At 42.7% G+C, this 576,716-nt stretch overlaps 2 protein-coding genes and 1 pseudogene across 3 annotated transcripts; 1 reads left to right on the top strand and 2 right to left on the bottom strand.

Moving 5' to 3' along the window:
* The first annotated feature begins 127,819 nt into the window (after positions 1–127,819).
* LOC126252978 (LIM domain only protein 3-like) lies at positions 127,820–499,316 on the top strand. 2 transcript variants are annotated; one of them, XM_049954003.1, is made up of 6 exons: positions 127,820–127,976; positions 393,690–393,783; positions 404,308–404,445; positions 416,056–416,181; positions 476,790–476,931; positions 495,287–499,316. In XM_049954003.1, the coding sequence occupies exons 2-6, from the start codon at positions 393,695–393,697 to the stop codon at positions 495,404–495,406; spliced, it is 615 nt and encodes a 204-aa protein (XP_049809960.1). In that variant the 5' UTR covers positions 127,820–127,976; positions 393,690–393,694; the 3' UTR covers positions 495,407–499,316. The 2 variants fall into 2 exon arrangements, with proteins under 2 accessions (XP_049809960.1, XP_049809961.1); XM_049954004.1 differs by lacking the exon at positions 127,820–127,976 and adding an exon at positions 234,758–234,874.
* Positions 366,722–383,303, bottom strand: LOC126252356 (uncharacterized). Its single transcript, XM_049953247.1, has 5 exons — positions 383,294–383,303; positions 382,824–383,129; positions 381,409–381,510; positions 373,719–374,015; positions 366,722–367,170 (listed from the first exon to the last, which is right to left on the bottom strand). Exons 1-5 carry the CDS (start codon positions 383,301–383,303, stop codon positions 366,722–366,724), a joined length of 1,164 nt encoding a protein of 387 aa, XP_049809204.1.
* LOC126254093 (5S ribosomal RNA) lies at positions 370,317–370,434 on the bottom strand (annotated as a pseudogene).
* Positions 499,317–576,716: the final 77,400 nt, after the last annotated feature.

Below are 576,716 nucleotides of genomic sequence, written 5' to 3'. Positions count from 1 at the left end.
GTAGCAGCTAGTACTGTTGGCGGATTGTTAACAGAAGTTACTTCCTCGTCAATGCTAAGGATTTCATCCTCCAATTCCTTCCTATCTTTAACCTTCGACCTATCGGCAGCACGCGTACTTTGCGCGGCGCTGTTTACTCGGGACACGTCACCTTATCGACGTCCCTATTATCTCCTTTTTCACTAATTAACTTCCTTGCTTCATACTCCTTCTTAAAATCCTCCCACTCACATTGCTTCAGGCCTTTGTACAGATCGTCGATCTGCACACGCCAATTACTTACTTCCGCTAATTCATTCTCGCCTTTTACTTCATTGCAAACACTGCTATCCGCACCTCTCTGTGTATCCACAGTTTCATATATTATTTCCCTCGCCACGGAATTACCACTCATAATGTATTCACCAGCTCTTACTGCTATGTTTGTATCCAATGCTGCCGCATCGCTAGCGGCTTCTCTCTGAACAGCTGTTCTGCTGGGCTGGGCCGTTGCCCTCTGATGCTCCACTCGCCTGTTAACAAGTATTGCTCTGCGCGGCAAAGATGAGTCATTCGCGCTCGCACCTGACGCTTGTTTCGCAACAAAACGTTGCGTCGTTCCACGCCTGTCTCTGACCTGTCTCATAACATTACTGTCAGTTCAGTAACTTTTCTTAAATCGGGGCCGGTATATATTGTCCGCTTCCGTTTGGCCCGCAACGTTCGCGGAAATCAGTTTCCCGCGTCGTTATTATTTTGCGCTGTGTATCCTCTACCGCGACCTGGATAATTTCCTCTCCCTCTGCCTCTACCTCTACCTCTCTGTATCATATTGACGCGAAACCCTTCGCCGTCATTTCTCTCGTCATTATTACGGTTATTTCGGTTACCAAAATTTTGATAATTGGCACGACTTTCGCGCCAGTGGTCTTCGTCTTCGACCCTTTCGAGAAATGCTTGGAAGCTGCGATGATTGCTTCCCACGTATCTCTTTGAATCTTCTGGAAGCTTTTTATATAGTTCCCAGATGATTTCTGAATCGGATCTTCTTCCTCTTAAATGCGTTAACTTCCGGTACCAATATTCGCAGAAATCTTTCAAAGAATTCCTGCCCCTGTTATCATGAAGTTTGACCATGATAAACTCGCGCCATAAATGATCCTGTTTTTGTTCGGACCAATATTCTTCCGTAAACCTTTGCTTAAATTCTTCGAACGTCATTCGTTCGGTATTCAAATTAATTCCCCAGCGCTTAGCGTCACCTGCTAAGGCGCTAATTACTACGTTTATCTTTTCCTGATCAGACAAGTGTTCAGGAAATATCCTCTCGCAATTTTTGATGAAATCTAACGGATGCCATCCGTTATGTTTCTTGGCGGGATCGAAGCGTTCCTCACCTTCTAACAGCTTCGTAATTGGTGTGCCATTACAGACAACACCAGGTCTATCTTTAATTTTACTCTCAAGATCGAAAATTTTGCCTTGAATTTTCGAAGTATTTTGTTCACATTTTTGTACACATCCGGTAACTTTCTCACCTAAATCTCTTTCAGTGTCTGAAACTGCCTTTTTCAACTGTGAGATTCCGTGTTGACATTCGTTTACGATTTCAGTTTTAAGACCGAAAACTTTTTCGTCTACGTTTGTTTCAACCAGAGGCTCTACTTTCTCTTGGATGTTGAGAATTTCAACCACGAACCTACTGTTAATGTTGTCAATTTCCCCCTGCATAGTATCCATATTTTTGTTAATGGTGTCAATTTCAAATTTCATAGTATTTACCACAGAACTTAAATTACCCACTTTTTGTTCTACCTGTTCTATTTGTTTACTAATTTTAATTCCTTGATCTTCGATCTGTGCTTTAATTTGACCAACTTGTGTTTTAAGCTGCTCGTCAACGTGTGTTTTAAGCTGACTAACCTGACTACCGACTTGTTTTTGAAGCTGATCATTCTGTCCTGCAATTTGTTTGGTTAATTGTTCAAATAAATCGTTCATGCTTAAAATTTTCACACTGTTTTGTTCTACGGAATCTGTGTGTTCCGATCCTACTTCAGAAGTTTCTTTCGGTTCTTTCTTTATCTGTGGTGAATCAAACATGTCAGTGGATTCATTCACATACCCACTATCATCTACAAAGTCACTCTCTACTTCCTATTTATCCCTTGCTGTGTTCGAGACGATCTCGACATTTCAATCTGTTCGTTAACATGTTCATGATATTGTATGTACGCCAATTGTCTTCCGCTAACGCCATCTGTTATCTGGCCACGTAAACTCCTGCTACTGCCAGCCGCATTTTCCATTACGCTCGGCACATCTACTGTATCTACATTCTTGTCCATACTGAACGCAAATTACACCACACTATCGTACTTGACGTTCACTGCTATTTACTTTACTAACTATTATTGCAATTCGAGCCACTGAACATCCACTGTTCGGTATTCACTTTAATTTGTGACCGACAACAACTGAACAACGTCCTGTCACGGTCGCCACTTGTAACGTCTTCCCTCGGGCGTACGTTAACACTTTAAAGCCTGTACTATGGTAAGTTGACGGGCTTCACCCTATAAGAAAGGATTTTAGTAAATATGTTGACCGTGTGTAACTGAATGGAGGCAAAATCAGACTTACACCCACTCAGTAACAACAATGATACGTCAAGCAAGTATAAAGTGCAACTACACGTCAGGACGGGCAAGAAACATACACAGCAGATGGTACCAATTGTTAATAATACGGTCGCCAGCCCAATTAGGCATTAAGTGAGTTTCTTTTCTTGTACAAGTGGATGTACGTAGAAGCATAACAACACGTAGTAATACTGCATTATATGGTAAATTTTAGAACCAGAAAAATCTACTGAACTAAGATTTTCCTTTTCTGTACTAATTTGGACAAGCTATAAATACACAACATTGTTCTATAATGATTACTACAAACTGCGTTTTGTCTATTGATCCGACTGAAATCGGGCATAGGTTACCCTAGAAATAGCACTTTTGAACCACACATACAGTGTCAATTTTAATAAGGGTAAAACACTGATAAATTTAGGTTTTATATTGACTTTAACTTTGCTGGTCAATTCAGTTCAGTACACTTCAGAATTTAAATGAATAGAAAAGAAAAGAGTGGAGGGGGGACCCTGAAACTGTTATGATCACTGTGTTGAAACTATTAACTATTGGAAGCATTAAGCACTCAAGATTTACTATATATGAGTTACTACTCTTTTTGCCTTATTACTTCCTCATTTAACTACCATTATTTTTGTCTCAAATTAATTAAGCTTCATTACTAAACCAATTCCAAAATTATCTTCCAACTTTGTCAGACCTTTGTTCTTTGCTTATATTTTCATTAACAATAAAGTTCCTTAAACATCTTTCTAGCATAGATAGGTCTGCAGGTAATTCTTATTAACATAAACTTTAAATCTTCATTTCGGGACACTCGGATTGCACAACATGTGGAAAGGACCCTGTCTAGGTTAGTGATGAGTATAATTAATTGATAGGACAATTCTGGTAAAAGTTAAGTTGTTATTGAACAGTCAGGAACAAAATTAACACTGGTCCACACGAATACAATTCTAAAGATTCAACCTGTTCGTGTCGATGCGGCGGTTGGCGGGCGGCGAGATGGCGAGGCGCAAAGCACACATACAATCACAGCTATGGCTCTTGATGTATCGGCACTTTGCTTCTTCTTAACGTCGCAATCCTTTTCAATTTAGTGCCTATAGAATACAGCCATGCTGTATAGTCGTCGGAAACGGCACATCCGAGGCTCAATGAAATCACGTTTTCCAGGAGAGCCTCCTCGATCCAGAGCGTGTTTCTCAGACCGATGCCCAACTCCGACTACTGTGCTGAGCCCGTTATGCCGTGCCGCGCCCGTGTGCATTTTCCCGCGCTCGCCTGCCATCCACCTTTTACCGCTCCCCTACAGACAGGGTATTCACCAAAGGTTTTGCATTCCACATATCCTAATACATTGCCTACGTATGGACCAGGCGCACAATTACAATTTTAAACATGTTACAATAGATTCAACATGGGTTACACTTCAATTCTGTTATAGCATTGCTTGAAATTTGACATAAATATTAATATTCACATCGAAAGTTGCTTACAGTTTCTTTAACATAATGACACGAAAAGAAAAAGAAATGAAATCAAAACATTGCTTACACTAATTTATCGAAAATCAGAAGAAAAAATTATTATATGTACAGTTGTTTTTGTTACAAGACGACCATACATTCATTCATTTCACAGATCTCACCAAACTGGATGTAGGGATTTACTTTGTGGGAGTGCACATGTGAAAAATTAAATAGATAAATTGTCATTCTTTCCCACACTGGTATCCGGCTTCGCTGTATTAATTGAAATTGAGTTATTTTACAAAAAAAAGTGTTGTTCTGACAAAAATAATGAAGTATGTTGTACCTATTTTCAATGTCGGGTGGTACTGTACCCTTTCAACTTTTCTGAAATCGAACAAGAGAGTGATACGGTCGTAAGTATCGGAACCGAGCCAAAGACTGAGCAGTCTCGTGTCCTGTCGTATATTCTATGAGAATAATTGACACTAATTGTATCTGGAGGATCGCCTGAAGTTGCTTAAAACGCCCTGCTAGACCTACTTCAATGCTGATTAAACTGGAAACGATCCAAAGTAGCGAACTTTTTTCTTAACAATATTGTCCTTGGCCTTGTGCTTAACTGATTTAAGAAAACCACCGAACACGCAAGTCAGGATATTCAGACGAGAATTTGAACCCTGCTGCATGGGAATACAAGCCCAGTGCCTTAACCCGTACACCATCTCTCTGGGTTAGCATCCAACGTAGGTTAACAGAACATATACAGTGTAAAAACTGACTTTTAATGTAATTATTCTGTCATAAAATCTTTATTGTTATATTTTGTTATTGTGTTCAATTAGGAGAACACGCATAATAAAAGGTGATTCAAAAGGGTACAATAGTTACTACTATTAGATTAGAAGTATAGAAGTTAGAAATTGGAAATCCAGTAGAATATTAGTTTTTAATATGAAGAGTAGGAAGATATACGAAATACAAGAACAGCTATCCAAAATTAGGAAAATAAAGTAAATACAAAAATGACTATAATGATGCTCTATGTACATTGCTTAACATGGTTTTCCGTAGAACTTTTTGTTTTAGATAACGGTATCTTATCCAACTGCTACCTTAACGGCTTCATGTATAGGATATAAAAAACAATGTATACAGAATTTAGCTAGTTAGAGGAGAAAAAAAAAACACTTTTTTGTCTGACAAACCTGCCACAGGTACACCACATGGGGTCCATGAAAATTTTGACGCTAGAGATTTTCAGAGACGGTTTCCAAATTGTCTTGTGACGAATATTGTTTTAGAAATCTTGATGACCTAAGGATTTCCTTTTGTGCGGAGAGATAATGCGTTTGATGTACGGGATACCGATAGGCACCCCGAAGAGCTGGTTGCTCGTTTGACTAAAGCTGCACGCATTACTCGCGAAACGCCTGCTCATTTTGAGCGTGTTGAGCAGTCATCAGCACGCAGATCCAGTTATGTATTAATGTAAACCAGACATTGTCAACTTCTTGTAACCTGCGGGAGTCACTCACACGTCTACTTCAGCTTGCAGGCCGGCTCATCACGTGACGCTACTGCACCGCTCCTAGTCCATAAAGTCAAAACTATGGTGCTCGTGACGTTAACGTTTTTAGGGTAACGATTCGATACGTGTAGTATCGGTTCCCCTGCAGACCATGCCTCAAAGCCTACATTCATTTCATGATCACCCCTTTTTCTAACGCTTACTTTGATTTAAGAGTTATTAACATTGTAACTTTATAATTAAATTTTCCCTGATACATTTAAGACCATAATTATATACGATAAGGATGAAAGCTAAAGAAATGAATTAAAATTTGTGCCACGGCCGGGACTCGAACCCGGGTGTAGGCAGAAATGTTCACCATAACACCACCGCAGGACGGTAACCCACCGTACTGCGGTGGTGTAGCGATCGGCAACTCTGCTTAGTAGTCCAGGAGACCCGTGTTCGAGTCTCGGTCGTGATATAAATTTTAATTCATTTCTTCAGCTTTCATTCTTACTTCAGCTTTCATTCTTTACTTACGAACTTTTGCAATAGCTGTCTTAAAGCTTTCAATTGCAAAATTCTGCAACGCTATTAGTAAAGAAACAATGTTTACGGTGGGTTAGTAAATGTAAACTACTGAAGACGGGTTGCCAAGCGTCTGGAAATGTTACAACCGAAAAATAAACGCGTGTAAGTCCCATTATGTTTAGTTTCAACAGTTGAATTGTTCTAATATCTCCACAATGGACAAGAATTATTTTCTAATGTTAAGCGAGAAAGCACAGAAAAAAAATACGGCAACGAGACAGGCAATCCCCGTCGAAAAGCGATCTTTGGCCACGGGTAGGTGTTTCAAATTTAGTGTTTGTATACACAAACTCTATTACCAAGTATTTTTTAAATTCTTGTCCAAAAATAGTTCTGATGTCTCATCGTCTAAATATGGGTTGTTTCTGTAACGCTAAATAAATGAAACCATTGTTTCTTTATACATTTCAAAATATCTATACGTCTAAATCCCTCGAACTTATATGTCGGCTGTATTATACAGAAGAACAAAGTGAGAAGATGTGAACAACAGAATGTCGAACATCCGAAAATGTGTCGCGCGTGGGTTACAATGCGAGCGGTTTGCTCAAGCTCACACGAATTTTTTCCGCGTGACAGATTGAAACTAACTGCAGACCGTATCCGGCCCGCAGGCCACCAGTTGCGCACCGAAAATTTAAACGTAAATTTTCAGCAACATCTCTAAAATAATATTCATCTCCCACTTTGACAGTTTGAAAACTGTCTGCGAACAACACTAGTGTCAAAACCTTCATCGGTGCTGTTGTGACATTTGTCTCATAAAAGAGTATATCTTTTTATCTCCTTTAATAACTGTAAAATTTTATATGCGTTGTTTTACTCTCTGTGAACATGCGCTTAAGCATAACAGACGCTTATTGTTCAAACACCGGAAGCAGCGAAAATGCCGCTTACTGCCTTTATTCAGAAACCCAGTCTTTTACAATAGCATGTCACACTTGATGGATACATAAATTCACAGCAGGTGAGTAATCACAATTTGTACAAGTTATATGCGACACAACTTACGAATGTTATAATGCCTTAGTACATTTATATCGGTATTAATTTAATCATAACATGAGAGGTCATTTGAATTTAATTTTCAAAATGGAGCGAAGGTTGGGTTTAATGTCCCGTCGACATCCAAGTGATTAGAGACGGAACACAAGCTCGGTTTCTGTCAAGGAACCATCCCGGCATTTGCCTGGAGCTATTCAGGGGAATTGCGGAAAACCTAAATCCGGATGGCCAGACGCGGGTTTGAGCGTCGTCCTCCCAAATGCGAGTCCAGTGTGTTAACTACTACGCCACCTTGCACAATAATTTAATTCTGAGAAAGTGCGAAGTGTTAATAATCATGAGTTCCTACGTTCTACTGTTAACAGTTTTATTGAAGGGTTTACTTGACAAATATAGCCGGCCGGAGTGGCCGTGCGGTTCTAGGCGCTACAGTCTGGAACCGAGCGACCGCTACGGTCGCAGGTTCGATTCCTGCCTCGGGCATGGATGTGTGTGATGTCCTTAGGTTAGTTAGGTTTAATTAGTTCTAAGTTCTAGGCGACTGATGACCTCAGAAGTTAAGTCGCATAGTGCTCAGAGCCATTTTTTTTTTTTTTTTTTGACAAATATACATGTAGAAGGCGGCCCCTCCCGCCGGAGGTTCGAGTCCTCCCTCGGGCATGGGTGTATGTGTTGTCCTTAGCGAAAGTTAGTTTAAGTGGTCTGTAAGTTTAGGGACCGATGACCTCAGCAGTTTGGTCCCTGAGAAATTCACCCACACACACAGATGTAGAGGGTACAACGTTTACAATCTTGCATAGTTTATTAATGTCGTCCAATGGGTCGAATCTTCCAATAGACATAGGGAAAAAGTCTTCTGTGTTACTTACATGTACAATAAAGATTTAAAAGAGAGAGTTCTCATACAAGAGCTGTGGCACGAGAAACCACCGTAACAGTCACGTAATTCAATAATGTGGGCTGTTGCAGGGACTGGTCAGCAAGAAAACATTCATTCGTTTCAAACTGCCTCTTCGAGCATAGATATTTAGTATTTGCAGGAGTTTCGAGCCTATCCTAAATATCAAAATGTTTTCCATGACGTAAATAAAAATGTTCAAAAATGGTTCAAATGGCTCTGAGCACTATGGGACTCAACTGCTGTGGTCATTAGTCCCCTAGAACTTAGAACTAGTTAAACCTAACTAACCTAAGGACATCACAAACATCCATGCCCGAGGCAGGATTCGAACCTGCGACCGGAGCGGTCTCGCGGTTCCTGCAGCGCCTTTAACCGCACGGCCACTTCGGCCGGCGAATAAAAATGTCTTATGGCGCTATGATGTATATGATGGTGAAGGAAGGTCCTTCCAATGGGGATACTAAACAGAGAAAAGTAGGTAACGGAAGAGAGGGCAGCATTAACGAGAATAAAAACTGCTGAAACAAAAACCAATCGATCTAGAATCGTACACCTGATTAGGTGAAAGGTGTGAAGTGTTTTGAGAAGTTGATCGGAATTCGAGTGATGAGATGGGTGGCTGGCTTGTGAAACAGATTGACATAGTGTCTTGCAGGGTGAGAAGTGGAGCTGATTGGGTCTCATGAGTTCGTACTTTGGACAAATATGTCATCCAGAGAAGACCAGTGAAGTTGTAGTGTGGGCAATACTACGAGGTAAGTGGTTCTTGGAAGCTTGAGAAGTTTAAATAAGAACTGATATGACTGACATGCCATTCAGCTAAAAAATGCATTGCTTCGGACTATAGGCCTCTGTTGAATTGTCATGATGACAGTGAGCTAAATAAGGATAAAGGAGACAGAGTAGAACATGTTTTACTACACAGACATGAGTGTTTTGATTTTAATGTGAGCAACGATTTTACGAACTTTTGAATCTGATTGAACAGACGGCTGCGCCGTCGGTGACCGATCTCGGCTGCTGGTGACGTTACAGCCGACTCCTGGAGCAGTTTCTGAATGTTCCTGAACTAAGTGCGCTGACTTTGAAGGCAGTGTGGAAGATCGGGGTTTTGAGTTCAGCTGATGACGAAGTCATTAGTCACAGAGCATGGATTTAACTCGGATCGAGAAAGGGTGGTGAAGGAAATTGGTTGTGCTCTTTCAAAGGAGTCTTCTTGGCATCAGCCTTGTGAAGCTTAGGAAAATAAAGGAAAAACTAAATCTGGATATTTATGAAATACGTGATAAACAGCTATTTGTATGTCTCTTGTTATTACAAACGGTTTCAGTTAATAACTATCATCACAGTATAACAGTTCATATATTATATACGTTTCATGTCATATCAATATGTCAGTGTTATTAAAACAGCTGCATCAAGACTGTTGAAAATCAAAAGAAGATGCAGGTCTCCTTAGTGAAGACGTGAGTACGATACGTAAATAATGTGTTGCAGAGGAAACTGGATTCCTGGGTACACACATAAATTTTTAAAATTATTATTTGTTACGGACGACGGAACATCAGGCCTGGCTCATACAGTGTCTGAGGCACGCCAGGAGAGCTATGCTGCAGAAGGTAGGGCACCAATCGTAACACACTCTGTTACATCGAGTCGAGCCATAATTGAGAAGCGCAAAGGGCGCAGCATGACAACATCTAGTACGTCGTTTTGTGAAAATTGCACTACGGAGCTTAAAGACATAACCTCCGTGTCCAGCTACGCCACGATGTCCTAATACTGACGGGAAGCGAGAAGGCAAGGGTAACGGGCAATGACTGAGACACCATGTTGGGGTAAGTCCGCTGACACCTCCTATAATGAGGGCAAATAACCACATCGCTGGCCACGATGACGTTGGGTTAGGTTGTTTGGGGAAGGAGACCAGACAGCGAGGTCATCGGTCTCATTGGATTAGGGAAGGATGGGGAAGGAAGTTGGCCGTGCCCTTCCAAAGGAACCATCCCGGCATTTGCCAGAAGCGATTTAGGAAAATCACGAAAATCCTGAATCAGCATGGCCAGACGCGAGTTTGAACCGTCGTCCTCCCGAATGCGAGTCCAGTGTCTAACCACTGCTCCACCTCGCTCGATACGATGACGTTATGTCCAGCTTTGTATACGACGGTTTCTGAAGCCTTCCTCTCATTGTCTCGTCATCCCGTCCGTATCACTGATTCCGAAGGAATGTCGGCCTCGCTAGTTACAGAACATCCTGACTGGCGAACTGTGATGTGCTGCCTGCTTCCGAAAGAAGACTTCGGCTCTGAGAACACAGCCAGCAGACTGTAGTGAGACTCAGCCTCTGCAAGCTGCCACTGATGCCTGGCCGCCACCATGATTGAAAAAGATGTGGGCGAGTCTGGGCCTCCCCTGATGAAGGACCATGCCGAGTGACTGCGAACTTCCGCCTACAACCTGTTAGGTGAGAGCCGGAGTCCCCTCTCCCTGGCTGTACATAGTTCTGTCTCCCTTTCTGTATGCTGTGTCGTCGATCTGGGTCCTGGGCTTCCTCCTCCACAACAACCGCCGGCTGTGTTACGCTGACGACAACCTCCTAAGCGCACGTCCATCTACGAAAGCGCTGAGGTGGAAGCCACACTAGATCACCACGGAAAGTCTGGGCGGGCAGTACCTTCCACGCCGCCGCCGCCACCACCACCAGCCCTGCACACGGCATGGCAGTGACCCGCTGCAGCACCGTCGCAACTCGCTGACAAGATATCAGCATTCTTCGTGGTGCGTGCACTACCACGCTTTGCTGCTGACTACAGCTCTGAAGACACTTACAATCCTGTACATTTCTGCAGTAAAGAAATGTTATTCCAGATATCGTTCGCCTACTTGTCTGAGTGGTAACGTGTTTGCTTACCATGCAGCGGGTCCGGGTTCGATTGCTGGCCGGGTTTGGAGATTTTCTCCGCTTGTGGACTGGGTGTTGTGTAGTCCTCATTATCATCATTAACGCGCAAGTCACCCAATGCGGCGTCAACTGAAATAAGACTTGCACCCTGCGGCCGAACTTCCCCAGATGGGGCCTCCCGGCCAATATTACCACACGATCGTTTCTTTTCATTTCATTCCAGATATTGCTGCTTCACAGACGCTGTAGCGCGTATGACAGCCATCCGCTCACGTTCCTGGGCTCGGCCTCCTGCACCAGTAGCGACACCACCTCACCTTGTCAGCTTCCAAGCCCACTAAATATCCTGACACGATGAGTGACCGCTACAGTTGGTGTGCAGAAGCGGACCTTACAACCACGCTGACGACTGCTACTAATGGTGATAGAAAGTGGTCAACACACCGACGACTATATTACCGGAGCCAGCTTTTGACGACGCCGTCATCACCACAGAAGCGTCTCTCACCTTGCAGTCAACGTTTCGCACAATGCAGGGCGGTGAGTAAGGAGCACTTTCTTTACCTTGTGACAGGTCGTTTTCGTTGTGTAGTTCCTTGGTCGTGGTGGATCATACCGACGTTTGTTTTAATCTGAAGGTAACTCTTTACAACAGTCTGGACCACCTGACTTGGTCTGCTTTTAAGGTTAGCCGTTGTGAGTCGTAACCAACGGCCTTGCCGCAGTGGTAACACCGGTTCCCGTCAGATCACCGAAGTTAAGCGCTGTCGCTTGGATGGGTGACCATCCGGTCTGCTGAGCGCTGTTGGCAAGCGGGTTGCACTCAGCCCTTGTGAAGCAAACTGAGGAGCTACTTGATTGAGAAATAGCGCCTCTGGCCTCGGAATCTGACGTACGGCCGGGAGAGCTGTGTGCTGACCACATGCCCCTCCATATACGCATCCAATGACGCCTGTGGTTTGAGGATGACACGGCGGCCAGTCGGCGCCGTTGGGCCTTCATGGCCTGTTCGGGAGGAGTTTAGTTTTTTTTTTCTTTAGTTTTGAGTCATATTTAACTATGTCAAGTGAGCATTTTGCAATATTTCGAGATATGAGATGCCGTGCACGAAGGCTGTGCCAGCAGTACGTTTGAGTTGTCGACGATGGGGTCATTTGGCATGAGACTGTAGTGAATGCAGGCAATAAAAATTAGAATGATATTTTCACTCTGCAGAGGAGTGATATGAAACTTCCTGGCAAATTAGAACTGTGTGCCACACCGGGACTCAAACTCGGAACCTTTGCCTTTCACAGGCAAGTGCTCTACTGACTGAGCTACCCAAGCACGAACGACGACCCGCCCTCACAGCCTTACGTCCCCCAGTGCCTCATCACCTATTTATCTAACTTCACAGAAGCCTTCCTGCAGACCTTGCAGAACTAGTACTCCTGGAAGAAATAATATTGCGAAGAAATGGCTTTGCCACAGCCTAGGGGATGTTTCCAGGATGACATTTTCACTCTGCAGTGGAGTGTGCGCTGATATGAAACTTCCTGGCGGATTAGGAGACGAGGTACTGGGATGGGCTGTGAGTCGGCTTGGATAGCTCAGTCGGTAGAACACTTGCCTGTGAAAGGCAAGGTCCAAGCTCGAGTCTCGGTCCGGCACACAGTTGTAATCTGCTAGGACATTTCAATAAATTTAGAGTAACTCGTTGTGTATAGTGTACTCTGCAAGTGTGAACTTTGTGTCATTTCCTATTGTCTTGTATATTTCTTTATTGTTTGGGCAGGAGTAGAATACGCTAGATGCCGGTAGAAACACGCAACGCTAGTATGGGTGATTATGTTGCCGCTATGACGGAGCAGATCGATAGGTTAAAAGCAGTGCTCGAACAGAAAGCTGGAGACTTAGAACATTATAAGAACAAAGTAGAGGTAGTGTGTGCTGAGAAGCAACAAGTACTTGGAGAGCTCCTTGTACTGATTCTGCCGTAGCAAACGTGATTTAGCCTTTTACTGGCAAAGACAATGGAGGAGATAACCGAATTTCCCAAATACGTCTCAGCTGCAACCAACTTGGGGGGGGGGGGGTGATCTGACAAAATTTGCCTTCGTATGACCAATCTAGGATTGACGGGAGAAGCTATGGCATACGTGACTTACCACGAGACCTTGTAGGACGCGCAAAATTCGAACAGCTAGCCGAGAGGTTATGCCAGCGGTAAGCAGATCAAAAGCAGTTAAGATGACGGTTGTTAACCGAAACGGATGACGAAAACAAAGGACATGAAGTGTCTGATCCAAAGTATTCAGACACCCGTATGTAGTGCGCCATCCACCTCCAGACGTCGCGAGAGGCAGACCCGCCAGTGTAAGAGGATGCGAGGAGTGTTGTGCTGCCAGTAGAAAAGTGGTAACAGCAGAATGGGTCAGTCAGGAGAGCTCAATTACTTCGAAAGTGGACTAGCCACTGGATGTCGTCGGAGTAACAAATCCATTAGCACAATTTTAACCCTGTTAAAGCTGTCCAATTAGACTGTCGTTGATGTGGTTGTGAAGTAGAAACGCGAAGGAACTAATACAGTTACATCAAGACAAGGCACAGCTCATGTACCAACGGACAGGGACCATCAGGCACTGCGGAGAGTGGTGGTAAAAACTAGCATGAAATCAGCGGAAGAAATCTCTCGTGACTTCCAAAGTGCTACCACGAGTCGTGGTAGCACAATTACTGTATGCGATGAATTAAAAAGTGTGTGGTACAGTAGTTGAGCAAATCCCCCTAAGCCACACATTTCTCTAGTCAATGCTAGGTGATGCTTGAAAGGTGCAAATAGCGACGCCTCTGGACAGTGGATGACCGGAAACGAGTGTGCTGATGTGCAGATTCACGCCATACCGTGTTGTACTCCAATGAAAGGGTCTGGATTTAGCCAATGCCTGGAGAACGTTGCATGCCATCATTTGTAATGTCAACAGTCCAGAACAGAGGTGGTGGTGTTACATTATAGTGGTGTTTTTAGAGATTAGGGTGTTGTTCCCTTATTGTATTTAAGAAAATGCTAAATGCGGAAGGATGTGAACACAGTTTACAACCTTTTGTACAGAAGAGAATTAGTTCGGAGACGATAACGGTTTGAATCAGGATGACGATGGTCTCTGTCATAAAGGAGTATGTCTGAGGCAGTGGTTTACGGACAATAACATACCTGAAATCGACTGGCCCGCCCAGAGTTCCGACGTGAACCCCATCGAACATCTTTGGGATCAGTTAGAATGTCGACTTTACTCCACACCCTAGCGGCCAACATCCCTACCTTGACTGTTTCAGTTCTTGAGGAAGAACATGCTGCCATTTTTCTATAGACATTCAGACACCTCTTTTAAAGAGTCCCCAGCAGAGTTCAACCCATCATAAAGGCGATGGGTAGACACATAGCATATTGTCAACTCCAGGGTGTCCGGATACTTTTAATCGGGTAGTGTACAACCAGCTGCGTGTCATGCATTTCATTAAATACTTAACAAGTTGGCGATGGCCTTCCAAAAATAAACCTGCTTAGCGTGAAGAGTATCAGAACTGTCACCCTCCCTTTGACAACTGTTCCTTTAGGGTTGATTCTCGCTAGTTCACCTAAATTAAGCTCTAGAGCGCTTACTGAATATCGGATCGGAGTCAACAACGCTCAATTAAGAATGACAGTTATGAAGTCACGTATGTTCCCAACATAAGTAGCGAACAATAATGGGCAACATACTATAAGGGCCGGTCTAAAAGTTTCCTTTCGGATGCCATACTGTCCAGACCTGGTATGCCAACCAGGCAAAATAGCCATGAGCAGTGATGTGATCATCCCACAGATGCACCAGGTTGAATGTACCTGTGTGGTAAAACATCATGTCCTGCTGCGTGTGACAGTATGTAACTCCCTGCTCTATATCCTCGTCGGACAGGAATCATCGACAGTTCAAGGCCCTTTTTATGGGACGGAAGGCCTGATAATCACATGGGGAGAGATCAGGGCTGTAGGGCGGTTGTTCGAGTATGTCTCGCTTGATTTGGCGTAACTTCTGCAAAAAGTAGGCTGGCGTCCCAGACTGTAGTCTTGTGTCGAAGCGCGACCATCACGGATCTTGGAGCACCGCTCCACAACGGTGGTTTTCAACAGAAATGCTGCCCCACACATAGTCTTCATTGTCCGATTGACGTTTACTGGTGTTTGTCCCTCGGCAGCCAAGAAAAGAATAACAGCACGTTGGTCCTGTTTGGAGTCATTTCGTAATACCGTCGCCATATTTCATGTTTCCGCATTTACCGAATGCATGTCGAAAAGTCACGAATGCCACACTACTCTCTTGCCTATATGTCGGTGCTTATATACTCGCATCGAAGTCCCGCTACGCTGAATATAAGATGCAACAACCGTAACTTTTTGATCGCCGCTTATACTAGGAGGGAGCATTAAGCGAGGAAATTCTGTTAATGGGAGTTCCCTCATTTGAGTCAAAAGATAGCCATTCTACATCACCCCTGTGATTGGCTGAACCGTCTGAATGTAACATAGTTTCGGGAATTGACTGGAGTTCCCACAGTCTGGAAGTCGGCTGATAGCACTCCTCTGACTCGGAGCCGCGTTAGCTGTCTAGAGCAGAAGACTTGATGGTTTTTTTCGTTTTCTTGTGACTCTCTGCCTACGCAGCTTTGAAGTGTCGCCTCAATTCAGTCGAATAGTTTGATTTGGCGGGAGTTATTTAAAGCTGCTAACTGGATTTGACTTCGTAGAAACGTGGAATGCTTTTATTTTACTGTTGCTTTGAGCTGATACCCCGTTTTTCTTCGCTGCCGAAGCAGCCAGGAAACAGTTTGAAAGATACGTTCACTGTTAGCGTTGTATGTTTTCCATTGCAGTGGGCAGCTGTTGTGATCTTTTCTGTTGACAGCAGTGCCACAAGTTATCAAGAAGACGTGTACGCAGTATGCCCGTGACGTTAATTGACGTAAATCCAGGTCATAATGGAGGAGTAGCCCACAGAAACACGTAGAGGAAATAATAACAAATTATGAATGATTGTAATTATTTATAGTTTCCATTTAGTTCCACTTGATTTTCTACACTACTCGCTTATTCTGTACTCAGTACTAGGTCCGCCTTGGATGTCGAAGACACACTTACCTGAATCATTTTTTATTACTCGGGAAGTGTCAGAGAGGCTTCATAACGGTGACGTTATAAGCGACACAGGCGAGGCACGCTCGCCCCAGCTGAGGCCTGCGAGGGTGGGGCGGCATTCCAGGCCACCCTGAGCGCCAGCCATTCCGCGCCGACCCTCGCCGCCACCCCCGAGTGGCACGCACTCCGCACTCCGCCGCTTCCGGTGGTGACTCGTCTCTCGTCTCCACGCCGGGGAGGGTCGCCGCACGTCACTCAAACGCCGCCAGCCGCTAATTGGAAAGTTTCCGGTCGGGCCCAAGGTGCTAATCCGCGACGGCTTGGAGGCTGGGGAGGCTCAGCGAACTTCCACAATGGGCGTCCCACTGTCGTTCGGAGGGTCTGCACTTCTACCAGTTTAGGAGTACACTGCTGCAGGGAAGTTTCGTCGTTTTTGAACTCTTCTTCCTCTTTTAGAATTGGAAGGCATCGCCTCTTTTACGAGGTGTCTTGGAGTTTTTAGTTTTACAATTTTCTTTTTCACGAAGTAGTCACACAAGAAATTTGAGACCTAGTCTCCCTGCAGCTCAACTCACTTTTCAAGGCTTTCTTGCCAGGTCACTGTGAAAGCATTTTTACAAGTGTTTTGTCCACTGGAAAAGTACTGATGCAATAGCGGCTCGATAGTGCGCCCACAGTGTCCTTTCACCGTTGGGAAAAGCCAAAACATAGGAAGGAGCCATGTGAATAAGAAGAAGCAAATCAAATTTGGTTTCACGAAAAAAACCCTAAGACGGGATAGTTACCTGCGTTGTCTCGGCGTAAGGCCACACGTGGAGACATCACCGATCTTTTTTTCTGGAATTTCTGGAAGGAGCTTCTTCACTACATACTGGTAGCACTCACCTTTCTCAGTACTGCCCTTCGGGAAATGATACGTAAACTGTTCCCAAACAAAGTCATCGTCATTTTTTGGGCACTTAACCTTGTGCGAATTTTAATTTCTTTTTTTGTTGGCAGCTATGAATTTGTGTTTATGTCTCGTTCAATGTTACAGTTGTCGACTATATGTTACCACCACATATCAACGTCTCCTGATAAACTGCCATTAGCGGAGCCTAGAGGTCGTCAATCGCCGTTCGTCGTATCCGTACTCACCGCATTTTCGGATCACAATGCAGGACCGAGTACGCGAATCCCACGGAAACGACGGGTACGAATACGGTATGTTTCAAATTCAGTCGGTGACTCTCCAAAACAGCTGTTTCCTCTTACGACACCATGTTATCAGACAGGCTGCTGCGAGATATTATTTTGGTTCGCTATTACGCGACTTCCGGTTTTGTTTTTTAACTGTCGCGCCCATGAAAACACAATATTCGCATTCGTCGCACCACAGTTTAACTAGCACCGAGTTTCAATGGGCGTCACGCTACCCTAATGGAGAATACTCCCTGTTCTTCTAATGAAAACGTTGTCATTTTTAGTATCAAAACCAGTCTTCAATCTCGCTGCAGCCACTAAAGTACAGTGTGCCGTACACTACTACCACCTGTGTAATGCATACACAAAGAGTGCCTACGAAATTCTATCTGCTCCTAAGCCTGAGAAAGAGAAACGAAGATCTTAGAACATGAACGCATCTTGTACACCGTTGTCAATGAAAATTACTGCACCGAGAAGGGATCGTTTGTCTGCAAGTGATGATGGAAGGGATCACTTTGTTAAAAAGAAGTCTACGGATACCAGTGACTGTATGCTGGCCCCTATTTCGATTGCACAAGAGGTGAGATTCTTCCTGCACCTCGCTCAGGGGCCGGAAGATGGCGTAGTCTAATGCTAAAACTGGAAGTAAAAATAAAATAAAACCGGAAATTTTGACGGCTGTAGGTGTTTGAGTTGACATTTCATAATGAACAGTTGAGGTCCTGCAACGAAGCTGTATAAAGATAGACTTACAGAGAATCATGTTTAGTCAGCTTACGAGGTCATTTGAGTAAAATATTATGCATAGAAGGCAGCACAACAATATCAGGTGGCCAAAATCAGCCTTTAATGAAACAAACACCTTTTAAATGATAACTATTCCTCTCAGACAGCTTCCTTCGAGTACTTCAGATCCATGTTTATAGTACAAACGGGTTTACCAGCAGACGACGCACGAGGCATAATATTCAATCGACGACATGCCAGTTGACGTGGGGTCAGGGCAAAAAAAAAAAAAGCGGTATGTGCTACACAAAGGCGACATGTTAAATATCCTTTGCAACATGCGACAGAAGTGTCCTAGAATGATGAAATATTGTTCAGGAAATATGGGTAATATGGTTTATTGATTTGGCCTCTCCAACGCCCTCTGTAGTTGTGGTCACAGTTGATAGTAGCAGCAGCTTGAGGAAGTTTGTATCAGCTGTTATTCCTACTGTCGTACTACTTCATCACATCATTCGTTCATCATGCGCACATTTAAACAACTTATTTTGGCAATTAAGTTTCATGTCTGGCATGCTCATCATTAGCTGCAGTAGCCATTTCTCATCCACTGCTAAATGCACGTCTCGTCGATACTTGTGAGGCGATAATCAACGAAAAAGACTATTTGCTGCCAGTCTACATGCACCATGTTGAGAAACTCTTGTAGATTTAGCGTCAGCATATCCTGCACAATGGACTACCTCCAAACAGTCCAGTCGCATCAAGTGAGCCAAAATGGTAGTTGGAGTCGCTTACGCACGCCTTTGCGGTGGCGCTCGACTCGGAGTTAACCAGGTTTCACTCTCTCCTTTCTGTGATCATCATACAGTACAAACTTAGCACGACACTATACGCGCTTCCATTACACTCGTCTGCAGTCCACAAATACACATACGGCTTAACTCACCCAAGCCAGCAAGGTTAGGGACCAATGTGCGCCCAGGCGCGTTCCTTCCGACAGGTGGCCGAACTTACACAGTAGGCTTTCCCAGCCGACAGTGCCACACGACTTAAGCGTTTCTTTTAACTCAGGTAAATAGTAGCTGTATGTAACAGACTATCGAAGTTGAGTAGCACACTGTGAAAAAATTAGTATCTTTTGTTAGATTATACGAATTTTAAGTATCCGCTACAACTGTAACCAGATACAAGATTTCTTTAGTCACAAAATGTCCTCTGCGTAGGCAATCCACTACACGGACAGGGCATGGATATAGTATCTAAGAGAAGATACTATCATAACAGAAGGCTTTAAGAGACCCCTTACCACTGAAACTGGGCCCGCATCTCGTGGTCGTGCGGTAGCGTTCTCGCTTCCCACGCACGGGTTCCCGGGTTCGATTCCCGGCGGGGTCAGGGATTTTCTCTGCCTCGTGATGGCTGGGTGTTGTGTGATGTCCTTAGGTTAGTTAGGTTTAAGTAGTTCTAAGTTCTAGGGGACTGATGACCATAGATGTTAAGTCCCATAGTGCTCAGAGCCATTTGAACCACTGAAACTGGACAGTCAAGCTAGGTTGCTTCTTTATTAGTAGAGAACGTCATTTTCATGAGTAGTTGTAAAAAAAAATAAAATAAAAACGACGGTAAGGAATAAGGTGCAGAAAAGAAGCAATGTTCTAGAATCAGTTGACGAATTCCTGTTCTAACAGCCGATGAAACCAATGAACACGTGAGCCGTGGAAGTAGCAAAAAGGTGAATGAAAATGCCCTGTGATTTATTGAGACATTTAATAGCGTACTCGAAGACGAATTCCGATGGGAAGTTTATTGCTGGCGGTTCCAATCAGTGAGAGCAGATGAAACGTCCCCTTAGAAAAATTATAAATGCTATGCTTAAACTGACACAATATTTTTAGCGCAACGGAATCTGACTTTCACTAATCCCTACAAAAGAATGGCCCTGACTAACAATAAACTATACCTTTCATGAATCACAAAAATCTTCGTTACTCGAACTACTGCAAAACAGCGAGTGCCAATACTGCCAGCTAAATAAAAGATTCTAACTACTTTACAGACGAATGGAAAAACTAGTAGAAGCCGACCTCGGGGACGATCAGTTTGGATTCCGTAGAAATACTGGAACACGTGAGGCAATACTGACCTTACGACTTATCTTAGAAGAAAGATTAAGGAAAGGCAAACCTACGTTTCTAACATTTGTAGACTTAGAGAAAGCTTTTGACAATGTTGACTGGAATACTCTCTTTCAAATTCTGAAGGTGGTAGGGGTAAAATACAGGGAGCGAAAGGCTATTTACAATTTGTACAGAAACCAGATGGCAGTTATAAGAGTCGAGGGGCATGAAAGGGACGCAGTGGTTGGGAAGGGAGTAAGACAGGGTAGTAGCCTCTCCCCAATGTTATTTAATCTGTATATTGAGCAAGCAGTAAAGAAAACAAAAGAAAAATTCGGAGTAGGTATTAAAATCCATGGAGAAGAAATAAAAACTTTGAGGTTCGCCGATCATATTGTAATTCTGTCAGAGACAGCAAAGGACTTGGAAGAGCAGTTGAACGGAATGGATGGTGTCTTAAAGGGAGGATATAAGATGAACATCAACAAAAGCAAAACGAGGATAATGGAATGTAGTCGAATTAAGTCGGGTGATGTTGAGGGTATTAGATTAGGAAATGAGACACTTAAAGTAGTAAAGGAGTTTTGCTATTTGGGGAGCAAAATAACCGATGATGGTCGAAGTAGAGAGGATATAAAATGTAGACTGGAAATGGCAAGGAAAGCGTTTCTGAAGAAGAGAAATTTGTTAACATCGAGTATAGATTTAAGTGTCAGGAAGTCATTTCTGAAAGTATTTGTGTGGAATGTAGCCATGTATGGAAGTGAAACATGGACGTTAAATAGTTTGGACAAGAAGAGAATAGAAGCTTTCGAAATGTGGTGCTACAGAAGAATGCTGAAGATTAGATGGGTAGATCACATAACTAATGAGGAGGTACTAAGTAGGATTGGGGAGAAGAGGAGTTTGTGGCACAACTTGACCAGAAGAAGGGATCAGTTGGTAGGACATGTTCTGAGGCATCAAGGGATCACCAATTTAGTATTGGAGGGCAGTGTGGAGGGTAAAAACCGTAGGGGGAGACCAAGAGATGAATACACTAAGCAGATTCAGAAGGATGTAGATTGCAGTAGGTACTGGGAGATGAAGAAGCTTGCACAGGATAGAGTAGCATGGAGAGCTGCATCAAACCAGTCTCAGGACTGAAGACCACAACAACAACAACAACTACTGAAGGCACTAACTACTGTTAAGCATACTTAGAAAATGAAAGATTTGGATAGAGAACAAACAATGTATTTACCTTAATAGTGTTCAAAAGTCATTATATATATGGAAATTGAAATAAGAACACCGTGAATTCATTGTCCCAGGAAGGGGAAACTTTATTGACACATTCCTGGGGTCAGATACATCACATGATCACACTGACAGAACCACAGGCACATAGACACAGGCAACAGAGCATGCACAATGTCGGCACTACTACAGTGTATATCCACCTTTCGCAGCAAAGCAGGCTGCTATTCTCCCATGGAGACGATCGTAGAGATGCTGGATGTAGTCCTGTGGAACGGCTTGCCATGCCATTTCCACCTGGCGCCTCAGTTGGACCAGCGTTCGTGCTGGACGTGCAGACCGCGTGAGACGACGCTTCATCCAGTCCCAAACATGCTCAATGGGGGACAGATCCGGAGATCTTGCTGGCCAGGGTAGTTGACTTACACCTTCTAGAGCACGTTGGGTGGCACGGGATACATGCGGACGTGCATTGTCCTGTTGGAACAGCAAGTGTTCTTTTTTCCATTTCCAGGAGTATATATATATATATATATATATATATATATATATATATATATATATATATATATATATATATATATATATATACCAGTTCATGACATCCAGTCTTACAAATTTACTGTCTCTGATGGACACACGTCTAGATCATCCGCTCTCAAAACTCCACCATCTCTCTCCCCACATCCACCACTGCTGGCGGCTCATCTCCAACTGCGCAACGCTATGCGCTGTTAACAGCCAACTGCCCAACACTACAATAGCAAATTCCAACAACGCAAACCAGCCACAGACTGCACACAGCACAGCCACTGATTTTCATATAGAGCGCTACATGGCATTACCAATATAAAAACCTAAACAGCCTACTTACACAGGATATAGGTACCAAAGTGAGGAAACCATATCGAATTTGAAAGCTGTCCGAAGGGTAAACTGAGTAATTGTTTTAAGAATAAGAGAAGAGGTACATAAAGCTCAGTATGTCATTAAGAAGAAAGTTACAGTCATAATGAAGTACAAATGAAGATGAGGTGGGCGTACAGCCGGAAGACCTGACGAAAGATGTTCTAAGCAAACTTTTACCTACATTCATTGTGAACGGAAAGGCTACGTAAGGAGAACTAATGGAAGACTGGTAGACGACATCAGTAAGCAGAAAACCTCAATATAAAGGCGTGATATTGAAAACTGTATGTAGTACGTGGATGACGACATTCGGAGCTACCCATTCTGTGAACATTACAGTTGCAAAGAAATTCTCGACATTGGAACATAACTGGTCAGAAATTTCGAAATTGTGTATTTGGGTCGTTACTGACGATTCTCTATTGAAGATTTGTGTTATACACAATGTAAATAACTGATTCACCGTCGTAATATTTCTTCTGCATACCTCCTTTTTGTCGTTCCTACAAGAGATTAAAATATCTTTTTTAAATCCTTATCTTAAGAAATACAATATTATCAATGTCACGTTGAATTAGAGCGTTTCTGCAAACTAAAGCAGCTGACTCTCTGCCGCGCGGGATTAGCCGAGCGGTCTCGTTCGCTGCAGTCATGGACTGTGCGGCTGGTTCCGGCGGAAGTTCGAGTCCTCCCTCGGGCATGGGTGTGTGTGTGTTTGTCTTTAGGATACTTTAGGTTAAGCAGTGTGTAAGCTTAGGGACTGATGACCTTAGCAGCTGAGTCCCATAAGATTTCACACACTGAGTACTGAGCTGACTTTCTAAAAATATTTAGGCTATGCCATACTATAAGAAAATACAGATGTATACCAATGGAAATGAAAGAACTACCTGGAAAGATTTAGTTTCGCACCTGAGCAGTCAGCAGCCATCTCCTCCCGGCCACACTTGCATTCATTGTGTTCTACAGGGGCGTCTGTCTTACGACACATGGTAGCAGCTGCTGCGGGGATCGGCTGCGGCCTGCTGCCTGTGGTGCCTTTAGCAGGCAGTCGAATGGCCTGGAACGTAAGCTCATTGCCAGGAATAGTACTGCCAGAAAAGTTCCTAGTCCCTTGATTCCGTAAGTGACGCTCTGGACTTACTGTGTGTTAGGAAACAGAGACCTTAAGCGCCATGGGGTCTTTTAGTTCGAGTATTAGTCATGAAGTGCATTTTCATTTACACGAACAAGAGTAGTAAATGCAGGGTTTGCCTCGCTATAGGGATAAATTCGACAAAATGCACTGTTATTCTTATAAATCACTAACTTCATTGAACTTGGTTGCCGTTTCCTTTCTCGAAGAAACACGCGCTTGGATAAAAAACACCTAAAACAGTGGCTGTAAATTTGGGAATGAACACGCTTCGTATTTCGCAATCGCAGTGCAGGCACTTTTATTGCTCCCAGATGACCGGTTTCAACCGTCTTATACTGCCATCATCTGATCTTCTGGAACTTTCTAAAAAACTGCCATTTACACATGAAGTCAAAACATAAAAGGCACTCCCCACATATACATGCCTTGATAAAAAATCCAGTCGATAGATTACAAGAGTTGGTAAAACGCATATTGTTCGCCACCAGCTTGCGTGGACGATACGAGGATTTTAACCGTGTGCCTTTTATCATCTGCATGCATTTTATCAGCTCTTGAATTCTATCGACTGGATTTCTATCAAGACATGTATATGTGGGGAATGCCTGTTATGATTTGACTTCATGTTATGTCACATGGCAGTTTTTTAGTAAGTTCTAGATCAGATGATAGCAGCATTAGACTGTTGAACTGGGAGCAATAACAGTGTCTACACTGCGATGGCGGCATATGAAGTGTGTTCATTCTCAACCATTCCGATCACCCCACAGCACAGCACGTGTACCTTACAAGGCTGTGAATTTGTGAATCAATGGCGTATTTCGTATACAGTAGGGGAACCTTCTTTAGTTTGTGTTACAAAAAGTTTCCGTAAACAACCTTAGTTGTTTCCTACTGTCACAATATAACAGGCTGTATCTCTTGATTCTTTATACATTCGTGAGAAATATCTTCAAGCCATTACTATTCACACAGTTATCCCTTCTTTTTACTGAATTTAACTATGCATAGAAACTTAATAGTAAATTCCTTCTATTGTCCTTATAACATTTTCATTATACACATGTACATTTTGAAGACACAACTTCATGATCAGAGGAAAGCTGTGATGCTAAAGCTGTGATTTCGAAATGTACATTGGCATAATGAAAATGCTATAAGGACAATAGAAAAAACGTATTTTTAAGTTTACGATTTATTTCACACGCTCAGTTATATCAAGACAGCCACTATGGATACCACGAAACTAACTATCCATATTTATGTAACCTTTATCTGCACATTCTGAGTCACAAATAAAGATAATTTTACATAACGCTTTTCTCGAGACCGGAGGAGCGTAAAACGTCAAAAGATAGGGAAAAAGGATAAAATCTCTATGAGAACACCAGCATTTACGGTTATCAGAGAGAGGTAAAAAACAGAAAGTTTTTAGCTGTCGCAGTATTCCTGAAATCGTCGAAATGAGACAGTTTTGTCAATGGGAAGTAGTCACGTATCTGATTAATTAGTGTTTCGGGGGGGGGGGGGGTGAAAATTAATATAAAGTTAGACATGAGTAACGTGTGTCCATTAAAGTTAAAACCCAAATTCTCAAAGCTTCCACTTACCATCGTTACCATCAGTACATACGTCCAACGTATTTCGGCTCTTCACGGTGACGTCGGTATCAAAGAGCATCAGAAGTTTTCAGTTTTAACGTCAGTTTGACGTAATTTAGGTACCGCAAATATTTTATTAAAATTCAACTATACTTAGTCGTGTCGGTGAGAATTTAAAACTTATATAGAATTGTGTAGTGTTGGACTTAACCCTTAATTCCATTTGGTCCATGTTACATTTTAATCTATTCTATGTTCGTCGTTGGTGTATTATAATGTGGAAACAGTTCTTATTATTATAACGAATACAGCGTCTACTCGAATTGACAATAACTTTTTTAAGGCAGAGTCGTATATCAGCTGTTGCCGAGAGAAATGGTGAGGTGATAAGACTTTGAACACGTATCCAAAAGGCGGCGAATTTAAAATTCGAATTGGCTGTTCCGTTAGTTTAGTTACTACGATTCTTTCAAGCATATCACAGTCGATTCCAACCTACATCCATGTTACAATGAGCTGGTGCACCGTCATTAACAACATTAATGTCAACGAGATGTTAGGCTCTAATCTTCCTTCCTTTCTTTACACACTATGAAAACAAAGACCATGTCTCTCTTACGGTTAATTCTTGATACGGACGAAATACGTATCAGAGATTCTTAATGCGTGATTACTCTGATCAAGATAAGCACAGAAGTTAATTGCCACGAGCGGGAGTTCCTCACAGATAGGAACTGGGTTTCAACAGTGGCCGGCCGACGTGGCACAGCGGTTCTAGGCGTTACAGTCTGGAACCACGCGACCGCTGCGGTCGCAGGTTCGAATCCTGCCTCGGGAATGGATGTGTGTGATGTCCTTAGGACAGTTAGGTTTAAGTAGTTCTAAATTCTAGGGGACTGATGACCTCAGAAGTTAAGTCCCATAGTGCTCAGAGTCATTTGAACCATTTTCAACAGTGTGCCCTAATTCTAATATTGTGACTAATTTAGAGAGGGGGTGGGCAGTTCTGTTTCACGTGGGCAAGATGCTGTTCTGTGAGAAACAGATCACGCCGAAAAAGGCCGAACGCTGCGCAAGTTGTTTATGTAACGCGGCCTGTAGACAAAGAAATAGTCTAAATGCGTTATCTATAAAAGTATACCACACAGCGTTCCTTGAGGTTTTCAAAATGGTTCAAATGGCTCTTAGCATTATGGGACTTAACATCTGTGGTCATCAGTCCCCTAGAACTTAGTACTACTTAAACCTAACTAACCTAATGACATCACACACATCCATGCCCGAGGCAGGATTCGAACCTGCGACCGTAGCGGTCACGCGTTTCCGGACTGAAGCGCCTAGAACCGCACGGCCACGCCGGCCGGCCTCGAGGTTTTCCTTAGTTTTAAGAAAGCATGATACAATGTGCAGAAACTCGACGGGGCATGGACTCAAACATGTCATTGGAAGTCCCCTGCAGAAATATTGAGCCATGCTGCCTTTATAACCGTCCGGAGCAGAAGTGAATCGAAGTCTCTGAGATGTGATGCGCAAAAGAATGTTGTAAATTAGGTGGACTGATAAAGTAAGGAATGAGGAGGTACTCCGCACAATGGGCGTGGAAAGGAGCTTATGGAATACACTGACAAGAATAAGGGACAGGATGGTAGGACATGTGTTAAGACATCAGGGAATGGCTTCCATGGTACTAGAGGGACCTGTAGCGCGTAAAAACAGCAGAGGAAAACATAGATTTGAATATACCCAGCAAATAATTGAGGACGCAGGTTGCAGTTGCTACTGTGAGATGAAAAGGTTGGCATAGGAGAGGAATTTGTGGCGTTCCGCATCAAATCAGTCAGAAGACTGAAGATTCAAGGAAAAAAAATTAACCATGATTGTACCCAGGCGTGCACCTCTTTGTAGGAAGTAAATCGACGGCCGTGAATGTTTTCTTCAGGGCTCCTAAAATATGGAAGTGTGTAAGGGCCCGCCCACATGTTGCCAAGGTTGTTTCGACTGCGCTGCAGATGTTTCGTTGGGAAGCCCTTACACATCCTCTACATCTACATATACATGTATACTCCGCTAGCCACCAAGCGGTGTGTGGTGGAGGGCACAATTCGCGCCAAAGTCATATTTCCCCCCTCTGTTCCATTCGCTGATCGTGCGAGGGAAAAGCGACTGTCTGAATGCCTCAGTACGAGCTCTAATTTCCCTTACCTTTGAATGATTATCATTACGCGATTTGAAAGTTGGTGGTAATAATATATGCTCTACATCCCCGGTGAAGACTGGATTTCGGAATTTAGTGAGCAGCCCCTTCTGTTCAGCGCGTCGTCTATCTGCAAGTGTGTCCCACTTCACACTTTCTATGAGATTTGTAACGCTCTCGCGATGGCTAAATGTACCAGTCACGAATCTTGCTGCTCTTCTTTAGACCGTCTCAATCTCTTGAAGGAGACCCAACTGGTAAGGGTCCCATACAGACGAACAATACTCTAAGACTGGAGGAACTAACGTATTGTAAGCTATTTCCTTTGTTGAAGGACTGCATCGCTTCAGGATTCTACCAATAAACCGCAATCTAGAGTTCGCCTTACCCGTTACTTGTGCAAGCTGATCATTCCATATGAGATCATTTGGAATAGTCACACCCAGATACTTGACTGATGTTACCGCTTCCAAAGACTGATAATTTATTTTATACTCATACATTACTGGGGATTTTCGCCTTGTTATACGCAGTAGCTTACACTTACTAATATTGAGAGATAACTGCCAGTCAGTACACCACGCATTTATTTTCTGCAAATCCTCGTTGATTTGTTCACAACTTTCGTGTGATACGACTTTCTGGTAGACTACAGCATCATCGGCAAACAGTCTAAGGCCGCTGTCAATACCTCCGTGTAGTACTGATCTCCGCCCACGCGATTTACGTATTTTTGGAGCCTTGAAGAAAGACATTCTTGACCGCTGATCTGCACGCCTGGGTAAAATCCTGGTTCCGCAGCCAAGCGCAAACATTTTTCCTTTAAGACATTGATTGTCTTGTCTCACACTGGGATAAATACATTAACAGTTATGGCGATTACTTTTGAAATAAACAACAGTTTGCCTCCTATTCTCCACCTGTCTCGTTTTCATTTGACGGCCCTTTACATCTACATCACACTTAAGTGCCAGACAGAGGAATCATCAAATGACCTTCTCTTTCATTCCACACGCGAACAGCAAGCCAAAAATCGAACACCTATATCTTTCGGCGAGTGCTCTGATTTCCCTTGTTTTCTTATGGTGATCGTTTCTCCCAGCGTAGGTCGGTAGTCATGTACATTTTTCCATTTCTACTACATTAACGATTTTCGAATGACACTTTTCAAACTGTTAACTTATTTCCTGAAAAAGTATTGTAGGACATGTACTGTAACACGTTATTAGAGGGGCACACATTCATAAAATTAAACTAATTTCTGCGCAGTACTGTACATTAGTTTCTGATCTACAGTTTTGTTCTGTTTGTGGATATAGGTCAGTGCGAATTGGTTACGGAACACACTGTGACGCAAGGAACTGTCTTCTTTTCTGCGAAAAAAAAAAAAAAAACATTTAAGAACGGGAGGTTTCCATTTTTCTCCACCTCCATGGTGAAACAAGTGCTCGATGGAGGGAGTTAAGGTATTTCACAAATGGAGGAAGCAATGCTGCTCCCCATGTGCCCATACTACAAAGTTGTCATCCACATGTCTTCAGAAACATTTAGATTTCAACATGGCCGACTGAAGTGCTTTGTAGTGAATCCATCAGAGGTATTCGTGTGAACAAAGACACCATATCGAAACTCACTGATAAGGCATCTGGTTCGAAACGCAAAGTCTTCAATCGTTGTATAAAATCTTCTGAATTCGAATGTGATGATCACATTTTCCTACCAAAGGGTTCACAAGAGAAACTAGATGTTTTGATAGGTAATAAGGCAGGGTCCCAATATTGCACACAAGGGGCGAAGCGGAAACCCTTCCTCAAGTACCTTAGGCAGCCCATAAAGTCGTGATGGAACGGGCGATTGTACTCTTAAGCTCTTTTTGAGATATTCAGGAAACTGGCTGGATCTGAGGAGGGTGGACGTCTTCCGTTCTACTGTTTCAGTTGGATCCTCCTGCAGACGACAATACACTGAGCCAGGCAGATGACTGCTAAAGTAAAGGGCTTGAAGTGGATTGCGAAAAGTCAGAGCCGAGTTCCCAGCTGTGTGGCTTGGAGACGAGCACTCACTTGACAACCTCAGGCCTCACCGCGCCTACAGCAACGATTTCACCTCCTACTACATGCGTGAATCGAGCTTGTCTTCACAATCTCCGTGATTTAGATCAGGCGTGACGACAGATTGAGGATTGAAAGCGGATAGCACAACTCTACTTAAATAAGAGTCGACTATAAAAGATCGACAAATACATTAGAACTGAAGCTGACACTATTGGAAAAGGTAAAAATGGACTGCAGCAGGTGGCCTAGAGTGCTTGTATATGAGATAGATATTACAGAGGGATCGAGCGGAGACTCTTCTGTATGAAGTCAGAACAGCAGCTGAATACCTCCGAAACGTCTCTGACGGTAGTAAAACATTATCAGAGTTCAATTATTTATTAACAACGTTTACAGTAGTTTTGTTCTACACCGGACTTGTAGCCGATGCCTCATTCAGCTGGGCGCTGGATTCCCGCTGACAGCAGTCGAGTCAGCTCCTCGTATACAGGCCCAGGCGAAGAGTGAGTGATGTCGCGCCACGGCGCGCTGCCGGCGCGGTGAAACTTCCCCTTTGAATAATTTTACAGGACTGTGCTTAACCTGACGCACAATATTTTTTAGCGCAACGCAATCTGACTTTCAAAATTCTCTACAAGAGAATGGCCCTGACTAACATTAAACTATACGTCTCACAAATCACTTACCTCACCAAAAATCTTCGCTGCTCAAGCTACTGCAATACAGCGAGCGCCACTACTGCCAGCTAAATAAAAGATTCAAACTATGGAAGGCACTAACTACTGATAGGGATAGTTAGCAAATGAAAGATATTAATAGAGAACAAACAATGTATTTACCTTGATATCATGACAAATTACAAAACTCCGCCATCTCTCTCCCCACATCCACCACTGCTGGCGGCTCACCTCCAACTGCGCAACGCTACACGCTGTTCACAGCCAGCTGCCTAACACTACAATGGTTGAGTATTACAACAATGCAAAGCAGCCACAGACTGCACACGGCACAGCCGGTGATTTTCATACTGAGGTGGCGTTACCAATAAAAAAACCTAAACAGCCTACTTACATAGCCCCCATGCTCCCCACAAAAAATTTTACAAATTTTGTTGGGCACTGGCCAATACATATTTGTTAAAATTTTTCATAATCGTAATTACAATAACAAAGAAATCAAATGCACACACTTATTGATACAATGTTGGTCAAAAGCTAAAATTTTCTCACAGTCCATAAAGACAGTCCTAATCGTTCATCACAGTGAAATATCAGTGTTTTTCTCAAAGTCTGAGCAGTAAAAGAAAATGCACACGGAAGTAGTGGATTTCCATGCAGTCTTGAAGAAGTAGTGTTGTCCTTCCAACAGAAAGACAGTGTTGACTCTTGACATGCAGACAGGTAATGGGCCACAACAGAGCAAACCCACAACAGAGTCAGTCGAAGTTTTGAAGAGTATTGGTGGGTAGGTCATCACAGAGCAGACCCATTGTAGTCCTGGTAGAGATTACGGTATTGGTGGGCCACCAGAGGTGCAGACCCACTGCAGTCCTTGTAGAGATAATGGTAGAGGAGCAGACCCACTGCAGTCCTTGTAGAGATGGCCAGCAGCCATCTGTTGTGACTGTGCAGGTGCACAATCACCAATGAAGAGTCTTGCGGATAATATAGCAAGTCCATAAACCACCACTTGTGCACTCACAAAGATTGTGGAATTGTCCTTAGAACCAGCAATGCTGTTAACCAGTCCCTTGCTGAATTATTAACACATGTGCAAACACTATCAGTTCCTACTTCTCACATATTGTCCATATACTATGATCAACAGAAGCGTGTGCAGTGAAATGATACTTAATTTGAAGAACTGGTGTCAATTACAATATTATAACATGAGAGTACAATTACAAAGGTACAAAATACATCATTAAAGAACATAACAATACAGATAACATTTGTAGTACAGGCTTTACAACACAATAGAAATAAACATATACATCAATGTTACAGGAATTATGACATGAGTACATACATAAAAGATCAGAATAGCTTTTGAAACATCAACTTTACACATGAGCATTAAAACAGAACATAATAAATAATATCTAAGCATATTTACAAGTTAAATAACATATTATTAATATCAATTCTATTTGAGGATAGATTCCTCATCATAGTGAATGCAGCTTAGTATTAGAAAAATTCCACAACTTAAGTCTTATCAGATAAACACATAAATACAGGAAAAACATAAATACACAAGGGAACACAAACACATAGTGGGGTAACACAATGGAAAGGACAGGGTTCGTTATCAGTGTAACTTTTGGTACTGCAGTATTTTGCGAACAAAACCTTTTTTGTTCTTGGAGATCTCCCTTCGTTCATCATTATTCCCAAAAAGTCCCATCTATACCTGCTTTCTCTACTCTGTTCATATTTCTTTCGAAATAATTATTTCTTAGTGCACAATACTCATTTTTGCCAAATCTGTTTCTTATATAGTCTACCCCTCTTAAGCTAACTTAAATCTACTGAGCTCAGATGCTAAACTAAGTGACGAGGCAATGCAGCAGCACATAAAACAATTAATATAAACAGCAATAAAAAAACGCAGATTTGCGAAGCAAGCAGCATTAAGAAATTAGCAAAGCAATTGTAATATTACAACTAATCTAAGACAATGTGCAGCAAATAATAAAAATAAATCATTAGTAAAACTGGCTTAACAGAATAATACAAAGTCAAATTCAATAACACTATGCCTGGCAAACAGCAGCAACTTATACCTAAACATGACATAGCTCAGCAGAAAAAATATTACAGTAAAAATGGCCATGTCTAATACCTATGTCACATCTTAACACTAGAGTGATGCATCACGATAACTTACTCTACCAAAAAATTACCAAGTAGTTGAAAAGAAAATTATGTATGCAGTTCCTGTTACTAGTCCCTTCTTATGTTCTTTCCATTCCAATAGCTCCTTTTTCGAAGAATGTGGATCATAAAGTAATTATTTAATAGATCTGTTGACAGAAAGTGTTCACATTAGCAAATGCATTTAATTTTATCTTATGAAACCAATGCTGCAAGACAGCTGGAAACCAGATATCAAATGAAATAAGCAACTATGTACAAAGCAAAGCATAAAAATATCATTCAGTAGTCATGAGGTATTTCATAAGTTAGTAGAAAAATCTCTCAACTAGAGAGACAGTAGTCATAATCAGGTGTATAGACATAAAAATATTTCTCGCCATTTCATTAGGCATTTCTGTCGCCATATGGCATTTCTCTCAACTAGCACGACAATAGCCGTGAACTGTTGCGATGCTTTCTACAAAAGCGAGGATAATGGCCTCCCTTTTTTTTTTCTACCTGTGCTTCCGGAAAGGCACACCCTAATAGCTTGTTCTCCAGGTGTCTGACACAGCTGTGTGCCCACGACGCACGTGCAGTTGGTCACTGAACTTTCTTACTGAAATATTTACGACACCAGTTTCCGCTAAAAATATTTCACAGGTCAAGAATTAGCGTTGCAAATCTGTAGAAACAAAATTCTATAAATGTAAGTGTCCAAAAAAAATATTCGTCAGCATTGTGATACATTCACGCATTTACACACCTTTCATAATTCTAAAAGTACGATTCTCGGTTTCCAACATACGTCTTCACAAAGCAGAGTCCCTAAATCACTATTCATTACTCCTTACCTTATTACACATATATATATCGTCGACACATAATCAAATTCCTCATATAGCATCAGCTTCTTGACCATAAACATACCTCAGCAGCATAATACACATCGTCGTCGTAATAATAACATCATAAAACCTCAGTCAAATCTCAAAAACGTCGTAGCTTCCTCCAATAATTTCAAAACCTAGAAAAATTCTCTGCTCATTTCAGTAGTGTCATCTACCTCAAACGTACTTTAAAATCATGCTCCCTTACCAAATATATCATTCAAAGCTCTCATAGTATCACAATGGGTCCAAAAAAATATGAACAGTTCACAAAGTATAGACAAAATACAATTTCGTAAGTGTGAAGGTATCCAACTGTGTAATTACGTAAACATCTGTCACTGATGTAGTAAAAAGAATGTTTGTTTCTCTGTCAAATAATCAGATAGCTGTGTAATTTATGTGTTAGAGAAATATGGTACCGATGTGTAAAGTTGTATAAGCAAATACCATATTAGCTAGGGCTCCTTGTGCTCGCCAAACACATGGTACACAAAGTAAGCGTGTACCCCCCTGAGGATTAATGTAATTATACCCTCAGGTGTTACAGATTACAGCAATGGAATGAAATATATCTCGGAAAACGTTCTTTGCAATTTAAAAATCTTTAAAAATAAATGTTTTAAGTACAAAATTAATCACTCAAATACGTGTCCTGTAGCGCTAAACTGTGCGTCTTGTTGTAAGACAATCTCTGTGTAAGTGTCGTAGATATCGTCCTCCGAAAGCTGAGTTCCACAAAAGTCAATGTACTTACCTCATGATACACAAAAGTGAAATGCTTTGCGTATAGATATCTTAGTTATTACGCTTATTGCCGTGATGAGGAAAGTACTGTCCTGTAACGTATTGTTGTGCCACGAAAAAGGCTGTCTCATTGTAGCTATACCACAAAAGTTACTAATAAAACATGTTTTTCTTTCCAAAAGAATTCAGAAAACTGTGCAAATATAAAACAGAAACACCTCAAAATCAACAAGGTAAATTGTGTCACACATTAGTAGCGTCGTGATATAGTCGTGTAGCTGTCAAATAAACTAACCTCTGTGTCATCTGGTATCTCTCAGAAAGCACTTTAATTTCAGAATGTATTTTCAAATAAACCAAAATGTAGCATTAAAAGAAAAGCAGATTATCTTTCAATAAACGGTTTTACATGTGAAATGTGGTGTAAACCTTTACTCTTCCTAGTACGCAGAGTTTCAACTTCAACGCAATTATCATGTGGTATACGTCGGATTCTGTAAGGTCCATTGTAAACTAAAAAGAATTTGTGACTCAAGTGTTTCTTCTTATGTGACAATGAATGAGCTTTAATGAGAACTTTCTGACCAATATAAAATTTCTTTGCATTTGCTTTACCGTGTAGTTCTCTCCTTTTGTCTGCTGCAGATTTTATATTTTTAAGAGCCAAATCAATTATGTCTTTGTGTCGAAGTTTACGTGTATTCGGGAAAGGTACAAGCTCTCTAATTCTGTTCGGCGGTTTTTTATTCTTCAGTACAAGAGTAGGTGGTAAAGCAGTGGAGTCATGAGGCATTTCATTCAGCACGTTTTGGAATAAGTGTAAATATCTGTCCCAATGCTGATGCTTTCTGTGACAATAAAGTCTGCAAAGCTTATTGATTTCTTTCATAATCCGTTCGGAGGGGTTACAATGTGGTGAGTACAATGAAATAAAAACAGGTTTGATTTTATGGTTGCGAAGCATGCGAGACCAAACAGCAGATCTGAATTGCGGTCCGTTATCTGAAATGACTTTAGCAACGTGGCCAACTTCACGTAAGAAATTTTTAACAAAGGCGTTGGATACAGATCGTCCAGTGGCTTTACGTAACGGAGTGAAAGAAACAAATTTGGAAGTAAGTTCAACAGCGACTAGAACGTACGAAAATCCATTCGATGTTCTGACAAGGGGTCCCAATAGATCAACTGCAGCAAATTCTTTTAATTTAGAAGGAATGATAGGAAACAACGGAGCACGATGTGAGATAGTAGATGGTTTCGCCTTTTGACAAAGTTTACAAATAGACAAGACTCTTCGAATTCTCTTTTCCATATTGTTAAAATAACAAGTCGTCCGAAGAATATGATAACATTTTCGTGGACCAAAATGTGCGTAGCTGAAATGAATGTACCAAATGAGCTTATTAACAAAATCGTCAGGAATGCAAAGTACCCATAACTTGTCATCAACAGTGCAGCGTTTGAACAGTATATTATTTCTAACCAGATAATAATGCCGAATCTGTGTGTGTGTCTTTTCATGCCATTTGCTTTTGATGTCTTTCCAAATCGGATCTTTATCTTGTTCATGAGCAATGTCCTTTAAAGATGTGGTGATGAAGTTTTCAAAGGCGACTTTCTGAATGTAAAGAATACTGAAATTTTTCTCGAGGTTGCCTTCTGTGTTACTTTTCTCAAGCCCAGCCGGTGCGCGTGACAGTGCGTCCGCAACAATGTTCTCCTTGCCGGGAATGTAGACTATTGTGAAGTGGAATTCTTGCAGAAACAATGCCCAACGTTTTAACCTGTCATGATTTAATTTTGAAGACATAAGAAATTGTAATGCACGATGATCACTGTATACTTTTACGTGCTTACCAGAAAGAAAGAAACGGAATTTGTTAAATGCCCAAACAATAGCTAAAGCTTCTAATTCAGTAACGGAATAATTTTTTTCAGATTTTGTTAGCACTCGGCTAGCAAAAGCAATGGTTTTCTGAACAGTAGTGTCATTTTCTGTGGCTTCTTGAAATAAATGGGCACCAAGACCGACTTTAGAAGAATCCGTGCTAAGGCAGAAATCTTGTGACAGATCTGGATGAGCTAGAATTGGCGCGTTAAGTAGCGATTCTTTCAAAGAATTGAATTCCAACTGTGCTTGTTCGTCCCAGTTCCAAATAGTATTTTTTCCAGTGAGAGAACAAAGTTTTGGTGTAACAAGGATTTGCATATTCAGAAAACGACGGTAAAAATTTACGAGACCTAGAAAACTGCGGACTTGTCTTTTTGTGGATGGAACTGGAATGGCTCTGATTGCTTCTAACTTTTCAGGATCCGGCTGAATGCCTTCAGAAGAAATAATATGTCCCAAAAACCTCACCTTTGACCTACCGAATTCAGACTTTTCCAAGTTAACTGTAATTCCAGATTCTGCAAAAATACGTAACAAACTGTTGAGGATGCGATTATGTTGTTCCCATGAAGCTTCTGCTATTAGAATATCGTCCACATATAAGGTGATGTGACGTTTTAAGAACTCAGGTAATATGGAATTTAGCCCGCGAATGAATGCTGCTGAAGAAATGTTCAAGCCAAAAGGAAGTTTCCGAAACTGATAACAAACGCCGAAACAAAGGAAAGCTGTGTATTTTCTACATTCTGGATGAAGTTCGATCTGATAAAAGCTGGATCTGAGATCAATGGAAGACAACACGTTTACACCATTAAAATTTTGAAGAAGTTCTTCCAACGTTTGCGGCCTGTCTGTTTCAGGAATAATGATCGTATTAATTTGTCTCGAATCTAAGACAAGCCCGATTGATCCATTTTTCTTCTCAACAACATGTAATGGATTGTTGTATGAGCTTACTGCAGGCTCAATAATGCCCTCGTCAAGCATAGATTGTATTTCTGTTCTAACACGGTCCCTATAATGCGTCGGAATTACGTATGGTCTAACACAAAATTTAGTATGCTCACGAACACGAAATTGGTATTGAAATCCCTTGATTGTTCCTGTTTTATGAGTAAAAACTGTGGAATGTGCTTGTAAAATCTCAAAAAGGTCTTGCCTATCATTGTCATTACAATTCTCAATTGTTTGAATTTTATTCTGAATTAACTCATTAGTATCAAATGCGCCGTCGATATCACCCCTGTCAGTACTTGCAGAGTGATTGTTAGTGTCAAGTTCCGTCGAAAATTCCGAACTGTTGTCTAACAGGAGGTAAAGCCGATTAATTTCTTCGTCATGGTTTGAGAGCCAATCTTCAAAATTCAAAGCTACTGACTTACCTTCTTTTTCTAAACTTATTTCAGCATCGTGAAAGCTTAAGATTGCTTTGTATTTATTCAAAAAGTCTACTCCCAGTATAATTTCCGTCGACAATAATGGAACAATAAGAAAGTTCATAGAGAAGCTGTGGCTTTGACAAAAGAATTCTAAGTAGGTTTGTTGGCGTATATCTACACTTTTTCCAAAGATTGCACCTTGTAATTTAATCTTACGCAACGGAAGTGTGGGGCAATCGTTCGATTTGTTGCATTTGTTAAAAGCTGTTTCACTAATTACTGAAATGGGACTGCCAGAGTCAAGTACTGCCGTAAATTTTACGTCATTTACTGTAATGTGAATCACAGGATATGCAATGTTGTTATGTTTTACGTCGTGTTCTTGGAGTAAGATGTCCCTAATGTCTTGTGGTATGAGTCATTGCCTTTGTTGGCGCGCGTCGTTATTGGGATTCGGAGACCGAACCTCCACAAATTCACCGTGACGAGAGGGCCCTGCCCTGTTTAAATCCCGCCAGTTCTGATGCAATTCAGGTCTGTCGTTACGATCACATCGTCTGTCGTCATGTCGGTAGTTTCTGTGGTTTCTTTCTTGTCGGTTAAGTGGTGGAGAATTTCTCCCGGAATCGTAACTGCGCGCTGGACCGTTGCGTCTAAAGTTATTCTGTCCCTCGTAATAATAATTGTTTTGGTTCCCATATTGTCTGTTTCTCTGATTATCTCTGTGATAGTCATTACCGCGGAGAGGTGATCTTTCCCTGTAATTATTACTACTCTGCCAACGGTTGTTATACGGGTGGTGTCTGTTTCGGTCACGATTTGTGTTGTGAGAATAGCCTTGTCGCGTCCAGTTATTATTTCTTTCATCGCGTAATTGCGACGGATGTAATCTGTAATTGTTGTGCTCCTGCGTTCCGCGATTGTCAGTGTCAATTTCCAGTTCTTGTAACAGTCCCTGAAAAGCTTCTATGTCGTCTTTGCAACGTCCTGCCAAAATAATATGTCTTAAATGTTCAGGTAATTTGATTAAGCAAATGCGGATGAGTTCTGAGGGGCTGTATGGGTTTGACAGGTACTGATTTTTGTGCAACATGTCTTCAAAATATTTCACAAGACTGGAGAATTCAGATTGTTCGAAATGTTTCATCATTATGATGCCATGTTTTACTCGGTCTTGTGTGGCTTGAGACCAGTATGCGGAGAGGAAGGCATGGTAAAATTCTCCTTCACTGTGGCAATCGTGAATGACCGATCGCATTCTTACAGCTGGTTCATTCTCTAAGTAGCCACACATAAATTCTAATCTGTGTTCTAACGACCAGTTGGGAGGAAAACAATGAGAGAATTGATGGAGCCATGCTTGTGGATGAATGTCGTTGGCAGAATTCTTAAATGTTTTAAATTTACGTGTAGTAATGAACAGCTTATAGTCAAAGTCATCATGTCGGCGAGTCGCATATCGGTCATTGTTACGTCGTGTCGGCGGTTCCATCTCAAAATTCGGTGTGCCTTGCCAATTTCTTTCATAATTTCCGAAGTGTCTTGTGTTATTATTTTGTGGTTGTTCCGTATTTCTATGTCCCTCTTCCCGTGTTGGGGCGCGAGTGTCCTCTGAAATACGTAATTCTTGTATTACTTGTGTCAGCTGATCTTGTACTTCGCGGATTTCTCTTTGGTGTTGCGTATTAATTTGATTTTGATTTTGTTTGAATTTTCTAATTTGTTCATACTCTTCTGTGTCAGTGAAGGCTACAGGTGTTGTATCATTCAGATCATCATCTACCCTCGTAGATAAGTTAGTGAACTGATCTGAAAGTTCGGCTACTTTATCCGATAATGTACTTATTTCCTCAGTGTGTTTTTCTGTGTCTTTTAAGTTTTCCTGGGTTTTTGCAAGTTGCGTAACCGAATCGGTAGATGCAACTGAGTCAAATTTAGCTTGCAAGGTCTCATGATTTTCATGAACAGTAGTTTGCAGTTCTTTTATGGCTGCTTCGTGATTCTGTAGTGCATTTTCATGCCGCGAAAAAATAGGTTGGAAATGTTCACAAATTTGTGTTTTTACGTCATTACAGACTTTTTGACATTTCGATTCAATGTGATGTAACTCATTAGTTAAATCCTCACGTGTTTGTTCAAGTGTGGTATCTAACTTTTTAAGATTTTGTTCCACTGTGTCTAACTTTTGAAGATTTTGTTCCATTGTGTCTAACTTTTGAAGATTTTGTTCCATTGTGTCTAACTTTTGAAGATTTTGTGCCATTTGTTTCATTTCTCTCTGATTTTGTTCCATTTGTTGCATTAATTGCAATAATAATGTATTAGTGTCTGGAATCTGTTTCTCTATGCTTTTTGGCAGTGCATTTTCACCGGCAACATTCACATTTTGACAAGCAGAAAATGTGTCTTGACTTATTTGAGAAAACGGTGAGGATCCAAAACCTGAATCTACAGTATTTGTGAGATCGTCTCGTGTCATTTCGGATTCCTGAGCCGAGCTATTGCCGACCGATCGATCGATGATGCTTCCCTGTTCTCTAATTGTTTCGCTGTCTACACCATTGTTTGCAACCCACTCCATCTCCCTATGCGCAATTACCAAATTACTACTTTTAACATTAGTTAATTCATTACTCTGCGGCGCTAACATACTGCTTTCGTCTTCGCTGTCGTTTCTCAATTTACTTTGGAGCCTAGTGTTACGCTTTTCACACGCCATTATTGTCACAGTATTTCACACGACAACACAGAAAAAACACAATTTGAAGAGCAAAAATAAGAGAACACATTAACATAACACTGAAAATAATATCTAGTTAATTGCAGCTGCGAAATACTTGTACAATTACGCGCTAGCAATAAACAAAATCTACACTAATTATACAAACTACAAGAAAAAATCAGAAGATTCCAGTGAGGTATCCTAGGCTAAGGGTCGACATATGAAACTTCCCCTTTGAATAATTTTACAGGACTGTGCTTAACCTGACGCACAATATTTTTTAGCGCAACGCAATCTGACTTTCAAAATTCTCTACAAGAGAATGGCCCTGACTAACATTAAACTATACGTCTCACAAATCACTTACCTCACCAAAAATCTTCGCTGCTCAAGCTACTGCAATACAGCGAGCGCCACTACTGCCAGCTAAATAAAAGATTCAAACTATGGAAGGCACTAACTACTGATAGGGATAGTTAGCAAATGAAAGATATTAATAGAGAACAAACAATGTATTTACCTTGATATCATGACAAATTACAAAACTCCGCCATCTCTCTCCCCACATCCACCACTGCTGGCGGCTCACCTCCAACTGCGCAACGCTACACGCTGTTCACAGCCAGCTGCCTAACACTACAATGGTTGAGTATTACAACAATGCAAAGCAGCCACAGACTGCACACGGCACAGCCGGTGATTTTCATACTGAGGTGGCGTTACCAATAAAAAAACCTAAACAGCCTACTTACAGGGGTTATGGTCCAGAACGAATGGTCTCGTAATAGCTGCTGGAGTGTGCTCGTTCCCACTCCGAATTCTGTGTTGACCCTTGACGACCCATCCACTACGTGGTGTTGTTGGAGGTTGTGTGGTCGGTCGGTCTCCTTCCTACCGTTCAGTTAGGTTTCAGCAACCGGAGGCGTCTAATTGCACAGTGCACCAATCCCGGTCAAAACGAATGATAACCAAGATCCTCCGCACTCATGGTTAAAAGTAAGTCGTGTTTAAAATGTTTCTGCAGTGCACCAACGTTAATCGCTGGTCAGCCAACCGTGCATTTGATCGCGGTAAACTCTGTACATTGAATGGAACACGCCCTGGCGACGCAAAGATGTTAGTAAACATGAAATTGAACAGATAATCGCTGGTGTCACATTCTCTCTTTACTGTGTTTTCGTCAATAAGCAGAAATGTGTATACGTATCTCTCTATCTGTTTTTTTTTTTTTTTGGAGAATAATGGAGAATGAAAGAAGAACACCGAATTTCTTGAATCCGAGATAGATGTACTTCTTGACCTGGTGGGTGTAAATGCATCCGTTCTTGAAAATAAGAAAACTGACGGCTGCAGCTTAAAAGAAAAACAGACCATGTGATCCCATGTGGAGGCGCAGTTTAATTCTACTCCTGGTAAGTTTACTCATAAATTAATAACTTTTCTGAGTTCATCGTAAGCATAGGATACGAGACACACTGCCTATCAGTTTGAAATTTGTGTTATTGGCGTACCACTGAAATACGTGATAGGGCTATGTACATTTACGGTTGGAATTGGTTCTTTTTTTTGTTTTAAATTTAAAATTCAATGCCGTGCTACTGTTAACTAAATACTATGTGACTAACGGAAGCTTTCTTGTTGGAAATTGTGAACATACGTTTTTCAGTCAGCCCTGTGCCTTATTCTTCATATATGCCTACAACACTTTCTTTTTAATAAACTGATACGTAAACAACAGCCATATATAGATCTCAGATTTTTATTTCAGTTATAAGTTAAGAACCTCAGAATGCAAAATGGACTTATGAATGTAAACAATATAAGAATTAATTTATGGTACCCACAAACTACAACATTTATTTAATTTCAGGTGTGACACAAAGATCCAGTGATAGGCTGAAAACCTGTTACCAAAACTTGAATTGGCCGTGCGGTTCTAGGCGCTTCAGTCTGGAACCGCGTGACCGCTACGGTCGCAGGTTCGAATCCTGCCTCGGGCATGGATGTGTGTGATGTCCTTAGGTTAGTTAGGTTTAAGTAGTTCTAAGTTCTAGGGGACTGATGACCACAGATGCTAAGTCCCATAGTGCTCAGAGCCATTTGAACCATTTTTTGAAAACTTGAAAAGAAGACTTCGAAAAGGTCTTGCAGAAGAAAAGGTGGAAGTGTATAAAACAGGTGGGGGAGTCTACCCAGTGAAAACGTTAACAAATGCATACGATTCCGATGCACAGTTTAGTATGACTGTGGAAGTTGTTAACGTGGAGTGCAGTGCAGTGCAGTGAGAAAACGCCAACTACTTCATTTGTCGACTTACCAGAGTGCACACAACCTAGCCCTTCCCACACACCTGACGTAATACTAAGTAAAGGGACAACAAAGAATGTACTGGTGGATGTCACTCAGCTGCAGTCTGTTTCGCAGTCTCCTGGCCCACCCAAAGACAACATTTGCACACCGAAAAACACATGGCATCGTCGCAGGAAGGTGTCAGGAAGGTCAAAGATATTGTCTCTTTAGGAGCCAGCAGGATTGCCATGTCTTGCAAAGAAAATCATTCTCATTACTTTATTGTCGCACCTCATCTTCAACACATTTCGCACATATTTTTACACATACACTCTAAGACAAGATAGACAAACAACGGAGGAATTATCAGTAAGGGATGGTAATTGGTGGATGTGATGTACGTGTACAGACAAATAAATAGTTACAATTTCAGAAAACTGAATGATTTACTATAGGTAAAGAGCTTCACAGATTGAGCAGGGCAGTAAAGCATTGGTCCATCTCTGAACCTCATGGAAGCAGTTATTTGACTTGACACTGGTTGACAGAGTTGTTGGATGTCCTCATGAGCGGTACCATGCCAAACTGTGCTTAATTGTCAAGTTATATCGTCAACATCCCGAGTTGGTTGGAGGGCCCTGCCCGTAATACCCCAAACGCTCTCGATTGAGGAGATATCCAGCGACATTGCTGGCCAAGAAAGTGGTTGGCAAGTACGAAGACAAGCAGTAGAAATTCTCATCGTGCAGTGGTGGGCATTATGTTGGGGAAAATATGGCCAGGAAGACTTCCCATGAACGTCAACAGAACGGGGCTGTGCTGTAAGGGTACTGCGGATGATAACCAAAGGGGTCGTGCTATGATATGATACAGCATCCCAGTTCTGGTTGTCCAGCCATATACGGGTGACAGTCGAGCTGGTATCTCATTTCCGTACATGCCGTCTCCAGGAACGCCTTTGACGTGTAATCTCATTGACTAGAGTATAATTATGAGGATTGTCCAGAAAGTAAGGCACCGCATTTTTTTTTTCTCGTCCAAAACCAATGCTACGTATGTGAAATGTTACATATGTATTGTTTGAAATCTCCTGAGTAAGCGGGCCAAGTTTCCGTCACTTCCGACGGATAGCGTAGCTGCAGGACAGTTTCAAAATGGCATCTATAGGTGATGTACGTTACAAGCAACATGCCGTCACTGAATTTCTCACTGCAGAGAAACAAACTGTGGGGAATATTCACAAACGCTTTTGCAAAGTCTATGGAGCATCTGCTGTCGACAGAAGTACAGTTAGTCGCTGGGGACCGACGGTGAGGTCATCAGAAGGCGGTTCGACGGAGCTCCACGATTTGCAGTGGTCGTGGAGACCATCCACGGGTGTCACACCTGACATATTACAGCGAGCTGATGCTGTCATTCGCGAGGACAGACGCATTACCACTCGGCAGTTGGCGCTGCACCTGTCGATTGCAAAGAAAGTGTGGATGCACAAATTTGAGGACTGCTGAACACATCGCAAAACAGGGTTGAACAGTGTTACCCCGTTCACCCTACCGCCCTGACCTAGCCCTCTCGGACTTCATTTGTTAGAGCCATTAAAGGATGCCATTCATGGAAGACATTTTGAGGATCAGGAGGAGGTGATTCACACAGTAAGCAACGGCTCCGCAGCCAGGCCAAGGATTGGTACCCACAGGGCAAACTGGCCCTCGTATCACGCTAGAGGAAGGCCATAGACCAGGATGGAGATTACCTGGAAAAATAGGGTGTGTAGATAAAACACCACTGTTTCGTGTGTGTAATTCTCATAATGTTCAATAAAGAACTGTTGAAGAAAAAATGGCGGCGCATTACTTTCTGGGCAGCCCTCGTATCTTCAGTGGTTAGTCCCACTTTGAACTGAGCACTGATGACCAGCGAAGACGTGTGTGGAGAGCCCAGGACAGCGGTGGGATACCATCCTGACTGTAGTACACCATACGGCCCGACAACAAGAGAGATCGTCTGGAGCGCCATTTCTGTTTATGGCAGGCCCTCGCTGGTGTCATCCAAGGCACCTTTACAGCGCGACAGTACACCAACGATATTCTACGCCTCGGTTTGTTGCTCTTAATGGAAAGATAACTTGGGCTTATATTTCACCAAGGTAATGGCCGCCCTCATGTAGCGAGAGTTTCTACTGCTTGTCTTTGTACTTGCCAAACACTTTCTTGGCGGGCATGTGCGCACAGAATTTGGCACGATATCACTCAGGAGGACATCCAACAACAGATGTCCGGTGACGACAGCGAGAAACTACCCTATAGGCCTGGTGGGGGAAAGTTTAGCACACTGCGCTTGAGTGCGTAGCTTAAGCGAAGACACACAGCAACAAGAACATCACTATGTCAGCATTGCTGTACCAGCTCTCCAAGACGCTACTCTAATAAATTACATGTGCTTCATTTTGCCTTTGATATGCAAAACAAGCAGTTATGTCAACAAGAGGTTATCTATTGGTCATTATACAATTGTATAAAAATTCTGTGAAACATCCTACATAATTTCACTTGGTCATATTTATGCTCTTGGCTTACATTACGAAAGAAAACATCATTTCACAAACTGAATGACGAAGACTAGATTTTCCTTAACATGTATATCCTTTAAACATTTCCAAAATCTTACGTTCTAAAGCAGGGGCGGGCAGGAATCCTGCACATGTACGGTGCACTTGCACGCGTGCAGTTGACAGGTGTTCCGCGTGCACACAGGGGCAAGCTGGCCACCCGCTTATCTCCCATCCCCACCATACCTTCTGCCCGTTCCTTCCTCTGTAATGCGTTTTGTTTCCTAGCTTGCTTTATTGAGTGAATCAATAAGGTTAGTAGGAGTGCTTGAAAGAAATCATGGTTTGAAAGAGTACCTATTACCTATGATACGTTTTATTTAATTATCACAGGTAGAGTTTACAATACGTTTAATATCTGGAACAAAATTTCTACATACAGACAAACACAAACAGTTACGTAAATTTTCATCACTGATGTTTGCTCTTAACCGAGACTTATTAATTCAGCAAATGGTTTTCCAGCTCTCGCTATATTAAGCGCAGTCTTATAACTTGCACATACCGCTGGGCTATTATTGTTGTCGTCCTGAAAACTTGAAAACAGTGCTCCATAAAATGTTAGATCAGTTGGATGAGAGACATGACGAGATAAAGTCGCAGATCTCTCGTGACAACAGCAACTACGACAAATTCAAATGGCTCTGAGCACTATGGGACTTAACTGCTGTGGTCATCAGTGCCCTAGAACTTAGAACTACTTAAACCTAACTAACCTAAGGACATCACACACAACCATGTCCGAGGCAGGATTCGAACCTGCGACCATAGCGGTCGCGCGGTTCCAGACTGTAGTGCCTAGAACCGCTCGGCCACTCCGGCCGGCCAACTACGACAGATTCATCTGGTATCGTCAGATCGGTCTTCTTAAGCTCAGTCAATTCCCCAACCGCTCAGAATCCGACAATAAATTGTACTCGTCCTTGTGAAATTTATTATAATGGCCTTCAATACTAAACTTCCGTGACCAGCCACATATTAAACATTTCGAATTTTCACGTTTTTGCACAAAGAAAAAATGATTCACCCCTTACTTTTTAAAAGATAGCAAATCTCCACTTCTCCGTTTCTTGAAATACAACGTTCAATACATAGTGCTCGCTTCGCATCAACGTCCGCAGCTTAGCCTGGCACTACACTGCCGCAACCTGCCGGCTGTCGCCACAGCCCCGGTCGACGCCTGCACGCGAGCAGCACACGTGCAGCGCTGTGCGCTCATGAGCCGCGTGCAACGTTTGCCCGCCCCTGTTGTAAAGCATTCTTTGACAAACTGCATTTATATTTACTGTGACAATTAATATTTGTAACAAGAGTTCGGATCGACCACCAATTTTAACTAATGTGTTTGTTCACAGTGTATAAAAATATATTAGATAAAAACGTTGAAACCTATGGCATCATTAACAAAGAAAATGACCAACAATAATTTTACATAAATAGATACACAAATAAAATTCTGGAAATACACAAATATATAAAAGAGTGAAGGACATAGCATCATTAACAAAGAAAATTACAAACAATAATTTTACATAAATACATACACAAATACAATTCTGGAAATACACACATATATAAAAACAGTGGAGGACATCGCATCTTTATCACAGAGTAAGTCAAACAATACTTTACATGAATAAATACACAAATATTTTCTTAAGACTACCCTGAAAAATAATTACAAAATGTTTACACAATGATAGATATCGGAAACTGTTAGTTTTTGGGTGTAACTGTTCAGTGTTCACTACATTATGCACTTTTTTTATCAAGAGTCACGCACTGATTCGGATTTCAAAGCGCACTTTCGTCTTCATTTGTGTTCAGGGATGGAAGCTTCAGTTTTTTGTGAAGTTTATGACGCGAAGATTATTCGAGATGGGACATGTTGTCTTTACAAGTCAGTCTTTGGGCCCTCAGCCGATTGTTGATCCCGTCAGGCTGTAACGTCCCCTTAGAAAAATTAATGAATTACTGTGCTGGTAAGCCCCTTGCGTTATTTGATTTTCAAACAGCTGAGCAGAACTGAACGTACTCAGACATTTCGCTCTTTACCTATTTTGATCAACACTAAAATGGCACACAATATTTTTAGCGCAACGCAATATGACTTTCAATGGCCCTGACTAACATTAAACTATACCTTCCACAAATCACTTACCTCACAAAAATCTTCGTTACTCAAGCTACTGCAATACAGCGAGCGCCACTACTGCCAGCTAAATAAATGATTCAAACTACTGAAGGCACTAACTACTGATAGGCATAGTTAGCAAATGAAAGATTTTGATAGAGAACAACAATGTATTTACCTTAATAGTGTTCAAAAGTCATTATATATATATATATATATATATATATATATATATATATATATATATATATCAGTTCATGACATCCAGTCTTACAAATTGACTGTCTCTGTCCAGATCATCCGCTCTCAAAACTCCGCCATCTCACTCCCCACATCCACCACTGCTGGCGGCTCACCTCCAACTGCGCAACGCTACTCGCTGTTAACATCCAGCTGCCCAACATTACAATAGCGGACAACAATGCAATGCAAAGTAGCCACAGACTGCACACAGCACAGCCAGTGATTTTCATGCAGAACGCTACGTGGCGTTACGAATAAGAAAACCTAAACAGCCTACTTACAAGGTTACCAGTTTCTCGCAGAATTGATGATGTGGTAGGATCCTCAGATTATACAGCCAGGTAAGTGGGTGTATGATTTGAAACAGCCAAGTTTTCGTCAAATTTGCACACAGTATGAGGGAGGTACAGTCAGGTAGGATCATATAGGTCACCTAGTATCCTTCTGTGTCAGCTAAGAGAAGTGTAATTGTATCTGGTCTTCAGTTCTTCAGTTTCTTCTTTCACTATGTTTGTGTTCCTACTCTTCTGTTCTTCATGTTACTTCTTTCTCTTGATATAACTGTTGTCTTTTGGATAAGGATAGCAGTAATTGTGGACAGGTAGTTTATCTGTTTGGTGACACTATACATGGAAATTGAGTCGTTGTGTGTGACTCATATTCCTCAGAAGTTAATGCCAGGTGACTGCAGAAGGTAGCGGAGGACCGCAGAAGAAAGCAAACAAAGTTGCTGTAGGCTTGCTTGACTGTATTATGTGTACAATTGATTAATCTCGTCTCCGTCGTGTAGTACATCAGTGGAGACAACTCATTAGTGGCTGTTTAAATGCCCTTGTTGCCCCAAACGAGCAGGGCTGTTGCAGCAGCCGCCTGTTACCTGTGCCGTCAGTGTCTGCCGCCCAAGATCTTCAGGTCGCTTATGAATAGCCCAGCTCTTTGCCCACGTCCACGACTGGGCTTTGGTTTACAGACGTCATCCCGTTAGCCTCCGGTACCATTCGCACACTGTGTTGCTGCTTCCTGTGTGTCTCGCAAAGTTTTTTTTTTTTTTTTTTTTTTTTTTTTTGCGCATCCTGTGTCCACTAATGCCCCCAATTAGTTTCCGATTTACAACAAATACTATACAATACATAACACAATTAATTGACATTTATGAGAAATAAAATTTTAAGATGCGTTCACTAATAAGGTCATTTACCTTAACATTTATTATTGTTCTATCTGTACAATTAGCCAAAACACTCACGTATTTATTATTATTATTATCTTGATAACAGTTTCATGTACCAAGTTAATGTTACTTATAAAGCAATACACTACTTATGTCAATGAATTCTTAAATATCTGTCGGCACATGTACACCTATAAAAATACATGTTCATTAGTTGTTCATACAATAATAGAATTAATCCTCACCAAATCTCAATATTAATAGTTGCAAATACTACTTGTTAAACCAATTGTTAACCTACTTGTTAACTACTTGTTAAACTACTGGCAAGTAGGATGTTTTTACTAGTCTATCTACTACACTAGCGTGGGTATCACAAGATCGTCTGATCTCATGGCTCTTGGTTCCATCGTGGCTGTCGTCGTGAATATCTGTGAACAATAAAGTGCACATCTGCATACACAAACATAAGCTAATGAATGATTAGGTGGGCCACTTCTTCATTTCATACTCCTGGCATGCTTCCTGTGGACATTCATACTGCATAGCAAGGTGGCAGTGGTAAAATACAGGGAGCGAAAGCTATTTACAATTTGTACAGAAACCAGATGGCAGTTATAAGAGTCGAGGGGCATGAAAGGGAAGCAGTGGTTGGGAAGGGAGTGAGACAGGGTTGTAGCCTCTCCCCGATGTTATTCAATCTGTATATTGAGCAAGCAGTAAAGGAAACAAAAGAAAAATTTGGAGTAGGTATTAAAATCCAGGGAGAAGAAATAAAAACTTTGAGGTTCGCCGATGACATTGTAATTCTTTCACAGACAGCAAAGGAGTTGGAAGAGCAGTTGAATGGAATGGACAATGTCTTGAAAGAAGGATATAAGATGAACATCAACAAAAGCAAAACGAGAATAATGGAATGTAGTCGAGTTAAGTCGGGTGATGCTGAGGGAATTAGATTAGGAAATGAGACACTTAAAGTAGTAAAGGAGTTTTGCTATTTGGGTAGCAAGATAACTGACGATGTAGAAGTAGAGAGGGTATGAAATGTAGACTGGCAATGGCAAGGAAAGCATTTCTGAAGAAGAGAAAATTGTTAACATCGAGTATAGATGTGTCAGGAACTCGTTTCTGAAAGTATTTGTATAGAGTGTAGCCATGTATGGAAGTGAAACATGGACGATAAATAGTTTAGACAAGAAGAGAATAGAAGCTTTCGAAATGTGGTGCTACAGAAGAATGCTGAAGATTAGATGGGTAGATCACATAACTAATGAGGAGGTATTGAATAGAATTGCGAAGAGGAGTTCGTGGCACAACTTGACTAGAAGAAGGGATCGGTTGGTAGGACACGTTCTGAGGCGTCAAGGGATCACCAATTTAGTATTGGAGGGCAGCGTGGGGAGTAAAAATCGTAGAGGGAGACCAAGAGATGAATACACTAAGCAGATTCAGAAGGTTGTAGGTTGCGGTAGGTACTGGAACATGAAGAAGCTTGCACAGGATAGAGTAGCATGGAGAGCTGCATCAAACCAGTCTCAGGACTGAAGACCACAACAACAACAGCTAGTTGAGTGCAATTACTGATCTTTTATTTTAAACATGCTTTCAAGTACCTTTTCTCATGGTTTCAAGCAGTAATACCTTCTCTTTTCTACCCCCCTTTTTCGGATCTGCTGCCTTTACCTTTCTCTGGTGGTCTCTTTTTTTCATCTTATTAAAGTTACATTTTATGTTATTAGTGGTACCCGGAAATACAAAGATTTTAGTACATTATATAAAATCACTGCTCATCAACACGACTGCCATGTCCTTATGTATTACCCTCAGTGTCATGTGCTTTGAACGTACAGCTTCGTTCTTTTCCTTTATTACATTTTACGTGTCTGTATCTCCTTCTTACAGTTCCGTTTCATGCCCTCTAATACTCAGATAATATTTCGGAGCGCTCATACTGTACACAATTATTTCGTCTCTTTGGACAGCATAAATACAACTTTCCAATACAAATAACGGTGGACTCTCGCTTAGACACGTGGAACTGGCTACCTATTGAACTCCCATTTCTCTGAATGGAGACAAATCATACTTGGACGACACACCTGCGGGTCACCGCAAACCCTATTAGCAAGTCACTCATTTATGGTCCTATTGCTAAACATGTAAAATAGACACTCATTTCTAAAAAAAATTTTACTGACGTTCTCTCCTAATATGTTCCACATCAATTAGTTAACAATTTTTATCTATTCACATATTTTTACAACATTTTTGCAGCACCACACGTCTCTCAATTTCACTTTATTCCTTCATTGACAGATAGCACATCTTAAACTCTAAACACCTTCTAAAATAGTACACTCCTCTAGCTGTGCGCATATTTATAACCTACCAAGGAACATACCCTAATTTTCTTACCCACGACATCCTGCCCTTTTATGTACTCTAGTACCTCTTATAACATGATAATATTATAGAAAATTTGATACATCTACAGATGCCTTCAGTGTAATATTTAACTTAATTGCTTACTATATAAAATACTACACTTTTTTCATGCAAGCTCCCTTCAGTTCTTCCTACTTATTCCATAAATGGCTTGAGATGGCTCACATGATGGAGTCCCAAAGATTTACTATCAATAACACCTAAACATTAAATGGAAAAAAAAAGATTTTGAAAATTTCCGAGGTTTCAGACCACTTTATGACTACTATTAGAAGAGTCTAAGTAGGATCCTGGCAGGGTAAGCCATATCCAGGATGCTACTCCAGGCGGGTGTAAAATGAATGTGCCCAACGAAGAATATTAAACGCTAAAATGAAGATTTGGCCCTGTCTCACCACCCCCTGAAGCAGATCTTAGGATCTCTTACTTCTATAATTTACAATCTAAACATAAATGAATGATGAAGGCTACTAATCCTACTAAATGATAAACATTGTTCCTGCTTATATATTTATTGGAAATTAAAAAAACCTTTGCATTACAAAGTTTACATTTCTTAAGTAACAATTGCCCAACTGTGCCTCTTATTATGACTGCGCGTTCTAATATCAATAACGTGAAATGACTGACATCATCTACGTATCAAAAACTAGAAGACACTACTTTCAAAGATGATCTACAGTCATGTGGAACCTTAGTGGAAATAACTAACTTGATCACAGCTGTTCAGCTTTTATAGCCCTAATACGCCGAAGCAATTTGCGATATCACCATATATACTGCGTCTGGTGCGTCGAAGTGATGTTTCTCGTACACGTCTGCGACGATGGAAGAACTCCAGCCACAAATAAACTCTTTCAAATACTAGGACTGCAGAAGTCGGTCCTCTGACTAATATACTCTAATACTGTCTTTTCCTCTCTGTGTTCTACAGACGAGAAACGCGAGCTCCCAGCCACAAGGACGGAGTTCAAATAATGTCTCAACGTAAGTATAGGCAGAGGAAGTGCTGTCAATTACTGAACGCAGCGAACTCAACGACGACTTCCAACCCAGAGGTGAAGTCCAGAATCGTATAGGTTCGCAACAGTACAGTGCCTAACTGTTCTAACTACAAACTCTCTTGAGAGCAAAGACACCAAGTCCGTCCGTACTAACAAAGCTGATATCGAGCGACTGTCACACACGGGCGCTCACCACGGAGACCACATCTCTCCACCGCTGGCCTCCCAGCAAGGCTCACCTCCCCACCATCGTAATTCCGAAAACGGATCATATTCCCGAAGCCACAGAACATTCTCCCTTTCTACAGGTTCTTCCAAACGCCGACCAACCATATTTTAGTCTTTTGTCGTCCAGCGCGGAAAGTTTGCGAGGGAAAATATATACAGTACTCGTACAACGGTACGGTTCTGAGTAAAAATCCTTGAAAATAACCCAGCCTGCGTGGTTTCCGGGGAGCCGCTTCTTCGTTCCTCGCACCTGCGTCCAAAATTTGCAGAATTCGGAAGTATTATCCGGTTATCCTTCCGGCACTACAAGAATAGCGGCCGATAGCGGCCGGTCGTCCCTGTATTGTGTCTTCACGCTCATGTGTCACGACGTCCGTCTAGCTACTTCCTGTGTTTAAACAGGACCAACACACCCGTGTGAGCCTTCCATCCAGGGCTTTAGTTCCGCCTGCCGTTTCATCTCCACTGGCGTTCCAACCTCTACTAGTATAGGCAATCATTCATTACGCTGTTCTGATAATAAAGACACTCCGTCACCTTTCATGCAATAAGCGCTAACATTTATTTACAAGACGTACGTGACAATGTCAGTCTCCTTTATGTATTCATATATACTATGTAAAACTTATCAAATGATACCTAATTGTGTTTTTAGATCACAGCAAAGTATGTGGATGGGTGCTAGTAAGGTGCGAAATTATAGCCACCTTACAGCTCTTATGCCATGTGTTTGTTGCTCGTTTTTGTCGGCATTGTTACTAAAATAGCACTGACTGATTTTCCGATTCCCTATAATACCGCAGTATTTCAAATGAATGCAAATTTTACGAATAAAAATTGCTAATTTTTTATTAAAATATTTATTTAAATCAAGAATTTTTAGTATTGCTGCTGTGCTAACAGATACCTCGTTTTTTCACTCGGTTATTGGTAAAAAATAAAAGACACCTGTTATAATCGCGACCAAACAAGTATCGGAAAATATCTGTCATTCATAACTAAAATACCGGTATCGGTTTTAAGCGGTCGGTTTTTCCCATTCCTAATGAATAGCGAAAATATGGAAACCTTAAGCTTTTGTCCTTTGATCACTTTGTGGGCAATGCCAGCGAGAGAAAGATTCGTAAAGATTTGAAATTAAGTGTAAAATTCGTTACTAGCGAATTCGTGCCCTCATCCTCAAAATACTGGATGAATTAAATCTGGATATTCGCCCATCATGAGTGACACTTCTTTCTCACATTCCCCAACCTGTCTGATAGGCAGGTGGTTCTTAAACCAACAGTGAGTCTTTCCATACAGTGAGTGATGTGTTTATTAAGTTTGGTTGAAATCGGTTCATTGGCTTAGGGTGAGAAGTGGAACATATATACATTTCTATGACTTGTATGAATTTGTAGTGTAAGTTCTTTGTGGGGTCGAGTTATGCTTCAAGTAATACCCAGCAATCTTTGTCCACAGACTGAATTAATGCCAACGTGGGAGAAAGAATGATTCACATAGGTCTGAGTGGCGAAGGACGTGCTTTTCGTTGTTTGGAGGCGACATGGACGGAGAATACAGCCCGTCAATTGTGATTATGGCGCGGTAGATCGCCACCGGTGCTTGCCTGAAAGAGCATTTGCTGTTTGCCGGCGCAGAGCAAACTCGGTAAGCTTCAAAGCAAACAAAGTGCCGGCAATTATGCGAGGCCGGCGGAGCGGCTCCGCGGACAGTCGGTCGCAGGACACGTGCGGGGCGCGCACACGGCGCGGGCGCGCTGCCGGCCCGAATCGAATCGCATTACCTGCGGCCTGTGTCGGCATTCAAACAGCAATCAGTCAGCCGGTCGCGCAGTCAGTGGCTGGCTCTGCCGCCGCCGCCGCCTGCTCGCCTCGCCGCAGATAAGCCACCGCGCCATCGATTGTCGCAGCCGCCGAGCCAAAACAAACACGTATTACGGCATTACACGCCCACTGCGAGGCCCGTGATGCGAATGCTGTGTCGAATTCTGCAGACGGTGTCGGCTGCAGGCGGAGTGAAAGCGGTCTTGTTAAACAGAGGTGAGTGACGGCGGGAATAAAGGAGCTCAAGCACTACGTCACAGTGCAATTCTTAGTTCGCATATAAAAGGCATCATTTACCTTCACCGTGCGTCCTTTAAAGAGAAATTGTTAACGACTTTATTAATCGTCCACTATCATATGGCGATATGCAGGGTGATTCACGAAGATATGCAAATATTTTAATATGTTATTCTACAAGTAAAACTAAAGAAAAAGTTCATATAAACATAGGTCCGCAAATGTTTAGTTACTGAGTAAAAGATTTTACCTGAAATTTAGCAACTTCGCTAATATGAAACCATCACGAAACTGTTCAAGGTGAAAGTAAAGCACGATTTCCATTTATTTTCTTCTTATTGATCTGGTGTCCCAGACGTGTACCTGCAGTAGTTTTCCAGAACATCCAGTGAAACAAAGAAGTAATTTCATAAATTTTTTAATTTATTATCTACTAGGCCCAATTTCTTTTTTTAAATTCCAGAAAATTGCTGAAAGTTTTCAACAGAAGTGGTAGAGAATTTAATTTTGGAAAACTGATGGTAATAACCTTAACTAAAACTATATGACTGTATCAAATAACCTGCTTTCATTAATACCATAACACACGAGATTTCATGTTAAACCGGAAAAAACACAGCTAAGTGTTAAGGAATTCGCACAGTGTACATACAATTCCACAATACATTCACAATAAATGTTCAAAAATGTCTCCACCAAGTTCAATGTATTTAGCTGCACGTGTGGAACTGATTTTGTTACTCGTTTCAGTTTCACAGGGTTGTTCTTAATTTCGTCTGAAATCTACTGCAGATAAACGTCTGGGACATGTTTTATGAGATTCACCAGACCAATAACAACAAAATAAACGGAAATCGTGCTTTACTTTAACCTCGTACAGTTCTGCGATGGCTTCATATAAGATAAGTTGCTAAATTTCAGGGAAAATCTTTTATTAGACGTAACTCCTGAAACGTCCCCTTAGAAAAATTATAAATGACTGTGCTTAAACTGACAAACAATATTTTTAGCGCAATGCAATCTGACTTTTCCAAGTTAACTGTAATTCCAGATTCTGCAAAGATACGTAACAGTCCCAACTTTTCACATATTGTGCTTATACTATGACCAACAGAAACGTGTGCAGTGAAATGATACTTAATTTGAAGAACTGGTGTCTATACAATTATAAATTTACAACATAAGAATACAATTACAAAGGTACAAAATACGTCATTAAAGAACATAACAGTACAGGTAACATTTGTAGTAACACAGGCTTTACAGAAGAATAGAAATAAACATATACATCAGTGTTACAGGAATTATGACATAAGTAAATATATAAAATAATGAGATTAGTTTTCGAAACAAGTCTTACAAATTTAAGTGTCTGATGGACACACGTCCAGATCATCCGCTCTCAAAACTCCGCCATCTCTCTCCTCACATCCACCACTGCTAGGGGCTCATCTTCAACTGCGCAACGCTACGCGCTGTTAACAGCCAACTGCCCAACACTACAACAGCAAATTCCAACAATGCAAACCAGCCACAATCGGCACTCAGCACAGTCAGTGATTTTCATGTAGAGCGCTACATGGCGTTACCAACATAAAAACCTGAACAGCCTGTAACACCATAGCTCTAATGCTGTACTGATTTATTTTGCTTTTGTTTCATTTAATGTTACATTGCTGTGCTTCTGTAAATGTGTTTGTTTGAATAGATAACACAAAACTGTATACAACTTTCTTTGTAAAAACTTTGAGTCATGGTCTGATTCTATGCGATGTAGTATATCTGTCGTTTAAATGCTTTGTCCCATTTGGAGGGAACAAAACTTACTGTATATGATTGTAATTTTGTGTGAATAATTTTTGGTAGAAATGTTAATATGTGCAAATGTTCTGTTTTATTTAATGTATTTGGTTGCTGTTATGTAAACTGCTGATCCTCACTTAGGGTTCTTAGTTATTCTGTATGTAAAAGTTGTTGTGGTTCCCCTCGGGAACGGAACTGTGTAGCGCGCGCAAAGTGTGGCTGGCCTGTGTAGAAAAGGTGGAACTGATAGTCAGTCGGGGACAAGCTACGAGTCGGGGACGAACTACGAGTCGGGGACGAGCTACCAAACTGTGCACTAACATGTACAGTATGCATATTGAGCTGGTTCCGAGAGAGGCCTTTACTGCTACTTTCCAATGCCTCAGATGGATGGATAAATAGCTGGAACTATTCTGGAATTTGTATCTATCATCGCCACCTTGAAATGACTGAGTCCAGCAATTCTACCTGCGATTCCACCTACCAACATGAAGTTGCCACCACATTGCGCAATCATTGCATCGGAATGTTACAAAGATGTACAGTGAAGGATCAGCTTAATGGATGTTTTAGTGTGCACAAATATAAGGTAATTTATACCTAAATTTATGTACCTACCTTAATTTTTTCCTAATCATAACACCTCTCAGGTTCCTTTCCGTTTGAACTAAAGTAATTACCGAGTGTCCCTACTGAAAGAACATTTATGACCAATGTTATGCTAATTAATGCCTCTTGAACTTAGTAAAAAGAAAGTTAAAGTTAATGTGGCAAGAGAGTGAGTTAAAGTAAATGTTGTTTGCTGAAAATAATTTTCCTATTAAAACTGCTTGTTAAAGTGCTGTTGCCAACCGCAAAATTAAAAGTTCTTAAGACTGAGGCTTATAAAGTTTTGCTTAGCAAATGATCACCTTGATATCTGTATTAAATTCAGAAAGGTGAGTCAGTTTCTTGCAATTTTGTCAACATTGTGTTTCGCTGTAGTACGAGGGCAGTTCAATAAGTAATGCAACACATTTTTTTTTCTGAAACAGGGGTTGTTTTATTCAGCATTGAAATACACCAGGTTATTCCCCAATCTTTTAGCTACACAACACTATTTTTCAACGTAATCTCCATTCAATGCTACGGCCTTACGCCACCTTGAAATAAGGGCCTGTATGCCTGCGCGGTACCATTCCACTGGTCGATGTCGGAGCCAACGTCGTACTCCATCAATAACTTCTTCATCATCCGCGTAGTGCGTCCCACGGATTGCGTCCTTCATTGGGCCAAACATATGGAAATCCGACGGTGCGAGATCGGGGCTGTAGGGTGCATGAGGAAGAACAGTCCACTGAAGTTTTGTGAGCTCCTCTCGGGTGCGAAGACTTGTGTGAGGTCTTGCGTTGTCTGAAGAAGGAGAATTTCGTTCTGATTTTTGTGCCTACGAACACGCTGAAGTCGTTTCTTCAATTTCTGAAGAGTAGCACAATACACTTCAGAGTTGATCGTTTGACCATGGGGAAGGACATCGAACAGAATAACCCCTTCAGCGTCCCAGAAGACTGTAACCATGACTTTACCAGCTGAGGGTATGGCTTTAAACTTTTTCTTGGTAGGGGAGTGGGTGTGGCGCCACTCCATTTATTGCCGTTTTGTTTCAGGTTCGAAGTGATGAACCCATGTTTCATCGCCTGTAACAATCTTTGACAAGAAATTGTCACCCTCAGCCACATGACGAGCAAGCAATTCCGCACAGATGGTTCTCCTTTGCTCTTTATGGTGTTCGGTTAGGCAACGAGGGACCCAGCGGGAACAAACCTTTGAATATCCCAACTGGTGAACAATTGTGACAGCACTACCAACAGAGATGTCAAGTTGAGCACTGAGTTATTTGATGGTGATCCGTCGATCATCTCGAACGAGTGTGTTCGCACGCACCGCCATTGCAGGAGTCACAGCTGTGCACGGCCGGCCCGCACGTGGGAGATCAGACAGTCTTGCTCACCTTGCGGCGATGATGACACACGCTTTGCCCAACGACTCACCGTGTTTTTGTCCACTGCCAGATCACCGTAGACATTCTGCAAGCGCCTATTAATATCTGAGATGCCCTGGTTTTCCGCCAAAAGAAACTCGATCACTGCCCGTCAGCGCTGCCACCTGTCGGAAGTCAATGAAACTATACGAGACGAAGCGGGAATGTTTGAAAATATTCCACAAGAAATTTCCTGTTTTTTCAACCAAAATTGGCCGAGAAAAAAAATGTGTTGCATTACTTATTGAACTGCCCTCGTAAAAGTGGAAAACTGCAATAGTAGGAAATTATATGTTCATGATTGCTAAATGTTTGTCTCTCTTGTGTATTGGAAGTGCATATTAATCGTATAACTGGATCCACAGTTTGTCTATTGTGTTAATGCTGAGTAACAAGTAACGGAAAGACCATTAATTATGAAAATCATAATTTCTTTCTTCAAATGATAGTGAGAAGCAACCTTTCCGTGGATTCCAATTAACTTTCATTTTAAATAGTAAAGTATTTAACTGAGAGAGACTTAACCTATATCCACTTAATGATTCTGCAGTGAATGTTAATAGTAATGTTATAAAGACCATTCAGTTTGAACAAGCCCTGAAAGTAATAGTGTGTTTCGTCATCTATTATAATTTTACAAATAGTTTGTACTGCTCTAGCTGTTTGTTCCAACCTTAACGTTAACATATGCAGGTGTCAGAGTTCATTGCACTCGCGTGTGGCCAAGTCTAGGTTGTGTTTGTCCGTTAAAGTTACGCATACCTACTTTCTTAAACGAGAACGTTAATCTTTCTCTTGCCTAATTAGGCTGGCGACCGTTTTCCATTATCAATTAAACAGTGCAGATAGGCAAAATTTTATTTTTTACTGTTCAAACATTTACGTAATTCTGACTTTCATTTCCGATAAGCCACCTCCGTTAGGTACAATACGGTCAACATAATAAAATTCCTCTCAGAGGGTAACACTGCTCTGATGCGTTATACCATAATTACTCTAACAAAATAATTCTGTTTTGCAAACTGCCTCCAGCTTCGAGGTTATGGTATAGCAGTAGCGGACGATAGTGTTATAAGCCTACTTACACTCCGTAACTAAACATTTGCGGACCTATGCTTATATGAACTTTTTTCTTTAGTTTCACTTGTAGAATAACGTATTAAAATATTTGCATATCTTCGTGAATCACCCTGCATATTAATCGACCACAATATTATTGCACCTGGCAGTGAGGGCGCTTCCGTCGGTTTATCGTGAGTTTTTATCGTGATGTTTCACGAGGACACGCTGAACCACATTGTAACACTATTATCGATATTACTTATATTTCAATTATCGAATTTCTTTGTCTGTTTTTACTTAGTGAGACTTCTGTATTTCCAAGCTCTTTGATGTAGCATCCATGTAAATGTTTTATTTATTATTTACGTCAATGTAATGAATCTATGGATGTAATTTTAAAAATAATCTGTAAAAGAATGGAAATTTTAAAACCTTAGTCGTAGTATCGGATCGCGCGCGCCTGTGTGTGTGTGTGTGTGTGTGTGTGTGTGTGTGTGTGTCTTTGGAGCTTACGGGCGCTCAACGGCTGCGTTATTAGCGCCCTTGCGCTTATTAAAAGAAAGGAATATGGACAAAGTTTGAGAAATTATTACTTACAGTGAAGAGGAAACTTATAAACCAACACTCATGCACGCCCTAATGCACGCGTCTTTAAGACAAAGGAGAAAGCGTGAAAGGTGCTACACCCGCGATTAAAAAGAAGTAAAACCGCAGAAGAGTGACTTGTTGACTACATACAAAAAAAAAAAAAAGGTTGAACCGTTCACCCTAATAACAAGTTAAAACCGTCTCCCCAAAATCTTTGGAATGAAGTTGGACAAATCAAAAAACCTTAAAACTCTGACCACATTCGTTTCAATGTTACTTGAAATAGATGACAGATCTGTGGGCAAAACTGCCGCTGCCGCAGATCGGAAAATAAAACATCGTCAAATAAAATGCGGAGCACGTTGCTCTGTATCCCACAAGCACCACACTTTGGAGGGCCCTGGTGCCGGAGCAAGAAACCATCCGCTGTGGCGAAGACGAATGAGGACCTAGTCCCTTCGACGTTGCTGGAAAGAGGTACGCCACGGCCGCGCTGTGGGCTTTACTAGAAGGAGCTTATTGTCCGTCACTTCCACTCACTTATTTTCCCATCGTCGCATGATGCTGTACGTCAACAGCGAAAATATTGGTTCGTGCATAGAGGAAATAGATTTGTAAAAATGTAGAAAATGGTCCGAAGTCCCACCGCAAGAAACTGGCTTGGCGGGAAAAGAAAAGAAGGATTTTGCGGTCGAACTGCAAGGCTCCTTATCGGCAAGAGTTAGTTGGCGGCTAGGAGGCAAAGTGTTCGCGTCTTGTGAACTGAACGAGGCAAGAAAAACAGCAAGATTATAGATTATAGCATCGGAAGTGGAAGTAATTTGGCTTAGTATTCGTGGCATTCTTTGATAACTTTTGGACTACGAAAATCGGACGCCATGAAGAGAATTTTGAGAGCTAGTTACAAAGCAAGAACCATCGACACGTTTGCCGCCTTTTTCGGATAGCTACAGGAGATCGACACTGCCACCATCTTCATCTCACAGTACCATTTGAATACTGTATAAAAAAAAAAGCATGCACCAGTTACTCCCTTCTTTTGCAATAATAAGTTTGTGTTCTGCACATTGTTTCGAGAACCCGTATTTTATTCTTCTAAGCATTTACCTAGGGGTTGAAATACTTGAACGGAGAGACATTTGCACGGAGTGACACTTACACGGAGCCTGGGGCTCTTGCTGGGCTAACCTGCTTTTCGCTGGCACACGCTCACTAAGAAGTCTAGCAGTTTAGAAGAGCTGCTTATGCGACTGGTTTGCGCTCACACCACAGCAGTGAGCAAACATGTATCCCTTCAGGGTGGCTCTTAATGCGTTTCGTGGTAAATTAATTTTTAAGACTGTTGTATTAATGAGAACTGACAATGAAATTCAGTATCTCTTAATATTTTGATGTTACAAGGAACGAGGTGTTTCTTACGATTGTTGAAGACTTTGATGACTGCCGTTTTAGGAAGAAATTTAAATTAACAAATTTACATTTCGTCATCATTTTATTTAAAAGTTAAACATAAAAACAGTGGAAATGTGTGGTAAGTCATATGGGACCAAACTGCTGAGGTCATCAGTCCCTAAACATAAAAAAACACAGAATGTAAATAAATATTAATTTTGCTTTCATTAAAGGATCAATGTCTGGAGCCACTTTTCGATTAATACTAATTCGAAGACAAGTTCTTAAGCTGAAGTCAGCCAGTGAGCTTCTGTGGGTGGATTTAGTTTTCTTCCTTGCAAAGAAAAGCAGCATGTACATTAAGTCTAAGCACTGACGTAACCGTAGCTGCAGACTTGTAAAGTCTCGAAAATTTACTTTGAGGAAACAAAAGTCTGTGAGGCTAATTTTGCTAGTCGTGGAAACGTCAGACAGTAGGTGTGTACGTTGTAACTGTAGCCGAGTTTCCACAATGTTTACATAACGTGCAAAAGGGTGGAACTGCGCAACCCTTTGCCAGCTGAAAAGTAGTAGGGTAACTTGAGCTAACTGCTTCGTTGGGGGTTGCACTTGAAAACAAAAATGAATTTCATAGTGAAAATGTGAGGAAAATCATTGAGACGTTTATTTCAGTTTATTTCTCTGCTCCCTTATGACGAATACTTTCTTCAGCCATGTCGCTGAAAAGAGTTTTTTTTTCTTTTTTGTGTTCAAAGTTTTGAAGCACTTTAATAGAACGGTAAGCGATTGAGACACTATCACATAAAATAAACATATAGACTAGGTATCCTGCACTGATACTTTGAAGCTGGTGTGTCTGTTGCTTTCAAGTTCCTAACCCGGGATGCTACTTTACATCCCTTTCGAAACAGCTACTCTGCATTTTAAGGGGAGCTTCCACCATAAAACTTCAATTTAAAAAAATTAATGGCTAGTTCACGTCTGTAGAGTGTTTACTCTTAGATCACAAGACGATTTGGCTGTATTCATATTAAAAGTACGTCTAAGAAATGTTTGAAATACGGACTGCGTAAGGGTGCGAGGTGCCGGGGTTAGTAGTGTATTTTTCACTAAATTCTACTAGAATCCACATGTGTAAATCATGCTCTAAGCCCCCCCTATTCTAACTCCGACTTTTGCTGTTGCACAAGGATAAAACAAATACGCGAACTGACTCTAATCAACCCTGCTAGTGGAGTAGAAGAGAGTTTGGCACCTGCAATAATTTAATTTGATAAATAAGTTAAATAAACAAAGGTTTCATTAGCATAGTGAGGAATGATAGGGTTGCTCTATTGATTAACAGAAAGAAAGTTCTGTCCAAAATAACAATATGATTTATTAAGATTAAACGCAGAATAGTAAAAGAGACACAGGAAATATAAAACATCAAATCGGCTAAAATTGGAGATTCATACAAACACAGTAAAGGTGAAGTTGTCCCTAACTTAGATCGTGAGGTTTAGGACGAAGTGGTATGTGGAGCCAATTCCTTTCCACTCAAATCTCAAGAGAGACACACAGCTAACCCAATAGTAATTGCTGCCACTCGAAACTGAACAAAGTTAGAAAAGGATGAACAGGCGCGCTCTGCTGAGCTCTGATTATCACCTAGGAAAATCCCTATCTGCCGGTGCTGCGGACGTACATTACCAACAGTCTTCTTATCTCCCAGAACACGATCTGGCGTACCGCAGGCGAGGGCTGGTTGCTCAGACGTCCTCGACCGAAAGGCGACTGCCGACTACCCAGAGCACCCGCACAGGCCGAACACCGAACATTCCCGCCCCCACGACAGTGGCCGTGGTTACGTTCCAATCAGCAACTCGAAAACCGGCGGAAATTCCACTCCATTGCCGGAGCACTACCATTCCACCAATGGAGATTCTTGGCGCCAATTTCTGTGCTGATTTTGCAGAAAGTGCGGGAATTTTCCCGCCACAACTGCGTGGGTACACAAGTCATTCCCACGCCTCGCTGGTAGCCCGCCAGAAAGTGTTTTCGCAAAGTTTCTCTGAAGTAACGGAACCTCTAGCCCAGCCGCTACTTCACACCCCAGCGGGCGTGTCTCTTGACAATGTCGGCGTCTGAAAAGCATTCACTCGACTGCCTCACACACGTCGGCTTAACTCTCTCCCGTTCCACAGAGCCCGCCTGTCACCGGCCCACCCGGGTGACGAGAGACGCTGCGTGGGAAGTACGCGTGTTAAGGAAAAGCAACCCTCCACCGCATGCAACTAGAGAGGAGAATCGTAAGATAGAAATATGAGAGGGGGCTCATGCCACCTCTCATTGCCCCTACGCCATTTTAGATTGTAATTGGTGAGCGGTTGGCTCACTTAGGAGCAAGGTAGTGAGTCAATCGCCCAAGAACAATCTTACAAAGTGACTCCACATACCGCACTCTATAAAAAAGATCATTGCAACTGAAAAATGCAACTCATAGAGGGAGGATTATTTATGATGTAGCCAACTTCACCTTCTTAATATGGAACACTAACACTCACATCACACATCCATACCCAGGGAGCCCCTTCCAAACACCGATTCACGCAGACATTCACGCTCTAAACATGGCCCGGGCATCTGAGCCAAATATGGAGCAGTTTATTCTTTACAATCAGAGTTGGAGTGCTCCGCAATTAAATGCCCAAGATGTTACAACAATTTTAATCATTAAACTAACCTGACCTCACTCACACATGATAATATTTAAGTTAACAATCTCTTTGTGAGTTTTCAGAATCTAGTTACAACCTCCGATTCATTCTGTCTCCCTGCAGCAAGAATAACCTTTACAAAATGTTCCCTGAACTGATGGTCCATTCACAATGACAGTGGTGGTATCTGCTTCAGTTTATGGGGACTTCAGGCACACTGTTAGCATATACACAACAATAACACAAAATACAAAAAAAAACATGATGTGGAGAACAATACAGTAATCTGTAATAAGAATTACAGTGTAAAACACAAACGCATACAAGGTATAACATACATTACAGAAACAACATAAGAGAAAGAAATTTAAGAAAAACAAAAAAAACAAGGTTCATGGGGCATCAAATTGTGCGTGCACATTGCACAAAGTTCACGACTGTGCTGAGAATGAGGCACTAAATCACATTGTTAGAAATATCCGTGGCACTTCACTGATTCCACTGTACTGACATCACATAAGGCTAAACGTCGGTTGTAGTTGCTACGTTGTGGCAACAGCAATAGGGAGTTCTGGAGTGTCTGCAGTACGCTGTTGAGATTGTAGTCAGACCCTCGCATATGATCACGGCCGTATGGTAGGAAGACACAGTGATAGGCTCTCCTCACGTCGATTAATTGTCTCTGAGGTCTACTCGTTGGGATACATCACTAGTCTAGGTCTCTTCTCTCGCTGGACAGAACTTTATGTTTCCCAATATTGCAGTTCGACGAGGGATGATGGCACGTGGAGTGACTCCACAAGTGTGTGAGGTCATCCATACAGGATCGAACTAGGAGCGACTATTGTTAAAAACTGCTCTCTAATAGAGAGGAGAAGTAAGACATGAGACCATACATTTGTTAGTGTGGCACGATACTGCTTTGTGTATGCAGATCGGCCAATGCTAGTGAGTTGTAAAAACCCAAACAGGTGAGTATAGAGCGTCCCTTTCTGTCCTGAGGCACATGAGGCGCAGGTTCTGACACGATATGTGATGTTCTTCGTGTACTCACGACAACGTGGTCTGCCGCAGGGAATCCCTCCAAGCGGCTGCCGCGTCCGGAGAGCTAGCAGGCTGTCGCGTGTCAGGGTCAACGGCCAGCCCCACTTTCGCTTGTGGCGGGGCGAGGGTCCCGTGTAATCCCTCAGGTAAGCAGCCGGGTGACTGTCAGCGTGTAGGACGGGACGCTCGCCCTCTAGCAGGTAGCCGAAGACCTCTTGTTCTTGCGCTGGCTGGCCTCTGCATTGCCACGTTCCTCGTCATCTGTACAATTCTTACAAAAGTCTTATGCCTAACTTTTTCCCATGACCTTCTATGTTATAATAAATTTACCTAATGAAACATTGATGGTCTGTCATTTCAGACACTCTTATTTTACTTTTATAGTTATTAATCTATGGCAATCATTATAACATCTAATCTAGACATGGAAATAATTTATTTTGATATACGTGTAGAGACCGATCTCAGTAAGTACATGGTGTGTGATAACTGATGCTTTGTAATGGATGAACAACTAAATGTGCGGGCCCGCACTAATATTACTATTAATTATATAGATCGACAGTAGACATGCTTCAAGAATTAACTACCATATCCCAACGATCTACATTCTACGTCTTTTAATTAAATTATGTTGTTATGCAGGTCTAAGTTTTACTGTGCTATAAAGAACATGCAACTACGCTACTTTCGCTCGCCCGTCGTCCCTCCATCTCGGGTCTGTGGTTTGGTGACCTGAAAAATAGCAACTCAACAGGCGCGCGCCACACTTGTGGTAGAAAACCCCCACAATATTAATCTAGTTATTGTTAAATCCTACAGTTTAACTTATCCTAGTATCGTACTTTCCCTTTTATTTATTTATTTATTTATTTTATTTTATTTATTTATTTATTTATTTATTTATTTATTTTTTTATTTACCTTATACAATACCCTTACATAGTTCCTGTTACGCTGAGATGTCTTGCTGCTCGCCGCTATTGACGACAGTGATGTGCGCGCCGTACGACATGACCTCCGAGTTTTCATTACGCCTCACTGAAACTCCAGAGACTGGGTTAGCCATGGCTATACACGACAATAAATTTATAGTTGCAACTTCCTTCTCTATGTGAAGCGGTTTTCGCGATCGAAGTACACCTTTCCAGAAGCAATGTAATATGACCAAGCCAGGACTGGTTCCTGTTGAGGATTCAGACACCCAACACACGCCAGCTACACAGTATGTCACGAATATCCAAGTACAATTCCTTGGTGATTCATCTGTGACAAAAACGAGCAGCACGCTAAATCCCCAACCAGCACATTAGCATGGTAGGCTTTTATGCCCTCATTTCTCTCGTCTAGGGCACCATTAGAGTCAAATGCTCACAGGTTCACCCCGACTTGCAAGACAACGATACCGGCGCAGCTCTGCAAAAACTATACTGCCCATATTCACCCTCGAAATCGCGCAATATACCACAATCGTGCAGTGCACTGACGCGTGCCTGCAAGCATTGGTATGAACGTCTCACGAACTGGTTGTGGCCGCTATGGAGCGTATCACGACCTCTCAGAACGCTTCTAAGAGCACGTTCTTGTATGCGCCCGTTTGTGCGACGTCTCGTCACTCATCCTTATCCCTTAACATGGACACCAGATAGGAAAGGACAAAAACATTGCTCATGAAAAGGTAGTGTCTCCTACTCCATCGACATTGGAGATCGCGAAAATAAACAAAAAGAGGATAGCAGCAGTAAATTCTTATGCAAGACAACGCAGCGTGTTAATACTTTAGCAATCTTAATCTATTAATGTAACGATTATTGTTCCCCGAAAAAAGGTTCATATCTTTGCCTATTCTACTATCTACATTTCTTACACTACTACTATTCTACGAACTCCTTTATGTGAGAGAAGTGGTGGAGTCCTATGGACTAGCGTCAATCCCTTCTTAGACTCCCCCTCCTCTGACGTGCATTAGGATTTGGAGGTCTAATTTCAATCTCCTGGTTCTCCTGTTGTCCTTGATTTCGCTCCCTCCAATTACGGTCGCTTTGCCGTTCGTCATTCCTCCTGTCCCAGATTGCTTGTCTGGATTGACCCTGTTCCCTGACGTTCTGGTTTCCGTGTCTCTGGTTTCCATAACCTTGAATAGCGTAACCTTGATCTCGGTAACCCTGGTTTCCTAACTGACCAGTGCGATTATGCGATCTGTTGTCGTCTTCCCTTGCTGGCCCGTGGTATTTGTTATTTTGCGCCTTCTTCCTGTCCTTTGCGTCTTGTTTATCGAAGACTACTTCGAGTTCGCGCAGTAGGCTCTTGAATGCATCTATGTCAGATCCACACTTCCCGACAAGTGTCTGTTGATACCTAACTGGCAATTTCGAAAAGCAAAATTTAATAATTTCTCCGTTGCTGTATGGACTATCTAAAAACTGATTCTTCTTGAGTAAGTCATCAAAAAATTTGGTTGCGCTCTTATGCCCGGACACTTCCAGTTCAGGACAAAATATTATTTCCTCTTTAATCCTGTCTTGCGTTTCCTTTGACCAGTAGGTCCGCAGGAATGCACCAACAAATTCCTGATAAGTCCGACACGTCGCTGCCACGCCCCGCATCTTTTCCGCGGCTTGGCCTTCGATGTGTCCACACATGAATTCTAATTTGGCCTGGGTTGGCCATGACGACGGTAATGAATTAGTAAATTGCATCACCCAGCTCTTCGGATGCATCGACCCTCCATTATCTTTGAACTTCTGGAATTTGAGTATCGACAGGAAGTGATTGTGATCAAAATTCTGTCCGATCCTCGCACTGGTGTTGTCAGACGTTTCCGATACTTGCACGTCTGCGGAGTGTCCTGATCTATCTTGCTGATAACTGTGATGTGCTACGTCTGTATCACAGTGGAAGTGGCATTCAGCATTCACTCTTCTAAGTGGGCTGCAATTATTGGGGCTATTACTCGCTGTTTCTGCGTGTGCATTGTTTGTTCCGCACGCTGTCACTGGGCTAGAGCACGGCGGGCTTTTCCTCGGAGACACAATCCTGTGTGCTCCATCATTGGTATCCGAACGCGCAGTGCTCGTGTGCCCATTTCGCTCTAGTTTTGCTATCCGACTCTCTACTTCTTTCATTCGTTTCGTGATGTTCGTAACCGCAATATTACCTTGAGTCTTTAAGGCCGCTAGGGATTTCGAGTGGACTTGTGTCGCACGTCGCAAGCGCCCTGCGAGTTTAAGAGTTACTCTTGCGATTTTCATTGCCCCTGTTGCTGCAGTTTTGGCTAGGCCTGCTACTTTTTGTGCTACCATTGACATTTGTTTTGCTTCTCCACATTCTTTCTTTATTGTTAATAATTCCCCACGAATTGCCCCTATATGCGAGATTATTGCCTCAGTGTCCCTCTTACGCTGTTCGTCAGCTTCTTCCTTCTCCTTCTTACGTTGTTTCTCCTCTTCTTCCTTCTCCCTCTTACGCTGTTCGTCAGCTTCTTCTTTCATTGATCGTAGGAAGCTCAGTATTGGGTTTACGTCATCTTCTTGATCCTCTTCAAACATGGGCGATGTAACTCTGGACACCTGGGCGCTAGAGCTCTGACGTGACCGAGCTGGCCTCTGTCTGCACTCGTTCGTTTGACTATAAACTTCTGCTACCGTCTCGACCTGTGTGCCTGTCTCTGTTTCATCCTCTACTTCACTATCATAATCACGGCCGCAACGCTGCTCTGAGATCGCGTCCAAATCACCTTCCTCATCAATGCCCCTGGCGTCCTGTCCTGCTAAAAATGTGCCCATCTCATCTCCGAACCTATTCCCGTCAGTAAACTGCCCCTTATCCATTATGCTATCCTCTTTTGTTTTAGCTTCGCCCGATAATAGTCGTGCCTTACTTCTCGTTATCATTCATAAAAACAAATTCATCTAAAATGCACAATAAAATTAATCTACTCCATATATTTTTTACACATAAACATAAAATTTCAACAACGCTGTTCCAACGCTGTAATCACAAACACAATTTGATGTGGTACAGAAACCGCACACAAATCCGACAAAGTGCGATGCGGTACAGACACCACATCAGCGAAACACAAAAAAAAACAATGAACAAAAAATATATACACTGAAAACAAAAACTGTAGTCATGCGCCGCTACTTAAAACTAAACGCGGAACTACCAAAAAAAACTTGGGTCTTAATCATTAAAAAAAATAGAGAGAAAAAAAATTGAATGTTCCTACTAAGAATCCTGTTTGTTTATCAGAGATTCACAGGAAAGATCCGAGGCCAAGGGTCGCCATATTATGCGAGGTGCCGGGGTTAGTAGTGTATTTTTCACTAAATTCTACTAGAATCCACATGTGTAAATCATGCTCTAAGCCCCCCCTATTCTAACTCCGACTTTTGCTGTTGCACAAGGATAAAACAAATACGCGAACTGACTCTAATCAACCCTGCTAGTGGAGTAGAAGAGAGTTTGGCACCTGCAATAATTTAATTTGATAAATAAGTTAAATAAACAAAGGTTTCATTAGCATAGTGAGGAATGATAGGGTTGCTCTATTGATTAACAGAAAGAAAGTTCTGTCCAAAATAACAATATGATTTATTAAGATTAAACGCAGAATAGTAAAAGAGACACAGGAAATATAAAACATCAAATCGGCTAAAATTGGAGATTCATACAAACACAGTAAAGGTGAAGTTGTCCCTAACTTAGATCGTGAGGTTTAGGACGAAGTGGTATGTGGAGCCAATTCCTTTCCACTCAAATCTCAAGAGAGACACACAGCTAACCCAATAGTAATTGCTGCCACTCGAAACTGAACAAAGTTAGAAAAGGATGAACAGGCGCGCTCTGCTGAGCTCTGATTATCACCTAGGAAAATCCCTATCTGCCGGTGCTGCGGACGTACATTACCAACAGTCTTCTTATCTCCCAGAACACGATCTGGCGTACCGCAGGCGAGGGCTGGTTGCTCAGACGTCCTCGACCGAAAGGCGACTGCCGACTACCCAGAGCACCCGCACAGGCCGAACACCGAACATTCCCGCCCCCACGACAGTGGCCGTGGTTACGTTCCAATCAGCAACTCGAAAACCGGCGGAAATTCCACTCCATTGCCGGAGCACTACCATTCCACCAATGGAGATTCTTGGCGCCAATTTCTGTGCTGATTTTGCAGAAAGTGCGGGAATTTTCCCGCCACAACTGCGTGGGTACACAAGTCATTCCCACGCCTCGCTGGTAGCCCGCCAGAAAGTGTTTTCGCAAAGTTTCTCTGAAGTAACGGAACCTCTAGCCCAGCCGCTACTTCACACCCCAGCGGGCGTGTCTCTTGACAATGTCGGCGTCTGAAAAGCATTCACTCGACTGCCTCACACACGTCGGCTTAACTCTCTCCCGTTCCACAGAGCCCGCCTGTCACCGGCCCACCCGGGTGACGAGAGACGCTGCGTGGGAAGTACGCGTGTTAAGGAAAAGCAACCCTCCACCGCATGCAACTAGAGAGGAGAATCGTAAGATAGAAATATGAGAGGGGGCTCATGCCACCTCTCATTGCCCCTACGCCATTTTAGATTGTAATTGGTGAGCGGTTGGCTCACTTAGGAGCAAGGTAGTGAGTCAATCGCCCAAGAACAATCTTACAAAGTGACTCCACATACCGCACTCTATAAAAAAGATCATTGCAACTGAAAAATGCAACTCATAGAGGGAGGATTATTTATGATGTAGCCAACTTCACCTTCTTAATATGGAACACTAACACTCACATCACACATCCATACCCAGGGAGCCCCTTCCAAACACCGATTCACGCAGACATTCACGCTCTAAACATGGCCCGGGCATCTGAGCCAAATATGGAGCAGTTTATTCTTTACAATCAGAGTTGGAGTGCTCCGCAATTAAATGCCCAAGATGTTACAACAATTTTAATCATTAAACTAACCTGACCTCACTCACACATGATAATATTTAAGTTAACAATCTCTTTGTGAGTTTTCAGAATCTAGTTACAACCTCCGATTCATTCTGTCTCCCTGCAGCAAGAATAACCTTTACAAAATGTTCCCTGAACTGATGGTCCATTCACAATGACAGTGGTGGTATCTGCTTCAGTTTATGGGGACTTCAGGCACACTGTTAGCATATACACAACAATAACACAAAATACAAAAAAAACATGATGTGGAGAACAATACAGTAATCTGTAATAAGAATTACAGTGTAAAACACAAACGCATACAAGGTATAACATACATTACAGAAACAACATAAGAGAAAGAAATTTAAGAAAAACAAAAAAAACAAGGTTCATGGGGCATCAAATTGTGCGTGCACATTGCACAAAGTTCACGACTGTGCTGAGAATGAGGCACTAAATCACATTGTTAGAAATATCCGTGGCACTTCACTGATTCCACTGTACTGACATCACATAAGGCTAAACGTCGGTTGTAGTTGCTACGTTGTGGCAACAGCAATAGGGAGTTCTGGAGTGTCTGCAGTACGCTGTTGAGATTGTAGTCAGACCCTCGCATATGATCACGGCCGTATGGTAGGAAGACACAGTGATAGGCTCTCCTCACGTCGATTAATTGTCTCTGAGGTCTACTCGTTGGGATACATCACTAGTCTAGGTCTCTTCTCTCGCTGGACAGAACTTTATGTTTCCCAATATTGCAGTTCGACGAGGGATGATGGCACGTGGAGTGACTCCACAAGTGTGTGAGGTCATCCATACAGGATCGAACTAGGAGCGACTATTGTTAAAAACTGCTCTCTAATAGAGAGGAGAAGTAAGACATGAGACCATACATTTGTTAGTGTGGCACGATACTGCTTTGTGTATGCAGATCGGCCAATGCTAGTGAGTTGTAAAAACCCAAACAGGTGAGTATAGAGCGTCCCTTTCTGTCCTGAGGCACATGAGGCGCAGGTTCTGACACGATATGTGATGTTCTTCGTGTACTCACGACAACGTGGTCTGCCGCACGGAATCCCTCCAAGCGGCTGCCGCGTCCGGAGAGCTAGCAGGCTGTCGCGTGTCAGGGTCAACGGCCAGCCCCACTTTCGCTTGTGGCGGGGCGAGGGTCCCGTGTAATCCCTCAGGTAAGCAGCCGGGTGACTGTCAGCGTGTAGGACGGGACGCTCGCCCTCTAGCAGGTAGCCGAAGACCTCTTGTTCTTGCGCTGGCTGGCCTCTGCATTGCCACGTTCCTCGTCATCTGTACAATTCTTACAAAAGTCTTATGCCTAACTTTTTCCCATGACCTTCTATGTTATAATAAATTTACCTAATGAAACATTGATGGTCTGTCATTTCAGACACTCTTATTTTACTTTTATAGTTATTAATCTATGGCAATCATTATAACATCTAATCTAGACATGGAAATAATTTATTTTGATATACGTGTAGAGACCGATCTCAGTAAGTACATGGTGTGTGATAACTGATGCTTTGTAATGGATGAACAACTAAATGTGCGGGCCCGCACTAATATTACTATTAATTATATAGATCGACAGTAGACATGCTTCAAGAATTAACTACCATATCCCAACGATCTACATTCTACGTCTTTTAATTAAATTATGTTGTTATGCAGGTCTAAGTTTTACTGTGCTATAAAGAACATGCAACTACGCTACTTTCGCTCGCCCGTCGTCCCTCCATCTCGGGTCTGTGGTTTGGTGACCTGAAAAATAGCAACTCAACAGGCGCGCGCCACACTTGTGGTAGAAAACCCCCACAATATTAATCTAGTTATTGTTAAATCCTACAGTTTAACTTATCCTAGTATCGTACTTTCCCTTTTATTTATTTATTTATTTATTTTATTTTATTTATTTATTTATTTATTTATTTATTTATTTTTTTATTTACCTTATACAATACCCTTACATAGTTCCTGTTACGCTGAGATGTCTTGCTGCTCGCCGCTATTGACGACAGTGATGTGCGCGCCGTACGACATGACCTCCGAGTTTTCATTACGCCTCACTGAAACTCCAGAGACTGGGTTAGCCATGGCTATACACGACAATAAATTTATAGTTGCAACTTCCTTCTCTATGTGAAGCGGTTTTCGCGATCGAAGTACACCTTTCCAGAAGCAATGTAATATGACCAAGCCAGGACTGGTTCCTGTTGAGGATTCAGACACCCAACACACGCCAGCTACACAGTATGTCACGAATATCCAAGTACAATTCCTTGGTGATTCATCTGTGACAAAAACGAGCAGCACGCTAAATCCCCAACCAGCACATTAGCATGGTAGGCTTTTATGCCCTCATTTCTCTCGTCTAGGGCACCATTAGAGTCAAATGCTCACAGGTTCACCCCGACTTGCAAGACAACGATACCGGCGCAGCTCTGCAAAAACTATACTGCCCATATTCACCCTCGAAATCGCGCAATATACCACAATCGTGCAGTGCACTGACGCGTGCCTGCAAGCATTGGTATGAACGTCTCACGAACTGGTTGTGGCCGCTATGGAGCGTATCACGACCTCTCAGAACGCTTCTAAGAGCACGTTCTTGTATGCGCCCGTTTGTGCGACGTCTCGTCACTCATCCTTATCCCTTAACATGGACACCAGATAGGAAAGGACAAAAACATTGCTCATGAAAAGGTAGTGTCTCCTACTCCATCGACATTGGAGATCGCGAAAATAAACAAAAAGAGGATAGCAGCAGTAAATTCTTATGCAAGACAACGCAGCGTGTTAATACTTTAGCAATCTTAATCTATTAATGTAACGATTATTGTTCCCCGAAAAAAGGTTCATATCTTTGCCTATTCTACTATCTACATTTCTTACACTACTACTATTCTACGAACTCCTTTATGTGAGAGAAGTGGTGGAGTCCTATGGACTAGCGTCAATCCCTTCTTAGACTCCCCCTCCTCTGACGTGCATTAGGATTTGGAGGTCTAATTTCAATCTCCTGGTTCTCCTGTTGTCCTTGATTTCGCTCCCTCCAATTACGGTCGCTTTGCCGTTCGTCATTCCTCCTGTCCCAGATTGCTTGTCTGGATTGACCCTGTTCCCTGACGTTCTGGTTTCCGTGTCTCTGGTTTCCATAACCTTGAATAGCGTAACCTTGATCTCGGTAACCCTGGTTTCCTAACTGACCAGTGCGATTATGCGATCTGTTGTCGTCTTCCCTTGCTGGCCCGTGGTATTTGTTATTTTGCGCCTTCTTCCTGTCCTTTGCGTCTTGTTTATCGAAGACTACTTCGAGTTCGCGCAGTAGGCTCTTGAATGCATCTATGTCAGATCCACACTTCCCGACAAGTGTCTGTTGATACCTAACTGGCAATTTCGAAAAGCAAAATTTAATAATTTCTCCGTTGCTGTATGGACTATCTAAAAACTGATTCTTCTTGAGTAAGTCATCAAAAAATTTGGTTGCGCTCTTATGCCCGGACACTTCCAGTTCAGGACAAAATATTATTTCCTCTTTAATCCTGTCTTGCGTTTCCTTTGACCAGTAGGTCCGCAGGAATGCACCAACAAATTCCTGATAAGTCCGACACGTCGCTGCCACGCCCCGCATCTTTTCCGCGGCTTGGCCTTCGATGTGTCCACACATGAATTCTAATTTGGCCTGGGTTGGCCATGACGACGGTAATGAATTAGTAAATTGCATCACCCAGCTCTTCGGATGCATCGACCCTCCATTATCTTTGAACTTCTGGAATTTGAGTATCGACAGGAAGTGATTGTGATCAAAATTCTGTCCGATCCTCGCACTGGTGTTGTCAGACGTTTCCGATACTTGCACGTCTGCGGAGTGTCCTGATCTATCTTGCTGATAACTGTGATGTGCTACGTCTGTATCACAGTGGAAGTGGCATTCAGCATTCACTCTTCTAAGTGGGCTGCAATTATTGGGGCTATTACTCGCTGTTTCTGCGTGTGCATTGTTTGTTCCGCACGCTGTCACTGGGCTAGAGCACGGCGGGCTTTTCCTCGGAGACACAATCCTGTGTGCTCCATCATTGGTATCCGAACGCGCAGTGCTCGTGTGCCCATTTCGCTCTAGTTTTGCTATCCGACTCTCTACTTCTTTCATTCGTTTCGTGATGTTCGTAACCGCAATATTACCTTGAGTCTTTAAGGCCGCTAGGGATTTCGAGTGGACTTGTGTCGCACGTCGCAAGCGCCCTGCGAGTTTAAGAGTTACTCTTGCGATTTTCATTGCCCCTGTTGCTGCAGTTTTGGCTAGGCCTGCTACTTTTTGTGCTACCATTGACATTTGTTTTGCTTCTCCACATTCTTTCTTTATTGTTAATAATTCCCCACGAATTGCCCCTATATGCGAGATTATTGCCTCAGTGTCCCTCTTACGCTGTTCGTCAGCTTCTTCCTTCTCCTTCTTACGTTGTTTCTCCTCTTCTTCCTTCTCCCTCTTACGCTGTTCGTCAGCTTCTTCTTTCATTGATCGTAGGAAGCTCAGTATTGGGTTTACGTCATCTTCTTGATCCTCTTCAAACATGGGCGATGTAACTCTGGACACCTGGGCGCTAGAGCTCTGACGTGACCGAGCTGGCCTCTGTCTGCACTCGTTCGTTTGACTATAAACTTCTGCTACCGTCTCGACCTGTGTGCCTGTCTCTGTTTCATCCTCTACTTCACTATCATAATCACGGCCGCAACGCTGCTCTGAGATCGCGTCCAAATCACCTTCCTCATCAATGCCCCTGGCGTCCTGTCCTGCTAAAAATGTGCCCATCTCATCTCCGAACCTATTCCCGTCAGTAAACTGCCCCTTATCCATTATGCTATCCTCTTTTGTTTTAGCTTCGCCCGATAATAGTCGTGCCTTACTTCTCGTTATCATTCATAAAAACAAATTCATCTAAAATGCACAATAAAATTAATCTACTCCATATATTTTTTACACATAAACATAAAATTTCAACAACGCTGTTCCAACGCTGTAATCACAAACACAATTTGATGTGGTACAGAAACCGCACACAAATCCGACAAAGTGCGATGCGGTACAGACACCACATCAGCGAAACACAAAAAAAAACAATGAACAAAAAATATATACACTGAAAACAAAAACTGTAGTCATGCGCCGCTACTTAAAACTAAACGCGGAACTACCAAAAAAAACTTGGGTATTAATCATTAAAAAAAATAGAGAGAAAAAAAATTGAATGTTCCTACTAAGAATCCTGTTTGTTTATCAGAGATTCACAGGAAAGATCCGAGGCCAAGGGTCGCCATATTATGCGAGGTGCCGGGGTTAGTAGTGTATTTTTCACTAAATTCTACTAGAATCCACATGTGTAAATCATGCTCTAAGCCCCCCCTATTCTAACTCCGACTTTTGCTGTTGCACAAGGATAAAACAAATACGCGAACTGACTCTAATCAACCCTGCTAGTGGAGTAGAAGAGAGTTTGGCACCTGCAATAATTTAATTTGATAAATAAGTTAAATAAACAAAGGTTTCATTAGCATAGTGAGGAATGATAGGGTTGCTCTATTGATTAACAGAAAGAAAGTTCTGTCCAAAATAACAATATGATTTATTAAGATTAAACGCAGAATAGTAAAAGAGACACAGGAAATATAAAACATCAAATCGGCTAAAATTGGAGATTCATACAAACACAGTAAAGGTGAAGTTGTCCCTAACTTAGATCGTGAGGTTTAGGACGAAGTGGTATGTGGAGCCAATTCCTTTCCACTCAAATCTCAAGAGAGACACACAGCTAACCCAATAGTAATTGCTGCCACTCGAAACTGAACAAAGTTAGAAAAGGATGAACAGGCGCGCTCTGCTGAGCTCTGATTATCACCTAGGAAAATCCCTATCTGCCGGTGCTGCGGACGTACATTACCAACAGTCTTCTTATCTCCCAGAACACGATCTGGCGTACCGCAGGCGAGGGCTGGTTGCTCAGACGTCCTCGACCGAAAGGCGACTGCCGACTACCCAGAGCACCCGCACAGGCCGAACACCGAACATTCCCGCCCCCACGACAGTGGCCGTGGTTACGTTCCAATCAGCAACTCGAAAACCGGCGGAAATTCCACTCCATTGCCGGAGCACTACCATTCCACCAATGGAGATTCTTGGCGCCAATTTCTGTGCTGATTTTGCAGAAAGTGCGGGAATTTTCCCGCCACAACTGCGTGGGTACACAAGTCATTCCCACGCCTCGCTGGTAGCCCGCCAGAAAGTGTTTTCGCAAAGTTTCTCTGAAGTAACGGAACCTCTAGCCCAGCCGCTACTTCACACCCCAGCGGGCGTGTCTCTTGACAATGTCGGCGTCTGAAAAGCATTCACTCGACTGCCTCACACACGTCGGCTTAACTCTCTCCCGTTCCACAGAGCCCGCCTGTCACCGGCCCACCCGGGTGACGAGAGACGCTGCGTGGGAAGTACGCGTGTTAAGGAAAAGCAACCCTCCACCGCATGCAACTAGAGAGGAGAATCGTAAGATAGAAATATGAGAGGGGGCTCATGCCACCTCTCATTGCCCCTACGCCATTTTAGATTGTAATTGGTGAGCGGTTGGCTCACTTAGGAGCAAGGTAGTGAGTCAATCGCCCAAGAACAATCTTACAAAGTGACTCCACATACCGCACTCTATAAAAAAGATCATTGCAACTGAAAAATGCAACTCATAGAGGGAGGATTATTTATGATGTAGCCAACTTCACCTTCTTAATATGGAACACTAACACTCACATCACACATCCATACCCAGGGAGCCCCTTCCAAACACCGATTCACGCAGACATTCACGCTCTAAACATGGCCCGGGCATCTGAGCCAAATATGGAGCAGTTTATTCTTTACAATCAGAGTTGGAGTGCTCCGCAATTAAATGCCCAAGATGTTACAACAATTTTAATCATTAAACTAACCTGACCTCACTCACACATGATAATATTTAAGTTAACAATCTCTTTGTGAGTTTTCAGAATCTAGTTACAACCTCCGATTCATTCTGTCTCCCTGCAGCAAGAATAACCTTTACAAAATGTTCCCTGAACTGATGGTCCATTCACAATGACAGTGGTGGTATCTGCTTCAGTTTATGGGGACTTCAGGCACACTGTTAGCATATACACAACAATAACACAAAATACAAAAAAAAACATGATGTGGAGAACAATACAGTAATCTGTAATAAGAATTACAGTGTAAAACACAAACGCATACAAGGTATAACATACATTACAGAAACAACATAAGAGAAAGAAATTTAAGAAAAACAAAAAAAACAAGGTTCATGGGGCATCAAATTGTGCGTGCACATTGCACAAAGTTCACGACTGTGCTGAGAATGAGGCACTAAATCACATTGTTAGAAATATCCGTGGCACTTCACTGATTCCACTGTACTGACATCACATAAGGCTAAACGTCGGTTGTAGTTGCTACGTTGTGGCAACAGCAATAGGGAGTTCTGGAGTGTCTGCAGTACGCTGTTGAGATTGTAGTCAGACCCTCGCATATGATCACGGCCGTATGGTAGGAAGACACAGTGATAGGCTCTCCTCACGTCGATTAATTGTCTCTGAGGTCTACTCGTTGGGATACATCACTAGTCTAGGTCTCTTCTCTCGCTGGACAGAACTTTATGTTTCCCAATATTGCAGTTCGACGAGGGATGATGGCACGTGGAGTGACTCCACAAGTGTGTGAGGTCATCCATACAGGATCGAACTAGGAGCGACTATTGTTAAAAACTGCTCTCTAATAGAGAGGAGAAGTAAGACATGAGACCATACATTTGTTAGTGTGGCACGATACTGCTTTGTGTATGCAGATCGGCCAATGCTAGTGAGTTGTAAAAACCCAAACAGGTGAGTATAGAGCGTCCCTTTCTGTCCTGAGGCACATGAGGCGCAGGTTCTGACATGATATGTGATGTTCTTCGTGTACTCACGACAACGTGGTCTGCCGCAGGGAATCCCTCCAAGCGGCTGCCGCGTCCGGAGAGCTAGCAGGCTGTCGCGTGTCAGGGTCAACGGCCAGCCCCACTTTCGCTTGTGGCGGGGCGAGGGTCCCGTGTAATCCCTCAGGTAAGCAGCCGGGTGACTGTCAGCGTGTAGGACGGGACGCTCGCCCTCTAGCAGGTAGCCGAAGACCTCTTGTTCTTGCGCTGGCTGGCCTCTGCATTGCCACGTTCCTCGTCATCTGTACAATTCTTACAAAAGTCTTATGCCTAACTTTTTCCCATGACCTTCTATGTTATAATAAATTTACCTAATGAAACATTGATGGTCTGTCATTTCAGACACTCTTATTTTACTTTTATAGTTATTAATCTATGGCAATCATTATAACATCTAATCTAGACATGGAAATAATTTATTTTGATATACGTGTAGAGACCGATCTCAGTAAGTACATGGTGTGTGATAACTGATGCTTTGTAATGGATGAACAACTAAATGTGCGGGCCCGCACTAATATTACTATTAATTATATAGATCGACAGTAGACATGCTTCAAGAATTAACTACCATATCCCAACGATCTACATTCTACGTCTTTTAATTAAATTATGTTGTTATGCAGGTCTAAGTTTTACTGTGCTATAAAGAACATGCAACTACGCTACTTTCGCTCGCCCGTCGTCCCTCCATCTCGGGTCTGTGGTTTGGTGACCTGAAAAATAGCAACTCAACAGGCGCGCGCCACACTTGTGGTAGAAAACCCCCACAATATTAATCTAGTTATTGTTAAATCCTACAGTTTAACTTATCCTAGTATCGTACTTTCCCTTTTATTTATTTATTTATTTATTTTATTTATTTATTTATTTATTTATTTATTTATTTATTTTTTTATTTACCTTATACAATACCCTTACATAGTTCCTGTTACGCTGAGATGTCTTGCTGCTCGCCGCTATTGACGACAGTGATGTGCGCGCCGTACGACATGACCTCCGAGTTTTCATTACGCCTCACTGAAACTCCAGAGACTGGGTTAGCCATGGCTATACACGACAATAAATTTATAGTTGCAACTTCCTTCTCTATGTGAAGCGGTTTTCGCGATCGAAGTACACCTTTCCAGAAGCAATGTAATATGACCAAGCCAGGACTGGTTCCTGTTGAGGATTCAGACACCCAACACACGCCAGCTACACAGTATGTCACGAATATCCAAGTACAATTCCTTGGTGATTCATCTGTGACAAAAACGAGCAGCACGCTAAATCCCCAACCAGCACATTAGCATGGTAGGCTTTTATGCCCTCATTTCTCTCGTCTAGGGCACCATTAGAGTCAAATGCTCACAGGTTCACCCCGACTTGCAAGACAACGATACCGGCGCAGCTCTGCAAAAACTATACTGCCCATATTCACCCTCGAAATCGCGCAATATACCACAATCGTGCAGTGCACTGACGCGTGCCTGCAAGCATTGGTATGAACGTCTCACGAACTGGTTGTGGCCGCTATGGAGCGTATCACGACCTCTCAGAACGCTTCTAAGAGCACGTTCTTGTATGCGCCCGTTTGTGCGACGTCTCGTCACTCATCCTTATCCCTTAACATGGACACCAGATAGGAAAGGACAAAAACATTGCTCATGAAAAGGTAGTGTCTCCTACTCCATCGACATTGGAGATCGCGAAAATAAACAAAAAGAGGATAGCAGCAGTAAATTCTTATGCAAGACAACGCAGCGTGTTAATACTTTAGCAATCTTAATCTATTAATGTAACGATTATTGTTCCCCGAAAAAAGGTTCATATCTTTGCCTATTCTACTATCTACATTTCTTACACTACTACTATTCTACGAACTCCTTTATGTGAGAGAAGTGGTGGAGTCCTATGGACTAGCGTCAATCCCTTCTTAGACTCCCCCTCCTCTGACGTGCATTAGGATTTGGAGGTCTAATTTCAATCTCCTGGTTCTCCTGTTGTCCTTGATTTCGCTCCCTCCAATTACGGTCGCTTTGCCGTTCGTCATTCCTCCTGTCCCAGATTGCTTGTCTGGATTGACCCTGTTCCCTGACGTTCTGGTTTCCGTGTCTCTGGTTTCCATAACCTTGAATAGCGTAACCTTGATCTCGGTAACCCTGGTTTCCTAACTGACCAGTGCGATTATGCGATCTGTTGTCGTCTTCCCTTGCTGGCCCGTGGTATTTGTTATTTTGCGCCTTCTTCCTGTCCTTTGCGTCTTGTTTATCGAAGACTACTTCGAGTTCGCGCAGTAGGCTCTTGAATGCATCTATGTCAGATCCACACTTCCCGACAAGTGTCTGTTGATACCTAACTGGCAATTTCGAAAAGCAAAATTTAATAATTTCTCCGTTGCTGTATGGACTATCTAAAAACTGATTCTTCTTGAGTAAGTCATCAAAAAATTTGGTTGCGCTCTTATGCCCGGACACTTCCAGTTCAGGACAAAATATTATTTCCTCTTTAATCCTGTCTTGCGTTTCCTTTGACCAGTAGGTCCGCAGGAATGCACCAACAAATTCCTGATAAGTCCGACACGTCGCTGCCACGCCCCGCATCTTTTCCGCGGCTTGGCCTTCGATGTGTCCACACATGAATTCTAATTTGGCCTGGGTTGGCCATGACGACGGTAATGAATTAGTAAATTGCATCACCCAGCTCTTCGGATGCATCGACCCTCCATTATCTTTGAACTTCTGGAATTTGAGTATCGACAGGAAGTGATTGTGATCAAAATTCTGTCCGATCCTCGCACTGGTGTTGTCAGACGTTTCCGATACTTGCACGTCTGCGGAGTGTCCTGATCTATCTTGCTGATAACTGTGATGTGCTACGTCTGTATCACAGTGGAAGTGGCATTCAGCATTCACTCTTCTAAGTGGGCTGCAATTATTGGGGCTATTACTCGCTGTTTCTGCGTGTGCATTGTTTGTTCCGCACGCTGTCACTGGGCTAGAGCACGGCGGGCTTTTCCTCGGAGACACAATCCTGTGTGCTCCATCATTGGTATCCGAACGCGCAGTGCTCGTGTGCCCATTTCGCTCTAGTTTTGCTATCCGACTCTCTACTTCTTTCATTCGTTTCGTGATGTTCGTAACCGCAATATTACCTTGAGTCTTTAAGGCCGCTAGGGATTTCGAGTGGACTTGTGTCGCACGTCGCAAGCGCCCTGCGAGTTTAAGAGTTACTCTTGCGATTTTCATTGCCCCTGTTGCTGCAGTTTTGGCTAGGCCTGCTACTTTTTGTGCTACCATTGACATTTGTTTTGCTTCTCCACATTCTTTCTTTATTGTTAATAATTCCCCACGAATTGCCCCTATATGCGAGATTATTGCCTCAGTGTCCCTCTTACGCTGTTCGTCAGCTTCTTCCTTCTCCTTCTTACGTTGTTTCTCCTCTTCTTCCTTCTCCCTCTTACGCTGTTCGTCAGCTTCTTCTTTCATTGATCGTAGGAAGCTCAGTATTGGGTTTACGTCATCTTCTTGATCCTCTTCAAACATGGGCGATGTAACTCTGGACACCTGGGCGCTAGAGCTCTGACGTGACCGAGCTGGCCTCTGTCTGCACTCGTTCGTTTGACTATAAACTTCTGCTACCGTCTCGACCTGTGTGCCTGTCTCTGTTTCATCCTCTACTTCACTATCATAATCACGGCCGCAACGCTGCTCTGAGATCGCGTCCAAATCACCTTCCTCATCAATGCCCCTGGCGTCCTGTCCTGCTAAAAATGTGCCCATCTCATCTCCGAACCTATTCCCGTCAGTAAACTGCCCCTTATCCATTATGCTATCCTCTTTTGTTTTAGCTTCGCCCGATAATAGTCGTGCCTTACTTCTCGTTATCATTCATAAAAACAAATTCATCTAAAATGCACAATAAAATTAATCTACTCCATATATTTTTTACACATAAACATAAAATTTCAACAACGCTGTTCCAACGCTGTAATCACAAACACAATTTGATGTGGTACAGAAACCGCACACAAATCCGACAAAGTGCGATGCGGTACAGACACCACATCAGCGAAACACAAAAAAAAACAATGAACAAAAAATATATACACTGAAAACAAAAACTGTAGTCATGCGCCGCTACTTAAAACTAAACGCGGAACTACCAAAAAAAACTTGGGTATTAATCATTAAAAAAAATAGAGAGAAAAAAAATTGAATGTTCCTACTAAGAATCCTGTTTGTTTATCAGAGATTCACAGGAAAGATCCGAGGCCAAGGGTCGCCATATTATGCGAGGTGCCGGGGTTAGTAGTGTATTTTTCACTAAATTCTACTAGAATCCACATGTGTAAATCATGCTCTAAGCCCCCCCTATTCTAACTCCGACTTTTGCTGTTGCACAAGGATAAAACAAATACGCGAACTGACTCTAATCAACCCTGCTAGTGGAGTAGAAGAGAGTTTGGCACCTGCAATAATTTAATTTGATAAATAAGTTAAATAAACAAAGGTTTCATTAGCATAGTGAGGAATGATAGGGTTGCTCTATTGATTAACAGAAAGAAAGTTCTGTCCAAAATAACAATATGATTTATTAAGATTAAACGCAGAATAGTAAAAGAGACACAGGAAATATAAAACATCAAATCGGCTAAAATTGGAGATTCATACAAACACAGTAAAGGTGAAGTTGTCCCTAACTTAGATCGTGAGGTTTAGGACGAAGTGGTATGTGGAGCCAATTCCTTTCCACTCAAATCTCAAGAGAGACACACAGCTAACCCAATAGTAATTGCTGCCACTCGAAACTGAACAAAGTTAGAAAAGGATGAACAGGCGCGCTCTGCTGAGCTCTGATTATCACCTAGGAAAATCCCTATCTGCCGGTGCTGCGGACGTACATTACCAACAGTCTTCTTATCTCCCAGAACACGATCTGGCGTACCGCAGGCGAGGGCTGGTTGCTCAGACGTCCTCGACCGAAAGGCGACTGCCGACTACCCAGAGCACCCGCACAGGCCGAACACCGAACATTCCCGCCCCCACGACAGTGGCCGTGGTTACGTTCCAATCAGCAACTCGAAAACCGGCGGAAATTCCACTCCATTGCCGGAGCACTACCATTCCACCAATGGAGATTCTTGGCGCCAATTTCTGTGCTGATTTTGCAGAAAGTGCGGGAATTTTCCCGCCACAACTGCGTGGGTACACAAGTCATTCCCACGCCTCGCTGGTAGCCCGCCAGAAAGTGTTTTCGCAAAGTTTCTCTGAAGTAACGGAACCTCTAGCCCAGCCGCTACTTCACACCCCAGCGGGCGTGTCTCTTGACAATTTCGGCGTCTGAAAAGCATTCACTCGACTGCCTCACACACGTCGGCTTAACTCTCTCCCGTTCCACAGAGCCCGCCTGTCACCGGCCCACCCGGGTGACGAGAGACGCTGCGTGGGAAGTACGCGTGTTAAGGAAAAGCAACCCTCCACCGCATGCAACTAGAGAGGAGAATCGTAAGATAGAAATATGAGAGGGGGCTCATGCCACCTCTCAAGGGCCATGGCACACCGAAAGATGCAAAGGTAATTTTTGATTTCTATCAGCATCAAACGGAGCAATCTTTACAATGAACTCGGCAGGAAAGACAAGTTGCAAGATTTCCAGGAAAACTGGAACGAAACAGTTGCCAGCCGTTCTTTCGTAATCAGTTGCTTTGCCTGTTGTCTGTATAAATATAAATTTAGGGAATACACTGAAGTCCGGTACAGTAAAATCAACAGGCTCCAAGGAAACAGACATTTGCGTACTATCAGATATCCCTACCACTGCGCCTCCTCAAGAAGTATGAGAGTAGATTTTTATTTAGAAATTACAAGGAGCAGCCTCATATAAACAGAAAGGGAAAAAGTTAAGGTGCTGGTGAATTTTAATTGGTATGTCATGTAGTAACATTCATTTATTGATAAAATGTTAAAATTCATTATGTTTGTTTTCTAAACTCAGTGCCAACTTTTTTATCATGAATATTAACCAGTCTGTATCACATTTTCGCAAGAAATAGTCTTCATGTGTTTGCATTCTTCTGTGCATGAATATTGTCGAAAATGTAATTTGTTTATTTTATCATCACATTTATGTACCGATAATTGAAGAAAATTTAAGGCTAAAATTGTAAACAAACACCCAAAACAAATTATTAATATTTCTCATAGAATTAATACACAAAACCATCGAAATATATCTTGTGAATGTACCTACAAAACCTGCCATGTGAAAATTGTGGTGTGAGTACCAAACGTTTTTTCCAAGAATACCGTTAAAATCACATCAAAAATTCAAAACTCAACAACCAGTGAAGTTAAGGGCTTCAAAACTTGGGTACTGCTACATCTTTGCATTATAGGCACAATTTTAAAATTTGGTTGCTATCGGCGAAATAGAAGAAAAGTTAAATTTTTGGTTGAAGCCTCCCTTTAAGCACTACGCCTTATATGCTGTATGTTCGTATCTAAGACTGCGCAGAACCTATGGTCATCCCTCTAGACTCTAGAGTCTAGAGGCAGCACACTGCACTGCTCCTGCTCTAGATGTCGGACGTGCTGCGCTATGTAACGACGTCCGACCGTCCCATTTTACTTTGAGCACTCACAGCCAAGCCGACGAGCGATTCTGAGCGCTCTCGCTCGCCTAGCCGCATCCTCAGCAGGCCTGCTGTAGTCTACGATATGTGTTACTAGAAATTTTAACATGTGCTGAAAAGTTGCTAAACTGCCATCAGTAACTTTTTATTGATAATTTATATTGTCTTTACCACTTTCATGCTGGTTTTCGTATCTTCTAACGGAGGGAGAAATGTATGGGTTTAACTGCACATCATCTGCCTGATTTTCCGCTGCTAAGATTTTGCATTCGGTGTTCGCCCATACAGATTTAGCTTCTAAGAACTTCTCACGGAAAATGCTGCGAATATTCCCTAGAAAAGGCTTGGCCTTTGAGACAGACATGTTAGTCTTCATTAGCGAATATTTTACAAATTTAGCCGACTTTGCCTCGTTACCAAGGAACAGCGCGAAGAGGTAGTCTCCTTCAGTCCCCCATTACATTTGTTTACAATATTTAGAAGATTGCCAATGAAACTACTTTTTAAAATTTTCAATTTTTTCAATGAATCTGACGTTATCTTCTACATTGTAACTTCTGTGCGTAGGTCACACAAGTCAGAAACAACCGTTTCGTCACTCTTCATTTCCGACTTTTCTTTTTTTCTTTTCGCGCCAGAGTTTAAAATTAATCAGTCAGACTGGTGGCTGTGGTACCCTGCATCTTCACGAAGGTTTTTCACCAATGAGTAAACGTTGGATGAATTTTTTATTTTAATGTATTTATTCTTTGATTCTATCATTCTGAAACGTTATTAGTGCGATGGCACCTTCCACAGCAATTTCACATCTCTTTTGGTATATGATCGAGTCACTAGTCCAAAAATTAGTCATAAAAGCCCTGGACCTTTTGGTTTTCATGCCTGCTCTCCTGAATACACAGCTAACTATCGGCCAACAATTTCCAGAGAAGATGTGCTAGACCAGAACATTTAATGGGGGACTCAAGGAGACGGCGTATTTCCTCTTTCTCTTATAGGCTGGGACGAGGCCGCCACAGTGAGCTTGTTTCCACAAACATCGATTAAAACGATAATTGCAACCAATAATCTATGTTTCAGGAAATAAACTGTTTGCTGCTTGGGCGATGGCAATTTCGATGTCCACTATTAGAGACGCAAGGTGCCATTTAGGCACGTTGGTTTTAGTAGCTTTAAAAATGTTCATGTGTTTCTCGCTTTTTATTGAACGGAGTTTGTTTCCTCCCAAGAACTGTTAAGGTCAGCAATGAGTGTAAACAACTGTCCATACTGCTTGCTCGAATTCTTAAACGTTCAGTTTAGAAACAATGATTCGCAGTCTGATAAACACACTATTCCCTTTTCGCTGGCAAGCTCCATTATTCCGTCATTCGGTCCCCTGTTATCGTCTGCAAGTAAAAAATTGCTACCATCATTCATCAGTAAATTATTTTCTCGGAGGAATATTTCTCCAGAATCGATGGGATCTTGTGTAGTCCCCATATATTTTTGCCTAATGCAGTGTAACGATTGTTTCGCACTTCTGTGTGATGGAAACGATGTTACTAAGTCGTAGCCTCGATCGAAGAAGCCCTACTTCTTCAACAAAAACTGACGAGACTGTAGCGTCTGTTTCTTTTGTCCGCCTCTTTGCGCTGACAAAATGTTTTCGCACTTGATTTGTTGCTTCATCTGGAAAACAAACGTGGCTACCTTCCCCTGAAACTGTGTTATTATTTTGTGGATAATCTTCCTTTGCATTTATTCTTTTTAAAGTTTATGCAATGCCCTTAAGTCACTTCGTGTATGTATAGTCCAGTACATACTGATACCCATTGTAAATCAATAAAGGTTTAACTTTGGTGTTCTGGGTGAACTCAGTTATCTCAGCACTAAAACACGGAAAACTACTTGCCAATCACAGGCCAACTGCAGTACTGAGCTCTGGGGAATGCTACGCACACTATGAACGGGTGCGGGGACAGGGAACTTTGTGTAGGAAATGTGCTTTGGCCTTATCCAGAGTACGTCGCAGGTAGCAGCGGACAGGCCTATGTATCCTACTTCCCGAACACCCTGTCCCGTCCACTATCTACAGTGTCACAGTAATCTGACCACCTGACAAAATCCTGAAAACCACGTTCTACAGCGGTGCCCGCAGTGAGATGCGTAGGATGGGAGCCAGTAAGGTTGAGCAAGGTACCGATGGGGATGTTGAGCCATACCGACTACAGTACCGTGGCCAGCTGCACTAGTTTGCTCGGATGAGGATCCATGGAGCGAATTACCAGTTCGTGGTGGTCCCACGTACTCTCGATTGGCTTTAAATCCGGAGAGTTTGGTGACCTGGGGAGCACGGTAACCTCAAAGTGTCGCTCTTTGAACCACAGACGTACATGCTGTATGAGACATGGTCCCAAAGGATACATACATGCTTGTGGTAATCCATTGTGGCTTCCAGAGAGACGATATTACACAGGGAACGCCAGGAAAATGTTCCCAAGACCACAACGCACCCTCCTAGTTGCACAGAGCTTGCATTCAGACGTTTCATATCGTACACGCCAACCGACATCTCTCCGATGGAATATAAAACGCGACGTATCTATAAAGGCCACCTGACGCTATGCAGTGGACGGCCAGTCGCGGTTCAAATGGCTCTGAGCACTATGGGACTTAACATCTGAGGTCATCAGTCCACTAGAACTTACAACTACTTAAACCTAACTAACCTAAGGACATCACACACACCCATGCCCGAGGCAGGATTCGAACCTGCAATCGTAGCGGTCGTGCGGTTCCAGACTGAAGCGCCTAGAACCGCTCGCCCACTGTGTCCGGCGCCAGTCGCGGTATTAGCGTGCAAATTCCAGCCTTCTTCGCCGATGAAAAGCAGTCAGCATGGGTGCATGAACCAGTCGCCTGCTGCAGAGGCCCAAACGCAGCAATGTTCGATGAACAGTCGTTGAGGAAACACTATTGGTAGCTCCTTGGTTCATCTGGGCAGTCAGTTGCTCAACAGTAGCACGTCTGTTCGTCAATACACATCTCCGGAGCCGTTGTTCACCCCTGTCATTTATGACCTGTGGTGCATCATAGGTGCCTCGGCGCCGGTTTTGGATGGAGCCATTTTGCCATGCACGGTATACTTCAACCGCGGCAACGAGCGGACAGTTTGCAGACTTAGCAGTTTCGGAAATGCTCCCACTCTTGGACCGGAAGCCAATGATCATGGCCTATTGGACGTCAGATAAATCGCTGCGTTTCCGCATTACAACGACTGTACTGTTTCCGAGTTCCCCAGACACGTATAGCCTACGCTGCTAGTACGGCCACCTGCCATCTGTGAGTGGTTATTACCCGTTGACATCGAACATAGATTATGGTCCCCTTAATGTGACTGGACTGTGTATGCCTACAATTGTTGAAGAGGATGTAAATTCGTTTGTCTCTGCTGAAAGAATATGATTTATTTTATTACAGATTTCTCTAATTTAACGCAGCAAACATTGGAAACTAAAAGAAAATTCTTCTGAAAGTGGTTGTTAATTGGTTGAAGCTGAAATGAACAATCATGATACGCCTATTGTGAATTAAAGGTTAGTTTAGGAGGTGCGAATGTCATAACAATGGTTTGTCAACAGGTTCGTGTGCATAGTCCACCTGCGACAGGGGGGCCACTCCGACACGTGTGACGTGTGGCACTCGTCTCCCGTTTCGGGTAAACACGCTACTAAGAGGTGTACGGTCGAGCGCGGGGAGTCGCTGCGGTTAGGATTTCCACACCACTCTCGTGGCGGTCGCTTCGCACACGTATGCTCTCCCTCGCGCCGTAACAGAAAGTAAACCGAACCTTACAATCACGTGACGAAGCAATTGCAAATAACTCTTTGATATAAGATAAAGGAGAGAAAGAGGTGGTTCCTTCGCGGTCGATCTAAACATTGCTCATGCTCAGATTACATTTCAATCTCCCTTTTAACTCATTTATGTCATTTGATTCATACTGTACTACAGGTATTCGAAGCACTGTCTCCATCGACTCACAAAAATATAAGTCGCAGATAATAAACTACTGTCAGAGTACTGACTGAAAAGTCGTCGGCAGATGACGTGCTTTATCAGTAAACAAGTTTTACTTAGGCCTCAGTGGTACCTGTAAAAGCGAATAAGATTTCGTTATCGAGACAGTACCACTAACTCACCTGAAATTGTTTATATAGTGTTTCTTCTCACTATGGCTTCAAGCTAGTTAGTCAGTTAGTTACTCTCATGTTCCATGCATCATTTTGCACGATAAATCGCCATGATGTGGAACGAGTCATTTTACATTCATACTGAAAATTCATTTTTACATCTGTTTGTACTCTAAACATCACCATATTATTATTATTTCCCTCGAAATGAAAACAGTATGTACAGATTAAGTTAGCAATTCCTACCCATCACTTTTTGCACATTAAAAACGTAGAAATTCTTGTACGGAATAGGAGGAGTTGTTAAGGAGAAACTTCTTCTGTTTATTTTCAGATTTTATATTGCTGTTTGTTAGACTTTTATATCACCGGGTAAGTGGTCAAAAATTTTTGTTGCAGCATTGTGCAGCCATTTCTGTGCTAGACACCCTTAGTGTTGAGTAATGAATGTCATTTTTTCTTCTAGTATTGTAATTATGTACCTCATTCTTCCTTTTGAACTATAGTGAATTATTTACAACAAACTTGAGGAAGGAATAAATATGCTATGAAGGAGTAGTCAGAATACCCAATTCCTTACACAGATGTCTACAAGATGATCGCGGGTGAGCATTACATATTATTCTTACAGCACGTTTTTGGGTAATGAAGACCTTCTTTCTTAAAGATGGGTTACCCCAGAACATTATTCCATATGAAATTACTGAATAAAAATAAGCAAAATATGTCAACTTGCTGATTTCTCTCTCCACAAAATTTGCTATGATTCTAAGCGCAAATGTGGCTGAACTAAGCTGCTTTAGTAGTTCCATGATGTGTTTTTTTCCAATTTAAATTCTCATGAATATGGGCACCTAAGAATTTTGAAGTTTCCACCCTATGTATTATTCCATCACCATGTGTTACACTTATCGATGGTGCAGTACCCCTAGAGGTGCAGAACTGAATATTATGTATCTTTGTGAAATTCAGGGTGAGACCATTCGCAGAAAACCAGTCAATGGTACTTTTTAGAACTTTGTTCGCCGTTTCTTCCATTTCTGTATGTATACTGGGAGTGATTACAATACTGGTGTCATCTGCAAAAAGAACTAGTTCTGCTTGTTGTACATTAGACGGTAGATCATTTACATATATGAGAAACAGTGGTGGACCTAAGACTGAGCCTTGGGGTACCCCATACGTGATTGCTCCCTAGTGAGAATAATCTCCCTGGATTCTATTGCTTGAATTACTACTAAGTACAACTTTCTTCATTATTTTGATTAGAAATGACGTGATCCATTGGTTGGCTATACCATCAGTTCCAATAAAACTTTAATTTAGCTAGGAGTATAATATGATTCACAGAATTAAATTCCTTGGCTAAATCACAGAAAATACCTACTGGTGCTATTTTGTTATTTATAGCTTGTAATATCCGGCATTCTCAGCAGAACAATCCTTCTGAAACCCAAACTGTGGTTTTCTGAGGATATTATTGCTGCCAAGGTGAGATACTGTTCTAGTACACATCGCCTTCTGAAAAATTTTGGAAAATGATGTCAGCAGTGAAATAGGTCGCTACTTACTGACGTCTCTATTATCATCTTTCTTAAAGAGGGATTTAACAACGGCATATTTTAATCTCTCTGGAAAAATGCAATTACAGTAAGAAAAATAACCTCATCTAGTTTTAGTCCCTGATCGCCAGAAACTATTACAACATAACACGTTATAACTAAAAGGGTCGTTTCTCTGTAGGCACGGGCAATTTTCATCTCGCGTATGTTATGAATTCTCTATGGAATTGCAGTTAACTCACAGCCAACCTTGGAAAAATTGATATCACTGGCAATATACATCTACATGAGTGCTGTACAAACTACGAAGTGAGTGGCAGGAACACATCCCATTTACCATGTATTAGAGCTTCTTCCAGAGCCATTTACTTGTCGAGCAGGAGAAGATTGATTGCTTGAGTGCCACCATGCGTACAGTAATTAGTCTAATCTTGTCTTCGAAGTTCTTAAGAGAGTGACATATGAGAGGTTCATTTACGTTCCTAGATTTATCAAATAACACTGGCTTGTAAAACTTCGCAATCGTCATCTATGGAATAAATTTGAGTGTAGTGGCGCATAATGATAAACTTCAACAACCAGCTGCAACAATCAACCCTGTGTCAGATAGAGAATGTTCTATGTCTGGCTGTCGACTTCGGTTTAGTAACTATAAATCATGATGATATTTGCAATCAGTCTGTATCGTTGGTTTTTTATACACTTTCTGATGGAATGTATACAGACACCATTTAGTGGATGTTAATATGGAGCATGTCCACCGTTCGCCTTTATGACGGCTTGAGCTCTGCTGAGAACACTTTCAGTGAGGTGTCAATGTTTGTGGAAGAATAGCAGCCCATTCTTCCTCAGCAGTCGAAACGACAGAAGGTTGGACGCAGGGAAGTGGTGAGAAGTCGGCATCCTGACTCATCTCAAAATTGCTCCACTGGCGTACGGGCAAGTCAGTCCATTTCAGGAGATTTGTTGTTCACAGACCATTGCCACAAAGATGCTGCTTTATGACAGGGTGCATTAAGGTGCTCATACGAAATATACTTCATCTCCAAACTATTCCTCTACTGCACGCAGTATTTAATGCTGTCCAATGTGTTCATATCGTTTGGAATTTAACTTGTTCTTAAGTACAATAAGGAGACCACACGTGAACCACAAATAACACCCCCGTATAGTAACACCACGTCACCTGTACTTCACTGTTGGCACTTCACGTTGTGGCAGGTAGCGTTCTCCAGACATGCGCCAAACTGTGGGATCGCCACATGTCATACCGTGCTTCAGCACTCCAAATCACTCGTTTAAAACTATCCACTGTCCAGTAGAATCACTCTTTACATCACCTCAAGCGTCACTACCGTGATGTATGGCCTATGAAGAGCTAGCTGATCGACAATTGTACCCCGTTCTTTTAAGTAGCTGTGAGCAGTCATTGAGCTAACTGGACTGCTGGCAGCACTTCGAAACTCGCGAGTGATTCCTTCCGCTGATTTCATGCGGTTTGTGGCAGCCAGCCCCCCATCCCCCCCCCCCCCCCCCTCCCCACCACAATGCTCCTCGACGGTCACTGTCCGTCAGAACATGAGGTTTGCCTGGTTTCGATTTAGCTGTACTCTATTGACACACAGTCTACATGGATTTAGAAAACATCGTTCTTATGAAACACAGTTAGCTCTTTACTCGCATGAAGTGTTGAGTGCTATTAACAGGGGATTTCAGATTGATTCCGTATGTCTGGATTTCCGGACACTGTACCACACAAGCGGCTTATAGTGAAGTAGCGTGCTTGTGGAATATCGTCCCAGTTATGTAACTGGATTCGTGACTTCCTGTCGGAGAGGTAACAGCAGGAGTGATTTCTGGCGTTCCCCAAGGCAGTGTTGTAGTCCCTTTGCTGTTCCTTATCTGTATAACCGATTTGGGAGACAATCTGAGCAGCAGGCGTAGGCTGTTTTCAGACGACGCCGTCGTTTATCGAATAAAGCCATCAGTAGATTAAAGCAAATTGCAAAACAATTTAGAAAAGATATCTGTGTGGTGCGAAAATTGGCAATTGACCCTAAATAATGAAAAGTATGATGTCATCCACATGAGTGCTAAAAGCAATCCGTTAAAGTTCGGTTACACGATAAATCAGTGAAATCTAAAGGCCATAAATTCAACTAAGTACCTAGCAATTACAATTACGAAGAACTTAAACTGGAAGGAACACGTAGAAAATGTTGTGGGGAAGGTTAACCAAAGACTGCGTTTTACTGCCAGGACAATTAGAAAATGTAACAGATCTACTAAAGAGACTGCCTACACTACGCTTGTCCATCCCCTTTTACAATACTGCTGGGCGGCATGGGATCCTTATCAGATAGTATTGACGGAATAAAACGAAAAAGGTTCAAGGAAGGGCAGCACATTTTGTATTATCGCGAAGTAGGGGAGAGAGTGCATCATTAAACCAAAGACGCTTCTCACAAAATTCCAATCACCAACTTTCTCCTCCAAATGCGAACATATTTTGTTGACACCGACCTATATAGGGAAAAACGATCACCATGATAAAATAAAGGTAATCAGAAGTCGTACGGAAATATATTGGTGTACGTTCTTTCCACTGCTTCACTAGATTGAAATAATAGAGAATTGTGAAGGTGGTTCGATGAGCCCTATGCCAGGCACTTCAGTGTGATTTGCAGAGTACCCATGTAGATGTAAATGTAGATGTAGATATCGTCGTTACCTCCAGTTTCAATTTTACAGTCACTTAACCAGCAGTCGAATTAGGCAGCTTCACAAGGGCTGGAATACCCCTGCAGGTGACATCCAAAGAGCAGCCAACGTTCATAGTCACTGAGAACACCTAACCAAGCCATTCAGCTGTTAGTGCTCCTGCACTAACACAATATTCCTCGTGTGCTTTTGTATGGTAGGTCCACTCCTCGTGACATCTAGTACTCAATTCTGCATTACATAGTGGTGTTTGGATACTTTCGGTCCGATAGCGTGTTGGCAGGTGGATTTAGTAGGTGACTGAAAGTGTTCAGCCTTGTCAGATCAAACAAATGCACAAATAAATAAATATTTCTTTAAATGGAACCCTTTCACTGTTGCAGATTAACGATATGAGAAGATGCTTAGCGATGACGATGCACAGCAAAATGATGGGCTCAATGGGCACCTTACACTAGTTGCAACAATGATTTGTGGACAGGTTGTTGCTATACTTGTTATCTAAACCGTAAATCAACAACTAGTGCTTGATGAAGAGGCATATTTCGTGGCGAACAAGAATTCACCATGGATTTACATACAACAAAATGTGATCTTCTCGTAGTATAGACTATCCTTAAGATAACTAGGTGACAGATTCACAATAAAAGATAGGTAAGGTGCTCTTAATGTAATAGTCACTGATGCCAAAGAGAAACACGTTGTATGATACAGCTGTATGACGGTTGAACATGTCTTTAGGTAAAATAGGTTGTAGAGGAAATAAATTCGATTATTTTGTGTACAAAATATCAAACTGGCTCACAAGCGAACAAAGATATTTGGATTACAGAAGTTGAAGGTCAGAGCGCGATTACAGACAGGCAGTCTTAAATGAAATCTTAACAATGGTGACACTTATTTCTAACATTTTTCAGAAAAGTAGATTTCATATGTTCCATTTGAAAATTAGGGGGCTGAAAGATGTGGTGAAAAAATGTAGAATGTTCACTGAATTCTGAAAGGTCTTCTGTGCCTCTCTGAACGCCATGTACCTACAGGGATAGAAAAGTCAATAGTAGTAGTATACATTTTCACACGTAGTCAGCCTGTGAAGTAAGAACTGAAAGTTGAACGCAAAGCGAAAACATTGAAAGAAACAGTTCTTTTGTTGTTCGGAACTTAGATACATGTGCACGTTAGATCTTACTGCAGAATATTTCTCTTATAATTTTAACAGTCTACAAATACTTTTCTAATCCATACAACGTAACCTTCAACGGACGGTACTTACATTCTTGGTGATTTTAGTTTAATGGGCGTGGGCCGTAACGTAAGGCGTGTATCTGAACGTATCGTCTCCCAATGCCAGAGCTATTCTCTGATGTTATCAAGACTTCGTTAATTGCTTTTCGAAATCAAAAAGGCTCAGCGAGCCGAACTGTTTACACGAGTACGTTACCAGAGAATGGATGGGTAGTGACGTCATCCAACTGCTGTCAGAGCGCCCTCTCGCCGGCGTCTGCTACGGAACTAGAGGCTGTTTGCTTTGTTTAGCACCAAGTCCCACAAACTGCCAAAATTCAAGGCTTCTTCTTTTTTAAAATCTGTATGGCCTCTCTGTACATCCCAGCATAGTAGGGTAGGGTGGGGTGGGGCTTTCTGAATCGTCGGGCTGTGTGGATAGAAATAAGAAAATTTTTTACTGCTCAGCCCGCATGCAACGTTCGGACGCCATTATGTTACAGGATCGTTGTTAGAGAAGTCCTGCATAAGCGGTAATAAGCTTTTTCCAGATATGTTTAATCCAGACGGCAGTCGTCCAGAAGGAAGGAGAAGAAATAAGACAGTAATGCACTATTAAGTCGGTTTATAATGTGGTCTGTTGTTGAGACACATAAAGGCCAGTTATAAATCTTCCCGCTACCAGTGATATGGCATCCATCAGGTGAGCAACAGAACAACTAGCGTCATCTGTTATAAATTTGAGAAAATTCTTACACTTGAATCATAATTAGGGAATGGGACTATGTGAATCAGACTTCGCGGGGCCTTCTGAATCGGAATATAATATGCGTAATTTCTTCTTTATTAAAATCTTCATGCAGCCTAATAAGACGTGGAGCTAATGTCACAAATGCTGTGAAGGGATTTGAACGAACGGGAATTTTCGCCTTCAGTCCCAACAAAATATCATCACACAAATTCTTCCTTCGTCCACATTGCTGATTGATGAGTCCTGCACTGTTACCACAGAATCAGAAGTAAACTCAGGCCCTGCAACTCCTGACCCTCCAAAAAATTCGGAAAGTCAGAGCTAAGCGACAACATCACGATTTTCTTCCGTTTCGGCAATCCCAACGAAAACAACCGATACCGCAAACGCGAGGAGAGACATAAATTCAGCTTGCCATCTGACTTCATCAATTCATATCAATCTTAAAAGAGGAAAGAGAAAATTGCTTTCACAACTTCCAAAGAAGGAAGGTCATGGACTGCATAAACGGGCTGGATGTTGAAGAGAAACCTTCAAATATAGAAGAGGATTCATCTTCATCGCCTGAAGTTGAATAGGAGGGATAAAACATACCTTGTCGTTTCTACAACGTCAAATATTATGACACTACATCTGTGAAGGAAGGTGAATGGAACTGGTGTGCTAAGTGCGAGGTATCGTTTCGCGATATTTTGGTTGGGGCTGCTGGTTGTAGCCACTTCCACTGAGGAAAATGCATGTGACAATTACTGGAAGTTTGAGAATGTATTCTTCCATATTGTGTGTAACTGTTTAACAGTTTGCAGAGATTCGCATGGCCCCATCTATGATTCAAACAGTCCCGCAAATTTTTAATTTTTCTATTGTTTCAGCATTTCAAATTTTGCTATTTACAATGAAGAGGAACAGACCTTGAAGCAATGTACCTTCATTTTACAAAACTTATAACTTTGATCGAGTCTATAATTTACTGACTCTCGGCGTGTGCCCATTTAGTCAACTCAATAATGGAAAGTTGATAAGACATCGTAGAAGCAGAGGAAATAACCTCTGATCCCGTCGGGTGTCGAACCCATGACTCTTCGGTTAATCGTCTATTGCGCTGACCCCTCAGCTTCCGAGCCCAATGATAGAACTGCTGTGACCGTAGTATCAGAGAATCGAATTTGAAGGTTCCCTGGTCTCAGTGCATGATCTGCTATTAAGATTTATCTACGTTGCCCAGACTAAAATTGCCTTTGTGTTTTTAAGCTGTGTGTTAATGCGTCTTTTAGTATTTCCTACGTGCACTTGAAAGCATGTGCATGGAATTTTGTATACTCGTTCTGTGGCACGCGACGAGCGTATTTAATTTTGTAGCATTCAAACGTTCACGCACTGTGTCAATTCCGAGTCTTCTTAGTACTCTACTAGTGTCAAATGCGGAGATCTTTAGCGAATGGCAGGTTCTCTTTCGCCAAAGCTCCAGATCTTTTAGGATGAACGTTTTATTTATCTCTTTGCTGCAGTAACCACTTGTTTGGCAAGTAATTCTTAAATGGTTGAGCTCTTCCTCTAATTTTAAGCTGTCCCATCAACTTCTTAACTACTCCTGTTTCCTGCTTTTCTGTTTTCCATATTTATACACTTGTCAAAACTCGAAGGAAAAGTAGTTTAGAGTTGAAAATATAGGTTTCTTAAAAGATTCTGGCAACAAAAAATGAACAGGAAATGTTATTTGCCGATTGCAGTCAGATTTCCGTAATGAATTTCCCATGTAGCGTATAGAAACTTAGGAGAACCATAGTTGATAACATTTTTATAAATGGCGTTCAGGCTTAAAAATTAACATTTTGCTCATTGTTAGAACACTATCTCACCATCTTGTATAATACCCACTGGTGCTGCGAAGGTATATAAAATTAAACCCTGTACTCTTGCAGATATGATTTAAAGCATTTAATTAGGTGGGAATAAGTGGCACATCAGATGTGTAGATACTATGTGTAGGGTAACAAAGAAATCCTTTAACTTTTGAAAATGCACTAATTCACAGAATAATCTAGGCAGAAAGGTAAAATCTGACACTCATGCCCAGGATGATACAGTATTTTATTGAAACATGAAATGAGTGCAAAAAGCGGCCAACAGATGGGTCTTGACAGCAACACGTCGGTGACGCCGCATGAGAATCATGTTCAAAATGAGCTGTAGTGAGTGAGGAAGCGAAATGCGCCAGCAACTGCGGCATGTTTACTTTACCAGAAAAGGGACTATTAGAATGGGGAATGCGCTACTGGAGCTTTACTATCTATCGCTATAGGAAGGGTATTCGAATGGGTAGAGGACCTGTGACAAGATTCGCTGTGAAGAAAATGATCATGGAATTCGAAGCTACGTGCTGTTCAGACTATCGACCCCGTAGTGGGCTACCATACGCAGGTTCTACAGATGCTCCGACAGTATAGCAAGAAATGGTGACTTTAACAGGAGACGCAGCGCTCGTGTCATCGCACGTCGATCTGAGGTTCCACGCTTTACTGTTTGGATATTTGGAGAGCACTAAAGCGTTCCCTCCAATGCTATTCTTACAAAATCCAGCGTCCTTTTGAACTTTTATCCACCGAATTTGTGAAGCGGAGTTGTTGGCGGTGTGAGCTCATCAGAAAGTGGGGAGAGATGACGATCGGTTGTCTAACGTGTTGTGGACCGACGAAGCACATTTAAGTCCCCGAGGGTCTGTCAACCCCCGCAACTGCATAATTTTGGCTACCGACAATCCTAGAACTGTCATGGGAACCCAGTTGCATCACGAGGAAGTCGCGATGTGGTACGGATGTATCACATTAACCGTGATCGGACCCTTTTTCTTCGAGGAAATGCGTGCTGCTGGTTTATAGATTGTCAGCGTGACGGATGCGAGGAACGGTGATATGTCACAGAACCGCATTATCCCTAGCCTGGATAATATACACCTACTGGAAGGTGCGACTGTTATATAGGACAGCGCTCCATCTCATATTGCAACACGTGTGAAAACTCTCTTGCACACATTAGTTGGTGAGGGTTGCATACTGAGCAACCACTTCATGCTTTGCCTCCCAGGTACCCAGACATTAATCCGTCTACTTATTGGTTATTGGGTTACCTGAAATCCCAAGTATGCCACGAATGTCCGACCTGATTAGGGATGCTAAAACACAACATTTGTAACCTATCTTTTTAATTATGTAGTTAGCTCGGCTGACGGAAAATTATAACGTTACATACTCTGCCACATTATTACACACATCCAAAAAACTTTTGCACCACCTTGGTTCCAAGAACTCCTGAAAAATGGCTCTGAGCACTATGGGACTCAACTGCTGTGGTCATAAGTCCCCTAGAACTTAGAACTACTTAAACCTAACTAACCTAAGGACAGCACACAACACCCAGCCATCACGAGGCAGAGAAAATCCCTGACCCCGCCGGGAATCGAACCCGGGAACCCGGGCGTGGGAAGCGAGAACGCTACCGCACGACCACGAGATGCGGGCAAGAACTCCTGAAGATAGCCGTTGACTGTGGATATTGTATCACAGACACAGTCCCTTTGCCTGTTCAGAGATGTCACTAAACCCGCCCAAAGATGTAAACAGCCATGCATGAGCAGCGCCTATTATACGGAGGGGGTCCGACAGCCGATCAGTTCCAGTCATTCCACCAGTAACCAGGTACACGGCTAGTGTTGACTGTAGTTCAACCATGCCTAGACAGTCAATACCGCGGTTCGATCGTGTCCGCATTGTTACTTTATGCCAGGAAGGGCTCTCAACAAGGGAAGTGTCCAGGCGTCCTAGAGTGAACCAAACCGATATTGTTCGGACATGGAGGAGATACAGAGAGACAGGAACTGTCAATTACATGCCTCGCTCAGGCCGCCCAAAGGCTACTACTTCAGTGGATGACCGCTACCTACGGATTATGGCTCAGAGGATTCCTGGCAGCAACGCCACCATGTTGAATAATGCTTTTCGTGCAGCCACAGGACGTCGTGTTACGACTCAGACTGTACACAATGGGCTGCAAGATGCACAACTTTACTCCCGACGTCCATGGCGAGGTCCGTCTTTGCAACCGTGACACCATACAGCGCGGTACAGATGGGTCTAACAACGTTTCGAATGGACCGCTCAGGATTGGCATCACTTTCTCTTCACCGATGAGTGTCGCATATGCCTTGAACCACACAATCGTTGGAGACGTGTTTGGAGTCAACCAGGTCAGGCTGAACGCATTAGACACACTGTCCAGTGAGTGAAGCAAGGTGGAGGTTCCCTGCTGTTTTGGGGTGGCATTATGTGGGGCCGACGTACGCCGCTGGTGGTTCTATATGTGTGTGAAATCTTATGGGACTTAACTGCTAAGGTCATCAGTCCCAAAGTTTACACACTACTTAACCTAAATTATCCTAAGGACAAACACACACACCAATGCTCGAGGGAGGATTCGAACCTCCGCCGGGACCAGACGCACAGTCCATGACTGCAGCCCTTCAGACCGCTCGGCTAATCCTTCGCGCCGCCGCTGGTGGCCATGGAAGTCGCCGTAACGGCTGTACGAAACGTGAATGCCATCCTCCGACCGATAGCGCAACCATATCGGCAGCAGATTGGCGAGGCATACATCTTCACGGACAACAATTCGGGCCTCCATCGTGCACCTCTTGTGAATGACTTTCTTCAGGATAACGACATCGCTCGACTAGAGTGGCCAGCCTGTTCTCGAGACATGAATACCATCGAACATGCCTGGGAAAGATTGAAAAGGGCTGTTTACAGACGACGTGACCCACCAACCACTTTGATGGATCTACGTCGAAAAGCCGTTGAGGAGTGGGGCAATCTGGACCAACAGTGCCGTCATGAACTTGTGGATAGTATTCCACGACGAATACAGGTATGCATTAGTGCAGGAGGACGTGCCACTGGGTATTAGACGTACCTGAGTGTACAACAGTCTGAACCACCACCTATGAAGGTCTCGCTGTATGGTGGTAACACATGCAATGTGTGGTTTTCATGAGCTATAAAGAGGGCGGACGTATATGTTGATCTCTATTCCCATTTTCTGTACAGGTTCCGGAACTCTCGGAATTGAGCTGATGCAAAACATTTTTGATGTGTGTAAATGGATTTAAATTGAGTATTTGTAATAGAAGATACCTCGGGTCGCCACCTGAATTGATTTTCCACTTAATTACTCTGAACATTTGCTTTAAAAAATTAGTGACTAGGCCTCAGTTTACGAAGAACTAATGAAATATCGATATACCTTGATAGTGTTTGATCAATTCTGTAGGAGACTCAGCTTGGGAAATTCTCTTTATGCTAATCACACACGTGTGAGCTACCTGGAAGGGCTTGAGTAGGAAGTTACGTAGAAAACGGATGAGTTATTAAAGATCAGGAACCCCTTCTGCTAAGCATTTATTTCAGGATTAATTCTTTAAAACTGAAGAGTATGAACAAACGTATATTTAACACAAAAACTTTAACCTACCATGGAGTGTTGGTACTGAATATTATGGTAAAACTAACTGTAATGCTTACGTGAATAACACGATCAACTGCAATCACAGTGTTGTGAGAAAGTTGGATTGCACACGCACCCATTCAGACTAGCCATTTATCACAGAGAAAGAAGTTGTCTAATAATTTAATGAAGGAAACAAGATCAAAATTGGGTTACAGAGAAACTAGCCTCGATTGTCGATTCCTTTAACAAAAAACCATTCACAAATTTAAAAAAAAAACGCGAGACTGCAGTTAAGAATAATGAGTAAGAACTATGTCCGGTGAACAATTCCTCCGGATTGTAGGAATCACCAAAAATCACTAAAAACTAAGTAGCTACCCATTACAATGGAAAGATGATAAGATATTGTTAACAATTCATGACAAGAAAGATTACGAGATCTGACAATGAATCGCGAGAATTTATTTAAGGAAGGAAACTGTATCATTTGCAAGCATACAGTACTAAAGCACAATCTCACAACAAAGTACGTGTTAACGGCTATCAGCCATGCACAAGGAAACTCACTAAAATCTGCACAAAACGTAGTGGCTTTTATTAATGCGATTACCGAATATTGAAGCCAAACGCATTGCTCATAAACAATTACGAGATTCATTCACGACTCTAGTCACACCCACAGACCTACGCTGTCTCATGCCCCACAATCCCAAAGTTATAGAGCAAGAAGGAAACACTGCAACAAATTCGAAACATCCCGAAATTATAATCGACTCCTGCCTGCGCAAGGTATCAAGAGTTATTCTATAATAGCTGAAACCTACTAATAAATAAGAACTAAAATTAAATGTTGCCTCTTCAACTAGTCCCAGACCAGTGAAGCTGCTGGCTAATCACCCATAGTTCGAACCGCGGACCGCAAGCCGACAAACAGATAATGCGCATATTCTACCTGTGTCATCTTGACAAAACGGACGGATGATCTTCCGCTAGTGTCTCTCTGATACAAAAGAGTTCCCCTTTGCTAAACACAAAAGCTGGCTGAGCTGCCCCTACATTCAGAGAAACTTACCGTAAGCCCAAAGACATAGAAGCACTCCAGCAGCCGACACACCTGCTTCCAAGCAGACAACAAGGATGGAACAAGAAGGTGTCAACGCAAATATATTATGAATGATTTTCTGTATTAAATTAAACTCTTAGTATGTATCTGGCTAACGTGGAATATGATTCAAATATGAAACACAATTCAGATATGACAATATAGTATGTAAATATCACTATGGCTGTCCGATATATCACCAAGCTGCTCACCTTCCTCTCAGTTTGAATTCGTAGGAGCACCGACACGCAAGCGATGCTGTTCTGAAACTTAAAAGTCGTTATCAAACCTGAAAGTCAATGAAGCGACATATGTACAAAAGCATGAAATGTATTCGCATTTGCGAATATGGACTGCCATCTGCTGTATAATGGAATGATGACAGTGAGAATTTGTGCGAGACAGGGACTGGAACTTGGATATCCCGCTTATAGTAACGAGCCGTCGCCTTAACACTTTGCCCACTCTTGTTTGAACTCTCAGACCAGCTGCAAGCATCCACAGCCCAGCAGACCTCTGAACCAACGATGGAAATGCTGATGGGTCAGAACATGTATCTTTTACATAAGCTACTGTTGCCTGATCCACCACAGCAGCAAAAAACATCTGCAGCCTGAGCGTCGGAATGAGGTGCTGCTTACTCATCTTTGCACAGGCCGCAGCCCTATGATGTATGGCTTCTTGCTCCAGGTAAGGACCCTCCGGTGTGTGGTGCTTATTGTGTACAGGTCTCTGTATGCCGCATTTTACTATTTTATTTTCAAACCAGAGGGCAAAGGTAGGCCGACAGATATGCCCCATAATTTAAGTTACATTCAAACGAATGCAGTTAGAGTTTTAAGGTGGAGTAATAAAAGGAGATGATTGTAAATGTGTACTCACAGCAGTATTTGACTCAGCACCTCAGATATATACTACATTACACATTCAGTAAACTTGTTACATGTTGCTCTATCCCCTGTATATCGCAGGAAGATGGGCTTGACATTGATGGCTTACCAGTAAGTTAGATTGGACTGTAAAATGAAGGTGTACATTAACCCTAGACAATATTATTATTCATCATACCAGACCTTATTGCTGCATTAAGTTATTTCTTAGATCATATGCCTACCTATGCTGCGGAATTGGCAGGAGCATCATCATCTATAGACACTCCATTTCAAATTCAAATGCTTAAACAGATTATTATTAGATCACTATTGTGGACAGATCAGACAGTTGCTTCTACATCAAAATGCATGTTAAAAATAAAAAAAATCTGTGTTATTGTACCACATCTATACATTTCAGTTAAATTTGAGATATATTAAGGCTTGATTCTGCATGTATTAGCCATTTATGGTGTTACCAGCAGGTGTACACAGTCTTTGAGTAATAGAATGATCGATCTAGAAGATACATTATAAGTGTATACTCACAGCAGTATTTCACTCATGTGTTATGTAACACATTCAGTAAATGGTTATGTGGTGAGAAATAAAGTCAAAAGTTTAAAAACAATAAATATATCTTTTTTAGGTATACAAAAACCTTATTATTGCTCTGCAATGAAGCCAACTGTATCCATACTGCACAATCTACCCCACAAAAAACAGTCTCACTTGACCACTGTTCAACAAGTGCAGCTCGTCTTCACCAAAGCATCGAAATTATGGTGGTAGAAAGAGCAGCTCTACCATAAGGTGGTGCCACTTTTTTAGCTTATAGTATAAGTAACCCATCATTTACAGGTAGATATAAAGCCTTGTGAAAGGCTTCATATAGTGCCTTTCAACTTTTGCAAAGAAGGATTCATGTCTTGAAATATAAATTACATTCTGTCACACTAATTTTAGTATAACTGTCCTTAAAAACCAATTGTACAAACTTACATTTTGTCTTCTTTTTCATCTTCTTCTTTTTAATAGTAGGTGACACATATAGCAAAGCCCCCTATGGTGTTAGTGGATGATGGATGGATGTGACTAATGGCTACACTGCCCAGTCATCATCCAGCACATATATCAAGAAGGAAAGAAATGGTGAAATGCAGCCACTGCATGCATTCAACATTTTTCATTGTGCTATGTTGTTCAAAGACCTATTACCAGATGTCATGTGATGGTGCACATGCATTCAAAATTCTTACACATAATTTTTGGAATCAGTGTTCTTCTTCCATCAGCTGGCAAATACCATATATTTCATCATTTCGACACATCCTGCAAGAAAAAAGTGTGACTATGCAGTGGTATAAATGCACACAGTGCACATATACATAATTCTGGAAACACATATTACACCACAGCATTCCTCTTTCAGACTATTGAGAATGTAGTGTATTCAGTACTGATAGTTGCACAGAGCATGGAGAAAAAGTTCACTTCCAATATTAGGTGTGTACATTGATTCAGGTGTTGGATGATTGGTATTTTATCATGTAGAGAGAGGTCTGTATTGGAATTTGGAAGCTGGCTGCCATGGAGTGTCTCTGATGCCAATGTCAAATAGATGAGGTCTCTAAACTTCATGAGCAGCTTAGGAAGCATATGTTAAATATTTACCTAACACCTGGAAATGAAGTGCTGGAAAAAGTAAGAAGAGAATAAATAAATACAAAGCCCTTTTTTAAAAAAGTTATTGATAATCCAGCTTAAATGTATTTGTACATTCTCTGAAGCATACATATAACTGCTGCTGCTGTTGTTGTCGTCACCATACATTTGTTTCAGTCTTCGAACTGATGGGCAGTTTTGAACTAATTGAGATTGTGTATTGAGGCATTCTTGAAGATACCATGCATCCACAATACTTTTTCAGGTACTTTAATGTAAACTATGCAGCAGTTGTGGAATACTTTGTTAAAACTTGTCCAGTGTTGGAGAATGTTGCGGATGTAACATTTCTAAATATAAATTGTCCACACTCGTCCTAAATCCCTTGGAAACCGACAACAATACATAAATGTTAAATAATTAAAACCATATTTAGAGAATAATAGTATGTGTTTGATAGACTGATTCTTTTTCCCTAAGATCTACAAAATAACAGTGTTTGATAGTACTGTGGAGAAAAATGTTTCTGCTGTTTTAATATGACAGTTGTGTGGTGGCATAGGCGTTGGTGTATACATGACATCAAAATCAAACAGTAGACAGAATGTACACCCTGACAATATGGTACTTACAAAAGTACCTAGACAATACTTTTAACATTATCCACTATAAAATGAAACCAGCAGAACCAACGACAATACAGTGTGCAACTCTGAAATAAGAGTTCCTTGAGAGCAAATCGATTGTTTGTGGTACAGAATCCTTGACAGTCAAACAGCACGTCATACATGGTTCTGGATGAGAAGTGTATTATCACCATACTCCTTAGCAATCTCACAGAACTTTCTTCCTAAGCATTTGATATTTGTTATCACTTTCTGCAAGATGTTTGACAGACTATTGGTCTGCAATGTTTATCAGAATTCTCCACATTACTTTTATTTGTCCCCAAACTGTATTAGCTGCAACTTGTTCATGCCAGAATGACCATTATACTTATAGGCTATGGTGAAAACACAGCTTACAATATCCATGGAATGCTAGATCAACATCCACCAGGGTATTAGATATTGTACATTTTTTAAATAGAGGAGTTTTAGTGTGAATTCGTTAATGTTGAGCTATTTTAGTTATGTCACTGATGTGGAGAGACATGATGAAAGACAAACTGGTAGCGAAAACATAATCTGATATATATATATATATATATATATATATATATATATATATATATATATATATATATATATATATATATATATATATAACACACAAGTTATTAAGACTTGATGCTATCTGTGTAGTATTTTAATATTTTAGTGAACTTAAAATATTAAAATACTGCAGAGATAGCATCAAGTCTTAATAACTTGTGGACAGAGAATGTTAAGCATATGTGCTGTCTAGTACTAGAGAAATGTAGGTGCATAGTGTTGCATCACATTATTATTAAAATACACTCATGCTCATATTAAGAATAATGCTCATACATGGTGAAACAACGCTCTGGTGGGCGGTTTGTGGGTTTAAATCACCTCGGGGTATGACCATGAGGTGCATTGGACCTGCGGTCGTCGCACGGTGGCGCTGGCAGCAGTCCACATACGCAGAGTTGTGTTAGCACATGTCAGAGTATGGTGCTGCGAGTAAGTGTGCAGACGTTTTCAGACGTGCTAATGGGGAATGTGTGTTGAACATGGCTCAAAGAACACAAACTGATGACGTTACAAGGGGTAGAATACTAGGGCGACTGGAGACTGGTCAAACACAGCAGGTCGTAGCACTTATCCTCCGTGTGCCACAAAGTGTGATATCAAGGTTATGGCAACGATTCCAGCAGAGAGGAAACGTGTCCAGGCTCTACAGTATGGGACGTCCACAGTGTACAACACCATAAGAAGACCGATATCTCACCATCAGTGTCTGCAGACGGCCACGGAATACTGCAGGTAGCCTTGCTCAGGACCTTACCACAGCCACTGGAACAGTTGTTTCCAGAAACACAGTCTACAGATGACTGAACTGACATGGTTTATTCGCCCTGAGACCTACAACGTGCATTCCACTAACCCCTGGTCACAGGAGAGTCTGTAAAGTCTAGTGTCAAAAACACAGTACATTGTCATTGGAACAGTGGTCCCAGGCTATGTTCACAGCCTAGTTCAGGTGTAGTCTGAACAGCGATTCTCGCCGGGTTTTCATCTGGCATGAACCAGGAACCAGATACCAACCCCTTAATATACTTGAAAGGGACCTGTATGGAGGTCGTGGTTTGATGGTGTGGGGTGGGAATTTGATTGGTGCACGTACTCCCCTGCATGTCTTTGACAGAAGAACTGTAACAGGTCACGTGTTCAAATGTTTCAAATGGTTCTAAGCACTATGGGACTAACATCTGAGATCATCAGTCCCCTAGACCTAGAACGACTTAAACCTAACTAACCTAAGGACATCACACACATCCATGCCCGAGGAAGGATTCGAACCTGCAGCAGCGCGGTTCCTGACTGAAGCGCATAGAACCGCTCGGCCACAGCGGCCGGCCAGGTCAGGTGTATCGGGACGTCATTTTGCACCGGTCTGTCCGCCTTTTCAGGGGTGCAGTGGGTCCCACCTTCCTCCTGATGGATGATAACGTACGGCCCCACCGAGATGCCATCGTGGAGGAGTACCTTGAAACAGAAGATATCAGGCGAATGGAGTGGCCTACCTGTTCTCCAGACCTAAACCCTATCGAGCACGTCTGGGATGCTTTCGGTCTACGTATTGCTCCACGTCTTCAAACCCCTAGAATGCTTCAGGAGCTACAACAGGCTCTGGTGCAAGAATGGGAGGCTATACCCCAGCAGCTGCTCGACCATCTGATCCAGAGTATGCCAACCCGTTTTGCGGCCTATGTGCGTGTGCATGGTGATCATATCCCATATTGATGTCGGGGTACATGCGCAGGAAACAGTGGCGTTTTGTAGCACATGTGTTTCGGGACGGTTTTCTCAACTTATCATCAATACAGTGAACTTACGGATCTGTGTCGTGTGTGTTCCCTATGTGCTTATGATATTAGCGCCAGTTTTGTGTAGTGCCACGTTGTGTGGAACCACTTTTTGCAATTATCCTTAATTTATGAGCATGAGTGTACAACATCTGATTGAAAGACGTATATTAATGTGGTATCTTGTAAATAGCTTGGCGGCAGAAGAAGAAGTGTAGTATTGCTGTAGGAAATTTCGCTAGTCTGCTGGCCATTGTTTGAGACGAGTGCAAATATGGAATCTATGTGTTTTTGCGAGAACAGCTACATACCTGGCATCTGTAGTACTGTGTATCACTGTGCTCATTGGAGACCTCAGGCGTGATGTCTACTGCATTTCGCCAGGATGTACTGTGGTGCACAGGGCAAATAGTTTTAAATACTACAGCATCCTACGAGTAAGCTTTTCTTAATGATGAAATACCTGGAACATCCATAATATAAGGGATGTAGGTAATGCATTTGAAACAAGTTGAATATTACACAGGTTTTTTTCTCACAGACACATAACATCTGGAAGGTGTGTTTTCTGCTGAAGTCGTGAAAAGAGACGTTGGGCACTACCACCGTCAGTCAGTGCTGGCATTCTCTCCTAAGAGTTCTCATGATGGTGCACAGCTAGCGTGACATCTAAAATTATTATTGATACATTATCACTAGTTACAAACCCCTTAGCAATGTATTTATTGGTAGAGATGATGGTCAAAATATATGTATCATGTACCCACATGTGCGTACGACATGTACCAATGTGCTTCAGAGTTTTAGCAGGAAAGTATGAGGCGATGTGCCCTGTGAGAAAAAAATCACAGCTATGTGCTGAATTCAAGCTTCTCAATGCATCAAGTGGTGCAGCTGTTTGTGTACATATACTGAGTAATTGTGTGTGTGTGTTGAGTACTGGGCTTCACTGAGACTGCTCTGAGTGGGATGTCTGAGAATACCTGCTGACAATGCTTAGTGCTGAATGTCAGCAGCAAGTCATTCTGCCATACAAATTTACTGGTACCTTTGTGAAGCCAAAGTTACTCATTAGTTGAGAACAATATACTCCTTCTGCAACATCTAAATTGACACTCCCACATTACTTGTATTTCCATATAGTCCTCACCTAGTTTCATACTGTGTTTGTGGTGATTTTCGTCAGCAAATCGTCCTTAGCTAAGCCCATACTGTGCTGGTGGTGATTTTCCATCAGACTTTTGCCAAAGTTGTATCCAAATCATAGTAGGGCACAGTACAGTTTATTAGCTTGGTCCTTAAGTTCATAGCATTTTTGTTTTGCATGTTGGTATTCCAGTTGCTATGGACTTATTTATCGATAGTTATCTTTTGATTTGTAGTTCACTGTTGTTATTTGAGTTTACGTATTGTCATTTTGTCATTTGGAGATACTGGGTGGAGCTATGGATGCTAGAAAATGGCGTGCCAAGTGGAGAAATCGAAAGGTTTTTCACATACTCTTCTGTTTGAGCTCAGTAGAGGGGTGACAGCAGCGGAGTCAGCCAGAAATATTTGCGCCATGTGTGATAATTATGTCATTGGACAGGGCACAGCAAGAAAATGGTTTTCTTGTTTTAAGGAGGATCGTTTTGACGTTAGTGACTCTCCACATTGAGGAATACCTTCACGGTTTGATGAAAATCAGTTAGACATACTAATCCACAATGATCCTCGTCAGTGTACTATAGAAATGCCAAATGCGATGAACTGTGATCATTCCACCATCGTAAGGCGTCTTCATGTAACGGGAAACGTTTAAAAATCGGATGTATCGGTACTGCATGCTCTAAGCCAAAATTACAAAAATCAGTGGCTGGCTATAGGTGCATCCTTGCTTGTTTTTCATCAGTTGGCTTGTGAAATACATTGACCATTCCTATCCTGTATCTTTAATCGTGAAGGGAAGTGGTGTCTTTATGCTAACATAATGAAAATAAAGGAATGGTTGGGACCAAACAAAGCAGAAACTCCCCGCACAAAGACCTGTGTACCTTCAAAACAGAAGAATATCACGCAACTGATGGAAGACCGACTGTGTGGTGCACTACGAATTCCTTCCCCGAGGTGTAACCATCATTACTGGCGTTAACTGTCAATAGCTGAGACGTCTTGCAGACGTAATCCAAGGTCAACGACCAGGAAGACTGGGTGAAATGATGCTACTCCACAATAACGACCGCCGGCATTGTGCCAGACTGGCTAAAAACATTATGCAGTAGTTGGGTTGGAAAGTCATTCTGCACCACATTATTACCTCATATTGCGCCCTGAGATTTTCATCTTTTCTGCTCTCAATCGAAGAACGTTCAGAGAACTTCCTTTCCTGGTGATAATGTGCTCTGAACATAGCACAGCGAGTTCTTTTCTGAAATATAACATGATTTTTACAGCCCTGGAAACCGAAAAGTTACCCCAGCGTCAACGGTAGTAAATAGTAAAGAAGAATATGTTACTGATGGCCAAAGTCCCTCTTATGTGTATCTGTTGGTTTATTAAACTTATAGGAAAATGCTACGAACTTATGCATCAACCTAATAGAGGCCACCAGAAGAAACTACTCTACCTGGCACATCACCAGTATTGAAAATGCGATTCCTTTGGAACAAATCGATTGTCTGGGGTGCAGTATCTATAGCACTCAAAGAGCCCGTTGTACATGCTCTGACCAAGAAGTGTGTCGTCATCATCGTACTCATTAGCAATTTCACAAAACTCTCTTCCCAAGCTTCGGACATTTATTATTAACTTCAGTAAGATGTCTGACAGGCTACTCATCTTTTGTGACTGTCAGTGATTGATATATGCTCTAACAGATACATGGTGGTATTGATACTGGTCGTGTGATCATGACGTCACGTGTTCTACATTTACTTGTCAATTTGGGCTGTACTTGGCAGCTGCTGTGGTGGTTTGCGATAATTCGTGTTCCCCCAAGTGATCTGACTGTGTTAGAATAGTAAGAGGCTTGCTGCGATAGTATACAATATTGTATTTGAGTATGCGACATATAAATTGCAAATTGCTCACGTCGGATTGGCCATTAGTCTTAATCCTGTATCGTGAACACAGCCTCCAGTATCCATTTGAAACACTACAGCAACATCTACCACTACGTTAGATACTGTACATTTTCAAAATAGCAGAGTTTTAAGGTGATTTTGTTAATATTCTGTTAATGGAATTCTATGTTGTTTTGCTGGATGACTATTCCTCGTAAAGTTACATTTATAACTCAGTATGGAATGTATGTGCTGTATAATGCCACCTTTTTTATGAGGGTGCATTTGTGAATGGCTCGTCTTGGTTGTGAAATTTCCGTGTGGAACTTTTAAGTTCGTCTACATGGAAATCGATTCGAGAATTACACTGCTGAGGTCGGATACTTGCTACAGAGTCAAAACCGGGCAAGATGACGTACTTGGATAAATGTTTATTATTGGCGGTTACTGTGGCTGTCCTAAGCGTCACCTTCCCAGCGGTTTCCTCTGCTGGTATTAATAATAAGAGCAAAACCTTGTAAGATAAATGTGAAAAGTAGCTGTACACCTCTAGAGACCTGACTGTCTTGCTGGCAAAGTGGTAGAGATTTAAAGGACTCAACGTGTCGAGCGGACATAACGCAATACCTATTAAGAGCTTGTAAGTTGGGGGAAAGAAATACAGTAGAAGAAGAATGGGTAGCTTTGAGGAATGAAATAGTGAAGGCAGCAGAGGATCAAGTAGGTAAAAAACGAGGGCTAGTAGAAATCCTTGGGTAACAGAAGAGATACTGAACTTAATTGATGAAAGGAGAAAATATAAAAATACAGTAAATGAAACTGACAGAAAGGAATACAAACGTTTCAAAAATGAGATCGACAGGAAGTGGAAAATGGCTAAGCAGGGATGGCTAGAGGACAAATGTAAGGATGCAGAGTCTTATCTCACGAGGGGTAAGATAGATACTGCCTACAGGAAAATTAAAGAGACCTTTGGAGATAAGAGAACCACTTGCATGAATATCAAGAGCTCAGATGGAAACCCAGTTCTAAGTAAAGAAGGGAAAGCAGGAAGGTGGAAGGAGTATATAGAGGGTCTATACAGGGGCCATGTTCTTGAGGACAATATTATGGAAATGGAAGAGGAGGTAGATGAAGATGAAATGGGAGATATGATACTGCGTGAAGAGTTTGACAGAGCACTGAAAGACCTGAGTCGAAACAAGGCCCCGGGAGTAGACAACATTCTATTAGAACTACTGACAGCCTTGGGAGAGCCAGGCCTAACAAAACTCTACCATCTGGTGAGCAAGATGTATGATAAGTCACAGCTGCAAAAAAACTAACGCGAATTCTTTACAGACGAATGGAAAAACTGGTAGAAGCTGACCTAGGGGAAGATCAGTTTGGATTCCGTAGAAATGTTGGAACACGTGAGGAATACTGACCCTACGACTTATGTTAGAAAAAAGATTAAGGAAAGGCAAACCTACGTTTCTAGCATTTGTAGACTTAGAGAAAGCTTTTGAGAATGTTGACTGGAATACTCTCTTTCAAATTCTGAAGGTGGCAGGGGTAAAATACAGGGAGCGAAAGGCTATTTACAATTTGTACAGAAGCCAGATGGCAGTTATAAGAGTCGAGGGGTATGAAAGGGAAGCAGTGGTTGGGAAGGGAGTGAGACAGAGTTGTAGCCTCTTCCCGATGCTACTCAATCTGTATATTGAGCAAGCAGTAAAGGAAACAAAAGAAAAGTTTGGAGTAGGTATTAAAATTCATGTAGAAGAAATAAAAACTTTGAGGTTCGCCGATGACATTGTAATTCTGTCAGAGACAGCAAAGGACTTGGAAGAGCAGTTGAACGGAATGAATAGTGTCTTGAAAGGAGGATATAAGATGAATATCAACAAAAGCAAAACGAGGATGATGGAATGTAGTCGAATTAGGTCGGGTGATGCTGAGGGAATTAGAGTAGGAAATGAGACACTTAAAGTAGTAAAGGAGTTTTGCTATTTGGGGAGCAAAATAACTGACGATGTAGAAGTAGAGAGGGTATGAAATGTAGACTGGCAATGGCAAGGAAAGCATTTCTGAAGAGGAGAAATTTGTTAACATCGAGTATAGATTTAAGTGTCAGGAACTCGTTTCTGAAAGTATTTGTATAGTGTGTAGCCATGTATGGAAGTGAAACGTGGACGATAAATAGTTTAGACAAGAAGAGAATAGAAGCCTTCGAAATTTGGTGCTACAGAAGAATGCTGAAGATTAGATGGGTAGATCACATAACTAATGAGGAGGTATTGAATAGAATTGGGGAGAAGAGGAGTTTGTGGCACAACTTGACTAGAAGAAGGGATCGGTTGGTAGGACATGTTCTGAGGCATCAAGGGATCACCAATTTGGTACTGGAGGGCAGTGTGGAGGTTAAAAATCGTAGAGGGAGACCAAGAGATGAATACACTAAGCAGATTCAGAAGGATGTAGGCTGCAGTAGGTACTGGGAGATGAAGAAGCTTGCACATGATAGAGTAGCATGGAGAGCTGCATCAAACCAGTCTCAGGACTGAAGACCACAAAAGCAAACAAGTTGATTACATGTCCATGACGTTGCTTTTCGTTCCTTTGTGGTAGTTGTCTACGCCATTAACTCAGGTTTTGTTTCTTAACTTCAATGCCTTGTATTTCCAGTTCTCTTTTTTCATTATACATACGATATTAAGAACGTTTTTAGTGTTTATCACCCCAGTGGACTTACTACGAAACATTGTTAAACACCACGCAAAGACTGGAATTTCACTGTTTGCAGGGAGGCTCTCCACTGGAATATAACAGCAGGCTGCTGTGGAGAACTTCCGCTTTCAGTGTTTCATAGCCATGTACTCGTAGAACCTTCGGTTACAGTCTTTTGCAAACAAATTACTGTTAAAAGCTATCACTCCATATATTTTAAACTCTGCAAACGGTTGTTATGTTGCTAGAAGTACAACATCTAAGCAAGTCCAAATGTGCATGGACTTTAAAAACAGATTTTATTTTTGCGTATACCCCTTAATTCGGTAAATGGTCCCATTTCCAACAATTTTGACCAGTACTCCGTCATGTGGATATTTGTGGTTACTACATCCAGCAAAATCAACACTTTCCCAGAGTTTTTTTTCTTTGCTAGTGTTAAAAACATGGGAAAACTCCTGTAAGATGAATGCAGAGAATAGCTGTATACCTCTAGAGACGTGACTGTGTTGCTGGCAAAGCTATAGATCCCTAAAGCAGTCAATGTGTGCTAGCTAATATTACACATATGTCGCAGATTATTTGCATTGAAAACTTCTTAGAATCCTTGGTGTGTCAGCGAATAAAACAATCAAATATTCTAAAACAAAATTTTTGTTAATTTGTGCTATATACATTTACGCACAGAAATCAATCCTACTTGTATGTTTGTTTGGTGTAGTTGTAATAACATCCACTTTAAATTTTTACTTGAAATGTAAATTTACATATGTTCATGTATTTCTTTTTACAGCCAGCAATTTGACAAGACCAAAGAGAGTATGTTCTAGAATTTCCAATACATTTATTTTTTTCTCTGTAAACTGTCTCTTTTATGACTAACAGTTAGTTCTATTCCTTCCTGCAAATCTTCGAACCGAGAGCAGTCAGGGGGCTTAACTTTACGTCTTGTATCCTCCATAACAGTATTTTTATAACACTCCACACATGTCTGTATGTACGCTGCCAGCTCTTCTGCTACACATTCTTGTCGATTTTCCATGTAGTTTACAGTTTTTCCTGTAAAAAAAATTATTATCCATCATGTTCGAGCTACTCTGTAATTATAGAGCACATAAATTTACATATAGACTACTTGTTTTAGCAAGTGTAGCAACTGGCAGCGTGTGTGTGCTTATAGAAAAAAGCTCATGTTGTCTTTATTTTACAGTAATTCAGTGTCCTGTGCCACTCGCAAATCGGGCCTAGAGAAATGCGAGTGACTATATGCCTCCCTACTCAGTGGCGCGGATATGTCTGTTATGTCTGTTCTGAGGGTAGATGGGTGCTGAGTAGCATAAAATGTCGATGTGTATCAAATGTTAAAAATTTTTCAATTTGTATCAGTTTCCGAAAATCGACAGCATGCTGAATTTGCATCGGGTGACGCAGCTGGGAGTGGGGCCTCCCGAAAATGCACTCAGTATAGAGCTGGCCTTAGAGTAGCATCCTGATGCTGTACAGTCTCTCTCTCTGTGCGCTGTTTTGTAGATATGCTTTAAGATGCGGTGCTAACATGTACGTGGATGCAGGATATGCATTATTCCAGAATGTCAACGTTTCTTCTTTTCCATCTGGACACGATCTACAATACTTACCAGATTAGATTAACATATGTGAGGTATAAAAAACAAAAATTTGATGGAAGCCTATTTTTTTATCGTCCAGTGTTTATATAAATGCATGTCCAAACAACAATCAGACTGAAATGCTAGATAATTCTGCACACACGTCGCAGATTCCTTGCGGTTTAAGTTGATTATTGTGCTATTCTGCTCTATGTGTGCGTATCGAATGGTTTCTGATTCGAGAAATATATTTAGCTCTCTTATAAATATCTCGACACTTATAGTTTATGTGATTTGCATATCGGTAAATTGGAACGAGAGCCCACTGGGTCAAGATTTGTGTCAACCAAGGACGGTATCTCATACTCATTGTCATGGCTAGTGAGGTCTCTGTGTGCACGCAGCGTGGCTGGCTAGTTGGGAGACAGGCGGACGATGTAGCATATCAAGAAATGCATTACATCCTGGCACAGAACAGTCTCTCTCTAAGGTAATTTATAGTTATGCCTTAAGATGTGCTGCTGACACGTTCATGGGTGCAGGGAGCAATTTATTCCTGTAGTCCAACATTTTCTTTATTCTATTCCATCTGAGTAGCTCAGCTAGCAGTTTTGGTGACCGAGGTGATCATGAAGTCGACAACACGTGTTCTGTACGAGGATGCAAAAGACGGAAGGAGGTCGCACTTACATGCAATGTTTTGATTCTTCAGTGGGCAATAGGAGTTTGTCTTGTGGAGGCAGTGACACTAAGCGTGTTATCTTAACGTCAACAAGCCAAATCTACCATTTTTTTTACGCTTACATTATAGTCTATTCCTTCACTTTTTAATGACTGATAACACTTGACAAGTGTGACATAATTCGAACGTGGAAGGCTTACTGACTCAATCAGTTTTACACAGGCCAGTACACACAGATCTCACCGTTTCACGACAACAGTGTTACTGTGAATATCGATAAGACAGTTGGAATTGACTCTTTATCGTGTATGACCTCCAGTTGTAGAAGAAAAAGTGTTTAATAAATTTATATGTTCAAATTACAAGCAGTGGCAACCTGTGACAATTATATCTATCCAAACTTGCATGGAGATTAAATGGAAAGTGGTGTCACTACCCTATCAGTTACATTACTTCTTGGTCTTTTAAAGATTACTCTCTCCCAAAGTTCTACGATAACTGACAGCTAAGTAATCTTGTAAATCTCAATCGGAGCAGCGACTGGAAGGGTGACTAAAACCCAGAAGTTCACACAGTTGAGACAGCCGATCTTCCTGAATTTAACATGTGTGAAATCAAATTGAACTACTCTGCCAGTGGTACTAATTATGCTCACTATGAACATGACTGTGGCGCTGAATTTCGTGCTACAGATGTGATGGTCCCTTCGCAAGGACGAATTTGTCAGCTCCTTTGTGGGACTCCAAGACGTGACAGCTTCTACGGCGCTACAACCCCAAATCGATCAGGACACCACGGCGTCCTAATCCCAATTCCTACCCCCATCTACATCCCTCGTGACGCTCACATGCCTTGCCCATTCCTCATCACCGAAAGGTACCAGTCACCAATCGGTAATTTACGAACCACTAGGATTTACTCCCACAGAGAGTCCCATATAAATAGCGCTTCTTTTTCAGCCATCAATGGAAACATGAAACTCTCCCCTACTACCCAAAAGCATTTGTTTCAGCGCTGCTATCTGATATCACACATCTTTACGCAAACTGGATGTTCTCTGACCATTGTCTGTAGTCCTGCAAATGGGCTCGAGAAATTCAGAGAGGACCGTTTTGAGGCTAGAATTTGTTTCCCATGACCCTCGCTTTCTACAAATGGCAGACGCTTATCTTCAAAAGGAGTCAGAAAACATGGAAAAGCGCCCCCAACTCCCAAACACAGCACCATACTACACTCAGGCTGGACGTAAGCCACTAGCAGTCATGTGGGAGGACAATTCTTGCCACCACCTGTGGGTTCTGAGTTGACCTCACTTCCTAGAATCTTACACCAACCAGGCCACGGGCCCATCCACTGGTCACCGACCTGCTTGGCCAAAGTGCTTCCTGTTGCGCTGTTTCAAACCTAATGCACTGCAAATAAGCAAGCTTCCGAAAAACATGCATAATCAATTAAAAAACGTCACCGAATTAACAAAAAACAGACATGAAAATTGCACAAGGCACCCTACTGCCAGTCACCGAGGTTATAATATCAGTAACATTTTCGTTCTGATTTTCTCTGTTGTCAGACTCAGAAAGATAAATATATTCTAGTTTGAGATGAAATTGGCATGCAAAATGCTTGCCGTGTTTCATAATTCCCCACAATCTACTTAAAATTTTGCGTAGAGGGTGACTGTCTTAACTTAGGTAGTGAAGTAAAATTGACCCCAGTAATTGAAATAGATTATTCAACCTCCGGCCTACCTGAAGGGCAGTCCAGATTATCACATTTCAAGAAACACTAACATCCTTAGTACGTTTACTAGATCAGAATGAAGCTCAAAGATACCAGCCTAACCCAATTTTTTTTTTTTTTTTTTTTTTTTTTTAAGTACTGGAATGTGTGCAGAAGGCACGTCCTTCAAGATTTTACCATCTTAAAAATTAGGACTGATGATCCAGCAAACTAATTAGCAGGAAATATCGATGCATAGATCAGATCAAAACTTACTCTGACTGACATTTACACTGACTCCTTCAGCGTCCATACTACAAGATCATCTGAGTAATCGTCATTCTTAATTGTGTCTAAGAAATGTGTAACGTATACGGTACAATTTCTTGACCTACGTTTTTACAATGTAATTAATGTAATTAAACACCCTTGGATTGATTGAATTAAGCTTTCACTGGCCAGAACAAAATCCAAAATTGAACACTGTGCTAGTTAAAATCGTTAAACAATGCACATAATATTGATGAATCATTCTTTGGAGTATCCACGTTCCGCATGACTTAAATAAATCTGTGTTTAGAATATAGTGCTTGCTGTCTGGTGTGTGTATTTAAAAGCTACATGGCCTGTGGAAACATGGCGAATGTTTCTGACATATATAACAGTAACATACACATAAATCAACCGTGTGTGTGCAGGTGGTAATCTTGTGACATAACACGAAAAATTTGGCGCACTGAAGACAATTCGCTGGTAAAGTATAGATGAAACAGTGAATTCATAAGACAAAAAGTTCAGTAAGTAAATAACATATTATTAATGATCAGTTGAAATAGCTGGCTCTGTTGTTTTTATGAAACTTCCATAAAATGTCACATGTGCACTGGCACACAGACTCACAAGTACTGTGGGGATCACTGTACTGCATACAGAACTCAGAAGGGTATGTAGAATAGTTTTACGTAGCTGTCTCTTTGACTTCTGCATCGGCTTATTGCTATGCCGGTAAAGGCAATGGAGGGGATACTGGTGGGCCTCAAGCCAGTCACTGACAGTGCAGAAAGGGGTGATTATGTGGCTGTTACATCAACATTCTCGACTGGTTGAGGTTATCTTCTGCAGCATATTATTCCTAGACCACAGGCATGTGATTCATAACAGTAGTCATTAGCGATCCCAAGGTGCGTGCAGATGCAACTGGTGCTGTTTGCTGATGTCGCTTCATCTGTGTTATGGCAGCGATTATGGCGCTTGACTCAGCAAACCATACATTATGCTCTAGTTGGCTGACAGCCAACTAACCACGGATGTGATGAGAATAGACTTAGCTGGTCAGCACCATTAGCTGTATAATAGAGCAGTAGGAATGTCTCTGCACGAAATTAGGTTACTCATTTTGGTCGGCTAACACAGAAATGTTTGGTGGAGGCCATGAGCCTGTGTTTCATCAGATAAAGCGAACCGAAGTCATTAGGTTGTAACTGACTCATTCAGTTTTGTATTGGCGATTGTAGTAGGATAAGGTGTGGTAAAATATCAGCAGACTAATTGCAACAGCTTTCCCGGGTTCAGAAATCTCTTCACTGACGTGCATTACTGTGGCAGGCCGGTATTTACCTCGGCTATCACATCTGACACCTGCTGCTCACTGCTGCATCCCAAGAGACAAACCCAGTGTGTGCCACCCTGTTCAGTCCAGAGCCCCATGTAAACCTGCCCATTCACCCGGCCACACATTCAGCCAACTTCTACAGCCAAGTTGGTCTGCCTCAACACTTTCATCTTCGTGGTGTACGATTTTGTAGCAGTAGGGTCCAGAATCCAAGGGTGTCATCTCCACTGGCGCACTGTAACCTTCTAGCCCCTACCTCTACCTGCTACCCCATACTCTGTCCTTTTCCCTTTTGTTTTGGCATGGCGAAAACCGCCACGTGACTGGGTGCAGTTAGGGTCTACAGCATAGTCACAGTGTACAAACATGCAGTCAGACAGATTGGCGACCCACTCAGAGGGGGTTGGCTCACATGTCCCAGCTGTGAATGGGTGGATTACGATGACTGGCTGCTGGCACTGTTGGCCCTTACACCATGGAATGTGACACCGAGGCCCACCTCCAGCTTGCTGACTGTGTGCCGTGACGTCACTGTCTTCCATGGCCTGGCTGCTGTGGTCTGGCTGCTGCGGTCTGGCTGCCAGCATGAATTACATTGCCAGCACTTACACTCCACACTGTCACATGATCCTACACAATCCTTTCCAACCAGGCTCATTACATGGAATCCATTACAAATAAAAGTTAATAAATACTTTTTGCGGTGTTTTAATGTGTATAAATGATCAGCTTTCACAAACTAAGTAAGCAATTAAGGTGACCTCAATCAGCCTAAGACCATCAGTCAAGGAAATTTAGGTGTGAAGTGACCGACCACTCGTGGCCAAGATTTGTTCAGCAATATTGGCAAATGAAACTGACTTCCGGAGAAATGTCTTTCTAAATTAAACGTATTGGAAATATTAACCTATTTTAAAACACACATCTTTTGTGTCTCACTGTGTTTAATTATTATAGCACTCTGCTCACTGTACTGCTGATGGCAGCGAAATTTATCATTAAGTCTGTTGTGCATGTTACAACGACCCTTCCTCCAGTATTGTGGTTAATTACTTTATCTGAAACTTATGTCTTAGTACTAGATTAGTTAGGGTGATCTGCATACATAATCCCCAATTAGACAAGGATTATCCATGTGAACATAATTAATTCTAAAATGCAAATAATCCTAGTTAATCCTAAGATGAAAATACACCTTTATACACTCCTGGAAATTGAAACAAGAACACCGTGAATGCATTGTCCCAGGAAGGGGAAACTTTATTGACACATTCCTGGGGTCAGATACACCACATGATCACACTGACAGAACCACAGGCACATAGACACAGGCAACAGAGCATGCACAATGTCGGCACTAGTACAGTGTATATCCACCTTTCGCAGCAATGCAGGCTGCTATTCTCCCATGGAGACGATCGTAGAGATGCTGGATGTAGTCCTGTGGAACGGCTTGCCATGCCATTTCCACCTGGCGCCTCAGTTGGACCAGCGTTCGTGCTGGACGTGCAGACCGCGTGAGACGACGCTTCATCCAGTCCCAAACATGCTCAATGGGGGACAGATCCGGAGATCTTGCTGGCCAGGGTAGTTGACTTACACCTTCTAGAGCACGTTGGGTGGCACGGGATACATGCGGACGTGCATTGTCCTGTTGGAACAGCAAGTTCCCTTGCCGGTCTAGGAATGGTAGAACGATGGGTTCGATGACGGTTTGGATGTACCGTGCACTATTCAGTGTCCCCTCGACGATCACCAGTGGTGTACGGCCAGTGTAGGAGATCGCTCCCCACACCATGATGCCGGGTGTTGGCCCTGTGTGCCTCGGTCGTATGCAGTCCTGATTGTGGCGCTCACCTGCACGGCGCCAAACACGCATACGACCATCATTGGCACCAAGGCAGAAGCGACTCTCATCGCTGAAGACGACACGTCTCCATTCGTCCCTCCATTCACGCCTGTCGCGACACCACTGGAGGCGGGCTGCACGATGTTGGGGCGTGAGCGGAAGACGGCCTAACGGTGTGCGGGACCGTAGCCCAGCTTCATGGAGACGGTTGCGAATGGTCCTCGCCGATACCCCAGGAGCAACAGTGTCCCTAATTTGCTGGGAAGTGGCGGTGCGGTCCCCTACGGCACTGCGTAGGATCCTACGGTCTTGGCGTGCATCCGTGCGTCGCTGCGGTCCGGTCCCAGGTCGACGGGCACGTGCACCTTCCGCCGACCACTGGCGACAACATCGATGTACTGTGGAGACCTCACGCCCCACGTGTTGAGCAATTCGGCGGTACGTCCACCTGGCCTCCCGCATGCCCACTATACGCCCTCGCTCAAAGTCCGTCAACTGCACATACGGTTCACGTCCACGCTGTCGCGGCATGCTACCAGTGTTAAAGACTGCGATGGAGCTCCGTATGCCACGGCAAACTGGCTGACACTGACGGCGGCGGTGCACAAATGCTGCGCAGCTAGCGCCATTCGACGGCCAACACCGCGGTTCCTGGTGTGTCCGCTGTGCCGTGCGTGTGATCATTGCTTGTACAGCCCTCTCGCAGTGTCCGGAGCAAGTATGGTGGGTCTGACACACCGGTGTCAATGTGTTCTTTTTTCCATTTCCAGGAGTGTATTTTAACATGCAAGTACTAATCCGACATCATAAGAATTTTTACTCGAGATCTCAGTAGCGATGTACATTGGTCGACCCTCGTACTGAGAGCCTCTCTCCTTCATGGAGCTCTCATATTTCCTGTGAAAAAAATCTCACATCTGTCTCTCTTATTTTGTATGTACAAGTAGATGTTCATTGAGTAGTTCGCAAAGCCATGCATAGATGCGATTATTACCTTTTGCTCATATTTCATACCCTTAATTTTATTTTCTTCTTCATTTACTGTTTGGAACTCGTGGCTAATTGTTACACAGTGCATCGCTCCCTCTTTGATCGCCTGCAGGTGCATAGAAACACCGTTTTCTTGAATGCTGTTAACAAATAATATGAATCAAGAACAGAATACACTATACGTTATCAAATCCTGATGCTGGCTGTAAAATAGCTGCTGATAGGTTATCATTCTAGTAGTTTAGGCTCCAAAAAGAGTCTTCCTGTAGTCATTTGTCTCTGTTATAATGCAATTGACAAATGACGTTGTTTGCCACTCCAATACCACGCCACATACTCCTACAAGAGTGCAAAAATATTGTTCACTTTGAACATAGATTACCTTCTGATGTTCCCTGGCGTCAAACAAGTATAACACTCGGCTGCAAATACGTCCACTCACATCACTGCCGAGGACAAGAATCAACAGATCATCGTCTATGACACGGCTCTGCATCGATGGAGTAACGAACAGGAGAAATCGCAACTCAAATCCCATAAAACTAATTGATAACTAGATAACTTCAATGGCCGCTGAAAAACGAGCACATGACGACAGGGACAGTACAGTTATTTCATCTCTCACAAGAGCAAATTACATCGTTGACTTCAGACGTATCGCACAGTACTTAACTGGACACTCCTGCAACGCCTTCTGTGTGTGTGTGTGTGTGTGTGTGACTGGGAGTGTGACATAGTTGCCGCTACTTCTCCCGCGCACCGTATCTTCCACATTTCTTTTTACATGTAGATTGCTGATATCTTGTAAATAGTTCTTCTTCTTGCATAATGCGCACTGATCTTACAGGATGACAATTATTGAACTATATGAAATAACATAGTCATAACTTCTGAACGGTTTGCGTCAGGACGTTCAAACTGCACGATTGGCCGCGGGGCATCACGGGAATTAGTATGCGCATGCGCACGGCACAGCATGCCCGAGCATATAGCGCTTGTGAAGGCCTACTATACGAGCAATAACAGCCAAGCTGCGGCTCAAAGAAAGTTTGCGACCGTGTTCAAGCTGAAGATAACTGGTCCAAGTTTGCTAGAAATCAAGAATTCCATTTGTAAGTTTGTGAGAAGGGGTAGTGTTCGTGATGACAGTCCTGGTAATGTCGGTCGTCCAAAAAGAGTGAAAACACCTGAAAACATCGAGAAGACACGCGCTGTTTCAAACCAGCCCCAGAAAATCGATCAACGGAGCTTCACAACAGGTGGGAATCAATCAGAGGACACTGTGACAAATTGTTGTTGAGGACCTGCATCTATTCCCATACAAAATTCAAACCCATCAGGCATTAAACCCCAGGACAATGGAACAGCGGTTATTTTTCACTAACACTATTGTCCACAGAATTGATGAAAAGGACTTTGATACGAATATGGTTTGGTTTAGCGACAAAGCCCACTTTTATTTGGACTGTTCCGTCAGTAAGCAAAATTGGAGCTTTTGGGGGACTGAGAATCCGCATTTCGCGATCGAAAAGTCTCTTCACCCTCAACGGGTGACTACATGGTGTGCAATGTCCAGTCACCTTGATGGCACGGTGACTACCAAACGGTACGTGAAGGTTTTGGAAGATGAATTCATCCCCATTATCCAAAGTGACCCTGATTGCGACAAGATGTGGTTCATGCAAGACGGAGCTCGACCCCATTGAAGCAAGAGAGTGTTTGACGTCCTGTAGGAGCATTTTGGGGACTGCATTCCGGCTCTGGGATACGCAGAGTCCACTGGCATGGGCCTCGACTGGCCGCCGTATTCTCCGGATCTGAACATATACAACTCCTATTTGTGGGGCTGTATTAAGTACAAGGTAGACAGCGATAACCCCAAAACCATGCTGAGATGAAAACAGCCATTCAGAAGGTCATCGACAGCTTCGATGTTACGACACTTCAGCGGATCATGGAGAATTTCGCTATTCGTCAGCTGCACATCATCGCCAAGGATGGCAGGCATGTTAAACATGTCATAACCTAAATCTGAATATGAGCAGTGATTACATGTTGAATAAAGTGTGTGAACGCCGTAGATTGTAAATAATTTACGTTCTTTTTTCATACAGTACAACAATTGTCACCCTGCACAATGTGGTGTGCTGTGCTATTACCATCTAACTTACTCATTCAGTAAAGGGTTTGATGTCGCAGTTATTATGCCTGCCGACTGATATTTTGGACACCATGGTTTCTAATGCATATGTTTTAGCGTGCACAATTCTGCATATATGTAATGGTCCATTATACTGGAAAGAACTTGTAACAGATTATCTTCCGTTTATTGGGCAGAAAGAAAACTTGACCAGTACTTCCTTTCCTACATAATACTCCCTCACTCGTGCCTTCTTGTCTGCTCTTCCATTCCTCTTTCTTCTAGCTTCACAGACCCTGTCCAGAGCCTACTTGATGAGCTTCCTATTCTCTAACCACTTTTGTGGTGGTATTTCCACCAGTTCTCTAATCTTCTCAAGGAATTCTAATTGAAAGACTTGAACAGTGTGGCTGAATATCCCAGCTGAGGGTATTCCAGACAATCATGCAATATGACAATCGGCTGGACTTCTCACTTGAGGAGCTCCCAGATAATTACATCATATGACAATTAATTTTCTAGCGTACTTGCCCAGTTTCGTATGTCCTGTCCTTACCCTTACCATGAACGGATAGATCTGACAACTTAAAAGTGCTTGTGAACCCAGGCCCTGTCAGGTAAGGAGATCCCAGACACAGTGACATTTAGACATCAGAATAATAGCTGTTATACATGACTTAAAATATGTTAATGAGGAAGATCAAACAAATGAACTATTACCTGTACTAAATATTTTAATTATTATAATCGCCATACACAGCGGGTTCAGGTTGCGTATTTGGCGATGAAGAAAAATTCTATGTGCTTAGGAAGATCCTGTAAAATTAACACAAGAAAGTCTTAATTAACTTAACTTCAAGCAAGATAAACATGTGAAAATTTACCAGAATACTTCTTATACTAGCATAACCTTAAGAGAAAAACAAATATTAACGTAACTTCAAACACACTGAAGACAAGAAATTTTACCTCAAAAATATTCTGCTGATAGTGTTATAAAATCACACAATTGACTCTACACTGACTAATCTATTGTAGCTGGACAATATCGTCTATCTGCTGAATGCTTTTCTCAAACTTAAACCCAAAGAACACACGCGCAGTATGTGGCTGACATGTATGTGAGGGAATGAGAAAAAGTACGCTCATGACCTCCAATCTAAAGCAGATCTGAAGTGAATTCACTCTATTGACTCCCACACTTAGCGTCTGAACAATGTGGTATTTACCTTGTGCAGACTGCATTGATAAGGGCGACCGTGGTCGGCTGTGACAAATGTCAACGGCGCATGTTTCGACGACTTGTAGTCCGGACAATTCTTCTCTGGCCTTGACTGGATATAAAGTCGTAAGCTGCCCTAAGATTTTGAGAGGTGAAAAACTATGCTTTTCCTTGGCTAAATTCACTGGCTGTCACCACTCGCTAATGCTCAACGACATGTACCATGTTTCACCATGTTCTGCAGAACTTAACTAACACAGCACTTAGCTCGTAATATCCAATGGGGAGATATTACGAGATTGTTAACACGAATATGGGTGCTATTAGAGCCTTGTGAACACGCGCAGGTGTTCACCAAGATGCAACAACAGAGCGGGACGCACTCCGTCCAGCGCACGGCCCTTCTAGGAAGAGAGTGACTCTGATTTACTCTCTCGTAATTGCCTATATTGTTGTAAAGTAGAATCGCCTCGCTACAACTACTGTCGGACAGTGAGAGCATTTGCTGCAGCTTATATCGTTTCTTTTCCCAATGAGGTTTCAGAAACGAACTGAGGGGTATGCTAGTTTCACCCCGTCCAATGATCGTTCGCCATTCTTTCAATTAATAATGAGCTCCGCCCAAACAGCAGCTGCCCACGTGGACTTGATATGTTGTTCACACACATATCATGTGATATTTGAATATTTACAAAAATCCCGGTGACTCATGCTGTTGTGCTCCTTTCTGCATTTCAAAAGTGGCCTCTCGCTTTGTTCCTAAGTGATTCCTTAAGTTAAAAGGCTTTCGCACAGCAGGTATGTGTCTCGTGCCCTATACATGTGACTGTCACGTGAATTTCGTTTATATCAATTTGATGAAGCATTTTCTGCGTTCGTATGTTTCCTCGTAAATGGATGGACTGTGTTCTCCTTTGACACCACCCAAATCTATACCCTGCTGCGTTTACTTCATTGCAGGTGTGAGTCAGAAGACTCGCCTGACAGTGACTCATTCTTGTGCGGTAGTCTCAGTCGAAAATGCCTGGTGTGGTCCTAATTGATCTCCCACGCCGAGGGTTCGGTGGTTCATGGCTTTCCTAAATTGAGTTCATATTGGTGTGCCCAGGTCAGCTGGGAAGCCTCGTTTACACTTTAGTCCACTGCTACAGAAACGAAACTCTTGTATCAACGTGAGAATTAGACGGATTTTGTTAGTATCGAGTTCATGTGCGCCACACATGAATTACTCTCTGTACTATGCAAATAACATGATTCTAAGCAAAGTATGGCACTTGGGGTACCGAATTCATCGGCTTGATGAGTACAATACATTTCTTGGCATAGAAATTATATGTTAGGTGCTAAAAATTATCGTGCCACTTTACGATTTATTGTATCAATGAGTAGTAAGTGTGTGTGAACTGGGATTGCCATTAAATGTAGATTTTCTACGTGCACGAAGTTTGTCCTTCAGGTGGAGCAGAACTCCTTGACTGCTCTGGTAACTGAATAATGTATTTTATACAAAATATGGATTCTGGTAAGTATCTGTTTTTGTAAGCCGGCCGGAATGGCCGAGCGGTTCTAGGCGCTACAGTCTGGAACCGCGCTACCGCTACGGTCGCTGGTTCGAATCCTGCCTCGGGCATGGATTTGTGTGATGTCCTTACGTTAGTTAGGTTTAAGTGGTTCTAAGTTCTAGGGGACTGATGACCTCAGAAGTTAAGTCCCATAGTGCTCAGAACCATTTGAACCATTTGTTTTTGTAATCAGGGAAACATGACAGTGTCTGAAACAACCTTCTTCCAAGAAAGAAATGGCGATGAGGCCAGTAGATAGTGGACACTAATATGTTAAATAAAATCGATGAAACAAAATATTAGATGAAATAAAAACTGTATCTACTGAGTTACGCTGGCAGATAATATAGACCATGGCTGTAGCTTGTAAACGAAGTGCACAGCTCACAGCTGGATTTTGCAACATTGTGTATGCGTTCTAAGTGTAAGGAAGGATGTAAATCTACGCTTTTCTTTTCTTTATGACTGTGATATTTACGAGCTTTAGTATTCGAAACAGAAAGGTTATTTCAAATTCGATTACTGCCACCTTCCTTCTGAGATGAAATGAACGTCGGAGCGGCCTGTCATAAGAGTATCGGAGGGTGGTAGAGAGGGGGGAGGGGGCAGGCCACTGGTGCCTTTTTACTGTATAGTATATTCAAGTATAAAGCTGGGCAAATATTTTACCACTTTGAAAAGTGAGTCAAGCAAGACTCGGGCGGCCTACTCCGTGCGGGAGAGCGCCGAGTGTAATAATTGTGTTTGCCTGCGGGGGTTGCGCGCCCCAGCGCCCGTCGCCGAGGGTGCACGGCGGGAGTGGTGGTGGGGGATGTGACGTCAGCGGGCGCATGCGCCCGGCGGGCGACGTCGCGTCGCGCAGAAGACGCGAGCGGCGTGCCGTCATTCAGTGAGCGGTAGCCGACGCGGCAAGTTGTCAGAGGAGCGGAAGCTGCGTGCGGCGCCAGGACGCGCGCTACTGCCGGGTACCTGCGCAACGCACGACGGGGCCTCTCGGCAATGAGGCGGGTGGGCGTCGCGCGCCACCTTGCCTGAGGAGGAGCGACGCCGAACGAGCGGCGGTGGCGGCGGGCGCGGAGGCACCGCGGGACAACACCGCGTCCAAAGGTCAGTAGCGAATGCGTCTCTCCGCGCATTTGCGTTTATTATTTAAATGTCTCTGTATTATTGGCCTTTTCACCAACGAAAATGCAGAAAGTAATACGAAAATGTGTGGAAGTAAACCAGCCTTTGACAGCCGCCTTAGTTGTTCTTTACGTTTTTGTACTGTTGATAGGCAACTGCCATCAGACGGTTGTGTATAATAGCTTTAACCAAGCGCTTAATGAGCTTCTCTCTGCTGTTCATAAATAAACGGTAAAATGGTTCAAAACAATGTTTTAATAAGCATGACAGAAAGCAAAAATAGACATTGTCAGTGGGCGTAAATCATGGCCTAATCAGCGTGGTCAGTTGCTGATTTTTTTTTCTATGTAGGAAGTGATAAATATTGTCCCAATTTATATACATAAATTGTTCTTAAACATATGTTTTATTATTTTGAGAACAGGTCAAGTCGTGTATTCCTGTTAACGTAGTTTTTAGCACTTAAGCCATCATTACATGACAGGTGTAATAGGAAGATGTAATTTAGTCTAAATCAGTAAGAAAATGCTCTAATATTACCACCCACTCTATGTTCCATAAGACATCTGTCGCACTTCCGTGTTAAAAAGTGGTGAAGGCAGCATAATAAATTATTAAATTTGTTGTGACACTTGGGGATCACTGGGGGTTTCCCCAAGACGGTGTACAACTGACGTAGCAGCTAGATAGGTTGCTTAGAGAAACAGCAGATGCGCACGGCACGTAACAGCTGTTTTGCCTGGCGAACGAGGAAGGTGACTGTTTTTTGTGGATCTCACAGTAATTTTCACCGAACGACGTAGACACTCAAGTCAGTAGATAAGACGTTTGTCGCACGACTCGCCATTTCCAACAGTAAGCTTGGAAGCCAGCGGCCTGTCTCATACTATTATCGCAAGCAACATATTATTAAACCTTAACAGATCGCTACTGTTGGGGTTCGGAACTCCATCTGCCGTTTCATACTACAAGCGTTTCTTTACTTTGCCAAGGGCTTTGGGTGCTTCATGTAAGTTCGTAAATACGAGCTGCATGATTTTTGATGATGGTCTGATTGGTTTACGCCTTTCAATAACTTAACGAACTGCACTAAATAGCGTTGTCCTTGTTTCTCTATTTACTAACAGAGCACTTTAGTGTCAATGTGCTGCAGCAATGAAGCTGAAATTCGAAGAAGATACGTGTTTCAGTAAGACACTCCGATCATAAATGGAATGCATCTTGTTTTTTTCCGTGTAGGAGTCCTAACTTTTGCTTCAGTTTCGAACGGTTTCGTGTCTTATTCTAAATTGTAGACTTCCTAACAACACAGCAGGCTTCTCTCTCACAGAATTCCAACTCTAAATTTAGCTATCATATGGCATTCTCGTCATTTGTTGTGTTGCCTTCCTGTGCTATCTGTCCGCAAATGAATTAATTTCGATCCAGAGGTTTAGTTTTTATTAGCACTGCTATTCTGTTGTATGTTTTATGTTAGCTTCCGTCTCTTTCCAAGTCATTTTCTTCCCTGGACCTTCTGAATTTTTGTTCTACTATCACCTAAGTGTATGAAAACTTGTAATACGCCTGTTACCGCGAAAGAACAAAAGATTCCAGCTAGTTACTAGCTTTTGCTGTCATAACACCGAATGCTAAGTCTCCACGTAGCAGTAACGAAAACTTCTGTTCATGAAGTACAAAGATTATTACTTACCTGCAGGAATCATAAGCAAGTGTTAAGATTCGCGCTAGACACACGACAGAATGAGACACTGTTAAAGGATACTTTCAGGGGCAGTCAATCATAACCGTTGCAGAAACGCCCGTACTTCACCTGTCACACAGTATTAAGATTGCTGAGAAATTGTATCGAAAGCGATAAGTGATTTTTTTCATATGTTTATTACAAGGTACAGTTTTCACTGTTTCTCAGTCATAAAGAACACGGTTTTTAATTGCAGAATCCGTAACCCAACATTCACACATTTTTGCAGTTACTTTTTTGTGAAAATATAAGACAGAAGGTAAGCTTTTGTAAATTATAAATTAATTACAATCGCTGCTCTAAAACTTAGGGCCTTGTAAATTTTCTGCTATATAGTGACTTTGTAACCGTTTGTTTATCAACTTTTTGGTTATATTGCAATTTAGAGCTTATGTTTCATTTAGTAGATTCATGAATTTCGTTGTTTGTAACTATGCTGTTGTGTTTCTGTTCCTTTTCCATATGCATTACTTTCTCAGTTCGACACGTCATTTTATGATTAATACATTGTGGCGATATGCGTATAAGTTTATGAAACCGCAGACACTTATGGCCAGTTCCACTGATAAAACCTTCTCTGGTTGATATCTGAGTAACGTTACTGTTACGGAACTCTATTTGTGACCCCGAGAAGGTTTCATCATTTTCTACATTGTTTATTAAGACTTTCCGGACGTTTCAACAATGTTTGCAGTTGGTATATTGCCGTAGACTGAAAGAGAAGGTAAGCTTTTGTAAACTATAAGTTGATTGCAATCGTTTGTTGTCAAATATCTGTAGATTTAAGCGAAACCTCGGTAATGTTATTAGGTATAACCGAAGATTTCCCCATGGCTGTTGTGTATAGCAATACGCTGCATAGTTTCACAGAATTGGTATCCGAAAGGTATTACTTCTACCGCAGGTATATACTCGTCACCGGAACCTGTGCTGCGGTTTTCGCTAGTATGCTTTTCGCTAGTCTACTTTGTATGTACAGAATGGTCTGGGGAAGATGCCCTCTTGTACTGTGTTATATGAATCACCCTATATTTTTATTCTCATCACGTCTTGTTCCCACCCACCTCTTCCGAAGAGTCCCCTCTCGACGACGATGTGGCTCTTGTCGATATGACGCTCTGTCCTGTGACTGTTCCCTCTTCTTCCAGGAAAACCTCATTTTGGTGGGAAGGGACCAACTTTGTTCGTGTCATATGTTTGCTTGATGTAGTATTTCACCTCTTATCTTACTGCGTATTGTGAAGGTTAATGGGAACCAGTCACCGATGATACAATGGGCGTGGAAAGCTGCTTAGCAAGTAGTCGGTACCGACCAGTGCATATCTTCCTGGCTCTGACGCTTTACTCATTACCCGACAAGGGCCATACTGTGATGTTCCCTCTCGTTTTAGTATCCCGAGGCCCCCAAAGAACGTCCGGTTTCCACCATATGTACGACCATATGAGATAACCGCGACTGTTGCTTCACGAAGTAAAATACCATGGTCAGCGAAGGAAACGTTATTGGGGGGGGGGGGGGGGGGGGGTCGTCTTCCTGCACTCCCTGACCTGAAATTATTTTGTTAAAAAATATCAACCTCTCTTTGGCACATGAGATAAGTATAACAACTTACGACTCTTGGCCCCCCCCCCCCCCTAATGTGAGCCAGACCGCTATCTCATTATATTCAGCTAGACTCTTATACGACCACTGGACTGGAAGCAACACTGAGACTCAATTCCACTTCAGCATTCCTGTTTGTTTCATCTACGTCTCTCACTAGCTACTAAGTCCACAGCCTCATACAAGTTTTATAAATTAATGTAACATTTTGCGCATAGATAGGAAAAACGTCCGATAATGACAAACTGCTGGAACAGTATCTTACCGTAAAATATTTAGGACTGACTATACAGAGTGACCTTAAGTGGAATGACCACTTAAAATAAATAATAGGAAAGCAGATGCCAGATTGAGATACGTAGAAAACTCTTAAGGAAATGTAACTCACTCAAGAATGGAATGGTTTACAGGGCGGTTGTTCGACTGATTATTGAGTATTGTTTATCAATCTGGAACCGTAACCAGATAGGAAGAGATAGAGAAGATCCACCGTATACTCGACGCGGGCATGTTACAGAGATTCTCAACACTCTCCAGTGGCAGACACTCTACAAGAGAAGCATTGCGCGTCAAGGAGACGTTTAAGACTGAAATTTTGAGAGAGTACTTATCAGGAAGAGGCGGAAAACATATTACTTCCTCCCACAAAAATCTCGCAAAATGACCACGATGCGAAAATTCGAGAACTTACGGCTAATACTAAGGCTCTAAAATGGCTCTGAGCACTATAGGACTTAACAGCTATGCTCGTCAGTCCCCTAGAACTTAGAACTACTTAAACCTAACTAACCTAAGGACAACACACAACACCCAGTCATCACGAAGCAGAGGAAATACCTGACCCCGCCGGGAATCGAACCCGGGACCCCGTGCTCGGGAAGCGAGAACGCTACCGCGAGACCACGAGCTGCGGGCGGCTAATACTAAGGCTTACAGGCAAACATTCATCCCACGCGCCATCCGCGAGTAGAACAGGAAATGGGGATGACTCAGCGGTACGAGAAGTGCCTTTCACCACACACCTTTAGGTGGGTAGCGTAGTATGGTGTACGTGTAAATTATGAATAGTAACACTTGCCTGAACCACGTCACTTCAATAATTACATGGATCATATGTATCCAAAAAAGTAAGTGCAATTTCTCGATGACTTTCTGAACTTCAAACTTTGATAATGGCAGCAAGCAAAAAATTTAGACATTAACTAATGACAGAATTGCTTACTCTGTCCCCAGCAGCGTGTACGAGTGATCGGCGGTTCCATGAGTCTCAAGCTACTGCTGAAAGTTGTTCTATAATGTCGGAATTCCATCTCACTTACGTAGCAGCTAGAGATTTATTGCTGCCAAGTCGCTTTTAACGAACAATATTCATTGACATGTCCTCTGAATACTCAACCAACCCAGAAAAGTTTCTGAAAACTGGAAACCTCTTCCGAGAGTCAAGTACACTTGGGTTACGGAAATTTTCTTTCAGAAAATCCCTGTTGTTGCCCCATTATCTGCTCCCTCTTAATTTTCGTAAAATCAGTGCCTGAACTAAAATCCAGACCAGACAATTTTATGTTGTGAGTTCCAGGCTCAGAAACGACTTTGTACAATGCGATTTGTTCATCTACTCCCCATTCGAAAGATCGTGGTCATAGAGAATCATCCAACTAACATTTATACTAGGGTGGAGACTGTATTTTGCTTCTTAACTGCACTATACGAATGTGACAGTACCTGTGTCAAGTTAAAAATGGCGTTCAAAAATGGCTCTGAGCACTATGGGACTTAACATCTTAGGTCATCAGTTCCCTAGAACTTAGAACTACTTAAACCTAACTAGCCAAAGGACATCACACACATCCATGCCCGAGGCAGGATTCGAACCTGCGACCGTAGCAGTCCCGTGGTTCCGGACTACAGCGCCTCGAACCGCACGGCCACCGCGGCCGGCGGAGTTTGCGTAACACTCATCCAGTAGAGGTAGGCTAATTACAACCTGGCAACAATTTTCTTGGTCTGTTGGCTTTACCACGTGACTTTCTGTTTTTCTCGATATCCTTAACTTTTTTTTCGGTGTTTCATTTTGCAGACAGATTAATCATTAGTGAGGAGATAATTAAAGGGAGGGAAATGGCAAGGCATGTGCAGTACAGTAGCCTATTTAGTGACGAGACATCACAGAGAACGTACGTCGTGAGCCGAGTGGAATTTTAATTCGACTCTTTTGAGGACGATTGACGAGCTCACCGTATTAACTAGTGGGCCAGCGCGCTGGGTGCTCGCTGTGGTGGATGGCGGCTCGCATGAGGCACCTGCGTGCGGGCTCGCTGGCTGCTGGCTGGCGTGTGTGTCTGGTGTTCCGGCGCGCCTTAATAAAGCCCGGGGGCTGCTGTGCTAATAACCCTGTAATAACGCACGCCAGTGGGCGCGCCCTCCTCTTGTCGTTAGGTTTTCCGGCGCGAGCTCGCAGTCTTCTAACAAGCAGGGCTACAAGAAGAGCCCTGCGCTATATAACAATGTCGGCTCCGCCGCATCGAAACACAGTGAGCGACCTTTGACAAGCCACTGGCTGGGAAGAAGATTCACCGTGGCATATAATCCTATACTTCCCGACACGATAACAAGAAAACAGTGTGCTGATCGTCTAGCAGGCCTAGGATGTATGACGGATTTTTATTGTCATTTCTAAATTTTTTCCACTTCAGTTTTCATCTGCAGTGTTCTAGTGCAACTCATTGTGATATTGTGACGTGCGCGCCAGGTGGGATCATTGCATCATCAGAAGTTTGTTCCTCGTACAATACGCTAACCAACAAGCCACTATGCGTCATTTTTTGAACGCCCAACAAGGAACGTGGCAAAGAAATCACGTCTTGGATGCAGGGCGCTACTGGGGATTCAGTCGAAGATTGGAAGCTCATCCAGTCTCCAGCTAGACATGACGTCTACCATCTCGTCTGTCTCCTGATTAGCCCGGACTTTGTTCCGACATTAAAAAGCACAACTACCCGTGACCACTGACCACCTTGACTGGATAGTGATCTGGTAATCCGACTTGGGCGCGCCCAGTTGCATTCCGTACGCCAGAATATAAGGAACTCGAGTATGGTTCAAATGGCTCTGAGCACTATGGGACTTAACATCTGTGGTCATCAGTCCCCTAGAACTTAGAACTACTTAAACCTATCTAACCTAAGGACATCACACACATCCATGCCCGAGGCAGGATTCGAACCTGCGACCGTAGCAGTCACGCGGTTCCGGACTGAACTCGAGTATGAATGACTGTTTCATTTAATCTAGAACTCACTTTAGAAGCCCACATCTTTGTTAATATCGACTAGATCTCACTGCACCTGTACAAAAGAACCTGATCGACACGCGCTCGGTTTTTTTATAGTAGAAAACCAATGGTTAAGAGGTTACACTCGAAACACTCGACTTAGAGAGGAACAGGGTATAAATTATCTCCAACCATACTTACATAGTTTCCTGTAGATCACCTACGGTCAGTGTCAAGACAATTCCTTTGAAAACCACGTTGCTGATATCATTGTCCAACCTGAGCCTTTTCACATCTCTAATGACTTGATCGATGGCGAGATGTTGAGCCTTCTATTCCATCTGTCTGGTACGATTTTCAACGCTCTACATACATTCTCACACAGGGCCTAACTTATTTGTCGGCGTAGACCACTGGTTTCAGAATGCCAATTGAACCTTCTGAGAGGTAACGTTGTTTGCTGGCACAGGACTGTTTCCGTCAAACATGATCTACATAGTGGGCTCGCCTACTTGAAATCAAATATTTTGTGTAAAAAAACAGTCTGGTGAACATATTTGTCTCTCGGAAGACAACTGGCTTACTGAAAAAGCACGTATCGAATTCTTATAATGTACACTCCCCCTGTTGATACCGACCTATGCGCTGTCCCCGCCTCACTGATGATTCATATTATTTACGTAGTTCGGCTCTGTCTTAATGTTGACTAACGTCGAGCGAAAGAGGGGACGGCGCAGCTGATGAAGAAGATTTCTCCTATAGCGATCATTCACCAGTAACTGACGCTGTCTGCTTCTCGTAATAACTATGGTGTCACCGCCAGACACCACACTAGCTAGGTGGTAGCCTTTAAATCGGCCGCGGTCCATTAGTATACGTCGGACCCGCGTGTCGCCACTGTCACACGGCAGGTCTAGAGAGACTTACTAGCACTCGCCCCAGTTGTACAGCCGACGTTGCTAGGAATGGTTCACTGACAATTACGCTCTCATTTGCCGAGACGATAGTTAGCATAGCCTTCAGCTCAGTCATTTGCTACGACCTAGCAAGGCGCCGTATTCAATTGATATTTATATTGTGAAGCATGTATCATCAAGAGCGATGTTCTACAATTATGGATTAAAGTTAAGTATTACAGCAACTGCGTCCGTTTTTCTAAGTTCTCATTTCTCTGACCTGTTCCAGACCTCACTCCAGTCTGCGTGTAATTGAAAGCGTGCATTTCGGCATCCTCTAGCAATACGGTGTTGGCTCTTCTGCCAACACAGCAATAACTCTTATTCAGAACTCCTTTTTTGCAATAGTTACAGCGATTTATTTCTGATACCTATGTACAGTCGGCTCTTGAGGTATCGCCTACTGCTTTACCGGCCGTTAAATTGCTTCTTCCTACTTTCGCTGTTATAGACAAAGTTCCTCATTATACATTCTTCGTTTTTTTTTTTTCCTCCGAAGTCCAACAACCGCCTCGGAGTATCCCGCCGCCGCGACTCTGGACCTCCATGGAGCGACGTCATCGGCCTCACTGTGTTTGCTCCATGGCGGCCCGCTACTTGCCGCGTCAACTAAAGTCCGCGCCTGTTGCTGGCTCGGTGTTTGAATTATCTGCACATATAAACACCAAATACTTCCTCAGTATTTATGCACATAACTAACAAATCCTAATCCGCAACTCAATTTTATCATTTAATTAGAATTTGTGCTAGGCCAGGGGTGATAGATGGCGCATGCAACAGACCACTTGTCGTCTGTTACACCACACCTACAGCCTCATAATATGATAAGAGTACTTAATTCTAGTTCACGATACGGATAGTGCAATATACTAATAGTTAATCCCTTACACTAATCCTCCACGATAATCCCTTACATTATTGAGAAAATTTAGAAAACTTGCATTTGAAGCTCACTGCCGACGATTCTACTGCCATCAACATTCATTACCCAGAAGATAAGATACCAGAAATTAGGGCTCATACCTTGCTCTATTTGCGAGTGCAGCAGGGGAGGGAATGGCTAGTAGTAGTACATCATCTCTCCGCCACGCACCGCACGGTGGCTTGCAGAGTAACTATGTAGATGCAGATGAATCCTTAGCTTGTTAACCCTGTATACATGTGCATTCGTCTGATTCAAATTTGAGCACGGTATAGACTAGATGTTGCAATATAGACTATATGTTACCATTTATTGCAACTTTCGTGTCGCACTAATTTTCTTAGGGATCTGTGGGAATGAGGTCTTACTTCCTGTATTGTGTGTGGCCTGTGCATTAATTTGTTGTGTCACGATCGCTTATTTATATTTAGGATGTTTCTCCTAAGAGTCGTCAGGAGCAGCGACAGCACCGTCCTGGTCTGTGCTCACTGTTACCACCAACTGCTGGACTGCCGCATATTCTTCGTGTTTTACTGTTCCTGTTAATACACGTAGCTAAAACGAATGGTGCACTAACTAATCTGAGAGCGCTCTATCGAACAGGCATGTAAAATTCCGATTTACAGGTAATTTTGTGTCTTAAAGGACACAAACTGACGTTTCCTGTCGACCCTGGGTGTCACGTGAATGACGTGATCAGCAAGATTTGATTGGACTGACATAAGCTACACGTTGCAAAAACGCAATTGCTAGTGTGTGTCGAAACACCAGAGAAAAAAAAAATGCACCTGGTGACCGACAGGAGAGACACCAGGTATATAAACTGATAAGCCAAAACATTATGACCACTGCCCACAGGGACGTTGGATGCCGCCTGGTGTCGTTGCGAACACGTGACATGGTAACGACAGTATGTAAGCGGAGCAGACACGGACGGGGGTCACCCAAGCGAAGGTATGGGCTGCAAATGGGAAATCCAATGAGATAAGTGACTTTGGCAAAGAGGAGTTTATCATTAAGCAGAGCCTGTGATCGAGCATCTGGAAAACGGTAAAGCTGGTCGAATGTCCACGTGCTACTGTCGTGAGCATCTACGGAAAGAGGCAGGACAGTAAAATTACCACGAGGCGCTAAATGGTTGGACATCCACGACTCTTCGCAGAAGATAGGGTTCGGAAGCTTATCCGCTCTGTAAAGTAGGATAGATGGTGATTCGTGGCATCTCTGCCGAAAGAGAACAATGTTGGTGCAAGCGCAACTTTTTCAGAGCACACCGTTCATCGTGCATTGTTGAACATTGAGATTCGCAGCAGACCACCCCCATACTTGTTCACATGTTGACCGAAAGACGTCGTCAGTTACAACTGCAGTGGACACGGGACCGTCGGGATTTGACCGTCGATCAATAGAAACGTGTCGGATCTTCGAGTGAATCGCATGTTTGCTACACTAGGTCGATGGTCGTCTCCACAAACGTCGTCATCGAAGTGAACGGCAGCTAGAATCGTGCAGCGCGCCACGGACGCAGGCTGGTGGGCGCAGTATCGTGGTATGGGTGACGTTTTCCTGTACTTGAATGGGACCTGTGATAGTAATCGAAGACACACTGACAGCCGCGAACCACCTGCTTTCCTTCATGCTTGATGTCTTCCCCGACTGCGATGCCATCTTTCAGCCGTATAATTGTTGGTGTCTCTGAGCCGAAACCGTGCTACAGCGGTTTGAGGAGCATTATGGTGAACTCACGTTGACGTCTCGGCGACCAAATGTATATTATATCGTTACACGACAAAGCTCTAATCTCTGAAACCTTTCGATGTGCTACATGCTGCTACTTACGTGCAGGAGGTTGCCCGAAAAAGTCGTTAACACTGTTGTGCTACTGTAGTAAGCACGTAAGTCGACCCCTTAAAGTGCACTATGTTCGTTTCTGAGCGCTGGCGCTCATGTGACACTGAACGCTGACGTACATTATGGCACTGAAGTGTTGTATTTACCAGACGTTTACGTGGCCCCAACGCAATAAAATGGGTCGACGTGAAGAAGCGACGAAATGGTAGCAAGGAGCTTCGTGTTTGGTCTCGTCCACAGTGACACCGTGGGTGAAGTGGCCCAATTTGTTGGTGTACCAACACGAACTGTGAAAAATGTATACTAGGAATGGTGTACCCCATGCAGCCATCTAGTGGTTTAAGAACAGTGAGAAGTCCCAACTACAGTGGGCTAAGAAGAATGTTACGCCTAGCCAATGATAATCGGTTTCCAACCTGGTAGGAATTGCCACAGTGAGTAATCAGTTGCCGAGTGAAACTTGCAAAGATAACTGTGTACAATGAATGGACTTTGGAGTCAGGTCTCTCGCAAAAAGCCATTTCTCACAGTAGCATATAAAGCTGCATCTCTTCGATAGGACAAATATGAAACTAGAAATTAGCTGATTGATTGTGTGAAGCTTTATGCGACAAGTCGCGATTTTGTTTCTTTTTAAATGTAACATTCGAGTGGACCGACGGACGAATGAGGCGTTTACTTGACAGTACGTGTGTGGAGGGTTTAGTTCATGCTGTAGGTTATCCTGTGAGATTTCTGGAGAATTTTTTCGAAAAACAACTTGGGATCCCTAATTCAGGTTATCGTGAACGTAAACTAAGACGTTTATTCCAAATGAACACTGAATAAATCCTCAGCTGCTAAGATCACTAAAATCTTTTATTCATATAGATGACCTGTTTCGGCAGTCCTCTGTTGCCACCTTCGGATCTATGTTTACATCATTACATAAATTCCGTCATCAGTAAGTAAATGGTGCTATACAAGGTATGTTCATTTTGGTATCGTGAGCTACTCTAGAAGTCGGCATGACGATTTAAAAGTCACAGCTATATATACACATATTATTTCTTCGATTACAGGTGCTCACATTCATCACCACTTTACAACTGACAGATCTGTTACTTGTAAAGTGGTGGTGAGTGTCAGTCTTGCAGTCAGTGCAATATTATGTGTGTGCATACCTGTTATTTGAAAATCGGCATGCCGACTTCTAGGGTAGCTCACGATACTGACATGGAGGTACACTGTATGGCACCTCTTACTGTACTGATGGAGGAAATTACGTAATGATGTAAACACAGATCCGAAGATGGCAACAGAAAACTGCCGAAACCGGTCACGTATGTGAAGAAATGATTTTTGCGACCTTGGCAGTTGAAAATTCATTCAATGCTGATAATATTACAGATCACGCTCATGCTGACGATGTCAGAAGTGTATATGTTTATTCCGAGCATTCTCGGTGAATAGGCGTTCCCTTTTTTTTATTCGTGTTGTTAATGTTGAGGGTGCTTCGGACACTACCATCTTCCTAGATGACGATAGCCTTGTGCACGGGGCTACATGTATACATGCCTGGTCTGATGAACACTTAGTAATTCAACTTCACCTCGGCTGCTCGCTAAATCACCCTGTTCCATAGAAAACGTCTGAGGCTAATCGTAACAGTGGCTGAAACGTAGCAATTAACATTCCCTTAATTTGGTAGCTCTACGAGATCTAATCGTCAGTTCAACTATATATGGCATACTTGAAATTACATATGAATTATCTTCAGAGCGAAAATGAGGCTATTATCAAAGCTAGAGGTTGTGTTATACGGGTTTAGCGTCATGTTTCCTGACGGAGGGTGGCAGTAATGCATTGTTCGGTGTACTTACTTTTGTCTGGGGAGCAATCCTAGGTTCATTTCAATACCGCAGACGGTCTTGTCGCGTTGGAAACACCAGTTCCAGGCTGTACACCGAAATTAAGCAACGTCGGGCACGGTACATGAACTTGGAAGCACCAAAAGCATTACCATGCCTAATACGACGTAGGAAAAGTGATAGCATTCAAAACAGCTTATAGTCACCTCGGAATTGCTAACTACAGGTTCTGGTCGGTTTTAAAGTGTATCTACCATTCCTCCTGCAAAATAGTGGCAAGTTTCACTAACGGTGGTGGAGGAGGATAGTGATCAAGCACTCTTATCTCCAAAGTAGACAGCAAAAGATCAATAATATTGAGATCTGGTGATTTATGGCCAGGGCAGATGCGACAATTCATCGTCGTGCTCATAAACCAGCCCTGGACGATGTTGGCTTTGTGAAATGGGGCCCTGTCATCTTGAAACACAGCGTCACCATTGGGGAACAAACACTATACGGTGGAATGGACCTGATCAGCCACATTGGTCACATAATCCTTGGTAGTAATGCGACCATGCAGAGTAACCGTGGGTCGCTTAGAATACGATGATGTGGGTCGTATCATTGACGAGTCGTATTGGGTTTCCAGCTCGCCCTGCAATTCTTTCCTTACAGAGCTCCTTTCGTGTTGTTTTGGAACTGACAGGGTTTTCGAGGGTGACAATTAATTCTTCAGTGACTTTTCAGCTTTTCGCATTCCTCTTCAATAACTGTCCGTCACGATCACTCAACAAACGCTTTCGTCAGCGTTGTGGCATAGCGAATGATGTTTTTCCAGTTTCCCTGTATCGGGTATAAATCTTCGATACGCTGCCTCCTGAAATACCAAACACTTACGCTGCCATCGTTATGAAAGTACGCACCATACGAGCACCAACAATTTTCCCACGTTCGAATTCACTTAGCTTCGACAACAACACTGTCTTAGCCACGACTGACAATACAGCGCACTGAAGACAGCGTAGGTGCCATTCGTGATGAAATGCAACAGTGCAACCAGTTGGGTTGGCCAGAATCAGCATGTATTTCAAGCATGCATTTCTCGTGATGTTACTATACATCTGTCCAACCGCTGTGTGTCTCATGCAAGTTTTGAAGAATGTCGTCTATTAGAGGTGTATATCTTATTGAAACTGAAACAGTTTCATCTAGTCTGCAGATCATCTTCTGGGAATGACGTTAGGCCCTTGTTCAATTAACTGTTTTGAGATTCATCGTTTCCGTTTAATGAATTCTGCAGAAAACAACCCGCCTTCGTAGCTGTGGTCGCTAACGCACGCCTATGTGTGGGGGAGTTCGACTCGTAGGTAAGCCTATTAGAATCCCAGTGATGGATGAGATATTCACTGTCAAGGGCAGGAGAGGCGGTGACGTAAAGTTTCTGACACCAGTCTTTGCACTTAAATTCTGGATTCAATTCCAAATTCCTCCGCAGTGTCCATGAAGGGAGGGAATGTGATACTGTTGACGGTGATCGTACGAATGGGACGTTATGCTACGCGGCGCCCTTACTACAACTGAGAGTAGGCTACTTGCCGGCACCCGGTTTTCTCCTCTCCCTTCTCCTATGACCAACATAAAACACAAACCGAACACGTCACTATACACGCATCGAGTACACTCACACACACTCTACAAATACATATATTCGCAAGGAAAGGGACCAACTTACGTGTAGGAAGAACACCATTTCCGGTAGGCTGCTGAAGGCACCTTGTGGGACACCCCAATCATCAATGCCATATAAGCTTGAAGAGTCACAATGTCGTATAACATTTACATTTTGGAGAAAACAAATATCAAAACTGCATTTGGCACTGGCTCTTCCAAAGTAAGAACTCTACAGATTCACTATTCTGACTACAAGGCTGGTGAACAGGAAAAAGATATCACATCTGATATGCTGGGCACAGCCGTTATCTCTTGTGCCTGTCAGACCCATTCTAGGTAAAACTGCCTATAAGGTACGCTCATTTCAGATTAGACACACCGCTTATGTACATTTTCACCAAATCATTTTACGTATGCCTCTACATAATGTGAACTTGTTCACTTGACTGACTACAGATACGAGTACAATATAGAAATTTACAAGTAAATAAAATGTAATCAGTGGTTGTCAAAGAAACCACTTTTGATGCCAGATGAACGCATATATGCACCAAAATTAATACAGAGCTCCGACAGGTAACTCATGCAGTCGTGACAGTGATGTTCTGTATCTTGTTGCAAGATATTTTGGTACTTCTCTCCCAAGATTCTTCACTGGCGCTTCGTTACGGAAAGTAAATACCTTCATTTCTGTGTTTAAGTTTGTACCTAAGCAGAGTAAGAGCTACCTAGGTCCTAAGAAAGCTGTATTTTAAAAATGTACGCCCCAGTCGATCTAAGAGCAGATCAAGTAAGATCATGTCAGTTCCAAAAACTTCAAGACACAAATGAACTGCGCGCTGTCGTTCTCAGTGAAAGTTATCAGTTTCAGGTGTAAGACAGAACGGTGAAGAATGGAATGATGAAGTATCATTTGCGTCTTAATGCTCTGAGACTTACAAAAAAAATTCTAGATAAAAAATCACAAGGGCTGAAGACGCTGTAATTTTCCTATGTCATCCTCAAATCGAAGGAAGTGAAGTCGTGTCATCTCTGAGGTGACTACACATTATGTTGCAGTACAAGACTTTCGTGCGAATATGGTAGTCCAAAAAATGCAATACACATATTCTATGAGCCGTGGACGAAAACGAAAATATGAGTTCTATCAAGACTTTGATCTAGTTAGTACAAGACTGCGTATAGCTATAGTGCAGCACATGCACAAAATTTGATTAGGATATGGAGCAACAGATCAGATATAGTAGTCTTCTCAGATATTATACTGATTTCCTGCGATGCTGTTTAATCTTCGTGTGGGAATCCCGTTCGCTCGTTTATAAAATTTACATCCGGCCCGCGAACCACTCACTTCGTAATTGTCGTTTCCCAGACGCAGAGGGAACGGAGTAGCTAGGGAAAGCCCCATGCGCTGGCCTATTGTGGACTCACTACTGCGGTAAGCCCTCTGTCCCTTACTGCTGAAGAGGAGGTCTCCGCCATATGGAACTATGGCATCCCAGCGAGTCTTTCTTCACGAAAGGCTGCTCAGAAGATTAGTGCGGAAGCGGGTCACCTCTTTAGTAATCCGATGCCACGGACTTCCCAGACCATTCGTTCTCTCGGGAGTGAGTTAAGCTGAAAGGAAACCGGGAGAACCCATTGGGCTGCAAAGAAGGCGTGCTCCGAAACTCTCAGCACCTAATGATTTAAAACAGAAGCTATTTTACCTCTCTGTATGGGCAAATGTACTGTGTGCAAATGCTGTAAATCTCTTGAGGGTATTGTGACGAGCGGAAAGTAACCATAATAACTGTTGTTCCTTTACATGGTACTTCGTCGAAACGATGATTCTCAGAGACCGAAATATCAAAGGTCCAGAATTTTTTAAACTGTTCGCTATCTACTCATATATTATGCTTCATTAATAATAACGTTGTTACGTTTCTTTAATGATAGTGTAAGTATATCACGATTCAGGACGAAGGATTGAGATCTCTGAACCAGTTACAAGCACTGACATCAAAACATCTATCATTATAACCAGTGTCCATGCTGCTGATGCAGCAGTGCTGGAATCAGGATGCGTAATGATTCTGAATTATTTTAGCTTTCGAGTGTTTCGAGATGAATACAAAGCTGTTGAAGGGCTGAAATATTTGCTCCAGATGTTAACTACGGAAAAAAACAAATGTATCCAGCGCTAAAATACGTGCATCTCTTTACTTCCACTCTCCCCCTGGTGGGATATCTGTATAATATCTTCGTTCTTAGAGGCTTTCTATGATAATAGATTTCGTTTTCTTTTCGGCACAGTTAGTTGATCCTGGTTATGCTACTTTTTCGCAGACACAGTAAATTAATTGCATATAAAAGTATTTTAAGATTACTTACTTATTTTTCTTAATAATTTTCACTGTATTTATTGCTTATTTCCTCCTGAAAGTTTATTATTTAAACACTTGTTCACCAAATATCCTGCAGTAATGGGGGGACATCAAAGTTTTATGCTTTCATCCAAATCTTCACTTACGGAGTCTAGTGAGATGTATCAACATTAGCTGTTTAGGAAAGGTGCCCAAGAGCTTTCAAGTCTTCTACAGCGAAATTGTCCACTGATCATTTTGATAAAATCGCTGGAGCACTGTCACGATAAGAGAACTAACGATCAGGTCTCAGAAGTGGGTGGCCTTGGTGATTTATGGTAGGCGTGGTTCAGCGTACCAGTTTCCATTAATTGCTTTGTGAAGATCACGCACCCTATATTTCAACATTTACCTTAGGGGAAATTCTTTCTCTGCGAGGACAGCACCGCGATAGCTGTATTTCCTTCACAGACGGTAAGTGGCAACGCTAGCAGTGGTTGGTATATAAAGCGTGTTGGGTGGATGTGGAACACAGTGCAGTCGTTGTCTGAATGCGCGAACGGAGCCATTAATCTAACGCTCTAACGGGCTTAATCACTGGTCTTCGGACCAAGGTTGAAAGCGTTTCCGAAACACCTAAGTTCCTCAACCGTTCACATGGCTCCGTGGTTAATCATACAGTACATGGCAAAATGGCGGTATTCAATACCGGCGCCGAAGCAACTGTAGTGCATCACGGGCAATAAACGACAGGGGTGAACGACAGCTGTGGAGATGTGTACAGGCGAATATATGCGCTACTTTTCAGGAACTAACGGCCCAGGTGAACCAGGGAACTACCAACAGCGTCTCCTCGACGACCCTTTTAGCGAACGTTGCTGCGTATGGGCCTCCGCAGCAGGCGCCTGTTTCGTGCACCCATGCTGACTGCTGTTCAACGGTGACAAATGCTGGATTTTGCACGCCATTACGGCAACTGGAAGTCCAGCGACATTTTCAGATGAATCACGTTGTTTGCTACATCGAACAGATGCTCGTTGGCTGGTATCCACATCCACGTCGGTACCTTCTAGAACCTCACTGACACTCTTCTTGCATATCTCGTAGTCGTCCGCGCTGAGAAAGGTGGTTATTCAGGCATTTGACACATGGTCACATTAATGTGACTCGACATGTATAGACCATAACATAACCGATATGAGAAAACATACGTCGTTAAAACATTAATCCCATAAAATGGGTGGAACAGGGACTCAAACTTCTCTAATAAAATATTGTTACCCGCTACAAGCAGGGCTTCAAGAATCAAATTCAGCAGTTGAAAAAGTGACATGTTAAAATCGCGTTAACCTACAATGAAACGAAAAATAAACAAGATAAAGTCTCACCTAGAACTGTTGATAGCCCGGCAGTTATAAGGTCACATAATACCGGTAAGCGGTAGACAGCAACCCACCGAGCGCCTCCCAGTAGAGGGCCTAACTGCTAGTCAAAGTACTATCTCACCTGGAAGGGCACTACCGGCAGCACACAGAGAAGCAGCGAGACTTTCATACATTTCCGCACGTAACCAAAATCGTAGGGCCTCGTTACATAACATTACAGTATAAGCTATAAAATATTTTACCATAAAGAGCAGGTAAAACAAAATAGACCAGACGTTAGAGCAACAAGTCCAGGAGCAGTTACCAGGCGGTCAAAAAACCATGACATTACGTCCTTGAAAGGCAGACAGAGTTAATAGTACAATGTCTTATCCTCTGTGTGCAAGGCTTTTAAATTATTAGCTACACCTAATTCACCTGAAGATGACAAGTAGGAAACTTGTCGAAACATTGTCGCAAAACGTCGTCGTCGAGAACCAGAGAAGACTTCATCATCGAGAATGGCCGAGAAAGTTTAAATTCGCATATTAGCTGCACCCATTACACAGAGGCCAAAATCACGTGAATGGTTACTTAAATCACACTTCGAATTCCTCTGGTGTTCCCGAAACCTGATGTCAAACCCTCTGCCAATATGCCCCACATACGTTGCAGGACATCCGTGGCGAGTGATGCAATACTCACCAGTAGCATAGTACTGTGCACAAGCGACCTCCTTTCTATGCACATGTCTTACATCAAGGTTCCGTATATATTTTGTTCTATGCGTTCTTTATGGTAAAGTATTTTAGAGTTTGCATTTTGTGTAACGGCGGCCTTAATGACGCCTATGGTATTTGAATACGTTTCTGTGTATTGTAGTGCTTTTGTCATCCGTCGTGAGATACGTGAGTACGTCGTCTAACAGTGTGGCTCTGCACGGCGAGGCTGGTGTTCACCGCATTTCGGTATGATGCGAGTCTTTTTAACTGTCAGACTCGGCGCCTGTAGTTGGGACTTCTTGTTTTCTTCCTTTTATTCTAGGTTTTTATCTTTTTTTATAAGTCATCAGTTTTCTAATTTTTTTGATACTGCCCGTCCCGAGTCCCTCTCCTGTGCCAACCTCTTCATCCCAGAGTAGCACTTGCAACCGATGTCCTCAGTTATTTGCTGGTTGTATTCCAATCTCTGTCATCCTCTACAGTTTTTATCCTCTACAGCCCCCTCCAGTACAATCGAAGTTATTCCCTGATGTCTTAATACATGTCCACCATCCTGTCCCTTCGTCTCCTCAGTGTTTTCCATATATAACTTTGTTCGTCCATTCTGCGGAGAACCTTCTTTCCTTACCTTATCAGTCTCCCTAATTTTCAATATTCTCCTGTAGCACCATATCTTAAATGCTTCGAATCTGTTCAGTTCCGATTTTCCCGCGTTCAGTGTTTCACTACCGTACAATTATGTGCTCCGAAACGTACATTATCAGAATTTTGTTCCTCAAATTAAGGCCTATGTTTGATACTAACAGACTTCTCTTGGCCAGGAATGCCCTTTTTGCCAGTGCTAGCCGGCTTTTTATGTCTTCCTTGCTCCGTCTGTCATGGGTTATTTTGCTCCCTAGATAGCAGCAACTTCATGTACTTCAGTCCCCATGAAAGTTACTCTCCGTTCTCGTCTGCTTCATTTTTCCAGGTCGACAGATCCTATGAACATGTCTTGATTTTTCTTTAGTCTTGTGCCTCTACCTTTCCTAAAGCCGAACTAATCGTCATCTAATACATCTTCCATTTTCTTTTTTTGTTCTTCTGTATATTATTCTTGTCAGCAATTTGGATTCATGAGCTGTTAAACTGATTGTGCTATAATTCTCGCACTTGTTGACTCCTGCGATCTTCGAAATGCCGGACGGAGTGGCCATGCGGTTCTAGGTGCTACAGTCTGGAACCGGACTACCGCTACGGTCGCAGGTTCAAATCCTGCCTCGGGCATGGATGTGTGTGATGTCCTTAGGTTAGCTAGGTTTAATTAGTTCTACGTTCTAGGCGACTGATGACCTCAGAAGTTAAGTCGCATAGTGCTCAGAGCCATTTGAACCATTTTTTTATCTTCGGAATTGTATGAATGACTTGTTCCGAAAGTCAGATGGTTTACCGCCAGATTCGTACATGCTGCCCATCAACGTGAACTGTTGATCTGCTGCCACTTCCCCCCAATGATTTTAGAAATTCTGGTAGAATGTTATCTATCACTTCTACCTTATTCGATCTTAAGTCTTTCAAAGCTCTTTTAAATTCTGATTCTAATACCGGATCCCCTATCTGTTTTGTATCGACTCCTGTTTCATCTTCTATCGCGTCATCAGACAAATGTTTCACTCATATAGGCTCTCGAAGTACTTTTCTTCACCTAGACCCTTTCCTCTGCATGTAACATTGGAATTCGCACTACATTCTTTATGTTAGCTTTCTTGCTTTTAATTTCACGAAGGCTATTTTGATCTTTGTACATACTGAGTCAGTCCTTTCCGCAATCATTTCTTTTTATATTTTTTTCACATTTTTCATGCAGCCTTTCGCCTTAGCTTCCCTGCACTTCCTATTCACTTGAAACCTAAGTGACTGGTATTTCTATATTCCTGAATTTCCCTGAACATTTTTGTTTTTCCTTCTTTCGACGATCTTCTGTTACCCCAGCTTCTCTTTCAAACATCCACGATTGCCCTTTTTAGAGATGTCCGTTCCTCTTTAACTGAACTGCCTTCTGAAAAATTCCTTATCGCAGTTTCTATAGGCTCAGACAACTTCAAGCGTATCTCTTCATTCCTTAGTACTTCGCCGGCCGGGGTTGGCCGAGCGGTTCTAGGCGCTACAGTCTGGAACCGCGCGACCGCTACGGTCGCAGGTTCGAATCCTGCCTCGGACATGGGTGTGTGTGATGTCCTTAGGTTATTTAGGTTTAAGTAGTTCTAAGTTCTAGGGGACTGATGACCTCAGATGTTAAGTCCCATAGTGCTCAGAGCTATTTGAACCATTTGAACCTTAGTACTTCTTTGCGCAATGATTCCCTCTGACTGGTCTCTTAAATTTTAGCCAGCCACTAAATTGGGATCTGAGTCTATATCTGCTTATGGGTACAGCTTACAATCCAGTGCTTGATTTCGGAATCTCTGCCTGACCATGATGTAATGTAACTGAAATCTTAAGTTTCTTCCGGCCTTTTCCAAGTATACCTCCTCCTTTTGTGAACCGTGAACAGAGTATTCCCTATTATTATCTGAAATTTACTGCAGAACTCATTTGTCTTCCCCTGTAATCCTTTCTTCTGCTCTCCCGTGCAACCACATTGCAATCCCCCATGCCTATTAGATTTTCATCTCCTTTTACATACTGAATTATCCACTCAGTATCTCTGCGGTTTGCGACGTCGGCATGTATACCTGAACTATCCTAGGGTAAAGCAGTCCTAACATGTAATTTTTTTTCAACTGATAAACCTGATTCGTGACGCCTTGCCTGTAGCGGATTGTAGAATTTATTTCGAGAAGGTTGAGAACCCTTCCTGCTCATTTTATGGGCTAAGGTTTTAACGACGGGTGAGTTTTTCAATATTGGTTACCATGTTGCTTCTATTATAAGGATTCGTGTCCGTTTTTGGATCATAATCTTGATTATATGTTTTGTATCCTGTTCAGATGTACACCTGAAGATGTGATCATGATGTCGAGTATATTTTTTGTATCATGTTTAAATGTACACCTGAAGATGTGATTTGACTTGACAAAACCGTTCATGTTCCTATAAACAAAGGTTCCTATACAGATGGAAGCAGTTTATTTGTCAAATTATGATTACTTCAGTTGCCGTCACCCACAATATAAAACTGGAACCCATATTTCCCGCTTTACGTGAGTGGTCGCCTTATCCGCTTCGGCAATTCGGATACGTTTCCCATCCGACACAAACTCTCAATTTGTCACACGCTAGTAGCATCCAATGTCCATAAACCCTTCTGCTCGTAGCTTTTGTCCGAGTCCCGCAAGAGTTAGGACGCAGTGTGCAACCGCAGTGAAATTTCCGTCAGCCGTCTAGCCGTCTACGCTCACAGACATTACCATACAGGATAGTCAGAAACAGTCTGAAAAGCTTGCAAGGATGTGGTAGGTTAGGTTGTGCTGAGAAATAATTGACAAGGAAAAAATTCGTTACGTTGCGCCGTTTCCGAGTTAATTAGCGTTGAAGTTAGCCAATCAGGCCGTTGGGTGCGGAAATTCAAGAGGCCTACCAGAGACCGTGTTGTCAAACGTTTCCTTCGTTTACTTATCTAAAACCGGAAAAGAGAGGGCGATACAAATGTAGGCCGTGGGACGGTAGTAAGGATCGAACCCGTGCCAAAAGCTGAACAGTCTCGTGCGCTATCATCTACTCTCTGAGAACAACTGGCACTACTACATTTGAACGAAGTGCAGCACTAACCTTTTATGTCATTAAATTACATCTTTGCGAGGCCATTGTACATTAGTGATAAACCAGATGAGGCGGCACTGTCTTAAAACACACTGGTCGTTTATTCGGGAGGGTGGAGGCTCCATTTTTCACCCAGCCATTCTGATTAAGGTTTTCCGTGGTTTACCTAAATGCCAGTGCGGTTCCTGTCTCATCCTTGTCAACCTAGATCTGTAAGTATGCCTGTATTCATAAATTATACGTTTTGTTCGTAAATTACAATCCCACATGACCAATATGCTTGTGAAAGTGATGTACGGTGAATGAAGCTGCTACTACTACACTCTAACCAAGCATCTTTATAGCGTGGACCCGCATGCATATTGTTACGTCAGACTCCGCAATGGCTTTTGATTGGCCACAGCAGGTAGTGTTCAAAGAATCCCATGAGAAAAATAACGCCGGAGCTTTTACCCGCAAACATGCGAAGCTGACTGCAGGTAAACAGCTTAGCTGTCAAAGAAGGCCATCGCGCGGGCCACCCTGTAAACGTACAACAAATAATGCTGAGTGTGCCACGAGCTTTGCCAAAGCTCTCATGGGACTAGGTGGAGTAGTCCTAAAACAATTACAATGAATTCTAATCCGCGTCCGGCTATCCTCGTTTGGGCGTTTCTTTCGCTAGGACATGATTTCCTTCTCCACTCTACTCTTAATCTACGTACATACTCTGCAAACCATTGTGGGGCACATGGCAGAAAATACTTAGCACTGTACCATGTGTTACGGTTTAATCCACGGTCCGACCGCGTGTGGTGTGCTGGAAAAATTACTACTCAAATGCCTCCGTGTGCGCTGTAATAAGTCTAATCTTCTCTTTGCAGTGTCGACGGGTGCGATATTTAGGGAACCAAAGCATATTTCTAAATTATTCGCTTAATACTGCTTCCTGAAAATATTACCATGACGCTCTCACTCAAATGATAAACCTTTGGCCATTCTGTCCATCCTTCTTTGAATACGTTCAGTATTCCCTGTAACTCCGATTTGGAATGGGTCCGACACATCCGAGCAATATTCTGACAAGGCAAGCCAGCTGTTTTTTTGTAAATAATCTTCTTCGCAGAATCATTGCATTTTTCCACTATGCAGTGAGTGGACTGAAGTTTGCTGCCTAATTGTTAAAAGGCGGTATATGTATGGTTTGACTGAACACCACTGTGACTCACTTATATTTTAATGTTGGGTAATAACATGTCCACCTTTTACATGTCTGTACATTTTTAGCTAGTTGTCGCCGACAATATTATCAAGATCTGTCTGGATAATAGTGCAAAATTTTTCAGATAAATGATAAATGAATGCATCATTTGAGATCAGTATTAATAATTGCTGTCAAGTCTTTAATATACATAATTTTAGGCGTTAATATTCGCAGAACTGCAGAAGTTGCTAAATAATGATTTAAAACAACAGTCTCAGTTGCTTTCGTCTATTATTGCGAGCGCTTTCAGTCAGTAAGCAGTAGTCAGACAGGTGTAAGGCAGGAGAGGTGCTGCTTTGCACCTGACAGACACCATTTGCTGCTACAAGGGGTGGACAACAGTAGGGAAACACCAAAAAGACAGCAAATTACCATGCCTAGTACGGTGTCAAACAAGCGTTGCCATTCAAAACAGCTTCCAGTCGCCTCTGAATGCATAAATACAGATCTTGTATGGCTTTCAATATAATCTTGACATTTCTTCCTGTAAAATAGCTCCAAATTCTGGTAACAATAATGGAGGTGGATAGTGCTCACATGATGTTCTCTGCAAAGTAAACCACAAAGGCTCAATAATATTGAAGTCTGGTGACTGATGACCTGTGGAGATGCGACAGTTCATCCTCGTGCTCAAACAACCAGTCATGGATGATTGTGTGAACAGGGTCCCTGTCATCTTGGAATACAGCATCACCACTGGGGAACAAACAGTAGGATAGACCTGATCAGCAAAAATGCTCACACAACTTTGCAGATCACTGAAACCGCACTCTTGGGGCTTAAACTCGGCCAGGTGTTGGAAACATCCAGCCGACCAAATAACTTTCTTCCATTGCTCCGTTGTCAGGTTTTATGGCTTCGGCTCCATGTTTTCTTCCTCTTGGGGGGATTTGCATTGTCAATGGGTGAGTTTGGAGTTGCAGATAGTCCTGCAATTCCCTGTTTATAGAGCTCTCTTCGTATCGTTTTCGTATTGACAAGGTTTTTGAGTGTGACATTTAGTTCTGCAGTGACTTTTGCAACTGTCATCCTTATTTTTCGTCGCAGTCCTCTTTAGTGACTGTCTGCCACGATCACTCCACACACACAGTCGTCCGCGTTGTGACAACGCAGGTGATATAAGTCCACTGCCCCTGTATTCGGTATAAGTCGTCGATACGGTGCCTCTTGAAACACCAAACGCTACCGTTACCTTCTCTTTAAAGCACCCACCATATGAACACTAACAGTTTGCCCACGTTCAAAATCACTCAGCTCGAAGATAGTGCACTCACAACTTCACAGAACAACGTTCTGACCACGGCTGACATTTGCAACGCATTGAGGATACAGCACAGGTGCCGTTCGTGTCAAATACAACGACGCAACCAGCAGGTTTGGCTAGCAACTGCATTCATGTTCAAGCATACTTTTCTCGCAGTGTTTCTGTATTTTAATCCAGCCGTTGTACGATAAATGGATGTTAACTTCCTTTTCTCCGTGCCTGTTCTAAGTCTACTATCACCTACGCTGTGCAGAGAGATATAGAACATCTACACGTATGCTCAGCAAGCTACGTTATGTGGTGTGGTGGAAGATACTTTGTATACCTGTCACTCCACCTCCCTCCCTTTCCTCGTCCAGTCACGAAAGGTACGTGCGTGGGAAAGACGGTTGTTGGTAATCCTCTCTGTGAAGTCGAATCTCTCTAGTTTTCACTCGCGGCCTTTTCGTGAGACGTATATGGGAGGAAACAAAATATTGATTGACGCATCCAGGAACATACGCTCCTAGAATATCATCAGAAAAACACATCACGATGTATAACGCTTCTCTTGTGGCCTCTACTACAAGAGTGGTGTGAGGATCCCTGTCCCACTTACATGGTGGATCGGTGACAGCAGACGGTAATGTTCGTGGAAAAACTCTATCTGCTAAAAAACGTAGCATATTAAACACGGAATTATTATTTATGTTGCTTTTTGAGGCTTATTTCTTCCTTCGAGCTTGATCTGAGCTCTCAAATTCGACAACAGGAGTTGTTTCTTCTGAAACTTACTGTAACGACTGAAATTATTAGAAAGCTTCTAGTACATGATAGCCGTGACTCTGTATTCAGATCCATCTGCTGCGAATACCACATCGTGACACTCATCAATGCAATATTGTACATCTCCAGACTTTTCGGTGAATACAGTACCATCTTTGCAGATAAAGTACCATTCTTTAAATTCGAGCATTTTAGGTTAGGCTTTACCGTGACTTTTATAGATTTAGAATGAAACAAGAAGTTCACTTTTACCAGTCATATTTTATACAGATCCACAACGGTTTTCGAAAGTTTAAACATCCACCATCAGTTGAATTTACGAAGACTGTTCGGAAAGTAAGGTCCGATCGGCCGCGAAATGAAGACCACAGTGAAAATAAAAATTTTTTTATTAGTAACAGTTAGCCGGTTCGACTTAGACATTTGTCGTGGCGTTGTACAATTTTTCCAGTACCCTTGTCACAGAAAGCAGCCGCCTGTGCTTTCCGTCAATTCTCTACGCTGGTCTGCCTTTCGTTGTTTGTGCCAAAATGTTGTCTTCATAGTCAGCGGCTCAAGTGAGTAAAGATGAACAACGGAGGGAGCCAATTAACGGCTGTACTGTGGGTGTCTAAGAATGCAGCCGAAAATTGTCTTGAAGAAAGAAACGCTTGACATTTACGTTATGTGGGCTGCATAGCTTCAGGCGAAATCTCTCACCAGACCCACATTCTTGGCAGGAGAGACTGTTGTTTTAGGCATTTCTATGTCATAACTTTGCGCTTTGAACTGAAAAGAGCGATGTGGAGCGATCGACAGGCAAACTAAAGATACTGCCCAACACATATGTGCGAAGTTCTGTCTGATTTTCACAATGCTTTCTATTTCGTATCTAATCGGGCCTTACTTTCCGAATACGTCTCGTACATGTGGTAGTATGACATATGTGAGTGTTGTGTTACGATTTTGGAATAATTTGTGGCACTGGCTTCAGCGTTCACAGGCCCCTTTCTCTGTCGTAATACATGATATGTAAACTGTAACCCTTACAGGAAAAAGTAAGTATTCCATGGGTCTACATAAATAACTCGAAGCCACTGTACACTGCATAGCGGAGATTACTACAAGCAGATAGAAAAATTAATGAATTTCGCTATGTATTAGCACTCGTGTCCGTGAAAGAGCATTCAGTTGATGACACTGGACCATACCGATTGAAAGCAGCGCAAGAACAGGCCAAAGAAAGTTTTACGTTTCTGGTACGTCGTTGCTGATTTTTGTTATAATGGCGGTAGACCGAGGTCTGAAGCATGTTTCGGTGCCTGAAGTTTCATTTCCTAATGCTGGAGGCTATAAAGATTGAGATAGTAGTTTCAAAGTCAAACAAACTCAGTAAGTCGAACTGTTTACAGGCATCCACGCAACGGTCGCGTCTGACGTAATTCGATCGCTTCTGAGGCCCACGAGAAGGACAGGCCGTGGCGCGGACGTCACACCACGTGACACTGCAGGTCTTTAGAGTGCCAGTAGCCGTCTCCGGCAAGGAACGAACAACTATTTCAAACGTGTGTAATAATTCGTGGCTGCGTGTTTAAATGCAAGCAAGTTCTCGATAGTACACGACGAAGTTAAGATTTTAGTAGGTACCTTTTCAATTAAACATTGATGTCATATGGGACGAGCGCTCACGAAGTGTGGCGGACAAGCCGACTACTGTGACGTCACGCATTCGTCGCACGGTCCGTATATCTCGTTGGCCCTGATCACTTTCTAACATCACCGAGCTGCGCCGATGTGTATTACAAAGCTTCTAGCACGAAAGAATTGGCACTTTCTTGCTGTTTTTAGCACTAGGGGCCACTAACCGGTTACGTTCAACCGTTCTTCTTTCTGTTAAAGTTGTTGTCGTACATTTTACGTTTTGTTACTTTAGTCGGTAGAATAGGAACCCCCATAGGATCACTTTACTGTCCGTCTGTCCCTTTTTTTTCCTCAGAAATGGATAGAGCCATCAAGTTGAAATGTATGTCAAATACTAGGGTCTAGGATTCCTTGGCAGTGTAAAAAATTCAAGCTTCTAAATCAATGCTGTCAACAAATACGGCCATCTCTGTCAAATATTTTGATACTCGCAAACTCACTCAGCAGAACTTGCGTGTGATCTCTAAATAATGTATAAGTAATTAAGGTTGTACGGAACCCTGACAGCGGGAATCCTTCTCATATTTTTTCCGATTTTTTACTTTTTGTGACGTCTCTGTAGATTCTAGCATAGCAGCGATAACGATTGGACCTTGATAAAACTGTAGTGTCGGAGAAACGAGTTTGGTTCCACTTTGATTTGCTGAGCTTGGCTGAATTAGAAACTACTATGTGTTTATTTTCAGGTGGTCGTGCTCCTCAGCTCTTATATATTTGAAAAAGTTATATTGCTGCCTTGACCTGCTGGTAAAATACTTTATTTACACAACCAGTTTCAGTCGTCTGAACATCAGCAGTTTCATTCGCAGCATCAAGTTAGGTGAAATTGGAAATCATTATTGTAAGGCGATAAAACCATGTCGTAACATAAATTACATCGTCAATCTATAGAGACAGTGTTAGGCAGTGTACTCATTCAAATCAGAACTAATCGACGTTGACGCGGTGAACAGATTCACACCATTACGCCGGTTTTATCACCTGACGATAATGAACTGGTATTTCGCCTAACATGGTGCTGTTAATACTTTTATGAACCTGATGTTGGTCAAACGACTGAAACTGGTGGTGTTCAAATGGTTCTGAGCACTGTGGGACTTAACATCTGAGGTCATCAGTACCCTAGACTTAGAACTACTTAAACCTAACTAGTCTAAGGACATCACACACATCCACGCCCGAGGCAGGACTCGAACCTGCGATCGTAGCAGTCACGCGGTTCCGGACTGAAGCGCCTAGAACCGCTCGGCCACCGCGGCCGGCAACTGGTGGTGTAAGCGAAGTATTTTACTAGGAGCTAAAGGGGGAGTTATGACTTTTTAAAATACTATCTGTGTGATTATAGCTTCTGATGATGCCTGCTGCATGAAAAAGAAATGATAGGCACATATTTTACACCCCTGTCTTATGCTTAAAAATCAGCATGGATGCAAATACTGGCCGTGAAAGCCTCAGTCGTATGAGTCGTATGACCCTCTGGTACAGATTTGACGGGTTCTAGAGCGAGTGGGGAAACGAGTGTGCCCTATCGACATGTCAGCCGTGAGTTTTTGTACCGGTTGGATCCTGACGACATTCCTGTCGATTACGCGCTCTCGGTATCCGCTGTCAGCTCTTTGCCGGAGTGACAGTAAGAAGTGACCGGCACCCAGGCCCCACCCCTGCCGTAATCTGATTTGTAGCTGCGAGCTGTGTCCGAAGGCCCGCGCGTCGCGGCCGTCGGCCCTGGCGCACTGCCGCAGGTAAACGGATTGCCGCCGTAATCACCTTACCTGCCGCGGAAGCCAGTCCACGCGGAAGTCTCCTGACGTGCTGAAGCAGTTACCCGCGATGCTGCCGCCCTCCAGGCGGCTTCCAGGCTGTGCAAGGGTCCCCGGTCTCGAGATGGCAGTACTGCGGTAAACCCACCCAGTAACACAGACACTAATAATCTCATCCGTGATCTACTGTCGTATTACATGCTTAAACTTCCATACTGCCACAAACTTTAATCTTTTTAATGTCCTACGAGGCTCCCTCAAGATGCTGCAGAAGCAAGCTCTCCGAAAGGACGGGTGTGGCAAGCAGCGTTTGATGCATCTGCGAGTTCAATATTCGTACTGAGAATTAACACTTTTATTTTTATATTTTTTGACACAGTCACGTGAACACCTCGTAATGCCGTTATCGGTTTCGACCAGTCATTGGTCATCTTCAGACAGTCAGCAGACAAACAACAGGATACAAAGAGTCATTTTATAATCTATAAAACCAGTCACGTATTTATCACATAATTGGCTCTGAGCACTATGGGACTTAACATCTGAGGTCATCAGTCCCCAAGAACTTAGAACTACTTAAACCTAACTAACCTAAGGACATCACACACATACATGCCTGAGGCAGGATTCGAACCTGCGACCGTAGCGGTCGCGCGGTTCCATACTGAAGCGCCTAGAACCGCTCGGCCACCAGCGGCCGGCTATCACATAATTGTTATTCACACTACTGGCCATTAAAATTGCTACACCAAGAAGAAATACAGATGATAAACGGGTATTCATTGGACAAATATATTATACTAGAACTGACATGTGACTACATTTTCACGCAATTTGGGTGCATAGATCCTGAGAAATCAGTACCCAGAACAACCACCTCTGTCCGTAATAACGGCCTTGATACGCCTGGGCTGAGTCAAACAGAGCTTGGATGGCGTGTACAGGTACAGCTGCCCATGCAGCCTCAACACGATACCACAGTTCATCAAGAGTAGTGACTGGCGTATTGTGACGAGCCAGTTACTCGGCCACCATTGACCAGACGTTTTCAGTTGGTAAGAGATCTGGAGAATGTGCTGGCCAGGGCAGCAGTCGAACATTTTATGTATCCAGAAAGGCCCGTACAGGACCTGCAACATGCGGCCGTGCATTATCCTGCTGAAATGTAGGGTTTCGTAGGGATCGAATGAAGGGTAGAGCCACGGGTCGTAACTCACCTGAAATGTAACGTCCACTGTTCAAAGTGCCGTCAATGCGAAGAAGAGGTAACCGAGACGTGTAACCAATGGCACCCCATACCATCACGCCAGGTGATACGCCAGTATGGCGATGACGAATACACGCTTCCAATGTGCGTTCACCGCGATGTCGCCAAACACGGATGCCACCATCATGATGCTGTAAACATAACCTGGATTCATCCGAAAAAATGACGTTTTGCCATTCGTGCACCCAGGTTCGTCCTTGAGTACACCATCGCAGGCGCTCCTGTCTGTGATGCAGCGTCAAGGGTAACCGCAGCCATGGTCTCCGAGCTGATAGTCCATGCTGCTGCAAACGTCGTCGAACTGTTCGTGCAGATGGTTGTTGTCTTGCAAACGCCCCCATCTGTTGACTCAGGGATCGAGACGTGGCTGCACGATCCGTTACAGCTATGCGGATAAGATGCCTGTCATCTCGACTGCTAGTGATACGAAGCCGTTGGGATTCAGCACGGTGTTCCGTATTACCCTCCTGAACCCACCGATTCCATATTCTGCTAACAGTCATTGGATCTCGACCAACGCGAGCAGCAATGTCGCGATACGATAAACCGCAATCGCGATAGACACAGTCCGACCTTTGTCAAAGTCAGAAACGTGATGGTGCGCATTTCTCCTCCTTACACGAGGCATCACAACAACGCTTCACCAGGAAACGTCGGTCAACTGCTGTTTGTGTATGAGAAATCGGTTGGAAACTTTCCTCATGTCAGCACGTTGTAGGTGTTGCCACCGGCGCAAGCCTTGTGTGAATTCTCTGAAAAGCTTATCATTTGCATATCACAGCATCTTCTTCCTGTCGGTTAAATTTCACGTCTGTAGCACGTCATCTTCGTGGTGTAGCAATTTTAATGGCCAGTGGTGTATTTTTTATCGTTTATATATAAACATTGCAGTCTCAGTAATGTCACCATCGCCTACGTTCGACGTTAACGTGTAATAACCACCACGGTAGGTGGAAGCACTAGCGATGGAAGGTATATAATGCGTGTCGGGTGGGAGGACGGAAAACAGTGACCGATTTCACTGACGTCCATAAAGAATAGGGTATGCTCGTTGGCTTTCGGGCCAAGGGTGGAAGCGTTTCCTCAGTTTGTAAACCGTGCGCCTGCCGTCTTGGTTAAAGTACACCGTGGATTGCAAAACGGCGCTATCCAAAACCGACGCCGAGGCAACAGTGGTGCACGGTGGGCCATAGATGACAAGCTTGAAGGACGGCTGCAGAAATGTGTACGGGCGAATAGACGTGCAGCTATTGAGCAACTGACCTTCGAGATAAACCAAGGCGCTACCAACATTGCCTCCTCAACGACTGTTCAGTGAACATTCTTGTGTGCGGTCCTCCGCAGCAGACGCCTCTTTCATTTACTCATGCTAACTCCTGTTCATTGGCAACGAAGGCTGAAATTTGCACGCCAGTACCGCAGCTGGACGTCCACTGAGTGATCCACGCTTCATGCCTTGTCAGGCAGAAGGACATTTGCGTGTACGGCGTGAAACGTCTGAAAGCTAACACCCTGCAACAAGGAGCGAGAATTATGGTTTCAGGAATGTTTTCGTGGCATTCCCTGCGTGATCTTATCAGTTTGGAAGGTACAGTGATTTAATTCAAGTAAGAATCTATTCTCAGGGACCATTTCCACCGTTACAAGCAGTTTTTTTCCTCGGTACGATAGTCTACCAGGAAAACAATGCAAAGTGTCACACACAGTTCGCAGTGTACATGCGTGTTTCGGAGAACACCGGGACGAGTTTACCGTACTCCTCCGCCCACCACACTCTCCGGATTAAAACCCAATCGAGAATCTGTGGAACCACCTCGACCGAGTTGTTCGTGCTGTGGATCCTCAACCGAGAAACCTACCGCAGCCGGCCACGGTACTGCATTCGGCGTGGCTCCACGTCGCTGTCGGTAGATTCCAGATACTCGTTGCCATTCTTCTTGCATCTGGTTATTCAGGCTTATGACCGATGGTCACGTTAATGTGCCTGGACAATGTACAAAGGTTACTGAACCACTACGGCCGGCCGTTGTGGCCGAGCGGTTCTAGGTGCTTCAGTTTGGAACCGCGCGACTGCTACGGTCGCAGGTTCGAATCCTGTTCGGGCATGAATGTGTGTGATGTCCTTTCACAGCTACCCAGCACAATACAAAACAAATGACAATACCTACAAGTGACTTTCGAGGTGTTTTATATAGTTTATCGAACATCTCGTCACTGTCAATAAATCTTCTAAAGGAACTCTGTAGGCACATGCAGGACATGTTGTACCAAATGAGCACAACCGTCTGTGATGAAGGTTTACCCACTAGTGGAGAGTGTCTGCACATCCGTCATAGGACGTTCAGAGAGGTCCAAAATGTCCGAAGTTGGTGAAATCCAAGGGGCTTCTCCCGTATTCAGGGGCAGTTTCAGGGATTGTGGAGGATAGTTTTGTCGCCAACAGCGTTTCCATTCATTGATTATTTTGAGTTCATTTTCAGTAAGAATCCTGGCTTCTTTTATTAAAAAATGGTTCAAATGGCTCTGTGCACTATGGGACTTAACTTCTGAGGTCATCAGTCCCCTAGAACTTAGAACTACTTAAACCTAACTAACCTAAGGACATCACACACATCCATGCCCGAGGCAGGATTCGAACCTGCGACCGTAGCAGTCGCGCGGTTCCGGACTGCGCGCCTAGAACCGCTAGACCACCGCGGCCGGCTTTTTCTTTCTTTTATTAAAGTGGGAAGGCTTGTTGTAGTAGCTTATTCCTCCGTTTGATGTCTGGAGGTAGAATGTGACTAAGGATAGGTAAATAGTATGTGGGAGCAAACAGAAAAGAATAAAGACATAATTGAAATGACAAGCTGCGAGCGATTTCTGTTACTGACAGTACATGGAGATCGAGGTTTTGTGGGCGAGGTAAAATCTTATCTCTGCCTACATTCGCGGAAGGAATGTGATAGATAATTTATAAAAAAACTTTTAAATACCTAAAAGATTAAAGCCACTTTAAATTTTGGCAAAGCAATATAGGCAAAGAAGAACAATTATTTGAATTTATTTTGCTTGATTATGAGGTACTTGCTGACGTCTAGGTGGCTCTGCATTTGTCATGATGCATAGCTGTTAGGGCTCCGTTTTCTCGTAGCAGATGTGCAGACACTCCCCACGTGTGGGGTAAACGCTCATCGTAATCTTGTGACTGTGGTGCTGAACGACAGACGGTTGCGTTCATGTGGTATCACCATGTCCCACATGTACCTAAAGAAGGCCGTCCGAAAATTACCTGACAGTGATGAGTGGTGTCATAACTACATGCAGTACAAAAAAGTTTGTATTTACATTGTAGACAAATATCACACGTATTCCTGTGTTGTGTAACATAAGACTGCGATAAATAAGAAAGAGGTAACTGTGAGTAATAGTATTAAATATTTGAATTTATTGGAGAAGATCTGTGTTACACTCTTCAAATGTCAGTAACACTGCTTAAGTTTCTTATGGTTGGTCTAAAAAAGAGATCACAATTTGTTTTATGTCTAAAAGACTAATTTCATTGAATTTCGTGCATTGGGACCTGTTGTAATTGAACATAAAAAAGAAAATGTTCAGTCGAATTTCTAAAAATAATGTTAGTAATATTCTTACTCCTATATTTAGTAACATTACGAAAACGCTCTAGTCGTTATTTTATGAGTCAATTCTTACGAGTCGGCTCTATGAAAACCAGCTACCAAAATCTTTGACTTGCGGAAGGACATATGTGGTGGCTTCACCCTATACTCAAAACTCTCATTGAAAGTCTGGGTGTTGTCACTGGTTGTAAGAGACGCTAGAAGATTTTATTAAGGACAAAAACGTTTCAGGGAACATGAAATTTCAGAAAAAAAAGAAATAGATTGTAGCGTAAAATAACATAATGACGAATGAATCTGGATTTTTTGATATGTTATATGCCAGAGTGGCAGGCATCTATACGTATTACGATATCTTCGCATCTTATTAATAAGTCTTGCAAGATAGTTGCGGCCTATTGCAATGGTGGATGAGCACCAATGAAGGAACTGACAAGGAACATACAAAAGTAATTAAAAAATACAGAACGAAGTTCCGAAGTGGCCCAGTACTAGTTATTCAGTGATATACTTCTGCAGGAGAATTTCATCAAACACAAAATGCCTCGCAGTGGAATTCTACACTTCGATTCATGACACTCTGATATCTGAAAAGAACGAAGCACAATCTATTCTCTACTACGGGGGGATTAGATATGGAGGCGCTGGAGGCTTTGTTGGGTGACGACTTCTTTACAGGAACATACCACGGTTTTGCCTTTTTAACAGATTCGCAAGAATTACATGTACGGTTGTATTCAGCAATTCCAAGGAGACGAAATTAAATCGTAAAACAATGATCTGTGTGCCACGGTGCAGATCTTGTAGTGTGGAAGAGCCCGAGAGCAGTAAATCTATGAAGATTTCTGTGTCCTAATATTTCTTTTAGTCGACTTTCATTTCAGCTGTCCTACCATCCTTGGACTCGTATCACACAACTGGAAAATGTCATACGACAAAAATGTAGTTTATCATTTCACACGCTGCTGTAAACTTCTGCAATAATCGAGCACTTCAATAGCATTCTTCGTTCCTATGTTGGTTTAAACTACAAATGATTAATCACTAATCCTTCGTTGATGGATTTATGACAGGGACGGCACTAGAAGACATTCTCTTTGCTGTACAGGATCTAGTACCTGTTGCTATAGCTATACTGTAGTTTTACTTTGTAAAATAGTTGTGTTATTTGAGAAGCTGAGAGCGTTACACTACTGACCATTAAAATTGCTACACCAAAAAGACGACGTGCTACAGACGCGAAATTTAACCGGCAGGAAGAAGATGCTGCGATGTGCAAATGATTAGCTTCTCAGAGCATTCACACAAAGGTGGCACCGGCGGCGACACTTACAACGTGCTGCCGTGAGGAAAGTTTCCAACCCATTTCTCATACACAAACAGCAGTTGACCGGCGTTGCCTGGTGAAACGTTGCTGCGATGCCTCGTGTAAGGAGGAGAAAAGCGTACCATCACGTTTCCGACCTTGAGAAAGGTCGGATTGTAGCCTATCGCGATTGCGGTTTATCGTATCGCGACATTGCTGCTCGCGTTGGTCGAGATCCAATAACTGTTAGCAGAATATGGAATCGGTGGATTCAGGAGGGTAATACGGAACGCCGTTCAAATGGTTCAAATGGCTCTGAGCACTATGCGACTGAACTTCTGAGGTCATCAGTCGCCTAGAACTTAGAACTAATTAAACCTAACTAACCTAAGGACATCACACACATCCATGCCCGAGGCAGGATTCGAACCTGCGACCGTAGCGGTCGCGCGGTTCCAGACTGTAGCGCCAGAACCGCTCGGCCACCAGCGGCCACGGAACGCCGTGCTGGATCCCAACGGCCTCGTGTCACTAGCAGTCGAGATGAGAGGCACCTTATCCGCATGGTTGTAATGGATCGTGCAGCCACGTCTCGATCCCTGAGTCAACAGATGGGGACGTTTGCAAGACAACAACCATCTGCACGAACAGTTCGACGACGTTTGCAGCAGCATGGACTATCAGCTCGGAGACCATGGCTGCGGTTACCCTTGACGCTGCATCACAGACAGGAGCGCTTGCTTTGGTGTACTCAAGGACGAACCTTGGTGCACGAATGGCAAAACGTCATTTTTTCGGATGTATCCAGGTTCTGTTTACAGCATCATGATGGTGGCATCCGTGTTTGGCGACATCGCGGTGAACGCACATTGGAAGCACGTACTCGTCATCGCCACACTGGCGTATCACCCGGCGTGATGGTATGGGGTCACCTCTTGTTCGCATTGACGGCACTTTGAACAGTGGACGTCACATTTCAGATGTGTTACGGCCCGTGGCTCTACCCTTCATTCGATACCTCCAGATCTCTCACCAACTGAAAACGTCTGGTGGCCGAGCATCTGGCTCGTCATAATACGCCAGTCACTAATCTTGATGAACTGTGGTATCGTGTTGTAGCTGCATGGGCTGCTGTACCTGCACACCCCATCCAAGCTCTGTTTGACTCAATGCCCAGGCGTGCCAAGGCCGTTATTACGGCCAGAGGTGGTTGTTCTGGGTACTGATTTCTCAGGATCTATGCATCCAAATTGCGTGAAAATGTAATCACATGTCAGCTCTAGTATAATATATTTGTCCAAAGAATACCAGTATATCACCTGCATTTTTTCTTGGTGTAGCAATTTTAATGGCCAGTAGTGTATTCTTGTTCGATGCTACCCCAGATCAAGTTCGTTATATGCTTTGTTACTTTATAGCCGCGCGGGATTAGCCGAGCGGTCTAGGGCGCTGCTGTCATGGACTGTGCGGTTGGTTCCGGCGGAGGTTCAAGTCCTCCCTAGGGCATGGTTGTGTGTGTTTGTGCGTAGGATAATTTAGGTTAAGTAGTGTGTAAGCTTAGGGACTGAAGACCTTAGCATTTAAGTCCCATAAGATTTCACACACATTTGATTTTTTTGTTGCGTTATAGTTTTTTTCAGCCGCTGCAGATCTATGTTCCTTGTCAGTTGATGTTTTTCTGACATTGTTGCTATTTTTCGGATTGTCAGTCTGAGGATAAGTAGAGACTGACGAAGAGGACGGTATCGCGAAACTAAGTTTTGGAGTAATTAATTATATTTATTATTTTATCATAATCTTTGCATCCATAGTATTTACTTATGAAACACATGATCGTGAAAACTACGTATTGTATTATCATAGTACTATGTGAGATTGACAGTAGAATGTTTCACGAACCTGACATAGAATACTTTACCGACAGTGTCATCTCGTTATAGTGCTTGTCTTCATTTCCGAGATGATTTGGCTTCACAAACTGCTGCCTTTCACGTCCCGCCCAGCAAACTTGAGGTGACAATTACTACAGTAAGAATAGAAATTCAAAGTTTTTGAAAGAAATAGACGTGTTTCTCTATAATGGCAGCACACTAACGCTGTTGTGCTGCCCTACGTACATGCTATCGTACCAAGTGGCAGATTTAAGAATAAATGCTACTGTATGGATAAATACAATGAGGTAAATTTTCAAAGTCTGAATTAAATTAAAGATTATGAAAAATAAGTTACAGCAAACACAGTTTTATAATTACATATTTTTGTTATTATTAAGCTGCGATGCTTTATATTTCTCGCTATCACGCGTGGCGCAGTAGTTATTGAGCACGCACAATCAAATTACACCGATGATCTGTCAAAATGACAAACAGTCAAAGACAAAACTGAATTTATATTAATCCATTTCACAGGAGTAATACCAGAAATTCACACACACACACACACACACACACACACACACACACACACACACTCATACACGCCGGCCGGAGTGGCCGTGCGGTTCTAGGCGCTGCAGTCTGGAGCCGAGCGACCGCTCCGGTCGCAGGTTCGAATCCTGCCTCGGGCATGGATGTGTGTGATGTCCTTAGGTTAGTTAGGTTTAATTAGTTCTAAGTTCTAGGCGACTGATGACCTCAGAAGTTAAGTCGCATAGTGCTCAGAGCCATTTGAACACACATACGCTCAGTGTTTTCTTCAAAAGATGTTATTATGGAATTCCACTGACCTGTGCTTCAGATGAAGTCACAAAGCTATGAGCTCTGGTTGACGCTGTATATGAAACTGTGGTAGTGAGGCAAATACGCATACATTCTGTAGTTAATGAAAATAATTAAAATTGTACCTTTAGTATGTCTACAATATATCGCCAATGAATGTATGAAACGCTATTTTGAAATAAACTAAATGAAAGAAGAAAAGCTACTGGGACGCTCCTCGGCTGCTATAGCAGAAACAATTAAAATGGATCATTAATCGGGAACAATGGTCTGATGAACGACGCGAGGTTTATTAAGGTTTTTATCTGTGGAATGCACTTGATTATGACTCAGCATCACGAAAGTCACGCGTGATGATCCTAATTAAACTACTGAGCTTCTGAACAGAACTATAACAATACATATAGTTTTATGAGCGATGACTTCATCACCACATACGTTTCGTTTATTTGTGTCGGGCTTATAGAGTAAACGCGTTTCCTTCAGGTATAACCCCCCCCCCCCCACACACACACACACACACAGACACACACTGAGAGATAGCCTCGAGGGGCCGAAATAACGGTAATAAAATAACAATAGTTTTCATATGCTTAATTCCGTAAAAGTGCTGGCATTTCAACTGTGATTGAGGTTTGGTGCGGTAGAGGGGCGTGCTTGGATATCAGAAGTGGTTAAGGCGATCGTTTCGACTCTCGGTCTCTCAAAACTTTTCGTTTCTCACAAGTAGCTGATGCTAATACCTGTTCACAAAATGTGAATTCATATCGTAATTACGTTACACGCTGTATTTCGGAGCCATGTAGTGGCAGAGGGTTGCACCTGGAGTCACCGAAGTAATAAAGTCATCCGGGCAATATGCATGAAATGTAATACCTCAACAGATATTTCAAATAGAATAAAAAATTCAGATGCAGTACTTTTCAGTACGCCCTTGTAATAATGCTCTGCTTAAGAGGACATGTTCTTTCCTTTTCATGCCGCATTTGAACTACTAAGGCCCAGCATTTAACCAGATTTGTGCCGGCCCTAGTGCTCCACTCCCACCCGCACAGAACCAAAAACCCCGACCGCGCAGCTCTCACGCTCCATTGGTGTGGTCGCAGTTACCGTTACCCATGCATCACCACGTGGAGGTGGGGCTCCGTGGAGATATATTGTCCTCTTTCATCGTGTAAATGGTAGTTGTATCGTACTTATAAACTTGTTATTCATGAGACTGGAAATATGAAATCATAAAAGGAAAAAAAATATTTTAAGGAAAAATGTAAAAGAAGACAGGAGTAGTAAATCTCCCTTCACCTGCGGTGGAGGATGTCTGGAATGTGACTTCGAGCCCGACAACCCTATACAAGGACTCCCAGAGTTACTTACTGTTTTGTCGATGCTTAATTTTACGTTAGTGTTGTAAGGTTTTCCGTAACGCCTGGTACAATAATCGGCCACACTGGGTCATACATTCTATATCGTATCTGTGTAATATGTGATAGTATATTACTGTTTAAATGCTTTGTGTATGCTGTATATTGGATCTCTTCATGTGTTTTGTCATGTGTGTACTCTTCTTCTTCTTCTTCTTCTGCTTCTTTAGGACTCTTCAGGATCACGTGTGGCTTGTTTTGCACGTCTTCTTTTTTCCCAATGCTTCTTAATTCTCTAACTTCGTTTCTTTCTTCTTCTGTTGAGACAACTTTGATGTTGGTGTCCGGCCACCTGTGACCAACGAACCCACCCTTTATACTTCTCCCTGTCCTATACTACTGCCTGCACAGTCCTTTCTTTTATTCCTACAGCCTTCCAGTCAACTCTGACATCCTTCACCCAGTTGTTTCCCGTATGACATGTTGCATTCCATATCTTCTTCGTTAATCTCTCCTCGTCCATCATGAGTTAACCTCTCCTCGTCCATCCTCATGATGTGCCCAACAAATCGTAACCTCCTCTTCCGTATCTCGCTCTCGCTCGGTATGGGTTCAATATTTTCATACAGTTCGTGTCGTGTTCTGTGTATCTAGATAACCCCATGTTTTTTGGTGCTCCATGTGTCTCTCAAAATTTTCAGCGCCTCCTTCTCCAACTGCATACAAGCTCTCTTACCGAGTGTGATCGTTTCTGATGCACACAGAGCAACATTTCTTACGGTTGCTGTGTAATGTCGCAATTTGGCATTCCGTGAGAGATTTTTCTTGCCATATGTTGTTTTCACCGTATACCGAAGCTTCTGCAAAATCTGTGCCCTGTCTACTGCGCTACTGTTGCTCTGTATGCCACCAGTGATCTTCTCCCCCAAATAACGAAAACTGTTGACTTTCTCAATCACTTGGCCATCTATCTTCCAGTCAGGCTCAGTGTTCAATGTCTTGGTCTTCTTATGTGGAATCTTCAGTCCTATATTTTCTGCTGTTTCGGCTAGATTTTTAGTGCTGTCTTTACCTTTTCTTCTGTCTCATTTAAGAGTGCCATGTCATCTGCGAATGCCAGGCAGTCCACTGTTGCATTATCCTTGACTTTGTACGCTATTTGCACAGTTTTGATCTTCATGTTACTGTTTAGTTGTCTCCACTGTCTCACTACTTCGTCCAAAATCAGGTTAAATAAAATTGGTGACAGCCCATCCCGTTACTGGGCTTTTATTTCGAAGCTGTCTGACGGTGCACTGTGACGCCTGATTCTGTCAGTAGTGTCTCTTAACGTTTCCTTTATTATTACATGTGTTGTAGCATCCAGTCCTCTAACACATCAAGCAGAGTACTTCTGTCAACTGAATCATAGGCCTTTTGGAAGTCCACAAATGTCACTATTATCTTTTTCTCCTTTCCTGTGTCTGTGTTATATTACTTTTTATTCCAAATATCTGTTCTGCACAGTTCCTCCCTTTTTTAAAGCCACACTGGTAAGCTCCTATTGTCGACCCTGTCTGTCCTTCAACTCTGTTTAGCAAGATTCTCGACAAAACCTTGTACCCTGTGTTTACGAGAGAGATGCCCCTGTAGTTATCCAGTACTTTCTTGCCCTCTTACTTGTGTATTGGTATTATAATAGCTTCTTTCCAGTCTATGAGCATTTTCTTATTTCTCCAGATATCCATTGTTACATTGTACATAATTCTTTCTATTTCAGGCCCACCACACTTGATCTCTTCAGCGTAGATACCATCATTGCCTGCTGTCTTGTTGTTTTTGAGGTTTTTAATTGCCTCTGCTACTTCTGCCCTGGTGCGGGCATTGTCTAGACTATCCTGAGTTTCGTCCCTAGAGCGTCAATGTGTCCACTTTACCGTCGGTGCTTCTGCATTCAGAAAATCCCTGAAGTACCTAGCCATTTCCTCGCACATCTCTTTCTCGCCAATTTTTATTGCTCCATCTTTTCCTGTTACGAAGGGTTCTTTTGCCTGGAAGCCTTTAATTCTGCTCTTCATTTCTTTGAAAAAGATTCGTGATTTGTGTTTCTTGAATGCTGTGTTTGCTTCTTCAAGTTTCTCACTCAATGTACTTTTCTTTGCAATTCTGATCGTTTTGCTAGCATTTTTTTCTCGCACTCTGGAAGTTCATCCAGTCTTTTTGCTTTTTACGGGATTGCCATTTCATCCATGCTTTCCTCCTCGTCTCGACTGCTTACTCACATTCATCCGTCCACCACTCATGCTTCCTTTTCTTGTTGTTAGTAGCCAGTCGCACTGCCTCTCCTTCCGTCAAATCTCCCACTCTCTTCCGATCACTCTGAACTACCATTCTCTTTGCATGCTCTGCTCTGTGTTTTTTCAGAAGATCTAGGTCGACTCTGTGAGTGTTTATGGACCTACGTTTCCTTGTTTTGCTGGGTATCTATCTGCATTTTATTACGACAAGGTAGTGATCTGATTCCGTCCTGCTATTTTTCCTCACTTTCGTATTCATAATCTCTCTGTGAGACTTGTCACGGATTGCTACATGGTCTAGCTGTTTTTCCCCAATGCTGTTTCCAGGGCTGACCCACGCAGCATTAAAATCTCCAAGCAAAATAGTGACACCTCTTTTGCCCACATCTGTCACTAGCTTAGCCAAAGTGGACTAAAAATGTTCAGTTCCTGCTTCGTCTTTTTTGTTCTTGTTATTTGTTGGTGCATGTGTATTTACTATTGTATAGGTTTTGTTTCCTGTTTTTATTGTGAGATGTGACAGCCTCTCGTTTATGCCCTTCCACGCAGCGATACTATCCAGGTATCTACGATCTACTACGAAGGCTGTACCAAACGTAAAAGCTTGCTTTCCCTTTCAGAATTACATATCCCTCTGATTCCATCGTGCTTTCGTCCCTGAATCTTATTTCCTGTAGTATTAGTACGGATATCCCAAGTTCTCTCATACTGTCAAGAACTTGCTTTAGCTTGCCCACCTTCATCATTGTCTGTATCTTTATGGTTCCCATTTTAAAAGTCTGTTTCGGTCTGATTTTGTGTCCATGATTTAGATTGGATTCTGAGGTACTGTTAGGTTTGCAGTTTTGTTTCGCACATGATTCAGGCTGCCCACAATCCGATAGCATGCTTGCGTTGATCTCGGTCAACCAGGAATTAGCCCCCTGGGGTATATTTGTAATTATCACATACTTCATGACTGCTTCACAAGCCTAAGTTTCAACTTTGGCTACCGCATTTGCAGTAGCGTGGCTACAACTGAGGTAAAATGTAAATATCGTGTGGCTAGCGCCTCTCGTCGGGTAGACCGTTCGCCGGGTGGAAGTCTTTCGAATTGACGTCACTTCGGCAACTTGCGAGTCGATGGGGATGCAATGATGATGATTAGGACAACACAATCTCCGACCCAGCCGGGAATCGAACCCGGTCCCTTGGAATTGACATTCTGTGGCGCTGACCACTCAGCTACCGGGGGCGGACTACAACTGAGGTGATTAGCCCCAGAGGATGTAATCAGGCAGCCCCACTGGGATCAAACGCCTTTTGTGGCCGCTCCTCTTGAGTACAGTCGCCACTCTGCTGTGAGAAGGTTCATCCTCCTTGACGTCCGTTGCCCTTTTGCTACAGTTTTAAGTGAGAATGATAAGGAAAAATGATAACCTTAGGATAGGATAGGATACAGGATATCGATAGGTCTCATTCTAACTTACACTATGTGCTAAAAATCTGTATTATTATACTAACAAGTTTCACATGGCGTCTGGAACAATTACCGGGAAGGATTATATGACTACAGATTTCTCTCTGATTTGATCTAGGTTTAATGTAACTATACTTGGTGTCCACATGTTCTTCTTCGTGTGTTACGTCCTCTGCGTCGGTGTTTAAGGGTTACGTTTCACTGGAGTCCTTTTCTGAACTAAGGCGTTATTTGTTTATACGCTATCCAGTCACATTAATGTGGCCATGGAGGAAGAGAGTCAGTGAGGTTGTAGAAGGTACCGACGAGGATGCGGAGCTATTCCAAGTCCAGTGCTGTCAGCTGCGCTAAGTTGGTAGAGCATCCATGGCGTGACCAGACCGATCCTAATTCTCGAGTGGGCTTGAATCAGGGGAGTACGGTAGACTCATCCTGGTGCTCCTCGAACCGTGCGCGTACACTACGAGCAGTGTGAGACGTTGCATTGTCTTGTTGGTAAATGCTATCGTGCTGAGGAGAAGCAAACCGCATGTAGGAGTGGACATGGTCCCCAAGGATAAGTACATATCTGTGTTGATTCATTGTGCCTTCCATAATGTCGAGGTCATGTAGGGAATGCCAGGAAAACATTCAACAGACAGTAACGTTCCCTCCTCCTGCCTGATCCCTTCCATCAATCGTTGCTGGGCATTTGCTTTCAGACGTTTCCATGCCAACAGCCATCTATCTAACGAAGGATAAAAAATGATTCATGTGAAAAGGCCAGCTATCGCCACTCAGTGGACGTCCAGCTGCGGTATTTGCGTCCAAAATCCAGCCTTTGTCGTCGATGAACAGCAGTCATCTTGGGTGCAATAAACGGGCGCCTGCTGTGGAGGCCCATATGCAGCAATGTTAGGTGAACGGTCGTTGAGGAGCCTCTGTTGATAGCCCATTGGTTCATCTAGGCGGCCAGCTGCTCAACAGTTGCACGTCGGTTCGCCCGTACGTATCTCCGCAGTCGCCGTTCATCCCTGTCAGCTATGGCCCGTTGTGCACCACGTTTGGCTCGGCTCCGGTTTTGCATAGGGCCATTTTGTCATGCACGGAATACTTTAACCACAGCGACCCGTTGAAAAGTTTACAAGCATCTGCTTTAAATGCATTCACAATTGCGAATAAGGATAATCATTAGCTATAGAATGGAATGACGACACTGAAAATTTGCGCCGGACCGGGACACGAACCTGGATTTCCCGCTTGTGGCGAGCGGTCAAATGTTCAAATGTGTGTGAAATCTTATGGGACTTAACTGCTGAGGTCATCAGTCCCTAAGCTTACACACTACTTAACCTAAATTATCCTAAGGACAAACACACACACCCATGCCCGAGGGAGGGCTCGAACCTCCGCCGGGACCAGCCGCACAGTCCATAACTGCAGCGCCTGAGACCGCTCGGCTAATCCCGCGCGGCCACAGTGGCCGCCTTACCATTTGGCTATCAGTACACGAGTGACGGGCAGACCCAAACTCCCTTATGTCGTCAACCACGTGTCGACCACCTGTACGAGCATACCCATGGTGTATATTCCCTTACGGGGTAGACGTTTTATTCGAAAGTCGCTTGCCAGGTATCGGCGGATAAATACGATATTGCAGTGCCTGTGTTATTCCGAATACACCACAAAGCTCATTTGGATGGGTTCTGACCATTAGGTAGAAATGGGAAAATGTTGTCATAGCTCCGCAATCGTGTACAATGCACGCATGTACAAATTAACTTTGCATCATATTCGGAGTAACACAGACACTGCAATGTCGTATCGTTTACAAACTTATCCGTTTCGGAATTGCTCCTGCCCTTGGCCCAAAAACCTTTGCTCTTGCCGCTTTGGACGTCAGCGAAGTCAGTCCGTTTCGTCATTACGAAAACAACTGCACTCCTTTCGGCGTCTCTACGAGACGCTTTATATACTCCTTATTGTTAGTGCTGCCACCTGCCGGCTCTGAGTTGTTATTGCATGTTGACGTGGAACATAGGCGATGGTCACATTAATGTAATACACCGTGTAAATGTGTTCTGTCTTCAGATGTGGCCTGTTAGTTCATTTCGTTGTCCCTATTTGTGTGATTTTCTGAGTGTGTGTCGTAGTGTTTCTGTTGTGATTGCTCTGTTGTTTCGCCGTGTATGTAAGTTCCACTCACGCACAGTACAGCACCTCGTGTTCGAGGGGTTGATATCCACCGCATTGGCAGTTGCCGTCCATGAGAGACGCTGCAGGTGCCCTGAATGTGGGGCATGACCAGTCAGGAGTCGTGGGAGACGAAACGTGCCGAAGTAGAACATTTAGTCAGATACAACAGGGCATCTGAAGATTGGTGATTTATACGTCAAGTGAGCATTCCTGCTAAAACTAAAAGTGGCGCTAGAATGACTGCCGTTTCTGAGTGGAAGATACATTTAAAAATCTTCTTACAGAGAATAGGACAGAATATCGAGAAGAGCACAATGAAGCCGAGATTTATCCCGTGGAAGAGGTGGCTGAGAATGAAGTTTATCAGGTCCTTCAAAAATCAGAAAATGGAAACGCAGACGGACCTCCAGGTATATTAATGGAGTTACTGAAGTACGGAAGACCTAAAGTAGTAGCAGCACTTGCAACTATTTTTAATAAACTGGTTCAAAGAGATGAAGTACTCCCAAGTAGGGAAGAAGTCACACATTACCGCCATATAAAAGAAAGGGGAATAACCGAAATGTTTTCGGTAGGTTGTTCAGTACTATAATAAAGAACGGACTAGAAAAGGTCGCGCGGAGTAGCCACGCGGTTTGAGGCGCCATGTCACGGATTGCGCGGCCATTCCCGCCGGATGTTTGAGTCCTCAGGTGGGCATGGATGTGTGTGTTGTTCTTAGCATAAGTTAGTTTAATTAGTGTGTAAGTGTAGGGTTCGATGACCTCAGCGGTTTGGTCCCTTAGGAATTCACGTACATTTGAACATTTCAAAAGGTTGCGCAGTTTACCGTATCGCAGGAGCTCTGTTGATAACATCTTTAGTTTACGCCAGACGCGTCAGAAAACGACAGCAAAAAATGAAGATCTCCATTTTGTGTTTGTTGATTCTGTGGCAAGGAAGTTACTATGGACACCACTGGATAATACTGGAGTGGGTAGTGCGTTGATGTAGTTGGTGGAAACGATGTACCACAACACGAAACAGTTGTGAAAGTTGTTTTTAAGGTATCCGGAAGTTTTGAAACAAGTAAATAGTTAAGAGGAGAGTATTCAATGTCACCAAATTATTTAAGTTGTTTTTAGAACTTGCTCTTGATTACTGAAAGTGCAGAAGCGTGAGTGTGGCAGTTCAACATCAAAGTTTACATTCATTGCTGTTTGCCAACGATCAAGTACTTATGGATCTCAATAATCAAATTTATCAAATGAGAAAGTTGATGAATACTTGTAAAGAATGGGGCCTGACAGTATGGATAAAAGATAATATCTTGTTGATGGAACTGGGCAAGGTGAGGATATGAATTTTGAGTTAGCCGGGTAAGACATGTGGAAGTATTCAACTGTCTGAGTTTACTAATCGATAAGACTGGACAGTGTGACTTGGACGTATTGCGCAGGATATCTCAAGCGAGGGTGGGTGTTAGATGAGTAAGTTGGATCTTTTGCAGTCGGCAAATATCCAGACGGACAAAGAAAGTATTATATCACAAAAATAGGCAACCAGTTGTATAAAAGAAATTTAATTTCGTTACCGGTTTAGGGCACTTAGTGCTCTTTTTCAGAAGGTTATACCTGTCGCATTATTTGCGAGTGTCAAGGTTTCGGGCACTTAGTGCCCATCTTTGGAAGGTTATACCTATCGCAAACCGATAAAGATGTTAAATTTCTTTTATGCTACTGGTTGCTTATTATTTCGTTATATACCATTACTGTCGCTACTGTTGCTGAGGATGGATAAAATACAAAAAGAAAGTAGTGTTACGTGATGTCCTGAAAGCATTCTGACTTATGGCTAAGAGCGTTGGACAGTGCACGAGAGATAAAAGGGGAAAATGAGGCTGTCGGAATGGAAGGATTACAGGGAATCATGAGAACCGCATGGATCGACTGAGGAATGAGTATGTATGAATGGAAATGGATTCTGTGGAACCAGTCACAGATAGGAGTGATGCTCGAGCGCTGAGATGGATGGAAGAGCAACGATGGCCTCATTGTTTGCTCAAATAGTCTCTACCAGACAGAAGGAGCCGAAATTGGCGGAGCGCAACGTTGAGGAGAACTAAGGCCAAAGCCGCGGAAAAGAGAGTTCTATCGAAAGAAGATTAGCAGGACAGAAGTTAGTGGCATCTGAGAACAGGCAACTGAAGTCAAGGATGATTCCTCTGCAAGTAGACTGCCTGACAGAGAATCTTGAGCACCCAGCGTCGTTAGAATATCCCCCGCTGACGTAAGATCATTAGCCGCGGCACATAGTTGGCCGCCGCTGCAGCGGGAGCCAGCCAGCGCCGCCGCCGCCATCTGCCTCCGCGGCCCACGGGGCTGTCTAATTACGGGGCCCGGCGGCGGTGATCCGGGGCGGTGGCGGCGGCGGTGCCGGCGCGTGTCGCGCGCTAATTGCGCGTGTTTTACGTGCCCTTTATTACCGCGTGTCCATGATAATAACGGCCGCCGCCGCTATCTCGAGTGCGCGCATGCGTGCGGTGCGGTGCCATATGTCAGCCCGGAGAGCAGCCATTATTATCGCCGAATAAAAGTTTTCCTCCCCTTCTCCCCTCCCCTTCCGCCAATGTAATGCTCCTCCCCGATTCCCCTCCCACCCGTCCTCCGCCCACCAACCCTCCCTCACGGGTTCCCTTCATTTTCCCCGAAGCCGTATCGCCTCCCCGCTCTCAGGTAGCGACTAATTAGTTGTTTGCCAATTAAAATGAGTAGCTGTCAGGCGCAGGCCCGCTCAAATGCCGTAATATTTCGTAATGGGAGCGGCGGACGGCGGTAATTCGCCCGCTTTTTGCCGGCGCTCGCGGTGGCCGGCGCTCCGCGGCTGCAGCCCTCGCACGGCCGCGCGCGCTGAACAAAATCCCGCCAGGGCGCGACTGCAGCTGCTCTCCCGCCGGGAGAGAGAGAGCGAGCGGCTAATTAGGAGACGGGTCCGCGGCGCGCCAGCCTAACGGCCAACGCGCAGCGTCGCTTCTCAAGTTTCACGGCTCCGGGTGGCATCACTCACGTCCGACCCTTCACGCCTCCGCATCTACATACACACTCCTCAAGCCACCATACGGTGATGTACAGTACCTGCGGACACAACGAAACAGACGTGTGAGCATGCAGGGTAACAACAATCTCCAGAGGGTGGACAGCGATCCCACAGTGACAGGGAACAAAATGTCACTGAAGAGGAACAAGAGCAGGAGGAGGAGGAAGATGAGATGCCGGCCGGGTGGCCGAGCGGTTCTAGGCCCTACATTCTGGAACCGCGCGACCACTACGGTCGCAGGTTCGAATCCAGCCTCGGGCATGGCTGCGTCTGATGTCCTTAGAGTAGTTATGTTTAAGTAGTCCTAAGTTCTAGGGGACTGATGACCTCACAAGGGAACCTCCTCATAGCACCCCCCTCAGATTTAGTTATAAGCTGGCACAGTGGATAGGCCTTGAAAAAGTGAACACAGATCAATCGAGAAAACAGTTGAGAGGAACTATGAAAAAAATAAGCAAAATATACAAACTGAGTAGTCCATGCGGAAGATAGGCAACGTCAAGGATAACCGGAAGTCAGTAGTGCCGTGGTCCCGTGGTTAGCGTGAGCAGCTGCGGAACGAAAGGTCCTCGGTTCAAGTCTTCCCTGGAGTGAAAAATTTACTTTCTTTATTTTCGCAAAGTTATGATCTGTCTGTTCGTTCATTGACGTCTCTGTTCACTGTAATAAGTTTAGTGTCTGGGTTTTGCGACCGCACCGCAAAACCGTGCGATTGGCAGACGAAAGGACGTTTCTCTCCAATAGGAACCGAAAACATTTGATCGTGAGGTCATAGGTCAACCTATTCCTCCACAGGAAAACACGTCTGATATATTCTATACGACACTGGTGACGGCATGTGCGTCACATGACAGGAATATGTTGTCGACCCACCTATCTTGTACACTTGGCGAATGGGTAAAAAGATTCTTCTACCTTGCCCGATTTAGGTTTTCTTGTGGATCTGATAATCACTCCCAAAAAGTGATGAAAACATAAGAGTTTGTCACATAACCTGCAACAAATGAATGCAACAGTTTCACAGTCGCATAGTTTTCCCTGTGTTCTGTCAAAACATATGTTTTTAACGTTTTCAAATTTTTCCGTGTGTAGACCGTCAAATCCTGCATATGTCCAAACAAATCTGAACATGTCCTGGAATTTTGGAGAGCGAAGCTGATTATGTGTGAGTGCCTGAACTTTGATAATTGTCTGAAAATAAAAAATTAAACTTTTCACTCGAGGGAAGACTTGAACCAAGGCCCTCTCGTTCCGCAGCTGCTCACGCTAACCACGGGACCACGGCGCTCCTAAGCTCACATTATCCTTGATGTTGCGTATTTTCACGTCTCTCTTAAAAAAAAACTTTATAGCTGTTGCTGACTTTTCGTTAATTGTTGCTTTTATACAAATTGTTTTTGCTCCTTCTGGTTTATTTAATTATTTTTAATTATTATTGGCGTAACAACGCATATATGGAAAGAGTGACGCGAAATTCTTTTAACAATGCTGTGCTTTTAATTGCTTTATCATCGTTACCTTTTTTAGCAAAATAAAATGATGGAAGTATTATTGTTCTGAATCTGACCTACAATTTAAAGAACGATTTTTTAGTAACTGCAACTCATGCTAAGTATCAATATATCTTTCCTACTTCGTAATTATTCAAAGTTGAAATTAATGTCCTATGATCACTGATGTTACAGTTCGTACGATCGTTCTCAAATACAAGTTTGCAGTGGATTTTATTTCTTACTAAAATGCTATTTCATACCACGGCTAGCCCAAGAACATGAGACTCTCATTAAAGGAAATTACGTATTCACTATAAAATTTAGCCAGATCAGAACGGAGCACAGCAAGTTTCCTATCAGATTCTTTAGGTACATAAAATTATTTGCACTGAAAATTATATCCTATCAGCAGCCCGCGTCAACCTGCAACACATCATAAAATCTGCTGATCTTCCCTGCCAGCCTGGGAGCTAAAAGAAATAATATTATTTTTTACTATTATTTTACCGCTTCCTTGCGGTATACTCGACTATATTGTAAGTCGTTTAAATATGCCGCGGCAGCGGCTCTTCTTTCTCCACACAGCTCAGCTCCACAGATAATATTTTTATATGGCTGAAAAATATCTTAACAGGATGGGATAATAGGCAGGCACACTTTAACATTTAAGTAATACAAGTTTTCATTTAAACAACTCTATTTAAACATTTAAATATCTTAATAATTACAGACCTGTGTACATTCACGCGCAATGGCGTCCAATCCACAATCTCGACAAAAGAATGCTACCTTCGCGCTCTCTACGACAACAACAGGAGATCTTGATCTCGCAGCTTCCAGATTAAGAAGACAAAGACATTGCTTTACATCATGCCTTATATACAAATTCATTTGGTGATCTTTGTACAACATTTATCTTCTGTGTCGGTCTTATTACTCGCCGACACAGACGTTCTCAAAAATAAAAAATAAAGAAAATAATACAGAATTTTACATAATGACACAATATGACACATCTAATATTTTAATTATTACATAATATATTGTCTTTGTTTATTACAAGACGTTACACTGCCCCCTGGCAGCATTTGACTAACGATGAAAATGTTCGGCAATATGCTGCCACTAACGTCTGTCTTGTTTATGGTTTATTACTTTGGTTGGAACATTCACTTTACACTACTCAGTTCTTTTACACTGTAGGTTTAATTACACTTCGTATACTGTTCTTACACTTTGCGAGGTGACCGTCAACCTAGTCCCAGGGTCATTACATTTATTTGGCTCCCCCATTCGGGCTACGTGCGATCAGAAAACCTGGGAAAACTGCGCCGGAGCCATGGTCATCTCACGAAAAGTTTAGACTCTATTCAATGTCCACATATAACAAAGGCTATTTGTGATAGCATGCTACACTTTTAGTCTCTTTGTTATCAATATACTACTTGTATTCTGGATTGTTATGAAAGTCACTTATTACACATTTTTACAATAGTATAATGAACCGTCTTTGCCCTTACTCGCGACAGTTGGTTTAAAATGTCTAGCATTCGTGCGAGTACCTTTCATTAACATGACGCAAACATATTAGATCGATACATCACTAAATCCATGAATATTGTGAGTTCGTGTTGGATAACAACAAAAAAAATGTTTATCACGTCATTGCGTGTCCATTAAACACCATTCATGTTAGCACATTATACATATAGTTAATAGTTCATTTGAATGACAACAATGTGGTATGGAGCTGGCGGCGCGAAGTAACTGTTGAGTAGCGTCGTCTGGAACGCCGCGTACCGACGGCCGCTGGGTTCGACGACCGGCTCTCAATAACAGTGAGGTCGTGCTAGCGTGGCGCCCAAGCAGTCGCGAACCGCGCTGAACCATTCGCTGTTGTCGGCGAGTGGCAGTGGTTTACCGCAACCGGCTGGATGGCGGCGCGGCACTCGTCTCTGCTTCTCCGCATGGCTCCCCGTCGTGGCGCATGAAACAAACATTCCACAACGGTGTACTGTCCTTAAGGACACAGATTACTAGCTGTGGAAGAAGAGGCAATTTGTTAAAAGCGTTTATTGTTCAGTAAGCCGTCGCTTCACTGGTATGCACAGGATGTTTTGGCGTGATAACAGGTTTTTTGTGGCATCGTGACACTGGTATTCAGAGTTCGTCACACGCACATTGTACTACACGTTTTCACTCACTTCCACGGTTGATGCACTGCCAGAGCGTCTTTCAACACGCGAAAATGGTTCGTTACACTCATACTACATGTCTCCGTTGAGCGATGTTTGTGTAAATCGTCTCCGAACGGATCAATAACTACTGTTTTTATACACTGTCTATTGTTCGTTGAGCACTGCACTAGGACAGTCTATCACTCAACACTAGATTTATCGACGTATATATTGGTGCAGATACAACAGTCATTTTCTGTCCCTACTACACACAATATTCCGTCCTGTCCTTAAGTGTTTATGCACACAGTTTATTTTTTAACACCTTTTAACTGTTCTTTGCATAGTCACTCTGATTTACATAGCATTTATTTGTTTTCACTTTATCACAACATACTCTTCATATTGTTGCTAGGCGTATTTGGCCCTTTGTAAATTTTTTTTTTTTTTTTTTTTTTTTTTTTAATACATTTTTTTTTTTTTCTTAGTGTAGCTTGCCTGATTATCACCCATCTATCAAACAGATTTTACCATGTGCATGACAGCTTGACTTGGGCATATTGTTCAATAAATACTTCGTTCAGCAATAACATTATTTTTAATGATTTTTCCTATATGACTACAGTGTAGGTTCTGCATTGTCTGACTTAACTCGCGTATCGCGTAATGAATATTCAAGGTCGTGTACCAAGTACACAGGCTTCAATTGAAGCATTGCTACATACAGAACGGAGTTTCCACGGAACGGGCTCGTTTTTAATTAGGTTCTGCTCCAGTGTCGTTCTCAAATCACTACTGGCAGCCAACATCACATTACATCATTGTTGCATATTGCAAAGTCAATGTCTGGCTAGTAAAGACTCTCTCTCTCAGGGTTTCTTATCCTAATACAATTACAGCAATTCCCTTACTCTATAAGATTGCATCATTGATTGCACTTACACACTACACATAGAAAATGGTTCAAGAAATTAATCCTTTATACAACAAGAAAATTGTTCATTTTTTAATAAGCACATAATATCTTAATGACTAATTGTCTGTAAACAAAATCTGTCCTGTGTAAGCTATTGCTCACTTTCTGGTTCCACTTCCTCCCAACTTCATTACACACAAATTTCTTTCTAAATACTAACACACTTATATTCTAAAACACAATTAAAATCCTTTTACACCTATTACTCTTTATATATTATGTGTCACTGAATAAATAACTTCACGTCTTCTGAATCTCTTTAGCTACGAATTCCCTCCTCGACCAAGGGATGGAGTAGGTTGCGCGACAGTATGTATTATGGGGTATCACCTCTATGTGATAGTGGTACCCTTTGACTATTCCTGGACGGTCGGTAAATACCATAGTATATTCCGATAGCAGCTGCGTCAACTGTTGCTTTTGCGTATCATTTAAACCTTCCGATTCGTGCACTTTAGTCTGAAATGCCTCAACATTTGTTTCGAAATTTTGATCCTCTAAGTTCGGGTAATAGAGGTCTGTTGCATGTGAAAAATCATCGATGTGTAGTACCCAAGGGTTCCTACCTTTGATATCGATTCGATTACAGCACGGCACAAGTACCTCCTTCGATTTCATCATAGATAATTCAATCCTTCTACCCCTATTAATTATGCTTAGTTTCCCCACGGAGAGGTCGATCAATGCGTCCCTCTCACGGAGAAAATCTACTCCCAGAATGCAGGCCACCTTCAATCCTTTAACCACGAGGAACGAGCTCACTATGGCTTCGCCCTCCTTATAAATCTCCACCTGCACCTGGTACTTAACTGATTGGCTCTGTGCACTAATGGCTCCAGACACCTTACAATTATTAACCGGGAAGGTCGGAATACTATGTCCCTTTCCCAGTGCTTTAAATAGCTCCATACTCATCACACTTACTGAGGCACCTGTGTCGATAATTATGTTTACTGCAACATCATTGATTCTAGCTTCAATAATAGCTTGCACATTTTCGTTATTATCCTTCTTACATTCGTGCGATTCGTTCAGCAGATCTTTATCCATACTGACACCTTCGTTGTATCGCAGCATGCGTATCCCAGGTCTATTACTGTTATTACTCGAGTTGCTCTCCCTCCATCCCTCGGCCGTCGATGGAGAGCATATCGAGGCCGATTCTAGTTTGTTGGATTAGTTACTTGGGAGGTACTTGGACGGCTATTGTCCGCGACCTCCACTATATGTACGTTCTGATTTGTAGGCCGCCACGACTGCGCAATAGGCGCGTTTTGCGGTGGTGGTCTATTGTTGTCATACCGGTCACTAGCCTGTCGCTCAGGGCTTCTACACTGATTCTGTTGCCAATTTCGATTACTATCATTATAATTACTCTGCCACTGACCTCGCGCATTTTTCCAGCGGTTGGTCCCTGACATTCCGGATTCGTATCTGTCGTCAAATCGACGCTTTTTGTTATAATTTGGTTGTCCATACCCGTTTTGGCCTCTACCGTTACTACCATTTTGCGATTGTTCTTGTCGCTTGCTACCACCCCCACCATTTCTATGGTTGTGGTTCTGTGCACTACTGTTTCTGTCGTGATTACATCCCGACCCATTATTCCGCAAATGGTCGCACGCCGATTTTACATCTTCCTGTATCAAATCTATGGAATCTAGGACCGACAGGAAGTTTTCCATGTCGCTTTCTGGTACATGTATTAACTTCTCCTTGATCTGAATTGGTAAATGGGATTTGAGTAGTCTTATTATGTCTCTCGGTGATATAGGCTCGTCCCAGTAGCGTGTTTTGTTTATATATTTTTCAAAGTACCGCCTCAAATTCCCAAGACGGGGTGAGTACGGTTCGGGATTATATACCTCTTTTCTTAGTCGCTCTTGTATACACGGCGACCAATATTTCGATAAAAAATGCCCTTTCAAACTGTTCGTATGTCTTGCAGCTGTCTGCTACTTCTGTAGCCCACAGTGCTGCGTCACCTTGAATGTACGACATTACGTATTGTATTTTCTGTGTTTCGTTCCATACACTGGGTAAGATATTTTTAAAGCTTTTTATAAATACCACTGGGTGTACTGATTTCCTTTCAGTAGTAAATGTTTGAAATTGTCTATTTTTAATTAAACTTTCTTCCACTAATATTTTTGAACTACATGGGTTTGCTGCTGGGACATATGCTGTGTGCTCCGAACCGGAGCTACAGCTCTTCGCATTATCGACTACAGATTCCCCATTGTTGTATCGCATATAAGTTTGTGCGTTGCCAAAACCATGGGCTGTTGGCGACAGAGGTTCCTGTTCCACTTGTTTCCTGCTTTGTGCTAAACCCTTCTGCAGATCGGATATCCGTTTGTTAACATTCACTTGCCACTGCGGAATATCCTCACTAAGTATTTGTTTAACCCTGCTGTTCTGTTCACTTTTACTTGACATATATACTGTTCGGGTCAATATGACCCGACATATCAAAATGCTTTAGAAACATAAATTTTGGTACAGTTTTAGCTATCGACATTGTTGTTCTATTCCAGTACCTTGTTAGTAATAATAATAATAATAATAATAATAATAATAATGGTAATAATAATAATAATAACAATGCATACAACTTTATTGAGGGATATTTTTCATTTAAATATGCACATAAATTTGAAACAACAGACAGTTTCCATTACAGGCATTCAACTTAGAAAGCACTACAGTTTTTCCATACTTCTATTCTTATTGTTGACAGTTTAGACGTAAGTATTGACATTTTCTAACAACAGACAGTTGTCATTACAGATATTCATCTTAGAGCACACTACAGTACAGAACACACTACAGTTTTTTTATTACATTCCAACATAGAAAGCACTACAACTTTAGAATCCTCTCTTCTTACTGATTGTAGTTTAGGCACAAGTATTCACATAAATTTGAAACAACAGAATTTTCAATACAATCATCTTATAAAATACTACAGTTCTTTTCTTACTGCTTGCACTGTGGACACAAGTAGGTTACATGTTTCTTGCAAATATGTTTACTACATTTTCCACACACCATGTTTGTTTTATTGTCATTACTTGATGGACAGAACTTACAGCGTGCACGTTTTGTAGATTTTCTTGTTGTTACCGATTCTGACACACCACCCACATCATTCGGGTTTTGGATGCTTGTGACCATTCTCAAAGAATCTTCTGTTCTTGGGAAATGCGTTCTTGATGCAATATGTTCTTTTATCAGTGACTTTCCAAGTTCCTCCAAGAATATTCTCCTTCTAGTCAATTTGCTTGCATTCCAATTAGGGTCAACCGAAATCCACAAAACGTATGCATTATAAGCAGAAACATCAAGAATATTGTAGAAAACTATCATTGGCCACCTATTACTTTTTCGTTTGCATGTATATGTACCTAATAACTGATCAAGCGTGTCTACAGCACCTTTGGTTGAATTATAGTCCAAAATCATTTTTGGCTTCTTATCAGCCCTGTCACTGATTTCCGCATCATGGTGGAGAGTGCTCATAAGTACAACATTCTTGTGTCTCTTAGGAATATAATTAACCACAGTAGTGTCATTTGTGAAGTAAAATGAAGAGCTGTGTACCTCCTTGTTGGTCATTTTGTGTGGAAGCTCCGGCTTATTTTTCCGTATAGTTCCCAACATAGTCAATTTCCTTTTCAGAAGCAGCTGCCCCAAATTGTACGACGTAAAAAAGTTGTCACACGTGATATTCTGACCACGTAACTCAGAAGTGAGATCAGATACCACCCTCATTCCCTGATTTCTTTCTGGTGCCGCTCCACTCACCTTTCCTGTATAAATTTGGGCTTTCAGTACGTATGAAGTTTTGCTGTCACACATGGTCCATATTTTGATCCCATATTTTGCCGGTTTACTTGGGATATACTGCTTGAATGGACAGCGACCTCTAAATGCTACTAACTGCTCGTCAACAGTAACATTTTCTCCTGGATTATACAGTTTAGGAAGGACCTCTACCCACTTCTCCCAAATACTACGAATTGCGGCAAGTTTGTCAGTACGTCGTCTTTCCTCTCTAGTAGATTTCTTGTCAAATCGCAGGACACGTGATATCTTACAGAATGTTTCATGAGACATGGTTGCTCGAAATATGTTTCGCCCAGTATCTTTATCCCACAAACTTTTTGTAGACTCCCCATGAGATCGATATACACCCGCTAGGAGTAAGAGTCCTAAGTATGCATGGAAAACAGAACCATCAATATCTGTCCACTGTTCACCATAAACTCGCTGCCCTTCAATATTTGTCATCTCTATTATTTCATTTTGAAGCGCTGTGTGAAATACTGCTTCAAATGAACATTTTACATCAGATATTCTGCTGACTGCATACCTGGTAACTCCTGGGGTACTCTTGATGATGTTCGAAGCTGGTAGGCGACCATGTTGTGCTGGTGGATGCAACTGCCATTCTATATTCCCATTTTTAGAAAGAAAAGTCTCTACACTATTTTGTATGGGCTGTGGACTGTCGTAACTGTCATCGGAACACTCGCTTTCAGATGCATTGCTGATGTGATCTTCAAACTCAGAAAGTGATCCTTCATCTGGTGAGGCATTTACTATTTCTTCCAACTCACGATCATTCAATGGTCTCATCGCCATGGTGTCACAAGTCAAACTGGGCAGAAACAAAGCATTCCAATTATTGAGAACTGCCAATTATTATTTCCTGGGGAAAGCAACAAACAAGCCCATTGTTGTGAACGCATGGAGCTTTAGGTGATTGTTGAGAGTAAGTTGGAATGATGCAGTCACTATTCCCACACAACACAACAAAAATAATTTTCGCCATTTCCAGATTTTAGAAATAAATACGAGTTACACTAAACATATTTGTGTCGGGTCATTATGACCCGAACATTACATATGCAACTATTACAGTTGAAGCCCAAACTTCTTAAACTTTTTTAAAACCTTTTAAAACACATGCTGCTCATCCATTTTCAGACAAAGTCACAAAGTTTCATAAATATATATTGGTATTTACATAATGTAAAATAACGTTCATATTCGTTTCGGGTCATATAGACCCGAACAGAACAGCAGGGTTAATGGTTTGCACATCGTTCTGTACCTGACTATTTACGGCGGTACTGAACGATTCTGAATCTCTATTTGCTATTGCTGCTTCTACTTTAGAATTAATATTCGTGTCAATCTCAGTCTCCTTCACTTCTAGCCATGAGTTAAATTCTGTTTCAATTTTATTTGCCTGTTCATTCCACTTCTGCTCTACAAGCTGTGTGGAATCTATTTCTAGCTTTTCTACTCTGTTGGCTAAGACACCTATTTCATCTACCATGTTAGTGTTTGCTACTTGCAGGTGGGTGACCTGTTCAGTCAGCTCCTGCACGGCCTTAGGTATCGACTCGTAATTCTTTTTCATATCTGCTATCTCTTTTTTCATATTTTCTAACGATTGCACAAGTTGCTGGTCCCGCTCGGCTTGCTGGCGATCTCGCTCGGCTTGCTGGGCAAGTAAATTTTCTGCTAGCTTACGATCTCGCTCAGCTTGCCGGCGATCTCGCTCAACTTGCTGTTGCGCAAATTTTGCCTGGTAATCTAGCACACGCTCTAATATAGTCTGAATTGAATACCCACCAGGCAGATTACCACTCTCTGGTTCCTGCTTTTCTGGTGGTGGTACAATTTCTTTATCTACATCAACTTGATGACTAGTGGGCGGTGGCACTACTTCCTGTGGCCCTGCCCCCACATTTTCGCCAGTTATATCTTCAAAGAGCGTACTAGTACTACTTGAGGCACCCGGTTCCACATTTCCTTCACTAGCTAATTGTTGTTCTTCAGTATCCATATTGCTTGGACGTTGACTACGCAACTTAACCATATTCCTAAATTGCTTACTAAAACACAAAATCTAACAGTTTTTCCCCTTGCACACAAAATACATCACTTTATATACACTACACTGCACACTAAAAATTACTATCTACATCAACTTTGTCCTGTCACAAATACTAACATCAAACTACGTACAGTATGCACACCACTAGCGATATGAGATTACTTCACTGGAGCTCAACTTCTACAAACAGGACAACTACACTGTAGTCTTACCTTTAGTTTCTATTATCTCGGGGTCCGGCTGCCCCCGGATTACGTAGTCGTTAGAGCTTCTCAGTACAATCAGGATCGTCTTCTCAAACTCGCTTGCAGTAGTACGTTTTGTCATGTAAGAGTGTTTGAACATTCATTAATACATAGCATAGATCATGATATACATACATTTAACACTAAATACATATACATATACACCTACATAACAATAGACACTGAAAGAAAATACATAAAATTTTATAATTGTGGCCACTGCAAATTCGGGCCCCGCGTTTTTGGGCGCCAGTTTCACGTCTCTCTTAAAAAAAAACTTTATAGCTGTTGCTGACTTTTCGTTAATTGTTGCTTTTATACAAATTGTTTTTGCTCCTTCTGGTTTATTTAATTATTTTTAATTATTATTGGCGTAACAACGCATATATGGAAAGAGTGACGCGAAATTCTTTTAACAATGCTGTGCTTTTAATTGCTTTATCATCGTTACCTTTTTTAGCAAAATAAAATGATGGAAGTATTATTGTTCTGAATCTGACCTACAATTTAAAGAACGATTTTTTAGTAACTGCAACTCATGCTAAGTATCAATATATCTTTCCTACTTCGTAATTATTCAAAGTTGAAATTAATGTCCTATGATCACTGATGTTACAGTTCGTACGATCGTTCTCAAATACAAGTTTGCAGTGGATTTTATTTCTTACTAAAATGCTATTTCATACCACGGCTAGCCCAAGAACATGAGACTCTCATTAAAGGAAATTACGTATTCACTATAAAATTTAGCCAGATCAGAACGGAGCACAGCAAGTTTCCTATCAGATTCTTTAGGTACATAAAATTATTTGCACTGAAAATTATATCCTATCAGCAGCCCGCGTCAACCTGCAACACATCATAAAATCTGCTGATCTTCCCTGCCAGCCTGGGAGCTAAAAGAAATAATATTATTTTTTACTATTATTTTACCGCTTCCTTGCGGTATACTCGACTATATTGTAAGTCGTTTAAATATGCCGCGGCAGCGGCTCTTCTTTCTCCACACAGCTCAGCTCCACAGATAATATTTTTATATGGCTGAAAAATATCTTAACAGGATGGGATAATAGGCAGGCACACTTTAACATTTAAGTAATACAAGTTTTCATTTAAACAACTCTATTTAAACATTTAAATATCTTAATAATTACAGACCTGTGTACATTCACGCGCAATGGCGTCCAATCCACAATCTCGACAAAAGAATGCTACCTTCGCGCTCTCTACGACAACAACAGGAGATCTTGATCTCGCAGCTTCCAGATTAAGAAGACAAAGACATTGCTTTACATCATGCCTTATATACAAATTCATTTGGTGATCTTTGTACAACATTTATCTTCTGTGTCGGTCTTATTACTCGCCGACACAGACGTTCTCAAAAATAAAAAATAAAGAAAATAATACAGAATTTTACATAATGACACAATATGACACATCTAATATTTTAATTATTACATAATATATTGTCTTTGTTTATTACAAGACGTTACAGTATCTTGCTCATGGACTACTCAGTTTGTATATTTTGCTTATTTTTTTCATAGTTCCACACAACGGCCTCCTGTTTTTCTCGATTGATCTGTGTTAAGTTTTTCAAGGCCTATCCACTGTGCCAACTTATAACTAAATCCGAGGGCGGTGCGATGGGGAGGTTCCCTTGTCAGAAGTTAAGTCGCATAGTGCTCAGAGCCATTTTAACTATTTGAAGATGAGATGTGCCAGTAAATGAGACACATAGAGGAATGAATTAAAAATAAAATACCAAAATGCGCTGACAAATTGTGCATATCAGTCAAATAATACTGAAGGATAGCGAATACGACAGTAAATGTAGTGTAAGCTGCTGGCGATCTACCCGAGACAGCACCCAGTGGTGTACACGGATGAGTATCTGATGTTAACGCATAGGATTAGCCATACCATTTGTCTATTACTAACTATAAACTATTGCGACTGGGAGCCAATAGCTCGAAGAAACCATTCCGAGGTATTCACCGCCAGTCACAGTCGGCGATAGCACTAACAGGGTTCTCCTCTATCCTATCACCTTTTTACATTCTTCTTACAAAACAAAACCTTATTTATATTTCGACATCAAATTATTATTATTTTAAAAATAGAATTATTATTTCTGAAGTACTGCAGATAAAAACAAAACAAAAAACTATAAAAAGATGACAAACGAAAACTGTAATACGTACGACTTGTTTTAAAACATCAGGCAACAAGTCTTTAAATTTGCAGTTATTAAAAAAAATATTAAAAATACGATGCATGGTGGAAGAGAAGATATCTTGATCACTACTAGTAACTTCTTTTCCTGCTTTTTTTTCCTTTCTTTCCTGTACCTGCCTTTCCCCCACATATCCGCAGTTTCAACTTGGTTACGACATGGTGGGTCGGCATGTGAGCCGTGTGGCGAGGTCAATACTCGCCCCCGGTGAGTTGAGCACCTTCTTTGGTTTCTTTTGCATTTAATTCGTGATTATCTGAAGGGGTCGCTGTCACTGCTCAACTCCCTCCCGTATGTAGATAGGCTTAACTCTTTAACATATGTATATATTTTTAAATTATAGCGCCCGATCTTAAGTAAAACTTCGAACTGTTGTTTTCTTGTGCCTTTGATTTTAAAGCCTTGCAGCCTGTGTTCAGTTCTTAGTTTAGGTTACACTTTGACAATGTGCTGAGCTTAAGAAAGCGGATCCACTTTAGTTAGTGGCAGTGACTTGGTTCTGACAGCCAGTAGTATCTCCCTCCTTAGCTGGCACAACTCCTCTTTAGTGGAATGTTTTACATGGTACTCAAATGGTGCTGACATCTCTTAAATTATATATAAAATTGTACAAGTAGGAAATACTTAAAAACGCCAGTAGGGTCAAGGAACCTCTTGAGTTGTGAATACTGGTTTCAAAGCGCCTTTGTCAAGATTGTGCTCTTTTGCTCACATTTAAAACATTTAAAGTATAATTGTCTTTGGCTACTCCCGTGTTCTTGTCCGCTCTAAGTGTGACATCTCTTAGAGCTAGGCCAAAGCCTGTCAGTGTTTGCTCTACTTGTTGTAGCGGTCAACTTACTCTCGCTGGCCTTTTTGTCACAGGGGCCGGTGCCCGAGGTCTACGCCTCGTCTCTGTTGAGCCGCCAGCGGACTTGTGATCCGATGTGAGGTCGGGCTGACCTATTGTGATTTATGAATATTTAATGTGTCTGATCTTTGGTAATCATTTCAAAAATGTGAAGCACATACAAATTCTGTATCATTTGGCATTTGGAGTTTAATAATTTTTCTTAAAACTGTGATCTTTAATTTTTTTCTTTTTTACATAGAAAATATTGATGAATCTGCTTCATTACTGTTTTGGAAGGAAAAATTTCTTGTTGGCTAATAAATTTTTGGAGGAAGTGCTTAATAACAAATTATGTTCAAAGTCTTCCCCAGCCCTTACTCTAGGAGGCGGCTGTTTGTCTCCACTAACTAGGTACACACCCTTGTTGCCCATATCAGCACTGTTAATTTAAGAAGTGGCTGGATACCCTTCCTGGCGACACCCAGTCACTTCACGGAAAGGAATGTGTGTGCCCCAGCTGTCTGCGTGTAGTGTTATTCACATGAAAGCTATATCCAGCATCTCTTAAAAAGCACATTTCATCCGTGCCTCGGGGCCGTGACGTCTCGCGAAATGACGGTCGCGGCGCGGCCAGACTTTACGAGGGCGATTCGTAACGTAAGGCCCGATAGATCACGAAATGGAAACGACAGTGAAAATCCGAGGAAGCTTCGCACCAATGTGTCTAGTATGGCCGTCGATCGCGTCCCGTCGCTCTTATCTGTTTTGAGTACAAAGTGAGCACCTAAAGATACTTTGAACAATAGTGGCTCCCGACAAGCATGCGCACCCGCTGAGAGGTTTCGGCCTATTTCATGCAACCCCATACAACGTACCTGGCTTGCATTTCCTTCTTCATGACAATTCTCGTCCGCACGCTGCAGGGACAATGAGGATGCCCTGCAGCGTTCTCGATGGGAAGTGTTTGATCACCCACCATACAGCCCAGACTTGACTCCCTCTGATGTTCAACTCTACTCACATGAACCGCTGACTATGAAGACAACATGTTGGCACAGACAACAAACCGCAGACCAGCGTAAAGAACTGGTGGAAAGCATAGGCAGCTGTCTTCTATGACGAGGATTTGGGAAGTTCATACAACGCTATGACAGATGTCCGCGTCGGAGCGCCGACTATGTACAAAAAAAAGTTTTAATGTCTGTGAAATCTTATGGGACATAACTGCTAAGGTCATCAGTCCCTAGTCTTACACACTACTTAATCTAAATAACCTAAGGACAAACACACACAGCCATGCCCGAGGGAGGACTCGAACCTCCGCCGGGACCAGCCGCACAGTCCATGACTGCAGCGCCTTAGACCGCTAAGCACTATGTACAGAAACAGCTGGAAGGTGTAGCAAACTATTGCAAGTAAAACATCTTTGATTTTCACTGTGGTTTCCATTTCGCGACAGACTGGACCTTACTGTACGAACAGCTCTCGTACGCACTCTTGGCGATGTGCAGCACGCTAGTCAAACTTCGGGACGTACAGCTCCGCAGATTTAATCAGAAATATCTGTTGGTGGATCTTGGTTAATTTTCTGCTCTCTACACTATCAAATAAGTCTACATAAGGTTCGCCAACCTCACTTTAATTCACGTTAGAAACTTAATGTTACTCTAATGCCGGTACTCAAAGATACCCGTCTGTATCTCTAAGGAAAATTCTCGTATCTGACCGATGGACTGGAATATGACATCGCTAACAGTTCATGTACCACCTACAACTGGCTCCTAGCAGCTTCTGTAGGAAAATCTCCACAAAATCATAGATCTGGGTCTGCAGAGCAACCCCATTCATCGCGATCGTACACCTTTGGAGAGCAGTGCGACCACAGTTTTAGCAGTGGTGCATAGCATGGAAGCACCAGGCACCCCTCAAAACCGTTCGATAAAATCTGAATGCGATCCGAAGCAGCAAAGGGTGCTTAGTCCGTTTTTTTTGAGCCCCCCTGTTTTGTGCTTTTGTGGACATGACCACGGATAGGTGCCACGTTAACACATCCGTGAATAAATCGGCAGAGGATCCCTTTAGGACTCCCAGTTCGGCAGTACCCGTGGTGTTCACGCCCACGTTGGCTGAGCACTTTGAAAATGTACCTGTACAAAGCAGAAGATGGAGTCCTAGGCCCAACGTACAGATAACCCCTTGACACCCCTAGGGTCCCAAATGTCTACTGGCTGGTGCAAGAGCCGGTCTGCTGTCGCTTAGGCCTCTCGTCACGAGTTTTCTCTGTACAGGTACATTTTTAAAGTGCTCAAGAAATGTGGGCGGCTGACACCGAGGTTGTCTGCAAACTGGGGCTCTTTGAGAGACCCTTTGCCGTTTTGTTCACTCATCTGTCAGTGTCGCAATCCTTCATGATGAAGCCACAAAAAGCCACGAAACAGGAGGGCTGAAAAGAAATAAGCACCCTGTGCTGCTTTGAATCGCGTTCAAATTTTGTAAAATGGTTTTGAACTGTCCCTAGTAGTTTCACACTGTACTCCAGAACAGAAACTGCGGTCGCACTGCGCTGCAGACAGGTGCGATCGCTATCAATGAAGTTGCTCTCAAACGATGTCCTTCGAGAAGGTTTGAATCGTCCAGAGGGTGTCATCACTGTCAAAGATCGTCAAGAACTTCGTACTGTCGTTCATCGCATTGTCAATTGCCATTTTCGACCGCGTAATATATGCGAATTAACGCCCCAAGGGAAGGGATGGTTTCATTGACATCGTTCATGCCGTCCCTTGAGGCTTTTTCGTGTCGACTCTGAGAAGCGGAGTTTTCCTCGGTTACTCTAAGGAATCTCGCGATTCAACGCTGGGCGTAGCGATTCTGACCTAGATCACGTGGCGCCAAAAGAAGGGATGAAATGCGGGTAAAATGGCCTGCGACGGCCTTCTTATCATGTGACACGTCCACAGTGGTGTTGGGCAGTTTTGGTGCAATCTAGTGCCAGTGTCACATCATTAAACCTTCTCGCGCCCCACACGAGCTTCTGAGATTTGGCCTTTTTTCCGTGCATTCGACACCTTGCTGTCTCAAGACTATCCGACGACGAGGGTGGCTTTTCAAGGCGCCACCCATTTGCACCACTACAGAGGAAGTAGTAAGGCACCTGTGAGCCAAACTTCAAACTTCTATGTCGAAATGGGAAACAATTACGAGATTTAGTAGAAGTGATCCTTTAATTGTGTTGCGCTGTGTGTATTAGACGCATAAATGTCGTCGCTAAGCTCTTGGATTAAAATAAGGGTATTAACAGAGGCGCCCAAACCGAGGACTTTGGTATGCGAAATCAAAATTAAGAATTTTTGTTCCCCTTTCGTGTTTTTGTTAAGATAAAAAAATCTTTTTGGAATTGAAACATTATCATTTGCAACCGGAATTGTTGCTTTTCCATCACGCAAAATAATTCGCTGGTGAATTTTTGCTGATTGTAGAACGCAGTTTATGTTTCTGACAAGACAACAAAGCATGTTTGAGTCATGAAGGTCCACACAGTTGGGAGTGACGATTTTATTATTTAAATACATTAATTATCACGAATGAGGAAAGATGAATCTCATTCATAAGGGAACAAACTGAAAGAACACATAAAAGCATTGCTTTGTCTTTCACGAAAATCACGGACAACTCACGCCCTACGGCAGAAAGTAAACAATAAGGGAAATCATGAAACGAACAAGTGAAGACTTCCACTGTAAAGTCAAATAATCGTGCTGGGAGCAACAGACAAAGGTCTGCGACAGTGTAGCCAGGGCCTCTACAGGAGCTAAACGGAAGTAATGAAACAGGAAAAATAAACCTAAGACAGACATTATTTTCTTATAAAAAGTGAAGCAGTGGCTAAGGTGAAATTAATGTCCAGAATAATCCGTAAAATGTGACTTTCACTTGCGAAATTACTGTTTTGGAAATAAGCGAGGTGCAGAAAGGGTTTAATTGCGTAATCGGATTTATAAAAAAATAATGAAAGCACTGAAAATGAGAAATTGTTAGAAACGAAAATATTATAAGAAGAGACCTGCTTCATGAATTTTGACGTGTGAGGGCGTCAGAAGAGATGTGCGAAACAATGTCAAGAGCGAAGTGGCACAGGCACATAAATAAAGACGTACTTACTACTGCATATCACAGTCAGAGAATTCAGAAAGACAAAAGTCACATATACGTATCATCAGGTTCTGCTAGAAACACAGGCCTTTCGTCGCTGCCAGTTTCAATCGAAACGATCACAATCAAGCAACATAAAATCATTACAACAGTCTACATGACATCACTCATACGACGGTACTAGTAAACGTAAAATTACAGTTCAATTGTCAAAATCATGCAATAATGTCAAAGACAATATGGAACAGTCCGGAACTTCTTATTTTGTACTTTAGCCAAAACTATGGAATTGAGTGACGCACTGCGACATTTGTAACAGTACGACGACTTGGCTTCACTTTCATCGATCAACCTCCATACAGTCTCGACTGGCCGCATCCGACTTTCATCCGCTCGCAGTACTTAAAGAACACTTTCCAGGACTCCACTTTGATACAATTTAGGTTAATGACTCATCTCAATAGCTGTGCGTGTAGTACAGCTTTTCCAAAAATTTTTCGTCTGTCGGAACATTGAGAATCCTGATGCTCTGACGGGATTGTTAGTTTCGGAGGTTAGTAAAATTTTTTATAAATCAGAAAATGTTGTTTTATTCGGTGAATACATCAGTCTTCATTCGTAACTAATAACAGAGAAATCACAATAGTTTCCGAAAAATGACGAATTAAAAAAAAAAAGAGCAGAGCACTTATTCACTTGGCGTGTAACATTAGTGATGAAGAATTGGTAACCAGATGTCACCAGAGGCGGACCCGCCAGTATAAAAGGAGGCGCGGAGTATTGAACAGTAACAGAAGAATGGGTCGGTCAGAAGAGCTAAGTAACTTCGAACATTTCTAGTCGTTGGATATCATCTGAGTAATAGGAATGCGTACTGAGAAGTAATGTCTCCGAGTTTTTTATTCTGTTCTCAATATCGTCTGAAGTATTACATACAATGCATATTACTTGCTGCCGAAAGTTACAACCCTCTGCCATTAGAGAGCTCTAAATTATAGCGTATAAAGTGGTGTTGTGTCGGTGTGAGAGCGAACTAAAAGCAGGAATTCCAGTTTGGCTACACACTGAGCACCCTCTCCTCCACCATGACACTGCCAGATCACACGAGCGCTACGACATCTGCAACAGTACGACTTGGCTTCGCTGTCATCGATCATCCTCTATACAGTCTCGACTGGCCCCATCCGACTTTCATCCATTTCCAAAACTTAAAGAATACCTTTCAGGACTCCACTTTGATATTGATGAGGTGGCACAATCAGAGGTGAAGTTGTGGCTCCGTCAAAAAGTCAAACATTCTGCAGTGACGGAACCAATAAACTGGTCTTTCGTTGGGAGACATGTGTTCTTCGCTAGAAAAATAAATGTGTATACATGAAGAATAAAGAAGTAGAATGTTAATGAAGTTCCTTTTGTTTACAAAGCGTTAAGAGATTTCACGTAAAAAAATACGGAGGAATTTCTTTTCTGCACATCCTCATAAATCCATCATGGCCATTTCAGCCCTTCTAAAGCTGCCCAACTCGACTTCTGATGTTGTGACTGTGAAGTGGAAACGTGAAGGAACCGCCAGAGCTAAATCAAGACCAGGCGGACCTTATGAACCTGCGAACAGGGACCGTCGGACACTACAGAGGATGGTTATAAAAAATCGCATGAAATCAGTGGAAATAACAACTCGTGGACCCAAAGTGCTACCAACAGTTCAGCTAAGATAATGTACGCAGGGAGATAGAGACAATGGCGTACAGCGGTCGTGCAACTCCTTGTGGTGCTAAGAGCGACGTCACTGGACAGTGGATGACTGGAAACGAGTGGTTTGGAAAGGAGAATCGCGATATATCCCGTGGCAAAACGATGGGAGTGTCTGGAATTGGCGAATGCCTGGTGAATGTTACATGCCATTGTGTGCGGTGCCTGCTGTAGTGTACAGAGGACTTGGAGTTACGGTATGGGCGGAGTTTTTCGTAGTTAGGATGTGGTCAACGTATTGTGATTAAGAAAACTCTAAATGCGGAAGGATATGAACACATTTTACAGAATTATGTACTGCGTGCAATAGAGGTAGAGTGCGAAGACCATCAACGAAACAATGCATGTTGTCATATTGCAGCATTTGTGGAGCACTGGATCGTGGACAGTAATATTCCTGAAATGGACTGGCCTTCTCAGGGTCCCAACCGGAATCCAATAGAACACCTACGCTCCAGACACCAGCGTCAGACATCTCTGGTCTCAACTCTTGCGGGAGAATGGACTGCTGTTCCTTCTCAGACATTGAGCCACGTCACTGAATGTGTCCCAAGCAGAGTTCAAGCCGTCATAAAGGCGGAGGTTGGGCAACGTCCACAATTGGGTGTACGGATACTTTTGATCAGAGGGTGTATATAGCAGCATTTGCAGAGACCTCGTACAGTTGGTGTCCATGACGCGGACAATTTGTATTCTTGAGAGTCCTCGGCATTTCCCGCAGTGGCTAGGCAGGGCCATGGTGCCGGGAACGTGGGGGAGGCGCTAGTTAGCCCCACGGTCTCCCTGCCGGCGCGGGAGGCGGGCGCCAATTTTCCGCCGTCAAACTTTTAGCCGGAGCGCCGCTCGGGGCGGTATTAACGAGCCATCTTGATAGGATAATATATCGTTCGTTCGGTTTACGTTTAATTAGGAGCCGATACTGAGTTTAATTACAAGGCGCAGGTTTCATTTTGGGCGCTGCCTGAATAAGGCCAGGGCAGCCGATGGGGCGGTGGAGGGAGTGGAGTGGAGTGGGTGGGGGAGGGGCGTGAGCGTGGGCGGTATGACGGCGTCACGGCTAGGGAAGGAAGGCGAGCGAGCGAGCGCGCGAGGCCAGGCGAAGCGGAGCGATAGGGCCGTCTGGCCTGATTTATGAGTGCCCGGATGCTGGTAGTATTCTGACGCTGTACAAGTCGGCGCTTTGTCTCACTGTAGCTCTCAGATGTTGCAGGTGATCTTTACAGACACTCAGTGGATGATGTGGCAAGAGTTGTGCCTAGCTTCCTAATCTAGTGTGCTCATTGTTAACGTTTGGTGTAACATACAGGTCTTCCATTGGGGCAGAGTCCAATGCAGTTGGGCGTATAGACGCCGTTTAATACCTTGCCCATTACGCTGAACTGCTCGTCACTCAAAAGAGATTTCGTTTGGTTGTGAAGTTTTTCCTTGTACATTTCATCACTTACCAAAGTGGGCCTATCAGTATTATTCTGCTAGGCATCAGTCAAAAGAGGAAGCTGAAACAGTAGAGCAGTCTTAGCATCCTGGCAATCGTTAAAACGTGCTCTAAATAAATGGGTATAAGTCTATTTATTGCAAGTGAAGTTTCATTATTTCTATCATTCTCTTGAGGTTTCTTCAGGAAAAGACTAACTACTGAATCACGAATGTTATGAACACCAATAGCAATTAAACTTTTTAGGAAAGTAAAGTAATAAAAGACAGCAACGACCCTCTTTAGTTTCACATCAACATTTTGAGAATGTTGTGAAAAATGATAACTACAATCTCGTTACACAAGAAAGTGTAGAGAAATAAAGAAAGCTTAATGATAGCCCGGGCTAATGTAAGAAGGGCCACTCCCGAAGCTCGTAACATTTTATGTAATGAGACCTTAAAGAATGAACTTTAACAATGTCGTCTGAAGCTAATAAACAATTAGATTCTGTCCGCCTAGATAGCTGTACCACAATGTCAGCTGCTGATGAACAAGATGTCATACGGTGTATCTCCCGAAGTAGGAGACTCACTTTACCAGGAGAAACTTGTAAAGGGCGCTGAATTTTCATTCAGTGCGTATGTAACTTCATCTCTGCCCCTTGGCAATTTAAAGTTGTAAATACACCAACAGTTATTTAAAAAAATGATCAATAGCACTAGCTGATACTTCGTCAACGGTTTAATTGTTTATAATAAAGTATCGTAGCCATATGGCCCAGAGGAAAGTAGCCGCGTGGCCTCAGGCACCTTGTCACGGTTCGCGCGGCTCCCCCGTTGAAGGTTCGTGTCGTCTCTCGGGCATGGATAAGTTAGGTTAAGTTAGTTTAAGTTATGTGTAAGCCTAGGGACCGATGACCTCAGCAGTTTGGTCCCACAAGAACTTACCACAATTTTTTTAATTTCTAGAGGAAAGCAGAATAAACAGTATTTCCTACTGGTGTATTGCACGACAGCTGTCAGCAAGAATAGATAAATGTAATGACAGCACTATTGGAGAAGCTTAGGAGTCCGTCGCATGGTTTAACGAAAGAATGATATGAGGTGGGACGAGTTCGTAAGATGAGAAGTTCTGTTAATAGGGATGTCCGGTTCACATTTACAGGAAACTGGATACAAACGCAACGCTAGTGGGGTATGATAGTAGACATCGAGACAACTGAAAAACGCGCTGCTAGGATGTCGGGGGATCGATATTGCCCATTCGAATGTGTAACACAATTCGTGGAACTTAAACAGTGTACTTGGGAATAACGGCGCTGTTGTTCCCGCGAAACTCTCCCAGTGACATCTGAGAAAGACTGCAATACTTCTCCAACATCAGTCGTATATTTTGCCTAGGAACTACAAGAATGAAATAAAAGAGGGCAGTGTGCGTACCGAATCGTCTAGACAATCAATGTTGCCCCGCTTCATCTGCAAGTGGAATAACTCAGAATGTCACTATTATTGACATGAAATATCCTCCACACTCATAAAATATGTCGAAAAAAGTTGTTTGGCTCTGTAGGATTGGACTTACTTTAAACTGATGCTAGAGCAACACTCTTTCAGTACAAGGTGTCGATCGAGTGTGTGTGTGTGTGTGTGTGTGTGTGTGTGTGTGTGTGTGTGAGAGAGAGAGAGAGAGAGAGAGAGAGAGAGACAGGCAGTGGAAACAAGAGAAAGAAGAGAAAGTTGTGTTGGGAAGAAGGTTCGTCAGTACTTGTGTAACCGGATTGTACAGTATCACATCTTAGACAGCACATCTTAATGCACATATAACGGTACTTGAATGCTAATTACAGCAATAATTCAAAGGCTGTTGCGTTTCAAAAATGTTCAAAGACTCGCTGTGAAACTATATTCAAAGGATAGCAGCGTCCCATTTAAAAATAGAGAGCAGTGTCCAGAACGCAAATCATCTGTGTGAAACGGAATAGATGTAGTAGGAGTAATAATGTATAATAGGTATAAGCGAAACAATGTACAGTATCTTATTAAAAGTATCAGGGCAACCCTATGTTATCGGATGTCACGAGACGTGGACCCGCCAATGGAGGAATACTGTGTTGCCACTAACAGTAGAATGAGTCGATCAGGACAGCTCTGTGACTCCGAACGTGGGCTGATGACTGGGTGTCAACTGAGTAACAAATCTATGAGGGGCATATAAGCTCTTATAAAGCTGTCCAAGTCGACTGATGGTGATGTGATTTTGAAATGGTATCGCGAAAGAACAAATACTGTTAAATGAAGACCAGGCAGACCTCACGCACTGACGGACACGGACCGTCGAGCATTTCGGAGGGTGACTAAAAAAATCGCGTGATATGAAGGAAAGAAACCATTCGTGAGTTTGAAAGTGCTACCGGATGTCGAGGTTGCGCAATGAATGTGCGTAGAGTGTTAAAAAGAGCGGATGCAATACCTCGTCATCAGCTACATGTTTCTATACTCAGTGCTTGAGGGGGTGCAAAGGGCGACGCCATTGCACAGGGGATGCCTGGAAATGAGTGATTTGAAGTGATGAAACACGCAACAACCAGTGCCAACCCGATGGAAGGGTCTGGGTTTAGCGAATGCCTAAAGAACGTTACCAGACATAAGTGCCAACCGGGGTGAGTGCGGAGGAGGTGATGTTACTGTACTGGGGTATTTTTCATGGCAATGGTGCAATCCCCTTATTGGGCTTAGGAAAACGCTAAGTGCGGAAGGACACGGACACAGAATTTACAGCATTGCGTACTGCGTACAGATGAGGAACAGTTGGGAGACGACGATTGTTTGAATCAGCATGCCAATATACTCTGTTATAAAGCAGCGTCTCTGAGGTAATGGCTTATGGACAATAACATTCGTGAAGTGGACTAGCCTGCCCAGAATCCCGAGCTGCACCCAATGGATGAGAAAGTCGACTTAGCTCCAGTCCTGAGCGTACTACTTGACTACCCTGTCTAGTTTCGTCTGTAGAGGTAGAATCGGCTACCATTTCTCCACCAATATTCAGACACCTCGATGAATGTATCACGAGTAAAGTAAAATCGGAAATTTGTGGTAAGTTGTATGGGACCAAACTGCGAGGGTCATCGGCCCCTAGGCTTACACACTACTTAACCTAACTTAAAATAACTTATGATAAGGACAACACACACACACACTTATGCCCAAAGGAGGACTCGAACCTCCGACGGGGGAAGCCGTGCGAACCGTGGCAAGGCGCCCTAGGCCGCACGGCTACCCCGCGTGGCCCGAGTAGAGTGAAAGCCTTATAGAGGCGGAGGCACGGTGGGCACATGCCATATTAACATCCAGTATTGGGTCTCTGGATACTGTTGATCAAATAGTGTAAATCCTCACTTAAAACAGTAGAGCTCTAAAGAAAAAATACTATAGGTACCAACATAAGAACTGAATTTATTCTTAGAAACGAGTAAAAATAGTTGCAGATACTTGCAAAAGTTAGAAATTCAACTGTTTTAATGTTTGGCCAATGGCAGCAACCATATCTGTAAATAAGTTATACACAACTGCAACCAGTCACTTTTTTTCAATAATAATGCTTTATTACATGAACCGGTTTTCGAACCCTTTCAGGTTCATCTTCAGATGATTTCGGGAGGATCCGGGAAGTTACATCATTACTGGTAGTAGCATAATGCTGGGTGCTGGTTCTATGGCAGAAAGATGGGTCACACTTTAATGTATCGCCATGACTATAGCTTATCTGTCGACATGGATGTAAATTTAGTTTTTACTTACTGCGACGGTATAGGCGGCTTTTTTCGTATCTGTCTGCCTCCATTTTGATGTCCAGAACACTTTCAAACGAACTATATTAGTTTACACTTTGACGGTGACACTTTACCAGCATCCAGCATGCGCTTTACAACTGTTGCTTGTAACAAAGATCTTGACAGAGAGATATGGCATAAGCCTACTTTGTACAGAGATGTAATTTGTTGTTCTTTACATGTGTTAAAGTCGATATAAGGGCAAGTTTTTTATCAGAATGGCGATAACATTATTTTATCTAGTGCTCTCATGTTATCGCCACTACTTAAACCTAACTAACCTAAGGACATCACACACATCCATGCCCGAGGCAGGATTCGAACCTGCGACCGTAGCGGTCGAGCGGCTCCAGACTGTAGCGCCTAGAACCGTTCGGCCACTCCGGCCGGCACGAAGTTCTAGTTTTAGTGCATTGTACTGTTGAAAAAACAACAGACGGCGATCGAGTGTGCGCGCTGGCCGATGTCCTGTCCACTTGCAGCATTACACAGGCCAACGATAACAGAATTCTGCAGTTATGACCAAGACTCGAGGAGATTATCAAGAGCAACTCGGGGTTCCTTAGACGGCGGATGCTGTGGACTATTATCGCTGACCACTTGCATCCCCTTATAGAACCGCTCATTTTGTCTCCTTTTTCTTTCCAAGTCACTCAGCTCCTCATGGTTTCTGTTACCATTTCATTCCTTGTATTCCATCGATTTTCATACTCGACCTCCCCCCCCCCCTCTCTCTCTCTCTCTCTCTCTCACTGTCTCTACATTCCATCACTTGATCACTTGCTATGAGAACGATACTGCCGTGGTCCACCGTTTAACTTGCATACAAATTTCTCAGTTACTCTACTCTTTACAAATGAATGTAATTTTTTTCTACTTTCAACTACTACGGTTTTCGTTCTGTCTGTTATGACTACCTCTAAATGGTATGCCAGGTTCTGTAGTAACTGTGTAATAGACGTTGATAGGTGAATGTAAAAATATAATATGAACATAATCTACAACAGATTTCTGTTTATGAAATCCATTTTGGTTTTTGTCGAAGAGATTTTTGTTCTCCAGCATATTCTTTGTTGATGAGTAGAATAGTCATTAGCAAACAAAATTATCCAGTAAAAATATGCCATTTCTCTATGTTGTAGAGAAATAATCTAACAATCCCGTCACATCAAGTTTATTCCTGCTTACAGCCTTAAAACTTTCGCTTCGCCACAGCCGTACAAACTAAATTTATCTGAAACAAGGGTCCTCGGTTCTCCTGCTAAGCTAAATAAAGACAAAATTTGAAGCTTTCGATAACGTTCACCATCGAGGTCGTCAGCAGAACGTAGAAAGAATCGTTGAATCCTTAAGTTTTTACTCAGCTTTCAAGCGACGCGTTCGCTAGTGAGATGGATTCCTACCAGTCTACTACTCTACTGATTGAAGGTCAGGCTTTTAGTTGATCCTAAGATCTATTTCTATCTCTTACCGCTACTTTCGCCTCTGGGAATTATTTGCAAATGTGCCAAGATGCAGCCTAGTTAAGGGTCCACTTGAGTTTACAAGTTCAGTCCTGGATAAGCAATCGGCAGGATAAGTAAATTAAAAGTCGGAGGTAGACAGTGGGAACACACTAAGGAACTACGGAATTTTAAAAAAAATCTGATTGGTTAAACCTTTACAGGTAACCTAGAACGCTTTATCCGAGAATACATGGAGAATGAAAATCTCCTGTCTAAAAACAAACATGGATTCCGTAAACAGACATCGTGTGGAAAACGCTTGCCTGTTTTTGTCTATGAAATCCTGGGTGCGGTAGGCAACGGGGCCCAGGTTGATGCCGTATTCCTCAACTTACTGAATATCAGATAAGATTTTTGACTGGCTTCGGGACTTTCTAAGAGAGAGAACTATGTACGTTATTATTAACGGGATGCTAACGACAGATGTAAAGGTAATTCTTGGAGGAGGCGTGTATGGCCATTAGTGTTTACAATACATATGCATGATTTAGTGGAGATGTTTTGCAGACGATGCTGCTGTCTGCCGGAAGGTGGTAGAACCAGAAGAGTGTAGCGAAATGCAGGAAGGTCTGCGGAGAATCGATGATTGGTGCAGGAGATGGCAGCTGATCTAGCACTTAAATAAACGTAATATATCGCCCTTAAACAGGCGAGAAGTTCTATTACTGTTAGATTACACTATTGGTGAATACACTCTGGGAACAGCAAGTGCTGTAAAATACCAAAGAGTAACCGCCCGGAGCAACTCGAAGAGGAATGACCACATAATGCAATTGTGGGAAAATCAGACGCCAGACTGAGATTTGTAGGAAGAATCGTAATGGAAAATGTAAATTGTTTGACCGATTGTTGAGTATTGTACACACCTGGGAGGCTTACGAAGTAGGGTTAGGAAAAGAGTTTGAGAAGATACAACGAAAAGCGCCATGTTCCGTTACGGGATTGTCTAATCGGCGCGAGAGCGTTACAAAGATGCTCAATAAACACTAGCGGCAGTCGCTACAAGAGAGTCGTTGTGCTTTACGGAGAGGGTTACTGTTGGAATTCCGAGAGCGTCCCTACGAAATAACGACCTGAAAGTCAGGGAAGTTACGTCTCACACTGAAGTCATTCTACCCACGCGCCATTCGCAAATGGAACAGAAGAAGGGAAGTGGTGTTTTGCGGCCCGGCGTACCCTCCCCCACACACCGTAAGGTGGGTTACGGTGTATGGATAATATTGAAACTTGAACAAAATTTAGTTAGCAGTATGTGACTTCCACTAACTGCGTGATTCTGAAGGATTATTCAAGAGGTGGAAAACGTCGTGGGATACCTCCTAATATCGTGTGGGAGCCTCGTTTTGCCCAGTGTAGTGCAGCAACTCGACCTGGCATGTCCCTGGAAGTGCCCTGCAGAAACAATACGCTATGCTTTCTCTTGAGCCGTCCATAACTGCGAAAGTGTTGCCAGTGTCTGCGCAACACTCGAACTCTGCTATCGGCTCTTACCAACACAAATCGTGACACATCCGACCAGGACACTATTTTCCTGTCGTCTAGGGTCCAACCAGTACGGGGACGAGCCCAGGAGAGGCGGTACAGGAGATGTCGTGCTGTTAGCAAAAGCACTCGTGTCGCTCGTCTGCTGTAATAGCCCGTTAACGCCAGATTTCGCCGCACTGTCGTAACGGGTACGTTCGTCGTACGTCCCACATTGATTTCTACCGTTATTTCACGTAGTTTTGCTTGTCTGTTAGCACGGACAACTCTACGCAAACGCCGCTGCTCTCAGGCGTTAAGTGAAGGCCTTTGGCCGCTGCGTTGTACGTGGTGAGAGACAAAGCCTGAAATTTGTTATTCTCGGGACACTCGGAATATGGAACTCCCTAACGATTTCCGAAATGGAATGTCCCTTGCGTATAGCTCCAACTACCATTCCTCGTTTAAAGTCTGTTGATATCCGTCGTGCAGTCATAATCACGCCGGAAACCATTTCACGTTAACCACCTGAGTACAAATGACAGCCCCGTCAGTGCACTGCCCTTGTATACCTTGTGTACGCAGTACTACTACCGCCATCTCACGACTTTTGTCACGTCATTGTAGTTGTTCGTCGAATTACAAACACTTTATCAGAAAGATGAAGAAACACGAGGGTAAATTTTTTGATCTCCAGAAATCAGTGACGTGATCGTTATGGTAATCTACATTCTTACTTAATGCCTTAAGTGCTTATAATTATTTCCTTTTTAGTGTGTGTTCCTATGATTTTTCTCGTATCAAATGCTGGGAGCCGCTTTGTGCTCCTGCCCCTCCTTTCTGAGGCGGCCGCTAGCTCGTGCGTCCCTGGATCAATTTCGCATTCGGACCGTAACAGTGTAGCGGATATAGGCAGAGAGAGAAGAAGCTACGCGGCGGCGGCGGCGGCGGGGGAAAGAGATCCCGGCAAACGTACGACGCGTGTGGCGGCAGCGGCAGCAGTAGTAGCAAACCACTTAAATTTTAAAAACGAGACACGCCACCGCCCCCGCTACAGACGCGGCAGGCGCGCTGGCGGGCGCGTCCGGATGCGGGAGGGGCGGGCCGCTACCCCCGCCGCCCCCTCGTCCCCCGGCCATATCATATAAAAAGAATCGTCCTCGCTGCGCCGTCTTGGTCCCTCCCGTTCCGCCTCCGCCCTCCAGCCGCGCTGCCGGACCCCCTTTTTTCCTCGTTCAAAGTCCGAGGGATTGAAAAGCAATTTCTAGCAAACCTACCCTTAGCGTTTCCTCTCGCATGCCGCGCCGCTACCCTTTTCTCTTACGTCCGGCGGTGGACCTCGTCTCCTCCTCCTCCAGAGCCCCTCCTACCCCTACACCCACCCCCACCTCTCGCGCAGTGACAGCCCGCCTGTCCGGACTACAGGAGACGCGGAAAAACACCGCTTGCCTTAGCTCTGCTCTGCTCGGCGCGCCGGCAGGAGATTCAAATTTCCACAGGGCGGCCGGGGTTGCAGTGGGGATAAAGAAGCGGCGCGTGCACGTTGATTGAATTCTTGCCGAGGCCGGGCGCCGGTATGGGGCTACACCTGTTGGCGGATGATTGATTCGAGTCCCCGCCGGCGCGGCCCCTTACTCGAATCACCTTCATATGCCGGGACAATAAGGCGCGGGCCAGACCCAGAGCCGGCCTCGCCTCCGCTGCCCGGACCACGCGAATTCCGGACAACTTTATTATGTGTCCGCGCATATCCTCTGTCCGGGCGGCGTCTCCCTTCTTTCTTTGTTCTCGTGCACCGGCTGCCGTCGGAGGTGCTCGCAGACGAACGCCGCTATCGGCCGGCAGCCAAATACAGTTTGCCGGGCAGCGAGAATAAGAATTTACTTAGGTCTCAGTAAAGGGACTTAAAAACTCTCTAGTATCAATATAAAAGACTCACGTACACAGTCGAAGGATTGGTTTCTGTTGGTTCTGAAATATCCAGAAGTTGTTTTTCTGTGAACACAGAGGCTGCCTCAACGAATTCTCTACGAAATTGCCTTTTCCGAACCATATTGAGTCTCAACTTTATCTTCGTTGATAGAAGCTGAAGTAAGTAATTAAAATTCGTGTCAACGCTGAGACTTGAACTTAGGTCTCCTATTAAATAAAAATGTCGTGTGACTAGGGTCTCCTGTCGGGTAGACCGTTCGCCGGGTGCAAGTCTTTCGATTTGACGCCACTTCTGCAACTTGCCTGTCGATGGGGATGAAATGTCAATCCTAAAGACACGGGTTCGATTCCCGGCTGGGTCGGAGATTTTCCCCCCTCAGGGACTGGGTGTTGTGTTGTCCTCATCATCTACCTGAGCGGAGAAAATCTCCGACCCAGCCGCGAATCGAAGCCGGCCCCTTAGAATTGACATTTCATCCCCATCGACACGCAAGTCATCATGATGATGAGGACAACACAACACCTGAGCGGAGAAAATCTCCGACCCAGCTGGGAATCGAACCCGGGCCCTTAGGATTGACATTCTGCCACGCTGACCACTCAGCTACCGGGGCCGGACAGGTCTCCTGTTGACTGAGCAGGTATGCTATACACAGCTGGCATAGCTCCGCAGACTACCCTACTCCACTGTCAACTCCCAACACAAACTTCAATTCACACCTTGATTTTCCCCTTCTTAAACTGTCAGTAGTGCCAAGTCCCTCTGACATTGGAACAGCACCCCAGTTCTGTACGTAATGCACAGGAGATGTATTGATCTGACGAAATTACATTTTCCTGGGGACACAATGAGTCTTAACTTTATCGTCGATAGGGATAGCACCAGAAGTACTGGATTAAAATTTGTTCCTGTCCTTATCGAAGATGAAGTTGTGACTCAACACGTCTCCAGGGAAACATAATTTCATCTGATCAAGAGACCACCTACGCGTTAGGTACAGGCAAGATTTTACCATTACGTACAAATCTGGGGTGCTATTCCAATATCAGAGAGCCTTGGAAAGACTGACGATTTAAGGAGAGAAAAATCAAGGTGTGAACTGAAGTTCGTGCAGCTGGGTCAGTCAGTCACAATGCCACGGTGGTTTAGTGGTTAGCACATCTACCTAGTAAACAGTAGCTCAGCGTGGTCAGTCAGAGGGCTGGCTGAAAAAAAAAAAAAAAAAAAAAAAAAGGAGTAGTGGAATCAATGATGAACTAGAACGGGTGTCAAGCGACGTCCGCCCACATTAAATGAGACGAACAATCACGAACGAATTGGAAATGGGAAAAAAAAGTAGGCAGGAGACCTGCGTTGAAGTACCGGCCCTGATATAAATTTTAATTAACTTCTTAAGCTTCTATCCTTATCGAAGAATTTTCTGTTCGTATGAGCAAATCTTGCTACTGTACCATACCTGATCCTGAGAGATGGTAAAATACCACTATGGAGCACGTGGATTACATGTAAGTACTGGACCAATGAAAAAGGTAAAAGAAAAAAAGTTATACCTGTTCAGAAAGATTTTATTACAGATTTCACTCACAAAAATATTTCCTGAAAACAACTGTATTTCGTTTATCTTATGTTCTGTCAACAACCAATTAGTTTGTAGCGTGCTTTACAAATTCTGATTTGCCAATTTCACCATTTCTGGGTAAATCTAATTTCTGTTGTAGGAAATCTTGCTTCTTCCCGGTTATAGAGAATGCGTAGATGACGTGGCCAATTTTTTGCAGTCTTAATTCTTATGTAGGTATCAGTTTGTTCACGCTCGTCAATGTTATTTTTAGTTACGTAATAAGCAAATTTGGCGAGTATTTGGTTGTATCCCTATCAGGTCAGAAAAAAGCATTAGGTTTTATATAACAAAGGCCAAAGATATAATGCACCAGCTGGCCTGTTTCAGTGTTATGGTCTTTGTACGTGGAAGCCAAACAAAGTGTTTGTATTTTTCGCCACCTGAATGTGTAGAAGGAAATGATTGTGGAAATTTAACAGGCAAAATTTTGTTAAGGTCCACAACTTAAGCAATGGACACAACCTTAGTAGCGCGAGTGATGTATAGCTAACATTATGAATAAAGTAATTTAAGGAATAACTGTGTCCACCGTTCCTTTAAGAAAGGCAAATAATATTCTGTACTAATTATGGCCATTTATCGTTACAGAAGTATACGATTTACTTAAAATGCCGGCCGGGGTGGCCGAGCGGTTTTAGGCGCTACAGTCTGGAACCGCGCGACCGCAATGGTCGCAGGTTCGAATCCTGCCTCGGGCATGGATGTGTTAATCTCCTTAGGTTAGTTAGGTTTAAGTAGTTCTCAGTTCTAGGGCACTGATGACCTCAGAAGTTACGTCCCATAGTGCTCAGAGCCATTTGAACCATTTACTTAAAATAACAATAAAAACCGCATTTACCAGCCTTCAGCCAGGTGAAAAAGGCAACGAGCAATCTTGCCTGATGGGCAGGCAACCATGATACTCCAATGTTCGAACTCAGTTACGTCGTTTTCGAATTAAGAGACAGTTACTTCTTCCTACATTCATCTTAAACACATCGTATTATTTTCAGGTATTTTTCCTTCTTATCTTTCATAAGGCTGAGCGCTAATGGTACGTAAGTTCCTTCAGAGTAACAGCAGATCGTGAATAACTGGAGAAAATTGACATAAAAGTTTACATAGTATCGTACCCCGTTATAATGTGAAAACTACACTCCTGGAAATGGAAAAAAGAACACATTGACACCGGTGTGTCAGACCCTCCATACTTGCTCCGGACACTGCGAGAGGGCTGTACAAGCAATGATCACACGCACGGCACAGCGGACACACCAGGAACCGCGGTGTTGGCCGTCGAATGGCGCTAGCTGCGCAGCATTTGTGCACCGCCGCCGTCAGTGTCAGCCAGTTTGCCGTGGCATACGGAGCTCCATCGCAGTCTTTAACACTGGTAGCAGGCCGCGACAGCGTAGACGTGAACCGTATGTGCAGTTGACGGACTTTGAGCGAGGGCGTATAGTGGGCATGCGGGAGGCCGGGTGGACGTACCGCCGAATTGCTCAACACGTGGGGCGTGAGGTCTCCACAGTACATCGATGTTGTCGCCAGTGGTCGGCGGAAGGTGCACGTGCCCGTCGACCTGGGACCGGACCGCAGCGACGCACGGATGCACGCCAAGACCGTAGGATCCTACGCAGTGCCGTAGGGGACCGCACCGCCACTTCCCAGCAAATTAGGGACACTGTTGCTCCTGGGGTATCGGCGAGGACCATTCGCAACCGTCTCCATGAAGCTGGGCTACGGTCCCGCACACCGTTAGGCCGTCTTCCGCTCACGCCCCAACATCGTGCAGCCCGCCTCCAGTGGTGTCGCGACAGGCGAGCGATCTCCTACACTGGCCGTACACCACTGGTGATCGTCGAGGGGACACTGAATAGTGCACGGTACATCGAAACCGTCATCGAACCCATCGTTCTACCATTCCTAGACCGGCAAGAGAACTTGCTGTTCCAACAGGACAATGCACGTCCGCATGTATCCCGTGCCACCGAACGTGCTCTAGAAGGTGTAAGTCAACTACCCTGGCCAGCAAGATCTCCGGATCTGTCCCCCATTGAGCATGTTTGGGACTGGATGAAGCGTCGTCTCACGCGGTCTGCACGTCCAGCACGAACGCTGGTCCAACTGAGGCGCCAGGTGGAAATGGCATGGCAAGCCGTTCCACAGGACTACATCCAGCATCTCTACGATCGTCTCCATGGGAGAATAGCAGCCTGCATTGCTGCGAAAGGTGGATATACACTGTACTAGTGCCGACATTGTGCATGCTCTGTTGCCTGTGTCTATGTGCCTGTGGTTCTGTCAGTGTGATCATGTGATGTATCTGACCCCAGGAATGTGTCAATAAAGTTTCCCCTTCCTGGGACAATGAATTCACGGTGTTCTTATTTCAATTTCCAGGAGTGTATATTCTAGTATAAAGCCTTACATTATGATGCGGCACGATACTCAGGAAACTTTTATGTCAACTGACTCTGGCCTTTGAAGCCTACGCTGTTATAAACAGGAGAAAATGTTTAGCTGCATATTGAAAAGTACCCGCCGGCAATATAGTTTCCTCCTGACATAGATACTGCAGATTGGAGTCTGTTGGAAAAAAACAACGTGACAATTTTCCGTATCATTATTAACGATAAAGGCTGCGCTTTTTGTATCTGTCACTTCCATCTGCGATAGGAAAACCTAATTTCCATCGCGGATTTTGTCAGTTTCGGTATAGTCTTCAAACTAGAGTGAGAAATGTTGTTGCGAATATGCCTTACAGCCTTCTTCGCGCCAATCGAGATAACTGCAGCCTACACAGATATAACGTCATTCTGTCACGATAATCATCTCGTATAATGGGCGATACAAGAAGTTCCTGTTCGAAGGCCGTACAGCCCAGAAACGGTATGCCAACTAGGCAAAATCGCCGTGACCGCTAAGACAATCATCCCACCGGCGTACCAAATAGTTCAAATGGCTCTGACCACTGTGGGACTTAACATCTGAGGTCATCAGTCCCCTAGAACTTAGAACTACTTAAACCTAACTAACCTAAGGATATCACACACATCCATGCCCGAGGCAGGATTCGAACCTACGACCGCGGTTGCCGCGCGGGATTAGCCGAGCGGCCTGGGGCGCAGCAGTCATGGACTGTGCGGCTGGTCCCGGCGGAGGTTCGAGTCCTCCCTCGGGCATGGGTGTGTGTGTTTGTCCTTAGGATAATTTAGGTTAAGTAGTGTATAAGCTTAGGGACTGATGACCTTAGCAGTTAAGTCCCATAAGATTTCACACACATTTGAGCATTTGGTCGCACGGTTCCAGACTGAAGCGCCTAGAACCGCTCGGCCACACCGGCCGGCCCGGAGTAACAGGTTAAAGATAACGGTTTGGTATAAAATCGTGATCAGGTGTATGTAGAAGTCCGTTTCTGCCTGCTGCTCATCGTCCTCCGACAACAACTGACAAATTGTCGACGTTTCAAGGCCTTTTTCAAGGGACCCAAGGCGTGATTACATTCGAGTACTTAACCTTTCTTCATACCACGCATGACTTTGTATAGCACACCTAATATTGTGCTTATGATTCATCTGTTGAACAGTGTAAACACACAAAGAAGTCTTGGAATGTTTGTACAACTTCCTCCTAATGTTAATTACTGTGCTACCTGCCATATTAAATAATGAAATACAGGGTGTCCAGGCTAGAGGTATCCTTAAACAAATCCTTATAACGAAAGAACACGACATTTTATGTTTATATTAAAAATGAAGAAATCCCTCCAGCTGTATCTGAGTGTCGATTTTATTTTGGCAACTACTTTCGGCGTTGTAACGACGTCATTTTCAGGTCCATACAGTTGTTGACGTTGTTACAACGTTGTAACTAGTTGCCAAAATAAAATCGACACCTCAAATACAGCTGGAGGAATTTGTTCATTTTTAATGTAAATTTATACCAGCTGACGTCTCACCGTCATCCATTTCAACTATGGGTGTACGAACAGTTTATGTTTTCGGATAAACATGCTATCGATAGAGAAACTCTCCAAGATGTGATTCTCACTATTTCGTGATAAGCGTTGAGTCTCATGGCGCTTGGTTACCAGTGACAGGGCACAGCTATCTCGGCATGTTGGCGAACGATGCAGTTCCATCGATGTCTCCCGATTCATTTCCTAGCAGGATGGTGCCCCACTCCACTATCATCAGGATGTCATCACACTTCTCCTCGAAACGTCTTCAGAGTGTTGGATCGGAAAGAGGGTACGGTCCCATTGCCTCGCGCCCTCGGTTTCCCTACCTGATTCCGCTAGATTTCGGTGCATGGGGTTTATCAAAATGGTTCAAATGGCTCTGAGCACTATGGGACGTAACATCGGAGGTCATCAGTCCCCTAGACTTAGAACTACTTCAACCTAACTAATCTAAGGACATCATATACATCCATGCCCGAGGCAGGATTCGAACCTGCGACCGTAGCAGCAGCGCGGTTCTGAACTGAAGCGCCTAGAACCGCTCGGCCACAACGTCCGGCCGGTTTATCAAAAACATTGTTTACAGGAAAAGGGGAAAGGGTTCGATATCTGGTTGGTTTGAGGCAACAGATCAACGACACAGTAGAGGTCATAACACGTGTCACACTTACGAATGTATGGCGAGAAGTGGGGTACCGTTTCGATACCTGTCTAGCTACAAACGGTGCCCACACTCGACTGTACCAATACGCACATAAATGTTTTAGGTACTGTGTACAGCGTAGGACAAAAAATTATAAATCTTATTATGCCCTGAAAAACAAATGTTTTGTATACCTCTCGCTCGGACACCCTAAATGGTACCTTCCGAGAATTTTATTATTATTTGTTAGCGAGAGACTTAGATGAATTGATGCTCATCTTCTAGCTTTAAGAAGGTAAATCACGTGACAACTCTATAAGTGGTTTCGATATGATGAAAATGAACACTATTGACTGCAGAACCGTCACTAGTAAACGTAAGTGAAAAATAAGACAACAACATTGTGAATGGTTGCAAAATATTTTGCGTACGCTTAGGCTTCATCATAAGTACTGACAATATTAGGAATTACTATCCGAATGTCCTATTGTTTGTAAATGCAGAAAGCTGCAATAAATCTCTCTTTTGAAATAGTTATTCATTCCATGAACCGGTTTTTAATCTTTTCACGCTCATCTTCAGATGGAGTACAGGAGGCTGCATATCTATTTCAATGTTGTGTAACCTTCTGACTTCCTCCGGAGGTGAGGCTGAAAAGGTTCGAAAACCGGTTCATGGAATAAATAACTATTTCAAAAAAGTGACTGGTTGTTGCAGTTTTCTCTATTTACATTGAATAAACAGCTACGGGTTTCGTAAAGGGTAAGCTTAATGTGTCCTATTGTTGTCGTGGCAATTTGTAAGTTGTATGGTCTACCATTCTTAGTTACTGTTGTTGATTGTCTTCGTGGTAAAAATGACTACGCACATCATCAACTTGTTTTTGGTTTTAAAGGTCTTGCGTAAAACGTGGGAAGCGGTGCCAAGGGTAGAAGTGCTCGCCGCGCTGGAACATAGCTCAGCATGCCCAGAGGGGTACCGATGCCGGGAGAGGCTCGGCGCCGTATTTCTCGCCTCTTTACGCGTGGCGAGTGTTTCACTTTGCGCCGTAATGAGCAGCGGGCCCGCAAACTGCTGCCCGCCTAATCCGCGCCGCGATCTTTTTATCCTCTCCCGGCCGGGCCGAGCTTTATACCCTCCGCTCCGCTCCGCCCTGCCTCCTGGATCTGCAAGACGGCGCCCGCTCCTGCCCCCTCTCCACCCCTCGCCACTCCACCTCACCCCTGCAACCTGCCCCGAGGCGCCGCCACCATTCTTACTTCATTTAGCGGCGCCGGCATCTCAGCTCCGTTCAGCCGCCTCTGCCCCAAGCCTTCTCCCAGCCGGGCGTCTCGCACAACATTAAGCGGTTAAACAAATCGTGTTACGCGCTGCTGCCAAGAGTGGTTGCCGTTGCAGTGCTATACCTACCAGTTTAGTCACGGGGAAGGGACTCTCCGTAAGACACAGACTGCGGTAGGCATTTAAAACGTACAAGACCGCGAGACATGATGATCTAAAACACGCTGCAATGTCGAACTGTTTTAATTCCAAGGACACAAAGCCTAAAATATTGCGTCAACGTGCACAACGTAATTTATGGAACCACAACTAACGGAAGCTATTATCAATAAAACTGGCAGGAGCGAGTAAGACTCGAGCGCTGAGGGTTCCGTACGATCATAATTATGTATGTAGGCAGTTCATCCATTCCGGGAATCGAGAATCTGTACTATTTTTGACTGTTATCGACATTGAAGCTGGCAAGATATCAGACCTGGGAATTCCAAGATTTTCGAGAATGTGCCAACTTCTTACTTACTCTTACTCTCCTGGCCTCCTCAAGTAGCCTCTTCCACATTACTCTGTCTTCGGGACCTTCTTTCCTACCTCCCTGTACCTGGAGATCCTTCAAAAATGGCTCTGAGCACTATGGGACTTAACGTCTAAGGTCATCAGTCCCCTAGAACTTAGAACTACTTAAACCTAACTAACCTAAGGACATCACACACATCCATGCCCGAGGCAGGATTCGAACCTGCGACCGTAGCGGTCGCGCGGTTCCAGACTGTAGCGCCTTTAACCGCTTGGCCACCCCGGCCGGCGGGAGATCCTTCGCAACCTGGTCTCTCCATCTCATTTTCGGCCTGCCTAAAGGTCTTCGTCGTTCTGGTTTATTCTATGAGACTTCTAAATCTACATCTACATTTATACTCCGCAAGCCACTCAGCGGTGTGTGGCGGAGGGCACTTTGCATGCTACTGTCATTACCTCCCTTTCGTGTTCCAGTCGCATATGGTTCGCGGGAAGAACGACTGCCGGAAAGCCTCCGTGCGCGCTCGAATCTCTCTAATTTTACATTCGTGATAAGTAGGGGGAAGCAATATATTCGATCACTCATCCAAAAACGCACCCACTCGAAACCTGGACAGCAAGCTACACCGCGATGCAGAGCGCCTCTCTTGCAGAGTCTCTCACTTGAGTTTGCTAAACATCTCCGTAACGCTATCACGCTTACCAAATAACCCTGTGACGAAACGCGCCGCTTTTCTTTGCATCTTCTCTATCTCCTCTGTCAACCCGACCTGGTACGAATCCCACACTTATGAGCAATACCCTCAGTACAGATGCCTGCTGGTCCAAATATATTTCCCAGATTATATTTTCAAAACATTTATCTTTCTCCCCGTGTATTTATCGATTCACCCTGTTTCTGTCGCATACAGTAATAATGCTCTGATTATGTTTTTATATAAATTACTTTGGTTCCTCTTGAAAAAATTGTACATGATAGTAGTTTGTTGAGTGAGTATGATGCTCTGGATACAGCTTTGATCCTCTCCTCTATTTCTTGCTTCTCATCGTTTTTGTTGTTTACTACAACCCCCAGATATTTAAACTCATCTACTTCTTCAGACATGTGGTTTTTTCTTCTGTAAATTCTTTCTACCCTCATGAATTTTATTTTCTCATCATATACTTCTAATTCAACTTCCTTTGCTTTTTGAAAGAGTCTTTCTACCAGTATTTTAAGGTCATTCGGATTTTCAGCGATTAGTGCTATGTCGTCTGCAAAGGCTAGTACATTTATTTTTTCTCCTATTTTAATTCCCTCTTCTGCTTCACTTGCTACATCCTGCGCTTCCTGTATTATAGTGTTGAACGAGAGGTAAGATATTCCATTTCCTCGCCTGACTCCTGTTTTTATGTCAAACGCTTTGGAATACTCTCCATCAATTTTCACCACCCCTTTCGAGCCTTTCATTGTACTTTCACAAGATTTATAATCTTCTTCGGTATTCCGATTCTCTGAATTTTCTCCCACAACTTATATCTGGATATACTGTCATTGGCTTTCTTAAAATCAACAAATAATATTGCCATTGCTTTCTTATGCTACCAGTATTTTGGACATGGCTTCTTTCAATATGAATATCTGGTCAATAGTCGAACGATTCTCCATAAATCCCGCTTGTTTCTTATTTATTATTTTCCAACTTCAATAATATAAATACGACATAAAGTCATGCAAGAGGCAGGCGACCATTATTATATAATAATAATCAGCAGTTCTCCAGTCAGGCTGACTGGATCGCAGTGGTAAAACTCAAACATCAGGCAAGAAATGACTTTATTGCTCATATGACGCGTTATACACAATGCTTGTAACTACTTTGAAGGACAGTAACTGGTGCGAACATGTAACTCTTTTGTATCGCTTGTGAATAAACAGTTGCCACTATGTAAGTTCCAACCTTCGTATTTGCTGGATGTATTCAAATCTCTATCTTCCTCTAACGTTTTTATCCTCTACAGCTGCCTGTAGTACCATGGACATTATTCGTTGATGTCTTAACAGATGTCCTATCATCCAGTCCCTTCTCCTTGTCAGTGTTTCCAACATATTCCTTTCCCTACGATTCTGCGCATAACCTCCTCATTCCTTACCTTATCGCCGGCCGCGGTGGTCTAACGGTTCTAGGCGCTCAGTCCGGAACCGCGCGACTGCTACGGTCGCAGGTTCGAATCCTGCCTCGGGCATGGTGTGTGTGATGTCCTTAGGTTAGTTAGTTTTAAGTAGTTCTAAGTTCTAGGGGACTGATGACCACAGATGTTAAGTCCCATAGTGCTCAGAGCCATTTTTGAGCCTTACCTTATCAGTTCACCTAATTTTCAACATTCTCCTGTGACACCACATCTCAAATGCTTCGATCCTCTTCTATTTCGAATTTCCATTAGTCCATGTTTCACTATCATACAATGTCGTGCTCCAGACGTACATTCTCAGAAATATCTTCCTCAAATTAAGATCTATGTTTGATACTAGCAGACTTCTCTTGGTCGGAAATGCCCCTTTTGCCATGGCTAGTCTGCTTTTGATGTCCTGCTTGCTCCGTCCGTCATTGGTTATTTTTCTGCCTAGGTATCAGAATTCCCTAACTTCATGTACTTCGTGACCATCGGTCCTGATGGCAAGTTTCTCGCTGTTCTCATTCTGTTACTTCTTATTACTTTCGCCTTTCTTCGATTTACTCCAAGTCCATATTCTGTACTCATTAGATTGCCAATTCCATTCTGCATATCATGTAATTCATTTTCACTTTCACTCAGGATAGCAATGTTATCAGCGAATCGTATTCACCTTGAATTTTAATTCCACTCCTAAACCTTTCTTTTATTTCTATCATTGCTTCTTCGATGTACAGATTGAACAGTAGCGGGGAGGTGGGCGGGGGGGGGGGGGGGGAAGGACTACATCCCTGTCTTAAACCCTTCTCAGTTCCGAGCGCTTCGTTCTTGGTTCAAAAATGGCTCTGAGCACTATGGGACTCAACTGCTGTGGTCATAAGTCCCCTAGAACTTAGAACTACTTAAACCTAACTAACCTAAGGACAGCACACAACACCCAGTCATCACGAGGCAGAGAAAATCCCTGACCCCGCCGGGAATCGAACCCGGGAACCCGGGCGTGGGAAGCGAGAACCGCTACCGCACGACCACGAGATGCGGGCACTGCGTTCTTGGTCGTCCACTCTTTTTCCCTCTTGGCTCTTGTTCAAATGGTTGAAATGGCTCTGAGCACTATGGGACTTAACATCTGAGGTCATAAGTGCCCTAGAACTTAGAACTACGTAAACCTAACTAACCTAAGGACATCACACACATCCATGCCCGAGGCAGGATTCGAACCTGCGAACGTAGCAGTCGCACGGTTCCGGACTGAAGCGCATAGAACCGCTCGGCCACCGCGGCCGGCCTTGGTTCTTGTACATTATGTATATTACCGTCTCTCCCTATGGCTTACCCCTATCTTTCTCAGAATTAGGAACATCGTAGACCATTTTACATGGGCGAACTTTTTTCCAAGTCGACAAATACTATGAACTTGTCTGGATTTTTCTTTAGTCTTGCTTTAGTCTTGTAACGTCAGAATTGCCTCTCTGGTGCCTTTACCTTTTCAAAATCGTCATCTAGCACTACTTGCTACATCTCTTGTTTTTATACCTTATAGCGTTATCGCTAAACCGACCGTCGCTAACCTGTTGCCTATGGCCAGTATTTTTCCCTGATGCGTTTAGGTGCCTTTGACATTTTAAGTAACCACGCTCCCAGGTCTGACTGTTGTTGCGTGCAGGCGATCAATGTCTCTTGCCTAGAAACTTTCCCTTTGTTGTGCTCGAACTAACAAGACTTCGCCGTTTCCCATGGGTCGTACAATGTCTTCAGTTGTGTTATTGGTAACTTGATATGTGATTAACAAACTTCACTAATCGCCACAGTATTACGAATAGGAAACAGGACTTTCATTATTTTATTGAATGACGTGATAGTAAATGTAATCCATACACAGGGTGGTTGTAAATAAACTTGTCCTATTTCAGAGGGCACCCATGAAAGACGACTTAGTGTAGGACAATTGTGGGAAAATTTGTGAGGTCATGTGGAAGAGAAATGACGAAAAAATCAATGAAAGAAACAGATTTTAGTTTCTGCACGAGAACGTTTCACTTGTTAATTGTGTAGCATGCTTACGGTACAGGTTATAAAAGTTGCTCAATTTGCGACCATTTGCATCCGCGATATTCCAGAAGCGCATTAGAGATACCATCTCACAATTGTCCGCAGCACTTTTCGAATGGTGGACTATGGAACGTGTAGCTGTCGTGACATGCTCATACACTGCTTGAAGATCGCATATTGCGTCCAGCATTCTCAGCCACGGCGAAAGTAATATTTTTTAACAATTTTTGAGGCAGTTGGCAGTGCACAAATACTCGCGAAGAGTAGCAGCGCTGTTGCTATTGTTTTGATGAAACAGCTTCACGAGTAAAGCCCTGTTCACTTTGTGCAGACTCCCGTGGACTGTCTGCAGCTGTAATGCACACTGCTGCTTGTGTTTCAAACCTACGTCGCCGCACCAGTACCGGCGCCTAACGGCAAGTCTTGACACAAACACCAGTAACAACGCAAATCCTGCACCACATGGCCTGAACATCATGGCTATTAAGTTGGGTACTCACTGGCTCAAGTAGCAAAAGCTCATTTTAAACCACCATGTAAATGAGAAAGATATATTAAACAGTACGTCGTACTGTAATCGTTCGTAAACTTACACAGCTATATTTCTAGTACAGCACATTAAGTATCGGAACTTAATAGCCACGAGCAATTTGCCATATTATCCTCTAAAAGGCTACGACTCCGGATAGTCGCCCGTGTTAGCGCACCGCTTTCGTGATTCAAGGAGGCGTGTCGGCCCCAGATCGGATCAGCATAGCGGATTAGCGACGTGGACTAAGATGACGATCAGCCTGGCCGTGGCTTTTAGGCGGTTTTCTGCGTCCTGGTGAATATCAAAATGGTGCCCACGTCCCGCTTCGGTCACGCGATTTGCAAACACTTCAGTAACTTGCTTACGCCCTTGCGTGAGATAACACTAGACGCACACAGATGTGGTACAAGAATTCCGTCCCACCGGGATGGAGAGGGGGGAGGGCACAATAAAGGTATCCCATCCGGTCACCCTCTGCTACCAACACTACCGAATCCAGATTAACATGCTGATCGCGTGAAATTACTGGATAACATCAGGGCGTCATAATAACAAATCCTCTAAAAGAATAACCGGGGAATGAGCGAGGTTTTCCGGAATAAACCAAAAAAGAGGGAGGAGGCTAAATACTTAATACGCTAAGACTCGCCGAGAATTATCTACAAAGCTTTTATTTTATAGTTCAGTTTTGAAGACCACTTCCGGATGTCTATGCAGATGAGTATGTGTTTGAGTTCCTTCCCCTATATCCTTCTGCTTGCTCATAGGAAGTACATGTAGGATGTTCAAAGCTGAGCTCGTTTTTCTAAATTGGTGTACGTTGTCACGTAAATACTTTCCAAAAGTATAATTATTGCTCTGTCCATGTGATATTCTTAAATTTGTCTTTGACTCTGCAGCCAGTCTGCCCTGTGCCCTCCACTGGATGTGACCCAAATGCGGGACTACTATAAATGATTCATTCTGCACTTTCCAAAGTATTATATGCAGAAATACAACTGATGCACGAATAGATTCGTAAACACACTCAGTTTGAATTATGCACTCCAATTGACGTTATAGTGCAGTGCCTTGAAAAAATGGTGACAAAGCGAGAAAATAATTTTTGGGTGTTTGATTACGCGAGATGTTTACATTTCGGAGGAGTTATGGAAGAGATCTCCATGTAAACAGACCATTGTGCGTTGGTGTCGACAGTTTAGGGAGACTGACCGTCTCTGTAAACAGAAAATTACCGGCCGACCGAGTGTACCAGATGTAATCGTGGAGAGGCTGAGGGAAAGTTTCACACGTCGAAAAAATCAACGGTCTACGCAAGACACCAGCTTGAAGTATTCTAGCGCCAACAGGTGCATTTCAGACCGTCCCGCCGCAATCGTGCAATAATTGAAACATGCACGATACATAAGCACTTGAGGCAGAAAACTTGCGCCTCCAAGCTTATATTTACCGACGAAGCAACCTTCCTTTTATCTGGAAAGGTTAATAACCTTAAATTGAGAGTGTGGGACACTCAAAATCCTCATGAAATTGTGTCTCATGGACGAGATTCGTCGAACGTTGTTTTCTGTGCTATGTCACAGACGAAGCTGTATGGCCCATTTTTCTTCTGTGAGAAGACTGTGTGGGGCACTTCTTACCTTGATGTTTTCCAGTTTTGTTGTTTCCACAACTAACTACTCATTCCGTGAATTTCATTTTCCAACGAGGCGGGTCACCCCTTCACTGGAACGTCGATGTCCGTCACTACGTGGACGACGAACTTACAAATCACTGGATTGGTCGTATTGGCTCTGTTCCCTGACCTAACGCCTTGTGACTTTTACCTTTGGGGTACATTAAATCAGTAGAGCGCAGAATGAAAACTTGTTGAATTTACGGTTCTGTTCACACATCGGTCACATTTGTGAATGTAGTACTTTGAACAACACAGAAATTTCAAAACCAATGAATCATTTAGAGTAGATCCCCGCATTTACGACGTGTGAGGCAACGCCTGGAGAAACTACACTATGCACCAGAATTAAAGGATAACTTTTTCAAAACCCCGTCCATTACGCCGCTTAAGTTTGAAAATTGACTCAAAGGTGCCCACAACCTCCGTCTGCTACGGTGCAAAAGCGTGGCACCCTGCGACTGACAGAATACGTGACTAAGTCCTAGATGCCTGCAGGCCGGCAATCCCTTCGACACACTCCACTTCCGGATGGCCTACTAAAAGTCGCAAGAGCAGTAGCCTGGCGGCCAAAGGGCAACAGCGACAACTGGGACTCTCGTCACGGGTTCTGTCTGCAAAGGCAAATTTTTGAAACAATCAAAAAATGTGGGTGGGTTCCACTAAGGGTTTTATCGAATTGGTGTGTGTTAGAGAGACCCTTTGCTATTTTATTCACTCATGTGTCAATGTCGCATTCCCCTGTGATCAAGCCACAGCAGAGTACAAAGTAGGAGCGATGGAAAAGCATAAGTATCATTTGCTGCTTCGGATCACGTTCAAATTTCTTCGAATGGTTTTTAAAGTCCCAGGTGGTTCCAACCTGTATACAAAAGCAAATGTTATGGTCGCGCTGCGCTTGAAATGGATGCTATCATGTTCAACGGGGAAGCAGCCCCACAGTGTCCTTAGAGAAGGGTTGAAGCACCCGATGGTGTCAGCAGTGTAAAAGGTTGTGAAGAACGTCTTCCTGTTACTCGTCACATTGTGAACTATCGTTTTGAACCGCGAAATATGGGGGACTCTACTTCCCAGAAAAAGGGGTGGTTTCATTGAAGCCATTTGTCCCATCTCCAGCGGCCTTTTCGTACCAGTTCTGAGCGGTGCTGTGTCTGAAATATTTTCCTCAGTCACTCATAAGAAAACGGCGTGATTTCAAAGTCCGGCGTCGCGGTTCTGACTGCCATCTCAGAGACATAAGGAGAGGCGAAGTGTGGGTAAGAAGTGGTGTGAAGATCTTCCACTTGGGTGACAGGTCCACGGTGGAATTGGGCGGAATTGTGGTGGAATCTGGTGCCAATGTGACATAATCAATCCACCTTAGACGTCACATGAACTTCCCAACTGCGACCTTTTTTCGTATGTATCGACACATTGCTATCCGAAGCGTCGTCGAGCCTGAGGGTGATGTCGCAGGGCGGTACGTTTTTGTACCATTACAGAGGAAGGGTATACGCGCCTTTGAGCCAAATTTCAGACTTAACTTTTGCACCGAGTGGGAATTACGGGGTTTAGAAACAGTAATTCCTCAATTCTCTTGAGCAGTGTACATTAAACAAATGGTTCAAATGGCTCTGAGCACTATGGGATTTAACTTCTGAGGTCATCAGTTGCCTAGAACTTGGAACTACGTAAACCTAACTAATCTAAGGACGTCACACACATCCATGCCCGACGCAGGATTCGAACCTGCGACCGTAGCGGTCGCGCGGTTCCAGACTGTAGCACCTAGAATCGGCCACCCCGTCCAGCGTACATTAAACAATATGTTTGATAGACAGTAGGGAGTATATTGCTGGCAGGTGCTCGGCCATCAACAGCGGCGCCACTCGAGTGCGTCTGACAGCTCCTCCTTCGGGAACAGTGACCTGCCCCGGCGTCGCTGAGTTCTGTGCGAACTCCCTGTACCAGCTTGCCTGCCGCGCCTCCGCCCTAGCGGCGGCCCTCCACCCCTCGCCGACCATATATAACGGCGGTTATTCCCCCTGCGGTGCAGTTCCCAATAATTGAATCGGTTTTCCAATAGCCATAATACACTAATGCCGTCGATATACATCATAATGTGATCTTATCACGGAAGGCAGCCGCGCCAACAGAGGAGGCAGCACCGACCGGCGGAGACTCGCTCATCGGCTGCGGCGGCGAGACGAAGGAGTGGTAAACATGGCGCCAGGCAGAAAGGGTTAGTTTTGGGGGAGGGGGGAGTAGGGGGCGAAATAACGTCGCCGCCGCTGCCGTGCTCACCGGACAGGTGCCGCACTCCCCCCCCCCCCTCCTCAATGGATTACGCCAGATTGGGCTGGTTATACCTCGCCGGCTGGCCAGCGACTGCTCACCTGATTCACGGGCGATAGCGAATTATTTATAGTCGCGCGCCTCCGCTAACTCCGTTCCCGGCGTATTCACAGCGGCGCAGGACCGACGACTGCCCCCCGGGACGGGCGCGGCGCATTCAGACGGCGGCCAAACAAAAGCGGCCGCGATAGGCGTCGCCGCTTTGGCGACGCGACGCGCTGACGCCCTGACACCTACCGTCACACGCTTGCCAGGGCGTCGCCCTGTCCTCGCCACCCATGCCACAACTTGTTACTTCGGTAGATAGACCGGCGTCTCCCTGAGGATTGGCTCAAAGTGGCTCTGAGCACTATGGGACTTAACTTCTAAGGTCATCAGTCCCCTAGAACTTAGAACTACTTGAACCTAACTAACCTAAGGACATCACACACATCCATGCCCGAGGCAGGATTCGAACCTGCGACCGTAGCGGTCGCGCGGTTCCAGACTGAAGCGCCTAGAACCGCTCGGCCACACCGGCCGGCCCCTGAGGATTAATCAGAGCGTTACGCGTGTTGCATTCACCAAATAAGTTTGGAGTTCAACATATAGACAAAATATAGGCGTAACCTCTACCACAGAAAAGTGATTGCTGTATGGAGATGGCCTGCTTGCGCGCTTGTAAGTAGTCGTGTCACAGGGCGACGGTAAACTAAAACACAATGCACTGAAACACCATAACTAACAAATTAGTATCATTTATTGTCCGCTCCCGGTAGCTGAGTGGTCGCCGGCACGGTAGCTCAGCGTGTTCGGTCAGAGAGCTGGTTGGCCTCTGTAATAAAAGAACTAAGTGGAAGGATCAACAAACGAACTTGAACGGATGTCATGTGACGTCCGCAACGACCAAACACAACGATCAAGTGGTCAGTGCGACAGAATGTCAATCCTAAGGGCCCGGGTTAGATTCTCGGCTGGGTCGGAGATTTTCTCCATTCAGCGACTGGAGTGTGTTGTTGTCCTAATCATCATCATTTCATCCCCATCGACGAGCAAGTCGCTCAAGTGGCGTCAAATCGAAAGACTTGCATCCGGCGATCGGTCTACCTGACGGGAGGCTCTAGTCACACGACATTTATTTACAATCATTAATTAAAATAATTTAGTAAATACTCATCTCTTGTTTGATGTAAGCTGCGGCATTACAGTAATAGGAACACTAATCTGATCCAACTCAGTGAGAGGTTGCCAACTAATCTAATAATTAGTCGGTATATAATGGTGTTGTAGCTCGAATAATGATATCCCCCTGACACTCGGCGTCGACTCTCTGTTAATGACTCGATGAGAGCTGCTTGTTATAACTGCGACAAGTGGGACTGGATGGACACTTGCAGTCGGCAACAACTGTGACAACTGCGAAACCTGGGCGAGTAAAGCTGTGGGTCCGCATTTATCAGCGAACGGCGGAAGGGTCTCCATTTGTGAACTACTGGCGTGAAAAACTCAGGGCGAAAGTAATTTTCGTAAGATGTGTCATAGTCAAGTAACATACCCCGATGAAACTTGGACCATACATAGTAAGAACTGTTACAGTATAACATAGAAAATAACTGAAAGAATACGCAGTGAGACAAAAGGAAATTACACTTTTATTCAAAACAATAATTATAATGAAGTGACAGCGATTCGCGGTGGTCCCTCCGACATGCTCTCATACTGAGCCCTAGGTTAAGAATTTATGTGTGAGGGCGTTCGGTTCCTACGCCAGCGCAGTTGACAACTGCTAGATGGTCGATGGCGTATCTGAACGCTCTAGAATACATCAGCCCAACGCATCCCACATGTGCTCGAAGAGACCGAAGTCGGGGGAACGGACATTCGCCGTTTCTGCGGTCGCTGTTTTGCAACAGTCCACGCATCGCATCCCAATCTCGCATTGTTGTACTCACTGAAATTACAGTCTGTCCCAAAAATATTGACTGTGGGTTCACTTCACGTTAACAGTTTACATTTATAAGCAAATTCACAGTTTTTCGTGCATAATATTGGCGTTTGGCGTCCTTACCGCTGTTGAACGTTCAATACTAGCACTTCACTGTCCGTATCACAGTTTCACCTTCACAGTTTTCACACTGCTTAAAGTAACTGTTTCGATTAGTTCACAAACACTAATGTATTTCATTCAGTCTGAACTGGATTTTGGCTCGTGCTGGATTTTACCAGTCTCTCGCACTAATTGTGAAATTCAGATTCGATTCATACTGCGCATAATAAAAGCTCATGGCCAGAGGTGTAATGTGGCAAAGCACCAAGATGCACTTCTCAGCCGTTGTCGAGAAAATCGACAGTTAAAAGAAACCGTTGCCGTGAAATTCTCTCTACGAATAACAATTTTCTGCAGCGTCGTGGCACAGCGGTAAGCGCTTGGGTTCGTAATCCGAAGGTCGCCGGATCGAATCCCGCCCCGTGCAACTTTTTTCTTTATTATTAGTTTTTTGAAATTCAAATATATATATTTGAATTTCAAAAAGCTAATAACTCAAATATATATAATATATATAAATATATATAATAAATATAATAAATATAAATTCAAATATATATATTTGAATTTCAAAAAACTAATAATAAAAAAAAAAGTTGCATGGGGCGGATATATTAATGAATTGCTTATGCATGTTGGTGAAGGCGGATCGCTCTCCAATTGTACCGCCTCCATTTTTCCGTTTGTTTAACAGGGTGTACCAAAGCTCTCCCGTCCGCTCTGATTTTCTACGATGTTGTAAGTTGCGCTAGGGACCGCATCTACCTTCTTTCGAAGTTAACAGGCAACTACGCTGTTATACGGCCCATTCAACATCTGTCCTTCAAGTGTAACGAGCGAGTAACGGAGTTTATATTTCATACCTGCCACAGCAAATTTGTGTTCGTGGCGTCTCTATTCTAATTCGAACGTTTGATTTACGCTATACGTATTCGTTTCGGAATATCGTTTCTACGTCTTCCGTTAACTATACGTGGTTAACATTATGAAGACAATTAATAACATTTGTGAAATACAACTTTGTTTGCGGAAAACATAATGATGTTCGAAGTCGCCAGTTTTTCCACGACAAACGACTTTCAACAACTTATTATATGCATAATTGTTGCAACTGATTGCCGGGAATTGTATATATATATATATATATATATATATATATATATATATATATATATATTACAAAAAACAAATACTAAAAAAAAGAAAAATTTTGCATGGCCCGAGATTCGATCCGGCGACCTTCGGATTACGAACCCCAGCGCTTACCGCTACACCACGAAGCTGTAGAAAATTGTTAATCGTAGAGAGTATTTCACGGCAACGGTTTCTTTTAACTGTAGATTTTCTTGACAACGGTTGAGAAGTGCATCTTGGTGCTTTGCCACATTACACCTCTGGCCATGAGCTTTTATTATGCGCAGTATGAATCAAATCTGAATTTCACAATTGGCGGCCTCCCCTTGTTAGAGTCGTATTTGCCTTCAGATTTTTTGACTATACAATTGTATTTCCGTCTCATCTGAGGTAAGTCCCCATGTCATGTCTGCCCACTCATTACGTACTTGCCCTCCAGAGCCAGGCTCGACTTTACAAAACTTTGCCTCTCGCATTATTGTAGACATTTTATAATCTAGGCCTAGCGTGCAAGTTCCTAGATTAATGTTAGATTTGTGACTTTTGTTTACACTATAAATTCGTGCAAATCTCTGCCTTAGCAGATGGCAATATATTTTAACAGTGCTTAGCGGTAGTCGCTTTTACTGATTTGCTTTGTACCTTGTCCACAACACATGAGGTACCTTGGGTGATGTACACCCTGCACTCATATTGTTAAGTAAATTATGATTGAGCATATTTCAAGATCGGTATAGACATAAATACATGGAATAACATATACACTATAATATTGAATTTCATAAGTTGCATTACTGCTACGGTTCAAAAATATTCATGACACACTAATGAAAAATTCTTTCATTACATGCTGTTGAATTTTTTTTATATATATCTTTAAAGCATTTTTTAAAAATAAAATTTGTAAATTTTTCTTAAACCTACGTTCATTTTTTCCTTCAAAATGCAATTGCTTAAAAATACTGTTATTCCTTAACATCTACAAAATTGAATCGCACTAATCTTGTGCTCCTCATTGTCTTTAAATATTACACTAAAATCTGAACATTTACACACAGAAAAAATACACTATAAACTTAACCTACTACACACAAATGTAAACGTTGCTCTACTGAGCAAACTTCTTTAAGTCTTTGTAAGTATTTTTCTTGTTTCCTTCGTAATTGCCTCCTTATTTGACCACGGGATGGTGTAGTTTGCGTGACAGAAAGTATCGTGAGGTACCACTTCGATGTTATAGGTGTAGCCCTCGATAACACCAGGTTTTTTCGAAAACACATTCTCATAATCTGTAAGTAGCTGAGTCAATTCGTTCTGTTGTGCTTCAGTCAAATGTTCTGACTCCCTGACTTTCATGGCTATCAGATTCCTTTTTTCCTCTTTGTCTTCAGTAATAAAATCTTTAAAATATGCTTGTCTTGTACTTAAGTCAGAATATAAATTCATTACCTGTATTCCTTCGAATCTCGACTTAAAGCTTCGGCAATATTTACCGTGCACTTCCGTGTCCGCAACAACGGCAAAACTACACGTCTACCCTCATTCATAAGGCTTACTTCCCCGCACAAGAGGTCGATTTTTGCGTCCCTCTGGCGTAAAAATTCTATCCCCAGGATGCAAGCAACACCTAATCCCTTAACTACTAGGAACGAGCTTTTCATTGCTTCATTTCCTACCGTAAACTCGACTTGCACCTGGTGCTTTATGATATGAGATTGTGCACCTATTGCACCTGTTACACGACAATTCTTCACTGGCAATACTGGTATTCTATTATTTTGACTCAAGTACTTGTAAAATTTTGCACTCATGACATTGGTTGACGCACCGGTATCGACTATTATCTGTATTGGTGCTCCGTACATATCTGCTTGCAATATAGCCTGCACAACACTTTTGTCGGTACGGTTACATTTCTGCGGTATGTCTACAATTTCCTTTTCTATTTTTATTCCCTCATTGTATCTCAGCATACAAAGTTTATGGCTGTCATTCGTGAATGTGCCCTCACTATACCATCCTGCAGCCGACAACGGAGAGCGTATTGTGGCTGTCTTTAGTTTAACGGATGAGCATTAGTGGGTTGACAGTTGTCAGTCACTTCCACTAACCTCACATTGTGGTTCTGGTTGTTGTTGTTGCTACTGTTGGGTTGGCCGCCCTGCCTCGCCGATGGCGTATTTTGATATTGTGTATGGCTCTGGTTTTGCGGTGGTCGGTTGTAACTTCCTGACATGCTCTGTGATGGACCTGGGTTGGCGTTCCATTGTGGCGCTGTGTTTTGTTGCCACTGTGGTGTCGGTTCATTACAACCACGCCACTGGTTTCGGTTGTTCCGCCATTGCGGATTGCCGTTACCATTATATCCATTACTCATGCGTCCATCATGATGTCTCTTTAGATTTTGACGATTACAACCGTTGTCGTTATAACCATTGCCATTGTTTGTGCCTCGATTCTGTTGCCGGTGCTCTTGCCTATTCCCGTTACCATTTGGTACTAAGTTACTACCGTTACTGTGGCTGCTATTGTAATCGGATTTTTGTTGATTACAGCCTGCATGGTTCCACTTGTTTTCGGTTTTCATATCTTCGATCAATAAGTCAACAGAATCCACTATTTCCATGAATTGTTGTATATCGTATTCCGGCACATTGATGAAATATCTTTTAATTTCACTGGGCAACTTCATTTTTATCAATCTGATTATGTCACGATCGGACATGGGCTCGTCCCAGTACCTGGTTTTGTTTATATACTTTTCGAAATATTTGCGTAACGTTCCCATCTTAGGATTGTACACTTCTGGACTGTACAACTCCTTTCGTAGTCTTTCTTGGACGCTATCGGACCAGAATTTTTGCAAGAATGCACCTTCAAATTGTTGCATCGTTAGACATTTTTCGGACACGTCGGTGGCCCACAGTGCCGCGTCACCTTGAATAAAGGAGACCACGAACTGTATTCTTTGTCTTTCCGTCCATGCCCTGGGAAACACATTCCTGAAGCTCTTAATAAATACAACAGGGTGGACATTTCGTTTTTCACTATTGAAGGGTTGGAATGTCCTGTGTTTTATTACATTGTCCTCTTTTTTGCACATCTGATTGCTACATTCTGTGACATTCATTACTTGGTGATGTGCGCTGCACGGTATCGCATGTTGTTCGTGCTCATAATTCGCATTAGGTTGCGGTTGCGCACCCGCACCCTGCCTACCGTCAGCGTTATTATAGTAATCAGTACGCGGAGTCGGATTCATGATCTGTCCGCCACTGTTTACATTGCTTTCCAACGCAGACAGTCTCCGCACGACCTCCTGTTGCCAATTTGGCAACTCCGCAGTCACACGGGATTTGATCTGTGTTAATTCGGCATGTAGTGCAGCAGCGCTAGCGTCAATATTTACACTCGCGGCCGCAGTCGCTTGTTCTACAGCTGTTTTTACGTCGCTTTCAATCTTTGCAGATATCTCGCGATCCTTTACTTCTAGCCATTCATTTAATTCTTTTTCTACTTTTTGAGCTTGCACTTCCAAATATGCGTCAGTACTTTTCCGTGCATCTATCTCCACATTATCTACGCGGTTGGTTAAAGTCTGGACATTATCTTCAAGCCTAGCCTGCGATATCTGTAATTTTTGCATTTCGCCGGCTAAGCTTTGCACAAGATCGGGTATTTCTTTGCACGCGTCCCGCATCTCGGCAAGTTCGCTTTGGATACTGTCTAGTTTTGCTTCACTGCGCTGCTCTTGCTCAATGAGCTTTTGCGTTAATTTTTTCTCCTGCTCATGCAGCATCTGAGCCAGTTTTTCGTCTCTTTGTTTTTCCCTCTGTTTTAACATTCTTTCTTTTTCCCTATCTCTTTCTTCTAACCTGCGCAGAAATTCTGCAAATGGGTCTGCAATCGGTGAACGTACTGGTGCCCCGCTTAATCTAGCACTCGATTGGACCCCCTGCCCAAGCAGTGGAGTTGTTACTCTATTCCCATTCTGCTATGGAGCGTCATTCACCGTCCACAGATCCTCGCCCCCCTCTCCGGAAATTATGTTATCCGAGGCGTTGGCTTGGGATTCGTTTGCGTATTGCAAATGACCCTCACTTTCCATATTAACGAAATTTTGTTCGTCTGGTACGGATGCTTTAGCTTGTCCTATCTTACCCATAATAAATTCACTTTAAGCCACTGACGAATCTTTAACACTTATACACACACGAATAATTATCCCCTCCAAAAATAAACACATAAATACACAAAACACCGAAGGTATCTCATGTGCACATGGGTTCGATATTCCGCACAGAGCTACACAGGATGCTTGCACAATAGGCCTTACCTTATTTTTCTTTCTCGCAATTCTTTTTCTTTTCTACACTTTTTCCTCTCCAGATCTCCTCAGGGTGTGGTTTTGTTGTTGTACATGTAAAAGAATTCATATAAGCATTAATGTTTTACAACAATTAGACACATACATAATTACATTCATTACAATAGAGTCAGATTTAGTAAATTTCATATTTTCTTTGATCGGGCCCCAAAGTTGCGGCGCCAATCTCGCGTCCGTCGGCCGTCGTAATTTAATATATTATTATTGTTATTATTATTTTTTGATTGTTGCCGACTTACGTGGTGGGCCTTAATAAAAATGATATTTCATTTAATTTTGATTTTACGATTAAATGCTTTCCTGAAGTTCTCCTTTTTAACAATATTAATCTCAAATTATTTGTTACGTTAATGAATGTTAGACTCGCAGAATCTTAAAACATGAGCATATAAGTTGAACAATGTAATAAACTTTTCATATTAATTTCCTCGGCTAGTCAGTTCACTTTAAAGCAAGAAATCTTTAGTTATTTATTAAAATTGCGGCCCACACACGCGCGAGAGTATTTTTCTTACCTCCGTTAACCATTGTATTGTAGTCAGAGTCCTGGCTCTGGGTCTCGGCTATGGTACTGAAAATAAGAATCTTAAAGCTAAGTATTTTCTGCAACGTCGGGCGGCTGTGGAGAAAAATTAATATTATGTTAATAGGGGGCGAGTTTTCCGCTTCCGCTAATTTTTCATAAGTTAATATCGCCACGTAATGGCGTCGTTGGCTGCATCGGCCGCTGCGATTGTTGAACCGTAAATTACTTGAATGCAGGTTACTTCAAGGAAGGCGGACATAAAATCGGGATCACCTCTTACAAATTAAAAGTGCACAATAATATTAAATGAATATATTATCTGCTTAACTCATACAAATATGCTTACATTTGCCAGCACTCGAAAGATGTCCGTCTACACACAATAAAGACAAGAAAAAAAGTGAAGACGACTAAAAAATTTAACAAAAGAGCGTATCTTGTCTCTTTAGATCATTTTGTCATAAATTATTTCTTTGCATTGCATTTCTTTGCATTTCTCGACAGAGAAATTATTGTTTTACGGCTACATGATAAAAATATATTATTCAATTTTTTAATGTCTCTTCTTTATAAATATTGTTTTTTAAGTCTTTTCGTAATATAGCACTGGGGATGCTATAGAGAGACCAACCGTAACCCATCTTTCGTCGTTAAGTTTTGCATACCAGCTTATATACGCGTGTGGACACGCTCGAATGAGAGAATTAAAGCTTTTCGGACGTTCGTAGTGAATCAGAGGCGGGCGGCCGGGCCTCCTGAGGCAGCACTGGCTGCTGCCCCGAGTGGGGTACACTCTGGCTGATTGCTGGGCCGCCTCCTACCGAGACACCGCGCCGGCCCTGATAAATCTCGGCCGTGGGCCACCGGCTCTTACCGTTATTGGCGGCGCGGCACGGGACCGGCGTCGGAAACTCAACTGACACCGTGCATCGGTCGCCATCCGTCAGCCGCGGCGGACATCACACACTGGGGCGGTCCAGCAGCCTCTCCACTGGCATCTGAGGCTGCGGGAGGCAGCCGCCTGGCTACGAGGATCTTTATCTGTCGGTGTACTCACAGTAATTGATCTGTTACCTATTAAGAGCTTCGTCACCGACACATCTATCATCTATAAGTGAAGTATTTCGGGGGTGCAATCAGCATATCATTCTCGGTGAGTAAACCAATCACCAACTCGAAGAATAACCTGAGGGGTCCAGCGGTTTCAGGAACATCACTTTTTTGGAGATCGGACACTTGTCACCTTTTTCTATCCTGACCATCGACAGGCACAGGAAGACAGAATCTGTGTGTTCGCCTGCATTATTGTGAGACAGGCACTCCATTAAGACTATTAGGCCACTTGAGCTGGTTGGTTAGAAAACACGGTTCCTTCGGTGAATGTTGCTGAAACTTCTCTTAAAATACTACATCTATTAGCTTAACCTTTATTACAATAATAAAGCTTTGGTTCCTTAGTATTTACGATACACGTTAGTAAAACATCAGCTCAATAACAACATTCATTTAAAAGAAACGCGCTTGACCAAATGCCAGTAATATCAACAATAATGTAAAAGGCAGTAAAATAATCAAAGAAAAGTATTAGCCTATGGCTAGCATTTCCTCTTTTGTTAACAAAAAGGACAAATTCGTGTAACTGCTTTTACATCAAACCTCGTAAGACATCTTAACACCAAACAACTTTAATGGGGCCTCTGTCAGTATGAAACTAACGCCAGAAATTCAAGCTGTTGATCCAAAATTTTTATCGTCAACAAACGTCCACAGGTAACCTTGCGATATAAGCATAGATCATCCTTTAAGTAATACATTTGAGTTTAGAAAACACGTAAACACGTATTAATCAGAACTTTTAATCATCGACAAATGTTTCAAATAACATTACAGAAATACAAATCGGAGAAAAATCTTTTTAGAAATTTTAATCTCGGATAATTCGGGTACCACTGTTACAGAGGTACAGCCACAAAAGCCATCATTTCGTCGCCTGGACAAGAGCGCTCAAACCTGCCGTAGGCCGCTTGCAACTAGTAATTTTCTTCGATCGTTAATTTCCGCTGTTAGCCGTTGTGTTTCAGGACGTGTAGGTCAGTTTCGACATTTGTGGGGTGGTAGTTTTCTTTTATTTATCCAATATTGTTTTACGCAGACACGAACCAACGGAAGAGTTTTCAAGTTACAATGTTTGACTTTAACACTAACAATACCAAAGCATTTTCCGTATTGCGCGTTACCAGCGGGGTGGGAAGCACTTTATGCCCACTCGAAAAAAAAAATTAAAAAAGAAAACCAAATTCTTTAATTGCTGTTGAATTATGTTAACAACATACTTCTTAAAGAGGTGCCGATCGGGAAGTAGGGTCCAAATCCGAAAATAGCTTCAGCACAAGGTTGGCAATACCAGTGTGTTGTGTACGACCTTATACACAACTGTAAACAGAGGGGGCTACAGAGAGGTGCGACAGCTGTCGTCGTAGGGAAGCTGGACGAGAACAGAAATGATTAGTGAATAGGTAACACAGCAAGCAGAACTTCTACTTAACTTGTATTTCTCCAAATGTACGAAGACCCATTACAAATGAAGAAACAAGAAAGGGAGTCAAGGTATCAGTGTCACAAAGAAGAAGAACGAACGAAGGCTTCGCAGTGTAGCGGCTCCAAAGGCGAGTGGGCTGAGCGACTTACGCCTGCCGTCTATACCGCGGCGGCAGAGGGCGTTCGTGGTCCAGAGGTACTGGAGGCGTGGATCAGTGGGTGCATACGAGCAGTACCGTTGCTCTGACGCCAGTGGGTTGTTATCGATATGTGATACCACACAATGCACTTTCAGTAACATGTACTACTGACTTCTATGACCACCACAAAAATACACTTAGAAACGGAGATTTCGTTCATTTTTGTTGACTCTTTGCTCTCAATATACGTTTTAAAGAGATGCTAAAGTGTAAGTAAGGCCCTGGACCTGTAAATTTTGGATACAGCATTCGTTTGGGAAACTGACATCTGCCACTGAGCATTAAATTTTTGAGTTACAATTTAACTGAAAAATTTAGAAGGTATATAGAAACCGGTAGAAGAGTTCATTAAAAACAATAAATATTTTTTCACAATTTTAAAATATAAAGTAACTGGCTAGATTAGTATTTTCAAAAGGTTAGCATAAAGCACACTCTGCACTATTGCTATTTTGAGGGTTAATATTCGACAGTCGACTGCGGTTCAAATGGCTCTGAGCACTGTGGGACTTAACTTCTGAGGTCATCAGTCCCCTAGAACTTAGAACTACTTAAACCTAACTAACCTAAGGACATCACACACACCCATGCCAGAGGCAGGATTTGAACCTGCGACCGTAGCAGTCGCGCACTTCCAAGCTGTAGCGCCTTGAACCGCTCGGCCACCACGGTCGGCACTAGACTATGAAACTACATCAAAAGTGGGCGATTAGAAATTATTAATTCGTTGGTTCGCTAGCCTCCGACTTGAGGCGTCGTCCACCGCGGCGTCCGCCTCTGCGCCCCCCCCCCCTTTTCTCCGCCATCACCAGCGCCTGACACCCATGCAGCCGCCGCCGGCGCGGCAAGGCGAGCACGCGCCGCTCGCTTGTTTGTGGCACTCGGGCGCAGCGCAATCCACTAAATGGCCGGTGTCCGCCGCGACATGAGCGACGTGCTCACAGGGTGAGGAGGGGGGGGGGGGGGGTAGCGGCGGAGGAGGCGGCGGAGGCGGCGATCCCGCGGCGGCCGGGCAGGAGCAGGAGGCGGCTGTCGCGAGCGCCGCGCCGCGCCAGGGAAAGGAATCCTGTTAGCGGGATTACTACTTCCCTCTCTGTCCGCCGGGCCGCAGCCATTTGCTTGATTGCGTTCCGTTTCAATTTGGGTAATGGTCAAGGAGGCGGCGGACGTGCGGCGCGGCGAGCGGCGCCGCCCCCGGCGCTGGCGACGCCGCGAGAGGCGACGAGAAGCGAGGCGTCGCTCAGTCACCGCTGCGCCGCCTCCGCCGCCGCCACGTGGCCGCGCTGGCCGGAAACTCGGCTTCGCACCCGTGCCAGCTGCTCTCTCCGCCAGTGCGCTGCTTTCCGGCTCTCTTTTCGGACTCTGCCTGCCAACGCGGGATGTGCCTCTGGTGTGCTTCTCTCACGCAGGTAACGACGTATATTGGTTCCAACTATGGAACCATGCATTACATTTCCTTCATATTTGTATACTGAGTTGACAGAAGTCTTGGGGTGCCTCCGAATATCGTGTCGGATTCCCTTTTGCCCGGCGTAGTGCAGCCACTCGATGTGACATGTATTCAACAAGTCGTTGGAAGTCCCCTGCAGAAATATTGGGCCATGCTGCCTCTATCATAGCCGACGGTAACTACGAAAGTGTTGAAGGTGCAGGATTCTGTGCACGAACTGATCTCTCGATTATGTACCGTAAATGTTCGATAGGACTCATGCAGAGCGAACTGTCCAGAATGTTCTTCAAAGCAATAGCTAACAGTTGTGGCCTAATGTCACTGTCATCCATAAAAATTCCTGCGTCCTTCGACACGACGAAGTCCATGAACGGCAGCAAATGGTCTCAAATGGTCTCCAAATAGTTCAGTTGACCCAGAGAACTCAATCCATTCCAAAAAAAGCCAGCCGGCCGGTGTGGCCAAGCGGTTCTAGGCGGTTCAGTCTCGAACCGCGTGACCACTACGGTAGCAGGTTCGAATCCTGCCTCGGGCATGGATGTGTGTGATGTCCTTAGGTTAGTTAGGTTTAAGTAGTTCTAAGTTCTAGGGGACTGATGACCTCAGATGTTAAGTCCCATAGTGCTCAGAGCCATTTGAACCATTTTGAACCAAACAGCCCACACAATTACGGAGCCACAACTAGATTGCACAGTGCCTTGTTGACAACTTCCGTCCATGGCTTGGTGAGGCCTACGCCACACTCGAACCCTACCACCAGCTTCAATTGTTGCTCGTCTAACGGAACCACGGTTTTCCAGTCGTCTACGGTCCAACCGATATGGCCACGAGTCCAGGAGAGGCGCTGCAGGCGATTTCGGGCTGTTAGCAAAGGCACTCGAGTTGGTACTCTACTGCCACAGCCCAAAACGCCAAATTTCTCCGCACTGTCCTAACGCATACGTTCTTCGTATGTCCCACGTTGATCTCTGCGGTTATTTCACGCAGCTCTGCTTGTCTATTAGCACTGACAACTCTACGCCAACACCGCTGCTCTCAGTAGTAATGTAAAAGCCGTCCGCAACTGCGTTGCCCGTGGTGAGAAGTAACTTCTGAAATAGACACACTCTTGACATTGTGGATCTCGGAGTATTGAATTCCCTAACGATTTCCCAAATGAAGTGTTCCATTTGTCTAGATCCACCAACTACCTTTCTGCGGTCAAAGTTTGTTAATTACTGGCATGCGGCTGTAGGCACGTCGGAAACCTTTTCACATGAGTCACCTGATTACAAGTGACCGCTCCGCCAATGCATTGCCCCTTTCTACCTAGTGTATGCGATACTACCACCTTCTGTATACTGTATGTGCACTTCGCTATCCCATGATTTTGGCCACCTCAGTGTACGGTTGGAGGCTCAGTGACCAAACTTCATTTTCTTAGGACAATACGACGCAAATCTAAAAAAAAAAAAAAAAACTGCTTCTAAGAAATGCGTTGACAGGTCAGAGGATTTCCGAGTGCTGTTCAATAAAAATCATTACTGCAAGGGTCAGCCAAATGAAAACGAGACAAATGGAAAAAAAATTGTAGAGGTGCGAGTAGGACTCAAGCTCTGAGGGTCTGTTATTGACACTGATACAGGCAAAATATCGGTCTTCGGAATTCCAGGACTTTCGAGAATGTTTTAAGTTCGAAGACGAACAGTAAATGGCGAACTGTCATATAATTATAAATTAATTCTTTTCGGATTTTTTCGTTTACTTTTAATGTGAAACCTTGCTTCTTGCCTAATTTTAAGATTCTAGGTCACCGCGAAGTACCCTGTAAGTTTTTATGATTTAGTTTGCCGCACTCAAAATATATGAGATAAATGGCCTTATCTTTTGATTGCATTGACTCAGAAGTTTACCTTTGTTATACCGCTAAGGGACTATAGACTTTAGTATGCAAACTAAGTATCACCTTGATACGTCTAACCGTACCTAAAAAAAAAGAGTTTTTAAGAATCGAACACAAACTGTTTATTATTTCAAAAGTAGTCGCCATATCTTTTAGTATATTTATCCTGCCGTGAGACAAGACTATTTTTCCGGTTATGTATCGAATCCATAACTGTAACTAGGCGTGCACTTCTTCGTCCGAAGCAAATTGTCCACAAACGTCTTTTTTCAAGGCTTCAAAAATTTGGAAACGACGTGTGGTAAGAGTGGAACTGTGTGGAGGATTTGTAAGGGTTTCCCAGTGGAACTTCAGCAGCGTAGACGGAACAGTTGGCACACCTGCTCCCGGGAAGTAATAGTGACCTTTTTATTTTACTGCAAGGGACTGCTGCTCGTTGACTTTCTGGAACACGGCGCCACAATTAACACATTTTGCAAACACTGAAGCGCGCCATCGGTTCCAAACGCCGTGGATTATTGACAGACGGAATATTCTCTTGCTGGATAACGCCCTCCCACGTTTGTCTAAGGTCGTTTCGACTACACTGTAGAAGTTTTGCTAGAAAGCTCTTAAACATCCTCCACACAGTCCTGATCCCTCCCCAGGCGATTTCATATTTGTGGAAGCCTGAAGAAGGACATTCCTGGCCGTTGATTTGTTTCGGACGAGGATGCGCATGCCTAGATACATTGTTGCGCAAACATTTTTCTTTTCTCACTCTGGGATAACTGTGTTAACCGTAATGGCGATTAGTTTTAAAATAATAATTTACTTACTTTCTTCAATATTTCTCTTTTTCATTTGGCCGCCTCTTATAGAATATCAACATAATCGCTGCTAGCTGAAAGCAAGAGTACTCTTCGCCATGTTTAATGCTTTCCGGGATACATCTGAAAAGGTAGAGGTAGATACGACTCGTTTCAGCCCATTTTCGACTGACGAGTATCCCTTATACGATAACTATGACTTCACTTGCATGTACATATACAATGTATTTGCACAACCCCATCACACGCTTCCAATACTAGCGATTATCTATCGCAAGTTTCCTTAAATTTACGTCTATGGTCACAAACTTTTTGTTAACAGATTACCTGTTTCGATCTATAATGACCATCATCAGATCTGCAGCAAAAAAATGGGAAAAACGTAAATACACTCGCAGATTGTCTACAGCTTAAAAGCAATACATAGACCACAATGAAAAGTACTAATGACAAATATATGCATTTGTGCGCTTTAAGTACGAAGAGGCACACCTGTTTTATAAAACGAAGTCCTAATGTACTGCAGCCATAGTGGCACAGTCAAATGTTAAATGCAGAATCAGCACCAGCATCGCCAAATATATATACATAACATCATATGCACGAGTCATGTTGTCAGTAGCACTACTGTTCATCGCGAGCTGCTCACGTTTCCATTACATTCTTTTCCACTTGCACATATTTCATCCAGTCAGCCTCCAGATCAGAAAGTTGTCACTGCTATTGACCATTTCCTGCTAAACCTCGTCATACTACTGCAAAGTGCTGCTCCCTGCCGACATTTTATTGGGTTTGTTTCCCAAAGCCTACCTGGAAACGCCAGCTACTTCGTGGAAACACTCGTCTTGGCAGACCACGCAACTGGGCCAAGGCAGCACCCGTTAGCCGGATTAGGAGAACACAGCCCTTTATCTCAAGACTGTCCCACGGACACCGAGAAACCGTCACTGTCATTCGCAATAGCGATCAGTACTCGTTGACAGTCGCGGCGCGAAAATGATCCGTTACAACGGCTGCCTCACAGGTGCTGCGTCGTGACATGGTGCATTGTCGAACTGATACAGTCATCGTCTCGAAACTATTGCACTAGTGTACGCAGTTCACAACGGCGCAAAATGTGCATTTAGCGTTTTCTTATGCACAATGAGGAGGCCACAACCTAACCACGAAAACCATCACATACCATAGCAACACATTTCCCTTACTTCACTCTTGGCACTACACATGATAGCAGGTAACGTTCTCCAGGTATTCTCGAAACTCAAACCCTCCCATGGAATTGTCACAACATATAGCGTGATTCATCACTCCAAATCATAGTTCCTCCACATAGTGTGAGAAGAACAGGAAAAATTCAGGTTTATACACTATGATACGAAAAATACTTGGCGTGTGCGACGCTGAAATGTCGTCAATACGATATTACAGTGCATGTATTATTCTGATTGCGTTGCAAAGTTCCTTTGGACAAGCATGCATGTCCAAAGGAACAGGCATTGCGACCTCTTCAGCCGTTACAAAACACAAATCAATTCGCAATAGCGAATAGGGACTAACATGAGCTGTAAAATCGAATGAAGACAATGAAACTTCCAAGTCGTCTGTGTCCGGAACTCGTGCATCCATTATGTATATTCTCTTATAGGTTAGACGTTGTACTTGAAAATCGTGAGCCCGTTATCGGCAGGTAAATACGATATTGCAGTGCCTATGTTATTCTGACTATGATGCAAAGTTAATTTGGACATGCATGCAATATCGTATTTATCGGGCAAGCAACTTTGGAGTACGGAAATATACCGGGTGATCAAAAAGTCAGTATAAATTTGAAAACTTAATAAACCACGGAATAATGTAGATAGAGTTGTAAAAATTGACACACATGCTTGGAATGACATGGGGTTTTATTAGAACAAAAAATAAACAAAGTATTGCTAGACGCGTGAAAGATCTCTTGCGCGCGTTGTTTGGTGATTATCGTGTGCTCAGCCGCCACTTTCGTCATGCTTAGCCTCCCAGACTCCAGACCTTGCGATTATTGGCTTTGGGGTTACCTGAAGTTGCAAGTGTATCGTGATCGACCGACAACTCTAGGGATGCTGAAAGACAACATCCGACGTCAATGCCTCACTATAACTCCGGACATGCTTTACAGTGCTGTTCACAACATTATTCCTCGATTACAGCCATTGTTGAGGAATGATGGTGGACATATTGAACATTTCCTGTAAAGAACATCATCTTTGCTTTGTCTTACTTTGTTATGCTAATTATTGCTTTTCTGATCAGACGAAACGCCATCTGTCGGACGTTTTTTGAACGTTTGTATTTTTTTGGTTCTAATAAAACCGTATGTCATTCCAAGCATGTGTGTCAATTTGTACCTCTCTATCTACATTATTCCATGATTTATTCAGTTTTCAAATTTGTACTGACTTTTTGATCACCCGGTATATAATGGATGTACTAGTTCAGGTCATAGACACATGGTTGAGGACGTATGGAAGTTTGGGTCTGTCCACGAGTCGTGTACGGATAGCCAAATGGTAAGGCGACTGCTCAGTTTAAGCGGAAAATCCGGGTTCGAGTCCCGGTCCACCACAAATTTTCATTGTCGTCATTCCGTTCTACAGCAGATAGTAGTCCTTACTTGCAATTGCGAATTCATTTAATCTGAAATTACCTGTTGGAGATGCTTCCGGTACACTCCGTAGTGTCCATCTCACACCGTAAAATGGCTTTTCCAACGGAGCTCTTTGAGTAACAAGTGAGAGCTGAGCGATTATGAATCTCTCCGACGCCTTGCATACACTACTGGCCATTAAAATTGCTACACCAAGAAGAAATGCAGATGATAAACGGGTATTCATTGGACAAATATATTATACTAGAACTGACAGGTGATTACTTTTTCACGCAGTTTGGGAGCATAGATCCTGAGAAATAAGTACCCAGAAAAATAAGTACCCAGAACAACCACCTCTGGCCGTAATAACGGCCTTGATACCTTTGGGCATTCAGTCAAACAGAACTTGGATGGCGTGTACAGGTACAGCTGCCCATGCATCTTCAACACGTTACCACAGTTCATCAAGAGTAGTGACTGGCGTATTGTGACGAGCCAGTTGCTCGGCCACCATTGACCAGACATTTTCAGTTGGCGAGTGATCTGGAGAATGTGCTGGCCAAGGCAGCAGTCAAACATTTCCCGTATGCAGAAAGGCCCGTACAGGACCTGCAACATGCGATCGTGCATTATCCTGCTGAAATGTAAGGTTTCGCAGGGATCGAATGAAGGGTAGAGCCACTGGTCGTAACACATCTGCAATGTAACGTCCACTGCTCAAAGTGCCGTCAATGCGAACAAGAGGTGACCGAGACGTGTAACCAATAGCTCTCCATACCACCACGCAGGGTGATAGGCCAGTATGGCGATGACGAATACGCGCATCCAATGTGTGTTCACCGCGATATCGCCAAACACGGATGCGACCATCATGATGCTGTAAACAGAACCTGGATCCATCCGAAAAAATGACGTTTTGCCATTCGTGCAGCTAGGTTCGTCGTTGAGTACACCAACGTAGACGCTCCTGTCTTTGATGCAGCGTCAACTGTAACCACAGCCATGGTCTCCGAGTTGATAGTCCATACTGCTGCAAACGTCGTCGAACTGTGCGTGCAGATGGTTGTTGTCTTGCAAACGTCCCCATCTGTTGACTCAGGGATCGAAACGTGGCTAGTAGATAGGAAATGTATGTTCTACCCCAATTACCGAAATCAGCTATTTAAAGCCATTTTTATGCTATTTTTAGACCATTTTACATCGAAATCAGCTATTGTTCATATTTTTACAATGATACAACCACAAAATTAGGGAAATGCATAAAGTGTCTCTTTTAGATAGTACTATATACATATATACAACATTTATAATGGTGTTGAATAATAAAAATATATACAATTATAGATGGTGTTGGTTATTCTAAATATATACATATATACAATTACAAATAAATATGTTTACATAATATATACATAATATATACAATATTTACAATAAACTATAATGTCCAAGTGGTAATGTATTTATTCCATCATTCAGAATGTGTCTTTTATCATCATTTGCACTTAGTGCTATTTTATTTAATTTTACTGTATATATTTCATGTTTATAGCTTCTAATTAAATTCATTGATCTATATAATTCACTATTATTGAATAAGCAGTCTTTATAGTCATCCATTGATATTTTATTCATTACTACTGATTTCTTAACACCTTTAGATTTTTTATTTTCTTTTTCACCAACACAATATGCATACATTTTAGCTCTCAAACCAACAAATTCAGTCATTATTTTACCATTACATTCATCTTTCATTTTACCTAATACCTTTTTGTTCATTTGTGGTATATTGTACACATTATTTGTTGCATAATCACTTGTATCAAAATGTTCAATCATATTTTTCATATCTTTATAAAAGTCATCTGTTTTTATATTGTATATATAACTATCGGTATCTTGATAACATAACTCAATATTTGTACCATATTTAGGTTTCATTACATCATAATGAAAACTATACATTAATTCTTTTGATAAATCTAATATACTCATTCCAACATAAATTGGTTTATTAAATTTAATTTCAGTTTTATTCATATGAATAGCTACCAGATTTTCATTAAATATTGTTCTATGTTTGAAATTTGGTTTAGCTATTAATTTATCACATTTTTTACCATCTGATACTAATTTTATATTAACTCTGTTTCTTATATTTTCCATTGTTTTTCCAAACACACTATTGTTCATCAGTTTAAAGAAATCTTTTTCAAAATCATTTTTAGCTTTTGTTCTCATTGCTGTATTTAAGTCTATATACTTTTTCAACCAATCACTTTGTCTGAATTTTAGAGCACGATGTATTTTTGTTAATTTCAATCCTAATTTTATACATTGTTTTAGGTTTCTATAATGTACAACATATTTATATTTATTGTTTAATGTTGTTAATAATTTATGTCCATTTTCTGGTGCTAATGGTAAATCTTTATGTTTATCATGTAATTAAATTGGATATTGTAAATCAACTTCTAATATATATCCATATTCAGATTTATCTGGAATGTTCATTACATCAATATTTAAATTATTTTCCCATTCAAATCCACCATATGGTAAATATTGTGACATTGCATATCCATATAAATTATTAGCATCTAAATACATTAAATAATTTGATTCTTTATTTTTATTGTAATCTTTCATGTATTTATTATTTGCTTTAACATATCTTTTACAACATTGTGCTATACCACCTCTAATACCTTTTTCTACCATTAATATCATATCATAATCATGTAATAATTCAAGTGGTTGTTTAGTCATTTTTAACATTGCATCCCAAGATAAACCAGGTGCTGTATAATACCATGCTGGATCTAAATCATATTATTTCATACATGTGTCTCTAAAGTTCTCAAATACATCAGCTAATAATAACACATCTGTTTTCAAATATAAATCATGGTATTCACCCATATTTTTTACATTAAATTAATTCCATACTAATTGTGCATGCTCATAATCATCATCACTTATATTACATTCATTCATCTTACTATAGAATTCATTTTTAGGTGGTAATTGTGTTTCATTGAATCTATCCCAATTATCCATATAATCATATGGGTACACACCTTTTCTAATTACTAGATCTACTTTATCTTTTTGAAAGAATAATTCAATATTTTTCATTTTATCTTTTGACAAATTAGATGATAGTTTATCTAAAGATGATGCCATGAATCTAAATGTATGAATAAATCTCATTTTTAAGTTATTTGTTTGTTTACCAAAACTTATATATTTTTCTTCATTATTTGGAATCAATTCAATTTCTTTTCCATCATAACCAAGTTCTTTAATAAACAAATGTGAATCATAACCAGTTAGATTGTGTAAGAATATAGGCACAAATGTTGGTTGTTGAAGTTTAAGATTACATTCATTACATAATGGTGCTATATAATTACCAGTTAAATGATCATGATGATGTACTTTTTTATTGTTTGGTGTATATGGTGATTCACATAATGTACATCTTTTAGATTGGTTATGTATTTTTATTTGTTCATGTGTTAACTGTTTCATTGGTTCTATTTGTGAATATATATGTCCTATTTGTTCAACTTCATTTTTAATCATCTCAATAAATTTAGATTTAGCATTTGGTCCTCTATAAACAACAGGATCTTTATAATGATTATGAATGTATTTCACATAGTAACAAAATCCAGATGGTTCATGTTTTTGATATTTCATTGTGTACGATTCATTTGGATTTGGTTCACATGTGTCCATTTTCAATAATAAGCTTTCAAAATCAGCATATATAACAAATGGAACAGGCATTGTATGTTTATAATTCTTAAATGTTATGTATTCACCTTCATTTGGTACTTTAATTTTAACTGATTCATTTTTAGAACAATCTTCTTTATGTACATTTAGTTTACTTTCTGAATTAAAGTGTTGTAGACACATTTTACATAGATGAATATTTTCAGTATGTTTTGTACACTGAGATCTAATTAATCGAGATAGATTTTTAATCCAACAATAATGTGAATTATTATTATTTTTCATGTATAATAAATCAATATGTGTTGATTTTTCATCTTTAGTTATCTTTAATGGATATATTTCATATTTTTCATCATATGCATACACATTAATCGATATATTAAGTTTACATTCATATTTAGGTATATTATCAATTTTAACTGGATATTCTATTTGACCAATTTTAGTTTCTAATTGTTTGACACATTCTATATAGTTACTAGTTCTGTCTGGGTTTTTACATTTTGTAGGGTCAACTGGATTTAATGCTGATGCTATTGACCACAAGAAACATTTTTCATCATTATTCTTAACATTTATACATGCTTTTTTATCTTTTATTGTTTTTGGTAGTTCAATATATGATGAACCATTAAGTGGTGTATATTTGTTAATTCCTAATTGTAAACCAATTACACTATTTAACATCCAGCCTGATCCTCTATCTTGAAAATTTTGCATGTGTGTTAATATTTGTTGTTTACCTTTTGTATAAAATTTATTTAGATCTTTTTCATTTGTGATTGTATAGTTGTATGTTGAGAATCTAAATTCTTTTATTTCATTAGTAGTATTCAATTTGAATTCACAGTAAAATATTAGATTAACTTTTAATCCATTGTATATTTTAAGATTATCTTTTATTAACTGACATACAATAGGTTTTGCTGATGTCATAATGTGTTGTGGATCTTTAATTTTTAAGTCGTTTTCAATATTGTATGTTTGTAATCTATTTTGGAATGCTTTTTCAATTGAATGATAAATATGAATTTTTCGTTCATTAGGATGTTCAAATATATCTGTAGCAAATGGAAATAGTGTTTGAGTATTTTGAATCAACTGTAACAAATCACTTTTACATAATTTAGAATATCCACTAAGATTTAAATGTTTAGCTAATGTTTTAAGTTCATTAACATTCATTTTTGATGGATCTTTATCTTCTATATTAGCAATAGATACATTTTTAGGTGTTCTTTTTCTTTTATTAGATTCCTTAGCAATATCAATTGTATGTGGAAATAATAAATCCATTAATTCACTTTTACGCATTTTAGAGTAACCTTTAATCTTTATGCTTTTAGCTATTGCTCTAAGTTCATTCATCTTCATCTCCATTATGATAGCTCTATTTATTAAGGAAGAAAACTATTATTTTTGTTGTCTGTATTTGTTGTCTATTTACTTATGTAATTATTATTCAGAATATTTGGTAACTGTATTTTTACAAATAGATACAGATATATCTATTTATTAGGGATAAAAAGTAAACTAATTGTTGTCTGTATGTGTTGTCTCTTTTGTGTTTTTTTATATTACATAACTGATATTTATTAGCCTTATTTTGATAACTAGATACAGTTAGATGTATCTATTTACTTATATAATTATTATTCAGAATATTATACTCTATACAAAATATGGTTATATAATTTGATAAAAAATATATTATAAGAATTAGTAGATATTTATAGATTCTTTTTCTTTTATAAGATCAGAATGAATTAATGATTTTTCATGCTGTTTAAGTTTACATCTAGCTACAATTCTACCACATTCACATGCTACCTTTTCAAATAATTTATCTTTGTTTGCTTCATAATATCTTTTAGTATAATAACATGCACACTGGTTACATACTCTACGGTGTCCATCTTTTACAAATTTATCAAAATGAAATTCATTAATATTTTTATCTTCTTTACATCTACAACATTTCTTAGTTGTATCCATTTATTACACTTAAAAACTCTAATTTATTGTTGTCTAAATTCTAATACATGTACCTTTTTATCTGATCTATCCATCATTCCTTTATATACAACATTACAACCAATTATAGCTGTACAATCATCCCAACCAATCATTTTTGCATATCTATCTGGTAGTATTATATTAAATTCATTATTAAGTTCAATAAATGTTTTAAAACCTAATTTAGTATTTTTGATTTCTACATTTGTAATATGATACACTTTATCCACTTCAATGTCACATAATTTCACCAATGGTGTATTTTTATTAACACTATTAAGTCTAGATAATAGTTCCATTTATATAGAAGAAAAATGTTTTAATTGTTGGATTGTATTGTTTAGTACAATTATTAGTTCTGATATTAACGAAGATGATTTAATACAATCTATACCAAATAGTGATAAATCAAATATACCATACTTTACTACTTTTTTGGTAAATTCATTATATTCATAAAAGGCATCATCTCTAAAAAAGTACAACATACCATTAATGTACCTAAATACTGAATTTATACCAGTTGGTAATCCAGAATATTCTCTACTTATAATACCACGTACTTTATATTTAAAATTACATTCATCTATTTCAGCATAGAAAAAGTCATTAAAGAAAATAAATGTTCTACCAGAATAAGTGTTCACTATACCATTTAATTTGAAATTATTGCGTAAACCTGTACTAGATATTGGTTTTGGATATCCTGATATCAATTGTAATGTATGTAAATGTATCATATATATCATATTATTGGAAAATATAACAAGTTCACCACTAGGTCTCTGATATATACCATCTATACGGTTTACATCATTTGGTAAAAATGTTAACCAATCAGTTATTAATTGTGATTGTGGTATTGTATTTTGAATTATCCACACCCATTTCTGATAAAAAACATATAAAATCCCATTCATAAATAATATGTGATCAATATGTTTAGTTTGACATAATGATATAGGTTCTGATTGTATAGGTGGTGAAATTGGTTTAATTGGTACTTGTGTTGGTTGTGTTGATTGTTTACCATATAAACTTTGAATAGCATCAATATCATCTTGAGATAATTCTAAATGAGATCCATTATAGTATGCATACATTATTGAACCATAATCATCTGAATGACGTAGACCTAATGAATGACCAATCTCATGTATTAATACTTCAAATAGATTTGTTTGTCCTTTTGGTGTATTAGTATTCATCTCTAAATACCATATTTCATCATCATCCATATATATTTCTACAGGATTATTATTCATATCTGGAAAAAATGCATGACCTAAAACATTACCTTTACCATCTAAATCCTTTGAACAATGTATACTTTTATCAATTTCAAATTTATGTTTACGTCTTTTATTTGTAATTAAGATATCAGGATTATTGCTATCATGTTTAAACTGAATATCTATTTTATCTTGCCATATTTTAAATGCTTCATCAGTTAATTGTAATACTTTTTTAGTAGCACCTTTATAATGCCATTTGATATGTTGCTTATTCCATTTATACAAACTAGTTCTATAGCTACCAAATTCATCTTTTACACCACATCTAGGCATGTTCATAAAATTTAAAGTATCATCACTTAATTCACCACTTATTTCAAGATTATATGTTAACTGAAATAACATTAATGCTTCTCTAAATGTATCATCACTAACATGAGTATTATCATTAACATTTGTAATATCTAAATATCCATAATCACTTAAATACTTTATTGCTTTACTCTTATCATTGGCATATATAATTTTAAACAACAATAAGAGTATTATTGTTTTCATTTATATAGACTTAAAAAATTCAATCTTAATATTCTCATTCTTATCACTAAAATATAAATCAATAATATGGTTATCTATAGTTGAAGAAAATTCCCAATCAGATGATGTAATTGATTCTTTAAAATTTAGAAATACCTTTTCATCATAATTATAAATAATAATTCTATAAGTCGTATACAACATTTTTTCATATTTAATATAACCAATTCTAAGATTATTATGTAAATAAAAATCAATGTTGAATTGTTCAAGTTTAGATATGACTTCTATCAGCCTCATTTATTATATAAAAAATAAACAGTTTGTTTCTTAAAATATTCATAAACAACACATATTTCCTCACCATTCAGATCATATACATAATTCAAAGAATCGTCATTTAACTGATTAATGAATATAGATACATCATCATCAGGATAACAGACAGATAGAAAAAACAGAAGTGCAAACTTCTTCATTTATATATATAAAAATTATTCACGTAATTATGTTGTCCTTACTGACCCAACTATTATGTGAATTATCAAATCCTAACCATTTAACATATACTTTATCACCTTTTTTCCTTAATACTTTTTCAATAAGATATACATCTGGATATTTTGTTTTCTGTATTTCATGTTCATAAAAATTACCTTTAATATCTTTTAATTTATATGTAATTGGATCTGAACAAATAACATCTTTAACATTATATATTTTCATTAGTTTATTAAAATATTTATTATAAAATTCTTTTACATTATCTGTTTGTAAATGTTTTGGTGATCTAATTTTAAATATATTATCAAATGCATTTGCTACATTTTCACCTGATTTATCCTTAATTGGAATAGCCCATGCATATTTTGAATATACATCAATAATAGTTAACATATATTTATATCCTTTATTAATTTTTGATATACCTTTTAAATTACCTGAATCCATTTCAACTAAATCAGCCTGCCATAAATCATCTATTCCAAATGATTTTACTTTTCTTCTATTATAATTTTTTCTCATTGGTTTATGTAGTTCATTTATTATATTTTCTCTACTTACAATTACATTTTTTTTAAAAACTTACTCTTTTTTGTTTTACATACTGAACATATGCCTTCAATTCTATTACGTCCATTTTTAGTTATTGATCTATGTAGATCATGTGTATCTGTAAATGTTTTACACTTCAAACAATATATTTGATCATTCATTTATAAGGCTTAAAATTCTTCTTCATCTATTAATTCACCAAATATAATTAACTTAACATCAACTGGAACAGTTTTAACTGCATCATTTAATGTAACAGTTAGAAAATTTGATTTGTGTACAATTATTGATTGATTACCATTATTTACTTCATATAATTTATCAGCTACACTTACTGCAATATCAAAGTCATCAAATTTCAAATCTTTGTTTATATTCTTACCAACAACAACAATTCTTTTAAGTCTGAAATCATATTCAAAGTTGTGCATTTTTTGTTCATTTCCAGTCAGAAAGGTAAATTCAATTGTTTGTTTATCACAGATTTTATTTTCAAGATTATTTATTTTATTTATGTATGGTGATAAATCTGACTTTGAGAAATAATCTGAAAAAGCCTTTTCAATCTCCTTTTTTGTGAAGAAATTCTTAAAAGTGTTGTAGTTATCTCGATGAATCTGATTAATTTTTTCATTAAATTTTGTATTGGTAACATAGTTATTAAATTGTGTTAAAATAGACATGTATTTAGGTTTGGTAACATATTCTTTTTCTAAGTATCCTTTTGTAACAGCATCATAGTCATTAACTGGGTCATTTATATTTACTAACCGTTTACCTTTAAAACTAATATATTTTTTGGTAACCTCAAAAATCTCAATCAGTTCTTTTTCAAATTCATTAATTACATTTTGAATTTTTGAATCCAATATTGAGTTTAGTTTATTAATTTGTTTGTTTTTTATATTTTCTGATTTTATTTTATTTCCAAAAATGTCCATTTATTAGATTCAAAATATCACTGAATTTATAACCATCTGATAATAGCTTTAACACAAATATACATAAATGCCCACATATTACTTCATCATAATTTTGTATTCTCATTGCATTATAGAATAATTCATTTTCACCTAAATACTTAACTAGTTGATATGGTATATTACCACCAAATGAATCAAACACAAATTTACCTTCATTATTCTTATAATAACATATCCAATGTGTACCAACATGATCAGATGTGTCTAAATTTACTATTCCACATTCATTATTTTTAGGTTTATTAGATAACTCATCTATCATAAAAACACCTTTAAAATGTATAATTTTTAGTTTTTTAGCTATATTTTCTAAATCAAAATTACTCAATGCTTGTGGATACATTTTCATTATTTTTTGCATCGTTTTTTTAACCCTGTACCTTTTTTCTCCATTTCCATATTATGTCTCTTTTGTTCAGCTAACTCTGCATCGTCTTTTTCCTTCTTATGAACAGCACTTGTAATTGCTGCAGCTCCACCCGCTAAAGATCCCAATGCTCCTAATGCTGCAAATAGTAAAGGTAGAAAACCACCTTCATGTTGATTTAAACCAGAACCTTCTTTCTTTTTTGTTAGATATTCAATAATCTTTTTCACAACTGGAATACCTAGTGTAATAAGTAAATTACCACCAATTTTTTTATCTCTTTTTCTTTTTTGAGCATTAGTTAAAAACTGATCAATACTATTTAGTTGATCATTATTGGCTTTAATTTTAAGTGCTTTTGGTTTAATTTTTCCACTAGGTAGTAAAGTATAGTCAATACTGAATGTATTCATTTATATAGATTAAAAATCCCATCTATCTCATCAAGATATAGTCCCATTCCTAATTTTCTTTTAGTATACATTATACCTCTAACAGCAGTAGAAGCTAATTTTTCACCTAATGATGCATCTGAACTATACATTCTCTCTTTTGCTACATTTTGTAATATTTTATCAGCTATATGTCTTTTTTCTATATCTTTATTATCCCTATATGCAATATCATGCTGTTTACATGCTTCATCTAATGGATTTATACCTTTATCACCTCTAGATAACCTTTCATCTAATTTTGTACCTGGTCCACAATAATTATAACCAGGTAGATGCATTTCAAATGGTAATTTATTAATTAATGTATTTATCAAGCCTTTACCATATTTTTCATTCTTCCAAAATGTATGTGGTATATTATTCAAGAACCTAATTAAGTATGGAATACCTTTTGGATCATTAATTATAAAGTCATTAAATTTATTTGTTAACATTTTAGTTATTCCTACCTTTTCATTGTAATAATTATTATTACCAGCCATTTCCTCACCATGAATTACCATTAATCTATCAATTAGTTGTCTAACATCATTCATCCATATATATTCAACTGGTTTTTCACTATATTTTTTAACAAATCCTTTACCTGATTTGGTTGGGGACACATCTGAATAATCTGATGAATCTATAGTTTGTTTTCTTTTTTGGGGGAAATAAATATCAACAATTTCTTTTATCAAATTATTGTATTTAACACCTTTACTTGATTTTATTTTATTTGGATTTTTATCAGAATATAATGCATCTGATTTGTATAATATATCTGCATAATTTGATAGATCAACAGGATAAAATTCATCATTCAAATCATCCATAGAAATATGTTTTTTAGTTAAAAGGTTCATTAATCCATCTGTACCATCATATTCATGTCCACCAATGATTAGTTTATCCCCTTTGAATTCTACAGGTAATTTACCAATGTACTTAAACATTCCAACAGGTCTTAATCCAAAAACTGGATCCTCACTGTTATTGATATATTTTAACATTCTTTCACTTATATTTATAATTTTACCTTTGCTATCATCATTTTTATTAAGCATTTTTTTATTTTTTATTTCTTCATCATATTGAGTTAAAACATCTCGTATTTCAGATTCACTTAATGTAAAATCATTAATTGGTGCTATGTGATGATGGTGATGATATGGAATTATTTGTTTTTCTACCTCTCTATTTTCTTCAATAGCTTTCAGAACATTATCACCTATTTCTTCAAACCCTTGTTTTAATTGTTCTATAGCATCAATAACAGGTTGATCCTCTTTTTTATATTTTTCATATTCTGTTCTTGGTTGTTTTTTCCATGTTTTAAATTGTTCTTTTAATTTTTCTACTTTTTTTCTATTACGTTTAGCTTGTTTAACTATAGCTGGATCATATTTTGTAAACATTTATTTAGAATGAAAATGTGTTTATGTTGATGTTTGAGTTGACGTTTAACGTTTATGTTAACGTTTATGTTTATGTTTAACATTTATGTTTACGTTAACATTTATGTTTATGTTTATGTTTACGTTTATGTTCTTATGAAATGTTGTATTTTATTTCTATATTTTCCATCATTACATTTCCTTGTAATATCTATTGTTATAAAACCAAATTCATCATTCCAACATTTACTACATATTTCTTTAAATTCGTTAAATTTTAAATCACCACCAACAAATTCATTATAAACATGATGTAGATTTGTATCATCCTGTCTAAATATATTTAAGAAATTCAGATTATCTCTGACTAACTGTTTAGGTATTTTTGAGTATGTTTGAGCTAAATAAAAACAATCAATTCCTTTATGCCTACCTCTAGTAAAATATTCTCTTACTATATCTTGATTTTCTAGGATAAAATCATCAAATATTACAATTGAATTATCATCACAATCATCTAATGGGTACAATGTCATCATTGCTACTAATAAATGATGCTAATGAATCACCTGTTATATCTTCAATTTTATTACATTTTTTAATTAGTTGTTGATATTTTGATTGATCTAAGCTTTTAGAATAAATATATACATGGTTTATTTTATCCCAATTTAACCAGCCTGGTGCTAATAAATAGTTATCAATCATTAATGTTGTTTTACCACATCCACTTGGTCCTATAATTGCACATCTAATTGAATTAGGTAACAGTTTCCCATGCTTATTTTTTACCTTTTTCTCTGGTATTCTAATTTTTGGTTCCCAGTCAATTTTATTCATTTAATTAATAAAAAATGAGTAGATTATTTCAATTGAGTGGTAATTCATCAGTACTTAAAAAAAGATTAAATGTACCTATTAGAGATAACTTTAATAGTGTAGCATTAGTTGGATTTTATACAACATTTTTAACACCTAATATAACAGCTAAAAATAATAAATTATATTGTGATGGTGAAACAATTGTATTTCCTATTGGTCAATATAATTTAAAAAATAAGAAAAATTTATTCATACAAAAAACCCTAATATAAATATTAAAGCAGATGAAATTTTAAATAGAGTTGTTATTGAGAGTGATAAAAAAATATATATGGATATACAAAAAGATGATAATATAGCACCTCTGTTAGGTTTTACTAATCAAACAATTAATCCAAAACAAAGAACTGTTGCTAATGATGTACCTAAAATTATACCATTTGAATTAATTAATATTAATTTTAATTTAGCTGCTGGTATGTATATAAAGCATAATGATCATTTTCATAGAGAAACTAATATTATTGCTTCTTTTAAACCAAATGTTGAATTTGGTGCACCAATAATATATGAACCATCTCATCCATTATTTGTTCCTATTCATGATAAAATATATGATTTAGAAGTAACTATAACTGATGACAATGATAATTTAATTGATTTCAATGGGGCACAAATAACAGTTATATTGGAGATGAAATGACACATTTTTCTTCTTAATAAATGAAGAAGATTGAAAGCTATCAATTTCAATCATTTCCAGTGAATGAAAAAACAAAAAATAACCTAAATATTCCCAATAAGGATACAGAAATTAATATACATGTTGGTGATGGATGGTTGCATCCTAATATGGCTCAATTGTACATGAATTTTAGTATTATTAAAACTGATGGAACTAATTATCCAACATATGATGGAAAATCCAATAAGATGCTAATTGATAACTATGTAGCAAAACTATTTGACTTTATAACCGTAAGAAAGGGTAATCATGTTTTATCTAGAATTGAACATCCATTTATTTCATCATCAGTTTTGTTACATTTAACATCATGTATTACTGATAAAATAAGTATGGAAGGACATATAGTTAACAATGGAAAATTAAGAAAGAAGAAAAATGAAGTATTATATCCATTGGAAATGTTAGGTGGATTTTTTAATGCTTACTTAGAAATGATGTTTGAAGGTGATCTTACTGTATGTTTCACATGGTCATCAAGTGCAAATGATTGTATTTTGAGATGGGCGGATTATAATAATGCTGGAGTTGAAATTAAAGATACACTTCCAAGTGAAGGTAAAATCATAGTTGAGAATATGGAAATTCGTGTACCCGTTGTTAAATTTGAACCTAATTATGAACTTGAACAACGAGAAAATATACTGAAAAATCCAAAAATACCAATATCATTCTATGAATTGCAAACTGTAGAAGTAGCTGGATTAAATGGTAAGGAAAAATTCGAATTAGACATAACAAATTATTATAACTCAATGGAATTTGATATGCCTTACTTTATATTCGTTGTATTTCAAACTAATCGTAAAAATAATCAATTGCTTGATTCATCATTATACGATCATGTTATGTTACAAAACCTATATCTGAAAAATGGAAGAAATGAATTATTTCCTCAAGAAATGTGGAATTTAGATCCACCATACGATTATTTGAAAGCTTATGATTCATTTCGTGATTTTAAAAGGCTAAAACAAAATGGAGATGGAAATGTTGATATTAATCCATATAATTATATAACAAATTATCCTATTTATGTAATTAATATGGCACATAGAAAAAATACAGTTGTTACACAAAAAACAACTATGAAGTTATGTGCTACTTTTAAGGATAAAATACCTGATAATACACTAGCCTACATAGTCATGTATGGAAAGAAAAATCTCACTTATGATGCACAACACAGAATACTGACAGAGAACTTTTAATCCCATATATCAATATCTTCATCTTCATCTTCTTGTTTCTTTTTCTCGTTTAAAAATTGTTCCCATATACTAATATTACGTTTTGTGTTTTGTATTTTTATTTTATGTTTAATATTTAATAGTTCGGCTATTTTTGCAATTATATATTTGTATGGTAATGATTTACCTTTGTAAAAGTGATTAAACATCTCAAATAATTCTATAATACGATCCTTTTCATTACCAGTAAACATGTCCACTATTGCACCATTTTCTATAGTTACACGTAAGTTCATTAAATGTTTATTAAAATATTTAAATCTATATATTTTGTTGTTATGAGCACTTACTTTATCTGGATTACAAATATAACATCTTGTACCATCAATACTCCATTGTGAACAATTTTGACAATATTCAGGTGCATAATATTCAGATGGATAATGTATATTATCAGGTATATCAATTTGAACTGCTTTTTCGAATTGTTGAACTAGCCTACTATCATCATTTTTTACATTATTCTGAATGTTACTGGTTTCCTTTGGATGATACCTATTTTTTCTATCTTGATTAATACATTTCTTACATATAGATCTTGGTTTACCTAATTTCATTCCATATTCTGATATATCTTTTATCATCTCACATTTAGTACATTTTTGTACTGTTTCATTTTGAATGTTACTGGTTTTCTTTGGATGATATCTATTTTTTCTATCTTGATTAATACATTTCTTACATATAGATCTTGGTTTACCTAATTTAAGTCCATATTCAGATATATCTTTTACCGTATCACATTTAGTACACTTCTTTGATATGTTGTCCATTTATTATAGAAAAAATGTAAGTATTTGTTGTCCACTATTTGTTGTCTATGTTTTATATATGTAAATATATTGTGTATTATTGTTTCATCATCATTCATTGTATATAAGTAAATATTTAGATTAACCAACACCATCTATAATTGTATATATGTACATATTTTTATTATTCAACACCATTATAAATGTTGTATATATGTATATAGTACTATCTAAAAGAGACACTTTATGCATTTCCCTAATTTTGTGGTTGTATCATTGTAAAAATATGAACAATAGCTGATTTCGATGTAAAATGGTCTAAAAATAGCATAAAAATGGCTTTAAATAGCTGATTTCGGTAATTGGGGTAGAACATACATTTCCTATCTACTGTGGCTGCACGATCCGCTACAGCCATGCGGATAAGATGCCTGTCATCTCGAGTGCTAGTGAAACGAGGCTGTTGGGATCCAGCACGGCGTTCCGTATTACGCTCTTGAACCCATCGATTCCTTATTCTGCTAACAGTCATTGGATCTCGACGAACGTGAGGAGCAATGTCGCGATTCGATAAACCGCAATCGCGATAGGCTACAATCCGACCTTTATCAAAGTCGGAAACGTGATGGTACGCATTTCTCCTCCTTACACGAGGCATCACAACAACGTTTCACCAGGCAACGCCGGTCAACTGCTGTTTGTGTATGAGAAATAGGTTGGAAACTTTCCTCATGTGGGCACGTTGTAGGTGTCACCACCGGCGCCAACCTCGTGTGAATGCTCTGTAAAGTTAATCATTTGAATATCACAGCATCTTCTTCCTGTCGGTTAAATTTCGCGTCTGTAGCACATCATCTTCGTGGTGTAGCAATTTTAATGGCCAGTAGTGTAGTTTGCGCCACGAAGCGACGCCACCGTAAAAGGGCTCGTTCGATGCTAGCACGGAGATGTCTGCTGTTCCATCCCTCGTAAGTGTATTTTGGTGTCATATCTCCTAATCTGCGCACCACAAACAGAACAGGTGTTGCCGTGTTGGCACAGCAGAGCAGCAGTTGGCAGCCCTGCGGGCGCGGGCCGCCTCACGCGGCAGAGAGCGCGACTCCGTGGCGCGGCGCGTCGCGACGCCGCCTGTCAGGCCGGCGCTGCTAATGGAATTGCTTCCGAAACTTTTAAAGTCGCTGCCTGGTTGCCGGATGGCGTGGCGAGGCGCGCCGCGGCGCTCCGCAAAGTGGCTGCCGCCGCGAACCCCCCCCCCCCCCCTCACCCCTCCCACCACGCAACACTTGCGACTGCTGTTTTCTTCTGTTTACCAAGCTGGTTATTGACTGCAATGAATACGGCATAGCACTCGCAGATATTTTGTCTTCCCGTGGATGTCGCCATTCAGTCATATACAACATGTTTTTAAACTGGCATTCATAAGTGCAGGAATGTGTTGCTACATCTAGATGATTACTCTGCAGTCCACAATTAAGGATACATGCTACTCTCCAGGCTCAATATTATTTAATAATAAACACCTACTTCTTTCAGGCACTGTTTATAATGTATATGTTTTACAGATTTTTTGTTGATAACAAGTAATGCAGCACGCTTTCTAAGCAAATTAGAAGTATTTTGAATATTTTTGAACCTGCTTAGGGTTATTAAAAATTGCAAGGAAACTGATGCAATGTTTCTTCCAAAATGCTTCGTCAAATTGAGGTACCATTTAATCCAATGTTATACACATGAGAGAAACCAAAATTTTTACCAGATATCCATGACATGATGGCTGAGGTACTAAGCCTATTTAATTCCACCTATTATGTGTATTACAGGGACAAAAAAATATCACATCTTACATTTTAACTTTTATAATTTTTTAAATGTTATTTTTTCTATAATTTAGTTGATTCTGCATTACAGCTTATGTCTACTACATAAGTATGGACTATTGCAGGTTACAGAAAAGAGTAGAGCAATGCTTTATAAACTTTAGGAAATATTTGTACCTGAATTTTTGCGGGAAATTGCGTATGAAGATATGAGTCCAGTTAAGATGTGCCTCAGAACATTCCTGAAGCGTAGTCTTCATCCTGCAGCATTTCTTCATCTTCAAGCTTCCTCTTGGATTTCCTTTTAGCACTCCTTGCTTCTTTGGTAAATCTTTCAGCGTCATGCACCCGTTATATGTCACACGCGAGCAACTGATCTCCCATATTAGAGCCACATTTTATACTTCAATTTCTCAGCACTTCCAACCTTCCTGTCACTCCATCACTGAAACATATCACTGCGTCTAGTACACCAACTTTTAACGTATTTAGTCCTAAAAAAACATTCTTGGGTAATCTTTCCCATATGTAGTCGTTGAAACTTTCATTTGTATTCTGAGTGCCCCCATGAAGACATTTACTAAGCAAAACAGAATCACTCAAGTCTCTAACAATTGGTTTTATTTCACTCATAACAGGCTCAGGAAGAGAATGCTTATGATGGTATATTTGACCACTTTCTTTTGCTTTTCGGTAACCACACCAAGAATCTGCTCCTGTAGGGCAAAGTCCGTGAACAGGGTGGCCATCCCTGGACAACTTATGAAAGTAGGTGGCCCATATAGCTTTTCTCATTGCTGTGACATCATTAAGAGGTGTAATTCGCCAGTTCACAATAACTCTGAAGAAGGTCTATTTCAGTTTCTGTCAATCTGCCTCGGCCAGACAGAGATTTTCCATCAGATAACAACTTTCCTTTCATTTCTCTTCGTAGCTTCCTCAATCTAGCACCCATCCTCTTTTGCACACGTCCACAGCACTCCAGTTTTGTTGCAGCGAGCGAGGTGGCGCAGTGGTTAGCACACTGGACTCGCATTCGGGAGGACGACGGTTCAATCCCGCGTCCGGCCATCCTGATTTAGGTTTTCCGTGATTTCCCTAAATCGCTCCAGGCAAATGCTGGGATGGTTCCTTTAAAAGGTCACGGCCGACTTCCTTCCCTAATCCGATGAGACCGATGACCTCGCTGTTTGGCCTCTTTTTTCAAACAAACCAAAATCGAGTTTTGTTACCAAGATACCACCATAAACACTGAACCCATTAATTTTGATGAAAGCTTTGGAGTTCCCATGGCCTAGGTACTTCGTATATCTAACGTTATAGACGAGCACCGACTTGTGAAATAATTTTAGTGCTCCATCACACTCCATACCTCCACTGCAATCATCATATTTCTTAGAACACTAATGCTCAATATGTCCTTCAGTGTTATCAGGGCAGGTGTGGCAGTACACAGATAAGCACTCAACATCAACAACTTTTCCATTCTCCAGAGAAGCAGCACTTACAACACCATTCAAGGAACGGTGTCCTCGATGTTGTCATGTCCCATCAAGTGCAACAGCAATGTCCCTTGTTCCACTAATGTTCACATTTTTTTCTAGTGCACGTTTCATAGATGCTTTACACACAACCGTCAAGGCACGTAGAAGTATTTTTATGTACTTGCTGAACCTACTGGGAGGAGGAGGAAGGTCCATCAAACCACAAAACGTTTGAGCAGCCTTTTTTCCTTTTCCTATTGCACGCACTGCATACACTAATTTCAGATTCACATCATACAAATTATGCACAATGTTCGAAGTCATTTTCGAGGTAGATTTATTGCAGGATCGACATAGAACAACTAATTTTGACGCTAAACCCTTCCTGCTACTTTCTTGTTCAGTTATTTCCTGACAGCCTACACCGTCACGTTGTTTACATTTCGCCACTTCCTTTATCAAAGAAGATACGATGCCCAAATCAACAACAACAAATCCACTACAAACAGCGTCATTGTTAACACCACAATTTGAATCACCAAGAGGCGTGCTATGTGGTGTGTTTTATCGATCGTGTAACAGAAATTTACCCTGTTCTTTTTAGGACTCATATTCATGACTTCACACGTTTCATTATTTAGAGTAAGTTGCCACTCTTCGCATCATGCAGGTATAGTTTTACATATCGTTTTGATCGTCTGATGACTTTACAAGACGGTAAATGACAGCATACTCTGCGAACAATCTCAGATTGTTTCCTAAATCGTTGATGTAGATCATGAACAGGAGGGGGCCTGTAGCACTGCTTTGGGGAAAGCCAGACATTAATTCCGACTATTACTATGAATTTAGATCTTTATGACTGGAAGTAACGAACCTAGCCGCACTACTGAGACGATAATCCGTAGTCAGGCAGTTTGATTAGGTCCCTTGTGAGGAATTCTGGAAATCTAAAAACATGGAATCAATTTGACATCCCCTGTCGATAGTATTCATTACTTTATGAGAATAAAGAGCTATTTGTGTTTCACAAAAACGATATCTTCTGAATAAGTGTTGTTTATTTGTTAATAAATCGTTTTCTTCGAGGCAATTCATAATGTTCAAACAGTACATGTTCCGATGTCCTACTGCAAATCGACGTTAGTGATATGGGTCTGTAATTCAGTGGATTACTCCTATTTCCTTTCATGAGTATTGTTGTGACCTATGCCACTTCCAGTCTGTAGGTACGGGTCTTTCGACTAGCGAGCGGTGATGTATGATTGCTAACAAGGGAACCTCCCCATCGCACCCCCCTCAGATTTAGTTATAAGTTGGCACAGTGGATAGGCCTTGAAAAACTGAACACCGATCAATCAAGAAAACAGGAAGAAGTTGTGTGGAACTATGAAAAAAATAAGCAAAATATACAAACTGAGTAGTCTATGTGCAAGATACGCAACACAAGGACAGTGTGAGATCAGGAGGGCCGTGGTCCCGTGGTTAGTGTGAGCAGCTGTGGAACGAGAGGTCCTTGGTTCAAGTTTTCCCTCGAGTGAAAAGTTTAATTTCTTTATTTTCGCAGTTACGATCTGTCCGTTCGTTCATTGACGTCTCTGTTCACTGTAATACGTTTAGTGTCTGTGTTTTGCGACCGCACCGCAAAACCGTGCGATTAGTAGACGAAAGGACGTGCCTTTCCAATGGGAACCGAAAACATTTGATCGCAAGGTCATAGATCAACCGATTCCTCCACAGGAAAACACGTCTGATATATTCTATACGACACTGGTGACGGCATGTGCGTGCATATGTTGTCGACCCACCTAACTTGTACACTTGGCGAATGGGTAAAAAGATTCTTCTACCTTGCCCGATTTAGGTTTTCTTGTGGATGTGATAATCACTCCCAAAAAAGTGATGAAAACATAAGAGTTTGTCACATAAACTGCAACAAATGAATGCAACAGTTTCACAGTCGCACAGTTTTCCCTGTGCTCTGTTAAAACATATGTTTTTAACTTTTTCAAATTTTTCCGTGTGTAGACCGTCAAATCCTGCATATGTCCAAGCAAATCTGAACATGTCCTGGAATTTTGGAGAGCGAAGTTGATTGTGTGTGAGTGCCTGAACTTTGATAGTTGTCTGAAAATAAAAAATTAAACTTTTCACTCGAGGGAAGACATAAACCAAAGACCTCTCGTTCCGCAGCCACTGACGCCAACCACGGGACTACGGCGCTCCTGAACTCACACACACCTTGATGTTGCCTATCTTGCGCATGGACTACTCAGTTTGATTATTTTGCTTATTTTTTTCATAGTTCCACACAACTTCTTCCTGTTTTCTCGATTGATCTGTATTCAGTTTTTCAAGGCCTACCCACTGTGCCAACTTATAACTAAATCTGAGGGGGGTGCGATGAGGAGGTTCCCTTGTAAGTATGGAGCTATTGTATTAGCATACGCTGAAAGGAAGCTGACTAGTATGCAATCTGGACGGGAGACTTTGCCTTTATTTAAGTGGCTTCGCTACTACAAGGGCAGTTTTTAGTAACTCTTCTTTAGTGGCACTGTCATACGTAACACTGCCATTGCTATCATGCAAACAAGGTATTTACAGCGTCTTACCGCTAGTGTACTTAACATATGACCAAAATCTCTTTGGGTTTCTACCAGTTTTGTAGACTGAGTTTCTTTGTTGAAACTCTTGGAAGTATCTCGCATTGAAGAGCGCGCTTAATTTCGGGATTCTGTAAAACTTCCCACTATTGGAGATTTAGAATTCTTTTAAATGTGGGATACTTTTTTCGTTGCTTCCGCTTCAGTGTTCTGGCCGGTTTTGTGTACCGTGGGAAATTTGCACCACCTCTTCCTTATTACAAAAAAGTCCATATGTACCTGGCTTCGAAAAATCCTTAGTTTGGTAGTTACGTGGATTTATTGGTAGTGTTACATGGGATACTTGTAACGCTGAATATTTATAAAAATTGCTCGAAGAGACCTCTTTGTGCTTCGTTGAATGTCCTGAGCCTGCGTTCCAAGCTTTTCCGTACTCTGCTGCAAATTCCTGGAGTACGTCGTATTTGACGAGAGCGGTTTGGTATACGGTCCCTCACAAAATTGACATTGGGAACAGGAATTGAATATATCAAGTATTTTAAGCATCCCAAGGTATAAAAATCCATTGGTTTAAAACGGGTGACCAAGCAGTTCGTGCAATCTATTCCCCTTCCACCAATCCATAAATGTGGAAACTGGTTATCGAGATACTGCTGGGCGTTTAATGTGTGGGGAGCACTATCGTGCATAAAACTCATTCTGTAGATAATGTCCAGACGTCCATTATCATTTCTCAGAAACCGTATCTGCCTACTTTTGTCCAGTAAGAGATTGTGGGAAGAAATGGGGATCATAAGATGATAATGAATGATTGCATTAATCACGTTAATGTTGAACAAAAGACTATCAGACAGTCTAAACACAAATGCCAAGACCATTTGTAAATAAGAGTGTAAGTAAATGTATGTCCGAAGTGCGTTACACAATCAGGGGTCAGTACAGGGAATTTCTATTGTAACTCGCTAACGAAGGATATTTGGATCATGTTCGTACTGACTTGTTAAAACGTTTTGGTCTCAGGGACACATCCATTCATTTGTGGATACCAGTTTATAGACATCCTGCATTTCGTATAAATTCTGTCATATACTATAGTACACGAGGAATCGATATGTTGATAACATGCCCCTCCAGAGCCTTACAGGATCGTGTATACGAAGTCTCAAGAACGTGGAAGCTCCTAATAGGATGTGGTATCCAAAAAATTCCGAAATATGTTAACATTACTGAGTTTTTCTTGGATCATATTCTGTACCAGCACATTCGAGGTAGTCACCTTGGGAGGATATAAACCCACCGAAGCGTTTATGCCATTTTTGAAATGTGTTCTGGAAGTATGTCTCTGCTGGAGTGTTTAGCACCTCTTGCAGCTCTGCTCGAGTGTCCTCCTTAGTGTCAATGCTTCACTCTTCAACTAGATTTTTATTATACGGAGGAGTAAGAGGATACAGGGAGTATTGAGAGTAACTGTAAGGAACAGCTCTCACCTTGTTCTTAGTCCATAGTTGCTAAATAATGTAGGGCGTGCACTGGAAACGTCTTAGAACATCGCTATAGACTCTTTATTGACCATCTGACCAGGTGAGATATTATGTTTTAAAGGGTCATGTTCCTACAGGAGCTAATAATGGTCCAAACTAGAAGAAAAGTTCCCATAATTAAGTCCGGAAACCAATATCTGTTCTGATTTGGCCGTTGAAAAACCGCAGATCAGGTGGAGAATGACACTTCCACCAAATGATTGCTGCTTTGATTCAAAGTTGTAGCCATAAACTCAACATTCGTCACCAGTGACAGCCTTCGAAAGTAATTTTAGGTCATCTTGAAGCAGGTATTCCAGTTCACTGCCGACTTCTATGTGATGTCGCTTCCGGTCACCTTGAAGACTCGAGAAACAATTTTCGCCGCAGTCTTTCTCACGTGGATTCTCCTAACAGAAAATTTATGTGTGACGTTACGTACTGTCAAAGTGTTATATCCATGGCGTTACCGAAGCCGGCAGACGCTGCTGAAACACAGGTAACATGAATTGTTGTTCATAAACCTGTTACTGTTGAAAACGGGAATTTACAATCAGTTCAATAATAGAACCGATATTCTTTAATTAGAATGAAACGTGTTGATGATGAGAATGATAAGCATCTTATTCCCTTCTTCTCGATGGTTAAAAAAGTTATGCAATGTTTGTTACAATCCGGTCGGTATCTGCAAACCCCTTTTCATCCGAAGAAGATCCTGAATCTGTATTAGAGAGACAGCCAAACTCTCCTAACAGCCGGCCGGAGTGGCCGTGCGGTTCTAGGCGCTACAGTCTGGAACCGCGAGACCGCTACGGCCGGAGATTCGAATCCTGCCTCGGGCATGGATGTGTGTGATGTCCTTAGGTTAGTTAGGTTCAAGTAGTTCTAAGTTCTAGGGGACTGATGACCTCAGAAGTTGAGTCCCATAGCGCTCAGAGCCATTTTTTGAACCCTCCTAACGGGATTCGTTTTGAGTCATGAAATGCTGCTGACAGAAATAAATAAATCAAATAACGCGACGAATCGAGCATTTTGATATACGTTATGTCTCGGAATTTTCAAACAACTATATTAAGCCACTTTAAAATAAGTCCGATGTCCTGTGACATGAGAGTGAAATGTGTCACTAAGTAGTGCAAAATTTTCTTGAATTTGCAAACTCAGCTTGGCGTTCCTTTCACATCTGTTTCCACGTGGGCACTGGGAAATAATGTGAAGCTCATATGTGCGAGGGCCTGCTGAAAACGCAATATCTCCGAATATCTTGTGTGAAAACTCTTAAAGCTTTTTTAAACTAACCAAACGTTATAGACATTTTTTATCTCTATGCTTCATCTTTACAAAGTTACTTGCCAACATTGTCTCCCTAGAATGTTTTCTTGACGGAGCTACAACCTCACCTGTGCGTGCGCCGCTTCATCACTATCCAAGGGGGCTACAAATATGTAAACATGAAGAATAAATATGTACAACGTTAAAAACGAGTGCTTTGTTTAAAAAGCTTTACGAGTTTTCACATTAAAATTCCGAGGCATTTATTTCCAGCATGCCTACGTATATAAAGACAGTGCTGTGTGTCAATAGTCTGCTCAAAAAGGAGAAACTTCGGGCATATGGGGCGAGACAGGGTATACACTAACAAAACGTAAGCAAGTCTTAAAAACTTAATCCGTACACTGGAGTTACCGAAAATATTACTAACCCGCTTTATGCTTCTCTTTGTGGTACTAGCTAAGTCTAACATCTACATCTATATTTACATCTACATGATTACTCAGCAATTCGCAATTAACTTCCGGACAGAGTGTTCATCGAGGCAGCTTGAAGCTACTTATCTACCGTTGCACTCTCGAAGAGCGCACGGTAAAAATGAACACTTACATCTTTCCGTGCGTGTTCTGTTTTCTCTTATTTTATTATGACAGTCATTTCTCCCTATGTAGTTGGGACCAACAAAATATTTTGACACTCTGAGGAGAATTTTGGTGATTGAAATTTCATGAGAAGGTCCTGCTGCAACAAAAAACGCCTTTGTTTTAATTACCGACATTCCAGTTCGAGTGTCATATCCGTTGCACTCTGACCCCTCTTTCGCGATAATACAAAACAAGCTGTCCTTGTTTGAACTCTTTTGATGTCCTACGTCATCCTGTCTAATGCGGATCACACACTGCACAGCAACTCTCCGGAAGAAGGGGAAAAAGCGTAGTGTCAGCAGTATCTTTAGTAGGCCTGTTACATTTCCTAAGTGTTCTGCCAATAAATCGTAGTCTCTGGTTTATTTTCTCGACAACGTTATGTATTTGACAATTACATTTTAAGTTATTCGTAATTGTAATCCTAAGTATTTAGTTGAGTTTACAGTCTTTAAATTTGTGTGCAATTTAGCGAATTCGTTTTAGTGCTCATGTGGATGACTTCACACTTTTCATTATTTAGAGTCAATTGCCCCTTTTTGCACCATACAGATATCTTCATTACACAAGATTTCCAAAGAAAATAATTATCTTTATTTGGACATCCAAAATCTTCTTTACAATACTGCCTGCCATGAATACTGAATCTAGATAAGCTGAAAACTTGTAGAATTTCTGACTGATGAGACATTATTTTATTCCTTCGGAGTCGGTTAGGATTCCCAGTTTCTCGCTGTCTTAGATGGACCAGCAATATATCGCTAACTGTAACCTGGATTTATTTCTTGAATTTTTTACTTTGCCATTTTCGAGCAATCTATCGCAGCGGGAAGTACAGGAGCAATCGATATCAGGCGGAGCGCACGTAACTAGGTCACCTCGTGAGGTAAATTCCGCGAAGCATACGCAAGCAAATACTCGCAAAGTGGAAAGGAAGTAGGTCTGCTGGGAAAGTTACTTCATGCGAGTAAACACTTGTTGTTGGGACCGCCAGGGAACGCCGCGCCACGTCTCCCGCTAATGGAATTGGTCGGTGGGCGGCCGGAACTTTTAAACTTGGCAGGCAGGCAGGTAGGCAGGCGGCTGGCCCGGCGTGGTGTGACAAAGCCGCTCAGGCGGCAGACAGGCGTGGCCTCCCGCGACGCGGCGGCGGGCACTGGCTGGCTTCCACAGCCTCCGACATCAAGTCAAGGCGCCGCAGAGCGGAGCACGGCGTCAGTCACCTCACACGAGCGCAGTATGGAAATACTCGCAGAGCGTTGTTCTGGCAGTTTGCTCACCACCTACTTTACTGTGTAGTCCGATTAAAATTACTCGACGCATGTCGCTACATCGACATCGACATCAACATCTACATCTACATGGCTACTCTGCGAATCACATTTAAGGGCCTGGCAGACAGTTCATCGAACCACCTTCACATCAATTCACTATTATTCCACCATCAAAAAGCGCGCGGAAGAAACAAACACCCACATCTTTCTGTGCGAGCTCTGGTTTCCCCTACTTTATTTTGGTGATCGTTTCTCGCTGCATAGGTCGGAGTCAACAAAATATTTTATCTTTCGAAGGTGAAAGCTGATGATTGAAATTTCGTGAAGAACGAGAAACCCTTTTGTTTTCATGATTTCCACCACAAATCCTGTATCAGGTACGTGACACTTTCTTCTATATTTCTCGAAAAAACAAAAAACAAAAAAACAAAAAAATATCGCAATGTCCTTCTTTGAACTTTCTCGATATACATCGTTGATCCTACCTGGTATGAATCCCACACCGAGTAGCTGCAATCCAAAAAGGGACGGGCTAGCGTAGTGTAGTCAGTCTCTTTAGTAGATCTGTTGCATCTTGTAAGTGCTCTGCCAATAAAACGCTGTCTTCTGTTCGTCTTCCCTTCAACATTTTCTGTGTGTTCTTTCCTATTTAAGTTGTTCCTAACCGTAATTCTAGTTGTTTAGTTGAATTTATTGCCTTTAGACCTGACTGCCTTATCGTGTAAGCGAAGTATGGATTTTAAAGCAAATGTCTACTAGGCATTTTTTCTTCTGTTGCTCCACACTACCACCTATGAAAGTTGCATACCCTAAATTCTTAGCAGCAACGGTACCGGTACATGTATTCTACTGTCAGAGGCATCAGAATGATTTTCGCTTGTAACTGTTGCAGGTTAGAATACTGCCTCGGGCGAAAGCGTTACGGAGATGATAGATAAACTCCAGTGGAAGACTCTGCAGGAGAGACGCTCAGTAGCTCGGTACGGGCTTTTGTCGAAGTTTCGAGAACATACCTTCACCGAGGAGTCAAGCAGTATATTGCTCCCTCCTACGTATATCTCGCGAAGAGACCATGAGGAGAAAATCAGAAAGATTAGAGCCCACACAGAGACATACCGACAATCCTTCTTTCCACGAAGAATACGAGACTGGAATAGAAGGGAGAACCGATAGAGGTACTCAAGGTACTCTCCGCCACACACCGTCAGGTGACTTGCGGAGTATGGATGTAGATGTAGATGTGTGCGATGTCCTTAGGTTAGTTAGGTTTAAGTAGTTCTAAGTTTAGGGGACTAATAACCTCAGATGTTAAGTTCCATAGTGCTTAGAGCCATTTGAACCACATTTTTTTTGTAACTGTTGACTCTTTCGTTTTCGAACCACCGACCCTTACCTCAAATTGATGTATTTATCCGCCTCCATCATCCCTGAAAATATGTAACACCATCACGGAATCACCCTGCATACTCATACATCTACAGGCGTCGCCGCCTAAAACTTTGACGCTCTGGATGACATTTCGGGACACGGGTTCCTATATAAAACTTCATTGATTCAGTCCCCTTTGGAAGTGTGTAACATAAATTGTAACACCCTGTATAAGAGTTCCGTTCTTACTGATCGACTTACGGAACGCTAAAAACGAATTCGAGAGTAAGGCTTCTATAGCGCAATAATAATAATACTACGGGAGTTTATAGACGGTTTTGCAAACAAATGTAATCTATGCTATTGCCTTTGGTTGCATTGCTCTAGGGCTTGGCGTTGCAAGAGCACAGGATTAGGCATTATTTATGTATTGGGTATTTTGTGGCTAGTCTATCGCGAATGAATCTCTGAAACAAATTAAATCATCGAAAGTTTTTTGCTAATCGCTATGTTAAACTTTTAATCCATGTAGTTATTGTATATCTCACCAGACAGTCGGTTTCAGGGTTCTTCCTTTTTGTCCGCAGCTCGTGGTCGTGAGGTAGCGTTCTCGCTTCCCACGTCCGGGTTCCCGGGTTCGATTCCCGGCGGGGTCAGGGATTTTCTCTGCCTCGTGATGACTGGGTGTTGTGTGCTGTCCTTAGTTAGGTTTAAGTAGTTCTAAGTTCTAGGGGACTGATGACCATAGATGTTATTCCCATAGTGCTCAGAGCCATTTTTTTGTTGAAATCTGCGTAACAAGTGCATAAAAAATTAAGAAAATTTTTGTTGATGTAAATACTTAATACAACAAAACTTGCCAAACTCTGAACCCGCAAGACTATCCTGTACAATGACTCCTCTTTTGCAATATAAGTTCATACCAAAGTATAACATTCACACATAACATAATGCACACAAGTAACAATAAGGCAACTTCTAAAACTTGAACGCTCGGCAATGAAGACACCGGGCACACGAACTTCTGACTAAGGAATAATCCACTTGATGCCAGCCGGCCGCGGTGGTCTCGCGGTTCTAGGCGCGCAGTCCGGGACCGTGCGACTGCTACGGTCGCAGGTTCGAATCCTGCCTCGGGCATGGATGTGTGTGATATCCTTAGGTTAGTTAGGTTTAAGTAGTTCTAAGTTCTAGGGGACTTATGACCACAGCAGTTGAGTCCCATAGTGCTCAGAGCCATTTGAACCATTTTGAACTTGATGCCAGTACAGGTAGGCGTTAATTAAATAACAAACAATTAATAAAAAAACAGCGCCTCGGTATCTAAACATTCCCTGAGGACATATGCACATGAAGCCCTCCTTTATAAAATTAAACTTCACGGTCTGTATACAAGGTACAAATATGATACAAATGGCTGATACGCGAATACAGAATTAATAAGGCGCAGTCTCCAGCAGTCTGATCGGGCACTAATTGCAGAGTGACCGAGTTTTACAGAATCAAATTCATATTTCGAACGAAAGGTGCATCCGCCAAGGCGGCGGAGGAACGAGCTACAAAGCTTCACGACCAGACAGAGCCAGGCACAAAGAGAACAGCAATACTCATCTTAAGAACGAGATCGAGACAGAAGGCCAGGAACATGGAGCTCGAACACAGTTCCACTGGCAGCGGGCAAGTCGTCAAGCTCAAGTGTCACGTCCCACCATACCGGAGGAAATGCACTGCGTTCCACCCAGCTGAAACATAAATCAACTACAACAGCAAATTTGCGATTGCACATTCAAATTACGTAAAAGAACAGAACGTAACATTGAGAAAGGAAGGCTCGTCTATTTTTTTCTTTAAATTCAACCCTTAAAAATTCATTTAAATATTGCAATTCACGCTTTAATAAGATGGAAACGCAATAGCCACAGCTGAGTACTACCTTAAACGGGCAAGAGCCCACCAGAACTACACTTCCATGAAATAGTGTTTCGTTACTCGTTAATGAAGGTGCAAATTTTGGTCCTTAATCACAAAAAATACCACAATTTTAGATGTACCATCACTCAATAATAAGTAGCTCACCGTGCTTCCTTACGTCTAGCTGCAGATCCGTCATCAAGTGGTAGGAAACTAAGATGGAAAGCCCAAGCCACGTTATCACGTCACGTGTGACACAACTTTGACATATCAGACTAGTCACTGAAGACAACATTAATTAACCAGTAACAAACATATATAAGCACACAATTGCACCTGTTAAATAGAACACTCACCCTATGCCCAGGGGAACGGTTAATGCCAGGCGACGCTCCGGCAAGCTGTTCTTCTCAACATGCACTGCGTGGCGAGAAAGGCCAAAACACCACTCCCCGTGCCGGAACCCAAACCCTTTCCGCCGTCTCCGGCCGCAGCACTCCAGTAATACCACGCGCAGTGAACATGCGCCAATTTCCCGACAGTGTTGTAACCGCAACCGACAGACCACACAGAGAGCTGGTGCTGCCTTGACACTGCAGACTTAAATAGCCGAACCCGCGGATAACAACCAACTCGCGGCCGGCCAAAGCAAAATCGTTGGCAAAGATGACACTGCGAGAAAGGGGTAGTGGCACCGGCCGCGCGACGTATCAGTAGTATAAAAAAATTACTGCTTCCCATAGGGAGTTACTTAACGGTGTAGTCCCTAATGAAGAAATCCAAAATTAGCGCTGAGCTTAATATGCCTGTACATCTAGACAATACAGAGCTAACGTGAAAAGAACACTTATGGCGGCGCGATTACCTGGAAACCTTCTACCAGTCAGATGGACAAAAACGGATGCCTTCAGTGTAGAAAGAAGTGCACACTATTGATATCTAACTGATAGAAACACGCGAAATCGTGTGATGAGTGCTCTTTTACACTGTTTTTTACCACGTGACGGTTTACAGCGATCCAGCACCGACACTACTCTGAGACCATTTGGCCACCATGCATTTTATTTGGAAACATTTTTGAGAATCTCATACATATTACTGTGAACATCTTTTGTCAATACGTCGCTAGCAGCAATTTGTAAAGCAAGTATTCCTTGTAGTTTAACACTACACACAGCCTTCAGTCCAGTAACTGGTAACAACTGTGTAGTAACGAGCAGTTGAGATGCCACACACAGAGTGAAATTGTATACAAGACTCTTAACTAGTGTGCTCGGCTCGTAATTTCTCACTTTCTGGACTTCGCACCTCGCACTGTTAGTTTCTATAGTGGTCATCTGTACAAACAAATAAATCACGCGCGTTACACAGCACTTGCCCGAGACACAATTTGGATTTGTTTCTTACTTGTTGTCGGATTCGGAAAGAAAACCGTGCTAGATGCGATGTTTTCTAATACGAATCTGCAGTCACATCAGAATGTAAACGAGAAGCGATCCACTCCACGGATACGGCTGTTGGGCAGCATGCGCACGGACCAATCGAATGTTTACAGAGCAGCCGTAAAAGGTTCCATTCTCCCAGAGCATATCTGCTCTCGCAAATAGGTTTCCTCGCTGTCGGTGGTCAGGCAGGAGTGCGCGTCGTCGTGAAATCTAAGGAGATTGCTCTGAGGGTTTCCGATTGCGCACATTGTCCACTGCTCGCAGGCCCCTCTCTCCCCAGAGCCGCTGCAGGAGGGAGGGGCGAGTGCCGGTAGCAGCCGTCGAGGGGTAGTTGGCGGAAGCGGCTCTGTTACGACGAGACAGGCCGCAGATAAGCGGAGACTGTCCGCCATAAACAATAAGGAGGCGGGCGCCGTGCCGTGGCCGGCGTCGCGACGCAGATAAAACGCGGCAGTGCAGCGCAGCGCGTCCCTAGCCGCGTCCGCTGTCGCCTCTCGGCGCGCCCTGTCCCGGTCGGGGAAGTCCCCGGGGGGAGTCCCTTCCCGTCAGGCAGCGCGGCGGCGGGCATCCATCGCGCCGCTAAGTTGATTTGCTGCGGACCCTGGCCGGCACGTCGTGGCGCTCTACCGGGAATCCCCGACGCTGCGGCGCGCGGGACGAAATAAACCGGCGGCCCGACTCCCCATTCGGAGGATTGGATCTCGCGTGAGGCAGACGGACAGGCTAAACTAGTCCACTTCACGCGTCGAAGTGAGTGTCTTGGAGGGGCAGACGAATTTCGGCTACCATTTCGCGTGATATACACCGTCTGACGAAAGGCGAAGCACCCAGAAGACATGTGATGGGATGTCAATGTAACTTCCTACACGGATACACTATCGGCAGGCAAATATGTAGAGCTGCAGTCCTTTGTGATAGGTAGAACGGCCGGCAGAATGCATTAAGTTTGTTTGTGTTTAGTCTTGTTACCAGGCCTGGTACGTCATACAATGAGCGTAAGCAGCGTCAGAGTTGAGTCACTGTGAAGGTCACGGAGAAATTGCGTACTCGTGTAAGACAGCGTTGAAATGAAATGAAATGAAATGATCGTATGGCATTAATGGCCAGGAGACGTCGGGCGACTTGCGTCTCGCGTGTCAGTGATGATGAGATGATGACGAGAACTATAAAACAACCAGTCCCCAAGTGGAGAAATTCTCCGATTCGGTCGAGAATGGAACGCGGGCCCGTTGTATGGAAGTCAGAATGATGACCATTCAGCTAAGGAGGCGGACAAGACAGCGTTATCAGCACCTAAAAGAGTTTGAAAGCGTCATGTTTGTAGGTCTCCATTTGGCCGGCTGGTCAAATCGGGCAATACCCAGATTTGTTGAGCATTCAGATGTGAGAGTGGCCCAATGGCCTGCATGCAAACTTGAGGGTTTGCATACTCGTTGTCAAGTTCTGTACGAAAACGTCTGGCCACCATGAGAGAGCACAGCCGTATTGTGCACCAACCACATGGTAACCACTTGACATATGTGTCTGTCATCCGAGTTCTAGTAACTGACTCCCTGCAACATTCTGTGGCAAACGGCACCACTGGTCGGAGACTATACTCTTGGGATCATTGTGTCGGAAGCTATCGGGTATGGTTTTGGTCACAGCTGATAGTGACTGGAGTACTCCGACCGCACAGCGTCACGTGGTGGACATCCTGGGTCCTCACGTGTTACTCCTCATTCGACAGTATAATGTTGTCATTTTTCAAGAGAACGGTGCTCGTCCACTCATCACACACGTCTCTATGAATTGTCTGCGTGCTGTTGAGGCACTAAGTGCGCGCAAATGAAAAGCAGACTACAGATTTCTGTAAGGATATTTTATTAACGACATGATAATTACTGTTCATGTGAAACAGTATTGCCATTGTCATTGATACACAGATCCCAGAGCGCAGAAAAGGGACGGGGTGGCTTCAGTATAGAAACTCCTGGGTTTCTGACGAATCCATTATCACGGTGTCTTCCATTTCCTTGACTCAGGTGAATCTCTGACCTTTCACAGATTCTTTTGAGGGGCCGATGATATGCGAGCATCGTGGAAAGACTCAGGCCTGTAAGGATGATATTACGGGATCTCCATCGAAATATTCTATGGAACTCGAGGGTTGTCTTGATCACATGTGGCCTAACATTGTCCTGGAGAAGCAGTGTCTCATTCGAGAACTTATTTTGATGGACTGTTTGAGCCTTAGCACCGTATTGCAACATATGTACCGCTTGGTAACCAGTCATTCAGTAGAGGTTCTCCTTTATCGAAAAAGAAACTGAGCAGCACTTTTCCGACATTAGGTGTAGAGTGGGCTCTTGATGGACGAGGGGAGCCGGGGTGCCGCCACTCCATACTAATCTTTTTGGAGGCAGGGTCCAAGTGGTGACACAAATTCCGTCACAGGGCACAATCTGAACAATGAAATGCATTCCTTGCTTCTCGTTTCTTCAACAGATGTGTCGGGCAACCATCCATTCCCGCCGTCTACTGGTTCTCTAACTAACTTTGTCATAAAGAACCTTCTCGTGATCAAGTGATTCACGGTTTCTTTGCTTATCGAGAGTGCAACAGCGGTATCACGATGGGGAACAGACGATTCGTCCATATGTGCCGCTCTATACGGAAGGTGATAACGTGCGCCGGGCCAGAGCTTGGCATACCCTTGATGGTTACGCGTACTGCCTCATAATGCTGAAACCAACAGAATATTGTGCACTGTGCGACACATCGCTCTCCGTACATCGCTCTTCAACCACCGATAACTTTGTGAAGCATATTCCTCTTCTGTGTGGAGAAACTGGATAATCGCTCTTTGTGTTGGTCTGGAGGAATCCAGCATGCAAGGAACTACAGAAACGACTCTCCGCAAATGAAAATTGCTTCGAAGCCGTTAACTACCTTTGTACAGCCGTGAATACCATCATCTCTCGGCAAACACATTCATCCATTAGGATTACGTATAGCACCGCTACAAAGAAGGTCTCCTTTCCAATCGGGCATACCTTATCTGTGCCCTAATCTCTCTTTTATCCTATTCTCGTGACCCCTGCGCGATATAAAGATGTCAGCATAATGGCCACACAGAATTCTTCGAAAAGAGGTTCTCTAAATTCATTCATTTCATGATCTATTCCGCCTTTCTACCAAGGATTCCCACTCAGCTATTAGATCATTTCCGTTAGACTTTTGTATAGGCTGTAGAGACCATTTGTGATCCTAGCAGTGCATTTTTTGATGTAACTTCCTAGTTGATTATCGAAACGCTGTCAATCGCTACACGTATCAACAAACTCTTTGACATAACGTAAATTTATATCAAGTGAATTCTATTTTTGCTCGTAAGTAAGGCATATTTATGACAACAGAACGGTACTGTTGTTTGTTCGCTAATTCGTTACCATACAGTTCTTCTGAAATTGCATTTAAGACTTCTGTATTAGTTCCATATTTAGAACGTTGACTCCAACATAATTCTCTAACCTACATTTTGCTACCATGAACTGAGGATCTGCAACAACTGGAGACTGTAATAGGATTATAGATGTCATGGGGGACCATTTCATTAGGCGAATTCTAAATATGTGTCGCATATTAACGAAGGAAGCTGTTGTGTAATATTAAAATTCATTTAAAAGACCGTTTTGAAAACTTTCAGCTAATGAGGCAGGACAAAAGTTCATGTTTCACGCAGTCAAACAAACGCGTCAGGTGAATGAATATTACAAAAACATACATAGTACTATAAATTCTCCAAAGTTCGGAAATGTTACAAAATCGGCAAATCTAAGACTAGATCTGGAATCAGCACGAAAACTCCTTTAAGATGAGACAGTTTACACATTATTTCTCTGTCGTTCCAAATTGCTCACATAGCAGGCGGTGCTGTGCTAACAATGGTAGACGCAAGTATAATTGCTACGTTCAAACAAATTTAATACGCAAAGCCGACATTATTTTAAGTTAATACTAATGAGAATTAAAATAGCGCTAGCCTTCATGTAGCTTAATTCTATCACTAATACGTGTTCGCACTTAGTTTTCGAGACTTTCCATCTCCTAAACTGATGACGGGAGGAACTTCTTAAAATAGATTTCAGAGAGACGCCAAATGGCATATTAATGAAGAACTGATGTGCACATTCCACCAGAGTTATTTCGAGCAGCATTAGAGCAATCTCTAGTCCGGTTCCAGGCTGTTGCGGATGTAGATGGTTCTCACACGGAGCAACGTTTTTAGCCTGTACCATAAACATTTTAATGTTATGTAATTAACATATGTAATGCTACCCTTACAAGACGAAATTAAAACGTGTTTCTATCAGTTTCCACAAGTCCCTACAAATATCTCCACATAGTTTCATTGTTCTACGATCGCTGAGTTTTAACTGGGGTCGTCACAGGTTGCGAAATTTTATTTATAATCACCGCGTATATAATGTTTAGTATACTAGCTAACGAAGACAGAGGAAGTAAAGAAGAGCCTCTCATTTTTATAGTTTGATTATCTGTGTTCGTTTAGGTGCACCTTAGTGCCATCAGATCATGCTACCGTTCCAGCTTTTAGCTATATGCATCACAGACCTCTGAACATTTCAGACAGTCTAGTAAAGGCCTTGTGACTGTTCACGGCACGCTATCTCACACTAAACTTCTTTTTTAAAAAAAAAAAAAAACACCTCCGTATCTGTGACCTTGTGGTTTACTCATACTGGGTATGAATGGGCGATCTGTATTTACTTTCTCAGGAGGAGAATTACTTATCAGCCAAGATCGAAATAAAACACAATATTGCGGATAACCGTTTTCCGTAAACTATGTTACCAACATACGAAGATCTGATGATGGTAACATAGTTTACCGAAACCGGTTATCCGTAATGGCTGAATGGTTGCTTAGTTTCGCAATACTACAGCTAAACAATTCAGAACATAAAGACACTTGTAAGGGCTGATGCGAAGTCCCCCTCCATTTAGATAACGTATTCTTATACAAAAAATAATTACAATTACTTTCACATGTCACGAATATAGATGGTTTCACGAAATAAAACAGTCAGTGGTTCAAATGGTTCAAATGGCTCTGAGCACTATGGGACTTAACTTCTAAGGTCATCAGTCCCCTAGAACTTAGAACTACTTAAACCTAACTAACCTAAGGACATCACACACTTCCATGCCCGAGGCAGGATTCGAACCTGCGACCGTAGCGGAAAACAGTCAGTAGTATATGACCCACATAATTTGTTCACCATACGGTAGTATGGCTGTTCGCTTTATTTCTACTTCTATGGATATGGTGATGGAATGTAATAAGTAAATTACATGCTAACGGTGAAATAACGATCCCTATCAGAGATGGAATGAAAGTTGAATGCCTTTCACCAACTTGGTTTCTCCATAAATAATTATCAAAAGCAAGTGGAATGCCTTTACTGCACGGTTTACTTTGCGCGCGCGCGCGTATGTTTGTGTGTGTGTGTGTGTGTGTGTGTGTGTGTTTTGAGTTGAGGCATCTGTTTCAAACGTTTTTCAGGAATGTTCCAGGAGAAGACAGATGATCTAAGAAGGCCTTCCTTTTCACTGTTGATTTGATTCCCGTGATTCCCGTAACCCTGCCGGTACATGCACTACTTAACATACTTTTCTCTTCTGCATTTCCTCCACCTACCCACTGAATTTCTCCCCAAAGATTCACAGTGTGAATTTCCTTTAGAATTTGTTCCTTCCAGTGTCAGGACGGGTTCGCCCTCTTTACAAATTTCTTTCTTCCTCAGTCAAGATATCTGTGTAGTGATGTCAGAAGCCCGTACTTACGATGGTTAGCTGCAATGTTTTAACTATCACCTCGAAAATATAACACAATATAATTTATTTTGGTCTGTTCGCCTTTTCTTGTCCGAACTTATATACTACAAGTGCCCTGGCAATGCGGCATGGGGATTCAATTGAGTAATAAAGGGTGTACACAAATACCTGCAAACGAACAAAAAATTAATTACTTTTGTTTTTCAGGGACGACTAATTAAACATAGTTCTCGTATTAGTCAATATGCTTTGCTAGCTTTGTTTGAAAGACTAATACTTGCAATTAATGAGAGTGTATCGTTTCCCATTCTTATAAAGAGAGACATCTTATGTTACGGCCTATCTGTCAAGCATTTAATACTTTCATGAGAACTTTCGAAGAATAAGTAAGACTCTAAACTTCTTGAGTGTACCTCCATATTTAACTACTTCCAAATATATTCCGTGCGGCTTTCTGTTCTTACTGTATCTTAGAAGTACAAGTTACCTGAATACCCATGTAGCTATGATGTACTCCCAAGGAGTTTCTAGATCTAAATCTATACTCCACAAGTTACCTACGGGTGTGTAGACGTGGGTACTTTGTGTACCACCGTCTTCTTCCCCCTTTGCTATTCCAGCTGCGAATTGCTCGTGGGAAGAACGATTGTTGGTAACCTCCGTGCGGTCTTCTCGCAAGATACACGTAGAAGGAAGCAATATACATCGTGTCTGTAACTGAATATAACGGTTTTAAGGCTTTGTAGCATTTATAACATTTAAAAAATATAAATAAAATATCAAATGAGAGAGCAACTAGAACAGTTTTATTTGCATACCGCTGCGCAAAGATAAAAGTATGGAACGACCTAGTGACTAATGAACGTGTTGAACGAGTTAGTCTTTCACACGCAGCCCCAAGAAATCAGTGCGGAAGACTAGTCGTGAGTTAGCAGTTCCAGTGACGTCTGTGTAGAGGAGACGCTTACAACTACGTTCTTATCGGACGCAGTTGCTACAAGCTTTAAACGCTATAGAACACGGTTTATGTGGCAACTTTGCAATTGAAACGTTGCTGCACGACGAAGGTATTCTGGATCGTGTCATCCTCAGTGATGAATCGACATTTCAACTACGTGAAATTTGAACATACATAATGTGGGCATCTGGGGGTCAGAAAAATCCCTAGGAGATGATGCAGTTGCAACGAGACCAACCTAAATTGAATATTTTTTGCGCCATAACGCGGCGAAAAGTTTGTGGGCCTTTCTTTTTCGGAAAATCCACTATAACTGGTGTTTATCTTGATGCACTAGAAATATGGCTCTTTCCTGAACTGGAAGAAACTGAAGCACAGAACTTTATTTGGCAGCAAGATGGTGCGCCGTCTCACTGGCATAGCTCAGTACGCGACTGGTTAAACTACGTTGTACCTAACCGTTGGCTTGACCACAAGAGGCCGGATGACAAGCTTGTTTTGCATGACCTCCACGTTAACATACGATCTGACGCCCTGCGATTTTTACCTTTGGGGGTTCGTAAGGGATCATGTGTATGTGTCTCCACTACCAGCTGATCTACCCACTTCATAAGCAGCATTGTTGCAACAGTTATTCCAGACAAACTACTCAAGGTTTGGAAATAACTCGTCTATCGACTCGGATGTATGACGAATAGTGCTCACATTGAACTAGTAAGAAAAACGGTTCGAGTTGCTCATTCAATTGACGTGTTATTTATCATTAACAGCTGAATGTAATAAATGCTACAAAGCCTTAAACTGTACTGATTTTGCAGCACACTGCATTGGTTAACTCTAATAGGAACGTACGCTCTCGGAACTTTAACAGTAAATAGTGACGTGATGCAGAACGCCTCTCCTGCAGCCACTGCCACTTGGCTGAGCATACCCGCGACGCCTTCGCGCTTGTTGAATGAACCTTTCTAGGTACACTTCTCTGGATTAGGTGTAGGTACACATGCAGCTAAGGCCAATTTTCACAGCTTGGCATCTGATCCGTGCTAGCCACTTGCCGTGTGGCACGGTGTATACCTGACTTGGCCCTCGCGAAGCATCTCCTGCCACGTGGAGGGCAGTCCTCTGGGAAATGGCGGGTGTCCGGCCCGCCTGATCCGACCTGCTCACTTATTTAGGAGCGTTTTGAGCCGACGGGGTCGCGCGGGCGTCGTAGCGCCGCGGAAGACAGTAAACAGGGAAACTGCAGCGGCCGAGGTTACGTGGGGCCCAGCACATGCGCGAGGAACGACGGGCAATGGCTACGACCCCCTATCCGCTAGCAGACCAAATAAGCACGGCAGACAAACAAATTAGTCACTCGCAGGCCACACAATACTGGGTAGCACACAACTTACGGTCAGGTTACAAGAGTCATGAGATAGCGATGTGCACGTAAACAGGTGACGGTAACATCGCGTACACAAGGTATAGAAGGGCAGTGCATTGGCGGAGCTGTCATTTGTACTCAGGTAATTCAGGTGAAAAAGTTTCCGACGTGCTTATAGCCGCCCGACAGGAATTCATAGACTCTGACCGCGGAATGGTAGTTGGAGCTAGATGCATGGGACATTCCATTTCGGTCGGCCGGAGTGGCCGTGCGGTTCTAGGCGCTACAGTCTGGAACCGAGCGGCCGCTACGGTCGCAGTTTCTAATCCTGCCTCGGGCATGGATGTGTGTGATGTCCTTAGGTTAGTTAGGTTTAATTAGTTCTAGGCGACTGATGACCTCAGAAGTTAAGTCGCATAGTGCTCAGAGCCATTTGAACCATTCCATTTAGGAAATCGCTAGGGAATGCAATATTCCGAGATTACAGTATCAGGACCGTGCCAAGAATACCAAATTTCAGGTATTACCTCTCGTGGACAACGCGGTGGCAGACAGACTTCACATATCGACCGAGAGCAGCGGGGTTTGCGTAGAGTTGTCAGTGCTATGTCCGCAGCCCGTGGTCGTGCGGTAGCGTTCTCGCTTCCCACGCCCGGGTTCCCGGGTTCGATTCCCGGCGGGGTCAGGGATTTTCTCTGCCTCGTGATGACTGTGTGTTGTGTGCTGTCCTTAGGTTAGTTAGGTTTAAGTAGTTCTAAGTTCTAGGGGACTGATGACCATAGGTGTTAAGTCCCATAGTGCTCAGAGCCATTTGAACCATTTCTTTTGTCAGTGCTAACAGACAAGCAACACATACGACGAACGTATCCGTTCGGGCAGTACGACGAAATTTGGCGTTAATGGGCCATGGAAGCAGAATGCTGACGGGAGTGCCTTTGCTAACAGCACGACATCGCCTGTAGCGCCTGTATTGGGTCCGTGACAATAGCGGTTGGACCTTAGATGACTGTAGAACCGTGGCCTGGTCAGGTGAGTCTCGATTTCATTCATTAAGAGCTGGTGGTGGGGTTCGAGTGTGGCGCAGACGCCACGAAGCAGTGGATCGAAGTTGTCAGCAAAGCACTGGCCAAATTAGTGGTAGCTCTATAATGGTATGAACTGCCTTTACAGGGAATGGACTGGGTCCTCTGGTCCACCTGAACCAATCATTGACTGGAAGCGGTTATATTCGGTAGCTCCTTGGAGACCATTTACAGCCATTCACGGACCTCATGTTCCAAAACAGTGTCGGAATTTTTTGCGCCATGCCACCGGGCCACAATTATTCGCGATTAGTTTGGAGAACATACTGGACAATTCGAGCGAATGGTTTGGCCACTCAGATCTCTCGATATGAGGCCCATCGACCATTTATGGGACATAATAGAGAGGTTACTTCGTGCACAAATCCACCACTGGCAACACTTTGCTTGGGGCTTCCAACGACTTGAGTCCATGGCACGTCGTGCTGTTGCACTACGCCGCGCAGGAGGGTGTACGACACATTATTAAGAGGTACCCCATTATTGTTTTCACCTCAGTGTAAACTGAGCGATCATTAATTATAGATAACGTAAGCAACTCTTAAAGATTTCATCACAAGAAAAATTATGAGAATAGATATGCTGGTAAATATTGTGAACGTTTGTTGAAATGAAACATTGGGTTGCTTACTGCCACAAAAACGTATCTAAAGTTTCCTGTAGTGAACTGTTCGCACAGTGGAATTTGAGGAGCTAGTATGGGATAAAGCCAAATCGCGAACTTTCCTATGAAAAGCATACTTCGCAGAGTACGTGTGGAGAATATAAATGAAGCAACATTTACAACCCTGTTACAGACAAAGTGCGCAATGTAGGTAAATTACTTTGGACGTGCAGTTCAATACCCGGCTCCACTGCAACATTTGAAACGAAGTTGCGGTTATCACTTAGAACAACTGCTAGTATCAGTGGTGTGTAAGTTCTTACTGTCAATAAAAAACTAAATGTCTGTTTATGATTAAGAGTTTATTACTGCAAAATCCACCGTTCATAATCTTCCACCATCTATACACAGTGAACCCCAATTATACTGACAAAATTTGGTAGGTGGTTCACGAATATTTACTATTTCGGTATAAGGAACACGTGCTCCCGTTGGCTCGTTACATAGTAATAATGTGATTGTGATTTACTTGGTTAAGAAAAACACAGTCTGAAAAAATGGAGGTAGTTTTTGATTAGGCGACAAGAACATATACTCTAATAAATATACGCCAAAAAGGAAACAAAGAACGGAAAAACGACGCACCATGAAGGAATCATCCGAATAGAAAGGAGGTCGGTAGATGTGACGTACTTGTACAGTCACGCAAGACAAACAAATGATAACAATCTCCGAAAAATTGCATTCTTTATTCAGGAGAAAGAACTTCATAAATTGAGCATGTCAGTAATGCGTTGGTCACCCACTGGCCCTTATGCAAGCAGTTATTTGGCTTGGCGTTAATTAATAGAGTTGTTGGCTGTTTTCCGAAGGGATATCGTGCCAAATTCTACCCAATTAGCACATTAGATCGTCAAAATCGTGATCTGATTGGAGCCCTGCCCATAATGCTCCAAACGTTCTCAATTGAGGAGAGGTCCGTCGACCTTGCTGGTCAAGCTAGTCAGTCACGAAGACAAGCAGTAGAAACTCTCCGTGTGCGGGCGTGCATCATGGTGCTGAAATGTAAACTTGGGATGGCTTGCCATGAAGGACAACAAGAGGAGGAATAGAATATCATCGACATTCGCTTGTATGTAAGAGTGCCGCGGATGAGAAACAAAAGCGTCGTGCTACGAAATGAAATGGCATGCCAGACCACTATTGGCCTTTGTACACCAACAAACCCGTCTGCAGTGGTGTCAGGCACTTTCGGCCTCGACCCTCATAGAATGGAGTAGAATTGTCTTCAGTGATATGACGTGCTTAGAGCGAAGCCCCTGTAACCAGAAAAGATGTGTGTGTGGACGGCCTGGACAACGGTGGGATACGAACCTGACTCGCCCGCCATATGGCTCGAAATCCAGGAGTGATGATCTGGGGTGCCATTTCATTTTATAGCAGGACCCCTTTGGTTGTCATTCGCGGCAAGCTTACAGCACAGCGGTATGATCCACGTTTCGTTTAGAAGCCCTTCATGGCAAGCGAGATAATGTCCGCCCGCACACGGCGAGAATTTCTACTGCTTGACTTCGTGCTTGCCAAATCCTATCTTGTCCCGCAAGTTCACCGAATCTTCCAAAACTGAGCACGTTTGGAGCATTATGAGCAGGTTCCTCCAACAGCTCACGATTTTCACGATCTAACTCTCCAGTTACACAGAATTTGGCACGATATCCCTCAGAAGAACATCCAATAACCATATCAATTAATGTCAAGTCGAATAATTGTTTGCACAAGGGCCACATGCTGACCAGCGCGTTACTGACTTGTTCAATTTAAGAAGCTCCCTCTTTGGAATACATCATGCATTTTCTTTTAATTTTTTTTTTTTTGAAATTTTACTCTGTTTGCACATGTACGTCATATCTGCCTATTTCCGTCCCACTCGGATAATTCCCTTATGTTGCGTCTTTTTTTGTCTTACAGTGTCTATTCAAAGCTTTTCCGAAACTAAATAGTATTGGATTTAAAGGATATCAGTAGAAATTTTGTTTCCGAGATCCCATGGTAATTACTGCACGGCGTTCTTCAGAATATGTGTCCATACATTACTTGTGGGTACCCCTGCACGAATGCGCCGCGGAGCCAGAACTGGCCTTAATTACGTGCGCAGCCCACACGCCAGATGGAAGTTCGCCTAACACACTCAAGTTTGTTCGGGACGTGGTATTGGGGGGGTACTGGGGGAGGGGATGAAAGCTGGAGGCAGCCCTCATTAGCGGGAAACACACCGAAGGCGCGGGCTGCTGCAGCAGTCACCAGACTCCCCACAGCGCTGCCCTCCGTCCCGCCCACCTTGGAAAAGTAAGCTTCCTGATGTTGCTGTCAGTAACATGGCTTTTTAGTTTTTTTTAATAGGGATGACAGAAAATTTTGTTCTTTATAGCAATACCAGATCAGCCTTATTACAAAAAGATAATGTAGCATTAAAGACAATGTCTCTTTCCGAAACTAAATTCATCAACGTTTATGAAGCTCAGAACTTTTTGAAGGCTTGTGCCATATTAATCTAAACGTGGAGCTTTGTAGAGTAGTGTATCAATGGTTTAGATTCGACAAAGAAAGCGCACATAATGGTGGAGAAACGGCTTCTCTTGTATGACCAGAAAACGCAGATGTAGTATGTCCACGAAAGCATCCGCCAGTATGCTACTTTCTCGAAAACTGATACGATGAGGCCTTTGTTGTGGAAAGACACAGGTTACTTCTGACGAAAAGCTTAGCAGACAAGCGCTACTCATAATGCTATTTATTAAAAACAAATGGCACAGCAAACCATTTCCGACCGGCAGGTTCCTCATCAGACTACTGCTCTGGATTACTTTTTCCTTTAAATCATGCTGCGAACAAGACATCGTATGTGTTTCGTTGTCGAGAAAGCTTCTTCAGGTGGTAGTTTCCTCCAGGAGGACCGAAATTTAAATTAATGACTGTTTCACTCTAATTAGACCTAATGATGAGCTAAAACATCATAATCAACTAACATAAAAACTGATCTCCCTAGTGATCCTTCACCAAAAACCCATTACACCACTAAATCCATCGTGGAACTACATATTCTGCGAAATAATAAGCAAGACTGAACACTTTATTTCGGCCAAAAATGTACAAAGATGATAAAGACAAAACAGTACCAAAGTACGTGCCTATCACAGAATTTGCAAAAAGTAATGTACATTAATATAGCGACAGTAAGTTCAATAGGCATAAGTATTTAAATACACCCAATTCGTTAATTATAGCTAAAGTACACAAATCATGATGAGTTCACCATAAAAAAAATACTCCGGAGTAGGTATTACGGTAAATAATATGAATGTTTGTCGTCTTGAAACATTGGGTTGTTTGTTGTATATTGAGAAAAACAAAATCAAACAAAGATAACAAATATGCAGGGTGTTTCAAGACGAATGGTCAGTATTCAGCGACACCACAGGAACTATCATTCGAAGCAGAGAGTGTAGTAAACATGGGCTGTAAAATGCATACCTTAACAGCTATGAGCAGTTCTTCATTTTCGATGATACGAAACGAGTCTCTTCTATTGTAGGCTCTTTGCTTTCCATAGTTTGAGGGATGGTAGTATGGAAAAACGTCCAGTAAACAGTAAACACGGACTCTGAAGTGGATACCTTAAGAGTTATGAGCACCTGTTCATCTTCACTACTGTGAAATACATCTATTCTACTGAAAAAGTGCTCATAGATTTTAAGGTATGCATTTTAAAGCCCATGTCTACTGCACTGTTTTGCGTTGAATGGTCGTTCCTCCTAGGACATCCTGTGTACAGTAGTACAGGTAACGCCCAGGGTTATGACATTACGTATGTTTATTATTACTATTTTACTTGAAATCATTGTCTCGACTATTTTCATACCAAGCTATCATAGTGAATTAAATGTCTGTGTAATTTCATTTTTCTCTGTTATATGATGCTGAGTAAATCCTTTTCTCATTAATTTACTGTATGTAGCAGCTGGTCGTCGCATACTCAGGACGTCACAGATTAAGTGCCAAGAGTAATGGACATCAGTTAACTTCGAGAAAATTGCGCGTTCGCTTATGAAATGTGCTTAACATTACGATAATAGACTTTTTGAAAGTCTAGTTGATTCATTTAAAGGACCGTTCGATAATTTCTCGTCGTAATAAAGAAAATGCTTGATTTAAACTATGATAGTACGTACTCATTTCCGACATAATCGACTAGTAATTCAATTCATTCAGTGTACTGCCATGCCAGCCGGCCGGTGTGACCGAGCGGTTCTAGGCGTTTCAGTCTGGAACCACGCTATCGCTACGGTCGCAGGTTCGAATCCTGCCTCGGGCATGGATGTGTGTGATGTCCTTAGGTTATTTAGGTTTAAGTAGTTCTAAGTTCTAGGGGACTGATGACCTCAGAAGTTAAGTCCCATAGTGCTCAGAGCCATTTGAACCATTTTACTGCCATGTCAGGCTTTTTAAATATTTTATAAAACGGGTTTTGTCCGATTGTAAAAAAAAGAAAGAACCTTATTATTTGTTACACATCGTGATGAATCCAACCATTCTTTCAGGTTTGAAGTACAATAAAGGAGGCACTGGGAGTGGCTTCCGATAAATTTGGCAGATAATATAATCGTACAAGTTCTTGAAATGGGAGTTCATGCAATTTTGTATCAGGTAGCTAAGGCGTTCATGGGGACGTGTTGCAGTCAAAGTGGAAGGCTTACGTCTTTACAAGAAGTGAAAATTTAGCTTTTATGTGTCCTTCAGTTTCATCATTAGTATGGAGGAATAATACAGGAAGGTGGTGCTGTCATTGAGGACATAGTCTTTGTGCACAACACAGTGAGAAGCGTAGGGAATTGTAGCAGTATCTTTGGTGAACTTTGTCCTTTCGTCATCTGGACTGGCCCTTTGACAGCGCGTGATATTTTGTATCTATGATTCAGCTACTGTTATGAAATGTAGCAGAAACTTTGTGAAATTGCATTTAAAATGTCTGACAGCTGTTGAAAAGTTTATTCGAATGAGTTTCTGAATGACTGTCAGAAAGCAATTCCGATAAAGAGAAAAGCTTTTTTCTACCAAGCACTTCAAGTAAAACGTAGTTAATACGTTAATGTAGTTACAGCGTTAGCTATCTAGTGCACCATCAGTCTTCGACTATTACAATAACAAGGGCAGTGTGTGCCTTTGTCCCCATCTTACTTCTTTTAGATGTCCTTGAATACTCATCATCTCAGTAGCCACGACTGAATGCAGGCGAAAAAGTTAACGTCGACTCTAACTCCTACTTCATTTTGCCTATATTAAACTAACTGCCTTTCACAGCTTCTCATTAAATGTTATAAATCTTTCGATGAAACCTCTGCCAAGCACTTACGTGTGAATTGCAAAGTAACCATGTAGATGTAGACATGTAATTATTTAGACTTCACACAATCGTCACAAATAAGCAATGTTAATTTATCCATGTTAGATAAACTGAACTCCGCGGCTGTTGATGATTGTTGGTGAATGATGGAACCAGCCACAAATACTTTTTAAATGTATTATTTTGCCGCCACAACCGGTTTCGGGCTACCACGCCCATCTTCTCTTGGTTAATATTTTTCGTTACATAGATGTTTTGATCGACAGCGTGTTGTCCGCTCCGCACTGCACAAGAATTTTAGAGTTTTTATATACGATGCAAAATAGTTGTGTTAACAGAACAACAGCTCTGTTCACAGGGAAACGAATTCACACGGTGCTTGCGTCACAAGCAGCACTTCCCAAAATCTAACCGCCGGATTCTCCTCTGTGTCTCTCGCCAGCCATGTCTCTAGGTCGATCTGTGGAGGGAAGTGTCTTCCAACGATCCCCGCACGGAAGTGCCTCCCCACGCCATGTCCTCTCCTCGACACGTGGGTCTACGTTTACACGCAGGCGACGAATCGCAGCGGCCCTTACAAAAAAACGTTACCTCCCATTACACGGGTCACGAACCTGCTAGCCTATCACCTAAAGCTCATACTCCTTTCAGAAAATATTCTGGGAGGTTCCATTTCCCCTCCGACATCCTTAGTACTCTGCCAGTCAAATACGCGTCTCTGCTTTTCGGTGGGAAGTGAGCACCATCTATTCCTGTCAAAGCATTCGTCGGAGGTCATCTCGCGACTATTATTTGTGACTCTGCGCATTTGTTTCCAGGAAAAGGATGTCTTTTCGTTTTGTTCCACCAGCACTGTAAACCATCGACTCCTCGCACTGTTCTCTTTCAGCGCAGTAAATGTCCACCACTGCAACACACAACAAGTCTCTTCCCAGCTCCTCGCACAGTCTATGCTACCCTTTTTGTCAGTGTCAGGTCCAACTCCCAGACATGCAGCTGTATCAGCAATGAAATGATTAATAACTCAATTGTGCATCGTAAATAATGGCCTGATACAAATATAAATCGAAAAGGATATACTAAACGTATCGCCTCACAAAGGTAGCGACTTGTTTTGTTTGCTTGCCAGATCCGTGTGACGTCATATGGCTGAATACTGTTGGAGATTGGCTTGACGCGTCCTATCCAGGACGGTGTTGAGTGTGCACAAACCAGCGCTCCATTTTTCCAGTCATCAGTAAGCGTGGCGTTGCGTAGGAGGTGAATGGCCCGCGGGAGCGGTGTCCTTTGAAGCTGGCCAGTGAGGGCCTGGCAGCCCCGTAGCACCTCGAAGTAGCCGGGCCCTGCTTGCGCCGTCCCGTCCCGGCGGACTGCGGCGGCGGCGGCGGCGGCAGCGGCGGCACTCGGCCGGCTCTCAAGACTGGCCGCGCTTCCTGTGGCTAACAGCTAATGGAAGCAGCGCGCTAATCCCGCCCACGCCACACCACACCCTGTCCTGCCCTGCCGCGCCGCGCCAGGCCGGGCGGGGAACAGGTGCCGTAGCGACGCCTCACGCCCCGAGTCCCCTACTCTGGCCCGCCCAGTGCAGCTCAGCCGCTCCAGGTGGCAACGTATCTCTATAGGGGACTTGGTACTTGAACTAAGGTCAACAGCCACAGGCCGCTGTAGCTTAGAAAGAGTTTCCTTTGCAGACCTTGGGATACCGTTTATTTTAAATGTCATTAAGCTTTTCGCTTCTTACAAACGTGTTCTCTGCATTCCCTGCAGAGCGCGGCTTTTGTTTCATGGCTGTACTGCTCTCCAAATGCTGTTGCTCGTGCTGAGGGACGGCATTCTGGACGGTTCGAAATACTTACCATCCGATTTTTCGAAAACTGTTAGGTGAAAAAAAGTAATTGTTGAGCATCTTACAGTCTGACATCTGTCAGTTTCTCTACGTTATCCGTTATACTATCTGCGTTGCTTCATATTAAGTAAAGCACTGCACACAATTTTAAAGAGTTTGCAGGAATAGAAACGCATTCTATAAAGTTTGCTCATGGTTGATTGTAGCCAATACATTGCAGTGAATGAAATGAAGATGAGATATCGAAACTTTATCGAAAATTGAGAGCAGAAAGATATCTCGTTTCGTTCTCAAATTACTGTTCTACACCGAAGAGACAAAGAAACTGGTACACCTGCATAATATGGTGTAGGGCCCTCGTGAGCCTCAGAAGTGCCGCAAAACGTCGTTGCAAATGGCTCTGAGCACTATGCTACTTAACTTCTGAGCTCATCAGTCCCCTAGAACCTTAGAATTACTTAAACCTAACTAACCTAAGGACATCACACACATCCATGCCCGAGGCATGATTCGAACCTGCGACCGTAGCTGTCTCACGGTTCCAGACTGTAGCGGCTAGAACCGCTCGGCCACCCCGGCCGGCGTCGTTTCCTGGACTCTACTGTCTGAAGTGGTACTGTGGGGGACTGAACCACGAATCCTGCAGGGCTGTCCATAAATACGTAGCAGTATGAGGGGGTTGGAGACTTCTTCTGAACAGTACGTTGTAAGGCATCCCAGATTTGCTCAATAATGATCATGTCTGGGCAGTTTTGTTACCAGCGGAAGTGTTTAAACTCAGAAGTGTGTTCCTGGAGCCACTCTGTAGCAATTCTGGACGTGTGAGGTATCGCATTGTCCTGTTGGAATTGCTCACGTCCATCGGAAAAGACAATGATACGAATGGATACAGGTGAACAGACAGGATGCTTACGTACGTGTCACGTGTCAGTGTCTATCTAGACATCACTCCAACTGCACACGCCCCACACCATTACAGAGCCTCTACCAGCTTGAACAGTACCCTGCTGACATGCAGGGTCCATGGATTCATGAGGTTGTCTGCATACCCATACACTTTCAGCCGCTAGATACAATTTGAAATGAGACTCGTCCGACCATGCAACGTATTTCCAGCCATTTCCTGCCTTTGTAGCAGCAGTAATCGATCTAACAACTGCGCCAGACACTTGATGTCTTATAGAGGCGTTGCCGACCGCAGGGCTGTATTCTGCCAATTTACACATCTCTGTATTTAAATACGCATGCCTGTACCAGCGCGACTGCAGGGACTTGTCTCTGGCACGCTCCCTAACCAATGATAATATGTAGTGCGGATGCACTCACATTCCTCAAACTCTTACATGATCCCGTAGATTGACTGCTGCGAGTAATGAGTATAGTGGACAGCGCCACTCCAAATGTAGTGTGTGGACAATAAGTTAGAAATGTGAGTCTCACGGGGAGCGTGCCAGAGATAAGTCCCTGTAGTCGCACTATCCTCTATGTCCTCGACGGATCAGTCTGATAGAGCGTCTGCCATGTAAGCTGGAGATCCCGGGTTCGTGTCCAGATCAAGGCACAGCTAAAGCAGCTAAAGGTCTGGTATTCACTGTAATTTCGTTCTTAGAGAGCTGCAAGATCATCATATATCTGTAACGGTTAGTTATTCCGTGTGTTCTCCTTTCAGTTGTTTGTACGTTAGTTTTGATGGTGTTTCACTCACAACGCGTGTAGCTTTCCTCTTCAGATCACAAACTGTTTCCTGCGTCTGAATTTGGTCACCAGATATTTCTGCGTGGTTATGGTCGTCTTAACTCTCGAGCACAACTTTCACAACTCTTGACGTTACAATTCCATCGCACACATTTTGGGATCGGAAAACATAACCATAATGAAATAGCATTTCCGTTACCATTATACTAATTGTAAATGGAATTGCGTCGTAAGACAAGGTCACTATGAAGTGATTTACCATAGACTCAAACATGAGCCAACAAACTACCAGTCCGAGGAGACTGGAAGGGTACCTGGATTTGTAGGGGAAGCAGAATCACGAAACACCTAAGAAATATTAAAAGAGGGAAGGACCACACACTGCGTGAAAGACACGTACCTAGGATCCCGACAGAATTCAACATCTTGCTCAACTGGCCGTTTTTTATAACGCATTGTTTCGGTTTACTATCTTTATTACGTTCCCAACTTTACAAAGTGGGACACAGAATTTTCGATTCCACATACTACATAGGGTGAAAGATAACCTTAGTTCTTTTACGTTCTATGTTAGTAAGGCCCGATCATTAGCTACACTGTATGCCAGGGGGTGGAACTATATTATTCCGAAAACGCTCGTAAGCAATAAAATATTATTGGTTGAACAACTGTTCCGGTTTTCTTTCATTTTGTAACTAAGAAGAAATAAATCGAAATGTTTTACCGTGTAGAAAACTATTCAGAGGTGCATAAGAATTCAGCTGTCATGATGAGATTAAAAACAAGACTCGTTTTGGAGTCTGCAAAAATCGGGTAGGTCCTATAATGTTGAACAGCGGTGTTCTTCATAAAGTGATGTGTGAAACTGAGGAACAAATTTGTTGATCTCTCTTATTTCTCTGAACATTTTAGATGTACAAATATAGGCAAAGTTTCTGGAGTCTGAATTATTTATTTTAATTTAGTAACTGAATTGAGCAGTATTAATGTTCCATAATAATTCCATAAAAGTTACTGTTATTGCTTGACTAGTTTTCCAGCATGATGGCTGCGAAGGAAATAAAGTAGTATGGATTTATTACAACGCACTGACATCATACTCTGGGAAAAAGAGATGGTACCAGAAATTAAGCCTCTAGTTTAACAGATCTTCCATAGCCTCTTTTATTTCTCTGGGGTCTGTGGAAAGAGAGAATGTGCCCACAGAAGCCAACAGTTTGTGGAAACGTGACTGAACGAATTGGAAACGTATACAGACAAAATGAAGAGAATAATTTCTTAGGCTGCCGCGGCGAGAGTCAATCGACATAAAATTTTTCTCAGCATTGTACCGCGCCATAACTTAAAAAGCTGTCGTGGAGAAACCGACGTCTTAGTCACGGTTACAGTGACCTTCTGGGTCTATTGGCGATCCAGAAGAGGATCCTGTTATTGTGGATGAAACATTGGTTTCTCCAATATAGTTTTTTACCTTATGACAAAGTACGGCATTCAGCAACTTTTTATATGAAAATTAATAAGAAATTATATCTGGTTGTTGAGAATCCTGAATGAGAAGAATTAGTAAATGTATCAAGGCTGTTCGTCCTATGGAGCGATACGTGTCACATATGTAGGACAAGATTGTTCTCTGAACCACATGTTGCGCGTTTAAATACACAACAGCTGCGATCGGTTGGCAAACCCGCTGCATTGTCCGGCAGCGATAACAGTCTACACGTTCGCAGCTTGCTCGCCCACATCTGATGACTACAGCTTATTACACAGAGAAAAGATCATATACTTGTGCTCAGTGTTGAAGGAATCATATACGCAGCAGTATAGCAGAATAGCAATTGTTAAAAGAGGAATAACTGTTATGTATTCTGTTCCTGCAGCCAATGGATATACCAAGTATCTCTCCTATGGGTCCTCGGTTGAATTGTCTCTGGTGTTTGACAAATATTTACGATTTCGTTTTTCCAGCGTATAGCTGGAGTACGCCCAAACAAATCCTGCTCTGCGGCGAATTTTACGTGCCATTTTGACAGAGTGGTATCAAATTAGTATATATATATATATATATATATATATATATATATATATATATATATATATATATATATATATATATATATATATTGCTGGAGGCAGCCCAAACACGCACTGCTCATATATATATATATATATATATATATATATATATAGAGAGAGAGAGAGAGAGAGAGAGAGAGAAAATGCGCCTGGCACCCTGTGTATGGGAACATTCACGTACGAAATGTGAAAGATTCGCAGTATTGCATTAGTCATTAGATAAGTAAACGTTCATAAATAATCAAATATCGACTATATACGTCACTCTTTCAAGTGTACCTGTGGTGACAAAAATTCACGTAACAATTTTTGTGAAACGTAAAAGTTGGACGTCTATGATACACAAACTCCGAGTGAGGATATCATTATCGCGAGTAGTCGCGAGCGAGCCTCGAGGGGTCGGAAGTCATCGTACGCAGGGTGCGATGGAGAGAAGCCGCGACGTGAGGTCGCAGCCTGTCGTGATCGCGTTAATATCGCCCGAGGAGACTTAGGGTATCAGTTGGGGATTTTTTGGTAATTTGCTTTTTCGCTGCACGTAGGTGTTGGTTCCTTGCGCACTGGAGGGCTTTTGTCACATTATGTATGCATACAGTCGGAGTGATATTCTTATCTTTGTTGTGGCCCGAAACGTATTTGTTGAGTATAGGCATTGTGGAATAATTAAAAGTCTGTGTTAAGTCTGTCAGCATTTAAATCATCAATTTTCTGAATATAGTAAATTAAACGTTTTTATTGATTTCTTTCATTTTCCTTTACATCGTTTAAGCTTAATTTACCAAACCCCTCCTGATAATTCTGTTTCTATGTATAAACGTATGGTAGTAATTGTTGCAATTAGTCCATGCATTTCTCTCTGTATGGGTAGCGGTATTGCTTTTTGAAATATTTTAGCATGTTGCTGATCGCCGGTCGGTGTGGCCGAGCGGTTCTAGGGACTCCAGTCTGGAACCGCGTGACCGCTACCGTCGCAGCTTCGAATCCTGCCTCGGGCATGGATGTTTGTGATGTCCTTAGGATAGTTATGTTTAAGTAGTTCTAAGTTCTAGGGGACTGATGACCTCAGATGTTAAGTCCCATAGTGCTCAGAGCCATCACATTACTTGTTGCTGATCAAGCAGTTGCAGCGGCAAGACGAGTTAAGTTGTCTGTTGCTTATAGGTGCATTGCAGAACACTTGTTAGGAGACGTTAGAGGCTGTATTAAAACTCGCAGTCAGATTGTTGAGAATTGTTTTATTTATATTGTTCTGAATCAGAGATATGTCATCGAAGCGATGGAAGATGCACTTCCGTACGCCCTTTGTATTATTGCCAACATCGTTGAAGACAAACCTATCGTATATTGATTTTTTAAAATTAAAAAAAATCCTTATTAACATGATGCGTCGCAACTATATGAAGATACAAAAATAACCCATCACCTCAATAATTAGTGGATCTATGTATTAAACTACTAGAACTACAGCAAGTTCTACATTTCATTATTATTTTAACTGGCTTAATTATGGACAAGGTTAATCTGTTAAGCTATTCTAGTTTATTCTGCAGCGATTACAGGTGTGCCAGTTGGTGTTACAAACCTACTGTTTTAAGGCCTGCTCACTGTTCTAAACCCATGTGAGCGTGCCCCTGGCACTGGGCTGGCCAAGTCTGCGTTGTCGCTGCAGTCCCTACTTGTTAGTGTTTTTAATCTACTACTACTGCTAATTGAAATAGTCCTATGTCTACTTAGAGTGCAGTTGTCATAGCCTGGTGGGTGATGCACTCGCTGGCCTGGTCCAGTAGTGCGGCGGATTCCAGTCAAGGGAGACTGGCCTGCTGCGCACCCGGCGGTATGGCGAGTACATCTCAGTATAGTCCGGGTTCGATGTCATCTGTCTTGGGTTCTTAAAAAGTCTCGCAAGATCTTCTGTGATACCTCGTTTGCCACTGTGTTGAGAATACTGAAGGTATCGGCACGTCGTATTAGGGCACAAGTGTCGTGATCAGGTAATTGTGCTCGCAGGTCATGCGCCACATCATCATATAACGGGCAGTCATAGATGATGTGCTCAGGTGTTCCGTCTTGAGCGCCACAGTCGCACGCTGGTGTAGCTCTTTTCCCAAACCGACATAGGTATGTCGGGTATGGTCCATGTCCCGTGAGAAAATGCAATAGTCCCCTGCTTGGCTCGAAGTGGGTCATCCCAAGTCGCTCTTTAATATTCGGTAGCAGCTCAAAGACCCTTCTACCAGTTTCTTCATTCTCCCAAGATGTTTGCCATAACTCCTCCCCCCTACTTTTTATGGCAGGTTTATCTCCTACCCGAACCCCCAAAATGTCTCTTGTCTTGTCTATCTTTCCCCTAGTGATCCAGTACCATGCGGCTTGTTCCCTTACCTTTATGTCTAATGGCCATAATCCCATTAGCACCAGTAGAGCCCCCCCAGGAGTCGTTCTATAGGCCCCTACAGACCGTATAATCATGTTTCTTTGCACCCTTCTCACGGCCATGGCCGGCATCGCCCTCGTGAGCCTGTGAGCCCAGACCCCACACGCGTAACCTACTACTGATGACAGGATGCTGTTGTGGTATAATTTGATGAGAGCAGGTGGCAGGTGAAATCTTTTATGACCAATGTTGATGAGGTTGTTCAGGGTTTCTATGGCGTGTAGTGTAATGGTTTCGATATGAGATGTATAGCTCCATTTTTCGTCAATGATTACTCCGAGATATCGCGCTTCGCGACGCCGAAGAACTGGTGTTCCATCTATTCATACCGTGGGATTCATCACCAGACTGCCTTTTAGGAGGAGGTATGTTGGCTTGTTTGGCGCGATTTTCATTTTGGCTTGTTGACACCATTCAGCTAATATGTTTATTGCTCTTTCTACTTTTGGTTCAAGTTCTTCACGGCTACGGCCGCCGACCAACAGGAGGAGGTCGTCAGCGTAGGCTATCACGTCTAGCACGTCCTCTAGACGTAGAGGTTCTATGTTTACGTCCCAAAAGAGTGGCCCCAGTACGGAGCCCTGGGGACACCCTTACGTAATGGTCTTGCTTATCTTGTCGCTAGGCGATGATAACCAGACCTCCCTGTCCATGCAATAGCTCCTGAGACAGCCATAGAGGGGCCCTGGGCACTCCTTCTCACGCAAGCGGGAGAAGAGCGAGGGCCACCGCAGGTTGTCGAAGGCGCCACTGATGTCCACCATGATGCCGATCACATATTTGTACGGGGCGGAGCCACAGGCCTCAGCCGCCAGGGCGATTGCGTCAGACGCCGATCGGCCCGGCCGAGAGCCGAACTGCCTGTCGCTCATCCCGCACAAAGTCCTGTGTGCGGTCAATCTGTCAGCCAATAGCTTCTCTAACAGTTTCCCCATGATGTCTAGAGGGGGCATGTTGGTCTGTAGGACTTTGGCTCCATGGGATCTTTGTCCTTGCCCTTCTTGATGATGACCATATTTGCTCTTTTCCAAATTTTGGGGAATTTACCGGTCCTGAGACCATCGTTATATAAAACTGTAAGAGGTGCTATTAGCTGTGGGGCGAGGAACTGTACCACCTCCGCTACTATACCATCTGGCCCTGGTGCTTTCCCCCTTTTTATAGACTTTATCTGTGCAGCAATTTCTTCTTCAGAAAAAGGATACACCCAGGTGTTGTTGGTGTACTCCTGCTGGTCTGCCCTGCGGATTTGCTGTTGGGTCTCTGTTTCTCCATTTTCCTCATCATCTGGAAGTAGAGTCCGCAGGAGGACCTCGGCGGTCTCCCGCCAGGACTCTGTTGTTCTTCCAGCCTCTCTGAGAGTGGAGAGGACCGCTGGAGACCTTATCTTCTCCCTGACCAGCTTGTAGGGAACTCCCCACGGGTCAGTTTCAAGTTGTCTTAGTACGTAGTCCTCCCAGCTCTTCATCCTTACCTGTTTTAATTCTTTCTGGAATGCTTCCTTCGCTTCTCTGTATTGCTGCAGCTAGTGTTGTTTTTCCGGCCAGACGGAACTTCGCTGGTAGTACTTCCTCGCCCGTCGTACAGACTGGCGCAGACGTTCGAGGTCGGCAGTCCATGGCGATGGGGAGGCCGCTACGGCCCTTCTCCTAGTCGGGACAGCGGCTTTTACCGCCCTAACTACTGATACCACCAGTTCCTCGGCGTACCTATCCACGTCCAAGTCACCCTCGGGCAATGGAGGAATACTACACTCTCGAGCCAGGCGTTACCAGTTGGTTTTATTAAAATTGTACTGTGTTTCCCACCCCAGGTCCCAGTGGCACTCTTCCTGACTGAGTTGAAAGACGATCAGATTGTGATCGCTTGTTGTGACTTGATCTTTAACTACCCAACTTTGGATGTTACTACTGAAGTTAGATGTGGCCAGGGTGACATCAATGTTGGTCCCTAATCCACTTCCAACTGTATAGGTGGGGGGATTTCCTGGTTTATTGGCCACAACAAGCTGTTGGGCCATGATCAACTCTTCAGCCTTTTCGCCATTTGCATCTCTGGTGCCGCTGTACCATAGGGGGGATTTCGCGTTCATATCTGCCGTTATGATAACCTTCTTTCCCTGTAACGCCGTGGTCGTTTCTGCGAGATGATCTAGGTGGTTCTCAAAGTTCCCTCCGTACTGGAAGTACATGTTTACTATGAATACCAAGCCAAGAGGCGTCTGTAATTCCATGACGTTACAGTGGCTGTTTGATAGCTGAGTTACTGTCGTTGCTCTCAGCCCTTTATTCGTGATGAGCACAACTGCTTGAGGTTCTTCCCCAGTGGAGATGACTTGCCAGGAGGCTGACATGAAGGGGATTTGCCTAGCTCGAGAATATGGCTCCTGCAGACAGATTACGTCCAGTCTCAGCTCCTCCACTATCCTTCGTAGCTCCTGCATGACAAGACGGCTATTGTGGGTGTTGATTTGTCCAATTGTGACTTTTGGTGACATTATGGGAAGTATGTGTGGAAGTTACATTCAGGCCAAGGTTTATTCCAATCTGACGCTATTCGCCCATTAGCCAGGACAGACTGTGCATATATTTCGTCCATTTCGAATGTTTCCCCTCTCCTTTCAAACACTTTTTTGAGCAGGTCACGCAGGGCTCCGAATTCGGTGGGGAGGTTCATTGACCTTAACTGTATCCTGTCTACAGCCTCCATTGTAGAGAAGGTGACCCTTCTTCCGTGTTTATGCCCTACACGTACGACGTGCCGGAGTGCTGTGGTGAGGATGGCCGGCTGCTCCAGGCGGGAGAGCTGCATTGCCAACTCTAGATTAGGATAGATTCTCCTAATGTCTACTCCCGTGGGTCTTGATGTTGCTGCGTCCAGTTGCGTTTTGCTTGTGATAGAGCTATCCTGTAGGATTGCTTTGGGGGTGTCGTCTTGTGTGGGGATTGTAGTGTTTGTGTTTTGGGGTTCTGGGTCATTAGCTGGCGTGTGGGTGCTTAGTGTTGGGGTAGGTTGATTTGTTGTTGCTGATCGGGCGACAAAGATTGCCGCTTCAGGGTTAAGTGTGGAGGTGACAACTGGAGAAGTATAATTTTTGGGTGTTGTTAGTTCGTCTGCTTCTTCTTCTGGTTCTGTTTGTGTACTTACATTTCTCACGGTTATTTCTTGTTTCTTGATGTTCTGTTGATTTATAAATTCTTTGAATATACGTGCTCTTTCAGCGTCTCTTCTTTATTTACTGGGGATTTCCTTTTCTTAACTGCCCTGCTTTGATTTGCAGCGTCAGCCATAGTTAGTTCTGGCGATTAGGCGCTGTTCCAGCATCTTGTAGGTTGGTCAGTTTCTACCAGATGCCCCGCAGGACTTTTTACCTCTGCGTGTACATGGCACACAAACGCTTGTTTTATTGCAGTTTTTTCTGAGGTGATCTTCAGAACCGCATCTGGAGCAAGCCGGCTTCCTACTACAGTATTTGTGTATATGGTCGATATCTGCACAGTTGTGGCAACGAGGTACCACCAGGAAATCCTTGAAGTTTATGGCATGAAAGCCTATGTAAACCTTGCCCATTGTTGTTAACCTTTTCCAAAGAGCCCCTGAGACCTCCGCCACATGGTGGACTACATCTCGGTCCTGTTCTGAACCTTAGCTTAAAATATTTCATAAAGGTTTCAATGTCCATGTCTTCTAGATCCTGTTGGTACAGAGTGTCGCAGAGGTCTTCATTGGTCAGTGAAACTGGAACATCATATAGTATGACCAGTGGATTCCTCTTTCATGGGGGCTCACACCTGACTGATTTGCATAGTTTTTGATTCGCCAGTATTTTGTCTTTGTCCTCTTCTGTGGCAACGTCAACAATGACTACATTCTTAGTTGCCTTGGCCCTGTTGATCTTAATCTTGTCTCTAGCTGGGTTTACTGATGTTGCGAAGACCTCCTGAACTTTCTTAGTCCCGGGAGTGGTCGCAATAAGACCGCTGTGTCAGGTCGTTTCGACACTTTCGCAATCGTATCTTTGGTAGATTGAGCCTTTATTGCCGCTTGCGCGGTAACGCCGGCCCATGTCTTTGTCGGTTGCTTCCTGAGCCTGTCATTCTCTTTCTCTAATTCCTCTATCCTGCCCTCTAGCTTGGCGTTGGCGATTGACCATGCCGCCAGCTCGTTCTTGAGTGTTTGTACGGCAGCCTGACTGATTTTCCCGTTTTTTACATATTGGTCAATAAATTGACTTAACCTCATAAAGCGCTCCATAGTACTCTCCTCCATCGCTTGATTCAAGCCATCTTGTGGCGAGAGATCAGCTATCATAGAAGCCCTCGTGGGCGCACTCGATTCGCTTGTCTCATCTGTAGCCATCATTAAATTTGACAAGCGGAAAAAATTGGGAGCCACGTCTCTTGCCCCGGACTGGCTCCTCTGGCATGGGGGGGGGGGGGACTAAGTGCAGATCGTCCACCGGCCTCGCCCCTAGACCAAGGACCTCTCAGAGCTGCCAGGTTCAGCACGCCGTTTCCAGCGCACTGGTCCCCTTCGATAACTAGCCACCTCCGATTTCACCTATCTCGCACCGGCAAGTATACTCCGCACTCCGGGAAGGCGGATGCACCTCCCGCCGTTCGCCCCCTACTGGCCCGAGCTTCCACCTGACGGCCAAGGACCCACTCCTACTCAGGTGGTGGGCCGGTCACCCAGTCGTTCGGGGGTCTGGGCCCATCTAACCTCACCCAGGCTGTGTTACCACCTCCTGGGCTTGGCGGAACACGCCTCGGAAAGCCAGAGGCGCGGCAAAGCACACTTGCCGACTTGGGGCAGGATACCACGACGGCAAGCCAGCCACCGGCATAGGGACACAGTTGGTGTGTGCCCCTGGGCTCTGGGGAGTGGCAGCGCCACGCCAGCGCATGTCACAGCCGAAGCTAACGGCACGTCGCACCCGCCCCGCACCACCTCTCAGACCAGAGCCTTGAGGGGACAGGTGTAGTGTCCTCTGTTGCGCAGCTCCCCCTGCGCCATGCACCCTTTGCTTTCGCTTTGGGTTGGGAGACCTTTAGCGTCGTCCAGGACGTGAGGAGCTACAGCAGCCAGGCTGCAGGGCTCCGGGATCGTCGTTTGACTTACCCCCATGCCCTCGTCCAGCTGCCAAGCTCGACTCTGGAGAGACAGATGGTGTGTCCCTCGTAACGCAACTTCCCCTGGGCCATGCACCCGTTGCTTTCGCCTTGGGTTGGGGGTGTTTAACGTCCTACCTTGACGGGAGTTTAACGTCCTTCCTTGACACAACGACAACCCTCACCTTTCCACAGCCCGGAGATGTTATGAAGTTGTGATGATGTTGAAAGAATGATGGTATGGCCCGGGCCTTATGTTGTGGAGTTTGACATCATCGAGACGGTGCGGCACTCAAACCCGAGTTACGTTCCCCGGAGGGCCTCCACACGTACTGGGGGATCATGGCCGACCATGTCTCACCCACCGCTTTTGATAATTCACGGCGGGCCAGTGCGGATCAGTGAGGATTGCACCCAGTTAAGGGCTAGCCTTTTAACGTCATGCATGGACGGCCCTTCCCGTGTTAGCTTCCCCCCATCTAGGGGGCTACTGAGCGCCGGGGCCACGTCAAGGCCACGGGATAGGACATTGCGGTCCCCGCCCCACAGAGCCGCAGAGCACTTCAGAAATCTGAAGATTTCCAGGAATCAGAGGGTCTCCTGGCGGTTTTAACCCAGTTTCGGAAGGTAACACACCTTCCCCAGGTGGCGCCACGTAGATCGCTTTCCCGTGCGCCTATATTGATATTGCAAACAATGGAAAATCCAGAATGGAATGTAACAATACCAGGGAAGGAAAGTTGCTACTCACCATATAGCGGAGATGCTGAGTCGCGCTAGGCACAATAAAAAGATTCACACAATTAAAGCTTTTGGCCACTAAGGCCTTTGTCAGCAGTAGACACACATACACACACACACACACACACACACACAAACTCACGAAATCGCAACTTGCACACACGTCTGCAGTCTCAGAGAGCTGAAACTACACTCTGGTACTGCTACATAGATATTTAATATTTTGCTACGCTCATCAACTACTCCGTTGACATGCGGATACTAATTCGCATTCTGTTAACAATTTCGTCTCTAAAGACTTATATGGCGTTTTACACAATACGTCCACCCTCTATAAACAATTTGGTGAAATATGGGTTTGAGATACTTAGTACTAATCATCGTTTTAATTAAATTTCTTGGAGCCATATGTTACCAAAACTGCTTCTACTGCTCTGATGCTGCAGAAACTACCTTTCCTCCCTGGCTGTAGGCAACGGCAAGGATGTATTTTCCATATGGCAGACACAGGTGTCTCATTGGCGGTCGGCGAGTCACTGGGGTGCAGAAACAATTTCGGAGAGAGAGAGATAGGGAGGGAAGGCCACGTAAACGTAGTGGGGGAGAGGAGGCCGTGAAAGGATCTAGGGGTTGAGAGTTGGGCGGGGGCTGGGGTGGCGGTTGGAGGAAGTCGGAGACGATCCGGCCGGTCGGAAAGGGTGGAGCGCAATTCTTAAATGAAGGCCCGTGTAATATGTTGCCTCTTTTCCATATTGTCATCCCGCGGAGATCATTAGCTCTCGCGGAAGAGGCGGCTGCGGGCTTTAGGAACGATTTGGGCGAAATTACTGGCACCGCGTTGGAATGGGGAGGGGATGCGAGGTTCGGGCCCCGGTGGTACTAGGGCAGGAAAGGGGAACCGTGGGTGGGTGGAAGGGAGCAGGGGTGAGACACGGCGATCGATGCCGCAAAAAGAGGGGGCGGCGGCTTAAAATTGGGAATTGAGTGGGGAGCTTCCCGCGACGTTCAGTCGGCCGTGGTGTGGGCCGGGCAGCATGTGCATTCCGTGATTTAACAGGCGACTGTCACAATCCTTCTTAGTAATTGGAAAAGGGGAGGAGGCATTACGGAGTGCTTTAGGCCGTGACGTGGCTCATACCGCGAGTAATGGGAAAGGGGAGAGGTGCGGTCACCGGCCGCTGCGAGAGGCTGCGCAACTAACGCGCTTCGCACCATCACGAAATCGAGTACTGTGAAAATTACGCGATCGCCTATAATGAAATCTCAGGCCACTTGGATGGTGTGATGGAACTGCTGCACTGGTCGTTGTTGACATGTGTGACACGTGTATCTCATTCTTGCTCACGCAGAAGCAATAACCTGCAGATTGACGCGTTCGGATTTGAGGACAGAATCAGGTTTGGGGGGGGGGGGGGGGGAGGGGACTATTTTCATACTGAAAGGCTACAAGCCGTGTGGCTTGCCTGCTTCCGTCAACAAGCTGACACTACTTCCTCACTGCCCTGACTGGAGACAAGCGGGACAAATCATTCTGATCACTTCATTTAATCATACTTGATTCTGAATATTATATTTGATAAAATTGCAGAGGTTTGTCCGAACTTACGTCGCTTCGGCAAAGGGAATTCGTTGGTACCTTGCGGTTAGTTTCCGTAGGTTTTGGGGAACGGTCCAGACATGCAACTCGGGGAGCAAGGGGAGTTCCTTCTCAACTCAGAGGATTAAGTCTCTCACGTAATAGGGTGTTACAACCATTCTAGGGGGATTGCGGGACTCGTGCCACGTCAAAGAAGGATGAGATTATCGGTGTTGTGGTGTACGGTGCTGTCCGGTGCCCGGTCAGCGGGTTTGAGTTTTAAGGGCTGTCCCACCACCTGATAACATCTGCAGTGAACTCACTATTCATGCGGAGAACAGGCCTCCTGCCGTGGGAGCGGGACCTGGTGGAGCTCGCGACGCGATCGCTTTGGCGCGTTGGAAATTCTGAGTACTCGTATAAACAACGCTCTGCTTCGCCTATCGGCCGGCCGTGGTGGCCGAGCGGTTCTAGGCGCTGCAGTCTGGAACCGCGCTACCGCTACGATCGCAGGTTCGAATCCTGCTTCGGGCATGGATGTGTTTGATGTCCTTAGGTTAGTTAGGTTTAAGTAGTTCTAAGTTCTAGGGGACTGATGACCTCAGAAGTTAAGTCCCATAGCGCTCAGAGTCATTTGAACCATTTCGCCTATCACCTCGTGACGTTAGACGGGAATTTGCTCAATAAACTTTGAGAGGAGACCGTGCCCTGATTGACCCTCAACTGAAAAACCTCGTGATACGAAATTATTTAGCACTGCAGTTCCACGCCATGGGACGGAACTAAATATTTTGCCTGATTGGGTCGGGCGCAGGGACGTATCATTGTGAACACTCTTAGGCCGGTCGTCTTAGAGCCGATTTCAGGTGTTCGATCACTGGGATGCGATCATTCTGGTATTCTGCGCTGGGACGTCATACTGACGACATAGCACTATCCAGATATTGAGGGCCGGTGCAGTTCTCTAGTGTCCCACATCTTCACGTCTTGCAAAACGACAAGAGATTGGAGAGCACATTTATTCCCATCACTGAGGGAATGTGCAGCTTGAATCCACTGTCGTTCCCTGGACATCAAATTTGTGCTTATGAACTATCTATTATGTTATATTAGTATTGTCAATCTGTTGGTTTTCTTGTGTACGAAGACTAACGTCATAATAAATCACCGTAATGTGGCATTGTGGGGCCGCCTTGATGCTAAACACTTTTGTGGTGTTATTCATTTATTCTCAAACTAATTTCAGCGACGATTTTGCCACCATCATTGGGTACTTTAATTCTAAAACCTGCAAAAACAGCATACTTACAGTGTAAAACGTTATAACATGTGTACTGTTTGGTTCCAAATATTGTGTTCTGTGAATAGTTTCATAATACATTATTTACTTTACGCCACATCATGATTCAAATGGCTCTGAGCACTATGGGACTTAACATCTGAGGTCATCAATCCACTAGACTTAGAACTTCTTAAACCTTACTAACCTAAGGACATCAAACACATCCGTGCCTGAGGCAGGATTCGAACCTGCGACAGTAGCAGCAGCGCGGTTCCGGATTGAATCACCTAGAACCGCTCGGCCAAAACGGCCGGCGCTACATCATGGATTTTACATTTGATGCCACTGTTTCCGGCCTTTCTTTGTCGGTTCTTCGGCTTACAGCAAGTCATATGTAACTGTCTGAGTGGCCGATAGTAAATAAATTCGAAAAGTGAACTTATATATGTCAGCGCTGTACTATTGGGATTGCGGGAGTGTTGAGGATATAGTTGTGGTGCGTGCTAGGTTGTTACGTAGTTTGTCATGTACTCACGTTCATTGAGCGCCTTTCAGATATTTTTAAATACAGAAAAACATAGCTTTCATACCTTGTTCGTAATCCAAAACATTACGCCATGTTGCCGTCCGCGTGTGTCGTGAGACTATAGCATATTGCTAGAAGGTTTTGAAAATTGTAGGGGGGGGGGGTTCTGTGTGTTATTTATGTTTCTGTGTGTAATGGGGGAGTCTTTGTGCGTGTGTGTGTGTTCCTGTTTCGTGTCCCGTGCTGCAAAGTGTTGTGTTTTCTTTTATTACGTTTATCCCTTCCACAATAGCCTTATAATTTTGCTCCGTTGCTAGTTTTTGATATAAGCTGTTGCAATATTTCGAGATGTGTAAATAAGTTTCGATATTAGTGGGGGTTATGGTTTTTATTCATTAGATGTTCTACGAAAATGGAATATGTTCTGTTACTCTTCAGAGCTCTCCTTCATTCTGTGTACCTTGTTGGGAAGTTTCTGCTTGTTTGTCCTATGTATTGGGCCTGAATGGATGTAAATGTCAGCTGGTATGTTCCAGGATTGCTGAATTTGTCTTAGGGCCTTTTGTCTGATTTTAGCCTTGTTGACCTGTGTTGTTTGTTTTGAATGTTACTGGGATCCCCTGTTTTTTTCCCTCAATATTTTCCAATTCTAAGAGTTATTTTCTTATTGTATGTTAGTGTGGATTATCTTTTTCTTTTTCCTGGTGTGGTCTGCTGTGTTGTCCATATGTTCTGCTTCTGTGTTTTCTGACCCTTTGATTAAGCTCTTGTGTGGGTGGACATTATTATTATCTTTCATTTTTACCTTTTTGTTGAGCTTGTTTATGGTGTCTGTTTTGCAGTCACTTTCAATAGCAATTTGTTAGATTATATTCAAGTTCTGTGTGTAGTTTCTGGTTTACAAGTGATCTATTTATCCAGTGGACCGTATGTGTGAAACTGGCATATTCACGAGCTACGGGACGGTTGGATGAGCTATGGATAACAGTCCACGTTGATATTGGTTTTCTGTACATGGAAAAGACATGTGGATGACATAATTTGTCTCATAGACGAAACAGAAAGTAGGAGCGAAGAGCTGCACAGTAACACAGCAGAATACACCTGCAAATCCACTTCACAATGGAAATCGAAGAAACAAGAAACTAAATTTCCTGGAAGGTACAGTTACAAGAAACAACAGCCACATGAATTATCCATGTACAGAAAACCCACAGGAAGGGTAACCGGCCGTCTTCTACCACTGACGTTGCCAAATGTAGTATTCATAGTGCTGACTCATGAAGACGAGACCAAAGTCAGGAAAAAGATAAGCTGAAAATGATAGCAGTTTTAGAGAACACAATACCAGGCGTAGGAAATATTTGAGTCCACAGAATGATCAACATTCGGAGACAGCTTAATATCTTAGCAGAATAATTCTGACGATGGATATATAAACCCCTTTCACAAACTCTGGTTGACGTTCGAGCTGCACTCTGCATATGGTTGCATTTTAACAGACGTTCTAAGAACACTCAGTTTTCACCCCCAGATATGTAATATGCTATTCTTACGATACCTCGTTTGTTACAGCATTCCAAAATAAATAGAAATGCGGAATCGATAAATTTTCACATGCGGAGTAATAGTGCGTATGCTACGTAAAAGTATCCGCCTGGCTCAACCGCGAAAGAATTTCGGTTTTGATGTTGTTTTATAACGCTATGTGATGAATATAACGGTTTCTATTACACGGAGCTATGTTTTCCGAAGACGAAACGTCCTGGCAACGCTGACAAAAGGAGTGGCTAAATTAAATTAATTTTAGATGTTGCTGGAAATATCCAGTTTCCCCTCTCGGATAAGAGATCTTGTAGGAAAAGAAAGAACAAGAAAGAGAGAAACCGTTATATAATGGAGTAAGAGCAATTCTCATAGCGTAATATAATGGAACTAGAAAAAGCCTTCAGACGAGATAAGGATTTAATTATCCCAGGCCTGTTCCGGTATTTACTACGGCGTTACAGGGAGCAGAGGCTGCCTCCCCTCTGGGGAAGACGCGTCTAATCTCAGGTGCAGAGCCTGCAAGGCAAACGGAGCGCGGTGCATGCAGGAGGGCAGCGCCCCTTCACAGCGACCACCTGCTCGTGCGTGTAACCTGAGCAGCGGCTCCCCCGTGCAGCGATATAAAATATGTGAAGGGCAGGCGGCAAAGGGCGGCAATAGTAATTCTACACAATTGCAATGAAGTATGTTTTGTTACAAAAATCCTTCTCAGAAACGCTTTTTCTTTTTAAATACAAAGCTAATCCACAAAGTAAGCACAAGGAAAAGAGCGTTACCAGTTGTATATGTAACATGATATGACAGACTGCATGTTACGTACACAACTAATAACGCTCGTATCCTTTTGCTACTTTGGCACCTAGATTTCTGAAGAGGGAAATAACTCCGAAACGTGTCATGCGTACTTTGTAATCGATAAAGTCATTCTTCACTTACTGCATGACTTTTTATGAGACCTAGCCAGCTTAACTGCAGGTCTACGCATATTTATTAGAATAGTCGATGGCCTCCCAAGTGACATTGTCACACCTTTATTATTCTTGATCTACTTCAGGGACCATGTTGCCCTCGCAGAGAAAAGAGAAAGGAATGTCCGTGATGTGTACACATTGAATGAAGTGACGAATGAAAATTTGTGCATAGGCCAGGAATCGAACACAGACCACCTGCTCACTAGGCAGATGCACTAAGCAGCATACCATCCGCCACAGTGACTTCGCACAAATGCACGGATTATCCTGGCAGGCCTCCCTCCTAAATCCAATACATTCCTGGGTGGTGTTGTCGTCAGTGTATATGCCTATTGAGCAGATAACACAGCTTCGAATCCCGGCCTTGGTACAAATTTTCGTTTGTCTCTCAAGTGTGCACATGTACATCATAAAAAAAGACTTTAAAAGGTCTCTGGAATTATGCAGCTTTATTTGAGAAAAGATATATGTGTGTGTGTGTGTGTGTGTGTGTGTGTGTGTGTGTGTGTGTATGTCCTGTGTGATTCTTTACTTACTTTTTGAACACAAAGCACGCTTTTCGGGTAATAACTCGGTAGTGTCAGTGACTTTTCAGCTAAACACCGGGTGAGCCGTTGGAGGAGCAGAGGGAGTTCCTACTGGAAATATTTGGAAGGAAATTTCCAGTTCTGTAATTTGCCTTCCAACCAAGGAATCTTACAAATATCCTTGGTCAGAACCGAAGAATGGGAACTAATTTTAAATCAATTCTTGGGCGCTATGTCCCAGACTGAAAAATATGGAAGTCTCCTGTGGGTGAGAGTGTATATGTTTTTATGTAAGCAGGGTCGATGCAATGACCATATGTTTTATAGTTGTCTGTGCAGTGGGATATACTGTCAGTGAGGGTAGAGTTAATACTGAGACTGCGAGTCAGTTCAACAGAACGACTTGCTGTTTCAAAGATTCATAGTCTACTCGCTCAGGAGACCAAACAAGTCAGCGTTCCATAAAAACGAATGCTCGCACATATTGCTAACGTGGCGGTTGACGCTTTACTGATAAAAGACGCCGGCCGGAGTGGCCGAGCGTTTCTAGGCGCTACAGTCTGTAACCGCGCGACCGCTAAGGTCACAGGTTCGAATCCTGCCTCGGGCATGGATGTGTGTTATGTCCTTAGGTTAGTTAGGTTTAAGTAGTTCTAAGTTCTAGGGGACTGATGGCCTCAGAAGTTAAGTCCCATAGTGCTCAGAGCCATTTGAACCATTTTCATAAAAGACGGCTGATTTGACGGTCACACGAAGGCGCAGTGCGTGTTAGTATTCAACATACAACCAGTAGTATAATTAAAAAGTACTTTTCTGATAGTTCCACACGACTACACTGGTAGTCCAGTGCATTCGCAGCCATCGTACACGCTCCGACAACACACAGGACCTTTGTAAATTGTGTTGTTTGCTGCTACGATTATTAGTATGTTGGTGACAAACACTCACAACCCAATATTTTCGTGGATAACATTTACGAGACGTGTTGTCCGTTGCTTGACATAGGCATACAGGAACATGTTTTAATCGGCAATGTGATGACAGTTCGTGATTTTATCACAGATGGACATTCATTTATCAATTGAAGAGGACTGAGAAATTTGTCTAGCCACAACAAGTGTTACTCTACGGCACTCTGTAATGACTTCCTATACCATATGACTTAAAATTTGCGGAACTAGTTGCGTGGATCTCTGATCGACTTAAACAAAAAACCACTACCGCGTACTATTGCACTTTACATTCGGTTTTATATTTTAATAGTGTCAACAACTACTTTCAAGCACATTGTATTTATTTTAGCTGTGATTTCCTCAGTTTTAAAACTAACTGTATTCAGCAATTCTTTTAAACACAGTGTATGAACTGTCAGTCAATGACGCGTAATTATTTTTTCGTCGATCCTCTCAAAAACTGCAATTAACAATAACCCGAAATGTGTAATCTGTTATATTTGATGGCCTTCCACTTCTTGTGTTTTCCGCAGTGCTCATCCGACCTTCACGGAAACGAACAGGCCACCGTGATATGGTGTTATGAGTCGGTAAGCTACTCCCACACACCTCCCTCAAAGAGTTGTAAATTTCCGTTGGATTCTTTCCGCCGATGGATTCAATTTTCATGTAGGAACGCTGGTCACTGCGAGTAACCTGACGTGGCCCGGTTTCAGTTTCCATTTAAAAACCGAATTACTCATAATACAGCTACTTGAACCAGCAAACACATATACGACCGTCACGCCAAAAGTCTCGCTCACAACTGGTATGAATTTTAATTTGATCACGCCCCAGTAACAGTGCGCATATGCAATGTGCAGGACTTATAAAATTACCCTCGTACATATGTGCTGTCTTTTCTGTCGGACTTGTAGAAAAGAACAGACGACACACATACATGGCGACAATTATTGAACTATTTGAAAAAAAATAATAACGTAAATTAGTAGTTAAAATTTACGGCGTGCACACCCTTTGTTCAACATGTAAACGTCATTACGGATATTCAGCTCTACGTTGTGATATCTTTGATGTGCCTACCATCATTGGAGATGGTGTGGCGCAGATGAATAGCGAAATTCTGCATGACCCGCTGAAGTGTCGGAACATCGATGCTGCCGATGACCTCCTGAATAAATGTTTTCGGCTCAGAAATGGTTTTAGGGTTGTTGCTGTACACCTTGTATTTAATATAGTCCCACGAAAAGGAGTATGTTCATGTCGGGAGAATATGGCGGCCAACTGAGGTCCATGCCAGTGGCCTCTGGGTGCGCGAGAGCAAGAATGCGCTCTCCAAAGTGGTCCTCCAAGAAGTGAAACACTCTCCTGCTTTGATGGGTTCGAGCTCAGTCTTGCGTGAACCACATCTTGTCGAAATCAGTGTCACTTTGGATAATAGGGATGAAATCGTCTTCCAAAACCTTCACGTACCGTTCGGTAGTCACCGTAGCATCAAGGAATATCGCACCGATTATTCCGTGACTGGACATTACACTCCACACAGTCACCCGTTGAGGGTGAAGAGATTTTTAGATCGCGAAATGCGGATTCTCAGGCCCACAAATGCGCCAATTTTGCTTATTGACTAACCCATCGAAACGTAAGTGGGTTTCATCGCTAATCCAAACCATACAATTGCCATCGTGCCGGCCGAAGTGGCCGTGCGGTTCTAGGCGCTGCAGTCTGGAACCGAGAGACCGCTACGGTAGCAGGTTCGAATCCTGCCTCGGGCATGGATGTGTGTGATGTCCTTAGATTAGTTCGGTTTAACTAGTTCTAAGTTCTAGGTGACTAATGACCTCAGAAGTTGAGTCCCATTGTGCTCAGAGCCTTTTGAACCATTTTTGAATTGCCATCGTGCCCAGCGGCCAACCGTGCAGTTTGAACGTCGGAACGCAAACCGTTCACATTTTATGACGATTTTATTTTATATAGTTAATAATTGTCACGCTGTATACTAGAAAGATATAGCAATTTGATATGAGCTGGCATGGCATCTCGCATACGTGTATCAGGTTTTTGTGCAGAGTCAGCAATGTGGCTGAAAAGTTATTCAAAATTGATTTTACATTCAAAAATTATTTTTCATCCTTGAGAGATAGCCCCATTATTAGCATACTGGATGTCTCCAGACGATTTCGTTGAAATTCCCATTTCGGCACCCAATATTTGTGAGTCTCTTTTTCTTCCTCAGTGTCAGTATTAGCTATTGGGCTACAAGCTGCACAGTCATGTTAACTCCCGTGCGAATAAGACAGAAGTGAGCTTCGCCCGAAGCTTACTGCTGATATTAGCTTCTCTTTACGAATAACTTCACTTGTCGCCAACTTGAAAGTCCGTAAGTAGCGTGTAGAAACGCTAACTGGCACGTGGGGGGAGGGGGGGGGTGTACGTGTAAGTCGTTCATGTGGAAACACGAGTCCAGGCGTGTGTTTAGGAGCGTAGATCTGCTCAGTAGAGAGAGAGAGATACTGTAGCGCTGCCGGTGCGGCCCTGAGGCTGCCAGCGATACCCGCTCAGCGTTGCCTGTCCAGAGAACGCCGCGGCGAGACTTGGCTGCGCCGCCCTTATTGCACCCCCCCCCCCCCCATGCCACCCCAACTCCAACCCCTTGCCGGCGCCCAGCCCACCCCAGCGCCGCCCCCGAAAGGCCACCAATTCCCGCCCGACTCGGCCGCTCGGATCACGTAGAGCGGCGGCTGCGTCCCGTCATTAGGCCGGCCACCGCTGTGATTGAATTCGATTGTCCAGGTTAAATCAGGGGTGAAGCGCTGGAAATTGGAAAGCCCGCTAATTTCCCTGTTCTCCCCGCCGCCCGGCGCTCCTCCCTTAACCGTCGCGCGGTCGCAGGAAATCGCTCGCGGAGGCGGCAGACGCAGCCGCCCCATTTGCCAGCTGTTCCGGGGGCGGGTCCGGCGCTCTGTTGTCTTCAGGAAATTGCTATTATTTTCGCAAGAAGTCTCCGAACGAGTGCATGAATATTGATGCTCATGTATCTGTTTTCGGCTTTAGTTCGCTTTCCACATTTCACTCCTCGTATGTTCCTGCTACGGACGTTATTGCATCTCGCCTCCCCTATGTAGAGAATTGTCTCATATCCCTTGTTCCTCATCCCATGTTTTCATTTTTATTGATTTTGTGTTCATTACGGTACTGTGGAACTCATATTACGAGAGCGTGCTGTAAAGTAATACTTCCGAATTCCTTATTTGAAAACTCATAAAGCTTTATAAATAAAACAAACGTTATTAACGTTCCACACCTCTGTTCTTTACGTCTATATACACTCCTGGAAATTGAAATAAGAACACCGTGAATTCATTGTCCCAGGAAGGGGAAACTTTATTGACACATTCCTGGGGTCAGATACATCACATGATCACACTGACAGAACCACAGGCACATAGACACAGGCAACAGAGCATGCACAATGTCGGCACTAGTACAGTGTATATCCACCTTTCGCAGCAATGCAGGCTGCTATTCTCCCATGGAGACGATCGTAGAGATGCTGGATGTAGTCCTGTGGAACGGCTTGCCATGCCATTTCCACCTGGCGCCTCAGTTGGACCAGCGTTCGTGCTGGACGTGCAGACCGCGTGAGACGACGCTTCATCCAGTCCCAAACATGCTCAATGGGGGACAGATCCGGAGATCTTGCTGGCCAGGGTAGTTGACTTACACCTTCTAGAGCACGTTGGGTGGCACGGGATACATGCGGACGTGCATTGTCCTGTTGGAACAGCAAGTTCCCTTGCCGGTCTAGGAATGGTAGAACGATGGGTTCGATGACGGTTTGGATGTACCGTGCACTATTCAGTGTCCCCTCGACGATCACCAGTGGTGTACGGCCAGTGTAGGAGATCGCTCCCCACACCATCATGCCGGGTGTTGGCCCTGTGTGCCTCGGTCGTATGCAGTCCTGATTGTGGCGCTCACCTGCACGGCGCCAAACACGCATACGACCATCATTGGCACCAAGGCAGAAGCGACTCTCATCGCTGAAGACGACACGTCTCCATTCGTCCCTCCATTCACGCCTGTCGCGACACCACTGGAGGCGGGCTGCACGATGTTGGGGCGTGAGCGGAAGACGGCCTAACGGTGTGCGGGACCGTGGCCCAGCTTCATGGAGACGGTTGCGAATGGTCCTCGCCGATACCCCAGGAGCAACAGTGTCCCTAATTTGCTGGGAAGTGGCGGTGCGGTCCCCTACGGCACTGCGTAGGATCCTACGGTCTTGGCGTGCATCCGTGCGTCGCTGCGGTCCGGTCCCAGGTCGACGGGCACGTGCACCTTCCGCCGACCACTGGCGACAACATCGATGTACTGTGGAGACCTCACGCCCCACGTGTTGAGCAATTCGGCGGTACGTCCACCCGGCCTCCCGCATGCCCACTATACGCCCTCGCTCAAAGTCCGTCAACTGCACATACGGTTCACGTCCACGCTGTCGCAGCATGCTACCAGTGTTAAAGACTGCGATGGAGCTCCGTATGCCACGGCAAACTGGCTGCCACTGACGGCGGCGGTGCACAAATGCTGCGCAGCTAGCGCCATTCGACGGCCAACACTGCGGTTCCTGGTGTGTCCGCTGTGCCGTGCGTGTGATCATTGCTTGTACAGCCCTCTCGCAGTGCCCGGAGAAAGTATGGTGGGTCTGACACACCGGTGTCAATGTGTTCTTTTTTCCATTTCCAGGAGTGTATTTACAGCCCTCAGCCACTAGAGAGCTCCGAATTTTAGCGCGTAGCATGACGCTGTGTAACGCAAATAAGTTCAATGGAGAATAAATTAGTCACCCCAGACGGCACCCACAGATAAATCGTTATCACAGATGGCGGAGCGATCGAGTCAGGTGGTCGACAGAGTGTGCACTGCCTCTACGTGAGCTTAAGGCAGTATCATACGCTAGGTGAAGCTGCTATGTCTTTGTTGGTGTTTTGTGGCGGACTGTTGAACGTGTCTTATAGAAATGGCGTAATAAACTTGCCCCCGAGGCACGGCATCAGGACTGTTGTCGGAAAAAGATCCCAACTGAGAAGAACTGGAGAAGCGTTTTTCGGTTTTTGAATCACGGGTAGTCAATGATGTCCCGTCCCCACCTGTTAGAGAGAGACCATGAACTGTAATGCATTCAACATTTGGAGTCGGTTACCTCTCGAGAGGCCATTGATCATACAAGCACTTAAAGACAACAGCAGCAAATTTCATTGGGTGGGAAGAATGTGTGACTTGTTTTCTGATCACTATCTCATCCTGTCACATTTCGGTTTGACTGTAAAATGTGCTGACTTGAGCCCCATATAAAATAAGAGGGACATCTTGGAACAGCGCCGATATCTGCATCCCCGAAAATTGGTAAAATTGTGTCATCAAATCCTCAGCCTGTCCGCCTCAGTGGCTGCGTAGACACCGCGGCGACAGATTGTTAAGGGAAGGGGTCAGGGTTCGACTTCCTGCCTTGTCGGAGATTTTCTCCCATCAGGGACTGGGTGTTCTGTTGTCCTTGCGTTCGTACTGTCATAAATGTCATTCCACTGTTGAAATGGTGGTATTGGCGCGTCCAGAAAGCCAATAAATTAAAACGAAAGAGATAAAATCCTCCGCGAATGGCTTAACCTGGATCCTATGTTCGTGCACAACCTTGTGGAATCACTTACTAACCGAACCCAGACGGTTGTCAAGTCAGGGTCGGAATTGTACGATATTAAATGATGCTTATAATGATATCTCTATAGGTGACTAATTTTTTATCCGTTAAGCTTATGTCGGTGGTGAGAAACAGCGTGCAGCTATCGAGCTCCGAATTCGAATAGTTCGTCTACACATGGAGCACTCTCTTCTTCAGGATGAAAATACCAGGCCCCATACGATCGCTGCGACGTCTGCAACAATCAGGTGCATTGGGTTCACTGTCGTGGATCATCCTCCGTACGTTTCCTACAAGAAACTGGTCTGTCGTTGGCAGAAATTTGTTCGTTGTCAGGGTGGTTATGCAGAGAAAGAGCAATATCTGAAAATATGTAGACATTGTTATATTCAAAAAGCTTCAAGAGTTTTCACATACAAATACTTGCAGGCACTGCCTTTTAGCACGCCCTAGTAAGAGAAATCGTCTTTTCTGTCATGTGCTTTCTGTTATTCATACCAATTTTTTTCTTCTAGTGTATTTGGCATTTTCCCATATCTTCCTGATCTCTGCTTCTGGAACTGAGTGGTCAGTGTGGCTGACTGCGTTGCGGAGGACCATGTTTCGACTCCCAGTACTTCCAGTGAGTTTTCGTTTGTGGGATGACGAGGCATTCAGCCTCGTGGGAGCAACTGAGGACGTTCTCGACCGATCAGAAGCGGTTCCAAGGTCAAAAGACGCGACAACGACCGGGAGAGCCCCTCATACGAAAGTCTGGTGGTGGCTGTTGTAGTCTAATAACCCCTAAAAAACTTTCAGGTTGTTGTCTAATTCATACCTTAAGAAAATCTATGAGCATTAATCTGCAGATGTTTGGGTTATATTCCATGTGCTACATAATTACAGTAAATAATGGTATAAACATAGTTTTCATGTGAATAGAACAACTGAAAACTATGACAGCGGTTTATGTGCTCAAGTACTTCATTAAAACTCTTTTCAAGATTGTTATGGTACTGTCACAATTGATTGATATTTCTGAAATAGCTCAAATTCCCACTTGAGGTATTTAGGTAACAGAACTGGCTACAGCACTCTTAAACACTGGTTTCTTTTTCTCGAATTAATTTTGAGTTTTGCGAATGGGCTAAAATGTATTATTGATGAATTGTTTTGAACAGGCAATTGTTTCTAAATACCATTTCAAGTGAGTTTTAGAGGACATTTCACGCATGGACAAGGCACACAATATGATTTATAGGATGATTATAACCAACTGGCTGACCTCATACTGCATAGAAAATGTAATTTGGTCGTCGAAAAACAATTTGTCCTGTTGGTGCTAGCCCAATTACGTATTCCACAACTAAATAAATGCATAACGTTTGGATGGCAGTGATGTTCGAGAGCAATATGAGATTCCAATTTAAATACTGAAAGATCAGAGAATATAAAACTGAAGTCTCATATTACCACCGGGTATCGAACATCGTTTCAAATCGTTGTGAAATAAAAGTATGCAGTCAGGGACTGATTTCTAATATCCTCGTCCGTATGCTGATATGAAACAGTGTTTCGTCGAGAAATTTGTCAGTTTCCGCGAAAAATTCGCTGTGAAACTTTAGAATTCTAACGCCTCTGCGGCGGAAGAAATCAAGCCATCGTAAAGCACAGGATCGGTTAGAGGATATTTTTCCACACAAGCGACTTGTCATTTGACGTCTAACCCTCCTCCTCCCCTTGTTTTCCCCCCTACACTTTCACCTGTCAGTTCTCGCCTGTAATTGTGATCTGCACTGTATATAGAACATGCAATTGGGCGCCCTTCTCAGCTTGGAGCACCAAGGGGCGACTTGTTTAACTTGGGTCTTAAACTGGCTCTAGCAGAGGATGCTGCGATCAAACTTATAAAAAACCTATGTTTAATGCCACGGGCCTTTCTCGGCGTGCTGAGAAACCCACTCTTTGAATATTGTCTTTTACATTCTTGCTGCCTTGGTCTGACGTATTGAACTTCTTTTGCTAGTCCAAATTTGACAAACTCTGCGAGAAACGTGCTTTACTGAATTCTGTACTACATCTCAAAGTGTACTACATCTCAAAGTGACAATGACACATGACACTGCCTTTCAACACAGTCACCATGTATCCGTAAGCAACAGTCGGAACTTTCTAGCAATCTTTCCAGTTCATCGACAAAAGAAAACCGCACCTTGATCAAGAATCATTCGAGAACCGGTGTGTGAACGTCCTCATCGTTGGAAAATCTGCCACTGCTGGGAATCAGTTTCTCGATTACCTGTACGTGATCGTCGGAGGTCGAAGTCGACGCCCTTCCTTCAGTATAAGCATCACTCACGTCTCTGCGGTATGGGTTAAATTGTTGGACGTCCCTCTTACAACCTGATCTATGTACGTTCTACCAAACGGAAGAAGTACCTGAATCCATATATTTATGGCACCGCATTTACTGGAAGGAAAATGTAACTCTTGGAAAATCAAAACAGAGAAACTGTGAACATTTGAGATGTTAAAAAACCGAATGGATAAATATACAGGTATAAAGCAGTAGCTAGTTTCTGAAATACATTCGGTAAAGATATCTTTGATGGAGGAAACTGTGGTTAATTTAAGTTTCATAGAGCCGTACACCACAACACTACTTATTTGTCACAAATACTTTATGAATTAATCGAAATGAAGAAGGATAAATGAGGATGAATGGGAAAAGAAATGACTGGGAAATTATGAATAGAAGAAGGAACAATCGAGTGAAACATCTCTGACCATTCAGTGGTAGCTAGCTTAGTACTGGAGTAAGCAGCAGTAGGGAAATGTTATTGAACAGACTAGTGATAAAAACAGAAAAGAGGTAATCAGAGATATTTGATGTAGTAATTATAAGCATATGCAAACATAGAAATGTGACATTATGTTAGTAGAAAATGTGTTTCATTAACCTTTAATTAAGAATTTTTTAAACATTATTGCAATAACAAGGATCTCAGTGCAAAATTTTAAGGTTAAAAGTTAAAACAGTCTTGATAGCGTAAAATCATTACGATGCTGACCGGTTTCAATCTACCACTGGAGAATGGTCTGAAGACTGTCTACAGATAGACTGGAACTGGTCATTATTTTATCCATTCTGGTTAGAGAACACGGAAATGTTTTCGTAAATTGTACTGTATCAAATACTGCCACCAGCCACAAGTTTTTTGAAATACTATTATTGTACCGTTAAAAGATTGCAGGCCTGAACCCATCGGCAGACGGTAGCGTTGATTTCTTTACAAGTTTTACATTTGTGTCTTCATGAAAAGCACTGCTTTACACTTTATAAGACAGAGTTTTGATTTTCTTCTACAATCCATGCTGATCAGTGAACTGAACTAGCCACTGTAATAAAGTTTTTATACGATCAACCCTGTTTTAATTATGCACGGAGATCGCTGTTATATCAACAATGTTTACAAAAATTATTATGTAAAACTAAACATGTTTTCTACTGATTTAATATAACATACCAATGTGTGCATATGTTCATAGTTACTACAAGTACATCAAACATCTCTTGTAACCCCTTTCCTATTTTTTATCCTTGCTCTACACCAATAATATTTCCCTGCTGCTGCTGTTTCTTCTGATACTAAGCTAAAGGAATTGAAATGCGTTTGGAAATGTGGCACTAATAGTGGCACAAGGTACGTCGCTTCATGGTAAACGCACGCCTCCCGCAGACACCACATGCCTGCGGCAGTAAGAGAGGTGTACGCGCCGGAAGATCCCCGTTTTAAAATAGTCCCATTCAATCTCGCGGATAAATGGAGCGCAACACCCACTGCCAGCCATCGTCCGCGCCTGCGGTTTAATTTCGAGCCAATTGTCGCGCGTGGTATTACGTTCTAATCGAACGTGACCTAATTTTCTTCAGGAGGCAAGAATTATAATTACGTTCTACTTCTGTATAAAATGAGTTCTAAGTTGCTCTCCCCTTACTTTATCATCCTCTGCTGATCGAAGTGTTCATCCACACATTTGAAGATGAATGTTGCCAACAACGAAAACAGCTTTGGCGGCATAAAACTAGCCGTGTTCAGATATAGCTATGTGTGGTGATATATTTACAACTTGCAGTACAAAAACAGACCAAGTTACGAAGTTATTTAATATCAAGGACGCGCTTTACCCTTTTGGGGCATCATCAGATTGTGCAACAGCAGTTGGATATACAACCCATCCGTCATAAAGTCATATAGAAAGGAAAACGGATGCAACAGCAACTGGATATGTGACCAGTCTGCCATAAAAACAAATAAAATGCAATTTGGACCTGAAGCACACCAGCTGACTCCACCATAGCAGTACAAAATGCAGTATACGCGCATCAAATGGCCATTATGCTGTGTGTGGCTCATGCTGCGTCTGTTTCGTTAATTGGGGCACTATTTTGTACTGATATGGCGGAGTCAGCATTTGTGCTCCAGTTTCATTTTGCATTGTATATGTTTTTACGGCGGATGGATGACATACCGAGTTACTGTTGCGTCCATTTTCCATATTATATGGCTTTACTTTTACACAGTATGAAGCCACAAAATGGTAAAACGTCTCATTGATATAAAATATCTTCGCAACCAAGAATGTTTTTGTTCTTAAATAATTCGAAACTTCTTGCCGTAGCACTACCATGCCATAACGGAATAATATATTTACACATATACAACATAAAACCACGTATTTCCGCTATCATATGATTGCTCTAGATAAGAGTGAATAAGGTATGTCACTAAGACTTTGCCAAATTTTTTGAACATACTGTATACATATGTGACAGGCAGGCGATTAGAGAGTAAGAAATTTAATAAATAAGGGGAAAGAGAAATTATATCTGAAATTTTTCGTGGCTATCAAGTATTTAACAGTGTAGAGAGTAACACTCCGGGCATAATGCTAAAAGACGTTTGCATTCGATAGAAACATCGTCAAGGGGTAAAATGCGCTTCGTGTGACACAGCTGGAAAATAAAATTGCCTATGAAGTGATCCATCTCTACTAAAATTATAACAGTTTATCTGGCCATCTACTATCAGTTTAAGATTATCTTTGCACAGTTATTTACAGATAACGCCGTTTTTCGCGCCTCAACCAAATCACTCCCATTAACATTTCTGGTGTCCATAGTTTCCTTGGCATTTCTCATCTACCTTGTAGGCGAACGCCTCCACGCCTTATTTGGCCGTATGTTACTTTCCCTTCGCTTCAAATGGCAATATCATAGTAACGTCTTTCTCTCAGTCGCTACCAATGTGTTCACTTCCACTTCAATATTTTTTTCTGATTTCTCCGTTTTTGATGTGGTCTAATCTTGAGACTCACAGCACTTCGTCTCCAGTAATCCATTTCCATAGCTAACCGATCATCATCTCCTCTCGTTTTTATTTCCCGGTCTTCTCATCCATCCATACGGACGATTTCCATTATTGTTTTATTTTCAATCTTTTTCGTTTTCTTTGTGATATTATTACTCCAAACGATTGAGATCACGTGCGGAATAACACGTTTCTCTTGTTCTATCTTATTTTAGATATTTTCTTCGCTCTTTCCATTCCCAGATATTTTACAGAAGATCAATATTTAATATTAAAATTTCCAACAGCAATATCATGTTATTCATCACCACCTACTTAGCTCTAAATGTCACTTCTGAAGAAGACCATCCGATTTGACCACACTTCGATAGATTTCTTTCCACTTTCTCTTCTCGCCTCACAAGCTAGAAGGGAGTCTTCTACTGCACCGTGCCACACCAGAAAATTCCGAAGTGGTCACAATGAAGCAAGTGCTCATAGGTTTCTCTGCGTCACTACCCAGTGAAGATGTACTGTACGATGGATGCTGTCAGGGAATAGTTTTTCCTCGCAGAGGACCGGAATGTGTCCGTAGAAGGCAGCTCTCTTGTGCCACCTGAGAGTCGAGCAATTAACTGATGTTTACGCTGTCGCAACATGGCAGTGATTCGTTAGGGTGGCTGCGTTGTCGCCGTCGTCGAACGAATTAACGCGCCTGTGTCGTTGCAACCGAGAGAGAGAGAGAGAAGACTACCGGCGAATTCTCATTTTAAAATAGTCCCCGTTCAATCCCGCTAATAAATGGCGCACAACACGCCACGCCGCTCTCCAAGTTTAATTCCGACACAGTCGTCGCGCGCCATTTTACATTTAAACCAAACACGACCCAATTTTCCTGGCCTGCCGGCCTGGCCACATTCCCTCTGTTAGCCGAGGACGCGGCGCTGACTGGCCGCCAACGATATCCACCCCCACCTCCTCGCGACCAGCGGGTTTTTCCCGTTTTGCGCCTCCCTCCCCCCGCACTGGTGGCAGGTTGAATCTGAATGAGACAATTCCCAATACAGGTACAGTTTCGGCCATGTCTACCGCACAACCGCTCCTGCTACCTTTTAAACAAGTGCGCCAGCCATTTAATTAAAACGCTGGCGTATCGCATTTTACCGCGGGATTTGTATGGGGCGGTATAATAAGTTTTTAATAATGAGTGAGTGAGGGCTTTCGAACAGGACGGTACGTTTTCTATTATTTGAGGGGGCGGACAGCACCAGAGTGGCGTGCCGCTGACGTTTCAACCTTCGTTTTTTGTTGTTTTTCTTTTTTTTTCCAGCCGTTCGACTCTGCCACACGAGCTATCGTCAGCAATCAACCCGGCGTGGGCACAAAGCCGTACTGGGTGGGGAATCCCCTCTCCCCTCCGCCCCACCCCACCACCATTGCGTGTGAGTGCGTTCGGATGCGTGATGCTGGGATAGATGGAAGGGGGTGGGAGAGGGGGTTGGGAGCACTGTGTAGGCGCCATTTAATTAGCGGCCGTGTGCACCGCTGGCCGACCGCCGTGCCGGCTTTTACACAAATGAAGCGCTTGTCGCCGACGCGCAGGTGTCGCGCAGGGCTGCCAACCGTAGCACACTCTTCTACCAGCGCGCTCACGGCAAGTTGTTATCTTGCAAGGAAGCCTCTGCAAGGAAGTTTCACGGCCCTACGAAGTGAAGGGAGGTCGGGACGTAGTCACTAGAACAGCGATTATATTCATCCGCGCAGATTCCTGAGCTCGGAACGCCATCCACGAGAATAAACAAAAGATTACGAGAAACGTGTGGCCTTTTCTTGCTCACGTATGATACTTCTTTCCATTATTTTTATTTGTTTGTTTCTACTAGAACTTATTCTGTGTGCGATAAACCAAATTGCAGTAAGTTGCGTCATAAAGGATCACAAGGACATGGAAGAAAACAAGAAGTCGTCTAAATACGCGAAAGTAAAATTTGTTATCATCACCTGGATTTCTTCTTATATAAAGAAAAGCACCGCAAAAAACAGAAGATTGTGTTGACCGATACACACGATCATTATATTTCTGCAACTATGGCGGAAAACGGTCACTTCATCTACATCTACATCTTCGTGATTACTCTGCTATTCACAATTCAAGCTGGCTTTCAACCGTTCACTATCGAACGCCGCGCGGGAAAAACGAGCACTTAAATTTTTCTGTGCGAGCCCTGATGTCTCTTATTTTATCGTGATGATTATTTCTGCCTACGTAGGTGCGTGATAACAGAATGTTTCGACAGTCGGAGGAGAAAACTGGTGATTGCAGTTTCATGAGAAGATCTTGTCGCAGTGAAAAACGCCTTTGTTTTAATTATTGCAACTCCAATTCACGTATCATGTCTGTGGTACTATGTCCTCTACTTCGCAATAATACAAAACGAGCTGCCCTTCTTTGTATTTTTTTCGATGTCATCCGTGAGTCCCATCTGATGCGGATCCCAAACCGCACAACAATACTCCAGAATAGGGCTGACAAGCGTGGTTAAGCAGTCTCTTTAGCAGAGCTGTTGCATCTTCTAACTGTTCTGCCAATGAATCGTAGTCTTTGGTTGGCTTTACCCACAAAATTATCTATGTGATCGTTCCAATTTAGGGTATTTGTAATTGTAATCCCTAACAAGGGAACCTCCCCATCGCACCCCCCTCAGATTTAGTTATAAGTTGGCACAGTGGATATGCCTTGAAAAACTGAATACAGATCAATCGAGAAAACAGGAAGAAGTTGTGTGGAACTATGAAAAAAATAAGCAAAATAATCAAACTAAGTAGTCCATGCGCAAGATAGGCAACATCAAGGTGTGTGTGAGTTCAGGAGCGCCGTAGTCCCGTGGTTGGCGTCAGTGGCTGCGGAACGAGAGGTCTTTGGTTTATGTCTTCCCTCGAGTGAAAAGTTTAATTTTTTATTTTCAGACAATTATAATCTGTCCATCCGTCCGTCCGATGCGAGGTAACTGACGATCTACACACGGAAAAATTTGAAAACGTTAAAAACATATGTTTTGACAGAGCACAGGGATAACTGTGCGACTGTGAAACTGTTGCATTCAGTTGTTGCAGTTTATGTGACCAACTCTTACGTTTTCATCACTTGTGATTATCACATCCACAAAAAAACCTAAATCGGGCAAGGTAGAAGAATCTTTTTACCCATTCGCCAAGTGTACAAGTTAGGTGGGTCTACAACAAATTCCTGTCATGTGACGCACATGCCGTCACCAGTGTCTATAGAATATATGAGACGTGTTTTCCTGTGGAGGAATCGGTTGACCTATGATCTTGCGATCAAATGTTTTCGGTTCCCATTTGAGAGGCACGTCCTCTCGTCAACTAATCGCACGGTTTTGCGGTGCGGTCGCAAAACACAGACACTAAACTTATTACAGTGAACAGAGACTCAATGAACGAACGGACAGATCATAACTTTGCGAAAATAAAAAGTTAAACTTTTTACTCGAGGTAAGACTTGAACCAAGGACTTCTCATTCCGAATCTGCTCACGCTAACCACGGGACCACACGCTCCTGGTCTCACACTCTCCTTAATGTTGCCTATCTTGCGCATGGACTACTCAGTTTGTATAATTTTGCTTATTTTTTTCATAATTTCACACAACTTCTTCCTGTTTTCTCGATTGATCTGTGTTCAGTTCTTCAAGGCCTATCCACTGTGCCAACTTATAACTAAATCTGATGGGGGTGCGATGGGGAGGTTCCCTTGTAAGTATTCAGTTGAATTTACAGCCTTGAGAGTTGTGTGACTTATCCCGTAATTTAGCGGATTTCTTTTAGTACTCATGTGAATAATTTCATATTTTTCTTTATTCAGCGTGAATTGGCACTTTCCGTGCCATACAGATATCTTATCTAAATCATTTTGCAATTCGTTGTGGTCATCTGATGACTTTACAAGACGGTGTATGACAACATCATCTGCAAACAATCTAAGACAGCTACTGATATTGTCTCCTATGTCGTTAATATAGATCAGGAACAATAGAGGGCCTATTATTTTTGTATCACTCGATGATTCTCCGTCTATTACTACGAACTGTGACCTATCTGACAGGAAATCACGAATCCATTCGCACAACTGCGGCGATATTCCATAGGCACGCAGTTTTGTTAGAGGACGCTTCTGAGGAACGGTGTCGAAAGCCTTCTGAAAATCAAAAAATATGGAGTCAATTTGACATCCCCTGTCGATAACACTCATTACTTCATGAGTATAAAGAGCTAGTTGTGTTTCGCAAGAACGATATTTTCTGGATCTGTGCTGACTGCTTGTCAAGAAATCGTTTTCTTCGAGGTAATTCATAATGTTCGAATACAATATATGTTCCAAAAACCCTACTGCAAATCGTCGTTTGTGATATAGGCCTGTAATTCAACGGATTACTCCTACTTCCCTTTTTGGGTATTGGTGTGACTTGAGTAATTTTCCAGTCTTTAGGTACGGATCTTTCTGTGAGCGAGCTGTTGTCTATAACTGCTAAATATGGAGCTATTTTATCAGCATACTCTGAGAGGAACTTAACTGGTACACAATCTGGACCGGAAGCCTTGCATTTATTAAGTGAATTAAGCTGCTTTGCAACACCGAGGATATCTATTTCTATGTTTCTTATCTTGGCAGTTGTTCTTGATTGGAATTCAGGAATATTTACTTCGTCTTCTTTGGTGAAGGAGTTTCGGAAAATGGTGTTTAATAACTCTGCTTTAGTGGCACTGTCGTCAGTGACTTCATCGTTGTTATCGTGCAGTGACGGTGTTGATTGCGTATTGCCACTGGTGTTCTTTATGTACGACCAGAAAACCTTTGGGTTTTCTGCAAGATTTCGAGACAGAGTTTCGTTGTGGAAATTATTTAAAGCATCTCACATTGAAGTACGCGCTATATTTCGAACTTCTGCAAAACTTTGCCAATCTTGGGGATTTTGCGTTCTTTTAAATTTGCATGCTTTTTTCGCTGCTTCTGCAATAGCGATCTGACCCGTTCTGTGTACCATGGGGGAACAGTACCATGACTTATTAACTTATGTGGTGTATATCTCTCAATTGCTGTCGATACTATCTCTCAATTGCTGTCGATACTATCTCTTTAAAAACATTCCACAACTTTTCTACACTTACATGATCAGATCGGAAGACTGTCTCTTAAAAAGGCGTTAGGAGCATTTTTATTTTACTTTTTAAATAGATATACTTTGCGTTTCTTGTTGATGGTTGTAGGAGTTACCGTATTCAGCCTAGCAGCTACTGCCTTGTGGTCGGTAATACTTGTATTCGTTATCCAGCAATCTGTATTATGGATAGTAACCATGTTGAAAAAATAGCTCTCCCTTCAGATTTTCAAGACCTTGTTATGAATCTGCCTTCTTATAGAAGCATCAAAGGCATATGAATTCCACAGGGCGACAAATTTGCTTCACTGTGTATAGTGACTCCTTACACGAATATTCCTGTTCGAGTCAGTTCAGTTTATTAAAAACTACTTATTAAACGCAAAAGGTATCCAGTACAGGTATATGACCTCATTGTACTGCTAGAACTAATGCTGTCACATCATTGTTTCACTTTTAACAACAAAGTTTTTAAGTAAGAAAATAGTCTTACAGTGGGGAGCAGTTTGGCAGGAATACTGGCAGATATCTGAATTAATAATATAAAAATCAGTTCTTCAATTCAGATTATTTAAATACAACATAATGGACAGCGAACGAAATTAGAAAGCTTGCAAATTTTTTCAGTAGTGTGCACAATAATGTCAGCTTCACTGTAATGTCACGTGGAAAAGGAATTACTTTTCTTGATCTTATAAACTTCGACGTAATTAACAAACTCGCTTCTTAAATATATCGAAAACTCATCTTATGTTATAAATAATGATATTATAAATAACACCTCCTGACACCGCTCACTACACAAAACGGCGTTCTTCAGGTCTGTTCTTAACTGTACGCAGTAAGTCCCACTCAGTTGTATTGATGAAAAGAAGGAAATTGACATTATCAAGGAAATAGCACACAGGAATGGATACAACCCACATTGATGAACTTCACAAGAAAAGTTCAAAGAAACAGTTCAGTTGTTTTAATTCAGACTTTGCACCCTCTAGCAGCAAAAATTTCACACGAAGTTGCTAACCTTTTCCGTAACATTGGTATGCAAATTTGTTTGCAGCACCAATGAAAAGTTACAACAGCATATCATCCACCGTTGCAAGACAAAAAACCAGAAATGGAGTATTTAGAAGCTTTCGTGTGATAGTTGCTCACAGTTTAGTGTAACGCAGATAGGAAGGAATTTCGCTGCAAGATTCCAGAAAGAGATGGAAAACTTCTGGGTAAAAAAATTTGGTAGCTACACATTTGCAGTATATTTGAAAGAACATGGCAACTCAACTAAAGACATTAATTGCAATCTTCAAATTGTCGACAAAGGAAGGAAAATGAATCTCCTTGAAGAACTTGAGATTTAAATTCACATTTCCAACTCATCACATCTAATTCTCAGTGAACCAGTAGATCTAACAAACAAGACGTTTCTTAACAGCTTTCATGAATAGTTTAGAGACTAAAACTGTATCTTATTGTCCTCTTCTAACAAATGTCTGTACTCCAAGCGGAAACTTTGCCACGATCTGTAGACCATGTTACTGCTTCAGCACAAGTGCCCACTGTCCCAACACCTTGCTAGCTAACAGTCACGTGCGCCACACAGCAAACTCACAGCGACTCTTACTCTATGTGAGAATCGTTTTAATTTTAATGTTTACCTCGAAACGGCAGAATTTTCTCGTTTGGAAAAGTTTCTTACAGCTTGTATTACGTTAGAAGGATTTCACACTCTAGTTAAGTCTCCTGCTTCTTTAGTCTTCTGTCTGCAAGTTCCTCTCTGACATTAGGGCTTCTGACTCCCTCTTCTTATGTTGTTTTCGAGAGCCATTTTCTTATTCTGTTAGTTGGAATCCATTCCACCATCTTACCTTATTAGGCCATCTGTCCTTACCCAAGCGGCGTACGTGGGCACAGCTTCTCAGTGGCTTTGCTTCAATACTATGCATTACATTGCTGACTAGGTTCACTCTCATACGTATATCTTCATTGTTAATTTTATGCCGTAGAGTCAACCTAGAGCAACATATCCAAAATCCAGCCTCCGTTGATAATAAATTCCTCTTAATTCTTTCAGTTACTTCCTCTGTTTCTGCTCCATATGCTGCTACACTTTCAACAATAATATTAAATATTCAAGTCTTCGTATCTGATCTAGTATGTATGTTTCTTAAAACTCCATTCAATTGTTTGATTGCTTGTCTACCTTGGCGGATGAGGTTGTTAACTTCGTATTTACTGGATCAGTCACTGTTAATAACGACTCCTTAATACAGAGAGTGTGTTGCCAAACTATTCGTTCATATTAATATAGGAGGTAGAGGCAGACCTTATTGGCCCAAAATTTGTGGTTAGGTCTTTACCCAATCCCCCAGTAAGCAAATACTCTATTTTCTGTAAATTAGAGGTTAACTCCAAAATGTGATATGCTATATGCAACTGTGTAACCGTGTAACAATAATTTTTATCCTCTACAAGAATGACCTGGTGTGCAGTCAAATGCGAAGTGAATAGCGTGTCATGATTTACGGACACACCCATACAATGACAGGAACGACTCTAGAATATTAAGACGGAACTGAAATATAAGTAGCGACCACAATGTTCCTTTCAAAGGCTGTACAGTCCAAAATCGCTATGTCAGTCGAATAAAATTACCCTGTGCATTGAGGCCACCGACGCACCAGGTTGAGATACAAGTTTGGTAAAACACAGTGTTCTGCAGCGTGAAGAAGTCCGTGATTGCCTACTGCGCATCCCCTCAGACATGACTCAGCGACCATCCGATGCCCTTTTTAGAGAACAGAAGGCGTGTTAATCGCATGTGGAGTGATCTGGTCTTGTAGTGTCTCCCACTTCAGCTAGCTTAACTTGTGCATTACGACATTTACGATATGGAGACGTGCGATGAAAGGAAGCAATTGCATCTTTTGTCGCAGTTTTCGTTTCACAGTGGTGATTTTCCACAGACATACTGCCACAAACAAATTCTTCATTCTCCGAGGGATGTCTACCGGTGTTCGTCATTTTGCACCAAGAAAAGAACAGCAGCACGTTGGTCCTGTTGGGACGCGTTTTGTAACAAAGCCATCGTTGCTCATGTTTCTGCATTTATCGCAGGCACTCTTTCCAGAGTGCCGCGCTAATCTCTAGCCTTCATGTCGGCGCTTATATACCCACATCGGAGTCGCTCTACGTTGCATTAGGCTGCAGCAACGCCCTCAAACTTTTGATCTCCAGTTAAGTATTTTAAATAATGTACGTGCTATCGCTTACCGGTGCACGTATTAGGTAAAATCGGCTATACGACTACATAATTCGTAAAGAGTGACAGCTATCAACAAGTGAACGACTGTTGATATGCTTCGTAGGGTCCATAACATACGGTCAGTCAATATGTTGCAGTTTCTCCCCTTTGATTATTTGTACCGAATGTAATCAGAAATTTGTAACCACGAAAAAGAGTCTAAAGTGTACTGAAGGTGGTGGATGACAAGTGAGACTGGACTGAGAATGTGGAGGTACCTTCCGTGGCCGCAGCTGAAGACCGTAACCCGGGCGCCTGCGTCCTCTGACCTCGGCGGCCGCCGGCGCTCCCTTCTCGCCCTCTTCCTCTTCCCGCCCTCTTTCCCCGCCCTCCCGTTCCTCCGTGTCTTCGCCCCTACGCGGCCTACCTCTGGTCGGCTGAGCGAGCCGGCGCCGCTGTAATCAACGCTTCAATTATTTGGTGCAGCGAGCACCGCCTGCCCGGAAATCAATCAGAAAGAGTAATTGAAAGCCACACCATGTGCGGAATCTCTAACGCTGCGAGGGGCAGACACGGTGGACGCCGCGTCGCCGCCGCTTCTCCGCCGCCTGCCTCCTGGTTTGGCGTCGGCATCGCCGGCTTTGGAGGTGACGAAGGGGGGGGGGGGGGGCGAGACCGGACGGCGAGATCGCCCTGCTCCGCCAACCCCTCTCCCCTACCCAACGAACCTCCCGCCAGCGCTCACTCTAGCTGCCAGCACCCCTGGAGTGTTTTTAATTCTTTTTTGTGCGGCGGTGGCGGCTCAATTCTCTCCCTTCTCGTCCGTAATATTTTCCTTTCAATAAAACGGAGGAGGATCCTATAATACGATAAAATGTGTGATGGGTTTTGTCATCCCGGCGACCACCCGCTGTCTCATCTGCGACGGAACCCCCAACGCCGCCGCAGCCTTCTGTTTATTTTCTGTCTTCGGAATCTAATCATTCCGCAAGCAGAGAAAATATGTAACTGTTTCTTTTATAAATTTGATTTTCCCCGCACGGTACTTTAGTCCTTCGCCGGTTTGAAGGTTTCTCCAGAATTAATTCCAGCAACGCTATCCTCGAGTGCTCTGTCCAAGTAAAATATTTCTGTAGGGATTTTTCCCTGAAACCCTTTCATTGTTTCGTGTCAAAGAAGGAAATTCACTTGCTGTGGATACTAGCCCAACGCAATCGCCTGGAATTTCCATTTATATTAAAGTTATTTTTCAGCAGCACATTTTTATTCGGAATGGTAGTTCACAGTTTCATCTTGTCTGACTGATAAATATGTTTTATATGATTATTCCAATTGACTGTTCTATCTGGATATACGGGAACAAAGAAAACAGTCCACGTCTTTCCTCCTTTCAGCTGAAAGAATACACGTGGATTATAGTCTGTAATTAGCCAAGCGAGTGAACTGCCGCTGTTTTAAAACTCTGGATTCATATTCCGGCGTGCGGATTGCCAGGTACATTAATGCGTGTTGTGACTCCTAGTGGACATGTGCGAGAGGACAGACATCAAGCGAAATCCTCATCTGTAATACATATGAAGTAAATTGAAGGTGGAAGCGAAGGGGGCGGAGGAGGGGGGGGGGGTGGTTAGAAAAAGCAAAGGGAAGGCACTAATGATATTAGCTGAATTGTGGAAACAGCCACGACGAGTGAAAATGTATGCTGGACCACGACTCGAAACCGGGATCTTCTTCTTAAGAGGCAGGTGCCATAGCCACTGCACAGCGTTTATCGTAAGGATAACTGCCCCAATTTAATCCCAATACCACTGGAAGAAGGAATTCTGGCTCGGTGTAACATCAAATGTGTCTTCCACCCACCTCCGAAAACGCGTGACCTGCTAGGTACAGTAAAGGATGACCTGGGGCTCCACAAACCGGGTGTTTACCGTATTCCGTGTAAATGCGGTAAGTCATACATCGGGCAAACTGTACGGACAATCGAAGAAAGATGCCAGGAAGACAGAAGGCACACTGAACTGAAGCAGCCTACAAAATTTGCGGTTGCGGAACATTACATGGATACTGGAGATACTATAGAGTACGCGAAAACGGAAGTATTACGGCAGGCCTCGTCGTTTTGGGACTGTGTTCTGAAGGAGGCGATTGAAATACGTGTAGCTGATGGGCTCATCAAAAGAGACGCCGGGTTCAAGCTTAGCAAAGCCTGGGACTCAGCACTCAGCCAGCTAAAAGCACAGCGCCGACCCAAAGCGACTTCCGCCCCCGACGGAGGCCACGGGACATCTGATGGTCCACAGTTCGCACCCAGCAGCCAGCAGCCCGCCCCTCCCCACCACCCCTCCACGCAGCGCCGCGTGCTGCAGGATGCGGGGGAAGGGGTGGGGAGCGATCAGAGTATAAAGGGGAGGAGATTCAGCGGAGACGCTCAGTCTGCAGGTATCACCTGAAGACGACGGCAAGGAACGCTGTCGAAATATCGTGGTTTGAAAACGACTGCACCCGGATGGAGACCCGACAACAGTACAGACAGTTAATTCTCCGGGAAAGCCTAAGATCACACAGCTCCTTAAATATTCAGTCACATTTTGATAAGATTTCGAAGTGGTGCAGAAATTGATAATTAGCTTTAAATGTTCAGAAATGTAAAGTTTTGCCCTTCGCAAAACGAAAAAACTTAGTATCATATGTCTATAATATCAGTGACTCACTGTTGGAATAGCCGGCTGGAGTGGCCGTGCGGTTCTGGGCGCTTCAGTCTGGAACCGAGCGACCGCTACGGTCGCTGGTTCGATTCCTGCCTCGGGCATGGATGTGTGTGATGTCCTTAGGTTAGTTAGGTTTAATTAGTTGTAAGTTCTAGGCGACTGATGTCCTCAGAAGTTAAGTCGCATAATGCTCAGAGCCATTTGAACCATTTTTGAACTGTTGGAATCGGAAAAACTCATACAAATACCTGGGAGTAATACTTTATAGGGATATGAAATGGAATGATCACATAGGTTCAGTCGTGGGTACAGCACGTCGCAGACTTCGGTTTATTGCTAGAATACTGGGGAAGTGCAGACGAATTACAAAGGAGATTTCTTACAAATCAACCCTGCGACCGGTTCTAAAAAATGGTTCAAATGGCTCTGAGCACTATGGGACTTAACATCTATGGTCATCAGTCCCCTGGAACTTAGAACTACTTAAACCTAACTAACCTAAGGACAGCACACAACACCCAGTCATCACGAGGCAGAGAAACGACCGGTTCTAGAATGTTGTTCAAGTGTGTGGGATCCGTGCCAGATAGGACTAACAGGAGTTATTGAACGTACGCAGAGAACGGTTTGTTTAATCCGTGGGAGTGTGTTACGGCGGTAGTGAAGAAACTGAACTGGAAGACTTGAAGACGGAGAAATGCTATTAACAAAGTTTCAAGAACTGGCTTTAAATGATTGCTCTAAAAATATACTAGAACCCCTTACGTATCGCTCACATAGGGATCGTGAAGATAAGATTAGAATAATTACTGCACTCACTGAGGCATTCAAACAATCATTCTTCCCGCACTCCATACGAGAATGGAACATTAAGAAACCCAAATAACTGGTACAATGGGACGTGCTATCTGCCATGCACCTCACGGTGGTTTGGAGACAATAGACGTAGATGTAGGTGTAGAAATGTCTGCAAGTTTGGAAATGAGTTATCAATCTGTGGTCTACATCTGGTACTCCGACTACACCTTCATCTCCTGTTTCCCAACAGATGTATTCAATGTTATGGAGAAGCCTTACCTTGAAATCAGTCATACGCAGCTCTGGTAAAGTTGTTTGTTTATTGATACCAGAAATAACAGCTCATTGTTTGTAGTCGTTTGTAAGTTGGCTTTAATTCTTGTAGTGTTGTAAGACAAATTTGTACCCACTGTTCATCTCGCCAGTTAGATACAATTCTGCAACAAATACGTACATGTCCAGATACGCACAGTTCATAATAGTTGTGTGACACTTAGTTCCTGTTCATGAGAGCGCGCGCGACCGCCACGGTATGGCTGAATGTAGTCCCCATGACACGACACCAAACCGAATGTTCTGCCACTCGTAAAATATTATCAGTTAGAGTACACTTTCTCTTACACTGGCAATTCACACGAAATCATCAAGTCCGTGGGTCTTCATGTTGTATTTGAATATCTGAAATATTTTGTGTAAGGCAGTGTTGAACGAGCCTAGTACAGTTCTTTATCATGCAATACACAGTTTTACTCATTTTTGTTTTGACAGTCGATATCTGCGGCACTCACACCATACTTGGGCCATGAGTCTTTTATAGCCTGAGCGTGGTTAGATTGTGACCCAAATCGATTGTCAATAAATACAGACTGTATATTTATTGATGCAGATCTCAACCTGAATAATTCTGTTTCCTCTTCACCCAATATACTGCCTGACAAAAAAGGCGAAACACCCACAAGACATGTTCGGATGTAAATGTAACTCCATACACTTACACACCATCGGCAGGAATTTGAATGATTACAGCAGCGCGTGCTCGAGTGAGATGTTATTAGAATCTGATAGGTTTTGAAAGGAGCCTCATTCTGGTGCTCCATTTGGCCGGGTGGAGGAATTGCGCAACATTCAGGTTGGTGGGGCACCCGAACGTGAATATGGCCGATGTGGGAAGGCATGAGGGCGGGCATAGTCGTCGTCAAAGTTCCAGTCAACCACATCTGACCACCAAAAGGTGCTGTCTGAGAACAAGTAATGAGGTCCCTGCAACAACCCTTCTCATCCCTCACCATTGGTGAGACACTGACAGCATCTCGATAATGGAGTTGGGGGTCCATGCTTACGTTACTGTTATACCACAAAGCGGACGGTTACATTTGGACTGCTGCTGAATGGCGTCTCATTATGTTCAGAGATGAATCGCGATCCTGTACTATCCTGGATGACAGTCGTCGGCGAGTATAGTGGAGGCATGTGAAGAACTCCGCTTCTTAGGCTGTTTTGGAGATACTCAGCGTTGTTACTGCCGGCGTCATCGAGTGGGGAACCATCGCGTATGTCTTCAGGTCACTGTTGGTACTGATTGACGGAACTCTTGTTCAAATGGCTCTGAGCACTATGGGACATCTGAGGTCATCAGACCTACTTAAACCTAACTAACCTAAGGACACCACACACATCCATGCCCGAGGCAGGATTCGAACCTGCGACCATAGCAGCAGAGCGGTTCCGGACTGAAACGCCTAGAACTGCTCGGCCACAGCGGCCGACGACGGAACTCTGATGGTACAATAGTACGTCATGGATATTCTCCGTCCAAGCACTCATGCGACGGTATCGTGATTCAGTTTTTCAATAGGACATCTCTACGAACTGTGACACTGTAGTACACCCATGGCCAGCAAGATCTGTAAATCTGTCCCCGATAGAAGAAAAACGACGTGAGATCAGATCGGACGTAACTCCGTTACAATGCCAATTCGCAGATATCAAGGACCAGTTAGATCAGGGAGAGGATACAACGGCCTTATGACTCCATTCCCAAACGAACCAGTGTCAAAGGGAGTGCAGAGTCTTACTGATGAGTGCACTCATAACGCCTTTTTAATTTGATCTGATACTATAACTATTGAAATAACATGATATACCTTGAAGGTTTATTTCGTTTCTTCTCCTCCTCCTGGGTCATTTTCAGGCAGTGTATTTCAAATCAATGTACGTATAGCCTGTGTGGATGTATGTAAACAATCCAAAGCATTGGTACAACGATGGAGTTGAGCCACATGGAGATGGGTCATTTTCAGGCAATGTATTTCAAATCAGTGTACATATAGCCTGTGTGGAAGTACCGTATGTAAACAATTCAAAGTCTTGGTACAACGACGGAGTGTGACCAAGAGAGCCACATGGAAGAGTTTAGGCTGCCATAAGCGATCCAGTCGCCTCGACTTCCAATTTCAGTACATTTCTCGGATAATTCGGCGATTACTGTCAAAATTTACATCATCAAGTTTTGTAACACATCACTCATTTCTTCAAGATCCTTCGGACACCGTTACATGTGTATCGTTCTCTTTTCAATACCTCATTTGATTTTAACACTTCACTCATTTCTTCAAGATCCTTCGGATACCGTTACATGTGTATCGTTCTCTTTCCAATACCTCATTTGATCCAAGAATTCCGAAGGTTTCACATCTAACAAAATGACACGCTCCTTGCGTAATATTATTTATTAAGAAGTAGGTTTTGATATCTTGAAAGAGGGTTACGAATTAACTACTGGCTCTGTATGATATGCATGGAAGCAGTAACTAAAACAATGGAACTGTAAGATACAGAATGGGCACATCTAAGAGAATTTGATATTTTCGTTTCTTCAGTAGAGTACAACTCTATACGCTGTGTAGAAGGGTTACACATGTACCCACTTTAACATGATTTCGCTGGCTACTCATAATTTTGAAAGATGCATGATGGATGTATCTAGCACAGCTTTCCCTTGCCGCAAAGTCGGTAATGTTGGCGTTTTGTTGTGGTAGGCTGGAATGCATGTATGTCGTCTCTGCTTTTCTCCCACTGTTTCTATTGTATGTATGTCATGAAGTAACTGCCAGGAGAATACCTGATGAAGTTTGTAGAATTATGTTGGACTACATTCAACAAAATAATAACGAGGAAGTAGTGCAGCAGCTTGTTTAGCGATGCACGTCTTGGACAAAACAGGAATCATGCATTAGTTGGTTTTCCGCTTAATATGGTTGATGGCGATATACTGAAAGCTATAGCCCACTATTTCCCTGTACAAGGACATTCGACTCCTCTGTGACAGGGACTTTATAGCTATTAAATGGCTCTTCAGAAAGTGTGCTAGAGTTTACAGAGTGAGTCACTAACTATTGGCACAAAGAATAACTCCGGAAGTATGATGGGAGCTGAAAAGTTTGTGGGACAAAAGTTGCATGGGGAAATGGAGGCCATAATATGACTGGTTTTTTGTTGCTAGGTGGGGTCACTTCAGAGATATGGTGAACTTTGTTTTTTTAAATGGGATGCTGTAGTTTGTTACTTATTTTCTGATAGCGGCTATCGAAACAAATCCAGTGATGTGTAACAGTAAGGTCTTTGAAGGTCAACGAAGGTCAAAAAGATGCTATGAACTTCCATTTACAGAAGGTAACCATTGGTATCAATGCAGTACTGCAATCCTCTTATCATGGATTTAGTGGTATTCCTTGTCACATCGGCACTTACCGAAACTCATGCTCTGACAGTTCTCTTTCGTATATCTTCAGGCATAGTTGGAATGTCTTTATAAACAATGTCTTTTACGAAACCCCACAAGAAAAAATCCAGAGGCGTCAAGGCTGGCGAACAAGCTGGCCACAACACATCTCCTCCGCATCCAATACAATGATTTGGGAACTGTTTCTGTAACTCATTTCAAGCTATCACCGAAAAATGTGCAGGACACCTATCGTGTTGATACCACAATCTATTCCTTGTTCCTAAAGGTATTTCTTCCAATAAAAGACCTAACGTTTCTTGCAGGAATGTGGTATACTTCCTACCATTAAGATTTCCTTTGATGACGTAGTGGCCTATAATTCTGTCCTCCAGAACCCCACACATATACATTCACCGACCACGGTTTTTGATGTGCAACTTTCCGCAGCCAACATGGGTTTTCAGTTGCCCAATACTGCATGTTATAATTAACATTTCCATGGTTTGTGACTGTAGCCTCGTCAGTAAATACAATCAAATTAATAAATGTGTCATCCCTCTGAATCTGAAGTTGAGCCCATAGGCAGAATTCAGTGCGATGCATAAAATTCGTACCAGTTAATTATTGGTGGAGATTGATATGGTAAGGATGACATTTATGACGATGCAGAACACTAACTACACTACTCTGGCCCATGCCAGTTCTTCTCAATTAATCATTCACATATTTAAATGTGTGATGTGTAGGATGAGTACGTTGGGGATATCGTTCAACGTGTAAGTTTCTAATTCTCACTGAATTTCATTGGCATTCTCCGTAAATGAGAAACATATCGACTTGTTCCCCGAAGGGAAACATCATTCACATTCGCTTGATTCGACGATACTAGTCTTACCGTTCCTATTAGTGTTGTATCGCGAAACCGTCGAATGGTGTTTACGTGCCAATGGCACGTTAGATGTATACTCCGTATTCGGCGAATATTTACTATCAGCACGATATACGAAAGAGAATTGTCAGAGCATGTGCTTCGATAAGTGCCGAAGTGATAAGGAATACCACTCAATCCGTGACAAGAGGATTGCAGCACTGCATTGTTGGCAATGGTCATCACTTTGAACACCTTCTGTAAATGGACGTTCATACTACCTTTGTCACCTTCGGTGACCTTCAAAGACCTTGCTGTTACACATCATTGTATTCGTCTTGATAGCCACTATCAGAAAATGAGTACCAAACTATAGCATCCCATCTAAAAAAAAAAGAAACAACAACAAAGGCGACCATATCTCTGATGCGACCCCGCCTAGCAACAAATAGCAACGTCATCTTATGGCCCCCGTTGTGCCATGCAACATTTGTCCCACAAACTTTTCAGCTAGTACCATACTTTCGGAGTTATTCTAGGTGGTAATACCTTGCAACTCACCCTGTATACAGCGGAAGAATTCTGTGAGATTATGAAAAAAACAAATGCGTCTGGATGTTTGCTCATCAAAATAGTGAATCCATATTATATTCTAGCTTTCAAGAAACAGTGACGCATGCACATTAAAAAGGTGTGTCTGTCAGCAGGAAGAATTATTGCTAAGGAAAATAAAATTACTTTTTAAGAGTCTAATTTGAAGAATGTTGAATATGCATCCCAATAAAGCGAAGGGTCTGCAAAAACTTGCACAGTCATTTCCTGCAGGATACAGTGAGTTTTATGAGAGACTTTTCATAATGTCCACAAGGTACAGAAAAGATGAAGACACTAAGAAGAAAAACTGCTCATAATTACTTTACTCAAGTATTTTTTCTGAAAATTTTTGCTAGAACATGCATCATGTGAAAAAATATTACAGAAATTTTTCTGTCACTTTATTGTTTATTTCATTACAATTTTTAAACTACAGCCGATGTAATCGTTTTGAGAGATATAGGTGACTGTACTGATATTTAAGATAATTCTCATTTATTGTTCCATCTCAGTTGCACATTTATAATTAGATTACGTACTTCGATCACTCTGACTCCTCTTCGGGTCTAAGTAGTAGCGTCATAGTTCTTCTGATATGTGGCTCTTAGTGGACAAGTCGGGTTCTGTCGCAACTACTTAGATCTGAAGATGATCCAGAGTGACTGAAATATGTAATTTACTTAAAAATGGTGAACTGAGATGGGACGATAAATAAGAATTATCCTAAAGAGATTTTAATATTCGTATGATTGTGATAGACAGTTTTTTCAAAAAGAGCATGTGTGCCATATACACAATGCACAATAGTTGTCTGATACGTCACATTTCGGGTTGGTATTGCTTGTGGTATTGTGACAAAACATGATTGCAAAGCTGCAGAAGGTTCATGTGCAAACTTTGTATTGCAAGCTATCTATGAAGTTTACTTTTTGTCTACTGAGCGTTGGTTATATATGACATTTCCGCATCATAAGAGCTTACGAGACTGCTAAATCGTACATTATACTTTAATCGCACCGTGGGTCATTTGGACTGACTCAAGAAAAAGGTGGTTGGTAATCAGTCGTAAAATTCTACAACAGCAGGTCAGGATGTTTGTATGTGTGTGCGCGCGCGTGCACACACACACACACACACACACACACACACACACACAGAAAACGGAAAATGATGCTGGGCGGGCTGGTCGCGCTAGCAGGCGCAGCGCACAGTAGTGCCACGCGGGCCGCGGCCGGCCATCGCGGCAGGGGCAGGCGCGGGTCGGCCCTCTGAATAATGCACGCGGGCGCCGCTGTTTGCCCCGAGAAATTGAAAACTGCCCCGCGACTCGGAACTGGCGTCCGTGGTCCCGGATTACTTCTCGCCGTGCGTGGCGCGGGGGAGGGGGCGACTGCCAGCTGCCCGTCCTTCTATCCACGCTATGCCACGCCGCTGGTATACACACACACACACACACACACACACACACACACACACACACACGATCCTCCTCCTCCTCTCTTCGCTTCCAGAGGATGCACCTCGGCTTCTGGGGAGAGCACTCATAAACAGTACATCGATCTACACGAGACTGGAACGTGAAACCAAAACTGGAAGCAACTTGTCGGTAAAAATGTAAGTAGTCTCGATAGCAATAAAACATACAATTACAATTTGCTGATCACCGAAATTCGGTTGCCTGATTGCTATTCTCAGATCAAGCTTACTAAAGACGCAGTGTCTATGTACAATGGCGGCCACAACATCATCGTTTCGAAACATCGTCCTGGCACACTCACTAAGTATACCTAAATATCAGTTACGTGATGAAAGGAAAATGGCAGAGAATAAGCATGTTGCCTATTAGTGACAGACGGCTCATGGTCTCATGTTGGCGATACGGACACTTTTTGCAATCAGAAGTGCAGGCGAGAACGGTAAGTTCAAACTCGGTGAAGAAGACAGAGATATTGTCAGTATCAGACCTCGTGGAAAATCGGCCTTACGAGAAAACAAAGACAAATACAGTCTTTTCACTAGAAAAATTTTATTTGCTCAGATCACAATGATTACAGGTATGGATTACTAGTAGCGGCAAACTTAAACTGCCATCTTCAGATCAGAAAGAAATTTTTACAACAAAGTTTTCACAATTGTTTTTTTACAAACTAATATTTGAAATTAGTTATAAAGAGCTTTTTTTCAAAGTATTTGCATTACGTACCATCGCCCTATATTAAATGTTGTGCTACTCTATGATGTATGTAGATGGTATGTAACGTACATATTTCGAAAAAAAATGTCCTTCATAATGAATTTAGAATACTATACTGTAAACAATGTTGTAAAAACTTTGTCTGGCCAAATAAGAGTTCTCTAACAAAAACGTTATATTTTTCATTACAAAAGATCGCTCTCCTGCTGACAAATCAGGGTATCTTTTTGAAAGCCGAATTATTCCGTCATTCCTGTGGTAGGAACTTCTTTATAACACCAACCTTACCAAAAAGGAAGGTTTGATCGGTGTTATTTACAAACGAAATTCTACAAAACTGGTATAATGTTTGTTTGTATTTCACAGCTGATAATGAGGATGCAGATAATAAAATATATGCCAGAACTAAATTTGCAGATGTCCCACTACCAGAACACGATGATGTAGAGAGTTCTTGATGACCACATAATGTACAAAAAATTAAGATTGAAAAAATAAGAAAACGTACTGACGATGACACCAAAGAGCTAAAAAGTTTTGCGTCTACTTGAAGAAAAAAAAATTTCATAACAATCGACCTTATATCAATAATTTCTATTGTAAGTTGTCAATCGTAAACAGTACCGCATTACCTCAGCACATAGAATACTCGGGAACACGTATTGTTGCAATTCACTGCACACCTTAGGTCCCGTACTGTACCGGCGGTTCTTATCAGGTGTTTTGTCTTTCGTTTCCGTTTGTTGCTGACATGTTAAGTGGCGTCAAAAGCTCAGAACCATACGAAAATTAGACTAAAATATAAATCACTCATCCCAAAACCATTGGTACGAGCCATTCGCATGAAAAACTGCGCTTCTTACCACGAAGAATATTTGAATGATCATCTACTCGAGATCTAAGTAAATTTCGATATAATAGTGCCAAAAGCCCACATATTTTCCATGTCATGACTTATTGCTGTATTTCCTTCTGCTTAAAATAATTACGCTGATTAAAGAGCAAACTTTTTCTATTGACCTGGTAGTGTTGATCAGCTATTCAGTCTTGGAAGTGCAGGTGGGGGATTTCAATGAATTCGTCAAAGCAAAGTGGCACCGAACAGTGTGCAGATCTGACTAGCTACCTTTTCACTATCAACATTAATCCTCCATTCAAGTTGTATAATATCAAACAACACACTAATTACATTTTCAAACGTGGCGTTTCATATTGGAGTGCTTGAATGCTGAACTGATCATGAATGTGAAAAAAATTGATTTGGTCAGATGTGTATATTGTTCTGTTCTTCTTTGCTTTGACCATTTCCCTGAAATCCCCCCTTACAATTTGAATAGCTGTGCAACTCCGTCAGGTCCGTAGAAAATGATAGCTGTTCAGATTGTGTGATTATTTTAAATGGAGGGAAATGTAACAATAAGCACAACATAGGAATGTGTGTAGTTTTGGTCCAATTATATCGACATTTTATTTCTTCAGGCTAGCATAGTCAGTCTCATTCAAATTTCTCTCGTGGCAAGACGTGCCGTTAGCATGCGATTGGCTCACACCATTTTTTTTGGATGAGTGATTCATCCAGTTCTGATTGTTCGATTACGTACTTCCCTTGTGAGTGGACAGTACCGAATTATACCTAAATATGGCTCCCGAATCTGTCTTGACTACTCCAACCCCCCACCCCACCTGTTCCACTTGTGACACAGTATATCTACGTTTCCTGTAACTTTCATCTTCTACATTCGTACCACAGACCTGATTTGAACTTGTTTGGTGGTTTAATGCTTTGTTCGCTAGAGCTATTCCCCATTGTTTATTGAGAACCTTTCTCACGTGTATGGTCTTCATTGTTCTACGACATGCAGCGGGGATGGCTGAGTGCGGTCGGCGGTTCTGTGCCGAAGATGGCTGCAGGTGCAGCAGAGGAACGGGTAACGATTTATACAGTAGGCAGTGCTTTCTAGAAGTACATATGAAACTACATTGTTCTTGCATGTGGTCTAGTCAGAAACACAACAGATAACGTGCTCAGACTAATCATTACTTATCTGACAATTTGCACTTTCTTTCTTCAAAAACTTCAATTAATAACTTCTTCGTACTAATTTTCAAGACGCTTTACCTGGCTCAGTAATTTCTACATATACACGTAGGAGTGGCATGTATGTGTCACAACAATGTCGACTAAACATTTGTCATGTATCTTAACTCTGTCGGTTTTTGGAACACACTTACAATTTTTTACTTCAAAATTCTTTTCATTGCTGCAGAATTATTCACACGCTGTAGAACTGTTTATCTGTGTAATCATTGTGACTCACTGCCACACATACGCTATGAATGGCTTGTGCTACTTATGAAGTATATAAGACTTCCCTTCGTTTTGAAGATTCCATTTTACTGTTCTTTTGCTTCACCTGTGGTTTGCTGTCTTTTTTGTTTTAACATCGATTCCTCTATAGACACTCTTACCGGACAACCGCATTGGTAAGGTACACATATCACTATAACATTCCTGACAGCATGCTTATATAACAAGTGTCCTCTCAAACTGAAACTTGCTCTTTCCAATATATAAGGAGTGATCAAAAAGTTCCCAATCTAAGGACGGATAGTCCATAATCGGTAAGCCAACCAGGCAAAATCGCCGTGAGCATTGAGGTATTCACTCCACTGACGCACCAGTTTGAAGATGCCAGTTTAATAGAACACCGTGGTCTTACTGCATGAAGAAGTCCGTAAATGCACAACCTCGTCCGACTGAAACTGTAGACTCTTCAACGCCTTTTTCAAGGGACCGAATTTTCAAGGGAGCGAAGGCGTGTAAATCACATGGGATGAGATCAGAACTAAATGGAGGATGCTCGAGTGTCGTCTACTTGAATTGCTGTAACTTGCGTTACGACGTTTGCCATATGGTGACGTGTTTTATCACGAAGCAGCAGCATTTCACAGCAGTAGCTTTCGACATACATAGTGCCTCAACACATTTTTCACTTTCAGATGGATGGCTACTGGTGTTTGTCCTGGGGCAGTGACGAAAAGAACAACAACGCGCTTTGGTCTTGTTTGGACGCTTTTCGTAATAACATCGACATAATTTACGTCTCTCCGTTTATCGCACGCATGTCGGAAAGACACCAAACCATACGAACCCCTTAGTTACATTTCAATGCTTCTATAACCGCATCAGAGTCGCACTGTGTAGCATACACGCTGCAGCAACGCCCTCAAATTAAAACATTTTGATCGCCCCTTACACCTTCCTTACTAAATTCACTGTGATGAACGAGGCTCTTGGAATTGAACAGTGTTTAAGTAATACCGAATTTATTATATCTTCAGAGAGTAAAAATGCTCCCTAAGTCGGAGCCAAAATTCATTTAGTTACAGGGACACGTGTTATCACGCGAGTTACCCATTACTCCTTCGATGTTAGTTCTCTTGCCGCTATAAACATAAATACATAGGGTATTCAATAAGTAACACAACATATGTGTTCTCGGTCATTTGCAGTTGAAAAGAAAATGTGGAATAAGTTGTGAAACATAGTGGAATATACCTGCTTTAGCCTCTGTAATTTCATGAAGTTCCGATATACAGGCGGCGGCGCTATACATAGTCTTCAAAATGGGGTTTGTAACACAGGTGCGTTCCGAGCAGAGTGCTGTCACTGAGTTTCTTTTGGTGGAAAAGCAGAGCATAGCAGATATTCATGGATGGTTGCAGAATGTCTACAGAGGCATTGCAGTGAACAAAAGCGCGGTCACTCGTTGGGCGAGGCGTCTGTCATCATCGCAACAAGGTCGAGCAGTCCTGTTCGAAATCCCATATGCCGGCCAACCGCACACTGCTGTAACTCCTGCAGTGTTGGAATCTGCTGATACTCTCATTCGAGGTGATCGAAGGATAACAACCAAACGGCTCGCTGCTCAAGTGAACGTCTCTGTTGGTAGTGCAGCAAGACTTTGGCTCCGACGTTCAACAGTAAAGTAGTACCATGCCTCCCAGTGGCATAAGGCCGTCACATTGAACTGAGATTACGTTTAAAAATAGGTTTCCGTAGCCAAAGAGTGGGAAATAATATAGTGCGTTGAATAAAATCAAACTGCTTAAAAAAAATGTTTCGTGTGTCCCATTACTTATTGAACGCCCCACGTATACTGATTCGAATGGCACATTATCACTTAGAACAGATACTTTGCGATACTATTCGCGTCAACGGAGCCGTGGCCCGCCTCGTACATACTCTACTGTCTTACTGCACAGACTGCTTAGTTGTACGCATTTTGTGGCAGGCGCCGAAAGCTCCTCGCCCTACTTCCTAACCGACGTGGCGTCCCCTCCCCGTTCTGCGCCGCCTAAGGAATTCGGTTTAGCAAGATTCGATATCCATACCCTTCCGAAGAGATCGTGGAAAATACGGCCCGACAGTCGACTTTTGTACCCAATCAATCTCTGCTTGTGAGATCCTGCTGGTATTTTCAACTAGCAGTCAAAAACTCGGGCATAGTAAAAATGAAGTGGGCGTTTGAAACCAGCGGAAAATGTTTTGCAGGTAGCGAGTTGTCGCGTGCCGGGCTGACGAGCAACGCGTAGCGACAGTGCTGCCCCGTAGTGCAACCCGCGCCTGCTGTGCCGGAGCGCACAGCGCCGCACACCGCAACGTAGCGCGTCGCCCGCATTTCTGGGCGTCCGCGGGTAATTGGTGGTCGGTCGCGTGTTTGATGGCCTGTGTCGAAGCGCCGCTATCTTTAATTAACAAACGGCTGGCGGCCGCTGTGAAACGGTAGCAGCCGTCTCCCGCGCCCCCTCTTCCCAGCCACCCGCGCGCCGTGATTGCGATTCAGCAACCCCCCTGACTCTCTGATGTACCGGGGGTGGGGGTGACAGCGGGTAGAGGGTGGGAGGGGCGGCCGAGGGGCGGCACGTTTTGATTTGATTGCAATCTCGACGGCCGTGCTGTATAGAAGTAGATTAGACAAACGGCTTTTGTGGTCGGCCGCCGGCTAATGATGTGGCGGCGGTCAAGTGTGGCGCCGGCTGCGCGGGGGGGAGGCGACGCGAGCCGAGGTGACGCAATCTCGGAGAAGCACGGGAGAGGGAGGGGGATACGGCGAATTTACTGCGCCGCCAGAGATTGCCGAACTCGGCCGCGCAGGGACAATAGTGGCGCAGATTTTTGGACGTGATTTGTACTCCTCTGCCGCCGACACGGCGCAGCTGGACCTGGCGGAACAGTGGACACTTTTCTGTACAGTTTTGACGTGGAAACGGTACCCGCCACCTGACACGAGAAATAGTGCCGAGCCTACGAACTTCCCTTAGCCACCACTACTTTGCGTCTATTTTTATATATTTACACACTGCACACAGTGAATTCACAACGTAAAATGATACGCGAATGCAATCAAAATGGATGTGACACATTAATAGTAGTAGTACGAGGTGCATTCAAGTTCTAAGGCCTCAAACTTTTTTTCTCCAGACTGGAAATAGATAGAAACATGCGCATTGTTTTAAAATGAGGCCGCGTTCATTGTCAATACGTCCCAGAGATGGCAGCACCGTACGGCAGATGGAATTGTACCGCCAGCGGCGAGAATGAGAGCTGTTTTAAATACTTAAAATGGCGACGTTTTCCTTACTTGAACAGCGTGCAATCATTTGTTTTCTGAATTTGCGTGGTGTGAAACCAATTGAAATTCATCGACAGTTGAAGGAGACATGTGGTGATGGAGTTATGGATGTGTCGAAAGTGCGTTCGTGGGTGCGACAGTTTAATGAAGGCAGAACATCGTGTGACAACAAACCGAAACAACATCGGGCTCGCACAAGCTGGTCTGACGACATGATTGAGAAAGTGGAGAGAATTGTTTTGGGGGATCGCCGAATGACTGTTGAACAGATCGCCTCCAGAGTTGGCATTTCTGTGGGTTCTGTGCACACAATGCTGCATGACGACCTGAAAATGCGAAAAGTGTCATCCAGGTGGGTGCCACGAATGCTGACGGACGACCATATGGCTGCCGCGCAACGACAGCATGAATGGGACTTTCTTTTCGTCGGTTGTGACAATGGATGAGACGTGGATGCCATTTTTCAATCCAGAAACAAAGCGCCAGTCAGCTCAATGGAAGCACACAGATTCACCGCCACCAAAAAAACTTCGGGTAACCGCCGGTGCTGAAAAAATGATGGTGTCCATGTTCTGGGACAGCGAGGGCGTAATCCTTACCCATTGCGTTCCAAAGGGCACTACGGTAACAGGTGCATCCTACGAAAATGTTTTGAAGAACAAATTCCTTCCTGCACTGCAACAAAAACGTCCGTGAAGGGCTGCGCGTTTGCTGTTTCACTAAGACAACGCACCCGCACATCGAGCTAACGTTACGCAACAGTTTCTTCGTGATAACAACTTTGAAGTGATTCCTCATGCTCCCTACTCACCTGACCTGGCTCCTAGTGACTTTTGGCTTTTTCCAACAATGAAAGACACTCTCCGTGGCCGCACATTCACCAGCCGTGCTGCTATTGCCTCAGCGATTTTCCAGTGGTCAAAACAGACTCCTAAAGAAGCCTTCGCCGCTGCCATGGAATCATGGCGTCAGCGTTCTGAAAAATGTGTACGTCAGCAGGGCGATTACGTCGAGAAGTAACGCCAGTTTCATCGATTTCGGGTGAGTAGTTAATTAGAAGAAAAATCGGAGGCCTCAGAACTGGAATGCACCTCGTAGTAGTAATGTTAGGATTATGGGTACAGATATTTGGCTATTTGCTACCTGAATACCTACCCAATTCAGAGTTTTAGAACTTTATTCTCTGAATTTAACAGTTTTTCTGCAACTGATGTTTTCTGCACAGTCGTAACTCCACCGTGAAGTGGACTACGCCCGCCAATATAGACTTTCCGTTTTGCGTCCATGCATCCACACTTCAGTGTCTGACTTTCTGCGCCGGCCGGTGTGGCCGAGTGGTTCTAGATGCTTCAGTCTGGAACCACGTGACCGCTACGGTCGCAGGTTCGATTCCTGCCTCGGGCATGGATGTGTGTGATGTCCTTAGGTTCTAGGGGACTGATGACCTCAGGTGTTAAGTCCCATAGTGCTCAAGAGCCATTTGAACCATTTGACTTTTTGCCCAGGGGAAAATTAACGTTAATGGCTTGCTTATGCCACAGGTACTTGGAGGTACTATCCAACCTAAAAACATCATCATCATCATCATCATCATCATCATCATCATCATCATCATCATGAGTGTTCTGCAGGTCTTCATGTAGCTCTCCATACAGTCTTATCATTGGCACCCTCTTCGTTCCTCATAACTGTTTCCTGTCCTTGTACTATTCACCATCTGGTAGCTTATGCATCCTCTTTTTCTTCTTCTTCTTCTCCTTCTTACATTCACCATTTCTTCCACAGCATCCACCAGTAAACTATTTCTTCTCATCCAGTCTCCAAGCCAGATGTCTTTGCTGCTCCTGATTACCTTTAAAATTTATCTCTCTTCCCACGCTCTTTATCAATATCACCTTAATTCTCACTGTGCCCCTCCCCCATTTTATCCCTTCCACCTTCCTCCACGTTTGCACCCGAAATGTTTCTATTCTCTTTCTTCCTATTTGCTCAGTGTCCATTTCTCAGCTCCATATAATGTCATGCTACATATGAAGCACTTTTCCAGCCTCTTCATCAGGTCCCTGTACATGCACCCACATAGAAGCCTTGTCTTCTTATTAAATGCCTCCTTGATGATTGCTATACTTGTTTTCACATGGTTGTTAATCTCAGGTCCTCAGTAAAAATGCTTCCCAGATAGCTGAAAGCAATAATTGTTCTCTATCCTCCTGTACTAACTTTTCTTGCACTTATAACCATACATTTTGTCTTTTTATTATTAATTCTCATTCAGAATTCCTTGTAGATCTTATTTAGTTCTTTTAACATGCCACTCATAGTTATTTCTCTCTCTGCCAATAACAACATACCATCCGCAAACTGAATGCATTCTATCCTCCTACCACCAAACCATACTCCTCTGTTTTGTTTCAAACATTTCTGAATAACACGTTGCCTGCCGTTGTGGCCGAGCGGTTCTAGGCGCTTCAGTCCGGAACCGCGCTGCTGCTACGGTTACAGGATCAAATCCTGCCTCGGGCATGGATGTGTGTGATGTCCTTAGGTTATTTAGGTTTAAGTAGTTCTAAGTCTAGAGGACTGATGACCTCAGATGTTAAGTTCCATTGTGCTCAGAGCCATTTGAACCATTTCAATAACATCTTCCAAACATATATTAAAGAGTATGGGGGAGAGACAGCAAGCAGCCTTGCCTCACTCCCCCTCCAACTCTGTTTTCCTCTACCAATTCTACATGCAACAATTAGTCTGCAATTGAAGTAAGTGCAAATGTTACATTGTTCAGCAGACTGTCCTCAGTCATCAATAGAAACATCTCCACGTAGGCTATATTTGTAACACACTGTATAAACAGAATAGTAGATGCCTCCACCCCCAAAAAAGAAACCAAACACGAGCGTTTAGCCATGCATGGGCACCAAGGCACAAGGATGAAGAATTGGAAACGTCCAGCATACCACGTAACAGTAAATCCCATCACAGCTTACTTCCTGGCTCGCGCGGCTGCTTCCAAACAGGCACCGTCGACTGCTGCGCTGCAGCCCTGCGTTGAGCTTCACATGTCCTATTTTCGCACAAAAGCTCCGGTGTTGTAGCCGTTGGAAGCATCTCTGGATACTACTTGTGCTGGCCAATCGAGAATCCTGTCGCGGCTGACGTCAAAGCCTGAACGTCGAGCCTCACCGCAGATGGGGCTACGCTTGCGAGGCACTCAACGGGAGCCTCAAGAAACGGCTCTGAGCACTATGAGACTTAACTGCTGAGGACATCAGTCCCTTAGAACTTAGAACTACTTAAACCTAACTAACCTAAGGACATCACACACATCCATGTCCGAGGCAGGATTCGAACCTGCCACCGTAGCGGTCGCGCAGTTCCAGACGGTAGCACCTAGAACCACTCGGTCACACCGGCCGGCTAACGGGAGCCTCAGACCGCTCTTTAGTTACCTCAAGTGTCACCGCAGAGAAGCAAAGAAAGTGTTATTACTTTAACTGATATTTAAATGGAAAATTCTTTTTGATATGACGAGATAAATGTTACTGGGTTAGTGCGAGTAACGATTGCAACCGTTGCAATCAAGCGACTACAGAGACATTTCTCCCTGTTCCAGTGATGTATTATTGCCGCATGTTGTTTCAAGTGGCCGCCAATAGATGGTTTCAACTCGTTTCGACAGACCAGAAGAATTTCTTCTGGCGACTCGAAAGCATTTATTAAACCTTGTTCCAAAGAGATAATTCCGCAAATGCACAAAACTTTGTGTTTTCAGTTTCGTAACCTTCTCTTTGAAGGAAATAATTACCACATCTACATCTACATAAATACTCTGCAAATCACAGTTAAGTGCCTGGCAGAGGGTTCATCGAACCACTTTCACAATAATTCTCTACTATTCCTCTCACGAACAGCGCGCCCAAAAAACGAACACCTATATCTTTCCTGTCAGCTCTTATTTTCCTTATTTTATTATGGTGATCGTTTCTACATTTGTAGGTCGGCGTCAAAGAAGCATTTTCGCGTTCGAGGGAGACATTTGATGACTGAAATTTCGGGAGAAGTTCCACCGTAACGAGAATCGCCTTTGTTTTAATTACATCCACCCGAAGTCTTGTACCATGTCCGTGACACTCTCTTCCCTGTTTCTTGATATTACAAAACGTGCTGCTCTTCTTTAATCTTTGTCGATGTACTCGGTTAATCGTGGCCGCGCGAGGTAGCCGCGCGGTCTAGGCGTCTTGTAACGGTCCGCGTGGCTTCCCTCGTCGGAGGTTCGAGTCTTCCCTCGGACATGGTTGTGTGTGTTGTCCATAGGTTAACTTAGTTAAAGTTAGATTAAATATTGTGTAAGCTTAGGGACCGATGACCCAAGCAATTTGATCCTGTAAGATCTTACCAAAAATTCACAAAATGGTTCAAATGGCTCTGAGCACTATGGGACTTAACATCTGAGGTCATCAGTCCCTAGAACTTAGAACTACTTAAACCTAACTAACCTAAGGACATCATATACATCCACGCCCGAGGCAGGATTCGAAACTGCGACCGTAGAAGTCGCGCGGTTCCGGAATGAAGCGCCTAGAACCGCAAGGCCACACCGGCCGCCCACAAATTCACAATCATTCGGTTAAACCTACCTGGTTAGGATCCCACACCCCTCATCAGTACTCCAAAAGAGGACGGACAAGCGTAGTGTAGGCGGTCTCTTTAGTAGATCTGTTGCATCTTCCAAGTGTTCGGCCAATAAATCGCCACCTTTGGTTCGTTTTTCCCACAACATTTTATGTGTTCTTTACAACTTAAGTTATTCGTAACTGTAATTCCTAGGTCTTTAATTGAATTTACGGCCTTTAGATTTGACTGATTTATCGTGTAACCGAAGTTTAACGGATTCCTTTTAGCACTCGTCTGGATGACCTCACACTTTTCATTATTTAGGGTCAGTTGCCAATTGTTGCACCATACAGATATCTTTTATCTTTTATAAATCGTTTTGCAATTCGTTTTGATCTTCCGATGACTTTACTAGACGATAAAGGAAAGCCTCGTCGACAAAAACCTAAGATGGCTGCTCAAATTGTCTCCTAAATCATTTATATAGATAAGGAACAATAGAGGGCCTGTAACACTGCGTTGGGGAACACCAGAGATCACTTCTGTTTTACTCGGTGACTTCCGTCAGTTACACGAACTGTGGCCTCTCTGTAGGAAATAATGAATCCAGTTGCATAACTGAGACGATATTCCATAAGCACGGAATTTGGTTACAAGCCGCTTTTGAGGTACCGTGTCAAAAGCATTTTGGAAATCTAGAAATGCGAAATCAATTTGAAATACCTCATCAATAACACTCAACACTTCGTGTGAATAAAGAGCTGGTTGTGTTTCACAAGAAAGTTGTTCTTTAAATCCGTGTTGACTGCGTTTCAATAGGTCATTCTCTTGGAGATTATTCATGATGTTGCAACACAATATACGTTCCAGAATCCTGCTGCATATGGACGTTAATGATATGGGCCCGTAATTTAGTGAATTTCTTCTATTGCATATCTTGAATATTAGTGTGATGTGTACAACGATCCAATCTTTGGGTACGGATCTTTCGTCGAGCGAACGGTTGTATAGGATGGTTATGTATGGAGCTACTGCATCAGCATACTCTGAAAGGAACCTAACTGGTATACGGTCTGGACCGGAAGGGAAGCTTTTATTAAGTAATTTAACTTCTTTCACTACTCCGAGAATATCTGCTTCTAAGTTACTCTTGTTGGCCACTGTTCTTGACTCGAATTCTGGAGTAGTTACTTCATCTTCTTTGGTGAAGGAATTTCGGAAGGCAGTGTTTAGCAATTCTGCTTTAGCAGCACTGTCATCGATAGTATTTCAATTGCTATCACGCAGAGAAGGGATTGATTATGTCTTGCTGCTAACATACTTCACATACGACCGGAATCTCGTTGGATTTTCTGCCAGAGTGTCGTGTCCCGAGAGGGAGTAAGGAGGACACGTTTTAATTACAACTGTTTCCTCTATCGATGGCATCGAAGGTTGAATTTCGCGTGAGCAGTTCGTAGAATCCATCCTGTAAAGGATATACAAGCTAAGAGAATGTTCAGAGACACAAAACTCGATGTAAGTCTCCGGCTGAATTAAACTCCGAATAACAAAGTTCAAAGAGTTCTGGCACTACTGGCTTTAGCTCATCTGTTCAATGCACGATACTACTGTATGAGGCTCACTAAGCTCTAACAGTGAGCTGCTTCCTGTCTCGCTGTTATGAGACTGTCTTCTTAGTACTATCTAGTTCCCGACACTTCTCTAAATATTCTTAAGCCCTCAACTTGGCGACGACCGGCACAGGGGTAAGCGTCCCAGATGACTACCTACTGTGCTCTCCTTTGGTTCGGAGGAGTTCGCTCCTTATAGCGCTAACAAAGTTGCCACAACATTCCCTCTGATGCACTTCGCCAGCAAGGGAGTGTACAGTACCATATATGGGGCAACTCACGATGCACTTGTGTCTCTGTGACGCGTTGCTGTACAGGACCTGGGTCACGCGCTGTCTGGCTGTAGTACGTCTGCATGTGTGTATAGTCTATGTACCGTCCGTCGCCAGCCAGTCGCTGTTTAAATAACCAATAGCGCCAACACTTCCGCCGTCTTCCGTGGACAGATTCTAGCTACAACTTGAACTTAATGCCGTATTTCCTCCCTTAATATCCCCGACAAGGTTACGAGACCAAGTTTCGTTGTGAAAACTGTTATAAGCATCTCGCGTTTAAGTCGGCTCTAAATTTCGAGCTTCTGTAAAAGATCGCATCTTGATGATTTAACGTTCGTTTGGATTTGGCAAGCGTTTTTATTGTTTGTACAATAGTATACTGACCCGTTTTGGTGCCAAGGGGGATCAGCTATCTCAACTGCTGGCAATACTATTGTTTTGAATTGAAGCCACGTTTGCACTGCACTTACATTATCAATTTGGAAGTGGTGGAGATTGCTTCTCAGGAATGCGTCGAGCGAAATTTTATCTGCTTTTTTGAATAAGTATGTTTTTCGTTTATTTTTGGAATATTTACGAGTTACGGTATTCAGTCTCGATACGACAACCCTGTGTTCACCAATCCTTGTATACGTTTTGATGCTCGTTATTGGCTCAGGATTATTTGTTGCTAAGGGGTCAAGTGTGTTTTCACAACCGTTTACTATTCGAGTGGGCTCATAAACTAATTGTTGAAAATAATTTTCAGGGAATGCGTTTAGCACAATTTCGGGTGATGTTTTATGTGTACCTCTGAATTTAAATCTGTATTTTCGCCTACACACGAGGGTAAATTGATGTCAACACCAGCTGTAATTGTATTAGACTCAAGTTTTACAGGTATTTCGACCTTTCAGCTGTTGTATCATCTGAGTTGGGAGGTAGGTAAGAAGATCCAGTTATTTTATTCCGGTTGTAGAGAATGACCTTTATCCATACTAACTCACAGGAACTATCTACTTCAATTTCACTATAGGAAGAACTACTTCTAACAGCAACAAACACGCCACCGCCAACTGTGTTTGGTTCAAATGGCTCTGAGCACTATGGGACTTAACATCTATGGTCATCAGTCCCCTAGAACTTAGAACTACTTAAACCTAACTAACCTAAGGACATCACACAACACCCAGTCATCACGAGGCAGAGAAAATCCCTGACCCCGCCGGAATCGAACCCGGGCGCCAACTGTGTTTAGCCAACCCTTTCTGAACACCGTTAGGTCGTTCGCAAAATATTCGGCTGAACTTATCTTCGGCTTTGCCCAGCTTTCAGTGCCTGTAACGATTTGAGCATCAGTGCTTTCTATTAGCGCTTGGATCTCTGGTGCTTTCCCAAAAGAGCTACGAAAACTTCCAACTGCTATACCAATGGTTCCTAGATCTAAGTTCTTCCTGTGTTAGACCTGTGCCCTTTGAGACTGACGGCCTTTTTGTGTTTCCCCCAAAACCCTTTAACCTAAAAAACCAATTCAGTCCACGCCACATAGCCCCGGCTACCCGTATAGGCGCCTCCTACCTGTAATGGACAGCTGACCTATTTAGCGGAAACCAAAACCCCACTACCCTGTAGCGCGAGTCGAGGAATCTGCAGCCTACACGGTCGCAGAGCCCACTGAGCCTTTGATTCAGACCCTCCACTCAGCTCTGTACTAGAGGTCCGCAATCGGTCCTGTCACCTATTCTGCAAACGCTGATCGCTGCTTTAATATCGCAAGCAAGATTGGCAGCCTTTACCACTTCTGATAGACGCTCGAAACCAGACAGAACCTCTTCGGATCCAAAGCGACGTACATCGTTGGCACCAACGTGAGCCACCACCTGCATCTAACTGCACCCTGTGCTCTTCATGGCATCCGGAAGGACCCGTTCCACGTGTGGAATGACTTCACTATGTATGCGCAAGGAATGTACATTGGCTTTCTTCCCCTCCTTGACACCCATGTCCTTAAGGGACCCTATACGGCGCTTCACATTGGAGGTCCCAATTACCAGTAATCCCACCGTCTCTGATTGCCCTGATCTTGCAGGTTGAGATGTTTTCTGTGAAACAGAACAAGCGACTGCATTTGGCTGGGGGACAGTGTTAGCCACAGATAGCATCTGGAACCTGTTTTTCAGACTAACCGGGGAGGTCTTACTTTCGGCCTCATGTGAAATCTTTTGCCGCCTGCGGCGCCCTACAGTGACTTCCCACTCTACCACAGATGAGGGGCCAGCTTCAGTGCGAACAGTAACTGGGATGGCCACCAGTGTGGACCAGTCGGCGGATCCGTGGATCGTGCTGGACGTCCACTGGATTCCCACGGTCGGCCTATAACAGTGACGTCCAACCCCTGCAGCCTCGAGCAGTGTAACCGAAGCCATCACATCCCGGATCAGAGAGCAAAGTGCCACCAACTTGGCTCACATTCCACACACAGCTGCCACAGGCCCTGTCCATACTAAAGACCGTAGAAAATGCCACTAGACGGACAAACGAAAGACTATCGACATGCGATGCGGAACTCTCCTGTAGACACTGATGAAAATGCAAGAACGGTGTCGAATAAATTAGATTAATATGCAGAGATTGAAAAACTGAAATACAACAGCACTCAGCCGAGAGTAAATAATTCCTTATGATTAGGAACTTGTAATACGTCACAAACTCTGTCTACTTTCCGTCACAAACGTACACATGAGTATTGTGTCTATTAAATATTAAATTAACACGCAGACACTCAAGAAACTAAACTACCAATGCACACAGATGAAATAAGGTAATTCCCTCCTCGTTAGGAACTCGTAAAATGTCACAAAATAGTTTACTTCACTGTTGCTGCTTGTCTCGGCCGGCTGCTGCTGCCTGACTGGTTCCTGCTAGCCTTTTAAAGGGGCGGTATATCTCAAACTTGTGAAAATTTAATGCGTCTTAGTGTAATTTTATTCCGTTGATGGATTTTTCTGCAGAAATGTGTTGTATATATGAATCCTATGGTATCGAAAGAACTAGGATCTCACTATCCTCTGTTAATTTCACTTTCAAAATGAATAAATTTTGCTGCTTCATACAAGGATCAGATCGCAAGAGCCTACAACTGTGGCTTCAGCTCCGTACTGGTTTCTATAAATGATGCGCACGCATTAACTGCGCTCAGTTTAGAAGGGCGGTGGAATAGATAGAAATGTGCCTTCTATAATGTTGCACATATATTAGCGAAAATCAAGCAAAAATACCCGATTCTTAACCACTGAACACATTGGAGCCTCTCCCTACCATATAAACCAGTGATAATTTTTCTTTTATATAATTTCCTGCATTTTTAATGTCTGGGTTCTCTGGGCTTTCACTGCGTTGTAACTAATTGACATTGGTACTAATTGTCTGGTATGTATTATCAATCAGCAAAAAAATTTGTGATACCAAAGTAATTGTGTCTATTGTATCACATTTAATGAAGAAAGTGGTCAGTATCAGGAATAATTCAGTTGGATCGCTGCTATTCCACGTAGTGCCAATCACAATTGGAAAGCAGAAACATTTGATCCAATATCAAACACAATCGACGTTTCCGAAAGCCTGCGACTGTGTCATTATTTAAATAATGAAACATTGTACCAGTTACGTATTTTATCTTGCTTAGCGTAAAGCGTTTCGAGAATCTGCCATTGTCTTGATCAAATATCTACGTAAGTATTTTGTGTGTTGTCCTACCTGCCTTCCACGGTAATGGTCTTTCTGAGGTTATAGGGTACAGTGCCTCCTCTATTAATCAGAATTCCATACACACGCAACACATCACTCACACCGTTTGTGAAGTTCCAAACTGTGTGTTTTGTGAAGTTCCAAACTGTGTGTTTATGTGGCTTCCTGAATAATGGATAGGTGCAGCGCCTTATAATCTCAAAGAGACGAACGGCACGATGCAAGGCAGGCACACACACATATACATATCTCACAGGGAATACTTATGTGAATATTTTCAGTTGATAATGAGGATAAATTCTTGAAACAAGTAGTGCTAAGCATGAAAGAAATACGTACCTGGTGCAGTGCTTCATTTTTTAAAGCAGAAACATTTGAGCAACGCGAACAAAGCGAAGGTGTCAAATAGCGCTACAGGTGGTCGAACAACGCAACACCGAAATATGCGTTCAAGTAACGCAAAGGCGAATGTTTCTGTCAAACTATTACGAGGCTGCTCATGCACAGCAGACACGGTCTGAAAACGGTTGCAGAGTTTGTGATACCTTTGCTCGATCGAACCTATTCTAATACACAAGTGGACATTTTTCTGCAATACAACTTTCACGTACCTTACAGCTTACACTGTGTGACTGTCCAGGCATGCAGGGGTAACCATCCCCATCCCTGTGGTATGCTTGCTTACTGTGGTGAACATGCTTCCCTCCATTTAATTGTCATATAAACCATCACATTTGTCTACAATGACTTACTGTGGCGACAATATACGAGGATTATTCGGAAAGTACGGAACGATCGGTCACGAAATGGAAAATACAGTGAAAATCTGATGAAGCTTTGCACAGATGCGTTGAGCACTGTGTCAAGTATGCCTGTCGATCGCACCATGTCGCTCTTTTCAGTGAGAACGTAAAGATGGATAGAAATTAGCGTCTCCCGCCAAGCATGAGGGCCTGGCGAAAGATTTCGCCTGAAGCTATGCAATCCACATAACTGTCATGCGGTTAGTTCTACACGACAATTCTCGGCTGCACTCTGCAGGGGCAATGCAGATGCTCCTGCAGCGATTTCGATGGGAAGTGTTTGATCGTCCACAATACAGCCTGTAATTGGCTACCCCTGAGGTTCATCTCTGCTCATATTAACCGCTGGCTATGAAGACAATATTTTGACACAGACAACGAGCTGCAGTTCAGAGTAGAAAAGCTCTGGCGGCTGTCTTCTATAACGAGGGAATTGAAAACTTGCTTTAACGCTACGACAGATGTTGAAGTCTGAGCGGCGACTGTCTAGAGAAGTAGCTGGAAGGTGTAGCTAACCGTTGCAAATTAAATAGTTTTGATTTTCACTGTGGTTTCGATTCCGTTTTTCCTATAGCTTCCTCCTATGTTTCTCAGAAATTCGAACATCATGTCCCATTTTACGTTGTCGAATGCATTTTCTAGGTCAACATACCCTACGAGCGTGTCTTGATTTCCGTTCAGTCTTGCTTCCATTGTCAAACGCAACGGCAGAACCGCCTCTCTGGTCCTTTACCTTTCCTAAAACCAAACTGATCGTCCATTTTTTCCCTATTTTTCTGTATATTATTCTTGTCAGCAGCTTGAATACATTAGCTGTTAAGCTGATTCTGCGATAGTTCTCGCAATTGTCCATCCTTGCTGTCTTTGGAATTACATGAATGATATTTCTCCGAAAGTCTGATGGTACGTCGGTTTGTGGAGGTTGAAGGGACCAGTGATGGTACATCGTCAGTCCCATATATGCTACACACCAATTTCAAAAGTAGAAACTATTACTGATAGTAAATGATCACTACGATTGGATGGTGAGCAAAAGCAATAAATGGAAGAGTAATATTGATCTTCAGTATGTCTGTACTTTGTGAACTAAATAAATTTCCTAAACGAAGCTTTTAATGTGCATGAAACTGAACGTTAACAAACAGTTTGTGTTAAAAGTTTTGACTCATGACAGTGAGACGTGATCGTTGAACAGGAAGACCGTTTAAAATTTGAAGGTGGCTCGTCGACTAACTGTGACACGCATCTTGCAGATTACTAGGACAGACAGGAAAGCTTATAAATGGATTTGGGAGCAGATTGGATTGGGAGACTGACAGTGATGACAGGAAAGTGGAAGTGGGCTCAACAGTATCCAGGAAGATGGATGGTAGATGACCAAAGGACGTTTTTTTCTGGATTGCAAGAAGTAAGAAAAGAGAGAGAAAAGTAGGCAGATAACATTAGAACATGTGCTGGAGGAACAATTGGGTGGTACCTCTGAGGTCATTTATTTATTTATTTATTTGCTACAAGTAGCCCACAATCTGTATAACAGTTTTTGGATGGTATTACTACCAATGCAATTCTACTATTGCTGTTGCAGAGTGTTAATTATAATTTTTTTAGTTATTTGTTAATATAAATACAGGCTATAAAATAAAATAAAAAGAATGAAAAATATAAATAAATAATGGTTAAAAAGAATACAAACACAAATATAGCTGACGATAACATAACAGTGTTGATTATACAACAACAACAACAACAACAACACACTACCTAACTGATTAGAGGATCCTACGAATTTACAATCATTTTAACATCCAGCTAATGCTGAAGATAGCAAGACAAAGAAATATCTAGAGGACACGTTTTTATACATCTGCATATATACGAGGGCTGTTCGGAAAGTAAGGAACAATCGGTAGCGGAATGGAAACCACAGTGAAAATTAGAACTGTTTTATTTGCAACATTAGCTACACCTTTCAGCTACTTCTTTACATAGTCACCTCTCCGACTTAGCAATCTGTCGTAGCGTGGTACCAACAAGAAATTTCTATTCAAAACTGCTGCTCGTTGTCTGTGACAAAGTGTTGTCTTCTTAGCCAGCGGTTCATCTGAGCAGAGTCGAAAATCAGAAGGAGCCAAGTCCTTGCTGTATGGTGAGTGATCAAAAACTTTCGATTAAAAACGCTGCAGGGGCGTCCTCTTGCTCCTACAGTGTGCAGCCGAGAACTGTCGAGAAGAAGGAATTACATGACAAATACGTTATGTGGGGTTGCATGGAATATGGAGAAATCCATACTTTACGGGAGACACTATTTTCTAGAAATTTTTACGCGCTCACTGTGCACTTAGAACTGAGAAGAGAGATGTGACGCTATCTACGGGTATACTAGAAACACTGCCCCACGCATCTGTATAAAGCTTCGACGGATTTCAGAGTGGTTTCCATTTCGAAACCACTCGTTCCTTACTTTCCGAATAGCTCTCGTAAAATAGTGATTGATTAACCGAGCGGTCTAAGGTGTTGCAGTCATGGACAGTGCGGCTGATCCCGGCGGAGGTTAGAGTCCTCCCTCGGGCATGGGGTGTGTGTGTTTGCCCTTAGGATAATTTAGGTTAAGTAGTGTGTAAGATTAGGGTCTGATGACCTTAGCAGTTGAGTCCCATACGAAAAAAAAATAGTGATGATGGTAGAGATGTGTTATGTATTTTGCAATTCTGAAAATAGATATCATTTCAACAAATTTATTCAGTGTGGCCACAAAATCTCTATCAAACCCATTTTGTTTTTACGCCTCAGAAAGTTTCACTTCATCCCTCAGATGGTAATTAACCTCCAAGTTGCGAACCGTTACCCAAGGCTACCAAGGCAACTGCGTTATCTGTATCGGGTAACAATTAGAGGGAGCTGCAAAAGCCATAACAGTCAGTGCAGCTGACTGATGGCTGGCTAAGCGCGAAACAAGCTAATTCTGTTTTCAAGGATACACGAAATTAGCTATGCGCTGAAAGCTTCCCATAGCCCACGCCCGCACCCCCACTCGCGACCCATCTCCGTTATCTTTTAACGCGCGAATTACCTCATCTGAATATCCGCGCATAATATTATTAATTTCTCCTGTGTGCGATGAGCACAGCCATCCCATTAGTAATACAATCTCTCCTTGTCCTTCCAGCGTTGCGCTCATCCATCTCAATCCGCGACCATTAAGCAAATTAAATTCCACGAAGCGTAGACAAGAAAGAAAGAGGAAGAGAGGTGGTAGGAAGTGGTGAGAGTGGAGAGAGGGGGTAGGGGATGAAAGAGGATTGCTTTCAGGTCATCAGTCTCTCGCGAAAGAAATTAATACGTTCAGCAGGCGCCGGTGTTCCGGTCGCCCCACACGTAAAAATCCCAGCCGGCTGGAACACGAGGCTTGTAGTAAATCATCGCCGCGGGTCTCGGCGTTGAAAAGTAGCGGCGGCAGCGGCGAAAAAGCTAAGTACATCGGCTGGAAATTAAGCGCCGCCGGCTGAATGTGGATTATTCGAAATGCGAGCCTGAAAGAGGAGGGGGGAGGGAGGGGGGACGTGAGGGCGGTACGGGTAGCAGCGAGCGAGTTCTCCTTAATTAGTCGCCGCGGGCTCCGGGTGGTAATGGCCGCCCCGACTCGCCATCACTGTCACCTCGGCCCGGCTTATTTCTTGGCCTAATTAAATCAGCCGTTTGCTAATGAAAGAGTTTTGTTAACTGCGGGACCTTATTCGCTCTCCGCCCCTCCATTCCCCCCCCCCTCCCCCCTCTCGCTCTCGCCGCTCGTTGATTAGGATTCTGAAGTGGCCGCGCGCTGCGAAATGGGGGCACTGACCGGGCTCTGCGCTACCCTGAGCTCCCTCTAATTTGGCGACTGCTGTACGGTGCCTTGCTGAGGCTCCGGACGAGGAATGGAAGTTTCGCGGCCAAGTTCGGATGAGGTATTGTCTATAGCCGCACCGTGAGAGAAAGTGCCGAAAATTTGTTCGCGGTTTTTCTGTTTTGATCGACCTGTACTGGAGTTTGTGTGCATATGGAGAGTGAAGTTGCAAGGACTCTGTTCGCTTACAAACGTGACTAGTTAGCGGTTTCCAAACCCTGCTGCTTTGGCTGTGAACCGTTCTTGGTAGGTGGGCTGTGTGCTTCATCCGACGCGGTGCGTATCGCAAATAACGTGCCTGGGCTACACAATTTTGAGAGAGAGAGAGAGAGAGAGAGAGAAAGAGAGAGAGAGAGAAAGAGAGAGAGAGAAAGAGAGAGAGAACATCGCTCACATTTGCCTTTATTCATAGTTCAGCCATGACGCTTCATATTGTACCTGGAATGTCATTACACTACGCAAGTGGAGGACTTGCTAAATATACAAGGGCAATTCGGAAAGTAATGTCCGATAGGGCACGAAATGGAAACCAATGTGAGAATTCGACGAAGCTTTGCACAGGTATGCTGGGAAGTATCTCTAGTATGCCTGTCTGTCGCGGAACATCACTCTTTTCAGTTCTGAACGCAATGTGAGCACGTAAAAGTACCTAGAGCAATAGTGTCTCCCTCCAAGTATGAGGGCCGACTGAGAGATTTCGCCTCAAGCTATGCAGCCCACATAACACTACTGCCATGTATTTCCTTCTTTGTGATACTTCTCTGCTGCACTCTGCAGGTGCAGCGTTTTCGATGGGAAGCGTTTGATCACCCACAACTACCCATGACTTTCATCTCTCCTCGCATGAACCGCTGACTATGATATGATTTTGGCCCAGACAACGCGCTGTAAACCAGTGTCGAGAAATGGCGAAAGCACAGGCGGCTGCCTTCTGTGACGAGGAATGTTGGTACGACGGTACGACAGATGCCTACGTCGAAACGGCGACTATGTAGAGTAGTAGCTGAAAGGTGTAGGTAACTGTTTCAAATAATTCAAATAACCTGTTTTTATTATTATTTTTACAGTGGTTTCTGTGTCGTGACTGATCCGACTTTACTTTCCGAACAGCCCTCGTAGTTACAGAAGGTAAGAACACACTTGCATATATTATGAAAGTCTTTCTCCAAAGTTCTCATTTACGCTTTACACAGTTGTATTCACTTTTACAAGCGTCCATGGCGGACTACTGGCAGAGCATTGTTAGCGTTACGTTGTCAGAAAAACTGAAGTTTTATGGAATTGATGGCTGATTTGAAACGTACTTAAAAAACAGAATGTAAAAAGTTGTGCTGAATAATTCAAATAATGTTGGAAGGTAGAAACTTTTACTGAAAGGGAAGAAATTACGAAGGGATTCCAACAGGGTTGAATTTTGGGTCTAATCCTTACATATGTGAATGACCTTCCACTTAATATCAACAAGCAGAACTTGTTCTTTTTGTAGACGATGAAAGTCCCATTAGAGAGGAAGGAACAGAAGGGATTGTTATTGATGTTATTCATAGACTCATTTAATGCTTCTTTCATGAGGAATTCTCCCTAAATTTTGACAAAACGCAGTGTATGATATTCTGTACAACAAATAGTCATAGTAATAACTCACGCAGAACTTGAACAGGAGTCAGTAAGTAGCGTCGAATTCTCCAACTTTGTAGGTGAAGATACTCATCAAAACTTGAACTGGAAGAAACATATTACTGAGTTTTTCACGTACGAGTAATTAAGTTCAGCCACTTTGCTCCTCGTATAATATAGTCGCTATTCTTGGAAAGAAAGAAACCAAGGTCCTGACATATTTTACACGTTTCCACACGAAATTGCCCTAATGAATAATATTATGGGATAAATCACCACTTATAAAGTAAGCATTGATTCCACAAACGCGAACAGTAAGAGTACTCTATGGTGTTCATCTGCGGTCGCCAAGAGGCTGGGCATTTCAAATGGGCCATCACCATATATTTGCTAGTGAAATTCATCGTATCTAATCTGTCACAGTTTGACAAGAACAGTGATGTCCATACTTACAACACTAGAGTTCTCAGTGCCCTAAAAGAAAGTCGGTATGCAGCAACAATAATTTTTTATCATTTGCTCAATAACACAAAATACCTGACAGACAGTAAAGCGAAAATTAAATATAACCTGAAATCATTTCTTCTGGGTTACTCCCATTCCATACGCGAATTTCTGTTTAAAACTAATAGCGGCAAAAGAATTGTTTTTATCTTTAGTTGCACGACCAGGACTAAAAGATAATGTGCTCGTAAATTTTAATATGAATCATTCATACACATGCTGGAAACTGACTCGTTGCACATCATTTCGATAAAAGTCGTCAAAATGATCTATGGGAAATGTAACTAACTAACTAATTATTCCGCAGTAGTTAAGAGAGTTTCAGTTTTTGATTACCAAACTCGAGCCGCAACTAGTTCATTGCCGACGCAGATGAGTATATATTTTGTTTGTTTATTTGTTGACCATATTACGAAAATATTTCAAACTTTATACTATTGTTATTATGGCAGTGGTATTAATGGAACACAGATTTCTAAAATAAGTCACATGCTTATACACTATTAAAACGACGTTGAAATAATACACACATCAAAATACGTTTTGCATCAGCTCGGTTCCGAGGGCTTCGGAACCTGTACAGAATATTGGAATAGAGATCAACATAAACATCATCTCCGCCCTTTTTATTGTTCATCAAAGCACTGTTGGTCCAGATTGTCCCACTTCTCAACTGTAATTCGGCGTAGATCCCTCAGAGTGGATGGTGGGTCACGTTGTCCATAAACAGCTCTTTTCAATCTATCCCAGGCATGTTCGATAGGGTTCATGTCTGGAGAACATGCTGGCCACTCTAGTCGAGCGCTGTCGTTATGCTGAAGGAAGTCATTCACAAGATGTGCACGATGGGGGCGCGAATTGTCGTCCATGAAGACGAATGCCTTGCCAATATGCTGCCTATATGGTTGCACTATCGGTCGGTGGCATTCACATATCATACAGCCATTACAGCGTCTTCCATGACCACCAGCAGCGTACGTCGGCCCCACATAATGCCACCCCAAAACAGCAGGGAACATCCACCTTGCAGCAGTCGCTGGTTAGTGTGTCTAAGGAGTTCAGCCTGACCGGGCTGCCTCCAAACACGTCTCCGACGATCGTCTGGTTGAAGGGATATGCGTCACTCATCGGTGAAGAGAACGTGATGCCAGTCCTGAGCGGTCCATTCGTCATGTTGCTGGGCCCATCTGTACCGCGCTGCATGGTTTCGCGGTTGCAAAGATGGACCTCGCTAAGGACGTCGGGAGTATAGTTGCGTATTATACAGCCTATTGCGCACAGTTTGAGTCGTAACACGATATCCTGTGGCTGCACGAAAAGCATTATTCAACATGGTGGCGTTGCTGTCAGTGTTCCCCCGAGCCAGCAGTCATCCACTGCAGTAGTAGCCCTTGGGCGACCAGAGCGAGGCATGTCATCGTCAGTTCCTGTCTCGCTGTATTTCCTCCACGTCCGAACAACATCGCTTTGGTTCACTCCGAGACGCCTGGACACATCCCTTGTTGAGAGCCCTTCCTGTCACAAAGTAACAATGCGGATGCGATCGAACGGTGGTATTGACCGTTTAGGCATGGATGAACTACAGTCAACACGAGCCGTATACCTCCTTCCTGGTGGAATGACTGGAACTGATCGGCTGTCGGACCCCCTCCGTCTAATAGGCGCTGCTGATGCATGGTTGTTTACATCTTTGGGCGGGTTTAGTGACATCTCTGAACACTCAAAGGGACTGTGTCTGTGATACAATATCCACAGTCAACGTCTGTCTTCAGGAGTTCTGGGAACTGGGGTGATGCAAAACTTTTTTGATGGGTGTATTTACACTTAACACAAATGCCACGGTGCTCCGCGGGATTGGCCGAGCGGTCTAGGGCGCTACAGTCATGGACTGTGCGGCTGGTCCCGGCGGAGGTTCGAGTCCTCCCTCGGGCATGGGTGTGTGTGTTTGTCCTTAGGATAATTTAAGTTAAATAGTGTGTAAGCTTAGGGACTAATGACCTTAGCAGTTGAGTCCCATAAGATTTCACACACATTTGAACATTTAATGCCACGGTGATATGCACGGCGGAGCACAATTAAAGGATCCCGTTTTTGAATACCCGTAATTGTCTCCCAGTGCAACGCATGAGTTTACAATTTGACTCCAAGGTGCCTCAAATCTTCCTCTGTAACAGTGTAAATGCGTGGCGCCCTGCGGTGTCACCCGTGGGCTCGGCGACGCTTCAAAGATCAAGGGGTCGACATATAGGAGGAAAAAAAGGGTCTAGAAGTTCAAGTGAGGTGTAAGGTGGGTTAATGATGTCAATTGGCAACAAAGTTCACCACAATTCTGCCCAAAACACTAGCCGTGTCAATGGGAAGATCTTCCCACGCTCTTTTACCCAATTTTCAATCCTTCTTAGGCATCTGTACGTTGGGAATGAGAAGCTCAATGCCCAGCGTTGAAATCACAAGGTTTTATAATGGGCAGGCCAGGAAAACAATTCACACGTAACGTCGCTCAGTGTCGACACGAAAATTACTAAGGAGAAGGCATAAAGGGCGTCAATGAAACCACCCGGTCTATAGAGGCGTTGATTCTCACACATTTCGTGATTAAAAACGACAGTTGACAGTGTGATGAGCAATAGAACGACAACATTCGTTGCTGCTGACATCCTCCGGATGATTGAGCCATTCTCGAAGGAGGTCGTGGAGCTGCAAACCCATTTAACGTGATCTGATGCCTTTGGAGTGTAGTGCGACCACAATTTTTGCTTTGGTATACAGGGTCGAATACTGTTCTACGTAAATGGTTGTGAAACGTCAGGGAGCTTGAGAGAGGAATGGAGCGCCGGGTTGTTGGTGACTGACGGTCAGTTAGGGTGACACAAGCTTATTTTTCCATTTTTTTTCACATTTCGCGGACAAGTCCCCAGATGCGACGCCAGCTCTGACTGCTCGACGTTCTCGGAGTGAGCCAGGTGCCAGGTGTGAGAACCTGATCCAGCTGGACCAGCGTGGTATCGGGGGCAACAGCGGCACGAGCCCCTCAAGCAACTGCTGAGAGTATAAGATCAATGACAAAGGAAAGTACTCTTGCTCTGAAACAGAGATGTAAATAAAGACGTGATGTCACTTCACCCAACAACACCACTGGTTGACCACATTTAAAACCACACCAAAGCTTCACTCAAGCAACAGCTTGTGGATGCTTGTTACAGGAAACAAATCCTGACCTGCTGGCTGCTGACAGAATATATCGGAAGTTAGCCACTACTTTCACATTTCATAAGGTAGTTATCAGGCGATGTGACAGCGGAGAGAAACAATCCAAAAACTCTCCCACTTTCAGGAGCATACCGCATGGAATTGGTGCAGGTTTCGTTGCACATGACTAAACTCATTAAACGAATGGTGCAATCACAGTTATAAAAATGCGATACAGGATTTCAATGAGACTGAACAAGGTACCAAACACACAAGGCAAACATAAATATCTCATTAGAAATAGCGCCTCCGCAAACTTCACAATGCTATACAAAATCGATTTCCTAGACATGGTGCCTAATCCCGCAGATAACACACTAACTCACTGGTGCAAAATATGAAGCCAACAAAAAATTTTATTTTTCTGGAAAGAAGTTGATTTTATTCAACGTTCCAATACACAATATTATTCTCCACTCTTTCGGCTACAAAACCCTATTTTTCAACACAACAGCGTTAAGCCACCTTACTGGGAGAGCCTTATGCTCGCATGGTACCACTCTACTGGTAGACGCCGGAGCCAACGTCTTGCTGCATCTTAACCTCCTTAACATCCACGTACTGCTTCCCGCGGACTGCATCCTTCATTGGTCCAAACAGATGGAAGTCGGTAGATGCGAGATCCGGGATGTAGGGTGGATGAGGAAAGACGGTCCAATGAAGTACTGTGAACTCCACTAGGATGGGTTGTCAGAGAAAAGGAGAGGTTCGTTTGCATTTTCGTGGCGAGGAACCTACAGATTTAATCCGAGCTGTGTGTGGCCAGTCGGCACGCGGGAGGTCGGACAGGTTTGCGCGACGTTGTTGCGATGATGACTGAAGCCACGCCCAACGGCTCACAATACTTCTATTCACTGCCAGGTCTGCGTAGACATTCTGCAAGTGGCTATGAATAGCTGCGATGCTCTGGTTTTCTGTCAAAAGAAACTCAATGACAGCTCTCTGCTTTGAAGGCACCTCCATTGTAGGCGCCACTTTGAAGACTACATATAGCGATGCCACCTATCGGAAACACAGGGGCTGAAGCAGCAATATTCCGCGACGTCCGACAAGTTCTGCTCCTTTTCAGTCGAAACTGGCAGAGAAAAAAAGTGTGTTGAGTTACTCACTGAACGGCCCTCGTATTATTAACTAACCCTACAAACGGTTCGCACACAAAACTAACATAACACGTGTCCCTAAACACTAATCACGAGCCGTTTGCTAAACTACTCACAATTGAGTCAACACGTTCCGGTACCCGTGAAATATGATTGACTAGGAACACAAATATACACTATACCCACCGCAGATCCACGAAGACGTCACGGCTTGGCGGTCCCTACAAAATGGCTCTGAGCACTACGGGACTTAACACCTGAGTTCATCAGTCCCTTGAACTTAGAACTACTTAAACCCAACTAACCTAAGGACATCACACACATCCATGCCCGAGGCAGGATTCGAAACTGCGACCGTAGCGGTCGTGCGGTTCCGGACTGAAGCGCCTAGAACCGCTCGGCCACACTGGCCGGCGGTCCCTACAAGAAACTCTTATTACAACTGACAGAAGACAAGAATAGTCTTCCATGCTTTCCCCATTGGACAGACGAGTAACAAAGACTGAACAACTGAGTAAAATACTTCAGTCACTTGCACTACTTAGGAGAATATTGAACAGTATGCAACTCTACTGTACTGGCCATTACGGTGCGCTGGAACGCCTGTCACAACATCTGGATGCTTACGCCTGGGCGATACGACGTAGGTGGTGGTATTTTTAAATCTACGCAAGGCAGGACCGCACAGCACAGGGTGTTTATGCTTTTTCAACCCACCTGTTTCGCCTATCGAATGGACTCTTGTCGGTTGCGGGCAGTTCAGTGACACTGTCACGTGTCCATTCAATATTTTTGTCCCCTACATACACTGACGTAACAAAAGTCATGGCATACCTTTTAATATCGTGACGGAAATCCTTTTGCCTGGCAGCAGCTCGACGCGACATGGACTCAACAAATCGTTGGAGGTCTCCTTCAGAAATATTTACCCATGTTGCCTCTATAGCCGTCCATAATTGAGACAGTGCAGCCAGTGCAGATTTTTGTGCACGTACTGACCTCTAGTTTATGTCCCATAAATGTTCGATTGGATTCTTTTGGAGTGGTGTGGGTGGCCAAATCTGAACACTTGAACTGTCCAGAATGTTTCTTAAACCAAACGTAATCAGTTGTATCCCTGTGAGATGTTTGGGTACGTGAATTCCATGAATGGCTTCAAATAGTCTCCAAGTGAACGAGCACAACCATTTCATCAATGAGCGGTTCAGTTGGACCAGAGGACTCAGTCCATTCCATGTAGACATAACCCACACCATTAAGGAGCCACCACTAGCTTGCACAGTGCCTTGTTGACAACCTGGGTCCATGGCTTCTTTGGATCTGCGTCACACTCGAACCCTACCATGAACTCTTACCAACTGGAATCGGGAATGATCTGACCATGACGGTTTTCCAGTCATCTAGGGTCCAACCGCCCAGGAGAGGCGCTGCAAACGATGTCGTGCTATTAGCAGAGGCACTCGCGTCAGACGTCCATGCTGCCATTCCCCATTAACGCCAAATTGCGCCTGACTATCCTAACGGAAACGTTCGTTGCACGTCACACAGTGGTTCTGCGGTTATTTCACACAGTGGCTTTTGTCTGTCAGCACTTAGAACTGTACATAAATGCCGCTGCTCTCGGTGGTTAAGTGAATGTCGTCGGCCACTACGTTGTATGTGATGAGAGGTAATGCGTGAAATTTGGTAATCTCGACACGCTCTTGACACTGGTTTCGAAATACTGAATTCTCTAACGTAATGGAATGTCCCATGCTACTACTCCGCGTTCGAAGTCCGTTAGCCCCCGGCGTGAGGCCACAAGGTTCGGAAACCTTTCCATATGAATCACCTCAGTACAAATGACATTTTCGTGGATATAGTGGCCTTTTTACCTTGTGTACGCGATACCACTATCTATATAAACGCATATCGCTATCCATGACTTGTCACTTCATTGTATCTTGGTCATTATTTGCGCACTCACAGTCGTAGTACATCCACATGCTTTGAATGCTGTCGATATTTGAAAGCGTGACTGGTGATTTCTGTAGAGCTAAAACACCAGCGGGCATGTACCAGTGCAGAGCCGATGTACCTACGCCCGAAAAAGCGTGTGGTATCAGTTCTGCTGCGAGCAGATCGCGCGCAGCGACACGCCTGCCAGAGGCGGCTGCGCTCTGGCCGGGGTAAGCGTGGCGGCGCACTAATAAATTGGCACCCCTGGCGGCCAGAGTCGCGCGCCATTTGTAACGCCGCTGGTCTGCAGCGCCGCGGCTCAGGCTGATGGCCGAAGCGCGTCGCGCCGGGCCGGGGCGCCGTGACAGCGCAGTCGTTAGCGCGGCGCGGGGCGTCCATCGCTCATCAGCGGCGCGACGCAGCCGGCGCGCTGTCACCTCTGACAATAAATCCGTAATTAATAGCCGGCCGCGGGCTTGTTTATGGCGGCGCCGTGTTTTACTCCACCTGTCGGCCGGCTTCTCACCCGCGACGCGTCCAGCTTAGGGTCGCACGCTCGCTGCCCGTCATCGGCTGTCACCGCCACAGCGACGTTTCCGCGACGGGTGTCACAGTGTCGTTCGCCGCACTTACAATGTGCGCCATAATGACGGTGAAAGCTAAATAAACCGACACCCTCTCATAGGCTACCGTTGCATGCAGATAGCTTACATAAAATATGAAAAAAGTAGAAATAACTTTAAAAGGAGAGAAGAAATGGGAGAAATACAAATACAGTCATAGGGCGAAAGAAGAGCCCAGACAGTTGCTTTGAACTGCTGCTGTTTCTGGGGATACCGAAACGGTGTTGGGACGCTTGTGCGGAGCCGGTGCTCTTTCTGAAACAACAGCCTTTTCGCAGGTAGTGTAGAGGCACATTAAGAATTTTCTTCTTGTCTTGCAATGTTAATACAACGTGATTTAGACTACGAGAAGTGTTACAGAGAATTGGTTTTAATGTACAGAAGCCCAGAGTAGCCTCGCAGTCTAAGGCGTCTTGCCATGGTTGGCGCGGCTCCCACCTGCGTCGAAGGTTCTACTTGGACAAAACATGGAAATTTCAGTATATGCATTATGGCTGATGAACAGCCACTCTCATTTGAATTGGCTATTTATTTTGAAATTATATATATGTACACTCCTGGAAATTGAAATAAGAACACCGTGAATTCATTGTCCCAGGAAGGGGAAACTTTATTGACACATTCCTGGGGTCAGATACATCACATGATCACACTGACAGAACCACAGGCACATAGACACAGGCAACAGAGCATGCACAATGTCGGCACTAGTACAGTGTATATCCACCTTTCGCAGCAATGCAGGCTGCTATTCTCCCATGGAGACGATCGTAGAGATGCTGGATGTAGTCCTGTGGAACGGCTTGCCATGCCATTTCCACCTGGCGCCTCAGTTGGACCAGCGTTCGTGCTGGACGTGCAGACCGCGTGAGACGACGCTTCATCCAGTCCCAAACATGCTCAATGGGGGACAGATCCGGAGATCTTGCTGGCCAGGGTAGTTGACTTACACCTTCTAAAGCACATTGGGTGGCACGGGATACATGCGGACGTGCATTGTCCTGTTGGAACCGCAAGTTCCCTTGCCGGTCTAGGAATGGTAGAACGATGGGTTCGATGACGGTTTGGATGTACCGTGCACTATTCAGTGTCCCTCGACGATCACCAGTGGTGTACGGCCAGTGTAGGAGATCGCTCCCCACACCATGATGCCGGGTGTTGGCCCTGTGTGCCTCGGTCGTATGCAGTCCTGATTGTGGCGCTCACCTGCACGGCGCCAAAGACGCATACGACCATCATTGGCACCAAGGCAGAAGCGACTCTCATCGCTGAAGACGACACGTCTCCATTCGTCCCTCCATTCACGCCTGTCGCGACACCACTGGAGGCGGGCTGCACGATGTTGGGTCGTGAGCGGAAGACGGCCTAACGGTGTGCGGGACCGTAGCCCAGCTTCATGGAGACGGTTGCGAATGGTCCTCGCCGATACCCCAGGAGCAACAGTGTCCCTAATTTGCTGGGAAGTGGCGGTGCGGTCCCCTACGGCACTGCGTAGGATCCTACGGTCTTGGCGTGCATCCGTGCGTCGCTGCAGTCCGGTCCCAGGTCGACGGGCACGTGCACCTTCCGCCGACCACTGGCGACAACATCGATGTACTGTGGAGACCTCACGCCCCACGTGTTGAGCAATTCGGCGGTACGTCCACCCGGCCTCCCGCATGCCCACTATACGCCCTCGCTCAAAGTCCGTCAACTGCACATACGGTTCACGTCCACGCTGTCGCGGCATGCTACCAGTGTTAAAGACTGCGATGGAGCTCCGTATGCCACGGCAAACTGGCTGACACTGACGGCGGCGGTGCACAAATGCTGCGCAGCTAGCGCCATTCGACGGCCAACACCGCGGTTCCTGGTGTGTCCGCTGTGCCGTGCGTGTGATCATTGCTTGTACAGCCCTCTCGCAGTGTCCGGAGCAAGTATGGTGGGTCTGACACACCGGTGTCAATGTGTTCTTTTTTCCATTTCCAGGAGTGTATATGCCGGTTGGAACGTAAGTAGTGGCAACTATTTATGCACAACCGATACAAAAGAGTTACATGTTTGCACCTGTTACTGTCCTTCACAGTAGTCACGAGTGTTGTGTAGAACACGGTGCCAGCGATGTGGAAGGCGTAGTATACCGTTATCAGAGCCTTTTCTGGTGATGGTGCGAATGGAACGGTCTAAAGTTATGGTCATTCTCTTGTACGACTGTGATGGTGTGTGTTATGCTAACGCATTGCGTTCCTCCACGGCAGACCGTCAATGCACAGTATTACTGTTCGTTTGTGGAGCATCACCTGCCACCGGCTTTGCGAAAGAAGCGGTGACACTTTCTGCGCAACCCACCCATCATTTTGCACGACAATGCGTGGGCACATACAGCGCAAGCTGTGGCTGCCCTGTTCGGTCGATGGGACTGGGAATTACTGTACCATCCCCCATACTCTACGGACTTAAATCCTTGTGACTTTGATTTGATTCCGAAGATGAAGCTTCAGAACTGTTCCAGAGATTCGACACGCAGTAGACCGCTCCATTCGCACCATCAACACAACAGGCTCTGATAAGGGTATACTAAGGCTTCCACATCGCTGGCATCGGGTTCTACACAACGCTTGTGGCTACTTTGAAGTGTAATAACAGGTGTAAACATGTAACTCTTTTGTACCGGTTGTGAATAAATAGTTGCCATTACTCAAGTTCCAACCCTCGTATAAATATACGTTAGAAGAAAAAGTTACGTCTGTTACCCATTACTGAAGCTGTCAGTGACTCACTGAACTAAACTTCGTCCGAACAGGCCTTGGAAGGCCCAACGGTACCGACCGGTCACTGTGTCATCCTCAGCCCACAGGCTTTTTCCTGGATGTGGTCAGCACACAGCTCTCCCGGCCGTATGTCAGTTGACGAGACAGGAGCCGATACTTCTCAATCAAGTAGCTCCTCAGTTTGCCTCACAAGGCCTGACCTGCACCCTACTTGCCAACAGCGCTCGGCAGACCGGACGGTCACCCATCCAAGTGCTAACCCAGCTGGACAGCGCTTAACTTCGGTGATCTGACGGGAACCGGTGTTACCACTGCGACAAGGCCGTTGGCGTGTCAGTGGCTCATAAAGCAGTTATATATTCGTCCACAAAATTTTTTGATCACCAACATAAGTTGGTCAGTAACAGAAGATGTTTGTCAGGTAGTTTTAAATGTATCCGAAAATCGTTTCTACTGGACAGCTCCATTTTTTCCATGGACGAATATTTTTTGACACGGATATCCTGTAAAAAATAAACATAGTTTTAAAATGCAGGTGCACAAGTAGAACAGAAAAAAAATTTATATCTTAATGGTATAATAAACCTTCTTCGTCTTTTTCCTGGACTTACCCCTGTCTTGACGGGGTCAGCATGCTAGTCTGAATTTGGCAATGTTACAAGGGCGTGCTGAAACGTAATGCATCCGAACTTCTTATTCTGTACTCAATATCGTTTGAGGTATTACATGTCATGTATATTTAATCGTCTACTATTCCGCTTCGTTGACGATAGCTGAAACCCTCTGACGCTTCACGGCTCCGAATTGTAGATTGTAAATGGCGGTGTGTAACGTAATAATGATTGACATTATAACCGCAGGAAACGTGCCTTCAACTGAAATCCATGTAAGAATGAAATTTGTGTACGGTAATGACTGCATCGACATGAGTAATGTGTGACATTTTGTAGTTGGTGCTCGTGATGAAGGAAATGATGGTGCTAACATCATCTTGGCCCCAATCCATTTTCATCTCTTTCCAAAACTTAGAAAACGCCTTAGACGACTTTACTTTGTTAGTATTCTAGCGGCACATGCAGAGATGGCGTTGTGCCTCCGTCAACAAAGCCAGACATTCTATAGCGACGACATCAACACACTGTCTCTCATTAGGAGAAATGCGCTCCGTCACCAGGGTAACTATGTTGAGAAATGAATATGTAGACATGAAGAATAAAGATGTAGTATGTTGGCAATACTTGTTTTTTTAAAAAAAAAGCTTTAAAAGTTTCCGCATGAAAAATTCGGAGGCATTATTTTTCGGCACTCCCTTATAGTTGTAGACGATGTCCGCATGGCCTCCCTGACGATAGTCCTTCCGTCCGAGACGGAATTTGTGTTCCCTATCTGTCTGGAAATGTAAGAACATTTTCGATGTGCTTGCAAATTGTGTAACTGAGACGGAACGTGGGTAACAGCCCGGTATTCACCTAGTGGGATATGGGAAACCGCCTAATCACCACATCCAGGCTGTCCGCCGCACCGGCCCTCGTCGTCAGTCCGCTGGGCGGATTGGATGAGCCTCCCTGAACAGCAGAAGTGATGTACTAGCGCGCGAGGCTATCCGGGTGGGTCTAATATTTCAACTAATCTTATGTACAGAGTGGAAGAAAAATGCATGTCAAAACTTTCAGGAAACATTCCTCTCACGTAGAGAAAGAGAATATATTATATGGAATAGGTCTGGAAGTACTTTATTTCCATGCTGTCGCTCATTTTCTACTTCTCTTTATATTGCTATTAATCATGGGAAAGATGCAGAACGTACCAGCTTTACGTAGAAATTTTTATTAGATGAAATATTATGATAGAAGATGTTCAAAAAGCATCAACCACCGTCGCTTTGAATCCCTGAAACTCTAAATGTATCCCTGGAATATCACCTCATCAAAGAAGATTTTCTGTCAGAGTTTAGGTCGGCGTTGTTGGTGACTGTTTATTTCGGGCCCATGTTCTTCCAACCAATCTCAACGGATGAACTTAAAATACTTTCTTAGAGAATACTCTACCTTTTCTGTATGAACAAGTGCCTTTATGAAGGCGGCTATGTATTTCATGCACGGCGGACCGATTCCTCATTTCACTCTTAATGATCGTAGGTTTCTAGATAAAAGATTCCACGACAAATGCCCCGATATATAAAAGTTTCATGACATTACGTCCGGAGAGTGTGACCGGCAACTTCTTTGCCTGCACGCTGTCCAGACCTAAAGCCACTAGACTTTTATTTGTGAGGTATTTGAAAGCTCTTGTGTACCGAACCCAGGTGCAAGGTGTACAGTGTTCATGTCCATAACGTGCAAGACTGTGAAAAAGTGGAAGGCTGTGAAACAATACGCATCAGCCATTTAATTTGACGGCGAGTTGATGCGTGTATCTTCGCCAGCGGAAGGTATTTTGAACATTTCAATAAGGAAATTGGTTGATACTGTACCCAAGAGGTTATGTTCAACATCTGATGTGAGGAAACGTTTCAAGTAATGTTGGTGCGTTCTGTTGCTGTCTTTCCCAAGATTAATGTCACTCTGAAGAGAAGTAGAAAATGAGATCTAACATGGAAATAAAGCGTCATGAAACCATTGAAATTATCATAAACGTTTTAAAAATTAAAAAGTCAAGAATGATGAAGTGTTTGCAAAAACCACATATCCGTATGAAGGTGGTCTGTTCGTAACTACCGATTTTACGTCCGTATAGATGCATCTTCAGTTTTATAATGGTTATATTTCCATGATATAGATGGTCAATTACGGAGTCCAGGTTTTCGGGAAGTTATCCATCTGCATTATGGAAATATAACCATTATAAACATGAAGATGCAACTACACTGATGTGAGACTGGTAGATGCAAATAAAGCACCTCCATACAGTTATACCGAGCGAGGTGGCGCAGTGGTTAGCACACTGGACTCGCATTCGGGAGGACGACGGTTCAATCCAGCGTCCAGCCATTCTGAATAAGGTTTTTCGTGATTTCCCAAAATCGCTCCTGGAAAATGCCGGGATGGTTCCTTTGAAAGGGCACGACCGACTTCCTTCCCCGTCCTGCCCTAAGCCGATGAGATCGATGACCTCGCAGTTTGGTCTCTTCCCCTACACAACCCAACCCATACAGCTATCCGGCTTTTGGAAACACATCATTCTTGGCTTCTTAATTGTTATAATTTTGATGATAACTTCAATGGTTACAGAGTGTTGAGTGTTGGTATCGTTATTAATAATGTCTGTGAGCTGTGGTCGCCATCCCCAGAAAGTTGTTTGTAAATAAAGCGTTTCCTGTCCCATGCCCATACAACATATTTTCTTCCTCCACGTGACGAATATCTTCCGAAAGTTTGGTCATAACTTCTTGTTACACGATATACGTGTTCTTTAAATCCACTAGTTCCACATCATAGTATTTCGATACAAAGACATTCAAATTATCTATGGAACATGTAAATTTCAAAGTAGCCACTAAACATTCACTTTATTTGAGCATACGACGTGGAACAGTTCGTTGTTACTGTATCCGGGTGATGGTGTTGCGTACTAGACATCCACATGTCAGTTCTCGTAGGTGCACTCCGGCCTACCATGTCCTTTAGTCCACCTGGACGGTGGCGGCGCGGCCTTCTCGGAAGGGGCCCTTTCTTGGCGACCGATATCGAACTGGGCAGCGGCTGCCCCGGTGCCGGTGGCGCCCCCAGGAGGCGCCGCCGTTTTAATTTTAAGCCCCTGCCGGACCTTGGCCTCCCCCGCCGCCGCCCCCGCCCCCACCACCGCCGGGCGAGCGCTGTCCTGCGCCCAACTTGAGTTGACATTTTTATTAAATTTCGCCGAGGTGGAGGCAAGGCGGAGGCGGCCGTGGCCGTAGCGTGGCGGGAAGGGCCCTGTTTAAAGCGCGCCGGACGCCGCATTATTTATCCGGCGGGGGCGGCCGGAGAGAAAAGTGGCCCCCGATATTTCAGGGGCGGCGCGCGGCCGCTGCAATATAGCGCGCCGCTGTGTCGCTGTCCGGTGCTGTGGGCCGCGCGCGCCCTACAACACGGCGGCCGCCTCTGCTGGCCGTATGTGTGGGGGGAGAGTGAGAGGGTGCAATCGCCACTGCACTCCAAACTGCCAACTGCTCCCCCCACAGCCAGGTAAAGTTCACTGTACATGGTAAGGTTGCACCGAGTGGTGTACTTGCAAACACACGTGGACAAATTCTGCTTCCGGCCTGCCTGCCCCTATTCTGCCGCAGCCATTAAAGCAACCCAACCTGCCGCAAAGGAAAAACAAAGAGTTCCACATACTGAAGCACAGCGGTTAAAGCAGGCCACCTGCGTTTCCGCAATCCTGGAAAACTTCACAGCCTCCTGCACCTGACAACAAATTGCGCTGACTACCAGTCCAACGTGACTAGTCAGGTGACGAAAGACATGAGAAAGGGATACGCTCATATACAAATAGGGGGGGGGAGGGGGTTAGTATTGTGTTCACGGGATATAAAAGGGCAGTACATTGGCGGAGCTGTTGTTTAGGTTATTTATGTGAAAAAGTTTTAGAAGTGATTATGGCCACACGACGGGAATTAACAGCTTTGAACGTAGAATGGTAGTTTGAGCTAGATGCACGGGAAATTCCATTTCGGAAATAGTCAGAGAATTCAGTATTCCGAGATCCAAAGAGCCAAGTGTGTGTCCAGAATACCAAATTTCAGGTATTACATATCACCACAGACAATGCAGTGGCCACGGGCCTTCACTTAACCCCCGAGAGCAGCGGCGTTTGCGTTAAGTTTTCCGTGCTAACAGACAAGGAACAGTGCGTGAAATAACCTCACAAGTCAATGTCAGACATACGATGAACGTATCCGTTAGCGCCGTGGCAAAATTTGGGCTGTGGCAGCAGACGACCGACGCGAGTATCTTTGCTAACAGCACGACTTCCCCTGCAGCGTCTCTCCTGGACTCATGACTATGTCGGTTGGATCGTAGACGACTGGAAAACTGTGGCCCGGTCGGATGGGTATCGATTTCAGTTGATAAGCTAATCACAGCGTTCGAGTGTAGCGCAGGCCCCACGAAGTCATAGACCCATGTTGTCAACAACGCACTGTGCAGGCTGGTGGACGCTTCATAAAGGTGCAGGGTATCTTCACAGCGAATGGTCTTGGTCTTTTGGTTATGTTCGGCTACTTGGAGACCACTGTCAGCCATTTGTGGACTTCATGTTCCCAAACAACGATGCAATTTTTATGGATGACAATGTGCCGTGTCACCGGGCCACAACTGCTCGCGATTGGTTTGAAGAACGTTCCGGACAATTCGGGCGAATGACTTAGCTACCGAGATCGCTCGGAGTGAATCCCGTCGAACATTTCTGGGACCTAATCGAGAGGTCAGTTCGTGCACAATATTCTGCAGTGGCAACACTTTCGTAGTTATGGACAGCTACAGAGTACAGAGTTGGCATGGCTGCATATTTCTGCAGGTGACTTCCACCATCTCGTTGAGTCCATACCACGTCGAGTAGCTCCACTACGCCGGGATAAAGGAGTCCCGAGTCGACATTAAGAAGTATCCCATGACTTCTGTCACCTCAATATATGTTCGCGTTGCTAGTTTCACTGCGGCTCATTCGTTACAGCGGTGGGAGCGGGAAAATGAACATACCAGACTTAAAGGAGGTTCAGGAGGTATTAAGAATTGGGGAATTTATGCCAGTCACAAAAGTGAGCCCAAGTCCAGCAGGGGACAAGTTTTAGTCTGTTTGTGAGACAGTTTCAGATAATTCGATGCGCCAAAACTGCTCGCAATTGGTTTGAGGAACGTTCCGGACAATTCGGGCGAATGACTTAGCTACCGAGATCGCTCGGAGTGACTTATCTTAGAAGAAAGATTAAAAAAGGCAAACCTACGTTTCTAGCATTTGTAGACTTAGAGAGAGCTTTTGACAATTTTAACTGGAATACTCTCTTTCAAATTCTGAAGGTGGCAGGGGTAAAATACAGGGAGCGAAAGGCTATTTACAATTTGTACAGAAACCAAATGGCAGTTATAAGAGTCGAGGGGTATGAAAGGGAAGCAGTGGTTGGGAAGGGAGTGAGACAGGGTTGTAGCTTCTCCCCGATGTTATTCAATCTGTATATTGAGCAAGCAGTAAAGGAAACAAAAGAAAAATTCGCAATAGGTATTAAAATCCATGGAGAAGAAATAAAAACTTTGAGGTTCGCCGATGACTTTGTAATTCTGCCAGAGACAGCAAAGGACTTGGAAGAGCAGTTGAACGGAATGGATGGTGTCTTAAAGGGAGGATATAAGATGAACATCAACAAAAGCAAAACGAGGATAATGGAATGTAGTCGAATTAAGTCGGGTGATGCTGAGGGAATTAGATTAGGAAATGAGACACTTAAAGTAGTAAAGGAGTTTTGCTATTTAGGGAGTAAAATAACTGATGATGGTCGAAGTAGAGAGGATATAAAATGTAGACTGGCAATGGCAAGGAAAGCGTTTTTGAAGAAGAGAAATTTGTTAACATCGAGTATAGATTTAAGTGTCAGGAAGTCGTTTCTGAAAGTATTTGTATGGAGTGTAGCCATGTATGGAAGTGAAACATGGACGGTAACTAGTTTGGACAAGAAGAGAATAGAAGCTTTCGAAATGTGGTGCTACAGAAGAATGCTGAAGATAAGGTGGGTAGATCACGTAACTAATGAGGAGGTATTGAATAGGATTGGGGAGAAGAGAAGTTTGTGGCACAACTTGACTAGAAGAAGGGATCGGTTGGTAGGACATGTTTTGAGGCATCAAGGGATCACAAATTTAGCATTGGAGGGCAGTGTGGAGGGTAAAAATCGTAGAGGGAGACCAAGAGATGAATACACTAAGCAGATTCAGAAGGATGTAGGTTGCAGTAGGTACTGGGAGATGAAGAAGCTTGCACAGGATAGAGTAGCATGGAGAGCTGCATCAAACCAGTCTCAGGACTGAAGACCACAACAACAACAGAACAAAATTTTGTAAAAAGTTACTAAACACTCATTCAGGTCCTCTAGTGTATTACTTTCAGTTTTCTCCCTGCATAAATACTTTGAAAGAGGACAAAACCTTAATGGCCTACAAAGGTATTGAAATTTGTGCTAAGGACTTGAGTCCATTTAGTGGTATATTGGCTAGGGCAATGATTGTTCGAAACAGGAAAAAAATATGGCTTATTGAATATTAAAAAACACATTCTGTGGTATGCAATGCAGTGCGAAGAAATCTCAGTATGAGAGGAAGAGGTACTTTTTAGATTAACATGAAGTGAAAAACGACCTTCGTGCTCCTTAAAATTCGTTTCGGGAATTTAGGGTGAACTATTTTGGCCACGAAGAACCCAGAGTAGAAGAGAATCGAAGCATTTGACATGTAGTCCTACACACGAATGTTGAAAATTAGGTGGAGTGATGAGTTAGGGAATGAGGAGGTTCTGCGCAGAATTGGAGAGGAAAGGAAGATGTGGCAAACACTGATAAGGAGAAGGGACAGGATGATACGACATCTATTTATACATCAGGGAATGACTTCATGATACTAGAGGGAACTGTAGAGGGCACGAACTGTAGAGGAAGACAGAGATTAGAATACATCCAGAAGGTAATAGAGGACAGAGAGCCGGCCGGTGTGGCCGAGCGGTTCTAGACGCTTCAGTCTGGAACTGCGCGACCGCTACGGTCGCAGGTTCGAGCCCTGCCTCGGGCATGGATGTGTGTGATGTCGCTAGGTTAGTTAGGTTTAAGTAGTTCTAAGTTCTAGGGGACTGATGACCTCCGATATTAAGTCCCATAGTGCTCAGAGCCATTTTTTTGAGGGCAGAGAGTGCAAGTATTACTCTGAGATGAAGTGGTTGGCACAGGAAAACAGCTCGTGGTGGGCCGCATCAAAACATTGAGAAGACTGATGACTCAAAACAAAAGAAAAAAAAAGTACCCGCAACACACATCGTCGAAAAAGTAATTAAAATTGGTGTAACTGGGGTCATATTTCGCTGAAACACGCTAGGGTTTCAGAAACTAGCCTTCCGAAACCTTACCTGTACTTTAGTTGGCGTTGCGGTATAATAGATATCTTCACGTTCTTAGTGCAAAGAATCTCGGCTTTTAGAGATGGTTCTGTTTTCTACAGAAAACATGTGACTTGATGATGGTTGGAATTGAAACTAGCCAGTACTAGTCGAAAGAGGTAGTCGAAAAAGGGTGAAGTGGCAGAGAAAACCTTTAATATCGAAATAAATAAATAAGCCCGAAGTAGCCCGAAAGAAGAAATGGTTCAAATGGCTCTGAGCACTATGGGACTCAACTGCTGAGGTCATTAGTCCCCTAGAACTTAGAACTAGTTAAACCTAACTAACCTAAGGACACCACACACATCCATGCCCGAGGCAGGATTCGAACCTGCGACCGTAGCGGTCTCGCGGTTCCAGACTGCAGCGCCAGAACCGCGCGGCCACTTCGGCCGGCCCGAAAGAAGAAAGGACAAATAAAATTCACTATTTTATGATCTACAGTCGCCCAAAATGAAGGTTTATTTCAGTGAACGTCGTCTTGTGCCACTCAAATAAAAAAAGACTTTTAATCAACTTCCGAAGCCAGCTCATAACACTACAATAAAAACGTACGGAATAAACTACTACGTAGCGGAAACACGAGCAGGCAAGCGAGATTCTTTTAGCCTGCTTGGGTTGGTCGCAGCTTGTCTTGCATGGGAGTAAAGCAGCCTCCCCGTTCTGCTGCTGACGTGCGCCTAGCTAGCAGGCGACCATGGGCAGGTTAAAACCGGAATGTGTACACTTCTGACTGCAAACCTCTGCGATGAACAAGGCTTGCGTGTACATATACACTCCGAAACCCGAATTTTTTGTTTGACGGAGGGTTCAGTGAACTCCACTGTCGCTTCCTCTCTTAACTGGGTAGTGCATAAGACCCGAGCAATAAATCAGCACCAAATAAATGCAATTTTATATAAATTAACACGTGATGGATTATGAAAATTAACACTCCATAAGGCACCAAAGCACGAAAAACTACGTGGGCCTGCTGAAATGTAATGCCTAAACGATTTTATATGTTAAAACTCTTAAAACAAACCAAATGTAGTTAAAAATTCTACATCTTAACATTTATAAACCATTTTGTTTATAAATGTTAAGGTACATTCAGATCCGATGATGGCACGTTTAGTGTGTTGAAATCGGTTATCCAGTAAACAGTATTTAGCGATCTTGGCTTTTGAATTATTTCTACAACAGAGTGATCGCCCCACTACGCACCATGTGTTCACTGCAACATCAGGCATAACTTATGTCGTGTAGCTGACAGGCAACTTCCTTCTTCACTGTTAGAGACCTTTTAATTGCTGCTACTCCGAAATGTAGCTCCTTAGTTGGCGTCACGAGGCTGAGTGCACCCCCTTCCAATCCTCCCAACAAGGAAATATGCCTGACAGTACCGGGAATCGAACCCGGGTCCACTGTATGAGAAACAGACACATTGACTGCCCAGCTACGGTGGCGGACATTTGGAAATACCATAGTCATTATATAAACGTGGTGACTACAATCGTATGTGCAATTCTGTAGTTTCACTTTCCAATGTCGTACTTTTGCGTCAGTGTACATAGGGTGAGGGATTCAAAACGCTTCGGAAATATCTGGAAAGCTGCAAATCCAATGGCACCAAACTCGAGACCCATCCCCGCCCCTAGTGAGCTGGAGAGGTTCAACTTTGAAATATGAAATAGGAACCATAATTTTTATTGCGAATTCGGTATCTCCGATGAAAAAAAATTTACGTAGTTTAATTTCTGCAGTGCGTAATACACTCCTGGAAATTGAAATAAGAACACCGTGAATTCATTGTCCCAGGAAGGGGAAACTTTATTGACACATTCCTGGGGTCAGATACATCACCTGATCACACTGACAGAACCACAGGCACATAGACACAGGCAACAGAGCATGCACAATGTCGGCACTAGTACAGTGTATATCCACCTTTCGCAGCAATGCAGGCTGCTATTCTCCCATGGAGACGATCGTAGAGATGCTGGATGTAGTCCTGTGGAACGGCTTGCCATGCCATTTCCACCTGGCGCCTCAGTTGGACCAGCGTTCGTGCTGGACGTGCAGACCGCGTGAGACGACGCTTCATCCAGTCCCAAACATGCTCAATGGGGGACAGATCCGGAGATCTTGCTGGCCAGGGTAGTTGACTTACACCTTCTAAAGCACATTGGGTGGCACGGGATACATGCGGACGTGCATTGTCCTGTTGGAACAGCAAGTTCCCTTGCCGGTCTAGGAATGGTAGAACGATGGGTTCGATGACGGTTTGGATGTACCGTGCACTATTCAGTGTCCCCTCGACGATCACCAGTGGTGTACGGCCAGTGTAGGAGATCGCTCCCCACACCATGATGCCGGGTGTTGGCCCTGTGTGCCTCGGTCGTATGCAGTCCTGATTGTGGCGCTCACCTGCACGGCGCCAAACACGCATACGACCATCATTGGCACCAAGGCAGAAGCGACTCTCATCGCTGAAGACGACACGTCTCCATTCGTCCCTCCATTCACGCCTGTCGCGACACCACTGGAGGCGGGCTGCACGATGTTGGGGCGTGAGCGGAAGACGGCCTAACGGTGTGCGGGACCGTAGCCCAGCTTCATGGAGACGGTTTCGAATGGTCCTCGCCGATGCCCCAGGAGCAACAGTGTCCCTAATTTATTGGGAAGTGGCGGTGCGGTCCCCTACGGCACTGCGTAGGATCCTACGGTCTTTGCGTGCATCCGTGCGTCGCTGCGGTCCGGTCCCAGGTCGACGGGCACGTGCACCTTCCGCCGACCACTGGCCACAACATCGATGTACTGTGGAGACCTCACGCCCCACGTGTTGAGCAATTCGGCGGTACGTCCACCCGGCCTCCCGCATGCCCACTATACGCCCTCGCTCAAAGTCCGTCAACTGCACATACGGTTCACGTCCACGCTGTCGCGGCATGCTACCAGTGTTAAAGACTGCGATGGAGCTCCGTATGCCACGGCAAACTGGCTGACACTGACGGCGGCGGTGCACAAATGCTGCGCAGCTAGCGCTATTCGACGGCCAACACCGCGGTTCCTGGTGTGTCCGCTGTGCCGTGCGTGTGATCATTGCTTGTACAGCCCTCTCGCAGTGTCCGGAGCAAGTATGGTGGGTCTGACACACCGGTGTCAATGTGTTCTTTTTTCCATTTCCAGGAGTGTAGATGATGCTGTAACCGACGAAAATCAAAATAGGTTCTTCACGCCTCTCCAGGGCGGCCTGTTCCACAGCATCATCTCCTCTTGTCTTCAAGGAACAAATGCGGTCAGATGATGATCCTGTAAGGGAAGAAACCGGTCATAAAACTAAATAAATGTTTTTCATGCGATAAAGACTTCTTATTGAAATAATTTTTAGGGTTAAAAAACTGTTGAAAATATATTATCTCAAGAAAAACACATCAGATTAGGATCCCAGGAGGTTTGTAGTTATTCCACATTTCTATCGAGGAACCGTTCTTTCTTTATAACAAAATAACTTGATCCTCCGGAACATAATAAAGTACTTTGTCCACAATATTAGCGTAATTGCTTTCACGGATGTCGCTAAAATGGAAAGCAGTTGGAGCAGTTCACTAGTTTGCTTATCAGTAAATTAAAAATTGCTTATAGCGTTTCCCAACAACAACGACGTGGATATTGTAGTATTCTGGTCCCATGAATATTTAAAGTACAGTGCCCAAAGACTCTTTTCTCTTCTCATTATCTCCAAATGGCTCTGAGCACTATGGGACTCAACATCTGAGGTCATCAGTCCCCTAGAACTTAGAATTACTTAAACCTGAGTAACCTAAGGACATCAAACGCATCCATACCCGAGGCAGGATTCGAACCTGCGACCGTAGGGGTCGCGCGGTTCTAGACTGAAGCGCCTAGAACCGCTCGGCCACAGCCGCCGGGTTCATTATCTCCAGTTACCTCTATTCGTGTACGATTATAGATCTTTCGAACTATCATCATGAGATTTATTGGAGAGCCTTTTCTTTTAGTTGCAGTCCTATTGCATATAATACGCCCTTGCCTTCCCGCGACTGTTGAACTGACTTATTGTTGGACTTCAACCATCGGGCCACAAACACACGCACACGCATACAAAATGGCTCTGAGCACTATGCGACTTAACTTCTGAGGTCATCAGCCGCCTAGAACTTAGAACTAATTAAACCTAACTAACCTAAGGACATCACACACATCCATGCCCGAGGCAGGATTCGAACCTGCGACCGGAGCGGTCGCTCGGCTCCAGACTGTAGCGCCTAGAACCGCACAGCCACTCCGGCCGGCGCACACGCATACAAATAATCGGTAACTGGAAATTTATGTTAAAATATTCGTCTACAAGGCTCATTCGTTTATATCATACCTTGGTGAATTAATTCCCCCTGTTTCCGTACTACTGTATTCGCTCCCTACTCCTCATCTCTCAGAAATCTACCAACACGAAAGAATATTTAGCCGCATCTGAGTGATTCATCCGGTCTAAAGGGTCTATGCTCATCGCATTATAACCTGAAAGTAAAATGTGAATTAGCGCTACGGATGAGGGGCAGATGAGCTCCCGTATTGTAACAGCCGGACGAGGAGCGTCTCGCCCTCCCGTGGACGGGATGAACTCTGCGTGAAAGGCCTGTGAGGCAGCGTGGTTGGGGGAGGGTGGCGGTGCGCTAATGCGTCGCCGACTGGCCGCTCTCTTGGCCGCCCCGCCGGTGTAGTGGCAGGGCAGCACTTAGCGCGCATTAGGCCAGCGACTTGCCGTCTTGCGGACGCTGGCAGCCCGTCAACGTCGCGCCGGCCGGTCCGCCTCCCTCGGTCCGCAGACTTGCTGGAGGAGGTGGACACCGTCGCCAGGAACGTCGCATTAGCGGCGGCGGCGGCGGCGGCGGCGGCGGCGGCGGCGCCTGGACACGTGGGCCGATTTCAGCCACCGGGTCCCTCAGCAGACTGTGCCTGCTGAGTCTGCTGACTAGTGATCATCACCCTTTGTGTCGAGCAACCGCGACTATAGTGGCGAGCAAGTAGGAAGGCGAGTGTATAAAGCGCTCTGCACAGAGATAGGGCATACTTGGTGGCATCGCTATTTTTATCTCGGTCCCTGTCGTACAACACAGTCATTAGCCTAATCGCAGCTCGTGGTTTCCATATTGGAGAAGGCTGCGATATTTACCGATTTGTAATAACCTAGACCGCGGGTCACACTACAGTCCAGTCTGTCAATACAAAAAAAAAAAAAATGGCTCAAATGGCTCTGAGCACTATGGGACTCAACTTCTGAGGTCATTAGTCCCCTAGAACTTAGAACTAGTTAAACCTAACTAACCTAAGGACATCACAAACATCCATGCCCGAGGCAGGATTCGAACCTGCGACCGTAGCGGTCTTGCGGTTCCAGACTGCAGCGCCTTTAACCGCACGGCCACTTCGTCTGTCAATACAACCACGATTTGTGTGGTGGTGGGGGATGGGACACAATATCACATTCTAGACCAGACATGGGAAATATCTGGTGACCCGGAAGCCTGATACATAAATTCATTTAACTCACAGACGTCAGGAGTGCTCCTAGCTCATAGTCAAAACTACAGCCTCCGTGACGACGTTAATGTTTATGAGGCAACGCACCAATGTAAGTGGCACCCCTTTGCCGACACGTCGCGACAACAAATTGTGCCACAAAAGATGGGTTTTTGACACTATATTTAATTAATGTTCACTCTGTATTCAGATGTTTACGCGTCGTGAACCCTGTTTCTTTGAAAATGGATTAACAACAGTCTACATCGCAGCAAAACATTTATTTACAATTGTTATCGGTTTCGGTCAAACTGTGATCGTCTTCATACTGTTTATACCATAATGGTAGGTGGTGGCGTTGAACTGAGCAGGTGTTAAGACTTCATAAACGTTTAGCAGTCGACGTTCGTGGACTCTTAACACCTGCTCCTTTCACCGCCACCACTTACCATCATGTTATAAACGATCTGAAGATGGTCACATTCAGGATAAAACAGGAAATCATTGTAAATAAACATTTTATTGCAGCCAGTACTGTTTTTAATCCATTTTAAAGTACATTCTTAATCTATAGAACGTGGATTACGAGAATTCAGACGCAAGCCTACCGTCAGTGCACCAGCGTACCGAATGGCCTAAAGTGGTTGAGTCTATATATTTATACAAAATCACTATAATAATGTGTAAGGACCTGTCTAACGTAAACGAGACCGATGGAAAAAGCAAGCCCAGGCGTGCAACTCTTCGTCAGACGCAAATCGACGGCCATGAATATCTTTCTTGAGGGCTCCAAATATGAGAAAATCGCATAGTGAGACATCGGGATACGTAAAGAGATGTTTAAGGGATACCCAGTGAAACTTTTGTAGTGTATTCGAAACAACCTTGACAACACTGGGCGGGCATTCTGTTTGCGGTTTGTTTTATCTACGCTACAGAGGTGTCGCTGAGGAGCTCTTAAATATCCTTCATACAGTCCCAATCACTTCCTATGTCGTTTCCCTTTTTGGAGCCCCGTAGAAAGACATTCGTGGCCGTCAGTTTACTTCGGACTAAGGGGTGCACGCCTGGTTACAATCATGAATCCGTAGGTAACTACAAACATTTTTTTTTCATGAAGGCTCACAGTGGAATAAATATATTAATTGTTACGGCGATTACTTTTGAAATAAGAAACAATTTACTTTTTTCCCACCTATCTCGTTTCCATTTGACTGCCCCTGTTACGTACGTACGTGTTATGTACCAAGTGTCACTATCTGGAAAGCACTGTAATGGCGTGAGTCTGGAAAGGGGGTGACAAAGAGGCATAGATCAGTGTCTGTGACAATTTTAACCAAATGTTACGTATAAGCTCGACTCATTATATAAAAGTACAAAAATTACCACAGTGTCTTCTAATAGCGGCGGTGGGGCTGATGACATGAAAAAATAGTCGGTAAAGACAAATTGTAGCGTCGAATACATAGTTGTTGGGGTCGCCAGGATCACTGCTGACAGCCCCGATGACGTTTCACTCCTTTGGATGAGGAAGGGCAGGGGGTGCATATGGACATATCAGTATACCATTGCAAAACATGAAGCAATTTCTATGAAACTTGGGGCATTTATGATCTGCTAACTGGAAGAAATTAGCCACAGGAGGACACCCGTAGCACCCCAGTGGTTAAGAGTGTGGGTGAAAAGTGAAGAAACAAGGGCATAACTTAACGAACGCCTTGAGTAAATTCAACGAAATTTGGTTTTTCGTGATCAATAAATTTGCAAATTAAAATTATTCAGACCGCTTATATACGCAACAAGATGATGATGGGCCTGTTTCAGTTTAAAACAAACTATTGCAGCTTTAAAAGGGTATCAATTTAAATGAATGCCAGAAGCTAGGAAACAAGATAAAAGGTTTATTCTGCAGCAAAAATTATTTGATAATATCAAGAAATCCTTCATTCTACTACCGAGAGATACGATAAACGTTTTTTGAGTATCAGAACTGATTTTTAATGAACTACTTAAAAAATTCCTACTTTTTAACTAATATAGGAAAGGTTCTCAATAACTAGATCTAACGAAAAAACCGAAAACATACTTTTTAAGAACAGAAATCACAATCGAAATGTCGGCCGGTGTGGCCGTGCGGTTCTAGGCGTTTCAGTCTGGAACCGCGTCACCGCTACGGTCAGAGGTTCGAATCCTTCCTCGGGCATGGACGTGTTTGATGTCCTTAGGTTAGTTAGGTTTAAGTAGTTCCAAGTTCTAGGGGACTGATGACCACAGATGTTAAGTCCCATAGTGCTCAGAGCCATTTGAACCACAATCGCATTGTTGTTTTCTTTCTGAACACTGGAACATTGTTCATGAGCGCGGTCAGGACAAGATGGACAGTGGATTCATGTTCCCTTTGATAAAGAGAGTGAATATAGCCCATTACAAAATATGTATGTTCGGTCTGGGTCTTCTTCGCCGAAGAAGTCTAAGAACATTGTTTCATCCATTCTTCTCTGAGCTGGTCTAGTCTTCCGAACTGTCGTTTTCTGCTACTTCACCTTCATAGCACCTTGACACTTTAGTTTCTTCTCCATACAAAGTTTCAGTTTTGAGTTTTTCTTTTTTTCTTTATCTTTCTTGGTTTTTTCTTCAGCTTCCAAAATACTTATGTTTGGTGACGAGATAAGTATTATCGGTACTGCTTTGCCCTTTCTGCTCTTAGAGATTTTATTTGGCACCTTCTACAAAGTGAGTCTTTGGGAGAGGCATTAGAAGCTTTTTCCAACCCGGTTTTGGTCTCTCCCGGCCCCCGACCCCGGCGGCCCCTAACCCCTGGCCCCAGCCCCTCGTTTCTCTGATCTCCCACCTCCCCTCCCATCAGAGCAAGTTTAAACTTCGAATAAATATTCTAAGACAAAAAAAAACACGCAACATAAAGGAATTATCTGACTGTTTCGGAAATAAGTAGATGTGACACGTATGCACATACAAACAAGTGATTTCAATTTCAGAAAAATTGGATGATTTATTCAAGAGAAAGAGTTCCACAAACTGAGCAAGCCAATAACGCCTTGGTCCATCTCTGACCCTTATGCAAGCAGTTATTCAGCTTGGCACTTGTTGATTGAGCTGATGTCCTCCGGAGGGATATCGTGCGAAATTCTGTGCAACTGACGCGTCCGGGCGTCAGAATTATGAGCTCGATGGAGCTGGGGAAGCATCCGGTGACCTTGCTCGTCAAGGTAATGTGGGGAGGGGGGGGGCATTATCTCTCTGAGATGAACACCCAGGATATTTTGCCATGAAGGGCAACAAAACGGGTCGTAGAATATCGTCGACGTATCGCTGTGTCGTAATGGTGCGGCGCATGTCAAACACAGGGGTCCTGCTATGAAAAGAAATGGCAGCCCAGACCATCACTCCTGGTTGTCGGACCGTACGGTGGACGACAGTCAGGCTGGTATTCCACCACTGTCCAGGCGTCTCCATACAAATCCTCGATGGTCACTGGGACTACTTTAGAAGCGGGATTCATCACTGCGGACAATTCTATTGCACTGACATTCCCGGACGAAGAGGTGCCTGGATACGCCGCAGCTGGGATACCAAACTGACTGTCGCATGCCGCACGGCCTGACAACCAGGAGTCAAGGTCTGATTGCTATTTCTTTTCATAGCAGGACCCTTTCGGTTGTCATCCGTGACACTGTTGCAGCACAGAGATACGTTGACGATACTCTGTGCCCCATTTGTTGACCTTCATGACAAGCCATCCTGGGCTTACATTTCAGCAAGAAAATGCCCGCCTACTCACGGCGAGAGTTTTTAATGTTGTCTTCGTGCGTCCAAACCCTACCTCGGTCAGTAAGATTGCCGGATCTCTTCAGAGCTGAGTGTGTTTGGAGATTTCGATCTATGCATGCTGAGAGTGAAAAAGCGGCCTAGTGGTGTTCTTCCTTAGATGAAGTATACGAAGCGGAATGAAAAGGTATGCGAATGTTGCGCTGTGGAACCTCTGCAGTAGCCACCGCTTTCAAAGTGCCGTTACGCGAGTGGGGAAGCGAGTAACGGGGACCGCAAGCGCCTTTCAGAGGGAAGGAAGCGGCTGCGAGAGCGGCCTGCCGAATGCGTCTCTGCTGGGATGGGATTGTGGACCACACACGCATTACCTTCAAAAGAACGGACCGCTAACAGTACGCGAGGACCCGTCGCGAGGCCCGTAAACTGTAAACGCCCGATAGAGTGACCGTTAAGTGTGTCGACGGAGGCACTCTGTTCTCGAGCCGTCCGCAGAAGGTCCTCGCAGCGGGCTGACTTCCTGGAAGCGAGTGAGTGCGCTTGCAGACATTCCGCTCCCGGAGCACTCGCACAAAGGGTGGTCCGTGGACCGCACCCCACTGGGAGACTCCCCAGGGTGAGTGGGGAGGGTGGGGAGGGGTCGGCAACTGGTTGCCCGCCTCCTCGCGTGGGACGCGACAGCTCGCCCGCTGCGGCTTCCAAGCGTACCTCCCGCTGTTGGGAACACAAGCGACCGCGCCGTCAACGGTACCGTTTACAATGGCTACCACAAACACTTTTGCTGAGCTGAAACCTTAACCTCACGCCACAGAAACGTGCAGGTGCATCCCGCCACCACCATCCTCGGGGCCAGTGAGGCACGTACCCAGGGTGGCTGGCGGAGTGACTAAATGGTTCAAATGGCTCTGAGCACTATGGGACTCAACTGCTGAGGTCATTAGTCCCCTAGAACTTAGAACTAGTTAAACATAACTAACCTAAGGACATCACAAACATCCATGCCCGAGGCAGGATTCGAACCTGCGACCGTAGCGGTCTTGCGGTTCCAGACTGCAGCGCCTTTAACCGCACGGCCAGCGGAGTGACAGTCTGTTAGTGTGTCTGTCCCTGAGCGGCGGTCCACATCAGAACAACACGTGTCTAGCCTTGCGTCTTTCACCTGCGGATCATGAGCAAGTATTTTTTGACTTCCAACTAATATTGTAGTGCGTGTGCACAGGTTTTAATTCTCGGCTTATGATACTCCTGGCTTAAATTTGAACTAAAAGCGTCTGCGTTGCTCCGCATGTGTGTGATCTTATTCTGGTATCACGGCAGGATGTACTGCTTTCGATGCTAGATCTGCTAACACAATAGTCTCTACAGCAGTGGTTCTCAACCTTTCTGAGACCATTATCACTAACAGCAGTCGTATATTATCTAGTAACCCACACCCACCATCATCAACATTAGCACCTAACTAAACTTCAGAGTGAAGGATTATCTTTGAAGACGAACTAAAGAGTTAGTGAGACACTTGGTACTGCTAACTTTTAATAACCTGTCCTCAGCTCGTGGTCTCGCGGTTGCGTTCTCGCTTCCCGAGCACGGGTCCCAGGTTCGATTCCCGGCGGGGTTAGGGATTTTCACCTGCCTCGAGATGACTGGGTGCTTGTGTTGTCTTCATCATCATTCATGAAAGGGGGCGAGATTGTACTGAGCAAAGGTTGGGAATTTGAACGGACGCTGATAACCGCGCGGTTGAGCAAGTCGTTTTGTCGGTCGGTCCGTGGCTGCCCCTTGGTTGGGTTAGCGACGGATCAAGTGTAGTTGGGCCCACTACCTGTCTCCCCTGAGTGAACGTTAATGTTTCGATGGCAGGCCCACCCTCCACCCCCCTGGAGACGTCTGAGTGCCGTTGTCTGTACAGTCCTTTTCATGGGTGTTTAATGGTCTTTCGGTAATCTATTGTAGCCAATGTTTCAAAAGAAAGAATTTGTTTGGTGTTTTGTGTAAATCAGTTTATGTAAATCAATCGTTGGCTTTGAGCCACTTAGAACCTTATTCTTAAAGTTAGTTATTGTCGTTGCGTTGCTGTTTCATTTAGTGTGCGTTCGTCCATCGAAAATTCAAAGGTTAAGGTATTTTTAAATTTTTGGAAAATCAACTGTGGCCTTCAGCCGCTTAAAGCCTTATTCTCAAAATTTCTCCTTAAGCAAAAACATTGCGGCCTTCTGCCTTAAAAGATTATTGTGATATATTTTAAAATTTTGAAATTTAATTGTGGCCTTCAGCCGTTTGTATTGCACCTTGCATATGTTTGTTCTATATACTTTTGCTTTGAGGCTTTCCACCTAGCTGTGATATACAGAGTGAGTCACCTAACATTACCGCTGGATATATTTCGTAAACCACATCAAATACTGACGAATCGATTCCACAGACCGAACGTGAGGAGAGGGGCTAGTGTAATTGGTTAATACAAACCATAAAAAAATGCACGGAAGTATGTTTTTTAACACAAACCTAGGTTTTTTGAAATGGAACCCCGTCAGTTTTGTTAGCACATCTGAACATATAAACAAATACGTAATCAGTGCCGGCCGCGGTGGTCTCGCGGTTCTAGGCGCACAGTCCGGAACCGTGTGACTGCTACGGTCGCAGGTTCGAATCCTGCCTCGGGCATGGATGGGTGTGATGTCCTTAGGTTAGTTAGGTTTAAGTAGTTCTAAGTTCTAGGGGACTAATGACCACAGCAGTTGAGTCCCATAGTGCTCAGAGCCATTTGAACCATTTGAACGTAATCAGTGCCGTTTGTTGCATTGTAAAATGTTAATTACATCCGGAGATATTGTAACCTAAAGTTGACGCTTGAGTCCCACTCCTCCGCTGTTCGATCGTGTGTATCGGAGAGCACCGAATTACGTAGGGATCCAAAGGGAACGGTGATGGACCTTCGGTACAGAAGAGACTGGAACAGCACATTACGTCCACATGCTAACACCTTTTTATTGGTCTTTTTCACTGACGCACATGTACATTACCATGAGAGCTGAGGTACACGTACCACACGTGGTTTCCGTTCATACAAAAGAAAGTTTGTCGTTATAAAAATAGCCCTTTCCTCTTGGAATTCAAATATAAAATTGGTCAACATAAATACACTCCTGGAAATGAAAAAAAGAACACATTGACACCGGTGTGTCAGACCCACCATAATTGCTCCGGACACTGCGAGAGGGCTGTACAAGCAATGATCATACGCACGGCACAGCGGACACACCAGGAACCGCGGTGTTGGCCGTCGAATGGCGCTAGCTGCGCAGCATTTGTGCACCGCCGCCGTCAGTGTCAGCCAGTTTGCCGTGGCATACGGAGCTCCATCGCAGTCTTTAACACTGGTAGCATGCCGCGACAGCGTGGACGTGAACCGTATGTGCAGTTGACGGACTTTGAGCGAGGGCGTATAGTGGGCATGCGGGAGGCCGGGTGGACGTACCGCCGAATTGCTCAACACGTGGGGCGTGAGGTCTCCACAGTACATCGATGTTGTGGCCGGTGGTCGGCGGAAGGTGCACGTGCCCGTCGACCTGGGACCGGACCGCAGCGACGCACGGATGCACGCCAAGACCGTAGGATCCTACGCAGTGCCGTAGGGGACCGCACCGCCACTTCCCAATAAATTAGGGACACTGTTGCTCCTGGGGTATCGGCGAGGACCATTCGCAACCGTCTCCATGAAGCTGGGCTACGGTCCCGCACACCGTTAGGCCGTCTTCCGCTCACGCCCCAACATCGTGCAGCCCGCCTCCAGTGGTGTCGCGACAGGCGTGAATGGAGGGACGAATGGAGACGTGTCGTCTTCAGCGATGAGAGTCGCTTCTGCCTTGGTGCCAATGATGGTCGTATGCGTGTTTGGCGCCGTGCAGGTGAGCGCCACAATCAGGACTGCATACGACCGAGGCACACAGGGCCAACACCCGGCATCATGGTGTGGGGAGCGATCTCCTACACTGGCCGTACACCACTGGTGATCGTCGAGGGGACACTGAATAGTCCACGGTACATCCAAACCGTCATCGAACCCATCGTTCTACCATTCCTAGACCGGCAAGGGAACTTGCGGTTCCAACAGCACAATGCACGTCCGCATGTATCCCGTGCCACCCAACGTGCTCTAGAAGGTGTAAGTCAACTACCGTGGCCAGCAAGATCTCCGGATCTGTCCCCCATTGAGCATGTTTGGGACTGGATGAAGCGTCGTCTCACGCGGTCTGCACGTCCAGCACGAACGCTGGTCCAACTGAGGCGCCAGGTGGAAATGGCATGGCAAGCCGTTCCACAGGACTACATCCAGCATCTCTACGATCGTCTCCATGGGAGAATAGCAGCCTGCATTGCTGCGAAAGGTGGATATACACTGTACTAGTGCCGACATTGTGCATGCTCTGCTGCCTGTGTCTATGTGCCTGTGGTTCTGTCAGTGTGATCATGTGATGTATCTGACCCCAGGAATGTGTCAAAGTTTCCCCTTCCTGGGACAATGAATTCACGGTGTTCTTATTTCAATTTCCAGGAGTGTATAATACAAGCAAAACATTCCCGCTCCACTACAATAGTGTACTTGTTGTAAGTGCTTTGCGGAGGTGTTTTATGACAACGATGTTCTTACAAGTGTAGGATTTTACAGATGGATTGAAGTTGATACATTTATGTAGCAATGCCGCATTCAAAATACACAAAATTGCGACGTCCTTTTAATAGATTTTTGAAGCATTGTGTATCTAAGCATGGCATTTTTTAATTATCAAATTGTAACACGAAAACTGGTAAAATCAGTATTTAATTTTGGAACAGGATTCATACGTAAACGTAGCTGAGCATGTGCTGTAACGCCTGTTTGCTGTCACTTGAAAATAACTCTCTGGTAGCTGCTTAGTCTTAGCAGTAAAGAATAAATGTATTAAAGCTTCCAAGCATGATGCGACTTTTTTTAAGCATCTCATTGTTTATGACATGTCTCTTGAACTATGTGCCGTACAATGTTATATTTGTGCGGGTAGACTCAGCGGCATATGTGCATAATGTCTGCGAAATATGTTGCGGACAGAATTAGTAGCAAAGAAGTAATGAATTTAAACGACATACATGATGTGACTGTTTTTCACACATTTTGGTGTTTATGACTTAACATCTCCTCAAATAAGGAAAGTGGTTCTTACGCCCACAGCGATTGTTGGCTGACAGTAAGGAGTATGTGTACCAAGTTTGGCTGAAATCGGTCCATTGGTTTAGGAGGAGATGTGGAACATGTAACATCGATTTTTATAATATGTATTGATTGTGCATAAGCGGCAAGTACTCTTTTATCTACTTTCTGATAGCTACCAAATAAGCTGAAGACTTATTCAGGTACTGGAATGTCTTCTTCTTCGAGAGTAGTCGGATTCAAATTCGTGTCCAAGTATTCATAGACGAGCAGAGAAAATGTAGGGTTCCTTTGAATAGGACGCCGCAAGCTTCCTGCAGCTCTCTTTTCCTGGGTTAATGCTCCGTCTCCGAAACCTTTTCTATGACTACATATTAATCTGTATGTATGTATGTATGTGTGTGTGTATGTATTAAGCCAGGGACCTAGAAACGACGGAGTTGCTTCATCCCTCAGTAGCCCTCAGTGGTTCGCAACCCCACAACAGCAGTCCACCCACACCACTGCTGCCCCACACCTAACCCAGGGTTACTGGGCGGTTCGGCCCCCAGTGGATACCACCGGGAACGTCTCATACCAGACGAGTGTAACCCCAAATGTTTGCATGCTAGAGTAATTATGGTGTACGTGTACGTGGAAATGGTGTTTGTGGAGCAATCGCTGACACAGTGTAACTGAGGCCAAATAAGGGGAACCAGCCTGAATTTGCCAATGCAGATGGAATACCGCCTTAAAAACTATCCACAGGCTGTCCGGCACACCGGATCTCGGCACTAATCCGCAGGGCGGATTCGTGCCGGGGACCGGCACGCCTTCCCACTCGGGAAGCAGCGCGTTAGACCGCGCGGCCAGCCGGGCGGGCCATATTAATTTGTAACTTCCCTTTTTTTTTTTTAATTTTATACTGACGCTTTCGTCGGTGACAGGTAACTGACACTTGTTCCGTACCTTATGAGGGCCTCATTGTTTGTTGCAGGTTTCATGATGACGATGGACGTGAAGGCGGAGCCGCAGAAGAGCAGCAGCCCGCCTCAGGAGTGTGCTGGCTGTGGCAAGAAGATCACCGAGAGGTGAGTCTGCACCTTCTCTTCCTAAGTAGCCCAGGAAAAATATGTTATGTATATGAAAAATTTGTAGAAATGGAGAATCTTTATTACAGTGTCGTCACTCTTGGCCCCTAAACGGCTCAGAAGGTTGTTTGAGTAAATACTTTCTTTTAATTATTACTTGACATGTGAAATTACAAATTTTATCGGTATGCATGTGACAACATGCGCTGTCAACATGTTCCAAAACGTCGCGCATAAAAACAGGATTTTACCGGGCTCATATCTCTGGTTCTATTTGTGATACAAAGGTGGGGTAAAATGTTTTGGGTAGCCCCTCTTTTTTTGCATTACATGTGGTCTTACGGGCACCTTAAGGGGTTTATAAAGGCATCGTTTAATTCATGGGCGGTTCCATGCAAAACCCGAAAAAAGCATTTTTCGCCATTTCTTCGTCGTCAGCAGCGGATATCTAAATAACTAGCAGCAGCACATTGATCAAAATTTAACGGTACATTCTCTAGGGATTTATTTATAAGTTCCATCTTTCTGTTTTCAAAAATCCGTATCAGTTATCGAGAGACATCCCAAAAATATGGTTTTTGGGTACCAAAACCGAGCCGCAGATTCCAAGACGGCTATGCACAGCAAATGGCTGAAATTTTGGCGATATATTGGTAAGAGCCCGATCTCAAGCAACTTTTAAAATTTGTTTGATATTGTTATCGCTTTCCCAGACACAGAATTTACAGTTACCCTACTTGTACACGTAAAATACGCACGCAAAACCCGGTGTAAGACGCAAATGTAGTTTATAAAGTGACGTAGCACAGATAAATATTGTGTAAAGTCCCTTCGTTTTCCTCAGAAGGGTTCTGGGAAATCCATGTTGTAGTACTGAAGCACATGTAAAATTTTTGCGGTCACAAAATTCAGAATGAGGTGTAAAATTAGTTTTGAAGTATTTAAGTTTTACATAAGTAAAATATCAAACATAGTTTTATTAACCCATAAAGTTCTTTTCATATGAGTGACATGCCCTGCTGCAGCAGGGAAAAGAAATGAACAGGCTGAGAAATGCTCTTACCGGAGCACAAAAAAGGCCATTATGCTCCAGTTTTACAGACTCTGACGAAAGTGGTTTTCAGAATCTTTAAAAATTTTCCCACACTGTTTGGCATACTAACATACTCGCGCTTCTTTATGCAGAGAGAGAAGAAGACAGTGGCAGTGGGAAAGAGACAGAAAAGATATAAATATTGGAAAATGGCAGACAGTAGTTGTGTTGTGGAAAGAGCTGAAGACACAACGGCAGTGTGAGAGAAAGAGAAGAACGCTGTGGAAGTGGTACATAGTTAACAGTGACAAAACAGTTTTAGTCCCAGTAGGAGAGAAATGACGACGAGGAAAAGAGAAAGTGACAGTAAGAAGAGGCAGCAGTGGTGGGGAAGAATGAAAGAGATATTAGCAGTAAGACAGAGCATGACGGAGGCCTGACAGTGAGAGGAGACATTAGTAGCAGGACAGAACGAAAGGGACTGTGCTGTGAGACAGAAGACAATGACAGGGATGCACAAAGAGGTAATGACAATGAGATGGGCTGAATGAGTGAGTGAGAATCGGCAGTGGATATGGGTGGGTATAATCCACTCACAGCAGTGGACTAGTGGATGTGAGCGAGTTACAGTTATGGGAGCTTGTAGGTGTTAAGAGGTCAGCTACATGTTAAAAAGAGAGCGAATATCTTCGTATGCCCAAACTTTTGTAAAAATGTTTGAAAGTTCTGAGGAAGGGTTGAGTGAGGCAGCTGGTACTCCACTTTTCAGTCAGAATGTTTTGGACAGGAGCATTTTCGAATTTTCTGTGCTCCTGTAGAAGCATTTTTCCATTGCTTACATAAATTTCTTGACGGCTTTTAACGACGTTTGGTGACTAACAGCCCGTGAATGTTATGTGATCAACGGCTGCGTAATAACTTGCTATACGTGGTGTGGAAGTAACCAGCTTTCTGCGCAGAGAGAAATAAGGTATATTTTCCCGAGTACTTTTTGTCGCTTCCTTGAGACAGAAAAGCTACTGATTAGAAATCAGCACGGGTTTGGGTTGAATCGCTCTTGCAAAACTCAGCTTACCCTTTTCTAACATAATATCCTGCGAACAATGAACGGTGAACGCCAGGGAGATATCGTGTTCCTAGATTTCCGGACACAGTGGTCTACTGTAGATTGTTAACGACGGAAAAGGTTCCCAGACATGTGAGTAGCTCCAAGACTAACTCGATATGGTGCCCTGAACGGCGAGTGTTGATCAGAGACAAGAGTATCGTTAGGAGTGCCACAGAGATGTACGAGAGGATGACCACTCTCGTTCTCTGTATATATAAGTGATCTGACCGGCAAGGGGAGTAGCAATGTGCCACTGTTAGCTGATAATTCTGTCGTCTAAGGGAAAGTGTCATCGTGGACTGATTGTAGGACAATACAGGAAGACTTAGAGTTTCTATTAGCCGCGATGATTGAAAATTTGCTCTAACTGTTGGAAAACTGAAGTTAATGCAAAAGAACAAGAAAAACAGCCCTGTAGTGTTCCAATGCAGTATTAGGGCGGGCTGCTCCACACATCTAGGCGTAACGTTACAGAGTGGTATGATACAGAACGAGAATGTAAGATCCTTAATAGGGAAGGCGAAGAGTCGATTTCGAGAGAATTTCTGGAAAGCGTAGCTTATCTATGAAAGAGACCGCGTATAGAACACTACTGTGGTCCATTCTTGAATACTGCTAGGCTACATGGAATCGCCGCCAGGTGTGACTACGGGAGACATCGAAGCAATTCAGAGGCGGGCTGCTAGATTTGTTACTGCTAGGTTCGGTCAACACACTAGTACTACGGAGATGCTCTCTGAAGTCAGATAGTAATCGCTGGAGAAAAGACGATACTCTTTCCATGAAATACTATTGAGAAAATTAAGAGAACGGGCGACTGAAGCTGACTGCAGAACGATTCTAATGCCGCTAACGTATTTTTCGCGTAAAGACTGCGAAAGAAAGAGAAATTAGGGCTCATACAGAGGTGTATAGACAGTCGTTCTAGTTGAACAAGACAGGGAATGACTAGTAATGGTACAGGGTACTTCCGCAATTCACAGTATGGTAATTACATAATTTTTTTGTAAATTTGTATTAAGATCTTATGGAATCAAGCTGCTTAGGTCATCAGTCCCTAAGCTATGTACAACACACACACACCCGCATGCCCGAGGGAGGACTCAAACTTCCGACGGGGGGAGGCTACTTAAGTAGTATGTGTGTAAGTGTAGATGTAGATGGTCGATTTCGTGATAAAGCAAATTTGTGGTACCAGCATTAGAGAGATAAGAAAATATTTACAGAAATGGTTCGAAAGCATGCTAATTGTGTAAACAATAAGAGCAAATATTTGTAGGATACATAAAACGATGTGTACAGGATATTATTTCTTTGTTTTTGTAAAAACTTTGAAGGCTGTCTCGTACTATCAACTCAGTTTCTTTTGCAAAAAATAAATTTCAAAGTCGAGTTTTACTTTCTTATCCTCCACTGAAATATTAAGCGACTAAAGAGCTAGGATTAACTATTATTCAGTATATGAAACCTTTCCTTTAGTTTCTCTGCCTCGTGATGGCTGGGTGTTGTGTGCTGTCCTTAGGTTAGTTAGGTTTAAGTAGTTCTAAGTTCTAGGAGACTGATGACCATAGATGTTAAGTCCCATAGTGCTCAGAGCCATTTGAACCATTTTTTGAACCTTGCCTGTAGTATATGAACTCTTCCCTCTATTACATGACATACGAAAAGCTTGTGTTGCAAAACAGTTCCAAATATCAGAAGATGACTGATGAGGTTTTATTTGCCAAACCACCTCTGAAGATTCTATTTGTGTCTGTCCGTCTATTTAGATTCTGGACTGTGTTGTACATTCATTCAAATCTTATCGACTATGCAAGAAAAATATTTCTTTAAATTTGGTTTGTACTGGTGTGGAAAGGTTTTATTGCGTAGTAAGGATTATCCAGTTTACGTAAGTCTTTCTTACTGAAAGAGTTTATGTCCAACGGCTTCATTAACAAGTAACTCGTGACTTACAACAGATTTTCGGCTAGAACCTACGATTACTGTTCATACGAAAACCACAAAGTCTCCTCATTTTACCAGAAGTATTGTTTATTCGTATCTTCACCATTGAAATTGAGATTTTACTAAGATAGAAGTTAAGGTGATGGGGTTTCTGATACAAGTGTTCCATTTCCCTGGTCTCTCATATGATCGAAGTACATCCGTGATTCACGTATGGTAAACTTACTTTTATTTATGACACAGTCTCTTTTATGACACAATCATGATCCGTTTGGGCATACACTGGCTATGTTCATATACTACAAAAGCAAAACGAGAAAATCGTATGTTAATGTATCTTAATTTTTGTTATTAAATTCAGTTTGACGACGCATGTAATGACGGTTTTGTTTACGAAATGCCTACATGACTAATAGCTGTGAACTGCATATATTTAGATTTAATATTCCTCTTTTGCGTTTTTAGAATATGCTAATAGCGTGGCTCAAGTACTGTGGAACATTAATTTAGAAAAGAAAGTGTACATTACGTTAGGTCATTTAGTCTATTGTTGCTTTACATCCATGAATGCTATATCATACAGCGAGCATTGGATTTACGACTTCAGATCATCACGTTGGATTCTCTGGAGTACTAATTACTTCTCCATCAACTTTAACTTAGAACAAATATGTAACCACACATTTCGAAAATGAAGAGCGATAGCTATCTTCGTTAAGAAAGACATGGATGATGATCCACTTAATAAACAGTAAACTGAAAAAGTATTCAAGTGTAGTATTTGGTACGAAAAAGTGTGTGTGAAAGGAAGACACAAATTCTACTGGAATGTACCGTGTGTGACCTATTTACGTTCAACAGTATTCCCATTAACGCTTTCGTCACTGACTGTGAGATATTCGTTCAGATATTTTCCCAAAAACGTTTTGATCATGGATGTTAAACGACCTAGTTTCATAAATAAAGAAGTGCCGCGGGATGCGATTTAAATTCATGGCTAGAAGGGAAGGGCTAATTGATGTGTTAACCATTCAAAGCTCTGTTTGCATTTTGTTTTCCCTTGCTTGCTACCGCTTTTACTTGCCACAATTTTTGTGTGTTTTTCTCCAGTTTTAGCTTATACGAGGACTTAGAGACACCAGAAGACCTGACACATTCGGTACTGGGTAAGGGATAATATAGATGTAACTCATTATTTGATTTTGATCTGTATAATAGCCAACCTTGTAATGAAACGCACTTTACTCTGAACTGTAGTGCGGAGAGACTTCATAATAACAGGAGCACATCATAGCTAAGAAATGAGTGACTGAATCTAAAAAGTGGCATTACATTTTTCGAAGATGATCCACATGAAGGACGTTTCCACACTGAATTCATTGGTGAAAACACGAAAAAAGTGCACAGTATTATGCTGGACGATCGGTGTTTAAAATGTATGAAATACATGACGAGATGAAAGAGTATAGTGAATTTACATGACAATTTAACGATGGCAAAAGCTTTCTTATTCACTATTGATCAAAGGCTAAGTCGAGAAAATATCTCAGCAGTGTTTTTGCCATTTCAAAGATAATATATGACATTTGTATGCTATTTCGTTTCTGCGTGATAGAAATAGCAAACACAATAGGACATCAAACCCACTCGCCTGCTCCAAAATAAGGGAATTTAATTGTATCTTTGGTGCAGGATGTAACTATTGTTTTCTGGGAACTCTATAAGGAGGGAAACAAAACCTGGAGAACACTACACAAGTCTTGTGGACCAAATGGCTGAATAATGAAAAAAGTGTCGTCTTACATTAGGAGGATTCGTGTGCCGACATACATTTGTTGGTAGTGAGGTAGCCGAGAGATTTTATCAGCTGTTTGTTGTGGCATTTAAACTATTACCTATATTTGACATCCTGTGAATTCTACCTGGTCCTGACGTGGAAAGAAAGAGGTCTGTCATGCCTGAAGCCTTGTTACACCTGTTGCAGCTAGATTTTATCCTTCCATCTTTTTGCTGCTTTTTCATCTTGCACAATATATTGCCAAAAACATAGTGGTAATCATGACTTCTTCATTCACAACCCGTGGGATATCCATTTTTGCCTGTTTTCTTCAACCTTTTCGCTTTTATTAAATATTTTCATTTCCTTCAAAATATATGTATTTCTTTTATAATCTAACTTTGTGTATGCTGATGTGTTCCTGAGGCATTCCATTTCTTTCGCCTGTAATCGTATTTTATCTTTATTTTTCATTACTCAAGATCCACTCTCACGTAACACCGTGGGCGCCAACATAGGTATGAAATTTAAGGAAGTTTCTGTTCATATCTTGTTTTGGAGATGTCTTATAATTATTACCGTTTAGGCAATTAAACTTCTCAATTTTGTATTTTTTGTCTAGGTTTCCTCTCTACTTTAGAATGGTCCCAAAAAATATAACTGTATCTGCTTACTTTATGATCTTGTTTTCTATTATTATTTTTGTCCTTATTAGTTTTTCCCACAGACAGCCATACCTTATGCATTTTGTATCGATATGTACATGTTATACGTCTGATGCATTTTGTGTAGGTCATAGGTAGCTCTCTGCAGTCCACCTCAACTGTTCGACATTAAAACTTGATAATTCTGTAAGTTCATTTCCAATTGCCTTACTGTTTCCTCAGTGTATATATTAGAGATGGGATAACAGCTGGACTCTTTAAAAGGGGAGGAGATAAAATTGCGGAACGAATACAGAAACTCGTGACGAACTTCTGGAACGTGGAAAGGACGCTAGCCGAATGGAAAGAAGCGATCATAGTACCACTCTATAAAAAGGGCGATAAGAATGTAGAAATCATAGAGGCACTCATTAATCATCCCAGCCTACAAAGTGTTCGCCAAGATTCTCCAGGAAAGATTGGATCATTTTTAAAAGAGTTAATATATGAGAAGAAAGCGTGATTTATGAAGAATCGATCCACCTCTGATTAGGTATTCAAACTGAAAGAATCTATATCATATTACTGAGAATACAACAAAACAGTGGTAAACTGTCTGCTGATTTTAAGAAAGCCCATGATAGCATAACCAGAGCAAAATTGTGGAAGAAATGCAGATGTTTGGAATACCAAAACAGATTGCAAATCTTGTAAAAGTTGCACTGGAAGGCTCGAAAGGGATGACTTTCGACACCAAAACAAGGGTAAGATGATGAGATGGAATATAAACACTTTTGTTCATCTTAATAATACAGAAAACACAAGATGCAGCAAGCGAAGCAGAAAAGGAAATTAGCGTAGGAATAAAAGTGGATGTACTGGCCTTTGTAGATGAGAATAATAATTGCTGGAAATGTAGATGACAGAAAACGAAACTGATGAGGATAGAAAGGAATTACAAGTCAAAAAACAGGAACTCATGCAGACTGATAACCACATGTTTGAAGAAGCAGAAGAGTTTAAATGTCTGAGGGTTGTGATAAACGACAGAAACGATGGGAGACAAGGAATAGAAGTCAGAATTAAAGCGACATACAGAGCGTCATATCCACTGAACAAATCACTGTCGTGCAGAATGTTTTCAAGAGGAAACAAAAGAAGGATACATAAAAGTGTAATCAGACCTGTATTACTATATGGGGCAGAAATATGGAGAATAGATAAGTACACAGAGAGGAAAATAAAGGTTTCAGAAAGTAGTATCCTGCGGAGGATATTTGATCCAATTTGTGAGAGAGGAGAAATGGCGGGGAAGAAGGAGCAGACAGCTCATGGAGGTGTATAATGAACCAGATGTTTTTGCGGAAGATAAGACAAGGGAACTGAAAAGCACTGTCCACGGCTATAGTGAGAGGAGGGATCAAGACTGAGGGATGGGTCAGAGAAGAGATGTTAAGGACGAAGATCATTAGGAAGACAGAAAATAAGACGGAAAGACGAGGTGACCTAGTTCTTAAGATATTCGGAACAAGAGATGGCGATTCCAGTGGCAGAACTTCGTAGAGGAGGCTGCTTGACAAGGCCAAAACCGACTGCGGTCTGTGGAGCCAGGAGAGTAACAGGAAGTGAGAGTATGTAAATATTAGAGCAGCAGCGAAAGACTTTATCGATCGCTTTAGTTAAGGAAAAAGGTGCGGTAAAAAGAACATTTTCAGTCTAATAATAAAGTGATTAAGACAATAGATGAAAAATATTTTGTGCAGTCCTTCAGCGATGGAATATTAACACTGGACATTATAATTTGACCTTAAAAGTGACCTACATCGAAAAATAAGTGGATACTTGAACAAAAAGTAACACAATGTTTCACTATCTTGCCTTATATTGGTGTGCACTTAAGTAGGCCGAAGGTTGGTCGATGCAGAGGATTAGTGTATCAGCTGACGCTCCATTCTGTAACATCATCTGGCGTGTCTGCCTGAAGCGTGTGCGTAGAATATATAGGGCTGATTTTCATTTTAGTTTACACACGGTTAACGTTCTCAGCCACCGTAGTTCTGATTATGATTGGCATAAAGCTAACACGACAAAGTTTACGTTAAGAAATGCGATGGACCTCCAAGTGACATGTTTTCCAGCATATAAATTTGTCTAGGATTGAGTCAGAAGCAGAAACAATTGCCCGATGTGGCGCTCACTACACTGCTGACAGTTACCGGGAATCCTCTCTGAGCAGAACGCATCATGCTCTCACCTTCTTACTTGCACATCATTACAGTATAGTTGGCTCATATTTCGTTAGGTATTTCCGTGCGCAGTGTGGGATTCAGCTTCTGGGGGTTCATAGCTGAAAATACACTGACGGAAAAAAATCGCAATACCAAAAAGGTGTTGTGCGACATAAACAAAAATTGGTAGACATGTTTCTACGTCTGCAAGATGATGTCTATTCAAGTTTTACACCAATCGCATAAAAGCGGCGCTAGTAACGCCACTATGAGGATGTAAGTCAGGTTTGCTTTAAATACACGTTGAAAGGTCGTGAGCATTAGTTACATTTGTGATTGGACGCTGTAAGTCAAGAATCCTTTAAGGCGACAAAGACGCCGCTATCGACACTTCACTGAGTTTTAACGAGGTCGTGTAAAACGGCTACGAGAAGCTCGATGTTCCTTATGTGATATTGCAAAAAGACTTGGCAGAAATATAGCCACCTTATATGATAGCTGGCAGCGCTGACCACGGGAATGTATGGCAACAGGAAGACCGAGCTCCGGACGACCACGTGGCACTACCGAGAGCGAAGACCATCGTGTTTGGTATATGGATCTGGTGCGTCGTGCTACATCTGCAGCATCAATATGAGCAGCATTGGCTCCACAGTGACACATCGAGCAGTTACAAATCGGTTACTTCGAGGACAGCTTCGAGGCCGACGTCCTGTAGCGTGCATTCCACTGACCCCAAACCACCTCCATTTGCGACTTCATTGGTGTCAAATGGTTCAAATGGCTCTGAGCACTATGGGACTCAACTGCTGAGGTCATTAGTTCAAATGGTTCAAATGGCTCTGAGCACTATGGGACTCAACTGCTGAGGTCATTAGTCCCCTAGAACTTAGAACTAGTTAAACCTAACTAACCTAAGGACATCACAAACATCCATGCCCGAGGCAGGATTCGAACCTGCGACCGTAGCGGTCTTGCGGTTCCAGACTGCAGCGCCTTTAACCGCACGGCCACTTCGGCCGGCTCATTGGTGTCAAGGAAGTGTCATTGGATTGGAGGGCAGTGTGGAGATCTGTTGTGTTTTCTGATTAAAGCTGGTTCTCCCTCGTTTCCAGTGATGGCAATTTGTTGGTTAGGAGGAGGCCAGTTGAGGGCATGCAACCAACCTGTCTGCGTGTTAGCCACACTAAACCAAGACCTGGAGTTATGGTCTGGGGTTTGATTTCGTATGTCAGCAGGTGCAGTGTCGTGGTTTTCCCAAGCGCCCTCACTGCAAATTTGTACATCAGTCTAGTGATTCGACTTGTTTTGTTTCCATTCATGAACAGCTTTCCAGGGGGTGCTTTCCAACAGGATAATGCACGCTCACTCACCGCTGTTGTAACCCAACATATTGTACAATGTGTCGACATGTTGCGTTGGTCTTCTCGATCACCAGATCTGTCTCCAATGGAGACGGACCAAGTGCAACAGGCAAGGAACTCGATCCCATAAACTGACGTCCAGCACCTGTACAACACAATGCATGCACGTTTCCATGATTTAATTCAACATTCTGCCGGTTATAGTGATTATTAATGTACCAGAATTTCTCATTTGCACGCTTACATTAACCTGTGGTCCTGCAATGTTACACATTCACAAATGTTACGTAGACAAATGTTTTCCCTAAATTTCATTACTCTGCATTAATTATTTTTTGTTGTGATTTTTTCCTTTAGTGTAAATGTTGATGGTGGTTGTTGCAAGGGTTTCCGCTGTTTTCAGCATCGCTGATATGGTTGCAGGTACCTGCTGAAGGCGCTGGACCTGTTCTGGCACGAGGACTGCCTCAAGTGCGGGTGCTGCGACTGCCGCCTGGGGGAGGTGGGCTCCACGCTCTACACCAAGGCCGACCTCATCCTGTGCCGCCGAGACTACCTCAGGTGAGCCCTGCCTGCCGACCAGCATCCCCACTCAGAGGGTGCTGTTGCAGAACATCGCAAGAGAGAAACGTTTCATTCCAGAGTGGTGAAAAGCCAGTATTAACCGGTATACACATCTTTCAGACCACGCATGTACGAACATCAGAGTAGAAAAAAATGTCTTCAGAACTGCTTCGAAAACATGCAGCAATATATCCATTCTAAAGGTTAATGCCTCGAGAAAAAGCGATTGGAAAGATTTTTTTTCTACTCGTTGTTTCTTATGAATTACTAAAAAACGCATGGGTTACCAAGAAGATCATAAAAAAGCACATCAATGGACGAAGGTGAACATTTGAGCAATACGAAGTCTTGAAAAAACGTAGATTTATTACCACGAAAGTGATGTGGAAGACACTTGAATATGATGTAAGACAACACGGAAATCTGTGCCTGAAAAATGCTGAAAGTCTTTCTGAAAAATGCATGTTGAGATTCAGAAATTAGCTTCCAGATGGCTGGTTGGTTGATTCGGGGGAGGAGACTAAACACAGAGGTCATTGGTACTATAGCTTCCAGATTAGGATAACAAATACAATATGAACTTCCACCGACGAAATTACAAGTTTTCTCTGGGATACTTTTGAGTATTTTGCCATCGCGTACACTTCATCTCCAGTGGCCCGTTACAGACTAATTGCATTTCGTTGATTTCTTACCCCCCTTACTTTTGTATTATACTGAGAAATCTGCACCACAGGGCAAGTGTTGACGATATGCGCTGTGTGTCTTGGTTTGAAACATGCCTGGTCCATTCACTCTCGATACTTTCTGTTGACAGCAATGATGTACACTTTATTCTTCAACCTCAAGCTTCCACTCAGTACTGCTCATCTCTGTCTTGTGTTTGTTTTTAATGTGGCGTTAGCTGTACATCAACAGTGATATGCAGTAGGCAGAGTATGTTTACAGCTGGTCAGTGTGCACGTCGTGTACGAGTTCACTGAATGCAAAGGTGAGAGTGGCTGAGCGACTCTTATGTCGAGTCGTAACCACAACGATGGCCAGAACACTGTGCTATGACTGTTTGGGTTTCGTTTGAGGGTTGCTGCACAATTCTGTGTTTTGTGTTGATTACGTATATGAGGCTTTTTCACTTTTGTGAAGGTATTTTCACAGCACAAAACTAGCTGAGCTACAAAAACCGAAGAAATTATATCTACTTTGCTACTCTTCTTATGACCCACTGGGTATCACGGATTCCTTATGCTAAATAATTAGAAACTTTCCCTGAATAGTCGGTGGGATTCTGGTTCTCCCTGCATTTGTTATCCCAGTCTGGAAGCTAATCAGTGAGTATCGACAAGCATTCTCCACAGAGATGTTCAAATTTTTTCAGGCACACCTAGTCTTATCTTATGCCTTATTAATCAGACATCCGCGTCATTTATGCGTCACTAAATAAATGTCTCATACGCATGCCAGCTGAAGAACTCGTACTGCCTGAAATATTCATCTGCAGTCATTGATTTCTTACAGTACAAAACGTAAGGACGAAACTAACTTTCACATGTTGTGTCACTGACAAGTAACATAGCACCATGAACTGTGAAATCTCTGTTCATCTCGTTGCCTGTTACTATCAATTACCTTCTGTATTATATTGTAGCAGTTTTTTCTGTGTAAGATACAAGCTTCGAGCTATGTTACTTGGTATTAAAAATCACTCGAAAGTTTCTTTTTACTTTAAGTTTTGTACATCGCCGTGTTTGGGATCGTCAGCTTTCTATGCAATTTTGACTCAGGGATTTTGGAACACACTTTACGACAGCTGGCTTTTTAAGTTAAAAAATTCTTTTGGGTTGAAATCGTAATATTTTGTTTGAGAACATTACACCTTAAAGACTGTTCGAAACACTTCTGGAAACATTTTTTTTTCACTCTGATATTCGTAAGTCAAAAATATAGTTTTGGAAGGGTTCAGCAACATCTCAAAATAATTAAAATAGCTGCCCACGTAAGAAATCATTCGGCTGTAAAACAGGCGGATACTCTCAATGAAGTATTAATTCGATCTTTTCTCCGTCAAATAATTGTGATGAATGTTGATGCAACGTTTTGGTTGTTTCCGTAAGATCAGAGATGACTTGGCGTAAACAATGTTTTGTATTGTATTTAACATTAACTGTTCGTTGACACTCTAAAGCGAAGTTGGTGACGTCTCTAGTATAACCGAAGAAATACTTTCTTTGAAGTGCTTCGCCGACGAACCATATTTTTTCGTTACGATTCGTCTCGGAATACCAAAACAGTTTCTTGCTGCTTAGTTTCCGGCTCGTACTAATATATCTGAAGTTCCATCTCCTGTGACTCACTTGAGCTTAATCATGCTACACGCAGGCGGTTCTTAATGGTCCATGATGACGCAGCTCCAACATCTGCCCGGATTTCATCCCTGGATGAAATTCCGTCGGCCAGCACCTCTCACACAATGCGTCGATTCTGACGTGCGTCTGTATTACGCCGACGTTCCCAGCCTGATCTACAGGTGTGGAGATGTTCCACAGACCACAGTGGAAACCACGACGCACTACCGATACAACAAATGGTTCAAATGGCTCTGAGCACTATGGGACTCAACTGCTGTGGTCATTAGTCCCCTAGAACTTAGAACTACTTAAACCTAACTAACCTAAGGACATCACACACATCCATGCCCGAGGCAGGATTCGAACCTGCGACCGTAGCAGTCGCACGGTTCCGGACTGCGCGCCTAGAACCGCGAGACCACCGCGGCGATACAACATGATCAACACATGCAGAAATCCGACGATATGTCCAACCAGCTTTCTGTGGACCCACGTGCGAACCAGTTCAAATAGCTGAAGCTGTTCAATTCAACAGATGTACTTACTTATCGGTGAAGCATACTTGCAGTCTAGAACGAACGCTGCAAACACTGTTCATATTTGAACTCAGCAGAGTTACTGCCTGCGAAAGGGTGCACAGATAGGAGTCCTGAGCACCATGAGATCGCCGATGACCGTGACGAGTGAATCACTAACACCACAACATCTCAGTAGCGTATAGTATAATCTGCTGCCAATGGAAGCAGTCCTTATGAGTGTCGCATTTTTTAAATATTTTCTTACAAAAATTAATACGAGCCAATTTTTGTGCTTCGATTAAAGTGCGCGCAGTCGCCGGGAACAGATCAATTTTGCCAGGACTTTTTCTAAACAAAGTCGGGATTTTTTGCGAACGTGACACTTCTGAACTGAAGAAAGAGGGGATTTTTGTGTGCTCCAATGCTTTTGTGTTGTTTCACGCCTGTTTCACCTCCATCAGACACTAAAATACACTGAAGAGACAAAGAAACTGGTACACCTGCTTAATATCATGTAGGGTTCCCGCGAGCACGCAGAAGCGCCACAACACGACGTGGCTTGGACTCGACTAATGTCAGAAGTAGTGCTAGAGGGAACTAACACCATGAATCCAGCAGGGCTGTCCATAAATCTGTAAGAGTACGAGGGATGGAGACCTCTTCTGAATAGCACGTTGCAATGCACCCCAGATATGCACAATAAAGTTCATGTCAGGGGAGTTCGGTGGCCAGCGGAAGTGTTTAAACTCAGAAGGGTGTTCCTGGAGCCACTCTGTAGCAATTCTGCACGTGTGGCATGTCGCGTTGTCCTCCAGGAATTGCCAAAGTCCGTCGGAATGCAGAATGGCCATTAATGGATGCAGGTGATCAGACAGGATACTTACGCACGTGTCACATGTCAGAGTCGTATCTAGACGTATCAGGGGTCCCATAGCACCCTAACAGCACACGCCCCACACCAATACAGAGCCTCCGCCAGCTTGAATAGCTGACATGCAGGGTCCATGGATTCATGAGGTCGTCTCCATATCCGTACACGTCCATCCGCTCGATACCATTTGAAACGAAACTCGTCCGACCACGCATCATGCTTCCGGTCTTCAACAGTCCAATGTCCGTTCAAATGGTTCAAATGGCTCTGAGCACTATGGGACTCAACTTCTGAGGTCTTAAGTCCCCTAGAACTTAGAACTACTTAAACCTAACTAACCTAAGGACATCACACACACCCATGCAGGATTCGAACCTGCGACCGTAGCAGTCCCGCGGTTCCGGACTGCAGCGCCAGAACCGCTAGACCACCGCGGCCGGCCAATGTCCGTGTTGACGGGCCCAAGTGAGGCATAAAGCTTTGTGTCGTGCAGTCATCAAGGACACACGAGTGGGCCTTCGTCTCCGGAAGCCCATATCGATGATATTTAGTTGAATGGTTTGCACGCTGACACTTGTTGACGACCCAGCACTCAAATCTGCAGCAATTTGCGGAAGGGATTCACTTCCGTCACGTTGATCGATTCTCTTTAGTCGTCGTTGGTCCTATTCTTGCACGATATTTTTCCGGCCGCAGCGATGTCGAGATTTGATGTTTTACCGGATTCCTGATATTCAGGGAACACTCGTGAAATGGTCGTACGGGAAACTCCCCACATTATCGCTACCTCGTGCTCCGACTACAACGCCACGGTCAAACTCACTTGCCGACCGCAGTGCAGTGCTCGCCTGTTTACAAATCTCTGTTTGCCGCTTCAGTGTATAAGCACGAGTACGGCGAGCGTGATTTTCATCTTTACCTTTGATAAGCCACGAATAATCCTTGCACCCTTCATCACAAAATTTTATTTTTAATTTCATGTTTTGTCTCGTCTACATCAATGGAAGTTTTCGTGACCTCTTAGAAACACGGTGTTACAGTGATCATAGCGTCGTCGCGATAGTGGTGACAGATTAAGGAAATGATGAATGTCCTAACACGTTTACCCCATCAGATAGTGAAAGAGTGACACATCTGTTGATATTCTGTCGCTTGATGCGTAGGTGTCCGTCTTCCTCACCCATTTGCAGGAGCTTGGTGTTTAGTCGATTACTTAATTAATAAATACGGGATAGAGTAAGGCTACAGTAAGTGAAAGAGTCTGAGTGAACTTTAATATGAAAATATGTTTTAAATCAAAAGACAAATAAATTGAAGTAGAGTTGTCACAGCGACACTTGCCTATTCACGTGTCATTACAACCATGAAAAACGGGACATCCCGCGAAAATCGTTACATCTGTTAACTCGGCAGTGTTGGTTCACCTGATTATGGATCCGCTTCGATGTAACGCAGTGTGGCTGTCGTTCGAGCAAGCCGCAGAGTTAAGACGTGAAGCAGACCACCCAGCTTTACGAGCATTCCGTAGGCGGCATCTGCGGAAGGCAGTTAAGCCGGACCCGTACAGCCGCGGTAAGCGACGCCACTTGCTAGTGCGCCGCTGTGCGCCCGGCCGGACGGACAGCGACGGCTCTGCGGCTGCGGCCGACGGCCACTGGCCGGCGTGGCGCTGCGCGGCTCGGCACGGCCCATAATTTGGCTGGCGTAATGGTTCGCGTAAGACCGCACGGCGGCCGCGCTGCGGCGTTATCTAATTGCTAATAGGTTTAATGGCGGCGCCCGGGATCTGCGGTCGTGCGGCCGCTCGCCATTATCCTGCATTACCGGCAGCCGGCGCGGCGCGTGCGGCAATTGTCGCAGCCGGTGCAGCTGCTGCCAGGCAACGCCGCGTGGGCAGCGGCGCCCGAACTGCGTTGACAACTTCTGTAGCTGCGCTGCCGCGTGTACGCTGTGCCATTGCAAATAATGTAGCGAAAAAGAAAGGGATGTACACGTACACCGCTGGCCCTTTCAATTGCAACACTGTGAAGGTAACAAGGAATCAAAGTGGAAGTGTAACTATTCCTACAAAGGCTGATAATGGAGTTTTAATCATCACCTCGAAAAAATTATTTAAATAATTAATGTATGCTGGTTTGCAGGAACATGTTTGCATCACTGGTACACATCGAATTCCCTGCGCCACTAGAGGAGGCAAAACAAAGTGGCGCAGCCCACTCACAACGTGGAGACGAGCCGTCCGAAAATATGTGTCTTTAGTTTGACCAACGCTTGGATATGAACATAGTTTTAAAGTGCGTTCTGGAGAACATCCGCCTAGGAGGCAAATAATTAGGTGCAACATCCGTTTGTGGAGTAAATACTTCTTTTTTTTCTGACATACACACAAAAGTCGTGGGATACCTTCTAATACCATACCGGACCTCCTTTTGCCCAGCGTTGTGCAGCAACTCGATATGGCAAGGACTCAATAAGTCGTCGTAAGTCCTTTGCAAGGCAACGGCCTTGCCTCCGTGGATACACCAGTTCCCGTCAGATCAACAAAGTTAAGCGCTGTCGGGCGTGGCAGGCACTTGGATGGGTGACCATCCGGGCCGCCATGTGCTGTTGCCATTATCGGGGTGCACTCAGCCTCGTGATGCCATTTGAGGAGCTACTCGCCCGAATAGTAGCGGCTCCGGTCAAAGAAAACCATCATAACGGCCGGGAGAATGGTGTGCTGCCCACACGCCCCTCCTAACCACATCCTCACTGAGGATGGCACGGCGGTCGGATGGCCCCGATGGGCCACTTGTGGCCTGAAGTCGGAGTGCATAAGTCCTTTGCAGGTATACTCAGACACCTGCCGCTATAGCCGTCCATAATTGCGAAAGTGTTGCCGGTGTAGGATTTTGTGCAAGAACTGACCTCTCGATTATGTCCGATAAATGAGCGATGGCATTCATCTCGGACACTCTGGGTGGCCAAATTATTCGCTCAAACAATCCAGAATGTTCTACAAACCAATCGCGAACAATTGTGGTCAGGTGACATGACGCATTGTAACCCATTAAAATTCGAACGTTGTTTTAGGAACATTGAGTCAATGAATAGCAGCTAATGGTCTCCAAGTGGCTGAACATAGCCATTTCCAGTCAATGATCAGTTCAGGTAGACCAGAAGACCCAGTCTATTTCATATAAACATAGTTCACACCATTACCGTACGATCATCAATTGCTTAGTGCCTCGTTGACAGCTTGGGTCCTTGCCATCTTGGGGTCTGCGCCGTACTCGAATCCTACCATCAGCTCTTACGGAACGAAATCGGGACTCACCCGATCATGCTACGGTTTTCCAGTCGTCTACGGTTCACCGACATCGTCACGAACCCAGGAGAGGCGCTGCAGGCGATTTGCTGCTGTTAGCAAAGGCAATCGCATCGATCGCCTGCTGCCATATCCCACTAACTCCAAATTGCGCCGCACTGTCCTAACGGATACGTCCGGCCTACGTCCCACACTAATTTCTGTGGTTATATCATGCAATGCTGCTCGTCTGTTAGCACTGACAAATCTACGCAAACGCTGGTGCTCTCGGTAATTAAATGAAGGCCGTCGACCACTGAATTGTCCGTGGTGAGAGGTAATGCCTGAAATTTGGTATTCTCGGCACAATCTTGACACTGTGGAGCTCGGGATATTGTATTCCTTAAAGATTTCCGAAATGGAATGTCCTATGAGTCAATCTCCAAATACCTTCCTTGACTTCCGGAAGGCGTTCGATACAGTTCCGCACTGTAGCCTGATAAACAAAGTAAGAGCCTACGGAATATCAGACCAGCTGTATGGCTCGATTGAAGAGTTTTTAGCAAACAGAACACAGCATGTTGTTATCAATGGAGAGACGTCTACAGACGTTAAAGTAACCTCTGGCGTGCCGCAGGGGTGTGTTATGGGACCATTGCTTTTCACAATATATATAAATGACCTAGTAGACAGTGCCGGGAGTTCCATGCAGCTTTTCGCGGATGATGCTGTAGTATACAGAGAAGTTGCAGCATTAGAAAATTGCAGCGAAATGCAGGAAGATCTGCAGCGGATAGGCACTTGGTGCAATGAGTGACAACTGACCCTTAACAAAGACGAATGTAATGTATTGCGAATACATAGAAAGAAGGATCCTTTATTGTATGATTATATAATAGCGGAACAAACACTGGTAGCAGTTACTTCTGTAAAATATCTGGGAGTATGCGTGCGGAACGATTTGAAATGGAATGATCATATAAAATTAATTGTTGGTAATGCGGGTGCCAGGTTGAGATTCATTGGGAGAGTCCTTAGAAAATGTAGTCCATCAACAAAGGAGGTGGCATGCAGAACACTCGTTCGACCTATACTTGAGTATTGCTCCTCAGTGTGGGATCCCTACCAGGTCGGGTTGACGGAGGAGATAGAGAAGATCCAAAGAAGAGCGGCGCGTTTCGTCACAGGGTTATTTGGCAAGCGTGATAGCGTTACGGAGATGTTTAGCAAACTCAAGTGGCAGACTCTGCAAGAGAGGCGCTCTGCATCGCGGTGTAGCTTGCCCGCCAGGTTTCGAGAAGGTGCGTTTCTGGATGAGGTATCGAATATATTGCTCCCCCCTACTTATACCTCCCGAGGAGATCACGGATGTAAAATTAGAGAGGTTCGAGTGCGCACGGAGGCTTTCCGGCAGTTGTTCTTCCCGCGAACCATACGCGACTGGAGCAGGAAAGGGTGGTAATGACAGTGGCACGTAGAGTGCCCTCCGCCACACACCGTTGGGTGGCTTGCGGAGTATAAATGTAGGTGTGGAGGAAGAAATTCTGTTAATTCCCATGGTGCGACCATTAATCCCGTAGCAAACTTTTTCACATGAATCACCTGAGTACAAATGACAGCTCCACCAATGCACTGCCCTTTTTGTACCTTGTGTACACGATACTACTGCCATTTGTACACGTGCATATCTCTATCCTGTGACTTTTGTCACCTCAGTGTATATAAAGCTATTGTTGAATACTGGGAATTACTGAAAATTTAAAATGAATATAGTGTTGAAATTTCAAGATTTTAAATTTTTATTTAGTTTCAGAAAGAAAATCATTCAGTCTCAGACAAAGTTTTCTCACTCTTGGACAGTATTTTATAAGTAACAGAGTCACTTCAGTAGTCCTGAGATAATTTAACCGAAATATGTGGAACACATGGTGAATCTCGAAGATCACGTTCCGTGTTTATTGTATCTGTCGCATTATTATCAGGATTGGGATTGCTCACTTTTTTCATTTGTGTGGCGCTGATCCATTTCTGAGCCCGTGTCGTGCTCTACCGTTGACAGATCATTTTCGTCAGGAACGTATGAATCATCAGAGTCAACTTCAGAGTCAGAGTCTTCGGAAAATATCTCCGTTATCTGCATAATTCTTCTTATTCTTCCGTTATAGACATTTGCAGGTATTTTAAAGCCACACCTCTCTTTTTTAAAAAAGCGTGAATTACTAACTAATATATACTAGGATTTCCTAGTTAGTTGCAATTAATGGAAGGATTTGTAAAAAGGGTAGCTACGTATCTTCACAAACTAACGAACGACCATGGTGAAATGAATGAGGGGTAATAAATCCTAATCAAAATTGATTCTGCGTGAAGTACGTACATATGTGTAGAAAATACGACAGTTAATAAAGAAAGAGAATCGCACTTAAAAACAAGTAATTTGGCAGTTGTGATTTTACGAACAAAGTTATTCACTAAAAACCCTTTAAGCAAACTCACTGAAGCATAAATTAAGCTGTAGTCTAATCAAGTTACTAAAAGGTCATATAGAAGAACTTAAAGAATAAATTGGATTACACAGGCCAACGATGGAAAAACTTTTTTACTGAAATACCTTATTCTTATAGTTTTTAGGGTGGGAAATCAAAATATGATACTTAAAAAACTGCATCACCCACCATTTCCTTTCATTTTACAGTTAATCTTATTAAATTAAGCAATTTTTTAAAGAATTTAACAGCTTTTATGTAGTTAAAATAATATAAAAATGAGGTGTAATGAATGTAGATGACGTTGGTAGCACTGCTAAAAAACATTTGCTGGCAAAAAAGTTCGATTCTATTTTTGTGTTAACAGATGGTGTTTTGTTTACTGTCAACCCAACCTCACTTTCCCGTTTCCTATAAATGTGCTCAGTACAATGCCTAATCGTGGCTTTAAAAACTCTGCTGACAGTTTTTGTTATTCAACTTTTGTAGTCCTGTCTTCCTCAGTTGCGTGTAATATTACGGTATGTTGATGATTTTTACTTATGGACCGTCTGACAGCAACCGAATAAAACACTAAAGTTGTGTTTTATTCAGTTGCTATCAGACGGTCTATAAGTAAAAATTATCAATATAACGTAAGTTTTTGTTATATTTGTGGTGAATTTGTGATTGAAAAACGCTAAAGGAACATTATAGACTTTGTGAAAAAGGTTTATCTATCATACTTTGGATCTAAATTTGGTGACCAAGATAAATCTTGGACGCCACTTAAGGCATGTTATGTGTGTGTTGATCTGAGAAAACGGTCGAAAGAGGTGAAAAAAGGCTTCAGATTTGCTGTTCCTGTGATATGGAGGGAGCCAAGGAATCATTCCAATGGTTGCTGCTTTTGAAGTGTTTATATTGCTGGTCAAAATTCGTAATACAAGAAGGTAATAAGCTACCTAAGCTTCCGTCCGCTATCCGACCAGTAGGGCAAGGTGTAGATTTGCCGGTTCCTTAACCACTAGATGATTTAAATTCAGTTCTTCATTGCGACAGTGTCCGTAGCTGCGACGAATTTTTTTAATGATTTTGTGATACTTTCTGCAGATATTTTCTTTATTTGATGGATTATAAATTTCCAGCTTTAGGCCATTTTCAGTTATGTGAAACGTAAGCATTATACATGGGATGCTTTAATATCATTTACGAAGTTATATCCTGAGATATATTAGAAAGATTGCAACATACTTTATAGAGGATACGCTGATGGATACTGTGTCATGTACGTCTTTGCTCCTATGATTGCATATAATTGTCATAAAGTGAATACGCGAGAGTTTTTCGTAATTTTAGGAGCACGTTATTTTGACATGTTATTGCGAAGCTCTTACATATGAGGTCTATGTTTTCAACGTACACTGACCAGGGAGATTATTATTATTATTATTATTATTATTATTATTATTATCCAGCAATTCCTCAATTAACTAATATAGGACTTTGGTCTTATGTATATTTAATTATGGTTCATGTCTTAATTACCGAATTTCTATAAAATAATTATAATATTCCTAGTGTATGTACGTTTAAAACATGTACTTCATGTATAAGAACTTTGCAACAACTACGAAGAACTCTCCCTATTTTATTGTCAATTAGGTGCAGTCATAGAGGCAAAAACGTACATGGTATAGCATACCATTGTCGTATCTTCTGTACAGTTAAGTCCATTCTTTCTAATATATATTGGGGCATGACTTGCTCTTATATTAAATTCATAAATGGTACTACTTCATCCAACGTATAATGCTTCCGGTAGAAATAGTAAAATCCATCGATTAAAGAAAAATGTAAGCTGAAGACATCAGAAATTCATTTAGAAATAAATCTTAAATGTTCTGATGAAGTGGTGCCAACGGCAGACGTAAAACCGTCTTTCTTCGACGTTGTGTGGCGTCATAGAATAACGTTTCCACACATGGTGATTGTCCTCAATTTGTTCCACAATACACCGTCTATATCCCCTAAATTTTGTCGTTTCAGCTGGTTTTGAGTCGCAATATGTTTACTACTTAATTACTTCACTTTGAAAACTATAAATCGCGGGTGTCTACAGGCTCTTCGGCAGCACTGGCTACTGCGCGGCGTGCTCCAAGGTGATCCCCGCCTTCGAGATGGTGATGCGCGCGCGAAACAACGTCTACCATCTCGAGTGCTTCGCCTGCCAGCAGTGCAACCATAGGTAAGTGTTACTACGCAGCACTTGCTACCTTACTGGTCAACAGGGCAAAGAAAGTATTACGGGCACACTGAAATATTTTTTTTTAAGGAAGCATTTGTGTCGTGGAACAACGTAAGTTATGACGCTGCAGCTATTTTCAGGAAAGACCTTTCGGTAATATCTCTACTCGGGAAAAGATGTTCTTATAATTGGAAAATTACATGAGTGCAAGGCATTAAGACGTCCAAAGCCTGTGTTTTCACCATCGTAAAAATTGACACGAACGACGTAAGTCTTTGATATCATTTAGCAGATGTCCAGCTTGTGGTCCTGTTCTCATCAGGCAGGTTGTCAGTAACTACTATATTGCACTTCTCGATTCTCGTAACATTCTGAAAGTGTTCGTGACGTAGTTCGACACTAGGAGCGCTCACGCCACGAGCTGTGGCAAGTGGGATTGCCTGTGCATGTGATACAACTCACAACCCATGCTCGACGTATCCATCTACCGGGAAAAATATCTTCTCCAATGTGGCAGGGTTGCCATCTTGTTTCAAATAAATATCTTCTCCTCCTCTTTGCTGTGAAACATGTCAAATAATGCTTCGTTAATTCCTGCTAGACGCGCTACGTCATAGTGTTCTCGGTGATGAAATGTCGGTAGAGCACACTCCTTAAACTAGTCTGCAAGTTTTTGTGGACATTGGCAATGAAAGAGAAACTTTTTTTTAATGATTCGGTAGCGCCATTTTCCTCGTCTATTTGTTCAGCTGAAACGTTTCCTCGGAAAAGACAGAACTTACTTTTCCGCACTTCTTTATCAATTTGAGCTTGTACTCCGTCCGCAGTGTCATCGTCGTCGATAACTCATTACATCTAATTTTCCTTTCTAAGTGTACTTTCTCAAAAAACTCGAAATTTCGAACTCTCTGCTTGGATCTCTACCAAGAGTCTTTTAGTGTCCTCAGATTGTGAACATTGTCGAAAGCTATTGTCGAAAGAGTCCTGAAGATCGCAGCAGAGTGGTTCAAACGCTATGTTGTAAAGGAAGTCGATGAGGGAACACATGCGGCTATTCATTCAGATAATTATAATGACAAGTGAAGTGCGTGACCTCGAACTCTCACAATCGCACAGAAACGTGCTTAGAATATAAATAGCTCTTCCCAAAAATAGTGGCAAGGGCCATTCCCAAGCCAAACTGCGCGTCTTACCACAATAGATATTTGACTGATCACACATTCGGAGTCTAAGGAAGGAACACAGTATCAATGGACAGAATCACAGACAAGACATATGTCAACGTCCCTACTTGCTACTCTATTTCCCTTTGTTTAAAATAATTACGCTATGTGAAGAACAAACTTGTTCCAGTGACCTGATAATGTTGCACAGCTATTCAATCTTCAAATAGCAGGTGTGGAATTTCAATGAAATTGTCAAAGCGTAGAGGATCAAAACAATATACGAATCTGACTTAAACCATTTTTTCACATTCAGCATCACTTCTGCATTCAGGCAGCCCAATATCAAAACACCACCCTAATTACATTTTCAAACGGTGGTATTCAAACGATGTGATAACTTCCTTTTGCCAAAGATAATTGCAAAATTATGCTTGTATTTCGGGTGCAGAAAATTAGGTGTTATAGCACAGAGTGAAGTTGGATGATGAAATGACGATCGTATAACGTTACTTGTGGTTCTTCACTTTGTACTTACAAAATCAATGATTCTTATCATGTTGAGCATATATTGCTTAAAGAAGTACTCATCAAGGGATTTATAATATTTTGTTGTCTTCAGCCTGTTTCTGGTCCTAGTACATCGATATTTTGTGTCTCCGCGTTCCAAAGTGGTAATCGTTGGGTGCAAGAGGCGAGTTGACCTCTCTGGGGCGATGGTGGTGTGGAGGCGTATTGAGGAATTTAGTGATCAGGGAGCATTATGGTTGTTCTCCAGACGTGGAAAGTTCATAAGTGTTCGAAATTGCGTTGCCTTTCACTCGTGTGGGATACGTCGTAATCTAGTGTTGGTTTTTAGGTGGGTGTTGATGTTAACGAGCGTACACGGACGGTTAGCAAAGACGGGGGCCTAACAGAGAGTGGAACAACTGGCTATCAGGAATCGTTGTGTAACGAATGAAGCGGATGTGGTGAGGATTATTAAAAGAAGAATAAATTGATTTTTGCTCTGATATAAATTTCAAGTGAGGGGTACTGGTATATGCCCTTTACCTTCTTTGACTGTGTTGTCTACAGAAGAGAGGGAAGATACGGGTTTCTGACCGTATGGTGACTGACTGCGGTGTTTGTTGCCCAATTCAGTGATCGGACTGGGGAGCTTACGAGGGGAGTATAGGATGGCTTCTGGGCATTGACTGGTGGTACGGGGGAAGGGACTGTTTTAATCCTGTCTTGCGGGCCTAAGGGAGGCTGGCGACAATTGGCTTTATAGCGTAGGCATAGCAGGACGTAGAAATTATGCGGGTCCATTAACGAACTTGTGGAAGTAGGTCTATGGAACCCGTCTGGTTAGCCGCGCTGTCTAACGCGCTGCTTCCCGAGCGGGAAGGCGTGCCATTCCCCGGCACGAATCCGCCCGGCGGATTATGTCGAGGTCCGGTGTGCCAGCCAGCCTGCGGATGGTGTTTAAGGCGGTTTTCCTCTGACTCGGCGAATGCGGGCTGATTCCCCTTATTCCGCCTCAGTTACACTATGTCGCCGATTGCTGCGCAAACACTGCCTCTACGTACGCGTACACCATAATTACTCTACCATGGAAACATTTGGGGTTACACTTGTCTGGTGTGAGACGTTCCCGGCGGGAGGGAGGGGGGAGGGAGGGGGGGTCCACTGGATTAGTTGTGGGGTGGCGGTGGGGTGGGTGGGCTGCTGTAGCCTGTTGTGGGGTTGTGAACCACTGAGGGTCCGGCGGGACGAACCCTCTCCGTCGTTTCTAGATCCCCGGTTCAATACACAATACACAAGTCTACGGAGCAATGCATCTCATGTTTTGTCTGGCAGACCACCCGGCGCTAACAGGTCGTGCACTCTGGCCATGGCTGCGATATGACTTCCAGATACTGCAGAAGCTCCGAGAAGAAAGTTTCAGCTTGTCCGTTCGGGCAGCCCAGTATGAACACGACACTAATTACATTTTCAAATGATAATATTCGTGCGATGTGAGAGCTTGCCTTTTGCAGAAAAGATTGTAACATAGGCTTGTACTTCGGAGCAGGAAACTTTTTGTATAGTATACAATGTAGTCTGATGACGCAACCCTTTTCGTGTAACGGTAACTGTGGTTCATCACATTGTATTCTTAAAAAGTCAACAATTCTCCTCAAATGGAGCTAATATTTCTCAAAGAAGTAAACATCAAGAGGTTGATGTTGTTATATAGCTATTTTTGCTTCTTCACATTACCAGAATTCCTCTCTTAGTTCTTCAATAGATGCTCATTCAAATGTATATCGTGACAAGACACGTAGTTTTGCATGCGACTGGCTCACGACACTGTTTCTGGGATGAGCGAATTATATTATAAGCGCATTTCTGTGCGGTTCTGAGCGTTCGAAGCCACGCCCTGTGTTAGTGAATAGTTTAGTTGTGGTAATCATTCTTTTGGTCGCCAATGATGGACTTAGTTGCATCAAATGTTTCTAGAAGATTGAATTTACTCAAGACCTTCTCAGATAGCTGAAAACTCACTTTACAACCGACGATTATTTATTCTGGCGAACCTTCGTATCATATGGTAATGTCAACAAATTTTCCACAGAATACCTGTCTTGTACGATATCTGTAAGTTTCAGTTCACTTACCAGTTGCGATTTACGAAAGGTTTACTGCGACAGTTCTCGTAAAGTCTTTCTCACAGCAGACTGCAGCATTATAATCTTCGCGCCTCAGTATTAAATTTTTTGACACTTGTGGACTGAATCTAATAATTCAAAATGGCTGGTTCAAATGGCTCTGAGCACTATGGGACTTAACATCTGAGGTCATCAGTCCCCTAGAACTTAGAACTACTTAAACCTAACTAACCTAAGGACATCACACACATCCATGCCCGAGGCAGGCTTCGAACCTGTGACCGTAGCAGTCGCGCGGTTCCGGACTAAGCGGAGTCTTCATCTTTGCCTAACAGCTCCATTTTAACCTATTTGCTTATCACCCTCTTCAGCTTTTACTCTCCACACCTCCATCCAACTGACAATCCGTTGATGCCTCAGGATGTGTCGTTTCAACGGATCCTTCCTTTTAGTCGAGTGGTACCAAATTCCTTCCCCCTGTCCCCCCCTCCCCCCCACCCACCCCTGTTCTATTCATTACATCTTCATTATTTATCCGATCCACCATCTAATTTTCAGCATTCTTCTGTAGCATCATATCTGGCACAGATCTAGGGTTCAGTCCAGGGCCTGGAGTGGGGAGCACAGTTTGTTACTATCGCTGTCTTCTCTGTCTCGTCTCCCAAATCAAATGGTTCAAATGGCTCTGAGCACTATGGGACTCAACTGCTGAGGTTATTAGTCCCCTAGAACTTAGAACTAGTTAAACCTAACTAACCTAAGGACATCACAAACATCCATGCCCGAGGCAGGATTCGAACCTGCGACCGTAGCGGTCTTGCGGTTCCAGACTGCAGCGCCTTTAACCGCACGGCCACTTCGGCCGGCTCGTCTCCCAAAATTCAACAAATTGCCGTCACTCCCAGTTTTAATCAGCTAACAATGACTGTATGATTTTTAATTTCAATAACAATAAAACATATTATGTGCCTTAATGTAATAACAAACTGTTTAATTTCGATAAAATTTCTGTATAAACAAAAAATGTCTGTTCAAAATCTAAAATTTCCGAAAGTTTTTCATTGATTGATTTGAAATTTTGACAGAACGTATCATTCAGGAGAGAGAGGGGGGGATGTGGAGGGGGGAGGAGTGGAGAGGAGATGGAAAAAGAGAGGATGGAGGAGGGGGGTGGACAGAGACAGGGGGAGGAGGAGATGGACAGAGAGAAGGGGGAGTAGGATATTTGGACATATACCGAATTTCTGCACATATTTAGCAATTGTGAAATATGCCGTGTTTGCTAGACTCAGCCACAGCAACACGGGGCTGTGGAATATTTTGTGTAGGCGGTGTTGAACAGCTTTCAGAAAAATTACACCCCGCATTGTAAAATACACAGTTGTACCACTACATTTTATTGATGACTATCGATTTCGGCCCAAGATCAGACCATCTTCGTGTCTTGAAAGTAATTCAGTTACGCATTCTCACAGTTGCAATACTAGTTGTAAGTTACAGACTGTTCCATTAGCTATTAGTAACTGTCCATGTGTAACCTTCATGTCCAGACACTAAACACGACGATTGTGAACAAAAGTCTGTAAACTAAGGCTGTACGAGTGTGTGGATGAGTAGGATGCTATTTCTTTCAGTCATGTTCGCCTTGTGTCAGGAAGATCGTTCAAGTGTTAACAACAGTGTCTTTCGCTTTATATCTTCTCTTACCCAGCTTACTGTTGTTTTCCTGGTTCTACCTGTGAACCAGGAATAGTGTCGGATTTGCTGCTGACAGCAAGTGCAGTCAGCTTGTGAATGTGCACCTTTACCTGATTGGACTGTCACCGATCAGCTCTTAGTCCCCTCCACGTGGGCAGGCCCTCACCCAAGCAACTGAAAAGTATATTTTGTTAAGTGCACCTTGTCATTTATCTTGTAGAATTCCTTGCCATTCTCTAGACTCGTGGTTTTCATTTACTTTTTTTCTCCGAAAGTAGGCTGTTAAATGTTGAAATTGTTATGTGTACTTGGGCAATAAGGAGTGACTGACACTACTTTTTCTTGTTCGCAGGAATCATTTACTGAACAAACAAATGCAGATTATATTACAGGTAACCCCAACCAATGCCTATGATATTTTGGCATAGTTCTGGCAGCTTCTGTATTTGCGTAGCAAACAATTCTTCGGGGGTATCCCGGCGTCACTGGTGGACAAATGCATAAGGTTCGTCATTGCTGATGAACGACATACCCCACATGACCTTTTTCATTGCGTCGAGTTGGGCATACTTGCTAGGAGCCCAACTCTGGGATTTTAGAGGGTGTAAAGCCTAGTTAACACACCGTGGAATTGTTCTGGTGGCTGACATGTGGCCATACATTATTGTGTTCGAGTAGATTCTCTGCCTCGTGATGACTGGGTGTTGTGTGATGTCCTTAGGTTAGTTAGGTTTAAGTAGTTCTAAGTTCTAGGGGACTGATGACCATAGATGTTAAGTCCCATAGTGCTCAGAGCCATTTGAACCTTTTGTTCTAGTAGAAATGTATTGCCCTGTTTTGCAAGGCGGCGTTATTGAGTGCATCGACGGAGTTGGAACAGTGAACTGCAGCACCGATCACTGTTAAGTGTCGTATTGGGAGGGAGCCAGTCCAGTAGCAGCATCCCTTCGTGATCCCAGAACACAATCGCCATTTGCTTCTGTACGAATATTCTCGGCCGCAATTTTCTGGGACGAGCGCTTCCAGTACGCTTCCGCTCCATTGACTGGCTTTTTTTTCTGTTGTTTTGTGGAAAGGCTATGACTAGTCGACGGTGATCAGACACTCAAAGGATTTCACTGGATCTCCACTGTACTGCTGCACAAACTGTTCACATATTTCTCCACACACTTCTGTTTCTGAGCAGTATGAGGGAATGGGGAACCCATTGTATACACACCCTCTTCATCATCAATCCTCATGGATGATAGTGTGGTGTGTTATCCCTTATACCCCTGACGCCTTCTCTAGTTCATCAAAAGTGATTCTCCTGTGCCCCATTATCAGGTCTTTGACACGCTGCAGCTGCTGGACGCACAGTGTATTTGCGTTTTTCGGCACAGTCCTACCATCTCTGATCTGTGATACCCAACGGAACACGGATCTGCATCTTGGCGCTGTTTCCCCACATATGACTACTAACCCCTTGCCGATGCTTGAGCTAGTCACTCCTTCCCTCCAGAGAAACCTGTCTATTCACCATTACTTATGCTTGTCTGTTCCCACGTTGTCTCACCGATGTCCACCAGTGCACTCGCTAGCAGGAATAAGTTCTGCTGCAATGCACCATATTTGTGAAGCATAAACACCTTCTGGTTGACAGTACTATAATCAATCTTCACGCGTTTATTGGCACATTTTTCAAACTGCTACTCTACAGAAGTTATAGGGGGAGTGCTAATTAATACAGGACGGAGAAAATAAAAAATAAAATAGTTTCTGCTGAAACACTTTTAGGAGGATGGTAATCAAGACGCCCATGCCGCTATCACCTCCCTCCCTCTCCCCCCATGTTGTATCGCTGCCTCACAGCATTTCAGAAGCTACTGTTTTCTTCTTCTCTAAACTGTTTATCGTCCACCTTTGACTTTCCTAGATCGTTACACTTCATACGAGTACGATCAGAAAAGTTTACGTAACATTTAAATTTATGTAAACAAATACATCCTTTTTTTAGGAAAGCTTCTCTTGCAATTGTCAACATACTTTTCATGTAGTTCTTTTTCGCCTGTTGTCAGATACTTGTATTTTGATGTCCAAGTAACAAAACTAGTCAACTGCTTTCATTTCTTTCCTTCCTAACTTCATTACCTTAACATCGCATGATTTAATTGAACTGCATCCTGTAACTAATACATCATCTCAAAACATTACCCATTAAGTTTGAATGGCCTTCCAACTCCTTTGCTGCCTCTGACACAATTACAGCACCTTCGGTAAGCCTCAGAAGTTTTTATTTCTCTTCGACCATTTTTAATTTCCTTTCTTAACATTTGCTTGGCTTCATTAATAGCTTTCTCAGGGTACAGATTGAATGACTTGCGGGATAGGCTAAAAGGCTGCCTCACTAACTTTTCAACTACCGCGTTGCTTTGATATCCTTCGAAGGCGGTTATGGTAGCAGAGCGAAAGAACTGTTCTGTAACGAGTCAATGTACCCCTGGGACTTTGTATTTCAAAATACGAGGGCGTGCTGAAAAGTAAATGCCTCCGAATTTTCTGTGTGAATATTCTTAAAACTTTTTAAGAAAACAAACTGTGTTAACTTTTTACATCTTTATTCTTCATATCTATATATTTATTTCACAACAGTTACCCCGGCGACGAAGACATTTCTCCCAACGAGAGACCAATTTGTTAACACCGCCATCGTGGGATGTTTGAAATTGTTGACGAAGCCAGAACATAATCTCTGCTTGCACCGCTTCATCTCTATCAAAGTTATGTCCTGGAAGGTGTCCTTTGAGTTTTAGAAATAGATAAAAATCGGATGGGGCAAGTCAGGAGTATATGGAGGATGATAGATGACAGTGAACCCAACGCGTCGAACTTTTCCTGATGTCACAGCACTCGTGTGTGGTTTGGCACTGACATGCCGAAGGAGAGGGTGCTCCACGTGTCGACGAACTCTTCGAATTCGTGCTTTCAATTTTCTGAAGTTCTCTCACGCACCGGCGTAGTTAAGTTAGACACCGCCACGTCACACTCTACAATTTCGAACGCTTAGTGGCAGCGGGTTGCAGATTTCATCAGCGAAGCTGGAGTGACGAACTAGTAATGTGCATGACGTATAATACTGCCACAAATATTGTGAACAATAATAAATTCAGAGCCATTACTGTCAAGCACGACCTACGAGTAAATCATCCATTTATAAGATTCATCATGGAAAGATAACTAGACAGCAGAGACTGAACAGCCCCTCCGCTAAACAATAAAAAGTTGAGACTTCCTTGAGACTAAGCTATGTATCTCCATCAATTTAGCATTAAACTTCAAACAACTAAAACACAGAATAAGGGTAATCATAAACACAAGAGGAAGAACAAGTTATGCTCAAATTTGAGTGTGGTTCAAATGGCTCTGAGCCGGCCGGGGTGGCCAAGCGGTTAAAAGCGCTACAGTCTGGAACCGCGCGACCGCTACGGTCGCAGGTTCGAATCCTGCCTCGGGCATGGATGTGTGTGATGTCCTTAGGTTAGGTAGGTTTAAGTAGTTCTAAGTTCTAGTGGACTGATGACCTTAGAAGTTAAGTCCTATAGTGCTCAGAGCCATTTTTTTTTAATGGATCTGAGCACTATGGGACTTAACATCTGAGGTCATCAGTCCCCGAGAACTTAGAACTACTTAAACCTAACTAATCTAAGGACATCACAAACATCCATGCCCGAGGCAGGATTCGAACCTGCGACCGGAGCGGTCTCGCGGTTCCAGACTGAAGCGCCTAGAACCGCACGGCCACAACGGCCGGCAAATTTGAGTGTGCTAGGAATATAGCCCAGTAGCAACAAAATTCACAACATTGTAATATGAAGGCATTACCTAAATAGCTGTTAGTATAAACAGCATCATTTACAAGATTTTTCAACCATATAATATGAGAGATGACCACAAAACGGCCGCAGGCGCCATATTTTACCGCCAGAGGCGGCCTGTAGTAGCATGAACAGTGTGGTGCAGGTGACTTCTAAAACACGGAACGAACATACATGTACAGCAACTAAAACACAATTATTTTAAAGTTTCCATACTATCAAGGATTAAAGCCTGCGTCGAGCTCGGGAATTCGAATGAACAAATAAATCAACTAATTTTGGCAGTCGCTGATTAAAGAATATCTTGTGCACAACAAGAAACTTTCATTTCTATAACACAAACTCTTAAATTATATCACATGGAATCTACTAAGTGGTGTCACAAAAACCACTCAACTATTAATTTGATTTTAACAAATCAAGCGTTAGCGGCAACAGTCCAACTAAATCCCCATAGCATTCCCATAGCAAGCCAGACGATGACTCCGTCTTAGCGGTTACAATGGCTGATTAGCTGAATGCAACACGGGGCTTACTTCATACGGGACGGCGTATCCCAATACAAACAAGACGGGTAAATAACTCTTCACGCTGAGAAAAGTACACTGCTGCTGATATGCTTCCTGGCGACACATTCCCAACACAGCTGTCGTTACATATGAATCCATACTCATTGATCGATCTCGATTGCTACACTTCCGCGCCAAACCATCTACTGCTCTACAGTAAGCCAACGATCGAGCAGAGGACAGGACACTCGTTTCCCCGTCCAAAACTGCACTCATTCCAGGCGGTCTGTACCTTGCCCACCATGCTTTCGGCGCTTATCGCCTACCACCTAGCGGCACGCGAGGGAAGCAAAAAAACATCTGGGATCGATTACAGAACGTCTCAGGATGACATGGAGAATGGCGCTCACCTGGATGGGTCCGCTGGTCGTGGTCGTGGGGTCGTGGTCGTGCGGTAGCGTTCTCGCTTCCCGCGCCCGGGTTCCCGGGTTCGATTCCCGGCGGGGTCAGGGATTTTCTCTGCCTCGTGATGACTGGGTGTTGTGTGATGTCCTTAGGTTAGTTAGGTTTAAGTAGTTCTAAGTTCTAGGAGACTGATGACCATAGATGTTAAGTCCCATAGTGCGCAGAGCCATTTAAACCATTTATTTCACCTGGATGGCATTCGGAAAACCTGGTGACAAGCTTCGCAAACCCACTATCCTTGTAACTTTAAAGAGCAAGGTTTATGACACATACATCCTGCAAGTTACAACGTAGGGACTCGAAGCAGTGACACAATGAACAGCGTATAACATCTCCTGGTCTATCACAGGGCGATGGAGAAAGCCTTCCTTGCAGTGAATCTGAGAGACAGGATCAAGTGCGAAGAGATAAGGAGAAGGGTCTAGGACACTGTAGAGCGGATAACAAGACTGAAGTGGCTTTGGGCAGGAGACCAAGCTATCGTCAGGAGAGTCCCAGGGAAGTGGGATGAGGCCGCTGTTGTTTACTATATACATAAGCCATCTGACGGACAGGGCAGGCAGCACTCTGCGGCTCGTTGCTGATAATGCTGTGGTGTATAGAAAGGTGTCGTCGTTGAACGGCTGTAGGAGGATACAAAATGACTTAGACAAAATTTCTAGTTGGTGCAATGAATGGCAGCTAGCTCTAAATGTAGAAAACTGTAAGTTAATGCAGATGAGTAGCAATAATAAACCAATAATATTCAAGTACAGTTTTAGTAGTGCAGTGCTTGACACGGTCACGTCGATTAAATACCTAGGCACAGTGTTGGAAAGTAATATGAAATGTAATGAGCATTTAAGGTTGTAGTAGGGAAAGTGAATGGTCGACGTCAGTTAATTGGGTGAATTTTAGAGAAGTGTGGTTCATCTGTGCCACATATTGTTGAGTACTGTCAGAGAGTTTGGGATCCGCGCCAGGTCGGATTAAAGGAAGACGCCGAAGCAATTCAGAGGCGGTCTGCTACTTTCGTTACCGGTAGGTTCCATCAACGCGCAAGTATTACGGAGATACTTCGGCCACTCAAATGGGAATCACTGGAGGGACAAGGACATTCTTTTCGAGGAGCAATGTTGAGAAAATTTAGAGAACCTGCATTTGAGGCTAACTGCAGAACTATTCTACTGCTGCCAACGTCCATTTCGCGTAAGGACCATGAGGATAAGAATGGAGAGTTTATGGTTCGTACGGAGTCATATTCTTCCTTTCTTCCTCGCTCTGTTTGCGGATGGACTGGCAGTGGTACAATGCACCCTCCACCACGCACTATACTGTTTCTTGCGGAGAATATATGTAGATGTAGATACGTGACAAAGAACAAATTGACTGCAGTGGCGTCTCAGGAAGTCAAAGAGAAGTGTCAGACGCGCTGCCGGCCGAAGTGGCCGTGCGGTTAAAGGCGCTGCAGTCTGGAACCACAAGACCGCTACGGTCGCAGGTTCGAATCATGCTTCGGGCATGGATGTTTGTGATGTCCTTAGGTTAGTTAGGTTTAACCAGTTATAAGTTCTAGGGGACTAATGACCTCAGCAGTTGAGTCCCATAGTGCTCAGAGCCATTTGAACCATCAGACGCGCTCTTGCTAGATGGAAAGACGACGTGCGACATGCATGTAAAAGCTGCATCCTGACCTTCCAACTAAGATCGATGTGGAAGTCTTTGGAAGAGGCCTATGTCTCTGAGTGGAGCCTATAGGCTGGTAGAAGTAAACTGCCTGATTCCAGATATCAGTTAGTTGGTAGCTTTTGAACTCATCCGGTATGTCTCAGACCGACGCCTTTTCTCTAACGCTATTGCCACCCCCGTCTTCCGAACTACTCTGCATAAAGCCTGAGAATTTTTAGGACTCTTTTCTTTAACAGCGGAGAGAGGGAGAGAGCTAGACAGTAGAGAAGGGCAGTCGGCGCGCGACGTCTGCCACGGCGGCGAGGCGAGTTCCGGCCAGAGCCGGCAGGTGGATTGGCTGGCTCGTAAAGCGGCGCCGCCCGGATTGGAACCGCGCCCCTCGCCCCCGCCCTTCGCTCCCCGCGGCCCTTTTTATGCCGCTGACTCGGCCCCCGGCGGGCGTCTCGAGGAGGCAGCTGTCCGTCGCCCCGGACGGTAATTTCTCCAAGGTAAACCCATTAATCGGGTTTATTGCCGCGCGCCGCCACTGCAAACCTTGTTTCCGGCGTCCGAGCGGCGTCGGCGGGCGTCGGCGCCGGTTCCTTCCCCCTACCCCCGTCGCCTCCACCTCCCCCTCCGCCGCCCCCCTGCGTACCCCTGGCCCGCTACCCTCTCCGCCCGGCGCGCGCTTTTTTGTCTCGACGCTGGCTGCTGGTCGTCCTGTGATTTCCCAGAAGGCCACTAAATGTTTTAAAAGCCCCTCGATACGGGGCTGCGAGTGAGCGGCCGCCGGCCAGCGGATTCAGTCCGAAGCGGGGCGAGGCGGCCGCCGACACGGCCTCTTACAACTCGCCCCCTTTCTCTTTCTATCCGCTTTCATGCCCTCTCCATCCCAGGCTGCAGTAACCTCTTTTCAATTCAGCAGTCGGCCGAACCTGCGGTTTCCACCGGCCGTCCAAATGCCTCCACATCGCGGCTAAGTGATGCATCTCGAGGCAAGGAAGCATCTCACATCGATGTTACGGCTCCAATGTTTCCCTGGAGCGCACGTGTTGGCCACATATCTTTGCGTTTAGAAGTCCCGAGTTCGATTCCTGTTATTATTATTATTATTATTATCGTATGCATCAATTACAGTAACACACATTTAGCAAAGCAAAGAAATATAAATGAAAATGTGAAACTATATACAGTACACAAGTTTTAAAACGGCTCCGACTACACTCGGATGTTGATGGACTCGATCCAGCGGAGTGCCTCGTGGGATGCTTGATGGTGCTTCTCAGTGCCACCAGGGATGCACCTGATTGGACATTCATTCACAATGTGGCTAATTGTTTGGGTGTCACCGCAGTCACACACACTGTCACTTGAAAAGCCTCACTTGTGCATGTTGTATTTGCACCTACCCTCTTCAGTCCGATGTCTATGTAACTGCACCCACACCTCCCTTGTTTGGTGGGAGCCTGGAACTAGAACGGCTGGATTGTCTACAAGTTCGTGGTTTCGGTTTCATGTAGCTTGCCACTCACGTTTCCACTCTGCATCCTGGTCGAATCCTGTGGATAGCATTCGGACTCCGATTTCATATGCTGGTCTTCTAGATTAGAGGCGTTTTCTGGGCAATAATAGCAAATCGTCATGAAGAGGGATGAAGTTGTTTTCAGAAACTTGCTGACAGAGGTTGTAAATAGCAGCCTTTCGACGGAGGTCTGGTGGAAAGATGTTTGAAAGCACTGGTAGCCAGCAAGTAGGTGTAAACCGGACTGTACCACTATTACTATCAGTTTTACGTCTACTTTCACTACGTGGGCGCTTCGGAGCCAAACTGGTGCACAGTATTCTGCTGCAGAGTATACCAGGGCAAGGGATGCTCCTCGGAGGACTGATGTGGTTGCTCCCCATGTACTGCCTGTCAGCTTTCTCACAATGTTCACTCGTGTTTGTATCTTCTTGGTCAAGTTGGAAAGGTGTTTTTTGTATGTCAAAGTTCTGTCCAGAGTGACTACCACGTATTTTGGGCTTTCGTTGTATCTGACTGTGCCAAGAGGGCCGAACTGTGGACTGATCTTTGCTAATGAAAGGCGATTAGAGAGGTGTAACAGGCTTATCTCTGTTTTAGAAACATTTGGTCTCAGTCGCCATGAGCAAGCGAGAAACCTCCACGTGAGCAATTACTTTTTTCGCCTTAGAATGCATCTTCATGTGCCTTGATCACTGCCGGCGCTCCCTGGGCAACTAATTGGTCCTTTCCAATTAGGCTGAAGGCGATTTAAAGATAATTCCAACAGCGATTATGAAATTAACAACAATATGAAACCCTATACAACCGGCACTGTTCGATTCCGGTAACGACCATTCTAACTTACAAACTGAAAGTGACATGCGCCTCTTTCTGCTACTTTAAAATTTGAGTGTCATGTGCTTCTTAAAGGCATTCACACCTTCGACTATGACATTTTACTTCCCAAATTTAGCAGCCTTACTTTGTTGTCAAGTGCAGTGTAGTTTCACTCATACCAGACGTCTCACCAGCAATGCGTCATCCTTGGCACCATAAAGTCATGATGAAGGCAGGTAGTATCAGGCGACACCCAGGCTTCGGTATTGCGCAGATGGCGTGTCGTCCACCTCGTCCTGTCGCAAATACCACATATACGCTGACGACCTCCAGTTGTATCTAAGTGCAAAATCTATAAACATGAAGACAGCTATCGAGAGTCTCAGTACTGGCCTGTGTTTGCCGTATCAAAATGGACGCAGGATATGGGATTACAGCTCAACTCATCCATAACCCAAGGGGTACTACTTGGGCATTCTAAGCTTATTGGCCAGAAATATTGAGAATCTGTACATTCTTTAACCCTAAATGGGACAAACGTGAACATCTCTCCTTCGATAATGAGTCTAGGAGTAAAATCTAATTTGACTGAATACGTAACTGCGATATGCAAGAAGGCATCGTCATCTCTCCATGCCCTACAAAAGTGTAAAAACCTCTTTCCTCTTGACCTGGAAAAGAAACTTGTACAAACACTTATGCGTCCTATTATTGGATACAGCGAGACTATCATACAAGGCCTTTTTCAGGAAAGCTCGGAGCCTGGAAAGGACTATGATCGCCTTGGTTCGTTATATCTGTGTCACATGTCATCATAATATACATCGGTATTCTGCCTGAGCACAGACAAGCGCAGAGATTTCCATACCCTCTGTCGTCTCTACGGTCTTATCAGTGACCACTGCCCTGATATCTCTCCTCGACATTAACTCTCTTGTCTGAACAAAACGGTAGAAACACACATTCCCACCAGGGCAAAAGCCTTTCTGTCAAACTCCATCATTCAGCCGTCTTCACGAAGTCCTTCTCAGTAACAGGAACTTCATTCTTGGACAACCTCCCGCACTAAATGAGAGAACTAAATACCATCTACAGCTTCAGAAGACTGTTACTGACATATCTACTAAAGCAACAATAAGATTAACATGTCCCATTACGCACTCGTTACCCGCGTACATTCCTGTTTCCAAACAAGTCTTCCTCATTTCCCAGTGTTCCTGCCGATGTAGTCTCCTTGAATTCCCTTTTCACAGAACTCGCTATGTCAGAAAATATCCACTTTGTAGATCTAATAATTATTCTCTTAATTGCCACTATCATGACTGTTATTAAAGTCACAATTATTATTATTATCACCATTAGCGCCTCAGGCTGCTGCAGTACAAGTAACGCCAGAATTAAAGTTATTAGTTCATAGTCAGTAAAGATCACTCACACCGCCTCTTCACCCATTCAAATCATTTTAACACTAACTGTCTCCTAAATTGTAATTTTCTTAGGTAACTATGATGTAATACGAGGATGGTTTCAAAAGTTCTTGGAACGAAATAGAAAAAAAGTACTTACATCACTGAAAATCTTTTATATTTCAATGTAGTCTTCTTGTAGATTAACGCACTTGGTCCAACGATGTTCCAGTGCCTTGATCCCATCTCGAAAGGAATTTCCTTCAGGCTTGCAAAATAGTTGTGAACTCCGGTTCAAATGGTTCAAATGGCTCTGAGCACTATGGGACTTAACATATGTGGTCATCAGTCCCCTAGAACGTAGTAGAACTACTTAAACCTAACTAACCTAAGCACATCACACACATCCATGCCCGAGGCAGGATTCGAACTTGCGACCGTAGCAGTCGCGCGGCTCCGGACTGAAGCACCTAGAACCACTCGGCCACCACTGCCGGCGTGAACAAGGGCCTTGTCGTCTTGGAACACATCACAGCTGCAGAACAAACGTTGTACTATGGGGTGGACCTGACCCGTCAGAATGGTCACAACTGGCGGTGATGCTAACATGAGACCCATGGAATACCATGATATGGCTGCCCCAGTCATCATCGGACCCCCGCTATCTTTCACTCTCTGGACGTAAACTCGGCCAGATTTTCTAAACAATGTGCAAGAAGACAGATCCGAAATGTTCTTCCTTTCTTCATAGTCCAGGTTTGGTGGCTTCGGTACTAATTTTTCCGTTTATGAGCATTTGGAATTCATATTCGCCCTGAAATTACCTGCTTATAGTGCTACCTTCGTGTTCTTCGGGAGCTGACAGCTTTATCAAGTGCAACATTCAATACTGCAGTGCCTTTTGCAGTTGCCCTCCCCTTTGCGACACACTCCTCTTCAATGATGGTTCGTCACGATCACTCAACATATACTTTCGTACGCGGTTTCACTTAGCGGATGATGATTTTCCACTTCAAAAAAATCGTCATATAAATCTTCGATACGTTGTCTCTTGAAACACCGATCACTTGCACTATCTTGTTTGCTGAAGCACCCACCATACTGGCACCAACTATTTGCTTACATTCGAATTTACTTACCTATGACATAACGCACTCACAACTACACAGAACACCGTTCTAACCATGACTCACTCTTTAAACATATTGAGGATATTGACCAAGTGCCTTTCGTGGTCAAATACAGTAGCGCAATTTGCGTACTTAGCTAGTACGTGCATTTACACTGAAGCGCCGAAGTAAACAGTTGTAGGCATGCGTATTCAAATACAGAGATTTGTAAACAGGCAGAATACGACGCTGTGCTCGGCGACGCCTATACAAGACAACAAGTGTCTGGCGCAGTTGTTAGATCGGTTACTGCTGCTGGGCGTGGGGATTTTCTCGTGTGACCATTTCACGAGTGTACCATGGATATCAGGAAACCGGTAAAACATATCCGTCATCGGTGCGGCGGAAAAAAGATCCTGAAAGAAAGGGACCAACGACGACTGAAGAGACTTGTACCCTTGGCGACTCTACAACACACAGCTTTACGCCCCGCCTCGGCCCGTCAACATCGACATTGGACTGTTGATGACTGGAAACATGTTGCCTGATCGGACGAGTCTCGTTTCAAACGGTATCGAGCGGATGGACGTGTACGGATATGGAGACAACCTAACGAATCCATGGAACCTTCAAGTCAGCAGGGGACTGTTCAAGCTGGTGGAGGTTCTGTAATGATGTGGAACGTGTGCAGTTGGAGTGATATGGGACCCTGATGCGTTTAGATACGACTCTGACTGGTGACACGTACGTAAGCACCCTGTCTGATCACCTGCACCCAATCAGGTCTTTTGTACATTCCAACGAAATGGGCAATTACAGCAGGACAGTGCGCCACACCACACATCCAGAATTGCTACAGAGTGATTCCAGGACCGCCACCAAACTACCCAGACATGAACATTATTGAGCATATCTGGGATGCCTAGCAACGTGCTGTTCAGAAGAGATCTTCCGCCTCTCGTACTCCTACGAATTTATGGAGAGCCCTGCTGGAGTCATGGTGTCAATTCCCTCCAGCACTATTTCTTCAGACATTAGTCGAGTCCATGCCACGTCGTGTTGTGCCACTTCTGCATGCTCCCGGGGGTTCTTTGGCTCTTCAGTGTGTGTTCAACCATGCATTTCCTGCGGTGTTTCTATATTTTTTGTCGAAAACCTACACATTAGTAGAATATGCAAAGTATAGATTTATTGTGTTCGATTTGGGTTTCGGAATATTCTTCAGAATAAAGAATTTTCAAGGAAGCTTCTGCAACTCATTGGATATTTGGAACTGGCCAAAGTTGCCAACAGTTCGCGAAAACTTCCATATGTATTCAAAGGAGACCTAAAATCCTTCCCCTACGGTAATTTTTATTTCGGTGAATTTAATTTTTTACTACTATGTCTTTCTCTGTTGCAGAGTAAATTTCTTTATAGTTACCAAGAAGGAGATGATCATACGCAGCGGAATGCCTGATTTTCATAAGTGCGAATAAAATCTTCGAACGACCGTACGAAATCTCCCCCTGCCGAATCTCTGAACTGACGTTTGTTTGTACAAACCTACGTAATGCTATTACACACGCTCAAGCATGCAGAGTTGATACGCTTGCGCAACCTTGCATAATTGAAATTCGATCATGCTTAAAGTAGCTTGTGCGATCCTGATACCTGCGTATCTGCTTATCAAGCAAGCAGTTACGTTTGTAGCTTCGTTAAGACGGCGATATATCGGAGAGCAGGAGGTAACAAGAAAGGATTGTTCAACGACCAGTAGCCATCGAAACCCATAGGTATGCGGCACTACCTCAACTTGACAAACATGTTACATATTTTCAGCGGCTTGTTCGAGGGTGAAATCCCAGCATGAGCCAAAGCACTCCGGAGAAACCCTTAGTCTGGATTAATAAGCAGATATTTCAACCCTCCTCGTTCGAAAGGCGACTGAAGTCTCTTAACTACTGCTCCACTTCGCAAGGTAGAAAGAAAACGCTTGTGGCCTTTACTGAAAACCCACGCCCATGATAAAAGGAATAAGTTTCTGTGTCAAATTTTGTGAAAAACTCACCCTTCTTGATTACATAGGTCTTGATGCATGACATCCAGTTTTTAAAGAGGTAGGCAGACTGGTGTATCAACACTGCAAAGTTTAAGAAATCACTTCAAAATGGAAACACATACTTTGCACGTGGATAATGATCGTCCGTCAATATTTGCAAGGGTGTAAGCACCACCAGTAATTTTTTTTCATCTTCGAACTCGTCCATGTGTTCGTGTTTGCATACAAAAACAATTAAACAACATTGACGATGGCGATTTTTGTCGCTGAAATATGGGGAATAAATAACAAAGGTGTTTCTCACCGAGACGGATCCACAATTTCCAGACCACCAGTAAAAATAATTATATACGCCAATAAGTACTACCTATACGAGCCGAAAAGAAATGTCTCAGAGTTTTTAATGTGATAACTCTTAAATTTTTTGAAATAAAACAGACGTTATTAAGAATCTATATCTTTACTCTTCATGTCTACATACTCATTTTTCAGCGTAGTCACCCTGGTGGTGAGCACATTTCTCCCAACGAGAGACCAATTTTCTGATGCTGTCACTGTTGAAAGATGGCAGTGATTTTCGGTTTATTACTGCACACCTGCCTTTAATATAGCCGCACAGAAAGGAGTCGCACGTGTTCAGATCTGGAGAATATGGCGGTCAATCGAGGCCCATGCCGTGGCCTCTGCGTACCCCAGAGCCAGAATGCAGTTCCCAAAGTGCTCCGCCAGGACATCAAACACTCTCTTGCTGCGATGGGGTCGAGCTCCGCCTTGCATGAACCACATCTTGTCGAAATCATCTTCTAAAACCTTCACGTACGATTCGGTAGTCACCATGCCATCAAGGAATATCGCACCGATTATTCCGTGACTGGCCATGCACACCACACAGTCACCTGTTGAGGATGGGGCGACTTCTCGTTTGCGAAATTCGGGTTCTCAGTCCCCCAAATGCGCCAATTTTGCTTACTGACGAACCCATCCAAATGAAAGTGGGCTTCATCGTTAAACCATACCATATTCATATCAAAGTTCTGTTCGTCAGTTCTGTAAACAATGGTGTTGGCGAAACACAACCGCTGTTCAATGGCCCTGGAGCCTAATGGCTGATGGGTTTGAATTTTGTATGGGAAGAGATGCAGGTCTTCAGCAACAATTTGTCGCAGTGTCTCCCGATCGATTTCCACCTGTTGTGCAGCTCGTCTGATTGCTTTCCTGGGGCTTGTTTGAAACACATCTCGTATCTTCTCGATGTTTTAGGGCGTTTTCATCCTTTCTGGACGACCGACATTGCCAACACTGTCATCACAAACACTATCGATTCTCTCACACTCGCAAATCAAATTCTTAATTGTTAGCACACTTCGACCGGTTGTCATCAGCTTGAACTCGGTCGCAAACTACCTTTGAGCCGCAGTTGGGCTGTTATTGCTCGCATAGTAGGCCTTCACAAGTGTTGTACTGTCAAGCACGCTGTACCGTGACATTCTCACGTGCAAATTGCCGACAACAAGGCGCTACCGCATGCGCTTACTAATTCCTATCATGCCCCGTTGTCAACCGTGCAGTTTGAACATCGTAACACAAACTTTTCAGAAGTTATGACAATTTTATTTCATGTAGTTCAATAATTGTCACCCCGTATCTTTGTTTGGGAAATCCAGCCAAGCTCGATAGATTTGTTCCACCATCGCTGAGACATACAGGGGGACTCACGAAAAACCGAGCTCTGTCTCAATATTTATTGGAACATACGTCTAAGGATTTGGTAAAATCATTTTAATGACAACCACCGAGCAATGGGTGACTCATCTCCACAGTTCATAACTGACGGCTCAAAAATGACGCGTTACCGAATAAAAAACGTTCAACTGTATGCTGCATATAACCACTCAGAGTTTGTTGGTAAATTATGTGTGGTAGCACAAGCGTTTGCTGTCATCCAAGGGCTACTCTCAGTGTAGCAAATAAAGAAAAAAATCATGCAATCCGATTTTCTCAGGTTCGTGAGAAATACTCGGCAAAGCAAGATGTGATCGAACCATACTCGTCAGTTTCTTGTGTTGACGAGTTACCTAGTGGAAACCTACTGGTAAGTTAGAATGCAAACAGAGGTGGAGTTCGAATCCTTACCTATGTCAAGCACTGCCCGTTCTCTTCCATTCTCGCTATCTTTCAATCATTGCCATTCAGGCGGTCATCGACAGCATTGATGTTCCGACACTTCAGCGGGTCATGCAGAATTTCGCTATTCGTCTGCACCACATTATCGCAATTGATGGCAGGCGTATCGAACATGTCATAACCTAAATCCGAATATCTTTAGTAGCGTTTAATGTTGAAGAAAGTGTGTTCACGTCGTAGTTTGTAACTAATTTACTTTTTTTCATATAGTTCAGTAATTGTGACCTTGCACCACTGGACCTTGTATCAGCCAAACGTACAGTGCACGCAACATGTCCATTGCGATAGCTAGAGTGCTGTTAGTAGCACAGATGCTAAACGTGTTTGCCACCTATTTCAACCAAAATGTCCACTAGAGAACCATTTAGATGGCATGTAATAGCAATTGCATGTCGTTACTCGATTTTTCTAACGCCACTGATACAAGTGGTAAAATAACGGGCATGCATAAAGTTGTTCTCATGTGTAAATAGGATGTGTGTTCCTAGAAGGCAGCATCTCTAACATTTTCGTGAATAGAGCACAGCGAAACTTTCAGACGAGATGTGAAAAAGTGTGGTCTTAATGAGAACACCTTCAGAAGGGGACACAAGTGTCCTTTGCGTCTCTGCGATTCACTTAAAATAGGTGGATGGGCAGTTATCACACTTACAACATAGCACTTGAGTATTGTCTTCAGTCTGGTACCCTTACCAGTTAGGACTGATGAAGGAAATGAAGGACGCGAAGAAGATCAGTGAGTTTCGTCTCAGGGTTGTTCAGTATGTACGAAAGCTTCACAGATGGTCATACGACTCCAGTGACAGAAGCTACTGGAGAGCAATTGTGCGTAAGGTGCGTGCACACGAAGCCATCGAATGCCAGCGAACGACAACCAACAGTTTCGTTGGCCGAGATTTGCTTAGTGTTTACGGGTGGCAAATCGATCCACTGAAACGGTTGGTTTCGATTGCGATACGGACTGACGGCGGTAACATCAAAGCGTTGGCTGTGGGTTGGCCTTGGGACCGTTCTCTTTGTGTGGACATCAGGCCGAATGTTCATTGGTTGAGTAGGGATTTGCTGTGTCTATTGAAGAGTTGTGTATTTATTGTGTTTAAAGACACTATAGTATGGGATGGAATATGGAGTCAACATTAAAATTTTATAACGAATAGGAATGTTTATAGGACACTTCAACCCGCGATTATAAAAACAAATCGAAAAGTTCAGACGCTAAGAATGATATAAGTGATCTGTTAGAACGTAGTGTGCAAAATTTGAAAAAGTAAAGGTGTCTTTATTGAAAAGGGAAGAAAAAAAACTGGGAGGGATGCTGATGATGTCTACATATCGACACAGTTTGCTTTTAGGTACAATGTTGCAAATGAACGGTTTTGATGTTTAAAATGTGTACATTATGCTGCCATATGAATCCCTATCAGCTAATTGTCTCAGAGTGACCATTAATCTTTCCGCTGCAGATGTTCTTATTGTGGTCTTGAGTCCAGAGACTGGTTTGAAATAGCACTCCATCCTGCTCACCCTGTGCAGACCTCTTCACCTCCGAATAGCTACTGCAACCTACTTCCTTCTGAATCTGCTTAGTGTATTAATCTCTTGGTTTCCCACCATGCTTCCTACCAGTACTTAATTGGTGATCCCTTGATGCCCCAGAACATGTCCTACCAACCGACTCTTTCTTCTAGTCAAGTTGAGCAACAAATTCCTCGTATAGCTCTCCTAAAAGAAGTATCATCCCTATATATTATACAGCCCACACAATTCCATAACGATTAGAAATTTCTACCTTTCATTCAGAAGAGATTACGGAACAGCCCATATTCCAATTCAGCTTGAAGGTCAGCATTAATTTTGTCCCACCACATCTTACTTTTTTTCTTGTTTCCGCCAGCGTCGTTCCTTTTTCTTCTTTTTCTAATGATCAGCTTCTTGTAGTAAAATAAATATTGCACATGAAATGACTGCTAATTAGTTTTCTTCCCTTGCTGGTGAAATTGTAATTAAAATGCTACTTTATAACAGTAACTAAATGAGAGCAACCTCTACATTTTCTCGGTCACCTGTGATTCTATGTGGCCGAGTCACTTGGTCGTGATCTTTAGGTTTCGTGAGGATGAGAGACCGAATGCCAAAGCGTTGGGACCAACGTTCGGCCAAATACATTGGCTGTCTTTTGTTAGCCTTCTTTGGTCTAATGTATATGCGCCTTAACGAAATGTTTCCTGCAAAAATTTTAACAATGTACTTTACTATAAATGGCAATTCATATATTGCGTCCTCCTACGCAAATATCGGAAGAGGACTATAAAGCTAAAATTAGAGAGAATCTAGCTCACGCAGAGGTCTACCAACAGTCGTCCTTCATATGTAACATTTGCAATGGAACAGGAAAGATCGAAAGTGACAAAGGAACATAAAGAACCCTCTCTCACAAACCATAACGTGGCTCGCGGAGCATGGATGTAGATGCACTTGTGGATGCAGAAAATGTATTCATTCCAAATACATTCCTGAACCCCTTTATTTCAGACTTCATGGCGTGGGAAACATTTGGTCAGAGAAGAAAAGGGGAAGCATTCTCGTAAAGAAGTACACGTAAAGCAGGCGTAGAGGATTTTTGTCCTACCTCTGTCGCGGATGTAGCACTACAATACTTGTCTTCCAAAGTGGCAGAAAAGAATGAAATCGATGCCTGCGTTTTGAGAAACGAATTAAGTTGGGTATGACTCCAAAGAACTGATGACACATAAGAGCCCACAAAATCTGTTTCTATTAACGTCGTTTTATTTATTCAGACATTTTGCCGGATAAATACCTGGCACGCCGTCCACCCTCTGGTTTCCTATTCCAACATATACTAAGTTGCTCATTAGATGTTATAATAGGAGACTACACAATGATTGTTCAGGTTTGAAGCTTTGGCAGCAGCTGTGTTTGCAGACGTTCATAGATAAAGCGATTTGTTACCTGGACAACCGAATTCACAGTAACATCAGTAGCGGATGTCAAGTTACTTGCACAAATAGTGTTGGCGGTTGTCGCCCAAACAATCGGTTTTCGGTTACATCGTTTTATTTTTTTTTTTTCACGCCAGTTTAACGTGTTTGTTAAAACCGCTCCAAACAACCGGTTTCTGAAATAACCGACGATTGCCGGGTTTTTGTTCCTATTATTTCCTGTAATAAACGTAGAAATGGAACAAAAATTGAAAAATTTAGACTCAGTTTCAAGTACCCAGATTAAAAATATTGAATTAAAGAGGGAACCAAAAGAAAACCTCTTCTGTCCACCGTTCGCTGCTATTCTCGGAAAGTAGTAAGGAGTTGAACACTAGAAAAAATCACAAGTATTCTCGTATTGATTCTAACTTTTAGAAACACTGCTGAAAATCACGTTGTAATCAGTGATCATTTCAGTATTGGGGCATTGCGAATAGTCAGTGCTCAAAGGTGACAACTGAGGTTGAAGAAGTCTGTTTTTCATCTTAATTTGTCCATTGTTAAGGACTACAAGCAGATAAAAGCATATTATGTAGACCTGGCAGCGGATTTTTATTTTTATTGCGCATTATGAATGAATAGTTGTTAAGTTTTTAATTTATTATTGTTACCATAACTTCCTTCGTCTTTTATTATTTAATAGAAATAGCACAGAAATCTTCATTGTTTTAAAGCAAATGAGGCATTGTACTTCACTGTCTCGTCACTTCGTAAGAATGTTTTCAGACAAGGGTTGGTGGCATTCTGCAATACAACAGATGTGCTGCTACGAAAGCGAGAAATTACCGTACAGACGAGGTGGGGGCGAGTCTTCCACGCTGCACGTACACTCTATCTTAAGCCGCGACACACGGCAACATGAACATTGTCTCAGCAATGCTGTACAAATTAATATGTCATGTGTTTGTTGCTCGTTTCTGTCAAGATTTTTATTAAAATAGCATTGATCTTTCTTCTCATTTTCTGTAATAATACACTGTTTTAAAATAACTCATATTTTACGTTTAAAAATTGCCTCTTTTTAAATGAAGCTTTATTTAAAAACGAAAAAATTTAGCTCTGTCGTTCGGCTAATTGATATATCGTTTTTCTTACGCGATTATTGGGAAAAAATGAAAAACACATCTTATTCAGAACTAAAATACCGTATAGATTTTAAAAGTGCACAATAATGTGAGGAGAGTAATACAGGGCCCTACAATTTAGAAAATACCGTAATAACCTCAATAGACGTAAACTGTTTGTAGCTGTAATTTCGTTAAAATAATTAGTACTTATAATACGTTTGCTTCCGCTATCTGATGAGTACAGAAAACGGGTTAAGAGTAAATCGAAGAAAGACGAAAGTAATGAGAAGTAGCACAACTGAGAACAGCGAGAAACTTAGCATCAGGATTGATGGTCACGAAGTAGATGAAGTTAAGAAATACTGCTACCTGGGCAGCAAAATAACCAATGACGGACGGACCTAGGAAGGCATCAAAAGCCAACTAGCATGGTATCAGACATAAACCTTAATTTGGGGAAGAAATTTCTGCGAATGTATGTCTGAATCACAGCATTGTGTGGTAGTGAAACAAGGACTGTGGGAAAACTGGAATAGGAGAGACTCTAAGCATTTGAGATGTGGTGCTACAGGCAAATGTTAAAAATTGGGTGGAGTGGTAAGGTAAGAAATGAGGAGGTTCTGAGCAATATCGGAGAGGAAAAGGATATGTGGAAAACACTGACAATGAGAAGGTACAGGATGATAGGACATCGTGTTGAGACATCAGGGAATGACTTCATGGTACTAGAGGGAGCTGTAGATGGCAATAACTGTAGAGGAAGGCAGAGATTAGGATACGTAGAGCAAATAATTGAGGACATAGGTTGCAAGTGCTACTCTGAGATGAAGAGAATGGTACAAGAGAGGAAGTCGTGACGGGCCGCATCTGCCGATCAGACTTCTTCACGCCCAGCCCAAATTCTCAACTTGTCCGCACACAACTTTTTTAGGATGCCCATGTCCACGTTCTCATTCTAAATGCTGAAAACAATGAGGATAGTGATCAGGAGGGGTGGGTGGGCTCTGTGGAAGTGGTGTGCGACAAGTTGAGGATTTTGGCTGGACATGAAGCGTGCCCAAATATTCCAGTTCAGTAAAGTGGGAAATTCTAGTTCGAGTCCTGGTCCGGCACAAAGTTCCACTTGTCGCCATTGAATTACAGGTACTCCAGTGTCCTCATGCGGCTGACTTCGGCATTTCTCTTTCGTCAAAATTATATTCAATACACAAAAAACGAGGAATGTACAGTAAGGTGCTCTTAAATAAATCCAGTTTGTATCAAGATTACAATAATATCAACTTCGACCAAGTACAGGACTATGCCACTTACATGTTTGTACCTTGACATCAGATAGAGAAAAGGCGCAGATATTTGGAAGGAAGAAAACGAACATAGTTTGCTATGTCAAAAAACTGATAGCATGACATCTAGATAAGTCTAATGGTGTGGCTCGTTAGTTGCCGTCTCTGGCCGCTGTGTAGTACAGTTAATACTCTGATAAATCATTTAATAAGATAAAAAAGAAAAAATACAATGTATCAAAATAAATGTACAGTCACATATATGGATTAGAGTGCTTGATACATATACACACATCAAAAAAGTTCTGCATCATCTCGGTTCCGAGAGTTTCGGAAATTGTACAGAAAATTGGAGTAGGGATCAATATATACATCATTTCCGCCCTTTTTATTGCTCATGAGAACCACACATTGCATGTTGTACCACCATAAAGCGAGACGTTTAGGTGTTGGTCCATATTACTATACACAGCGGTACCTCCAACACCCAGTAGCAAGTCTTATTGAATTGATGCTTGTCTGTATTTTTCGTGGCGTACTATCCACAAGTTCATCAAGGCACTGTTGGTCCAGATTGTCCCACTTCTCAACGGCGATTCGGCGTAGATCCCTCAGAGTGGTTGGTGGGTCACGTTGTCGAAAAACAGCTCTTTTCAATCTGTTCCAGCCATGTTCGATAGGGTTCATGTCTGGAGGACATGCTGGTCACTCTAGTCGAGCGATGTCGTTATCCTGAAGGAAGTCGCCCACAAGATATGTACGATGGGGGCGCAAATTGTCGTCCATGAAGACGAATGCCTCGATAATATGCTGCAGATATGGTTGCACTATCGGTCGGAGGATGGCATTCACGTATCGCACAGCCATTACGACGCCTTCTATGATCACCTGCGGCGTACCTCAGCCCCACATAATGCCGCCCCAAAACAGCAGAGAACTTCCACCTTGCTAAACTCGCTGGACAGTGTGTCTAAAGCTTTCAGCCTGACCGGGTTGCCACCAAACACATCTCCGACAATTGTCTGGTTGAAGGCATATGCGACACTGGTTGAAGGCATATGCGTCGTGTGGCTGCACGGAAAGCATTATTCAACATGGTGGCTTTGCTGTCAGTGTTCGTCCGAGCCATATTCCGTAGGTAGCGGTCATCCACTGCAGTAGTACCACTTGGGCGCCTGAGCGAAGCATGTCATCGACAGTTCCTGTCTCTCTGTCCTCCATGTTCGAATAACATCGCTTTGTTTCACTCCGAGACGTCTGGACAGTTCCCTTGTTGAGAGCCCTTCCTGGCACAAGGTAACAATGCGGACGCGATCGAACCGCGGTATTGACAGTCTAGGCATTGTTGGAAACACTAGCCATGTACCTCCTTCCTGGTGGAATGACTGGAACTGATCGGCTGCCGGAACCCTCCTTCCAATAGGCGGTGCTCATCCATGGTTGATTTTTGGGCGGGTTTAGTGAGATCTCGAACAGTCAAAGGGATTGTGTCTGTGATACAATATCCACAGTCAACGTCTATCTTCAGGTGTTCTGGGAACCGGGGTGATGCAAAACTTTTTTTGATGTTTGTATTTACCATATGAATGAAGTATGTAATCTTCGGTAATGATAGAAGCTGAAGAGTTTATTTAAAATTTGTGCCACAGCCAGGACTTGAATCTGGGTCCGCTGCTCACTAGGCAGATATGCTAACCACTACATCACGATAGTAGTATGGGTAAAACAACTGTGCGGGATACCCTAGCCGGTGGAGCGCTGCATGGTGGTAGTTTGAGGAGCTGTGTTAGTTCTGTTGCCACGGTGGTGTAATAGTACATATGCTAAGCCACACAAAATGTGGGTTCAAATCCTGGCTATACGTCACTATAGCTTCTATCATTATCGAAAATAAAGTTGACCCTAATATGTCTCAAGAAAATTGTAATTCCATCAAATCAAAAGTATGTAATATTTTAACGTGCATATAGCCTCCATCATGTTGGGGCGTCGGGTTGTACATGTGACCTAGTTCATGGATTAAAGCCGCCAGGAATAGGCAGTTTTGTATTTTGGTGCCTGTCGGACGCAACTACTTTGATACGGTGTCCGAGACGCACAGTAGCCTGGCTGTTATTATACGGAGCCGTAGCAGCCACTGGGCAGCGGAGAGTGGGCAGTGAGCACCGGGCGGTGTGCGGCGGGCGCTGCTCGCGAGGGACGGGAAGGGAAGGGGCCGCCGCGTCCCTTTGGCCGAGCCCGCTGTTAATTAGCGCCGCATTTACACCAATTAATTTCTGCAATTGGATGTGAATCGAGAGCCAACATTGCTGTTTACGCCGAAATAGACTTGCGTCGGCTAATACTCGAATTTAATTCGACGTAATTGAATTTGTAACTTTTGCGGTCGCAGCCAGATGCCAGCTGCCGGCTGCGGCCATGTTCTGTGCTGCCATACTTTGAGTCGGAAACACGAAGCTGTCACAGGCGAACCTTTCCACGTCCTCTCTCTCTCTCTCTCTCTCTCTCTCTCTCTCTCTCTCTCCCTCCCCCCTGTCTCTCCGTTTTATGTATTTCATTTCCGATTTGATTCGTTGTAATAGTGGTTCGTGGTAGTAGCGATTCGTTTCGCGGTTTTCCTCGTGCTCTTACTTGTCAACACAGTTGGTCACGTTTCTTCCTACGTTTTCAATCAAGTCACTGAAAAGTTTCCCGGATTACAATTTTACAATTGGTTCTTCCGAAGAGGAAATACCATCTGACGTATTCGGCAAAGAAATGAGTGACTTTCCGAGAAATATAGCATGTAAGATATCATTTCTTGTCCACTCATCAGAGCTAGTCCTGTTATTGCAGTCGCACTGACCAGTTACCGCTTGCAAAGAGAAGGGGTTTTTTGTTTTGCGAGAACTCGATGGGCCGGCTACATGGGTAGTGGTTGCAGCAATAATCAGTGGCATGAAGATGCAGAAGGCAATGGAATCCACTGCATTAACTACACATAACGTGTATCCACAGCACATGTCGCCTGCTATCGGAAAGGTGTCATGATGATCTCTTCATTGCCGAAAGATTTCGGACTCGTCCCCCATTCGGATGTCTGGGAGGGGACTGCCAAGGGAGAGGTCGCCAGGAGGAAAGAATATGAAAAGTAATGAAAGACAACGCTCTACTTGTTGGGGGAATGCAATGTTAGAAGTTTGAGAAGTTTGTAGGGGGGGGGGGGGGCTGTAAAACCTGAAAACGGAAATGCTGAGGCGCAATGTAGATATCGTGGGCGTCAGTGAAGTGAAATGGAGAGAAGACAAGGATTTCTGGTCAGACGAGTATGGGGCAGTTACTGTGAGTAGTTCAGTTACAGGATTCTTCTCATTAGAGTCGACAGTAAACCAACACCGAGAACAATATTTCAGGTATACATGCCGACTTTGCAAGCAGAAAATGAAGGAACAGAGAAAGTGTAAGAGGATATCGAACCGGTAATTCAGTACGTGAAGGAAGGTCAAAATCTAATAGTCATGCGGGATTGGAATGCAGTTGTAGGAGGAGTAGAAGAAAGGGTTACGGGAGAATATGGCGTTGGTAATATGAATAAGAGAGCAGTAAGACTAATTGAGTTCTGCAATAAATTTAAGACGGCAATAACGAATAATCTGTTCAAGAATCACAAGACTGGGAGGTATACTTGGGAAGGGTCGGGAGGTGCAGGAAGATCTCAATTAGATTACATCTGAACTTTAAGAGACTATTCAGGAACAGTCAATGCGCAAAAAAGTGGGATACGGCAGTATTGAGGAATGAAGAGATATGTTTGAAGTTCTCTGAGGCTATATATCTTGCGATAGTTAGGTTGGTAGACAGTTCAGTTGAAGGGGAATGATTATCTTTAAAAAGGGCAGTCACAGAAGTTGGAGAGAAAATGATACGTACAAAGAATGTAGCTGCGAAGAAACCATGTGTAACACAAGAAGTACTTCAGTTGATCGACAAAAGAAGGAAGTACAAAAACGTTCAGGGAAATTCAAGAATACAAAAATACAAGTCACTTAGGAATCAAATGAATAGGAAGTGCAGGGAAACTTAAGGCGAAATGGTTACATGATAAATGTGAAGGAATCAAAAAAGAAATAGTAATTTTTTTCTGTTTTCCGTCATTCCTTAGTTGCTTCAAAATTCATGGACTTATGTTCCATTCATGCAACTAATTGAAGGCAGTTTGTTATTGGCATATGCGTTTCGTTTCTTTTATTTGTGAAGCATCTTCAGTGGCCTGTAATGTGTTTTTTTATACATATAATAAATGTATTATATGGTAGTTACAATATGTTACGTTTCGTGATCTTTTTCACTTGTTTTTCAGGGTAGAATCAACATTCGTTGTCCAAATTTCGTAACTTGATGTCATTCGGTGTTACTTACGAAAGCTTTTGGTGGTAAATTTAACTGCCCACTCGTTTTGTCCCGTGCAAGTGTAGCCACTTGCGTCGTGGTCCTTTTTTTATTTTCTAGTAATGTATTCCAGTCCTTTGGTCGAATCTCGGAATCTTTCCTGAAAGTGGGATATCTATAGGGCTTTCAATTATTAACTTCGCAGTTATAAACTTCTAACGTGTCCTTCAGGTCAAATCTTCGCTGGCGACCCTTATTTTTGAATAATTTTGTAATGTAACAGAGCAGAGAATTAATCGGTGTCCGCCAATAAACGTCTTATATTAAAGGAATAGCGTAATGTTTGTCTCGCATTCGCCGCGCATAGCCTAGAGTACGGGAATTCAGACCGCGACCTTGAGGTGACAGCACAGAATGACACAGACTCCGAGGCACTGTCGAACGGAATGTTTCAGGTATATAGCAAGTGGGCCCTCTCATTAGCTCTCATAGACAGAGTCTCTAACTCTACTTCTGGTGATATAATAAATTTTTCAAGATCGGTAATGGGCACAGCCTAAAGGTATAGAGGAGGTGATGGTTCCATCACAGGACTCTCCAGCGATGTCTTTCAGCTCCATAACCTCACTACAGTCTGTCGTAGAATGGAGTCATACTTGTTTGACTCTGGTGATGATTGATGGTAATCCGTAAATCAGATGTTGACGTCGAAAACCTCGACAACCTTGGGCGCCATTTGCTAGAAGTACCCATTTGCCGGAATTTTACACTGTCCTCACCTTTCTGTAACCACTCTTAAAATTGATACAAATCATTGCACCGCAATAACACTAATATTCATAGTCCAGATGAGACAAGATCAGCCACAAATGAAAAGAGAGGGGCAGTGCGAATTTGTGAACTTATCAAATACGTTCATGTGATGGTAGTCGCCTTCAAGATAGGACCATTTGAAGCTACTTACGCCTGCAATCGTTTCTGCAAATCCTGGAGAAATTACTGCTTGGCGTTTTACCTGAGACTGGCCTGGTACTTGGTCGTTTTGGCCGTTATGTCTTCAAATATCGTGAAGGACTCCTTTAAACACATGGTTAATTTTCAAAAATGGTAAAAATTGACGGGTTGCACGATGAGGCACATACGAGGAACGTGATAAATTTACTAATCAGAACTGGCCTGACTTAAGAAGGCTTGTAGTCAAATACCCTGATGAATATCCGTTCATTCCAACAATATGTGGCGCTTGTTGTGGAATGATATCCTGCATATCGAAGAATAGTATAAACAGTGCCTTCCGATTTCGATCACAACCTAACACAGTCAAATCCAACCCAACCTAACCTAACCTACTCTAAGCTATCCTAACATGACATAGCCCAAAGTAACCCATTCCCACCCAACTCAACTTTTATAGTTCGTGAGGAAGATGGAGATTTCTAAAGCATATATTCACGCTTAATTTCAGGAATGTACGAAGTATTCACTTGGGAATGTTTGATAATATAATTTGTGCCAGATCGAGATTCGAACGCGTGTTTCCTGTTCATCACGAGCTGCGCCATAGCCATTAGGCAAAGCGAGCACTCCTCCAGACGTAGCTCAAACTTTAACTGTCATTGGTGTTTCGACGAGGTACATGGGAATAGCATGACCGGGGGTATGAAGTCGAGGATGACTGGCCTAATATGCCACAAATTAAATGCGCTGAAATGAAATGAATTGTTTGATGAGGATGAAATCTATTAAGATGATATGACACATATAGTGTAATGAATATCTGAGAAATGAAAATCAAATTAGCCTACAAAAGCCAACAAAATTATGGACATGCTCGTCGTGTGAGATTTTAATATCCTCTCGTTCTCTAACGCCACAGGCATAGTAGTGCACTTTCCCACCGTCCCCGAGCCACGATGCCGTTTTGGATCCGCGTGCAACGTGTCCTGGAGTCCCTCAGTGTGTAGCTCTTACAGCCCCAAATCCAGCGTTTTAACCGCATGCCACCCTGTTTACTGGAGAGGGGTAGAGTGATTTTAGATTTGGTGCGGTACAAGAGAGATTGCGCTCCTACCACCGTTTTTAATGCAACGTTTTCTGCAATTTTATCTGAGCATCACGACTATGTAGCTGTTTTTACGGATGGATCGAAACTGGAGGATTCCGTTCGTTGCTCTTTTGCTTTTCTGGATCCTGTACTCAAGGTCCGACTGCCTCAACCGTTTACTGTCATTGATGCAGAATAGTCTGCGATCTTGCGGGCAATGGAACAGATGAGACATTCTTCCCGTCCTAAATTTCACTCACTAAGTGTCCTTCACTCATTGCAACGTTTGTATCTCACAGATAAAATATTCTAGACCATCCAGGACGCCCTCCTCCAACTAAAGCTACTGGGGAAGGAGGTGGCTTTCTGCTGGGTTCCAGGGCACGTCGGAATTGCTGGGAACGAAAGGGCAGATCTCGCAGTGAAGGAGGCGTGTCTCGATCCACAAGTCTTTCAGTGTGCCATCCCCCTGCACACACTCACCTCACTGTTGAGCTCACGAGTCATGCGTCGGTGGGAGGATGAGCGGCTGGAAATGACTGACAATAAACTCCGTTTAGTCAAGCCCACAACGCATGTGTAGTGTACTTCCTTCCACCCCGTAGGCGGGACGAGGTTCTCCTCACTCGACTTCGGATAGGCCACAGCCCTATGACACATGCCTTCCTGCTCCGGCGAGGGGACCCTCCAATGTGTGGCGTTTGTGGCGTCTAGGTCACTGTGCGCCACATTTTATTGGATTGCGTTTTATATTATGACCAGCGGGCCGCGGCTGACTTGCCGGTGGATCTTGCCATCTCTTTTAGGAAATACTCAAACGAATGTGGTTTAAGTTTTAAAGTTCTGTGACTTGTCCAACGTTTTCACCAAGATTCTAGGGAGAAAGTGTTAATTTGTTCACAGGGTGACTGGCTCGCCCATATTTTATGTAAGTGGCCAGCCAGTGACAATTTCCTGTGGCTTCCTTGACGCTCCTTTCTCGCTTTCTTTACGTTTTGTTTTCTTATACAGCATTTTTCTTCTTTTCCCGCTTTCTTTGCGTGTATACTTCCATTTTACTAAGTTTGTCCACATTCGTTTCTTTTAATGTATGTCAGGGCGCTGATGACCTCGACGTTGAGCGCCCATAAGCCCCAACACAAAAACACATACGCAAATTATAAAACTGACGTGTGTCTTGTTCAATCTGAGGTTGTTTCCCGGCTCCCCGGCTATGTCTTATATCAAATTGTTCGTCTCCACTTGCCGTACACCACTGTGGAACGCTGTAAACAGTTTCAGTTTACCTGTATAAAATATGAATTATGTCAAAGAGCTTGTGAAATGGTTGGTTCCTGATTATTAAGATACATGCTGCTAATAGCTGAGAAAATGTGAAACTAAGCAAACTAAACTTTCTAATAAGTTCAGTCTAAGAGGGAAAGATTCTTTGTTGTCCTAAGGAACTGAAAATCAGTGGCGCACAGAGTAGAGTATTTTGGACGTAATTTCTGATAATAATTTAGAAGACCTCCATATATAATTTAAAATTACATGGTGGTTCCACAGATAGGATAATTTCCGAAAGTAATGTGAAAATTACATGTATGAACGTGTACAGAGACTTCTGACTGAGACAACAATAAATTACGTGAGAGGCATTCCAATAATGCGATGTACCACATATCATTATCAAACATGGTCATTAATGATCAGTATATATAATAGTACCTATACCCACAGCTGCACTTGCATATCAGTAATTTCGTTACGATGAGTGATGGTGAGTAAGTAATCTACCGTACATGCAATAACATCAGCTGCCATAACGTATCTACCTGTCTGGGTAGGCATAGCTCATGACTTGTACCCCACTCTCCGCCCTTCCAAGCTGTTCCAGTGAACGATGCACTGGCCAGTGATGCGTCACTGCGGAGCAACGCATACACAGGGCATACATCGACGCATCATGCTACTGAAGGAGCTATACTTTATACAATGTGTACACTATGCAACAAAAAGTGTGGACGTGTGTATTAAACACACTGAACATTTAAATTAATTCTCATTTATTGTTCAGATTCAGTAGCACATTTTTTGAAATTTTCTATTTTTTTCTTTAAAAAAATTGCAACTGGGATTTAACAATAAATGAATTATTTTAAATATCAATACAGTTGCTGATTTTCCGTAGACGAATACATTATCTTTGGTGAGACTGAAGACTATTATCATTGTATTCATTAATTTGGATCCTATGGGTTAGCACATAGCAACCAATAATCATATTTTCAGAAATATGATGAAGACAAAAAGTCAAATAAAAACCAAGTGTTTGAAAGAGTAAATAATTTTCGCTAATCCTTCCAATATTCATGAAATGAGTATCTTTTACTACCTACTAATGTAGCCTATATTCCTCATCAAGGTTCAAGCAATCTCCATACCAGTTGCACCGAAATCGGCCCAGCGGGTTGGTTAAACGAAACAGACAAGAATTAGTTGCGCATTTATAACTGTGATACGGAAAAATGTTTCAAGTAAGGTGTCTTTTAATCAATCCTATGTGGTGCCCCAAGCTATAGTCAAGTTACCAGCAAAAACCTCATGAAAATTTGTGTAGAAGTTTTGGAGATTAGAGAGTTCTAATAGACAAAGAGAGAGACACGACTGTTTTATAGATTTATTATTAGTATAGATTTTATTATCATACACCCATTATTTATTGGAGAACGTACTCAATAGCAGCTATGTAAACAGGCATTTTCGTGGTACAGTCTCTATTGATCTTGCGTATATGAAAGAGAGGAAACCTCTTGGGTTGTTTCTGGTACAATAAGCCCGCTCTTTCTACCATAATTAATACATTACGATATGCAGTACAAATGTTCAATATGTGGCAGAACGCACAAGTACCCCAGTGGCATCTGCAGTTTACGCGAAACCAGGTTCGTCCACTTCTTCAGGGATTTCACTCAATAAATTTGCATGCGTGATTAAGCAATTCGATATGCTTTTTTAATCCTTTTTGGTAACTATTCAGCTCTGGGGCAGGTGATATATTTCGTAATAAAAATCGCAGAGATGACAAACTCAAATATTCAGGAGCTGGCGGCCAGACTGCAACTTGATTTGATGCGCGCTCGCTGGGGAAATTAGCCGGCGCCGCGCTATTTATATTTGGGCATTGAATTACGGGCGCGGAGTGGAGGGGGGAGGGTGAGGCGGGAAAACCTGGTGACGCGTCCTGGAGGGCGTGGCTGCCAGAGCCGGCTGCCGGCAGTGGCTGTGGGTGGAAGACGAGGCCCGAGTACTGCCCGCAGTGGCTAGGTGTCGCATCCTAGGCGCTCTAGTTGCAGTCGCCGATGTCTTGATTCGTCAGTAGACTGATTAGTAGGTCCATAAGGTAAAACACAAAGCAAGGGCAGATAAGTGCGAGAACTATCGCACACTCAGCTTAACAGCTCATGCGTCCAAGCTGTTGGCAAGCCAATATACAGAAGAAAAGGGAAGAAAATAGGAGATCCGTCATATGACGATCAGTTTGCCTTTAGGAAAGGTAAAGGCACCAGAAACCCATTTCTGACGTTGCATTTGATGATGGGAGCAAGACTGAAGAATAATCAAGATAAGCTCATAAAATTTTTGTCGACGTAGAAAAAGCATTCCATAACATAATTTAGAGTAAGATGGTGGAAATTCTGAGAAAGCTGGGAGTAAGCTATGAGGAAAGACAGGTCATATACAACATACAGGGCGAATCACCTAAAAACCTGCACCGCAAAACTGAGAAAATGGAAAATGCTATTGATGTGCGGTTCTCACATAATGGTTGGTAGTCAGGGGCTCGTGTTGTTAGCCAATTATCAGGATGTGATAATACGTAGAAAGTGCATTTTTTGTGCTAACTTACACTTTGTTAAATGGAAAAATGGCTCTTGACATTAACAGATTAAAAGTAGGGTAAATTATAATGTCACTGATGTTTCGAGCAGGATTCAAGTGTTCATCTTTTCCCAGATACCGCATTTTAAGAACTTTCTGCATCGACAATTGTTTGTGACATTCAGCCTGCGTTGTTGCTAGATACGATGTTGTTTTATTATGTGCTTGTGTGTTACTTGAGTGCACTGCGACAATACTGTGGTGGGACACAGTAAAGAACAACATAAATGCATAAACTAACTATGTTAATTTTCACCAGTAACGAAACAACTGACTGTCACAGATTGTGTTCAAAATGTCCACCAGCAACGGCTATACGCGCTTCAAGTCTAGTACGGAACCTGACTCAGAAAAAGCGACAACAAAATAACAGCCACCATAGCTACTGTAAAAACGGTACATTATGAAAGTTTATGACGAATTTAGCTATCATCCATGTGTTGCTTGTACTGCTACTGGTGGACACACACAGCATTTGTAATAGCATAGCTAAGATTTTAAGGTTTTGTATTTTGCACTTCATCCCATGTTTGTATTATGCTTTTATCAAAAAATAATTTCTGAAGTCAGGTCATTCTTTTTGAAACGCCTTGTATATATCTGACACTGTGTCAGCTGTTCTTGGGGGCGATATGAATTGTCATATTATTGCTACAAATCAGGTTCGTCGAGATGTGATCAGCTTAACATGATTTATATTTGTGGTATTTTATGTTTGCCATGCTGATGTACCTTGCTACTTTTCATTTTAACTGACTCAACATCAGTATGTGGCTTGCGGGTTTGTAAAGAGCATGTACTTCTGTCGGTATATTACAAGATCCGTTGATGACAACACAGAGTTATTCAAACGGATAATAGTTACAAGCGTTCTTGGCGAACCTGATTTTTTAATAATAATGTATTAATTTACTTTACTTTCAATTTTTACGTTACTTACAATGGAAATAAACGAAAATGATTAATATCTAGTATTTCTTAATATATCCATAACAGGCATGAAAAGGAAAGACAAAAGAAAATTTGGGATAGCACATACATTTCTAAGAAGGGACTGTACTTATAGCGTCCACGAGTACTCTGCAAATATCTTTTCAAGACGGGACTGTAATTAACCGTACAAGACTTGGTACTACATTAGTTTCATTTTCACCTTTGAGAAGTGTTACGCGTGATTTGCTGCAAAACGTGATGACAGAGAATCTCTGATGAATGTAAACCAAGTTTGTTCTTCTACAGAAATTTTAAAAGAAACACGTAGTCTAATTGTAAAAGGCGCCGTTTATAACGCATAAAAGATGCCGAGAAAATGACTGCTGGGTATAGCCCGGGGACTTGTAAATCGTCAGCTTTAGAATAATAAAACGATCTGATTTTGTATACGAAGTTGTGTATGTGTTAAAATCGTTTCCTCGAAGTTTATTTGTAGCGCCCTCATGGATGCTGTAACTACAATTCCTTCTTGGGAATGTGTTTGCTTTCCTATTTTTCCTTTGCCTTTCCTTTTCATGCCTTTTATGAAAATGTTGATAAATACGGTATAATGAGCACTGTTTCGGTTTATTTGCGGTATAAATAACGTTAAAATTCAAAACGAAAACACTTTCTGCATAGGGACTCGATCCAACGACCGTCCGATAACCGTTTTGTACTACGTCAGCCGCTAGCTGGAAACCACACTAACATGAACGGCTCATGCATCGCCTGACCGACGCCAAAAATGCTCTTTTTTTTTGTAATCACTTGGACATCTGGAGCTCCCGCTTATCTCACTTTCGTTTCTGGCCAAGCCCTGGATGTAAGATAAATCTGGACGAAACTGGTGATGATGAGTAGGTGCGGTCCCCTTGTAAGAGACATTCGTGCAGCTCTTTTTCAATAAAATAACTAAAGACTGTATGCTGTTCGTGCTGTCCTAATCTAGCCCAATGAAGAGGGTGTTCAGCTGTTAACTTGGCCAACATCTTTTTCAGGTCTCTGACACACAAAAACATCTGGTCATGGGCTGCCGAGAAACTCTCACTAGTAGCCATTGCAACTCACGTAATCTGGCACAGAGTTGAAGCAGCGTGTAATATTCCCGCATCTGCCATAATCCAAATCCACTTCGAATAGATGCCCAGCTGGACTACAGTCATTTTTTCTGCCACAGGTAGCAGCTCTGTGGCCTATATTCCGCACTATGCATTCGCTTAAATCACTTAGAAATTTACTCATGTATTCTTCCTTCGCTACTGTGTATGCCCAATAAGTAAAATTTCGTTATTTGCTATCCTTCCTAGCGTTGCGGTTTTCGTAATCAGCAGTATAGGAAGGGACATTTTTGCGATGACGCTTGTGACATTTATTAAGCCTTCCAGAACATCATAGCTTTGTGCGGCGAATGGGAAATGATTCAACGTAAACTACTATAATGTAGTGTGGGTAGATATCCGAAGATTCCATCTTTCCTTGCAGTTTGTCAATTGCGTACACTCATTCGTCATTGTCCGTACGTGTTCTTTGTGTCTAATACGAGGACGTTTTGAAAAGTAATGCCTCCGAATTTTTTATTCTATTCTCAATATCTGAAGAAGTATTAAAAGTCATGCATATTTCTCGTTCGATTTCCGCTTCGCTGGCGCAAGATGCTACCCTTTGCCGCTAGAGGGCCCAGAATTGTAGCATGTGACGTGGCAGTCTGTGACGGAAGTACGTCTGTGCGTGACAGAGCCTGAGAAAACCGAATGCACGAATTCGAAGAGTTCAACCACACATGGATACTCTGTTCTTCAGCATGGCAATGCCAGACCACACAAGAGAACTGCGACATTTGCAACAGTCCGACGCCGTGGCTTCATTGACAACGACCATCCTCCATACAGCCCCGAATTGCCCCATCCTATTTTCATCTGTTTTCAAAACTTAAAGAACACCTGCAGGGACCTGACTTTTATAGTGATGAGGCGGTGCAAGCAGAGGTGAGGTTTTGGCTCCGTAAACGAAGTCAAAAATTCCGCAGTGACGGTATCGAGAAACGGTCCATCGTTAGGCGAAATGTGTTCGTTGCTGGAGTGACTAATCTGGTTCTTACATAAAAAATTCCATGGCTTTACTTTTCAGTACGACCTCGTATTAAAATTTATTGCAGTCATCCCAATAAATCTGAAGTTGCAACTGCTATATTTTAAATCGTAGATTTCTGAACTATTGCATTTATTATTTGGTGTAAGGTCCGCCTATTATGCAAAACTTTCGTCTTTTCATGTAGACTAAAACACGTTTCAGCACCTTCGTTTCCTCGTCATTGGGTTTTCTTTATTCAGTTCATTTTTTGCGTTGGGTAATGTACGAAAATTAAGAGTAAAAACAATTTTTGTTGGTTGCTGTCATTTCCTTAATTTTTCATTAATGGGTTATGCGGAACCTTTTGTACATTTCCTGTAGCATAATTGTTATGTTAGTGGTATTTTGTCATCTGCAATTAAAAGATGTTAATGTGAATTTAGTAGGCGCGTTAACACATCGTAATTTTTTTTTGTGGCGATGTATGGCGCCCTGTATTTGCTATCACTTATTTTTAGCTTTGTGAAATTCTTTTTCATCTGCGTTGTCGTGAGTTATTCAGAACCACAACAGAATACTACACATATTTCGCAGAAATCTGTTTGTAAATGACAGTTTTTACTTTGCCAAAACACACTTGCCTTTCACTACTACCTTTTTTTAGTTTGTTTTGAGTTTATTAAGGCAGTTCGTTATCAAGACTATTTTAATTCGGTTTTTTAAAGGTATTGCTAATTTTGAGGATGAGATGACTGTGATTAGTTGCGATGTGCCGTTTTCTGTCCATATTGTCAGATGAGCTCACCTGCGTAAGAGAGTATTGGGTATTATGTGTCAGTATATCCGAATTGTTCTTTTATACTGTCTTCGGTTTCTTCCTTCCTTCCATGTTACTGTGTATTTTGTGCGCCATCTCGTTATAGCATCCATTCTTTTCAGCTATTTTTTATGATGATATTTTTTCTTGATGGTTATTTCGGAGGAAAAGTTTCCTGTAGACATAGTATATTTTCTGTGTGATGGCTGTCAGCTTTTGAGAATGTGATTTGATTGCTTGTGTACTAACGTATCTGTAACTGTTTCTTACGTAAGAATGTTGAAGTTGAGCCGGTTTTCTCTCATTTTCAGGATCATGCAAAGATTTTCTCGCCCGTACTTTGTCTCAGCTAATGATCTTAGAATACTATATAATCGCTTTTTACATTGATTAGCTGTCGCAGAAAACTGAATTGCAAACCCCTCGAGTATATCCTACAATTTTTGTTTTCAAGTTGATCAGCGAAAGACCGTGAAGAGCTTTACGTGAATATTACACATCGACAAAGCGAATTTATCCAGATGGATGAACGATTTTCGGGTTACCAAACCTTATTCACGCTGAAAATAAAGTCGCAAATCGTATTCTAGAACATCAATCTCATCGAAGGATTTTCTAGGTATTTTGTAACGAATTTCAAGAGCAATAAATCTCCCTGGAGTAACGTCTTCTAGCCCGATATCTTGCGTCTTCGTTCCTGTAATTTGGGTCAGAATATCTCATTCGATATTGTATTCCTTTCATGATCCTTCATAATTATACTGAGCTAACAGTTAAAAATTTCATGTTTTGATTAAAACGCTGATAACAGTATTCTACAAAATTATGTCTGGTTTTCGTATTCAGTGGCAGCAATACATTTTGAATTCTGAATGTGTCCACAGCGCCGTTGTTAATAAAACAGAACTAATTACATCGCGCAGTTCAGCGACTACCGGATACCATGCAATTTGGGCTCAGTGGATCAGACGTAATGTAGTGAAATGGCAGTCCTTGATTGCGAACTGAACATTACATGGAAAAGTGTCATTAAATGCCTGCAGCAATTTTACGAATTGCCTACACTCATCTGTGGGATGGCAATAATACAGTGGCGCCGTGTCCACTGCACCGAGATCTCGTAATAAATCAACACTCAGGCACAGCGCAAAAAGCCGTGGTGTTCGTCGATACCGTTACTTAAAACAGCGATGGAATTTGTGGACTCTGATGAAAAAAGGAGCCATGTTGCTTGCTCTGGCGTTTACCACATTAAACTAAGGTTTTCGGCAGTTTCCAAGTTAAGCAAGTATATAACTTGGAAGATAATTTTATAATTTTGTGTGAGATCGGAGCTCGTATCAAAGTTTACGTGTGTATTTGCACAAGTAACAGTTGGAATGGTGGTGAACTCAAAATGACACACACCGGCTGATGCGCTGCAGTGGTTAAGCCACTTGACTCGCCTACAGAAGGAGCGAACTTTCAACATAAGCCATCTTGAATTACGTGGTTTCTGAACTCGTGTGAGACCAATGACGGGAGGGTTCCTTTGAGAAGATCATCTCAGTTTCCGTCCCAATTCAAGTGAGCATGAGTTTTCTTGTAAATATTGTGCCTTTGGAGTGTTCAACCGACGAAATGAATCCTATCGCTACTGGAACCACGGCAAGGCATTCATCATCTCAAACGCGTGGTCAGTCGTTGCAGAGCTTTGCTACATTTCTTCGCGTTGGAACTTCACAACCGATTCTTTGAAATGAATGAATCGACGACTTACCGCTAAGGAGATGTGCAGTAAAAATAGAATTTTTCTTGTTCTAACTTGTATTGTCGTTTGTCCTTTAATACTTAATTATCTGCAGAACGCTCGCTCGTAGTACCGTGTACTTTCGAGGTTACGAAGGATGAAGTGTTCTTCAACTCTGTGAGCGTTCATTGTCTGATTTAGCCGATATGATAGACTTTCTGATTCAGAATTTGTTTGTCAATTGTTGTCGCTTACATCTGTGGAATCCATTTTGTATGTGAAAAAAAAATTAAGTTAGAATTTCAATTTAAGCTCCATAACGGCCTGAATGTTCCTGTGTTCAGGTGGAAGGATAGTCACTATTCGAAGGTTATATTCGGGTATTCAGGCACGTGGCGTCGTCCAGATGGTGAAGTTTTTCCGTAGTATTTCGATCATCTTCTGGCGATTCTGATGACTGATTTCTCTTGTTTATTGACATTTTTATTCCCATTCTTGAGGATACTGGCCAGCCACTGAGAGATTTTTTACTGCATTGTGAAACTGTATTTCATTTTATTTCCTTATTTTGACAATGTATCTTATATCCGAATCTGACTTATTTCCAGCTGCTGCTAATCAAAATCTTGTTCGTCTTGTTCATTTTTTCCATATTAGTTTACGGTATTCATTTTCATTTACATCTAATTTCGGGTTGTATTGCTTTCACCAATCTTTAAATTTTCTCATTGTGAGAATACTGAAGAGTGATCTGTATATTTAAAAGCGCACAGCATCTTGTCCAAAAGCCCACGTTCATACACATATTGGTCACAGATGATTGTCACATGATACAAATACGTACGCACCGTTCTTCGTTGGAACCTTCTCTATCTCTTCTATCAGTCCTACCTCTTGGAGATCCCAGATGTAATACAATGTAAATACTGTAAACCAATATGGAAAAAAAAACAAGATTGTGATTAGTAGTAACTAGAAATAAGTTACATGCGGAAATAAGATATATGGTTGTGCTATTGTCTACGTATTTGTATCATGTAACAAGCATCTGCAGGCAATATGTACACTGAAGCGCCAAAGAAACTGGCATAGGCATGCATATTCAAATACAGAGATACGTAAACAGGCAGAAAACGACGCTGCCGTCGGCAAGTGTCCGGTGCAGTTGTTAGATCGGTTACTGCTGATAGGATGGAGGTTATCAAGATTTAAGTGAGTTAGGATGTGATGTTATAGTCGGCGCACGAGCAATGGGACACAGCATCTTCGAGGTAACGATGAATTGGGGATTTTCCCGTTCGTCCATTTCGCGAGTGTACCGAGAATATCAGGAAACCGGTAAAACATCAAATCTCTGACATCACTACGGCCGGAAAAAGATCCTGCAAGAACGGGACCAACGACGACTGAAAAGGATTGTTCAACCTCGCAGAAGTGCAACCCTTCCGCAAAATTTCTGCAGATTTCAATGCTGGGCCATCAACAATTGGCAGCGTGGGTACCATTCAACGAAACGTCATCTATATGAGCTTTCGGAGCCGATGGCCCATTCGTGAACCCTTGATGAGTATACTACGCAAAGCCTTACGCCTCGCCTGGGCCCGTCAGCATCGATAATGGTCTGTTGATGACTGGAAACATGTTGCCTGGTCGGACGAGTCTCGTTTAAGATGGTATAGAGCGGATGGACGTGTACGGGTATGGAGACAGCCTAATGAATCCATGGACCCTGCATGTCAGCAGAGGACTTCTCAAGCTGTTGGATGCTCTGTCATGGTCTGGAGCGTGTGCAGTTGGAGTGATATGGGATTCCTGGTACATCTACATACGTCTCTGACAGGTGACACCTACATAAGCATCCGTCTGATTATCTGCATCCATTCATCTCCATAGTGCATTCTGATGGGCTTGGGCAATTACAGTAGGACAATGCGACACCCCACACGTCCACAATTGCTACATAGTGGCTCCAGGAAGACTCTTCTTGGTTTAAACACTTCCGCTGGCTACCAAATTCCCCAGACATGAATATTATTGAGCATATCTGGGATGGCGCTAGGTGCTGTTCGGAAGAGATCTCCAACCCATAGTACTAATACGGGTTTATGGACAGCCCTGAAAGAGTCATGGTGTCAGTTCCCTCCAGCACTACTTCAGACATTAGTCGAATGCATGCCACGTCGTGCTGCGGCACTTCTGCTTGCTCACGGAGGCCCTACACAATATTATACCAGTATACCAGCTTCTTTGGCTCTTCAGTGCATGTGGATATTGCCGTTTGGACAAGGTGCCGTGCGTTTTTCAATATTTTGGCGATGACAAATGTTTATAATATGCTGAGTTTTATCCAGTTGACATCTTGTGCATGAGTCCAGCATAAAATGAACATGTTTTACTACTGTTTACTACGGTTTTAAATGTTTTGGCGATGACAAATGTTTATAATATGCTGAGTTTTATCCACTTGACATCTTGTGCATGAGGTCTGCATAAAATGAACATGTTTTACTACAAAAAGACCTGAAGATGACAGCTAGGACTGTTGAAACCGGTTGTCTTGAATAAAAAGTATTTTGTGATCTTCGCTCTTGAATGGTATTTATCGGAAATCTTCTTGACATTTCATTTTTGGATAGCTTTTTGTTTGATGACCAAGATTTGTCTTCCGCTGATCATAGTCTTATATATACCATCCGTGTTCCACTAGTGAATAGCACGTGGGAAGAATGAATGTTCATAAGCCTCTGCATTAACTCTAATTTCTCGAATTTTCTCGTCGTGATCATTTCACGAGATGTATGTGGCAATAAGAAATATGTTTTCCGACTCTTCCCGGAAACTGCTCTTTCGAAATTCCAATAACAAACTTCTCCACGATGTAAAACAGCTCTCTTGTAACGTCTGGCCAGAGCATGAAACATTCATCAATCCTCTGCAGGTTACACTGCAAGCCGGTCTTCTGACGTTGCTAATTTCTTAATACAATCACATCATCTGCGAACAATCCTGTAGAGCTTCCGACTCTTTCTGCCCGACCACTTATATACACTGTAAACAGTAAAGGTACTGTCACATTTCCCTGGAGTACTATGGAAATTTACATCTTTAGATGTTTTTCCTTCAAGAGCGAGGTGTCGAGTTCTGTCTGCTAGGAAGTGCTGAATTCAGCCGCAAATGTTGTCCGATACTCGGTAAGTTAGTTGTTTGTTTTTTTTTCCACTAAGCGGCAGTTCGTGGCGGAGTCAAATGCCTCCCTGAAGTCAAAGTGCCATTTTAATCACTTGACGCCGCTGGAACGCCAATAACCTTTTGCTCAACGTCACCGCCGCGAGACTCTATGTTCATACATTATCAGGACTGTCTGAGATACTGCCGAAATGTCTAGCTTTTTTAAAGTCGTCATCCGGCGGAATAACTGAGAACACCATACACAGTTATTTGAGGCGACTGTTACCACCCGTGCCTATTAAAACACCTATGTGGAGGAATCATTAGCCGGATCTGTGACAACTTTAATGTTAAAGGCGTCGGCACACGGACGTGGCTCTCTACGAGTTTTGTGACGTCACTTATTGCTATTTCACGCTGAGGATCCATTTCGTCACTTGAGCTCTGTGATATTTCGGCAATGTACCACGCAAAGTAGAAGTAAATAGGAAGCAAGAACGGTCCCTACGTCACAGGCAAAAAGCAAGACTCCTTACTGTATTTGTCGTGTTCACTAGAGGTTCATGTTTGGTGGTTTGTATGTTATACGTTATACTCTATGAATATACGCTGTTTGAAAGTACCAGCAGATTGAAAGTGTAGAGAACGAATCTCTATTATTACGATTTTTTGTAATAAAATGACGGAAACGTCATATTGGTGGTTAAAGAAGCTTTGTTTCTAGTTGTTTTCGCGTTATAACTTACGTGTTATGTGAGTAAGCCGTTTTGAGGCAACGACGCGTTGAAGATTCGTGAAAACATGTCGTTCTTGTTAGGATTTGTTATACTTAAATGTCAGTTAATAATATTTCGGCGGTCATTAGAAGACTGTAACCTACATCAAAATTAGAAGATGGCGTAGATGGTTGAGGAGCCACTATGCGAATCTGAGTGTTCGTCGTTATAGGGTAGAGGGTTCGCGCTCTGCTGTATACATATCCTTTTTTCCCCCTTCGTGTTTTCTAAAAGGTTGTTGCACTTTTCTACGATGTTGATAGAAATAATTTCTGTATCATTTCATGTTTCGTAAATATAAGAGTACTGTCTATCAGAAGTAAGTTTGTTCGATTTGGTGATCTTACAGGGTGAAAGTTATTGAATTACATGGAAAAAAGTAAATTAGTTACCATTTACGGCGTGCACACACTTTAGTAACATCTAAACGTCACTGTAGATATTTGGATTTAGGTTATGACGTGTTCGATATGCCTCCCATGATTGACGATGATGTGGTGCAGACGAATAGAAAAATTCTGCACGACTCGCTTTAGCGTGAGAACATCAATGCTGTCGATGACCTCCTGAATCGCTCAGCAATGGTTTTGGGGTCATTGCTGTACATTTTGTCTTCGATATAGCCCCACAAAAAGGAGTCGCATGTGTTCAGATCCAGGGAATATGGTGGTTACCGAGGCCACGGCAGGGCCAGAATGCGGTCCCCAGAGTGCTCCCCCAGGACATCACTCTCCTGGTCCGATAAGGTCTTGCATGAACAACATCTTGTTGAAATCAGGGGCACTTTATATTATGGAGATGAAATCATCTTCCAAAGCCTTCACGTACCGTTCGATAGTCACCGTGCCATCAAGGAATATTGCGATCAAGGAATATCGCACCGATTATTCCGTGGCTGGACATTGCGCACCACACAGTTATCCGTTGAGGGGAAGAGACTTCTCGATCGCGAAATGAGGATTCTCAGTCCTCCAAATGGGCCAGTTTTTTCTCATCGACGAATCAATCCGAATGAAAGTAGGCTTCCTCGCTAATCCAAATCATACAATTCGCATTACCCCCCGATCCAGCCGTGCAGTTTGAATGTCCTAAAGCAAACCGTTCAGAAGTTACGAGGATTTTATTTCACATAGTCTAGTAATTGTCACCCTGTGTATAAGCTGATGTCCTTTCTGACTGGACGTATACCTTCCCTTTTTGTCTTGTTTCATGTCCACGTATATTGATGTTTTATTTTTGTATACTACAATCTGAACAACATGACCAACGTATGGTGAAGAAAAGGAAATCTGCTTTTTAAAAGAGCTACGCGTGTTCATTGTTGCGAACAAACTGAATTGTTTACTAGGCAAATAAGCCGACCATTGCTGCTGGAGGAGGAGACACTGCCAGAAGAATGGAAATTGGCTATAATATGCCCATATACAAGAAGGGAAGCAAAATGGAATGCGGTAACTACCGAGGAATCAGCTTGTTGAATGTAACGTATAAGGTGCTGTCCATAATTATCCTCAGAAAATTGCAACCATTCCTAGAGAACAACATACAGGAGTACCAAGCTGTCTTTCGACCAAACCGATCGACAACAGATCACATTTTCACACTAAGACAATTGTTTGAAAAACATTGGGAATATGATAAAGATATCTACAGCCTGTTCGTCGATCTTCAACGTTCATATGCAGATGGCATAGTGTTATTAAGTGAATCAAAGCACGAGTTGAAAGAAATTTACCAGAAAATGGACAATTATGCACAGAAGGTAGGGCTCAAAGTGAATCGAGACAAAGCAGAGTTCATGCAATTAGGAAGAAGACAAGATCAGGTAGAGTTTCTTGAGATAGATGGCAGGAGGTTCAAGAGAATAGACCAGTTCAAATACTTGGGATCTTGGTTTACCATGGACAACAACATAAATATGGACATCAAGGAAAGAGTAGCAGTGGGAACGAAAGGCATGCATTTCCTCAGAGAGACGCTTGGCTGATGAAAATCTACAACACAGTGATATGCCCAGCAGTAATGTAAGGTTCAGAAACATGTAGCATGACTAAGCGAGAAAGGGAAAAACTATTAATATTTGAAAGAAGAGTAATGGGGAAGATATGGAGAGCAGTTTTAGATAACGGAGAATGGAGGAGGAGGAAAAACGAGGAAATCTACCTTCTGATGCGAGAAGCAGCTATCCTACAGAAGATGAAGAGCAAAAGAATACAGTGGGTGGGCCATGTAGCCCGTATGCCATATGGAAGACAGGCGAAGATGGCACTAGCGGGGAAACCAAACACCAGACGCCCCATTGGACGACCAAGGCAGCGCTGGATGGACGACATGGCGAAGGAACTAGCAGCCCTGGGAATTGAACACACCTGGAGGAACCGGCCACAAAACAGGGAGGAATGGAGGCAGTTTGTGGAAGCAGCGCCTGGTCTGTAGGGCCTGTGATCGCTGAATATCTATCTATTGCAGCTGGAGGGCGCTGAGAGCACAAAATCACGTTAACCAGCTCGGTGTCGTGTGCCGTCGGTGCTGCGTCTCTTGACGTTGGATATCCCGTCTGAGTGCACGTCAGCGTTAGCAGCGTCGTCCCATGTGTCGACGACTTTACCTTGCCTTTCTGAGTAGTTGCTGATCATTTTGAAAAGAAGCCAGAAAATTGTCATTCGACAAGGGTTGTGGTAGGGAGTCTGGACGCGTGAGCTCCGCGGTCCCGGCCTGGGGGCCTCTAATTCGGCATGAAAAGCTCTGGCCCGACTGGCCGCGGGATAATGGGCCAGCTCGTGTCACACTGATGGATGCGAAGGGCGCGTGGCCGCCGGCGGCGCCGACGCCGTGCGCGATGTAGGCCACGGCGCGCCACGCGCTCGCTTCTTATCGGAGCGCCACAATGCCGCTGCCCCGCTGTTTATGGTTTAATATTGGATTACGCGTCTCCGTGGCAGCCGAGGGGTGGGCGGTTCCCGCGCCGATAATGGCCGCCCCGTCTGAAGAATGGAACTGCAGGATGGACGGGAGGGTAGTTGTACCGACGTGTGGCCGGCGCCGATCTTTTGTTCTGGTAGCCAGTGTTTGCGCAGCTGCGTGGTTGGTAGGGCAGTGGGAGGAACCGAAGGGAGGGGGAGTAGTGCTGCGGTGGGGTGCTTGGGATGGGAGGGGGGGGGGACATGCGCCGTGGCTCTGTGATTACTGTCTACTCTCGCGGCTGGTGGTAATGACAGATGAGGGATGCTCCCGGTAATGCACATTTGGATAGGCGCGCTCCACAATCTTGCTTTACTGAAGCTGGTAGCGCGCGTGCAGATCGTTAACTGCGGTCCATTCAGAATGGGGAAATTAATCGCTGAGTCAGCTCCGTCCAGCACAGCAGTTCGATCGACATCGGCGAGCCACTCATTACTTTGAAAAAAGTTTTGTGAGGCAGGACCGGTGAACGTGTATTTCAGTACTCTTTACCTCCCGTTGTTTGGAATTTCGTCATGAAATTATGCCTCAGAAACTGACAAGTGCTTATTTGTAGCGAAAGCGCGTTTTAGATAATTTTCCTTATTTCAGTTTTTCTTGAAGAAAACAGCAGAGTGGAGGGCCTCTGTCTTTCACACCATGAATCTGTTGTTGTGGTAGCTGCACAGAAATAATACCATCGGCCACTGTGATTTTTCTGACTTGTACTGTCTTCCCAATTCTTTTTCCCGTGATGAGTAATCACCAGCAAAAGAAGTAGCTTGTTTTACTGTGAAGTGCCTATAAACTGGGGTAGTTTTTAGGCTAAAACTGCTTCTAAGGGTAGCTGTACCATTTAATTACTGTATAAATGAGACTCCCACCTAATCCCACCATCAAACAACCACCCTGGTTCCTTATTAGCTACGAAAAATATAGTGGATGTTTGTTTTTAAGTGAATCACTTTTCTGTCTGCCTGCCATCAAGTCAATGCTTGCCGCGAGGGGTAGCTGCGCTGTCTAGGGGGTCTTGTCACGGTGCGGACGGCTCCCCCCGTCGGAGGTTCGAGTCCTCCCTCGGGCATGGTTTTGTGTGTGTGTGTGTGTGTGTGTGTGTGTGATGTCCATAGTGTACGTTAGTTTAAGTTAGATTAAGTAGTGGGTAAGCTTAGGGACCGATGACCTTAGCAGTTTTATCCCAAAAGACCTTACCACAAATGTCCTAATTTTCCAAATTCATTGCTGTGCTACCTATAATATATATGTCACAGATGTTTTCCACAGTTAATTTATACATCTATGTTACCATATGGATTTGTTATTCACATGCTACGGAAGTAATTCAGTAAATCAGTGTTTTGGTGCCGGAGAAGGAAGGAGTTTACAGCTAAGCGTCTCTAAAAGAAAATCGATTTCAGACGGAGAAGAGACACAGGACTGGGGAAAGAAATCAGAAATCATCATCTTGGTAGTCACCATAATTGGTTCTGGAAAACTGCAGATAACATAAATTTGATTTACCGGACGAAAATTTGCGCTATATATCCCCGGAAATGTGTCCAGTGTGTTAACAACAGTGCTACCTTTGTCGGTGAAGAGAAGAGGACATCTTAAAACAATTAGGAACAAGAACTGGACTCGCAAGCTGCTTTATAAAACCAACAGATCTACCTGTCCAACAGAAGTACGAAGAAAGCCAAAACATGCCGCATTCGGAAGGACGACGGTTCAATCCCGCGTCCGGCCATCCTGATTTAGATTTTCCGTGATTTCCCTAAATCACTTCAGGCAAATGCCGGGATGGTTCCTTTGAAAGGGCACGGCCGACTTCCTTCCCCGTCCTTTCCTAATCCGATGACACCGATGACCTCGCCGTCTGGTCTCCTTCCCCAAACAATCCAATCCAAAACATGCAATGGACTTCGAATAATAGCAAGTACGGCTAGATCGTTAGTCACGAAATCGCAAAACTATTTCGTCATTCACCGTGACACTAACATGAGCTGCCAATCATTGGCTCAGACACTGACTACACTCTCGATTAGGAAACTACCTCTCTGCCCGCTCCCTTATGTATATTTCTGCTTTATGAAGGTTTACACACTCTTCATTTATATAGGATGCAGATTTTAATGACATGTCTGCCTCATTTTTTGATTTCAAGTTTCCGGAGTGTAGTCGTTTCCTGACGCGGTAAAAATAATATTTACACTAAACTAACGAACCCGGCAATACTTCGCAATTATTAAATATGTGTGGGAATGGGACATACGTCCTGACCATTTTTTTCCTCCCACTCTCTGCCTCCTCCTCTCTCTGTTTATCACGTTCTCCACCCTCTCTCCCTGTGTATCTCCCAGTCACCTCACCTTTCTCCACCTCTTTCTTCAAATGGTTCAAATGGCTCTGAGCACTATGGGACTCAACTGCTGTGGTCATAAGTCCCCTAGAACTTAGAACTACTTAAACCTAACTAACCTAAGGACAGCACACAACACCCAGCCATCACGAGGCAGAGAAAATCCCTGACCCCGCCGGGAATCGAACCCGGGAACCCGGGCGTGGGAAGCGAGAACGCTACCGCACGACCACGAGATGCGGGCCCTCTTTCTTCCTTCTCTCTGTGTCAATCTCCACTATGACGTTGTGGTGCCTTGATCGCACCTCGAAAATGAGTTTCCTCCAGGCCTGCAAAATAGTTGTTAACTCTCGGCTGTCAATTCTTCGTTTGAAATGAATCTTCGTCCACCAAGAGAAATTTTCAGTTTTGAGAAGAGATGGAAGACTGACGGAGCCATCCCATGTGAATAAGGTGGATGTGACAACGATTCATATCTTAGTTCATGTAATTTTGCCAAGGCGACGACACGTGTGCGGTAGCGCATTGTCTTGATGGAAGATGACTTTCTTCCTTACTAAACCTGGCCTTTTTTCACGTAGCTTTTGTTGCCATTTGTTCAGGAGGTTAGTATAGTATTCTCCAATAATTGTTTGAACAGTCGGGAGATAATCTACAAACAGAATCCCCTTCGCATCCCAGAACACTGATGCCATGACCTTTCCCGCCGAAGGAATTGTCTTTGTTTTCTTTGTCTCTGGAGTACAGTATTGCACCAAGTTTCATCCGTGGTCAAAAGCCGGCGAAAAAAATCTTATTCGTTTCTCCTAAAACATTGTTCCGATATGTCGATTCTAAAGCGTTTTTGATCCAGTGTCTAAGAGTCGCGGCACCCATCTTCCAGATAATTTTTTTTATTTCTAATTCTTCAGTTAAAATGTGATAAACTCTTTCAGATGACATCTGGCAGTCGCGAGCAATTTCATGCACTTTCAGTCGGCGATCCTCCATGACCATTTTGTGCACTTTTGCAATTATTTCTGAAGTAGTGACACATCTTGGCCGATCACTGCGCGGATCATCATCTAAGCTCTTCTCATCACATTTAAATTCATTTGTCCACTTGGCAACAGCTGAGTATGAAGGAGCAGTGTCCCCTAGTGTATTCTGGAAATCGGCATGAGTGTCCTTTGCTTTCATACCTTTCTTTACGAAGAACATGATCACTGCTCGAATCTCGTTTTTTTTCCCCCGTCTTCGCAAACCACTACGCAGGAACAACAGAGCCACGTCACCGCCACAGCTCCATTCCTAGAGCGCTGACGTGGCACGTGTCTACAGGCAACAGTCCAATTAATATCATGTTAACAATTCGTTGCTCTAGCGCTGACCTCTCGTGGTGATTCCGAGAACTTTTCAAACCACCCTCGTATGTGGAAGCAAAACTTTGTCTAACGGTTTAAATGCCCTGCTATCGTAGTTAATAATGACTGCGAGAAGGAAAACGAAATCGGATATTTGCACAGCACATCATAGGGCAGCATTTTCTTTCTCCCAGTTGGTCTTAACAGAAAACTTGTACATTGATGTTTGAAAAATATACTGCAGAGTCTGTGTCCATCCGAAGATTTACTAGACTGTCGAGTAAAAATTTGAAGCAAATCGGTCAAGAAGTTTTCGAGGTTTGGTAACAACCTTACTCCTTCAGTTAAATATTATTCGCGATGTTTGGTGAAAAAGTTAAACAACGCCTTGTTTTTATATAGTAGCATAGATTACAGTTACCACCACTTGACATATCCTAAAGGTTTTTTCACAGCATAAAATACTGAAGCAGTTGACTAGTTAATAAGGTTACTAACTAGCGAGAAGGAGTGCAAAAAATGTATTAAAAGTTGTAGAGCAAATAAAGATTAAAGCGATGTCTTTAAAAGAAGTCGGTATTGCAAGCCCGGGACTAGGCTATTTGCGTGACTATAGGTAGAGTACGGCTTCCTTCGTACCGGCACTAGGAGGGGGAGACTGACGAGCACAGCGCACCCGTAGCCTTGTACTTAGGCGAAGAATCATCGGCACTCGTATGATAGCAGACTGATTGGACCTAGGACCTCCTTGACGGCCTTGAACGAGGAAAACTCCTCGACCGCGTCTCTGACCAAATCTGGGATTTCCAGCAGCCACGAACAGCGATTTAAGACAATGTAATGTTATCAGAACAATTAACTTCACTCAAACATTTGTCTGCTGACGTTGCTGTTACCATGTTTTCTTCTGCTACCACTCACAGCATTTCTTCATTACTTAATTTATTTAATGCCACGCGGTTCGAGCATTTTCTGTTCATTATCAGGCGATTTTATTGCGCACTTAAAAAGTATTTGCTGAAGTAGTTTGAATTTAATTATCCGAAAATGTAAAAGCTCTGTCCTGACCCAGTCGCTTCTTGTGAGAAATTAGGGCATGGAGGAGGTGGGAGGCATAGCGTGAGAAAGTGACGCCCACATTTGATTTTGTGTTTGTGGTCCTTATGTTCAGATACGTTTAGTTTATTGTGAAAATGGGAGTTATGCATTATAAGCATATATTATGTCTGCAAAAATACATCACGATAACAGCAAGGACAGTGGAGTCAGGCTCATTCCCCCTCCCACCTTGACATGCCTCATTTTCTCACAAGAAATGACTGCATCATTATTTCATTACATTACACATAGTTTTTAAATTATCAAATAATTAATGTTACATTATCTCAGTAACTTCTGTTTCAAAAATGGTTCAAATGGCTCTGAACACTATGGGACTTAACATCTGAGGTCATCAGTCCCCTAGACTTCGAACTACTTAAACCTAACTAACCTAAGGACATCACACACATCCATGCCCGAGGCAGGATTCGAACATGCGACCGTAGCGGTCGGGCGGTTCCGGACTGAAGCGCCTAGAACCGCTCGGCCACTTTGGCCGGCTTTCTGTTTCCCTATACGTGCAATAAAAGAACCTGATGGTGAGCAAAACAAATGTATTAAATGAGTAAAGAAATTTGATGTTAGGAGAACAAAACAAATAATTTAACTTTAAAGAATCGCATTACATAAGTGGGACATGTTGATAAACAATAGGATTAAATTACATGTGTTTGTAGATCCACACAAACTCGAATCACACGAGTAATATGATATAGCTGAAAGGAACAAAGATATGACTCAGAGAACACCAAAGAAGCAAACTGCCTGTCACCACGTAACTACTCTAACTCAACTATCAATATAGCTGTCACGAAATATCATTATCAAAAACTTTCATGACTAATAAAAAAAATGTCTGCTATAGCTTCCCCAAGAACCATGGACCTTGCCGTTGGTGGGGAGGCTTGCGTGCCTCAGCGATACAGATGGACGTACCGTAGGTGCAACCACAACGGAGGGGTATCTGTTGAGAGGCCAGACAAACGTGTGGTTCCTGAAGAGGGGCAGCAGCCTTTTCAGTAGTTGTAGAGGCAATAGTCTGGATGATTGACTGATCTGGCCATGTAACGCTAACCAAAACGGCCTTGCTGTGCTGGTACTGCGAACGGCTGAAAGCAAGGGGAAAGAAACTACGGCCGTAATTTTTCCCAAGGGCATGCAGCTTTACTGTATGGATAAATGATGATGGCGTCCTCTTGGGTAAAATATTCCGGAGGTAAAATAGTCCCCCATTCGGATCTCCGGGCGGGGACTACTCAGGAGGAAGTCGTTATCAGGAAAAAGAAAACTGGCGTTCTACGGATCGGAGCGTGGAATGTCAAATTCCTTAACCGGGCAGGTAGATTAGAAAATTTTAAAAGGGAAATGGATAGGTTAAAGTTAGATATAGTGGGAATTAGTAAAGTTCAGTGGCAGGAGGAACAAGACTTCTGGTCAGGTGAATACAGAGTTATAAACACAAAATCAAATAGGGGTAATGCAGGAGTAGGTTTAATAATGAATAAAAAAATAGGAGTGCGGGTAAGCTACTACAAACAGCATAGTGAACGCATTATTGTGGCCAAGATAGACACGAAGCCCACGCCTACTACAGTAGTACAAGTTTATATGCCAACTAGCTCTGCAGATGATGAAGAAATTGAAGAAATGTATGATGAGATAAAAGAAATTATTAAGGTAGTGAAGGGAGACGAAAATTTAATAGTCATGGGTGACTGAAATTCGAGAGTAGGAAAAGGGAGAGAAGGAAAAATAGTAGGTGAATATGGATTGGGGCTAAGAAATGAAAGAGGATGCCGCCTGGTAGAATTTTGCGCAGAGCATAACTTAATCATAGCTAACACTTGGTTCAAGAATCATGAAAGAAGGTTGTATACATGGAAGAATCCTGGAGACACTAGAAGGTATCAAATAGATTATATAATGGTAAGACAGAGATTTAGGAACCAGGATTTAAATTGTAAGACATTTCCAGGGGCAGATGTGGACTCTGACCACAATCTATTAGTTATGAACTGTAGATTAAAACTGAAGAAACTGCAAAAAGGTGGGAATTTAAGGAGATGGGACCTGGATAAACTAAAAGAACCAGAGGTTGTACAGAGTTTCAGGGAGAGCATAAGGGAACAATAGACAGGAATGGGGGAAAGAAGTACAGTAGAAGAAGAATGGGTAGCTCTGAGGGATGAAGTAGTGAAGGCAGCAGAGGATCAAATAGGTAAAAAGACGAGGGCTAGTAGAACTCCTTGGGTAACAGAAGAAATATTGAAGTTAATTGATGAAAGGAGAAAATATAAAAATGCACTAAATGAAGCAGACGTCTCAAAAATGAGATCGACAGGAAGTGCAAAATGGCTAAGCAGGGATGGCTAGACGACAAATGTAAGGATGTAGAGGCTTATCTCACTAGGGGTAAGATAGATACTGCCTACAGGAAAATTAAAGAGACCTTTGGAGAAAGGAGAACCACTTGTATGAATATCAAGAGCTCAGATGGAAACCCAGTTCCAAGCAAAGAAGGGAAAGCAGAAAGGTGGAAGGAGTATATAGAGGGTCTATACAAGGGCGATGTACTTGAGGACAATATTATGGAAATGGAAGAGGATGTAGATGAAATGGGAGATACGATACTGCGTGAAGAGTTTGACAGAGCACTGAAAGACCTGAGTCGAAACAAGGCCCCGGGAGTAGAAATCATTCCATTAGAACTACTGACGGCCTTGGGAGAGCCAGTCCTGACAGAACTCTACCATCTGGTGAGCAAGATGTATGAGACAGGCGAAATACCCTCAGACTTCAAGAAGAATATAATAATTCCAATCCCAAAGAAAGCAGGTGTTGACAGATGTGCAAATTACCGAACTATCAGTTTAATAAGTGACAGCCGCAAAATACTAACGCGAATTCTTTATAGACAAATGGAAATACTGGTAGAAGCCGACCTCGGGGAAGATCAGTTTGGATTCCGTAGAAATGTTGGAACACGTGAGGCAATACTGACCTTACGACTTATCTTAGAAGAAAGATTAAGGAAAGGCAAACCTACATTTCTAGCATTTGTAGACTTAGAGAAAGTTTTGACAATGTTGACTGGAATACTCTCTTTCAAATTCTAAAGGTGGCAGGGGTAAAATACAGGGAGCGAAAGGCTATTTAAAATTTGTACAGAAACCAGATGGTAGTTATAAGAGTCGAGGGGCATGAAAGGGAAGCAGTGGTTGGGAAGGGAGTGAGACAGGGTTGTAGCCTCTCCCCGATGTTATTCAATCTGTATATTGAGCAAGCAGTAAAGGAAACAAAAGAAAAATTCGGAGTAGGTATTAAAATCCATGGAGAAGAAATAAAAACTTTGAGGTTCGCCGATGACATTGTAATACTATCAGAGACAGCAAAGGACTTGGAAGAGCAGTTGAACGGAATGGACAGTGTCTTGAAAGGAGGATATAAGATGAACATCAACAAAAGCAAAACGAGGATAATGGAATGTGGTCGAATTAAGTCGGGTGATGCTGAGGGAATTAGATTAGGAAATAAGACACTTAAAGTAGTAAAGGAGTTTTGCTATTTGGGGAGCAAAATAACTGATGATGGTCGAAGTAGAGAAGATATAAAATGTAGACTGGCAATGGCAAGGAAAGCGTTTCTGAAGAAGAGAAATTTGTTTACATCTAGTATAGATTTAGGTGTCAGGAAGTCGTTTCTGAAAGTATTTGTATTGAGTGTAGCCATGTATGGAAGTGAAACATTGTCGATTAATAGTTTGGACAAGAAGAGAATAGAAGCTTTCGAAATGTGGTGCTATAGAAGAATGCTGAAGATTAGATGGGTAGATCACATAACTAATGATGAAGTATTGAATAGAATTGGGGAGAAGAGGAGTATGTGGCACAACTTGACAAAAAGAAGGGACCGGTTAGTAGGACATGTTCTGAGGCATCAAGGGATCACAAATTTAGCATTGGAGGGCAGCGTGGAGGGTAAAAATCGTAGAGGGAGACCAAGGCATGAATACACTAAGCAGATTCAGAAGGAGGTGGGTTGCAGTAAGTACTGGGAGATGAAGAAGCTTGCACAGGATAGGGTAGCATGGAGAGCTGCATCAAACCAGTCTCAGGACTGAAGACCACAAGAACAACAACATGGCTCCAACAGCATCAAAAAAGAATACTTACAAAGTAGTGTGACAGCAACTGAGATATCGATGTCTTACGGATATCGAGACACATTGGTGTACTTAGCAAAAAAAAAATTCTGTAATAGGTAATTATGTACTTAAAAATTTGAAATATTATACAAAACTATGTATTTTTCACAGTTACTGCAATCACACCGAAATATGCCTACTGTAATAAACAATATATAATCAAACATTGCAGTGTCTTTGTTGTCACAACATAATGTAACAACGTTCTTGTATAACGTATGTGGCGCAGTGGAACAGATGAGTACAAATATTACAGAAATTTAAGACAGTGTGATATCATTAATCGATATAACTTCAACGATCTTCAGTAGATGGCAGAGACTGAAGCAGATTTCGATGTCGTGTTCTTTCGCTTCTATGTACTGGAATACTGGAACTAGCTTAGCACCAGCTGCCTCACACTTTTTTTTATTTTATCCAATTTTTATGTTGTTAACAAATTGCAGCACCTTCTAAGCTTTCCACACCAATTAAGACCATATAAGCATGGTCTTTTCCGAATTTACTCCTGACCAAAAAGCGGTTCTGGAAGCTGGAGTGCAAAGTGTTTGTAAATCATGCCTTTTGCGTTCTTGTGGAGATATTTCCATAGCAACTTTCATCCCCTAATAAATATTTATTTCTAACCGAGAAGTAAAATAACAATTTTCATAAATATAGCATTAAAATTTTTTAATGTAAGGAAGAAGTTCCTTAAAAATTTTCATCCTCTGTTGAACTACCTTAGGGTTTGAAATTCCAGAAACGCTGTTTTTTAATTTCTAATCGAGAAGTCAATTACCAGTTGTCACAGATGTAGTCTTAAGGATCCTTTAGTGGTTGTTTACTAGTTATTATTTTCAAAATACTTTCACCCCCTATTTTACCCCTTTAGCGGTTGAATTTCCAAAAATGCTGACACACGTATTTGTTTATTTTCTGACTGAGAAACTAAATACCAGTTTTCGTAGGTCTAGGTTCAATATTCGCTTAACAGCAATGTACTTTCAAAAGGCCTTTCATTCCCTATTTCACTCCGGTAGGAGCGGAATTTCGGACAATCCCTTCTTAAACGATGCCTACAGTATAAGATCCACACCCTCTCCCAACTTCAAGTTTCTATCAACATCGGTTTATACTGAGTGATGATGAGTCATTGACTAAGCCTGACCCTGTTTCACCCCCTTAGGGGCTGAATTTCCAAAAACAAAATGTGTATGTTTTATTTCCAACAGAGAAGTCAAACACAAATTTTCATAGATTTAGCTTCAAAAATGGTTGAACAATGAAATATATCCATAAAAACTTTCATTCCCCTTTTCACACCATAGGGGTACAATTTCCAAAAATAATGAAGAAAATATTCATTTTATTTCTGAATACCCAAATTTAAATTTTCGTAGATTTAGGTTTAAAAATGCTTTCATAATAAAATATTTTTTAATAAACCTCATCTCCTGTTTCACCCCCTTAGAGGTTCGATTTCCAAAAAAACACTGAAACGCTTATCTTTTTATTTGCAACCGTGAAGTCAAATACCAATGTTCACAGATATAACTTTAAAAATACTTTAGTAATTCTCTGAAAGTTTTACACTCTATTATACCCCCTCAGAGATTGAATTTCCAAAAAAAAGTGATATGCGTATGTTTTATTTCTCACAGAGATGCCAAATGCAATTTTGTTTTTGATTTCGCCTTAAAAATGTTTGCACAGTGAAATATGTCCATAAAAACTTTCATTCCCTGTTTCACCTCCATAGGAACTGAATTTCCAAAAACAGTGAAACACGCAACTTTTTAATTTCTGAGAAGCCAAATTTAAATTTTCTTAAAAAAAGTTTTGAAAATGTTCCAATAAAAGTCTTATCCCATATTACACCCCCTTGGGGGCTCAGTTTCCAAAACCATTGAAACACTTATTGTTTTATTTGTAACAGAGAAGTCAAACAGCAGTGTTCGTATATGTGGCTTTAAAAATGCTTCAGCAGTTCTTTACAAATTACATATTCTCAAACAAAATGCTTTCTTCCACTGTTTCATCCTCATAATGTTCATTTTCCAAAGCTGATGAAACACGTATTTTTCTTCTGATCGAGAAACCAAATACCATTTTTCACAGGACTAGCTTCAAAATTGCCCTAATAGCGACATTTCCTATTTCCTATTCCTATTTCACCACCTGAGAGTTGCAATTTCGAAAACTCCCTTCTTAAACGGCTCTTACAGTATAAAATTCACATCTTCTCCAAATTTCAAGTTTCTATTTTTAGCAGTTTGGGCTGGGCGATGATGAGTCAGTCAGTAAATCAGGGCATTAGCTTTTGTATGTAGAGATGGCAGTTTTCGCAGCATTTTATTTACAATTAATGAATAATTTACAACGGAGTGCGTCGTTCTTTGGTCGCAGGTTCTGCGTGGGCGACCGCTTCTACCTGTGCGAGAACAAGATCCTGTGCGAGTACGACTACGAGGAGCGGCTCGTCTTCGCCAACATGGCGTACAACCCGTCCAGCCTGGCGCACATCAAGCGGCAGACCAGCCACTTGCCGGTGAGTTACCGAAGTACCGAGCCTCTACACTCTCACTGACGAAGGAATTATTATTTTTGGCTGGGACAATGGACAGCATATTCGCAGAACTAAATTAAGATAGTCCCAGTCCCCCAGTCCAACCGATGTTTTCGGCAGGTTTCAGATTGTAAATGTGTTCCTAGATGTTCTCAATTGGGATTCCCCTCTGCTTTGCTACTAGCCTGCTGAGATTCCTGTGTGAAATGAACGAAGTTCTATAACAGCCCACCTTGCTCTCACGAATGGGAAAAATTGCTTACAATGTCAGTCAATGATAGATCTCGACGATACTTTTAATACAAAAGCTTACGAAACATTTTTTGCAGGAAGGAATACAGTGTTAATTATGAGCATTATTTGCGTACATTTTTCTCTTTTACACATAATAAACTGGATGTGATATTTCACGCATTAGAAGATGATTAATACGGGCTGACTGTCATTTACTGTTGCTACTGTGTCTACACCTTCCTGAGACTCGTGGATAACATATCATACACACAATTACATTTTGTTGATAAGTAACGTACGCTTTTCCAACACAATATACAACTTCCCGTATCAGTAAGGAATGAGAGGTGTTTAGAAGGTAAAACCCAGCATCGAGGGCAAACTTTGCTGAAAGGATGACAACCAATAGTTTCAAATACCTTCATTGGTGAGACACTGTGGACTCTTCTGTTTTTTAAACCAAAAGATTTATGCACTCTGTGTAGACCTATGTATCCCACTTCAAAATCTGTGGAAAAGAAAAAAAGAAGAGGGATTAGTGACCCGTTGACAACGAAGTCATTAGAGCCGGTTCCGTCTCTCCTTGTTTAGATGTTTGACACTCTGATTGCTTCTAGTCATCTGTAATTGTTGATGCCACGTATTGGCATCTGTTTTTGGTACCATTTAAGTGTTTCCTTTATGTTTTGTTCCGGAAGTGACCAGTTCATTGTCACTAGGGACAAAAGAAAATTAAATTACGTTTTCTCTTCCTTTTGTTGCTGTCTGACAAAGATATTATATTTGTTTCAGACGCCAGTAATACAGAGAATGAAAAATACAATAAATATTACATGGTAAAAACAATGTATGAGTAATCAGGAAAGATTAATTTTGGCAGTCCTTTCTTACTTCCACCTGTTGTTTCCGAAAGCGGAAGGGGTGGTAAATGAACAATTAGGTATTCCGTTAGTGGAGATTTTTATATACCCTTCATGTGAAGACGAAATGTGGCTGTCGCTGACGTTAAAGGAAATCCAAGCAGAAATAAAAGAACAGTTTCATAAGCTGACTGGTGAGTCACAGTCTTTGGTTACACCTATGGGATCCCCTAATGCGAATTCTTTCAGCAGATTCTAATCTTTTGTAACTCTTGACCTGGAATTATTAACACTAGTCAACAAATTTAATTTTTTCCGGAGCTTGTTTGTAAATGGTTGGATTTACCTTAATTTGGGATGCTGAATTCAGTGGTAAAAATCAGCTTTTCTCCGTAACATCACATTTCCTAGATACACACCAGAATTAAAACCAAGCTACAGGAGAAGACTGCATGTCAATTTTGAAATAAGTGCTACGTACACACATGCTACTGTACCGATTATATGCGCTCATGTTCATCACCAGTTGACAACTTCTTTGAAGCTCAACAGTTATACCTTGTTTCAGCTTTGCTTCGGTCACTTTAGTGAACTTTTCTTTCAAGCGATTGAAGGTCGGACAACATTTATTCATAGCTTTTACAAAGATATTCACGAAGCTCTTCTTGAGATGAAGATGAGGCAAAGTGTTTATTGCGCTCAACCAATGGACTCTTTCTCACATTTTCATTTCCAGATACATATGATTGCCTTATAGGCCACTCCTTGACTTTACATTGGTTCTTGATGTTTCGGCTGTCACATAAACACAGAAAAACAGCTTATTTTTTGAATCCACACTGTGGCTTGTAAGTTACATACAGGAATAGGCGACTCTTCATTTCGAGCTATCGGAAAATGAACTGAAGATACATTTGGATTCTTTATTTTATGTCTACTTTAGCTTCAAATACCCTGTGCAGAACTAACAGTCTCAGAAGAGGTGTTCAATCTCATATCACACCTCTGTAACAACTAATGTTAGCATTGGGTGTTTTCCTTTCAACGATTTGGCTGATGTGTTAGTACAGGTTATGCAGGCCTTATCAGGTGCTGAAATTTTATCTTGATCTCTAACAGGATGACCAAAATATAGTTGATATGCTTTCTTACTAAATCAGTGGACAGACATTCAAACCAAAGAACCGTAAACAGCGAAATACGGAAAATAAACAATAAAAAATCAAAACCCTTATATACTTAACTCTTATATGCTAGAACATTTCGAAAGGCAGAGTCGGATTATACAAATCAAAACACATACCAGTTGATATATCACATTCCAGATGAAAAATGGTTTTGTAACTGAGGCGTTCTCTGGAACTTCATTGTGTTGTGCTAGATCGAGATACTGAGCATCAAGTATTTTTTGTATTTCAAACTATCGTACACAGACTAAATTTCAGTCGTCATAAAAAAAATATTCTGGTTTCAAAACATACGGCATAATAGTGTAATATTTAAGAATTACTGAATGCTTTGGATTTCACTTAAGTCGTTGTTTCAGAGAACGCCTCAGTTAATGGAATACAAGCATTCTTCCCGAAAATATACACAATGTGTTCTGTGTAATATCGACGATTATACCGTGAGGCATTTACCTACCTGCTCTGCTATTTCAGCGTTCATCATTCTCAAACGCGATATGTTTTTCTGAAGAGTAGGTGACGGACAGTGCCTCCAAACAGTGTTTCAAGAGCTGGTACCATACTTGCCTCCTTGAGACGGCCCATCTTTTTTTGTCTGAATTCATCTGAACGATATCTCTCCACGCAATTCCTGCACTGCGAACGAGATCCGTCAAAGGTGTTGATAGATGATTGATGTATGTGAGCGCAATGTTGGCACTGTATGTTTACCCTTGTCTGTTCATATTTACGTTTATAAAACGTATACGCTGTGAAATATGTTGTTTGCCCACCACGGTTGCTAGATATCAAATCCCAAAGACCAATAAACGGCCGGGCGAGTGACAACAGGAGTGTGTTTTTCCGAAAGTCCGAATCACCATCCATTTTCACCAGCTGCCTGTGTACGCCGTGCTGTTGCTTTTCTATGGTCATCTGTTAGCTACGATTCCTCCAGCTCGTTTCCTTTATTCCACACTAGGACATTACCAGGAATTTGAGATTACTATTTATAGCTTAAGCTTTTTAATTCATGTGAGAACACTGACTATATCCTTTTGTTTACTTCAGTTCTTATATGTTTTCCTCGTATTACCGATGTCGTGGATGACCTTCATACATCACATACAGGGGTTGGAGAAAAGTATGGAAACACCAAAACCACAACACATTACCATGTATCATACGGTGTAGGAAAACAGTTGCCTTTCAAAATAGCTTCGTCTCGGAATGGATACAAACAGGTCCTGTATGGTTCTCAAGGAAATCTTTTACCACTCTTTCTGCAAAATAGTGGCAAGTTCTGTTAACCATGATGGGAGATGCGAGGCGATCACGCACCCTTCTCTCCAAGATAGACCAAAAACCACAATGATATTGAGATCTGGTGACTATGGTGGCCAGTGAAGGTACGACATTTCATCCCCGTGCTTACAAATCCACTCCTGGCGATGCTAGCTTTGTGAAGAGGGCCTTGCATCACTATTGGGGAACCAACATTGTAGCAAGGGATGGGCCTGATCAACCAAATAATCCTTGGCAGTAATGTAGCTTAGAAGAGTAGCCGTGGGCCGCAGATAATACGTAGAATAACACTCTATGGCTGCCCAAAACGTCACCTATCCCCCTTACCCCCCCCCCCCCCCTCCCACTCACCCACACACGTCTCACATTAGGAGCGCAAACTCTGCCAGAAGTTGGAAACACTGTGTAAAACAAGACTCATCCGACCAAATGACTTTCTTCCATTGTTCCGTGGTCCAGGTTTCATGGCTTCGGCACCAAGTTTTATTGTTACGGGAATTTGATTGGTTTCGGAATTCCAATTCGCCCTGCAGTTCCCTGCTTATGGCGCCCCCATCGTGTTGTTTTGTTGCTGGCGGAGTTCGCGAGTGCGACATTCTTTATGGTAGTTACTTCAGCGGCTTTTTTGGTCATCATCGTTTTCAGTGACCATTCGTCACGCTCGACACCTACGAGTACTTTCGTTCGCGTTGTGACTTAGCGGATGATGTTTTTTTTAACTTTTCCTGTATGCGGTGTAAATCTTCGGTACGGTGCCTCTTGCAGCAGCAAACGCTTCGGCTATCACGATTACGGAAGCACCAACAATTTGTCCAAGCACTAACTCATTTAGCTCCGACATAATGTACATACAACTTTACCGAACACTGTTCTGACCAAGCCTGACATTTGCAAAGTATTGAGAACACTACTCAGTCTCGTGTTGAAACCCTGCCGTGTAACCTGCAGGCTCGGCTAGCATCTGCATGTATGTTCAGACACGTATTTCTGGCGGTCTCTCCTTGTTTTGTCCAACTCCTCTACGTTATGAAACTATTGCTTGTGTAGTTAACTTCAAAGAAGCAGCCGTTAACAAATACATACAATTCATATCTTCGTGAATGAAATACCTTAGGCAGCGAGAATCTGGGAGTGTTTAGGCGCCAGGTTCCAAAAAAATAACATTCGTACCAGAATAGACAATTTATATATAAAAAAGAACTTAATATTTTAGTGTTTCCTTAGCACCTCTTTACTAAGTCTGATAGACTTAAATAGAAACTAGCAAAAGAACAGCACATGAAACTTTTACGTTCTTAAATCTTAATGTTTCGAATGCAACTGAACCTTCTTAAACTGCTGAGTGCAAGTGAACCTACAATCTCTTTGCTTGTATTTATCATTACAACACTGACTTACAGAATTTTCCCTAACAAATATAGCTCAAACTTATCCTATTCATTTACGACCCACAACATACAAACGCAAAACAGTGACTCCAAATAATTAACACAAAAGAATAGCCCTGAATTAGAAGAAATCTTAACAATAACCTATACTTTTCCATAGCTCACTTAGCCCACAGGAAATCTTCATAAGACGAACTACAGAAATAACAGCAAGTAGCAACCACAGCCAGCTAAATAAAAAGATTCTAACTACTACAGGCTCTAATTATTAATAGGCATGTGGTTAGCAAAGGAAAGTTTTTTTTGCAGAGCAAACCATGTATTTAGTAGATTTTACCTTAATCATGTGACATCCAGTTCCAAAAATTATATAATCTTCAATGTTTCCACTTCCCAAACATTGGTAAATACAGCCATCACCATCAATTTCCAACCAATATTAAATCTCCATGACGGACACACGTCCAAAACGTTCACTCGCGTTAACGCTGCTAACCTACATCGCTGCTAACTGTTAAATTCTAACTGCGAGTCCGATTAGCCACAGAGTCTCTTACAGAGGGCGCACAGCGCTGTCAGCGATGTTAATGCAGTCTACAGCGCTGCATAGCGCTGCCAACATACAAACACATAAACAGACTACTTACACACAACTTTAGAAATAGGAAAGGAACGGTTTCACTTGGGATAGCCAAACTCTGCGTTATTTCTGTTCCAACAGATTTCACAAGCTCATGGTAACTGAAACGGAGAGAAAGACATTTCCATTATTAAACATTACATACCAGTAAAAATAACACAAGTGGACATTCAATTATCAGCTCATAACAATGATCCACTATCAAAGAACACTGTAAAGCCAATATGCAATGATAAAAGATGTTCAAACAAAATTTAAAACAGAACTCCGTGCTGGCTTGAACGACAAGCAAAACATTTAACACCTCGTGTCCAAGCCAGTGTAAATAATACTCCAAAATCACAAACTAAACTCGAAGCAAATAAACGGGGATATTTGTAACATGGTCTGACAGAGACTATTAGCAAGGTACATGGCTTAATTTCAAATTCCACCATAAGGTATACATACGAAATATGAAAAAAAAAAAAGAAAGAAACAGCCACACGACTAACACCCACACGACTTTAACTGAGATAGGAAACTGAATTTTCGTTATGCTGAGTGTGGTGTCACAGCCAGACACCACACTTGCTAGGTGGTAGCTTAAATCGGCCGCGGTCCATTAGTACATGTCGGACCCGCGTGTCGCCACTGTGTGATCGCAGACCGAGCGCCACCACACGGCAGGTCTCGAGAGACGTACGAGAATTCGCCCCAGTTGTACGACGACGTTGCTAGCGCCTATACGGACGAAGCCTTTGCTCTCATTTGCCGAGAGACAGAATAGCCTTCAGCTAAGTTAATGGCTACGACTTAGCAAGGCGCCATTAGCCTTACATAGTTTGATAGTTATCGTATGAAATGTCTCATCAAGAATGCTGTATTCACAACAAGGATAAATAAAAGTTAAGTATTAGAGGAGCTGCATACTTTTCTTATTAGAATTCACTACTTATCCTGTTGCTACACGCTAGTGAAATCAAGGACACAGTAAAACTTCTGCTCACACACACCTTTATTCTCACACGTCCATTTTACAGTTACTCGAAATATATCCGCTGCAGAGGGCAGCACAATGTACAGACTTAACAGAACACCAACAGATGGCGTAGGAGTCTTCATTCCCCGACATCCTCCCCACCCTGGTCCATCTCGAGGGGGATGACCAGCTGGACCGGTCGACAGATCTTCATACCATCTGGCTGGCGAAGGATGATGCACCGTATTTTACTGTCTCTGCCATGCCGCACTTCTTCTACCACAGCCCTCTTCCACAAGTGCCGTGGTTTGCTGTCTTCTTGGAGCAGAACAACCTCTCCAATTCTCGGTTTCCTCTGCGAAGGGTATCCCTTCACCTCATGATATTGTCTTAGCAGCAGGAGGTATTCTGTCTTCCACCTGCGCCAGATGTCGTCATTGACCTTTTGTCTGAGTCGGAACTCCTTGGCAAGGTCCTTTCTAGTTGCTGGCTCTGGCCCACATGGAATTGTTACTAATTTCCCACCATTTAGAAAGTGAGCTGGCGTCAGTGCAGTGTCGCTCTCTCCTTGAGTGATGGGTCGTGAGTTTATTGCGGCTTCTATGCTGATCAAGGTGGTGTTTAAGCTCTCTTCATCCACCTGGGAGCGACCAAGAACTTTCCTCAGGCAGCGCTTGACTGAGCCTATCATGCGTTCCCACCAGCCTCCCCACCAAGCCGCACGTGGTGGTATGAATTTCCAAGTGATTCCATGGTGGGCACAGTAGAGCTGTACGTCAGTATGCTGCATGGTTTTGAAAAGCTCTGCCAGTTCTGAGTTGGCTGCATGGGATGTTGTAGCATTGTCTGAGTAGACAGTGACTGGTAGGCTCCTACGTCCTGCAAAGCGTTGCATGGCCATAAAAAATCTGTCAGTGGACATGTCAGTTGCAAGTTCAATATGAATGGCCCGTGTTGTTGCACATGTGAATAGGACCATGTAGGACTTTTTTGTTTGATGTCCAGATTTGACATATAATGGTCCGGCAAAATCGATGCCTGTTACTGCAAATGGTCTTGAAGGCTGCACTCTGTCCAGTGGTAGTGGGGCCTCCATCTCTTCATACCGGCGACTGTGTATTATCTTGCATGGTAGGCAAGAGTGAAGAACTCTCCTAACAGCTTGTCGTAAGGCGCGAAGACGCGCTTCAGCAGTTGTGCGGTTGCAGGAGAGAGGCATATCCTTCTTTCGAGGCAGAGATACAACTCTGCGACCATATTCCACACAGTATGATTCTCGGAATTCCTGATAAATAGGGTGGTCCAAGGGTTTTAATGCTCGCTCTTGATGTTCTGTTATCCCGATTGTCTCCAGGTCCCAAAATCGGCGCACTGACTCATCAGATATATCACTGCAGCTGCCCTGAATAAAGTTGACAGTTGCTCTGTTGACGGTGGTGCTAGATCTGTTTCCACTGAGAACATATCCAAAGATTGTTGGGAGAAGAACCAATGATGGTGATACCTTGATTGGTTGTTCCAAAGTCACGATTCTCCAGTAATAATCAGCTCCAATCAGGATCTCAATAGGTAGATCTTCAGTGTCTCCTTTAGGATCTGCGAGTGGTGTACCACCCCTCAAGACCATATCTCCTACATCTTGTGGCACTGTTGGTTGCTGTGAAAAATTATTTGTGGTTTCAAAGGCTGTTACTGATATGTGGGAATTAGTGGAGCATCCCATCATATTAAACTGCACCTTCTTCCTTGAGAGTGATGAACTGTAACTGGATTCGAAAGTAGTTATCTCGAGAGTAGTGCTTCCAATGACACTTAGTTGGATAGATTCGATCAGTGAATGGTGAATGAAACTCGATTGACTCCCTGTGTCCAGGATGGCACGTGTCTGTTTGCTCTTACCAGTGGGTCCTGTGATACTCACACGAGCAGTCTGCAGGTATGTGAAGTTAGAAGTCATAGTTTCAATTTTATTTACTGTTGTGGTATGGCTACTGCAGATAGAAATGTGATGCTTCCCCTTACATTTCGCACAGGACGCCTTTCCCCGTTTGAAACACTGATTTCTGTTGTGGCCACGTCTCAGGCATAGAAAGCAACGGTTCATTGTCTTGAGGGCGTCGATTCTTGCCTGCAAGCTTGCAATCTTTTGGCAGTCTTGGCCCCAGTGCCCTCTTTCGCCGCAATACACACAGAAGGGCTCTGAATTCTGTTGTTTCTTCTTGTCCCTCTTCGTTTTAACCTTTACATGGAAGGCAGATGCTGTTGGTACGTAATTTTCGTGTGGTACAGTATCTCCACGAATTTTGCGTGTGTTGATAGCTCCTTCCACCTCTTCATTTAAGAACTCCATAAGGTGGGTGAGGTTCCCTTCTTCAATCTTTTGCCTTCGGGCATGAACAAGCCAATTTTTGCAAATTTCTTCAGGAAAGGCTCGAAGAATTTTGGGTGCAAGCACTCTCCCATAAGAGTCCACATTTTCTCCTAGAGCTCGTAGTGCTTGGATGCGCTTATGGCACTCAATGTAGATGGAATTGAGAGCCTCTGGACTGCCTGAAGTTGAAGTGTTAAGATTCTCCAAGAAATCCAGGTGACTTTGGATAATTCTGTTCTTATCCAAATATTTGGATTTCAGAATTTGCTTAGTCTGCTCATATGTATCAGCTGTAACAGCAATGCCATCGACCAAGTCCTTAGGTTCCCCATCAAGGTAACCACGGAGGAATACATGCTTGTTCATTGTTGAAACCATCGGATTCTCGTCTATGGAAGCTGTGAATTGCTCCCAAAATCGAGGCCAAGCTTCTATATTCCCTGAGAATGCGTGCAGTTTGATAGTAGGCAATTTTATGTCCATACAGGCGTGTTGTTGAGCCGCTGACGTCGCGTTTCTGTCTCCTGAGCGCGCTCCTCCTAGAAGGCCTTTCGCCTTTCGGAGGGCGCGTTTGCATTTATCAGTATATTCCTCACAAGCTTCCGTGTCGGCTTCGTATTCAGAGTCATCCAGCAAGTCCTGTATTGTATCGTTGAGTCGGCTCAACTCTTCTAATGTTTCCCGTAGGCGTTCCTGGAAGTGTTCTACTTCTTCTGCAGCTGTAGAACCATCGAAGGCGTTTATTTGGCTGACGAAACGCGTCGCATTCGATCGCAAGGTCGTCCGCTTCCGGCGCAGCCTCCCCAAGTTCGTAGCTACTGCTTCTGCCATGGTGAGTTGGTGGTTTTGCTTTCTGTCGCGAGAGTGCGTTCAAGGTCAAGACACCCCGTCAGTTGGATGCTATCGCTAAGGGATGGCGCTGTCCAGGAGTGTGAACCGTTAGCAGCCCCTAGTGGTGTTTGTAGTTCTCAACAGATGGCGCGACCGTGCAGTTTTCAACTTCCGCGACCTTTAGTAGTGGTCGCTGTTGCTAACAGATGGCGCTGCAGTCTACCAATACTTTAGCAAGTCCCCCTTGCGCCTTGCAAATAATACGCCAACTGCCCTCTATTGCTCTGCCACAAACAAACATGCACCAAGTAACATCACATACAAATCAATCGCCCCGCAGTGTCCTTTGCTACAGTTTCAGAGCAATGCCGCAACTTATCTGTGTGAGCTGAACGTGGCGTGACGTGACCGGATTTTGAGATTGAAGTCGCTCAAAACCTTCTCCGCCAGCGTCGAGTCCTCTTTAATGTGTAGTAGCACTCTATCTCTTCATGTTCTCCCGGGTTTCGGCACCAAAATGTTGCTACACGCTAGTGAAATCAAGGACACAGTAAAACTTCTGCTCACACACACCTTTATTCTCACACGTCCATTTTACAGTTACTCGAAATATTTCCGCTGCAGAGGGCAGCACAATGTACAGACTTAACAGAACACCAACAGATGGCGTAGGAGTCTTCATTCCCCGACATATCCTGTTCCAGAATGCACGCCCGTCTGCGTTAGATAGCGTGCATTTCGGCCTCTATCTACAAGGTGTTGGCACATTCACCAACACATCACTGAGTACATGTTACTTATTCATAAATTATCAAGAGAGCACAAAGGCAACGAAAGGAAATAAACTGGACGTAAAGTCAAGTTTATCATTACAACTGTCGATACACACCTCCTGACTACACTTGGTGTTAACTGAAGCCTGAAAATACCGCATAAGAACCCCAAGGTACAACAGAGAACGCCAAACGGTTTCAGGTACTGTTTACACATTAAGATGCTCTCCAAACAAGTCCATATAGCTCAGCCAGTCTAAGCTGCCTAGAATTTATGTAGATGCAACTCAGCAGACACGGTACGAAGGCCGTGTCCCACCCGAATCGAGATTCGTATTTCGCAGCCCTGTAACTGACAGACTGGCAAAGAAGACTCGCCCAGAATGCTGATCAATTCCTGCACTTGCATGTAGCGTCCTTGTCTCACATAACCGACAGAATCTGCTAATGGATAGCTAGCAAAAACTGAGACTGAGGTGATATGGAAGCAGTTGCTTACCAACAAAGAAAGAGGCTAAAATCGCGCACTCGATACCTTCAGATACATATCGAAATCACGCACGGCTGGCTGAACTGTTCTGCGCTCGTTGTTAAGACTTTCTTCATTAGCTCATATGGTCGATTTCGCTAGATGAATGAAAACATTTTTTCGGTTGAGATGTAATGCTCAAACATTATAGCGCATAGGTCACTCCAAGAGAAATCCAGAATTTTTTTTCTGCATCTTTGCTATTCACGGAGGTCAAGCAAACGTCATTCCCACTTATATTTAAATTTAGTTCAACCTGTTTCCGAAAGTGGAGCTGTCTTAGCACTCCGTTCAGATGGTTGCTGCAAATGATAATCCTCTGGGGCTGCGTGCTGTTCTAAACTTCATACACTCCTGGAAATTGAAATAAGAACACCGTGAATTCATTGTCCCAGGAAGGGGAAACTTTATTGACACATTCCTGGGGTCAGATACATCACATGATCACACTGACAGAACCACAGGCACATAGACACAGGCAACAGAGCATGCACAATGTCGGCACTAGTACAGTGTATATCCACCTTTCGCAGCAATGCAGGCTGCTATTCTCCCATGGAGACGATCGTAGAGATGCTGGATGTAGTCCTGTGGAACGGCTTGCCATGCCATTTCCACCTGGCGCCTCAGTTGGACCAGCGTTCGTGCTGGACGTGCAGACCGCGTGAGACGACGCTTCATCCAGTCCCAAACATGCTCAATGGGGGACAGATCCGGAGATCTTGCTGACCAGGGTAGTTGACTTACACCTTCTAGAGCACGTTGGGTGGCACGGGATACATGCGGACGTGCATTGTCCTGTTGGAACAGCAAGTTCCCTTGCCGGTCTAGGAATGGTAGAACGATGGGTTCGATGACGGTTTGGATGTACCGTGCACTATTCAGTGTCCACTCGACGATCACCAGTGGTGTACGGCCAGTGTAGGAGATCGCTCCCCACACCATGATGCCGGGTGTTGGCCCTGTGTGCCTCGGTCGTATGCAGTCCTGATTGTGGCGCTCACCTGCACGGCGCCAAACACGCATACGACCATCATTGGCACCAAGGCAGAAGCGACTCTCATCGCTGAAGACGACACGTCTCCATTCGTCCCTCCATTCACGCCTGTCGCGACACCACAGGAGGCGGGCTGCACGATGTTGGGGCGTGAGCGGAAGACGGCCTAACGGTGTGCGGGACCGTAGCCCAGCTTCATGGAGACGGTTGCGAATGGTCCTCGCCGATACCCCAGGAGCAACAGTGTCCCTAATTTGCTGGGAAGTGGCGGTGCGGTCCCCTACGGCACTGCGTAGGATCCTACGGTCTTGGCGTGCATCCGTGCGTCGCTGCGGTCCGGTCCCAGGTCGACGGGCACGTGCACCTTCCGCCGACCACTGGCGTCAACATCGATGTACTGTGGAGACCTCAGGCCCCACGTGTTGAGCAATTCGGCGGTACGTCCACCCTGCCTCCCGCATGCCCACTATACGCCCTCGCTCAAAGTCCGTCAACTGCACATACGGTTCACGTCCACGCTGTCGCGGCATGCTACCAGTGTTAAAGACTGCGATGGAGCTCCGTATGCTACGGCAAACTGGCTGACACTGACGGCGGCGGTGCACAAATGCTGCGCAGCTAGCGCCATTCGACGGCCAACACCGCGGTTCCTGGTGTGTCCGCTGTGCCGTGCGTGTGATCATTGCTTGTACAGCCCTCTCGCAGCGTCCGGAGCAAGTATGGTGGGTCTGACACACCGGTGTCAAAGTGTTCTTTTTTCCATTTCCAGGAGTGTATGATGTGAGGAGACAGTGACAGATATTCCCAAAAGAGTGAAGAAGGTGTATACAGATGAGGCTGTTGATCGTAGTACAGTTAATAGTCGGGCCCGCCAGATTATTTGGTGAAAGAGGGGACGCCAATACTCCTGACCTCCCACGCAGTAAGGAGTGCTCACGTTGTACGACGTATTCACAGTTTTGCTTTGTCTGACAAACGCATAACAAAAAACCAACCGCCAAACGAAGCTGGAATACGAGAAGAGTGTCTGAGTGGAGTATTGAGACGATTCAAATTGATAAAGGTGGACCCGAGAGGTCCACAGAAGAAAAAAAATGCGGAAGACCGCGTGTAGCGAACTTTTTCAGTGTACGATAATTCTGGAGATGACCTCCTTGCAAGAATTACGAGGAAAGATAAAACACTGTTGGAATACTTTGAATCGGAGACGGAAAGGCTTTCGATGGGATGGCATCATGCAAACTCGGCGAAGAAGAAGAAGAAAAAAAAAGCGCCTTCAACAGAGAAAGTGGTGGCTACTGTGTTTTTTGTTTCAGGAGGACTGTTATTTGTGGACATCATGCCACACGGAACCACCATCTGCTCCGACGCGTATATGGCAACCCTTAAAAAAACTTCATGCTCGAATGCGTCGCTTTCGACAACGTCGGCAAAAATGCAACGTTTTGCTGTTGCCTGATAAAGCCTAACCACATGTCAGCGAGAATACTACCTCGGAGATCATAAATCTTGGGTGGACAACACTGAAACACCCATCCTACAGCCCTCACCTGGCGCGGTAAACTGAAGGAATCCTTTTGCGGAACGGGATTAGAAAGGCTGCTAAAAAGTCTTTCAAACGTTTTGGTGCTGACTTCTAGCACGCAGGTATATAGGCCTTTGCTTTACGGTTACGTAAAGCAGTGCAAAGGGACGGAGATTATGTGGAAAAATTAACTTTTGCCTCTCAAGAACGTAACAATATACTACGAGGATTGGAACTTAAATAGTGGCAACTATTTACTCACAACCGATGCAAAAGAGTTACACGTTTTCACCTGTTACTGTCCTTCAAAGTAGTCACAAGCGTTGTGTAGAACCCGTTGCCAGCGGTGTGGTAGGCGTAGTATACGGCGGCAGTACTTCGGGGGCGTAAGTGTTGCCACCACAAAGGTCTCCCTGTTGATAATGTTGCCTCTCCTAGATCCTGCACAGTTGTGCTCTGGAAATGACTGGGGCAGTTCGATTCTTTCTACCGAGAAAAATCTTTGCTGATATCGCGATTCTAAACCATGTACTCCGAATATCTTCTCATAGACAGAGTCTTTCAAATACACTCATGTAAAAATCAACGAAGATTGCTAACATTACAACTCAGTGGCGCTTTACTGCTAATGTTGCTCTGTACGAGCCCGAGAAAGCAATTAGAATTCGAAAGATTATTTACAGTGATTTTCCTTAAATTTTTGTTAGGCTGGTTTCAGCTTTAGGAATTTTGTGCTACAGAAGCGGGCATTGTGTCAACCTTAACAATTTAGTCATAATTTGTTGATGTTACACAATCATTTTACGCGTTTCTTAGCATAAAACAAAGTAGTCTACAATAATTCATCCAAATATATCTCCCTGTTTAGAACTTCCTATATCATAAATACTAATCAGACATTCGATTCTTCGATAGTAAAACACTTACAGCTCCTCCCCATACAAATATTTGTGCAATGTTCTTTTGTATTACTAACACACAAGGAACAACCTGCCATTAACGTCAGAGCTCCTACAACTTTCAAGAATCAACCAGTGGCTTCAAGAATGAAATTTTCACTCTACAGCGGAGTGTGCGCCGATATGAAACTTCCTGGCAATTTAAAACTGTGTGCCGGACCGAGACTCGAACTCGGAATCTTTGCCTTCCGCGGGCACGTACTCTACCAACAGAGCTACCGAAGCACAACTCACGCCCCGTCCTCACAGCTTAGGTAGGAGACTAGGTACTGGCGGAATTAAAGTTGTGAGGATGGGGCGTGAGTTGTGCTTGGGTAGCTCTGTTGGTAGAGTACGTGCCCGCGAAAGGCAAAGATCCCGAGTTCGAGTCTCGGTCCGGCACACAGTTTGAATCTGCCAGGAAATTTCAAACCAGTGGCTTTTCTCTTGCGAAATTGAACTTTACTGGGCTCCCGTATATCCAACCACATATTTCGAAAGTATTGAAATCTGTTATGTTGGGTTCTATGGAAATGATTGTGGCACACGACCATGACGTAATCGAGGACAGAAAGGTGGCTAGCATCGGTCGTAACATCAACTGTCTTTATCAGTGCAGATCTATATTTCAGCTAACAGAGCACCCATCAATGCTATAAATACAAATAATACAAGTATCAGACACAGAAACTGCATAATGATCAAAGGCCATGTCATAGTTATAAACGGTTACAGTTCAATAATAACATAGCGTTATAGGTAGTAATGTAGAGTCGATGTAATTATAACAACACGCAATCCAATATAACTTATGCATGTACAAGTATTAGTCCAACAGATGCTGCTGTTTAAAGACCTATACAGCTAACCTCGGTTTGTGTCGTATTGGATAGCCAGAACCCTCTATTTATCGGCCATATGTAAAGGATTAGGTTAAAATACAAAAACTACATAAAATATAATGAATTCAAATTACAATTAAAATAAAATACAATTTCGTCTGTAGACGTATAAATTCTAAAACCATTACAAGTCTTACATTACACTAAATCACTTATCGAGGAGTGCATAGGAATATTAAAAACTTTTGTTTCAGTTAAATACTGAACCATGATTAACGGTATGTAATTAAGGAATTGGACCTGTGTATAACTATAACACGGCTTTTGATCAATATGCTGTTTCTGTGTCTGATTTGTGTATTATTATTATTTATAACACTGATGATTGTTGTACTGGTAGCTGAAATCTAGATCTACCTTAAGAAAGACAAATGTTATTACGACCGATGCTTCCCTTCTGTCTGTCTGGGATTTGTATCTACGTTATGATTCGCGGAGTTTCGTAAGAATAATCAGTCTATGGGAGCAGACTGGTCAGTAGAAATAAACACGAGAAATACACAAATGGATCTCACTACAATATCTCAATGAAATGACAACAATATCTTTCTATAACTGCCAAAAGGAGACTATCTGTCAAATAAGAATGAGTGAAAAATATATTACACGGTAAGTCTCATTCGAGTGACGTTTCTTTACAGAAAATATTTTTGACGTAATTTAGTAGAGATGTTGTGAGGAACTGCACTCACTAAAGTACCTTAAAATGAATTTAAGAATGAAATGTTGTTAATTGCTGATATATTTCGTCACGAGTCTGTCACAAAACACGTATAGAAAACTACAACAGAAACGATTTGTTTCAGCAAGAATACACAGATACTTAAAATAGATAGGTCGGAGAAAGAGAATTAAGACATTACGCCACGTCGACGACGAGGTTATCAGAGCTGAACCATAAGCTCCAGTTGGGGAAGGAAAGTGAGCATACCCTTTCAAAGGACCCACATCGTCACTCACATTAAGCGATGTAGAAGTATCATGGAAAACAAGTTTTGATGGCTGCCATCCTACTGAATTCATGTCCAATGTCTCACCTTACTACGTCGTTCGGTGGCCTCTCAAGATTTGCACTGTACGGCTATTGTGGCAACTGGCTTTATGTGCTTGTATCAGTACTTTGTGAACTATCATCAGTTTTGGAGTGAGGTTGGCGTTGTCTTGGAGGCGATCTTTCAAAGATTTAAAGTTTTCGATCACCCACGATATTCCAATGTACAAAACAGTCTAGAAACTAAACGGACCAACAAAATAAATATTTTCTCTATCGTTAAGTACAATATAATATGTTTTAAATTTTAGCCTCTTCAGAGTATCCACCACCATTTGATCTCAAAATAGCTGCAACTCCTTGCATTCTGGATATAATATTTTGTAGCCTTGTTTTAGATATTGCAGTACAACTCGTCTGTGAATTATTCCATAAATCTTCAGCAGTAGGTGACTAGTTTTCTGATCCCCCTATCAAGTCCGTTAAATAAGAGCTCAATTGCAAACAGGTTGGGTGACTAACTTGGCCAAAATAATATTCTTCAGTTCCCCACAATTCTCTTTTCTATTGGTCTATACTCTCCACAATTTAGAAGCATGCTGGGATCATTGTTCAGCTGCGGAACAAATCCACGACCAATAAGACTCTAGGCAGATCGAAGTGCAGTGTTGATTACTATTATCTGTTATCTTTCCTTTATTAGTTATCCTTTAATTCTCAGTAGACCACCGGCTTCATCACGCACGGAACAACCCCACACCGTGACCGATCCTCCACCATGTTTCACTGTTGGCGTCGCATGCAGTCTCTTTACACGTTCCCCACGAAGTCGGTGAACAGACATTCGACGGTGGCTTCCAAATGCTTGAAACTTATATTAAACCGTAAATACCACCTTTGTACATTGCTGTACGCTGCATTTTTTATGTTGCATTGCCCATTGCCATCTTTCCACTCTATTTTGTTTGCGTAATAAAGGCTTTCTTGCCATTGTGCACCCCTCTAATTCTCGTTCAGGAAGACTATTGAGCCGGCCGGAGTGGCGGAGCGGTTAGAGGCGCTACAGTCTGGAACCGCACGACCGCTACGGTCGCAGGTTCGAATCCTGCCTCGGGCATGGATGTGTGTGATGTCCTTAGGTTAGTTAGGTTTAAGTAGTTCTAAGTTCTAGGGGACTTATGACCACAGCAGTTGAGTCCCATAGTGCTCTCAGCCATTTGAACCATTTTTTTTGAAGACTATTAAGACACAGATTGGAGCTGCTCGCATACTGTTTACTTATTCGTGAATTTCACATGCAATACTAGTCGTCTGGCGCTTATTCTGCACACATACGAACTCATCTTCCCTGTATGATGGTACTCGAAGTCTTCGGGATCGTGAAACTCTTGCAGTGACACCAATTTGCTTGTACTGCTGCAATATATACGCCACTGCAGGTTGGGCTACGCCAATTTTCGTTGCTATTGTCCTACTAAAATTGTATTCCTGATGCATAACCGCAATTACAGCACATTTTTCAGTTCCAGTCTCCTGTTTCCAACCCATTAGCAAGTAATTGATATAAACCTGATCAGGGATACGAACACACTACTAGATGCAAACAATATACTGTAAACTAATGCGAACTGGTTGCTACACAGACAGTTGAAGAGTGAAGCATATCCGAATGGGACGGTGTTAGACAAAAGCACATCATTGTTGTGCGGATACTCAGTGAACTCTGTACGGACAACCAGTCAAATACATAACGGAGGCACTTAGATTTTTCATGTTTATTTTAGTTTTATTGTCAGAACATCCCTGTTTTAAACATAAATCCATAGCTGATCAAAAACTATTGACCTGTAGTGTATACTTTCCCAGAAATTCTACTAAGGTATTAAGAACGACAAAGAAGTGACATTTTCATTGTATTGTTCGCAGCCTGGGTCGACGCAGGCTGGTTTGCGAGGGGCTGCGCCTGGAGACCTGAATAACAACATGGCCGCCGGCCTGGTGTCGCTCTCTCCCGGTCCTCACGCCAAGTCGCCGGCAGCACGGTGAGCCTGTCACGTCGCAACGTCACCAGTGGCCGAGCGATGATCCTGCGGACCAGTCAACGTCGTAACTTCACCAGTGACACGTGCAGTGATCGTGTGGACCTATTATCCTTGAATCTTTTCCTGAATGTGAGGAGTAACTTCGGGTCTAACATCAAGACGGCAGGCAGTGATCACGCAGGCCGGTAGATATGACATACTCATCGTGAGCTAACCTTCGTTCTGTAATGCTGCAGTCGTTGCAACTTCACGAGTGGTCGACCGGCAGCTCTTCAGATTCAGTGTCACAACCGGACGTTAATCAGTGTCACTAGGTAACCTGATGGCGTGCAGTATCACTGAGACGTGTTAGTGCTCCACCACACGACTGTCATTTCGTGACACTCTTATATCTTTTCCAGATACTAATTGCACAGTCATCCAGGCAGCTAGTCAACACTGCGACGCTATTGGTTACACTGATATTGTGTCTGAACACCTGGAACAGGAGCTCTGGTTTTCGTGATTTGGTAGCAATGCTTTTGGACTAAATATTGTGTATGGTGATGAAACAAATCCACAGAGTGCTCAAGTGTGGTACTATGCAGTCCCATAATTTAACTGGCGTGAAAGAGTTTTACATTATAATTTTATAAGCCGTACCAAAGATAGTCATAACAAGTATTTTACCATCAGTTTCCGGTAAGGTAACTGAACATAGCTCTTGACATTACAGTATACAGTGAAGTCTTAATATTTTAATAGGGAATAATCAGTTAATCTCATTCTTCTCCCACGAGAAATGCTCTCCACTAAATAATACCACATTCGGCCGCCCTGAGAAATGCCACTGTACATGTGAGTTGATATGAAGGGTTATTCACCACTAAAATAGCTCAATTATCCTCTCTGATTATGCACGTAAATGAACATATACTAGTCATTTTTATTGTGAAATAACTGCTCTGATACGTTTGTGGTATCTCCCTACTTTTTTTTAACTACAGTTATTAGTGCCATGGAAATTAGTCACCTTATTCAGCTTCATACCAACCTCAAGATAACACGCAAATTTTCACTAGTCAAATAAAAAATCATTTGCAGCAGGCTAACGTGCCTGTCGAGACGATTTAAGTAAATAGCCTCGACAGGCATGTGAGCTTACTGAAAAGGCTTGAAACGCCCGTGAACCTAAGGAAAATTTATGGCTCAGGACACATTCTACACTTGTACAGCATTTTTACTTTGCAATAATGAACCTATTTTTCATGCTTAAAAGAAAATCCATCTCGGATTGCATTAACTAAATCTCTAGGCATATTTCCTTCTTTATACAGTATTACTACCAACTGACGCCTTTAAAACTAGCAAAATTGCAGAGCTCTAATACATATAAGTGCTATATAAATATTGATGTTGTTAGCCTGTCACTTATAATGTTACCATTGGTATGCGTTATGCTGACGCTCATCTGAAGAAAGGGGAAGATCAACTTTGTTCACGATATTTCTCTTTAACGTGCTGCATATGAAGGTTTGATTATTTGCCTATATCCATCTTTTACGTATTACATTACTGAAATTCTGGAGACAAAATTATCGTTTTCTTAGTAACATCATAATAGCATTTCCATCGAGGTAGATTATTTTGATAGAAAATATTATTAGACAGCGGTATTCATAACATCGCTGATTCATTTGAAAATCCATGCACAATGTTCACGGCGCCTTGGATGAAGTTCTTATGATTTACTCATTTTAAACTGCTTAAATGTAAAATTTCCACTCTGTAGAAATCTAAGGAAAAAGATCGTTTAGCAGAAAGCACAGTACGTGACTGCACATGTGACATTTGATATATGTTTCACATAAGCTATGTACGACTGTGTTCCGTGAAACGTTCCAGAGAGTTTTATTTTAAAATCAGCAGTAGCTCCACATCTGGTATCAGATCTATGTACGTGTAAGCCAAGTTAATTGCTCAGACACACAAGCAAAAGAAATTAGATAACTATACGGACAATACAACTATGACGAAGAGAACAATTTGTTCTCTATAACATATTTCGAATGTTTCTGTTTCAGTTTAAAATGTGTTTCAGGAAAAATACAAAACTAAAAATTAATTCATTTACCGTATAAAACAATAAACTGCTGCATCTGACAGAAATCTAATATTTATTAATCTTCGTATTAATATATTTCTCTTTGTAGGTGCTTTCTTATGAGTTATCCATGTTACGTCCTACTGCTCGTAAAGTTCCCCAAAATCAGTTAGAGCTTCTGGCTTAATCTCATCGCTCAAAAGTCACGTACACATCAAATAGGAGATCACATAATCCAAAATCCCATCGCGCTCTAATCTTGTGTACCAAATAATTACGCAGGGAAAGATGACATTCAATGATTAAAACTCTGTGAATAATTGAACAAAAAGGAACTACACTTTGTATAATATTTGTCAGTGTACAGAAAACATTCGTACTGTTGTATCGTAAGTTCCATGAATACAGAGAAGTTTTAGTGGTTAGTTGTGACAGTACTTCAGACTGAGAAACTGTATCTCTATCCATGCATTGGTGCAAATGCTGTCACTGTATCTGGAAAATAGTCTTGAACTGCAGACTGTATTGTGTGCAATGTCAGATTAATAAACCAGAAAAAACGGACCATTATAATACCCTATTGTCAGTAACCTGCACAACGCGAAATTGTTGGATGCCCCGTACTTCGGAACCTTAGCAAGCAGAGGTGCTCTACTCGCCGCTATCTCCTCCTATTATCTCATTCCCCTTGCATTTAAATGACTACTTATTGCCATACTGGAGCATGCAAGGAAGACTCGCTACCAGCTTGCGTGTGACTTTCTTGCTGTTCTATTTTGGGCAATGAAAGCGGGGGTAGAACGTGCCGATGCAACAAACTGTGTTGGAAATAATGACGACTTCTCCTTCTCACAACTGTCACAGATACACACTGCATATGATATCCATCTATAAATCCATTATTAATGACAGTAATATTACTTGATAACAACATGATAAAGCATTGTTTAAAAGTTTCTAAATATGGAGAGAAATGTCTAACCAAATTGGTGTTCTTGTTGTATCCTTTTGTACACGTGAGCTATTTTTATACACCGCAGAATGTAGAAGTGAACATCAAGTATACGACTTTTTTTTTCTTTCTCTTGCCGACGCCATATATAAACTTATTCACATGCTGTACACAAACAAGAATCAGCTCAATCCAGCTGTGACACAAAATATTCTTAGTGATTCAAAGTTGCAGTTGCAGTTTTTTGCTAGAACTGAAATTATCGCGTAATGGAGACACTTGAACCAATCTAGTCGTGCTCCCAAAGACATGAAACCAAAGTGCGCAGTTGTTCAAGAAACTGTTGTAGTGACCAAAGATAATAAACGAAACATTTTACGCTTGAAGTTATTTGAAGTTTCCAGTTTTGCCTTCGGAGGCGAGTGGTCAGTGGGCTCTTGAAACAAACGTGTGTGTTATTCGCTCACAGTGTGTTCTTCAGGACGGCGGTTTATTCAGCGATCTGTGTGCTTCCATTAAGTTTCTATTTGCAAGAAGGATTAATGTGAAAATAAGCAATAAAGACAGTTGTAATGGTGATGAACTCAGTGAAATATCGAAGGCGAAAACGACTTGTTTCGTGCATTTATTGCTATTTGTCTGTAACCACAGCTGTGTGTACGGAGTATAAAGTTGCAGTAGTGTATAATTATTGCAATGTATGTCTGTTATTTGGTATCCACGATCTTTACTGGTAATTCTTGTTGTAAATGAGCTCCACTGTCCTGGACACATCCGCTGCGAGGTTTAATTACAGCGTGTGCCACCCACTCCCTATTTTCGGAACTACCACTGCCCTGACCCCGTTCCCTTCCCACCCGCCATAACAATAAAGGCTGAGTTAAATGACCACCAGTGTTTCACTGCATACCGCAGAACGCCGAATCCACGACATTGTGAGGCTGAAAAAGCTCTCTGCAGGCAGCATAAGGTAAGGTGAGCCTGATGTGCTGACTAACATCTAAGGATTCTGGAAGTCATACACTCATTTGTCTGTAGAATTACTACCTTGCAGTTTTCTTCTTGCCAGTAAATTCAGTTTCATCGTATCTCTGAAATGAACAACCACAATACGAGGAAAAATAATTTACTTGCTTCCTTGCTTTCTTGTCTGCCGGGGCTGGACGAAAATATGGAAACACCAAATGCACAACACATTACCAAGCCTAATGCTGTGTAGTAAAACAGTTGGGTTACAAACCATCTTCCAACCGTCTCGAAGTGGATAAATATAGGTCCTGTGGTTTTCGAGGGACTCTTATACCATGCTTCCTGCTACATAGTGACAGCTTCAGGGTAACGATACTGGAGGTGGACAGCGATCACGCACCAAAGTAAACAGCAAAGGCTCAGTAAGGTAGAAATCGGATAACTGTCATAGCCAGGGTGTAATATTCTTCCTTCTTATTTGTGTGTGTTATTTACTATCCTGATATGTAAAACCAGATGTAATACTTGCGTGTATTTTGTATTCTCTGAATTGGTTTACAAAACATACTGTCATGCAAAACCAACTGTAATATTCTTATACTATACTGTCAATAATAAGCAATGTAACAAACAGAAATACAGCTACCTATCCGGGCAGCAAAACCTCAAAAATAAGTGTAGTAACCGCGTGTGTTAACCTAAGGAATAAGCATCAGACTTTAACTCGTTTCTTCAAATAAGTCATTAGTTCAGGGGTATGGCAAATGACAGTAGTTAGACAACTATTCTGCATCGATAACGATATATGTGGTTGGTGGTACACTATTATTCGCCAGTCTAATGAGGCACACGTAATGAAGCTGAGTAGGCCAGCAGAAAAGATTGCAACTCTCTACTTACCTAACAGATTTCACTTTAGATTTAGATAAAAGATGGTTCAGAAATACAAGAAAAGTTTAGCCGCTCGAAACAAAACTACAGCACCCAATTGCTTAATCAAACAGACTGATTTCATGAAAACAAAAGTAAATTTGGACAGGGGGAGGGGGGGGTTTCTACATCAACATATTTGGTACTCAACATTTCATTGATTCACTATAAACTGTTTAACGTTACAATTTATCACCATTAATCATCAACTTAGTATTTTCTTTCATTAATACGTAATGTGAAAGCAGCATACAATTTATCTAATGTGGTCTCTGAATCTGGAATAACCTTACGTAATCATTTTAACACAGAAATAATAGCAATGTTAATTATGAAATTCTCAGTTATTCTTTCCATCAATTATTTCACTGATTAATCACTGATTATCCAACAATATATTAAAGATTTCACAGTCTTGGCTGAATACAGGTCACTCGAAATTTTCATTTACCAGGTTAGGATCCTGCTTGGTTTATGAGCGGGATAAATTACCAAGTGGACACAATTGTTAATTTGGATGATGGTTATTATTCTTAAAGCACATTTCAACTTCCTGGCACACACTATAATACGAGTACATAGCTAAAATTTCGTACCCTGTAAGCTGTGATCAGCGACGATGGCTTTGGTGGCAACAACTGCATTAATATCAGAACGGCCAAGAGCTGTTATCCATGTCGGACTTATTTCCTCTTCATAGCGATGATCCATCTTATAGTCAATAGCCCGTTTTTCTCCCCATACCAGGCCGTGATAAACTGCAGTTTCCAACCGAGGCAAGATGCAACAATATGGCGCTGAACGTGCTGCCTTTTAGATTACTGGCCACTAGACTTGGCCACTGTTTCTATGTTTCGATACAGTGTATCGATACGTGGAACTGTTTCAGTGTTTCGGAACGGCTGTGGTTCACTGTTTCGAAACAGTGGTGTTTCATTCCGCCCCTGTCTCGGATAACCGGACCAGATTCGATCTCGAGCCAGACACAGAAACAGTATCGTTGTTTCAAAATAAAGTTGTTTCAGTCCACCTGTGCTTGGAACGGACTAATTGTATCGAAACAGCGATGTTTCATTCCGCTCTGTGTCGGACGAGATTCGGGCTCGGCACAGGTACTGAAACACAACATACCACTTCATGAAACACTTTCAAGTGTCGAAATCTTTTGACAAGCAATAGCGTGAAGCTTAAGATATCCGAAAATAAAGCTTCGTTTCTAGCTGACTGTCCTATTCCGAAATGGCATAACATCTGCTTAGTAAACACTAACCAAACAATAAAACAACGCATACTATTCACATTCAAAATAATAAATATGTGAAAATCATTTAGTTAAATTAAACTTTTTTAATAACATACGCTTCTCTGTTCATGTGCAGTAATCATATTAAGAAACGCAAGTAAGCCTATAACATTTTGAATAAAAAAAGGCGTAGAGTGACAGTTATTAGACATATACATAAAGTTGATGTAGGTATAATTGCAAGCAATCTGTTTGACATATCACTGATACTGTAATGGTGAACGGGAAGGGCTGGGAAGCATGGTGAATTTATAGTAACGGTTCGAAACGCCTTGAAACACAAAATTTTTTTCTGTTATATTTTGTTATTTATTCGAATTATTTTGCGTTATTTGTGAGTCTATAGTCACTGTGCCTATTATCCACAATGATTCCCTTTGTGTGCATGGAAATTAGCAGGATGGGTGTATTACCCATATTAACGGAATGTGGGAATCCCAGTAGCATATCCGTTGTTTCTGCAGCTTGCTCCCACCTCCAGTTCCGTTCGTGGTGGTTCTTCTGTCTTCAGCTATGGCTGTCCTCAACCAATTGAAAAGTATGAAAGTCACACGACACGAAAGCAGCGCATTTGCTGCAGGAAATACGAAACTGCCAAGACACCTAAGTGATAGTTTCATACTTTCTGCGATATGATTAGCGCTCTCGCACCTCATTTGTGTTTATATGGACATACTTATACACTAGACATTCAAGATGATAAAATGTGTAGGGATATTAGATTACAAAACACAAACTGTTTCACTGTTTCGAAACAGTGTATCGAAACATTACATTGTACTGTTTCATTTGTTTCGAAACAGCTACGTGTTTCAGTTTGCCCATCTCTACTGGCCACCAACTGACTTTGTTCGTGCCCGCCAAAGCGCGCCAAACGTTTCCGCTCCCACCTTTTCCTACGCTTACTCAGCTTTCCGTTCCTGACGGAACTACTCCATCTTTTATACTACACATATCTCATACTGCCCTAAGTGAGTGCCAGTAACTATTACATATATAATTATATTAAAGCATCTTTTTACATTAAATAATTATAACAAATAAATGTCTTTATAATATTTAAAAGTAAATATTACACCCTTCTTCTTAATATGTACATTCACTTTAATCTCATCAAAGAGTTACAGTATCGATTTTGCTTCAAACAAGGTGTCTCTACTTCTTCTTTAACAGTTTCAATAAAATATTTACAAAATTTTTTTAAAAATTGTGAACAATAATGTCACCAGGGGAGATGCAAGAATCCACCTTAATGCTTAAAAACCCAGTCCTGGACAATTCCAGCTTTGTGAACAGGGGCTCTGGTGTCTTGGAACACGGCATCACAGTTGGAGAATTAACACTGTACCATGAGATGAACCTGATCAGCCAGATAATCCTCGGCAGTAAGGTGACCTTGCAGTGTACCGATGACGCTGTGGAATACCACGATACGGCTGCCCAAATCATTACCAAACTCCGGCCATGTTCCACTCCTGGGAAGTCATGGTGCCTCTTAAAACACCAGACACTTTGCTTCTTTGCTTATGGACGCATCCACCATAAAAGCACCAACAATTTTCCCACATTCGAATTGACTTGCTACCGCACCACAGTACTCTATTGCACTTGGCAGCCCGTGACTACGATCAGAAACACACAGTGACGTTACAGTAAGCGAGCACGGTGATGACTGAGGGAAGCACATTGCACTGTCAATGACGTCTAGACAGTTGTGCGCATGCTACTGAGCGGTTAGTGTGTCCTCGTGAAATGTCACGATAAAAACTCGCCATAAGCTAACAGAACTAACAGAAGCGCCCTCCCTCCCCCCCCTCCCCCTCCCAGGTGCTTTAATCTTGTGGTTGACTAGTAGCTCCGGCGTGATATACACTGTTCTGCCAACTACTGATACTTCCAACATACTGAGGACTTGGCACACGTGCCGTTCGTGGTCAATACAACGGCGCAACCAACAGGCTTGACTAGTAACTACATTTGCGTTTTAGCATTCATTTTTCTCAGTGTTTCCGTATTTTTGTCCGGCACCTGTAGGTGGAATTGTTTACTCTGGTGCAAAAGTATTGGACAAACTATTGTGTCTCATAAGGCACGGAATTCGGAATTACACATGAAATGTAAATTTAGAAAAAAAAATAAACAAAAATTAAAAAAGGATTTTACCGCAATATCCACTGTTTCTACAAATTGTCTGAAAGTGTAGATTCGACGATTTCAGTGTTCAATTACCTACATGGCAAGTGGCGATGTTCACTCAAAACTTCATCACAGATAGCGTATTGTAAATAATTTTGGTAATTGTAGATGTAAGTAATTATTGTGTTTGTTGAATATCACTGTAATCAAGTAAATATTAACCTTACAGAATGAGATAAACTGAGGACATAACAATTTGTTTTCAAAGTATCAGCTCTCTTTCTTCAAAAGTTGAAAATTTAGCATTTCAGTAAATGAAGGTGAGCTTAAAAACATCGGCAAACTCTCCGAGAGTAAGCGGGACTGCTTTCTGTGTATTTTGATGTCAGGAACTCATTGGCTCTATTTATCCCTACACAGTAATAAGTTTCGCTTGTTGCTCCAATCGTATTAGAAGCTGTTGCGAGAGTAACTACACACGAGAGCCAATGCGTCTAAAGCGGAATGCGTGTCACGTGAAGACTCGTGTTACATTATGTTGCGAAACGTAAACGCCTTTGTGCTTTCCGCCCCAAAGCTGCCACCCTAAGAAATAGTAAGCACCGCATAGTAGACTGCATCCGGCTTTCATCTCTGTCGAGTTCACTTGTGTATTACCAGGATAATGTTTCTAAGCAGTGTAATCGTGTGTATAACCGAATATCGTCTTCTTCCTTGCCTGGTCTTTCGGTGCCTTGACTCGTCGCCTTGCATCAGGTACTACATGAAACAGATAGCTGGATGGATCGGAAGGAAGTATACCAGACGATCAGTTCCAAAGTAGCGAGTCACGGCACCGAAGTATTTTACAAGGAAGACGACGATGTCCGATAGTACAGCTTACAAATCGAGGATGTCAGCAAATTGCTGAGAAGGCCTGATGAATTTTTTAGAATGATTTTGAATCGAACCACGAAATGAATTCTCAGCCTCAATGTTGCGCCGCAGTTCAAGGAGGCACGTGTCTCAGAGACGTGACAACTACATCCTGATTACCGAAAGCCTCAACAGTGTTTGTTGTGGGTACTGTCAATAAAAAAAAAAATGAAGATTTACAGATCCGTCGCTTCTTAGGTGGAATATAAAACCCAGTTCAAAAAAGAGTGCTCTGCACTCTACTAAGCATTATGTCCGTTCGCTAGATCGAACTTTAAGACACAACACACGAACCTCGTCCGCAGCTCGTGGTCGTGCGGTAGCGTTCTCGCTTCCCTCGCCCGGGTTCCCGGGTTCCATTCCCGGCGGGGTCAGGGATTTTCTCTGCCTCGTGATGACTGGGTGTTGTGTGATGTCCTTAGGTTAGTTAGGTTTAAGTAGTTCTAAGTTCTAGGGGACTGATGACCATAGATGTTAAGTCCCATAGTGCTCAGAGCCATTTGAACCAATTGAACACGAACCTCCAGGAAGAATTCCCACCGGCGAGGAAGCTGAGTGTGATCGTTAATTTGAGAGAATCAAATACTGACAGTCGGGAATTCGAGATCATGTGTGTATGCAGTGGTATCACTAGGGACTGTTTGTACTAAACGCCGTACAACAATGCAGTCTGCCAGGTTGCTTTCAACATAAGTGTGTAGGTATCAATATCTCTATATCTTTCCACATTAATTTTCAAATACCTAGGAAGAATGACTTAAAACTGTTTTTAGTTGCAGTGCTTGTGCAAAAATGCACCAGCAATAAATGATTAAATTTGCACATAGGCTACGTACACTGAGATATGGCGGCGCCTTCCGATGTGACTTCAGAGGTCATTGTCACACGAAGATCAGGGACGAGCCATGGAACGAAATGAAAAGTGAAATCAAGTATTTGCATGACTTTTCCTCTGTCCGGAATTCACACAGCGGCGATTCACTTTATTGCTGTCGAAGGACGTTCCGTGTTTGAAGCAGAGTTGGAACACTGTCACTACAAACTTCCAAGTGATACACACCAGAATGATACCGTATTCTTAATGGAATTTTTGAGGTTATTTTCACATAATGTCATCTCTTATATTCGTATGAAAGACGCAATGTGCCATTTCATCAGGTTCTTATTTGCAGATAAACTAACGTTGAAGTAAGACAAAGCGAGGAATTTGATCTTATTTCTTTGTCTCATGCGCACTGCCTCCTTCCTCCGCGTGCCGCAAGATCATTTCTTTTGACGCCATGGTCCTCCTTCAATGGTCCTGTCACCAAGTAGATTTTAATCTCTTGTTCTTCTGTTTCAAAATACGGCACCATCGCTAGTGCTGTGGACTGCATAGTCCATTAACAATATCAAAGCAGATGTTGAGTACGACAGTTGATGATGATGATGATGATGATGGGTTTATGGGGCGCTCAACTACGCGGTCATCGGCGCCCGTAAAAAGTCCCAATTTTTACACAGTCCATTTTTTTCACAATTCAATCCAGTCACTGTCACAAACGATGATGATGATGATGATGAAATGATGAGGACAACACAAACAACCAGTCCCCGGGGTTGAGAAAATCCCCACCCGACCGGGAATCGAACCCGTGACCTCGTGATCCAGAGGCAGCAACGCTAGCCGCTAGACCTTTCTTCATATAAGTTTGTTCGTAATCAAATCATTTAATTAAGTCCTAAGTACTGCCGTTTGTGCACACTCACACCAGAAAACGCAGTCCTCAACAAAAAAAGGCACACCATGACATACGACAACTACACTACCTGATCGAAAGTATCCGGACACCAGTAAAAAACATACGTTTTTCATATTAGGTGCATTGTGCAGCCACCTAGTGCCATAGCAGCATCCTCAATAGTCATTATACGTCGTGAGAGAGCAGAATGGGGGCTTCGCGGAACTCACAGACTTCGAACGTGGTCAGGTGATTGGGTATCACATGTGTCATGAACTCACAGACTTCGAACGTGGTCAGGTGATTGGGTATCACATGTGTCATACGTCTGTACGCGAGATTTCCACACACCTAAACATCCCTACGTCCATTGTTTCATATGTGATAGTGAAGTGGAAACGTGAAGGGACACGTACAGCACAAAAGCGTGCAGGTCGACCCCGTCTGTTGGCTAACAGAGACCGTCGACAGTTGAAGAGGGTCGTAATGTGTAATAGGCAGACATCAATTCAGACCATCACACAGGAGTTCCAAACTGCATCACATCCACTGCAGGTACTATGAAAGTTAAGCGGGAGGTGAGAAAACTTGGATATCATGGTCGAGCGGCTGCTCACAAGCCACAAATCATGCCGGTAAATGCCAAAGGAGCATAAACATTGTACGATTGAACAGTGGAAAAACGTTGTGTGGAGTGACGAATCATGGTACACAATCTGGCGATCGGATGGTACGGTGTGGGAATGGCGAATGCCGGTTGAACATCTGCCAGCGTGTGTAGTGCCCACAACAAAAGTCGGATGCGGTGGTGTTATGGTGTGGTCGTGTTTTTCATGGAGGGGGCTTGCACCCTTTGTTGTTTTGCGTGGCACTATCACAGCATAGGCCTACATTGATGTTTTAAGCACCTTCTTGCTTTCCATTGTTGAAGAGCAATTCGGGGATGGCGATTGCATCCTTTAACATGATCGAGCACTTGTTCATAAGGCACGGCCTGTGGCGGAGTGGTTACACGACAGTAACATCCCTACAATGGACCGGCCTCCTGAATCCAATAGAGCACTTTTGGGACGTTTTGGAACGCCGACTTCGTGCCAGGCCTCACCGACCGACGTCGATACGTCTCCTCAGTGTAGCACTCAGTGAAGAATGGGCTGCCATTCCCCAAGAAACCTTCCAGCACCTAATTGCACGTATGCCTGCGAGAGTGGAAGCTGTCATCAAGGCTAAGGATGGGCCAACACCATACTGAATTCCAGCAGTACCGATGGAGGGCGCCACGAACTTGTAAGTAATTTTCAGCCAGGTGTCCGGATACTTTTGATCACATAGTGTAGCTCACATGCAAAATTAATTACATCTTCGAAAAAAAATCTTTGAAGACAAATGACTCATTACAAAACAAACTAAACTCTATGACACAAGAGAAATATAAATACAATAGTTCAAGTATATTTGCATTAACAAGGAATAGCTGCAATTCTAAATATATTGGGATGACTGCAAGTCATTTAACATTATAAAGAACATATAAGGGCACTAGAGAATGAATGTATCCACTCCACTTGTGCTGAACGTTTAATGAAAGAAAATCACCATCACTCTAGGATAAAAACAGAAATGGCAGTCTCGTCCCATAACAACAAAAGAAAGGTAATGCTCACTCACAGGAAGAATATTTCATGAAGGTGAAGGCCATAAATAAAAATGGAAATATTCTCAGTGACCAAACGGGCAACCAATATTCAAACTAATTCAGAGTCTACCATGAAAATACATTTAAAAATTGAAAAAAGAAAATAAATGAAATAACAACATAAACAGGATAATAAAAATTCACTTGCACAATGGAAAGAGTGCTTTCTCCATCACGACAAGGCCCCACTCCTCTCTCCCAGGATTCCTCAGTCAGTTCTACGGCATGTGACCAACAGTAGTGCAAGCATGTGCAATTGTCTACAGTGTAGGTTAAGTGCAAAGAAGGATTTACTGGAAAAAACTTATACAATGTGCGTTACGCACATATCACACGTAGGACGACAAATGGCTGGATTAACAAGACACAAAATGAATGTAAGAAAAAAAACATTTAATTAAATATAAATAGTTAGATCGAAGTAAACTTCCAAAGAATCACTGCAGATCCTACATAAAAATACTTATAAGTACATAATTTTATAAGAATTGTAGACCACGGAAAGTACCTAGCATGAATAGGCGAAACATGTTTGATACTCCACAATTAATTTCAGTAGAAAATATGTACATCTATGATGAAACATAATTGAAGTTATTATTGCCGGCCGAAGTGGCCGTGCGGTTAAAGGCGCTGCAGTCTGGAACCACAAGACCGCTACGGTCGCAGGTTCGAATCCTGCCTCGGGCATGGATGTTTGTGATGTCCTTAGGTTAGTTAGGTTTAACTAGTTCTAAGTTCTAGGCGACTAATGACCTCAGCAGTTGAGTCCCATAGTGCTCAGAGCCATTTGAACCAATTTTTGAAGTTATTATTAGTAAATGAGGAAAATGGCTGCAAATATTAACAGCAGAATTACATAGGCGTACGTTATGTCTCAATTTCAGCATTTAGTAAAACATGACTTCTCTACAAACTAAATCAAAGCCCTTAAACTTCGTGCTGTGATGTCCAAGGGGGAATACATTTCTAGTTTTTATGCTACTCCACAATGCGACGACAGTGATTTGGTCTCGGATTATTTCGCAGTGTCCTTCTTAACATTCTCTCGATGGAAAGAGAAATACAACACCTAAAAGTACTGAAATTTTAGATAGTGGAAGAGGACTGGTTGTACTTCGGATGATTACCCCTGTCCATCCCATCATAAGACCGATCTGAAGGAGCAGGTGTGCTCTAGTAATATCGCAACCTATCTTATGCTTCGAAAAGTAGCTACAGGTGCCCGGTATGTGAAATCCAATAAAGGAATAAATTCATCTCCTGTTCTAATCCCGCGGTTTGAGGCGCCTTTCCACGGATCGCGCGGCTGTCCCCGTCGGAGGTTCGATTCCTCCCTAGGGCATCTGTGTGTTGTCCTTAGCGTAAGTTAGTAAATAGTATGTAAGCCTAGGGACCGGTGGCCTCAGCAAAGGTTCAAATGGCTCTGAGCACTATGGGACTTAACTTCTGAGGTCATCAGTCGCCTAGAACTTCGAACTACTTAAACCTAACTAACCTAAGGACATCACACACATCCATGCCCGAGGCAGGATTCGAACCTGCTACCGCAGCAGTCACGCTGTTCCGGACCTCAGCGCCTAGAACCGCATGGCCACCGCGGCCGGCTGGTCTCAGCAGTTTGGTCTCATAGGAACTTATCACTACCACAACCATCTCCTGTTCTCGCTTTCTCACTCTAATAAAGTGGTGAGATACGAGCTGTAACGGCTCAGATGAACCATGTACACACACACACACACACACACACACACACACACACACACACACAGCGAGAGAGAGAGAGAGAGAGTGGGAAGGGTGGAGGGAGAGAGGGAGGGAGGGAGAGAGAGAGAGAGAGAGAGATAGAGAAATACGAAAATCACGTATTTGTTCAGTTTGGAAACTTACGGGAAGAAGAAAAGTTCAGTGGAAAGAATTAACATAGTACAAGACATAGGTGTGGTTGGCTGAGCGCTCGAATAAAAGGGATGAACCAACAACTTTACACCCTCAGTATAATCTTCAGGCTCCAGGCCGAAAGCTTAGGCAGGCGTCTTAACACTAGACAAAAGCTTTAACGCCTTACTATACTCGTTTCGTCATCGGTTTAAACAGACGGCAGACCACCATTAAAATTTGCTTCTGCCCTCCCATATCATAATACATTTCCCTGTAAAACTTCAGGGTACTACAAAACAGAGAATAAATTGTAGTTAGCTTCAGTACGAAATGTAAACATATATTTCGAATGTAGTGTCAGTAACGATTGTTACTAGAGGTGTGAGGAGAAGGAGAGGAGGAAAATTAGGTTTCGATTGCCTTTCGACGACGCAGTTATCAAAAATGAAGCTCAGTTGTGCATTGAACAGGGTAGTAGGGGAATCGATGGTAACCTTTACAGCTCGACATTTATCTTAAATTGTTTAGAGAGTTAATGAGGATAGTAAACATGAATTGCTGAACAGGTATGTACTTTCCGACCACGTCTGTAGCGTGTAGTGCTATGGGTGCAGAGACGTGCTGGATTCCTGGACGCATACGCATTAGACTGGTAACAACGCCTTCTCCAGATCGGCCTGATGGAGACGGATAGTCGTCCGAAGCACCGCCAATCTCATATGATTATTTACGTTTAACTGCACTGTAGGCACTTTACTTCTCCTTTCCCGAAGTTGCTGTTGCCAGTTGACATTAATCATACCACAGATGAACGAGAAGTACACATCAATCCGGTGGTCTCAGTCTTCTTACGTAAAGGTAAAGCGAAGTTTCTGAAACTAGAATTCCTACTCAAATGTGTCTCGGCTTGTACATGGACGGAATTTTATACAAGAACTTGCTGACAAGCCCAGCAGCACCCGAAAATTCATTTTGTAAATTTTCAATTAGAAACTAAAACAAAAAAAAAACATTTTTAATGTAATATCGAAAAAATTACACTCCCGTGTATTTTGATATTATGAAACAGTGTCTGTGCGCTGGGTACAGCTGCTTCGGGTCGCTACGGCGTGATTTTGTAAACGTCTCTATGGCAACGCCTCTTCATAGTTCCATAGAGGGCTGTTATTTTCGACTCTAGTCGTTCGCGTTTCGCAGTTGAATGCTGTCAAAAGCGGTGCCAGATGTCAGGGATTTTGTAGACTCGACTGTGTAAGTGTCTTAGTAGTAAAAAATAAATGTATCAAAACTTCATGCATCATGTGGCATTTTTTCACGCATCTCAGCTTTTATGACATCATATTTCTTCATCTTAGTGTCGCACAAAGATTCATTTCTGTAGGTACTTTCAGTGGCGTATGTGAATACTGCCTGCGAAACACTTTGCTAATAGATTTAGTAGCACACAAGTAATTTTAAAGATCGTGCACGATGCTGCAATTTTTCATTCATCTAACTGTTTATGACGTCGTACCTCCTACCATGATAGGTAGGTTGTTCTTACCCTCACAGCAATCGTTGCCTGTCTGTATGGATATGTATAACAAGGTTCCTTGAAATCGGTCCAGTTGTTTAGGAGGAGATGTAGAATATACGGACATACACACATCTAATTTTATAATGTGTATAGATGCCACAGTGAAAAAATTCTGAGTGGGATCGATGGTGACACTTGGTGGCCAAGCATATAAACTAAAAAAGTGTTTGCACCCTTTTGGACTTCACGCTACGACGTTTAGAGACTTTGATTTATCATGAGAACATGCCAAATTATACTTGATGCTGAAATTGTGTCATTTTAGTTTTCATCGCTTTCGGTTTTGAACCATCATCAACAACAGGACAATTATCACAGGTGTATTACTAGTCATACATGCTTTAACGTGTTTCACCACAGGAAACAATAATTGCCGGGTTAATATAAAATCCAAAATTGTGACAAGATTAAAATATGATAGTCAAGATAATATAAAAAATGGTGATAAGATCAAAATATAATGGCATAAAATAACTTTATTACAGAAACAAAAGTTTACGCATTCTGTGCTTCAATAACTTTTTTGATGCTACGTTCCAAATTAGTGACTGATGGAAGGTTTGTAACAGTAAACGTTAACGGTACAGTAAAATTTCCAATGTTTGATGCACATAGAAAATGCCCTTGCCCATCATAGTCGAGTACAACATAATATATCCTGCGACATAATGTAAGAGTACTTCATGCGCGCAACACCTTTTAGAAACTGCCATTGAGACGCAGAAGTTTGAAATTGGGATCAAACGTGCCTACAAACTTCCTCTGCAATGGCGCAAAAGCGTGGCGCCTTGGGACGTCATTCTCCTGCTAGACGACGCTTAACGCAACAAGATGTTGACGCATGTCGAAAAAAATTGCACCTAATTTCACCACAATTCCGTCCAGCCTCACGGCGGACGTCTTACAATATGAAAATGACATCACACCCCCCCCCCCCCCCCCGACCCAAATTTCATCTCTTCTTCTGACGCCCCTACGATGGAGGGCAGTATGTAACTGTATCACTGACCACTTTAAACGGAAATCGATGATAATGCTATACCTCTGCGAGGAACTTTTGAAAGTTGTGACCCTGAGATAACCTAAAGGAAAGAGCAATCAAGCTGAGATTCGTTTCCGAAATACTCCAGCAAAATGTAAAAAATAATGAACGATGTGTCAGGACCAGACGTTCTCCCAGCACAAAAGCAAGATGTAATATTACATATTCAAACAGGTCGCCAGCCTATTTAGGCATTCTTGTGTCAAGCAAAATGATAAAGCACAAGGCAGTACTAAGGCTAGTCTAACCTTCCTTGACACACACACACACTCTAACATTCATCGTGGTTTCTGCTGTTCTATGTCGTGTCTGCCTACCACTTTCACGCAACGACGCTCTAAGCGTGTTTTTTAGGGAATTGACTAGTTTGAACCTGGGACCTGTTGCTGGTAAGGAGACGCCAGACCACACATGACATGTAGAGTTCAGAAGAGTTCAGTGAGACTAGCGATGATATAACCAAATACTTCACGATTTCAGCGTCAGCTCCACTGCACTCCCTGTAAAAGAATCTTAATACTAACTAAATTTAGAGGAAGGGGTTCAAGGCTTTCCTATTTTTAGTTAGCTGGTAAAATAACGTCGGAAAAGCAGTTAAGTTTACCACTGGAAATTTTATTCTACTCACAAAACATTGTTTATAAATTGCACTATTTATAAAAGGAAATGTTTTAATACAGGATGATAAAAACTAACTGCGTTCAACAAAAATGTGAACGAATATTCCCTGAATGGGTTTCCAAGTTCTACAATGGATCGAAGGATGACCTATGCCATATCACATCTATAATCTAGGTTTAAATTAAGTTTCACAAAAGAGAAAACTATCAAAATGGTCTACAGTGACCCTCAATTATCTTTAATTACTTATCTAACTTGTCGTAGATTACAGTGGCTGATGTGGCTTCTCAATAATTATATAACAGAAAAATCATCGCATTTCAGATTTTAACTTGCGTAGCAAATGTGAATACCATGAGCTTCAATTGACGATCGACACTAGTATTATGTAAAAAGGGGATGTAACAGAAGAGACTTCTGCAGTTCTGAGTGAAGCCTTATCCGCTCAAAAATGCGGCATCACGTGCGTTCATTACCTTGTCGGTGTTCCTCAGGGGGCGGCGGCCGGCGCAGCTCCATACAGCTCGCCGTCTCCGAAGCAACTTTTTTTTAACTTCTCCTTACTGCAATTTACCGAAGTTGGTTAAAAAAAACTATCTGGCTGTGTTTTCATCTGACCAATCACGGTCTCAATGTTAACCTTAAGCTCCACCTACAAAAATTCTGTCTATCCAATGAGAAACGTTATACTTTTCGTGGTGGGGCAATGTTTTTAAAGTTTGCAACGTAACAGAGACGTGAAAATGTCTCACGCTAAAACTTGCAGCTGGTGTGGCCCTTCTAGTATTATCGTAAGATCTATACCGTTCTTCTGGAGGGCTCTGTCTTTTAACATGGGATGGGGGGTAGTCCTGGCGGTTACTTTTCGTGGTGGGGCAATGTTTTTAACGTTTGCAACGTAACAGAGACGCGAAAAAGTCTCACGCTAAAACTTGCGGCTGGTGTGGCCCTTTTTGTGTTATGGTAAGATCTATACTGTTGTTCTGGAGGGCTCTAGCTTTTAACATGGGCTGGGGGGTGGTCCCAGCGGTTACTTTTCGTGGTGGGGCAATGTTTTTTAGGTTTGCAACGTAACAGGGATGCGAAAAAGTCTCACGCTAAAACTTGCGGGTGGTGTGGCCCTTTTAGTGTTATCGTAAGATCTATACTGTTCTTCTGGAGGGCTCTAGCTTTTAACATGGGCTGGGGGGGTGGTCCTGGTGGTTAGCTGGCGACGTGGGTGTCCGTCCCTTATCGTAGGGCCTTCTAGCTTAACACGGTTCTGCTCTCGGCTTCTGTTCTCGTTTCTCCCCTCGGAACTGCGTCTGTCTCACGGTGGGAAGGTATGACATGCATTTAGGCATTCTTGTGTTAGTATGTGGTATTTCATTTGCTCACTCGTTACTCGTATTACTTTGGTTAATTTAATGTCGATTTATTCGGAGCTATGTGACATACTACTGGATTTGCTTATCATGTCAGGGTTTTCATGGAAGGTGTTGGATTTGCCTGACACCTTACAACACACACACACACACACACACACACACACACACACACACACACACACACATACCCACACACACTAAACTCTGTCCTTATATCTGTTCACACTATAACAAAGTAACCTAACCTTGCAGATAAATGTGCTACCAACTAGTAAGTTAGATAAGCAAATGGCTAATGCAATAGTTGTTGGGTTATTTTTGGGGTAGGAAACCAGACAGCAAGGTCATCGGTCTCAACGGATTAGGGAAGGGTGGGGAAGGAAGTCAGACGTGCCTTTTCAAAGGAACCATCAATGCAATAGTAAACAGCAACATATGCCTCACAACAACACGTACCTTAAGTGAACAAGGTGCAACAGTTTATAAAACCAAATACCGACACACATGAAATTAGTAGCCATACTGAACAGCGAAAAACTTGAAATGATTCTGAATTTGAATCAATGGGCCTACTAATGATTATAATCCATAACTTCATTGCCTAAAACAGGGTCTATATACTTGTGCATCAACCAACTTGCATTATAATAGATAACACAGTAAACAGTTCTTTTTTAAACTCTGTTTGAAGCAATTAAACAGAATGCATATCTGACTGCACTGGCTCTGAAGGAGCCTTTGCATTGCTTCATTAAATAACTAGGAGGGTACTTGAGGACCCTCAAACTTTCATGGTTTGAAGAAACATGCTCATTAACAAAACTACACCAGTATATGTGAGAAAAGGTAAGTATTTTTATCATTAGTTATTAGTTAAGTAAAGCACACCAAACTATAACTCTTTAAATAACAAATGTGCTTTTCATAAGCAGTGTTTTGAACAACTCAAAATTATAATTGGCTGTGCAAATGACAACACAACGTTAAATTCAAGTTCAGCCACTTTCTTATAATAAATTAGGACACTCGGAATTAAATTCACAAGGATAGGAGCCCTGTCCAGGTTTGTGATTTGGATTGATCACGGGTGTAAGATAATAGTTTTCAGTAACACCACGATTATTATTGAAATCAAGCAATTTTCACAAATACCTGGCCAATTTACAGACCGCCAAATACAAAATAATTTAGCGGAAGCCTGGTCGCACTGGTGGCGCAACTTGCAGTGGCTATTAACCTGGCGGCGGTGCAGACGTGGCAGTACTGTTAGCCTCGCTCTATTACTGATCTTCTTGGCGTCGAAATGAAATTTTTATAGGACCAGAAACCATGCCATCTTAAGTAGCTCCAGATTCAGCATCCGAGGTCCATAAATACTTCCCTTAAGCTCTTCTGGCCTCAAACCTCCAGGAATATGAACCCCTTATGATCCGCTGCTGCTAGCGAGGTGTGAACCACAGCACTGCTCTGAGAGACTACTTACTCGTCACAAAGGACGAGTTGCCACTCGCGCGCCAACCACACGTATTCCACTCCGCCAGGCTACTTCCGAAGCTGCGTGGCTTCCCTACAACTTTTACATTGAACCGTACGTTCCCTAATTATGGACCAAGCCATTTATAGTACATTACATAGCAATCATTCCATTAGTTATTTAAATCCACAAGCATAATTTTAAATAACATCGCTTAAAATTTCACGTAACTGAAACATGTATGCCGGCCTCTGCAGCCGAGTGGTTCTAGGCGTTTGAGTCCGGAACCGCGTTGCTGCTACAGTCGCAGGTTCTAATCCTACCACAGGAATGGATGTGTGTGATGTCCTTAGGTTAGTTAGGTTTAAGTAGTTCTAAGTCGAGGGGGCTGATGACCTAAGATGTTAAGTCCCATAGTGCTTAGAGCCTTTTGACCATAGTCAAAGAATTTCCATGAGAGATACAACATTATACATAAGCAATACTACAAATAGAAATATCGATACAGGTACAAAATAGGTCAAAAATAGATGTTACAAGTACTGCGATGAAATCATGCGGGCTACTTATGAGTAGGCGAGAGAAACATTTCAGCCGGTCGGTGTGGCCGAGCGGTTCTAGGCGCTTGATCTGGCAGCGCGCCATCGCTACGGTCGCAGTTTCGAATCCTGCCTCGGGCATGGATGTGTGTGACGTCCTTAGGTTACTTAGGTTTAAGTAGTTCCAAGTTTTAGGGGACTGATGACCTCAGACGTTAAGTCCCATAGAGCTCAGAGCCATTTGAAAAACAATTCAGACATACCGCCGCTCAGAATCAATGTGAAATGGCCTCATTGGTTGGAATTAAGTTCACCCATGAAACCATCTCTTCACTTGGGTCGTTGATTCCCACGCATTTCGCGATCGAAAACGCTGAGCAATAGGGCGCAGTTCCTGACAACGTTTGACACTGCTGAATTCCCCAGATGTTTTAAACCCTCTATAAATATAGTGTGGACTGAACCCCATTGATTGTGATAATATACCTTTGGAGTCCAGTGCGACGGAAGGTTTTGCTCTTGTGGCAGGTTGGTACCACTAAGGATCGTTTAAAACCACTCGAAGAAATTTAGACGTGATCAGAAGCAGCAAAAGGTGTTTATGCATTTGTAGCCCTCCTGTTCCGCACCCTCCTGTGGTGCGATCACAGACGGGGCGCAACAGCATCTTTGACAGCCGTCCACCTTTATTGAGATTTTAAAAAATGTGCCTCTGCAGAGACAACCTGAGAAATAGTGCTGGGCACGTGTAGGTAGGCGTCTCGAGTTGGAGGGGTGTTAAGGGGTTCCATGTCTGGGAATTAACGCCCCCGCGCCCGGGTTCCCGGGTTCGATTCCCGGCGGGGTCAGGGATTTTCTCTGCCTCGTGATGACTGGGTGTTGTGTGATGTCCTTAGGTTAGTTAGGTTTATGTAGTTCTAAGTTCTAGGGCACTGATGACCATAGATGTTAAGTCCCATAGTGCTCAGAGCCAATTAACGCCACAAGGCGTCCAAGCTGGCGCTTTGAACAACTATGGCGAAATGTGGAGTCAATGTGCATCGTTAACCCATCTAACAAGTCACATGAACTTCTGAGCTGCGGCCTTTATCTCGCATAAGTCGCCAACTTGCTGTCTAAACCGTCGTCGAGCCCGAGGGTGACGCCGCAGTGCGCGACATGTTTGCACCGTTGTTGATGAAGGTTATACGCATCCTTGAGCCAAATTTCAAACTTTTACATCTCGTAATGGGGGCCAATTACCTGGTTCCTGAAAGTGGTCTTCTAATTGTATTGCACAGAATATATTGGTAATAGCAGGGTGAGCCCCCCCCCCCCCCCCAAAAAAGAAAAGAACACCAACAGTTGATAAGGACAGGTTCCTTATACAGAAATAAGTAAAAAAAGTCTAGGAAACAAAGGCTCTAAAATTCATACCTTGAGAGATATGAGCACTTGTTCATCTTCTTGTTCATCTTCGACACTATGAAACAGATCTCTTCCACTGAAAGGTCTTTGCTTCTTTTGATATTTTGAGTGCAGGATTTACTGACCAAAACAAGACAAAAATATATGTAAACAAGGGTTCTAAAGCGGATACCGTAGGAGCGTAGTTCATCGTCGTTAGTGTGAGAGACATCACGTCCGCTGAACGGGTGCTGACGACTCTTAAAGTACGCAATTTAGAGCCCATGTATACTAGAGATTTTTCTTGTTTTGGTCCATACTACCTCCTCCTGCACCCGTGGTCTAGGGGTAGCGTCTTTGATGCATAATCAAAACGTCTTCGGTCCCGGGTTCGATCCCCGCCACTGCCTAAATTTTGATAAATAATCAGCATTGGCGGCCGAAGACTTCCGGCATAAGAAGTCAGCCTCATTCTGCCAACGGCCTTGTCAAAGAGGGCGGAGGAGCGGATAGAGGTTCAGGGCACTCTCTTGTCCTAGGGGTGGGAAATTGCCCCTAAAGGCGGAAGAATCAGCAATGATCAACGACATGAGGATGCAGAAGGCAATGGAAACCACTGCATTAAAGACACGTAACGTGTATCCACAGGACATGTGGCCTGTAATTAAAGAAGTGTCATGATGATCTCTCCATTGGCAAAAGATTCCGGAATAGTCCCCCATTCGGATCTCCGGGAGGGGACTGCCAAGGGGGAGGTTACCATGAGAAAAAGATTGAATAATCAACGAAAGGATAACGTTCTACGAGTCGGGGCGTGGAATGTCAGAAGCTAGAACGTGGTAGGGAAACTAGAAAATCTGGAAAGGGAAATGCAAAGGCTCAATCTAGATATAGTAGGGGTCAGTGAAGTAAAGTGGAAGGAAGACAAGGATTTATGGTCAGATGAGTATCGGGTAATATCAACAGCAGCAGAAAATGGTGTAACAGGTGTAGGATTCGTTATGAATAGGAAGGTAGGGCAGAGGGTGTGTTACTGTGAACAGTTCAGTGACCGGGTTGTTCTAATCAGAATCGACAGCAGACCAACACCGACAACGAGAGTTCAGGTATACATGCCGACGTCGCAAGCTGAAGATGAACAGATAGAGAAAGTGTATGAGGATATTGAAAAGGTAATGCAGTATGTAAAGGGGGACGAAAATCTAATAGTCATGGGCGACTGGAACGCAGTTGTAGGGGAAGGAGTAGAAGAAAAGGTTACAGGACAATATGGGCTTGGGACAAGGAATGAAAGAGGAGAAAGACTAATTGAGTTCTGTAACAAGTTTCTGCTAGTAATAGCGTATACCCTGTTCAAGAATCACAAGAGGAGGAGGTATACTTGGAAAAGGCCGGGAGATACGGGAAGATTTCAATTAGATTACTTCATGGTCAGACAGAGATTCTGAAATCAGATACTGCATTGTAAGGCGTACCCAGGAGCAGATATAGACTCATATCACAATATAGTAGTGATGAAGAGTAGGCTGAAGTTCAAGACATTAGTCAGGAAGAATCAATACGCAAAGAAGTGGGATACGGAAGTACTAAGGAATGACGAGATACGTTTGAAGTTCTCTAACGCTATAGATACAGCAATAAGGAATAGCGCAGTAGGCAGTACATTTGAAGAGGAATGGACATCTCTAAAAAGGGCCATCACAGAAGTTGGGAAGGAAAACATAGGTACAAAGAAGGTAGCTGCGAAGAAACCATGGGTAACAGAAGAAATACTTCAGTTGATTGATGAAAGGAGGAAGTACAAACATGTTCCGGGAAAATCAGGAATACAGAAATACAAGTCGCTGAGGAATGAAATAAATAGGAAGTGCAGGGAAGCTAAGACGACATGGCTGCAAGAAAAATGTGAAGACATCGAAAAAGATATGATTGTCGGAAAGACAGACTCAGCATACAGGAAAGTCAAAACAACTTTTGGTGACATTAAAAGCAACGGTGGTAACATTAAGAGTGCAACGGGAATTCCACTGTTAAATGCAGAGGAGAGAGCAGATAGGTGGAAAGAATACATTGAAAGCCTCTATGAGGGTGAAGATTTGTCTGATGTGATAGAAGAAGAAACAGGAGTCGATTTAGAAGAGATAGGGGATCCAGTATTAGAATCGGAATTTAAAAGAGCTTTGGAGGACTTACGGTCAAATAAGGCAGAAGGGATAGATAACATTCCATCAGAATTTCTAAAATCATTGGGGGAAGTGGCAACAAAACGACTATTCACGTTGGTGTGTAGAATATATGAGTCTGGTGACATACCATCTGACTTTCGGAAAAGCATCATCCACACAATTCCGAACACGGCAAGAGTTGACAAGTGCGAGAATTATCGCACAATCAGCTTAACAGGTCATGCATCGAAGCTGCTTACAAGAATAATATACAGAAGAATGGAAAAGAAAATTGAGAATGCGCTAGGTGACGATCAGTTTGGCTTTAGGAAAAGTAAAGGGATGAGAGAGGCAATTCTGACGTTACGGCTAATAATGGAAGCAAGGCTAAAGAAAAATCAAGACACTTTCATAAGATTTGTCGACCTGGAAAAAGCGTTCGACAATATAAAATGGTGCAAGCTGTTCGAGATTCTGAAAAAAGTAGGGGTAAGCTACAGGGAGAGACGGGTCATATACAATATGTACAACAACCAAGCGGGAATAAGAAGAGTGGACGATCAAGAACGAAGTGCTCGTATTAAGAAGGGTGTAAGACAAGACTGTAGCCTTTCGCCCCTACTCTTCAATCTGTACATCGAGCAAGCAATGATGGAAATAAAAGAAAGGTTCAGGAGTGGAATTAAAATACAAGGTGAAAGGATATCAATGATACGATTCGCTGTTGACATTGCTATCCTGAGTGAAAGTGAAGAAGAATTAAATGATCTGCTGAACGGAATGAACAGTCTAATGAGTGCACAGTATGGTTTGAGAGTAAATCGGAGAAAGACGAAGGTAATGAGAAGTAGTAGGAATGAGGGCAGCGAGAAACTTAACATCAGGATTGATGGTCACGAAGTCAATGAAGTTGAGGAATTCTGCTACCTAGGCAGTAAAATAACCAATGACGGACGGAGCAAGGAGGACATCAAAAGCAGACTCGCTATGGCAAGAAAGGCATTTCTGGCCAAGAGAAGTCTACTAATATCAAATACCGGCCCTAATTTGAGGAAGAAATTTCTGAGGATGTACGTCTGGAGTACAGCATTGACTGTGGGAAAACCGGAACAGAAGAGAATCGAAGCATTTGAGATGTGGTGCTATAGACGTACGTTGAAAATTAGGTGGACTGATAAGGTAAGGAATGAGGAGGTTCTACGCAGAATCGGAGAGGAAAGAAATATGTGGAAAACACTGATAAGGAGAAGGGACAGGATGATAGGACATCTGCTAAGACATGAGGGAATGACTTCCATGGTACTAGAGGGAGCTGTAGAGGGCAAAAACTGTAGAGGAAGACAGAGATTGGATTACGTCAAGCAAATAATCGAGGACGTAGGTCGCAAGTGCTACTCTGAGATGAAGAGGTTAGCACAGGAAAGGAATTCGTGGAGGGCCGCATCAAACCAGTCAGTAGACTGATCACCCCAAAAAAAAAAAAAAAAAAAAAAAAAAAAAGAACCTCCTAAAATATAAAAATCAAAGACCTTGCACTACAAGAGATGTGTTACATTGCATCGAAGATGAACAAGCGCCAGTATCTCTTAAGGTATGCACTTTAGAGCCCTTGTTCACTGGACATTTCTATCTAGTTTTGATGTAAGGAACTTGTCACTAAAGTTTGTAAATCCTTTTTCTTTTCTTTTACATCTTGTAAACAAGCAAGGTCGTTAATTTCATTGTGAAAGCGATCAAATGGATTCAAATGGCTCTGAGCACTATGGGACTTAACTGCTGTGGTCATCAGTCCCCTAGAACTTAGAACTACTTAAACCTAACTAACCTAAGGACATCACACACATCCATGCCCGGGGCAGGATTCGAACCTGCGACCGTAGCAGTCCCACGTTTCCGGACTGAAGCACCTAGAACCGCACGGCCTTCGCGGCCGGCGCAAATTGTTCACCAACTCCCCTTATTTGTGAGATGGTTAGCAGACGGGGCGTACTTTCACTTCCGCTTTGCGTTGACCTTCACGCCGCCATCACTTTGTCATCAGGGATGTGTTTGTACCCCGGTAGTCCTGCTGTTTGGGAAAGAAGGCCAAGCTGCTCTCGAGGCACTCAACGCTCACAGATACGGCCGTCCGCTGAGTCTGTTCGCTAAAAGGCTTTCTTGGTAGCTTTTTTCTGTTTGGACTCGCCACTGTCTATAAGTACCTATTCAGTAGTTTGACTTATCTGACGACAGTGAACTGTACGTTAATTTAAGTCTCTCGGAACTTCTACTTTTTTGAAGAAGTTTTTCAGACAAGTTTGAATAACTAAAAGATATGGGAAATTTCACTACAGTAGATCGATTCAGTGTTCTGTAAGATCATTTTTAAATATGTAATCATTTAATACATAAATTGGTGTGCAAAGGAAGAAAGTAACTCGCGTAGTGTGTCACTATTAAGAAACACAGCTCGATGAAGCCTGGACCTACGTAGAAAGAACTGCAACACCATAGTACAGAAGGTAACTGAAAGAAATATGCAATGAGAAGAAAAGAAATTGCACTTTTATTCAAAGATAGTAATTACACTGAAGTCATTGCGATATATGGTGCTCCCGCGGACATTACAAAAGGCGTCACGTGTTTTTTAACAGAGTGACTGATCAGCTGAGACTATGTCTGCAGCAGGCTCCCATGCTGGCCACAAGGCTGGCAAGGAGACCTTGTGGCAGGGCGTTCCGTTTATTCAGCAGCGCGGCTGACCACTAATGGATGATCGTTGGCGCATGTGCAGGTGTTGCAGTACGTCCTCTCAACGTATTTTAATCGCACGCATTCTCCACCGAATTTAAGTTAGCAGAATGTGCAGGCCAATCTGTGCACCGAACATCCTTTCGTTGCAAGTCCTCATACACCTACGATGTCCGGTGTTGTCGCTCATTGTCATCTATAAAAATGATGCCAGGGCCGGATGCATCCCTGAAAGGACGCACTTGTTGAGGGAATACAGTGTTAGTATAACGTTGACCGATGAGTGTACAGTGGTCAAAGATTGGATCAGTAAGCCAATGCGACATTATACCTTGCCACACCGTAACATCTGAATCACCAAAGCGATCATATACGACAGTGCTTGACGCACCCTCGAATGTCGAGAGGTTGGATCACGTAAAGAACCCAGGTACGTCCCTTATAACAGCGGACTAAGAGAGGTAACGTATTTCCAACTAAATTACACTTGAATCGCTTTGGGTTGTTTCTCTAAAACAAGAAAATGCAGGAGTTCCTAATTTAAGGGCGTAGACGATTCCTTATTCCTAATGTTTTCCTGCAGACCTGTATCACGTCCGTAATAGACCTGGAGGCAACGCGACTTTGAAATGTAATCTTGCTTCCTTTATAACCACCCGTTCTCTTTCTTTCCCGTGCTCGCTCCATAATCACACGAGACATCCTTTGTTCGGGTCTCTCTCTATCTCTCCCTCCCTCTCTCTCTCTCTGTCATCTCTCTTTTTCCCTCCCCCCATCTCTCTCTTTCTCTCTCGGTATCTGAAATCTTCGCAGAGAAGTTACTTTAGTATAGTAGTGGGAGAGATTGAAGAGTATGCCTCGATCCCACACTGGACAAATGTACGACAAAATTTAGCTTTTGTGGCCGGTTGCCACAACAAACGCGAAAATGATGTGGTGATGAACTGCAATTGCGATACATCCAGCTGCGTAGTTAACTGGTTAACAGTGAATTGAGGACTGAAAGACCTGGGAGAGTGAAGTATAGAAAACGACGAACCGTATTGTACGAGGATATTTCACTTTACTGTGGCAGGCCAAGTAACTTTCAGCGTATGGAGCACTCCACGTCAAAGTGACACAGAACATTTTTTCAACATCGTCACAGTGTTTGTAAACAACGGTCGGAACTTTCCACCAGTCATTCATTTCCTCGACTATATAATTCGAGTCCTTGGTCATTCTAGAACAGCTATATGAACGTCCTCATTGTCGGAAAAATCTGCAATTATTGCCAATTAGTTCCTCGATTGTCTCGACGCTGTCGTCTGTGGTCGATGTCGAAGTCGATGGCGTTTCTTCCCGATAAGCGACACCCACGTCTATGCAACCTTGACCAAATTCTTGGCACCATTTCACTACTGTTGCATGTGACATAGTATTTGGTAATTATACCGCCACAATATTGCGGTGATTCTGTGCGAAAATTAGACATTTTGCCAACAGTAACCGCACTGTTCCGCTTACTTCATCTTTGAAGAACGTTCACAGGTGCCCTCCCAGTTCATTCTCGCAATCTGCTGCGCCTGTTAAACGTACCGAAGCAAAACTGTATCTACAGGAAAGGCAGAACATGTAATTTCCTCTGACGATCCAACACTCTAGTTGCGCATTAGACTGAAAACGGGACAACAGGAGTAACTTAGTTGGCATATTTGTTGAAGTATCAATACAACCTGTAAAGCTATCAGTAGATTATACAAAAATCTTCTTCTTATGCCTTTCACAGGTTAGGTCTGCGACCTACTATGGCCTAAGGTATGATACAAAAATGATTCATTAAATCTTTGTAGAAGGCTGCAATCTGAAAATGCATTTATTCAACGTATTAAAAATGTATTCATATGCGTTTGTCGCCATTATCACTGGGTGACAGTGTTTCAAAAAGACTGATTTGTACTAAACCTAAACAGAATATGCCTGCATTTATGAACTGAAAAGTCCAAGCACATATATTAAAATTCCAGAAGTATACTGCATGTCCAAAAAAGTGAACGAAATGAAACTTCACGGGTTGACAGGGTATTTGATGTCATTTCAGTGATTACACGCAAGAATTTACAAATAACTTTGCAATATTAGCCCACTTATCAGTATGACGTTGCACACTCCTTGGCGCAGATGGATGCTGTGATTCGGTTCGGAAGGGTTTGGTGAAGCCTCTGTATTCTTTCTTGCCGCAAGGTTGCCCGTAATTGTTGTAACTGGTCCTTGAGTTGATCTCCCTTATATACTATCGGGGACACATCTGGAAATCTTGCTGGCCACGGGAGTACCTCAACATTCCGCTGACAGTTCATAGAGACACGTGCCACATGAGGAAGAGGGTTGTCCTGTTGAGGGATGTGCAGCTGTCTCAACAAGCCAAGTCAGTTTTTCTAATAATTCAGATCTCAAACAAGTGACTTAACTACGAGCATGCCAATAAAAATAATGCAATTTACCTTACAATGCGTAGCTATGAACTGCACTGTACCAGCGACAGACTACAACTGCCCTGTAGCAGCGAACGACTGTAACTGCTGCCGAGACTGCTCTGACTTGCGACTCTATTGGAGCAAAGATACTTTCTATCGCAGGCAGCGCGTGAGCAATACATCGAAATTACATTTGCTACAGCAGGGTAGTGAACCCCTTACATATATCCGGCGACACCATCATGAGTTAAGAATTTTTCAGATTGGTTTTGCAGGGCCATGGCGTAGCGCTGCTTACGTCAAAATTTATCAGTTTTCATGAGTTAATATATTAACCAAAAAAATTATCATTTTTTATTATTTTATACGGGAAGGTTAAACTTGGCGATATCCGGCCAGGATCGTAATTTTGTTAATTTTTTAAGAAGTAGTCAGCTGCATATCTTCTCTTACTGATTCAGTGTTAAGTGTAGTTTAAATTTGGCGCAACACATTTGCTAATTTGTCATATTTGTTCGCCGATCATCGACAAAAAATGGTTCAAATGGCTCTGAGCACTATGGGACTCAACTGCTGAGGTCATAAGTCCCCTAGAACTTAGAACTACTTAAACCTAACTAACCTAAGGACAACACACACATCCATGCCCGAGGCAGGATTCGAACCTGCGACCGTAGCGGCCGCGCGATTCCAGACTGTAGCGCCAGAACCGCTCGGCCACCAGCGGCCGGCGATCATCGACAATTTATTGCTTTTTTGTCATTGTACTTGCTCCACTCTGTGTCCGCTTTATCTTTGTTTGATTTTGTGTCCACCTTTGTCTTATGAAAATGCCGCGAAAGACTGCAAACAGTATATCGTAAAGTGCAATGAATGAAAACGACGATTTGAGTAGTTTAACTGATAATACTAGAGATATTCAGCCTCACAGTTCTAATTCTTCAACCTTAGACAATTAGTGCCAGTAACATTTCAAATTTAAACGATGAGCAAACAGATTTAATTATGTCCACGGTAAATGTAACAATAATTGATGACACGGCGCGTTCCACTACAACGAACGCTGCCCAGTTTCACACACCGGATGTGCAGAATTTACACTGTGAGCAGCTAAATGTTACTAATGAAAACGAGCAATTTACTCCAAATACGTCAGATTTATTTGATTCCGATGTAGTGACCAATAGTGCACAACCAATCAGCAGACATTTTCATGAATCAGACAATGACCAAATGGTTACAGAACAAGTATCAAATGCAGATACACTATCACACAGCAGAAAAAACAGAGTCAGTGATTTTGACGTTGATCAAGATATGGTAATATTGCTACAACTTAATGAAAATTTCAAACAGTCGGATGAAAAACACGACAGGTCGATCAAACAAACCAGCGAAAATTTCAAACAGATTAATGAAAAACTTGACACCTCTATTGAACAGCTTACTGAACAGATTATAGCCATTGCCGTGTAATGCAATGAAACTAAAAAACAATTATGTGAGGAAATTAAGGCCTGTGCCAGGAATAGTAGTGAAGAAATCAGATCCGTTGCACAAGAGGTACGCAACACACACGAACCCACAACAAAATTACTTAGAGATGAAATCAACGCTGTCGCTAAACAATGTTCAGAAAACACAACACAGTAACACGACGAGATTAAAGCATTTTCAGCAGAAATTTCGCGCGTTTTGCATGCAAAACTTGACGAGAAATTTGAACAACAGAATTCCCAAATTGACGAACGTTATAATTACCACTTACAAAACAGCGAAACGCGTTACTGTAAATTCATACAAGAACAGAGCAAAATGAAGAAACAGTTCATGCAAACAATTACTACACAAAGAAAGGTAGATAAGCGTAAGTTGTTCGCGAAAGCAAAAACATACGTTGACACCAACATTGCTACAAATCGAATGAAATTGACACAGTCAAACAATGGAACACAGAACTACAGGATGACCTTAGCGACTGAAAACAAAAACAGACAATAGTATACAGACCTTAGAAAAAAATACACAGAAAACTTTCAGGTAGTTACTAGCAGACTTGAACAACTGGAATAAGTACAGGATCTCGATGCCATTAAAGCAGACGTTAAGAAATTAAACAAAACCACGTGTAAAATGCAAAAACAGATTGATGCTTGTGGCGCCAGAAATGACAATCAGGTAAAAGCACTAACTGAAAAATTTGATGAATTAGCTAGTAGAGTTGACGTTATCGAGAACAATAATGACATTAAATCAGACGATACGTTTCCAGTTGCCTTCAATCAAGACACCCGAATTTCAAAATATGCAGCAAACAATCAGTGAATTAGGTATGTCCAATAATATGATACGTCGAATAATATCATCTTTAGAGCATCAAGTGACAGAAATGAAAAATATTTCAGCCTGTAACATCTCACAGCATATGCCATATTCTGAACATTTGTCACACTCCCACAGCCAACACATCTTAGGTAGATTACAGAGAGTACGTGACTTAGATTCCGAACAGACGCAGACAAATATATTCTTATACAACCCTGATCTTGGTCAAACATTTAGAGACGATAATTTTGACTACAAGCACTTTTTATCCGTTGGGAAACTTAAGACATTTAAGAACGACAGAACATAAATTCGCCCCTTGGACTGGATACAACAATTTACTTTTGCATTTCCACCAACTTGGCCTGTAATGCACAAGCTAGAATTTATTTGCATCTTTTTAGAAGGCGAACCAGCGGCATCTCGAATGAGACCGATCGCAAGACAATGCTACTCAGTAGAAGAATTTCAAAATGCTTTTCTGTCAGCGTATTGGTCGAAAACGGCACAGTGCGGTATCAAAGATCATTTAATCAGCCTACTGAATTATTAAAATTCAAATTTCTACATTATCACGCAATTCTTTAAACATATGTTACAGCAAAACCAATATTTATGCGAACTATTCAGCGAGTCAGCACTAATCCAACTATGTATTTCGAAATTACCACGATCGTTAAGAGTATCGCTCTTAGCTGGACAACAGAAAGAAAACATTTCGACATTTAGAGATTTATTACAGCTTTTGGAAGCCCAACAGTCAGATTATTCATTCATTTGGAAAAATTTTCCGCAACATAACCAAGGCCAACAGGTATATGGCAGCTACGACCAGCCACGCTATTTTAATAGCAAGTGAGACAGACGTTCCGGAAATGACAAGAACTACCAGCACGACTTTAATAACAGACAGAATTTTAATCAACAGTATGCACAAAATTGTTAGCAATCGCAGACACATTTTTGCAACAGTCAAGGCTTTTCCCCACAACTGCAACAGAACCAGCCGGTTGTCACACCTAACCAACAACGTAATTTACAAGGTCTGCCAAACTTTGATGTTACGCCGCCTGCACGTATAGCATCGGCTCCGTCGAGCAGTTACGCTCAGCAACAAGGAAACCAATACACACAGAAAAATCATTATTTCAAGTCTCATCGCAATCTGCCGTATGACAGTAACTACCATGACAAACGTAAATGTAATGAGCACAGTTTTCAACGCACGTTTAATAACAATAGGTTTTGTCAGCAGCAGAATCATCCAAAACCACAGATTATCATCAATGAACCACCATAAAATTTCTTGGACGTGTAATCTCAGCAGAAGGAATTGCACCTGACCCTGAAAAACTTCAAACTTTATGTGATATTACTGTTCCAACGACTAAAAACAACTCCGTAGTTTTCTAGGATTAATTAACTTTTTTCGTAAAGTTATTCATTACTCTTCTTTGGACACCCCTAGATTATGCCAGTTGACATGCAAGAACACTATTTGGTCGTGGGATAACCAAGAACAATCTGAATTTATTAATCTGAAACATGCCTTGTTGAAAGCACCACTTTTATCACACCCATTTCCCACCAAAATTTTTTCCATTGCTACAGACACCGCTCTAGGCGTACACATTTTTTATGAAATCGAAGGTGATGGTACTACTATAATAAAAAAAACATCGCATTTGCAAGTCGCATTCTATCATCTGCTGAATGGCTTTATTCAGTTATAGAGCTTGAAACATTATGTGTTGTATGGTCATTTACCAGATATAGGCATTTTCTTTATGGAAGACATACTGCCGTTTACACAGATCATAGAGCTATACAGTTTTTACTTTCCGCCTAATTCACACATGACAGATTAGGTAGATGGGAACATTATTTACAGGAGTTTGATTTTACAATTTTTCATATTTCCTGTGCGAAACATATTCTAGCAGACGCACTATCCCGTTCTCTTAGCAACAATCATCAAGATGTCGCCAAAGAAATTTCAGCCTCATGTATATTCAACAACTTGCATTTGAAAATTTCATTTCGTCCTCATTACGAGACGTTGCGATAGAACAGAACAAAGATAATGAACGGAAAGAAATTAAATAGCTTTGGTAAGATAGGAATAATGTCACCATTAGAAACCATTATACTGTATGCAACAACGTTCTGTTTCGCCGCTCACGCCTTGACAGCAACAACTGGTTACTCTGAATTCCTGAAGACCCTGTTAACAAATTAATTTGGTACCCTCATTTACGCTACGCCCACTATGGAGCCTAAGCTACGCCCATTATGGAGCCAGAAAATGTTTTCTCGTCCTAAGCAGAATTGTTATTTTGCCAATATGGAAAAACGTATTCGACTTTTAGCGTCATGTAAAATCTGCCAGAAAGCTAACTCGTTCACTTCTTCTCATATTCCACCGTTATATCCGATTGTACCCATTAAATTAAGGCATATGGCCGCTGTAGACATCTTTGGACCGATTCCTAGATCTAATAGAGGTTTCAGTTACATCTTTGTTGCTGTTGAACTTACTTCGAAATGCATTACCTTTACTCCACTGCGCAAAGCTACTGCCAAATCTGTTTCAAATGCGTTTCGTAAAACATTTTCTACGTCATGTAGGTCATGTACTGAAAGTAAATTCCGACAATGAATCACAATTTCGATCTGCAACATGGACACGTGTGTTACAAGCTAGAAACGTTTCTCCGGTTTATATACCCAAATATCATTCTTCTTCCAGCTCTTCTGAACGTTGGATGAAGGAAACTGGTCAATTTTGCAGAATATACTACCATAAGAAACATACTGATTGGGACACACACAATAATTAATTCTATACCAAATGAATCCACTATGTTATCTCCTACTGTTATTTTGAAGAACGTTGAACCATCCAATAAAATTAATGAACTGGTGTTTCTTCCTACATAACGTCGACTACGTCACCATGAAATAATTGACATAGTGCTATGCCATGGCCCTGTGAAATCAATCTGAATAAAGTGAAAAATTCTTACCTCATGATGGGGTCGCCGGATAAAGCTGTCTATATATCTGCTCGTAAATGGCACAGCTTAGTGCAATGCTCGCCTATCTACTAAAACTGAACAACATGTGTCTGAGATCTGAATTATTAGGAAAACTGACTTTGCTTATTGAGACAGCTGCACAGCTGGTCGTCTGATTACTAAAGAACACATGACTACGATCTGAGAAAATTTCTGAAATACTTACATGTAAATAAATGTCTGGATCGGGACTGGAAATGACTTAAGGCAAAATTATTCCTTCCTTTTTTTGTTGACTGGTAAAAATTATATTCTGAAAATCCAGGCATTGCGTGAGCAATACATAGAAATTACGATTGCTCCGGGGTAATAATTTGGCAGCGATGGTGAGTCTGTTGGACTTGATATGAGCAACAAATTTTTCTATTGCAAATAGATATAAAATATTTAGTTTACTAAGTCTACAAAATGAGCTTTGGTAATTAATATACATATGTATTACATAGTTACATAGTATATATGAAATCATTGACAAATTATATGAGTACTGAACATACAAAGGCAGTTATCAATATTAAGAATCAGGTAAAAAGCACATGCATTGTATAAGTCTTTAGTATCTTTTATAAGAAGAAGGTGAGGAATGGAATGGATAGCGTCATGGTTGTAGCACAGTGGGTTGCACATAGCTCCATTGAAAATTCCGTATCTTTTCACAGAAGCACAACACCAGGTGTGACAATCTGAAGGTCTCCTTCCTGAAGCATTTAACAGTATAGCCAAGACACTGAAATGCAGTATTAATGTTGTATGTTGCCCTTTTGGTAGTGCATTAGGTACACCAAGCCGAGTTCCCGTAATAACATCTCCATTCGTCAGCGTGGTGGACAGCTTGATATGTCAACATCACATTCTTGTAGAATCCACAATCTGTTCATCAACGCAGAATTAGTGCAAAAAATCCAAATAGAATGCTCCATGACCATGAGGATGGGCAGGATATAGGAAAGTCTCATTAATTAGTGATAATTGGGTTTGAGGTTGAAAGATAAATTTAACCTTAAAAATTTTGTGAAAATTGCGTTAATGACATCAATTCAAAGTTAAAAACTATAAGCCGAGTTTCTGTCCCTTCACATATGTAAGGTAATCCACATGAGTGTTCCATTGGCGGTTTTACATAGATATATACTTGATCTGACATAATAAGTAGATCAAGATTAATTTTTTTATGTAACTCGTTTATGTGGCTTTTAGGATGCTTTACATGATAATTTTCCAAAAATGTTGTGGCGTTCAAAGGCCAAAAAATAAAAATAAAACATTAAATAATTGTAACCTTCCCATATATAAATAAAAATGATAGTTTTTTGCTAATGTATTAACTCATGGAAACTGATAAATTTTTACGTAAGCAGCGCTACGCCATGGACCTGTAAAATCAATCGGAAAAATTCTTACCTCATGATGGTGTCGCCGGATAACGCTGTATATTTATCTGCTCGTAAATGGCACAGCTTAATGCAGTACTGGCCTATCTACCAATACTGGACAACATTTGATTGAGATATGAATTATTAGAAAACTGACTTTGCTTATTGACACAGCTGCACAGCTGCTCGTCTGCTTACTAGAAAACATGTAACTATGATCTGCGAAAAGTTCTGAAATACTTAAATTTGAAGAAATGACTGCATCGGGACTGGTAATGATTTAAGGCAAAATTATTCCTTCCTTTTTTGTAGAATGGTAAAAATTATATTCGGAAAATCCTTCACATTATTGATAAAGATCTGCAGTTCATTATATGAAAAACTGAATGTTACTAATATGGTGCTGACGAATCACAAAACGATTGAAAGAAATTCATATTAACATCTCAGGCAAGTGACTTAACTACGTGCATGCCAATAAAAATAACAAAATTTACCTTACGACACGTGGCTATGAACTGCGCTGTATCAGTGACAGGCTACAACTACACTCTAGCAGCGAGCGACTGCAACTGCTGCCGAGACTGCTCTGACCTGCAACTCTATTGCAGCAGATATATTTTCTGTCGCAAGCAGCGCGTGAGCAATACATCGAAATTACATTTCCTCCAGCAGGGTGGTGAACCCCTCACAACGTTTACAAATATAATATCATACGCAACTACACTCTATATACAGCGGTCCTGTCAAGAATGAACGTAAATACTAACACAATTTTTATTTAGAGAACAGGTAGACTACGTAGTGAACTGATTATTGTCATAACATACGCCATTTTCTCCCTTTTTTTACGATGAGCTGTCTCAGATGTTCTTAATCTGTCTTTTAATGAAAGCCAAGCCGGTCGCTGTGGCCGATCGGTTCTCGGCGCTTCAGTCCGGAACCATACGGCTGCTACGGTCGCAGGCTCGAATCCTGCCTCGGGTATGGATGTGTGTGATGTCCTTAGATTAGTTAGGTTTAAGTAGTTCTAAGTATAGGGGACTGATGACCTCAGATGTTAAGTCCCATAGTGCTTAGAGCCATTTCAACCATTTTTTAATGAAAACCAGCGCAAACAAATAAATGAAAGAGCTCTAGCGCAGATTATAATTATCTCTTCGTGTGTATTGGGGAACCGCTCATCAAGATTTGCACGCTACTTACTACCGATGTCCATTTCTCTATACAAATTGTCACTGTCATGAATCTGAGCAAAATTAATCTCGAACTGGCTCATTGTCTGAAGCCATGTTTCTGAATGCACTAGCATAGTAAACTCCCGCTAGAAATTATGCACAAGCAGCTGACAGGTTTTTCTCCTGGAACTGACATTAGCTCTTCAGTATGTGTTGCTAATGTTTCGTTGCACTGCTCGCACAGATGAGCTATATATCCGGCAAGGTACCGAAATTCCTCCACGCTACGCTCCGGTCCCACGTATACTGAGATACTCTCACAATTTTCTACAGTCAGTTGTATCCCTGAATTTCTTTCTGCCATTCAACCATTGACAGTATCTGGAGGAATACTGCTGAAGACTGCTGCAATCACAAATGTTTCTTCTTCATCAGGTTCAGAAAAAAAATCATTATGTAGAGGAATATCGAAATCGTTGGTGCTTAACAATAATACCCTTATTCTATTTTTTACCTGTACTGGAGTAGTGCATGGAAATGTCCCAGGCCCGTTACAAGAGAAAAGAAGTTTTCCAGACAGTCCCGAATCAACCTGGTAGTAAGTACATATTTGACATAGTATTCTCCTAAGTCACTAAACAGACCTAAAAGTGACCGAATACATTTCATGAATCCTTTCTGAACAGGGAACAAATATCTTGATTATCCAATGCGCATTCTCTCACAGCATTTGTAGAACTTGGGCAGACATTGTTCTTGTGCTTATAAATGAATTCCGAATTCACATGCCAGAGGTTTTATACTTTCGAAGGTCCTTGAATCGAGGGTATGTAAAGTATCATCGACCACCTGTATGAAGTCACTAGCGTGTCCTTCTTCTGGTATTAATTACATGGTGACGGAAACAACTGTTTCTGTGCATCACGCGAACCTCGTTCCAAACGGAGATGTTTTTTGTTACCATGTCTGCTACACAAGCTACAGCGTACACTAACTACTGGCTACGACTACAATAATTTCATTCAAGAGGACATCTGTCACGCGAATATCAAAATCAAAGTAAACAGGTTGTTTCCAACTTTAAGACAGGCCACGCACCATAACATCTAAAACATTTCTGTGGGGGTCTAACACCCTGTCTCCTTGTTGGTCATGGAAAATCCTGCTGTCAATGTTCATTTCATCAAAGGACAAAACGCAAACACCTTCTCTGTCGGTGACTGTTTTAGCCCACATTTTCGTCAAAATACCAGGACTGCAACTGATAGTGTGGTTTCTCCAGGCCGTCAAAGTCAACACTACCGGTAGAGGACACTCGGTTCTTTTTTTCCTCAGAAAATTATAACATTTCCACGATATTGCACGGAGAGTAATCGCTTTACAAATGTCCTCATTACTCCGATGAACCATTTTTGAGTCATTTACTGAAGTTTTTATTCTATGAGGTGAAAATATTTTTCCCAACACACGAGTAGTTTCATTAAAGGCAAGAACCTCCTTATTAATTTCTTCCCCGTGCAGAAGTCGTTGTGTTCTTGATAAATGACTCCGAAGAATGTTATTATTCTTTCTAATTGCACACACTTGTATGGAAGAGCAGCATTCCTTCTTTCTAACGCTGCTACAGCGTTCATCAAACTAGCTTTATCTGTTCCAGAAGAAGAAGTGTCATCCGTAAATGTGCTCTTATTAGGAGGTTTCTTGTTTGGTGACAGCTTTTCCAGAGACTCTAAAGTTCTTTTATGAGTTTCACATTTCTTATACGGTTTGATTCTGTCTTCGGTTGCAGGTGACACACTGGGGTCGTTTTAGTGCTTGTTGCGACTTCCGAGCTATTCTTTCATTGAACGACCAACTAAACGTAGACAGTGCAACGTAGTATCAGTAAACAGTAATTTCATTCTTCCTGTTTAGTAGAACGATTTGACTATTTGCTCCATCCTGTCATGGCTGCTGTATCGTATTGTGCCATGGCTTGGCTTCAAGAAGTATTCCTCCAGTTTAGTATTTAGATCACTGTTTTGCGTCTATAGAGTAAGAATGTCAATGGAATATTCAGATGCAGAGTTCATTTTTTTTTCGCCAACATACATTGGCCAATAGCAACATAATTAAGATGGGGCGCACGGTTTATCGATAAGTTTGAATGTCATTACATCGCTACTTCAGTGGTATACTGTTCTACAGTAACGTGAATTTTCTGCACCTATTTCATAGGCGCCTTAATATTTTTTTATTCGCTATTTGAAATGATGAAGTTTGCTTTAACCTGTGAAGATAGAACCACAAGGATATTTAGCTTGTTTCCTGCAAGTGACACAGATAAGACTTCGATATTTTTTGCAATAGGAAAATGTGAGTTGGACACTGCATGTAATCGTTCTGCTGAGTCTATGTTTTAATGAGACATGTTACGGTGGAATTGCGAAATGACTTTCTAGTACGTGAAAATATAACGACAGCAATGGAATCTGGAGCTACTACATCCAGCAAATTAGCGAATTATCAGACTTTGAAATATTTTTAGGGAGGAAATTCTTAATTTTTTATTAATGAATCCCTAATATGAATTGCTCGTAATTCTTCTTCATGTCATGGGTGTTAACAGTACAGATTCCTAATGTGACCACTTTAAAATAAACTCACCAGTTTCGAGATCTATATAACATGGTGTTACGGACTCAGCCTGTTATACAAATATTATCTATAGGCTAAAACTGTTCTACATGATTAAAGTTGTTAGTCACAATCACAACTTTCAATTCTAAATGTATTTCGATCATTGAAAGATTGACTGCCTTTGACACGTTTATCATTCTAACACATTAGAAGTCATTCGTGATCACTTGCCATTATATTCAAATTCTGATTTCTTTAAGGCCGAAATGCACTTTATAATTTGTATGAGTCTGTTCCACATAATGTGCACTTCGCCTTCAGCAAAGATATCAGTTTTCCAGAATTGTCACTGTAATCAGTATTAACTATTTCAGTAATTGTAGAGAACAGTACGCTTTTCAGTTTCTCTGCATGCTTTTACTGAACTGATCGTAAGTCAGCGCTGTACTTATTACATAATGAGTGACTGCTTTACTCACTGCGTGTTCAGATTTCAGCTTAGGAAGATTATGCTAACAGACGGGGCCACGCGTACTCAGTGCATTCAGCTTGACTATGAACTCGCATGGTTACACATTATTCCTGTGAATTCATTTTTATCACGGATAAGTAGATCCACGCAATTCAACTAACTATTTGCTTATTCCCATTATTGTTACATTGTACAAAATACGTTACTTGTGTTCTTTCGTTATATTTCCTTGAAGATGCAGCCAGATAGCGTTACTATATGAGTTCACATGTCTAAACCTAGTATAAGATTGGTTGGTTGGTTGATTTGGGGGATGGGACCAAACAGCGAGGTGGTCAGTCCCATCGAATTAGGGAAGGATGGGGAAGAAAGTAGGCCGTGCCCTTTCAAAGGATCCATCCCGGCATTTGATTGAAGTGATTTAGGGAAATCACCTAAATCAGGATGGCCGGACGCTGGTTTGAACTTCCCAAGTGCGAATCTAGTGTGCTAACTATTGTGCTACCTCTCTCAGTTTTATATTAGCGAGAGCATTTCAATTTAGCACATGTCCAAGAACTACCTTTCCATGTATTCCGAATTTAATAAAAGAACGGGAGGCTTATAGGGAGTATAAATTAAACTGAATGAGTGGCAGCAAACTACCTGAAAAGGAAAAAGGTGAATCACCAAGACGAGGAGGAGGAAACTATATGAAACTTCACAGGTTGACGAGTTGAGAGATTATGTGATGTTACTTCATTGATTACTGAATCGACTGAAATTTACTAAGAACTTGGCAGTATGATTCCACTTACCTGTATGAAGTTGCGCACCCTCTGTCCAGGATGCATGCTGTCCTGAGGCAAGTTGGCCCAAAACTTTCGTAACAGGTACGTGATATCCTAGATACTGGGACTGGGATGGAATTGATCCTCGAAGCTGTTGGGGAGAGATCTGGGAATCTTGCTGGGCAACGTCACGCTGGCAGTTCATAGAGACACGTGCCATATGTAGACGAGCGTTGTATTGAAAAACGGTACCACGGTACTATCGCATGAAATTTAACGCACGAAGACGCAGAATGTCCGTGACGCACCCTTAGTCCCCCTTAGTCACTACCAGCCACGACCTGAAGTCATACCTGATGGCTCTCCGTACCATGACGCCAGGAATAAGTCCACTGCCCCTCTCCAAAACATTGGAAAAACGATACCTTTCCTCACGTCGCCTCCATACTCTCTGACGATGATTATCTGGAGCAATTCATCGCTGAAAACGATGAGACCCCAGTCTGTATCTCATGCTTTCTGTTCTTGCACTACGCCGAACCCAGTCGTTTGTGTTGTGCTGTTAACGACAGCCTACGCATGGGACGATAGTTCCCCACTCCCGCTGCTGATGGTCGCCCACGGTGGGGTGGGATAAAGAGATTGTAGCATGGAGCTGTTTTCACATGGCTTTCGGATGGCAGGCACAGATATAAAGGAGTTACGGTGCGCTTGGTGCACAGTATCGTGATCCTCCGTTGTGGTGGAGGCCTTTACGAGGAACATGACTGTCCTAACCTCCTCAAGCAGTCTAACATCGGGTCATTGTCAAGTGCTCCATAAAACTGGATATTGCGCGAATCGACCTGCCGGCCAAATGGAGACGCACAATGAGTCCAGTTTCATACCCTGTCATGTGGTGATAACGATGTCTCTTACGAGTACGCTGCATCTCGGTGTCCTTAACAGTGATCACAGAATCTGACACTTCTCACATCCCTTATATACGTTATAGGCCATGTAACAACATTAAACATGAAAATAAAACTAATACGCTCTGGGAGGCTTTCTACCCATCTCGGAGGATTACAACTCTAAACATTCCCATATCCACCGATGTGTACGAAGTTACGCTGACAGATGATCCAATCTTCTCGGTGCTTCATTTTTTATGTCATGCAGTGTATTTTTGTGGATAGAATTATTATGTGTCTTGTTTTAAAACCGTCATCATACTAAACATCTATTTACTGTAATTGTAAAAAATTTGAAATCACGGTTCCAAATTTTTGTTTTAATATTTAATGAACTCTTATTGAAATAATAGCAAATTATTTTATTTAAAAAATAATACAAAATGATTAAAAGGCATAAAAGGTTCAGAGAATTGTAAGGCCCGACAGGATTGTGCAGGCGGGGTACAGTTATGGCTGAGAATTCCCAAAAGATACATACAACTAGAATTTTTGCTTCTGGTGATACTCATAAAAACAGACTTTTTTTCATTAATACACTCAAAGATATGCTCTGCACACTCTGGATAGGGTCTAGATTCCAACTCCGTAGATGAACGAAGTTCGCATCTGCCACTTGAAATGACAAATGTTCGCCAGTAAGTTCACGTATTCTGAAAACGTACGTTGTTTGGTGACGAAGATGCTATCTTTCTTCTCCTTAGAGTTGGAAAAGGAGAATTTTAATCCTTTTTGAGCGTTTCCCCTGTTTTGTACATTTACTTTCCAAGTGTGAGTAGACTAAGTATAGTTCTATGTTTGAAATCACTCAATGGAAGTATCCCTTTTACGTCACAGTATGAAATATAGGAAATCAAAAAGTCCATTTGCACAACTGCATAAAAAAAGCCTATCACTACCTCTTTGACTTTCTGTTTCTTTCATAAAGAGAATTCACCATGTCAGCTGTATCTGCGCCATTCATGTGTTCATTATAACCTGGAACAACTGTCAGTGACCTCACTTCAATTATTGTTTCATTTTTCTGGGTTCTGAGTTCTTAATACTTGATTTCCATGACAATTTGAAAGAAAGTGAGCTGTGCGATTGTCCGTCCATATTCTGTGAAATACTAGCACATACCTGAAGAGATACAGTTTGAACATTCTCTTCATTGTCTGCCTCTTCGTCATTAGCACACGCCTGAATAGTTTTTGCATTGTCTTGTTTGTTTATTTACAACATGCTCCATTACAATATTTGTAGTACTATAAAAACATGTTGTGTGTGTGTGTGTGTGTGTGTGTGTGTGTGTGTGTGTGTGTGTGTGGAGTGCAGTGTAATGTGTGTGTAGTATAATAACAACACAAAGGAGAGGATGAAACCCGCAGTCGGCACATAGCCCACTCCTCGCGAATAATACCAGGGGAGGCGCCAAGTTTTACGTCCCAAACGAACGGACGGATCACCTTCAACAGTGTCGCATGTCCTTACTTCATGAGGCACTGTGGAAAGGTTTGCCATACAAACCAGGAAACTGGAGCAAACCCTGGCGATCAGGAAACATTTGCCACCACCTCTCCTCCCCTTTCCAGCGGATTTTGCATTATTACTCCGCAGAGTTCAAAATTGTTCAAATGGCTCTGAGCACTGTGGAGCTTGACATCAGTCCCCTAGAACATAGAACTACTTAAACCTAACTGACCTAAAGACATCACACAGATCCATGCCCGAGGCAGGATTCGTACCTGGGACCGTAGCAGTCGCGAGGTTCTGGACTGAAGCGCCTAGAACCGCTCGGCCGCCAGGGCCGGCATTCAGCAAAGTACTGGGCTGCCTTTCATCTTCCGTGTCTTCGTTACATCAAATGGTCTACCAGATTCGTCTGAAAAATTTTCGTTCAGCACGCATTTCTTCGTCTGTGAGACCTCTTCTGTAATAGGTAGCCATAGCCCCCCAAAAAATCAATGTTTTATAACTAATGAACTATTTGCATTATTTTTTATACAAATCTTATCTTACGTAGCCAGGATATGTTTCTGTTTACAGAAGGTCCTGAAAGCAAAAAAAGCTGTATACTTCAAAGCAAACCAACCAAAAGTCAGCGTAACCTCTACTTGTAAAGTCGCTGTCCTAATCATCTTCCACTTTATAGCTGAATATTACAAGAGTACTGTATTGACATTTTATCAGAATTAACATTAGTACGCTTAAAGGTAACTACAGAGAAATATCACTCACCTCAGTTCACATGTGAACCTTACTTTTATTTAAGTTACCTTGAAGTTCTATTTTGCACAACAATCAGCCATTTGGAATACAGCAGTTCACATTTCAGACTGGTTTATGGGCTTCGGAATGGAGTGCAGACTGTACTGACATTCAGCGTAGGAAGCATAAACCGTGTGGGAAAGGACCTTTCGGTTACTACAGGTCTAAAGGGCTTCGAGTTATTTAATCCCCTACAGAATCTGCAGGAACTGGTAAATACCGTCAGTAAATAAGAGGCTGAACGTGATAATTTTTGCTGTGGTGTGCTAATGCTTTTCTAAAGGTTTTAGTAATGTGTATGTAATGAATCCGACGGCAGTGTGGAGATACACAACTTTGTATTGACAACCGATCGTGTCTTCTCGGCGCTTTACTTTTTTGTCGGGCTGTGTAATATTTTGCAGAACATCAGCAAAGAGTTTCATATTTAATATTAATACCATTTACAAGGTACAGAGCGATAACGTCGGTATCTGTGACGGTGTCGTGTTACACGAATGAAGAGCGTGTTTACGGGGGACGCTAGTAAACAGAGCGTGTTGCCTCTGAGGTGCAGCATCTGGCGGCCTGCGGGCGAGACAGATCCCAGCTGCCAAGTTTGCTGAAGGGCGGCCGGGGCCTGCAAAACAGGCGAAGGCGGCCCAGCCCTTCCTCCTCCTGAGGGCTTACGTGCCGCTTTTTAAGGCCGCGCATAATCCCTTCAGCAGGCGGCCGGCAGTTTGCAACAAGAACAAGTGGCTGCGGGCATCTTCGGCCGGGGATTACGCTCGCAGAGTGGATTAAGGGATCGCCGTCGCCGTCGCCGTCGCCGTCGCGTCGCTATGGAGATGGTGCAGATTAGCGGCAGCGACACGCACGCGCGCCGCGCCACGCAGCGGGCGGGGCGGCTCCTGCGACGCGCCGAGAGCTCGTAACGAAATTATGTTCAGCAGAAAGCGACAAGGAAAGGCAGCCTTCTGGTTGTACCTAGCAGTAGAACGTACAACTGCGGCCTGGAAAAGATAAACCCTGTGTTATCTGGAAGTCGCAATACAGCAGCGACTAACTAAAATTTTTGGTTGAGAGAGCTATCGTAGACAAGTAGTGATTAGTGAAATTTTACTTGGACTTTTCCAGTTTCGACTCTTATGAGTCAACATCAGAACCAGTACCTTGTTGCGAAAGCAACACGTCAAAAAGTCATATAGCGGCCATCTTAGAAAATAAGTAACTGACGATTGCTTTCATAACTCTGTTTTCGTAACTCTGATTTCGAAGATGGCTCACAAAACTCGAAATGGTGAACTACCAAATGCGATCAAAGACAGTTGTGAATATAACAGTGCTAATACATTAGACGATTATGAAATAACCGGAAAGTCGTTCAGTGTTATTATGGTGGTGTCAAGCAGAAATTTTGACTACCGTTTTGGTCTTAATGGAAAGATTATTTTTACGACTATTCTATGTTTTCTAAAATGGGCTGCACATTAGCGATGATCCTGTGGAAGCAAATAACGGTAAATAAAGTTACAAATTCGACTTAACGATTTAATGACGTAAATCACTCCAGTCAACTCTTCACATTCACCGCTTACGTCTTTCAATCATGGGGGAGGGGACCAAACAGCGCCCTCATCGGTTCCATCGGATTAGGGAAGGAATTCGGCCGGGCCCTTCCAAAGAAACCATCCCGGCATTTGCCTGGAGTGATTTAGTGAAATCACGGGAAACATAAATCACAACAGCCGGCGCGGGTTTGAACCGTCGTCCTTCGGAATAAGAGTCCAGTGTGCTAACTACTGTGCAACGTCGCTCGCTTCCTTTCCTGATATCCCGAAGCTACACAACAAGCCACACAGTGCCCTGATCTATTACGAAGAATTGTACCATCTGACTGAGAGCTGCAAGGTAAGGAAAAATAAAAATGCTGCCATCACGAAAGGTCACTTGTTGCAGTTATTTCTGAAGACCTATCCGTTCTCTTCAATTATGTAATCTCGGTCAACGTCTACATTATTCCGTTGCGCTCCTGATATCAACGTCGCTTTCCAGCTCTTTTTGTGTGTCCTATTTACTTTCATACGACTCGCAAGATATGTGTGTTATTACACTGCTCAAGTCGTAGCTCCCTTTCAGAAAACGTGAACTTCAAATTTGTAGTCGCAGTAGAATTTCGACGAGTAATATCTACTGACTTACATGAATAATATAAAAAAGAATGAATCATTAAGAAGAACACAAGAACGAGCATTTCATAAAATTTACGCGCCCTTCAAATATTTGCTGTGTCGGAAGCTCCGTTTCATACCTAGTGTTCTCTGAAGAAGTTCACAAACAGTTACGGTCATCAAAGCGTGGGTATCGCACTTCATTTCTTATGTGACCTCACACGGTGTGACCTACGTCTTTAAGATCGAAGTTATACTATCCGGATCCTAAACTGAGTCATGTGTTTAGAAACATGTCGTCGGAAATTAATGTTTAAATCGTATGCGATCAGCTCCAGCAATACCTTGCTCCAAGTTTTCATAAACAGCTTACGTTTCGTAGTAACAACTTCAGCGATGAGAGTCGCTTCTGCCTTGGTGCCAATGATGGTCGTATGCGTGTTTGGCGCCGTGCAGGTGAGCGCCACAATCAGGACTGCATACGACCTAGGCACACAGGGCCAACACCCGGCATCATGGTGTGGGGAGCGATCTCCTACACTGGCCGTACACCACTGGTGATCGTCGAGGGGACACTGAATAGTGCACGGTACATCCAAACCGTCATCGAACCCATCGTTCTACCATTCCTAGACCGGCAAGGGAACTTGCTGTTCCAACAGGACAATGCACGTCCGCATGTATCCCGTGCCACCCAACGTGCTCTAGAAGGTGTAAGTCAACTACCCAGGCCAGCAAGATCTCCGGATCTGTCCCCCATTGAGCATGTTTGGGACTGGATGAAGCGTCGTCTCACGCGGTCTGCACGTCCAGCACGAACGCTGGTCCAACTGAGGCGCCAGGTGGAAATGGCATGGCAAGCCGTTCCACAGGACTACATCCAGCATCTCTACGATCATCTCCATGGGAGAATAGCAGCCTGCATTGCTGCGAAAGGTGGATATACACTGTACTAGTGCCGACATTGTGCATGCTCTGTTGCCTGTGTCTATGTGCCTGTGGTTCTGTCAGTGTGATCATGTGATGTATCTGACCCCAGGAATGTGTCAATAAAGTTTCCCCTTCCTGGGACAATGAATTCACGGTGTTCTTATTTCAATTTCCAGGAGTGTAACTTACTGTAGGCGTGTAGTGTGGGGCGATGAGTAGCGATTTTGCTTTTTGTCATCTGATAGGAATGCGTCGATTGTACTGACATCTACATCTACATCTACATCCATACTCCGCAAGCTACCTGACGGTGTGTGGCGGAGGGTACCTTGAGTACCTCTTTTGGTTCTCCCTTCTATTCCAGTCTCGTATTGTTCGTGGAAAGAAAGATTGACGGTATGCCTCTGTGTGGGCTCTAATCTCTCTGATTTTATCCTCATGGTCTCTTCGCGAGATATACGTAGGAGGGAACAATATACTGCTTGACTCCTCGGTGAAAGTATGTTCTCGAAACTTCAAACGAAAGCCCGTACCGAACTACTGAGCGTCTCTCCTGCAGAGTCTTCCACTGGAGTTTATCTATCATCTCCGTAACGCTTCCGTGATTACTAAATGATCCTGAAACGAAGCGCGCTGCTCTCCGTTGGATCTTCTCTATCTCTTCTATCAACCCTATCTGGTACAAGCAATGGGCAACAAGTGTACTGTAACCTATTTCTTTTGTTTTCGGATTGCATTTCCTTAGGAGTCTTCCAATGAATCTCAGTCTGGCATCTGCTTTACACACGATCAATTTTATATAATAATTAAATTTTAAATCACTCCTAATGCCTACTCCCAGATAATTTATGGAATTAACTCCGTCCAGTTGCTGACCTGCTATATTGTAGCTAAATGATAAGGGATTTTCTTTCTATGTATTCGCAGCACATTACACTTGTCTACATTGAGATTCAATTGCCATTCCCTGCACTATGCGTCAATTCGCTGCAGATCCTCCTGCATTTAAGTACAATTTTCCATTGTTACACCCTCTCGATATACCACAGCATCATCCGCAAAAAGCCTCAGTGAACTTCCGATGTTATCCACAAGGTCATTTATGTATATTGTGAATAGCAACGGTCCTACGACACTCCCCTGTGGCACACCTGAAATCACTCATACTTCGGAAGACTTCTCTCCATTGAGAATGACATGCTGCGTTCTGTTATCCAGGAACTCTTCAATCCAGTCACACAATTGGTCTGATAGTCCATATGCTCTTACTTTGTTCATTAAACGACTGTGGGGAACTGTATCGAACGCCTTGCGGAAGTCAAGAAACACGGCATCTACCTGGGAACCCGTGTCTATGGCCCTCTGAGTCTCGTGGACGAATAGCGCGAGCTAGGTTTCACACGATCGTCTTTTTCGAAACCCATGCTGATTCCTACAAAGTAGATTTCTAGTCTCCAGAAAAGTCATTATACTCGAACATAATACGTGTTCCAAAATTCTACAATGATCGACGTTAGAGATATAGGTCTATAGTTCTGCACATCTGTTCGACGTCCCTTCTGGAAAACTGGGATGATCTGAGCCCTTTTCCAATTCTTTGGAACGCTATGCTCTTCTAGAGACCTCCGGTACACCGCTGCAAGAAGGGGGTCTAGTTTCTCCGCGTACTCTGTGTAAAATCGAACTGGTATCGCATCAGGTCCAGCGGCCTTTCCTCTTTTGAGCGATTTTAATTGTTTCTCTATCCCTCTGTCGTCTATTTCGATATCTAACCATTTTGTCATCTGTGCGACAATCTGGAGAAGGAACTACAGTGTAGTCTTACTCTGTGAAACAGCTTTGGAAAAAGACTTTTAGTATTTCGTCCTTTAGTCTGTCATCCTCTGTTTCAGTACCATTTTGGTTACAGAGTGTCTGGATATTTTGTTTTGATCCACCTACCTCTTTGACATAAAACCAGAATTTCTTAGGATTTTCTGCCAAGTCAGTAGATAGAACTTTACTTTCGAATTCATTGAACACCTCTCGCATAGCCCTCCTCACACTACATTTCGCTGCGCGTAATTTTTGTTTGTCTGCAACGCTTTGGCTATGTTTTTTTTTTTTTTTTTTTTTTTTTTTTTGCTGTGAAGTTCCCTTTGCTTCCGTAGCAGTTTTCTAACTCGGTTGTTGTACCACGGTGGCTCTTTTCCATCTCTTACGATCTTGCTTGGCACATACTCATCTAACGCATATTGTACGATGTTTTTGAATTTTGTCCACTGATCCTCAACACTGTCTATACTTGAGACAAAACTTTTGCGTTGAGCCGTCAGGTACACTGTAATCTGCTTTTTGTCACTTTTGCTAAACAGAAAAATCTTCCTACCTTTTTTAATATTTCTATTTACGGCTGAAATCATCAATGCAGTAACCGCTTTATGATCGCTGATTCCCTGTTCTGCGTTAACTGTTTCAAACAGTTCGGGTCTGTTTGTCACCAAAAGGTCTAATATGTTAACGCCACGAGTCAGTTCTCTGTTTAACTGCTCAAGGTAGTTTTCAGATATTGCACGTAAAAATATTTCACTGGATTCTTTGTCCCTGCCATCCGTTATAAACGTTGAGGCTCCCAGTCTATATCCGGCAAATTAAAATCTCCACCCAGAACTACAACATGGTGGGGAAATCTACTCGAAATATTTTCCAAATTTTCCTTCAGATGCTCTGCCACAACAGCTACTGAGCCAGGGGGCCTATAGAGACATCCAATTACCAGTGATGGGTTAAAAACTGCAGTGTCTTCAGGGGTAGATTAGGACGGAGCCTCTTTATGTGATGCTTTTGGGGCACTTCTCGTGCCGTGACTTGAAGCTTATCATTCAGGTAACTGGGAACATGATCTGAGATACGATGATTTTTATTCTAATATTCGTGGTGGCCATTTGTTGCTGTTTCGTCTGTATCTTCACGATTAGATTGCTGCAGTCACTCCCGCGTTCCGAGAAGATAACTGCAGAGCTCACTGGGCTGTACATATAGGTTCCTGCTTTGATGAAAACTCAGGCACTAAGCCGTATCTCGCCCCCTAAATCGCCCCATCTTAATGGCAAAGGAAATGTTAGGGGGCTACTCGTAATAGCGGGTGAAGAGTAGCAGTAAACATCCCCGCAATTTGTTAGCTCCGTGGACTCCAATGATCAATAAACCATTTCAACCGGATACAGAATACGTGTACAAACTTGTAGACCCTCTTCTTCAGCTTCTACGAGAACGTGTTACACGGAATTACCGTGATGTCTCGTGGGGGTGACTAGTTTTTGTCTTGTGTGTTTATGAAGTGGATGTCTTCTTTGCCACTAGAAATATTAAATATGTGAGTCCGATAGTCGACACTTTATCTCCATGTATTCAGTTTTGGGTCTCCTATCTTTTGTATAATTTGGACTCTGATGGTTTAGGGCATCCTGAAGTCGGAATATTTGTAATTTATTGTTTATAGTAATAATGAGTGTGTAATATACGTATTATTATCTGTTCCATATTTTATTGGCGTTTGGAGAGGTGCACGATCCCCTGATCTACTTTCTTTTCTGACTTCATAGCGGCCAAATCATAAACGTAAAGAGGACATCAGATGGCGGGGAATTCAAGTTGCGCAACTAAGATGGGTAAATAATGGTGGGAAATTCAAGATTGCCATAGTTTAAAGTGGCGACCACAACCGTCACATTTAAAAGATGGCATAGGTATGTGGGAATTTCAAAATTGTGCTAGGTTAGGCATCGTGGATTTTTGAATTTCCCACCAGCGGAAGACATCTGGAATTTTTCAGGAAGGCCGCTGTTACATCACAAGAGAAAGTGAGACAGGGGATGGTGCAACAGACTCCGTGGGTAGATACTACTGAAATCTCCTGGGAATGATGAGGGCTACTAGCTGGTCAGCTTTAGAGGATCCGGTATCTGATGAGAAAATCAGTAAACCGTTACTGAAAGCATAACACAGAGCAGCCCAGAGTGCCACAGAGGGCATCCCAGAGTGCCCCAGAGGGCATCCCAGAGTGCCCCAGAGGGCTAAAACACCAAGAAGAATCGCTTCTCGGCTTTTGGCAAGATCAATGTGTAGGGTTATGTATTAATCATTATTAGTATATCTTTATTCGATTGAGGTTATAAACATGTCACCCTACACAGAATGCTGCGCCGCCAGCGACGACGCCATGCACGTCGCAGAGGCATTGCTGTGGCACGTTAATACCTATGCATGTTACGAATTAATGTCCCCTACTGCGTTTTCTGTCTGTGTATGATGTCAAACTGAAGTACTACTGTAATGATTTTCTTACCGTTTTCAGTATTAGGCAGACTGACTCACAAGGTAGTTCATATATATATATCCCGACATTTAGGAGCGTTGCCGTTATGAAGATGGAAAAGGGTTTGACTTACAGCAGCTCTAGACTAATACTGAACGTAACGAGATGAATGCTGAGACGTATATTATTGCGGTGAATTACTGATGAGGTCGAAATCGGGAACAATGTCTGAGCACAGCGCCAAAAGACATTAACTTCTCATATACATTTAAACACGCTACCCTACCAAAGGCTATGTGTCTTCCCCAGTGATCTCGAATGGAAGAGGCGACAGCAGTCTTCTCCACGCGAACCGGCGCGCGCCGCGATAGCCGGGTTTTCCATTTCCCGGCAGGCAGGGGAGGTGGCAGACAGTCGCCCCGCCGGCGCTTTGGGAAGACGACGACTTGCGCGGAAATCCAAGTTCCTGACCGTGTCCCTGTTTTTCACTTTTCGCGCCTACGGAATCGGAGAGCAGCGGAGCGGCAGCGAGACGCGAGCCGAGTTCTTGTATCGACGGATTTGCGCGCCATTTAACTGGCGCCGGGCCGCCCCAGAGTGGCGAGAGGATCCAACCGTGCAGTGCCCGCCCGCGGGCTGCGGGCTGGTGGGCGCAAACTATGGACACACCTGCCCCGCGGGGGCCCAGCGGCGAGTGTGGTACGCAGGCGTAGGGTGTGGAAAAATAAAAAAAACAGGCAGTACATTATAGACAGTTTGGTATATTTACTTGTAACTCAAAATTATGTTTAAGAGTGCAAAATAATTTTATACAGGGTCAAGCCGACTGGGTAAACGTGCCTCGTGTGTGGGCCAGCTTAAAGCACCAATGGGGCACTCTGGCAAATAACACAGAACACAATGAACAGTAAACAAAATGCGCTAATAAACTTTTCAAAATACGCAGTAAAGAAAATACAGTCTTCCTTACACCAATTAAAGTGGTCATCATCATCTCCTTCCAAGGATTAGTTCTTATAATCACCTGTTCCGGCCTCTACCATTCATCCATTTATCTCTTACGAGGTCTGCCAAGTTCGCGCTTTCCAGTCGGCCGATAATTCATTATCTTTTTTGGAAATCTTTTTTATGTCAATCTACCAACAGGATCCTTTCATTTCATTCTATTGTCTTCTAACTTGTGACTAACACTACAGATTTTTAAATATGTTCTTATTCTTTCATTCTTTATTTTATCCATTTTATGACAGCCTTTTACATATCTCATGAACTTCATCTCTGCTGCTTGATTTGGAACGCTTTTCAAGAGTAGGTTTAGCCATAACTTTAAAGAATTTCATTAATGTGTCTTGTTATTCCCAAAGTTCTTCCAGTTGTTCCTCAGATAGCTTGATATTTGATAACTTTCTTCTCAATGTCTTTGTCACATCCTAGATAACTGATGTGGGATACTTCTTCTAAAATTTTCTCATTTATTATTATTTTCCATTTGACCGAATTCTTCCCTTTAAAAACCATTATCTTTGTCTTACTTGCAGATATAGTTAAGTTCTAATACACTGCGTTTTGGTTCAATTTATATATTGATCTTTGTAAATTACCTTTTGTTTCCTGCATGGTTATTTTGTCATTAGCGTATAATAGGGTTTTTAATGATACGCTAGATATTTTAATTCCTAAATGTATTTCATTATTTCTCTTCTTAACTATGTAGTAAATATACAAAGTAAATAAAATGGGTGATAGAGTGCTCCCTTGTCGAATATCTTGATTTATTACAATTTCATCTGACATTTTCGAACCTGAGCTTATAATTATTTTCGTATTTTCAAGTAGACTTTTTATTGTATGAATATGATGTTTAGGAAAACCTTTTATTTCCAATATTTTCCACAAAATGGGTCTTTTTACGTTATCAAAGGCTGTCTCAAAATCAATAAACGCTAAATACATTTGTGAGCCAAATTCCCGTAATTTCTTGATAATTTGTCTTCTTACACATTTATTATCATTTAACGAACGTTCCTTTTAGAAGCATGATTGTTCCTCAGCGATAGTTTGTAGACTTTGACTAAGAATTTTCCAATATATTTTATATCCAGTATTTAGTAAACTTGTTCCTCTATAATTTCCTGTGTTTATCCTATTGCCTTTTTTAAATATCGAAATTAATTTAACTCTGTTCCATTCTTTAGGTGAAGAACAGTTCCACCAACTGATATTTAAAAAGTGAATGAAGCAAAATTCTAAAATAGTCCCTCCATATTTGATTAATTAAGCATTAACATGGTAAAACAAAAAAGATATTTTTAGTGGCAGTAAATTAATTTTTGGGTAACTTTCACCTGTTCACAATATAGCCTACTTAGAAATTTGAATGTTAATTAAAGGCCTATTCATCTTTATAGTCGGAGTTGCAAGTTACGCACGCGAAAAATAATATGTTTCCTGTGGCACATTCACTGTGAATGGGCCACAGGAGCGAGGTGGCGCAGTGGTTAGCACACTGGACTCGTATTCGGGAGGACGACGGTTCAATCCCGTGTCCGGCCATCCTGATTTAGGTTTTCCGTGATTTCCCTAAATCGCTCCAGGCAAACGCCAGGATGGTTCCTTTGAAAGGGCACGGCCGACTTCCTTCCCCGTCCTTCCCTAATCCGATGAGACCGATGACCTCGCAGTTTGGTCTCTTCTCCCAAGGAACCCAACCCAACCCCACTGTGAATCCACTTTTAAAATCTATGAAACTGGACCAGTTCTTCATTATTTTTGATTGATTGTGTCGTTTCAAGCACTAAATACAAAGGCATTTTCCATCCACTTGATCAGAAATAAGTTTACCCACAATTATTCTTATCCTTGCTTTTAGCAATTCCTTCACCATATCAACCCTTTCTGTCATATAATTGACTCCACCTGCTTCAGACTCATTAGTTTCAGATAGGTTATTCAGCAGTTTCTTCCGTTTCTTCTCCTGTGTTTTCATTTTTCTTTAGATTTCGCTTCCAAATGCTATTACATCAAAATTTCCATTACTGGTGTATCAGTCAGGATGACTGATTTCCTCTTTTACGCAATGCACAAAAGCGTATAAACGTGCCCCAACCGAACTGCGTAAACGGGATCCATCCTCACATTCGGTTCAGTTTCGAAGCTACAGAAATACTTGTCTTATGAAACAAGATTATACAAATGTACCTTATGAAGTAGGATAATATTCTGTAAAAGACCATATACATGAAGCAACAAAGGGACTGGTATACGAATGCGTATTAAAATACAGATATATATAACAAGGTAGAATACGGCGCAGCGGTCGGCAACGCCTACATAAGATAACAAGTGTCTGGCGCAGTTGTTAGGTCAGTTACTGCTGCTACAATGGCAGGTTATCAAGATTTAAGTGAGTTTGAACGTGGTGTTATAATCGGCACACGAGCGATGGGACACAGGATTTCCGAGGTAGCGATGATGGTTCAAATGGTTCAAATGGCTTTGAGCACTATGGGACTTAACAGCTATGGTCATTAGTCCCCTAGAACTTAGAACTACTTAAACCTAACTAACCTAAGGACGTCACATAACACCCAGTCATCACGAGGCCGAGAAAATCCCTGACCCTGCCGGGAATCGATCCCGGGAACCCGGGCGCGGGAAGCGAGAACGCTACCGCACGACCACGAGCTGCGGACAGGTAGCGATGAAGTGGGGATTTCCCCATACGACCATTCCACGAGTGTACCGTGAATATCATAAATCCGGTAAAACATCAGATCTCTGACATCGTTGCTGCCGGAAAAAGATCTTGCAAGAACGGGACCAACGACTACTGAAGAGAGTCGTTCAACGTGACAGAAGTGCAAACCTTCCGCAGATTGCTGCAGATTTCAGTGTTGGACCGTCAACAAGTGTCAGCGTGCGAACCATTCAACGAAACGTAATCGATATAGGCTTTCGGAGCCGTAGGCCCATTCATGTACCCTTGATGATGTGACTCTACTCCTCGGCTGGGTCCGTCAACACCAACATTCGACTGTTGATGAGTGGAAACGTGTTTCCTGGTCGGGCGAGTCTCGTTTCAAATTGTATCGAGCGGATGGACGTGTACGGGTATTAAGACAACCTTTGAATCCATGGACCCTGCATGTCAGCAGGCGACTGTTCAAGTTGGTGGAGGCTCTGTGATGGTGTGGAGCATTGCAGTTGGAGTGGCATGGGACCCCTAATACGTCTAGATACTACTCTGAGAGTTGACTCGTACGTAAGCATCCTGTCTAATCACCTTCATCCATTCATGTCAACTGTGCATTCCGACTAATTTGTGGAATTCCAGCAGGACAAAGCGACACCGCACACTTCCATAATTGCTAGTGAGTAGCTCCAGGAACACTTTACCGAGTTTGAACACTTCCGCTGGCCACCAGATTCCCCAGACATGAACATTACTGAGCATGTCTGGGATGCATTGCAACGTGCTGTTGAGAAGAGATCTCTACCCCTCGTACTCTTACGGATTTATGGACAGCCCTGCAGGATTCATGGTGTCAGTTCCCTCCAGTACTACATCAGACATTAGTCGAGTCCAAGTCATGTTGTGTTGCGGCACTTCTGCGTGTTCGCGGGGGCCGTACAGCATATTAAGCAGGTGTACCAGTTTATTTGGTTCTTCAGTGTATTATCTGCCCTCATTTCTAAAAGGTAAGCTTCCTAAAAGTTTCGATATTTGGCTAATAAAGTTTACTCACTTTCCACAAGAAACACAAACATGTTTTCAGCGATGAGATGTTCTCTCAGTTAGCGCCGTGAACTTTGTGACAGGCCACACTAGATGGCCAGCGATTGGTAGCGCTCTAGCAACACGAGTTCCCGAGGAAAGTATACGCGCTCCATTTGTAAAAGCGTTCCGGTCTTCCATACATGTGCTGTAGATCAGAGCAACGTTTATTTCAAGTTGACTGTAAGACAGAACTTCAATGCAAACACCTACCACGTGGTTCAGTTTATGTATTCAGGAAGCAAAAGCCACTATGACAGCACTGCATTTGGTAAATGATACATCTCCATCAGCAATTATTATTGGCTCCCTCCTGCGTCTTGGAGAGCTTCGTAAACGTGATTTAAAAGAATCATAAACAGACTGAAAAGAAATATTTCTTGAGAAGCATGAGGACATTTTGCTATATGAACGTGGGTGTAAAACCGCACTAACAGATGTAGGTGTCTGAGAAAGCTGACAATTTTCGAAACAAGCGACCATAATAATGTATTAGACATTGATCCCCCGATTTGTTGAAGAGAAGCAGGTCATGATTAGGATTGCATTCTAACTGAAATTAAAAGTGTCTCGTTGTTCCATAATTTTAGAGCCAGTATGGATGCAAAAGTAGCACTTAGTAGGACGTGAGTCTTGACAATTTTTTTACCTAAAAGTAATGGTTGCTGAAGTTCAGTTAGTTAGTTAAAAAGTTTTTTTGTGTTCTAAGACTTAATAAAATACAAATTATTTTTTAATTTCAGTATATGTAATGTAGTGCTGCCCATCAGTGCAAAATGTGTCTAACAGAATTCAGATACTCATCGGACCGTTGCAAAAACGTGTAACAACAAGTAAATATTGCTTTTTAACTTTATACAACTTTCACGTTTTCACTAATAACTCAAGATCTGTCTGGCTTTTGTTACTGTGCTATCCTAGTGATTACCCTCTGACACGCACCTGACTCTAATTTGCAGGATACATATGTAGATGTAGCTGTAAGGAACTCTTTCCCTTTACCCTTCTTGGGAACGTCACTTCTCGCAGGAGGTTACAAATAATGAGTGGCTGATACACGAGATTCGTAGTCCTAAACTGCAGCTTCCTTTCTGATGTTACGCTGTGTCACTCTAAAACACAAAAACATCGGCACTACCAACGATTCGACCGTTTTTGCGGCGGTCCTCTTCCAGGCTATAAACTTCAGTTTCGTCACCCTGAAGAGGACCGCTTAGAAAAAGGTCGAAACATCGACGGTATAGTTCTTTCAATGTTTTGTACTGACCCAGCTTAACACATGAAATGATTTTATTCAAATGACTATCTGACTAAAATAGAATTGAGCGTATGGCATCGTTGGCCGAGAGGCCCCATCCGGGAAGTTCGGTCGCCAAGGGCAAGTCTTATTTCAGTCGACGCCATATTCGGCGGCTTGCGCACCGGTGACGAGGATGAAATGGTGGTGAGGAGAACACAACACCCAGTCCCCGAGTGGAGAAAATCTCCAACCCGGCCGGGAATCGAAGCCAGGCCCGCTTGCATGGGAGGCGAGCAAGTTACCACCCAGCTAAGCAGGCGAACAACATCAGCCTAAACAGAGAAGGACGTCTGAACAGAACATTAGGTTCTCGAGTTGAGAAGACATTGTAACGGCCATTGTATTAAAGAGAATAGGGTATTTCAGGATAGCATGTTCAGAAAGTTCTAACATGCTGCAGTGACGTTGAAAAATAAAAATTAGAGCTCAGTTATTAGATGTGATACGGAAGTGTACTATGTTTAGAAACCAGACAATGGTTAATAACTTATCGACTGAAAGCAATAGTGACATACAAAATGACGAAGGAAGTCATAAATTTCAGTTACCTCCTTGAAAAAAATGAAGAAGCTACCATTAAACTTGGTGAGGGTATTAGCTACATATTCCTCTTCCTTCGTAGTAGAAATGGTTCAAATGGCTCGGAGCACTATGCGACTTAACTTCTGAGGTCATCAGTCGCATAGAACTTAGAACTAATTAAACCTAACTAACCTAAGGACATCACACACATCCATGCCCGAGGCAGGATTCGAACCTGCGACCGTAGCGGTCGCCCGGTTCCAGACTGTAGCGCGTAGAACCGCACGGCCACTCCGGCCGGCCTTCGTAGTAGAAGTCTGCATGTTACACATTCCATTTCAAAAATATAGTCGTCGTCTTTTGAAACACTTACCTGTTATAAGAATACGGGAGTTGCGGGATAGAGAGGGGATCAAATTTCGACGTCTCAAAGATGCAGCATTTGTGACTGTGCCCTGTGCAAAATGATCTGGATCGTTGTTGCGGAATGTAAACAATTCCTTGGACAGCTTTCTGCTTGTCTCCGTCTTAAACGCCTCACATATCCTCGAGAGGAAACTTCGGTGGCATATTTCCGTGGTGGTTTGTTCCTTGCGATCTTAATATGTTAGCGTAATACCACGGGAGTACCAAAACACACGTCACTGCATCACTGCACTCAGCCGGATGATGACTTTTCGATGGTAGCGAATTCAGTACATGCGCCCCGAGATCACTGTGGCATTATTGCCATGAACTTCCACTAGTTCATCAGGGCTTGTTTCAGTGTTATTCCCTTTCTAATTTAGAAAACGAAGTAACGCACGATACTCAACTTTTTCCGGCTTTGCATATAATGTGCATTTTCGACGGTTGATTCGGATTGAACACAGATTTACGAATCGTTTGATGCATGTCATGGGTCGATCCGAATAATAAGCATGCAACCATACAGCGAATTATTGTGAAACGAGGGCTCGAAAAATTCCCCCGCCCGCAAGAGACATCAGTTCAAATGGTTCAAATGGCTCTGAGCACTATGGGACTTAACATCTATGGTCATCAGTCCCCTAGAACTTAGAACTACTTAAACCTAACCAACCTAAGGACATCACACAACACCCAGCCATCACGAGGCAGAGAAAATCCCTGACCCCGCCGGGAATCGAACCCGGGAACCCGGGCGTGGGAAGCGAGAACGCTACCGCACGACCACGAGATGCGGGCAGAGACATCAGTCCTCTGATTAGGCAGGCCTGAGGTGATCTCTAAATGCAGGTCAAATTTAGTTTGGTACCATTTAATTAATGATTAATGTCATCGACTTTCGGAATTTGCATACAATTTGTGTCTACCGTCGTAAATGAAAATTATATTTAACTGGGGCATGCTCTCTTTGTCAGGAAGGCCGCACAAGACGGCAGTTTTTCATACTGCACACCTTGTGGTGCTCTACAAAACGCAGGATCCACCAGGATAGACGCCTTCGGGCAGAACCGCAGCACGTTGATGAGAGAATATTTAACACATGATCCATATCCTCACAGCTGTCAGTGGTTGGCCCCCAGTGGACAGACAGTTAAGCAACGTGGTTGATCTCAGAGCAGTACAGCGACGACAGAGGTTGCGAAGACCGGCAGTCAAATATTTCGGGGCAGTCGCGAATCTGGCCGTTCCTCTCGCAAGGCGCTCTCGAGGCTGCAGTGTTTTCCCAGGCCTCGTGGCGGCGAGGGGTGGAGTCTGAAGTTTGTGCCCAAACATGGCGGCCCTCGCATTCCTTCCTGTTTAAATACGCAAAACGGACGCAGGCGGCAGGCAGCAGGCGGCCGCTTCCTCCCGCGCCGGACGGCAGATGCGCGCCTCCTTCCTCCTCCCAGACGTGAATGTTTGATGATGCGAGCGCCAACTTAGCAGAAACGCACGTGGCCATGGGAAACCGTCAGGCACTTCCTCCTGTGGGGCTGCGTTTCGCCTTGGAATAGCCGTTTCGCGACCTGAAATAGACGGCATAATGTTGTAACCTGTATTTAATTTCCAGTGAAATGTCATAACACACATCACTGTATCCCATGTTAGAAGTCTCTTATTTATCATTATTTATTAACCATGTAAAGTATGTAAACCACCGAATACAAAAAAGTATGTAGAGAAACTATAGTAGTTATCAGACTGTCATAATGCTCAGTTGGTTTGTAATTTAAATAAAAATATTAGAAAATATTAGAAAATTTTTCAAAGAAGTTTTTTCGACAAATTACAGTGTGCAAGAAGGCAAGCATTTTTCTGTGTAGATAAAACTTACGGTGATGATGAAGAAAGTTTGAAAGCATCGAAACGTATGTCTGCACCTTTTAACCTGCATTACAGATCTATTAAAATTAGGAATGATGATGCTTAAATATTGAATAAAACTCGTCAACAATGGTGGCCGAATTCTTCCGGTATTAGATGTCACTCTCGTTCTGCCAAGGGCATTGTGCAAACGAGTTGAGAAGCGGACTAAATTTCGGGGAAAATTATAAGGCAGACGAATCAGCAGTGATCAACGGGGGAGGACGCAGAAGGAAATGGCCACTTCAGCGTTAGAGAGACATAAAGCGTATCCACAATACAGGTGGCCTGTAATCGGAAAAGCACGGCGATGAGCATTCCATTCGCAGAAGATTCCGGATTATTACCCCCTTCGGCTCTCCAAGACGTCTGCCAAAGGGGAGGTAACCCAGAGAAATAGATCTAGTAACCAACTTGAGGGTAATAGCTTAATGAGTACACGCGCCGGCCGGAGTGGCCGAGCGGTTCTAGGCGCTTCAGCCTGGAACCGCGCGACCGCTACGGTCGCAGTTTCGAATCCTGCCTCGGGCATGGTTGTGTGTGATGTCCTTAGGTTAGTTAGGTTTAAGTAGTTCTAAGTTCTAGCGGACAGATGACCTCAGATCTTAAGTCCCTTAGTGCTCAGAGTCATTTGAACCATTTTTGAGTACACACTATGGATTTAAAGTAAACTGAAGAAAGTAATGACTAGTAAAAATGAGAACAGTGATAAGTTTAACATCAAAATTGGGTTCTACCATACGGACGTTGTGAAGGAATTTTGCTACCTAGAAATAAAATAACTCATGATCTACGGAGCAACGAGAATATAACAAAAGCTCAACACGGGGAAAGAAGTCTTATTAGTATCAAAAATGGTTAAAATGGCTCCGAGCACTATGGGACTTAGCTTCTGAGGTCATCAGTCCCATATAACTTAGAACTACTTAAACCTAACTAACCTAAGAACATCGCACACATCCATGTCCGAGGCAGGATTCGAACCTGTGACCGTAGCAGTCGCGCGGTTCCGGACTGTAGCGCCTAGAACCGCTCGGCCACCTCGGCCAGTTATTAGTATCAAATATTGTGTTTAATTAGATATAGTCCTGAGAGAAGAGATAAAATTCTTTGCAGAATCGTCGGTAAGAGTATCATATAGAAAAAACAGACATGAAAAAGTGACAGGATAATACAGCGTGTTCTAAGAATACACAGTGAATAACATCCGTAGTACTTGAAGAAGCTGTAGAGGGCAAAAGCTACAAGTGATGGCATATATTGGAAAGATAAGAAAAAAACAAGAGGACGTTGGGTGCAGGTGCTGTTGTGGAAAGAAGAGGTTGGCACAGGAGAGGAATTTGTGGCGGGCAGCATCAAACCAGTCAGAGGATGGAAGACCCAAAAAGAGAGAAAAATGCATATCAGCTAAATCGGGGAAGGAGTCGTATCTCACTTACCAGGCGAACAAATTAGGTGCGTCGATAAGAGATTCCTATCATATGACACACGTTCTGTCGTTAATGCCGTGTTTAATACACCAGACGTGTTTTCCGGTGGAGAATTCCATTGTCTTGTCGCCTTGTCATCAAAAGTTTGCGGTTCCCATTAGAAAGTCACTCCGTTTCGGTTGTTACACAGTAGTTTTGCAGAATCAACTATCATTATAGGTCCCTACCTGACACCTCGCTGTTACAAACGGACTTTATACTACGACACAGACACAAATTTGAACATAGCGAACAACGAAAAAAAAAAAAAAGGAAAAATTGGCGAGATTGAGATTTGAACAAGGCTCGAGCGCTTCGCAGTCCATCACCGCAACACACGACGCCTTTGCTCTTTCACGCTGTCCTAAATCGCACTTCGTGCCCTTGGACCGTTTACTGTTTCAATTTTTTTTTCACAGTTCAGTACACGTTCTTCCTGTTTTCATGCTTGATCTGTATTCAGTTTTTAACGAGCTGTCCACTGGACGCTCTTACCACTGAATCTAAGGGCGGTGCGATGCGAAGTCTCCCTTCTAAGTATACCATAACATGTGGAATTCAGTAGCAGTAAATTATTTTTAAGAACTTTGTAAAACAGTTAATTTTTTTAAAAAAATATTTTATATTGATTGTAACTGGTGCGAAGTTTGTAGCGGTCAAAAGCGCATTCTATGGGCTGACGTAATATATGTTCCTAAATGTGACAAATGAAAGACTTATGAGGACATTATTATTATTATAAAACCTTACAAGAGGTTTAATATATCCCAAAAATATCATCACCTCCTTCCACTTGGCGATCGTAGAGACAGTAACGCTCAAGAATGCATTCTGTGAACTGGAATAATTTATACAAGAAATGTTCCTAAGCATTATCCATAAAAATCTGGGCTTTAATATCATTATAATTTAAAATAAACATAGCAAATTCCCAAGTCATCTTCTCTTTCTCTTGTGTGGCGCTCGTAGGGTTACTACTATGACAGGCCGAACACCACGCCATGCTGGAGTTTCTCCTGCCGCGTCCAATTCGCGTCGCCAGTATGCTGACGGCTGTAGCAGCTGATGTTTGGTAGAGCGTCTTAGCTCATCCCAAAGCCACGCTATAACAAGTCTTGGAAATTTCGTAATAATTACTATGCATGAAGTTCCTTTGCTCATTAAGTACTTTCTCTCGGTTTTTCACTTTGTGGGTGTAGATTTCTAGCTCATTTAGCACATTCAAATAAAAACTCTTCGGAGCTCTCTCTACCAATTCAGATTGCCCTTTGTTGCGCTCCAAATGCTGTCCGATTACGGTGACTGAAAGGCTTCTCGTAACGGATTTCGAAATTTCGCCTCCTCTGTAATACGTATCACAGTACTTGCATTTCATCTTGTGCTCTCCGGAGTTGCTGCATTTACATTGCTTCGTTGCAGTTGGTCTACGCTTTAATCTATGGGCCATTTGCCGTTCATTTTGAAACGCCACCGCGAGATTTCAGCACCTCTTTTCGATAAAGTGCTAACTTCAACGAAGTCAAAGAGTAACCTTTAACCAAGTATTAACTTAATCTCGCTATTCTCCTCACTTGTGCTGGCAAACTTGTTTCCAGTTTCATTAAACATATGCATGACACCATGTGTCTCATACCCAATAGCTGTAGCTACTTATTTAATAATATCTATTTCTCTTTGTGAGTTCTCTTCTTCAAGGGACAATTTCAGGGCTCTGTTGCACATTGCTTAGGAGTACGGTCTGTTATTTTGGTTTGGGAGGCAAAAGGTCACTCCTATAACACTGGAATATCTCAAAGCTCTTTAAAGTTTTATAGCAATTATGTCCTCATTGATGTTTTATTTGTCACATTTAGGAGCATCTGTTATGTATTGTACCAGTTCACACATAGCACTTTAGAGTACTACACACTTTGCACCAGTTACTATCACTGTAAAATAATTTTAAAATTTTCTTGTTAATTTTTTTATAAAGTTCTTTAAACATAATTTACTCCTATTAAATTCCAAATGTTAAGGTGTACTTAGGAGAATTTCTTTTGAATTACATCAGTCCACTCTCTACAAACAGAGGGCGCTTTTCGGCTCTAGGTGTTGCACCAGTCAGATCACTTAAAAAAATAAATAAATAAAGCCGCAGCAGACTGTTGTATGGCTAGTTATGGCTGAACTTTCAGTTCCACGTTCAGTACATTACTCTGTAAGTGTAACAAATGGTATGGTGCCCAATTTTGTATTATAGCTAATTTATTAAGAACCTTGAAACTTTCTGAACTTAAATTTTCAACTATTTATAGTTTGCACCAATTGCAATTATAAAATAATTTATTGAGGTAGATCTGAATATGGGCAACCGGCCCGAAATTGTTCATATGAAAATACAGCAAAGCGATATGGAGACTGAACTGGAAGTTCTGCATTTCGAGAGTAATGAAAGGGATGTGCACTGGCAAATGGATGTGACAGAATACGAATAAATTGTTACGATTGCTATCATTTTTCAAGCTCTGATCATTCGCGAAATGTACCACAGCGAAAATAAAAAAGTTTTCTTGCCATATCAGTTACTTACCTGCATAGTCGCCTCTTCAGCTTAGACATTTGTCGTAGTGTGGTACCAGCATTCCAACATTCTCGTCCTAGGAGGAAGCGGTCCGTGTTTTCTGCCAATTCTCTACGACGCTGGTCTATAGCTCGTTCGCCACTCGAAAATTCTATCCTTATAGCCACCAATTGTAACTCTGTCACAGACAGCAAAGGACTTGGAAGAGCAGTTGAACGGAATGGATAGTGTCTAGAGGATATAAGATAAACATCAACAAAAGAAAACGAGGATAATGGAATGTAGTCGAATTAGGTCGGGTGATGCTGAGGAATTAGATTAGGAAATGAGACACTTAAAGTAGTAAAGGAGTTTTGCTATTTGGGGAGCAGAATAACTCACGATGGTCGAAGTAGAGAGGATATAAAATGTAGACTGCCAATGGCAAGGAAAGTGTTTCTGAAGAAGAGAAATTTGTTAATATCGAGTATAGATTTAAGTGTCAGAAAGTCGTTTCTGAAAGTATTTGTATGGAGTGTAGCCATGTATGGATGTGAAACATGGACAATAAATAGTTTGGACAAGAAGAGAATAGAAGCTTTCGAAATGTGGTGCTACAGAAGAACGCTGAAAATTAGATGGGTAGATCACATAACTAATGAGAAGGTACTGAATAGGATTGGGGAGAAGAGAAGTTTGTGGCACAACTTGACTAGACGAAGGGATCGGTTGGTAGAACATGTTCTGAGGCATCAAGGGATCACCAATTTAGTACTGGAGGGCAGCGTGGAGGGTAAAAATCGTAGAGGGAGGCCAAGAGATGAATACACTAAGCAGATTCAGAAGGATGTAGGTTGCAGTAAGTACTGGGAGATGAAGAAGCTTGCACAGGATAGAGTAGCATGGAGAGATGCATCAAACCAGTCTCAGGACTGAAGACCACAACAACAACAGCCACCAAGAGGTGAAAATCAGAGGGAGCCAATTCCAGGCTGTGTGGTGGGTGATGAAACACTTCCCATCGAAAACGCTGGAGGAGCATTTTTGTGGAAGCTGCAGTTTGCAGCCGAGCATTTTAATGAAGATGGACAATGACCGATGGCAACATTCCTCTTCGGTTGTTCTGAACTGCCTGTCGTAGAGACTTTTCTCGAATCGACTGACCCAATTTCTGAAGAAAATCACCGACTGACACTCGCTGCCTTACCAGATTTCCAGCAACATGAACGTCTGTACTGTAATACGTCCGACCGTGGCCACTTTCTCCAATGCGCCGCGAGCGGCCGAACCGGACACCCTGGGGCGAGCCCCCGGGTGCAGTCATTCTGCAAGGACACAGTAGGAAGCCGGAGCCGACGTCCTCTCCTCGCTCAAGAAGGGACACGATGCGAAGAGCCTGTCTGACAACGAGAAGCGTGCTGAGAGCTGATGGACATCTGCAGCCATTAGTACGGAACCCTAAGAACGTATACGCGAAAGCATCTGAGTTCTTCTGGCATGGCGGCAGTCATTTGACCTGACTTAGAAAACAGTGATGTGCCGACAATTCCAGCACCCCTACGAGCACAGGGAGGAGCGTGCAAAAACCACGGGGAATCGGCGCAGGGAGGCCCGTGAAGGAAGCCAACATTCTTAGGAAGATGTTTTTTCCCGGCAGTGAGGGCATTCCTTGTAAATGACAGACACCAGCAGATTTTGAGATGGAGCTCAAACATGAGTCTGTCCAGGTGTCACGCAGAGAGACGTGGCGATGAAACGGCGACCTGTCATTGGGCTACATTGAAAATTTCGTCCGCAAGTGACAACGCCGAAAGGAGTAACGTTATGAAGAGGAGTTGAGCTGAGAGGTGGTTGAGAAGCGAAAATGGGAGTCGTGGAAACACCGCCCAAGCGAGAGGACATGAGCGGTCTTTCACCCAGCACGAACATCGGCCTTCCGACGCCGTGATAGCACAACTTCAGCGACGCAACCGACAACGGGCAGGCAATGCGGAGGTCGTACCTGGGACCGCTGCAACGCCGCGATTGCTGATGAGATCAACCGACACTCACAGCACAGCTCCGAGGCGACGCGCCACACTGACGCAGCGCCTCTCTCCGACAGCACTACACGACGAACGATAATGAATAATCGTGACATGATTTGTTCCCTTCTCCTTCCCCTTAATAACTGAGTTGTGTCAATGGCCAGTCAAATCGGACCTGAGATTTATAATTTTGTTTTGGTTTGTATAAACACCGCAAAAATAAATACATTTCTTTCATGCTGAGAGGCACCCACTTGCCTTTCTCATACTGTGGCATCAAGCAGTCAGGCCTGCAAGATGAGTGGTTTGCCAAGCGAGTGGATTCTTCCTTAATTTATCGAGCAACATGAATTCTCGTATCTTACTATTTAGTTACAAATTATCCTCCTGCATGAATAATACGCAACGGAAACACGCATCTGACTATCAGTGATTTATAGAACTCTGACTGCACACTACGCACTGGCAATACCACATTTACTTTTTGTCTTTGATTTAACGGCTTTTATATAAATTCGGGACATTATGACAACATACAATTTAATGAAAAACGCCACCAATCTCTTTCTATTCACTATCTGATTTATTCCTAAACACACAAATTCTACAACCTACAACAAAATCACATGAGAAATTCCGCCCAGTGAGCATGGCTTTACGTTAGTGAATCTCTATACTATGGTCTCGTAATCTATTTACCGCAACAGTGCACTCCCTGGATCGGATGGTGGATCTTTTATTATACCTCACACTCCGCCTCTCACAATCATCCTCACGAAACTTTCCTCCAGATCGAGCGATACAGAAGGAACAGGCATACCCACAAATCTTTCGAAACTACCTTGCTACCCCCATGCAAAACACACATACCCAAATTACATGACATATACAACACAACAATATGAAATACAACACAAAGGACTGTTACAACATCATCACTTTCCGCTTTCCCACTTCAATCAATATCTATCCCAGTTTCACACGACACTGCCCCACTTTGTAATTCTACTTTCCTACTGTGAACTCTGGAGATAAACGCACGTCTTCCTGTGCAATGCAAGCCAAGTGGCGTTGCTGGAAAAACGGCCGACTCACCTTGATTCTCTCTCAGAGTTTAAATTTAGCGTCACACGGAATGATATTTCTTAAATACTTCAACTTATGATACACACGCTATTTCTTAAATATTTCAGCTTATTGTACACACGCTATTAATTCTTAAATATTTCAGCTTATTGTACACACGCTAGTATCTCAACTTATAACTACACGTGGGCTCATTGTGACCGTTGGTTTACTACAATCCCCTTAAAATTACCTGCCTCACTTTGTAATTTTCCCCACAAAAGTTCCTGGGAAAGAGAAATGATTAGTTCTAACTACTCTTAAATATTCCACATCCATACCATGCCTCCACACTTTCATTACGGAGCACAACAAAAAAAAAAACAGGTCTTTACAGCAGAAGGTTCAGCGCCAGAGTGCTGAAACTTGGCCGTATTCCGGTTCTCTCGCACCTCTGTCGAAGTGGGAGAAGCACCTTGCTACCTTATTGGTCAGCCACCTTTCAGACGCTCCAAAGCTCTGGTATCTTCCATCTCTTTGATCTCACCAAAGGTAGCCAAAGGATCGACTCAAAGATGATCATATATTCCCATTCACTATCTGTGGTTAGCAGACGACCATACATTCATTCATTTCACAGATCTCACCAAACTGGATGTAGGGATTTATTTTGAGGGAGTGCACATGTGATCAATTAAATAAATAAATTGTCATTCTTTCCCACACTGGTATCCGGATTCGCTGTATTAATTGAAATTGAGTTACTTTTACACAAAAAATGTGTTGTTCTGACAAGAATTTCGTACCTATTTTCAATGTTGGGCGGTACTGTACCCTTTCACCACCGGCTACCCATGCAGAAAAAAATTGCACGGTACTATCCTTGCAATGCGAGGGTAGTTCCGAACATTTTTTTAAGAAAACTGTATTAAAACAAACGTAGCAATTCATCAAAATAACCAGGAGGAGACCTTAGCCCCTGGTGACCTCAAATAGACGACCAAATTATTGACAATTGTTGCATTATTGTACTCTCCACAATCCGGAGTAACGTACACATACAAATATATAACAATCCACATGACAAATAAAACATCACATCATAGAAATGAAAAAATAATATTGAGATAAAAATTTGCTTTAGTTACTGGGATCTTCGTTATTTTTATGAGTAATCCAAATTTCAATAATTCTAAAACAAATAAAAAAATACTAATTGTACTCATGAAATTTTAAATAGCTCACCGTCCAAACACAGAGCAAGTAATCTGACATTCATAAATTGCGCTGTAAAAAACCCTTGCACAGCAAAGTCTAAAAAAACAAAATCAACAAAAGAAAAAAATTTCGTACACTAGTTACACGTAGAATGTCAGGCTCCATACCATTACTCTAAAATATACCTCAAACCTACAGCGAAATAAAACTGAGAAGAAAAACAATGAAATATACCACAAGTTACATACTGGTTACATAATATAGTTCGTCTACGACATCATGTCATACCTCATTAACTATCATCACCTAAGCAATTGCCACAACTACTCGACAGTGAGTTTAACCTTATCCTTGTCCATCAGTACAAATACCTGCTGCTGAGCTAGTCAGTCCATCAACTTTGATCAATACACGCAGTAAATAGTTTAGCAATAAGTGCTTGAATCCACCAGTAGCTCTCTTATCTTACTCTACTGTTCATTTCTCTGTTGTCACACATATAGACGACAAGAACTTGCATTTCGACTAGCCTTCGTTACACTTTAATGTGAAATGTCACCACTGTGATAATAAAAATAAGTGGCTTCAGTCAAAACACCAACAAGATTATTACTATGCACGACATCAAAATACATCAGTTAATTCCGATATTTGTTGTGCAATGCAAACTCTTGTCCCCTGTGACAATCTTACTGATCAATGCTACATGAACCGCTACGTTAGTATTACGCCACTGGCTTATAATTAGAGCATCATTGTACCAAATATACTAATAAACATGCTACGTGAACTTGACAACCCAGAACAGACAAAAAACAAACACTAACTATTCTAAACACAAATATTAATAAAATACAATTACGCTTGCTGTCCCTTCAGGAATGAAACATATAAAAAAAACATTTACACAATTACAAATACATTATTCCCTATCTTGCGAGTCACACAGAAACATTTCATTCTGTGATTTTCTTGGGGTCAAAAAGTTGCTGATAGTTTTCCTAGAACCACTGTCTTGGTGTCAAAGCTCTCGCATGGTTACCCGGACGAAAGTCTTTGAGTCACTCAATTCGGCATTTTGAACACGCACTGAACAGTAAACTGTATCTCTCATTAAACACATATGTCATAGTCACTCTCAGAGTACCATCCACACGAATCTGTTCGTCCAAAAAATGGCCCTACAACTACTATTACCCACGGTTCTGTCCTTTCAGTTCATGGTGTAATTAAAAGTCGTAAGTTTCAACAAACAGCACTTATTCCCGCGCCAATTCAAGAAATGTCCCCTACTACAGACGCAAATGTCAATGTCCCACTCTAGTTTCTTGCCTTCATACAATAATTGTTCACCAAACGACAACTGTCCTCTTTAAGTATACCAAGCGTCCCACATGCAATTCACAAAGCACACTTAACAAGTCACTGCCAAAAGTTTATGGATCCCACCGTTCAGTGGTCAAGACAAAACAAAACGATCGTCCTGTCTGCTAAAGACAAAATCTTTTCCACCACTCACAACGTGGAAACACCAGTCCTTCACTTTCCACATTATGGAAAGTCGCAGTCATCTTGTTTCACGGCTCCACAGTCCAGTACTAGGTAATAGTTGCTGGTAACAAAATGCTCGCCGGGCTCTGCCGCGCCTCGTCCATTCTGCAGTAGCGCCGCTGCGCGCGCCGTTGAGCAGAAGAAACCACCCGCTGTTGCCTCCGCGGGATACCTTCCCCAGTCGTAAGGGTGGCGGAACTCATGAATGGCCAGTGATACGTGCGTGTCGCCCCAGGCCGTTGACCTGCTGTAGCGGGCGCGTGGAGTGTACCTCGTCCGACAGTGGAGTGGGGAGTGCGCGGCTCTGTTGCCTGTCGCCATGGCGACGTCAGCTCGGCCCGTTGGCGGTATGGGCGTTACGACACCCAATTAGCCAGACCTTCCGTGCATCTCGCAACATTACAGACAAAAGGATATTCTTACATTATTTAAATACTCATTGATTACATGTATGATCTATTAGATACATTGGTAATAAAAGAATCTTTGTTCTAAAAAACATAAAATTATGCACCCTAGTTTTCTACACATACAACATCAACATTTATCTCTTTTCTATAGACAGCCCACACTCATGCTATTCATTGTACCTGTCGTCCCTCATACAAAACATGAAAGTGTAAAATCAAAACAAAAGGAATAATAAACAATCTATACAGCTCATAATTACAATATCAAATAGTAGGCTACTCTAACATCCTATCACAGTGAAAATATTAGAAACTGTATTCTAAAACTACAATATACAATGAACTTTTGTGCTTGTGACACACTGAAATTAATACCCCTTGAAAGTGTTCTAACAAAAAATAAGAATAACCTACATAGCTCACAATTACCTACCACATGTTATTAAATAGTAAACTACTTTAACATCCTAACACAACAAACATTTTAGAAACTGATGACTCTAAATCTACAACATACAATGCACATTTGTGCTTGTGACAGACTGAAATTAGTATCTTTCTATATATTTTACCTTTTTATTATATATAACAACATTTCTAGGACATGTATGAACCATCCACATGATGTCAGATCCTGACCTGCCATCGAGGTTCATCCCAATCAAACAATACATAATAATGTTGTAGTTACAGAACGGTAGCATCCCCTTTACGGGAGTGTGTGCATTGATCACACTACTCTACGACTCTCACTCACCAGACATCACATTTTCCTTCTCATTCAATCCATTAATACACTAACAGAATAGGTCTAGAAGTCAGCTAACCTTAACACCACCACACTCACTACAACATACCATACCTTTGCTCCCTTATACTCAACCACATAACACATGAAGCTGCTTCGGAGATAGCTTTCCAGTCTCCGAATTCGTCCTTTCACTCTGGCACCTCTCTCCATCGGCTTACCTCCGCATTCGCTTTACCCATTAATCATTCTGCTAAAGACCAACTTAGAATTGCGACATTTCATCTAAGAACAAAAGTACACAAATTATTCATCCTGCAAAATAACTGTACACATTATTGGTACCGTTTTGAATAGTTATACTGGTACCAGGCTTCAACAACAACAAAAAATATTATTTTTGCCAAATCGCAAATTTTATGCTAAGAATTAGATCTCCACTTATATCACATCTTACGTCAGTATTCCACAACGTTCACCATCTGGGTCTCATACTCCCTTTACGTCCTTTCACATTGTGCAGTTGTCCTCATCTCTTCATTCGTATTTCGGCTCTCCGTCCGTCCATTACTCCATCATTTCCTGGTCTTCCTTCGCCATTGGCATCAATCTCTATTGCAGCATACACAGGCCTCTCTGTAACATACATCTAAGATATCTCCACATTATTCAATTCCACTCACCTTTATTTACCACTGTTTCATCATGTCGAATCTCTCTTTATTAATCACACTGCTTCACGTCGCTTTTCTCCTCATATACCACCTTTATCCACTACTATTTATCACGTCGCTTCTCTATCTACCATCTTTAACAACTCATTAATCATCACGTCGTTTCTGCTTGATCCTCATTCATATGACAAAAAAAAATACATACATACACCACTCTGTCGACTCCTGTTCATGACTCATTTGACCAGTCTATTCCGTCATACTTCCTGACCTCCCGCCTGAAAATTCTTATGTTCGATTTGACCTTGCACAACGTTACACACCACAAATAAATACACTGACTATCTACCATAAATTGCCTACCTTAGATCTACCCTTAACTTTTCCATAATTTGATGTTAGAAATGTGATGAAGCCCCCGAGATTGTTTTCCTTTGATCGTCTCAATCAGTACAGCATTTTCATGGACAATCCGCCTCACTCTGAATGGTCCACTGTACACAATAAAGAATTCGCTAGTTAGGAATATGTGCTTACACGAAAATTAAATGTGTGCAGAGAATATACAAGCTGGGAGAATTGGGCAGCCCAAGTGTTAGTAACTTTGGTGCTAGTGGCCTCTTTCACTAACACCAGATTCCGAACAACCATACACAGCACTTCATTATAGCTGTCACCGTGACAATGACATACTATAGATCAGATGGCATCTAATTTAAAAACTTCGATCTCAATGTTTACCTCTTACATTACTTGTTTAGTATCTACAATAGTCGAATCACACTAATTCAACTGGACTCATTGGCATTATTACATAACAATTCTTTTACTTTACTGTTCGAAATAAAATTTGCAAATTTTACTGAGATACCAGCCTAATAGATTCCATTACTGGCGTTTTATTCTCTGATCAGAAGTATGGTATTTGCATTCCTACATATTAGTTGAGTTTGTCTGCTACATAGACAATTTTCAGTGCCAGCTGCATGTGTTTTAAGAGCAAGATATTAAGGGCTGATAGGTTGGATTAGTTTCTCCTATTCTTGAATCCATTATGACAAGAATGAAATGCCTGGATTCCACGCTCTCCTGTCATTATGATAGTTTCTGCCGTTCCTATCCTCGACACTAACTGACCTATGAGTCGTGTCTCCGTTCACGATATTGCTCTCATTACCCAATTCTTGTAACAACTGCTGAAATGACGCGGAATCGTCTAAGCCTCTGCCTGCCATCGCTATTCCTCTGCTCAATTTCACTGGCAACTTCGTTATACGTATCCTAATGAACTCCGCTGGTTCGTATGTCACATCCAAGTACCTGTTTCGCCTGAACATCTCCTGATGGCATGACACTGAATCCCTTATACCACATTCGTTACGATTTGGCATCATCAATATGCTTTGCGTAACCTGGTCCTCCTTACTTTTCGACCAGAATTCATTTAAATAGCTACTACAGTCTTTAAGGTCTTCCTGCATTTTCGCTCTAGCCTCGTCCCTCAAATAGTTATACACAAACTTCGTTTTGCGGAGCAGTCCCCTCGATGAAGGTAATGAATCTTGAAACTGAGACAGCCTTGGACTATACCCAGTTGGGTCTGCCACCTGTTTTATCTGACACAACCGTTCTTCTGACTCTCTGAATTCGTCTTCCTCTTTCTGCCTATTTTCGCCTTTTGAGTTTATCTCACTCTCCTCCTGCAATCTACCTGGTGGTGTTTCACCTTCGCTTCTGCACGCTAATTGCAACTGTGCTAGTTCTTCCCTATGTTTCCTATTTGTTTCTAATTGTGCCTCTTTAAACTGTAATGGTGGTCGTATCTCCTCCTGATCGGCACAAACCTCTCGCTGCGTACTGTTAGAACCTGTCTCGCCTCTTGTACTGATCTTTTTTGCATCTGCACTAATCGTATTCTTTCTGACCACTACCTCTTTGATTCGCTCATCCGGCAAAACGTCCCTACGTTCAGTAGCATCACTCTCTATTGCAAATACTTGTACCTCCAAATTATTATCTTTTTCTTTCACGGCGTCACATACTTCCTTCAATGCACCCAGATTCTTCTCCTCCTCATCTAACCGATTATTAACTGCGGGCAGACGCTCATCGATAACTGTGTGTAGCTTCCTCATTGCCTCTTTATTTCCCTTATCCATTGCCTCCAATTTTTCCTTATTTGCTTCCAATTTTTCCTTAGTTGCTTCAAATCGTTCCTTATTCTCCCTATCTCTCTCCCTATTATCTCTATTGATTGCTTCCAATCCTTTCTTAGTCTCCCTACTCATCGCTTCCAATCTTTCCTTATTCTCCCTATCTCTTTCCTTATTATCTCTATTGATTGCTTCTAATCTTTCGTTATTTGCTTCCAATCCTTTCTTAGCCTCCCTATCTCTCTCCTTATTCTCCCTATCTCTCTCCTTATTATCTCTATCTAATCTTTCGTTAATATCTCTATTCATCGCTTGTAAAAACTGCAGTATCACATCGTTATTTCCTACTTTCGACGCGATTACCTCGTTCGCCTGAGAGACCGTAGCTTCGCTAAGGGTAGCTGCACTTTCACTCTCTACCTGACCGAGTCCCTGCTCGCCCGCGTCGTCAGGAAAAGCCCGCGTTTGTGGACACAGCCCGCCGCATAAAGGATCCCTTTGCAGCGGTCCACTGAACAATACGGCCTCTTCGGAGTGTTTGTCTTTCTCCCTCATTAACCCATGGTCCACAGCTACTTCCTGCTGCACTGCTACGTTCACGCCAGAATCGTTATTCTCCATGGTGACTATACTTTTAGCCTGCGACCTAGTTAGTACGGACATTACGCAAAAAAAAATTATAAAACGATCTTCTAGCCTTGTGCGATATTTCACGTCACTACTCTCTCGAATTGTTTTAAATTGTTGCTCTTTGGTTTATTTATTTATTTTTTGATTATTGGCGTAACAACGCATATATGGAAAGAGTTACGTGAAATACTTTTAACAATGCTGTGCTTTGAATTTCTTTATCATCGTTACCTTTTTGCAAAATAAAATGTATCTATGGAAGTCTTATTGTTCTGTATCTGGCCTACAATTTAAAGAACGATTTTTCTTAACTGCAACTCATGCTAAGGATCAATATAACTTCCCTACTTCATAGTTATTAAAAGTTGAAATTACTTTTAATGAACACTGATGTTACAGTTCGTATGATCGTTCAAAAACACAAGTTCGCAGTGGATCTTATTTCTTGGTGAAATACTATTTCATACCACAACTAGCCCAAGAACATGAGACTCTCATAAAAAAATTACGTGATCACTATAAAATTTGCCAGATCAGAACGGAGCACAGCAAGATTACTATCAGATTTTGAAGGTACATTAAATTATTTGCACTGTAAATTATATCCTATCAGCAGCCCGCGTCAACCTGCAACACATCATAAAATCTGCTGATCTTCACTGCCAGCCTGGGAGCTAAAAGAAATAATATTATTTTACTATTATTTTACCGCTTCCTTGCGGTATGCTCGACTATATTGTAAGTCGTTTAAATACGCCGCGGCAGCGGCTCTTCGTTCTCCACGCAGCTCAGCACCACAGATAATATTTATATAACTGAAAAATGTCTCAACAGGATGGGATAATAGGCAAGCAAGCTTTAACAATTAATAATACAAGTTTTCATTTAAACAACTCTATTAAAACATTTAAATATCTCATTGATTACAGACCTGTGTGAATTCACACGTAATGGCGTACATTTCCCAGTCTCGACAAAAGAATGCTACATTCGCGTTCTCCACGACAACAACAGGAGATCTTACTCTCACAACTTCCAGATTAAGAAGACAAAGATTCATATTCAACACGTATTATATACTAGTTCCTTTTGTAATCTCTGTTCAACATTTATCTTCTGTGGCGGTTTTATTACTCGCCGACGCAGACGTTCTCAAAAATAAATAATAAAAAAAAATACATAATTTTACACAATGACACAATATGATACATCTAATTTTCTAATTACTACATAATATGTTGTTTTTGTTTCTTACTAGACGTTACAATGCCCCCTGGCAGCAATTGACTAACGTTGAAAATGTTCGGCAATATGCTGCCACTAACGTCTGTTTGGTTATTGTCTGTTACCTTGGTTGGAACATTCACTTTACACTTCTTAGTTCTTTCACACTGTAGGTTTAATTACACTTTTTATACTGTTCTTACACTTTGCGAGGTGACCGTCAACCTAGTCCCAGGGTCATTACATTTATTTGGCTCCCCCATTCGGGCTACGTGCGATCAGAAAACCTGGGAAAACTGCACCGGAGCCATGGTCATCTCACAAAAAGTTCAGACTCTATTCAATGTTCACATATAACAAAGGCTATTTGTGATAGTATGTTAAACTTTTAGTCTCTTTGTTATCAATATAATATTTGTGTTCGGGATTGTAATGAAAGTCACTTATTACACATTTTTACAATAGTATAATGAATCGTCCTTGCACTTACTCGCGACAGTTGGTTTAAAATGTCTAGCATTCGTGCGAGTATCCTTCATTAACATGACGAAAACATATTAGATCGATACATCACTAAACCCATGAATACTTTGAATTTGTGTTGGATAACTCAAAAAAAAAAAAAATGTTTGTCACATCATTTCGTGTCCACTAAACCCTATTCATGTTAGTGCATTAGATACATAGTTGATAGTTCATTTGAATGACAACAATGTTGTACGGAGCTGGCGGCGCGAAGCAATTGTTGAGTAGCGTCGTCTGGAACGCCGCGTACCGACGGCCGCTGGGTTCGACGACCGGCTCTCAGTAACAGCGACGTCGTGCTGACGTGGCGCCCAAGCAGTCGCGAACCGCGGCGAACCATTCGCCGATGTCGGCGAGTGGCAGTGGTTTACCGCGACCGGCTGGCTGGCGGCACGGCACTCGTCTCTGCTTCTCCGCGTGGCTCCCCGTCGTAGCGCATGAAACAAACATTCCACAACGGTGTACTGTCTTTAAGGACACAGATTACTAGCTGTGGAAGAAGATGCAACTTGTTAAAAGCGTTTATTGTTCAGTAGCCGTCGCTTCACTGGTATGCACTGGTATGTTTTGGCGTGATAACAGGTTTCTTGTGGCATTGTGACACTGGTATTCAGGGTTCGTCACACGCACATTGTACTACACATTTTCACTCACTCCCACGGTTGATACACTGCCAGAGCGTCTTTCAACACGCGAAAATGTTTCGTTACACACATACTAAATGTCTCCGTCGAGCGATGTTTGTTTGAATCGACTTCGAACGGATCAATAACTACTGTTTTTATACACTGTCTATTGTTCGTTGAGCACTGCACTAGGACAGTCTATCACTGAACACTAGACTTATCGACGTATATATTGGTGCAGATACAACAGTCATTTTCTGTCCCTACTACACACAATATTCCGTCCTTTCCTTAATTGTTTATGCACACAGTTTATTTTTTAATACCTTTTAACTGTTCTTCGCATAATTACTCTCATCTACATGGCGTCTATTTGTTTTTACCTTATCACAACACAGTTTTCATATTGTTACTAGGCGTATATAGCCCTTTTGTAAATTTTTTTAAAGGTGTGTGATTTTTTTTTTTTTTTTTTTGTACATAGTTTTCCTTTCCTCCTTTCAGTGTAGCTTGCCTGGTTATCACCCATCTAGCAAACAGATTTTACCATGTGCATGACAGCTTGACTTGGGCATATTGCTCAATAAATACTTCATTTAGCACTAGCATTATTTTTAATGAATTTTCCTATATGACTACAGTGTAGGTTCCGCATTGGTTGACTTAATTCGCGTATCGCGTAATGAATATTCAAGGGCGTGTACCAAGTACACAGCTTCAATTGAAGCATTGCTACATACAGAGCGGAGTTTCCACGGAACGGGCTTGTTTTTAATTAGCTTCTGCTCCAGTGTCGTTCTCAAATCACTACTGGCAGCAAACATCACATCACATAATTGTTGCATATTACAAAGTCAATGTTTGGCTAGTAAAGACTCTCTCTCTCAGGGTTCCTTATTCTAATACAATTACAGCAATTACCTTACTATATAAGATTGCATCATTAATTGCACTTACACACTACACATAGAAAATGGTTCAAGAAATTAATCCTTTATAAAATGATTCAAGAAATTAATCCTCACTTTATCAACAAGAAGATTGTTCGTTGCTTAATGAGCATATAATATTTTAATGACTAATTGTCTGTAAACAAAATCTTTCCTGTGTAAGCTATTGCTCACTTTCTGATTCCACTTCCTCCAAGTTTAATTACACACAAATTTCTTTCTTAATACTAACATACTTATATTCTAAAACACAATTAAAATCTTCTTACAACTATTACTCTTTATATGTGATATGTCACTGAATAAATAACTTCACATCTTTACGTGGATATAATCCTTTGATCTTCCCCGTATGGGGATGTGCTAACAAATAGCTACATTCGTGTGGCACGCTTATTACTTCAAAGGGCCCTGAATATAGCAATTGCCACTTACTATTTTGTTTTAAGGTGGCTGAAGATTTAGGGTGGTTACGAATAAGTACTAGGCCTCCTACATTATATTTCTGTTCGTTAGTTACACCTCGATCGTACCTCTTTTTTTCTTTGGCCACTACTTCTCTCCTCGACCAAGGGATGGAGTAAGTTGCGCGACAGTATGTTTTGTGGCGCATCACCTCTATGTGATAGTGGTACCCTTTGACTATTCCTGGTCGGTCGGTAAATACCATAGTATATTCCGATAGCAGCTGCGTCAACTGTTGCTTTTGTGTATCGCTTAAACCTTCAGATTCCTGCACTTTGGTTTGAAATGCCTCAACATTTGTTTCAAAATTTCGCTCCTCTAAATTCGGGTAATAGAGGTCTGCTGCATGTGAAAAACCATCGAGGTGTAGTACCCAAGGGTTCCTACCTTTGATATTGATTCGATTACAACACGGCACAAGTACCTCCTTCGATTTCATCATAGATAACTCAATCCTCCTACCCCTATTAATTATGCTTAATTTCCCCAAGGAGAGGTCGATCAATGCGTCCCTCTCACGGAGAAAATCTACTCCCAGAATGCAGGCCACCTTTAATCCTTTAACAACGAGGAACGAGCTCACTATGGCTTCGCCCTCCTTACAAATCTCCACCTGCACCTGGTACTTAACTGATTGGCTCTGTGCACTAATGGCTCCAGACACCTTACAATTATTAACCGGGAAAGTCGGAATGCTATGTCCTTTTCCCAGTGCTTTAAATAACTCCATACTCATTACACTTACTGAGGCACCTGTGTCGATGATTATATTCACTGCAACATCATTGATTTTCGCTTCGATAATAGCTTGCACATTTTCGTTATTATCTTTCTTACATTCGTGCGGTTCGTTCAGTAGATCTTTATCCATACTGACACCGTCGTTGTATCGCAGCATACGTATCCCAGGTATATTATTATCACTCGTGTTGCTCTCACTCCATCCCTCGGCCATCGATGGAGAGCATATCGAGGCCGATTCTAGTTTGTTGGATTGCTTACTTGTGAGGTACTTGGACGGCTATTGTCCGCGACCTCCACTATATGTACATTCTGATTTGTAGGCCGCCACGGCTGCGCAATAGGCGCGTTTTGCGGTGGTGGTCTATTGTTGTCATACCGGTCATTACCCTGTAGCTCTGGGCTTCTTCGCTGATTCTGTTGCCAATTTCGATTACTATCACTATAATTGCTCTGCCACTGACCTCGCGCATTTTTCCAGCGGTTGGTCCCTGACATTCCGGATTCGTACCGGTCGTCAAATCGACGCTTTTTGTTATAAGTTGGTTGTCCATACCCGTTCTGGCTTCTACCATTACTACCATTTTGCGAATGTTCTTGTCGCTTGTTACCACCCCCACCATTTCCATGGTTGTGGTTTTGTGCACTACTATTTCTGTCATGTTTACATCCTGACCCATTATTCCGCGAGTGATCGCACGCTGATTTTGCGTCTTCCTGTATCAAGTCTATTGAATCTAGAACAGACAGGAAGTTTTCCATGTCGCTTTCTGGTACGTGTATTAATTTCTCTTTGATATGAATGGGTAAATGTGATTTTAGCAGTCTTATTATGTCTCTTGGTGATATAGGCTCGTCCCAGTAGCGCGTTTTGTTTATATATTTTTCAAAATACCGCCTCAAATTCCCAAGACGGGGTGAGTACGGTTCGGGATTATATACTTCTTTTCTTAGCCGCTCTTGTATACAAGGCGACCAATATTTCGACAGAAATGCCCTTTCGAACTGTTCGTATGTCCTGCAGCTGTCTGCTACTTCTGTAGCCCACAACGCTGCG

This window comes from Schistocerca nitens, chromosome 4 (genome assembly GCF_023898315.1).
Source record: "Schistocerca nitens isolate TAMUIC-IGC-003100 chromosome 4, iqSchNite1.1, whole genome shotgun sequence".
Taxonomy (NCBI): domain Eukaryota; kingdom Metazoa; phylum Arthropoda; class Insecta; order Orthoptera; family Acrididae; genus Schistocerca; species Schistocerca nitens.
This window is presented reverse-complemented; position numbering and strand designations above follow the sequence as displayed.

Bases quoted from the DNA above. Each gene is read 5' to 3' on its own strand.
- LOC126252356 (XM_049953247.1), bottom strand. The intron at 374,016-381,408 runs GTTACAGCATCA...CGCTTTAAACAG, and splicing joins ACCTATTTTGATTTTCGTCG to GGCCCTTCCCGCCACGCTAC. The intron at 367,171-373,718 runs GTAGGCCGGAGT...ATTTATTGTCAG, and splicing joins CAGGTGGACTAAAGGACATG to AGGTGACAGCGCGCCGGCTG.
- LOC126252978 (XM_049954003.1), top strand. From the start codon at position 393,695: ATGATGACGATGGACGTGAAGGCGGAGCCGCAGAAGAGCAGCAGCCCG. The intron at 393,784-404,307 runs GTGAGTCTGCAC...ATATGGTTGCAG, and splicing joins GGCAAGAAGATCACCGAGAG to GTACCTGCTGAAGGCGCTGG. The intron at 476,932-495,286 runs GTGAGTTACCGA...TATTGTTCGCAG, and splicing joins GGCAGACCAGCCACTTGCCG to CCTGGGTCGACGCAGGCTGG.